This window comes from Lycorma delicatula, chromosome 3 (assembly GCF_047948215.1).
Source record: "Lycorma delicatula isolate Av1 chromosome 3, ASM4794821v1, whole genome shotgun sequence".
Lineage (NCBI taxonomy): Eukaryota > Metazoa > Arthropoda > Insecta > Hemiptera > Fulgoridae > Lycorma > Lycorma delicatula.
In genome coordinates, this window is record NC_134457.1 from 23,733,821 (window position 1) to 24,269,023 (window position 535,203).

General features: G+C 30.4%; 4 protein-coding genes across 12 annotated transcripts; 3 read left to right on the forward strand and 1 right to left on the reverse strand.

The window, feature by feature from the left end:
• Nucleotides 1-134,556: 134,556 nt before the first annotated feature.
• On the forward strand, nucleotides 134,557-357,752 carry LOC142321450 (uncharacterized). 2 transcript variants are annotated; one of them, XM_075359537.1, is made up of 6 exons: nucleotides 134,557-135,193; nucleotides 253,362-254,370; nucleotides 322,974-323,094; nucleotides 329,250-329,337; nucleotides 334,378-337,316; nucleotides 357,501-357,752. In XM_075359537.1, the coding sequence occupies exons 2-6, from the start codon at nucleotides 253,426-253,428 to the stop codon at nucleotides 357,515-357,517; spliced, it is 4,110 nt and encodes a 1,369-aa protein (XP_075215652.1). In that variant the 5' UTR covers nucleotides 134,557-135,193; nucleotides 253,362-253,425; the 3' UTR covers nucleotides 357,518-357,752. The 2 variants fall into 2 exon arrangements, with proteins under 2 accessions (XP_075215652.1, XP_075215651.1); XM_075359536.1 differs by lacking the exon at nucleotides 357,501-357,752 and adding an exon at nucleotides 342,751-344,166 and having other exon boundaries at nucleotides 134,558-135,193.
• Nucleotides 357,753-360,337: 2,585 nt separating this feature from the next.
• On the forward strand, nucleotides 360,338-377,017 carry LOC142321451 (uncharacterized). 5 transcript variants are annotated; one of them, XM_075359542.1, is made up of 5 exons: nucleotides 360,338-360,371; nucleotides 364,328-364,533; nucleotides 365,907-366,517; nucleotides 370,302-370,494; nucleotides 376,776-377,017. In XM_075359542.1, exons 2-5 carry the CDS (start codon nucleotides 364,338-364,340, stop codon nucleotides 376,883-376,885), a joined length of 1,110 nt encoding a protein of 369 aa, XP_075215657.1. In that variant the 5' UTR covers nucleotides 360,338-360,371; nucleotides 364,328-364,337; the 3' UTR covers nucleotides 376,886-377,017. The 5 variants fall into 5 exon arrangements, with proteins under 5 accessions (XP_075215657.1, XP_075215653.1, XP_075215658.1 ...); XM_075359538.1 differs by having other exon boundaries at nucleotides 360,344-360,578; XM_075359543.1 differs by having other exon boundaries at nucleotides 360,344-360,578; nucleotides 376,779-377,017.
• Nucleotides 376,915-394,757, forward strand: LOC142321452 (high affinity cAMP-specific and IBMX-insensitive 3',5'-cyclic phosphodiesterase 8-like). 2 transcript variants are annotated; one of them, XM_075359545.1, is made up of 5 exons: nucleotides 376,915-377,069; nucleotides 381,195-381,419; nucleotides 383,231-383,445; nucleotides 387,781-387,899; nucleotides 394,627-394,757. In XM_075359545.1, exons 2-5 carry the CDS (start codon nucleotides 381,378-381,380, stop codon nucleotides 394,629-394,631), a joined length of 381 nt encoding a protein of 126 aa, XP_075215660.1. In that variant the 5' UTR covers nucleotides 376,915-377,069; nucleotides 381,195-381,377; the 3' UTR covers nucleotides 394,632-394,757. The 2 variants fall into 2 exon arrangements, with proteins under 2 accessions (XP_075215660.1, XP_075215659.1); XM_075359544.1 differs by lacking the exon at nucleotides 376,915-377,069 and adding an exon at nucleotides 392,752-392,799 and having other exon boundaries at nucleotides 381,280-381,419; nucleotides 394,627-394,729.
• Nucleotides 394,758-425,252: 30,495 nt separating this feature from the next.
• Nucleotides 425,253-508,489, reverse strand: LOC142321453 (putative phosphatidate phosphatase). 3 transcript variants are annotated; one of them, XM_075359547.1, is made up of 7 exons: nucleotides 508,152-508,453; nucleotides 493,196-493,347; nucleotides 468,918-469,219; nucleotides 460,021-460,078; nucleotides 459,003-459,179; nucleotides 429,792-429,971; nucleotides 425,253-425,406 (listed from the first exon to the last, which is right to left on the reverse strand). In XM_075359547.1, exons 1-6 carry the CDS (start codon nucleotides 508,213-508,215, stop codon nucleotides 429,840-429,842), a joined length of 885 nt encoding a protein of 294 aa, XP_075215662.1. In that variant the 5' UTR covers nucleotides 508,216-508,453; the 3' UTR covers nucleotides 425,253-425,406; nucleotides 429,792-429,839. The 3 variants fall into 3 exon arrangements, with proteins under 3 accessions (XP_075215662.1, XP_075215661.1, XP_075215663.1); XM_075359546.1 differs by lacking the exons at nucleotides 425,253-425,406; nucleotides 429,792-429,971 and adding an exon at nucleotides 448,101-448,835 and having other exon boundaries at nucleotides 508,152-508,489; XM_075359548.1 differs by lacking the exons at nucleotides 425,253-425,406; nucleotides 429,792-429,971 and adding an exon at nucleotides 452,179-452,409 and having other exon boundaries at nucleotides 508,152-508,428.
• Between the last annotated feature and the right edge of the window lie 26,714 nt (nucleotides 508,490-535,203).

A 535,203-nucleotide genomic window follows, 5' to 3' on the forward strand; every position in this document is an offset into this window, starting at 1 on the left:
CTTCACTTAAATGTTTAATAATAAATTTTTTTTACTTTAATAATATTACTAAAATTTAGCGGTTATTTTTATTATCAATTAAAGGAATTAAAAAATTAAAAAAACAGTAAGTGCTGTATAACTTACCCGGCTTTGCCTTGACATATTTGTATTTCACATATGCCATAGGGTTTTCAAATATTAAAGAAGGTTTTAAAAATTAAATTTAAAACATATTTTTAAATTTTGGCGGGTTTTTAAATGTTAGATCAAGTAATATTTAGAGTACAATTGCGCAAAAAAGATGAAATTATTGTGTAGAAAAGATTGTTCTGATTTGACTGAACCCCTTGATCAAATGTCGTTTTTACCGTAGAAATTGTGCACTATTAATAATGTAATTGAGAAAAAATGTTATTCTTAATAACAATTTTTTATTTCAGTTGATCCCCATCGCAACCCCGTAGGGGAAGACGCCCGCCTTGCGACGCTTACTGTCGCCACACCCCTCCACCCTTTCCTAGCCGCGATGGGCTTTAACGGGAGTCGTCTTTCGCCCTGTAACTTTTTACATCTCATAGTAATAAGCAAGGCCTCGTTGGAATGTCAATGATGTAAATGCCTCGGTAGACATTTACATCGGTAATTTTTAAACTCAGCTTTTGCCTTCGCTGTAGGCCTCGTCCGGACATTTTGAATGTCCTACGTCGTTGCCCTCTGAACAGTTGATGCCAAAGTCATAATGTCGTTTGCAATATCAAAATTATTCTGTATTTAAAGTAAATCTAAAAAATTTTTTATAACGTTTAATAGCCATATAACAACATTTTTATAACAGCCAGAACTTCAAAAACAGATTAAGTATCAGAGATAATAAAAAAAAATTAATCTGATGCGGATCTTATGGAACCGCTTTTTAAAAAAATTTCGTTGGAAATTAAAGTTTAAAAATGTTGATTTTTTTAGTAAGGTTCCTATTCAGTCCCCTTGTTTGTTAGGAGTTAAAATTTTATTGTAGTAATTATTTACTTCAATATATGTCAGCCAAATTTGATGTGATTTAATTCAACAAGACTTATCTGATGGAATCCAAATTCAGGTCAAAGCTGAGATATATATGACAAAATATTTTGTAACAATTTTTTACTACTTTGAAAAAATAGAATTACCCAAATATATTTTTCACTTTGTTTAAAATTAAATACCATCAGTGCCCCACATATAGAATTTTTAAAAAATAATTTTCAAACAACTTATGTTGAACCAGTTCGAAGATATCATAGGGAAATTTTATTTCTATTTTTTTTTTTGGATTAAGACGATCTTCAAACATCTACATTTGCAAAAACCCCGATATCCAACATTTTTACCGATCGCTAAAATTTGCTCTTATATTTACGCTGCAGCATCAACAATAATATATCGCTATTAATACCCGATTAAGTAAAAATAAATGAAAAACCGTAAGATCAGGCGTAAAATTAAAAGTAAATTAATTTCTTTTTGATGATACAAAGCATTATATTAGCGCTGATAGGATTACTTTACTCTGAATGTTATTATTGACTTAAGATTTATAATTATTCGCAGATATTCATGGCAGAGTTATAGGGGCTCCGATATTCATCCGAGTTTCTGGGTTCGAATCCTGGTTACTCATGGAATTTTACATACGCTACAAAAATTCCATTTCCGTATTTCCACGCAAATTCATCAAGCAAAAAAAAAGTACAGTTATTAAAACAAAATCATAATTGAAAGAAAATTTTAATTTTTTTTCTCGAAATTGTTCACCTTGGAGTTAGATGATCATTTATGTATTTGTGGTTGTTTATTTTATTTGTTCTGTTTTTCTATGTGCCAAGTACCTCTTAATTTTTTCTGATATCTCTTTCCTTCGTTCAGAAAGTTCACCTTTGTTCTTGCGTATCGGCGCTTTTTAGAACTTTTTATTTTCATCTTTTAATATGCTTTTTAAAATTTCCCTTTTATTATAATTTCTTCAGTTATCTTGAATTCTTTTAGGCCTTTTTGGAATTTGTTAACCATCTGCCTTTAGTTTTTTTACTTTGGAAGAAATAAAAAATTCGTTTATTCAATCTATTGCTTTTCTTTCTAAATAAATGGAAGTAAAATACAATTCGTCATTTCCTTATTGTGTCATGACAGTTTTTTTCAATTTTGGTGTAAAGTTTGTTATTTGGAATTAATTTTACCTGATCCTTTTGAAATTTAGCACCTATTCTTTTTTTTTTTAATTTTCTAGTACTAATAGACTTTTGTTGCACAGTCTTAGGGTTTCTGCCGCATAAAGTGCTTTCGGCTTTATGACAGTTTTATAAAGTCGAAATTTTGAGTTCCATAATAAAGACTATTTGTTATATGTGTTGTTCGTTAGATGGAAAACTAATTTCATTTTATTAGTTCTAACTGTTAACGTATTTTTTCTTTCTTTCATTTTCCAGCCTCTGGGAATTACCGTTCAGGTATTACCTCAGAGGATAATATGTATGAGTGAAAATGAAGTGTAGTCTTGTATAGTCTCAGTTCGACCATTCCTGGATGTGTGGTTAATTGAAACCAAACTACCAAAGAACACCGGTATCCACGATCTAATATTCAAATCCGTATAAAAGTAACTGCCTTTACTAGGACTTGAACGCTGGAACTTCCACTTCCAAAATCAGCTGATTTGGAAAGACGCGTTCACCACTAGACCAACCCTGTGGGTAATGTGTTTTTATCTAAAGAATTCCAACCGATCCGTTCTCCGAAATATTTGAAATTTTCCACTTTCTCTATTTTTTTTTTTTTTTTTTTTTTTTTTATTGTTTTACTAAGGAATTCGGGCAGTTTTATCATTACTTAAAATTTTAGTTTTCTCAAAGGCAATTTTTAGTCCCATTTTAGCAACTTGTTTTTCTAATTCTTTAATTTGTTGCTCAGTTTCTTTCCAGTTTTTAGCTAATAATGCCATATCGTCCTTATCTTATTCCACCATTTTTTCAACATTTTTGTTCCATTATCTAACTACCTTTTCAAGAGTACAGTTAAAAATTGCTGGAGAAAGTCCATCTCCCTTTCTTATGCCGGTTTCGATGGGAAAAGTATCAGATAATTATCCCATAAATTATATTTTAGAGTACTTTTTAGTTAACGTTGCTTTGATTAATTTTGAGGTTTTGTTATCTAAATCTAATTCGGATAATGTTGAAAAAACTGATATTCTATCTACCGAATCGTATGCTTTTTTGAAAATCAATAAAAGTTATAACATATATTCTATTTTAACATTTACAATGTTCCATAATATTTTTGAGATTAAGGATTTGCGCAAGATCTACTTTTCCTAAATCCATTCAGATATTCACCCAGTTATGGATTCAGTTGAGCTTTAAGTTAAAGATTAAGAGTTGAAATTAAGAAGAGAGTTAGATAGGATTTTGTATGTAACTTTTATTTATTTTGTAACTTTTGTTAAAACTTATTTATACGTAACTTTTTATTTATTTATTTGCTGTAGATATCAATAAATGCAAGTAAAAACTGAACAGGTTTTTTTAAATTAAGTTGTTTTCCTCTTTTTTTTTTAAGTAATAAAATATTCGTTGAATAAAATGTTGTTTTGACTTGGTTTTTTGTTTCCTTTCCATATACTAAGGAGTATTGTGTTTTATGTTGTTTTTTTTTAATTTTCTTTGAAGAAATTTTAACGAAACTGACATGAACCGGTTTTGTAACTCAATCTTTTGTTTCATGATTCGGTTGAGTAGTTTTCAGGATACTTTGTACCGTAACCTTTTGATAGACATATTTTGATAGACTGAGTTATTCTTTTATTTTTTATTAAATAATAATATAGGTATTTTAAAGTTAAATAATATCTTTAGTTTCGTTGTTCTATCGTAAAATACAAACGTATTTTAGAAATAGATTATCGAATTTTATAGACATATTAGTTAATTCATCGTTGTAGTAAATAATATTCTGATGAATAGCAAAGTTTAAAATAAATAAATAAAAATTTTAATAATTTTCTATATATTATTTTATATTTGTTATTTTTTTTTTTTTTTAGACGTATTATGTAAGGTACAAACAAAACAAAACCATATTGAATTACCTAATCTATTGTCACGTTGAAATTTGTCTCCGACCAAACAACAACTTTCATAATACGACAAAGTTTTCTTTTTTTGTAGATATTAAAAACGACTTACTAAATACATAAATCAATATTACTTATTGGTTTATAATTTGATTAATTATCTGTTATTCCAAACTGAATGTTGATAATTATTTCATAAATCGTTTTTAATAGCATTTCTACATATGTACTTGGAAGTAGAATTTACAACTGGAATAACTGGTAATATTAAAGTTCCCACGCCCTTCATTAAGGTTGCTGCTACTTTAAGCCAAGCTGGCAAAAGCAATGCAGGCGCCAGCTTCAACTAACTTGGTGTGTGTGTGTTGCAGCTATATTTTGTTTATGTTTGTGTTATACGAGTTAAGTACCTTGTTCTGGTTATGATAGCTTGGTCACCATATCCGGACAGTTGTACCATTATCATTTAACCAGTCAAGACTGTTGCTTATTAATGTTTAAGATCTGAACGACTGGTAGTAAACCAGTCTTTGATGTGTATATACATAAAACTACCCGGTTAAATTTTTATCGACTCCTTTTATAATTATACATCGGTTGAATTAATAAACTGGAATTATTTTTTTTAACCTTGAAACAAATGGAATTTTCATTTACAATAGAATTTTTTGTTTGTCAAAAAAGTTTCGCATATATCGATATCTGTTTAATTATGTTTCAAATTATAAAACAAATTCTTCCTGTTATATTGTTATAGATTTAAATATCATTAGAAATTACCAGTATTTCTTTGGTTGTTTTATAATTTTCTTAACATTCGCTGTAACCTACAAATTTTCCAAGGACGGGTTACGTCGGTTCACGATGAACCACACATTCACCGACCGTGAAGTTGTATGAAGACCCAAAATAAATACCTTTTCATTATCTTGTACTTCATATGTAGTCTTATTCACAAGAGTTTTACACTTACTACAAGACGGGATTTTCCAGGAGTTAAGGGGACGCGGAATCTCTATCTAATGTAATGTTAAGATAAGGAACATTTTCTTTTAACTCGCCTCACCGATTTGTTTCTAATTTTTACAGTAGGTTCTCTAGACGTTCCTGTACAACCTGAGTTAATTCGGTTAAAACAGTTACTGTATACGCTTAAAAAAAAGTAGGACCTATTTTTTAATTTCTCATATTTTTGTATTAGAAGTTTTTTACAAATTCAAAAATGCAGTTTTTCATTTGAAAAAATCCGAGGTAATTCACCGAAACAGGTGAATTACCTGCAAAAATTTCAGGCATATTGAAACACTAGTTGCAGAAAAAATGTACTTCAAACCGTAAAAAATTAAATTCGCGGAAAACTACAAAAACTACCAATTTTAATAATCCCACCTTGATATACAGGTGTGTCGTTAAATACCTCATCAAGTATTCTTTTTAGCAGCCTTTTTTACCTCCTAGTTTCTCTTTCAAACACACTACTGCAGAATCAGCCCGTCTCACACGCTCGGTACTTGGGTAAAGTGTTGTAATTAATGCTCTGTGTATAGGATATGTACACACTTTTCATTAAAAAAATAAATAATAATAATAACAACAACTACAAATTTACAGAGGTAAGACTGGAAAAAATAATCATCTTTTTGCTAACCACTTAGGCCACCTTGTATTAGAAATATTTCTCTTTCTGATTGTCGTTATGTTACGGGTTTGAATACTAGATTGTGGATACCGTTGTTCTTTGAATGGTTGGGTTTCAACTAACCACACATCTCAGGAATGGTCGACCTGGAACTGTGCAAGCTACACTTCATTTACATTCATACATATCATCCTCTGAAGTAATATCTTACGGTGGTTCCGGAGGCTAAGCAGAAAAAGAGACTGTCGTTAAGTACGAGGCTTATTTTTTTTCAAGGTCCGATCGGTTACGAAATTAAAACCACAGTGAAAATAATTTTTTTTTATTTGTAACAAGTACTTACATAGTTACGCTATTTCTCTACATAGTCGCCATTCCGATTTAGACATTTGTCGTAGCGTTGTACCAACTTTCCAATACCCTCGTCATAGAACGGAGCCGCCTGTGTTTTCAGCCATGTTTCTACGCTGGTCTACAGCTCGATATTTATGCCAAAATGTTGTCCTCCTAGCCAGCGTTTCATGTGAGAAAGGAGGTGAAAATCGGATGGAACCAAGTCCGGGCTGCATGGTGGGTTATCAAACCCTTCCCAACGAAAACGTTGCAGGAGGTTCTCTGTTAAAGCTACAGTGTGCGGCCGAGCATTGTCATGGAGAAAGACAATGCCTGATGACAACATTCCTCTCCGCTTAATCGGAATTGCCCTTCGTAGACGTTGAAGAGTCACGCAGTTTGAGGCTGCAGTGATGGTCGTGCCACGTTCCATGAATTCCACCAAGGGAACTCCATTCCGGTCCCAGAACACTCGCTTCCTTCCCTGACCGCCTGATCATGAACATCTTCACGTCCTGCTTTAAAATTCCTGCACCATTGTCACACTTTGCTGTCATTCATTGAAGTTTCACCGTACACATTACTTATTCGTCGATGAATTTCAGCTGCATTACACCCCTTAGTCTGAAGAAATCGAATTATCGCACGCACTTCACACTTGGCGAGAGATGCTATTGTTGTAGACATGTTTACGTGCTAGCTGCGTGTTCAGAACTAAACGAAATGACGCGGCGTGATTGAAGTCCATGCTAGAGACGCTGCGCAACACGTATGCGCAAAGATTCATCCGATTTTTGCGCGGGTTTTTATTTCGCTACCGATTGGACCTTGAAAAAAATAACCCTCATAATCCGGGTCTTTTCTGTTTTCCCCCACAATGGTTTTTTTTTGCGTTACGTGTTATGTATTAGTAATTGTTCATGTTATAATTATTTATATGCTTTTAATTATAAATGTAATCTAACCAAACTTAACTACGCTCGCTGACCGTGACTAGCGAGCGAAGTGAGCACACGTTAACGTTTGTTAGATTATATTTATAATTTCTCTTCAAGTAAATCCAAATACCATATAATTTTAATTATACATTATGAGCAATTACTATTTCGTAATACGTAACGTAATTAAACCATTGCGGGGAAAATAGAAATTTCATCAGAATTTGTTTAAAAACCTTTATCCAATTTCGCCCTTTTATTTTATCTATGGAACTGGAAATATAAAAATAGCTTTTTTTTCATTAGAATTTTATTAAATGGAATTTTTTTTTCTTTTCTGTACAGTTGATGTAAAAGTAAATTTAATTACCTCGCATGATAATTGTCTTTCTAGTTATGATAATTTCTTTTTATAATTTTTTTTTTGTTCTTATCAGATCGTCTATTATACATCTCTTAATAATTATTTAAACTATGTAGCTATATGAATTTTGTTTTACAAAATGTACGACTATTCGTATTTTTGTCGTTATAAAATGAAATAATTTTATAACGACAAGCTGTTATTTAAAAATTCTGTTAATTCATGTCTTCTGTAAAAAAAAGTAAAACAGGAATTGTTATTGAAAAACAAGTCATATTAAATGTTGTCACACTGTTTTTTTTTTTTTTTTGTTTTTTCTATTTGTGTAACCATTTGGAGTTTATAGTACGATCAACCAAGTTACTATAAAGATAAAATAACCAGTATTCGCTGACATCGAGTAGAATTCTTTGTTGTTGTTTTTTTTTTGTATTAAAATAATTTTGATAATTTCATTTTCCTATAATAATTTTATAATAAATGTTACCATTCTGTAAACAGTAAACCCTACTCATTTTGTACAGAAATTAATAAACTTAAGTTTATTAATACGAAATTTAAGATACTGATAATTTAAAGACGTTCCTTTCATTCCAATTTTCTTATTTATACCATATTTTTATGGGAACCTGCAATAGGGATTTGGCTGAACACTTATACAATTAGTTTAATAGCTCTACACACGCACACAAATCTAGGATTGGGAAAGTGTTTTCATCAAAGGAACCTAAGAATATTTTCATGTCATTCTTTAATCTTAGAAAATATAATTTGTATAGTAATCTTCAACCGTTTGAGTAAAAGAAGAGGAAACGTATTTTGACGTTATCTGGATATTACAGTACACCACAATGATTTTACATGTAATTTTTGATTAAGATAAAATAAAAATAAATAATAAAATTAAAACTGTACAATTCTGTTTTATAACATTCATTCAAATCAATGCTTACTTGGTATAAGCAATTTTGAAGCTTTTACAAAATTGTAAACGAAAAAATATCTTAGAAATTTTTGGTGTATTAAGAAATTTGGAAAGAAATGAAAAGGTCAGTTGAGTGAAATAAAACTAGACCGTAGAGAAATGACTTTGCAAATTATCATTCATTAATTATCAAATTTTTAGCAAATCAAACGACTTATTTTACGCATTATGACATACATACATACTGACGATGTGTATATACATATATTTTTATTTGTAGGGATAATTTAAAAGTAAAAATAATATATGTGAATATATAAATAAATCTACAAAAAAAAAATCTACACTCGGCTCATAATTTTAAAAGAAAAATAAACAAAACATTGAATAACTCAAGGTAGAAAGAATATTTTCCTTTTTTGAATTTTATATACAGTCAGTGTGTAAACCTCCCGACTGTATTATTCATACGTTTCTGAATTTACATATTATAGAAATCCGACTGAATAAACTTATCTTTTTATCTTAACTGAAACATACGTATAGAAGAGATTTTAAAACTACATTATTTCATTATGAGAAAAGCTAGGCTTAGTCTTAATTGGAATTGTGGATGCCGGTTGGTATTTCAAAACCAGAATTAAATTTTAAATAAATAACAAGGATTACATACTTAAGCGTGCGCGCACATCTGTAAATGAATGTTGAGTAAAAGCATATATATATACATACATACATACACACGTAACAATATGCAAACAAGCAAAACTACGCGTAGCTTGCGGAAAAATTCTCTAGCTATTCTGTAAAGAGTACATAGTTAAGTGCTGTAAAGTGTCAGAGTCAAGTAAGGACGACTCTTGACACTTTTGTTACAACAAAACACTTTAATGTATATATATTTATGTAATGTTAAAATTTAGATATTCGTAAATTTTTCATATTGCATTCTTAAAAAAATATATATATATAAATACTCTAATGAAAAAACATGTGTTCAGTGTTCACAAACATAAATAATACTAATCTCCTTTTAAAATAACAAAAAAACATTCACGAAAAACAAATTACAACATTGAAGATAAGTAAGCGGTTTTTAAAAAAATAAAATTGTGAATTTTTTAATAAAAAAAATACTATATTGTGGTCCTAATTTAATATAAATTATTTGTTCATCATTCTGTTAAATATTATTATATCTGTAACAGTTGTTGGTAAAACCTGACATTAATCACACCTACAAAAATCAAAACAGGCATTGTGAAAAAGAGTAATAAGTATTCGATGCCAATCTTACGTAGTAAAGTGAGGTGTCAAGTGGTTTCCCATTGCCATCTTCATTGAGCGAAACGTAATGTTTTGACGATAAACTTCATTTAAAATATTAACTACTTTTGCATTGAAATGCAAAAAATATAAATACTTATGTAATATAAATTAATATGCAAACGAAGAAATTTTTTTCCCCAGCCCGTATAATTTTCTTTATATTTAGTAATTAAGTACTGGTGGTCTCGCGATATTTTGTTATTTCACTTAGAAATTAATTAAAATTTTAAAAATATGTCAGAAAAATTTTGATATTTTTAAAACTATAGTATTCGCTGTTGTAGATGTATAGAGTGTTTATTAAAACCGTTTTAAGAATTCAGAGGATGGTCTCCCACATTGTAATAAAGCAAAAACATTATTATCAACCTTTCTCCGGATACTCTTAGTTTACCGGCTACCTGGCATTTTGTATTTTTAACATAAAAATTTATTTCTCAGAAATGGTTAAGCTGGAATTTTGTATACTATTAGGGTATCTAGAAGTTTACTTGTATAAAAATAATGAACCTGATCTACCAAAATCTATTTATCTATTTCAAAATTGCGGCTATGTAAACTTTTTAATTTTTAATATCTTTTCAACCCCTGGTTTATTTAATTGTTACGTTATTACAAAAAAAATGTTAAGGATTTAACGACAAAGAAAATTACATTTTATTTATTCAAATCCTGACCTCGTAGGGAAAGACACCCTCCATCTGGCAGTTTCGGTCACCACACCATTCCCTCCGCACCCATTACCCATTCACTCCGCACCCGACTGGGTGCGGAGGGAATGGTGTGGTGACCTCCGACTTTACCGGAGGTCATCTTCAAAACGCCGGGCCAAAGGGCATCTCTCAGTCTTTTTCTTGCCTCAGTTGCGAATGTCACTTAACTCCCATCGGTGTACTACTATCATTAAGAACTCGCAAGAAAAGAAAAGAAAACACATCTAAACTAAGTCTCAAACAAGACTGAGTAGCAAAAATAAGGAACTGAAATCCACTCCCTACTCAAAAGGTAAAGAGTTGAGTTCAATATGGAATAACGAAGAGTACGAGAACAAAAAAGAAAACATGAATAAAGAAGCAGAAAGCAGGAAAGCCCAAGCGACACCCTAGACCCCCATCAATTCTTTCTTTTGCCAAGTGTTTATGAGGTTCTCCACAATGACCTATTCGGCCTGGTTTTGCTAATTAACACGGAGATTTAACGCCGACCCGATAATATCGAGCTGACCAATAGTCTCCGTGCGCATCTACTAGTACTTGGAGTATTCCTACAAAACATGATGAACGTCATCCAACTGTTCGCATTGCGGACACATTTCTGAGACCACTAGGTCGAATCTCTGCAGCCTGTCCCTAAAAGCGTCGTGCCCAGAAAGATATTGCGTCACGTACTTGTTCGGGTTTACCTAAAAGGCGCCCTGCAAACCAACAGCATTTCGAAAGAGACCATATCTATAACGTCCGCCCTCTGCCTCATTCCCAAACTTCTTGGCAACATAACGCTGTTGTATCTCTGAACGCAAGCAACTCTATCGGTTTCACGCTTGCAATCACCAAGATCGCCTCCGTGAAATCATGCGGTAGCCACCCGCTACCGTTAACAATATTAGGCGTTGAGCTCTCAACAGTATATCCCGATAGCTTTTGAATTTTAGCCTATCCGCCCAGGCTGGCGCCGCATGTAGCATAATTGCTTCGCAGACGCTCTTATACAGGATACTCATGGTCCATAAAGTTAAGACCCCGATCAGGATTGACCACGCATCGAATACCAAAGAAGAACTACAGTTTATCTTTCTTCGTAATTGACAGAATAATTTAGAGTTAAAAGAAATTTAAACTGATTGCGTAATGCGATCTGGTCGAATATAGGTGGCCGAATTGCGTGGTGATAACCATTCGACCTCAAAATATGAAGAAAATTAAATAAACATATTTAAATGCTTACACAATAAGTTGTTCTTTTCAATTATACGCATTAAAAGTACGTGAGAGATAATCTTCAGTATACAGAAATTATGACATAACTTGATAAATAATTTACCAGTTTATCAAATAAATTATAAACTGGTGACAGACAAGGAGGTGGTGGGCTTTTAACCGTGCTCTTCACCTTTGCTCTAGGAAAAGTAATCAGGAAATGGAAACTGAACGAAAACCGCGGAATCAAAATAGAAACAAAAAATTTGAATTGCAGCTGTCTAGCTTTAGCGGATGATATCGTTGTTCTGTCTAAAAGCTGAAAAGAACCCGAACTGCAAATTCGGGAATTTTAAACAAAGCGGCCAAGATCGGATTAAAAATTTACTTTAAAAAAACCAAAATAATGGCCTACTTAAAAGATGCATCGCAGTATGTAGATAAAGTCAGCCATAAGACTGATAAAGTAGACTGCTTCAAGTACAGTATTTAGGAAAATGAATAAGCTGGACGAATCCTAAAAGAAATCGATGCAAAATAAAAGTTCACAAATGGAACTAACATTCCAGTTGAGAAAAAATACTTACAACATTAGCCTATTTTTTCTTTTTTAAAACTCCATACTAAAGCACTATAAAGAAAAGTATTAAAATTGGAACGCTCTGTACGCAGCAGAAACACTAACACTAAACAGCATGGGAAGATTGATGAAATGGAAAAGAAAGAAAGATAAAATAAAGAAAAATTCTAAAGCGGCGAAATAAAACTGATACCAAACAAAGAACTATTCAGGAAATAGAAAAACTCTCGGACACGATCTGGATAAGTATCACTTCTACTATCACATCAAAAATGCCTCGAATTACGAGACATTCTAGGAATTGGCTCATCAATAAGTAGAACTAGGCGCGCGGTTCGAGCTTCCACGTGCAGGCTCTTAGCTTAGTTCTTGAGGGCTACGAAGTAGTGTTAGGTGTCTGATGTCTTCTTCGGAAAGGCAAATTTTTACTGGGGCGGAATTACTGATGTAGATGTCCCTCTGGGCATCTGCAAAGGTGGCATCTCACGAGGCCTAACTGAACACTGTGGAATGTAATCAGTTAGAGGGCGAGAAGATGACCTCCGATAAAGCCACTACTGGCAAGGAACGGAAGGGGTGGTGTAGCGGATAGACACGCTACGTGGCAGGATCTTCTCCCCTCGGGGTAGAATCGAGATGTCACATCAAAAAGCATCCGTGAGGTGTAGCGGCGTTTTGACGAGGGCAGATTAGAATGAGCAAACGACACTGTCGGCGGGATGGCGACTGCACTGCCGATGGCATGGAACGATGCAGCCGTGAGTTATAGCGACATCTCGACGATGGTTTATGACGTGAATGTCACGCGGGACTCTGAGATGGAGTAGGAGGTCTATCCGCCTCTCCCTAGTGGACCAGACCGGAGTCCATAATTTAACTTAAGTCTGGGGTTTGAACTAAGTTGAGTTCACTAAGGGAACTAGAACTAAATTTCGTTGTTCCGATCAACATTTTTTGTGGTATGTTGTGTTTAATCGCTTCGAATTACGAGACATTCACGAAATTGGCTCATAATAAGTAGAAATAGGCGCGGGGTTCGCGTTAGCGCGAACTAGCGGTTAGCTAGTTCAGAAGGGTACAACGTAGGACATTCAAGATGTCCGGACGAGACCTACAGCGAAGACAATAAGCTGAGTTATTAAATCACCGATGCAAATGTCTACCGAGGCATTTACATCGGTGGCATCCCAACGAGGCCAGGCTTATTACTGTGAGATGTAAAAAGTCAGAGGGCGATAGACCACTCCCGTCGTCCAAAAGGGCAAGGTACGGCGGGGGGTGTGGCGACCGGAACGTCACTAGACGAGTGTCTTCCTGTACGGGGTTGGGATGTCACATCAAAAAGGATGAACCAAAATAGACTGACTAAATAGAATTTCGACTTCTTCATAAATAAGACAAACTAGTTCAAACACACTCAAGAAGTCAAAAGAAGATCCATGAAACATTACCGACAGACAAAAGATCAAAATTACACTGAAAAAACGAAGGCCTAAGATTTCAAGAAAATTCTCTGCCAAAGAAGATCATCAGGAAGAATAAAAGAATATTGGAGGAAGAGAAAAAAACACACAGGAAAATAACTTTCTAATGTACCCCGTAGGGGGGTGAATACGTAATAAAAAAATGATAAAAAGAATAATAATATTTGTAGACCAAAATGTGAAGGTGTAATTTACATATTGAAAAGTGAAAAAGAAATTTACAAACATACAGAAAAAATAGGGGACTTAATCCGGAAAAGAAGATTACAGTTTTATAGACATTTATGCAGAATGGACAACCAAAGACTAACAAAATACATATTTAATTTCTACATAAACAGATTCACAAAGAGTAATCAGTTTAATGAAATAAAAAAACATTAAATATTTTTAAGGACCTGTGTAAAGACAGAGATAAATTTAGAAAAGTGATTCGAGAATCTAAGTTTCCAGAGAGAAAGAAAAAGAAGGGTTAAACCTGAATTGGAGGGACGAAAGAAACGCGACAACAGAGGAAAAAAATGAAAACCTTATGGGAAAAGAAAAAGAAGTCAAAAATGTGTAAACGTGATTCGTAGTAGTCGGAACGAAAAAAAAAATAAATACAAAACTAAATCCTTAAATAATTAATTTTCTTTATAACCTTTTTATTTATAATGTTATTTGTATGATATATTAACCTACAAAAATAACACATTAATTTAAGCTCTGATGTGTAAGTCAAGTTGTTTTTTTTTAGTTGTTTTTTTTCTTTTTATTAAACTCGATTTGTATGTCAGGTTTATGATTAATCTGTATGAAATAATCTTACTTCCTGTTATGAAACCAAGTTGGAATTCAAATAGCCTATTTTAAGATTTTTTTTATAAGACCTCCTAAAGTTGGAGGATATCCGACGCCCAGTGTTGGCCGAGCCAAAATTGAAACTATAATCTTTTCTAGTTAATTTTAACGTTTAGGTATTTAAAGTTCCTTGTTTATTTTTACATTGCTTTTTTTTGTTTCTATAATTATTTTTTTTAACGTCAGAAAGACGGTTGATAAAATTCAAACTATAAATAATAACAAAGGATACTGGAGAAAAAAAATAAGAGACTTTAAAATGTGACAACGCTATCATATTTTACCTTACTGTTATGTTTTAACGTATTGTGGTAACGGAATTTTAAGAGAGAATGAGTGATGGGTGAAAACGTATGACATACGAGAGTACGACTGAAAAAAAAAGTTACCTCTTGTCACGTGTTTAGTACCATTATTTATATAGTATTTCACCACAACTGTAAATAATGGCGCTGACATACGGTTACATATTCAGTAGGCCTAAAATTTATGAACTGAACTGTAAATTTTTGCATAGTAATACAGTATTCGGCTTTGTAATTATACATATACATTAATTTTCTTTTTTGTCACAATAAAGACCATATTCTTAGTAAAATAACAGTTCATTATTATTTTTGTTTATTAATTCCCCTGAAGTATTTTTTTATTTTTTTTTATTGATAATTCATTCTTCAATATTTATAATTTTTTTTTATTGATCGGTTCAAACTTTCAATCACAATTTTTTTAGGTTTGTTTTTAAAATAACTTCGTTAAATTGTAAATTAACTAATAAAACATTTTAACAGTTTTTATAGAGTTTAATTCTGAGAGACAATAAAAATCAAATATTAGTTGAGAAATTTGACGACTTTAATTAAAAACAAAACGCGGCAGAAAGTTTTGTTTCTAAATAATAATCAAATAAAAAAATCAACATTCAAGCTGGTATAAATTTAATTGATTTACCTTGTAAGTAACCTATTGGTGAAAATAAATAAACTAAACTTTATTGGAAAAAATTCCACCATTAAAATCTACGCACTTCTTAATTCATTTCCGAAGCTCTTGTATAACCGGTCGTAAAATATTATATCCCTTTATGAGATCAAACTTTTTTTTGTAATTCTGAGGCATCAATTTAGTTCATCACGCATAATAACTTTTTTATACTTTAAATATTATTCATTAATTCTACCACTCCCCTGTGACGTCACAACGTAGCGAACGACTACACAGCCTTTTTTCAGGGGGGGGGGGGTTCCAAAAATAGTAACAAATGTGTTTGAGAAAAATATCAACTTAATTAGATAAAATCTTGAGATACTGAGAGTGAATTTGCTCTACAGCCTCACCCTCTTGACCTTTTAAGTTGAAAATTTTTAGGTTAAATCATTAGGTTTTTTGGGCATCAATGCCCCAATATATAAAAGTAATCTGACCAAATTTGGTCGAAATCGGTCCTGTAGTTTTGCAAAAACAAGGTGATTTAGAGGCCAACACCGAAAACATCACGTACATAAACACATTAACATTAGAAAAATACAAAAAAGTAAAAATTTTATGTAACTTTGCCCTGTAAAACGAAATTTTGCATGACGGAACCAATTAATTAGTTATCTATCGTACCACATTACAAATCTTTGAAAATGGGGTTTATTAATACAATCTAGGGTAAAAATCTGTAAATAGAAGTTGTAATTCTTATTAATCCGCATATGAAATTAGTGCAATCCGTGAAAATATAATCTTTGCTTCCATGGTTTTTTGGAATAGTAAGTTACCCAGTATTCTTTACAAACTTGCTGTGAATTACTTTCAAATGATAGGCGGAAAGTTTTTAAAATTGAAGAAGAATTTATAAAGTTGTATTTGTTAATTTGCAATTTATAACATAGTTATTTTTCGCCAAACATAAAAAAACCTGTTATTCGCCATGAATTTTCTGTTTTACATAACTTTTCTCAAAAAAAAGAAAAAACACATAAAAATATAGTTCTGGGAACCATTTTTTTAATGTTAAAATTTTCTGATTAAATTTTCTGATCAAATACCATAAAGTTAAAGTGAAATTCTGCATTATATTAAGCAAGGACAAAAATCAGGATGAAATCTTTCTGCGGAAAGATTTCATCCTGATTTAAGGTCTTCATCACGCAGTCCGTCTTAAAGGTGTTTGTGCGACGCAGTTTTAATTCTATCTTACTTTATTAAACACTTAAATATTTAGAAAATAACAATCTATTGTTTTATTTAATTTTATTAATTATTTTTCGGGTTAATAATAAATAAACTGCAGTAGTAAACGCCTCAGAAGGGAATTTAATCATAACAGTTTAAGAATTTTCTAATCAAATGGTTGTATATCAGTTTCTCTTAATTTTTTTATTAACGTAGATATTTAAGTAAGTAGTATAGTTATTAATTAATAAATTATTACAAAGAAAGTATTGAACAACGTGCACAAAAAAAAATAAATATAGAAATCTTCAGTAACTTAAGAGTTTATTTTAAATATTTTTTGATTCGATTAAATTATTTATACTGGATTGCGTCTCTCGAGCCAGTACAGGTTAGAAATATTTGCCTGAGGGTGGAAAAAGGTTTAAAAAGATCCCTGGACTAATCTTTCACTTTACGGGGTTAGATACTCATTGATTTAACTTTATGGTTTTAAGTCGATATATATCAAAGGTCAATTACTCGATACGAGAACATTTAGAAAAACCTTTTTAAAAGTAGTACTTCTCTTATATCATAATATATTTTCCAGCAGGTAAGATTCTTTTAGTTTTTACGTTTTAAAAACGGATTATTTTAATGGTGATTAAACCTTACATCTATTATGATAAATTTTTGTTTCGTGTCGGCAGCATTAGGTAAATACATTTTATCAAAAAATTTTATAGGAGCCAGTTTTCTACCCCCACTCCGAAAACACATATCTCTTATAATAATTAAATTATTTAGACCGGATAAAAAAGCTGTTGACTTGGACTACTAACAAATTAATTTGCTTCCATTTCACTATTACTATTATTTATTTTTTTATTTTTTATAATCAACTTGGGTCATGGTCAGCGGAAATAGGCCTGATAATTATTATAAAAATTAAAAATAATAATGATAAGAAACATTTTTCATTGACGAATTACGTTTTATTTCTTTTCGTTTTTTTTTTAAATTTATTTAATGAAATTCCTATTTATTATTTAGTTTGCTAATTATTTAAAAGTTTCTCAATACAATTCTATTTTTGGATTAGCTTGTATTTTTTTTTTTTTTTTTTTTTTTTTTTTTTGTAAAATGTACTTCGAAAGAACAATTTTGTTTTCCGTGATTTCTGTATTCCTGAAGATCATCAGCACATTGCTGACATTTTGACCACCAAATTTTTGTTTTTAATGTCAGAAACAGTTAAAAATCTTTCAAAATTGTTTAATTTACATTTATTAATTACTGAATTGTATAGAATAATTATAAAGTAAAAGGAATCATTATAACTTACGGTTAAGAAAAGGTGATAATTTACTATTACAGAACTTAAGTTTGTTTTTTAGTTTTCACGTAAAAATTCTTTTCACGTTCAAAAAATATACAATTATTTTTCTGGATTTAATAAAAAAAAAAATATATTTTATTTATCGGTGAGTACTGATGAAGTACAGATTGTTAACGTGATTAGTTGTTTGTTAATGATTTTATAAATCGCTTAAAAGAAGAAATAGATAAAAGGCTGTATAAGAAAGAGGATGTTGAAAAGAGCAAGTAACAACAATTTATTCATTATTATTTTAATTTGTTATAAATTTTTAATTGTTTTTGTTCGTTATAGTCTACTATGGACCACTCTAAGTATCGGTTAATTTCTTCTTCAACCTGTTCTCTTTACTTCCAAATACTTACCCATCCACTAGAATTGGGCATTTTTTCGTTCTTCTGATCAGGCGTTCAATTCTGTTCTCATTCTCTTTGCGCATTTTTTACGGACCTCTTGATACTCTGGACCGTTACGTTGTACTTTAGTCTGTTGATCATTTCCGGTGGTATGCTGTGCTCTTTCACTTCCTCGACTACCTTCTTGTATCATATGTTTATATCTTTTCCATTTTCTATGAATTCTAGGATTTTTTTTAGCTGGCATATCCGCGGGCATTTTTTTATTGCAACAGTAGAGAAATATTATTCTTTTCTTCGAGGTGGTTGTGAGGTTTCTATCGTTTGGTATATTAATCTGTATTCTTTTTGATCTCTTTTTGGGCCTAGGATCTTTTTGAGAATCTTCCTTTTCTTCTATTCCAGATCATGTAGCAGACTTTTATTGTTCAGGAAAAGTTAAATATAGTTAAATTTTTACTTTATGAATTTATTCTTCTTAATTTCCTTGTATTTCTGATTATAAGGGTTTAAAAATCGAAACGCGCATATTGATTAGTGTACAATTTGTATTTGAATGTTTTATATTTACGAATTTAGTAAAATAACTGTTCGGTACAACTTTATTTGTATTTCTGTATTTGTACAGAATATATAATATTTGAGGTGCTGGATTCTGGATAATTCTATCGGAGGGTTTTAGGTCACGATGAATTCGTGTTGTATTCATCCAGTGTTCTAAAACAACTTTCCCAAAATGAACGATATTATCCTCTTGGTGATGCTAGAAGACACAAGGGAACCATCGGAGATAATGGGAGGCTAATAGAGATGATGGCAACCGGTGGCGTAGTGGTTATTACAGTAGTGGCTATTAAAATATTTTTAATTGAAATATGTTGCTAGCTTTAATAAAATGCATTAACAATTTGTTGACAACGTACAAAATAGCTTCAAAGAATATTACAATAAAATTAGCCTTTTATAAAAGTGTTACGCAGGATTCCGTATTTCTATCGTGCATCAAGAAGCAATAATAATAAAAAAAATAAAAATTATAACTGCGCATCTCTTGTTCTCGAGAGAAGAAGCTTCAAACAATAGCTGTCTATAAATAACTGTTGCTCATTTTGATTACCTTTAAGAACGGTGATGAAATATTTGCTGTTAAAAAAAAGGCCCATAAGTAGAAAAAGTATCTCAGGAATTGCTAATCTACCGATAGGTCAGTCCAACTATTGTTGTAAAGCTCGTTTCCTCATCTCAGGTTAGCTTTTTATAAGGTTATGACTAGGTTTCATAATGAAAAATATTTCAACTTTCTTTTATTTAATCTTGTTTACTCTTTTTACTTTCCTGTATGTCCTGATATTTCAAGAATGTTTCTGTAATTCTTAATAAATAATTAAATAATTTGATTATGATAATAATAATAATTAATATTTGGCTCTTTTTCTTTTTCTTTTCTTCCTAATTTTTTTCTTGTTCTAAATACTTAATTCTTTCTTTTTTCACTCCATTTTTAATTTGGATTTGATGTTTTCTCGTCAACTTGTGGGCCCTTTATTCCTTTTGTCATATCTCTTTATCACCCTGTTTTTTACATCTTCAATTTTAATATTTTCCTTTTCCATGGCTTCCTTAATTTGTTTAAACCGGTTTTTTGTCGTTTTCTGTTTTTCAAAATACTTTACTAAATTATTTTATTTATTATTTTAATAATCTGACCGTGAAACATTAACCTTCCCTTATTGAATATTAATATTCTTCCAATTTTCTTATGCAGATCTTCTTTGATGTTTCTTAATTTATATTTTCCAATCCCAGAATCTTTTTTAAAATTTTCCATTTTTTCTTTTCAGTTATCATTATCGCCAACTTCCTTTTTCTGGTTAACATTCTACGGCATATAATGCTTCTGGTTTAACCACAGTTTCATAATGCCTTATGAATAGTTTAGTTTCTTATTAAATGTGTTTTGGCAGATCTGATAATTGTTTCTATTTTTCTTGTTCATTTCTTTCATAGATGTAGTAGATATTCATATCGGTTTTAATCATTCTCCAAGGTATTTAAATTTTTCAACTCTTCTAATTTTTCCATATTTTGTTTTCATCACTCTCTCTCTCTCTCTCTCTCTCTCTCTCTCTCTCTCTCTCTCTCTCTCTCTCTCTCTCTCTCTCTCTCTCTCTCACTCACTCTCTCTCTCTCTCTCCCTGTTATCTTTTACACCTTTAATCATAACTCCGTCTTTTCAAAAGAAATTTGTAATTCAACTTTTCCAGCTATTTCATGTAATACTTTTTCCGTTTTCTTCTTATTTCTTTGAGCTCTAATAGAATCCCGATATCATCCTCATAAACCAGACAATCTATTTAAAAAAAATTATTTTTTTTATTATTTTTTTTAAGTATTTGTACTACCTCGCCCTTATTTGTCAATATTATTTGATCATTTTATTTTGTTAAATAATGTACAACTTTTATTGAGAATTCCTTTTGTATTAAAACTGTTTTTAAATAAATACAGTATCTCTTTTCTCAAAGTAAGTTGTGATATGAAGTTTGGAATTTGTTAATGTATGCTCTCCTTGCATCAGTGGATTATGAAAGGTTATTTTTCTTATGTGATAAAAGACATCGACTTTCCCCTTTTATTATTGACGTTCAGAATATCTTCTCTCTAATAACAATAAAAAACGCCATTTTTATTTTCTAGGCTGTATATATTTATCCAGCTTTCTTCTTCTGGCAAAGAAGCAATGAGCAGCAGTTCTTTTTGCTTCATCAGATTAAGATCGTCATTTGAAATTTTCAACACCCAAGGTATGCGCAAGAGACGGCGATACAAATTCATTTCAAAAGCATCTATTCTCCACATTATGATCAAGGGTCCAGCTTTCGCATCCATAAAGAAAAATGGAGAACACATAACTACAAATCATTCGGATTCTTAGCTGCAGATTAAGATCTGATCTTAAAAAAGTTGCTTCATACCAATAAATCGCCTCCTAGCCTCTTCTGTTCTAGATTTTATCTCTCTCTCTCTCTCTCTCTCTCTTGCAGTCACACTGCTCATCTAGCACAGTGCCCAAGTATTTTAAGAATACTTGTTCGATGTTGTTACCCTTTATTGATGGGATTCCCTGGATTTTCCTCCTAGAGAACACTATAACCTTGGTCTCAGAAGCATGGACAAACAGGCTGAACTTTTCACAGCGCTGAACTAAATCGTCTATCATCCGTTGAAGCACGGGTAGTTCAGCCGCTATGACAACAGTGTCATCCGCCTATCTGATGCTATCGATAACCTTTTCATTTATCATGATCTCACTGCTTTTCTCCGTCAAACCTCCCTAAAAATTGCTACAGAATAAATGTTGAACAAAAGAGGTGATAATAAACACCCTTCCTGATCGCAGCCGCTTCTGATGTTCCTTGGTCAGTTTTGACATCTGCGGTTTGATTCCAGTACAATTTACCGATTACACGTAAATCGTTTCGGTTAGTATCGGTTGATCTCAGAATCTCTACCATCTTTTCATTTTACAAATTTATATAATTTTAAGCGCGTGATTTTCATAGATCTAGTTGTGCGGCTCCCTTTTGATTGCAATCGACTGGATCAAAGTGTCCAAAAAAGCTCAAAATTCAAAAAAATTTGGATTTTGGACTTTTTAACTGCTGCGATAAGCTTTCATTGAGAGCTTTTCAACGATATATCATAAGTGGTACTTATTTTCATTGGTTCCAAAGTTATAGCTAAATGAAATTTTAATTTATGAGATTTTTGGATCTTACAAGAGGAAGGCACATCGGTTCATTCCGACTTCATCTCCTTTTTTTTAACCTTCTTTTTTTAAATTTAAATTTATTGATTTATTAATAATTACTAACCTATGAGTGAAACAAAAATATGAAAAAAAATCAGAAGTTATTAAGTGAAATAAAATGTTATCTACTTTTCATTTTAATTAAAAATTTTTTATAGAGGTTAATAATTAGGGTTAGTTATTAATCCTATGACCCTAATATTAGGGTTAATTAAATAAGGTTAATTAATAATAAATCAATATGTTTAAATTTAAAAAAAAGTTAAGAAAATATATATATGAAGTCGGATTCGAACCGATATGTGCAAGGTTACGGATCCGACACGTTCTCAGTTATACCACATAACTACTTGAGCGACGCGAAACAAAATTAATATATAAACTTATATAAAATGCTGATACGGACACCACAAAAAAATGTGATGCAATGTGGTGCCCATCACAATGCAATCGTGTAACTGTCCACATTATTAAAGAATTGGAGGATCGTATCTCACTTTCAAATGAAGTGCGGCAAAAAAATGTGTATATGTAATTTAATAGATGTTCGACGAAGTCATGGGGTGTCCACATCAGATTTTTTTTTTTTTTAACAAAAAAATGTATTTTAATAGAACTTTTTTTTATGTTGTGTTAAATTCGTTTTTGGGGGCGACAAGTTTATTAGGAATTTTTTTTAAATCGTTATGCAGGAAAACAACTTTTTTCAGTTTTTATTTCCAAGACATTTTATTTCCAAAATACCTAGATTTTAATGAATTGTACATTGAAATATTCCTTTCTTAAGGAAAGACGATGGTATTAATAGTGAGTGGGTATATCATTAGAACTATGATTTTCCTGTAAACAGTTTTATTTATGTTGTGCGTTGTAAACTTTATTTATGAAATAATTACGTGATTGGATGTACGTATTAAAAGTGAGTTTGTGAAAGGATATTACAACTGATTAAATATTAAGTTATCGTTTAGTTCGTGATTTGTGTGGTAATTCGGTCGTAAATTACCACACAAGAGTATGGTGTAATGCGTATACATATTATTTCGCTTTATTTGTCGTTCATTTTATAATGGGCATGTTTTCATTATTTTTAATATAAAATATGTAGTATTTAACCGCACTTAACGTATTAACAACGTGCTATAACGATAGACATGATTGATATCAACAGGAATACAGAAAGTTCTGGTTATAAAAGTAAATCGTAATAACAGTTAATTTATAATAATGATGTAAGCTGATTAAAAAATAAATCTGTGAGCTTGTAAATCAGTTTATTATAATAATGCAATCTGAAGAAATTAGAATAGTTACTTTAAAAAAAAATTACTAGAGTGAAATCTGCATCTAATTAATCCTTCATGATATTACCCAATCATACTCTCTTTTTTCCTCAATTCAAGAAGGATTTATCCTGCAAACATTATTAACCCAATTAAGCCGAAAATAACAAAAATATAATTACTTTTTTGATATTCACAAGCACTAATAAATAATTTTCAAAGTTCAATTCTTGATGAACTGATTTTGAATAAATTTGGCACAGACACTTTGAATACGGTCAATTCGTTACTATAATTTTTGGGTCAATATCTGCAGTAGATGGGGTTCATAGTTTCTTTAGGGTCAATTTTTTCACAGTTTTGCAAACATTTTATATTAATCTGAGTACATGCATGCGTCCTTATTTTACCATTTTTTTTTTTTTTAATTTGCCCCAAAATTTTTCTTCCCCTTCTACAAAAATCGAAGTAAGTTATCATTTTATATATTACATATTTTTTAACGGTTTTTTTATGTCTTCCTAAACGTTTTAATAGTGCAAGTAACCCCCCTAAAAAAAACTTTTGGGGTAATATTGGGGGGTGCAGGTGCCGATAAAAGTATAAATAATATCAATTTTTTAATGTTTTAAAACTTTTTGGTTTATCTAACATTTTAATAGTAATATTACGATAAAATTTCATCATCATAATTCGCTCCATCCCCAACCCCCCACCCTCCAAAAAAAAATTATAATTAATTTTTTATTGGTTGTACTTTTTTCAGTGTAATTTTTTTTTAGTTTCTTTCATTTTAATAGTAAACTTAGAAAAATCTATACTATTTCTTGGAAATTTATTTTAGAAATGGGGAAGCAGAATAAAAATACCGCTTTTTTAAATTTTTTTTTGGTTTATTTAAACATGTAATGGTAATTTTACAACAAAACGTAATCATAAATTACACCAACTCGAAAATAAAAACCTTAGGTAACTTTATTCTGTATAATTATTTTTCCGCTATATTAGAATAAATAACCAATACAAGGAAATTATTGTTGTCGATTTTTTTTGTTTTATAAAGTACAAACATTATGTTTTACTTTATAATAAATCTTTCTTTGTTTTTCCTGTTTAGCCTCGCTTCACTACTAGACCGATTGAAGAGTGTTATTCAAGCTAAACGACCATATCTTCTTCTTTTTTCCTGTTTGGCCTTCGGTAATTACCTTTCAGATAATATTTCAGAGGATGATATGTATGAATGTAAATGAAGTGTAGTCTTGTACAGTCTCAGTTCGATCATTCCTAAGATATGTGGTTAATTGAAACCCAACCATCAAAGAAGACCGGTATCCACGATCAAGTATTCAAATCCGTGTAAAAATAACCGACTTTACTAGGACTTGAACGCTGTTACTCTGGACTTTCCAAATCAGCTGATTTGGGAAGACGCGTTCACCGCTAGACCAACCCGATGAGAAAACAATAAACTAATCTTGGGAAACAGTACATCGTTAGTGAATATGATTGATTCTGAAGTTCAATTATCTTTCATTATCTTTTGTTATTATTTTATAAAATGATATTGCAAATTAATATTTTATGACACACATGTAAACTTAAACTGTTGCATTTTCATGTTTGATTTATAGTCCGGCATTACATAACGCTCATTCATAGTAATAAGAGTTTTGACGCAAGAAATAAACAGTTGTTACGTAATACCGTTTCTAATTTTATCCATAATCTTTAAATATCCGATCTTTATCTAAATTTATTTATTTTTTTTTTTCATTCAGATTTAATTATTTGATTTAGGTTTGTTTATTAATTTCTATTTATATTTTCAATTTCTGAACTTTATTATGGCCGTTTTTTTTTCTTTATGATTATTTATTTGTATGTATAACTAACGACAAAATTATACTAGGTGCTTAAATAGTATTAATTTTAACATATTTTATTTGCTTTTATGCTGTAAAGTTGTTTTATTACCTATAAAACGTTTTAGATTTTAATTTCTTTTTTTTATTAATGTATTAAATGTAGTCGTTAATAAAGTATCCATAAATTATTACTCTGGTTAATAAATTTGCTACTCCAGTTTTTTTTTGGGATTTAAAAAAATAATAATAAAAGCTTATTTTATAGCTTAAATTTTTTAAAATGTGTAATTGCAATTTTTTTCTTAAAGAACTTTTCATTCGTAGTATTATTTTTGTGTTATTCATTATATATAATACAATAATAAAAAACGTTAACGTAATTTTATTATATTTTTATTTATGTATATTTTTTACGATTTTTTTATTTAATTGTTTGATAAAAGATTTTTGAAATTTTCATTTTATAAATCCATTAGAATGATTTTGAATGTATACATATTACCAGGCACGCACATACACGTATATATACTGTAGATTAATTAGATACAACGGGATTTTTATGTTTTCATATAAAATTCTATCTTTTTTCTCGTTTTGCATATAATTGAATTATCTTTCAAGATGTTCGATTAATCTCGATTTTTCTTTTATAAAGTTTGTTTTGTTGTAAGAAACAAAAAGGATTAGATTATTTAAAAGAGTTCCGTTTATAATTTTGCAAAATGAAATAAAAAGAAAGAGCAGTCCAACTTTAAAAGTTATATCGTTTGAAGGTAATTTAAAAAATGCACGGTATAATTTTTACTAATTTTATATCAACCATTAACTTAAAATAAAAAAAAATCCATGACTTTTCCAGAATTCCATTTGCAATTTGATCGATCATCTCTCTACCAAACATATTTTAAAACTAAATATTTTACCTAAGTCTCTTTATAACAATTTCTGATTTCAAAAACTTTAATTTTTCTGTTGAAAAAAAAATTAGTATTAATTAATTTGACAAGATTATTATTATAGACTTTAGTTGAACCTAAAAAATATTTTTACCCCTTCACCATATCAAGCTAGGACTAATAAAAAATTTTGTAAAAGCAATGAAGAAGGATAGTTCCGGATTTATGTATATCAAGTAGAAATTTCCGTATGTAAATAAAGGAAAAATTAAAGAAGGAATATTTATTGGTCCTCAAATAAGACAGTTGGGCAGAGTTAATGTATTTAAATCGATGTTAAATAATGTAGAAAGTGTAGCTTGGACTTCATTTAAACATGTTTGCTAAAAGTTTCTCGGGAAACAAAAATCCGACGATTACCATGATATCGTTAAACAGCTTCTTACTTCATACAGAGCTATGTAATATGTCTTTGAAAATTCATTTCCCCAACTCACATCTGAATTTTTTCCGGGATAACTCGGAGACGTAAGTGACGAACACGACGAGCGTTTCCACCAAGCCATATCGGTGATGAAAAGCCGCTATAAAGACAAGTGGAATACTAACATGCTAGCCGATTACTGTTGGACGCTAATTTGGAATGTGCCTGAGGCTATTTATAAAAGAAAAGCATCAGCGAAAGCATTCTAACACAGATATGGCCATGCAAAATTATAAATTTTACAGATTTTAACTATATTTTTCCTTCATTTTTTTGAAGCGTAATTTATGTAAAACTAAGGGTGATAGAAAATTTGTATTTACAGATCTGTAATGTACGCAAAAAAAGCAATTCAAGAAATAGTATCACACTTAGAGAAACATTAAAAATATTTTTTTTTTCTATGTGTTATTAAACATAAATTGTTTTGTTTGTTACTGTGTATTTTCATGCTATATCTTAGGACTTCTCCCTTTAGATAAAATAATTCCCCTAAGAAATGTGTTTATTAATTTTAATTTATTCACAGCACGAATTCCTAATATATTACAGGCAATTAATACACACTTTCACATACACACACCCACCCGCGCGCGCGCACAGTGACAGAGAGACAAAAGTGACACACAGACAGTGACAAAATACTTGCTCAGAATAACACCCCAGCTTACCCGATTGCTAACGGCTATGTGAAGCCTGCCGTTGTCGTGAAGAAGAATCACATCTCTGATCGATCGGCTGACAGTGTCTTTTGTTTCTGTAGGTGGCTTTCACTTTGCCCCTGAGCAGGAACTAATACGTACCATTTATAGTGCAACGGTTGTGGAAAAAACGACGTGCAGTAGGGCTTTCTGGTCCAAAAAGACGATCATGAGGAATTTAATTTAACGAACGCGTTTTCGCCTTTACGATAATTCCTATGAAACTATACGAGCTCATTTCGACTTGGGAGTGTAAGAAAGGATCCATGTCTCACCATTTCAAATCTTCAAACCTCCTCTCACAGACTTTGTGGAACTCTAGGTGGTTTGTGATAATGGAATGGGAACTTTCATTTCCGAAGCAACTTCATCAATCGTAAAATTCCGATCGTCTTCAATAGTCACAATTAGATCGATATTGTCATCTATCACACTTGACCTTGAACCCTATTGCGACTCATTTTCTAGAGCTTCTTGCTCTTCTTTAAATCTGCTGACTTAGTTGTAGAATTGGGTACATGACGTCATATCCCCAAACTAAACACGAAGTTTTGTCAACGTTTCAGAGATTTGAGCCCTCATTCTTGACATAATTCTCGGTAATAACATTTTGCTCTGACAATACGCGTTGATCAGAAATACGGAAGCAGAGTCTGCTTGAATCTTCAGCCTCTTCTTACATCTATCTTTGCGTCAGCTCCCTCATGCTCATGTTCGAGCCTTGAAGACAAGATTCGTGTTGAAATTGAGGAGAAAACATTCGGTTTATATTTGACTCTCGTAAATACTGTTTAAAATTATCTTTGTTATTTATACAAAGCCTAGTGCAATATTACATGCGTAGGTATCTTTCATGGTAGTTCTTAAGGTATTCAGATGCGTCAAATTTGATCAGTTCTGTAATTTTTTTTTATAAATTCCTAGTACTATAGTTATTTGTAGAGTGTGCCAGACGAAAATATAAGCTTGGCTGTGTGAGGAAGGTGCTTGTAATTCACATTATACTACTCTATTCTTAAATGTATTCCTACATCAACTATATATATTTTACATGAGAAATTTTTTATAGTAATAAATAAAACTATTTGAATAAATGGAGATAGTTTTTTTTTGTTAGCTTTTTATTGCATCTAGTGAATCGGAAATAATTTTATCTCAAGTTTACTATAGATTTATTTTATTTATATATTTTTACTTTTTTTTTTTTGATAATATTAATCAAAAGCATTTATCTTAAAAGTTATCGTTGTAAATGCAATTAATACATTAGTTCAAATTTATTATTTTCTTTAAAAATGTTTTATTTTATAATATTTATTTCTTGAAACAAAACGTAAATTATTATTATTGTGAGGGATACGTCCACTCCTTCCTGCTAATACACAATAAGTATCTACTTTCATTTGACAGGCAAGCCCCTACGTGTGAGTTCCTACTTGTGTGTGTTATTGTATTTTACCGTGTAAGTTTTGTACGATACTCGCCCCTCTAGTTCAACAAAGGGGTACAACCCCTCTTTTCTAGATACAACCCCTGTGTTGGTGTATACTTGGAAATGTGAATTAAAATGAGAAAATGAAAAAAATATGAAAAAAAAACGAAACACCGCCACCCGTCTCCGCAAGACTAAATGTTTTTTTTCTTTCTTTTTTGTAAACACTCCCAGAGCGACCCGATACAGTCTTGAAGCATTACCTCAATCGCTCCGGAATCGTTGACCTATTATGACTTGCCCCATTTAGAGGTCCCCATCGAGATCTCCCCTGGATCTTGGGAACAACCCCGAATTTTGTTTCTTGATAGCCAAGCTGCCCTCCCCAGGAGAGCTACCCTTCCTGGCCTTAACGTACTAGGTTTCAGGCATGCATTTCGCATGCCCTTCCCCTCAACGCGCCTTTTCATATCATCAGGGTGCTCCTTGCCATCATCGGAAGCATCTTAACTCCCCCCGCCTTTGCGTGCGGGCGAGCCTCACGGTTATATGTATTGCCACCCTTTTTGGTTTGGTTTCTTATAGCGTAATTGATCTTTTGTTAGGGTCAATAAATTTAGAAAAGTAGCAATATGGATTTAACTCCTAAGAAAAAAAGCACGATAATAACATTCGATGAACGTACTCGTATGACTCAAAGACAGATAGCAGCAGAGTGTAAGGTTAGTCTAGGTGTATTTGATAAGATACGCAATTAGACAAAATCGTAAGACGAGTACAGTTGCACCCCGACGAAAAGGTCGCTGTAGAAGAAAAAGTAAAACCACCTTAAAAGATGATGCCGTTTTACGTAGAATAAGTAAAATTAATTCTCAGAAAAATAGTTTTGAGTTACAAAAAGGCTTAGAATCAGTCGGTGTGAAAATTCACGATTCTTACTGTTCGCAGAAGGCTTCCGGACAGCGGTCGCAAGGCACGAAGACCTATAAGAAAACAACTTTTTACGGTCGCCATGAACAAAAAAGGCTTCTTTGTGCCAAAAAATACAAAAACTGGACTGCTGATACTCGATGAGAAGTCCTTTTCTCTGACGAGAGTCATTTTCTAGTTCAGGGCGTAAGCGTGTGTCGCATGTGAGAAGAAGCGATTATGAGCGGGTTTCGGAAAAACAAATCAGATAAGTTGTAAAGCCTCCTTTAATGAACATATTTTGGGGATGTTTCAGTTACTTTGGACCTAAAAATTTAGTACCCATCTCTGAGACGATGAACAGTGAAAGTTACATACCGTTATTTGAAAACACGGCTCTACCAGAACTTCAAAAACCTGCAGATTTACTTGGAGTCGAAAACGCTATTTTTCAATAAGATTTGGACCCCTGTCAACTCCTTAAAGTTCGGCTTTTCTTGTTTCAGAAAGGTTAAAATGCTGAAAATTTTATTCCAGTCTACGTTATCAAATGTCTTTTAAAAAGTCGATAAATGTTGGTTTTATTCCAAGTATGTTGGTTTTTTTCTTAAATCTTCCTTTTACTATTAATCTGAAAATTGCTTCTCTTAAGTATGAAAAAATATCAGAAGTTATTAATGAAATAAAATTTAACAGACGTTCAAGGTCTACCTAACCGGGCTAAATGCTTTGTCACATGTGACAAAGCATTTAGCCCGGTTTTACACCGTCAGAAAAAAAAAATCTTATCACAGATACTGTTCTATGGAACATGTTTCAGGGGAGCCATCATTTCGAAATTAAGAAAAGAGGAAATAATGGAAATTCTTTTCGAACATTGATATTTTCTACGTTAGGGGATACCGACTTGAACGTTAGACAGTTTCAGTTTATCTTTTAAAATAGTTTTTCCACTGTTTCCGTTTAATTATTAAACGACGTATTAAGTTTTTTTACAGTTATTTTAAAAAAAGCATTTCATCTTCAAGGTGAAATTTTTAAAAAAATATATGCGTTTTTTTTTTAGAAGATTAATTCACCACATGAGCTAACGGTAATGGGTTTAAATTTAGTAAATTAATATTCATAGCTTGAAAAAATACCAAGCCTATAAGGGGGATTTCGAATCAGAAAACCTGTGTGTGAAACGTGGTAACTGTTTTGTTGCACCAGCTGGTCTGTTTAATTATTAACATATTTATTTAGTATTATTAACATTGTATCATCTTTATTTAGTATCTAAGGTTTGTTTTTATTCGGTTTCCCCACGTCTGTTATAATGTTGTTGATATTCTAATTAGAATATTTGTCAATAAATCTTATGTTAATCGAGGAGAAATGTTCTCGGATAGTTTAATCAGATTCGGTATTGTGGAGTAGAGAATTACGTGATACTGGATGTAGTGTACGGTGGCGATAGCGTTGTATGAAGCGCTCGGTGAAATAACGTTCAAACTCGTATAAGTATGTTTGTTTGTGTGTCTGTGTATGTATATATATGTATGTGTTGTATCTGATGATCAAATCATGTTTCCGTTGTCGGGTCGTTAGGTCATTTAGCATTGTGATCAAACAGCAACGGCGAACGAGCACGAGAGGTAGAGAGAGATCGTGTTGTGTGCGTGCGTTGGAATAGAAGCGGGGCCCAAATGACAAGCCCCAGGAGTGGCAATTACTGGTAGAGTTCCCTTTCTCTACCCCCTTGTCTGTTTCGATCGAACTGTACCGTGTAACTAACATAACAAAACAACATACACCCACACCAGACCGACTCGAACAGACTCCCTGCTTTATAAACACAACCGGTATGGATGTAGATGAGCAAGCCAACGACGCCACCACCCGTTTGCTTAATTTTAAACTTGTTTCGTTTTCAGGCTGTCGTCTATTTTTCTCTCTTTCGTTGAATTTCCCCTTTTATCCCCCCTAATCTTGTACGGTAACTTTTAACCCTTGTTTTAAACAAAAACGGAGGAGAGAAAATTAAGTGGCGGCTTGTATATTCATGTTGTGTTTCTAATATTATTCTATATCGATAAATTTTACCCCTAATTTTATTAATATTTAATATGTAATAAATTGATTTTTTTGTTTTGTTTTTATTTATTCTAAACTTTACTCTTTTACAACAGGCTGAAGTATTCGTTTTGTAGTATATTACACAAAAAGAAAATATTTTTGTAATTTTTTTATTCAAAATTTAACAATTTAATTGTCGTGAATGATTTTCGCCGATCCTAGACTCAGTTGAATTCGTCCTGAGACATTTCCATCAATCGCAAACGAAAGAGCTAAGTTCATTAGTAACACTGTTGCTGAAAATCACTCTTTACTGATTAATTTTTTTGTTTTGTGTAAAATACTTTTGTAGATTATTCGGCAGTTAACAGTAATGTATAAATTTACATTAATTTGAATCAGGATTCTATAACTTTGCAGAACAATTTATTATTGTTAACAAAACCGGTTCAATACTTACGTTTACTACATATTACATTATCAACTCAACCGACAATTTAATGTATGACTTACTTAAAATCATTTCTCAAACATCTTATTATAATGAGTACCCATAACCGATAATAAAGGGCAGTGAAATGTCTTTATTAGTAAGAAATGCAGATGATAGATAATACGGATTATTATAAAGGACGCAACTTAAAAATTTGATAATATATATAATAATAATTTCTTTAGCGCCAAAAATATTCACATTTTATAAGCAATTTTAATTCATAATAGATGTTGAAGTTTATTTCCTGTAACCTGGATACAGATTCTTTCAAGAACATTGGAAAATCACTTTTCATACTTGTTCGATAATTTTTTTGAAAATTATTGGTAGTTTTTTGCTACATTTCTGGGTCTTATTAAACGGTTTATTCTTCAGTTGGAAATCGTATAATTTCTGGATCTACTCATGTTTATACCTTTTGGACTTCTGTTTTTGGCTGATTCTTTAATGTCTAGAAGACAAATTTTGGATGATCAGTAATGTTGCTTCCAACTGGGTAACAATGTTTCTATCTTCCGAGGAATGGAACCATTGAAAATGATCTTTGATATTTTTTCACCGTTTTCAGTTCTTTCAGTGTAGATTTGACTTAAATAGGTCCCTTCTGAAGATTCTAAGATTGGAGTAGCCGTTGCAATCTCGGTGTGATCTGGTTAGGATTAATTAATGCATTACAGAATATCCAGGGAACTCTGTTTCTAGTCCAGTGGTTGCACAGTGACTGTAGTGTGTCTATATAAAGGTAAAGGTAGCCCCCATTATCGGTTCTAAATACAAGTATAAAAGAGGTACTTCTGAAGTCTTTTTTCTGTGAGCGCATGAATAACTGTAGAATATATATATATAAAACAGATGTAACAATATTTCAACGGCATTGGATTAAGCTAACAAAACAGGAGCAGGCTTTTTGGAGACAGATTTTTTTTTCTTTTGGTTAAAATTAATAATTGTAGGTTAATTAATTTACTGCATGGCAAATAAACTACTGTTTACCGTACACAGGGTCTACAGAATAATTCAGTATTTTAAAGTTCAAAACTTTCTTTATTTAATAAAACTTTGCACTCCTACCACAGCGAATCTTTTACTTAAAATCCTTGAAGAATTTAAGATTGATCCCAAGACAATAAACATTATAAAAGAAACATTAACAAACGCAAATTCAAAAGTGAAATTCTTAAGGAAACTTTCAGAAACATTCGAAATTAAAACTGGTGAAGGCAAGGAGATGGAGTACCTCACATCCTTTTTAATTGTGTCCTTGAAATATTTATAAGAGAATGGGAGAAACAACTTAAAAAGTACACGAAAACATAAAAATGGGTACTAAAACTAAATTCATAAATACAAATATTCTGGTCTTCGCTGACGATATTGTTATTTTCGCAAAAGAATTAGATGAGGCTAAAATCAAAATTCAAAAACTAAGCGTACACGCAAGAAAAATTAGTCTTAAAATTTCTTATGGAAAAACTTACTGGTTTTCCAGTGACAAAGATAACAGAACTCAAACCCTTAAAATTTCCGACAACAAAGAAATAAGTAGAGTTCAAAATTTTAAATATTTGGGAGAAATCAAAATCGAATATAATTGAAAAAAAATGGGATGAATCGAGTGCAAAAATTGGAAACTGCCTGTCATCTCACGAACATTTACAATAAAAAGTCCCTGTCATATAGCTCCAAATTGAGGCGCTATAAAACTGTATAGACCAGAATGTCTGCAGTTTTTTCAGAACAAGAAATAGCAAAAGCAGAAAAAAGGATTTTAAGAAACATTTATGGACCAAAATATAAAGATGGAATTTACAAATTGAAAAGTAAAAGAGAAACTTACAAACATACAGAAAAAATAGGGGACTTAATCCGGAAAAGAAGATTACAGTTTTATGAACATTACGCAGAACGAACAACCAAAGATTGACAAAGAAATATTTAATTTCTATATATACAGTGCCACAAAGACGGATCGTTTTAAACAAATAAAAACAGATCTAAAAATATTAAACGTTTCTAAGGGTCTGTGTATTGATAGAGATAAATTTAGAAAAGTGATTCGAGAATCTGTTTCGACAGAGAAAGAAACAGAAGGTTATGAACCTCAATAGATGGACGAAAAAAGGCGATAACAACAGAGCAAAAGAATGAAAAGCTTTTGGCTAAAGAAAATTAAAACAAAACTATACAAAAGAATGATCCGTAGTGGTCGGAACGAAAAGAAAAAAAAAATTGCATATTACTACGGACATGTAACAGTGTAACTTTTTAATCAGTAGTACGTTATCCTGCATTGAGTTTTCTTCGACGATTATTCTTTTGAAGTAGAATGATAATAAAATGCAAAACAGAACTTGTTATTGAATTTCAAATAGTTTAGTTAAATTTAAAATCGAGCTTAGATAGCTTAAGAATAATACTTTGTAATATTTTAATTAATTTTCCAATATTTATGATCCCTTTTTACTAACTTTAATATATTATATTCTTTGAAATCTTACACGAAAATTCCGCTATCAGAAACATAATATTTTCTCCTGCTTCATTTGTAATAAATATTTCCTTTACGCGTAATAAAATGGGCGTGTTAATATAATTTATTAAATTATCGACAACAGCGTAAGGTTTCCCTTTAATCAGATTTTTTTTTAAATTTTAATATTATTAATGTTTGGTAATTTAAGCGGCAAAAGTTCATTTTTTAAATAAGTCTCTCTCTCTCTCTCTCTCTCTCTCTCTCTCTCTCTCTCTCTGTGTGTGTGTGTGTGTGTGTGTGTGTGTGCGCGCGCGCGCCGCGCGCGCGCGCTTTCAAACAAAGTTGTAGTAAATATACTATATTGAATAAAAAAAATTGGTTACAATTTAAAAATAAATAAAATTGATGATAATAATAATAATAATCATCACGAACTTCGTTAGAACTTCGCCGGTAAAAGTCCTCAGAACTGGACGGCACGGCGAAGTCAACGAACTATCTTTACAGTTCTAAACATGACCTAATCTAAAAGTGAAATGAAAATTGGAAAAAAAATTAAAATATACGCATAAAAACATTATATTTCAGTTTAATTAGATATGTAATAAAGAATACTTTCAGAAAATACCTCATTTTGTTAGAAAATGTTTTTTTTCTCCCATTTGATGAACTACGGGACTCGAATATGTCACTTTTCCTCAAAAAAGTGGGTTTACGAATCGCGCCGTTAGGTAGCAATACTTTATAGTACTAGGTAGCTTACAAAACGTTGATGATGTACTTGAAATAATAACATTTAAAAGAAAATATACTACAGCATGTTTTAATAGTTAATGTTCTTATGTAAATGAAAGTACTGAAGATGAAACAATTTTTTTAATTCCCATCACTTCATTAAAAAAAATATATAAGTATTAGTTTACAAGAGATTATAGATGCTAATAAATCACAAAAAAACACTACAGTAGGAAAGTATGGCAACAAAAATTTCTTACATAAAACAAAAATAGATTCTATCGGTAAAATTTTTATTCTACAACTATTTGAGCTAATTGGAGAAACAAAAAAAGTTAATTTAATAATAATATAAAAAGTGTCACTGCGGATACGATAAAAATCGAGGGTTCAATTACAACGTAATAAGTACAGTATTACATCACAAATTTTCGATTCTTGAAGGTCATTATACTGGTTTTATTAAAAAAGGAAACATATGGTATGAAATGAATTATATTACTATCAACAAAAAAAATGGCTGAGAAAATAAAAAAATTAATATTTGTTTGTTCTATAAAGGCAATAAATGCTAATATAAATCCATAAGATAACAATCTGTAATTCATAAAAAAAAATAAAAAAATAACTGACGAAACACAGTGATATCCAAAAAAATACAATGAAATTGTAAACCTCACGGTAAGTAAGAGATATTATTTCTTCCAATTAATAAACAAAAATTTCTGTAATGAAAATAAAACTTCTGTTTTTCGCCATATGTACTTATATCTAAAAAGGAAAGACACTAATGTTCTATTATCAAAGTCTGTTATTAATTTTGGTTAAAAAAAATACATGTTAAATTTACGTAATAGAAAAATAGATATACAATAATAGATAATAAACAACGTTTAAGCGTTCCATATAATAAGCAAAAAATACAAAACTGTTACCGTCCACATTGTTCGTTGTTTAATACATTAAATCCGGCTGGTAAGAATTTTGTAATAATTTTTTCTATTTTTGTGAAAAACACACAACTAGTGTGAATATAAGTATTCCATTAACCTTCCGATATGTAAATATTTTTTCATAATATGTATTCATATTTTTAAGTATCTTACCTACTACGGTAATCAAAAATAAACTTAGAAAAAAATTATTTCTGTCCTTAAAAACAATAAAAGTAAAACTAAATCCATCGAAAAAGTGGGCTTTTACAATCGATTTGTTAAGATAATCGCAATTTAACATAATTAGGACAAACTAAAGAAAAAAATTTGAATTAAAATAAAGAACCATTCGGTTATCGTCCGATATTGCTCGCAAACACGTCACAAATTATTAAAAATGAGAATTAGAGACTGGAGGAGAACTTACAGAAACTTCATTGTTGAATAGGTACATCAGCAGCAATACGCGTAATAGTTTTTTTCTTAATTTTAAGTGGAGTAAAAATTTTTTTGTGAAAGTTTTCAATCGTAAAATTAAACTATTATCCTCTACATTAAATTTTGTTCGTTGATGGGGATACCTATTTAATTGGTTAAGGTTTATGCTACCCTTGTCTTTCTATATTTAGATTTTTATTTTATCTGACCTAAATAAGCGTCGTACATTAGGTCGTGATGAATAGTTTCAAGCGATAGTGATCAGTGGTTTAGATATTTTTAAGGTAAATCTGCTTCTATTTCTACTCAAATACCTAAAATAACAGTAATTTGTATTTTTTTATTTATTTATCTAAAAACACTTGTGACAGTACTTATTTTATAATTATTTTACTGTTTGTAGATCGACTAATATTAATCATTATTTCTGTTTTTCATCTGTTTATTTATATTTACATATCTTTTCCTCGGTGTCTACTGATAGATTAATAATATTCAACAGTCAAAACGGGCGTTTAGTTTTAGAATTTAATTAAAATATTTATAAACGATTTTAAAAGGTGATATTATTTAATTACATCGGATGTTAGGGCTATTAGCCGTGTTTATCCTGATAAAAGTAATATACATACGTGGCCGAAAAGCCGAAGCATATCTAGACAGCATTAATCATCAAACCATTAATTACGCATCCGGATAGAGAAACGTACAACTATAAAACATCTTCAAATTCCTGCTAATCTCCTTTTAGCAGAGCAGAAGAAACATCAAGAGAGTACGTTACCACCCTCTCACCCGTGTGGTAGGGGTAATTTTATTTTCCAAATTGCATTATTAATAATTTATATTTAACTATTATTTAGTCAGTTTCTAAGCACTGTTATTTAATTTTTAATTTAGTTCTATTAGAGTTACTGATAGAATTATACCTGTTTAATCTCTGCTGCGTGACTGATATTATTTAAAAACTACATCAAAAGAAATATATAAGAAAAAAAAATCTATATATATATTTTATATATCTGTATATATATTTTTCCCCTATATATATATATATATATAGGAAAAAAGAACTGTAAAAGAGAAACTCCGAAAGAAATACAGTAACGAATAATAATAAAAAAATGTATTTATAAAAAAGGTAGATAACGTTAAAAAGTAATACTAATAATAATGATAAGAGGGGAGGTTTTTTTAGCGGGTGATAGCCTCGCACTGGCGGGTTTTTTCTCTCCACAAAAAAAAAAAAAATATAGTAAATATGGTTGAACCATGACCATAATGGTGAGGTGGAAACAAGTGAGATGGGGAGGTGGGCACTTTTCAAAAAAAGTTATCACTTTTTTTGCCATAAATATTTATAAAGTAAATTCTCAGTGTTATATTAAAAAAAAAAAATCCGTTGGAGTTGATTATAAACGACGTTAAAATTAGTTATGAATGTTAAAAACATATTTTCACTTAATTATCTTATATTTCGTAGTTATAATAAATTAGTAGAAAAATGGATCATCAGCTATTAACTATTTATGTAATTGATTGTACGATAAAACTATGATGTTTAGTGTATACAAAATCAGAAAAATATACTTAATAAATTTTAATTTTTGCAAATTTGAAAGTAGTTATTTTATTTTATAAATATTTTAATATTAAATGACTAATTAAATATAAAATTGTGTATAATCATCAAATTAAAAAAAACAAAAAACAAAACAGAAACATAAACATAAACAACTATTGACATCAGAAGTAACATTAAGAGCACCGTGGATTCCTATCTAAGATAATATTAACGTTGGTACACTTTTCTCTTGAACCAATTAAGGTATATACCTATTTTTTATTTTATGTTAAAGGTACGTTTCACATATTTTGAATGTACAACTTTACATTTGGTGTAAAAATAAAATTTTTGTAATTAAAAAATGAAATAATAAAATTTAAAAGAAAATATATTACAGCTTGTTTCAATAGTAAATGCAGTTATGTAAATGAAAGTACTGAAGATGAAACAACTTTTTTAATTCCCATCACTTCATTAAAAAAAAAAATAAATAAAAGTATTAGTTGATTATAGCTGCTAAAACATAAAAAACACGAACAGTAGGAAAGGGTTGCAAATGTGACGACAAAGATTTGTTACATAAAAGAGAAATAAATTCGATCGGTTAAATTCTTATTCTACAATTAGAACTATTTTAACCAATCTATGGATAAATAAAAAAAAGTACATTTAATAATTATATAAAAAGTTTGCCCACGGATACGATAAAAATCTAGGATTATACTTACAAAGTAATAAGTGCATCACGGATTTTCTATTCGTGAAGGTCATCATACTAGTTTTATTAAAAAAATATATATATAATATGAAGCGAATGATATGACTATCAAGAAACAAAATTGGCCGAGAAATTAAAAAAAATGTGTATTTGTTTGTTCCAGAAAGGCAATAAAATTTAATAATAAATCCATAAGATAACAATCAGTAATTCATAAAAATAAATAAAATAATAATCTAACAAAACGCAGTGATATCAACAAAAAAAAGTACAATGAAATTTTAAACCGTACGCTAAGATTCTCGCAGATATAATTTTTTCTGCGCAAAAAAACAAAATTAAAATGCTTTTAAGAAAATGATACTAATATCAAAAAACTACATTTCTATTATCAAAATCTGTTATTAATCTAGAATTTTGTTTAAAAAAAATACATGTTAAATACATTTATATTATATGTAATACATATCACATTTACAGAAATAATACAATTATTATTATTATTCGTTGTTTAATAAATGAAATCGGGCCGGTAAGAGTTTTGTAACAAATGTTCCTACTTTTTGCTTATTATATGGAACGCTTAAACATTGTTTTGTATATCTATTGTTTATTAAATATATTTAACATGTATTTTTTTTTAAACAAAATTCTAAATCAATAACGAATTTTGATAATAGAAATGCAGTGTCTTACCATTTTTGATATCGGTATTATTTTGTTAAAAATATTTTATCTTTGTTTTTTGAACGGAAGAAATATCTGCGAGGCTCTTACCGCACGATTTACAATTTCATTGTTATTTATTTGGATAAAAACTTATCAGAATGTTTAATCAATTTAATGTAATTCTACAACTTTATAATATTATTTTAAAAGCAAATCGCCGGCCTATGTTTCAACTTTGTTAATAACATGATATCCAATTTACTTAGGATATGAACTAAACGCTTAGTTTCTGAACTTATCGAACGTAACCTATATCTCTAGTTTTGAATAGTCCAAACATCAAATTCTACTTGAAAATTTTCTTTTCCTTAGGGTATTAAATATGAACAATAATAGTTACAGAAAGTTATAATCGTATTTTCATTATTGTAACTAATAATAATAGCAGTAATAATATATCTAAGTAGGCTAACAATAACAATAATACTGTTATAATTATTTATAGATTCTAATACTGGTTTTTATTTATTTTATAAGCGTACGTCATTAATGTTATTACGGTACGGTAAGTTGTACTGAAATTAATGAAATCTGTTGTGAAAAATTGACGTTATAATTTTAAATCGATCTTTGTTTCATTTATAGATGTTTTACGTACGTTCAAGTACACCGTGGGTATATATCGAGAGGGCTAAAATTCGGGTGTTCCCTACAAAACTGACATTAAAAAAAATATTATTTTTATTATTACCTTGTTAATAGACACAGAAGAAAGTATTCCACGTGTAGTTCATATGTCCTTATGCATTTAGGTCAGCATTTAACTAACGAATAACACAATTTTATCAATTTTTGTCGCGACGTATAAAATCAATCGACAGCTTAAGACGGTTCAAATCACTTAGATCGAAGGGAGTATCATGTCAATTGACAATTCTTTAGAACAAAAATATTAAGGCATCAAATCAAATGAACATGTATATTCTTTCGGTTGTCCATGTGACATTCCTTACTTCTTCTTCCTTTTTCCTGTTTATATTCCGGGAATTACCGTCAGTTATTACTTCTGAGGATGATGTGTATGAGTGTTAATGAAGTGTAGTCTTGTACAATCTCTGTTCGACCATTCCTGAGATGTGTGGTTAATAGAAATTCAACCGCCAAAGAACACCGGTATCCACGATTTAATATTCAAATCCTTATTAAAATAAAAACGTTTGATTGAGATGGTCTCCAAGTTGAAGTTGCAAATGTTTTTTATCGGTGAAGAAATTTTTTTTATTATTAAACATTATTTCTCTACTATTGAATTCTTCGTTTCGTTCCAAGAAGCATCTTAACTGACTTTCTAGATAAAAATGTACTTAATAAAAATATTAATTCATCGACTAATCAAGCAATTCAAAGAAACCGGTTGTGTTTGTAACCGAAAACATAATCGATGTCATGCTTACGATTTTTTTAATTTTTTTTTTGCAACATACTTTCCCGAACTGCCAAAAAACTACCCAAACCTAATACCGTAATTGAGTTCATCTATTGTATGAGTATTATTTATTCTAATTATGCTGCTTTGTTGGTAAGAGTATTTTAAACAATTTTATATTAATGCTTTTTTTAATAGTCAAAAAGAATTTTATCGTCCATCCTAACCTTTGTTGTAACAAGTAAAAAAATGATAGGGTGCACCCTACATTCTTTTTACCACGAATCACATTGTTTATATCGCTTATTGCAATAACTCTTTTGGTAAACTTCTTATCTTTAGAAAATGTAAAACTTCTTTTAATTTTGGTGCCGTTCATTGCATATTTAAAAAGTAAATGAGAGAGATTCGTGGTTCAGTATTCCTTGATGGATGAAGAAAATGTGTTATGCTTCGAAAGATTATACTCGGTATGAAAAAATAACTGTATAAATTTAGGCATAATTTTATTTTCTACTACGGTGTTTTATTTTTAAGATTTATCTAACCGCAAGATAAAAATTGTTCCGAGTCCTAAATTCGAATAGAAATCGGGAAATAGAAGATTCCAAGTATTTTGGATGTAAGGATCAACCCCTACATCTCGGGAAATATATGTATGCTCGCCCGACCATCTAGCCTGGAGGCTCTAACCCCCTGAACACTTCGGGGCCCAGATGACGAGTTTCAGGGGCTCCCCGGGGCCGAACCCAGGCCCATACAGCCCCGAGTTCGCAACAACGTGGAGGTCTAGGGGGCGCCCTCTGGACCATCACATTGTTCGTTACCCTCATGGTTGTGAGAATAATACTGATAAATAGTAATTTAGAGAAAAATTCCACAACCTACTTCTGTTGCCATGGTGACAGAAATCTATCCATATATATATATATAGTTGTGCAGATTTAACGGTTGAACCACAAACTTTATGAATTGAAGTAATGAACTGTGAACTATGAGTCTCCTTCACTGTGTGGATTGGGTTTAAACTGAATGATTCGAATCAATAGATTGAATAATATTACAAAAATAATATAATTAAATTTACGTTAAATAAAATAATGTTAAATTAAACAAAATTTGGTTTACAAAAAAATGGGCTTCCTATGGAGACTGCGTGTGAGTCTAGAATGCGTCATCAAAGGTGTGTGTACTTTAGTTACCGTAGTTACTATTATTCTGTTTTGTAATTTAGTTTCTTTTCAGATTTCTATAAAACCCGAAACTGAATAGTATAATTATTATTTATCTGTATAATTCTTGAGTAGGTGGGAATAACGACCGAAGCGAGCTCTGCGGTTGTCCAGGGCACCGGTCCTCCTAGGATCACGGAAATGGCGAGCGAAGCGAGCTCGGTGGCCTTTGTGTAGACCCCATAGCCCCGGGAGGCTCCGAGAAGCCCCTGAGTTGGCTTCGGGGTCTCTTGGGTCGATCTGGGTTCTAAGTGTCCAGGTTCTAGCTAGAGGGGCTGGCTAGTATAATGATGAAATTAAAGGATATTTATTTTTAATTATTATATTTTTAATTTATTTTTTCTTTAACGAGTATCTTTAAGTGAAACTTCATTCTCAAGAGGGCTTAATAAAACCTTCCGTGGGATAATACGAATGTATCCTGTAAATTTGAAAGCAATCGGTCGTTTGGTTCTCACGTGTGTGAGAACAAACAAACAGACAAACTTTCGGGTTATATCTCTTAATAGTCAATATCAGCATCTGAAATATTCATGAGATAGATGGAGAGACTGAGTGAGCGAGTGCGAGTGAGAAGGATATAAAGAACGCTTGCATAGTCTAGTTAGAACATATGTGTTACAAACGTCGATAATACTACCGTTTCATCTATAAATACAATGAAAATAAATTCTCTATTCGTGCTGAATTTGTTAAAATTTCAGTTCACAATGTTCTATTTGTATGAATAGAGAGTCTGTTATTTTCGACGATTCTAAAATCGTATTAATTTAAAACATTTAATACCCGTAATCGGTAATATTAGCTTAAAATCTGATAAATTTAGATTTTTTAAAAATTAATTACAAATATAATATTTATTATATATAACTTAATTATTAAATTAAAACCATTAACTATTTTAAATTAGAATGAAAATAATAATGAACTACGGAAATTTATTTTAAGAAAAAATAAATTAATCTTTTTATTTCATCATTATACAAGAAAATAAGAAATGAAAATATAATAATAATAATATATATATATATATATATATAGTATGCGTTACATTTTCACATAGTAGTAACCGCTCAATTTATTGATTTAAAAAGAAAAATACAATTCATATTATTTAAATTACCTTCCATTAGTCGGATTTACGTTGGAACAGTACTTACCCGTTTTGTTTACTTTACGTGATCAGTAAAAAAAATATAAGATGTGTCAGTTATAACATTCTCAATTTTTCATTGTGAAGGATACTGTAAAGATAATAAATGCTATTTAGGCTTATAGATATTGTATTAATTACTTTCCCGTCTAGATAGCGCTATAGCTCTAGAAGGGAAAGTATTGTAATCGGTCCAATTTGGGCAAATGTGGGCTTATATATTCACGTTTTCACACCTAAGGAACTCAAAAAACCGGATGGAAATTTTCCGGATGTTAATGTATGTGTGTGTTTGTTCGGTTTTGACCTCTAAATCACCTTATATTTCCAGAACTACCGGATCGATTTTGACCAAACTTGGACAGATTACTATTATGTATGGGGCATTGATGCCGTTAAATTTTTGAAGTTAAAAGTTCAAGGAGTGAGGTAGTAGAGCAAGGTAACCCTCAGTATCTCGAGATTTCGTCTAATTAAAGTCATATTTTTCTTAGGCGCATTTGTTAACGATTAAAAATAACAATTTGCAAAAAACTTTATAAAATGTTTGTAAATGTCGGGTGTCGCACCCCACCTCAAAAATTTTGTTATAGTTGTCTGCTATGTTGTGATGTCACAGATGAGTGATAGAATTAAATCAATGAATAATATTTAAAGTGTAAAAAAATAAATAGGCCTGGCTGAGTCTCGGTTGCTCGGTGTACACGGTACTTGGTGTGTTACACCGGCTGCCGACCGTAAAAGTGAAATTGTTCTATGTAAGTTGTGAAATTATATTATTTTCGTTAGTGCCGACCGTCGCCGCTAGTATCGCCACGCCATTTAATACGATATGCGCGCACGCTTTAGTTAAATCATAGAATTAACGAAAAAATATTACTTTTAAATAAAATGTTAAATCTTTAAATTAAGTTATGTTTGTAAGAGCTTTGTTCAGAAAATAACCGAACTTTTTTAATTACGCGCCAACGGAGATATTTAGTCACGTGCGGTTGACAGCATTGTGTTCCGCATAACCTCCTCTGTAACCACGTGTTCTTGGATTTTTGACATCTCGTTTAGTTTTTGTGTTATTGTTATTTGAGTTCAACGTGTTTAAGTGTTAGTAGCGATTTTTGTAACGTCAGTTTTTCGTGAGCAACATACAACGTAAACTTTTTCGTGAAACTGTGGAAAACTTTCACAGAAACTTTTTAGGTTTTGAAACAAGCTTACGGAGATGATGCTCTGGGTGTAGGCAATGCCGCGAATAGCTTTCACGATTTAAAAGCGGTCGTCGGTTAATTGAAGATTACCCTCGACCACGAAGGCCTTCAACTTCAATTTATGACACACACGTTCAGTAAATCAACGATCTGATGCGTGCAAATCGATTGAATATCAGTAAACTTGCAGTAACGGTTAGTATCTCGATCGGATCGTGCCGTGATATTTTGACGGAAAAACTGAACATGCATCGAGTTGCCGCAAAGGTTGTTCCTCGTTTGATGACCGAACAGCTGAAAGAACATCGAGTGGACGATTGTCGGCAACTCCTTGAACAAGCCGATGAATATGAAACATTCATGCAAAGGAACGTAACGGGAGACGAAAGCTGGGTTTACTGCCACGAAATCGAGACAAACGTTCGATCATCAAAATATCGCACATTACAAAAATCGCTACTAACACAAAAGTTAAACGAGATATGAACAATCCAAGAACATTTGGTTACGGAGGAGATTATGCGAAGTATAATACTGCCAACCGTACGTCACTAAATATCTCCGTTGGCGCGTAATTAATAAAGTCGGTTTTTTCGAACACACGTCGTATGTGCATGTAAGCCGTCATCAAAATCACGTATGTAGTCAGTTTTTTGTTATATTACAATTAAAATTTATCGGATGGAACTTTTTCTTAATGCATGTTTTAAGTCTTTTTTCTTTTTTTAAGTAATAGACGTAATCGCAGATGTTGACAAGTACGTGAGATTTACACAAATCTACCAGTACCACCACTTTCCCACTCTTTTACTAGGTTGTTAAATGAGTGAATCTAAATTAGGATTTTGCGACAATTTTATCATATCCCGTTTCAGCATTGAACGGTATGAGAAAAGTTTGATTTTGTTCTATCAATGAGTTACGTAGAATAAAGTCTTATTTTCATAATATACGTAATAAAATTATATAAATATAAAATGTTTAATAATAATAATGTATGTATACTAAAAATATAAACCTTATAAGTAACATTGCTTAGCCTGTTATGGTCGGTTGTAAACCTGTTAAGGAACGCTGACATGGCCTTCTTTGTGGAATTATGAGGATTATAAACTAGGACTGCCTGTTTACGGTAATAAACGTTGTAACTTGTTATATTGTTATTAACACAACAGCAAAGCTCATATTACGTTTCCAACAAATCAGTTCTTCCGTGATTCCAGTAAACGGTTCCGGAGAGGATATTCTCATGTCGTTTAAATGCTCCCGTGGGATAAAAGTATTTAGATAATTACAAAATTTGTATAATATTTCTCGTAATTGTTGTGATACGACTGTATCGTATCTGAATGTGTGTTTATTTTGAATAACAATAACTGCACTCGGGATTGTCGTTCATTTTTCCACAAGTACTGTTGCTTCTTAGCTACTCTGATTGTAAATAAGTTTTGAAAAAAGATAAAAAAAAAAAATTATATAAATTTCCTATAGATACTTGAAATATGTATAAAAAAGTATTCTAAATAATATTTGTATTTTTACTTAATTGACGAGATTTGAATCATGGCAAACGGTCTAATAATTTTATATTACGCTTGGGCTGATTTTCTTCCTTTTTAAATGAATTTCAAATAGTGTATGAGTTTTTCGTAGAAACAGGGCCAGGTCCTGATATATATATATATATATATATATATAACCACATATATATGTGGGTATATATATACCCATATATATAATATATATATATATTATATATATATATATATTTTTTTTTTTTATTATTTTTTTAAAAAATAAATCATAACCTAGATTTTATTCAGAGTTAACTCAGTTTACCGTGACGATCGAAAAAAACATAAAATTGCGATTATCAGTTAACTTTCTTCACGTTTGAATGAAATGATATGATATTATCTAAAGAAGGTACTTCAGTTTCCAATAACCCTTATTATACACGTCAAAGAAACACCTTGTATCCATGCTATATATATATATATATATATATATATATAAATGTATGAAAGAAATGTTTACTTCAATTTTTAAATAGTATTAATACTATTAACTATAACCTATTTCTCTTATCATATGTTTAGTTATTGATATTATAATCTAATAATAAATATTTAAAAGGTTTATCTTATCTTTCTTAGCGTAAGCGCACTAATATCTTATTGATTAAAGTGGATATATTTATAAATTTGTTACAACCTTTCAGTAGTTTAAAATTTCAAAGCAGCTATTATGAAATTGGTCTTAAAGTATATTAATATTTTATGAACATAGATAGATTATAAAAGGATTACTTCTGCTAAAACGACGTATTTTATTAATGAAAAGTCACTTACATTCATTATGTGAAAAAAAAAAAACTGAAATATCCAGAGGATTTATTTTATAAAATATAAGAAAAAATGAATTATAAATTTTTAATTATTTAAAAAATAGTTTTAATTTTTGCTTACGAGTTGTTATTTTTACTTTCATAGGAATCCAAACGATATTATCTGAGATGGACCTATTTGGTTCATTAATATTTTAATAGATAAAGTCGTTCGTTTTGTTATTAAAAAAGCTGACAACACAGTAGGACTTTCCTGTCACGCGGCTTTATTCTGTTGCACGGCTTACACAAACAACTTAATTTAAAATAATTATAATTTTATTTAAATATAATATTTCTTGTTTATTTAATTTAATGATTCTAACTAAAGAGCGCGCGCAAATACCGTAATTCATTCGCGCGGGTGTGGCGGTACTTTTTTCTTTTTCTTTTCAGCCTCCGGAACCACTGTAAGGTATTACTTTACAGGATGAATGAGGATATGTATGAATGTAAATGAAGTGTAGTCTCAGGTCGACCATTCTTCGTCCCACCGCGCTGGTCTAGTGGTAAACGCGTCTTCGAAAATCAGCTGTTTTCGATGACAGGAATTCTAAGGTTCAAATCTTAGTAAAGGTTACTTTAATACGGATTTGAATACTAGATCGTAGTTACCGGTCTTCTTTGGTGGTTCCTGTTAAAGCCCATCACGGCTAGAAACGGGGGTGATGGTAGTGTGGCAATCGCAAGCGTCACAAGGCGCGTGTTTTCCCCTACGGGGTTGGGATGTTCTTTGGTGGTTGGGTTTCAATTAACCACACATCTCAGGAACGGTCGACCTTTCATTTTCCAGTTTAACCTCCGGTAATTACCTTTCAGATAATACTTCAGAGGTTGAATGAGGATGACATGTATGAAAATGAAGTGTAGTCTTGTACAGTCTCAATTCGACCATTCCTGAGATGTGTGGTTAATTGAAACCCAACCACTAAATAAAACCGGTATCCACATCTAGTATTCAAATCCGTGTAAAATAACTGACTTTACTAGGACTTGAACGATGGGACTCTCGACTTCCAAATCAGCTGATTTGGGAAGGCGCGTTCACCACTAGACAACCCGGTGGGTAGGAACGGTTGACCTGAGACTGTACAAGATTGCACTTCATTTACATTCATATATCTCATCCTCATTCATCCTCTGAAGTAATTCGTTACGGTTGTTCCGAAGGCTAAACACAAAAAGAGAGTTTGACCGTTCCTGAGATGTGTGGTTAATTGAAACCCAACTATCAAAGAACACCGGTATCGACGATCTAGTATTCAAATCCTTATAAAGGTAACTCCCTTTATTGTGTGATATGAACCTTAGTACTCTCAACTTCAAAAGCATTTGGCGATATTAGCGGCCACTTTAAATACTTTTTTACAATTTAAATATTATTTTTTTATTTAATTCTACCGCTCACATGTGACGTTATAACATAGCAGGCGACTACAACAGCTGTACGTCAATGCTACACTAGCAATCCTTGTGGTGCCAGGCGGTACTAATGATGCAGTATATCTACTGGGCCACTAGTTTATTTAGATCATTTTTGATGTGGACGTGCGATTTTGAAAAAAATATTTTTTTTGAAATAATATTTTTTAATTGTTAACAATGTGCTTAAGAAAAATAGGACCTTAATTAATCTCAAGATACTGAGGGTGACCTTGCTCTACAGCCTCACCCTCTTGACCTTTTAAGTTGAACGTTTAATGGCATCAAGCGCCGTATAGAAGTAATCTGACCAAATTTGGTCAAAATCGGTCGATTATTTCTGGCGATATAAGGTGATTTAGGGTGCAACACCGAACACACACACGTACATACGAACATCCGGAAAATTTGCTTCCGGGTTTTTGGTTTTTTGGGTTCCTTAGGTGTCAAACCGTAATGATCCGGCGAAAACCACATATTCCCAAATTGGATCGATTACGATATTTTCCCTTTTTTAGCTGTAGCACTAGGCTAGAAAGTAAAAATTGACATTTTGAAAAAAATATTTCTGATGATTGATATGCAAATATTGCTGATTTCTTTATTTCTTAAGTTAATTTGGGGGAGATTATTTTGATTTCAAACGATTTAGTTGCTAGTAGTTTTTAAGGAATATAGGGTTGATAAAAAATAACGCCGATTTTAAATTGCTCGCCGCTAACGTCTGGAGGTTTTTTTTACCACATTTATCTTGCTTATCTTATCTGAATTAATTTCGATTAGTAGCCATAGATTGCTATACAAAGGAGAATCGTAATTCTATAACTTAAAACTCGTTACAAATATGGTGAATCTTTTGCGGAAACAGTTCGTAAAGTTCGGGAAATATTTGGCAGGGAAACCGAACCGAGTAATAATAATAATAATAATAATTTAAATGTACTTAGTAATTCAGTTGAGATTTTCTTAATACATTATATTGCTGTTAAAATCATCATCGAGTGTATTTAAATTACTGGAATACTTCACAGAAGAAAAATCACGATTCTTTAATTTATTTAACTATATATTAATCTATTTATTTAGCATTTAAAATAAAATGAGATTAAAAAAACAACTTTTTTTCTTTAACCTTGTTCTGAATTAGTTATCTTCATAAATTAGAAATGTAATATTCCTTAACGTCTTATGAAATAATTTATAAAACTATTACAAAAAACTTAGCATTTTCATCGTAATTGATTAGGATGCATGAATTTTTATTAAGAACAACGTTTCGTTCTTTTTACTTTTCTGGCAAATATAGCTAGAATAGCTTATTAAAGGGGAAGTACGTGGACCATGTCAAAAGTAGGGTATCGAGTTTTTTCCAAATCTTTACGTTTTAGGGTCCAACTCGTTCATTTAGAAAAAAAAAATTATATACGTATGCGTGTCGCACTGCTTTTGACCTTATATCTCAGGAATGACCGAACCAATTTTTTTCAGGTTTGGCTTAAATATTTCTATATACTGATCATATTCTTTTTTAAATTCGTTAATCTGGTGAGGAGATATCGCGAATAAACCAATTTCGATATTCTTCAGAGGATTTTTAGAGTAAACTTTATTAAAACAAATAAACTTACAATTATATAAATAATTTAAAAACTTTCGTCAAAAATCAAGTCCCACATCTTAAAATTGAAATATATATTTTTTGTACGTTTGCTCTATCTGCTTGTGGTTTAAATATTTTTCAAAACTTCTTTAAAACTTTATACTTTATATATGAAGCTATAAAGAAATTTGTTCAGTTTTGTTTTTTTTTTTTATTATAAACTCCGGACCTAAAATGCGGAACTTTTTTGAAAATTTTCTTTTACTTATTTTATTGAAGGGGATATTAGATTTAGAGAAATCTTTACTTAAAGAAATTATTTAAGCTTAACTTATATATGAATATTTTTTTTAAAAACATTTTCTTATAATTTATTCCCCCCTCTAAAAAATATACTCTATCTTCTGTTCTTTTGTTTTTTGACTCTCCTTAATTTTTATTATTAATGGTCAGGAAAATCATACAATACTTTGCCAGTCTTTTACTTTCCCTTCTAGATAGCGCTAAAGCAAAGTTATCGCTCTAGAAGGGAAAGTATTGTAATCGGTCCAATTTGAGAATACGTTATTTTCATCGGATCTTAACGTTTTGATACCTAAGAAACCTAAAAAACCGGATGGAAATTTTCCGGATGTTAATTTTAGTATGTATGTATGTGCGTTTGGTGTTGGCCTCTAAATCACTTTATATCTCCAGAACTATTCGACCGATTTTGACCACACTTGATCAGATTACTTCTAGATTAATGCCATTAAAATTTCAACTTAATAACAAGGTCAAGGCTGTAGAGCAAGGTATCTCCTGATTTCGGTTAAGTATGGTCATATTTTTCTTAGACACATTTGTTAACGATTAAAAAAATAGCATTTGCAAAAAAAAGGTTTTCGCAATATCGCAACCCCACCCCCAAAAAAAAAACTGTTATAGTCGTCTGCTGTGTTGTGAAGTCACTGGTAATGGATAGAATTAAATAAATGCATAATATTTAACGTGGAAAAGAATTAACTCGGTCTGGCTGGGTTGGCTGGGTCGCTCGGTCGACTCAGTACCTGATGCGTTAAGCCTCGCGGCTAGACCAGTCTGCCGACCGTACAGGCGAAGTTTCTTCTATATAAGTTGTGAAATTACATTAGTTTAGTTAGTGCCGACCGTCGCCGCTAGTACCGCCACACCTGCGCGAATTATATACGGTATGCGCGCGCGCTTTAGTTAGAATCGTTGAATTAAATAAACGAAAAAATATTATATTTAAATAAAATGATAAATGTTTTAAATTAAGTTGTGTTTATATGTGTGTGTAAGTCGTGCATCAATTGTAGGACTTGCCCAGAACGCGACTTTAACCGTGACAGGAAAGTCCTACAAGTGTATCTGCTTTTTTTTTATTACTTTTCATGATTCCTAATCTTGTTTGTATTTATTTTATTTACACAAATATCGGTGTGCTTATGTTTATTTTCCTTTTGTTTTAGGTAATTGAAAAATTCATTTGATTTGAAAAGCTTTAATCTAAATCTTGGGCGTCATCATCAAGAAGTACTGTAAGCTATTTTTTTATTTTTTCCTTCTGTTTTTATTTATTGTTATTATTTGTTAAATTTCCTTGTGTACCATTGCGTTGTTTTCCGTGCACATATTTTGATGTTTATTTAATTATTAGATCTTCATCTATCCGCTGTACATTTTCGAACCTTTATCTTCAACAGTTTTTATGTTCTACAGATCACTTTATTATGAAACTGAACTCGGGTGTCTTTATATATGGTCTACCAACATAGTTGATCTCTCTACACGATTTTTCCACAGATGATTTCTCCCCTTACCTATTCATCTTAAGACATTATCATTTCGTTAGTATTTTATCAACCGACCTTAACGTTTAGGATATAAAAATAAATAGATTCTTCACAGAAATAAAAGTTGTTTATTACAAAAGAAATTGAACTTACTCTCCTTTACCGCCAACTCCTTTATATAATAATAAATAAAGCTGTTATAAAAACCTACTTCACTTATAATTTATATTACGTTACGGAATGAAACCTACGTAGTGTGTTCCATTTATCCACGTATTAATTTTTGTAAAAATGGAAAAATATAAATTTAATGAATTGAGATTAGGTTAATCCATTTAAAATGAATATTGTTTAAAAAATTTGAAACGATTCAATATTATAAATTTACGCATAATTTTTATGTAAAAAAAATTTTCAATGTAGTGCTGTAAAATCTTCAAAGCGATCAAAAAATATAAAAGTTAAATTGGCTAATTAATTATGTATACGTCATGATATGTCAACAGTCCATTTCCGAGAGATTAAACTCAAAATAGATGGTACGTAATATTTAAATGGGAAGGTTACTCTTTCTCTATATCCTACGAATTACACTGAATACGTGCCAATTGGGAAGGAGGTAAAAAAAAACATTGAAAAACCTTTTAATGATATTATTTAGTATTCATGAAGTTTTTACGGCTATTTCCGGTCTAGACAATCGTATCGTTCGAAATCATGTCGTTTTATCCTTTCTTTATACGTATACATATTTTATTTATTTAAATTTTCAACTGATGTGTTGACATTAATTTATTTAATGAGATATACCTCATTATTAGATATTTTCATTCGCGGGTTTTCATACAGTACTTGTGTTTAATTGGATATAGGTTACGTAGTTTGTGAACATAATGTGTATTATACTGTGTTTTATATGATCAAAAATTGAATAAATGTATAAGTTAAAATTAAAATCTCTATTTTATTTATTTATTTTTCGTTACGAATTCAACTGCCTAGTATTACATTAAATCAAGTTATTTCCGCATGTTTTGTTCTTTTCTCTTCCAGTATTCTTTCATTCTTTTTCCTCCTAAAGAGGAAAGTGTCTTTCCTCCTTTCTTCCGATATCTTGAATTCTTTTTTGGCTAACACTTTTTCTTGAAATCTTAGGTCTTCGTTTCTTCAGTGTCGTTCTGATCTTTTGTTGTTTTCGTGGATTTTTAGTTCTTTCATGTCTTTTTGAGCATGTTTAAAAACGTTTGTCTTGGTTTTTCTGTTCATGAAGAAGTCAGACCGTTTAGGCGATCTGTTTTAGTTCATCCTTTTGATGTTATATTAAAAGTTGATTCTTTTTTCCTCAGATCGGAGAGTTATTTTCTTTTGTTGTGTACCAAACAAATTACTTTGGATTAAATTTGGTATCAGAGTTAACTGATACCAAACAAATTACTGTTTGGTGTAAGTTTTGTTTCTTGGTTTTGGAATTTCGGCTCGAGGTGTTTCCTGATTATTTTTCTTTCTTTTTCAATTTTTCAATTATCTTTTGGTGTTTAGCGGCAGTATTTACGCTGCGTTCAGAGCTTCTCGTTTTATTTTTTATTACTGTTAGTTTAGAGTTTCAGGAAAGTGACGTTTTGTGTGTTTTTGTCAGCTGGATTGCTAGCTCAATCTTTTGCTTTTTGTCTTCTATAAATTTATCTTCGGACGTGTTCCACATACCCATTCTCCTGGATACTTAAAGCGGTCTACTTTTTCAATATTGTGGTTCACTGTATTAAGATACTCCAATGCATCATTTATATTGGTCAACATTATGGTTTTTTCAAAGGAATTATTTTTTATATCATTATTAATTTTGTTTTGTTTTTTACTTTCTTGTACGACGTAGTACGATCGCGAAAAATTTCGGTTTTCAGATTTCCACGGAAATATCCATTTTGACCATCCCTGAATCCATTTTGACTAGTTTCAACGTGACATCTGTACGTACGTACGTACTCGCATAACTGATAAACAGTTAGCCGTATAATGTTAAAATTTTGGATTTAGGAATGTTGTAACATTTAGTTGTGTACCTCTCCTTTTGATTGCAATCGACTGAACCAGAAGTGTCCAAACAGACCCAAAATCCAAAACAACTTGGATTTTGGGCTTTTTTTTAACTTCAGTATTAAGTCCTCATTTAGAGCTTTTCAACGATGTATTATATGTGGGACTTATTTTCACTGGTTCCTGAGTTATAGCCAAATAAAACTTTAATTAATAAAATATATGGATTTTAGGGGAAGGCACATCGGTACGAATCAGACTTCAACTCCTTTTTTTCTTTTAACTTTTTTTTAAATTTAAATATATTGATTTATTAATAATAGTTAACCTCACATTGTAAAAAAAGGTTTTACGATGAATCATAATTCAATAAAAAAAAACAAAGAAAAAATATCAGAAGATTTCAATGAAATAAAATTTTATGTACTTTTCATTTTAAAGGAATGTGTAAATGTAACTTAATGGGCGTACAAGGAAGTCATGTGGTGTCCACATCAATTTTTTTTTTAATGTAATATATAAATGAACTACTGATATGATTTAGTGTAACTATAATTAAAATGTATTTTTTATGTATATAAAAAAGTGAAATAAGCAACAGTACCTATTTAAAGATTTCTTTTACAAAAAAGTCAAACGAATAGTTTCATTTTTTTATCTACATCTTTTACTTACGTAAATAGTTGGTGAGAAAATTATTTTAAAAACCTCCTAATTTCAGAGGATGAGGTGAATGATTTTTAGCGTGTGTGAAAAATGCCATGCCTGACCGGGATTCGAACCCGGGACCTCCGGATGTAAGGCCGAGACGCTACCATATGCGCCACGGAGAACGGTTCGGTGTATTATCTGAACACTCATAAATTTTATGTTTATTTACATGAGAATAATTTGACAAGATCATGTTCTTGTAATTCGAAAACGTGTTTGCAATTTATTATAGTCCACATTATTAAGTGTGGCTTTTACTTTGTATTTTAATTGTACTTATAATAATTTTATGTAAAGTACAATGGCTTTATGGGTTTTAAGTTGTATGCGGTTGTGTTCCGTGGTAGATAGCCGAGATATATATTTAATGTGGTATAATTTTGCGGGTCGGAGGGAATGGAGTCGAGTAAGGATATCAAATACTAATTGAGAAGGGTTAGTAGTATCTGTTCCGTCGTATAAATTATTAAACGTGTAATAATGATGAGAAGTGGCGTACCAGTGCGGCGCCTGTGCGGTTAGTTGTTGCAATTAATAATGTAAGCTTTTGGTACAGGCTATACTATATTGTTGTTAATTGCTATTACATATCCTATTCTCCTAAAATTCGTCCTCACACATAAGATTTGTTTGCATACGTATCGACTTACGTTCGCGATCATCGAAATTTAGCTCCTTTCTAACGTGGTTATCGACTGACAAAACCTAAACAAATATCTTTTATTACAATATTACACATCAAGCCAATGTTCCAATGTCCGTGTAACAATATATTATTGGTATCCCTGTATTCAACAGTTATGTTCTTCGTTATACGTAAAAATGTTTTTTCTTGGTTAACGCTCATTTTTATTTCCTTATACGAAGTAAAAGTATTGTGATCGCGAAAAATTTCTGTTTTCTGATTTCAATTGAAATATCCATTTTGACCATCCCTGAATCCATTTTGACTAGTTTCGGCGTGACGCCTATACTAACGTATGTATCTCGTGTAACTCAAAAACGATTCGCCGTAGGATGTTGAAATTTTGGATTTAGGACTGTTGTAACATCTAATTGTATGCACCTCCTCTATTCATTGCAATCGACCGGAACAAAGTTGTCCAAAAGAGCCCAAAATCCAAAACATTTGGATTTTTTACTTTTTCTTAATTGCAGTAATAAGCCCTCATTGAGAGCTTTTCAACGATATATCGTAAGTGGTACTTATTTTCGTTCGTTCCAGAGTTATAGCCAAATAAACTTTTAATTAATGACATTTGTATCTTACAAGGGGAACGGTTCGAAACCGACTTCATCTACTTTTTTTTAACTTTTTTTAAATTTAAATATATTGATTTATTAATAATTATTAACATCTGATTGAAAAACAATTACAAAAAATAATAATTCAATAACAATAAAAAAAATATGGAAAAATATCAGAAGTTATTAATGAAATAAAATGTTATGTATTTTTCGTTTAAAAAAAAAATGTGTATATGTAATTTAATAGGCGTAAAATGAAGTCATATGGTGTCCACATCAGATTTTTGTTTAGTTTAACAGTTTGCAATAGGACGTCGGTGTTATGGATAGTAGTTTGCCCAGCTATACGGAAATTAAAAAAAGAATTAATAATTTTTTAAAAATTCCAAAATACTATTTATATAAAGCTTTCCTTTAACAGGAAATATACTGTTATCGCTCTTTGTTTTTACTGGATTTTTTAATTGACTTTTTTGCGGTTCGCATAACAGAAAATACGTAAAATTAGGTCTACGTTAAACTAATTATAAAATAAAATTTTGAAAAAAAATGAAACCGCATTAATTGGTCAAACGTGAACTATTATCTAATCATATAATGGACTTTCATCCAGAGCGATCTCACGAAAATTAAGCTTGTGAATCTACCGCCACGGGCTGGTTGGAACGACAAAAATAATGCGATTCTTTATACTCCTACATTCTTTGTATAAAACAATTACGTGATTTGCATAAATGATCAACGTTACACCAAGTACAGATTACAATTTTTTTTTTTTTAAATTAGTGCTTTTAAAGGTTTTATTCTATTAAACGTGCTGTAATTTTTTAGATTTTTATTATTTTTTAATAAATTATATTTTTTTATTACACACAATAACAAACCTAAATTCTCTTTATATGTTTTTTCTTAATAATTTTTTTAAATTTCATTTTTTATAAAACAATAGGGTTAAATTTGGATTTCTTTCAATAATTTTTGGTAAAGTCTGATTCTTTTGATAACAGTTTTACGCATTTGATTTTTTTTGTAACGTATTACTCTTATCTGTTTATTATTACATTGTCTAAGTACAACGTTCTAAATATCATTAATATGTTTCAATTACATTGAAGTACATTTATTTTTTTATATCTTCGTCTTTTTATTAAATTTGATAACCCGTTAAACTTTAAATTGATATATCTAATAAGTTAGATAAACCTTTTTAATTTTACAATTTTCTGATTATCCGTATTTAGTATTCTAAAGATAAAACCAGATTATTGGCGTTCCACTTTATTCTTTTTTTACATTAGTGTTAAAAAACTTTCTCTAGCAATTTTTAAAAAAATTCTTTTATCTGCGAAAAAACTGAAACTTACATGAAATAACATAAAACTTTTTTTTTAATTTTTTAATTTTTTTTTTTTGTTCATATCGCCACATAAGCATGAAGCTTTTGCGTGGAATATGGATATGAAATTTTTGTAGCGTATGAAAAATGCCGTGCCTGGCCGGGATTCGAACATTTAACTACATAATGTGGAAAAAATGTTTACTACTTCCTACTACACCACCGGAGGTATCCAGATACTAATACAGACTTGAGTTAATCTGTATTCCTACGGCGGGTATTTAGATGGATTATGGAAATCGCGAGAGGCTTGCGTTCGAGGATGTATTCCAGCCTTTCCGTCTCACATGCGATTCGTTAGCTTTAATGCGAGCAGCTCGTTTTCTGAGAAAAAGAACGGAACTGCACATATCTTTCTATTCGGGAACTTATACTTTTCTCACGGCACGTTATCTAGTGGTAAGAGTACACAGATTGTGATGGGTATGTAGTTTTAAACGACCCACCGGGTTGGTCTAGTGGTGAACGCGTCTTCCCAAATCAGCTGATTTGGAAGTCGAGAGTTCCAACGTTCAAGTCCTAGTAAAACCAGCTATTTTTACACGGACTTGAATACTAGATCGTGGATACCGGTGTTCTTTGGTGGTTGGGTTTCAATTAATCACACATCTCAGGTATGGTCGAACTGAGAATGTATAAGACTACACTTCATTCACACTCATACATATCATCCTAATTCATCCTCTGAAGTATTATCTAAACGGTAGTTACCGGAGGCTAAACGGAAAAAGAAAGAAAAGGTAGTTTTAAACGAACGAGTGTTGAAGAGAAAATAGCATGTGCCGCACGCAGTATCCTTTATTAACAAAACAAAATTTGATAAGTACACTATTTACGTAATCCAATCCGCAGCGCGCTCGTCGGAACAGTACCCGACTTCTGGGCCTGTTCGTCACTTGTAACCTAGTGTTTGTTGTGTGAGAATTTACTGTCAACTTACGGGAACGTACCAACCGACCCAAGCTTCCGCAGATCTATCGTTTTCACGGACCTTATCCGTGACCTTGTCCTACCTTGTACTTCGTGCAAGGAAGAATTGTAATCGCGAAAAATTTCGGTTTTCAGATTCCAACCGAAATATCCATTTTGAACATCCCTGAATCCATTTTGACTAGTTTCGGCGTGACATCTGTACGTATGTATCTCGCATAACTCAAAAACGATTAGCCGTAGGATGTTGAAATTTTGGATTTGGGATTGTTGTAACATCTATTTGTGTACGTCCCCTTTTGATTACAATCGACTGAACCAAAAGTGTCCCAAAATGTTTAGGTTTTTTACTTCTTCTTAACTGCAGTAATAAGCCCTTATTAAGAGATTTTCAACGATATGTCATAACTGGTAATTATTTTCATTGGTTCCAGAGTTGTAGCCAAATAAAACTTTAATTAATGAAGTCACATCGGTTCGATTCAGACTTCATCTCCTTTTTTTTAATTTAAATATACTGATTTACTAATATTACCTTCTGATTGTAAAAAAGTATTACAATCAATAATAATTCAGTAATAACAAATATATATATATATATATATATATATATATGAACAAATATCAGAAGTTATTAATGAAATAAAATTTTATGTACTTTTAATTTAAAAAAAAAATGTGTATATGTAGTTTAATAGGCGCTCAAGGAAGTAATGTGGTGTCCACATCAGATTTTCTTTTTTATAACTAACATTTTAAATGATATTCATCAGATCAAGTTAGTCGTCTTTATACCTTTTATAATTTTCCTTCTATGTATTTTTTTAAGACCTTAAACAAGAAAATACCATCAATTCATGATGAAGATAGAAATACATTGAACAGTTCATAGGAGAGTATAACTTCTATAATTACGTATAACGAGCCCGAGGCTCTTAACATTATTTATTCTACAACACTGCGAAATAGCTCCTCATTTTGTCTTGAAATAACACATTGTTGTTTCTTGTTTTTCCAAAACTATTCTAGCTGTAATTATAGTTAAAACTGAGCAAACCTTCCGTTTCTGCTTCTGACGTTTTATATATTCGCTACGAATCTGAAAAAAAGAAAAATTGGAGTGGCGGAAAAAATATCGAAGCGTTCTGAATACAAGTGAAGAATCTCCCTTGATTTCTATTTCGAAATAACATTATTATTATTATTATCATCAGTTTTACACGGAGTTGTGGGTAATGTGGTATTATTAAGCAGTTTCGAATTGGGTAATTGGTGAGGGACATTTTAGATTTATTTGCTGCACCAAGCACACCGGGGGGGGGGGGGGAAAGCCTACGGCAAAATAGCTAAATGACTGAAAAAATTACCTTTCTGATACATAAATTGGTTTGTAAATCGTAAATAAATGTATTTCAATTCATTCAAGGTCTATAGGAAAAAAAATTATGGGGTTCTTTAAAATAATTACAAAAAATAATTAAGACATTTTTAATAACTGGATTTTGTCTATGGGAAGAAACCGATAAAATTTCGTAATTTAATATTAATTTTTTTTTCTTATCGGTTTGAGATAACAATAATAACCACAGAAAAACTGAAAATATTAATCTTTTTATTCACACGCTTTTTGTTTTAAATTATATACGATTGCTTCTAATATGTCAAATTTCGGTAAAGTTGTATTATTTTTTTGTTAGTTTTTTAACGTAGATTTTCATTCAGTACTTTCCCTCACAAGAAAAAACAAATGGTAAATGGTTATATAACTTTTCCTTTGATTCTCTTGCAAACAGCTACATCACGTAACATTTTTAATTGCACACACTTGAAAAATATATAAGGTATCAAAAGTTATCAAAAGTTTTTGTGTTAACTTTTTGTTTTACTTAATTTAATTAATTATTATTTTTTTATAATCGAGAAAGGCTTGCTTAACTCTACCGGTTTGCTCTTCACAGATTTTTATTTCAAATATGTCATTGGACTTTAAAAATATTATGGAATATTTACAGAGTACAATTACAAATAAATAAGATTTGAGTCCTATTTGAACTCCTTCATAAAATGAAGTTTTTAACGTCAAAATTACATTGTCTTTAAAGTGCAATTGAGAAAAAAATCAAATCTCTTCGTTTACAGTTTTGGATCCCGAATCTTTCCGATCCCTTTGCTAGTCAGTTACTACATAAAAGATTTTTAATAATTGCCACAGCTTGAAAAACATAGTATCGTTAATTTAATAAAAAAAAAAAAATGGTAAAAATCTTTCAAAATTCTTAAGTCTTCCATGGGACCCCCGTGTATATATATATATATATATATTTAAAGTCTCATGTAGTCTACAATACGGTTGGATTTTCAATCGTGAAGATTACGGTTTAAAAAATTAATATTTCAATTACGGGTCTTATTCAGCTCCATAAATGTGGCTTAGAAGTTTAATTATTGGAATAATAATATGAATAAGTCTGCTAATTTGTTGCAGTGTTAAAATAAATTATGGAACTGTAATGCAACCTTGTCCGATAGGGTCGAAAATCGAAACCCGGCTGGGATTACTATAGTCCAATATTTATACCAAAGTTCAACGTCTTTGATCACGCGTTTTCCAGATTTGAGGCAAAAATGGTTTAGAAGAAATGCTGATTATCTTCCCACCCCTAAATCTGATTGACTTTATTTTTGGAATTTTAGATAAGTCAATAAGTAATTTCTTTATACTAAAGCTCAATTTTCTATGACCACTATACAAAAAATCAAAAATTAAAAAAAAATGTTAAAAAATACCCCTCTCGCGTTTTTTAAATTTTATCTAGAATTTAATCCCATCAGTGCACATATATATGTATATATTATTTTGTAATATTTTCGAAAAATGTATGTTGATCCAGTCGTGAGATGATTATTAATCAAAATGCTAGCCAACACACGTACGTACGAGGTGTGTGAGAAAGGTAATGAGATTAGTAACACTGCGAGCGATCTGGCAACGCTGTGTCTTCCGGTCTGTGCTGGACCGGTTTGTTCATCCCTTCCAAATGCTCAGTATACGTTTCAACTCCGTTTAACCAACACATTATTTTTGACAGCGCCATCAGTGAAGTTCTGTTTTTGTTGTGTGTTACGAAAATGAACCATCGGAATTTATAGCGACGTTATGGAATCAAGTTTTGTGTTAGACTTGGAGAATCCGCGAGTGTGACCTTTGAAAAGTTGAAACAGGCTTACGGGGGACATTGCTTATCAACAGCACAAGTTTTCCGCTTGGACAAATCATTTTTGGAAGGCCGAGAACACGTTGAAGATCAACCTCGCTCAGGGAGACCTTCAACTTCAAAATCTGACGGAAACGTTGAGCGTGTTAAGTTCAGACCGTCGTTTAACAATAAGGATGATGAGTGAACGGTTAAAATTAAACACTTTCACCGTACATCAAATTTTGACAGACGATTTGGACATGCGAAAAGTTTGTACGAAATTGGTGCCGAAAAACCTCACAACGGAACAGAAGAACAATCGAAGAAACGTGTGCGTTGATCTTCTTGAGAGGACTGACAATGACCCGGAATTCTTCACGTGTGATCACACATGATGAATCCTGGATATTTGAGTACATGATCCTGAAACAAAGCGACAAAGCGAAGATTGGCACACTCCGTCATCTGCTCGACCGAAAAAATGTCGAATGAGCAAATCAAAGATCAAAACCATGCTGATTTGCTTTTTTGACAGTAGAGGTATCGTGCATAAAGAATTTGTTACTCCAGGATAAACTGTCAACCAAGTGTTTTACACTTGTGTCATTTTACAGAGGTGTCCTTTTCAAGGACACAAAGGTGTCCAGGAAAAGAGTGATTTGCGTGAGACCAGACATTGCAGACAAGTGAATGCTTCATCTTGACAATGCCCCGTGTCACACGGCTATTTCCATCTCGGAATTTTTAACCTCAAAACACATTTCTACGGTTCTTCAACCCCCCTATTCACCTGACTTGAGTCCTTGTGACTTTTTCCTTTTCCCGAAATTGAAACTTGTCTTAAAAGGACGTCGTTTTGGAACTCTGGACGGAATTCAAAAGATTGTGACCGACCAGTTAAAAGTCCTACCAGTTGAAGACTTCCAACGCTGCTACAAGGAGCGGGAACAACGACTCCGCCGGTGTATAGCTGCCCAAGGGAAATACTTTGAAGGGGATAATATTTTTGTTTGAAAAAAATAAAAACTTTGGTAAGTAAAAAGTTAGTCTCATTACTTTACTCACACACTTAATACATACATAACATTTTACGGAAACTTCAATAATATATTTTTTTCTTTTTTTGACTAAGAGGTTCTTGAAACGTCGACATTTGCAAAATTTTAGCAGATTGTTCTTTTCCTTTATAACTATGCTCCTACAGCAGCAGCAATAGTAGCAGGAAAGTAAACTTCCTATTTCAATTTACTTTTAAATTTTTTAATTTAATGGTAAACTTTTCTATTTCTTATTTTTAATCTACAGAGTCATCGAAAAAAGTTGCAGCAATTAAAAAAAAAATCGTATCTCACAAACTATTACATACTAGGGGTAATCAAACGGGTATTCTTTTTAAAAATTCACTACCGGTAACTCAAGACGTTTTTACTTCCTTGTACGAAGCAAAGGAAGTATTGTGATCGCGAAAAATTTCGGTTTTTAGATTTCAACGGAAATATCCATTTTGACCATCCCTGTATCCACTTTTACTAGTTTCGGCGTGACGTCTGTACGTTCGTATATGCGAATGTATATCTCTCATAACTCAAAAACGATTAGCCATAGGATGTTGACATTTTGGATTTGTTACATGTAGCTGTGCATTTCTTCTTTTGATTGCAATCGACTGAACCAAATGTGTCCAAAAAAAATCCCCAAAAATTTGGGTTTTGGACCTGCATTAATAAGCCCTCATTGAGAGCTTTTCAACGATGTATCATAAGTTGTACTTGTTTTCATTAATTCCAAAGTTATAACCAAATAAAAGTTTAATTAATGAAATATTTGGATCTTAGGAGAAGGCACTTCGGTTCGAATCTGACTTCATCTCCTTTTTTTAATTTAAATATATTGATTTATTAATAATTATTAACCTCTCATTATAAAAAAAATTACGATGAATAATAATTCTATAACAAAAAAAAGAAGAAAAAATAACAGAAGTTTTTAATGAAATAAAATTTTATGTACTTTTCATTTAAAAAAAAAAAGTGTAAATATAATAGGCGTACAAAGAAGTCACGTGTTGTCAACATCAGATTTTAAAAATATAGTTTTAAAATGTTGGCATTGTATTACCGCCCTGTTGATTTACGGTTGAACTCACCTTTCTTCTAAAAATCCATCTGTTATTTTCTATATATTACGTCTTATTCTTCAAGGAAGATGTTTTTATTTATCTTTATTTTAACAATTTTGTTTTTGTAGTTATTAGGTATAATTGTACAATTTTTTTCAAAATCGATTATTTTTTCGCTATTACTTTTTTTTATTACTATGTACCATCGTATTGGTACTACTAGTACATTATGGAATTCAGATATTTTTAATTTACTTACACCTGCGGTCTGTATTTACGTAATAATTATGTACCTATGTTTTATTCTTTGTATTTCACAATGAAATTGTGAAAATTGATTTTATGAGAATTGTTATTGTATAATATTATTATCGAGACAAGCGTTTTATATGATTAAAACCATATCTTTTGTTATTAATGCTGCGGAGATAATGTGTTTTAGTTAAAATACTAACGAGTTGCATCTGGCATTGTTGTTACTGTCAACTGACAGTCAGACACACCAATACAAATATAAATACAATACAATAGCTTCACTCACATTTCTGTATGCAACATATTTGTTTGTGACAAAGAGCTTGTATATAGATTTTGAATTTGCGATGTACGTGTTTTGGAGAGTTTGATTAAGTGAGCATATATATATTTACACGTAAAGAAAAAAATATATATATATTTAATAAAAAAAAGAGAGGTAAGAGAATGAGGGAGAAGAGAAATATTAGAATGAGACTGGTGGTACACGTTGCACAGGTTATTTCTTCTGTTGTCTGTAAAATGAGTGGAGTTTGCCGGGCCAGGTATGTAAGGTTGTGGGTAGAATGGTATTATAGGCACGGCAGGGCAGCTAATGTCAAGCCCATTTTTCCGATATTGGGTGTGTCAGTCCTACCAGGAAAGAAGAATATCTTTCTTAAATGTTTGCCTTTTACTACTTGTTTGTTTATCGTACCCTGGTCTCAGGTATATATAGACGCACTCACAAGTTGTACGTGTGCGCGCTCACATATTCGCGTTCATATTTTAGTAGTTAATTTGAAAAGAAATTTCTTTATTTTTTTATAAACATGTTGACCGTATACATATTACAATATTGTTGATTTTATAATAAAAAAGTTTAAAAAAGTAGATTGATTTGTTGGAGACTCCAGTTAATATAATAAAAAATAAAACTTCTTTTATTCTTTAACTTTATTTCTACATAGATCTTTATTGGAGAGTTTTGATTTAAGAAGGTCAGTTCAGGCTTTTTATTTAAACGTATTTAATTGTTAAATCGTTATTACATGTTTATGAATTAAATAAAAAAATTACGTAATGTTATTTAATTATTAAAATCATTTCTCGTTTATTGTTCATTGAAATGGGTTTCATTTATTAGTTTAGTTTTCGAATTACGCTTTGGGAAAACAAGTTTTAAACCCAAAGATAATATTTTGGTGTTTTATTGCCCTTAGGCTGAGTATTTCTCTAATACTGGTATTTATTGAAATCTAACTTTAATAGTAAATTTAAACTAAAATGTTTCAATTCAAATAATTAATTTACTTAATTAAATGACAAATAAATACATTTATTTATTTAATCATTATTTACATTCTTAAAAATCATTATTTTTAAGAATGTTAATTTTTAAAAATCATTTATTTATTTAATTCATAACAGACCTGTAACAATTGAGTAATTTCATATACTGTTTGTTGATTCTAAATTCATTTTATTTCTATTTTCCAGCCTTCTACAGTTTTCTTGAGATAATATACGTTTTTTTCCCTATGAGTAGTGAAAATTTATAGCGTATGAAAAATGCCACGCCCGACCGGGATTCCAATCCTGGACCTCCAGATGAAAGGCCGATACACTACCGCTCGGCCACGAAAGCCCCGACAATATCCGTTTTTGATTTATAGTAAAATATTATAAATATTTAAAAAAAAAAAAATATGGAAACATTTAAAATGAAAATATGGTGAAATGTAATTTCAACTAATCATACAGCTTTTTTTTAAGTGATGAATTAATTCATCACACACGTGATTGTCGCTCTATGATTGTCGCCTTTCTTCCGTCTATTTAGATTTATACCCTTATTTTTCTTTCTCTCTGGAAACATGATTCTCGAATCGCTTTTCTAAATTTATGTCTGTCTATACACAGATCCTTAGAAATTTTTAATGTTTTTTAGATCCGTTTCTTTTTATTTAATTCGGTTGGTCTTTGTGGCTTTGTGTAGAAAGTAATATTTGTTTTGACAATCTTTGGTCGTTTATTCTGGATAAGTGTTCATAAAACTGTAATCTTTTCCGGATTAAGTCTCCTATTTTTTTCTCTATGTTTATAATTTTTTTTTCACTTATCAATTTTTAAATTCCATTTTCACATTTTCGTCCATAAGTTTTTTAAAATGTTTTTTCTACTTCTTGTTCTGAAAAAACTGCAGAGATTCTGCTCCGTACAGTGCTTTTACAGTTTTATAGTATCTCAATTTGGAGTTACATGACAGGGTTTTTTTATTGTAAATGTTCTTCGTGAAATGATAGGTAGTTTCTATTTTTCATACTCTATATTCTTCATCCCATTTTTTCCGTTATATTCGGTGTTATGATTTCTCCCAAATTATCAATTAATTTTTTTTTTATCTCAAGAACATTTTAAAATTAATTTTGCTTTGCCCTACTTTATTCTGTAATCTGAAAAATTAAACACTAAAATACTGTTTCTGATCGTCTGAAATTTCGTAATATGTCTTTTTTTTCAATACATACCAATTATATATAATTGGTATGTATATATACCAATGTATGTAATAATATATTATTATATTATATATAATATATATATATATATTATAATATATACATAATATGTATGTATATTATTATATATAATTATACCATTTAAATATAATACAAATATTTACTCGTGCAGTAAAGTCCCTAATTTGGAAGACCCGGTCAAAATCATTATGGAATCCTTTTTAACGCACAAATCTAATTCTAAAACTTGAAAAATTTGTCGCCAGACTATTATCCGAAATTATAATAGTACAATAAAAAAAAAAAAATCATGACATTAATGAAATATATACATATGCTTAAATTTCTACTTTTTTTTATTCTCTTCAGTTCAGTATACTAGCGTTTAGATATGAAAGTATTTATAGTTTGTAATACTAAATTAAAACGATTTAAAAAAATAAGTTAATTAAGGTATGAATTATATCGTAATCGATTTTATATTAAATTATTATATCATTACTATTGTGGTTTATTCAATTTCCTGTTTTCATTTAATAAGCATACCAAATTTGCTGAGGTTTTACGATAGCATTGTAATTAATAGCTCGTATTTAACATAAAATGTAATTTACAAATTTTAATTAATTATGAGAAATGCCCAGAAGTATTTTATTTCAGTAAGCTATAGTTGTATAATTAGATACAATAGATTAAACACAATTTGAACGATGATGTGGAAAATGTAATTAGAAATAGTAAAATTCAAAGTGTTTATTGTTACACGATATATCATTTTATTTTTGAACAAACAAATATTAATCGCTACGTTTTGAATTTAATTAAATACGCTATAATTTTTCATTTATTTGTTTATTATTTATTAAAAGGAAGTACCGTATTATATGTCGTAGTCAATTTATTTTGTTATACCGTAATTGTATTGAAATTTAAAATTATTTTAACTATTAACAAAATATATTTACGTATATATTGTCAAATGTTCATTACGAAAATCAATAAAGTTTAATGATTTTTTTATATGAAATCGACACGTAGTGTTTTTTTTTTTTACTTTAAAAAAATGTCTAATAAATCATATATCATATAAATATACAGTATTATATTTCACACATCATATAAATCATACATCGTAAATTTCATGAATAATTTCTTGGTTTATTCATAAATATTTTTATTCACTATTACTCTTTTAATAAATAATTTTTATTAATCAATGCCAATAATATATTATTTATTTTATTATCCTAACAGAAGAGCTCGAGTACTATAACATACTTTTTTGTCAATAAAATTATTGTATATTAAGTTTAATTGATATTTGAAGAAGCGAGTAAACGTTTTTTTTTGATAATTGTTTTTAACAAATTTTCATAGAGAAAATATTTACTTGACTGAAGGAAAAGAAATTTGAACATAAATGGCAAATCGGCTTTGCTAAAAGACAAAATCAGTTTATACATTTTGAATATACAGCATATTTGTATACATACATATACAAATAAGTAAATTACAAAATTTCCCGGTATAAATATATTAAAAAAAAAAAAAAACATTTTTATCTAAGACCTATTCAAAATTAGCAGCATACTTTTGTAATCCTTACTAATATTATAAATGTGAATGCGAGTTTGTTTGTTTGTTACGCTTTCATGCAGAAACTACTCAACCGATCATCATGAAACTTCGTACACATGTTCTCAAAAGTATTGCGAAGGACATAGGACACTTTTTACTAAAAAAAAAAAAAAAAACAATATTTTTTCGGGAAGGTAAAAAAATTTATATTGGTAGGTATGATCGTCCGACAAAAAATTTGACCAAATTCAACGCCATCTGGCGTTCCAGTAAGTAAATGAAATAAAAGTACCAATCCAACTCTGTAATACCGACGGTCAAGTCACTATTCAATTGAGTATTGTGCTTCTGCTGTTTCGAATCCTATATTTATTGTTATTCTTCTGTCACTTCTAAGCAATACTAAAACTTTTCCAGTTTTTGAGGTTAGGTGCCTATTTATTGTTTTACTTCTAACGCTATTTTCAGTTTTTACTCTGTTTTTTTTTTCTAAAATGTCTTGGAAGCGCGTCCTAGTAAAGACAGTTACTTTTATACGGTTGAATACTAGATCGTGGATACCGATGTTCTTCATTTACACACATACATATCATCCTCATTCACCTTCTGAATTATTATCTGGACAGTAATTACCGGAGGCTACACAGGAAAAATAAAAATGGTAATTAATCCAGGAATTACTAAAAAAAACAAAACCTGCACTTTCTTCAGTTTCGTATGCAACTTTTTGTGTGGTCCGCAATATAAACTTAAAATTTTCATTGGTCCGCAGTACCAGTTGTGTTCAAAAACACTGGTCTAGTGCACTGTTTCTAAATGAAATTTTTCTAACTTTTCTTTGTATTATTTAACTTATCTTACACCATTTTGTTCAGAATTAATTCTTAAAAAATGTTTATTTAATATTCTTATGTGTTTATTACACATTTAACAAAGTTGCTGTACGTCAAACATAAAAAAACAGGGCTTTTTACCCTATTGTTTTCAAAAAGTACTGCAGATACGATTCTTGGAGCTATTTTATTCGATTTTTTCTGGTCAAAAACTATAAGAAATTACTGCCTGTTAATTTACGTCCTAAAAATTTCAGTATGACCTCATTTTACCGGGTTAGCTGAAATGCGAGCGAAATCTTTCACTAGCCATAACTTGCAAATGAAGCATTTTAGTATTTATATGAACTTTTTCCATTATTTTGATTAGTAGAATATGTTATGAATGTCCCAGAAGAACTACGTAACACATTCCGTATATCGGTTTTATAAACCATTATTTTAGTTATAAAATGTTATCTTTATAAATATTAATTAAAGTGAAAAGTATTATTTGATTTTGTCCATTTTCATTACGTTTTATTTTATCCAAGAGTTTTAGGATTAAAGGATTTCAATGTTTGTTGGTTTAGAACTGATAAACCTACCAAAAAAAAAAAAAAACCGTTGATATTTATATAAAAATCGAATTATAGATTGAAACAAAAATTATTGAAAGGGAAAAGTCGGTTTGGAAATGTTTCATATCTGAAGTTAATATCTCTCTATTAATTCACTGTTGTCAGTTAGCTAGATATAAAATATTTTCACAAATTATATATTATAACATTCTTTGTTACATTTAGAGCTAAATATTTTTATCCTCATATCTTCGGAAAGAAAACTATACATCGAAATGTATATAGAATTATTCTACCGAATTAATAAATACTTTTTACTCTCTTAAGTTATTGTCTTTGCCCATATATTTTTTATTCTAGTTGAAATTATTAAAACTCAAACACATCAGGATATGATTGTTAAAAATTGTTTTGAAATCATTGTTTGTCCGTTTCTATATGAATTGAAGCAATATGTTTGGATCGTTATTCTTAAATTGATAATCTTGTTTTATTTGCTACAATTTCATTAAATTTTGCATTTGACTATTAATACTAGTCGGCGTTATATGATGGGTTTAATGTATCATATGAACTGGAAAAAAAGTCAACATCGGTGTTTTATTTCCAAATTCATTTTATGCTGACTATAATTTGATGTCATTTGTGTTATCTAAACAAAAAAAAAAAAAAATTCATGGATTTATTTTGCTGGCAAAGAAATTTCTACTTCGAAAAAAATAAATTTAAAACTAACGTAATTAAATGTGATAGAAAGAATAATAAATAATAATGAAAAATGAAATATCAATTTAGGAAAACACAATATACAAAACTTATAAAATTTTGCTTCTTATTTAGTAAAATTACAAAGGATGGATGATGCAAACATCAAAAGTGAACTTAAAAAAAAATTCTTGAAATTATTTTTAGCACAATAGACGTACTATTTTTACGGTAGTGAAATGGGGACAACAGGAAATACAGAAAGAAAATGATTAGATAAGAGGCTTCTGGAAAAAAAAAACTGAAAATTAGATCGGTAGATAAAATTCGAAATGATGAGTTCTTCATTTAAACAAATAAGAGAGGAAAGACATTTATGGTAAAATCGGGTGAAGAACTACGTCGCTTAGCCACGTATTAAAGACATACACGCTTAGTTAATTTGGTAATAGAGGGATAAGCAGAAGATAAAAACTTAACAGGGAGAGATAGATTGAAATGTATGAAATATACCGTTTCAGAAAAAAAAGCTGACAACACGGTTGTAGGACTTTCCAGGAACGCGGCTTTAGCTGCGTGATAGGGCTAATCCACGTGGGTTGTTTCTGATGCACGGCTTACACACGCGCGCGCGCGTTACACAACTTAATCTAAAATATTTATTATTTTATTTAAATATAATATTTTTTCGTATATTTATAACTGAAGCGCGCCCGCATACCGTATTTAATTCGCATGGGTGTGGCGGTATTAGCGGCGACGGTCGGCAGTAACTAAATTAATGTAATTTCACAACTTACGTAGAACAAATTTCGTTTTGTTCGGCAGCGTTAGTGTTCGTGTTGGTCGGCAGTTGCTGTAGCGGCTAGGTTTAACGCACCAGGTACCGAGTCAACTGGTCGATCAAGTTCAAGACACAGCCATGCCGAGTTACTTTTTTAGACTTTGAATACTACTCATTTATTTAATTCTATCGCTCACTTGTGACGTCACAACATAGCAGTAGTTTAGAGCATCTTTTGGGGTGGGGGGCTGCGATTTTGTAATTTTTTTACAAGTATTGTTATTTTTTAATTTTTAACAAATGTTCCTAAGAAATATCTTACCTTAATTTGGCGAAACCTCGAGATACTAAGGATGATCTTGCTCTACTGCCTCATTCCTTTGACCTATTAATTTGAAAATTTAATATTTAATATTTAATGGCATCTATGCCCCATATATAGAAGTAATCTGACCAAGTTTGGTCAAAATCGGTCCATAGTATTTAAGATATAAGGTGATTTAGAGGCCAGCACCGAACACACGGAAAATTTCCATTCAATTAAAACGTCATGATCCGGTAAGAATTGCAAAGTAATGTAATACTGAGGTTTTAATCTGTTGAAATTCCGGTCGTATATAGTACGACCTGTACGGAACTGTATACGACTGGTATATTTGCACACCGTTATCTTTACATGAGATGTACAGTGTTCATTTGAGGCCAGGACCGATGAACAAAAAGAACAGTTTTAATTGGGCACAATGCTGTTGATTGATTCCCTTTCTTTCCGTATACCAGCGCCACTGTTTTGTGATAGCCTTCTATGTTTTACTGTTTGCTGTGGTTATAGTTCAATGTACGTTCCGCAGAAGTTTAATTGTAATTAATTGTAATCCTCCGAGTGATAGTAACATTCCTCGATGGTATAATCAATTTGAAACCACCGAATGCCTGAGTAAAGGGAAGAGAACAAAGATGTCTAAAGAAAATGTTGGACGTGTCAGGGAGTATTTCCTACAACTCTTAGGAACTGTTAATGCCGGTGATGACTTTGTGGCATATTTAGAAGGAAACGCATACACCATACAGCTGTTACAAGAATGAAGTCTACCTACTTCGTTGTGCCGTGTCGTCTTCGATATGAAAATATTGCGGCTAAAGATGATGACTTTCTTGAAAGTATTCTATTTAGCGATAACTGAAAATTTCATCTTGGTTTAAAAGTTAAAACACATAATATCCGTATCTATGGGTAGAAAATCCCCCTGAACTCCGTATCTACGTGTAGAAAATCCCCCTGAACTCTTATAATTTGAAAGGGACTTCTCAGAATAAAGTGTTTTCTGTGCAGTATTTCGACGGTAAATGAGAGTTAAAATCGTTCTGTGCAGTATTCCGTTTTTTTCCTGAAGCCAAGCATAACAGTAGTTTGTGCTTACACGGCTCTTTTCTCAACTGCAGGATGGACCAGAGAATATTTTTTTGAACCAAAACGTTGGTCCGCCTCCTCACCGGCATAATTCTGGATCGGTTGAATGACATTTTTCCCGACCGCTGGATCGGTCAGTATGGAGAGAGCTTGTTTTTGATAGCCTCCAAGGTCACCCGATTTGAACCCATGTGATTTTTCCTTTGGGGTTCTCTAAAGGTTCTTGTGTATGTGTCTCTGCTACACATGCTGAGTTACCGTTTTGAGGGACCGGATTGAAGCAGCTGTCGTTTCCATTACTCTTGTCATACCGGTTAAAATACGGAACGAACACTCCTTTGTTTGGATGAGTACCGCTTGACGAATCGTCCGTATTGAACACGCTTGTAGGGAAGAACTGTAAGATTACTCTTTCATTTTATTTGTAATTCATTATTTATTATATGTTAAATAATCAAGAGATATTAAATACTTTAAAACTCCCAGATTCTTTTTTGTACAGCTGTGTGGACAATTAAGATTAGAATATTCTAAAAATGTTGTACATGAAAGATTAGCACAGAACAGAAAACGATGGAGATCAGCGTTAACCCCAGTCAACTGATTGATTTGATGGTCGGATATTATTTATTTAATGATCTCATCAAAGCAGTCAACTGACTGATGACTAAAAGAAAACCATTTTCTGAGAGCTTTTTAACATAATCGAATTTAATTTACGTGTGAAATGAGCAGAAAACATTCTAAAACTATTTCCCATTATTTGCCTAATAACTTCTGTTTTTTTTTTCATTCTCCTTGTCCAATTTGAATTAGTAATTTTACATTTAACGACCATTTTTTTCTTTTTCAAATAATAACTGGTGTAGTAGGAATGATTTTGTGTTTTTAAAGTTCATTTCATCAGATCTCGTATAACTATCAAATAATGTAAGTATTATTAAGGGTAAAACCGGCCTTTGGACTTAACTTATACATATATACAGAAGATAAGGAATAATAATATATTATTCATAATAAAATTACATTTTCTTTTTCTAAATACGGTCTGTTTTCTCCATATTGTTGGATAATTTTAGAATTTAAAGAATATATCTTTGTATTTAAAATATTACTGTATAAATAATTTTATAAAATGATTAATATTATTATTATATTTACATTTATTTCATAAGTTTGTATTGTATAAATATAAATACCGCCGCTGTAAATTATGATATTGTATGTAAATACATTACATTTTATATTCATGAAACTACTATTTATTCCTATTTCGTATTGAATATTAAACATATTCTGTTATTTTATAACACTATCTATTGAATTTCTTGTAGCTATTATTATTGGTTACAGTTATTTAATTTATTAAAGAAGAAAAAATAACGATTAGAGTACACTATTTTTAATCTGTGTTTTCATTATCTTTTTTTTAAAATATGAAATGAACAGTAACAAGAATTACACAATTCCGTTAAAATACAATAAATAAATTCCATCTATGCATATTTAATACATTTCTTAAATATTCTGTAAATTTCAGAAGTTTAAAGGACCTAAAGAAATCCATTACGAGCCATTTAATATTTTTAATAACTTTGCATTATTGATATAGTAGAATTTTAAGTAACATTTTAGGTGTTAATAATTTATTAATTATTTAAATTATTGATTATTCATATTAATACTATTTTTTACTAATGCATTAAAAATTTATGTGGTGTTGTAGCAACACATATTAAGTTGCTAAGTTGTCCAAACCAGTTTATAATGAATGACTTGCAGCCAGAGACGCTTTGCCACAACAAGCATCCAAAGATGATAGCATTATAAAAATCTTTCTTTTATGGTGCTGATATGAATTAAATAGTCAAGGACTTGCAATTACAATTTCGTTCCAAAAGTATGTTCTTCGTAGATGTTTAAATTAACAATGAAAAAGTTTTATTTGAAAATCTTTTCTTTTTTTTTTTTAAACTCGACAAGCTCTATGTGGTCCACTTTATGTTCTTTTGCGTTTTCTTGTTTATCGTTTTAAATATACTAGTAAAAAAGTTCAGATTACTAAACATTTTTCACTTTCATTAAAATTAAGGCGCATACATTAATGATTGTTCTTCCATCGATTTATTTTAGAAAACATTAATTTTTTTCACCTTAACAAAGGTGCAACATTAAGAACAGGTGATATTTTCTCATTTGGCCAGTTTTGATATACTTCCTCACCACTTGTGGGTTTATGGGCTATCTTTTTACATGTTCTTTCACCGTTTTTTATTTTACCAGATGTTCTTCTGTTGATTTAAGTGAAACGGTCTTATTTTATGACAGTGAGTTAAATTCTAACTTTCTCTTTTGGTTCAGGGAAGTCATCTTGAAGTGAATCAGGAATTTTAGCCTTTACTTTTGAATCTTTTAGTAGACTTGTCACAACATCTGTAAAATCTTTGTTTTTGTTAAATGATGTTACGGTGAGATATTCTGATTTTCTTCTTGGGTTCTAGTACGATTAGATTGAATCTAAATCTGTTGTAGTTAAAAACTTATCATTATTAATACACTCATCTGATTCTTCTGAATCTGATATAGTGATAATATTTGAATCAGAATTACGTAATAAAATATGTTCCATTTACAGAAGTTTCATTGTTGAATGTAATTATCTATTTTTTAAAGTGATCACCAGATTTCATAGATTTCGGTTTTTTGCGATTTTCTTTCTTAGTTATTAATGTTTAACTTTTTAGATGATTCGGTTTGTGAATAAATTTTATTTTTTTGTTATTATTTCCTTGTACGAAGTAAAAGAAGTATTGTGATCGCGAAAAATTTCGATTTTCAGATTTCAACGGAAATATCCATTTTGACTAACCCTGAATCCAGTTTGACTAGTTTCGGCGTGACATCTGTACGTACGTTCGTATGTATCTCGTATAATTCAAAAACGATTAGCCTTAGGATGTTGAAATTTTGGATTTAGGACTGTTGTAGCATCTAGTTGTGCACCTTCCCTTTTGATTGCAATCGACTGGAACAAAAGTGTCCAAAAAAAGACCAAAATACCAAAACATTTGTATTTTGGGCTTTTTATTAACTGCAATAAGAAGCCCTTATTGAGTAATTTTCAACGATATATCATAAGTGGTACTTATTTTCATTGGTTCCAGAGTTATAGCCAAATAAAATTCTAATTAATGAAGTATTTGGATCTTACTAGGGGAAGGCACATCGGTTCAAATCCGATTTCAGCTCCTTTTTTAACTTCTTTTTTTTAGTGTAAATATATTGATTTATTATTAATTATTAACCTCTGATTGTAAAAAAAAATTACAATAAATAATTCAATTATAACAATAAAAAGAAATATGAAAAACTATCAGAAGTTATTAATGAAATAATATTTTATGTAGTTTCAGTTATAAAAAAATGTGTTTATGTAATTTAATAGGCGTACAAGGAAGCCATGTAGTGTCCCTATCAGATTTTTTTTACGTGTGTAATCTTGATTTATCAAGTTAAGTTTTTTTTTTATTGATTTGTAGATTTCCCTTTTTATCAAGTTTTGTATCACCTTATATTTTAAAGATCTTATCTGTCTTATAACTGCTTGTACCAAATCCAGTTTCATTAGTCTCAGATATATTAGTAATGTTTTTATTCTTGATTGTTCTACATGTAAATTTATGAAACCGTTCCATCAATTCAGTATTTAGTGAATAAACGCTTATTGCTTTATTTTTGTTGTTGACGTGGTTCTGAAGTACTAACATTTTTCAATTTTTAACGGTAATTTACAGTTTCTATAAGAGTAATATTAAACTTAACTTGCTCCTTGTCTTCCAATGATTAAAATCCTTGCATACACGAGATTTTATTGCTGATAAAGGAATTGAACTGTTACCGTCAGTTTTATTTGAAATCTGAACCGTATATTCTAAGTTAATGGAATTATTTAATTCGTCAATAAAATTATGTGTACACTCACAATCTTCATTAGTTTTAAATTCTATAATTTGAGTTGATTTAAAGGAGTATTTACGTGAATTATCTATTTCACAATGACGTATTTGTTTATCGAGCTGAGCTTTAGAACCAAATACTGCAGTACATAACTGACACTAATTAAAGAATGGTTGACCTAAGTTTGCGCTATGAAATCCATTTTCAAAAATAATTCCTAAAACAATGTATTCTATATTATCTTCTGCACATAAACCATTTAAATAGTTTTGAAACAACTCCATATGATTTAATAATTTATTAGAATGTTTCTTCATGTGTGAATAAATTGCATTTTTATTTTTGAAAACACATTAGCATATTGGAATAAATATATACTGCTGTCAGCAGCAGTCCGCCTTCCCCAACAAAATGTTTCGAGCTCAAAAATAATAGCTTATTCTTACATATTTCCATCTTCTTTCTTTTACCTGTTTAGCCTCTGGAAATGACCGTTCAGGTATTCTTCAGAGGATGAATGAGGACGATATGTATGAGTGTAAATGAAGTGTAGTCTTGTACAGTCTCAGTTCGACCATTCCTGATAAGTGTGGTTAATTGAAATCCAACCACCAAAGAACACCGGTATCCATCACATGTATTTACCGGTATGTATTTCCATCAATAATCACCAAAAAAATGACCGATTAGCTCTTGTTTTGGAGATACAATGACCTATCATGTGTTACCCGAACTACATTTTTAGTTTGGGAGTAATTTTATTTTTGGAGTTGTCACAATTTTTAAATGGCAAAACTCAACGTTCTCCAGTTGTTTGTAGATTATAAACATAATTACTGTTGCTGTGACCGAATTTCATATTGTTTGTGTTGTAATAAGTGCAGAATTTCTGGTATTCGCGTGTTTTTGATGTGAAAAATTTGTTAAATCAAAATGCCACGAAAATGTGTAAATTCAGTAAATAATTTTTGTTACATTTGTGGTGAAATAACATTTTCGTCATAGAAACGCAGTCTGACGCCTCTTGTGAAGACTGCCTATCAGTATTATTTTGTTATGAAGATAGGAGACAGGATACGTCATGGCTCCACTTATATATTGCAACTCTTGTTCAGTTATACTGCGAGAATAGCTGCAAAATAAAAAACGATCCGTGGTTTTTGCTGTGCCTATGGTTTGGAGGAAGCCTACAAAGCATACAGATAACTGCTATTTCTGCTTGACTCCATCTAACAGTTCAATACCCTAATCTTCCATCTGTTATTCGACTTATTCCACATTCATACAGTTTACCAGTTCTTACTCTACCCAAAAATTATGAGCTTAAAGTATAAAATAAAGACAGTGTGGAAAAAGAAGAACCCAACAACCCTAACAGTCCCATGACTCTGATTTTTACGAAAGAGATGATGAACCGCACAAACTGAGTCAAACGGAATTGAGTGATCTGATTTGTCGAAGAATATGGTAGAACTTCTAGGGTCAAGACCACAGCAATGGAATCTTCTCCAACGTGATGTCAGGGTCTCACAATATTGACATCGTCATAGGGATCTGCTTTCTTTTTTTAAGAAAAAAAAACAGTTTTGTTGTTTGCTGCGATGTTAATGGCTAGATGAAATGTTTGAATTTGAATCATGATCCAACTGATTGGAGGCTATTCATAGACTCCTCCAAGCTTAGTTTGAAAGCTACATTACTTCATAACGAAAACCGTCTTCCTTCTATTCCTGTTGGTCTCGTAGTTCGCATGAAACATTGCCTCGTTTAATTACGAATAAATCTGTCGTCTTTTGCTAAAGTTCACATGTAAACATGGCAGTACTCCTAGACTCAATCAAATATGCTAAACACAAGTGGAAAATCTGTGGCGATCTAATATTCATCGCTTTACTCTTGGGAATGCAACTGGGGTACACAAAATACTGCTGCTTTTTATGTATGTGGGACAGTAGGTATAGGAAATCACATTATATTCAAGCAGACTGGCCTGCAAGAAATCTTAAGTCTAGCGAGAAAAATGTCGTTGCCGAGCCTCTCCTGGATCCAAAAGATATTCTTCTTGCACATCTTCATATAAAGCTGAGTTTGATGCAACATTTTGTTAAAATTATGATCCGAGAAGGTCAGGCCTTTAAGTACTTAAGAGACAAATTTCCTACATTAAGTGATGCAAAAGTTAAGGAAGGTATTTTTGCTGGGCCAAAAATTCGACAACTTGTAAAATTTGACGGAAATTTGGAGGGGAAAGAAAAGGAAGCTTGGGAAGCCTTAAAGGGAGTCATGGATTTTTAGGCAACAAAAGAGATTAAAACTACAGTTAGTTGGTGACAATACTTCTGAAAAAATACCATCAACTCGGATGCAACATGTCCCTCAAAATCCATTTTCTTCACTTACAACTGGACTTTTTCCCTCCTAGTTGTGGAGTTGTCAGTTATGAACACGGAGATAGATTCCATCAGGATATTTATGTAACTGAACAAAGATGTCAGGGCCGTTGGAATGAACTTCAATGGTTGCGGATTACTGCTGGTCTGTGTGTATGAATGCTCCGGAACTCGCTTTAATTAAAATGTATCGTTTTCTCTTAATCCGTTATAATAAAATATTATTATAATAATAATATTTATTTTATTGTTAATTAAAAATTATACATAGACAATTTTATTCAACATATAAATCCTTGACGCAGGTAGAAAAAGAAACCTTGAGCGTTAATAAAATATAAATGTAAAATAAAATACTTCCACCACCTATTGTACATCTCAAAAACTGGAGCTAATTAAATTTTTTCTTTGTCATATTTGTTTTTCCTAACCCAAAATTAATAAGATTTGACACATGAAGTGAAGAAAACATTAAAAAAAAGATTTTGTTGCGTAGTAATCGCTGTATTTTCATTATCAATTTTTTTAATATTAAATAATTTAATACATTTATTTTTAATCAGAGTTAATAATTTATTTCATCAAGAATAACTATTAGAATGAAAAAAATAAATAAAAAGATTGCGTGTGGTCTTTTTTTGTGAAATTATTTAGGTTATAATAATTTTATTTAAAAGAAGTATTATGTGCTTATATTTTTATCTGCTTAGCTTTTTAGATGTGGAACGGATATAAATCTGATAATTTAACGGATGTTCCTCAAATAATAACCGACATTATTGTTGACATAATTGCAATAATGAATACTTTGGTCATTATTTTCACAATGTGTTAGCGGTCTGTGTGTGTGTGTGTGTACATACAACATACGTACAGAGTGATTCCACACTGCACGGCAATCTCTCGAGAGATGACTCTATAGTTAAAAATAAATAAAGAGTTCATAAACATAGGTCAAAAAATGGTTCGTTAGAGAGATTCGGCTCGCGAAACATTCAGTCCTGCTTTCCGCTCCACTGTAAAATTAAACCGTACTAAAATTGTTGGGGTACAAATCAAGGGGTAAATCGAAAGGGCTTTTAATGTAAGAAATTCAATAAAAGTGGTCCCAGACCTCATCTCATTTAAGTTTTAAGAAAATCGGTTAAAACACGAAAACGCTTTGTTAGAAAATTCGCTTTTTTAGGTTTGGAATAAAATAACTTTGTTAATTTACTAATAAATAAATAAAAATTTCCAGTTAATTTTGTAGAGAATTTAATTCTGAGAAAATTGATGTAATTAACGTCTATTGAAATAAAATACAAATTTGAGAGAGAATCTTGTACAAATTTGCCGCTCGTGTAGGCACACAAGAACTGAAACATCGTATAATAGAAGCTAAAGCTACTATTAGGAATAATAATGATGCTATTAGACGTGCCCGGCTATTATGGATTCGCCGAGCTGAGCTATACGTTGAATAGAATGGCGGCCATATTTAATAATTTCTAGGAAAAATAAAAAAATGTGATTATTATTTTTTTCCATTACAGATACGTTTTCTATCTGTTTTCATTTACATTATATTGTTCAAAAATAGATGCAATTTGTTCTATTCACTTTTCCGATCCGATTTGTGTGTTTTGTTTCTAATTAAAGTCGAACTACTCAAATTTGTGTTTAATTTTAATAGACGTTATTTACATCAGTTTTCGTAGAATTAAATTCTGAACAAAGTTAATTAGAATTGTTTTTTGTTCATCGTTAAATTAACAAAATTATTTTATTCCAAACTTAAAAAAGTGTATTTTCCTGCAAAACGTTTTTGTGTTTTCCCCGTTTTTTTTTTTAAACCTAAGGAAAAATCTATGGACATATATCATATGGACATATTTCGTCTATGAATTCCTATTAGCGTCCAAGAAGACCCGACGGCATACCGCTCTAGCTCTGCGGTACAAATTTAGATGTTCAGTTGTAGGTCTATTATTAAATTTGCGTAGTGCTCGCCGTCGATTCCTAATAGCACATTTGTAATCATCATTCCACCGTGGAACACAAGGACGTTTAGGATTACCTGATGTTTGTGGGATATATCTGCTGGCAGTTGCAAGTATCATGGAAGTAAAAGAGGAACATTGCTCAAGGATGATCGCACCATCGTCATACTGTGATTGGAAGGCTTTACGGTAACCATTCCATTCCGCCCTTTCAACAATCCACCTCCATGGCCTTCTCTTAACCTCGTGGTCCACACCGAAACCAATAATATTTGGTTTGTGGTCACTGCTGTGAAAGTCATCACAAACAGACCAATCAAGATGAGGGAGTAAATTCGGTAAGCATATGGAGAGATCGATGTTAGACATAGTACCAGATGATTAAGACATCCACAGACTCAACTTGTGTTTGTTATGTACAAGTAATTAATATAATAATGTTAAATCTTTAATTTGCAAGTTCATGATTATAATAAAAACAATTTATATTATAACGAAGTAAAGATTTCTATTTATTCGTATGAACCAACAAACAACAAATATTTAGAATAATTGAAACCCAACCGAGGTATTAAACAAAGGCGGCAAATTATTCGACATTCTCCTATAGTTGGGACAACAATTCGTTATGTTGCGTGTCGACCCTAGTTTGACAGGACACCTCCACCTCAGCCTTGTTCTCAAAGAGGTTGGATTCAACAAAACCCCATAAGGCCGTCACTACTCTCGCCATGTCCATCGTGAGGTGTTTAAGTTTCCGGGCCGTGTGATTCTTCTCATCATGTTTTGTAAAGGTGCCGCTTACGATGCGGAACTCTTCTACATACCTCCCCCTGAGGGTGCCGTCAAGTGGTTTCTCCATGTCCGTGGGATTTTTCTACACAGAGCGACTCTTTTTCCTCTGCTCGTTCAACTTCTGCTCACGGTTGCGCCGTCCGCGGACTCCGTCCTTGTGGACCCTCTCGGCTGAACGCATATCCTGTTCTGGCTCCCTGTTCTCTTTTCCATTTATTAAAACCAGGAAAATCTAATGGATTTGGCCTTCGCGAGAATTCTCGGTGGGAATGTTGGGTGTTGGTTGGGTGATTGATTGTGAGTAGTGAGAAAAAATGTGGAAACCGGATCCAAATCCGACCAATGGGCGGAGCGAGAAATCCCGATTTTAATTTGTATCCAAGAGTTGGGCTATATCCGGCTCGTGTTCCTTCACTAATTTCTACAGTAGTTTATACTGCCATGTATCGTAACCGCAGAGACAGACCATAGAATCATTTAACATTAATTTATTTCCGTTGAAATAAATTAATGTTTCTCCATATCTAAGATAACGTCTCGGAACAATAATTTCCTATATCTCAATTTTTTTTTGTCTCGGTCATTTGGTTTGATGTAGCTATCCAAGATTCCCTATCTAATACCAGTCGTTTCTTTTCGGTATACCCCCTACATCCTACATTCCTAACAATTTTTTTTACATATTCCAAACGTTGCCTGCCTGCACAATTTTTCCCTTCTACCTATCCCTCTAATATTAAAGCGACTACTCCAGGTTGCCTTAATATGTGCCCTACAAGTCTGTCTTCTTTTAACTAACTTTTAGTAAATATATGACAAGTGAGCGATTGGAACTTGATTTTTAAGTTTACAAAACTTATGGCAGTATTTACCTTACTAAACGGTTTGGAAGGTTGGGTGCCTAGAAGGGAGAAAGTAAGGTATTTATTGAAACGACTGAATTAAATTTCTCAGATCGGTCTGAGATGTCGCAAGGGAAGACAGAGTCAAAACTTAATGTGTATGAGCCAATCTTTTCAGTAACACCTAACTTGATCAGGCATCCAGTTAATAGCCAGAAGAGTACTGGAAGACCAAGCATAAAGCCAGAACAGCTAATTCTACATGGACTGAAGAGAAAGAGACAACACACAACTGCGGCCTAAGTAATGCAGCTTCCGTCATATTACTTCTTTTATTATTCTTATTTGCATCTTTCTTAGAAGTTACTTCGTAAAACATGTTACAAAACATGTTACTTCGTAAAACATCCTACATAGTTTGACTCTGCTCAGTATATTCTTAAAAACCTTCGATGTACCCCCGGTTGCCACACCACCCCTCCTCATCCGTTCCTAACCCTGATGTGCCTTACCGGAGGACGTCTTATTGACCCTCATCACTGATCTCATATTACAGTCATCAGCTAGGTCTCACTTGGAAAGCCACCGATGTAAATGCCTCGTAGTCATTTATGTCAGTGATTTGTTTCTCAGCCTTTGCCTTCTCTGTAGGATCCTTTTCGACATCTACTGTATTCTGTCCTACTTCGTTATCTTCAAAACTAGCGAACCGAGCTCACAGAAGCACGAACCCCGCGTCTAGTCCAAATACTTTACTAACCCAGAAACATAAGCTAAACAAATGACTGTAAATATTATAAACTTTCATGTAACGAGCCTAATTCAATGCAAATTTCATACCACACAAAAATTGGTGATTCACAACAACGGCAATTTAGAACTAATTGTGTCATTAGGTTAAATAAATTACTAATGAAATAAAACTTAAAACAAACTTTAAGCAGCAGTTCTGCTAACGACAGCGAGGTCAGAGTTCTCACCCTCCTAATTCACAGCTACATCACAGGTTCTACAATTTACCAACAATCCAGTCCAATCTCGGGAATGTGGTCATACCGCCCTCCCGATCACCGCTCCGCCACACATTTACTTTAAACAAAATAAATTTACCTGACCGGGACTGGATGCCAAAAATTCACTCCTACCGTCGGTCGATAAAGCGTCCAGACGGGTCCCTAGCTACCGGGGGACTATTCTAACAGAATCAAATCTTTTCAGCTGCTCATCGCTGGGCAAGTAACCTAAGGAAGCCAGCCATTATTAGCCATTCTCTACGGGTTTCCTGTTAACCCGCAGATCCAGAGCAGAATCTACCTTCTCAAGTTCCCTAAAAAATTCTATCAATTTCGTACCGCGGGCAAACATACAGAACAAGGTCCACGGTGTCACCGACCGTACACTCCGGGCAATGGTCCTGCTCTACTAAATCGAATCTAGCCAGTCTTTTCTTTAAAGCATACCCAGATAAAAATTATGTTATGTATCGAATAGGGGAAACCCACGTAATAGCACACAAACAAGTTACATCTAGGAAGATACTATGCGGATATCAACCAGTAGAATATTAATTTTATCTAAGTTTTTTTTTTAACCTCCTGGTCCACCGTTAGGCATGCTTAGGAGGATGAGATGAATGATTTGTAGCGTTTGTAAAAATGCCATGTCTGACCGGGATTCGAACCCGGGACCTCCGGAGGAAAGGCCGAGACGCTACCACTCGCGCCACGGAGGCCGGGAGTGATGGTGTCACCTTAATCGCGTTGAAAAGTACGCATTAGAGATTTGCTCTTTCACTGACATCCTCGCAGATTACTTGCTTCAAACTCGCATAATAACTTCTCCTTTAAAACTGCATCGTAGCATTCTCTTCGCAGACTGACCATCAACTGATCTTCTCCGGAGTACTTATACTCCTATTCTCTTGACCTGCAGGACCGGATCCAACTCGAAGCGGGAGAATGATCATCCCCCCTCACATTTTCCAATGAGATTCCTACCCTGGTCCGGTAACCCTTCTTCATTTAACAACATCGGTTTAGGTGTGCCCAGTGGGCAGTATTACAAAAGACCATTATTAAACGGACCTGTTACCCTTTACTAAAAGAGTTTCTTTTAGCCCCTTTCTGGATTACTCTCATTATTATATTTTTTATTTCTTCTTATTTGTTAGGAATTCGCTACTCAGTTCCGTTGGTGTAACAGTCCAAGAGAGAGAGAGAGAAGGTGAGAGAGAGTGATTGGTCAAATAATGCCAAAGCATATAACGTGTTAATGTTATATATTACGAGTATATTCGTTATTAATTTATTCAGATACCGGTAAATTCAAGTAGTTGCTTCCTTTAAATTTCCGAATAATCTCTTCTGCATAAGTAAAACGTCGGCATTGAATTGCATAACTGAAACAGGTTGAAAAGACAAAAAATAATTAATTTTGGGGGCTCCCATACTCAAGGGGAAGCATTAGCGTACAATAAATTTTCAAGAAAACGATCCCTAAGAAATGATAATTTGTTTAAAAAAATAATAATTTTTTTAAATTGTTAAAAAAATATCAAAGATACAGCCATAGTTCTAAACAAAGTTGTAATTTTCTTTGAAAGGGTTGAACATATTTGGCTATTTTTTTTCTTTTCAAGAAATACTAGAGTAAGGTCATCAAAAATTAAGATTTTTACATTTTAAATGTAATGGGTAAATTGCGAGATGGATTTAAATTTAAGTAATTTTTTTTTTATTTAAAAAAATATTTTTTGTACTACAGACCAAGACCATCAGAATGGGACGAGCAAAAATATTTTATAAAGGTTTGAAAGCATATCGATATTAAAAATGTAGATGCAAAAAACTCCATTAACTCCTTTTCTGAATCAAGTTATAGTTGAAAAGAAAAGTATATAGTCATTTTTTTGGGTTGGTCCCAACGTCTGGAGGGGATGTCTGTATGAAAAAAATTAATTTTTTGAACTTGGGAGCATCGGAATGAAAAAACATTCTGCATGTTATTTTCAATTTATTTAAAAATATTTTTATTTATTTATTTATTTTTTATTTTTTTGTTAAAAAGATTTCTTTTTAAATATCTCTGCAAGACACAAAACTTAAAAGAGACGAATTTTTTAGATTTTTTAAACGATCTGTGTAGTTTTCCAATATAGTTGTAGCTGAAAAAGTAAAAGAAAAATGTCAAATTTTTAGTTTTCTTCATTATATGATTTTCTGTCCAGTGGTAGGTTTCTTACACCATGTTCAGTGTACCACCGCCTGCCCTTTAGTGTCGTAAAATCCATTCTTGAAATTGTCTATAGCATCAATCTCTTCCTTTCTTTCTTTCCGAGAGCTCTTTTACTTTTTTTTTTAACTTTTACCTTCTCTGAACACGTTCAAGCTAACTTCCTTTCCTCCTTTTGCTTTATGTAGAAATGTTAAGACTTTTACAATTTAAAATTTTTCAACAATTTTTTTGTTGTTGTAAACTAAGAAAAAAAAATAGAAAATCCGGGTTATATCGAACCAATTTAAAAAAATTTGTTTCTGCAAAATTGAATAACTATTAATTTAATCTACTATAGATTTTTAATTTAGTAATATAATGACGGTTAAATTGCAGAAAATTAAAAAAATTTCATTATAATTTAAACATTTAAAATTTTTGTTTAACAACTTGATTATTTGTTTTTTTTTGGTGGTTGGGGTAAATTATAAATACGAAATAATTTTACAGTATAAATCTAACGTAATTAAACTTGATTTATAATTCAGTTAAAAATTTGATTAAACTCCGTCGAACCCTAATTGTTAATCTAAAGGAATGTATTTAACAGTGAAATAAAATTTAAAAAAGAGTATTTAAATAAATTTTTAAAAAAAGTATAAAAAGAATACATATTTTATTACTTTAACTGGAAAAGACCGAAAAAAAATTGGAAGTAAACTAAAATCCAGAAAATAATTGACGAAGAATACTTAATTGAGAATTGATTATTCTGTAATCAAACTTGTCGACGGGTTTGGTTTCATAGACGATAATGAAACATTGTTAATGATGATTTTTAACATCTGTTGTAGCAGTTTCCTTTTAGAGATATGTTAAAATTTATCTATTATACTGAGTGACCTTTGTCCTTTGACACTCACCAAAAATTACTTCATCATTTTTATACTTTCATTATTTATGATTAATTCTATAATCGGATATTTTAAATTTTATATTATAAATTCTTAACTAGTAAAAATATTTAATGTAGTCGTATTTTAACTTGAAATCTTCATTATTTTTGTATTTTAGATTTTTCTTTTTTTTTAATTCTGTTAAATAATAATATTGGGAAAAAAGTTCCATATTTTACTTTTAACTAGAGATAACAGAATTATCTTGTACCTGCAGTAGTTTTTGAAAAGTCTGTGTGAAAACCAATAAATTGTGCAAAAAAAACCTGTTTTTTATGTTTGACATATAATAACTTCGTTAAATGGGTAATAAACACATAAAACTTAAAAAAAAAAATCTTATGTAGACATCACATGACTTCCTTGTACGCCTATTAAATTATATGTACACGTTTTTAAAAAAATTAAAAGTACATAAAATTTGATTTCATTAATAACTTCTGATATTTTTTCTTATTTTATATATTTCTTATTGCTATTACTGAATTATTATGTATCGTAATTTTTTTTTTTCGATCAGAGGTTAATAATTATTAATAAATCAATATATTTAAAATAAAATAAAAATTAACAAAAAAAAAATAAAGGAAATGAAGTCGGACTCGAACCGACGATATACCTTCCCCTTGTAAGATCTAAATATTTCATTAATTAAAATTTTATTTGGCTGTAACTGATGAAAATAAGTACCATTTACGATATATCGTTGAAAAACTCTCAGTGAGGGCTTATTACTATAGTTAAGAAAAAGTCCAAAATCAAATTTTTTTCGGATTTTATGCTTTTTTTGGTCCAGTCGATTGCAATCAAAAGGGGAGGTACGAAACTAGATGTTACAGGTCCTAAATCCAAAAATTTCAACATCCTACGGGTAATCGTTTTTGAGTTACGCGAGATACATACGTACGTACAGACGTCACGCCGAAACTAGGTTAAATGGATTCAGATATGGTCAAAATGGATATTTCCGTTGAAATCTGAAAACCGAAATTTTTCGCGATTACAATACTTCTTTACTCGTACAAGATAATAATAATAAGAAAACGGTTATTTTAGAAAAATAATTAAAGGTAAATCAGTTAACAGTTAATCAGTTGAGTTAATCATTTAATCAGTTAATAAATCAATTCGTGGTTTAATAGAGGAGAACATGAAATCTTTCAGAAAATTACATAACATATTTTCTGTCATAAGTTGGTTATTTATCAACGAATTTTCAAGACGAAGGTGTCATTTTTTTTCACAATAGAACACGTAACATTTTTTTAATCAAACTTAATGTGATAAAAACTGAGGCTTACCGAGATATAAAGGATTGAAAATTTGGCATGGCCGCCATTTTGAAATTTGTGTAAGTATGTAAATTGTAATTTTTTATTTATTGGACAATTTTGGTATAAGTGTATGTGTACCAAATATTATTGTGATACGTAAATCCGAACTTGAGATATACATTTTTCGTTAATAAACATAAAATGGCGGGCGGAAGGAAAACGAAGGTGAATTTACTTTTTTCAAAGGACTATTTCTTCATTTTGACTCTTAGAATCCAAAATTGTCAAGTCAACACACCGTTTTAGGTACACCTTGTGTGTGTGTGTGTGTGTGTTCGCACGTGTGTGTAATTTAATTGAAAATATAGAACCACCTTCAAATGGACTTGTAGGAGAAAAAAAATCCTTCAATTTTTTTTTTAGGGTTTGAATTTCTGTATCGTACAAAAATGTTCTTAGGTAATAGAAAAGTTTCAGCTGATACTAATTATTGTTATTTTGTATTTATCTTTGACGAGGTAAGCTCAACGTCTTTGGTTATAGCTCTAACAGATAGTAAATTAACAATAATGTTAATTTGACTTCAAGAAAACGGTTATATTTCAGCAACTCTTAATGTTCAACAAACGTCTGTATGGAAATCCGCTATTAGAGAGAACAATAGTTCACTTCATTCATAAATATCATTCGACAAAGTTAAAAAATAAAAATAAAAAAAATAGTTTCCTCTTGGCATCGACGTGAAGCCCTTGCCGATGTGGGAAGAAAATTAATGGTCTCGGTACGTTCGTGTTCAATGAACAATGCAGCGGCAAGCTAAGGTCATTTGTTTCCTTAGCGACACCGGAATGAGTTTCTTCAAACACTTTTTAAATAGATTTTATTATTCATAAAATAATTCTCAAGACATTTCCCGAGACTGGTAAATTAAAAAAGAAGATAATTAGCTGAACTGCACTGCTTTTGCGGGTAATTAAATTTGTAAATTCAGTTAAATATTGTTTCGGAACAAATCGACTGTACATTTTATTATGTATAATTTTATTACTTATTTTATCCGGTTATTTAATTTTTAGGTGTTTTCAGGGAATAAAAATACAAAATATTATTACTAAAAATTCTATGTAAATGCTAATTTTAAAATCTTATAGACAATATTGTTAAATGTAGATTTTATTATAATAAAACTAAATAAGAGCTGCAATGCAATCTGATTGTTAAAAATAAAAACAAACTAAAATACTATGTATAACACTGAAGTCCTGTTCTAAGAGACTACCGTAAACAGCATTATAAACATTTTCTCTTTTAAACAGTTTATCAAAAAAAGTGCAAAATATAACAAATTAAAAAAACCACTAAAAAAACAACTAAGTAAAATTAAGGAGGACATAAGTAACCGTGTTTTCTTGCAAGGTCCTCTCAACGTTTATTGTACCAATAAAAACAAACGTTCTTCACTAGTAAGTAATTGCTCTCAAGAGTGTATTCAGTTCCTTCCTTGACAATGGGATGTCCTTTTTTTTAAAGTATAACATAACCGTCTTTAATTACGTTTTTAATTACGTTTTAATTACGTTTTTTCATCGTTCAGTTGTTTTATTTATTACGTTCATTAATTAGACCTCGACATTCTTGATAACTTTTTAATCGACAGGTTCTCAGCGACTTCCTAAGATAACGGTTAATAAAGAATTTTAATTCGGCTATTTCAAGTTTTGTGTATTTCCACGCTTAGAAAATAAAAACTGACATCACACGTCATTCTGCAGTAGATTCGGCTTAGTCGTACCTAAGAAACGTATTACCTCTATATGTTTCTCAAAACAATGAATACATTGTTAATTTTATCAAATTTCGTTTTTATTATTTTCTGGTATTCCCACCACTGTTGCCGATCATGAAATTTAAATAATCGACCTTTCCATAACGGAAACACAAATACATTATAATATATCTAATTCACTTGTAACTTACTAATGGACAAGTTACTTTATTATTTTATGTTACGAAGGATTAAGCCCGTCTTTATCAGATGAGCCAGGTTTTATCTATTCCCAGAATTGTGTAGAAATATCCAGCATAACTATATAAACCTACAACTAGGTCCCCAAATGCCGTCACTACAGTGCTGTGAGAGTTCATGTATTCACGTATGCACATTTATGAAGATATTTAAATCCTATTAACGTAGTTTGTGTTTTAATAAGAATACTTTCCTATTACGAATCTCAAGTGCATACTTCTACTAATTCCTTGATCTCATTATATCCTATGTAAATGCCCGTAGAAAATCATTTTTTTATTTCATGTCTACGTTTTCATATACTTTATAATTACTTCTTATTTTCCAGCCTTCATTTATTAAATTAAATTTATTATTAATTGATAAGAATTCACAATCGTATAAACATTCTGACAAATTTAAACAAATTTTATTTATTTATTTCTTTTTAAACGTAAATAACCTGGTTTAGAGAAGATGAGAGTTACTTAAAAATACTCGTTATATCAAAAATTAGAATTCTAAACAGAAAAACTTAAAGAAAAAATTACAGGAATCTGAATTTAAAGTAGTTCATTATCGTATATGGATCTGATAAAAGTGATATATGCTTATTTATTAAAATTATTTTCATTTTTTACTTCTTTGTACGAAGTAAATTGTGATCGCGAATAATTTCGATTTCAGATTTCAGCGGAAAATATCCATTTTGGCCATTGCTGAATCCATTTTGACTAGTTTCAGCGTGATGTCTGTACGTACGTATGTATCTCGCATAACTAAAAAACGATTAGCCGTAGAATGTTGAAATTTTGGATTTAGGACTGTTGTAACATCTAGTTGCGCATATCCCCTTTTGATTGCAATCGACAGGACCAAAATTGTCCAAATTACAAAAAAGAATGAATTTTGGACCTTTTTCTTAACTGCAGTAATAAACCGTCATTGTGAGCAAGAGGGAGAAGAAGAAGAAGAAGAAGAAGGAAGACCCTCTACTCGTCCCAACATCACGGACAGGAGTCCGGAACAGAGCCCAGCAGAGATGCTTCCTGAAAGGCAGCCATAACAGAAGTGGATGAAGAGCTTCTACACAACCCTTCCTTTAAAACTTACAATAAAAATTAACACAAATCAGCAATTGCGACTCCTCCGGAAAAGGGGACGCATTGCTCCCTCCATATAGTTAGTGCCCCGTTGTGGCGTATTCCTGCTAGCCTATGAAGCGTTAGCACCGAAAGGACTTCAGTGGACGGTCTGAAGGTGAATTACGTCGGGAGGACAGGTTGCATAAGCCTAGCCTTCCGCGGTCGGCCCATAAAATGGGTTTAATAACGCTGGTTTAACAACGGATTGGAATGCAATTAAATCCGTCCTTAAAATACTAAACATTAAATAAAACAAAACTTGAGAAATTAGACCCGTCATAAAAAATAAACTTTTTAAAAATAAATACGCCCGATTAGAATCATCCAGCAGCAAGGGACTCTGTCCAGGTTCTGCGATACGTAGGGAGAAATAAACTCCCGCCAACTTTGCATTCCATTCCATTCCATTGTGAGCTTTTCAACAATATATCACGAATGGTACTTATTTTCATTGGTTCCAGAGGTATGCCCAAATAAAATTTTAATTAATGAAATATTTGGATCTTACAAGGGAAAGGTACATCGGTTCGAATCGGGCTTCATCTATTTTTTTTTTAACTTTTTTTTTATTTAAATATATTGATTTATTAATAATTGTTAACCTCTGATTGTAAAAAAGTTTTATAATAAATAATAATTCAATAATAACAATAAAAAAATAAATGTGAAAAAATATCACAAGTTATTAATGAAATAAAATTTTATGTACTTTTTATTTTGAAAAAAATGTGTATATGTAATTTAATAGGCGTACAAGAAAAGTGTTGTGGTGTTCACATAGATTTAAAAAAAAAAAAACCAAACTTCCATGTCCTCTGCATTAATACAACATATAGTTCCGTTTACAATCTTGAAAATTAGTTTAAAAAATTGATATTTAAGTACGGGTCCCATATAGCCCATCGTCTTTTTATGTTTCTTTGTTGGAGTACTACAATAAAATGACCTAATTTGTTATTCAACAAGGCAAAAAATAAAAAATAAATAAATAGTTTGCAAATAAACAAAAGAAATTGAAACTACAATAATTAAAAACGGTTAGATTGAAACATCATGGTTATGACTAATTATTAACTTGTTTTATTCAATTTGAACAGCTGTTTAACAATACATCATCTGTTTTTAATCATTTTTACCTGCTGTTTTGTAATGTATAAATATGTAATTAATCTGAAATTGAAGTTTTTATCTTAATGGATCTATTTTGTTTCTATAAATCCTAGGAGTTTGAAATTTTTACAGAACAGTTTTAGAATCTTTCTTAAAAGATTTGTAAAATTCCAGTAGACTCGGTGGGAGAATGGGCGAGTGATAATAAATCAAAAGCGTGGGACAAGTATGCGCTAAATTTCAAATTTTCTAGTTTACGGTCTTTCTCAAGATATGAGACAAAAATTGTTAAGAAATAATGTTAAATATGACCGACCTTTAAATTTTGTCGGTACTTAAAATTTTAAAAAACTTAAAAATCATTTACTAATTAACTTAATCAATTTTCTACTACCGCTGGTTAAAAAGACAAACATTAAAAATACCGAAAACTTACCTTCCTACTTTTTTAATTTTTTGAATCGTTTTAAAGAATTTTGAGCCAATCCGAAGATATTAATCAAATTATAGGTCAATACACGTAAGGAAGCACGTAAATCTTTCGGTCATTTCTACAAGACGTTTTGGTTTTTTTTTTAATTTTCAAACGTTACTATTTCCAAAAATCCTGATGCTCAAAATTTTGGCCGACGCTATACGTTATGTTTATAACTGCAATAGCAACAATAGTTAAATAGTTTCCCGGTCATAGTTATACAAATATAGCCGGGAAAACAAAAAAAAAAAGAAGAAAATTATGAAAAAATATAATTTGTGAGCTTTATACATGATTATATAGGATGAGCTTCATAATACCGAACCCGTAATGAAACCGCTACCCAGCACTATTTATGAAATACTCTCACACAACTAGCGCGACTAGTGGATGTATACGTTACTACTGATCGTTGCAGTATTGCGAGTGCAGTTGTGTTTGTGTAAAATGCCTTATTCCAACCCACCGGGTTGGTCTATTGGTGAACGCGTCTTCTCAAATCAGCTATTTTAGAAATCGAGAGCTCCACCGTTCAAGTCCTAATAAAGGCAGTTACTTTTATGCGGATTTGAATACTAGATCGTGGATACCGGTGTTCATTGGGGGTTGGGTTTCAATTAACCATACATCTCAGGAATGGTCGAACTGAGACTGTACAAGACTACACTTCATTTACACTCATACCTATCATCCTCTGAAGTAATACCTGAGCGGTAATTCCTGGAGGCTAAACAAGAAAAAGAAGAAGAAAATGGCTTATTCAATCCAGTAAAAGATAGTTATGGTTGAGTCCTATATTCGTTCTGGATCGTTTGAAGAATTACTTCAAGTATTCGTAGAAAAATTTCCGAATGCCTGCGGCGAAGAGTAGCATACACGATTTAGTTGAAAAATGGTGTACAACAGGTTCGGTTTCAAATACAAAACGAAATAGGCAACTTCCGTTAGAACTCCACAGGCCATTACCGATACTGAAAGAAAAATTACTGCCAGTCCGGAAGATGCCATTTTCGAAGAATTCTGTGCTCAATTTACTGATAATGAAAAAGAATACAGCTTATTCCAACAAGACGGGGCAACGTGTCACATACAAAACGTTTCACTGAATCGCGTTCACACAGCTTTCACAAATGAACGAGCTGTCAGCAGAGGATGGCGGCCTCCACTCCACGTTCCCCAGAGTTGTCTACTTATTTTAGTGGATTTTTTTCATTTGGGGCTACTTAAAGGAGAGCGTTTATGCATCTAATCTGCACATTATTGACGAACTGAAGGTGAACATTCAACGAGAAAAAACGCAATCGTCAGACGACTTTCAACATGATCAGTCGAGCACATAAGTGTATCGATGTCCAAGGTGGTCATTTTGAACATCTTTGTAACAAGAAGGTAAATAAATGCAACATTTAAATTACGCTTTATGTTTTTCTTATTTAATTTATCCGTATCTTTCATAAAATTTATTTCCAACACAACCTATCCATTCTGCAGCGGTTACGTAATGGGTTCGGTTACGTTGCTCACCCTGTAATACATTTTTTAAAAATCACGTTTTAAATAATGCGACTTTTGTGCGATTTGGACACGATTCGTTATATAATTTGTTAAACAATCTCAGTGTTTTTAACCTTATTCATCCTTGACGTTGCGAGTCGCGTGTAATATTTTGCGTATCTAAAAAAAAATTTTATTGCATTATATTATTTATAACGCTAAAAGCCAAATCAAGTGTGGCTTTTTGTTTACGGTTATTGAAAACGTTTGTGTTAAGAATTCTAAAGTATGTAAACTGGTTAATTATAAATGTAGAACGGTCCTTTTGCCTTTATCAAGCTTTATTCTGAGGCAACTAGAACAAATTTATTCAAGAAAACTTGGTAAGAGTGTTTATTGTACATAATAAACATAAATAATTCTCAGGAAATGACGAGGTGTGACTACTAGTAAGCGACAAATTTTACATTCATTTACATTTAACGAATTAAACCAGTTGAGAGATACTTAAAAAAATTTTTTTTTAATGTATATTTTTAATTTTCTAAACATTAAATATCCGTTCCATAATTATTATTTAAATCTATCATTAGAAGTATTAATTTCACCAAATGTTGTACATTAGGTGTTAGTATTAGTATTCTCGACACCTTTACAGGCGCACAGACAGTTAATTAATACCGTGTTATCATTAACAATGAGTACAACAAGTCCGCTTTTATATTCAGATAGGTTACAAACCAGTCTTCATGTTATCGTTAGTTGAAGATCTTACAAACCTGTATTAAAAAAAAAGATAAAACCTCTCGTTTCTTCTTCGTTTTCTTTTTATCTATTCATTTTATAATACTTCAGCATGTTTTATAAAAAAATATATAACTTAATAAAAAAATAATTATAAATTTATTTATTAGATTTTTAATAAAAGATCATTTATCAAATTATAACCGGTATTTTATTAAATAATTGTTGTAATAAACTGGTTTATTTTCTTTACGCTATCGATTCGTCGAAATGTATGTATTTAATTCACTATTATTGTTTTTACTTTATGTATTTTTACTGTATTTCTTTTTAAGTTTTACTTTACTCTTTAATATTCTTCTAAGCATTTTTCATATAAGCAAAAAAAAAAAATTTTGTTTGTAAATAAATTTTGCGTATATTCTGTAAATTAATTGTTTTAATTATTACTAAACGTTACTGATAATTTTTTAAATATTAGACAAAAGGATTTTTTTTAAATTATTGATAAACTTTAACCTAGTAAATCCTTTGTTTTTGGAATAAACGTTTTGAACCAGTAATGTTCGTAATGAAATAGTACTTTATGCAACGAGTCTGTAATGGTAGCTGTTAATGCACGAGTGCGAAGTAAGTTACGACACTCGTCAAGGCTCGTGTCGTAAACTTCGCAAGAATGCATTAATGTCCTTTATAAAGAGCTGCATACAATTTTTTTCACGGCTGAGAAGATATTTGGATTATTGATTTAAATCGATGATAAAATACATTGTTTACGAAATATTATTTTTTTAAATTTTTCAAAAAATACATTAAACAAAAATACATTTCTGTGGCAATAGGTTATTTTTGGTTTTGCCTTTTCTTTAATATCAATCGGTGCTAAATAGATTTCTTCCTCAGAATCCGACATAATTAACAAAAGGATAAAGTGTAATATAGAGACTTAGTTACCTATAGGCGTACTATAAAATTAACCTCTGCTTGTAACTACTAAATCGGCTAAAAAAACAGCTGATGCATTAAATAATACCCGCTTCCGATTGGTCAGTGGTTTAAAAGAGAACGCTTTTAATTAGTTGAGCATCATAATGAAAAGCTATTTCATAATGACCCTCATTATGATACATGATCCAGCCGCGTAATTCATACGTTGTAATACAGCCGTAGAAAAAATATATTATTTACAGTTAGAATATCTTTATGTAAATTTGATTTATATGTACATTTTATTTTTTTCTGTTAAGCCTCCGGAACCACCGTAAGGTATTACCTCGGAGGATGAAATGTAGTCTTGTACAGTCTCAGGTCGACCGTTCCTGAGATATGTGGTTAATTGAAACCCAACCACTAACTTACGTAGAGTTTCCCAGTAGGCTTCTGCATTTATAGTTGTTCCACGTGGCATAAAATCGATCAGCAGTATGCCAAACCGATCCCAAAAGACTGTAGCCATCAGTTTGCATACAAATGGCTGTGCCTTGACCTTTGTCGGTCTGGTTGGTGACTGAGGATGACGCCATTCACTTGACTGCCGTTTTCTCTCTGTCGCGTAATACGATATCCATTTTTCATCGCCGGTAACGATTGATTTAAGGAATTCATCACTTTTTTCTTTGTAGCGCATCAAAAATTCCAAAGCAGATCCCATTGGAATTTTTTTGTGACGTTCCATTAAGACGTGCGGCACCCGACGTGCACAAACCTTTCTGAAGCCTAATTGGTCATAAACAATGCGACCGATAACAGTTCTTAAACGGAAAATGAAGGACCATGTCGGAAACCGTTGAACGACAATCTTTTCTATTTCATCATCGACGCGTTTCAACAAGCCCTCGATTATCATCGAGGGGGCCTCCCTTAACGTTCTTCATCGTGCACATTAATTCTGTTATTTCTAAACCTTTCATACCCCTTTTAGGACGTTTCTTTCATTCATTACATTATCACCGTACACAGCAACCAACTACCTATGAATTTCAGCCGGCTTAACGTTTTGATGATTTAAAAAACTTATGATAACGTATTTCACAGTCGGCCGCAACATCGATTTTCCTATTCGTTTTATAACTTAATAACTCACACGTAATCAAAGATACTACAACGCGACAACTTACAGACAACAATACACTGTGTACATTACTAGCGTGGCCATGAACGACACAGGTTCGTCGACCTAAAGGAGAGAAATTTCCCAGCGGTCTTTACTTTAAGAGACACCATTCGTAATTTGATCATAAATTAATTCAACAGTTAATAATTTGTAATTAAAAAACTATTACATCCCATTAACTATGGCTGGGGATTTATAAAAATGATTAAATAAAATTAATTAATAAATTCTATTATTTGTGTAGGTCTTAAATTTTTCAGTCATCCTAAATAGTCATGCTAAACGGTAATAATGTAGAACCACAAAGTAAGCTATACAGTTTAAATTTGATTCCTTTATACTATACAGTACTGTATATATACACTTGTATACTTTGTATTCATAATGCCGTACTTTATATTCGTAAACACTTCACTGGGATTCTTACAAAGATATACTGTGTGTACAAAAAACGAATATGAAAGTTTTAATTTGTTATAATATCTCTTGAATAAGTTGTGTAATATGTTAATTTAATGCTAGAATCAAAAAGCAAAAAGACATTTTTAGTTGCGCGCGTGGCTGTAGATTGATTTTATTTCTTTCCGCTTGGCAGCGACCCTAGCAAAGATGGCGACTTCTGAACAGAAAACCTTCTGTGTTTTGCAATGTGCTAAATTTGAATATGTAGCTACAATTCGACGTGCGTTTCGTAGTAACTTTAAACGTGATTCTCCAAGTTTAAATAACTTTCGTCTTTGGCATAATCGGTTTGAAACGACCGGATGTCTGTTTTAAGGAAATAGTATGGGACGACCGAGGTTATCTAAAAAAAATTTGATCGTGTGGGTGAGTCTTTCCTGTGTAGTCCTAAAAAGGGTTGTACAGCCATTTCAAACACGGTGTAATACGTTGGTTGTGGTAATAGTATACACTAAGTAATTGCCGGATAAATAAACTATGGACACTTCCTTTATTTACTTTAAAAATACATTGAATTGGTTAATATTTTAAATCATCATAGTTTCATAGTGAAGTTCATACAAAAACATGTTATAGTTAGAACAGATATAAAATTAGTAATTTATATCATAAGTCATAAATTTTAAGTCATAAGTCATTAATTGCTTAATAATACTTAAGCTCAGCCGGTTCATTGTTAAAAAATAAGAAAATGACAGGATATGTTTACATTTATCAAGAGAATGAAGAAAACACATAAATCTGAACAAGGGGTCTTTTCTATTTCTCCCCCACAATGGGGGTTTTTTTTTTAACAATAACTATTTAAACTCAACAATTGTTTTTGGGGAGAAACAGAAAAGATCCAAGTACATAATGAAAAAGTAGCTAATGAAAAAAAAAATTATAAATCACTTCGTTTACTGACTAATCGTACGAATATCAACATAACCTACGCTCGCGTTAATGTTAAATATGCGTATTATACGCTATTTAACATTAATTAGACGAGGTTAGCGAGCGTATATTATGTTTGGTTAACAGTTGTACTTGGGTATTTTCTATTTTTCCTCAAAAACCATTGGAGAGTAAACAGAAAAGCCTCCTAAATAGTCTCTTAGGAAGACCGACCGCGAACTATCGGCCCTCGTGATAATAGTGTAGAATTTTTTAAGGAAACGACGCCTACGTATGCGTCAATAGCACTTTGAAGCCCACCGATTAGGCTGTGCTGTGTGACTTTCCCATTAAAACGTAGTGTATGAAGATCACCACTCTTTGGTGGTATTGTCTTTAGTGATAACTCAACATTTCATTTCTCATTGGATAAGTTAACACACATAACGTCCTTTTCTTGGGTATGAAAATTCCCATTAACTCTTACAATGCGAAAGGGACTCCCCAAAATTAAATAATTTCTGTGCTGCATCTCGACGGCAAGTTCAGGTGTCCTTTTTCGCTGAAGCAAGCGTTACGGAGTTGCTCATTCGGTTATTCTGCATACGTGGTTTTTTCCTCAAATACAAGGTTAACCAGATAATGTTATTTGGCAACAAGATAGTGCCCCACATCACCGAACACCGAAATAACTGTACGGAATCGGTTTAATTATATTTTTCCTACCCGCTGGATGGCTGGGCACGGGCTCGATGACAGACCTAGTTTATGGTGGCCTTCAAGGTCATCCGATCTGACTCCATGCGATTTTTTTTCTTTGGGGTTTAATAAATGATCTTGCGTATGTGCCTACGCTACCTACTCGTCTACCCGATTTGAGGCACAGGATTGAATCGGCTGTCGCTTCCATTACTGCGTACATGGCGATTAAAGTGTAGGACATACTCTTCTACGGTTGGATTTTTGCACTGACGAAGATGCTCATAGTAAACACTTGTAGAGAAATACTTTAAGTTCTTTTTTATACTTTCAGAACATTATTCATTTGGATACTTCCACGCTTCACATTATTCTCGTGAGTGTCGCCTCAGATAGATCGTTATTATTTCGATGAATAGAAATTTGTTTCAGCGTAAGCTCGAGTACCCGAAATCTTTGATCAATAATTTATTCCTATTTTGAATAAGATTTCACAATCTCTCGAAACGTTACGGGCTAGATAGTCGCCTACTCTTTGGAAGAAACGTCTGCGGTATTGCTTTTAATCGGATTGTTTGTGTCGATCGACGGATCCTTTGAAAATGGATTATCCGTTTATAATAATGGACTTTGATCTTTTCTTCCTCGTTAGTCTTATTTGGTTTTCGCTAGGGCAAATTGAAGTCTCATTAACGATGTGGAAACCTCAGAAGTATCGTGTTCTTGATACTTATATAAACTTGTAGTACATCTTTGCCAATGAGTTTGAATTCAATAACTGGTTTCATTATACGAGTTTCATAAGTTGTAATATTGGGAAAAACTTGAGAGTGATCCTTATTTATTATCTAATATTTTTGATAACCTGTAACATTTAAATTTTTCTTTCAAATGCTGATAAACCTGAAAAAAAGTTATCCATTCTTGTTGTTTCTGACTAAATTGACTGTTCTAAAAGTTGAACCCGGGAGTTAAGTGCTGCCGATTCTTTTTAAAACGACGTATAATACACAATATTTGCAAATATTTCATCTTGAATTCTGTTGATCGAGTAACTACCGTTCTGGTTCTATTATTCTGAAGTTAATTCGCTGGTTCAAGATTAATAAATTAAGACATCAGTTTATAATTATACATAATATTTAATGAATCCATAATTTTATTACATTATTAATGAAATGTCATGATGTGTGTAAGAGCTCTGAGTTAATACTGACCAATAAAGAAATAATTACATTGTTACATTATTAATATAAAATCTCAGTTGTAACAAGGTTAGCTGAATATTGACGACTTCATTTATTTTACAATGAGTAAAAAGAACTATACAGATGATATATTTATTTACCTTTACAAATAATAAGGAGGAGATGAAATATGATTTTGTACTAATTCAGAGCGCTTCAGACGTATATGTATCAGTGGCGGCTCGTAGCTAAAATTAGTAGGGGGTGCTGCTCCAGAAATGATTTCAAGCCCATAGTTAAAGTTTTCTATAAAATAAAAGAAGCGAAAAAAATGAATCAAATTGAATAACTGGAAGCAGGATAGTTATCTAATTCTACACTTGATCGCATTCAAGAATATGGTAAACGATTTTTAGGCACAACACACGCGGAGTAAAAAAATAAACTACCTTCCACCAGCACGCCAGGGTCGGTACTGCAGGAGTGACAGTGCTCTCTCTCTCTCTCTCTCTCCCTCGCAGCTTCGCCTGTAGCTTCCTGTGTGCGCATGAGCACAGCAGTCAAACACTACGCCGCTGGAACTGTGAAACGCACAGTTCCACACAAAGATTTTTGTATCTTTTTCATAAACTGGGGGATGGCTACTGACATTAAGCTTAAGGATTATATGTTGTACAAGTATAAAGAAAAAAAGACTCATTATATTAAATGTTTTCGATTATATCAAGTGGAAATAGGAGGTGCTGGAGTCCCACAGTGCCTACACGCGAGCCGCCGCTGATATGCATTTAAAATCGAATCGTTGAGTTTTCCTTTTAATTTTAAAGGATTTCAGTTTAAAACTATCGATTTCAAATTAATTATTGTTACTCCCTGAAAAATGAGTCAGGTTTGTTGTTAGTACCTGATGTGATTCAGAGTTCAAAAGTAGTTCACTAGATTAATATGTAAAAGATTATTCGTTATTTCTAAGGAACTTCTATTGTTTTTAAATGTGTATGTGTGCGCGCGCGCCCTGTCCAATGTGTATGTATTTAGTTTTCTTACAACTGACTAATAATAATAATAATAATAATAATAATAATAGCGACAAATTGTGTGATGTAATTTTGTCCTTAATAGGGGTACCTGAATTCAATTTAGATTATATTGTAGGTAGTTAATTGATTACGATGTCTTAATATAATAGAAAATAATGTACAATGCAGTAACGCAGTTCAATACAATATATTTTACTCTTACACTCCAACAATAAATAGTAGTACGCAACATTATTCTTATTATTTTTAGTGCACCTCCCTTTTTAATGCATGAAGTCTATTTAAATTTCAAAAAATAATTATATGTTTTAAAACTAGGCAAACCAATTACGCAGTCTTGAACATCTGATAGAAATTATACTCCCTCTGTCTACCCACATATCCATTTACTTAACCACCTTCTGTTATAAAAATAAAATATAAAACACTCCTCTATCAATTTTATTTTATTATATATTTTTATAACTTATACTACAGTTATGTGTACTGTATTTATTATTTATTTTCTTTTAGTTAATATTTATTTATATTCTGTAGATTAACCAGAGATGTTTTTTTTTTTAGAATAGGAAGGACATTGTTACAGAAATAATTTTTTTCTTAATTTAAATAAAATTATTTATTTTGTTAACTACGTAGTTTTATAGTTAAATAGTACTTTTAACAAATAAATCATTAATTATAAAATCATCATTTTAACTTAACCAGTTTTATATCTACATTTGCAATAATTATTATTATTATTTTTTTTTAATAGTAATAAAAATATCGTAATTATGATTATATATTTATTTCCTTGTTGTTAATTATACGTTAATAGATAATTATTATGATTATAATTGTTTAGTTTTATATATATATATATATATCTTTTAAACTTGTATTGAAATTTAAAACCATTAAGTGGAATGAGAAATTAATAAAATTATTAAAAATCATTTAACGTTTTAATTTACACCATAAATTATTACGTCAATTTTATTGTAACGTAGATATTAATATAATTTATATGGTGGTATTTTATGTATTTTTAATATTTATATGTTCATTTATTATTAGATAGAAGGATATTGTCTGCACGTTTAATTAAATTAATCATATATTGAATTAGATTTTTGTACTCATGTATCCAGTCGGGTACTTTTGTTTCTGAACGTCACATTGTTAGCGGATATAGATAGAATTTGTTGTAGTAAGGCTGGTGTTCTGTTAACGGTAATCTAACCTGATCCGTAATTCTGATAATAAAATAATTACTCTTCGCTTCGCGCGTGCTTGATTAAAATAACGTAAATTTATTAATAATTACAGTTTTCTTTAAGTTCTTAAAAATAAAATATATTTTGTAATTCAGTCTAACCAGTTAATTTAGGTAGACCAGGAAAACGGAAAATTTTGAAATACATAGTAGCAGGCTTGTAAAGGTAGCAGCACTTAATGATTGTGCTGTTGAGGTAGGAAAAAGTTATCATTTTGTAACAACGGATCGGTGGACCGATTCGCAACTCACGTTTGTCGTGAAGGAGTATTACAAAAGCGTATTACCAAACCGGTGACAATTTGAGTACTGCTTGCTGGTAATATCGGTCTTACCAACAATTTAGAACGTCTTGATCATCTTCCATCTTGTCGTGCTAATTATAGTTTAGGATTTTGTGCAGACAGGGTCACCTTTGCTCGTGAAGAGTTTCACGAACGCTAGAGAATATTGAAGTCGTTCGGGTTTAGTTCACAAGAAGCCTTCGACATTCAGCTCGTAAACACGCCTCAGTCTTTCTGCAGTTAAAACCACCGGACCGTCTGGTGCGGTGGCAGTTCTATGAAAAACTGATGGAAAACATCAATGACTGCCCCGGTTTCAATGAAAATTTGTGGATTCAGACAAAGCGATTTCCATTTTAATGGATACATCTACAAACGGAATTGCCGATTTGGCCCCTCATAACCTTCTTGAATTACACGATCGGACTTTACGACGTAACTCCAGAGTTATCGCCGTAACATTACGCGACGTGATGAAGCCTATTTCTTTGAAGATTAGGAAGGAAATGTAACGACTGTGATAGCAGTTCGTTTTGTTTCAGTGCTTGAAACTGAACGAGCTGCTATGTTTATGAAAACGAGCACTAAAGATATTTGAAAGGTGTCAATTTGATTTTACATGTTTGTAAAACAAAATTTTACTCGTACGTGAGCATTTAGAAACGCTAGATTTGTATTAAAAAATAATTCGTTTTATAAAAATGTTAGAATCGATTTTATTATGAAGACGATGAGATTAGTTATTGGTTTTTAAGGTTAAAAACTGTCGTCATGACGGGAAAGGTAGGACTTTTCCGTAATACGGTTAAATCCGGGTTCCGGGAAAGTCCTACAACTGTGGGTTGTTTCAGATGCACGAATTACACACCCAATTTAATTTAAAATATTTATCATTTTATTTAAATATAATATTTTTTTCGTTTATTTAATTCAATGATTCTAACTAAAGCGCGCGCGCATACCGTATTTAATTCGCGCGGGTGTGGCGGTACTAACGGCGACGGTTGGCACTAATTAAACTAATGTAATCTCGCCATTTACAATAAATTTCGTTATATGCTGACTAGTGTAGCCGCGAGGCATAACGCGTCAGTTACCGAGTCAACCGGACAATCGACTTCGAGACCCGGCCAAACCGAGTTACTATTTTACATTTGAAATAGTATTCATTTATTTAATTCTATCGCTCACCTGTGACGTCACAACATAGTAGTCGACTACAACAGCATTTTTGGGGCGGGGCGGGATTTTGCAAATTTTTTACAAATATTTTTTAATTGTTAACAAATGTGCTTAAGAAAAATATATGATCTTAGTTAGGCGAAATCTTGAGACGCTTAAGGTGACATTGCCCTACAACCTCATCCCCTTGAACATTTAAGTTGAAAATTTAATAGCATCAATGCCCCTATTTATAGATATAATCTGACCAAGGTTGATCAAAATCGCGATTCTCTAGTTCTGGAGATATAATGTGATTTAGAGACCATCACCGAATACAGACGCTCGCGTACATACCAACATTAACATTCGAAAAATTTCCATCCAATTTTTTGGGTTTCTTAGGTGTTAAAACGTCAAGATCCGATGAAAACCGCGTATGCCCAATTTGGACCGATTTCAGTTCTTTCCCTTCTAGAGTTATAGCGCTATCCAGACGGGAAAATAAAAGAAATAGAAAATAATATCAGCTGGTTATAAAACAACATTAGGTAGCGCTGCCAACCTCTTCATCCGAAATTATTGTATTAACTTTCGTAATAAGTATTTTGCTTGGATTGAGTTTTAAAACAAACACCTACCGGTAAATTACTTCTTGATTTTTATGGCGATTATAAATAAATTTTCTTCTTTAATGATACTAAATTGTTATTTTTTTCTACATCATCAATTGATTTCTGCAGATCTACAAATGTCGTGAAGAAAGGTGGGTGGCTACATTATTTCTAAGTCCCCTTTTAAAATTAAACTGAGGGTAATAATGGCATCTTTTATAGTAATTCTCTTTCTGAAAACGAAGTAATATTCATATTATACCACAGGTTCTATTTGTCTGTAAATTACTGTAATAAGTATTACCGATTCATTAGATGTTTAAACTGATATTAAGATAGTTTTCTTTGGTAGAGTAACGTTTATACTAATTTTAAATCCCGAGGTTATTACCCTTGTCTCATAAATTAATGCATAAAATTTATTCAGTCATACTTTTCGTAAACAGTATGTATGGTAATTCAGACGGTATATCATGAATTATTACTGCTTCACTCTTGTTTAAATGTTTTAGAGCTCACTTAAATATAAATCTGCTAATGCTATTTATTAAAACAAGAAGTAATTTCTGGGTAATAAAAGCGTATTTAAGTTTCTTCGCAGTTTATGATTCTTGAAAAGTTATATTAAATTCAAAATTAAATAACTTAACAAATTAAAACTTCATTTATTTCCTCATTCTTTAAATATTATTTTTAATACATGTTTAATTTTTTTTTTCCTTAACCAAAGAAACATTGAAAAACTTAAAATATTGATGATGCAATTCTTTTTTGAATTTAAATTTTAAATTAAACTTTAAATTTGTTAACTCTTTAAATTTCGTGATTCATTTAACTATATTATATATTTATTTTTATATATACCCTAAAATGGGTATCAGGACTCTAAAAAAAAAATGATTAACTGGCAATACATTACATTAAAGTAGATTTATAAATGAAAATACTGTTTTGAATTATGCCTTGTTTTTTATGGTAATTTTGTTTACAAAAAAAGAACGATAAAAAGGCTCAATTAATATTATTATAAATAAGAGAATGGGTTTTAAAAAGACTTAAAAATTTAATTCTCGATTCACAAGTATTATTAATTATTTCTCTATCATGCAAAACACTTTCATTACGTTATTGCGCGGTTGCGTCTTATTTTCTTAAATTGCTTAACGAGTTATTAATCTTAGTGAGTAGGCTAAAAAAGCATGTTTCACGATTACTACTATTATATTTCATTTTTTCTTTTCTTTTTCTTTGCTGTTTTAATACGACTGATAAGAATATTACAGCGCTCGTTAAATTCATTCATTTTTTGTTTCTTTGTTTTAAATGATTCATATTTTTTGTTACTCGATTAGATAACGGGTTATTATTTAATTTCTTTTACTTTTAATTAGTTAAAAGATTATATTTTTATTATGCCGATTATTTAATTTTTAGATAAACAATAACATTACCTTATTTATTTTTTGATATATCCTAATATTGAAGAAACTTTATGATTACTATTATTTAATCTGGTTTATATCATTGCCGACGAGTTTGAAGCTTAATAACTCGTTTCATAATATTTTATTTCCTAATAGTTTTTTTAACTTACACGATTTTATTTTTATTAATCAAATATATTTTTTTAAACAATGCAAAATACTTTTTTAACGTAATGGTTTTACCAGTGTGTTTTTTTTTTTTACTTTTTATCTATATGAAACTTGTAAAAAAAATATAATTTCTATTAATTGACCAACAACTAATCTTTTCTCGTTGTCCTGGCTAAATTTCCATGCTTTTTGGAATATCGGTTTTCCAATTAGTGCTATAATAGTATATATATACTAGCCGGCCCGTCTAGCTAGAACCTCGATCCTAGGGGCCCAGGTTGGACCAAACGAACCTCGGAGGCAACTCAGGGGGTTCTTAGGGCTTCCCGGAACCACGGGGGCTATCCCAGAGCCGTAGAGCTCGATTCGCTCCCCATTCTCAATTTACCAGGGGGACCGGCGCCCTGGAGCTTGCTTCGGTCGCTATTCCCATTTATCCAGAAGGCTCCGTCCCTGGATCCCCGTACTGTACGTTATCCCCCTGTTTGTGAGATAGTGTTCAGTCGTTATAGAAACCTGAAAAAGAAATTACGAAAAATAGGAAACTAGTAATTATAGTAAAAAAGGAAGTACACCTTTGACGACGAATAATTCATAATTTATTTCAATTCTATCGTAGCAGAAATATGATAATGAAGTAAAAGGTTTAATCTTTTTTTTCCTTAATAAATATCTTTAACTCACAACTTCACCTTATTTAGCCGTGAAGAAATAATAAATATTTTAACATTTTAACCTTTAAGGGAAGTAGACCCTCTATCTATTATTAAAACCTTCCGTGGGATAACATAAATGTATTCTGCAAATTTAAAAGCAAATATATCTATTAAAAATTACGCTAAAAAATATGTATGTATTAAAAGTATCAGATATCTATTGAAACATATCTAGCAAATACCCCGTTTGAACTTTGAATATCGGAAGATTGGTTGCGAAGATGTAACAATAATCGTGATCTGTTAGATCGAGAGTGTACCTGATGCATGCAAACGTTAGCCTTCAACCTACTAACAAGTACCCTGTATCAGTTTTGAAAATTGGATCATTGAAGAGTACCCCATTGCATTTCCCAAAACAGCGCCCCAGGAATACCCCGTTTGTTACCAGTTGATGATGATTGGTCTAGCCTCCCACGAGATGCTCGCATACATCACTACTCGCACACGCAGTCCCCCACGGTAAGCCTATTATTGTTAAAGAGGAATTAAAAAAAATTTTTTTTTAATTAGATAGAATTCACCGGTGCTAAGTAGTGGATAAAAAAGATTTTCATCTTTTCGAGAAAAGTCGAGAAAAACTTCAAATTTACTCGATACGACAATGGTTACATATGAAAAATGTTTCACATGTTTACCACACGACAAGCCCCATCTTCTTACAATTCCGCAGATATTTTAATCATCCCTTGCCGTAAGGATTGGCCATATCAAAAATTGTTTCAGACAAAAGTTTTAGGTAATGTTTAGAGGACTAACGGCCACTTTAGATTCGATACTCTGCCTATTAAAGGAGATATGATTTTCGTTTTGTTTTCGATATCCCATTTTTTTCATCCCCTGAGCCAATGGTTTTATATTAAAAACTTTACTTAGATAGGTTTTAGGCCCTTATCCAAAAAATAGTAGGAACTTTAAACGAATTCGATATTTTACTTAATAAGACAGTTATAGCAAATTTTGTTTTTTCGAAAAATCCCCTTCATTTCCACCTCCATGGTCCGATTTAGGTCATTAACGAACTCGACCGATATTTTAGGTCGTTATATTTTACGTATTAATTTGAAAGTGATTGGCGCAAAATTACGGCAGTTATCGTGTCCCGAAGAAAGTGAAATATATGTATATATATATAAACTTATGAACTGACGGTGGTTTTGGGGTCTGCGGGATGTGAAACGCGAAGATATATCGAAATTTTCCGGAAGTCGAAACATGGTACTCATTACAATAGATAATTTTCTTGTGAAATCTACCTAAAATTGAGAAATTGAGTAGATATCTTCTAACAGTACGGTCAATGTGCATGGATAAATAATACGAAATTTTGCGCCTTTTCTTCTCAGGGGATTGCATCAATCCATCCTAGTCTAATGTTTGCCATTCGGGGCTCATCAATTCCATCTCTGAATTATAAAAGAATTTTCGTCATTTCAATCCCAGAGATGTTTTAAATTTGGATACGTATTTTTAGTGGAGTAATATAAATTTTGTTTTCATAAGAATTAATTGACAGGTAAAAGTCCACTTGCATATATAATTCGTGCAATATTTTTTTTTTCGTTTGCTTAATGATATCGCGAAGTAAGGTTGAAACAAGTGCTTGGGGTATGGAGATGGAATTTTGTAGCGGTCAAAAACCATAAGAAATCTGTAATTCTGCCCCTAGTTAACGTCTTAAAAATTTCAATACGACCTTATTTCATCGGTGTAGCTGAAATCCGAGCGAAATCTTTCACTAGCCGTAACTCGCAAACGAAACATTTTAGGAGATATGTTTATGACCTTTTTCCATTATTTTCACTAGCAGAATAGGTTATGAAAATTCCCGGAGAACTTCGTGATGCACTTTGTATATTAATGGTATTTTTCATGTAGTAAATAAATAGAATAAGTAATAAATACAGACGATATTAATAAAATGTTAGAAATATATAAAATTATTTACAAAAGAATACAAAATTTAAAAATAATAACAACGCTAACATACAGTGTTACGGCAGTAAAAACGGGAAATTTCATTGGGAACTAGTTTTATTTTCAATCTGTGTACACGTTCTGTGCAGTGAGTTGCACTGTTAAGTATACACTGTAATGAGACGGGTTTGTACATGTTGATTACAAAACAAGACGATATTTTTTGTTACTGGCGGTGTTGGAATTTCACTGCACTGTGAGTACACGTCACTGTTATGTTGAATAGACTTTAAACCGTCGTTCTTTAGTCCATAACAGATGTACGAGTATACTTTTTGCACTTCATGAGTTAATCACGGAATAGTAAACAGAATTTCTGACAAATGCATGTTACTTTTACTTTTTAAAAGTTAAAATATTATCTTAAATATATATATATATATATATAATTTTTATTGTATGCAATTTTTTTTTAATAAATTTTATCATAAGGAAATCAATTCCACAAAAGTGTTACCGCAAGAAGTTATCTCGGTGAAAATAGGTTCCACATAAATATTATAAAATAATATAATATATACGCTACGATTTCAATAAGAATTACAATTATTTTATTCTGTAAATCGTTTAAAATTTCTTTCGGCTGTTCTTGTAAGATACTCAAAAAAAAATATAACAGATATAAATTATGAGTAATGGATGGATGTATTTCATTTCAGTTTCGTGTAAAACGTAAAGTTATGAAATAAACATGTCGGTAAATGCCATACAAACTTGAATACTACACGACCATTACAGTGTTATAAATAAACTATTATTGTGATATATAAATTATTAACGTGCTTTATATACATAAGCATTATGGTTGTAATTTCTTTTTTTGTTTGTAATTTATTTTAATATAGCAGGCAAAAGCTGTTGCTGTTGAATATCATATATAGTTATACCTATCATGTTTGGCTTGTTTCCCATTATGTTGCCGGTGTTCTTCAAGTGCTTTGTTCAATGACAATAGCAGTAGGGTTTGATGTTCATTATTGGGAGGGGTTACATAGTCCATATACAAAACTAGTATTAGTAAACCGGCTGACATTTTACACATATTATTAAACTGCTGCCAATTGTATTATATATTTTATTTGAGCGTGTTTATTCTTTATTGAGAATAGAATATATTATTGTTATTATTATTACTATTATTATTAAATAATTTCTTTTCTTACGTCCCCTCAAAAATATTTACAGGATTTGTATATTATAGTATATATAAATTGTTCTATTACATTTACATTTGAACTGCTAGAAATAATGATGGGAACTAATTAAAAACTTTTTACACAATAAACAATTTTTTAATACTTATACAAAGAAAATCTTTTAAATTATAATTAATTGTCAGGTTTGATTTTATGTGCATTTATATGTACTTTTTATTTTTATAATTTTATTCTGTTTTGAAGCGCCTTAATAAAACACCAAGCTCATTTTCATTATTATCCTAACATTTATTAAACCTTTTTTTTCTTTTTCTGTTTAGCCTCTGGAACCCACGTAAGGTATTATTACTTCAGAGGGTGAATGAGGATGATATGTATGAATCGAAATGAAGTGTAGTCTTGTACAGTCTCAGGTCGACCGTTCCTGTAAGATGTGTGATTAATTAAAACCCAGCCAGCAAAGAACACCGGTATCCGCAGATCTAGTATTAAAATCCGTATAAAAGTAGTTACGTTTACTAGAATTTGAACCTTAGTACTCTCGACTTCAAAATCAGCAGATTTGCGATGTCGAGTTCACCAGTAGACCAATCCGGTGGGTACTCTAGCTGGTCTGGAGGTATAGTGTTTTCCTGCTCTTTGGCGCAAGTGGTAGCGTCTCGCGACCTTTCATCAGGGTTCGAATCCCGGTCAGGCATGGCATTTTCACATACGTCACAAATCATTCATTTCATCCTCTGAAGCAATGCCTGACGGTGGTCCCGGAGATTAAAAAAGAGAAAAAAGTATTATGTTTACAAATTGTTGCACCATCTGTTTGTAGCGCTCACTGTTCATTGTGCCATGAAAGAATTTCATCGAACAAATTTCATGGAAGAATTTCATGTTTTTCCCTCGTGACATTGCACACCAAACACTAACTTTTTGTTCGTGCAGCTGATGTGGATTTTCCGTACACCAAATGCGTGTATTCTGTGCATTCACATATCAATCTAGGTGGAATCATGCCTCATCAGACCAAAACCAGTCATCTTGTTCTTCCCCATCTGGCGTCACAGATGACATTACCGCTGACAGAGAAGAACACGTTTTCCCGTGCCTGCAGTTAACAACACGAGTTATGTACGAATACATCTTTAAACACTTGCGCGATGCCGTACCAACGTTGAGAATGACTGGATAGGGGTGGCATAGACTTCTCAGGACTAAGAGAATATATTGCTTGCACATCGATCAACTTTTCTGGTCTTAGCACTTTTGGCTGTGTCACATTCCCTGTTTCTTGGAATTTGTCGTACAGTCGCTTGATGGAAGATTTGTTTGCGCATCCACACTATACCTTTCTGTGAAGGTATTCTGTGTGTGGATATAACTGGCACATGTAATGTATTGGGAGACAATGAATATTCTCTCCTGCATTGTGTAACCCATTTTTCCTTAATTAATCGTTAATTGTTTTTGTAACAAAAAAGAAAACATTCTTCCATAAGGTTGCGTCACTTTTTGAACACTTGCCATTTTAATAAATTACTAAAACATTAAAAAAAATGTCTACCAATTTCTTTAAGATTAATTCAAAGATATTTTTTTTCGGAAATAATATTACTTTGTTGATGAATTTTTACTTCCTTGTAGAAGCAAAGGAAGTATTATGATGGCGAAAAATTTCGGTTTTCAGATTTCAACGGAAATATCCATTTTGACCATCTCTGAATCCATTTTGACTAGTTTCGGCGTGATGTCTATACGTACGTACGTATGTGTCTCGCATAACTCAAAAACGATTACCGTAGGATGTTGAAGTTTTGGATTTAGGACTGTTGTACACATCTAGTTGTGCACTTTCCCTTTTGGTTGCAAACGACTGGACCAAAAGTGTCCAAAAAAAAGCCCAAAATACAAAAGATTTGGATTTTTGAATTTTACTTAACTGCAGTAATAATCCCTCATTGCGAGATTTTCAACAATATGTCATAAGTGGTACTTATTTTCATTGGTTCCAGAGTTATAGCCAAATAGCATTTTAATTAATGATATATTTGGAACTTAAGGGAAGGCACATCGGTTCGAATTCGACTTTTTCCCTTTTTGTTTTAACTTTTTTTTAAATTTAATTATATTGATTTCTTAATAATTATTAATATCTAATTGAAAAAAAAGTTTTACAATAAATAATGATTCAATAATAACAATAAAAAAAAAAAATCAAACGTTATTAATGAAATAAAATTTTATGTACGTTTCATTTTAAAAGAATGTGTATACGTAATTTAATAAGCGTAAAATGAAGTTATGTGGTGTCCACATCAGATTTTTTAATATTACCAAAAAAATATTAAAACTCCTAATTATTCCGTATCCCGTTTAACTTGTACATAAATATGTGCTAAAAATAATTATCAATTGCGCCTTCTGAATTGGAGGTTATTTTGTTGTAATATTTTATATTTAATGTGTGTACCTTAACATTGCTTCCTGTCTTTATATTTAAATAACTAATATGGACATTAATCATGTTTATTTTTTATCTTATAATTTGTTTTTTTTTTTTTTTATTTATAATTTATCTTATAAAAATATGATCCTTATAATGTATTTCTGTATAACGATCTTAATAAAAAATTTATATTTTATAAACATATAACTTTACTTACAGGACAACAGTTTCGTAAGCTTGTAGGCAAATTTACTATAAATGAAATATCGTTATATTTGTAGTTAGTACAGTAGTTCCGTTCGATCTGATTTGTAACGGCAATATTAATAATAAGTGAGAAGATCGGTAATTGTGTGTGTGTATATATAATCACTAGCATTTTAATTTTAATGATTTTATGTTTGTACGCGTGTGTCTCTGTGTGTTAGTTACTACTTTAAATAGTGTGTTAATAAATGAAAATGCTATTATCATAAAACTTTTTATGGAATTTATTAAAAATAATCCTTAAGGAACCCCCAAAATAAGTAATACACAATAAATAGTTGCAAGAAAAACTTAAAGTCCCATATGAAAATTAAAGTTCAGTCATAAATCACAAAACATTAATTTCAGCACCATATAGGCCACAAAACAAACATTAATAACAAAGAATAAAAAGAAAAAGAAAGAAATAACAAGAAATTAGTTACGACACCACTAAACTTGACGGTGTTAGATTTCAAACTGTTAACGCAGACCCTAAGTCGAGTACATGAGTATGTTTCAACCGTCGGACGTCTCTGCTATTATCAAGTAGATTATTTGAAAAGTGGTTTACATAATTCTCAGGCCTCTGCAGGTATTTGACATTGCGCTGTTTTGCAATCTCACGAACCGACGGGAGCTCTAGATAATCGTGAATCTCATCATTCCGCGTGAACCATGGCGCTTCGGCATTTACCCTCGCTACTTTTTCTGGAATTGTTGTATAATTTCCACATTACTAGTAGTAGCCGTTCCCCACAATTCTACACCGTACGTTCAGATTGGGCGCAGTATAGCCTTGTAAATTAAGATCTTGTTGGATAACGTGAGGCCTGAGTTCCTTCGTAGCAGCCAATTAAGTTCCCTGTACCTTGCGTTCAACTGTTTCCTCTTCATCCTCACGTGACTTTCAGGTCAAACGCCGATCCAGGTGAAGTCCCAGATACCGCACAGTCTCCGTTTGCGGGATCAAAACACCATCGAAGTACACAATGGGACAGTCATCTCTCCGCATGGCAAATGTGACGTGCCTCGACTTAGTTACCTTGATTAACCGTAATCCTCCACTTTTTCTGCCACACGCAGACACGGTCTAGCGCTATTTGTAGATCCTGCGAAGCTAGGCAAGGGTCTTCGTTAACGGCCAGGATAGCAGTGTCATCGGCGAACGTGGCAACGATGCAATCATCCAGGACCGGAATGTCCGCAGCGAATATGGAATTCATCACAGGGCCCAGCACAGAACCCTGAAGGACACCCGACCCAATCTCAATGAATTTTGAAAACTCGTCATTGCATTTACCTGAGCAAAACGCCCCTCAAGAAGTAGGGTTGAGGAAGTTGTAGCTTTAACTTGTAGAGCAAGTCAGGTTTTCATACCTTATCAAAGGCCTGTCGGATGTCTAAGAACGCCGCCGAGCAAAATTAAAAGAAAGATAAATATATTTTTATTTCTTTATTTTAATTTTATAAATAACATTGATAAAAATTTTTGATTTTATTTCATAATTAAAATAATGGAATCATTCGGTCGATGCGGTTTTTTATTTCCTGTTTTTTTAATTTTTTTTTTTTTTTTTATTATAGGGAATTATTTATGCTAAAGAATTATTAAAATAGAATAACAAAGGGGCTGCTATTGAATCATTAAAAGTAAACATACTCGTATAAGACTTATATGCGCTTTTCGATTGTTAATAATTATCATCAGTAGTTATAAAGGTATTATTAAAATTTTATAAAAATATAAAAGCGATGTGTAGAAGGGAATAAAAAAAACCATTATTACTTCAGAAGTAATAAAGAAAAATGTTACCTGTATTTTTTCCGTTGTCGGCCAGCTGTGGTTCACGAAAAAATAACTGTCTTTTTTGTTCTTTTTTAATTTTTTCTCCACTTTTCTCTCATATGTTGGTAGAAGACTTTTTTCTGACCATTTTATTCGCTTTAGACTTTTTTGGTGTTTTTTTGTTCCTGGAAACCTTTAGATTCTTTAATTTTCTAAAGTTTTAAAGTTGTTTTTATCAGATATTATTGTCTAATTGTTATTTATTTTTTGATCTTTTTTTTAATTTTTCTTCCCCAACCTTTAGTTTAGTCAGTTTTCCTATTTTAAAAATATCTTTTTGAGTTAATCTTTCCTTATTCATTCTCTGAATGTAGCTATAAAAAGAAATTCTTCTTCATTTGTAATTTTTGGACAAAGATTAGTATAATTTAGGGTTTGGTCTTATCCCGTAATTCTCATTTTCTTTAATAATTAACGAAATATTTTCTTTAGAGATCTTCTTTGTTTGTTTCTAAATATTTTATTGTACATTTACATCCTATTAAAAGTAATGTTTATGTGACAAAGAATTTCTAGTTTTTACTACTGCGTTATAGTGTCTTAATTTGATGTTTCTAGATAAAAAATTTTTGTTACGTATATAATAACTTTTATAAAAGCTTTTTTCTATTTTTATACTCTTATCTTAATTGCCATTTTTTCATTTATTAAATAAAACAAATAAATAATACACTCTTGTTGTGAGCAATTCAAACGAAAACAAAAGGTTAGCGTATTGTATAATTATTTTACTTGTTTGAATTGCTCAGAGTGAAATAATGTTGTTTCGTAATTATTTTTTTAAATGGAGATAATTGTTTTGTTTTGTTTAATATGTTGTTAATCGTTTTATTTGTATTTATTTTTATAAATTACTTCACAATTACTATTAATAAGATTATTTAGTAATCGAAACGGGTATTTGATAATAAGTTTTTTTTTACTTTTTGTAAACGGTTCGTAGATATTCTTTGATATTTTGTAGCTGATTCATTAAAAATTGATTTCGAAATTTATTTTTAAAATAATGAAAGAAAAGATATATATATATATATATATATATATATATTGATCGTAATAAACATTAAAAAATATTAATAAAAAAATGGAATTGTTAATATAATAAATGCTCTAGTAAGAATGAAATAGCTTTTCATTAATCTAATCCCGACTGAGATGATTGTGACAGTTAGGAAATTAATAAAAGGTGTAGATGGGTGTATTAAAGAATCAATAACTTTAGAATCGATTCAAAAAGTTTTGTTTGACGTTTCATCGTTTTGTTTTTATAATACATACAATCATGTACGTTTATGTTCTTTAAAAAAAATTCTATTCCAATAATTTTATTTTGTTTAAATATTAAAGTAACATGATTTTTACTTCCTTGTACGAAGTAAAGAAGTATTGTGATCGTGAAAAATTTCGGTTTTCATATTTCAACGGAAATATCCATTTTGACCATCTCTGAATCCATTTTGACTAGTTTCGGCGTGATGTCTATACGTACGTACGTATGTGTCTCGCATAACTCAAAAACGATTAGCGGTAGGATTTTGAAAAAATGTTAAAATTAAAATTTCAAGTGTTACATGCATTACACCGTCCGTGTTACGACGAGAAATGGAAAATTTTCAATTGAGACTAAAGCGTTGCGTAGTTCTTAACGGTGTACACTTGTCAAATGATTTTTTTTTAAATTATAAAACGTCATGTTTTCTTAACAGAAAACTAGAAATATTCATGTTAAAAAAATTGGAATTGTGTTAAAAAAAGAGTGAATATATAAATGTTAAGTAACTACGAGTAATATAAAGCATAACCTATGATTATGAATTGTCATATTGTATGTTTATTTATCTCAAGTTTTTCGATTAATTTATGCGTTCGGTATTTCGAAATATCAGAATAACTTGTCATGAAAAAAGAAGTTTGCTAAATAAAATAATTTGAAAGAAATATGTAAAATATTTCTTGTAGTATTTAGCGATTTATAATTATAAAACATGGTTAAAGTAAATTAAAAAAAAAAAAGAAAAAATGTGATGTATTTACATGAAAATGTTGAAAATTAAATAGCTCGTTAAAATTCGAAATGATAGTTTTAAGACGAATTTACGACAGAATTTTTTAAAAAGAACTAGGTTGGTGGGCCATGTATGAGGTTAATTTCGTATAGAGAGATAATTAGAAGGAAAAACTGTACAAGATAAACATTGGAATATACAACATAATTAAGGATGTAGTAAATATGTTGAAGTTAAATGATTGGCGTAGAAAAGAGAGAAAAAAATGTATCGTCAAGTTTTTACGACATTTAATTATCCAATCTCTAATGACAAACGGGTAAAAAAAAATTTCTAATCGTCTACTTCTTATGCTATCCACAAGAAATTTATTAAGGGACCAGAAGAGCGAACGTCCTTATGAAATAAAAAAAAAAACAGTGAATCAATTAAGAAGTTTTCCTCCTAAAACGGTAGAAAAATGTGCTGAATGACGTACATTTAATCTATCATTTTTATTTTTTATTTAGACATTACCATACAGTAATGTGGCTACTTATATTCTAACTGAAATACTTTGCCAAAATACACATAATATATTAAAATAAAATATAATAGCAGTTTCCAATAAAAATGACATGTAATAAAGTTAAGTTAAGAATTATTTAAATTTTACGTACAAATATAAACGATCATTTATTGGGTCAGCAAATGCAAAAAACTCTACTCGTTCATTTAATTGCATTCATAGCTTTACTAGGACAGTATAGAAAGTTCTCGACCTGACACGAGATGGCTTAAATATGATCGATTGATTATGATATTTGAAAAGTACGATCCTTTAAATGTATTGTCAAGTTTCAGACGGATTCGTTTAGCTGCTTTTTCTGTCACAATATATTAAAGCAAACAAGTTTTCAAATTTTTTGAAAAATAGATAAAATTGAAGTCGAGGTGAAGTTTTTGAAATACTTAAAAAAAAATAGCGAAAAAACCAAGGTAAAACGTTTTAGCTCAACAAACAAATTTTGGGCCAAATTAAACTCATAATTCGTAAACTGTTTGGTCTGTGGCGTGTAATGGTAAATCCATGTTTGGTTTAGTATATCGTCACAAACAAGCAAACAATTTTTTTTTGTGATTTTCTGAAAAATAGATAAAATTGAAGTTCGAGCTGATGTAAAATACATCGATTTAAATGGTTTAACGTTTAACGTTAAACATAACGGATATACAAGAAATTTGAGATTTTACTTTAAAGGATTCTTCCCTTTCGTTTTATAGGTAAAAAAACGGACTGCTGAATTTAAACATGGTCGACATCCGTTCAAGATAACCAACGCACGCTACGCCCATAAACCTATTTGTTTTTTTGTTATTTAATTTTTGGGATTATTGTATATATATATATATATATATATATATATATATATATATATATATATATATATATATGTGTTTTTTTTTTTAATATTAAAGTACTTGTTTGATTATATTTCAAACTTCAAAAAAAGGTTTTTTTTTAAGATTTTTTTATCGATCAATGTATTGTCTGACACTCAGCTCCGTGAATTTGGTCGACAGCGTCGATTGAGTTGGCCGATTGAGGACAATTATTATACACTTTATCTACATTATTCTTTTTTTGTTTAGCCTCCGGAACCATAAGGTTCCGGAGGATTCAGAGGATGATAAGTATGTATATACATACATACATACTACTTGGAGTGTAGTCTTGTACAGTCTTAGGTCTACTGTTCCTGAGATGTGTGGTTAATTGAAATCCAACCATCAAAGAACACCGGCATCCAGATCTAGTATTCAAATCTGTATAAATACTTTTATACAAATACTTAGTAAAGGCAGTTACTACTGCCTTTACTAAGGCTTAAACCGTAGAACTCTCGACTTTGAAATCAGCTGATTTGCGATGACGAGTTACCACTAGACCAGCCTGGTGGGCTATCTGCAATACTAGTTAAAAACTTCAATACTGTACAAACAGAATACTATACAAAACTATACTATACTATACAAAACTTCTATACTGTAGAAAAAAGGCGAGCCTATGGCTCGCCGTGTAAATGTTATATGGTTTATGTTTCATTACACGATTTTTTAAATGTTTTCGTCAACTGTAACTAAATAACGTTCAGCAGTTTAGCGTACTAACATTAACAAAGACTTTTACAACAAGCTTCAAAATCCTGAAATTTTAGCTGTTTCTTGAGTTGTGATTTTGTAACACAGCTCTAACCCCAGTGTTTTCCTGACAAAAGTAGATTTTTTGGACTTGAAAGCATTGGAATAAACAATTTTTTTCGCAGATTATTTACAGTTTATTTAAATGAACCTAAAGGCACAAAACCTTCTTACATTTTTTTTTTTTATTCTTCTTTACGTTTTATACGAGGTCTGTAAATAAAGTAATGGGACTGGTTGAGAAAAACTTTATTTGCAATCCAATTATACATGGACTTTATAATCTTCGAAATAGTTCCCTTGGGAAGCCACGCAACGCTTCAAAATGTTTTCCCACCTTCATAGCAGTGTTGAAACTCAAAAACCGGAATATCCTTCAGATTGTCGATTACATTTTTTTATGGTTCCTACTGTTCCAAAATGGTGTCATTTGAGGTGTTTTTTTTAAGTCGGGTACAGGAAAATGTCGCAAGGATTCAATTCAGATGAATAAGGCGGATGAGGAATTACAGGAATGTTTTTCTTTGCCAAAAACTCATTAATTAAGAGTGCAGTGTGACAAGGTGCATTGTCATGATGCAGCACCCAGTTGTCTTTGATGGCTGGTCTCACGCGAGCAACTCTTATCCGCAGTCTTTCAAGAATTTCTTGGTAAAAAATATTGATTTACAGTCTGTCCTCTGGTAAAAACTGCTTATGGACAATGCCATTACTATTGAAGAAACAAATTAGCGTGGTTTTGATTTTTGATTTGCTTTTTTGAGACGTGGTTAGTTTGAAGTATGCCACTCATTGCTCTGGCGTTTTATTTGTGGGTCGACTCAAATATCCAAGATTCATCACCAGTAATAACATTTTTTAGAAAATCAGGATCAGTTTCAATTCGAAGCTTGAAGGGAGGACCCGTCTTTAAATTTTACATACACTATAACTAACAGCATATTGTAAAATACAATTACACATTAACCAAGTTTGTGAAACTATGTTTTCAGAAATGCACTTACTCGCTGAAGGTCATTATACTCGATGACGTCATGCATATTATTACTGACTACCCAAATTGACGGAGCTCTACGTTCCACAATACTTTCTCGTTACTGCTATAGTAGCATATATCGCTTTAGTCGGGAAAGTAAAAAAAAATATGTTATATTATTAACTAGTAGTAGGCGGGCGTTACAAATATTATATGTTAATAATACTTTCTACTATACATTATTTAATATTGTGAGCTCATAGTTGAAGTTAATAATTTAATTATGATTTAGTGTGTTCTTGAACTTATGATCGATATCATTATATTTACCTAACAGCTTCTGTAATAAAATAAAATGAAAAAAAAAATTAACATTATTTATATGAACATAAAAATTATATTGTGATATTTAGCATTAGTATATTTATAATGATAACCATTAAATTATGTGAATACATTATGAGTAATAAATTATACTAAATATAGGTATACATATATATTATATATTTAGATTAATGGCTAAAATATAAACCTTTTTTATATTTGTTTTATTTTTTCCCTCAATTACTTAGAATTATGCAAGTTATAATTTAATTTAGTTTGTTATAAATTCAGTTGAAAGGTATATATAATAATAATAAATGTATATAAATAATATAAGCCGTAGAATTGGTTTAATTATTTACAATTAAAATACAGTATAATATATATATTATTATATTTATAAATAAATACTTAAATCGGATGTCATAATTATATTTTGTTCATTTATCTGGATTATATCTTTCATTAATTGAATATAAATGTTACGAGTAATTTTGTGTCGGTATAATAGTAATAGTAATAATAATATTCCTTTATCTGATTATGAAATTGAAAACTTAATAACATAGATTTAATGTTCACGAAGTTAAGATAAGTACTACGTAATATATTATTAAAGTAAATTTTCTCTAATTTTTATTATTTTTTTCCTTGTCTTACATTCACTTTCTCTCCTTCTATTTTCTTTATTTTATTAACGTAAAATTTTATGAAATAGATAAAATATGTATTATTCTCTTTTAGTTGGATTTAAAATAATAATAATAATAATAATCTATTACAGTTTAGTAGTTTTGTAATTAAATTATTTGTTATATCAATTATACAAAATTCAGTTAGTTATAGCGTTGAAGTAAACTAACTGCGCGTACAAGAGTTCAGATTGCCGTTTCAGAAGCATCTTCTGTAAATCCTAATGCATATAAAAGAAACTACGCGCTATTATGTTTTACAAAAATTATACATATATTTATATAAACAAATTATACTGTGACTAAAACGAGTAATGCTTATTGTGTTGTATATACATATGGCCGCGTTGTGAATCAGCACTGATATAGACGTGATTTGGCAGAATCATGACGAACTCAACAAAAACGCAGCGTCTGTTCATTCTTCATTCTACAAACTAACTGAATACACTATAGTAAACCTATTAATCGATAGTAAACTATTAAATGAACATTATACTTCCGCACATACGATGTATATTCACAAATAACTCTTTTACCAAATTATCATAATTTTTTTTATGAATAGACTTTGTAGTAACCTCGGTTTTTAACTTGATCAAAATAATATTATGATTTCTTTTGTAAGAAAGAGATTTAATTATTATTATTCTAGTATATGTAAAAATTAGCTTTGAAATAAAAAAAGGAAAATATTTTTCTAGTAGTAAAATGAATTATGGTGGGTGCCAACTTTTAATATTATCTTCACGTTAAAACAAATGATTAACAATAACATGAAAGTTTTAGTAATTAACTTTAATGTAAATTAGTAAGTGGTGTATGAATACTAGATCGTGGATACCGGTGTTCTTTGGTGGTTGGGTTTCAATTAACCACACATCTCAGGAATGGTCGAACTGAGAATGTACAAGACTAACACTTCATTTACACTCATACATATCATCCTCATTCATCCTCTGAAGAATTATCTAAACGGTAGTTACCGGAGGCTAAACAGGAAAAAAAAGAAAGAAAGTAAGTGGTGTATACGTTTAAATTGTATATATATGTAGAGAGAAAGAGAATAAGATATCTTATCTTATTCTGATAATGGTTAGCGGTCGTAGGCGATTTGTTATGCCAAAAAAAATTAGAACCATTTTTCTTTTTTTTTAGCATAAGTAAGTGAGGAATAATTATTTACTTCTGTTTTCTTCACTTAACTAAATATATAATCTCATATCAGCGGATAAGGCATAGAAAATCTAAGCCCTATAAATAACATTTAATTTTGTTCATTACACGGATTGGTTGTTGTTGAATATCATTGTCTTAAAGTAATTTGTACATGTGGCGCAGCCACAAGAATGACTGGGATGGAGAGCGTAAAGTAACAAATTAATATATCCCTTTCTGTGAGAAGTAATACAATATATACAACCTCGACTCGGTAGAGAATAGAGGAAGTTTATAACTTAGCAGTCTTATATAGTTTATTTGCATTATGCCAAGGCCTGTTTGACCCTTAGTTTCTACGATCGGCTTTAAACAAAGCCCATGGAACTAAGGGAAGTTGTTGTACTTTTAAAGTGAAGAAGTAATGACTTCCTTTGTTTGAAGTGAGCGGAAGTATTATACAAAACACTTCATAATTTACTACGCTATTTGGATTAAAGCGAAACGTTTACGTAGATGAGTTATCAACAGTAGTTCTGTTTATTTTATTTGTAGAGTGTTACAGTCGCTTTTTTATTGTATGTATACGATTTGATTACTTCTTAATAGTTATTATTCGAAATCAAAGATTACAAAAATTATTACTCCAAATATAATGTTTATTTTTCCTTATGAGTATTCCGGAGGTCTCCAGATATCCCATGCAACGTTTTGGATTCGGGTCCCGTAGACGGCCGCATCCCTTATTCGTGACGTGTAGTCTTGATATTGTATTTAAATTCGAATAAAAGTACTACTCTTATTAGGATTCAAACCTGAGAACTCTCGACTTCGAAAATCATTTTGGGATGACGAGTTAACCGCTAGACTAACTAGGCGGGTTTTATTTACTTGTATTTATATTAATAAATTGTAACTTTCGCGAAAATTTTAACAATAAATTAAATTTATAGTTAAATTTATTTTTAGTCAAATCATTTTATAATAATAATAATAATATGAGGTGCAGGTTATCGAATAATGATAAAAATCACGGAAATAACTATTTACATAAAACGAATTGTAAAACGCGCAAATCCAGCCAAAAAACTAAGTTTGTCTCGTTTTGTTTACGACTAGCGAAAGAAAGTCTTTAAAGAGTGGTACAGTCGTTTTTATTACAGTATACGATTGATTATGATTAATCTTTTTTATGCAGTACAAACAAAAATTATTACCGAAAAGTAAAACGTTTATTTGTAATGTAAATTCAATTTATTTGCTTTACTAACGTTTCTTTTATTTTATTTTAATTTTTATTTGGTTGAATTGATGATTAATGAATTCTAAATTGTTATTAGGTATTTCATAATAATAATAATACTCATTATTTGTCATACAGCGATTTTAAAACAGTGCCGTAATAAAGTGTCAGATTAAAAAAAAAATATCAAATTACATATAATACAAATATGTATCGTTTCTGAAAAATAAGAATAAAAATCGCGTAATAAATAATTAAATTTAATGCGAAATGGTAGTAAATGATAACATGTAGGCCTACACAAAATGTTTTTTTTTTTTTGTGGGCTTCTTTTACACATCTTTATTACAATGAAGATACTGTACTGATGTCGGCAGATTCATATAACCAAATTTATAGTTCCTTAAATATAACAGTATATAAGTTTTAAAAAAGTAGTGTGTGAGTGTGTATTTTTTTTAACATTACATTTTAACTATTGCAAACAGTTATGTTTATATATGCTTGACATTTTCTAATGTTATACTTATATTCTATATAAGTTTCTTAATGGTGCATATGGTATGTTTATTTTATCGCTGCGTGTTTTGTCGACTGGTAAGTTGTACATATTCTTGACTCAAAGTGGTGGTAGTAGTGCAGAGGTCGGTTGGTTTTTATGGGCCAACTTTTAAATAGCCAGATCACCCTGTAGGCCTATTTATTCTTTTTTTTTTCTTTGTCTTCATGTTCACTATAGGGTATAAAAAGAACTAACTGTTAGAAGAAGGATGGCAATTAAATATTATTGCCCGTCTATTAGTTATATAGTTTTCTTTAATCTTGCTGCGCTTAGATTTTTCTCGGTAACAATTCCTTGGATGTTTGTACTAAGAATTGCAATTATTTTTTATTTTTACTTGTACCTCTTTCTTTATATATTCAATCATAATTATCTAAATCTATTTTATGGTAAGTGAAGGTAAATTATTAAAAATAAACGTACTTTTTGTGTTGCTGACATAATGTATAGTCTTGTGTAAATTAATGTAAACAAGAGTATATTTCCATAAATAATCACTTTTATTACATATAAAGACTGTACAGTGTTTATTACAGTATTTTTCAATATTTAATATGTCCATTTCCGCCTTCCTTGGTAAAATATTCCGAAGGTAAACTATTTCCCCGTCCGGATCTTCGGGTGGGGCATATCAAGGAAGGGGTCACCAGAAAATTAAAAAATAGTCGGAGCGTGGAATGTTAGAAGCCTAAAAAAGATTGGTAGGTTAGAAAATTTTGTAACTCAAAACTATTTTTCTGAAAATTAATTTTTCTCATTCTACGTAAAACGGCATCATCTTTTAAGGTGGTTTTACTTTTTCTTCTACAGCGACCTTTTCGTTTGGGTGAAATTGTACTACCCGTCTTATGATTTTGTCTAATTATCTTATCAACTACACATTTCTTTCTTTTTCCTGTTTAGCCTCCGGTAATTGCCGTTCAGAATACTTCAGAGGATGACATGTATGAGTGTAAATGAAGTGTAGTCTTGTACAGTGTCAGTTCGACCATTACTGAGATGTGTGGTTAATTGAATCCCAACCACCAAAGAACACGATCTACGATCGTGCATTCAAATCCGTGTAAAAATAACCGACTTTACGGACTTGAACGCTGGAACTCTCGACCTCCAAATCAGCTGATTTAGGAAGACGCGTTCACCACTAGACCAACCAGGTGAGTTTAACTACACCTAGACTAACCTTACATTCTGCTGCTATCTGTCTTTGAGTCATACGAGTACGTTCATCGAATGTTATTATCGTTTTTTTTTTCTTAGGAGTTAAATCTATATTGCTACTTTTCTAAATTTCTTAACCAAATCACAACATTAATTACGCCGTAAGAAACCAAAATAAAATAGGTTAGCGATACAATTAACCTCTCAAAACAAACAAGATATTTTCAGGCAATACTTGAAATGGTGGGAAACAGATGTACTATATCTGGAATCAGTGATACAACATAACTAACTAAAAATTACCTCTTCTTCACATTATTTTGCAGAAGATTGTTCGTTAACGCACATAATTAATTCTTCATAACGTTTGTTTAGAGATACCTGCTACTTTTAAGAAAATATCCGCATTTGATTCAGGTCTCTATGATATTTTTTTGTTGATGAGTTAATTTATAAAATTAATTTTATACCTGAAAAAATTAATTTATATATCTTTAATGTATTTTTAACGTCTCCTTTGCCAATCAATTATATACATAATTTAAAAATATAGCTGTTGGTAATTGCACAATTAAATAATATTTTAAGATATTGTTATTGTTTAATCAATCTGTTCCAGATGTATTATCAAAAAACTGGTTACCTACATTTTGTATGCGCATTTCTTTTACTGTCATAATTTTTTTTTATTAACTAGCAAATTTCTTACATTATTTTATACTTTTTTTCATACGCTATATTACTTTTTGCTATTCAACCTATTCCTTTTTGTAGTGTAACCTATTTTATCTATTTAAAAAAAATTGCTTTTCTAGAGTTAATTACTTTTGACGCCGTAAGTGCTGTTACCTTTTCATTTTTCTCACGGATGGATTACGATCCAAAGTTCAAGACGCCCCAAAAATTATTTGTTGTTGTAAGTAGTTTTACCTTGGTTCTATTTGACTATTTTTATAAAATGTTGTGTCAATTACTTCTATACGTAAATTTCATTGTATATATTTTATTTCCCTCAATTTTCTTTTACAAATATTTTTTTGATTGATGTTTATACTAGCCAACACTATTTTTATTTCCTTTTGCGAAGTAAAGGAAGTATTATAATTGCAAAAAAATTTTGGTTTTCAAATTTCAATGGAAATATCCATTTTTCCTAGTTTCGGCGTGACATCTGTACGTACGTATGCATCTCGCATAACTCAAAAGCGATTAGCCGTAGGATGTTGACATTTAGGATTTATAACTGTTGTAACATCTAGTTGTGCACCTCCCCTTATGATTGCAATCGGCTGAACAAAAAGTGTCCAAAAAAACCAAAATCAGAAAAAAATTTGGATTTGTGACTTTTCTTAACTGCAGTAATAAGCCCTTATTGAGACCTTTTTAACGATATATCATAAGTGGTACTTATTTCCATTTATTCCAGAGTTATAACCAAATAAAAAATTAATTAATTAAATATTTGGATCATATAAGGGAAGCCACATCGGTTCGAATCAGATTTCATCTCCTTTTTTTTAATTAATAATTATTAACCTCTGACTGTACAAATTTTACTATAAATAATAATTCAATAATAGCAATAAAAAAAAAGTTATGAAAAAATATCAAAAATTATTAATGGAATAAAATTTTAAGTACTTTTCATTAAAAAAAAAAGTGTATGTGTAATTTAATAGGCGTATAAGGAAGTCATGTGGTATCCACATCAGATTATTTATTATTAACAAGGTTAATATTACATCTTACAACTTTACTTGAAAAATTATCAAACGTAGAATGGTTTAACCTCTTATAGAATCTAGCTCGCTTACAGTAAACCAAATGTGTATTTCATCCTTTTTATTTTTACAAAAACAATTTTTAAAAAAATTGTAAAACGATATGAAATTAAATTCTTTGAAAAAGAAGTTGACTCAAATTGTTCTATCGCTTAGTTAATGGTTTAAAAGTTAGAGTACAAAAAGTCGTTAATTAGTATGAATCCAATTTTTATTTATTATATATGATTAATTCGTTACATAAGCTCAAAGTTGTACATTAGAAATATGAAGTGGAAATTTTATAGCGAATGATAAATGTAATGCCGGATAGAATTCGAACCTAGGACCTCCAGATGTAAGGCTGGGACGGTACCATTCCGCCAAGGAGTACAGCATGTATCTAGCGTGTAACATACAAATCATGCTTAATTTCGTAAAGCATATTTTATAATTTTTAACAAGTGTAATTAAAATGAAAATTTTAAAAATTAATTAAAATATATCTATACGCCGGGAGGTAAAAGAAAAGGTCATTTTTCCGAAATTCATTTTTAGACACGTTTCGACATAACTTTTCGCATTCTTTTCGGAGGTTAAGTACTATTTTTACGGTTAATAATAAGCGATGTAACTAGTAACATGTGGTACTATGTGTGATAATACTAGTGAGAGAATCAAGAGGATGAATATCCATTTATCTTGGCGTTATGTGACATTTTTGAAGCATCATGTCCAAAGTTATATATTAAAGCTAGAAAAACGTCGGCCTAATTTTTTTGAAAATAATGTTTTCAAAGAAATACGAGTAGATTTAAGAAGAGTTTCTAGACAAAATTTTATATTTCCGCAAACTCTGAATGCAATTTCTGAAGATTATAAATCTATTTTAACAGCCAAATACAGTGAAATTTTAGATCTTTTACGGACTGCCACTCATTTTGTCTTCGGACTGCTACTCCTTTTATAGAAGCTTACAAATTAGAAATGATGGGCTGAATTTCCAGTCGAACAAGAATAATAATTTATTTTTTAATTATCTATTATCTGGAAAAAGATCTTAAATTATTATTAAAGTTTTTAAATTTATTATTATTCTATGTTAGTAAAACGTTTTATGTTCGAAATAATTATGATTTTTCATAAAACGTTATAGATTTTTTTTTTTTAATAATATTTTCATAAATGTTGCCAAGTTCTTCTATTCTTCTATTTATTTATAAATATTTACATACAAAAATGAGTCCAAAGAACATTTATCAAGTTCAGAACATTAACAAGCAAAGAAACCGCCAAAAAATAGGCTTATCAATAACATGAACAGTAGCCATGAAACAACGAAACAGATCAAAGAACCAACAAAAGTAACTAGCGAAACCAAATGAAAAGTTTTGATGATGCAAAACACTGTAGGGTAGCTTATTCAACACAATTCTCGGAAAACTTATACAAATCTAATATGTACCGTCGTTTTAGGCACCTAACGTCATCGCTGTTATCCAAAAGGTTAACCGCTAGCCATTTCACATTTTTGTTCAGTCTCATTTTGGACCTTGAACCGAATAGCCGTATCTTTTTAGAACGGTTGGCAGTCCTAGCAGTGTTTTTCGCAAAACCCAACGGGTTGGTCTAGTCTTGAACTCGTCATCGCCACTCAGCTGATTTCGAAAGCAAGAGTTTTAAGGTTCAAATCTTAGTAAAGGATTTGTTTGAATACTAGATCGTGGATACCGGTGTTCTTTGGTGGTTGGATTTCAATTAACCATACATTATAGGAATGGTCGACCTGACACTGTACAAGACTACAACCCTTCATTATCCATATTCATCGTCTGAAGTAATACCTTCCGGTGGTTCCGGAGGCTAAACAGAAAAAGAAAGTGTTTTTCGCAAACCACGGCGCTTCTGTTATATTTCTTAATAGTTTGTACGATGTTACATTCGCTTTTTGTACCCCGTAGTTGGAATTCCTTAGGTCCTGAAACCGTTAACGATAAAAAAAAAAAAAAAAAAAAAAAAAAATCTTCAACGGTCCTGAAATCGTTGAAGATATTTATACATTGATATGCATCACGTGAATTTTGAGTTTATAATAACTGAAGAATGTACTAGACCGGGTATTATTAATTCTCATTGATTTAATGATAATCAACAGTAAATTTTGATTTTATTTTGTTATTCACTTTTTATGTATTATCCTAATTCTTGCGCTTCTTTTACAGTTTCAGTTTTATTTCTATTATTATCTTAGTTTTCATCATATTTTGGTAATATTTTAATATCGGAGAAGAAGCTTCCTGTTATTATTTTAAACCGGGCGATGATAACGCGAAAGCGTTTTTCGCCAAAAAAAAAAAAAACTTGAAAAGATTTTATTTCTTATGTTTATGGATTTTTTAATTATTTGATTTCATTTGTATGCATGACATAATTTTTGGAAACCATTTTTTTAAATATTTTAATTTCATAAGTACTTATGTTATTCGTAGCTTTAGTTATTTCTGAATTTTTTTACATTAAATGTTTTGATATATTATTAGCATTTTCATGTAAAAGTTAAAGTCTTATGAATGTTATAGTTTCCTAATTATGTTATTTTTTAATTTTTGTAATGAAAATTAATATAGTTTTTTAAAATTATTTTTAAGGTAATGCTGTAGGTTTTAATTTTATAAAAATATAGTTTTGTAAAAGCCATTTGGATTTTATTAATATATTATTATTTATTTCGTAAAGTTAGATCAATTTCCATTTTTTAAGTTTTTTTTTCTCAATATAATTTTTTCGCTTTATACGAATTTAAGTAATAATAATAATAATAATTATTATTATCATTATGCTTGGAGGAGCTATGTTAGGAGGAGACCAATTTGGTTTCAGGAAAAGTATAGGGACAAGGGAAGCAATTTTAGGCCTCAGATTAATAGTAGAAGGAAGATTAAAGGAAAACAAACCAACATACTTGGCGTTTATAGACCTAGAAAAGGCATTCGATAACGTAGACTGGAATAAAATGTCCAGCATTTTAAAAAAATTAGGGTTCAAATACAGAGATAGAAGAACAATTGCTAACATGTACAGGAACCAAACAGCAACAGTAACAATTGAAGAACATAAGAAAGAAGCCGTAATAAGAAAGGGAGTCCGACAAGGATGTTCCCTATCTCCGTTACTTTTTAATCTTTACATGGAACTAGCAGTTAATGATGTTAAAGAACAATTTAGATTCGGAGTAACAGTACAAGGTGAAAAGATAAAGATGCTACGATTTGCTGATGATATAGTAATTCTAGCCGAGAGTAAAAAGGATTTAGAAGAAACAATGAACGGCATAGATGAAGACCTACGCAAGAACTATCGCATGAAAATAAACAAGAACAAAACAAAAGTAATGAAATGTAGTAGAAATAACAAAGATGGACCACTGAATGTGAAAATAGGAGGAGAAAAGATTATGGAGGTAGAAGAATTTTTTTATTTGGGAAGTAGAATTACTAAAGATGGACGAAGCAGGAGCGATATAAAATGCCGAATAGCACAAGCTAAACGAGCCTTCAGTAAGAAATATAATTTGTTTACATCAAAAATTAATTTAAACTTCAGGAAAAGATTTTTGAAAGTATATGTTTGGAGTGTTTTTTTATATCGAAGTGAAACTTAGACAATCGCAGTATCTGAGAAGAAACGATTAGAAGCTTTTGAAATGTGGTGCTATAGGAGAATGTTAAAAATCAGATGGGTGGATAAAGTGACAAATAAAGAGGTATTGCGGCAAATAGATGAAGAAAGAAGCATTTGGAAAAATATAGTTAAAAGAAGAGACAGACTTATAGGCCACATACTAAGGCATCCTGGAATAGTCGCTTTAATATTGGAAGGACAGGTAGAAGGAAAAAATTGTGTAGGCAGGCCACGTTTGGAATATGTAAAACAAATTGTTAGGGATGTAGGATGTAGAGGGTATACTGAAATGAAACGACTAGCACCAAATAGGGAATCTTGGAGAGCTGCATCAAACCAGCCAAATGACTGAAGACAAGACAAAAAAAAAAAAAAAATTATTATGCTTAATTTTTTAAATATTTATCATGGAAAATCTGTGTCAAATTTCTTTATTTTAGTGGCAAGTAAGAATAGAGTTCTTTCCTTTAAGACCTAGTTAATTTCTATATCAGAAGTAAAAGGCATTTCAGTTTGTTCAAAAACTATATAAAAATATTTCGAAATTTGATAATTGGGGTGTTAAAGAAGTTTAATAAAATATTAGTATTATTACGTAAAAAATTAGTTTCTAAAAATGTGACGGATAAAGAAAAAAACATTCATTTAGCTGCTGGATATAATATAATTATATTATGGATATTATGTTCGTGCTTATCATTCGTATGTAAAACTCTCAAAAGGACTTGGTAAAAAAAAAGTAACAAGTAAAAAAAAAAATATATATAAATAGCATGTAATTAATTATAAATTATTTGAATACAATGAGGCAGGAAATAATGTTTAATGTACCAATTAAATAATAACTTGTTTTACAGTGCAATTTTAGAAAAACGGTTGTATCTGTCAGAAAATCAAGAGGTTAGTCAGGATATGCTCACTCTACTCCGTCTCTCTCCCCCGCACGTACACACACGCGCGCGCGCGCACGCATACACACACCCCGAGTGATGGAGAGGGGGTGTGGAGAGGAAAAAATTCCACAATATGGCGAACTGGCTACTCAAATTAAAAATTTTCAAGAGTTATTAAAAAAAAATGTATAGTTATTAAAAAATAAATAGTTATTTAAAAAATAATAACGGTTATCAGTAAAGATCCGATATAAAGTGACAGGTGCATTTTGCATTTCTGTCTGTTGAACGAACAAAACCATATTTTATTTGCTTTTTTTATTTTTTTAGTTAAAAGTATACGTTATAATTATATTTCAAAAAAGTTATAGGTTGATTTGTTTTAAGCAATCAAATGAGGTAAACTTATTTGAAAAATTGTTTTTATTTTATTTGTATTTCTGGAAAAAATTTTAGTTAGTTAAAAGTCAGTAGAGATGAAGAGTGTGTTCAAGGTTTTATTTTAAATTATCAAAAATGAGCATACATACAGAATGATTTACGAAGAATGTAACAACCTTTCAGGAGATGTTCTACTGGTAAAAATAAAGAAAAAAATTCATACAAATATTGGTTAGGAAACGTTGTGTCGCCTGGTGAAAGATTTCGCCCTGATTTCTACGTCTTTGGTAAAATTAAATCTGACAGTTATTGTTGGGATCCAAATTAAGAAAAAAATTAGTGGTTTTATTCAATATCATTTAAAAATTGAAAAAAATAGGTCCTAGAACTGTATTTTCAGTAACTTTCGAAAAATCTGTGGCAAAAAATTGTGTATAAATGTGGTAAAATAATTGGAATTGAAAAACACACTTTTTTATGTTTGGCGTAAAATATCTGTATTAAACATATAATATATAATAAACATAAAAGTTTTAAACAAATCACGTACAGATCTGATTCTGAGTTAAATGGTGTAAGAAGTCCACAGCATCTGAATACAAAGATAATAATTTTGAATTTTATTAAAAACTAAACTTATTAAAATGTGCCAGGTATTAAATGAAACAAAATTAATAAAATTACTAAAGAATTACATTTTTTAAAAAGATAAAACTGATAGATAAAAAGAGATTTTTTTAATATTTCTCTAAGTGTGATACCATTACTTGAATTACTTTTTTGCGTAATTACAGATCTATAAATACAATTTTTCTATCACCCTTAGTTTTAAATAAATTACGCTTCAAAAAAAATTAAGGGAAAATATAGTTAAAAAATGTAAAATTTGCAATTTTGCATGGCCACATCTGTGTTAGAATGATTTCGCTAATGCTTTTCTTTTATAAGTTGCATTCGCAAAGAAAACAGATGTACAAGTACAGCCGAACAGCGTGCCTAACAAAATAACTATAACTTTCAAATCATCACATATGTTCCAGCTATGTTTTTTACAATTTATTTTTTCAAGAACGTCTTTCATAACATCGTATGTCTATCAAATTAATACCATAAGCGATTGGTATCGAACCATATTTGTTACCGTTGTGTAGTAGAACCAATTTTACAACTATACGTGGACGAATCTATGAAAAGGCGCCAGTCCTCAGGTTTATGAAATTTTCCTAAGTGCAACATAAGCTCATCAATATTTGCGCGATAAACAAAATTATTTTCATCAATAAAGTACTGAGAAAGTCCTTTTTGTCGGCTTAGAAAGCCCGAAATTTTTGTATTTTTTAAAAATAAATTCCAACCTTGCAGTATTGATCCTAACAGTTCAGCTTGATTTTTTGATAAATTTAAATCCCTAACCAATTATTTATAGCTTACAAAGTATGTTAACAAAATTAAACAATAAAAAAACGAGCTAACAAAATACAATAAAGGAGGTTAAATGCTAACTATACGTTGAAAAATGAAAAAAAAAAAATTAAAATTTAAACATTTTTCAAAAATGGTGAGTGATAGAAACATTCTAAGTTCATATTCGCTTTCAGCATCAAAAAACAGATTAAAATCATGTATTGCATATTAGCAAACAAAAATTACGTTTGTCAGTGTAATCGAAGTTTAAAAATTAAATAACGCACCGATAACAAATTTATTAGACATCTTAGGTCATTTATTAAACATTAATAGCTCCAGAACTATAGGATCTAACTTTCTTCTTTAATTTCAGTTCTTCAGGTGACAAAATTTACCTTTTAATTTGGGTCCCAAGAATTACAATCTGGTTTAAATTTACCGATGGTGAAAAAATAGGATGAAATCTTTGTTTGGCCAGCTGACACTCGCTAACGAAGCGTTTCCGAACTTATGTTTTTATGAATTCTCTTCTTTATTTTTACTAGTAGAACACATATTCTGAAATTTTGTTAAAATTCTTCCCTGATTCTCTCTCTCTCTCTCTCTCTCTCTTTGTGCGTGTGGAGGGGGGGGGCGCACGCGCGCGCGTGTAATGTACTGAAGTCATAATATACATACAGAAACACTATTTCTTAACATTAGTGGAGACTGAAATTAATTATGAAATTATAAATAAATTTGTTTTAAAAAATGTTTGTTTTTGTAATCTGTGTGCAATTTGGATACCTATATATTTTAATCAAGATTTTAACAATTTACTCAGATAATTATGGTTCGCTTATGAAATTATATCTTAATTAAACATGAGAGTAGATTAAGATTATTTGCTTAGTTATATTTGTAAATAAATCCTTTTTAATGAGGTTACATTATAATATGTAAATATTTTATTTGTGAGAAAATATATAATTTTTGTTTCCTGGTATTTCAATTAAATATTTTTAACGTATTAAATGTTTTAAAGTTTTTTTTAAGTTGTATTAATGTTTAGAATGGAAAATAATGTTTAAAAAAATCTATTTTAATAAGTTAAAAATAATAATTCAGATAATCGAATTTTACTCTTATATATTGTATATTATCTGTTTTAATTAGTTTTAATGTATATAAATCATACAAAATCTATGAAAGTGCGTATAAAATGAATCCTTATTGTGGTTTGTGTTTTTCTATCTTATCATTATTTTGGGTAATTTTTTTTTATTAGTAGAAATTTTTCAGAATTTATATAATTTTAGTCAACTGTTACTACGTCTTCCACAAAAAAAAAAAAAACAATTTCTGTTCGTCAGATTTTTACAATAAGAATGATTTTAATTTTTACTTTCAAGTTTTTATTAATTTTTAAAAATTAATATTTTTATCGTTGTTACGTTTTCTTTACTCCTGTACAGTTTCTTCATGTTTTACGTTTTGTTCAATTATCATTACTTTAATTAAAAAAGTTAAATATATTCGCTTAATAATTTTTTTTAGTATACGTTTTGTTTTACAAGATTTCATGTTGGTTATGAAGTAGTAAAATATTTTATTTTAAAAAAGTATTTATATAAAAAAATAAAAATTTTATTAAGATATGTTTGAAAAAAAAACGAGAGTAAAAAATAGAAATTAACTTTTTTGATTGATGATAACCTCAAATTCTCTCATTTATATTACAACGATCGTCGGTTTGATTCGGTTGTTTATCGTTTTACAAATGAAATGAGTGAGAAGTACTTGTGTTCGGAAACCCATTACTGATGGACGTTCCTTGTGTCTTGTTCGCTTTCTTGCGTTTTATTTCAACTCAGAAGGCGAGCGACAAATAACTGAAAAGTTGTATTACAACTTGCTTACTCGGAAGAAGAGAGAGAGAAAGATAGATTGAACAAGGGAAAGAGAAAAAAGATAGTATAAAGTGAGAAAGACCGAGTCGGAAAAGAGTACGAGTGAGAGAGAACTATGACAGAGAAGGAAAGATATAATAGATGAACGAGTGGAGTTTTTTCTTAGTCCCTTCGGCGCGGCGCAAAGATCTCATCACGGACGGTTCACGTTCCTTTGTGTGGAGGGGAGCTCGAGCTGGCGATTGCGTTGTCGAACAGTGGGCCGGTCCGTGCCGAGCCAGATGCTTCGCAGTGGAGTCTCGTCTGTGAGCTGTGTGTATGTTTGTGTGCGTGTGAGTGCAATGTGCTGTGATTTATGGTAATATGGTTTAAGTGATTCGCAATTATTTGCCGGCATTTTGCGGCTTGTTCAGTTATTAAGTTATTGGTGCAGTTTCATACGTTATATTGGTGTTTTATTTTTTGTTTTGTTTCTTTTTTTGTTACTATACTATAGTGTGTTTTGGATATTACGCCCATGTGTTGATGGAGGTAACTGACATTCGTACACGGAGGTTCGTTCGTATTCATTTTTCGTATTTATATTAATGTTTATGATTCAAATCTGTTGCATTTCAATTATTTATAAATTAACATAAGTTTTATCGTCATAAATTTGCTGTTGTCTTGTTAAAGTACGAACGAGATCTATGTAATTATTTCAGTTTATAGTGTGACGTGATAAATTTATAACGGCGTTATATATTTTTTAGTCGTCTTGTTTATTTTATAAAATTAATTTTGAAATTGTACGTTACGCTGGATTGTCCATTTTTTAATATAATTAATGTAATGTTAGAAACCTTATAGGTTATGTATAGAATTTTTATTTTTTACAAATAACATTTACTAATAAACATGATTGCTATTAAGACGCGATCATTTGTTTAATTTTTTTTTTAATATACCGTTATTTATTAATATTGAACGATTTAAAATGAAAATTCATTCATTGTTATTACATATTGATGTGACGAAATGTTAAATATTTGGTTGGCTTCCTTACATTTTCCATGGCTTCCCGCCCATTTTCTGTTAGTTTACTATTCACTGCATTTTATTTTATTTTTTTGTGACGTATTTACTATATAGGTCAGTAAATGAAATTAAAATATAATACTCTAAGAATTATATTTAAAATTACACAATGTACAAATATTTAATATTAATTTTCACATATATTTTAAACGTTGTACGTTGTTTTATCTGAAAATATTTTCGGAAAATCAATTAATTGTATTCAGCGAGTTAATTAATTTGAAATTTTTTTATTTTTACTTCCCCCCCCCAACTTTTAAATTGTGTAATGTATATCTATTATTTTTTTAATTAAAAAAATTATCTTATTTATTTGTGGTGATCTTTGAACTATGAACTTCTTTTCATTTATATTGCGTTGTTAGTTTTACTGGTTTTGTGTTGTAATTAGTTTTCTCCCCTTCCACTGCTCACAACCGTTGTAAACAATATTTAATTTAATATACAATTTATTATTATTATTATTAATAATTAATGGTGACATTTCTTTTTCATATGCTGCTGCATTATATTTCAAACAAAGAATGTTTCTTTATTTTCTGATTCTTTTGTGTATGATTGTTTGTGCATGGTTTCAAACGCGCGCGCGCGCGCTCACACACACACACACAATGTTATTAATTAATTAATAACTATTTGATGTTCATTTTTTACCATTTACAAATGGAAATTGCTTGTGTGATTTTTCATTTATTGCATATTTTCCCTATCGATTTTTTATTTTATTAAATTTTTTATCGACAATATGTAAAAAATAAGTATTTAGACGATAATTAAATATAAGTCTAATTAAGAAGTATGATTTATTTGGTGAAAAAAATTGTGTTCGTAATTATTATGATGCTCGATTACGGGAGCAGGCGCGCGCCTGCTCGTAATCTCATTATATAAAAAAAAAATAAATGAATATTGGTAGGCGTGGTTTTTAATTTTTTGGTTTCATTTTTATAGATTTATTTTTATGTTTGTAGTTTTCCATTTTTCTACGTATCATGTATGTAATTATAATTTGATTTATATTTTTAGCAAGTGTATTTATTACAAGCTAGATTAGAATTAATACGATGTATGTTAAATATAAATGTAGTAATTTGGAAATAAATTAAATTACGTTTAGTTTTATGGCATACGTTTTAAAAAAATCAGATCTGATAACCTATAACAGTTTTCAAAAAAAGAAATTAAAAAATAGCTTTCAAATAACGAAATCTTTTCATTGAAGACCTAGTGGAGAACAAAGGAGCTCGCTTGTAGTGTTTCTATTAAGGACTGGGTAGTTAAGTTGTGTGATTATTTATTTTGAGTTAATTATTATTAGTTAATTTGTGATTGGGAAAAAGTGTAAAAATAAAGAATATTATTTAAGCAATGAGCAAACGCTTAATTTCGATTAAAAAAAAGTATATTATCTTTACCATGTAATGTCGTCATATTAATTCGTATAAATTAAATTAATGACTTATTTGAGCGCCATTCTATTTTTTATTAGGAGGGGGAAAATTGTTATATGATAAAAAATAGTGTCGATTTTTTTCTTTACGCAGTTGAAACTAAATGTATTGGATAATATTCTTCATTCTTATTAAATATATGGTCGATAATAAAAAAAATATATGTCTATAAGAGGAAAAGTACTTATGATATAATTAAGTAATGTTTTTTGGTTCTCTAACTTTTCGTATAAAAAATAATACGTTTTATTATTGATTACTGCGTTTTACAATGCTGTATTTATAGTTCAAACCATTGTTCTGGCTGAATTCCAGCATATATATTATTTTCGTGATTGGCATGGGAAAAAGGTCTCTTACGAAACAAAGATTTATTTATTTTTTATTTGAAGATGTTCTTTTTTAATAGAATAAATGATAAATGTGTAATATTAATTTTAAACATTTGTTTTTTTTATGTTATATTCTCTTACAAAAACTCTGATGTGAACACCCCGTGATTTCCTTGTATGCCTATTAAATTACACATACACATATTTTTAAAATGAAAATACATAAAATTTTATTTCATTAATAACTTTTGTATTTTTTCTTTTTTTATTGTTTATTATTGAATTATTATTTATCATAAACATTTTTTTACAATCACAGGTTAATAATTATTAATAAATCAATATATTTAAATTTAAAAAAAAGTTAAAAAAGAGATGGAAGTCTGATTGAACTGATGTGCACTCCCCACTTAAGTTCCAAATATTTTATTAATTAAAATTCTATTTGGCTATTACTCTGGAACCAATGAAAATAAGTACTACTGATGTATCGTAGAAAAGCTCTCATTGAGAGCTTATTACTGCAAAAAAAAAATCCAAATTGTTTGGTTTTTGGGCTTTTTTTGGTCATTTTTGATCCAGTCGATTGCAATCATAAGGGGAGGAGCACAACTAAATGTTACAACAGTTCTAAATCCAAAATTTCAATATCCTATTGCTAATAGTTTTTGTGTTATGTACATACGTATGTACAGACATAACGCTGAAACTAGTCAAAATGGACTCGAGGATGGTCAAAATGGATATTTCCGTTGAAATCTGAAAAACCGAAATTTTTTTGCGATCACAATACTTCTTTTACTTCGTACAAGTAAGTAAAAAGGTATAATTTGGGGCGTTGGAGGAAGAATATCGTGTATTTATATTTGAATGTATTTAATTTTAGACGATTATTTAGTTCACAGCCCTTTACACGTTCTTAGCATTAGAAATTGAATATGTAGTATTACAAGATTTCATTTTTAGTTAGCTGTATTATATATTGTAGCGCAATGATATTATTACTCATATTAAAGTGATTTAAGAAGCTGTAAATATTTTGACAAAATAAAACTTATATACATATAAACTGTTTCATAATTTCTTACTATCGGTGTGTGTGTGTGTATTAACTATTGTTTTCTGATAACAGTGCTTTCTGCATAAATAATCTACGACGCATTATTGATGTACGTGCTTAACTAGCAATTGCCAAATGATTTTCGTAATGGTACTTGTATATTTCAACTCTACTGTTTAAAGTCTATTCTTAGCATTTTATTATAACAATTTTGTTTCTAATAGTCGATTAGATATCCAAAAAATAACATTTTCTTAATTTTATTGATAAGTAAATTCTTTTATTTTTATTTTATTTTAATAAAGGATTTTTTTTTTTTTTAATTTATTTTAAGGAGAAAAACGTTTTAAGAATTTTAGTAAAATTATAATTCCAGTTTCTCATTAAGAGTGTGGTTACTGGCCATATTGCTTGACCTTACTGAACTTGGAAGCAGTTTGTATTGTATTCAGACAAAGGCAGATATGATCCTATACTATTTCATTGCTACCCTCTTTTAAAAAGGCTTCCTTTAGCTTCTATATATACATAAAGAAGACAGGGTGATTGATTCAGCTGTGGCGAAGGTTTCTGTTCTTTTCATCTTTATAAATTACCTTTTATACATATATATAAATCATAATTCTTAATGTTTTTGACGTATATTATATATTTTATGTACTTAGCAGTTTCAATTAACTGGACTAAATTGTTTTTTTTTTTTAATCTTTCTTGGGAATAACTATTATATATAAGCAAATGCTCTCTCCCCCTCCCCGCACCACCACACCATATCTATGCCCCTAGGAAGTGTGGGAGCCCACATGTACAGCATACTTCTAATATACTAAATCCAATTATTTAATTGAACTTTAATCAGTCTCAAAAATCATATAAATATGTAGAATTCATTTCACAGACCTCTCCCATCTACTTAGGTATTTCTCTCTTTCTATAGTATATATATATTATATATATATATATATATATATATATATATATATATATATATATATATATATATATATTATGTCCCAATGAAAACGTGATTTTCCTTTCGAATTCTAAAGTTTTGAAATTTGGGTATTTAGTAGAAAAAAATTTTTTCACGTATTTTATTAATACAAAAAAAGAAGGCTTCGAAGTCTGTTTTGTAAAACTTGTTATTAGTAAGGTGTTAATTGGCTATTAAAACTCTTGTTCTTACTGCATAATGAAAAAGGTTTGTTGTTAATCTGGCGTTATGAAATTCATTTTATTTTTTCAATTAACCCTTTTACAGTATACTATAAATCAACTTTAGTTATGTTTCCTTGAGTTCCAATTTTCTTTGTGCCTACACTTGTTTCATCCTTCGAGTGTTATTCCTTCTCTTCTTGTATAAACTTTCATCTATTGATTGACCGTTTATCTCGAATTCCTGCTTTTTGAATTGTTTCTTTAAAAATTTGTTGTTTATTAGTGCCTTTGTATTTATTTCAGTATTGTTCATACCTGTACTTATCAAATCAGGTACTTATCTTTTAGGTTATTTTCTATTTATTCGTAGAATTGAGGGCTTGTTTTTTTTCATTACTAATATTTCCATTTTCAAATAAGTTTTCTGTTAGGTCTTAATTTATATTTTATTTATTTGTCGGCAACAATAGCCTTACGCTCACTTACAGTTAATGATAAATGTTAATAAATTTTGTAATGTGCCAAAAACAAAGCCATGCCCGACTGGGGTTCGAACCCGGGGCTCCCGGATGAAAGACGGAGACGGTATCAATTCGTCCCAGAGATCGGCGGTGTTCTGAATTATTGTTAATTTTTGGTTCTAATATTTTCTCCAAAATTCTCCTTTTTTTCTGTACTAATTTTTCAATATGTTTAAATGTCTCTGCTCCATAAAATATTTGGGTTTAACTACTATTTGGTAACGGTTTAGTTTTGTGTCCCAGGATTGAGCTTTGAATTATGTTTACTATATTCGTTTTTTTCCATCTAAATTTACTTTTTACTTCCTTGTACTTGTTAATCGCAAAATATTTCGGTTTTCAGATTTCAACGGAAATTTCCATTCTGACCATTCCTAAATTCATTCTGAATAGCGTGATGTCTGTACGTATGTACGTACAGACATCGCGCCATTTCGCATAACTCAAAAACGATTAGCCGTAGAATGTTGAAATTTTGGATTTAGGACTGTTGTAACATCTAGTTGTGCATCTCCCCGTTTGATTGCAATCGACTGGACCAAAACGATCCCCAAAAAGCCCAAAATCCAAAAAAATATGATTTTAGACTTTTTCTTAACTGCAATAATTATAAGCCCTCATTGGGAGCTTTTCAACGATATATCATAATCGGTACTTATTTTCATTGGTTCCCGAATTTTTGGCAAATAAAATTTTAATTAATGAAATTTGGTCGTACAAGGGGACGACACATCGGTTCGAATCCGACTCATTTCCTTTTTTTATAAATTTAAATATATTAATAACAATTAACCTTATTGTAAAAAAAATAATTACAATAAATAATAATTAAATTGTGACTAAAAAAAAAAATTAATTATTAATGAAATAAAATTTTATGAAGTTCTAAAAATGTGTATATATGTAATTTAATAGGCGTACAATGAAGTCATGTGATGTCCACATCAGATTTCTTTATAGAGGTAAAAGCTTGTGGTCGATATGTGTGTGTGTGGAAGGGAGGGTTGGACTTTAAAAGAAAACATATTAAAGTTATCCACTGAACAAAAGCTTTTAACTTTTTTGATGGATCTGTGTGGTGAGGTATATTTTATATTATAAACATTTATTTATAGAGAAGCTAGGTCTAAATATGGGTGCAGGTTAGCATCAGCTTTGACCACAATAATTTATTTTGTGAATTTAGATCAGTTGTTAGATAGAAAATTGTAAAAAAATTATTCTCTTTTGATAAAAATAATATGAAGTTGCCTATTATTGTTCATCTTTGTATGCTTTTTTTTTAATATAAAAGTCAAAAAGATAAAATTTTATCGCTTTTTTTAAAATTCTTTCACGTTGTTATCTTCGTGAAAAATGTATACTGTGATGTTTTTTAGTAACTTGATAAAATTAACTAATCGTTTTACTGCAGTGATAAATTTGTAATTACCACTTACAAAATAATTTTTTTTCTGATCTCAATTTTTTCTCGTTTTGTAGTGTTTTTAATCTTTTACTGATAGTTTCATTATTTTGTTATTATAATTCATTTCATATTATATTACTTTTTTTCGTACAAAAATAATTTCAAAACTTTTTTTACAGCACGAGCAGGGTACGTTGTTTAATTAAATTGTTAGTGTAGTTATTTTACGCCGGGAAATGTTTGATAGATTTAAGAAGGGACTGATTCAACACTTCAGAATTAACAAAAATTCGTATGTCTTCTACAAAATAAATACGTTTGAAAATTTTACCTTTGAAAATTCCAAAATGGACATTATAAGTTTTTAATGATAGTTAACTTTATAAATATTAGTTTTATTGGATTATATTTTATTAAATAATATTGTAATCCGTTTATTGTGGTCAACTTGACACTTTATTTATTCATATTGGTTAATAAACAGTTGAGATTACGTGAAATTGCATAAATGGATCGGAAAAATTATGCTATCTGACAATTTTATGCCTGTTTTCATTTCCTTTCCTAATTAAATTAAAAATAATTAATGTAATTAGTTTTATATGAATCAACTTTTTATTTTTAGTTTTAAAATTGGTATCTTACTGGTATCTTTTTTATTTTCTCTAATAATTGTACCAGTCAGTAATATATCTCGTATTTATTTTTGCATATGAAACTGAATACTTATTTTAGGGTTTTCTTTTTGTTTATGCTCTAAAATTGACTATTGATTTTTCTCCGTATGGTTCTTACTTTGTTCTAAAAAAATCCTATTTTATGTTACTAGTCCGTGTAATTATTATTGCCTTTTTATTAAGAGTTACAACTATGTTACGAAATAAAATTTGATTCGGCTATAGTAAAAAGGAAATCGTTTTCCGTTACATAAACGGGTAATTCTGCATATTCACAAAAAACATATGTGTATGTATGAAATGGTCGAATTTATTTTTTTTATAATGTATGTGTATTGTATTTTTAACGAAATTCTAAATTAATATTATATTTTAATCTATTATTAAAAATAGAAGAAAAACAAAGGAAAATTTCAGTCAAAATTTGTGATTATTATGAGCTATGATGCAAGAAGGAAATGAGGTATTCAATAAAAAAATGGGATTTGGATTTTATTGCATTTCTCGGCTTTTCATGACCCAGGGATTTCGGGGTAATGTTCATATTTTGTGGGTTGGTGTATTTGAAACTTTGGTTATTATATAAATCGATTTTGATGAAATTTGGTGCAGAAACTCGTGTATATGGGGCAGTTTGTTGGTAAAGTTTTAGGGCCAGTATCTTCAGGAGGTGGGTAGGTATCTTTTTGAGGTCTTCTCAAAAATTTGCTGACATAATCCCACTTTATATTAAGCACAGTACATGCATACCTACTTATTTCCTTTCCCCAAAAATCGAATAAAATTATCTTTTAATTCGTTACAGTTTTACTTTTCTGTCTAGATAGCGCTATAGCTCTAGAAGGGAAAATATTGCAATCGGCCCAATTTGGGCATATGCGGTTTTCAACGGATCTTAACGTTTTGACAACTAAGGAATCCAAAAAACCGGATGGAAATTTTCTGGATATTAATGTACGTGTGTGCGTTCGGTGTTTGCCTCTAAATGACCTTATATCTCCATAACTATCGGACCGATTTTAACCAAACTTGGTCAGATTACTTCCATGTATGGGGCATTGATGTCATTAAATTTTCAACTTAAAAAGATCAAGGGGATGAGGGTGTAGAACAAGTTTACTTTCAGTATATCGAGATTTCGCCTAATTAAGGGCATATTTTTCTTATGCACATTTGTTTAACAATTAAAAAAAAACAATATATGCAAAAAAACTTTTGAAAAATTGTACCCCCACCCCCAAAAAATGGTGTTGTAATCGTTTGCTATCTTGTGACGTCGCAGGTGAGCGGTAGAATTAAATAAATGAATAATATTTTAAGCGTAAAAAAGTAACTCCTTCTGGTCGGGTCTCGAACTAGGTCGCCTGGTCGACTCGGTACCTTGCGCGTTAAGCCTTGCGGCTACACCAGTATATTTAATTTATAAGAATTAATAACCGATGCCTGAAAAGTATATCAACTTTGTTTTCAGCTTTCTTTTTTTGGTATTGTAATGGGAGAGTTGGTCCTCCATTTGCAAATATTGTCGATAAATATGTGATCAGATATTCTTTTCCCGATAAGTTCCTTGAACTACATAAAATATGTTAAGCCTCTATACAAAAATATTTAGGAATAAACAAACAAATGAAAAAAATGGGCGTTATTTTTTATATAGACGTATTAGTTTATTATGATGCTAATTTTTTAAGTTTACGCACATGTATATCCAGAATTTTCCTTTGTAATATCTAAAACCGAAAGTTCTCCAGTGATTTCTACCAACCTTTTCATAATAATTTTGAAAATATTTGGTTTTTTAATTATTTAATTTTTTTATTTATGAGAAAGGTGGAGTAATTATGTTAAATTATAATTTTAGGATATGATTTCTCTTTAAAACTCCCAGTTTTCTATTGTTTGGCTTGCGTGTCGCTATTCTTTGGCTTCTAACATATTTCTGCTACAACTTATGGTACAATTTAAAAAAAACTATTCAGTAATACTTTCATATTAGTTTTTGATAATAAATTATATAAAAAAATGATAGATTTTCTATACGTTTTTATAAAATTACTAGCTGCAGGGACCCCCTTCACTCTGCTTGGCCTTCCGGGCGGGATCTCGAAATGAGATTAATAGGTGTCCAAAATTGATTGACTTCTTGTATAAAGATGTTGTTTTTTTAATGATGAAAATTGATAAAACGAAAGTTAAATTAGAGATTTAACTCTAGAAATTGATACTAACCAATCGGGATTTTCCGCTAGTAATCGGTACATTTCGGTGCCTACTTTTTTGTTATAGTTCAGTTCATTATTTTATAAAGAAAAACAGTTACATAAAAAAAAAAAATGAAATTTTTTTAATATCTATTTCTCATATATATCGATATATAAATATAACAAACATACACCTGACCTCCACGAGACATGTACTAACGAATCGGGATTTTCCGCTGGTGATCGGTACATTCCGGTGCTAAGCTAAGGAGGACGGACATACACAGACAGATACACATAAAAATGCCCTTTAGTAGGGTAGGATGTGATGTTATATTTTTTGGTAATAGATTTTTGTTGTTTAATTTGTTTGTCATTTTCATAAATTACAATTATCAATAATTCTTTTTATTGGTTCTTTCTTTATGCGGTTTATTTTGTACCTTATTTTCTATACTATTGTTATTAACAGTAAATTAAAACATTTGTTTTAGTTAAATATAATCATTATTCATATGAAAACAGACATAACATACATATGAAAACAGACATGATATTATTATTAGTAGTAATAGTTTCGGAAGACTACTACTACTATTGAAATATTTTGTATTTCATTTTATTTACTACGTTATAATTTATTTGTTATCTATGTACGCTGAACGTTTTTTGTTGTTTTAGAATCGATGTTCTATCGTTAACTTTCTTTAATCGTTTAAAAAATGTTTTTCTTTCTTATTGCGTTGTTATCCTAAACTCATTTTTTATAACGCTAAAGCTTTGAAGTTTTGAAAAGCGTTGTTGAGTTTAATACCAGAAGGGTGGTGGATAATGAACGTGAATATGACTAAGTCAATTAAGCCTTTTGTTCTTCGACTCTATTAATAAATATAAATATTGTGGGGTTTAAATGTTTTATTTCTTTTGTTTTCGGCTTGGGCCCTTCTATGGTTTATGTTTTTCGAGGAATTAGAAACTATATTGACGGAGGGACCGACTACCAGCCCTCCATATATATATATATATATATATATATATATATATATATGGTGGTAGCAGCGAGCGAGGGCCAGTGACGCCTGGTTGTTAGTTACTTGTTCCCCCCAAACCCCTTCCGTCAGCTATAAACAGTCAGGCTGTATCACGTGATATGCATCTTAATAACTTGTGCGTGTTGTTTCTTTCATACTGCGCTGGAATGTTTTAAACATTTACCCCGAGGCCCGACACTCGACTCATCTTGCACATTTCTCCGATGAGTAATTTGCTCGCCTCTGTAATCTTGTTCGGCAGTAAAAGAAAATAGTATGTACATGACAACAACTTTTTAAATCGGCTGTGTTTATTACTATTACATAATGATGTTCATCCTTCGGTATAATTTTCATTGAATAAAATTGTGATGTTTTTTTTAACTACTGCACGTTTTTATTTATTAGATTTTTATTAAATGTTTTCATTATTTTTTTTACATTCAATAACAATTTTTAGCTCAATTTTTAAGAAAGATAATCTTCAATAAATCGTGTCTGAAATAATTTTATTATTATTATTGTGCTTATGAAACCTTATCGGCTTGATTATAAGTATTAGCACTTTAAATTGGCTGGTAGCCCTTTCCTATGTAGAACGATATTAACAGCACGTGCACATTTTCTTTTTTTTAACCAAAATATAAAGTTAAAAAATCTCCCGAAGAAAGATTTACAGTAAATAAACGTGTTATATTGTATTCATACGGAAATGCCATGATCAGCTTTTACAACGGCGAGAATGGTAGATCATCACACAATACTATGGACAAATGAACACGTATCGTATAACACAATCTCTTTTGGATCACATTTTGTGTGTGTGTGTGTGTGAGAGAGAGAGAGAGAGAGAGAGTTTGCGCGCGTGGACAAACTTAATGTCGCTTGTAAGTAGAGACCGGATATGCATTTGCATATTTTCCTTAAAATCTAGTGATGCTTATTTTCGCTATATTTGCAATATTTTTCAGTAGAGTACCTTGTTAATAAATGAAATCTTACGTTGTAGCCGGCCAAACAATTAGCTGCACGGCTCTTAGAGCGCACTTAGCAGCCGCGGAACAGCTGATTGTTTATTTTTACAAAAGTAACGAAATGTTAAATAATTGTTAATTATCGAATTTATCGATCTGTTATTCAACTACTTACTAATTGTATACTGATTTTGATATTAAAAAAACTAAAAATTACTATTTTTTTTATTTAAATTTGCATAGTTTGACAATTTTGATGCATATTTAAGCATTTTTAATGTATATTTCAAGCTTTTTATATAATCCAGTCTCTACTTAAAAGCTTCAAATTATGTATATGATAAAAGTAATTCCGTATGACAAGCTTCTTGTGCAGATATCGTTATGAAGAGTTACTATTATAAATTAACACATTGTTTTATCTCTTATTACCTATTTTTATTTTTATATAAAAAAATAAATCCATTAAACATATCACGGTTTGTCACGCGGTTTCCTTTTTAAATAATTTCAAACGTATTTAATTTGTATATATTGTGTTATATGGTCATACTTTGATACGTAAACAAAGAGATACGGGTAGAACAGTTCCTCTCTAATGCTTCTATTACCGATGTACAGAATGTATATTGGTAAATTATATTGTACAATATACAATATATATAAGGATTAGTAAATTTATCAGATAAAAATGTTCTTCACCGATATAATACTCATCAGTCATACATTAAGAAATAGTACCTTGATACTAATTGTATGTAATTGATAATAGTACACAATTTTGATTGTCATGTTAATGTGAAAATAGGAGGAGAAAAGATTATGGAGGTAGAAGAATTTTGTTATTTGGGAAGTAAAATTACTAAAGATGGACGAAGCAGGAGCGATATAAAATGCCGAATAGCACAAGCTAAACGAGCCTTCAGTAAGAAATATAATTTGTTTACATCAAAAATTAATTTAAATGTCAGGAAAAGATTTTTGAAAGTGTATGTTTGGAGTGTCGCTTTATATGGAAGTGAAACTTGGACGATCGGAGTATCTGAGAAGAAAAGATTAGAAGCTTTTGAAATGTGGTGCTATAGGAGAATGTTAAAAATCAGATGGGTGGATAAAGTGACAAATGAAGAGGTATTGCGGCAAATAGATGAAGAAAGTAGCATTTGGAAAAATATAGTTAAAAGAAGAAACAGACTTATAGGCCACATACTAAGGCATCCTGGAATAGTCGCTTTAATATTGGAAGGACAGGTAGAAGGGAAAAATTGTGTAGGCAGGCCACGTTTGGAGTATGTAAAACAAATTGTTGGGGATGTAGGATGTAGAGGGTATACTGAAATGAAACGACTAGCACTAGATAGGGAATCTTGGAGAGCTGCATCAAACCAGTCAAATGACTGAAGACAAAAAAAAATGTTAATTGAAGATTTTTTCTAATATTTATCGTATCGTGTTACTTATAATTTATTTAATCATTTATAGAGTAAAAAAATCATACCGGTGATGTAAAAAAAAAAAAAAATCACCTATAATTGATGAAAAATCGTATCTTTCCTTTATATTTTAATTTATTTTCTTTTTCATTCATTAAATTTGAAATATTTTGTAGGAATGCTGACGTAAATTGAAATTATGTAGTTGTTACCGGTTTTCTCCGATTTACAATCGATTGTAATTATCGTTTCCGTTTGTGTATTCACAGTTAAATGTGAGGGGATATAACTAAAGTGACAGCTGGGGTGTTTTCAATAGCAGGCTTACCCTCTGGGATAACGCCCTTAATCTCAGGTACTCGTTGAAATACATACAGGATTATTGCACCTCCTGGTTTGTTAACTCACCCTGTTCAATTATTATCGAACCGGTTTAAATTGAAGCTTGTACTCTTTAATCCCTGATGTGGATTAAATCTAATACGTTTTTAAATTTCGTATTGTTTTATGTTCATTTACTGAATATATATTTTGTTATAGAAAATTCATTGTTGTAATTGATATCTCCTTTTTTTCCTAGTTATTTATATTATTTTGTCGATTAAATAATAATCACTGTATATTACATATCTAATTCTTTTGCAACATGAATTTCTTCTCTGTTGATTCATCGGCCAGTTATTGAATTAGGTTTATTTTTGGTTTTGGCCAACTGTATACCAATTTTCATTTAACTCTTTTTCTCTTAATGTTTTTCCTACATTTTTTCATTCTTTCTGAGTATTTTTCACTTCTTGTATCTATTTTTTCCTCCTTTTTTGGAATTTCTTCATGTTTTTGATAATTTTTCTATAATAATAAATAATAAGTGTTCTGCCCAAAGACAGGTTTTCACATAGCCGCCCTTCATTCTGCGCCATCAGTTTCATTTTATGGTAACTTCTTTCCTTTTTATATTGTCTACTATTTTCATTCGTCTCCGACTTCTTGCTTTCTTCCCCGTTACAAATCCTTCCAGTGCCGTCACCAACAGGTAGTCACGTCTCAGCCAATGTCCCAACCGACTGCATTTTCTTCTTTTTATTATTTCGATAATCGCCCTCTCTTCTCCCACTCTACGAAGTACCTCCTCATTCCGAACTGTCTCCGTCTAGCTGATTTTTTCCATTCCCTCCAAACCCACATTTCAAAGGCCTCCAATCTTCTCTCCTCTCTCTTCCTAATAGTCCATGTCCCTGCCCCATAAAGGGCCACACTCCACACAAAACATTTCGCAAGTTTTTTTCCTTAGTCGCAGATGTAGTTTGCTACACAGCACTCTCCTCATTTTGCCGAATGCTTCCTTTGTCTTAGCAATTCGTACTTTAACTTCCTGATCGCACTTCATATCTTCCTTAATGATGCACCCCCAGGTACTTGAAGGATGCCACTTGCTCAAATTTATTTACCCCCAATCCTAATCGTTGCCCTTTTGATTGATTTGCTAATTATCATGCTTTTTGTCTTCTTTGTATTTATCTTCATCCCGTACTACTCGCAGTTTGATTTATTCTTCTCATCATTTCATTCATTGTACTCACTCTGCAATTTCATCAGCGAACCTAACGCACTTTATCCTCCTTCCTCCAATATTTACACCCTTATTACCACCATTCCTGCTGCACCCCTCTCCCAAGTCTGCGTTCTTCCGATAACTCATTCCCAATCTTTATGTTTACCTTCTGTGACAAGTACAGATTTCTTATTAATCTCCTTTCCTTCCAAGCGACTCCTTTTTCCTTTAAGATTCTCAGCAATTTATCTCATTCCACCCTGTCAAGTGCCTTCTCCAGATCTATAAAGACCATATATAAATCTCTTTGCTTTTCAATATATCTTTCTCCGATCATTCTTATTAACCCTATTGTATCCCTTGTTCCCTTCCCCCTTCGAAACCCAAACTGCTCTTCTCCAGTTGATCTCTCTCTAGTCTTCCATAAAGTCTCCCATTCAACACTCTTAGTAGTATCGTAGCTGCATGTGATATAAGGCACCCTTATATCACATATATTCTTCACATTTCAATGTATTCTTCTTCTTTTCGATTGGGACTATAATAGTAGTCACGAAATCTTCTGGCCAATCACCACTTTCGTAATCAAATCACACAGGCTTGTGATATCTCTAATTCCCCTTTCCTTAAACCTTTCCATAGCTCAGCCGGTACTTTATCGATTCCACATGCTTTCCTGATCTTCATTACCTTTAAGGCTTTTTCTACCTCTTCCTCCATAATGTAACAACTTTTCTCCTCCTCCTCCTCCTCAGACACTTCTGATTCATCTGCAATTCCTAGGATTTCTGGTATTTTATCTACTTCGTAATTTTTACGTAAATGTTAAATGTAATTCGTAAATGTTACGTAATTTTTCTATACGTTTAATATTTTCTATGGTTGTTTGTTTTTATTTTAAACCATTATGTGTTTCTGCAAACCATTTTAGTTGCACTTTTTTATTTGTGAGAAGTGGTCAAATATTTTATTTATTAATATATTATAATTCATTTAATAAAGAGTAGCCTTAAATCCCTTTCCTTTTAATTGTATTGTTTAGTCCATTTTTTTTCTAAATCGATGAACTTTTTCCGTTTTTAAATGTCATATATTTTATTACTTTAAATGATTTATTTTAATAATAATTCATAGTTTAAATGTTTCTTCTAATGATCTTTAACATTAAAAAATATTAGATACATTTAGTCTTCTGCTGTTTACAAAAAAACCCAAGCAATTTCTTTGTAGTAATTTTTAATAATAATTAAAATTATCTTTGTAAGAAAATTGTATTGATTAACTGGTAAAGGCAAGCAACGCAAACTGCATGCGTTCCTTCTCAGCTTCCAGACATGAATATTTGATTTCTTACTGGGAAAATTGTAAGCGTTAGCAACGCGACTGAAAAGAGACGCGATAACAGGAGTTTCTAGTCACGACACGCATTAAATTCTTATAATCCATTTTTTCCCAATCTCTAGTCGGATTTCTTGGTATTAATACGTATTGTTTTGTTGTGTGTTACGTAATCATGGCGCCAGAATAACATTATTACATCGAACTCGCCTTGGTTGTGTAGAATACTACAGTATTGAAAATAAAATATTTATAAAAAAAGTTTTTCTGATAATTTTTTAATTATTATAGAACATAATATTTACTACGGTCCTAATGTAAAGGTTTGTTGTGATGTGTATTGAAACGTTTTCAAAGCTTTTATCTTTTTTATAAACGCATTCAGTAACAGTTTTTTCTTCTAATTATATGTGCCAAATATAATAATGTGCTCCGATTATATATTTCATGAAATAATCGTCAATTATTTCATGTATAACTGATGATATGAATACTATTGAAAACCAGTCACCGGTAACTAGTTACTACAGACATCTGTAACTTCAGTTGAATTTTCATTATCAGCTTTGTATATACGTGGTCAAATCATATCTGCACGAGTTGTGTGCAAACAGATTCTGTAACTCATTGCAGTACATAATATATAGTAGAACGTACATTGCTTTCTAAAAAAAAAAAAAAAATATTCAGTCAGTCTCAGCATTGGCATTTACTCCTGTGTACAAACAGACAGACTGCCATTTATTCTCAGTGTAGAATCTGTTAATTACAATCTGTGTAGAGTAACTGATGAACACGCTAGTTAAAAGTTCATTAACTTGTACTACTCTACTCGTATACCATTAATAATTTAAATCTCGGTTTTAAGAACGTTAAAAGTTATTTTTTTGTCGTTTTTATCATTTTTTAATTCCTTATACGAAGTAAAGAAAGTATTGTGATCGCGAAAAATTTCTGTTTTCAGATTTCACCGGAAATATCCATTTTGACCATCCCTGAATCCATTTTGACTGGTTTCGGTGTGACGTCTGTACGTACGCATGTATCTCGCATAACTCAAAAACGATTAGCCGTATGATGTTGAAATTTTATATTTAAGACTGTTGTAACATCTAGTTGTGCACCCCCCCCCCCCCCTTTTTGATTGTAATCGACTGAACCAGAACTGCCGAAAAAGACCAAAACTCTTAACAAATTTGGGTTTTGGACTTTTTCTTAACAGCAATAATAAGTCCTCATTGAGAGCATTTAATTAATGAAATATTTGGATCTTTCAAGAGGAAGGCATATCGGTTCGAATTTGACTTTTTTTTAACTTTTGTTTTTAATTTAAGTATATTGATTTATTAATAATTAATTATTAACCTCCGATTGTAAAAAAAGTTTTGCAATAAATAATAATTTAATAACAAAAAATATATATATATCAGAAGTTATTAATGAAATAACATCATTTTATGTACTTTTCATTGCAAAAAAAAAAATGTATATGTAATTTAATAGGCGTAGAAGGAAGTCATGTGGTGTGTGGATCAGTTTTTTTTATATACGTATTCCCAAACGTTGTTTTTTAATTTATACCGGTTTTTCTTAGTTCGGTTTGTTGAGAAATCCATGAAATTTTTTTTAGCAGGCATGCTTTGTTATTTAAATATAATTAAAATGGATCTACTTTTGTATTTGTACATGTCTGTATCATAAAATATGATTTTTATTTTGTTGACTGACGATTATACGGTTCGAATCGACGAATTTCTATAAATATTCGGTGCGAATTTTATAATAAATTAATTGAAATTATATCAACTGATAACTGTCGCTTATTGCAGAAAGTTCGTAAGTTAGGTGGTAGATATGTGTGATACACTTTAAAGTGTTTTAACGATTCGATTATAAGGTTTAAATTCCAGTCTTTAAATGTTTATTTCTATAGATTTTTCTGTAGCTTTTTTTTCGTAACGCACACATCCGAGTTGATCGATTAACTGTTGACCTGTATTATATGGTCGAGTCTTGTTACAGTAAACCTGGTTAGTTCCAGTCCGACTGCTTTCTGTTGTATAACTGTTGAACTTGTGTGCAGTCATTATTTAAAATATCATTGCCGTTACGATTATATTGCATCGGTTGATGGTTTACTTAAGATTGTAAATGTGTTCATATCACGGAATGCAGACTTCAGATTTATATGCAGGACTATTATTATAAAAATATTTGCAACAAGTAGAGCCTGTAATCTATGATATTTTTTCATTTCATACGACAGAAATCGGCTTCGGATCTTGATATTAATTGAATTAATGCTTTCTGAAATCAGAGTTACTTTGTTTGTGTATGTGTATTGTATAATTGAGCCAATTTTTATTTCCTAACCTGTTAATAAAAAATTTATTTTTTGTTGGACAGCTGTTAACTATAAATGTTCACTCGAAAAAAAAAAATGTAATCATTCGACTTTACCTGTTTGCATTTGACGTCATACAAGTATATTTTGGTTAGAGTAACTTGTAATTATAATATTTGTCTAAAATGACGTCAGTACTATTTTTTTTTATTTTTTAATTAAGAACATTTTATAATAATTACTGTTATGAGAAATTATTTATTTGTTTAAATTATTTAATTATTACTTGCTTGTATGTTTGTTTAACTATTATTCTATTTTAATTATTTTTGTCATTTCAATTATTTACTTATTGTTTGTATGTTTGTTTAACTATATTATTCTAATTATTTTGGTCATTAGTAATATATTATTATAATGGAATGCTCACATACGATCGCGTGTTATTACACGCATGTTAATTATGAAACAATTTATTTTAATTTTTTTTTCATAATATAAAACAAAAATGTTATAATTTTATTTATTTTTTAATAAATCCACTAGTTAAACAGAAAAATAAAAAATTTATTTAGGTTTTTATAATTCTGCATATTTATTTTTTTGCTGAAACTATTTTATTCTGCTTATTTAACGAAATTGAGGTTAATGAACTTTTTTTATGAAATTAAAATAAATGTCGCTGATGAAAATAGTTGAGCCACGTAAAGGAATTTACTAGCAGTGCAAATTGTGATTAGGTGTATACATAATCAAATATATTCGTGAATTACTTACACAGAATGTAACACTCTTTTAGGACATGTTTTACTGTGAAAAAAAGAATTAAGTTCAAATAAACGTTGGTTCAAAAACGCTTGGTTAGCGACTGTTCGGCTGAGGCTGGCGAAAGATTTAGCTCTGATTCCTACGCCTTCGGTAAAATTAAGCCAAGCTGTAATTTTTGGGAGCCATATTTAGTGGTTTTATATTAAATCTGACCTGAAAAAGAGAAAAAAATAGGTCCCAGAATTGTATTTTCAGTAGTTTTCGAGAAATCTAGAATAAAAGACAAAAGACTAAGGTCGATAAACAAACTGTTTAATGTTTGCCGTAAAATAATTGTTTAAATTGGTAATAAACACATAAAAGTTTTAAAAAAACTTATAGAAAATTTAATTATGAGTAAATTGGTATGAAGAGTAAAAACTAAACACAAACGTAAGAATTTCGAAGTTATTAAAAACAAAACATATCAAAATGTGACAGATTTTAACTAGATATTAACGAAATAAAATTTCCAATATCATCTGTTTTTATTAAATTTTAATATAGTTACTCAGGTTAGAAGTTAACCAATGAAATTAAATTATGGTCAAAATAGAAATGCATTAATCTTAGAGAATATATATCAATACATACTTAAATGTAACTACGTGGTTCAGATATTTTTCAACAGAAACATTCCTACATTTCTTAAGTAATAAAATCTTCAATTAATAATGTTATAAAATCAGTAAAATGATAAGAAATAATATATAAATCTGTTATTGTTCTAATAAGTGGTTTAATTTCACGTTCCACCGATATATTTTTAATTTTTAGGTCACGTCAGTATATTAAACAGTCAAATAATCTATTATAAAGCGACATAATCGATCTAAGTTTATTGCCAGTGCGAAAAATATATAATGTAATACGATTTCTTCCCCTGCCTCCACAGAGCTGTCACAAAATCTCCTTCATGATATACAGGTTATCTGAAACGCATTTACAGGACCACAGTTCTTTTTCAAAACAAGCGTTAACAGAATTTCATTACTCAACGTGCTTGAAAATTATTTTATTTCTCGGTCTACTGTTCGATCACTTAGGTGCCATTTTACAGCGAGCTGACACTCCATAGGTCATTATGTTCTTTCGGTTGGAAACTTTTTAAATTAACATGTTGAAGGCCAGTGAATTGGCCGGACTCCGAAATTAGTCGTCTAGAAGTCCAACTTAACAACCTGTTAAAATTAACTTCTTTTAGACCGTAATCAAAGGGGAAAAACTCATTTTCGACTAAGGAATGTAGCCGAGGTGAAAACTGCTGTCAGAGACGTTTTCACTTTCATCCTTTAACATGGAAAAGAATGTGTAAATGCACTTGACGATAATAAAACTATTTACGGGCTGCGGAGGAGCATCTATAGCTGTAGATTAAACGGAACAAAATCGCAAGGATAGCCGGAAATTTTTTCTATGTTTCAAAATGAATATCGGGTTTTTTAAGTTATGTAATATTTTTCAAGTTTACGCTGATTAATTTACATGAAATGAAAGAGCAACTCAAACTGTTTTAGCTGTACGCAAGCTCTAAAGTTTACAGATTATGGTTTGCGTGCTAGTTTCGCAAATGAAATGCTGCACTGCGACGATGAAAACTTTCTTTACGTGTCGTATTCAGTGACGATCAACATTTCATGTTAATGGAAAAGTAAACACTCATTATGTGCGTATCTGGAGATCAGAAAATCATTACGAAATATTTCAGTGTGAACAAGACTTCCTAAAAATGAATGTTTTTTGTGCCTTATCCGGACGGCAAGTTTAAGGGCCGTTCTTTTTCGCTGAAGCAAATGTGTCTGGAATTAATGCAATCTTGATATGCTTCAACTATGGCTCTTTCTTCAATTGCAATACGAACCAAGAATTTTATTTGGCTACAAGATGGTCCACCTCTTCGTTGCTATATGTGATCGGTTGAATGATCTTCTTCCCGACCGCCGGATCGGTCGCTGGGGACCAGTTAACAGGACTTGTTTGCCGTGGTCTCCACATTCTCCCGATCTGACTCCATGCGATTTTTTTCTATGGGGGTTTATAAAGGATCAAGTTTGCGTGCCACCGTTACCGGCTGACCTACCCGATTTGAGACACAGGATTGAAGCAGCTGTCGTATCAGTTATTCCAGACTTGGTGATTAAAGTATGGGATGAACTCTGATATCGGCTGGATGTGTGCCGTGTGACGAATGGTGCTCGTATTGAACACTTGTAGGAAAAACTGTTTGAGTTGCTCTTTCATTCATATTTAATTTATCAGTTATGTAAAACTTAATAAATATTAGATAACTTAATTTTAATTTTGAAGCACACGGTATCGTATATCCCCCAACTAATCGCAGAACCTGGATGGACAACAGTCCCTTGCTGCTGCTGGATCTCTTATTATCGGGGCGGGTATTTATTTGTTTTGTTAATAGACGGAATTGTGGATTGCGTTCCGATCCTTACAAATCAATTTGCAATTTTACTTGGGCTGACTTGGAAGACTAGCAATGTAATTGCGTCTTTCTCCCAGCACGATTCTCCTTCAGTCCGTCCACTGAAGTCCTGTCGGTGTTAGTGTCTTTCGATCTTGTAGGAATGCGCCCGATGGGACGCTAGTTGTTGGACGATGCGGTTAACTTCTCGACGGAGAGAGTAGCATGTGCTGTCGACGGGCCTAAATTGTAAGTTTGTGGAAAGAAGGTTGGTTGGTGAATTAAGGTATTGTAGACTCTTCTTTACTGGCCCCCATCTTGTTCATCTTGCCTCCGTCGGGTCAAGGCTGGACTGGGTTGGAATTCTGTTACATTGTATTTAATAAGTTTTACGTGTAAAAATATTAGATAAACCAATGACAAACAATTTGCATATATTTCTTTACGTGGAAATACTTCGTGGCCCTTCTGTAGAAATGCTTTGTAGATTTTTTGTATAGAATTTTTGTATTGTAATTCGTTTTTCTATTGAATAGTTTTCAATTTGTATGCAACCGGTATTATTTAAACTGGTTTAGGGCCATATATAAACGTACAGTTATGTTCATTGTTGACAAATCTAACCATTAACTTTAAATATATATATATTTTTTCTTTCTTTGGCATATGTTACCATTTAAGATACTCATTTATTATAACTGAATTTTTTAATAATATTTTTATAAAATTATAATTTTATGAATTTTTATTGGGAATAATTTTTCTTTGAAATAGTAGTATTATTATATTGCCTTTAAAAAATTCTTCAAACTTGTAGATTTCTATTCAGTAATTGTGTAAACTGTGAGGTATTAAAAATCGTATTAGTATCATCTGAAACGAATTTGTAAAAACATAAAGAAATAGTTTTAAAAAGTATACAAAAGCAATGAACGATAAATGAATAACCGCATAATAATTCAGCGGGTAAAATATATTTCGGGAGACCCAGACAAAAATGGTGTAAAAAAGTTGGAAAGGCATGGCATCTCATCTGTAAATGGTTGAGGAAGAAAAAAATAATTAGTTTATAACTTTTATTTATGTTATCTCCTGTCAGTAAAACCATATGCTTTAGTGAATTCGCATTGAATTGTCCTCTTTATTTTTTTCTCTATTTACTCTAATGCGTATATATATATATATATATATATATATATATATATATATATGTATGGCTCCGTTGAAAATAAAAAAAGAAGAGGAATGAAGAGGCTGACGTTAATAAATGACGTAAAGTGTAGTGAAGGTTATGGTGAGACGAAAAGGAAAGCAGGAAACAGAAACAGTTGGAGACAACAGTGGTGCCAGGGACATACCAACAGTCATAACATCATATATATAAAACATTGATTCATTATTTACAGAGCTAAAATTATTTTTTAAGTTGGATGTTGTTATGTATTGATATTTCAAATTTAAATTATACGAAAAGTTTCTTATCATTCTTTTCTAATTGATTAATATATTATTATTACCGAATGATTGATCACTTTCGGACTTAATTAATGAATATCTGAGAATTATATGAGCGTTGATTTTGAAGTTATATTAATTTCACGTTCACTGGTGTGTAAGGATGTCATTTTTTGTTATCTTAAATATAACTAACAGTTCAGGAGGTATTACTCGACCGGTTTCAAAACAAATGACTACATTTCCTCGAAAAATATTGTTATTTTTTTAACCTATGAATAATTGTAATATAGATATTAAATAGTTTACGGTTACAAATATAAAAATTCTTGGAATTAATAGTTAAATCAAATTTTCATAAAGATAAAATTTTTTTAACACAATGTCTTCAAAAAATCTTTTCCATTCTTGTATCAATTTAAACTAATTGATATGCCATCTCAGTGGCAGAGTGGTAGCATCCTCGGCCGTTCATCCTGAAGTCCCGGGTTCGAATTCCGGCCAGGCATAGCATTTTTTATACACTACAAAATTCTATTTTAACATTCCACGCACAAGCTTTTCAAGCTTATGTGGCAAAATCGAGCAAAAAAAAAAAAAATAAATTTATTGAACCAAGACAATTATTTTGTTTTAGGATAATCTGTTGTTTTTCGCAAAGAAACCGATTTTATTGAATTTATTATTTTAAGTTATAATTTTAATAAATATAGAATTATTAATTAAAGACATACAGAATTATAACCAAATTTTTTTGGGAGGGGGAGGGGGCGTTCAATGATTTCAAAACGTAGAGAAATGTTGATTAATGTCCACGAAGTGGTATCCAGTATTTTAACTAACCCACACATCTTTGCTTATATAAGATTATCTATTTTTAATAACTATTTATTCTATTGAAAATTACTTTGTTTTTTATTACTATTACTAATTTATTTTTATTATTCTATTGTTATTATAATCTCACGACCTTAAGATACAAAATATGTGTGTGTGTGTGTTTTCTTACTTGCGACGTACACGTACACATTATGTAATAATAGAATTTTTAAAAGCGTATAATTCGTTTTATTCTAATCTTAAGTGGGATTATAAAAACCTTGTGTAACAATAAGGATTTTTTAAACATAAATTTACGTAAAATTTGGTTTTTAAGTAATATTTTAGATAGATTACTATTAGTTTATAAAATCAGTACTTAATCGTTTAATGGAATCTAAATTGGGTAATGAGTGGTATGTATATTATACATAACTATTCAGAAGTGTTAGCTGTCAAGAAGCGAAACTTGATATAGTAAACACAGTTTTATTTTCACAGTATTATTATTATTATTTAATAATAATAATAATAATAATAATAATAATAATAATTAATTACTTAATACTATCCTACCTTTCCTGGAATATTTTTAAATTTCCTTGTCTAATATTAAATTATAAATGATATAAAATTTTTTAACATCTAAATTGAATTTAATATCGGAACATTCCAAAAACAGAATTTCTTTGAATAATATTTGGAATTATTAATTATTTATATTATTAGATTATTTATAAAATAGTTATTGACAGTTAACTTTTGTTCATTTTGGATAATTTTTGTCATCCGTTATTATTTGAACAGCTGTCAGGCCTTTGTCAGAGAAAGTAATTAAATCTCAAATCCTCTATTTCCTGTTAAGACTACATTTTCAAAAAAAATGGAGATGTATTGTGTAGTATTAGGCAAGGAAATTTGCCTAAATGGTTTAGTGTTTGCAGATTATGTATGGATACTACATATTGAATACTAGATCGTGGATACCGGTGTTCTTTGGTGGTGGTTGGGTTTCAATTAACCACACAAATCCGTGTAAAAATAACTGACTTTTACAAGGACTTGAACGTTGGAACTCTCGACTTCCAAATCAGCTGATTGGGAAGATCGCTCACCACTAGACCAACCCGGTGGGTTCGGAACGGTCGACCTGAAACTGTATAAGAATGCACTTCATTTACATTCGTACATATACTCATTCACCCTCTGCAGTAATACCTTACGGTGGTTCCGGAGTCTAAACGGAAAAAAAGAAAAAAGATATTGTATGGATGATACAAGAAGCGAAATACGACCTGAGAAATCAGTTTATACGCGGAATGAATTATACAAACTTATAATCTTACAATTTTTGTTAGTAAACAAAAATTATGGCATTAGGGGTAAATGTCCAGTTCGTTCAAAGATAGTACTGGACAATGTGGTGCTTGAACAAGTGTTTCACTCCAGTTATCTGGGATGTGATATCTTCTTTGATACGGACTTTGATGTAGAGAAAAATTAAATAAATTTCAAGCTGTGTCTAGTTACATATACAGGACGTTGCATAACAAAGCTTGGAAAGAGAAACAATTAAAATTTTATGACATTATGGTCGCCCCCGTTTCTTTTTGGAAGCGAGTCGTGGGTTACCACAAAAAAAAGGAAGTAAGATAAAGGCAGCGAAGATGAGATTTCTAAGGAGGCTGAAGGGAATCACACGGTTAGATCGAATACGGAATGAAGAAATAAGAGTCGATTTGGAAATTTATTATTAGAATGAGAGTGACAGATTACTGCAATCGATGGAAACAACACCTGGTGAGAATGTCTGATAATAGGATTCCCGTACAAGTATAAAATTATCAGCCACGCGGAAGGAGTCATTGGAAGACCATTTAAACGATGGCAGTAGCTTATTGTCAGATAATCCTAATCCTTGTGTTTAAGGTGAAGAGAAGAATATTTGAAGAATTTTGTATTATAATAATTTGGAAAATAAACGTTTTAAGCGATGACTGAATAAATGTATTTTGCAGGACCTTTACATTAGGGCTGCTTAGTATTAGAAATCTAATTTCCATGGTTTTCATTTTTTTTTTAAATCCATAAAATTATTTAGGGTAGAAAATCAAAATGATGGATTTTTGGAAATTCGCTTATTTAATTTTCTTTGTTAGGGAATTACTACATTTTAATGGAATATTTTTAATTTACTTAACGCATTACAAAGGAATTCTAAACGATAACAGTGTTTCCCCTTACTTGAATAAGATAGTATGGAATGTCTACCTGCATCGGTCTAAAGTATTGAACAAACATAGTGCCAGTTGTTATGTGTTACACCGTCATACGTTATCCTTTCCAAAGAATTTAGAAAAGGACTAGACGAATTTGTCCTTTCCTAAGTGCCCTTAGTGAGCAAAATATATATAGATGGGATTGATATATAAAACTATACCTGTTTGCCGTATACCTGACTTATGGTCATTTAATATTGAACTTCTCCGTTAAATTAGTCAGGTATTTTTATAATTTTAAAATTCTTATAAGTCATCTTTCGGAATCTAATTATTAATAATAGTAGAGATTAAATAGCCACATCTGTTAAACCCATCCAAAGTTATTTTTCTGTGAAGAGTTAAGTGAAGTGGATTTATTAATTTTAAGTAATTTTATTACAAAAAAAAATAATTGAGTTGAAATCAAGTATTGTTAATAATATTCTGATTATTTATAAATCTGTAATGGAATAGGTTTTAATTTTTCTATTTTATTTTCTCAACTACAGACTAAAAGCTCAATTATAATTATTAATGAATTTTGTATGTTGGTTTATGTAATATGGGAAGCTGGATCAGAATTTGAACCTATAAAATTCTAGATAAATGACAAAATTACAAATAATCCTTTAAGGAGGTCGGTATATATTTATTTTTTAAAAAATATTTTAGTTTGAAAAAAAGCTGGCAACACAGTGTAGGAATTTTCCGTCACGCAGCTAGCCGCGTTCCAGGAAATTCCTACAACTGTGGGTTGTTTCTGATGCGCGGCTTACACACACACACACATGCACGCACAACTTAAACTATTTATCATTTTATTTAAATATATTATTTTTTTCATTTATTTAACTCTGTGATTCTAACTAAAGCGCGCGTGCATATCGTATTTAATTCGCGCGGATGTGGCGGTACTAGCGGCGACGGTAGGTCACTAACTAAAGTAATGTAATTGCACAACTTACATAGAACTAATTTCGCTTGTACGGTTGGTAGACCGGTATAGCCGCGAGGCTTAACGCGCTAGGTACCGAGTCAACCGGGCGATCGAGTTCGAGACCCGTTCACACCGAGTTACTTTTTTAAAAAGTTTATTCATTTATTTAATTCTACATGAAACCTGTGATTCACAGCGTAGCAGACAACTACAACAGTATTTTTTGGGGTGATGTGCTATTTTACAAATATTGTTATTTTTTAATTGTTAACAGATGTGCCTAAAGAAATATGTCCTTAATTAGGCGAAATCTCCAGATATTGAGGGTGACCTTGCTCTACACTCCCACACCCCATTGTCTTTTTAAGTTGAAAATTTAATGACATCAATGCCCCATATATGGAAGTAATCCGACCAAGTTTGGTTAAAATCGGTCAAGTAGTTCTGGAGATATAAGTTGATTTAGAGGTCAACACTGAACACGCGCGCGCGCGCACATACGAACATCGGAAAACTTCCATCCGGTTTTTTTGGGTTCCTTAGATGTCAAAACGTCAAGATCCGGTGAAAACAACATATGCCCAAATTGGACCGATTACAGTACTTAAGTTATATAGACCTATCTAGACGGGAAAGTAAAAAAACAAAAAAAAACGGAGAAATTATACGATACAGATGTCCCATAAGTTTCCGTACATAGAAAGAATTAACTTTTTTTTATGAAAACCATGGTGTTTCAGAAAAAGATAGAAAATATGTTTTTTGTTATATGTTTTATATGAGTTATGTTTGTAATGGCGTTGGTGATTCGATCCTTGAGGTGAAAATTGTATTCATGTTTTGTATCTTAATACAAAAAGTAAGTTTTAGAAAAAATATTTATTTTTTCTATGTACGGAAACTTATGGGTTTACGTGTTCTTTTTGAATTGGACACCCAACAGTCTAAATACACATGTGCTTATGTGAAGTACGTTCTGTATTAAAACATGGGGATAACAGAATGATAGCGTGATTTTAGGATTCATGTGCTTACGGTGTCGTTTTTCGTTTTGCGAAATAAATTTGAGGTAGAATTTAAGTTATTGATTGATTTATTTTGGTTTGTTAAATTTATGTTGGATTTTAATAGTTAATCCTCGTTTCGAGTTTTAAACATCATTTATCTTCGTGTGAGTAAGTTACTGGCCTACCCACAAATCTACAGAGCTGGTCGAGACGTAGGGAACCATAACCTAACCGAGAAAAAAAATTCCTCATTTTTTTATACGCCAGGTACTTGCGTTTTCACCACATTATAACTTAATGCATGATGACATATGCTATTAGGTGTATCCGAGAATAATATTCACGAGGTATTAGGATTTGTTAGTAGTGACCAACAACTGTGGGCACTTAAGATCTATTCTGTTTCGATTCTTTTGCAGTGATTTTTTTTTTGTAAATGACAAATAATGGAGTATGATTAGGTTTTTTTTATTTCTCTAATTCACTTTGTTATTTATATTGATGACTAGCTGCAGGGCGTGCCTACGGCTGGCCTACGCAGCTAGGCCCTCTGGGCGGGTTGCCCTGGTGGGCGGCGTCTCGTAATGTTATTATTAGGTGGCCTAAATTGATTACCTCTTATAAATTTTTTTTTTTTTTTTTTTTTTTTTTTGAGTGATGAAAACTGGTCAAGGAAAAGCGAAAAAATGGTTTGTCATCGTTCTGTTAAGGCGCCCTTCCTCATTGGTAAATTTAGGAAATAAGTTAATCTAAATGAATAATCGATGTCGGCCTCCGTGGCGCGAGTGGTAACGTCTCGGTTTTTCATCCGGAGGTCCCGGGTTCGAATCCCGATTAGGCATGACATTTTCACACACGCTACAAATCAATCATATGTTCCTTTGAAGCAGTACCTATCGGTGATCCCGTAGGTTAAAAAAAGAAGAAAAAAAGCAATCGATAGTAGTTTCAGTTTCGATTTATTTGTATCAAAGATAGCTGTGTTTTAAGATCTACGATATTGAATGAATGAATTACGGTAATCAAATTTATTAATTTATTTTATAATTATTATTACTGTTATTTATTGTTTATAAACATTTAAGAAAAGTTTTCATTTTTTGACGGGCGGTGTGTTTAATCTTGTAAGTATGTTTTTTTCTTTCTGCTCTTATTTGTTGTAGTTGCTTCTTCTTACGTATTATTTATAAACATTAAGAGAAAAAATCATATGATTTTGACGGACGGTGTGTGTCGATTAAATAAGCATTCTCAGCTAACGGGGCTGCACCCACGAACATATATACTTACAAATGCCCTTAAGTAGTGTAGGATACTCTTAGAAAATGGGAAATAAATTCAGGAATACAACTTTTGATGATTTATTTATCTGAACTACTTTATGCGTACCGTAAAGTACAAGATTTATTTAAATTTAATTATTTATTATTGGAATATAATTTGAAATTATCGTTTAAAGAATCTATAGCCATTGACATTTAAAGGTAAATTTTCAAGTAAGAGTAAAAATGGTGCTTGATGAAGTCTTGTAACAGGTATCCGATTTTCAATATGTTTAATTTATGGTACGTTATGCGAAAGTGATGATATACGTAAAAATTAATGCTGGTTGTGAAATGGTATTTCGACATCTAAAAAATAGACGCAGAATTGATATGAAAATTAAGTTATTTTTAATTTTTTTAAGACTATAATTGCTCCTTTTTTTTATGTCGAAATATAAAAAATATCAATAATAGAGCCCGTAGTTTGATATAAATATCAGAGATGATGTTTCTCAGAGCGAAAATGTACGTGAATTGTATGTATTGGAAAAATAAATTAAAAGATGCCTATATATAAAAGGAATTGAATATTAAAAAGTGTTAATGATAATATCACAGAAAATAATAAAAAAAATGTACACCTATTTGAATATGGCGGCATTATAGTTCAACCTAATGCAAAAAGGACTAGTGGCAGACCAGAATTAGACTGTCGGAACTTAAAAAATAATATTTGATTGATGAAAAAAGGAGAAGAAAAGGACATTGCATTGTTTAATTATAATAACTTAAACTAGGTTATTTCAGTGATAGGATTATCTTTAAAAAACATTTTTGTTTGCTGTGGAAAATTATCATGCGTTACAGTTTAATTGAAGTTGTGTAATTAGCCGTATCAATAAGTCTTTTATATGATAATTCCGTTTATTTATCTGTGTCAAGTTTCCTAATGCAGTTATGATAATGGGAAAATTGTTCTGATTATGGTTTTGTAATATATATATATATATAAAATTGTATGCTTGTTTTTATATTGAGTTTTTTCTAGTTCTTTTATTACACGAAAGGTGTTGACAGTTGTTGAAATTTATTCATATATTCAACGTAATTTTTTCCCTATGCTGACATAAATATTGTAAGTTATGTGGTCGGTCAATAATATATTATAATATTTCTAAAAATAATAATACTTGAATGTTCTGCACGGAAATAGTTTTTTTTTTTTTTCATTAGAGATGTATTATTGTTACCTGGTGTGGTTTTGATTGTAAAATATTATCTACTGTAATTTATGCAAATATTTTATTATGATAATAATGTTGCGTGTGTGTGCGTGTCTCTCTCCATATATATATATTTTATTTATTTTTGAAATGACCGAAAGTTCGCTTATACCACATTAGGGATTTATTTTTCTGGTTATGTATCTGACTTTGCCAAATGCGCTAATTTTAAGTGGTAATTTATTGTTAAAACATTATTAAATTACGCTTGTTTGTGTTAGCTTGTGTTTTATTAATTTAAATGCTGTTTATATACTTATTATCCGTGGAGTAGTTGTTATTTTCAACTTAAATGGCTCTTGTCAGGTCAGATCAACTTTTTTATTTTTTCTAGTAGTTTTTTCTTTAAATAAGCGTTTGTTTTTTGACTAATTCTTGAGTTATTTTGACTAAAAAATGTGCTGTAATTTATTAATTTGTATTTTATAAAATTATATTGGATGTTTAGATATGGAAAGAATGTAACTTAATTCCTGAATTTTATTTACTGCAAAAAAAGTCCAGTTATTTTATCTGATGCTGGTCGTTTATGCATTATTTTTTTAATGTTAAATCTTACAGTTTTTATTACCTTTTTTCTGTTTTATCATCAAAAGTATATAAATTAAGTAATTATACCTTTATAAAAAACTTAATTGATAATATATATATACATTTTTTTTTTGGTTTCTAAATTTATTATTTTTTTAAATACTATTTTATTTTTATTGCATTAGTGGTTTTTTTAAAGTTATTAGCAACTTGTCAGTGTATTGTAACTGTAACGGTAAATTTTGTAGTCTTTAAGAAACTCAGGTCGATTACTCCGGAGATGTGTGGTTAATTGAAACCCAACCACCAAAGAACATCGGTATCCACGATCTACTATTCAAATCCGAATAAAATTAACTACCTTTATTAGAATTTGAACCTAAGAACTTCGTCTTCGAAATCAGCTGATTTAAGACGACGAGTTTTATTTGGTAGAATTAATCGACTGACATAGATTAATATTCTAATACATTTTGGTATTGTATTTTTGGTAGAAGAATAAGTATTTCGGCAGTTCTTTATTTCAAACTTTTTATTTAGTTTCAATTTAAATTTCTTACGAATAATTTTCTATTACATTTTAGATCATCAACCTTAAATGTTAAGTTGTTATAGTATATGTAAAATATAAAGGCGGGTCCTCCCTAAAATCTGCCTCTACTTGCTTCCTATAACCCGGCATGGGGAACACGTGCTACTGTTTGCCACTAAAATGATGCGTACATGTTATTTAAAAATAATTTTCGTAAATAACTACGCTACGTCAAAGTAAATCATAATATTATAGCCTATAATAAATAAACAGCTCATTTCATTTTCTTTCGTATTGCGCCATTGTTACTTTTTATTTATAGGAAATCCTTAGTTTAACATACTTGAAAAAGAAGATATACTTTCAAGAAATAAATAAACAGATAAATTCATATACATCTTGACCAGAATAATAATAATAATAATAATTTTATTTGTAATATTAAATTACCAGAACATATTTCGTTACTATAATAGTGATGTAATAATTAGATATGATGCAATGAATTAAATGATGTGACTTTTGGAATACACTACTTTGTCTGCTGGTGTGAGGAGAAGTCGGAGTCGCTCTGTTACGTTAAGAACAATGGTGGGGATGCCATAGCGTATTACGGACCCGCCTTCAAATATTACATAAACTGTAATAATAGAGTAGAATATAAACCAACATGGTGCAACGATTTTGAAACTCTGATAACATATGATTAATGATGTTGATAATTTAAAATGTTCTGTCAAAGAGATAACATGTCTTTTTAATTTGTTTGTTCTTTGATCCATATAAATAAACTTTTGAAAGATATACGTTGTTTTTAGAAAATAATGAATCTCGTATTCAAAAGTAGAAAAAGTGCAATTGGTTGGTTCATTATTTGTTTCTTTACTCGGGGGCCAGTATGGACGGTTTTGTTGTATTGAAAGCCTAAGAGTATAATTTATTGTTAACGGATATTTGTTATAAACAGACAGTAATTTTTGCAATCATTTTTTTTTGCGACGTAATATTAATACTTACGTTAGAAATCATTGCGATAGTCATCATTTGAAATATATATATGTCCATTTTATAGACAGAAACGAGGGCGTTAATATTAAACAGATTCGACACTTATCGTTGTTTTGTGATGGCAGAATTAAACAAAGTGAGTTACATATTTTTATTAACTTTTTTTAAATTGTTTGGTATTGGTAATAAAAAAAATACAAATTATGTGTACTTACTACTTGACAGTTTGGTTTTCTCCCAGCGATTAATTTTCTTGATCCTTGTTACTTAACGACGAGCTCAAAAAAGCTCTGGCACTTAACTTCGCTGATCACTCTCTCTCGATCATTATACAACAGTGTTGGCGTTGTAATATTTTTATTCTAAAAGTGATAACCCTGTTTTTATGTATGTCTCTTTTACCATATCTTCTACCTACTGTAGCGGATAATATTCAGACCAATGACCTTTAATACAACACGATAAAATGCCGTTGGAAGTGTTAGAAAATAAATAAATAAATCGCATTCATAAAACAAGCTTATATTGCAATACAGAATTTGATTTACACCTTTCTACTGATTGTATAAATGGCATAATACTATTAAATTTTATTTATGAATAAAAACGTAAACAATTTATTCTTTATAATTTTAAATGTCCTACTGTAATTTGATATTTATTTAATTATTTGATATTTTTATTGGAGACCTACTCTTGTCAGTCGTAGGTCTGACAAGAGCCTACGTTCACAAAATAATCTAAGTTCACAAAAACTGTTTCAAGTACACAAAGGTTGGTTTGTTATGTTCAATTTGAAATAATTAATCTAACATTTACTGTTGTACAATTTGACATATATTTCTGAATCCGGAAGTGTGCGGTAATGCTTTTGGAAATACCGCGATCGATGTTAATTTTTTACTCACGTCAGCTACTAAGATCAATAGCGACTACGTAAGTTGGGATTGATTCATTATTTTTTCCCTCAAACCCTTCCCGGTTAACTAACTCAAGACTTTCAGTTTAGAATAACAAATACGCTACCCCGTATGCCTCTGAGGCAATCGACTTTTTACTTTTTGAACACAAAAAGATGTTGCTGAACAATTTTAGGATATAAAGTTTCTCTCTCACTCTCTCTCTCTCTCCCTGTACGTGGGCGCGCTACACCGAATGTTTGTTAATTATTTTATAATTCTTTACGTTCTGCTGTAAAAGGTAACCTGTTTAGTTTGAACTAGTATGTATATTTTACGCTCAGTTTTACCCGAAAGGATCTCGATCCATTGTTTAGCCTTTTTTGATTATAGAAAAAATTTGTGAACTGGCCCCTAGCCAGAATCACGACCATCAAACTACAAAAAAGATGAAGTATGCAGAAACTCAAAACAGGTTTTTATACAAACCGTATCATCGATCCTGTTGCGTATAACATGAAACCTGCAAAACATTATCGTAAGAAAACGGGATCAAGATAAGGGAATGAATTTGGTTGTGAAAAAAGGATGATTTACTTAAAAAACCGCGAAATAAAATTAACAAACATATATTCCAAAATTTTTCCGATCAGTAGATCCCAGTTCGCCCTGAATTTCTCAAAAGATCGGGTTGTATTTATCTAGTTTCACACAAATGATGAACGATTTCTGCTTTGACCAACTCAAATATATAATAATACAAATTTTTTTTCCTGTAGTTTGATAGAAGGTTAGATCTAAGGAAAACCGTTACCCGTCCTTAGTGTTATTTGCTACGTGTTAGTATTTACTAAACTATATGCCGTTCAGCCAGATGCCTACTGGTGGTTTGCGGTTGAACGTGCTAATATAAACACGTGCGAGCCAATCGTGTTTATTGTCTTAACTACATATTCGATTTATTGTGTATAATTTAAAACACATTTTCTGTTTAATTGTTATTAGTAGTTATTTAGTCTAGTAAACAAGAGATAAATATTAAAAATCAGGACTGTCGAAAAAAAAACATTGCTGATAAACATTGGTCCTTTTGTTCTGGTTTGGTTCCATTGTGGTTTTGTATTATTTAAAAAATACCCTCGTTTGAATTTTGAAAATTGAAAGATTGGTTGCGAAGATTTGATCTGATCATTTCCGAACATCTGATCTGTTAGATCGAGAGTGTACCTGACGCATACAAGAGTTAGCCTTTAACTTTCTAACAAATGCTAGTTTGAATTTTAAAAATCGGACGATTGTTTGCAGAGATATTATAAGAGCATCCCATGCACCTTCCAAAACATTGTCCCAGGGGTAACCTGTTTGTTACCAGTTGATAGCGATGATTAGTCTAATCTCGCACGAGGTGCTCGCATGACCTCACGGTCTCCGCGGGAAGCAAATTGTTATTAAACAGAAATATTTTAATTTAATTAACATTAATTCTACGAGGTCTGTAAATAAAGTAATGAGACTAGTACAGAAAATTTTTTTATTTACAATCCAATTATACATGGACTCTTATCACCTTTGAAGTAATTCCCTTGGGAAGCAACGTAACGCTTCAAACGTTTCCCACTCTTCATAGTAGTATTGGAACGCAGAAACCGAAATATCCTTCAGATGGTCGGTTACATTTTTTTTGTCTCCTACTGTTCCAAAATGAGATCCTTTGAGGTGTTTTTTTAAAGTCGGGAACAGGAAAAAGTCGCAAGGATTCAATTCAGATGAATAAGGCGGTTGAAGAACTACAGGAATATTTTTATTTGCCAAAAACTCATTAATTTAGAGTGAAATGCGACAAGGTGCATTGTCATGATGCTGTATCCAGTTGTCTTTGATGGCTGGTCTCACGCGAGCAATTCTTCTGCAGTCTTTCAAGAATTTCTGGATAAAAATGTAGTTTTATAGTCTGCCCTGTAGGCTTAAACTTCTTGTGGACAATGCCATTACTATCGAAGATTCAAATTAGCATGGCTTTGATTTCGATTTGCTTTTTTGGGACGTGGTGAGTTAGAAGTGAGCAACTCCTTTGCCTTGGCGTTTTGCTTGTGAGTCGTACTCAAATATCCAAGCTTAATCACCAATAATAACATTTTTTTAGAAAATCGGGATCAGTTTCAATTCTGCCTAGAAAATCGCGGCACACTTCCACCCTGTTGTTTTTCTGTTCAACTGTGAGGTTTCTTGGGATTTATTTTGCACAAACTTTTTTATGTCCAGTTCGTTTGTCAAAATTTGATGGACTTGTGGTATGGTTCAAATTCAATCATTCTGATAGTTAATCGCCGATCAGACTGTATCAAGTCTCTGATTCGCTCAACACTGTCGTCAGTTTTTGACGTTAACGGTCTTCCAGAGCCGTGGATCGTCCGCAACTAATTCCCGGCCATCTGAAAATGCTTTAAACCACCTAAAAATTTGGGCTCGTGACAAAGCCCTTTTCTCTATACGCCCTTTTCAATTTTGAAAGAGTTTCAGTAGTATTCTCACAGAGTTTAACACAAAACTTGATTGCACAACGTTTCTTATAATTAGTTAGTATCACTCATTTTTGTAACGCAGAACAAGAATTCGTTTCACGAAAAGTTTGTTTACTTCTCAGTGGCAACAATCGACTACAGATATTAATACCTAATATAAATCAGCTGATCGTATAACCATATGTTTACTAATAACTTTACAGTATTACCACTTTGGTTGCCAAAAAACCTAGTCTCATTACTTTATTTCAGACCTCGTATTATTTTTGTAATATTCGATTGATTCGAATCATTCCGTTCAAACCCAGTTTACACAGTTATAGAGGTTCGCAGTTCATTTGTTCTATTTATTAATGTTTGTGTCAACCGGCAAATCTCCACTACTACAAATAGTAGTAAATATATATATGTATATACTCTGAATACATTACACTCCTTTTTAGTTAGTCGTGTAAAAATAATAATAACAATATAAAATTCTTTCAAACTTTTCCTATGTAAGGTAGAAATGACTCTATGACATTATAGAAATCTTCTTGAGATTTTGAAGAAGGAAAATCTTAAGATTTCATATAAATCTTGCTAAATTAGCGTTTTTAAAACTGATATATATATATTTACTTACTACTATTTGTAGTAGTGGAGATTTGCCGGTTGACACAAACATATATATATATATATATATATATGTTTGCTTCTTTATACCGATTCGAAATATTTCAGGGTTTGATTATTTTGGCTTTTTGTTTCTTTATTTTTAAATATGAAACTTTATCAGAAAAAAGATTCGAGTTTATCTGAAAATGTGGGTGAGGATGATTTATATTAATCTATTCATTTAAGAATATTTAAATTAGTTACTATTCCGTTTTTCCTCCCTCGGAAAATATTAATAATATTTATAGTAAATAATTTCGAATTAACAGTTTCAATTAAAAGTTATAAAAACGTTGATAATTTATCAGCTTATACGCTTATTTCGACTAGAATGAAATATTTCATCTGTTATAACAACATAAAAAGTCCTCGTAAAATTTGGCTATGTTTACTTAAGAGTAGAATGGGAATCGTGACTAAAATAAAGTAGGAAATTAAATAAATAAAGAACAAATTTATTTCAAATAAATAGATGTAATTAACACCTAATAAAATATAACATCCGATCGATTGTAAATAACTGTTCTTGAATGTAATTTATTACCTTAAGTCGGTTTAGAATGAAATACAGAACGGCTTTTGTGTGTGTTTGTGTACAGGTACACGTTTAAGGCGTTACTAAAAGAATTGGATTGTTAAGGTTAAAATAAAGTGTAGTATACTGTAATAGAGGTGCGCCGTGAGAGAAAAAAGTGGGGGTATTTGATAAGTGGGAGTCGGTTGGAAGAATTTAATTTTGTTCTCTCTCGTTCTTGGCAGTTAAATGAGTGTGGTACTCACTAGAAGAAATTTACCATTAAAGTCATCTCTCTCTGTTTCTCCCAGTTTCTTTTCCCTCTACACACACACACACACACACACACACAAAAAAAACCTCATTGTCTCAGTGCTACATCATTTGTGTTCTTTGTTTTTTTATATCTCAGGTATTTTAAATTGGAGTTTCTTTTATTTTAATTGTGTTAATACTTTTATTCATTTTAATTTTATTTCTAATTGATCTTTAATTACTTAATTATTGATGATTAATTTATTTCATTTTACAAGTAATTTACTCTCAAGGTCTTATTATTCCAGTATCAGTAAAATTAATTATAGGTAAGTAGTTATGTTATACTGTTATTGATTTTTATATAGCGATTAAAAATAATAATAATAAAAAAAAAAAAAAACGGTTACGTTGATATGTATTTAATGTTTCAGTTAACTGTATTTTATAACATTTTTTTATTTGTTAATTAAATGAAAAAAAAAAATCAGAAATAAATATTAAATAAAATTGTGCAAAGTAACGGAACGATGAGCATTGATTCTAATTTTTTTTTTTCTAGGAACCCTAGCAACTAAATTAAAGATAACTTCTTAAAACTTTATCATTTTAGGTAGATTTTATAAGAAAGCAACTACTTCTAATGGGTGCCACGATTCGACTTGCGGAAAATTTTAAGATATCTTCGCGTTTCACATCCCCCAGACCCCAAAACCACCGCCAGTTCAAAAATTTACATACACATTTATATGTATGTCACTTTCTTGTGGACACGATAACTGCCGAAATCACTTTCAAATTGATTCATAAAATATAACGACCCAAAATCTGAATCGAGTTCGTTAATGGGTAAAATCGGACTATGGGGATGTAAATGGGGGGGGGGGGATTTTTCGAAAAAACAAAATATCGTTATAAATTTCTTATTATGTAAAATATACAATTAGTTTAAAGTTCCTACTATTCGTTGGATAAGGACCTAAAACCTATCTAAATAAAGTTTTTTTTAATATCACCAACCATTGGCTCAGGGGGTGAAAAAAATGGGGTTCGAAGACAAAAAAATCATACCTCCCTTAATAGGCACAGTATCGAATCGGTTTAAAGTAGTCGTTAGTTCTCTAAACATTATCTAAACTTTTTGTCTGAAATAATTTTTGGTATGACCAACCCTTACGGCAAGGGATGACCAAAATGTTGCTGGAATTATGAGGCTTGTATGCTAAACATGTGAAACTTTTTTCACGTGCAGCCATTGTATTAAGTAAATTTTAAGTTCTTTTTAACTTTAAAGTGAATTTTTTTTAACCCCTACTTTTTTTAATTTTTCCTGTTTAGCTTCCGGGAATTACCGTTCAGGTGTTACTTCAGAGGATGAGTGAGGATGATATGTATGAGTGTAAATGAAGTGTAGTCTTGTACACCCTCAGTTCGACTATTCCTGAAATGCGTGGTTAATTGAAACCCAACTACCAAAGAACACCTCTATCCACGATCTAGTATTCAAATTCGTGTAAAAATAATTGACTTTATTAGAACTTGAACTCTGGAACTCTCGACTTCTAAATTAGCTGATTTGGGAAGACGCGTTCACCATTAGACTAACCCGGTGGGTTTTATCACCTACTTAGTACCGGAGAAATCTACCTCCGCCTTCCGGCGTATCGAAAGTGATTTTTTTTATTTTTGAGTGATTTTTATGTTGGAAACGTTTTGAGTAACATAAAAGTAGTTAAAATTAGATTTTTCAAAAGGAGAAAAAAATATAATTTTTCAGAACAGTTGCAAATCGATTAATTTGTATTATTGAGTGAGACCAAATATAACCATTTACATGAACATTTTAATCAGTTTTAACATGTTATTTTGTTTTTTTATACTTTTTATAAATTATTTATTTATTTATATATATATTTTTTGATTAATTACAGAAAATGGAATTTTCCCTTTCAACATAACCATAAAACGATCGTGTTGTGAACTTAATGTTTTCTAAGCAAGTTCATAAAAAAATATACCAATTTTCAATGGTACATGCCCTATTTTTTCAATTTTATTAAAAAAATTATACCTTTTTTTTAAAATTCTATTCAGAATAGTATATTTAGAATGATACTTTATACTTCTGCATAAATATCTTGATTTCGGTGTCAATTTAAATTATTATTCGTCATCCCATATTTTGGTTCAATTCGTTTATAATAATCTTTTGATGTAACCGAATTTGCTAATTCAGAGTATTTGATGCATCTTTTAATTAAAAAAAAATTATTTTAAAATTAAGGTTCCTTCTGTACGGCTTCTTCATACTGCTATTTGTGTAGAGGAGGTGATTATATAATTAAAATATGGACTGAAATTATCTGCGCGTTTAATTTAACTTTTCCATATGGTGCAGTCAGTCACTTAATAGAGAAAAAAGTTCATTCTGTTGGCTCTTGACTCGAACAACGTTGATAAGACTGCAGTGATCTAGATTACCTCCGTATATTGCTAGCTAGGGCAATGGCCTTTACGAGCAAAGTCCTCGACTCGATTCGAACGTACTCCCATTTATTTATTATAATTGTGAATAGTTACGAGTATCTACTGTTTGTACATAATCGGCAAACATTGTCGGTAGCATTGCTGCGGTCTTAGTTTTGAACGCTTTCTTTTTCTATTTCAATTAAATTATAGATATAACATATTTTTAATCATGAATTATTCATAATATAACATAGAACTATTACTACATGACGTATTATCGTCATAATCATCTGTTGTTTTGCCTAATGGTAGGTCCCTTACGCCACTGCTGTCTCTATCCATTTTTGTCCCAAGCTTTCTTTGTCCTCTTGTAGTTTCCAATCTTCATCTCATGATTAATTTCATCTTCCTTCCTCGATTCCTTTCTCCTTCTTCTGACTCTTCTAATGTAGCTGTGAAGTTCATTTAATCATATATTCTTACCAGTTTCTTTTTCATTTGTGTATTTCCGGAATAGGTGATTTTTTTAATCCTCTTCATTAATTTCTCACTTTATTCGTCCATCTTTCTCTTCCATGTACAGTTATTGGAATAACTAGTCGGTTTTTTTCCTTAGATATCTTAATTAATTAATTTAAAGAAAATGGAGGAGGTTCTCGATTCGGACCTGTATGATTTTATTTTTCAAGGAGGGAAAACCAGTTCGATTTACAACAAATTTCTTACAAGTTCATTTGGATAGAAATCTTAATTGGATAAAACAAAAAAATAAACTTGAACTAAATGTGCATCAGTTCTTTTAGTTCATCATCTGATTTTCTGCCTGGCGGTAAATCCCTTACGGGCACCGTATGTTCACCCATTTGTCCTAAATCTTCTACTTCGTCCCCTTGTAGTTTCCAATCTTCACATCATTTATTAAATTCATCCTTTTTCCTTTCTACTTCTACTGACCTTCCAGTGTAATTGTCAACATTCCACTTCCTCTAATCACATGTCGTAACTGGCTTCCCTTTCTTTAACGTACTTACCGCATCAGTGCTCTTTCTTCCTTAATCTTGTTCATTAATTCCCCATTCCTCACTTTATTCATACATCTTATTTTCTCCATCCTGTTCCGTATTCACATCTTAAAAGCCTCAATCCTCTTTCTTTTCTTCATCGACAATCCTTCAATTCCATACAAGACGCTCTATACATAGCATTTGGCTCTCTTCTTTAAATTTTATTCCAGATATTAACTAGATTGTTATTTCTTCTTTTTTCTTACTGAAGGCTTCCTTTCCCGTCACTGTCCTTCTTTTTATTTCCATTACGCTCTTCCAGTACTTTTGTCACCTTAGTATCCAATCTGTAATTTTATAAAATGTTTCTACCTTCTTTTGCTTTGTCATTATTAGATGATTATTGTCTACTTCCACTACTTTTATTTTTTTCTTATATTTATTTCCATTCCATAATCTTACATTCCTTCCTCACGTTCCGTTTAACTGACACGTTTTTTTTTTAAATGTTGTAAATAGTTACGGTATTTACACGGGTAGGTAAACGGACCCATGATGATAATTTGTATTGTTAAATTCGATTATGATTTATTAATGAATACATGACATTTATTACAATAAATAAAAATACCGACATTATTTTTTTTTTATTTAGTAATCGGTGCGTCATAGTTTTTTGATTTCTTTCACTAATAGTGAATTGAGAGTAACGCTTCTTAGCGTCAGAGTTCTGAAATATTGTGAACCATAATTTTTTTTATTAAGCATTCGGTCTGTCTCACTCTCTTTAGTATTGTACACCCTCTCTTTCTCTGTTTAGCCTCTGGAACCACCGTAAGGTATTACTTCACGGGATGAATAAGGATATATGTATGAATGTAAATGAAGTAGTGTAGTCTTGTACAGTCTCAGGTCGACCATTCTTGTGATTTGTGGTAAATTGAAAACCCAACCACCAAAGAACACCGGAATCCACATCTAAAATTCAAATCTGTATAAAAGTAACTTTTCCTTTGCTAGGATTTGAACCTTAGAACTCTCGACTTCGAAATCAGGTGATTTGCGATGACGAGTTTACCAGTAGACCAGCTTGGTGGGTTTAATTTTGTACACCAACGTATTATATAAAAACTTATAATCTCAGCTTCCCTCAAACCTCAAAAGTTTGAGTTGCTCTCAGCACCTCATTCGTAATATATATATATACATATATTTATATATATTGAAAATCCTCCAAGTACAGAATTAAAGAAACGTTTTTATCTTTTTTTTTTTTACTTTATTTCCTTTACATTAGAGTGCTTTCGGGCGTAAGCCCATCCTCAGTAACGTTTTCTGATCTATCTTCATTTACATTTACACATATAACTACTATTCAACACCTTTACATCTTGGTTACTGTTTATAACTTTGGTTATTGAGTAAAATGTAAAAAAAGTTTAAATGTGTTGAATAGTACTTATGGGAAAATATAAATGAAGATAAATCAGAAAACATTACTGAGGATGAGGTTACGCCCGAAAGCGCTCTAATGTAAAGGAAATAAAGTAAAGAAAACTGTAAAAATGTTTTTTTTTTTTATTTCTGTACTTGACAGATTTTCATCGTATATATAGTTAAAATTGAACGTACAGAGGAATTAAGGACTATAAAAAGATTAATTAAATAAATTGATGTATATATATATATTCTCAGCAAATCAAAAAAAATTTCGTTGTTTGTACATCTGTTTTTTTTCCTATGCGATGGAGAATATAAGATTTGTCTTTTATTGCATTAGGATGCATTAGGACAAGCTTATTGTACACTACATAATTCTCTTAACCAAACTGAACTTTTTATTCCTCGAGTATAATCTTTTGGATTTAACGCATTGTTCTAATTATTCTTATAAATATCAAATGTTCGAGTACACTATGTTAAGAATTTTTTTAAATTTATTTATTGTCTTTTAAATGGGTGAGAAGGGTTTTGTTTTAAATGGACTTTTTGCGTTTACGGCGACGATGGTTCTCCATGAAATTTCTTTAATAAATTTGTAATCATAGTTTCTTTATTTTTAAACTAAATTAGTTCTCTTAATTTTCATTATTTTCTTTTTAAAAATCTTTACTATTTGTCTCTCTCTACCGTTCTAAATTCCTTCTTTTTTTATTTTTTGTTACCAAATCATTTAACTTAAAATTATAATAATAATTTATTTTATTATGAATTTACTGAAATATTTTTAATTTATTGTTTATAGAAATTTTGTGATTTGATCTTTCCGTTATACTTTTAGTAATTTATTAATGTTTTGAAAAAAGCTATAACGTCCTTCAATATTTAGATATTTCAAAATTAAAAAATAAAATTTATTTTTTCAAGCGATATGATTAGTTGAGTTTACATTATTATTGTTGTATTGATAAATAACAATTGTTTTTTACAAGGTTATTACGTTAATTTTGTTAATTTTACGCTACAAAGCTACGATTAGGTAGGAAGGATAGAGCATTTGTAATTGCTTAATTTACTATTTCGGTAATTTTTATCTTTAAAAAAAATAAATTAAATAAAAAATAAACTTTGAGCGGGTATAATAAACAAGTTGGATTCTCTCCTCTTTTTTAACTCGCGCGCTTATAAACTCATTTGTATTATATCGTAGTGTCTTTCGCACTCGCAATTATAGTATTTTTTTTAGCTTCCCACGCTATAGCCTTTTTTTTACCTTTACCATAGCTGATTGAATTTGCGGTGGATTTTCTAATGTAAGCACGATCTTGTCCTTTAATCTTTTACTTTCGCACTCTGTTAGTGTATTAAGTCATCGCTCTTCGTAACTATTAATTTTTTTTTTTTTTGTTTACCATTTGTATTAGATTTAGTGATTTGATGATACCGGTTTTCTTTCTAATTTTTTTCTAGAATGTCTCTAACGTTTATATTTAGCCTCTAACAGGTACCCATTTCATATAATTTTAATATATGATAATGGTTAAACGCATTTAAAAAAATGTATACATGCACTATTGGGTTTTTTTGTTTAAGTATGTAATTGAAATTTTCTATAAACATCGCAGCTCTCTTTAGACATCTTGTTTTTTGTTTGTTTTTTTTTTCTACTCCCCTGGGCCGGACCGACTTGATGGTATTACGCCACCCAGGGGAGTGTCCGTTACTCTAATAGGCCCTCCCCGTCTACCGGATATATACCGGCATGGCAGGTCAGGCCTACCGGTGACTCTTTTGAGATTTTTTATTCTCTATTATGTCCTCTATGGAACCACATCATACCTGCAAGTCGTGATGTGACCCCCCGGATCTTTTATAATACTCTCTTGTCCCTACAGCACACCCCAAGGAGTCCTCAGCGGATCATTGAAACCAGCACAACTAAGCATGCTGGCTCTCACCGCTGAGGTTGTCCACCCAACCTAACATACTAGAAACCCATACTTCTTTCATCTTCATTATTCTGTTTTAGTACTGTCTTTATATAATCAGCGATCTTCCTCCCGTTCTCCTTACTGCTGAGCATGAAATCCACGGTCTCCTTCGGCGTTTTTCATGAATACCCGCGTCGTGTCTTAGTCTTATCCATTTATTACATACTAAAAACGTATGCTCAGAATCATCGTCCTGTTCAAAACAGTACATGCACGTGGGTTCATTCCTTCTTCCCACCTTATGGAGATAGCCATTGAAATACCCATGTCCCGTCAGGAACTGGGTGATCCAATAGTCAGTTTCTCCATGCCGCCTGTTAATCCATCCTGTTAATTCTGAAATTAAGGTTCTTGTCCATCCAGCCACTCCAGCCTCCGCCCATCTCTCCTGCAGATTCTATGTATGTTTTCCCTGACTTCATTTTCTGCTCTCCCTAAAAACCAGTCAGTTTTATATCTGGCGATAAGGTCAATCGGTAACATTCCCGAGAGCACACAGAGGGCCTCGTAAGAAACAGTTCTATTGGCAGACACTACTCCCAGTAGTATCCCCCTGTGTGCTCTATTTCTGCTAATAGTGAGAGCACAACTCCATGCCGGCACGGCATACATCATTGTTGACACTACGGTTGTCGCTAAAACTCTTCTTTTTGATGCCCGAGAAGCGCTCTGCTTTGACAAAATTATATTTAGGCATTTAGTCAGTTTCTCCGCACTCTGACAGACACTTAGTATCTGCTCAGTAAATCTGCAGTTTTTCTGTAAGATGACTCCAAGATATTTTAATACTGTTACTTCCTCAATATTATAGTCTCCAATTCGTATATCTACTGGCTGCAATACAAGTTTTCCAGTGAATTTAATGTATTTACATTTTTCAATCGAAAGCTGCAATCCCCTATCAATGAGCCATCTACCAACTGTCTCTAATGCAGCGTTTGCCTTGTTTTTAACTTCATCGACATCTTGTTGAAAATTTCTTTCGTTTGGTTTATTTATACATATAGTGTATCTATCTGTGATACAAACACTGTACATACATTGTACCTATCTTACTTCATTTTTCATGAATCTGCCATTTTTTTTTTTTTTCAGAAAATTGTGTCCCTTAAGACCGGTTTCAGATATTTTAATGAAATTGATGTACATATACCCAATACTATACTTTATATAAAAAAAATAAAAATTTATCTTCTCGAAAATTCAAAAAAGCGAACATTTAAGTTTTTAATCATTAATAGCAGTATAAGTGCTGTTTTATCCAATTATTTTACGCCATTTACTGTAAAAAAAAAGACTACTCATTTGTTCAGATCGGTTGATAAATAGCTAACATATGTCTGAAATTATTCAAGTGGATCAAAAAGATTGTCAAAACTACTTGTATTAAAATTACTTTTTTAAGTTAAAAATGTCATTGATCGCGGTGTGGGGAGGGGTACAAATCTGATCAAAATTTTTATTTTATTTTATTTTAAATTATTCTCTAAATATACTGAATAGTTTAAAGTCATTGGTATTTAAAAACTCTTTGCCGTATATTTGAAATAAAAATCTGTCGAGAACAAAGCCAGTTAAGTTATATAATCCTTTGCTTTTTAATAATGCACAATATGCAACCCGTAGAAAAAATTTAGAATTAACAATTATTAAGAATTGATTGATTTTTCATACTGGAGAAAAAATATCAGCTTGTCATATTCTGTTGCTTAAATATATTTTATTTTCCTAATGTGCACGTTACAATCTGTTCAACTAGTGAACAATAAACAACCTCTTCCCCTTAGTCTAATGAGATAAGATTGATATGTATGAGGTGTAATCTTGTACAGACTCAGATCCACCACTCCTGAGACGTGTGGTTAATTGAACCCTAACTACCAAACTACACCGGTATCCACTGTCTAATATTCAAATCCGTATAAAAGAAACTTTTTACTAAGATTTCAACCTTAGAATCTTCGACTTCGAAAATCAGCTGTTAACCGGCTGATTTCTGATGATAATTTTAATCCGTTAAAATTTGTTTTTATTTTATTGAAAAACAACTGTATTTCTATGGTACTGGTAGAAATTTTCTTTGTAACCTTGAAGAAACAACTATCAAAAGATAGCGTAATTTAAATAAATAGAATTGCTGAAAAAGCCTTTGTGGAAAAAAAAATTTATTCCATCTATTTTAGGGCAGATTTGGGCTGAATATTTTGGTTACAAACTAGGTTGGTGGACTCTGTATTAGTTAAATTAATTGATGATGGAGGGACATGTACAAAGTAAGAACCGATTAAAATTACCTCTCTGATACATTCATAATCATATTTGAATATATAAAAGAGTTAATTAATGATGTATTAAGTATGTTAACTTACTCACCGGGTTGGTCTAGTGGTGAACACGTCTTCCCAAATCAGCTGATTTGGAAGTCGAGAGTTCCAGCGATCAAGTCTTAGTAAAGTCAGTTATTTTTACATGGATTTGAATACTAGATTGTGAATACCGGTGTTCATTGGTGGTTGGGTTTCAATTAAGTACACATCTCAGGAAAGGTCGAACTGAGACTGTATAAGACTACACTACATTTACACTCATACATATCATCCTAAGAAGTAATACCTGAACGCTAATTCCCGGTGGCTAAACAGGGAAAAGAAAGAGGTATGCTAACTTCAAATTTTAGCACGGAACAGAAAGGAATGGAGAATAGCATCAAACCAGTCAAGTAGACCTTTTAAAAAGAATTCCTCATTAAAAGATCTTTCCCGTAATGTGGTGTGCCATTGCTAATTTTCAAGGTACATTAATTTTTTCCGTATATTTAAAAAAAAATTATTTAGCTACAAATAATTTTCAATACAATAATAAAACATTAACACAATATTTAGATTTTTCTATTCTTACAATTATTTAATTCATTTTTGTAATAAATTAACGAAATAAATAATAAATGATTACAAATAACTAAACAATAGTAACTGTAAATTACTTTTTGTGCTTTTTTATTTAAACTGAATAGTTCTATTCCATTTTTTTGTTAAGTATCTAATTTTTTTTTTTAATTTGTCCATTTTATTTATGGATATTTTTAAAACATAGGCGCTTTATTACACATCTTAAAACCTTCCTAAAAATACTATAATGTTTTTTTTTGTATCGTGATTTTGAATTTCTTGTTCATAATCAAACCTTTTCTTTTAAATTTTGCATCATCAAATTCTTTAAAAAAAAATAGTTTCAGGGCATATTTTATGGACGTAAATCAAAAAAATATAGCAAATAAAATCACAAATAGTAAACATTTTTAACTTTGATAGCATTTCATTTATTTGCATATGGGTATAGTTTATCTGTTGTTATTGTATTATCTGCTAAGAACAGTAAGATTTCTATGTTAAGTACTATTTACCTTTCTTAGCTTCATTTATTATATGCTGATGCGTTTCGGAACAACTCCATTGTCAAAGTGACAACAAGTTTTGACAATGGAGTTATTTCTAAACGCATCAACATATAACGAAAGTATGAAGCCCAAAAAGGAAAACAGTACTCAACATAGAAACCCAAATACCTATTTTATACTAATTGCCGATTGCTTATTTTACTTAAAACCACAATTGAATTACCACAATACTGTGAAACAGTGATTTAAAAGTGAATTGTTATATTCTTACACATTAAATATCTTGAGTTATGATTCATATTCGTACTACACTTTAAGATTCTTTTGTTGGGATTAGAGATATTTTTCTACAAATTTATTATGTTTATATCAAATGATAAGGGTACTTATTTACAATTATCCAGGTAACCGAAAGATGTGCGCGAATTGTGAAGTAGAGTTTTAGTTTCCCGTCTAGATACCGCTATAACCCTAGAATGGAAAGAATTGTAATCGGTCCAGTTTGGGCATTTACGGTTTTCATCGGATCTTTACACCTAAAGAAATCTTGTTTTGGCACCTAAGGAACGCAAAAAACTGGATGTAAATTTTCCGGATGTTAATGTTTGTATGTACGTGTGTGTGTGTGTGTTCGGTGAAGGCTTCTAAATCACCATATACCACCAGAACTAATGGACCAACTTTGTCAGATTACTTCTATTTATGGGGCATAGATGCAATTAAATTTTCAACTTGCAAAGGTCAAGGGGATGAGGCTATAAAGCAAGGTCACTCTCAGTATATCGAGATTTCGCTTAATTAAGGTCATATTTTTCTTCGGCACATTTTTTAAAGATTAAAAAATAACATTTGAAAAAAAAGTTGTTACTCGTTCCCCAAAAAATGCTGTAAACTAATGCTATGTTGTGACGTCACAGGTGAGTGGTAGAATTAAATAAATGTGTACTATTTGAAGTGTAAAAAAAGTTAGTCGGTGTGGCTGGGTCTCGGAACTCGATCGTCCGGTTGACTCGGTACTTGGTTCGTTAAGCCTCATCATCAGTCTGCCGACCGTACAAGTGAAATTTCTTCCATGTAAGTTGTGAAATTGCATTAGTTTAGTTTGTGCCGACCATCGCCGCTAGTACCGCGAAGCCCGCGCGAATTGAATACGTTTTTCGCGCGAGCTTTAATTAGAATCATTGAATTAAATAAACGAAAAAAATTATGTTTAAATAAAATTATAAATATTTAACATTAAGTTGTGTGTGTATCTGTGTGATGTAAGCCGTGCATCTGAAACCAACCCGTAGTTGTAGGACAGTTCCGAAACGCAGTTTCCCGCGTTTGGGAAAGTTCTACAATTGTGTTGTCAGCTTTTTTTGTTTTATCAGTTTCTATTTCAAGAAAACTGTCAGTTTTTGGAGATTCTACTAATTTTTTTCTATTTAAAATCATTGATAAATACATTTAAATAATCTAATTGTTTTTCTTTCTTAGTCAAAAAACCGTTATCGATAGTTATACGTAAGTAACCATGTTTCAAGTGAATTATCGTGTCGTAAATTATTTGCTATACTCTTATTTGACGTCATTAATTTAATTATAATTCATTAATCGTATCACAAACTGTAGTTATCGTGTTTATGCACGTAATAATATGTGATGAAATAAAGACTAACAAAGGTTGATAAAATATTTCTAAAGGAAATACGAGTACGTTAGTTGATTAATTATTTTTCTATTGTTATCTTCGGATTAGAAATATTAAAAATTAATAATTAGTAAACATTGATTGTCGGTATGGTCTACATTGTAATTTAGTTTAATGTTTATAAACAAAAAGTCATAAAATTAAAAGGATTTTAAATATAGCTTCAATAAATACGGAAGGTACGTAACATTAATTACTAATATTACTATGTCGATTTCAGTCGGAAGAACTAGTGAAAATGAAATCTGATTGTAATTTTGGTGTAATATAAATTTATGGTAACAAAATTGAATTTTTTCCTTGTGAGAAATTAATAAGAACGGTTGTTATAAACTCTTAATCACTCTTTCTTTCCCACCCCTTTATTAAGCATGTTAATTACTGCAAGATTAATGTATTGTGTCTAACTGGAGAAACAAAACAAAAACTTAATTGTAATTTCTACTGTTTATATATTTGCAATATTACGTATAATTAAGCACATTAATAAAATATACTAGTAGTTCTATACACACATTTATAGACAGACTTTCGTAATAAATGTTTTAATTTCCTGTTGTGCTTGAATATAAAAATTCATTGTTATAGTTAGTTTATGGTTATATTATGCTGTACTTATATTTATATCTGTTTAGTTTATTTACACGTGTTACCTTCTTAGAGTTATTTATTATTCAATATTTTTATACTGTTAGCATAATTATTTTTTAATGTATTTGTCGATGAGTTGAATCTTAATAATTCGTTACTTAACGAAGAAAAAACCAGGTGGTCTTTTTTTATTACCCACATAAATTTCTGTTAACATTATGTATTTTTATTTCATTATTTAAATTTACTCTTTCAAAAACTGTAGAAAAATTAAAGTAATAAAGTATTACTATCATATCTCTCGAGATATGTTGCAGGAAGGAAAGTATAATGTAATCATTATGTGGTGTTCTGCCTGTTGGTAGGTCCCTGGCACTGTGTCTCCATTTGTTTCTGTTCCGTGGTTTTCTTTTAGTCTCATCATAACCTTCACACCTTTTATGCCACTTATTCAGCCTCTTCCTTCCTCTTCTTTTTTGACCTTCAACGTAGCCTTCAAGAACTGTATTCATTATTCTTCTCTTCTAATTAAATTTCCGATCCAGTTTTCTTTCCTCCTTGTAATAGTCGCCGATATTGTTCTATCTTCAATTATTGGAGATAAAAGCATCTAATGTTTTACCTTTAAAAGCATCGAAGCTTTTTATCTTTTATGATTGGAAATAGAGATGTAGGAATATGGTATGGAAATAGATGTGATGAAAACAAAAATTAAGAAGGTGAATGATAAAGAAGATATGGATGTAACAGCAGAAGAAAAAATTGATCAAGAAAAATATACATTTATCTCGGGACAGTATTAACTGAAGACTGGAGAAAAAGAAGAGATAAAACGAAAGTATGGTAATCGGTCAGAAATTGGAGTATGGGATTTTTTTCCATTTCTTGACGTTTCGTGATCCACGGATCTAAAAAAAACAAAAAAATAGTAGGGTTAAGCATAGTAGTAATAGTAATAATAGTTCAAGTGGCCCCCAAAAAATACTTTGGAGGGCAATATTTCCCATAAAACTGTGATCGGTAGAAAATATCGATGTTTTTGAATTTTTTAAAAAGTTTTTGATGTATCTTAACTTTTAATAATATTACAATAAAATTTAATAATTCGTCCCTACTCTTAAAAAATAAATCTTAGATAAGTTTTTATTGGATGTACATTTTTCAGTAAATTTTCTTTTTAGTTTCTTCCATTTTACATATTAAACATAGAAAAATAAAATAAATTCTTGGGAAGTGTTTTTTGGAAGTGTGGAGCAGAAAATGTTAAAAACTTTTATTTTTTTTTAAATTTTATTCATGTACGTATCATTTTTTTTTTTTACAAAATATAAGAATAAATTACCAATCCCAGTAAAGTGTAACAACTTAATTGTCACATTTTTTTTTTTTTTTTTATTATAACTAATCTGTTTTATACTTTTGAGTTGCGCAAAAAAAAAATTGTCTGCCTTATTATAAATTTTGTTAACTGGCCTTCAACTAAATGTTTCATGCTGTTCTAGTCTAATTCCGACGATTTGTTTTCCGTTTATAAAACACGTAGTATCTGTTCCAATCCATGTAGTATCTGTTTAAATTAAGAATTATTTAAAAAAAAAAAATTACTTGTATAATTAAAACATTAATTCATTTTGATAATATAAATACGAAAATTTGAACAGTAATAAAAATTAATTAGTTATACGTCGAGGTTTAGTGATATTTGAAATGAAAAATACTTTTAAAACAAGTGTTGGAAGAGGAATATTTATTGTAATGACACGTAACCACACAAATTGCATTAATTGTATTTTGGACCCATGAGTATTCTACAATGTACCGAATATTTGTTTTCTTCCGAGAATAAAATCTGTTATCTTTTGTGGTCACATTTTTATTTTAAAATATTAGTTCATCTAATCGTAATAATAATGATTCTTTTTTATTACTATTTTTTGAAAAAAAAAGCTGGACAACTAAAAAACCTATTTGAGCGTTTTTGTACTGTTAGTTTGGGCTGGACGGTGAGAAAAAATTAATTTTTATTATGCTTTTTATAAGGAAATAGTGGTGTAATATGGCATCTTCACTTTTCAAGATTCCATTTTCAGTCGCGTTTGGTATTGTTGCTCGTTACAAAATTCATTTCGAATCGTAACTAAAGAGTAATTAAATATAATCTGTAATTATCGGGATTTATAATATTTACTTTGTATTTTTGATTACAAATTCCAGTCAAAAAATTAAATAGAAAAGTGACAGGGAGTAAAATAAATCCAGTCTCAACTGGTTTTTTTTGGGGGGTTAGTTTTTGAGCGATTAATAAACTTTTAACTGGATTAGATTAATCCATAATGTTAGTATGACTATTAATCTTTAGTCTTGAAGACCGTTTTGATGAAATCCACTACTATAATCGGCAGTTTTAAATTTTAAGTGTATCAGACTGGTATATTAGGCCAAAGGTTAAGGAGGGAATAGTTTCATTAAGACGGGTAGGGGAAGATGTTTCCTCTTGGAAAGACTTTTACGTAATGATTAGTATTTAATCCAGTTGAAAATTAGTATAATCGCTTAAATTGATACAGCTTTACCAAACTCGTTACAATTATTATTCAGCTAAATCCTTTAATTAAAGATAATTTAAGAAGACGTATTACATAATCTTTTTATTTATTTTAAGTATAAATAATTGAGCGTTAGTGAAATTTATATTCCGCTGAAATTAGCAAAATATTTTTATTGAAATGATTAATATTTAAACATTTTTTTTATTTTAAATATAAATTTCAGTCTAATTTATATTCGATTTTATGTTATTATTCAGGAATAATTGCCTAATTTTGTCAAATGAAGTTATTTTCTTTGTGTGAAAATGTACAAACAACACATTTTTATTTCTTAGTAGCGTAGAAGGTAACTAAATGGCCCTTATTTAGTTACACTTATTTAAAACACTTACTTATCGTGTCTTTTTTGTTTCTGAATTTTCTTTATTAATCGGTTGGTTAAAGCTCTAAATATGTTCTTAAATTCTTGAATTAGTAATGTTTTTGTTTTCCCTTAAATTTATAATAAGATGATATATTTATGTGACGGTTTTATAGATGTAAAATAATAATAATTCTGTTGAAAATTGAATTATTGTAAAGTATTTTAAAAATTTATTAGTAACTGAAATTGTATATTCCAGGTTTATTTTCACATTTTAACTTAATAATGTTTCTTGCTTATGAAATACCACAACCGTGACGTTTGTTTTTAAGCGAATCTGACACGAATCGCTAGTTACTCTCAAAAAACGTCATAGCCATTCTGTTTTGTTTCATTCTCAAAATGTAACAAGCTTTTCATCTAAAATGTTTTAAGAATAGTGAGGGATGAAATGGTTTCGTTTCCCATTATCTTCTTTTCTGAGACGCATATACTTTTATATATCGGCATGCCACGTCCACAGAAATGTTGGTGATATTCAGCTTTGCAAGTTATAATTTTTTCTGTTTATCAAAGGGTTGGGTGGAAAATGAACATCATTATTCTCAGAAGAAGTTTGAGTTGTGAATCTTGTACCTCAGATAGTTTCGAATGTCACATTCATGCGATAGTAGAAGACCTTAAAATGACTAAAAAAAAAAAACAACAAAAAAAAAAGTATATATATATATATATATATATATATAAAGAAAAAAAATCCGATTAAAATATAAAATGATAATTTATTTAACTGTCACAAAGTGATAAATAATAATTCCCATTGAATATTTATTTTTAAGATTAAATCTAAAAATAAATCAAAGTTTAAAGTTTCCTGTAGTTAAGTAATTTTGGTAATTAAATGTTTTTAGGTTAGAGTAGTAGTTTTAATATAGTTTTTTTTTTGTCAAACGACTATTAGTACACTGAGTGTGGGGGAGGGAGCTGGCAGTACAGTATTTTACATTTGACGTCAGATATATGAGTACCACCCCCCACACAGTTATTAAGTTAATACAGCTGTGTCAGAATTACAAAGAACAGATGTATTACGTTTTAATCTTTGTTTTAGTACTTATTAATGCAATTTAATATAATATGATACGTTAATGTGAATATTGCTTAATATAAGTAAAAAAAAAAATTAATTATTATATTACGCTGACAGAACTTCCTTTCCTGGTAATTTTATGCATGGTTTGTCACATTGTATGTAGGAGTTTGAAGCTCGATTGAGGAAGCATTTTATAGTGGAGGTATTTCTCATGCTTTGTCTAATATTCCTCACGCAAAAACTGTTAGTTAACTTGGAATAATTTACTAAGTAATTGTAATATCTAATGTAAATTGTATTGTTTCACGACAGAAAGAAGTTTGAGTGTTTCCCACTGTTTTATCCTGTAGTGGAAATATGTAACACAATTTTTAAAAAAATTGTTTATTCAGACTTAAAAATTATGTCCAAATCAGATCTGAACCCGGCTAAATAAATAAGAAAACGGGAAACCACTGCACTCTTTATTTTTTTTTAATGCGCTAGGCATGGTATGTTTGTTATTCTTAAGGGTTTTTTTTTGGTTTTAAGTGTGATTTAAGGTTATAAAAATTTATTATAATTGTTATTGTTAGGGAACTGTAGCTAAACATTTGAAAACTATTTAAGGTAAACCACTTGACATTCCCGAAAGTAGCTAAAAAAAATCTTAGTATTTCAGATCGCTACCTATAATATGGTCGGTTATAGCAAGAAATAAACATAAAATATCGATTAGTACTTTAAAGAACGAATTTTATGAAATACGCGACAGTATTTAATGGTCTGTAATCGTTGAAATATCTATGATTTACTCATTAGAAACGTTAATTGAAATTAAAATTTATAACTCTTAGTTCGATATCATAAATTAAAAACATTGATAGATTTCAACGATTAAATTATGGAAGTCCCGAACTGTAGACGAAATATTTATTCAATATATCTTCCGTCGATTTCCAGACAGATGTGCTGGCGGAATTTTAGATTGTTTAAAAACGTGGGACCATAATGACTGATTATGGCGTAGCATTCGTAATCAGTCCTAATGCGTAGTCGGGCCATATGAATCTTTACACTGTGCACCCGTGACTTCAGATACCCTGAAAAAGAAAGATTCTTTGAATTAAAATCTGGCGAGAGTGAAGCTCATTCAACAAGGTCCTCTGCGACCAAACCAGTGTTCAGGAAAGATTTCATTAAGCCGATGTCATTCGCGTAGTGTAGTAAGCTTCGTCTGGGGTTCAGGACGGTATCCAGTGATATTGATTGTGGGCATACTAACTTTCTTTTGTAGTTAAAATTTGAACATTCGTTGTTTAATAATAATAATAATATAAAGAAAAAATACTTACCTTGATTAATATGTACTAGCAGGCCCGTCTTATTAGAATCGGGACCCTCAGGGCCCAGGCGAACCCCGGAGCTGACTCAGGACCCCTCGACGCCTCCCATGACCACGGGGCCTAACCCAGGGCAGCAGATATCGCTTCGTTCGCCATACCTGCGTTGTAGGAGGACGGTGCCTTGGACAACCGCAGTGCTCGCTTCGGTCTCCATTCCCATCTATCCAGAGCGCTCCGCCCCCGGGATCCCCCCACCATGTTGGTTATCCTATTGATTATGAGAATAATACTGATAAATAATTAAAGTATTCAGGAGTTACAGAAACCTGGAATAGAAACCAAATTACAAAAAACAGAATAACAGTAGCTTCTTCTTCTTCTTTCTTTTTTCCTGTTTAGCCTCCGGTAACTACCGTTTAGATAATTCTTCAGAGGATGAATGAGGATGATATGTATGAGTGTAGATGAAGTGTAGTCTTGTACATTCTCAGTTCGACCATTCCTGAGATGTGTGGTTAATTGAAACCCAACCACCAAAGAACACCGGAATCCACGATCTAGTATTCAAATCCATGTAAAAATAATTGGCTTTACTAGGACTTGAACGGTGTAACTCTCGACTTCCAAATCAGCTGATTTGGGAAGACGCGTTAACCACTAGACCAACCCGGTGGATAGAATAACAGTAGCTATGGTAACTAAAGTACACGCACCTTTGACGTCAAAAAATTGATAACTTATTTCTTTGTTATCGAGGCAGAAATGTAAAACTTAAGTAAAAGGATTAATTTTTTCCTTGATGAATATCTTTAATTTACAACTTCACCCTCCTTGGGGGTGGAAAAATAATGAATATTTTTAATATTATTAACCTTGAAGGGAGCTAGGGCCTCGGTCTGTGCTTCAAACCTTCCACCGTATAATACGAATCCTGAAAATTTGAAAGCAATCGATCGGTTGGTTCTTCGAGATGAAATATTTCCAAAATTCTCAGTTATGCCAAGAAATATGGATAAAAATTTGATTGCGATTGATCGAGTAGTTTGTTTATCCCGAACAAACAAATATCCTCTTCGTCTTTATATAATAGTAAATATATATATAGATAATGGCGGCACATGCTTTCTTTAGACGTTTTATTTAAATCTTTTCATTTATTTATATATTGTAAAATTTAAAACTGAAAAGGAATGTGTATATATATAAATGCGCGCGCGCGCACGCACACGTTTATAAAAATTATAGGAAATTTAGTTAAACAATTAACAAGATATGATAAGAAAAAAACTATTTTGTAAATTAAATTAGCATTTGGTTTATTGTACAGCCTTTATTACAACAGTATAAGAAAGTTTTAAATAAGCATTTTCTTTTATCTAACTTCGTTATATATTTTTATACATTATTTTAATAAAATCCTCTGTAATACATAATGAAAAAGTTGTTCTTTTTTATTTAAAAGTAACTTAATTAACATCTTGTACTAATTTCTTGCATTAACGAGCACATTGGTAACTTTATCTGTTTTAATTTCCTTCTGTTATAGACCTCTTGTTTAATGTTTTAATTAACACTTAACTTTACAGATGTTTTTCCACTTTTTTTTTACCTTTTGTTAAAAAACAAATACTAATTAATTCCTTTTATTACAGAATAATCAAATATGTAGATTGTTACTTTTAATTTACATTAATTCATTGAAATAGATTGAAATTTGAATTCTAATTGCGATAAACTTCATATACGTACAATAGCTTATACATTTTCACTTCCTTGTACGAAGTAAAATCATCCTCTGAAGAGGATGGTGGGGGTTGTCGTTAACCCCTTAATTTCTAACGAAAATTGCCACAAAATAAGCCTAATATCTATTACAGTGCATTTTTAAATTAATCTATTTTTATTTAAATAATTTTTATGAGGTACGTCATGCCTTTGGAAACCACTCCTCTTCTTCACCTATTTTTTTGACGACGTATGTAAATACTTACAATTTTATTCCATGTGTCGAAGTTTCTTTGGACGGCTTAGATTCTACCTTCGTTCTTTTCTTTTTATATTCTCTGTAGGTTAATCTCTGTGTAACATCCAGCTGTAGTCTGCCAAAATCGTAGTAGTCCATTTGCCTTGATACCTCCTTTCCATTTCCTTCATGTTCTGATGAAACCTTTCGCTCTTCTCTTCGCTAACGGCACCCAGATTTTCAGGAAGATAGTCCACATATGAATGTAGGAAGTGAACCTTCAAGCTTATGAGTAGCCTAAATTTTTGTATTTTTGTTTTTGTATTTCTGTATTTTTGTTTTCAACGATTGATTTGAAGTTCGTATTCTTCTTATTGCCCAGAAACTTGATTACTAAGTCTTGAAAGGATCCCCAGACTTCTTTTTCTGCAACTTCCAATTGTTTCTCAAAATTACCATCTTTGAGAAGCTTTCTAATGTCAGGATCAGTAAAGATACCCACTGGGTTGGTCTAGTGGTGAACGCGACTTCCCAAATCAGCTGATTTGGAAGTCGAGAGTTCCAGCGTTCAAGTCCTAGTAAAGCTAGTTATTTTTACACGGATTTGAATACTAGATCGTGGATACCGGTGTTCTTTGGTGGTTGGGTTTCAATTAACCACACATCTCAGGAATGGTCGAACTGAGAATGTACAAGACTACACTTCATTTACACTCATACATATCATCCTCATTCATCCTCTGAAGTATTATTATCTAAACGGTAGTTACCGTAGGCTAAACAGGAAAAAGAGAGAAGATAGTAAAGATACCCTGTTTTAGTTTGGCGGTTGATAAGCCTGGACATTTATCACAGATGTATTTAAAACCAAATCTTCTGTTGGTAAGGCTTTGATAAATTGCTTCATCATGCCTGACTTGATATACAGAGGTGGAACGAGAACTTTATTAGGATATATGAGAGCTTTCGGGGCACATTTTTGGTTCCAGATTTTAATGAAGCTCTCTCGGTCAATTTTTCTTTATTCAATGATTTTCTCTGTCTCTGTTATCCCATTCTCACAAAAAAACAAGGAAACTGTGTGTCCTCGTTATCCTAGGAGCATACTTTCGGTAAAGGCCCTCGTGGCTCGGAACCGAGCGGGTGGTGTGGCGACCGGTTACGCCACAAGATGGGTATCTTTCCCTACGGGGTTGGGTTGTCCTAGGAGCATCGATATTATTTTGAGATCGTCGCACGTAATCCACTTATGATTGTCGTATTTAATTTTATCGAGAAAGAATTCCAAATTATCAAAATAACCCTTTTTTAAATAAACATAATTTCCGATGGGTATTGACAGATACGAATTCCCATTGTGAAGAAGGACAACTTTGAGGGTCTTTTGGACGAATCTATGAACAGTCTCGGTATTTTTGATCGGTATTTTTGTACAAAATGTTAAATCGAGTCAAAAGTTCACGTAAATCAGTGCAATTCTCCTTCTTCAGAAAAATATGGAAGAAAAAACTTTTTTCTGTACCTGAACCAGGAAAATGAGATGCCAGCTACTAGCAGGTTCTTCTCTCTTTAAGTCTCAAACAAGCAATTCCGAATTTTCTGTCGTCAGATGTAAGTCTTGACCAAATATTTTAATTCAGACTGTGAATAAAACTGGAACACAGCTACCTCTGGGTTCGTACTCCTCGATTCTGTCTTCATTTAAATCACTCGTGGAACCGTCTATTTCAGGTAACTTTTTGGTGGAATCGGCACTGGTACATCTGGACCATGAGGAACCGCGGACGTAAAGCGGATAGCATATTTGGATAGACAATTCTATTTTTGTTCTGCAAATTGAAACCTTGAACACTAGTCGAACAAAAGTAACAATCATTGGTGCGATTTCATGGCTCTCGCCGCACCATTGGATTTCCAAATCTGATCGCTTCTTGTTCACTCTTTAACCACTGTCCAAGTCCTTCACCACATGTGTAGCATACTTTTTGCAGTCTCTATAAGATTTTGAAAACGGAAAGTTTCAGGCTTTATGGCCTGAAAATATATCTTCCACCGACAAAAACGCGTTTGAATCACGGACGGAAAAAACTCGATTTATTCACACTGATGGTTGAAACATCACTGATAGTAGTTGCACTGTGCAGGAGTGTCGCGAATAGCTGCCAATAAATGTGTTGAGTCTTATCACAACCTTTCGGCCTAGCTTTCCCACCGTCTAGTTATCTTCAACTCAAACTCCATCTTGCCTTCTCTTCAGACACCTTAGCTGTTTACCTATAAGAATGCATAGTATAAGTAAAAAAAGTGAATATATTATATTAATTTATTATAAAAAAAAAAAAAAAAATAGTTTTATATATAGTATCCATTTTTGCAATTTTTCAACCTTTTACAAATTTTGAAATTTTTGATTTGGGAAAAATCCTAACGCGAGGGGAAAATAGTGAAGGTTATTTTCGGATTCAGCGCTAAAAAATATAGGAATCAATTATCAAAAGTTAAAAAAACATTCCACAACCGAAATTTTGCAGGCTTGTGTTATGGAACGATATTCCTCATCATTAAATTATGAAATTATCTACAGTAATTTACATTTCTTGTATTCCTTAAAGTTCAATATACACATTGACAAAACAATAATTCAAAATTGACTTGCGGTTACCGAGTTAAAAACGAACATTGGTACAAACATGGAGATATTTTGATTTATATATTAACTGAGCCTGCAGCGGATTGTTGCGTGCAAACTGTTTAGTCTGCACTTTGCTGGATTAAAAAAAATAATGCCTATTTCCTATTACTTATTCATTGCTGATCGCTATTATGTCATTAATAATAAATTATAGCTTCCTATCGTTTATTATTTCCTTCTTGTTTTATTATTGTTATTGTTATAATCGTGGTTATGTGTTAACAGTAATATATATATATATATAAATAAAAATATATATATATATATATATATACTTTTTTATCATTTTATTTTTGTAATATTTATTTTTATGATGAGCTTTCTCCGAACAATGAATCCAGACTATTCAGTATTTCTCATTTTTGGTTTCCGCCGAATAAACAATGGAGTTGCAACATATTTAATGTTATCTATCTTCCTTCACTGTCTTTCCTGAAATCGTGACTTTACTGTATAGTTTTTCTTTCAATATCATTATGCTTCTTCTTTTAACAAGTTGAAAAGCATCCTGCATCCATTATACCTTTCTGTATTAAAACCTGTCTTTTATTTAATTTCTATCGATTTATAATAGGGATCTGATTTTTCTATTGTAAATTCTTTTCGTCTGTAAATTTTGACCCTGTTTCTATTATATTTAATTTCTTCTTGTAACCAAATTCTTTATTAAGATGTTAAATGAAAGAAAGATTTATAGGCAGTTTAATCTTAGTCTTGTATAGTATATACAGCATTTAAGACTTTCCCTTTTATTTTGGGATATCCTGATTTTTAGCCATATTTTCTGAATATAAACTGAAGACTACTCCAAAATTGGTCATAACTTGCAAATCTAAGGAGATATTCAAATAAGAAAAAATGACCCTGAAATTAAAATAATTCAGGAATTTATTTTTTTTTTATCGGTGAACCATTTTTATTATTCCGTCAGTGAATCATTCTGACGGGCTTTCTTTCATCTACAATCCTACTCTGCCTTGCTTCATTATTCCTGGTGAAATGAATGTGCTTAACGTCTATCTTTAAGTTTGAAAAAAAATGAATAATCAGGGTTCCAAAATCGGGTGAATGTGGAGCGGGTGGGTTGGAATTTCAATTTTACAAGAGCATCATGATATGCGTGCCCGAGTGTTATGGTTCAATGGATCTTCGAACACGGTACAGACATTTTTTAAGTGTTTTACCTTCTATGTGTAATGCGTGAAATTCACGGTCATTTCGGCTTCACAAAAACAGCTTCGTTCTAGAAAAATGTCGACCACTGTGAGATCATCTTCAGTATAGGTTTTTATCAGCTCTTGATAGTTTATTGCCTACTTGTTCTCAGTAATTTGACCAATGAAACAAGTTAATCATCGTAAACAGCTTGTCACCAGTGTTCATTTTTTTTTGGCTGTCAAAATTTCGATTATGCACGTTGTTTTAAACGGTTTGACTCCATTGCGATGGCTACTAACAGAGAAAGTCTTGATTCAGCGAGACTTTGTATATTTTAACTGAGGCAATATAGGTATAAAATGGCTTTGACCAATTAAAAATGGGTTTAAGTTCTCTAACCTACCGGGTTGGTCTAGTGGTGAACGCGTTTTCCCAGTTCAGCTGATTTGGAAGTCGAGTATTGCATCGTTCAAGTCCTAATTTTGTACGGATTTGAATACTAGATCGTGGATACCGTTGTTCTTTGGTGATTGGGTTTCAATTAACCACACATCTCAGGAATGGTCGAACTGAGACTATACAAGACTTACATTTCATTTACACTCATACATATCATCCTCATTCATTCTCTGAAGTGTTATCTGAACGGTAATCACCGGAGGCTAAACAGGAAAAAGAATAGAAAAGGTACAAGATGGCAGCATGTTCCGATTCATATGATGTTTTGTTCTCCCGTTGTCTGTGCATTACTTATCAGCAACCCGTCGTATTTGTGTCTTAATGTATCCCATCGAACCACTTTACACTTGTATTTAGGACATTGAAAAAATTTTATTATACAATGATTTTTAAATCTATTTGGATTTAAATAACCTGTTACAAGTATTCTTAACTGACATGATGGTTTTTTGCGTTGAAGTATGGAATACAGAATGAAAGTGAATGTTAATAAAATTAAAATAATGAGAATAGACCACAATAAGCAAAGAATGTACGTGCAAAAGAAGAAAGAATTGAATAAGTACTTAGTTATTATGTTAAGAGTAAAGTGAAAATGAGATTTTAAGAAATTATAATAATAGTACATAAAAAAACATTTAATAAAAATAATTTATTATTACGGTTACGTAATAAGATTGAATCAAGAGTTGAAGAAATTCTTTTGAAATTAATTTTTATATAGATGTGAAAAATTGATACCACCTTTGAAAAATGGAAAATATAAAGAATGGAGGCGTTTGAAATATAACCATGGAAAATGAGGAGGGGGGTTGGAGATAGACAAATTGAGATATATAAAATAAAGAAGTAATGAGGAAATATAACGAGAATACAAGCTTTAATAGAACAACCCATAATAGAAAATTTAATTGTCCGAGAAATTACATAGAGAAAAAGGAGATCAGCAGAAAATGTATACTGCAGAAACTCGGAAAAAGATTAAAAATGTTTATTGATTTAAAAGTAAATACAATCCATCAAGAACTAAAAACGTTTAGTTAGAAATAGAAGACGGGCATAAGCTTCCGGAACCACCGTAAGGTATTACTTCAGAGATGATATGTATGATTGTAAATGAAATATAGTCTTGTACAGTCTCAGATCGGACCATTCCTGAGACGTATAGTTAATTGAAACCCAACCACCAAACAACATCGATATCCACGATCTAGTATTCAAATCCGTATAACAGTTAACTGCCTTTACTAGGATTTGAACCTTGGAATTCTCGACTTCGAAACAGCTGATTTAATGTAAGGGACCTGTTTAAGCGCAATTTACCATTTGATAATATTTACCATATTAATTACCAATTTACCATATGATAAAATAACCGTATTGTTGGTATATTTTTATGGTTTTGCGGTTTAATTAAGGGTATTACTAAAAAATGTTGTTAGTTAATATGTTTATTAATTTTTTTTTTTTTTTAATTGTATTTGACGTAATGAATTTATATTGTCTGTTTATGGTGCATTAAAACTGATTTTAACATTTTTGTTTTTTCTTTTTACATTAATAATGTAAATAACATTAGTAATGCAATACATAATATTAATTTATATTTTATAATTATATATTAACTACAAATAAATATATTTCAATAATTGTTAATTGTATTTGTTTTTTGTTACAGGTAATTATTTAAAGTAGATATCTGTACACAGCTGTTCGTTACTAATAATTGTAAGTGTATTTATTAAGCCGGTTACGTTATTATTAATTTAATATAATTCTTTTACCCCCCCACCCAATCACTCTCTCTCTCTCTCTCTCTCTCTCTCTCTCTCTCTCTCTCTCTCTCTCTCTCTCTCTCTCTCTCTCTCTCTCTCTCTCTCTCTCTCTCTCTCTCTCTCTCTCTCTCTCTCTCTCTGTGTGTGTGTGTGTGTGTGTGTGTGTGTGTGTGTGTGTGTGTGCGCGCGCTTTCAAACAATTTTAAGTTATAAAAGAATTTATATTGTTAACATTTAAATGTTCAGTTTTGTTACACATAATTATTGTATAATAATGTGTAATGAGGTAATAGAAATGTTTAAACAATACTTTTTTTTTTAATAGCAGATACATTGTTAACTAAAATTTATGTAAATTTGCGTAATATTTTTTTAAAGTGTATTTTGATGGTGTTGTTATAGCTATTTACATGTAAAATAAGTTACGATAAAATTTTATACATATTTAAAAATTGTTGCCTAAAGCTTAAAAATAACAAAACTTAACCCTTGTCTAATTTATAATAGTTTGTAAATGTCGCATTATATAGTGTAAATTTAATTGGTGTATTAATGACGTAATGTATTGTTTTTACAGTATTTTAGTCTGTTTTTATTTCTCTTTTGTTTTTTTTTTTGGTGTTTGTATAGTTATATAATTACGTCATTTTTATCTGATCGTGTCATAATTATGAATTTTTTAGGTTTTATATTTCTTTTTCTATTGCAGTTGAATGTTTAAACTTTTTTAGTTTTAATGTATTAATTTTAAATGTTATTTATTATGACATAAAAACTAATAAAGCGTTGATTTTTTTAATTAATTTTTTATTTGTATGTTAATAAAACTATTGAATTATCTTAAAACGAGAAATTTTTCAATTATGCGATAGGATTAGATGATGAAAACATGTTTGTAATAAAAATAATATTACTCTTTTTCAACTACGGAAATTTCCTTATTTTTAAATATATGTATTGTTATGATGAATACATACATCTTTCTTCATTTTTACCTTCCCGTCTAGATAGCGCTATAGCTGTAGAAGGAAATGTATTGTAATCGATCCAATTTGGGCATATGCTGTTTTCGCCGGATCTTAACGTTTTGACACCTAAGGTGTCCAAAAAACTGGATGATAAAGTGCGCGTGTGTGTTGGCCTCTAAATCACCTTATATATATATATATATATATATTTATTGACCAAACTTGATCAGATTATGAGGCATTGATGTCATTCAATTTTCAATTTATAAGGCTTGGGGGAGAGCCTGTACAGCAAGGTCACCCTTAGTATCTCGAAATTTCGCCTGATTAAGATCATATTTTTCTTTGGCACAGTTAACAATTAAAAAAATAACAATTTTTCCAAAATCGCACACTACCCCAACAAATGCTCTAAACTTTGAAGCTTTGTTGTAATTCCTTTGTTGATTGTTTTTCATTTTGTTTTTTTCTGTTGTCGTCTTATTACACTTATAAATTAATATGTACTAAATCGTTTTTTTTTTTTTCATCTCTCCCGGGCGTGAAGCAACGTGAAGCATAAACACAACCCGGGGGAGTGTCCATCACTTTAACGAGCCTACCCGCCTACCGGCTATAAGTCCGTTATGACAGGCCGTCCCGCCAGTAGGATCTTAATTTCCTTACCCTGCCTCTAACCCCAATCCAAGTCCGCCAGTTCCGACAAAGTCGTGAAACCTGGAAGCTAGGACTTGGGTCTTGCATTGTTTGCCTCAAACGGGGGCAACCCCGAAGGTCACCTCCACCGGAACTGTCTTTCAGTCTTTACTAAATGGGGAATCCCAAACCCCGCCAAGCGACCGAATCCGACCAAAAGTCATGCATTTTTTAACATTTTTCTTGTAATCAAGAACTGCTTTAAAAACAGATTTTTATAAACTTGAACTTTAGATCCTACTTAGGAGTTCACGCAAAAAGTAACAAATGTGGTCGTGTGAGGCATCAATTTAAAGATTTCCAAGGGCGCTGAAAACGATTTTGATATTTAATGTTTTGAAATACGTGTAGAAGCTGTTTTTTAGTAATACCAGATGTGAAAGTTTCTGTTTTAACCCTATATTATTATCTTGTAATTATTGCAATCCAATATTATTATCTTTTAATTGTAACGTGGGATTTTTTCAATGCCATTAATATATTAGTTATATTTTCTTCGTAAATAGCAGCGTGACGGGAAAGTCCTGCAATTATTTATTTACCTTTATTTTATATTTCGCTAAAAAGAGCTTTTAATTAATTATATCGATTTGGAAATTTTTTATTTAATAAAATATGTCGGGTGTTACGCACTGGTTAATTAATTGCTTCTCTTTCCGTGTTGAACGGTCGACAAATCTAGAACTTTTGCTATGGTTTGGACTTACGGTAATCTTTTCTAGATTTTCTATTTACAAGATATTCTTCTTCCATTATATACTTACGATGTAACATACCTGAAGGTATATTTTCATTATGGGACGAAACTGTCTGCAGTTGTTAACTAAATAAAAATGTACTTTATATTTTTGGAGTTTGTTATTCCAACTTTTTCACATATCAGGGTGGGGGGGAGGGTGTTCGCGTATAAAGCAGGTGTTATTTAGAACTGGCGTCGGTTAGAATGTGGTAAAATGTAGTCGATTAACCCACCGGGTTGGTCTGACGGTCTTTGTAAATCAGCTGATTTCGAAGTCGAAAGTTCCATCGTTCAAATCCTGGTAAAGGCAGTTAGTTACTTTTATACGAATTTGAATACTAGATCGCGGATCCCAATGTTCTTTAGTGGTTGGGTTTTAATTATCCACACACTTCGGAAATGGAGACTGTTCAAGACTATACTTCTCTTACACTCATATATATCATCTTCTGAAGTAATACCTGACGTTGATTCCTGGAGATTAAACAGGAAAATAAAATGTCGATTTACGGGCGTTCATCTAAAAACTGGATATACAAATGATTGTTTTTAGTTCAGTGTTTACGGTAATTTACGTTCAGTAAAAAAAAAAAAAAAAACTTCAGTACATATGGCGGAAGTATAAGCGTTGTTTGTTAAAAAAATAACGCGATAATGTAGTATAGTTCCTGAACGTAATTATCGCAAGCGGTTGTACATCTGTACCAACTTTCTCTATATTACACACCCTAAGCTAAGAGAAATATTTTTAAGTTGTTTCGGTTTAAATTACTTTAAGTAATTTTTTTTGCGTAATTTCGATTGCTCGTCTAGTAAATTTGACAATCTGTAGTTAAAATTGATTGTCTTACTAAAATAATGATTGGTAGTGAGTGATATTGGATAGTTTTACTTTGGTTAATTTTCATATCATATTCTAGTAATTTTAGTTTATTTAATAGGTAGCGTAAGGGTTTTGTTTTATTTATTCGAAAGCTGAAATTTTCTTCTTTTATTATTGTCAGAAAAAGAAGAAAATAATATATATTTTTTTATTCTGTATATGTAATATGTATACTGCTGTTTTCTGAATTATTATTTATTTATTACAGTAGTTATTTTTCTTAGTTACAATGCTTCAACATACGTACTCATTCATGCAGATGTGCATCACATTATTACGTACCTTTCAAATTGTTTTCGTGACGAAATATTTTTTTGTATTGCAATTTCCTTATTTTGTATTCTTGATTTTTTTTCTTTTTAATTGCAACTAATTAATAATTATAAATTGTTTACAATTATAAATTTTTAATAGAAACATTAGTTTTTTACAGTATTCAACGGAATATATCATCATATAAACCAATAACGTTTACGGAATTATCACCAGACAAATAAGCTTTTCGAATTTAAAAGTTTATTATTAGGAGATTCATCGTTTATCTATTGCAGGAAATAGTGTAATTTTTTTAAATTTTGACAAAATTGAGGAAATATTATTCGAAATTTACTCTTGGAACTGTAATTGATCAATGCCGGGGATTAAGGATTTCAACTGAACACCTAAACTCGATTGTAGAAATTAGTGATTATAGTGTTGACCTACTCGTTGTACACAAGTACAAAAATTGAAATCTATGCCGTGATGACGTATTAAATCTTACAACTGTTATATAAAATCAAAGCGTGCAAATTTAGTATTTTTATTTTTTTTAAATTTCGATCAGGGGTACGGTTTGTAGTAGAAATTGCTTTTAAAAATTAAATGTATTATAATTAAGGTAGTAGTTATCGTTCAAAATTCTTAGTTTTATATTATAACGACGTAAGATCTTCTTTTTTTTTTTCATCGGGACCACTAAGGATCACGTTTGCAGTTTGAAACTTCTTTTGTTTTCCTAATAATTTTTCATTTTTCAGTTTGTTGTTTGTTTTCTTCCTCGGTTCATTTTCTTTCTATACTCCTTGTATCCTCTTCTCTGGAAACTTGGATTCTTTGATTAATTTTCTAATTTGGTCTCTATTTAAACACGTTATTTGGAAAGTTTTAAAATCGTTTTTTATTTCCTTAAACCTGCTAATTTTAATAGGTCTGCTGTAAAATATTTGTTTTGTTAGTCTGTTTAAATGTCCATAAAAGTTTAATCTCCGAATGGTGTCTTTTTAATTTTTTTAAATATTTTTGTAAATTTCTGTTTCACTTTTTAATTTATAAATTCTAGCGTCATTCTCTGCGTTCGTTCTTTTAGCGTTTCCTCTTCTAGAACGTTTGGCGTTATTACTTCTCCGAAATATTAAAATTTTTATACCCTTTTAATTTCCTGATTTTCGAGAATATTTAGCGTTTGTAATTTTTTTTCATCGGAGAACTATTCAGTTTTTTCGAAAGAAATTTGTAAGTCTACTTTAGTAGCACATTTTCTTAATTTCGACTTAAATTCGGGCCTCGTCCATGTCTTTAGCAAATATTGCGATATCATCTGGGAAGGCTAATAAGGTTGTGTTTATAAATTTGTTTTTATATTACATTTTAACATTTACTGCAACATTTATTTTTTCCAGTTCTTTCTTCCATTCTATAATTACTTTTTCTGGAGCGCAGATAAGAGGATCGGAGAAAGTCCGTCTCCATGTTTAACGCCTGTTTTTATTTCAGTTTGTTCAGAAAGATCTCCAAGAAATTTAACAATGGATTTTATTTTGTGTTTCTTTAATACTGTTAATTGTTTTGTCTATTTTAAATTCTTGTAGTATTTTAAAAAAAGACTCAAGATATATGGATTCGTAGGGTTTTTGAAAATCTATAAATATAATTTTTGGGTTTATAATTTTCTGTTACTGTAAAATTTGCTTTAAATTAAATACTTGTTCCGCGTAACTTCTTTCTGGTCTAAACCTCCTTGGTATTCGTCTATCTATCTCTTTTTCTATTATCGGCTGTATTCTGGTTAGCAAGGCTTTGAACAGAATTTTATACTCTCTTTTTCCCAGATTTCTTTTAGAATGGTTTCCAGTTTGGAGCCTTCTTTCTTTCTCCTGTCTAGCTTTCGGTAATTACATTCAGATATTAATTCAGAGAATGATGTGTATGAGTGGTAAATGTAGTCCTGTACAGTCTCAGTTCGACTACTCCTGAGATGTGTGGTTAATTGAAACCCAATAACCAAAGAACACAGGTATCCACGATCTGATATTCAAATCCGTGTAAAAATAACTCACTTTACTAGGACTTGAAAGCTGGAACTCTCTACTTCAAAATCAGCTGATTTGGGAAGACGTGTTCGCCATTAGACCATTCCGTTGGGTTACCAGTTTGGAGGCTAATTCATCGGTCGCATACCTTAGCGTTTGTGCTATTACACATTCCTCCCTATAAGTTTTTTATTCTTTAAAGATCTCTTTCATTTCTTTTAAATTTGGAGATTGAGAATATTTAGTTTTTTCGTTATTTTTTATAAAATTAAAAGTTTCTTTGTAATCCAGGCAATTTAACAATTTTTCGAAATAGAATTTTTTTATTTAATTAATTTTCAATTAAATATTTTATCTGTTTGAAATGCATGTATGAATTCATTTTGATTTGTATGATTCTATTCTTTAAATGGATTGATTTATTGAAACACGTAATCTATTCATATATCATTTTTACATATTAATTCTAATATTACTACTATTACTGTATATACAAAGTATAAACCAATAGTTATATTAATGAAAAAAATGAATGTAAATATATTCTTTGTATTATGTGTATTTAATCATTATCATGAATTAAAAAAATTATTGACATTTGAGTTAGAATATGCTGTAATACGAATCAAAATGGTTGTCGACTGAGTCATTTCTATCCATTGATTAGGTAAATTAAACCTTTATTTCCTCAATTAATTTTCTTTTGTTGTGAAACGAAGTATTTAAAAAGATAAATAGTTTTTCTGTTAATAATCACATAACTCGATGCGTATAAAAACATTTTTTTTTTATTTGATCAATATCAAATTTATTATTATTTAATTATTTGCTTTGTTTATCTATTTGTATTTACGTAATTCTTTTTTTATCGAAATTTTACTGCTATTATTAGTAATTGTATGTAGTGGGGAAAAAATAATTCAGAGATAAATGTTATCATAATTTACTAGTGTGTGTGTGTGTGTGTGTATATATATATATATATATATATATATAAGAATTTCTTTTTTTTTATTCGTTATTGCCGTTATATATTATTTTAACCGATAAATTTGTAGCTTAGTAACTTGTTTCATATCAACGGTAAAATAATTATTATTATATTTTAAGAAGTAGTCAAATGAAATTCATCATTAAATTTCAATTAATCATGATTAGAGAAATAAATAAATGATTAACTTTTATTTTTAACGTTTTATGAAGGATTATTAAGCTTAATATGCATCACAAAAGAGGTAAATTACGTTCAGTGCGTTGTAAAATGCCAGTGTTAAAGCATCAAATTAATACAGACGTAGGTGTCAGTAAAATTTCCTTGTAAAGTCGGAACGCAAGGGTAGCGGGAGATTTAAGTATCTCCCTACTAATCGCAGAACCTGGACAAACGTCCCTTTATGCTTTACCTTTCTTTTATCAGGCGGGTAATTGTTTATTTAATGGCGGTTATATTTATTTTGTTGTGTTTATGGACGGAATTATTTGCTGCATTCCGATCCTTTAGACCCGGTAGAAATCGTTTGATCGGGGCTGAACTTGGGAGACTAAAACATGTGAGCTTCGTTCTTCCTGCGTGATTACACTTCAGTACGTCCCCTGAAGTCCTTTCGGTACTATAGCCTTCCGGCCTAGCAGGAATGTTCCTTTCGGGGGCTGAAAGAGTTTGGAGAATGCAATGCGCTCCTCTTTCTTTCCGGAGGACCATGTGCTGGCGGTAACATATTTGTAAAATTTAAGAAAGATGATGTTAGGAAACTTTCTGGACTCGGTCGGGTCGGATTCCAGCGTGTTGGCGGGCCGAACTTCATTTTTCTATCTTCTTTTCTTCTTTATCCTACCTTTCCGTATACCGGCTGTAAATAATTGACAGACCGTAAATCTTGTAATGTCCCGTGTCTCTGAAAAGGGCGATACGGGGGAAAGTGCAGGCCACTGCTCTCTTCCATCGGCCGGCTGCGGGTTTTTTTTTTCTTTCACAATCTTCGCTGTCCTTTGGCAGTTTTCTTCTTCTTACGTGAGGAAAATAGGATGGTTGGTTCTTACATTTGATAAAAAACTCCTTTTCGGCACGCCGGAAGGCGGAGGTAGATTTCACCTCTGCTAAGTTGTGGATAAAAAATATTTGCACCTTAAACCTAAGAAAAGCTTCAAATTTACTCGTCAATGGTTGCACGTGAAAAAATGTTGCACATGCTTAGCATACTACAAGCCCCATGTTACAATTCCAGCAACATTTTGGTCATACCTTGCTGTAAAGGTTGGTCATATCAAAAGTTGTTTCAAACATTTTAGGTAATGCTTAGAGGACTAACAACCACTTTAAACCGATTCGATACTGTGCCTATTAAGGGATGTTTTTGTCTTCGAAACCCCATTTTGTCTACCCCCTGGGCCATGACACCTTGGTTTTGATACCTTGATGGTATCAAAAAACTTTACTTAGATACGTTTTAGGCCCTTATCTAAAGAATAGAAGGAAATTTAAACGAATTCGATATTTTACTTGATACGAAATTTATAACAATATTTTTTTTAAAAAAGCCCCCCATTTCCACTGATCATTTTGCTGATTAATCAATTTGAACGAGATTTTGGGTCATTATATTTTATATATTAATTTGAAAGTGGTTGGCGAAAATTACGGCAAGAAAGTGAAATATATATATATATAAACTTTTCAACTGACTGTGGTTTTGTGGTCTGGGGGCTGTGAAACGCGAAATATGTCGACATTTTCTGGAATTCTAATCATGGTATCTTTCTTATGAAATCTACCTAATATTCTCGTTCGCGAACGGTGGTATGCGGCTTATTTCGCCTTATTTCAATTTTTCCATTCATAAGACGTTTTCAACCCGAAAAAATTTTCTTTCTTTCTTCAAGGCGCACGTGCAGCTATGATGAGTTTGTTTGGGGCGACCGCGAGGTCCCCTCCAAGTCAAAATACGATGTTTAAAAAAAATATCTGTTTGAAATTACCTATTCACATATGAATTGCAGCTACATTTTAGTGAATTCATTTTTGTTTTAAATGTTAGGTTTTTCCAAGAATATTTAGAAAAAAAATTAACAGGTTGACTGGAATATCAGCAATAATTGATTGATGATTACACAGCTACGAAAAATGTTTGTCCAATTATTTTTTTCTTTTAATTCTATATTTCTTTTATACAAAGTGTTATTCTATCTTAAATTTTTGTAAATTATAATTTATAAAAAAAAGACATAAGTTGTTGGGGGGGGGGGGGGGCAGCATATCAGAGTGAGAGATAAATTACTGTCTAAAAAAAATTATTGTAACGTAAAACGATTGTAACGTAAATGGGGGTTTTTATAATTACAATATATTCTTTACCCGGGTCGGATCTCGGTCAAGCATGGCATTTTCACACACGCTACAAATCATTCATCTCATCCTCTGAAGTAATACCGAACGATGGACCCGGAGATTAAAAAAAATAAATAAAAAAAAAATATATATATATAAATACATATATTCTTTACAAGGATAAAATGCAAAAACCTATTTTAGTCATTTAATGAAATCCAAAACTATTGTAAGTTTGTGTAGTCTACAGCACAACCGTGTGGCACATGGGAGAAAATTTACCTTCAATTTTATTTTATCTTATCACTTTGTAATTACATAATTCAAGAGAAACTTTGACGTGGAAAAAATAAAATATTTCTAACGAAAGTAACTGTTTTTAAAATAATTTACGTAAATTATTTACAAGTTGTTTTTTTATCTATAGTTATTTCGATTTAAGTGATTTTTAAAAAAAAAAAAAACATTCCAAGCATGTATGTGCATATCAAACACGTGGATTTAAAAAATAAAATTAACTTGTTTGTCGGCATAAATTTTTTTTCACAACTCGTATATTTACAATTGACTCCTTAAGTGGAACCACTTAGTATTGTGGCTAAGTAGCCACAACAAATAAATCAATCCACAACAAAAGTTATCAGTAAGCTGTGTTCTTAAAGTTCATTAGTAAAAGAATATATCTTCACTTCATAGTTTATAAAAACAAATAATAACCAATAAAGAAATAAATATTCGATAAAAACATACAAATAATTAAACCAAGCGAGTCGTCGATAGATATATAAAATAATCCACCAGTTGGAATCGGTGATTTCGAAATCGAGGGTTTTAAGGTTCAAATTCTAGTAAAAGGCAGTTACTTTTATACGGATTTGAATACTAGATCATGGATACCGGTGTTCTTTGGTGGTTGAGTTTCAGTTAACCGCATATCTCAGAAATGGTCGTCGACCTGAGACTGTACAAGACATAACTTCATTTACTTCATACGTATCATCTTCTGAAGTAATACCTTACGGTGGTTCCGGAGGCTAAACAGAAAAAGAAAAAAAAGTAGTTCCTCTAATACAACAGCTACAAGTTTTTCATCTGTAAAAAATGTGGAATTATAACCAAATGCACTACTAAGAATGCAAAAAAATAGAATATTGCATCCTTTTTTTATTTATGGATTTTAATTTTGGTCTGTAATTTTGAAAGTGTACTCGCAACTTGTTTCATTAAAAAAAAAAAATAAATTAAAAATAAAATTCGTGTTCCATTTTGTATTATTGTATATAATTAATATATAAGAATAAGAAATGAATTCGTTACGTGTAATTTGTTTTATCGTTTTATAATTTATTTCTTAATGTGAAAACGTACACGCTTATTTAGACAAAGAGATAAATAAGATAATTCCTTGCTATAGCCTACTTATTCTATCTTGTTCAGGTGTTTCCATTTACAAAACACGTATTGAAATGTAGACTACTACACACATGTAATTTATTCCAGAATAGACGTCAAATTACCTTGAAACCTCGAAGTTGTTTAACTAGAAATACTTCCATTTTACTTTTAACAAATGTTGAATTGAATTAAATAAACATCAGTGTTTGTTAAACGTATCAATTAAGTTTGTTATAGTTGCTACTGCAAATTATTAAGTAATTATGTTTATACGTATAAGTTTTTATTTTGTTATCTTTTAATTAATTAATGAAGTGATTTATGTGTCAAGGTGGGTGAATGTTTATTTGCTTTTACTTATTAAGACAGATACTTTATTATTAGTTTATTATTATTATTTTTTTTTTATTCATGTATTCAATCAATTATATTCAAATTGAATAATTTTTTGTATTGTGATAAAAGTATTTGAACTTTTTCTTATACCGATTGTTTTTTGTTTTTTTTATACTAAAAGGAAAATAAAAGTCCTTAGCCTGTCACGATAATTAGGAAATGTTATTAACGTATAAATAGTATTATCTACTTTTATTAATTGTAGATGCAAATTACAAAAAAAATTGGATTATCCCAAATTAAGTAGTATTTTTACTTCCTTATACTTAGTAAAAGAACTATTATGGTCGCGAAATATTTCGGTATTCTAGATTTCAACGGAAATATCCATTTTCACCATCTCTGAATCTATTTTGATTAATTTTAACGTGACGTCTGTATAAATAATAAAGTCTGTACCATGTACGTATTATGTATCTCGCATAACTGAAAAACGATTAGCAGTAGGATGTTGAAATTTTGGATTTAGGACTGTTATAACATCTAGCTTGTGCCCTTCCCTTTTTGATTGGAATCTACTGGACCAAAAGTATACAAAACAGCCCAAAATCCAAAACATTCGGATTTTGGACTTTTTCTGAATTGCAGTAATAATCCCTCTTTGAGAGTTCTTCAGCGATATATCATAAGTGGTATTTATTTTCATTGGTTCCAGAGTTAACCCACCAATTGGTCAAGTGGTTAACTCATCGCAAATCAGCTGATTTCGTAGTCGAGACTTCTAAAATTCAAATTTTTAGTAAAGGTTTTATACGAATTTGAATACTAGATCGTGGATACCGGTGTTCTTTGGTGATTGGGTTTCAGTTAACTACTCATCTCAGAAATGGCCGACATGAAACTGTACAAGACTACAGTTTATATACGTTCATATATATAATCCTCATTCATCCTCTGAAGTAATACCTTACAGTGATTTCGACGGAGGCTTAAAAAACGTTCCAGAGTTATGGCCAAATGAAATTTTAATTAATGAAATATTTGGACCTTATAAGGGGAAGACACATCTGTTCGAATCAGATTTCATGTCCGTTTTTTTAAATTTTTTAAAAATTTATATTGATTTATTAATAATTATTAAATTCTGATTGTAAAATGGTTTTTACGATAAATAATAATTCAGTAATGAAAAAAATCAGAAGTTATTAATGAAATAAAATTTTTTGTACTTTACATTTTTTTAAAAATGTGTGTATTTTAATAGCGTGGAAGGATGTCATGTGGTGTCCACATTCAATTTTTTTTCAGTATATTATCAAAAAGCATGAGATTTGAATTATATTTGTACATTTAAAATGGTAAAATACTTTACTGTTTTTAGCACGTTAAATTTTCTTTATCTTTTACATCTATAGAATTTCCATTATTATATGCAGTTTTTATGATTAAATTGGCATTTGTTATACGTTAAGTGTTTATAACGAATTCGTCTCATCTTTCCGAATTGTATATCTTTATAGATGTTCGTTTAGTTTCCAAGTATAATTCTGTGCAATATATACATTTTTTATTTTATTAAAAATTTAAAATAAAAAAATTCAGTGGAATGTGTATGGTTTTTATTGAAATTATCACTATAAAGTTTAAATTTTTTAAAATTCGTTTCGAATATTAAATTTCCTTTGTCTGTGGGTCATGTGATGTCATACATTAATGATTGTATTTTTAAATGAGCCGAACAGGGGACTTTAAATTTATTGAAGGCGTAAATATTTTATCATCTAAATGATAATCTACACGCACGCGCGCGTGTTTGTAGGATCAACTTGTTTTTCATATTTATTTCCTGAATTAATAAACCAAATGGAGTACATTGATCGGATAATGGCTTTTAGTTCAGTAATGATTATTATTATTATTAAATATTTAATATTTTTATCGGATTTTCACTTGTATTTCTTATATATAAACCTTGAAAACGTGGTTCATATGAATATTTATCCGAATCTATAAGAGCTATTCTATTGTAAACGGAACGGAACGCTAGGATAGCGGGAGTTTATTGTCTCCCTACTAATCGCAGAGCCTGGACGAATGCCCCTTGCTGTCTTTTCTTTTATCGGGTGGGGTCATTATTTATTTAGTGGCGGTTATATTTATATTGTTTTATTTTATTTATGGACGGAAATGTTATTTGCGTTCCGGTCCTTTAGACCAGCATGAATATTTGACCGGGTCTGATCGTGGGAAACTAGGCGCGTACAAGTCTCGAACTCCCGGCGTAATTCCCCTTCAGGCTCTTGTAAACAAACCGCGTGGCATTATAATAGACCGTCTCGAAAATAACGTGTTTGATGTTTTCATGTGACGCCGACTGAATCGAACTATTTACAAATTAATTACACGGCAGTTATATTTAAAGTTATATCACCGTTGACAAAATCAAGATAATATATAATTACTGGTTAGGACTGACAAATTGAGTCCCCTGGTATATTACTGCACTAAAACAATTGCACACGCTAAAGTAAAATTTCACTACTACAAACAACAGCTAGGATTACTCGCAGATAACAGCTAGGATGAACACAGGATACAAGTGTTTCTCTTTTTTTTACAGATATTATTTTGAAAGGTAAGTAATTTTATCGCATAGTTTTTAAAATTCTATTTTTTTACGATCGAAGACGTAACAATCAAAGCGTATTATGTATTTTGTAACGAAGTATTTGTTTGACAACCAATTATTACTTTATTAACTGTTTTGTGTGACATTAAGATGAAATGTAAGTCTTATCGTTTACTTAAGCCGTAAGCCGACAAATCATATATTTTATTACTAATCGGACACTAATGACTAAAATGTCAGTATTATGGATCCGCTATTAAAATTTACTCAATATTTTACTCCGGAGGTTGTTTTGACGTTACCCAAAATCCTTAATAGCAGGTGTCGATAAAAAAACAAAACATTAATGTAACCGGCGGTCTACTTTTTTATGTGTGTTTAATTTTAATGAAAAAGCTATGAAGAATTCCATGTGTAAACATGGATTGTACTTTGTTATTATTTCTGCTAACTATATTGTTGAGTCGTCTGTAGTAAAATTATAGTTATATCAAATATTGTTTTATTTTAATAAACAATATTCTGTTTTTTTTTCTTTGGATATTTGGACTAGAAAATATGTTTAAATAAAGTCGATTTTGAAATTATTTAATTGTAAAATAATTGATGCAAGAGACATGTAGAGCGTATCTAATTGTGATTCAAACTCTTCGTTGGATGAAAGTTAAAATAAAATACATTTTTAAATGTTTGTTATAACATTAAAAAAATAAAAGAGTGTTGTTTTTACTCTTATACGGATAAAAGCCGTAAAATTCTTAAAAAGTGACAAAGGTTTTAATCACTTTAATGAATCGGGCCTTTCCTTTAAGTGGTAGCATTTGCGTTTATGTTGGGATGCGCTTCGGTATGGGTGGAATGACGTTGTAAATTGCCGTTAACACCGCAGTGACTGGCCCGCTGGCCGCTACTTGGCGGCGACATATTATTGTCACAGCAATTACGATTCGGTATTCAATTGATTACATTGTTTTCAAATTTTCCGTTTTTTCTTTTTTTACAAGTGGGTATTTTTGATTTGATTTAATAATAGACATCCACTATACAATAATAATCAACGTACACAATAAAAAATAAACATACGAATGAACGATTCAACTCGCAGGAATGACTTCTGAGGAATCGAATAATGTAAATAAATTAATCACGGCGCGGTGGCGGTGGTAATGACGGGTCATGCGGCTATGATGTCATTCCATCCTATACTGAGGCCCGTTTACACTATTACCAACAAAGTGCAAATGCTGCCGCTTAACGGAAAATAATCCAGTGAGACTATATAAAAATTAATTAAAGTTTAAAAAATGTAGATGTTATATTACACTTTCGTTTGCGCTTTAGTTTAATAAACAGCATTGTCTTTCATTTAGTATCAAGCCTATGACCGAATTTAGCTTCTTGTTTGATGTCTTATTATTAAGTACACGTAAAAAGAAAAAAATTAACGAAAAAATATGTTTTATAATTAAAAATATAAAACATATTAAAAATATGTTTTAATATGTCTTATTTCATTATTGTATAATTGACCGGGTTTGCATCATTTCTTAATCTTAATCGCCTCATACTCAGTATTTGTTTATGTATTTTTATTCTATTATAATTTTTAAAAGCAGTTAAATTGATTTCTTCAAAACCTAGCTCGATTATTCTTGAACCCGAAAGTTTTTTCATATGAAAAATAAATTGACTTGCAGGTTTGGGTGACAGCATAAATAGTGTCTCAATTTCTATAGTGATGACACTTTATTCGGAATATCTTTTTTCCTTACAATTAACTGGTAGAATAAAATTGATATTTAGCACAATGGAAGGAAATATACAGTAGTTTTTTTGGAAAAAGAAAAGATTGTTATTTTCTGGTGATTTAGAAACTAGATTGATGAAAATTACAAATTTATTTTTGTTGGTATAGATAAATAACTTTTTTCCGAAGAATAAATTATATTAATTAATTATGTGAGCGTACATTTAATTTTACTGTATAAAATGAACAACGTTCAAGTAATTATATTATTTTTATGAATTACAGTAACTTTTATTTATTGTTTATACAAAAAAAGAAGAAAAATGAATATTTCGGATTCAGTAGATCTGGTTAAGTTGATTCTTAATTCAATAAAATATTATTTGTCAACTTTTAGAAAGAGTAAATATAAATGTGTAGTAAAACTTCTACTGAACGCGTCGACTGAGCTTTCTAAACCGTGATGAATAATAATACAGATTTTAGTATAATTCTTCAATAAAATAGTTTTTTAAGCCGTTCTTAAACCAATATTTCCCAATTATTTACTCATATCGATACGAATGAATGAACGAACGGTATAATTAACCTGTATCGTCGTTAACAACTATATCATACGATACGTAATAAAAAAAAAACAGACTAGTCCTTTGTCATCACAGCAAGACTTGCTGTGTATCCTTTTATAGATTAACTTCAAGAAGATTATGTGTTTAAAACCTTTTCTTATCCATCTTAAGCCGAGTAAAGTGGTTATAAAACAGAAAAAAATGAGACCGTTATCTCGGTGTTGTACCGATACTTCATACATAACGAAAATGTATGAATAAAAATTAAAAACCTAATATGCATTTCGATCTGTACATACAAGTAAGCGAAGAATATAAAACGTTTAGGACGTACTCTAATAGTGAAAATAAAGAAGAAAGTTTATATTAACATTAGTTCGGAAAGGCTTCGTTTATGTATTTTATGTCGGTTTATGTCGGTTGGCGAAAGATTTCGCCCTGATTTCTACTCCTTCAGTAAAATTGAAAATTTTGCTTCGTTTAAGATTTGTCAAATTTTGTTTTTTATAAAATTCAAAATTTTTACGTTTCTATGTAGTTTCTGTGGATTTATTTATGCCTTTTCATTCGGAATCAAATTCTTTACAAGCTTTGTTCAAAATTTTTTGTGTTTATTATCAATTTTTAAGTTATTTTTGCGTCAATTATAAAACGGTGTGTTTTTAAACGCCAATCTTTTGCCTTTTAAGATTTCTCGAAAATAATATATTTCTGGGACCTATTTTTTTCAGTTTTTCCTGTCAGATTTCATATAAAACCATTAAATTGATCTTTTAATTCGAGTCGCAAAAATTATGGTCCGACTTAATTTTTAAGGCGCAGAAATCAGAGTGAAATCTTTTGCTAGCCGACAATCGCTAATGAAAAGTTTCCGAATTTATGTTTATGTGAACTTTCTTCTTTATTTTCACTTGTAGAACATGTCCTGAAAGTTTGTTACATTCTTCGTGAATCACTGTGTATGTACAAGGTCTGTCCAAAAAATAACAGAACTTTTTTAATTACGCGCTAACGGAGATATTTAGTGATGAGCGGTTGGCAGTATTTGTAATAACTTCCTCTGTAACCACATGTTCTTGGATCGTTGATATCTCGTTTAGTTTTTGTGCTATTGTAATTTGAGTACATGTTTTAAGTGTTAGTAGCGATTTTTTGATGATTAAACTTTTGCCTCGATGTCGTAGGCGTAAATCCGTTACGATCCTTTGCATGAATGTTTCGTCGTTATCGGCTTGTTCCATGGAGTTTGCCGGCGATTGTCCACTTGAGGTTCTTTCGCTTTTTTTTCTGTTTAGCCTCCGGTAATTACCTTTCAGATAATACTTCAGAGGATGATACGTAAGAGTACAGTGTAATCTTGTACAGTCTCAGGTAGACCATCTCTGAGATGTGTGGTTAATTGAACCCAACCACCAAAGAACACCGGTATCCACGATCTAGTATTCAAATAGGTGTAAAAATAACTGACTTTACTAGGAGTTGAACGCTGGAACTCTCGACTTTCGAGCTGATTTGCGAAGACGCGTTCACCACTAGATCAACCCGGTGGGTGAGATGTTCTTTCTGCTGTTCGGTCATCAAACGTGGAACACTCTATGCATATTCAATTTTTCTGTCAAAATGTCACGGCATGATCCAATAGAGATGATAACCCTTTCTGCAAGTTCTCTGACAGTCAATCGGCGATTTGCACGCATCAGATCGTTTATTTTCTGAACGTGTGTGCCATCAGTTGTACTGGAAGGCCTTCCTGGTCGAGGGTCATCTTTGATTTACTGATAACCACTTTTAAATCGTGAAAACCATTCGCAGCATTGCGTACAACACAGAGCATGATCTCCGTAAGCTTGTTTCAAAATTTGAAAAGTTTCTGTGATAGTTTTTCCCAGTTTCACGCAAAACTTTACGTTGTATCGTTGCTTCCGAAAATCGTACATTATAAAAATCGCTACTAACACTTAAACACGGTGCACTCAAATAACAATAATACGAAAACTAAATGAGATATCAACAATCCAAGAACATGTCGTACCAGAGGTAGTTACGCGGAATACAATGCTGCCAACTGCACGTCACTAAATATCTCCGTTGTCGGGTAATTAAAAAAGTTCGGTTATTTTTTGAACAGACCTCGTGTGTGTATATATATATATATATATATATATATATATATATATATATATATATATATAATTTATACAATTTTTGAATTAATACTGATACTTGATTGTATCTTTGTTAGTTTACATTTTTACGTTTTTATTATTTATGTTTAATGAAGAATTTTAATATAAAATGCCTAATAAGTTATATGAAATATAATATGTGTGTCGTTTTAATTTAGAGTCCATCCCATAAATATCTTTCTAGGCTTATTTTATCTGGAAATATTAATTTAAAATTTACATTTTTTTACTTATTGATATAGTTTTTATGTTTAAAACATATTACATGTTTGTTAAAAACTTTGTAACTCTAATAATTACTTTCTGGATTCTTTATGTTGACCTTGTTATTATTGATCTTTTTTCAAGTATTTCGTCGTAGTAGTATTTAATTTTGTTGGAATTTCTTACTATAAATGGAAATAAAAAATTATAATACTGGATATAGAAAAATTTGTTAATTGGCTTAGCAACAATTTTGTGTGATCATATTTGGGTCTAACATGATAATAGGTATTTATAAGTACGCCTTATAAATAATTATTTGTGTTTACGTATGGTAAAATTCCTTATTAAATGAAAAGTAATTTTACTTAATAAATATAATCCACTATTTTTTTAAAATTTTATTAAGTCTTTTTAGAAAAGAGATTTATTAAGTGTGAATAAAAAAATATTGAGGAAGAATAGTATAGATTTAGAAGAGGTGTTGGTAGAAGGGATGCTAAGAGTAATAGGTGAGAGGTACATGGAAAGGTGGCGGAGAATGTATATTGCATTTGTCAACTTAGGTGTTTGACAGAGTTAGATGGGATAAATTACTGCTGATTTTGGAAAAAAGGGTATTATCTGGAAAGAGAGGCGGCTAATAAAAGAGTTTTACTATAATCAGAGAATAAAAAAGAGGAGGGGAGTCGAAATGACAGGAAGAATAGGGATTGGAACGGGAGAGGCAAGAATTCTGCATGTTACCGACACTGTTTAGTATATATTTGGAAGAAATAATTAAATGCTTTCTGAATGGGAAAAGAGGAATAAAGATGGGGGAAGAAAAATAGAATTTATACTTTTTGCAGATAATATGACGATACCGTTGGAGAGTCCAAGTAAAGAATTCTTGATGAGTTAAATGAAGCCTGCGAAAATCAGGGTATGACGATAACAAAAGAAAACAAAATGTGCTGTATTAGGTGGAAAAGAGGAGAAGATCGAGGTTAAGATATGAGATGAAGTTTTAGAAAAGGTGAAGAACTTAAAATACTTACGAGCTTTATAACCGATGACTTGACTTGCACAGTGGAAATTAAAACAAGAATATGAAGAAATAAGCAGGCATTTAATAAGAAGAGAAGACTGCTGTGTAGAAAGTTAAACTTAGCGTTAAGGAAGAGTTTAATAGAATGATGCTGTATGGAGGTGAAACGTGGACGATGGAAAAAGCAGACAAAACGAATTGAGGCTTTTGAGATACGGGTGTGGCGCAGAATCATAAATATCAGATCGCAAGATAATTTAACAAATGAAGTATTGAGGAGAATCGGAGAGAACAGGAAAATACTAAATGTGATTGAATATAGGAAAAGGAACCGGTTAGGACATTATATGAGAAGAAGGTGTTTATTAGTGAATGTGATAGAATGCTTGATGAATTGAAGGAATGGAAGAGGAAGGAAGAAATTTCAAATTATGGATGATATTATGGAAAAGGGAAAATAACGCTTAAACGAAGGTGTCGGCAAAGGATAGAATAAGGTGGAGGGCAGCAGCCATGACAGAATCTTTCCTTATGACAGAACAGTATGATTGAACCCACCGGGTTGGTCTGGTGGTGAACGCGTCTTCCCAAATCAGCTGATTTGGAAGTCGAGAGTTCCAGCGTTCAAGTCCTAGTAAAGCCAGTTATTTTTACGCGGACTTCGAATACTAGATCGTGGATATCGGTGTTCTTTGGTGGTTGGGTTTCAATTAACCACACATCTCAGAAATGGTCGAACTGAGAATGTACAAGACTGCACTTCATTTACACTCATACATATCATCCTCATTCATCCTCTGAAGTATTATCTGAACGGTAGTTACCGGAGGCTAAACAGGAAAAAGAAAAGAAAAAAGAACAGTATGATTGAATGAAATGAATATAAAAAAAAATTGTTAAATCAGTGTCTTTGTATTCAAAAGTAACAGAAATTGTTTAAAAAATCCAGAATATGTAAAGTGAATTTACAAATATGTTGTTTTTGTTGATTAGATGATTCATGTGAACTTCTATTAAATTTTCATAGTGAATTATTTTTCCACCACACTAAGAAATCTACGTGACTTAGGTTGTTTGGTCAATCTACTGCGCGCGCACATGTAGACATAAAATGAAGTTTAACATCGATTCAGCCTTCCTTCTTTTATCTTCTATTTTAAGTATGTTGAAACCGTTCGTTCATGTTTAGTTGAATTATGAAGTCTTTCAGGCAGTTATATAAAGGTATAGGATTTGAACAGTTTAATGATTTTCTTTTTCCGGTAAATATATTAAAAGCAATTTCTCATTTTATTTATTTTTTGTAATTTAATTTTGATGAGAAATTATGAAAAATTCAGCAATGTTTCCAGATGCTACCTTTCGTACTATAGGAAATACATATTACGGCAGTTTTATCTCCAAGTCATGATTGCAGAATTTTCTAAATAGTTAGGATATGGAGATTGAACAACATAAAACTCAACCCATAATGAAACCGCTACCCAACCCTATTTATGAAAGACTCTCACAGAACTAGCGCGACTAGTGAGTGTATTTGTTACTTCTGATTGTTGCTGCCGTTTATCAGGTGGTTACGTGTCAGTGCAGTATACGTTTTATTGCAGTGCAGTATTGCGAGTGCAGTTGTGTTTTTGTAAATTGCCTTATTCAATCCAGAAGAGAATAGCTATAGTTGAGACCTATTTTCGTTTGAAGAATCACAGTATTCGTAGAAAAGTTTCCGTGTACCTGCATCCCAACGAAGAGTAGCATACACGATTTAGTTTTAAAAAAAAATGGCGTACAAAATGGCATCGGTTTCAAATGCAAAACGAATTACGCAACTTTCTGTTAGGACTCCATAAGACATTGCCGATATTGAAAGGAGAATTACTGCCACTCCAAAAGAATCGTAACGCAAGTTATTCCAACAATCTGGTGTTAAATACACATCTTATCGTAAAATTCTTCACGAATTAATATTGATACCTTATCGCGTTACAGCTGTGCAGCAACTGAAGGTGACAACGAACCGAAACGATTTGATTACTGCAACTGGCTTCTCGAAAACATTTCTGGTGGACAGATAGACCCGATGTTGTATTTCATGTCAGACGAGGCGTGGTTTCATTTATCCAGCCATGTTAATTTGCAGAACACCAGGTATTGATTGGTGAGGAATCCTCACGAGATATTCGAGCGTCCACTTCACGATGAGAAAATTGGTGTTTGGTTTGCCGTTTTCGGTAATTGTATAGTGGAACCATTATTTTTAGACCGGACTGTGAATACACAAGTTAACCTCAGAGTTTTCGAAGAATTCTTTGCGCAGTTAACCGATAATAAAGAAGAATACAGCTACTCCAACAAGACGGAGCAACGTGTCGCACATCAAACTTTTCACGTTCATGCAGCTTCTCAAATGAACGAGCTGTGTCAGGATAGGACGGTGGCCTCCACGTTCCCTATTGTTATCTGCTTGCGATTTTTTCTTTGGGGCTACTTAAAGGAGAGAGTTTATGCATCTAATTCCCACAATATTGATGAACTAAAGGTGAGCATTCGACGAGAAATCAACGCAATTGACAACAACGTTTTACGTCAGACGACTCCCAATATGATCAGTCGAGCTCATAAGTGCATCGATGCCCAGGGTAGTCATTTTGAACATCTTTGTAACAATAAGGTAAATAAATGCAATATCGCAACCCCGTAGGGGAGGACACCCGCTTTGTGACGCTTCCGGTCGCCATACCACCTCTCCGTTCGTAGCCCTGTTGGGCTTTAACGGGAGTTGTCTTTCGCCCTCTAACTTTTTACATCTCACAGTAATAAGCCAGACCACGTTGGGATGCCACCGATGTAAATGCCTCGGTAGACATTTACTTCGGTGATTTTTAAACTCGGCTTTTGTTTTTGCTGCAGGTCTCGTCCGGACATCTTGAATGTCCTACATCGTTGCTGTCAGAACTAGCTAACAGAATTCGCGGAAGCACGAACCCCGCGCGTAATTCTACATTTACTGTGCCACTTTCGTGTAAATGTCCCATAGATTCGAGGCAAATTACAAAAAAAAAAAAACCAAAAAATGTTGTTCGCAACAACGAAATTTGGTCCTCGTTCCCATAAGTCTCTAGATACTCGAAAATTTAATCACATATAAAAGAGCAGTCAAACTTTCAAATGCATTTTTAAAAATTTAAATCCGTTAATTAGGAGAGCCTAGGGAATTTATTTTTCAAACGTACTTGCATTTTGCTTTAAAAAAAATTTAAGTATCTTCACAAATTTTTAACTAATTAATTTTAAAAAGTACAGCATAAAAAAACTCGGAAAGACGCTTCTTTAAAAAAAAAAGTTTCGGTTCGTTAATTATGTCCGGAAATATAACCGATAAAAGTTGACTGCCGTTGTGCAACTTTCAGAAAAAGTTTTTATCAATAAATTAATTGATCGGTATATAGGAATAATTCGCGTTTGCCAGTATGATATTTGAACTTTTTAATTTACACGATCGATTTTTAAAAAAAATCATAAAAAAACCTTTTTTTTTGTTAAAATTGTAATTTTCTTTGTTTTATTTTTTGCTTTCATCTACATTTAAACAGTTGGTTCCTTTTCAAAATTTTTAATTGTAGGTTAATAATAAAGCAGTTTTTTTGTAGGTGAGAGGAGTCCAAATAAAAATAGTATACAATTCTTCTAATTTATTTACATGATTTATTACATTTTTTCCGTTAGCTCATTTTTTTTTTATCTTAGTTTCTATTTTAATTCAGTCGATGAAAATTTAAAAACATGTTGCCGATAAAATTTAACATTTTGATTAAAAACTCAATAAATTAAGGTTTTATATTTTGTGAAACGCATCAACGCTTAGGCACAGTTAGTGAGGTGTAATAGTTTTACTGTTATAGGTGTATAATAATAAACTCTTTTACATCTTTATATATATATATATATATATATATATACGTGTGTGTGTGTGCGCGCGCACGCGCGTCTTACGTAGACAAAGATCCATAAAACAATTTCTAATTAACCAAGAACATGGTTCAAGAAAACCTGAAAACTGTTTTAAAGAAACGTAATTTACACTACTTTATTTGAATGTAAATGAATATAATAAATTAATTAAGTTACAAAAACTGAGTATCTTAGTATTTTACGAGCTACTTGAAGAAGAATTTCCTGTTCTATATACATATAAAACAATTGAATAGTGTATAAATATTCTTTATTGCTTATAATTAATAGCTTAAGGCAAAGTACAATCGTTATTAATAAACTTTTATTTTTAGTGCGTACAGTAATTATAACTTACTTATTACGTTGTTCTACCGGTTACCTTTTTATTTTTATAATAATTATTATATTAATTAAGATTGTGTTGTTAATCAGCAATTTATTAATGATGTGGTTTTTTTATATTTTAAGTTTGTTACAACGTTGATGTCTATTCAGTATTAAATAAACACATATTTCAATGAAAAATAAATTATTTCTGTACGTGTGCATGTATTTTAGTGTGACATATGATACGCACAATGTCGGTTAAGTATATGAGGGTTTCTAGACGGAGTGTTACGTGGCGCCACCTGGTATCCGGTGCTAGATAGTGTCTGTGTTCACGAGATCAAGCCGGAGGGAAGGTCTTTCTGCGGTTCCCGTTGGTATATTATAGTCGACTGCACACAACACGTATCTGTTTCACAACCGCTTTCACACGGATTTCTGTAAGGTTGTTACGCAAACGCTATGTTGCTGTTTGTTGCCTTGCAGTCATTGCTCGCGATAGCTTCTGGTATCTGTCGGTAGATCGAATGAGAGGATGTTTATTTATGTTACACCTAAAACCATTATTTTCTCTTTGTAACGGAAATAAATTTGTTTAATCGAGTGTGCTAATTGATCGCTTTGGGGTTTACGGCAATTTGGTTTTCTTCTTCTGCGATCGTTATTTTTTACTATTTTATTTATTTGCTTTGTAAATAATACATAAAGCTTTGTACTATTTTAAATGGAAAATTTTTTTTATTTTAGTTAAACCGTAATACTGTACATATTTATGTGTATTACTTTTCTAACGAATCAAAAATTCTTTTATTGTTACTATTATTATTAATTGCTAATCTGAGCCAATAAAGTAATTGATGTAACTAAAAAAAAAGAAAGTTATGTATTCCTCTAATATATATTGTACAGTATTTTTTTTCCAGCCCTGTCGTGCTACTTTCATGAGTAACTTTCATTACGAAACTGTGTAACATATTTTGATGTAATATTAGTTTAGTTGAATGTTTGTTTGAATTAAGTATGAAAAGACGGCAGGTATATATTAATCAACCGTACTTTCAATATAAAATAAAAGTTTGTATATTTCTGTAAGTAGTTTATCTGCCTATGATTTTAGTGACGTGTAACTAACTCTCATCCTAAATTACAGGACCTAAATTAATCTTACCTTATCTAACAAATTGACGGTAACGGTAGAGTCTTTATTCTAAAAATATTTTTTCCATCAAATTTTAATGTCTAGGTACAGATTGGTTGATTTCTCGGCCAGTAATCGGTTACAAACGTGAAATTCTTCATACAAGACAGGAAGAACAGAAATCAACCCAATAAGGGCATCAATGGGATTTTTATTCGTTATTTGCAATATTGAAATCATATTTCATCCGCCTTTTCTGTTAAATACCTCTCCTTATCTATAGATCAGAAAAATTAAATAACCAGTAAAATGTATGCTCAACAGACAGTGCTTGACAATTCAATACTTGATTTATGAAAACTCTTCATTTTGTAATAAAGAATCCAGATATCTTTAAAAGTCTGATGTGGACACTGCATGACTGCCTTGCATGTCTATTAGATTACATATACACATTTTTGAAAGTATATAAAATCATTTCATTAATAACTTCTGATTTTTTTTTTTAATTGTTATTATTTATTGTAATTTTTTTTTACAATCACAAGGTAATAATTATTAATAGATAAATATATTTAAGTTAAAAAAAGAAATTAAGTCGAATTCGAACCGATGTGTCTTCCCCTTGTAAGATCAAAATATTTCAATAATTAAACTTTTATTTGGCTCTAACTCTGGAACCAGTGAAAATAAGTACCACTTACGATATACCGTTGAAAAATTCTCATTGAAGGCTTATTAGTTAAGAAAAATTCCAAAATCCAAATATTTTTGATTTTGGGCTTTTGTTTTTAAACTTTTGGTCCAGTCGATTGCAATCAAAACGGGAGGTGTATAATAGATGTTACAACAGTCCTAAATCCAAAATGTTAACATTCTACACGTAATCATTTTTAAGTTATGCGAGATACATACGTACGTACAGACGTCATACCGAAACTAGTCAAAATGGATATTTCCAATGAAATCTGAAAACCGAAATTTTTCGCGATCCACAATACTTCCTTTACTTCCTCCTACAAGGAAGTAAAACAGTAGCGTCTTACAAACAGGTCGATTTGATCAAATCTATATGAAAAATTAAATTTATCTCGCTGATATGCACTGATATTGTTGATATTTAGGGAATAAAATATATTAGACTTTTTTTAAAGTTTTAATTTTTATCGAAAAGTTTCAGCTAGTGCTGGATATTTATAGCGATTTGCCATTCATTTGTCGTAGGAATTTCTTATATGTTTCGCCGCATCGGTGTATCAGCGTAATTAGAGAATGAAAATATCCACGCAAAAAAATATATGTACGTATGAGGAGGTATACATATATATTGGGTTGATTCAGGCAGATGTCTGGAATATATATTTTATGCCTGGTACTAGTTCTTTGATCTATCACTACAAATCTCTTATTTAGACCTAATCCAAATTGTGCTGAAAATGTATTAAAATATAATAAATTGTTCCGAAAAATTAACAACCAAGAATGGTTTTTTACTTTTTTACGTAAATATTATATTTTTGTAATTTCACGAGTCTGAGACCTTATTCAGGAAAATTGCGAAAATTTTTCATCACTAAACTTTTTACGAATCCAATCCTCTGTAAAATCTTATTTAATGTTATTATATGATTATATTAGTAATATAATGAATCTACATATAAATTCGAAGAAAAGTAAACAAATAATATGTTTTATTAATTATTAAAACGTTGTATTTTTAATGAATTTTCAGCTCATTCCGAACATAACTTAAACGAAGAGCTTTCGAACTTCGTATCAAACATCTTTTTGTATAACCTATAAGCTGGGGTGAACAATTGTGACGATTTCATACTTTTTCCCAGTCTTGTATTTGTATATATATTTTTTTTCCCGTGATTTTTTTCATTTTATTTTACGATACAATAGATAAGGTGTTTACATGTCTAACTAAGGTTTTCAGTTATGTGTAACATGTATGATAGTTTTGAACATACGAAGGCTTTTATTAGATTTTTAATATTGTTTATATTAAAAATTTGAAATTTATTGTCCTATGAAGAATATGGGATTCTTGAACATAATAACGTATTTTCTTCACAGTCGTTAAAAAAGAATTTTATTTCTGAAAAATATTCAATTTTTTTTTTAAAAAGAAATATTAAAACTAGTTTTAATTAATTCAGTTTAATAATATGAATTATTTGAATTAATATGTTTAATTCATCTGCATTCCAGAACCAGTTAGTTTTTTCCCTGCAGTTAATAAATTAAGATAAATGTTTTACATTTTTCCTTTTTACGTATTACTTCTTTATATTTTATTAGTGGCTTAACGTGGAATGTGTTCATTGAACTGAATTGGGTTTAACAAAACTTTTTTCGTTGAACGTCTTGTTATTTTTTGCTTGTTGTATTTTTTTTTTTATTCTTAACCTGTTCGTCTTTTTTCTGATGTTCATCTGTTATTTTTTTCTCCTGTTATTTATCTAACAATATGTCATCCATACCTGAGTGGCTTTTTACATTCTTTTCTTAAGATTGGTTTACATGTTAACCGTTCCATGAATGCGTTATTTTTTCTTCATATATATATATTCTTTTATTTCTTATTAGTCACCATAAATAAATTATCGTCAGCTCTGTAGTTTTTAACTTATTTAATGTATCCCACTAATGTGTAAATTGTGTATTCTAAATTTTTTTTTATAGAGTACAGTTTTATTATTGATGAACCAAAACTTTTTTTATAAATAAAACCTTCTACATGGTAGTCAAATTGCTTCTACCTAGTAGTACTAATTGCTTCTACTCCTAAAGATCTGAGTTAGAATTCTTATCAGGATTGGCATTTTTTTCATTTGTTATAAATATTCATTTCCCATCATTAATAACTAACTTTATAACTGGTTTATTGGCTGTAGTTAATTAAATAAATAATTAATAAACACAGGAACGGAACGCAAGGATAGCGGGAGATTTATGTATTCCCTTACTAATCGCAAAACCCGGACAACAGTCTCTTGCAGCTGGATTATCTGCCGGGTGTTTGTTTATTTTTGTTAATGAATGGAATTGTGAATTGCGTTCCGATCCTTACAGATCAGTTGAAACTTTACTTGGATTGACCTTGGAAGACTAGCAATGTATTTGCGTCTTTCTCCCGTCTCGATTCCCTACACGGGCCTGTCGGTGCTAGCGCCTTTCGGCCTAGCTGGAATGCGCCTAATGGGACCCTGGTTGTTGGAGGATGCGATGCACTTCCTTCGATGGAGGGAATCTCATGTTGTGACGATGAGCCTAATTGTAAGGTGTAAGAAAAAAGGATGGTTAGTTAATTAAAATTTGGTAGACTTCACTCTTGCTTGCCATCTTCTTTATCATGCCTCGGCCGGGTCACGGCTGAACCGGATTCGAATTTTGAGACGTAGTTACTTCTTCTTTAGTCTGCCTTTCCGTATTTCCGGTTGTAAAAAACGTAAAGATAGTAACCTCAAATAATTTATGGCCCTGAAAAGGACGAACACAGGAGAAAGTGCACAGGCCTCTTCTATCTTCCTTCTGGCAACTGCCGGGCTTATTCGTATATCGTCGTAGTTCTCTTCCGGCGATCTTCATCACCTTCCTGAAATAGAGTAAGGTTGTTGGATGGCTTTATAATTTGTATAGAAAAACATTCGCGTTCGCGAGGGCAGCTATCGCCTTATGTCGTTTGTGAAGAGAAGGTAGAACAACAAAAGTCTATTTCTTGTACACACAAACATCTAGAAAGGTTTGGGGGGACCGCGAAGCCGAAAAAGGTGTCGCTCTCGGGTGTGTAGCTGTAACCAGTCTGCAGCACTTTTAACAGACCTGAAATTAAAAGAATAGAAAACATTCCGTAATACTTGGGAGGGGGGATTGACATACCCGTCAACCACCAGCGCGGAAGAAGTCGACGTAGTATGTTGTTATTAATTTCATACTGTTTCGCGATTTTCATAATAATTTACGATTTGGGAGAGATAGAAATAATCATAAGTCTGCAACAAACCTCAGGCGTTACTAACTCACCTTAATTAATATCGGAACATTCCGCTTTTATTCTCGAGTTCTACCTAAAAAAAAAATTGTACGTGGCTGGGTGAACTTTGAGGTTAATTACGTACACCGTCTGAGGCAGAATATAATGAATGAATTATACAAAAATAATTGAAAAAATTTACAGTGTAGCCAACTTAATTGTAAAAATCCCTCTAACATCAATATTTATCTGTATAATATCAATACAGCCAGTCTTCTTTGTAATCTAGCACTTTTTTCTGTATTTTAATATTATTATTGATAACACACACACATATATATATATATATATATATATATATATATATATATTATTATTGTTTAATAATAAAATAAAATAATAAAAAATAGATAAATTAAATAATATTTATATTTATATAAATATATAAATAAAATAAAATATTTAATAATAAATAATAATTATTATTACTTGTATTATTATTATTAACTATGAATTAATTAATATTTTCAATTTGAAGGCTCCTGTTGATATTTCATGGTAATTTTATTTTCTCACTAAAATTGTATTTGAACCACCTTGTAATTTAAAACTCATTGTTGTTTTGCCAACTTTTATATTGTGCAATAAAAAAAAATAAAGAAAAAACAAAGAAAACTCTGCTGTCCATCTCATAATACATTTAAATTATGAGATCTTAATTTTTTGAGGTCATATGGTTTTTTTTTGTCTGTGTGTGTGTGCGTGTGCGCGCGTGCTCGTTTTAAAAGACTGAATACAAGATATTGTATATGTGTTGATTAGGTTTGTTTGTGTTGTAAACAGTGTATTTTGATTGGTGTATACGGTATATGAAGACCGTTTTAACTTAAAACGTTTGTTTTATGTGGTGGCGCGTATCTCAGTTGTATTTATAAGATATTTTTTTTAATTAGGCATAACAGAAGAGGAAAAATTTGTTAAATATATCTTCAAAATATTTATAGTGTAATGTAAAATTTATTAATATGAATTGGTTGTTCAAAAAATATTATTTTTAAGTTTGAAAATTATTTATATTTTTACTTCTAAAATTTAAAGTTTAATATACACTGTCCAACTTTTACTTTATGCTATACATTTATATTGTACTTTTTTTTACAAGTGTTAGGATAATTCAAATAAACTTTCTTTTTTTTGTTACTTTTAGATATTTCATTTATGTTTAATATTTTTTATCGTTCAGATTTTTAAATTACAAAAAAAAGGAGAAAACGCTTAAAAAAAGTTGAAGAAAGTTTTATTTAAAATCTAGTAGTAGATTTCAATTGTTAAACAAACAATCATAATCAATAAATTCTGAGAAAATGAGTAAATCTAAAGAAATCAGATAAATAAATGGAAAAAATTGAAAATTAAGCAATATTTTTTAAATATTCTTTAAAACCAATATTGTTTTAAAAACAAATTGACAAATTTTGTTATTTTGGGCAATTCTAGTCGAAGCAAAAAATTGAGCGGGAAAGAATATGAACCTCCTACTAAGATTGGCCAACATTTTTGCCTTCAAATTTTATCATTTTTATTACAATTTTAGCAATCTAAGTTCGAAATTTTAGTAATTTATGTATTTATCTACGCTTTCGATTGTGATTTTTTTTTAAATGAAAAGAGATTATATTTTTCACTATTATTTTAAAATCAGAAATATTCTATAAGTGATTCGAAAGTTTTTTGCTTTTTTTATCAATTTTTTACTTCTTTGTAGTTCGTACAAGGAAGTATTGTAATCGCGAAAAATTTCGCTTTTCATATTTTAACGGAAATATCCACTTTGATCATCCCTGAATCCATTTTGACTAGTTTCGGCGTAACGTCTGTACGTTCGTATATATGTAAGTGAAATATGTATCGCGCATAACTCTAAAAAGATTAGCCATAGTATTTTAAATTTTGGATTTAGGACTATTGTAACATCTACTTGTGCATCTCTCCTTTTGATTGCAATCGACTGGACCAAAAGTGTCCAAAAAAGCTCAAAATCCAAACAGTTAGGATTTTGAAGTATTTCTTAACTGCGGTAATACGCTCTCATTGATAGCTTTTCAACGATATTCATATGTGGTATTCATTTTTATTGTTTCCAGAGTTATAGCCAAATAAAATTTTAATTAATGAAATATTTGGATCTTACAAGGGGAAGGTACATCGGTTCAAATCCGACTACATCTCCTTTTTTTGTAACTTTTTTAAATTTAAATATATTGATTTATTAATAATAAATTTAAGTATTTATTAAAAATTATTTTTAAAAATGTACAATAAATAATAATAAAAAATAGAAAAGAAAACATCACAAGTTATAAGTGAAATAAAATTTTATCTACTTTTAAAAATGTGTGTATGTAATTTAATTTAATAGGCTTACAAGGAAGTCATGTAGTGTTCTCATCAGATTTTTTAAATTTCCTAAACTGCCCAAAAAGTAGTGTATTGTATTTAGAATCTATGTTTGTTTTACCATAGTAGCTCGACGGCTGAACCGATTTAGATGTATGACCCCAAGTTAGAATCCTTACGTTACCGGGAGTGTCGTAGGCTATATAAATATGTATATTATGTATATATATGTGTGTGTGTGTTTAAATAAATTTTTTGAATTAATTGAATCTCATCTCAACGCTTCATTTTGAACCATTCGGAATCCTAGTATCTCATACGTATGAAGTTGTCTTACTACTGTTTTTACGCGACTGCCCAAAAAGGAGTGTAATGTATTTGGGATATATGTATGTTTGTTCCACCGTAGCAGCTCAACGGCTAAACAGATTGTCACCCGCTTTCTCTTTAATTATCCTATATTAATAATTATTCTGTGTTAAAGAACAGTGTTTGTCAGTAATGATTTTTTTTGACAGTCATGCTTTTTAATTTTTAATATTTATCTTTTTTGACTTTATGTATATATTTCTTGTTTCCTAATTTGTTTAAATAACCATTTAGTGAAGCTCTTTATTATTTAAATTAAAAAACTTTTACAATTATTGATTAAAGTAGTGTTTCCGGTTATTTGCAATTTTATATATTTACATAAAATCAATGTGTTTGTATATATATATATATATGTATATATATTACTAAATATTTTAATAATTTGTAATTTTTATTGAAAAGTTCACGATGCCCTAAATACTTTTCCTTCTTTAAGTTTTCTCAGTATATAGATGTAGTTTTTTCGTTATATTCTATATATGGAAACTCGTTTTATGAAAGTTTTTTCTTTTTTTATATAACCTTTGTGCGTGTATGTGTAAGAGTGAGTGCGCGCGCTCTTATATAAATTTTATTAAATGTATAAGTGAAGTGATGTGTTGTTCATTATTTTACGTAAACCGAGTGGTAGCAAAATTTGAGAATTGAGTTCGAGTTGAGTTCTGTTATTGATCGAGTGCCAGTACCAACAGCAGGTTTTACTCCCTCTCTCACTGTCATCTTTCAAAGTGCTTTCCATTCTTTTTTCTTCTTTTTTTACCGTTTCGCTTTGATGCTCTGATATTCTCTTTTTCTTCTATACATCGGCTCCCCTCTTTACATCTTTTTATTCAAAAAGATTAAATGTTCTTTGTCACGCATAACGGCTTCTTCATCTGATCATTATTATTATTATTATTATTATTATTATTATTTCTATTACCAGTATTATTATTATTTGAACGTTGAACATGATGTTAGTTTATTACAGTTCATTAATATTAACTTTATGATTGTTATTATTAATATTATATTTAATAAGGTTTATTTGTTATTATTATTATTATATTTAATAAGATTTGTTAGACATTTCAAGCTCATCTTTTGTTAATGTATTGCAGATTATATGTAATCTTTTAGTATGTATTATAATTATGCAATTTTAATAGTCTAGCGTATTATTATTTAAATGTCTTATTATTCATTATTGTAAATTTTTAATATTAGATTCTCAGTCAGTAAGTACTTTTAAGTAGTACTTATAAATAATATTTTCCAGGAAATGTTCTTTTTGTAATTTCCCTATTATTTTATTAAAAGTTGTCTATTTTGCGTTTTCATGATGTTAACATTATTTGATTTAAATAACTTTCCATTGTTTTTATTGTAAAACACTTAATTTTATCTGTTTTTTCACAGTTGTGTTTTAATTTTAAACATTTTTGCTGTGTGTGTGTACGCGCGCTCTCTCTCCCCGCCTCGCACTCTCGTCATGTTGCACACTAATGTTTACGGAATCTTTCTATTTTTTAATCTCTCAAAAAACAATTTTACCATCCATGTATTATTCGAATAAGATAGTTTACGGTTATAATAATTTTCATGATGCCATTTTTATTTCCTTGTAAGAACTGTAATCGCGAAAAATTTCGGTTTTCAGATTTCAGAGGAAGTATACATTTTGACCATCCTTGAGAATCTATTTTGACTAGTTTCGGCGTGACGTCTGTACGTACGGTATGTATCTTGCATAACTCAAAAACGATTAGCCGTAGAATGTTGAAATTTTGGATTTAGGACTGTTGTAACATCTAGTTGTGCACAACATCCCCTTTTGATTGTAATCGACTGAACCATAGGTGTCCAAAAAAGCCCAAAATCACAAAAGATTTGGATTTAACTGCAGTAATAAGCCTTCTTTGAGACCTTTTCAATGATATATAGTGGTACTTATTTTCATTGGTTCTACAGTTATAGTCAGATCAAATTTTAATTAATGAAATATTTGGACCTTACAAGGAAAAGGCATATCGGTTTGAATCCGACTTAATTTCATTTTTTTTTTTTAATTTAAATATATTGCTTTATTAATAATTATTAACCTCTGATTGTAAAGTAGGTTTTACAATAAATAATAATTCAATAACAATCAGAAAATATATATGGAAAAATATCAGAAGTTAATAGTGAAATAAAATTTATGTACTATTCATTAAAAAAAAAAAAAATTGTGTATGTAATTTTATAGGCGTACAAGGAAGTCATGTGGTGTCCAAATCAGATTTTTTTTTTCTCTTATTGTTGGTTCGAATTTGTTTGAAGGTATTTACTTTTCCTGGAGTTAAAATATATAAACATCGATTTATTATAAAAAGTATAAATATCGTTTTATTTGATTAGTTTGTTTTGATTTAGAAAAGAAACGGTTTTTTTGTTGTTGTAAAATTCGTATATTTTATTGTATCATATTGAGATGTTTTATTAATATATAGTATTTTAATATAAGTTTTTTTTACCCGTACAGAGGTATTAAATTTTACTCTACGAATGAGGTTTTTTTAATACAGTGTATCGGTGTAGTATAAAAAAATTTGGCCAAGTATTGCATGATTTTCCCAGATGTTCTTAAATTGGGGCTCCCCCCCCCCGAATCAAGGAGAATAATTAGGTAATTGGGTAAAATTAATGTTAAAACATAAGCCCCAAAGTAGTAATACTAGATTTTAAAAAAAATATAATAAAATATAGCCATAATTTCTAATAAATTCTTGATTTTTTTTTTTTAGGAGGGGTGAACATTTTTTCTGCCAATTCTTTTTTTTTAAATATATACATTTGGTGACAATGATAAATAATAAATTGCAACTTCCTCCTATGTGCGCATGCGCACAACAGCCAAACACCACGCCGCTGGAACTTTGAAGCGCACAGTTTCACACAAAGATTGTATCTTTTTCATAAACTTGGGGATGGCTACTGACATTAAGCTTAAGGATTATATATCGTACAAGTATAAAGAAAGAATTAAAAAAAAAAGGACTTATTATATTAAATTTTATCGATAATATTAAGTGGAAATATGGGGTGCTGCAGTCCCACAGTGCCTATACGCAAGCCGCCACTGAAAATAGAAGTGATTTAAAAGAACAAAGTGCATCAAACAGTTTTTTTTTTATATTTGCGAATAACGTAAGTTCACGCAGAGGTACACGCGCATCTTATTTTTTATTTACACAATACGATTATTATAAGCTACATAATCTATTTTTTTGTTTTATCACTGTTTATTCTTAACTGTTAATTCGTAAATTATTTAATATATTTATAAGGAATAGAGCAATCGTTCAAATAATTTTATTTTGTGTGTGTACTCGCGTTGGGTAACCTACTGATTAGGATGAAATGTGCATTCTACTTTCTGTCTTAATTAATTAATTAATTTTACAATAAAAATAAAGTACGAGTTTTGTTTGGTTGTAAAATTTTGATTTATGAAAATTGAGAATTTTAAATAAACGAGAACTTTGGTTTATTTTTTAAATATTTTGTCTGTAACATTAAAATGACTGAATGAAATTACATTTATATTTACATGGACTGTGAACGTATTAGTTTAAATATTTATTTTTTGGCCCTTCATATTTTTACATAAATTAGAAAACTTCTTACAAGTTTAGTTATTTCGACTTTGATTAATGTAATTTTTATCAACTGATTGCGTGCGTTCGTATATGTAATATAAATTGTGTATGTAAGAATGTTCGGTTGTTTTTAATATATGTTCACCATTTTATTAATCTGATTCTATCTGGATGGTTGTTATTCTACTTAACCTAAGTGAAGTGTAGAAAGCCGTTGGTTTTTTCTAAGTATTAAGATCGTAGTTGTGTAACTATATAGCAAAATTCTATGTAGTATGCTCAGTACTGTTTACCTTTCTTAGGTTCATTCTTTTATTATATGTTGACGAATAACTTCATTGTCAAGACTTATTGTACTAGTACTTTTAAATTTCTGTTAATCTTTATATAACGTTTAGTCAACGCCCCTCCGTTTATTTGACGTCATGCCTTATCCGGCCTTCTTCTTGTTTATTTGTTGGAAGGCCTGATAAGGCATGACGTCAAATAAAGGGAGGGGGCGTTAACTAAACGTTGTATATAGACTAACAGAAATTTAAAAGTACCATTACAATAAGTTTAGACGATAGAGTTATTCCAAAACCTGTCAACATATAATAAAATGAAACTAAGAAAGGTAAACAGTACTGAGTATAGAAATCATAGTGTTCGTAGCAGAAGATATAATAATAATTATTACCTTATTAACAATAATACAGTATTTTTAGTTTTCTTAAATGTTCGACTAGGTAGTCAGATTTTCCATTCTGAAGATGTAAAATATTTAATAAGGAAAAATTAACAATAAATATTATTAATAAATAAAAATGTGTTATTAATTGTGTGTAGGACGTTTATTTTCAATTTACTGATATTACTTAAAATAAACTACAAAATGAGGGAGGGTAGTATTTCAAGCTGTAATTATGATTCCGTCTGTTATCAGTTTTTGAACCCTGCTCGCTTTTTAATCCTGTTCCTTTGGGTCATCCTTGTCATTCATTATTTTAGGTTTCATTATTCATTTTATTTTCCTGGCATCATAGCTCTGGAAATATGCTGCAAGAAGGAAAATATGGTAACAGTCAAAAAATAGGGTATGGTTTTATTTTTCATTTTTTAACTTTTCATGATCCCAGGGACCAAAAAAAACAAAAAAAAAGTAGAGGTAATGTACGTTGTGGTTGAAATTTAATAACGTTTAACTGGATAAAGTAATCGATAAATACGATTTTCATGAAATTTTGTACAGACTCAAATGTATATGGGGAGTTTGTAAAATTTTGGGGTCAATTCTCTCAAAATTTTGCAAACATAACCCACTTTATATTAAGCTGTGTATATGCGTACATCTTATCTTACCAGTTAAAAAAAAAATTATCCCAAATTCTTTTTTCTCCCAAAAATTGAAACAAAGATAATTTTTTGTTTATTCTTTTTTTACCTGAATTTTTTTGTTGTGTCTTCCTAGGCATAGCAGTAGTGCAAGTGACCCATAAAATTACTTTGGAGGTGAGGGAGCCGGTCAAAATTTAAAAATTTGGATTTTTTGAACTTTTTAAATTTCTTTTTGTTTATTTGAACTTTTAATGATGATATTTTAATAAAATTTCAACATAATTCACCCCCACTCTGAAAGAATAAATCTGAGGTAACTTTTTATTGGTTTTACGTTTTTCAGTGGAATTTTTTTTAGTTTCTATCATTTAACATATATTAAACATAGGAAAACCGAAAAATGTCTTGTATATGGTTTTTATTTTAGGTGGAAGAGGAGAAAAAATACGGTTTTTTCAGTTTTTAAAATTCTTGTTTTGTTTATTCAAACATACAATGATAGTTTTACGATAAAACATCAACATAAATTACTTCTGCCTCAAAATAGAAGACTTAGATAATTTATTTCTTCATGTATAATTATTTTTCCACTATGTTAGAATAAATAACCAATGTAAGGAGAGTATTACAACTTTATAGTCAGTTTTTTATTTTATGGATTTCTCCCGTATCATCTACTGAGTATGATTCTTCAGCAGTCGATATGCGCATGAATTTTTAAATGTATTTTCTTGATAAATGTTTTGAGTTTTTTCTGTTTAGAAATAACGAGTGATCGTAAAGTTTTTTAATTGGTTTTTTAGAAAGCCTTTTTATTATGTTTTATTAATTTATAAAATAATATTAACATTTACGAAAGTATTACCTACAATTTTATAATAAGTCTTGGAAATGTCCACCATGATTTTCAGTGCGCCCATCAACACGTTTTCGTACGTTGTATGCGACCTTTTACAGTGTAGCAGCAGTGGTATTTGATATACAGTTCTCAGTATTTTGTTTAAGTTCATCAAGTGTATGAGGGTTGTTTAAGTATACATTATCTTTCAAAAAGCCCACAAATAAAAATCGGAAGGACTCGAAGTCAGGTGAACTAGAAGGCCATAGAACACGAGAAATTAGTCCGGTCATCAAAGTCCATACTACTACTGTTCGCCGTGTGTGCAGTTCCTCAGTCTTGTAGCCAGCAATCACGTTCATCAGTATGTAGCAAAGCTATAAATTGCATGATTATTTCTAAAAATCGTTCGGCTGTGATGGTCTCCGAAAAAAAAATAGGCCCGACAATTCTCCGACGAGATACACCACATCGCACCCCAATTTTGGCGAATGTAATGGCTATTCATCGAACACATATGGGTTCTCTGAAGACCTTATCCGTAATTTTGACTGTTAACATATCCGCTAAGATGAAACTAAGCTTCACCGCTGAATAAAACTTGTCTAGAACAGATATGTCATTTCGAATGAAATTTCTAAACTGTAGACAATACCGCATTCGTTTCTCCTTTTCTGGTTCTTGGAGCCGATGACTTACGTTAATCCGGTAAGGATGTAATTTTAGAACTTTAGTAGCCTTAAGAACATTTCTATAAGATAGCCCGATCCGGTTAGAAAGTTTTCGAAGAGACGTTTTGGGAGAACGAAGAAGTGTTGTTTCATTTACCGTCTGCAGACTCTCGTCAGTTAAAACACTTGGATGGCCGGTACGCTTACGCTCATGACGCTACCTGTATCCCGAAAACGATTAAATAAACGACATATAGTGGATTTATTTGGGACAATGGCTTCTGGAAAATCGTTTAAAAAATCTTCTTGACTTACTATTTCAGTTCATAGTAACTCACGACAATGAAGACCCGTTGTTCTTGCGTAAAGTACATTGCTGCTTGGACTAAACAAACTGCGTAGTGCCACGCCTGCTTTACCCGGAGGCGTGATCTAGCAGTGCTAACATACAATATTCTTTCACACAAAAAATTACCCTAATTAAAATATCTTTTAAAAATTTAACTGTTATTCCTACAAAGCAGAAAAAATTGAGTTGCGCGACCTTACGATCACTGCTTATATGTTTCAATAACCGATCAGCATAGCTCTTTCTTTGTCTTAAACAGAATGCTTAATAAATTTAATTCATAAATATTTTTATGATTAAACATTTTTTTTTTTAATGCAATAATCGGAGTTGAAGTGGTATTATATATTATTAATTTTTTTGCTTTTATTTGTTATTAGATTTTATCGAGATTATAACTTTTAATAGATAAAACATGTTGTAAATGATGTAATAGTTAGCAATAAATTTTATTAAATGAATGAAATCAGAAGCTAATTAATTTAATTAAATGCATTGTTCTTTTTATTATTTACTTTCACGTATATATTTTTATTTATTAATGGTTGTTGGCGGTGTCTGGTTAGTATTATTTACGATGTGTCTAATAATATGAATTATTTGAAAGTTTTTAACGACATTTCAAGCATATTTTATTAAATTTCTGTTTTTCTGACAATTTATCTCTTTTTATAATTTTAGCATTTCTATTCGTAACATTACTTATTGCGTCATGAGCTAAAAGAGCTGCTGAGAGTCCTTGTGAGAAGTCAAGATTATTAATAGGGTTTATTATTCGGGTTAAACTGCTCTCTGATCTTTAAATTTTCTTTTCAGTTTATTTATTTATTATTGGCTGGCACTGAGTTTTTGAACGTTTTCATAGCGTAGTAATCTTCCGTAGAATACAAATTTTAATTAATAGATTTTATATACAGAGTGAAACAAAAGTATGGAAACTTCTTAACAACTTTAAAACCGTTCCAGATAGAATACTGTAACTTTTAAGCTAAGGTATCTGTCAACTACTTTACCTTTAGACAAGAAATAGAATTTCAACCCCCTTCCTGAGGGATGGCTCAGGAGTTGTAGCTCAAATGCTTTAAATGGTAACACACTTTGTGTGTAATATCATTTTAAAGGTCTCTTTAAGACTAGAAAAATTATATAAAAAGGTTCGTACGATATCTCTACTCAAAATGACGGCAGGGTAAAATATGGATTTGGAAAATGACTAAATTTAGTAAGTTCAAGTAATAAAATTAAGTAAAAAAAATGAATTAATTTTGCAATATATATATATATATATATATATATATATATATATATATATATATATATATATATAGAGCATATTTAAATTGGAATACTGATTTTTAATATTAATGAAAAAAGCTGGCAACAAAGTTGCTGTACTTTCCTGGCATTGGCTATTTATTCTTATATTGTGGAAAAATGATACATGAAAAAAGTTAAAAAAAAAAAAATTTTCTTTTCCTGCTTCCCTACCCCAAAATCACCTCCCTTGAAAATTTGTTGATTTGTCTACTATGTTAAACGGGGAAACTAAAAAAAATTCCGCTGGAAAATGTACAACCAATAAAAAGTTATTTAAAATTCTTTATTTTTGGGTGGGGGTAAATTAAAATGAAATTTTGTTATTATATTATAATTAAAAGTTTAAATAAATCAGAAAAAGTTTGAAAAATCAAAAAATCGTTATTTTTAAAATTTTAATCTGCTCTTACCTCCAATAATGCCCCCAAAGTAATTTCTTTTTTGTGCCACTTGTACTACTACTATGCTTAGGAAGAAATTGGCCCAAACGGGACCCCTACTTAAAATATAATTTAAAAAAAAATTAATTTTAAAAATTGAAAATCCAGAATTAAAATTAAAATATTTTAAATTTAATAATATTTAATTGTCAGGAAAAGATTTTTGAAAGTGTATGTTTGGAGTGTCGCTTTATATGGAAGTGAAACTTGGACAATCGGAGTATCTGAGAAGAAAAGATTAGAAGCTTTTGAAATGCGGTGCTATAGGAGAATGTTAAAAATCAGATGGGTGGATAAAGTGACAAATGAAGAGGTATTGCGGCAAATAGATGAAGAAAGAAGCATTTGGAAAAATATAGTTAAAAGAAGAGACAGACTTATAGGCCACGTACTAAGGCATCCTGGAATAGTCGCTTTAATATTGGAAGGACAGGTAGAAGGAAAAAATTGTGTAGGCAGGCCACGTTTGGAATGTGTAAAACAAATTGTTAGGGATGTAGGATGTAGAGGGTACACTGAAATGAAACGACTAGCACTAGATAGGGAATCTTGTAGAGCTGCATCAAACCAGTCAAATTACTGAAGACAAAAAAAAAAAATTTAAATCCAGTAAAGATTGTACCTAATATTATTGTAAACGATATGAGAACTTAAAAAAAAAAACAATTCCTTGGGACCATCAAATTTAAAAAAAGGATTTAAAAATATTTTTGAATTTTTTAAAAATGTGTGATCTTTTTTTACAAATCGTATTCAAAATGTTATATGAGGTAGCTTTTCAGCAAGGGAGGCAACTGGGTCTTTTTTTCTCATACATATTTTTAATATATTATCATTAAGGTTAAAAAAGTCATTTGATCAAAAGAGTTAAATCGGGCCACAAATATTTTTAGTCAACATTTACTTCCATTTTATTTACGTGAAATGCTTTTTTGTATTTTTTAAGTGTAAATAAATTTATACTAGTCGCTTTATAACAACCGATGCGTTTTTTCTTTGCTTTATGATTCGCCACATAGGTTTGAAGCTTGTGCGTGGGATACGGAAATGTAGCGTGTGAAAAATGCCATTCCTGACCGGGATTCGAACCCAGGACCTTTGGATGATAGGCTGAGACGTTACTACTCGCGCCACGAAGGCCTTTTGAAACTTAATTACTTGTTTTTAATATCTTAAGAAATCTACAGTAATCTTATTTTATTTACTAAGAAATCTTTTGTTAGCATACAGTTTCATTCCATCAGTGATTTATTTAAAAAAAAAAAAAAACAAAAAAAAAACAGGATCGTTTCTTTTTTAATTTTACCCTACAGTTGTATCAAAGTTTTATTTAATTACCAATCCCGTTTGTAACATGTACAACATTTTTTAAGTTTGACCTACAAAAAAAGTTACGTAACTAGAAGTAACCGGTGTTATGGAAGAAATATAAAAAAAGGGTTTTTAAAATAATTGCTAATTAAATTCCTATAGAGAGGATATAACATTGAAACAACGTTCTTTTAATAACATTAATTAGTTGCCTGCTCGTAAGATGTGGAATTTTCTGGCAAGAATTTTACTTATATTTTGCTCTAATTTTATTTAATATTTACCCCCTTCACTAAAAACAATTTTATGTATTTTCTTTTTTTATAGCTATATGTTGTTTCAGAAAAGGAGTTATGGGAGTTTTTTGCATCTATATTTTTACATCGATATGCCTTCAAATCCCTATACAAATTTTTTGTCCTTCCCACTCCAGTGGTCTGAGGTAACAAATAATATTTTTTTTTTTAATTTAAAAAAATTGATTAAATATATTTTAAATTTAAATCTATACCGCAAGTTACCCCCATTGAATTTAAATGAAATGGAATGGAATGCAAAGTTGGCGGGAGTTTATTTCTCCCTAAAAATCGCAGAACCTGGACAGAGTCCCTTGCTGCTGGATGACTCTAATCGGGCGTGTTTTTTTAAAAGGTTTATTTTAAATGGCGGGTCTAATTTTTCAAGTTTTGTTTATTATTTAGTACTTTAAGGACGGATTTAATTGCATTTGAATTTAAAGTGTAAAAATTCTAATTTTTTTGATTGCCCTTACTCTTTATTTCTTAAAACAAAAATAGCCAAGAGTGTTCACCTCCTCTTAGTCAATTACAAATTGGTTTTTTTTTTTAGAATTGTGGCTGTTTCTTTGTATTTTTTAAAAAGTTTTAAAAAGTTCTTTTTTTAAATTTATTATCACCACTTTGGGGTTAAATTAGTTTTAAGGAATTCACAAATAGTGATTAAAATTATTGAACTAATTTTCAATCTTTTCAAAAACTTTCTGGCTTAGTCAAAAAGCGTTAAATAATTTTCTTTATGGCTAAAATAATTTTTAAAACTTTCTTACTACGCCAGAGTGTAGTTTATTCAAAATGATATCTTGATCGGTGTAGCCGGAAATTTTATACAATTTATTGCTGGTTATTTTTTATTTCTTACTTTTTTAACCGAATTTGATTTATTTTTCATATTATTTCGCAACATATGTTAGAATTGTATTTGTTTGTATATTATTACAGACGAATTACTTTTCTGTAGTTATATTTTTGTTTTACTGGCCATAAAGTTTTATCTTCATATCGGAAAATTATTAAATATATATTTTTATTGCGTTTAATTTTATTGTAATTTCCGTTTAGTTCTTTAGTTGTAATTAATTATTCGTTGTGCTTTTCTATTTGCATGTATTTTTTTTTAATTGCTTTTTCTTTTGAATACATTTTCTACTTTATTCTATTTGTACTAAATTTATTTACCTCTTTTTCAGCAGATTATTTTATTCTTTGAACGTTCATGTTTTTTTGTGGTAATTTAAATTCATTTTTCAAAACGCGACATAATATTATGAACTCTATTTGAATTTTTAGTCCACTCGTGTGCATTTTTTATTGTAGCTTATTGTCGAGTGACAGGAGTACGACTAGATAGTGAGGGATAAATCCCCTGTGGGAATTTGTTCTGTTTCCCCTACATAAACATGTTACACATGAATGCACGCACTAGCATATACAAAATTTCAATAACATACGGTGCCGGTGTCGGGCTTTCAAAGATAGTTGTAGTCTGTTATAACTAGTTCAGTCCTTGTAAACCCGCATGTTTTGTTACTGAAGGTCTTACTTAATGGGCTTTACTTGTTTAATTATCTCTCTTTCGTTGGTATTTCAAATTTGTAATTATTTAATGCTTTCGGCGTTTATTAACTAATTTTAATAAACATACAGTTGTTTATTTTCATCATAAATAAAAAATGGGTTGTTAATTTTCGTTGATTTGAGTTCAGTATTTTAATACCGTAATGTCTACATTTTTTAATAAAAATTAAAACATCTTGTTATTGAAAATGATTAATCCTCCAATTTGGTTAAGCTCTGGGTATAAATTATATATACCTCTTCATGGGTATACGCTTTTGATTTAGTATCACTCGCCGATTCCCCCACCGATACTATTAAAACATTAAAAACCGTTTCAACGATGGTTCTAAAAATGTTCTGTGAAAATTTCAACTTTCTAGGATTTATAGAAACAAAATGGCGGCTTTCAAATAAAAATATTATTTCAGACAAACCACAAAATAGCCGGTAAAAATGATTAAAAAGAGGTGGTAATTAGATCTAGAATAATTAAAAACAGTCAGATATAATTAGTCATGGTTATGAATAATGTATGTGCTTCGCATAACTCAAAAACGATTAGCCTTAGGATGTTGAAATTATGAATTTAGGACTGTTGTAACATCTAGTTGTGCACCTCCCCTTTTGATTGCAGTCGACTGGACCAGAACTGTCCAAAAAAGCCCATAATCCAAAATATTTGGATTTTGGAATTTTTCTTAACTGCCGTTGAGAACTTTTCAACGATATATAGTGGTATTTATTTTCATTGGTTCCAGATTTGTACCCAACTAAAATTTTATTTAATGAAATATTTGGTTCTTACAAGAACCACAAGAGGAGACTTCATCTCCTTTCTTTTTAATTTATTAATAATTATTATTAACCTCTGATTATAAAAGAATTTTTACAATAATAATTCAATAATAAAAATAAAATAAAGATGAATAAATATCAGAAGTTATTAATGAAATAAAATTTTAGGTACTTTTCATTTATAAAAAATATATCTAATTTAATAGGCGTACAGGAAATCATATGGTGTCCACATCAGATTTTTTATTCACACATTTAAAAAATAACTTATACCCAAATTAGGAAATTTATTTAATTATATTTAACTATATCTTAGAATATTTCAAGTTTTCAAGGTTGCCACCAATTTCAACTTGTATCATCTTTAACTCGAGTTTTTTATTTTTGTACTATACACATCACATAACCACAGGAATTACGGTAACTTCGTGACGAATGTTTGATTTGAGTCCTCCAAAAGAGTTTTGGGAGTGGATCACTTACTCTTCAACTTGCATGTTTTGAGATCGGTCTTTATCTTGTGGGTCAAGAAGTTTCTCTTTGTCTGAAAAGAGATAGTAAGTTATGATAACGATCCATTTTTCTTCTTCCATTGATCTCTTAGCTTTATGGCTTGTTGTTCCTCCAACCTATTGAAAACAATTGTCTGAATTGATTTCCGGTTTTTCTGCTATTTGAAGTGATAATAATATTTCACTAATTCGAACATAACGTTTCGACGTGACGGTATCAGTATCATTATCCTTAAAGAAATATGAACCGATTATTTCAACGGATGCTTTTTTCACACCATCTGGTGATTTTCAAAGTGTGAGGTGGTTTTGATGCATTTCATTAGGGTTGATTGTAGCCCGATAGCGAAAGTTTTATTTATTTAGATATTCATGTAAGTGGAAATATGATTGATCACTCATTACCGTATTGTAAATAACATATTCATTATAGTTTATAAGATTTGTCGAAGTGAATCTAAATAACAACGAATACGTACCTTTTGGGGCTTTGTAGTATTAAATAAGCAGTAGCATGAATAGCTTTTTTCTAAGGCTTTTATGTTTTTCATCTGTACGTACATTTCTTTGTTAACAGAGGTGTATTTTCGTGCAAGGGATGAACCAGTTTCTTTAAAATCCAATACCCAAACTTTAACGGTACGGGGTGATGGCACTCTATTATTCCGATCGAAATTGCGTCGAATTAACTACTGTATAGCCATAATACTATAGTTGTTTTTGTTGAATACTTCAGTCGCAAATGCACATTGTTCACCTCTTCATCCCCCATCAAACTAAGTGCTATATAAAGAAAAATTTATTACAGAATGTTACCGAAAAAAAAAAATTACACTCGTCCGACGTAAATATATATTTTATCTTATAACGTAACTTATCACTGAACATTTGGTGTATTTAATCTATTTTTATGTTCTCAGATACTTGTGGTTCTCTTAGGACTTATTTTTTTAATTCTTTAATCCGTTTAGACCACCTGTGGATCGCATTAAAAAACTAATCACTTTTTGCGTTTTGTTTTTCCTGTTAGTACTTTCATTCTTCATCGACTACTTCGGCTCTCTTTTACTGAAAAATTTTCTTTCTTTTTTCTCTTTGTTTTTCTTAAAAACTTTTGACTTTTTTAATTTTATTTCTGGAAATATTTCAGTTCAGAATTATTCTTTTTCTTTAATATTTATTTCTTTTAGAAACCAATTAATTTTTGTTTTTAATTTTTGAAAGCTAATTAAACTCTTTTTTTTTTTTAATCTTTTGTCTTCCATTATTTTCATGTATCTGTAAAAGGTTTATAATCTCCTAATCTTCTTTCTTATATTGTCCGGTTGTTTTTGTTTTTTTTTTTAATTTCTGGTTTCTTGATTTGATCTTAAGCTATTTTGATTCATTTTTTTATATTTATGTCCTAAAACTTTTTTTTATAATTCAACTTTTTTTGTTAAATTATTTTTTTGTCTCGATTCTTAGACCGTCTTCATCGTTTTTGCAGAATATTATTATTCTGGTTTAATGGTTAGGTTATAATATCTAATTTGCATTAAAAGAAGGAATTTCTGTTGTTATTGATAGGTTAATTCCATTTTATTTGTTTTCATTTTTGAGCTGGGATATTCCTAAGGCATTATACTTCGTTTCTTCTTCGAGATATTTAAATTTCTCTTACTATTTTAATTTTACCGCAGTTAATTTTTAAAGATTTCGTTCTTAACGATGTCGTCCTTAAAGATTATTTTAATATGTTTTTTATTGTATCTTAAAAATTTCCCTTAAAAAAATTGTCTTTATTACATAAAACATTGATTTTTGTATCATTCCTTTGTATCACATTTTCCTTATGAACCGACGAATCACTTCTGTTACTTTTATTCCGTTGTTTGTAATCATTTTGACTGTTGAAATTAGGTTGTTTTTGGAAATCGAATTTTTGAAGAAAAATACGGTATTACTTTCGTTCGCATGGTTTGTGGGGGGGGGGGGCGATAATGCTTTGAGATATGAGTAGTATAAAAACATTATTCACCTAAATTGGGGTTTCCATATATATTTGTAGGCGAATGTCTACAGGTTTGTGGCTCGAAATTCTCCAAAATGATTAGATCGATTTCATTTAAATTTGGTTATGCTATAGAGTAGTCTTATCTGAAGATGTGCATGTGTGAAAATGTAATGAAGATTGGATGAATAGTTTTTGAGTTACACTCAATCTAAGGTTGAAAACGTGGTTTGTTATATTGTTGCAAATTGGAACGTTAACGTTTCTTTATCTGTGGTATCTATAGTTAGCAATATTGAACCAAATTAAAAGTAAATCAAATAATTAAAACCAAATTAAATTAACAAAAACTTTTGCCCAGACATGTGCAAAAGTTTTCTTTTTTTTTCTTTTTCTTTTTCTTTTTTTAATTACCTTCACTGAAATGTTTTACGATAAAAAAATGTTAAAATGTGTTTACTGATATATCCAAAAAAAAAAAAAAAAAAAAAAACGGCAACTTTTTATTGTAAATTTGAATGTTGTGGGCGACTAGTGTGCACAGTTTGGAGAATATAAATGGACTTATTATGTTCTCTGACATAATTTCTTATCTGACCTCGAGCTTTGTATGTGATGGCGTTGGTTTTCTATTATAAACTTCGGTCTTGTCGGCATACTACTTTGTAATTTTTTGTTGGTTTTACTAAAAAAAAATTAACCTTTTCTTATGTTTTTTTGTTATTTTTATATCCTGTAGGTTTGTAAGTTTTTTTTATATGTAATCTAATATTATTTATTTTTTTAAAGTTGTTATTGGATTGAGGCAGAATTTTACGTCTATTGATCGATATTATGAAATTGTATTCTAATTATTCATTAAATTGAAAATAAAACATTTATCTAATTTTAAATATTTAACGTAATTTTGTATTAAAAGAAAAACTTTTTAAAATAACGATCGTTGTTTTTTAATATTGTATTATTTTTTATATATTTTCTTATGACCATTAATTTGTTTCTGATAGCATTTTTGTGTAATCGTTATTGTGATGTGTTGATAATACTTCTTCCCGCTATCATAATACATTATTTTAATGTTATTGCAGATTGAAAGTATTTTTTTTTTACAATACTTTTTAATGATTTTTTCATAAGTGAGTTAATTGTTAACTTGTGTAGGTATATATATATATATACACACACACATACATACACGTTGTTTTGTGACTAAAATAATAATAGGAATATATGCTTTGTCATATGAGTTATATATTCTGTTTATTGTGTACGTATTCAGTAGTTCAGTGCAACTTCCCTCTTCAGTATACTATGGGGGTGATCTAGAAGATGAATGGCTATTGTGTATGCAATTGTGTTTGAGGAGTTAGGGTGCGTTAATGTGGGTGAGTAGTTAGTTGTTATTCGAGTGAGGTAACCGAGTTATGGGTTGAATTCATTAAATAAATAACCAGTAGAGTTGAATCGAGTATTATCTCTTCAATATTCTAGGTTTGATGGATTACGTTATTTTATGTCGACATCAGTGTAGTAATAGTTACGTTTTGTATTGTGAATTGCTATTTATTAATATTATTATTATTATTATTATAAGTAGCATTAATCTTTTAATTTATTCTTTAAGTTTTTTTTAAATTTTTTTTGTTGTAAATCGTATTCTGGATTAATATTGTACTCGTATCGTATTACTTAATAACTGGAGGATTTCGAAATATTTTTGCTAGCCTGGAAATAGTTTTCATCACTACAAACATTGGTGGTGACAAGAGAAACTCTTCTCAGATCGGCTTATGCTATTTTATTTCCTCTATAGCAGTAAATGATACTTCCTCTAAAGAATTTAGGATATTTAAATAATTAAAAGTGACATTTTTATAGTAAAAATAAAAATAAAAATAAAAATCATTGTTTTTCTCCTATGCCAAATCAAAAGTATAATGTAATGTCTTATAAACACTTCCTTAATGAAATATAAATTAATAATACATCTTTTTCAATATTTTAACAATTGTTATTTTTTTCCGGGTAATTGTTCACATATTCTCATAATTTTAGATATATTGAAACATATATATATATATAAATAATGACAAAAAATTTCAAGTTATCTTCATTGGTTCCTAAGATAATGGGTTATAAATATAAAAAAATATGATTTTTGGAAAACGGGGTTTAAAAGTGTCATAAGTTTTTTTTTAAATTACCTGTTTTAAAACTGCTTAGCTTCATAATCTGGGTGATCCATTGTTAGCTTCCTGATCGTCTAGCTGTAGGTTTTTATTTCTGCTTGACTGTCTTGCATTTTTCTGCATTTCTTGAACTGTTTTTTCCGCCTCTATTACTGTTCCTCGTCAATCTTATATTAAGAACCGGATCGATTACAAAATACTGCAGAACTTTACACTTGCTAATATTTCCATTATTAAATGTTCACATTGCATAATGTACTCTAAACTAAAATGTTTCCTTTCTCACAAAAATATTTTTTTGTAACCGGTTCCAAATTATGTTGTTGAAAGATTCTCCGTCTGTCCGTGGAGACATTTTTCTAACAAATCTTCAATAGATAAAGTTTGAAATATTGGCTCTATAGCTTCAAGAACAGATATTGGGAGAGAACTTTTGTGGGAGTAAGAACAGTGGCAAATTTGAGCGTCGTTGTTTGCAAAACGATTATGACGCAATTAAAAAAAAAAAACCATAAAAAGATTATTTGTAACCATACAGTTATGAATTTTATATCAAATGACTCAGAAAATATTGAAAAATAAACTGAGAAGAAATTCAAAAAAACGATTGTTTTGATCCCTTGTCGGTTACAACTGCACTTATTTATTTTTTATTTTTTTTGTAAGTGTGGTAATTCGATGTAAGTATCATGCAGAACAACTTTGTAATACAAAAAATAGTTATATTGCCAAACGATTATAAATAATTGCAACCAAGAAAGCCTTGAACAACCATAAAAGGATGGAAATGAATTGACCCTAACCAGTAGCAACAGTTTGACCATACCGATTGTGTACTCTATTTAGTTTTTATCAATTTAACGCCAATAAATAACATTTCATTGTTTCCTCAATCTTCTTATTCGGTATTAACTTCTTAATGTAATGATTACCTAATTTATTTATTTCATTCCGTGCTTTATGCTTTTTAAATGCAATTTAATATTCAAACTTGATGCAATATATATATAATGCAGTATATATATATATGATTTTTAATATATATATATTATGTATATTAAAAATGTTACATTTTATATTTATTTTTGGATTTACCGCTGTCTAAATTTAACTGGACTTATTTTGTATTATGATAAAGCTGGCCCTCGCTGCTTTAGAAACTAAATAAAAGTTTTATTACGACAAAGTTGTAATACTTTCCTGGCATTAGTTATTTATTCTTATATAATGGAAAAATATATGAAAAATATTTTTTTTAAATCCGTATTTTTTAATTTTGACGTTATTTTGGTTTTTGGGTCACTTGGACTACTGCTATATCTAGGAAGACATAAGAAATGCGGTTAATATGCATTAAATAAAAAGAAAGCGTTTCGATTTCTTGGGAAAGGAGAATTCTGGGGAAATTTTTTCCTTTTTTAAATGTTAAGATAAGCATGCACAAATGTAATGAGCTTAATATAATGTGCGGCTATTTTGCAAAATTTAAAAAAAATTGTCACCATAATCTATCTATCCCACCCCCTAGAAATACTGTACCGATAATTTTATAAACAAATTTCCCCATATACTCGAGTCTCTATACAAAATTTCATTAAAATCGGTTTATCCAGTCAAAGGTTATTTATTTCAAGCACGCCAACACACGTACATGCGTAGTAAGAACAAAAATTATCCTCCATTTTTACCAATTTTTTTTTAAGGGCACCTGCGTACCCGTTGCCCTTAAAAACGAAGGAGAGGCATACCATCCCCCAAGTCCTGTATAAATCTATACAAGGACCTTCCCTTAGTCGTGATTTGCCATTCTTGCTGCCGTGCATCCATCGCGAGGCTGTAAAGCCTTCGTAGGCGGCAGATGGGCAATTGAACCAAAGTTTTATATCCGGTGCACTGTCATCACCGATTCGCCCCGGTACAGGCCCGGCTAGAAACCGCATCCTCGGCTTCCTTGCCTCTTCGCAACTTCCACAAGGCCGCCCGAACTTTCACCACTAAATCGATTGGGAGAGTCTTTCCAGTACAGTGGTAGCCTCGTAGGAAGTTGTTTTAAAAACACAAGTGCATACTATTAAGGCTCTGCGCTGGGCACTCTTTACATTCTGAATAAGTGCTCAATTTCTGTTCAACCTATGCGCTCAAACGGACGCAGCATAAGAGGCCGTACTTTCGAAGACACCTCGGTACATCATGTACAAATGACGGCTCGACAGCCCGTAATCCTTCCGAGCAGTCCTCCTAAGCTTGTGCATCCCAGAGATGGCGTCCGCCGCCACTTGCCTAATGTGGTTGCTAAAAGAACTTAATGTGCTAGTTAAAAGAAGAGATAGACTTATAGACCACATATTAAGACATCCTGGAATAATCGCTTTGATGTTAGAGGGACAGGTAAATGGGAAAAATTGTGCAGGCAGGCAACGTTTGGAATATGTAAAACAAATTTTTAGGGATGTAGGATGTCGAAATGAAACGACTGGCACTAGATATGGAATCTTGGAGAGCTGCATCAAACCAGTCAAATGAGTGAAGACAAAAAAAATACCGGTATGTTTATTTTTATATTAAAGAATTGCTTATTAATTCAAAACGTTGTTTTAATAGTTATTTAATTAGTTGTATACGGAATATATATGAAAATTTAATCGAAGCTATCGGATTAACCTCTGATATTTTATTTCAAATATTACAAACAATATTTATATTTTAGTAGAGATTAGGAAGCCTAGTTTTACCGGTAGTATTTTCACTTTGAAAAGGTTTCTGCTGCCATCGGTCATCATTCTCCCCTATCAGTTCGCACCGAAGATAACTCTGTAAATCCCGACATTCTGAATATGGTTTTAGTGGTGTTTGATCTATACCCAAAGAATTAAAAGAAGGGGGGAAACCGATCGTGTGTAAGGACAAGTGATAAAATATGGTAAATAAAGACGAACGAATCGATTGAAGAAACGTAATATGAGATTACGAAACCATTCAAAGGATAGATTGTCTTCCTTGCTCAAAGCAACCAGGCTTCTATATCTCGCCTAACATTTTGACGAATCTTAATTTACGATCGGCTGAAACAACAAAATTTGATCTTTTTTCCGTAAATAATATTAAAAAAACGATGTAAAATTAGGTTTAGTTCTTTAGAAAAACTTTCTTATCCATCCTTTTTTGTTTGGGTGTACAAACAAATGAAGTTTTCTACCAGATCTTCTACTTAAAATAATTCGATTTAAATTGTTGTTCGTTTTGAATTCATTTCGAATGATGTTTAAAGTACAGTGCAGGCGAAAAGTCTCTTTACATTTTAATAACATAGTACAGTTGTGAAATGAAATGTGTTTTGAAATAAATGTAAATAAACGTTTTTATGAATACAAAAAGCAGTATATGTCAAATTTTTTTTTAATAACATAGTACAGTTGTGAAATGAAGTGTGTTTTGAAATAAATGTAAATAAACGTTTTTATGAATACAAAAAGCAGTATATGTCAAATTTTTTCTCAACAACATTATTACAAAGATTCAATGTTCATTTATAGTTTGAAAACAGTTCATTTAGCCGTTTGCAGATACTCAGAAAAATATGGTGAAGCGCCGTCTTGTTGAAGTGTAACGATGTCAGCTATTCTTCTTGCCGTTAATTCTGGAAGCAACCACTTGTTAATCATATGATTAACACAAAAACGTTGTTCTCTGACGAGAGTGCGATTTATCGTAGCTCACGAAATCGTAACGTCATTTTTTGGGCAAAAGACAATCGCAGTTTTATGAGGAAGTCTAGCGCAATCCGTCGCATATTATGATTTGGGCATTGTTAACGACAGACCATCTGCTTGGACCGTATTTCTTTGATGGCTCTGAGAAGCAGCACTGCTATATTCACATGATTAACAAGTGGTTACTTCCAGAATTAACGACAAGAAGAATAGCTGATATCGTTACACTTCAACAAGACGGCGCTTTACCATATTTTTCTGAGTATCTGCACTCGGCTAAATGAACTGTTTCCAAACCAATAAATGAACCTCGAACCTTTGTAACAATGTTATTCACAATAAATGTTAATATTAACTAAACATAAATGTTGAAATATACTGTTTTTTTATTCATAACAATATTTACCTACATGTCTACTTATACTGCGCTATTAACATGTAAAGGGACTTTTCGCCCACACGGTAATAAACAAAGAAATTTATTTAAACTTAACATCACGTAGGAAGGTATGTTTTTAACGTAGTTTACTGTTATAAATCTATGTAGATTTGTTATGTTTTTTCTGTTAATTTCGTTTGGAATTTTACTCATATTGCTATCGATTAAAAAACTCTGTCACTTTGTTTTGACATTTTTTCAACGTATTTATTTTTTGTTTTTATGTATTTGAATACCAGACAGTGGGTACCGGTGGTTGGGGTTCAATTAACTACACATCTCAGGAATGGTCGGATTGAGTCAGTACTACATCTCATTTACGTCATACATATCATTCTAATCTCATTGGACCGTGGGAGGGTTGCTTATTGTTCACCAGTTTAGCAGATTGCAACGTATACAGGAAAATAAAAATAATATTCATTTCTTAATATTTTCAGTACGATAACTGTTAATTGTTGTTAAGTCATGGTAAATTATAGTTTTTTTTCTTTTTAAAAAATCTTATTCAAAAATATCATTCAATATAATCAACGTGTGCTTGCTTACTAATTCATAAATGAAAAAAAAAATAATAGAAAATTTAATCATTCTCGATTAGTATTCTGATATTACGTCTGAAATGACTTTGCAGATCATCGGAGACACGATTTAAAGTGATTTAATACGTGTTTTTTTTAAATTTATTGTTACTTATAAATATTTTTTACGTGGGTGCTTAAAAGTTCTTTTAAAGTATTTGTTTTCGAGTAAATTATTTAAAGAATATTTTATTTGTTTTCTGTTTAAAAAAAAAATAGAAATCTTCTTTAATTTGTTGTTTATTTTTTATATTGTTTGATTAAAAATAAAAAAAAACAACTTATTTTTAGAGGGAACTGTCTCTTTTATCTAAATTTTTTAACTAATTCATTGAATTAATGGTTGAAAATAAATATTAAAAAGAGGAAACACAGTAGTATGTTATATATTTTTAAAATTTTATTTGCTTTTCTTTATCATCCTAAGCAATTTCATTGACCAAAAGATTTTTTTCTAATGTAAATCTTGCCTAATGCTCTTTTTCTATTTCAAGTTGAATAGAGATGTGAATTTTTTGTATGGTATTTGTTAAAGGAAGCGGACGTAGGAAGAAACTATCTGTGTATATTGGCTACTACGATCTTCCATTGCTACTAAACTTTGAATGAACTTGTTAAAATTTTATGTGTTTTTATTAACGCAGGTGTTATCGTATAAAACTCAGGAGACGAATTAGTCGACGAGTAATTGTTGTTAGTATTATTTTCAGCCTTTATTGGTCCGTGTATTTCCTACTAATTTCTGATTTTTTTCTTCTTAGTTCCAGAACTTCACACGCAATTCTTCCATTCTTTAAGCCAACTTTACTTTTAATATTCTTTCTCGTCGCGGTAATCGTTTTATATAGAAGAGTTTTATTTATATTATTATTTGGTTAAAGCAGTTGAGATATCTTAATGTAAGCGTTACACACTTTTTTCTCAATTAAATCTTTTTTGTGATGTGCTTAAATATTTTAAACGTTTTCTTGTAAGAATGTTTTGTCGATACTTTTCTGTATCCTGTTTTCATTCGTCTTATATATTGGCGACTTTGTAAATTTTATTTCCGTTTTAAATTAGTATTTCTGATCGTCTGTTTCTTAACTCTTTTTTTTTAATCCTTCCATTGCACTTTTAACATAAGAAAATACGGGTTGTTACGTCTCGTTAATATTTTCTATACAAGATTTATCGTTGTAAATGGTTAATCGTTGATGGTTAATTTGTCCTTGGATCGACCGGTTAATTATCGGTTCAGTTAGTTAATTTTTTGTTTTATAAGTCATTAACATTTTTTTTTCTTTTAAGAACGATGCGATAGATATTTGTGTGTGATTACGGTTAATAAAACCAAGTGTACTTATTTTTATTACTTTTTAATGTGTATATTTTATGTTTTTATTGTTATTTTGTGTCCTCGTTCCGTTCAGTGCCATATTATTCGGTCGTTAATTAAATTTACTGCAATAATGAAAGTGGTATTTAATATAATAATACGGTATAACAGTAATAATTAAATAAATTAGTATTACGATAAAGTTTAATTTATCTATACGATGTTGTTATTCGGCCTATAATAACGGTAGAAATATTTTTATTACATATAATGTGCTAGCGTTTGATAATTGTATTATGTTGTTATCGCAATTGTCGGTAATAGCGATATCAGTGGACTCGGCGAATCTGCCGAGTCAAACGAGTAGTGATGGTGAAAAACTAAAACCTGTATTGTGAATTTTTTAAGTGTCGTTTAGTGAAAATAAACCGCGTTTTTGATCGAATAGAATCATCGTCAAAGGCGGTGGTCGACACGTAAACATTTTCTTGTGTCGATACGTGCGTTTTTAAAATTTGTATTTAATTATAGTTTTCTTTGGTAATTAGTCGTCCGTAAACTGTAGCGTATTTGGCCGCTAATCAGTGTTTTTTTGTTTTTGTTTGCGCAGGGGATAAGATGGTGGTGGGGAAGGGGGGGTGCGGGCCCGGGCACCCCTCAACAGACGGCACCCCATGGCTGCCCCAATGAGAGACAGCCCGTTGGACGGCCACCGAGCGAAGGTGGCAGACCCCAGGACGGCGGCCAAGGCGGAGTCCAACTTCGAGTACGATGACAACGAGTGGGACATCGGTATCGGCGACCTCATCATAGACCTGGATGCGGACATAGAGAAAACGAACGAGAGGACGACGAGTAGCGGGGGCGGTGGCCCGACTATGGCCTCGACTGGCGGCGGTAGCGGGGCGACCGCAGCGGGTAAGGCGGCTAAATTGGCGGTAGAGCATTCGGCGACAGTGGACAAAGGGCTCAAGATGAAGATAAAGAGGACCAAGCCGGGCACTAAGACCTCCGAGGCTAAACACGAAATAGTGAAGCCGGGCGAACAAAACGGTGGTGAAGCGGGTAAGCAACCGTCGCAACAACAGCAGCAACAGCAGCAGCAACCGCAACAACCTCAGCAACAACAACAGCAGCAACAGGCTGCTCAACAACAGACACAACAACAGCAGCAACAACAACAGCAGCAACATGGAAATAACGGTGGCGCTAGTAAACGGGGTTCGAGTGGCGGCCATCGCCGGGACAAGGCGAGGGATAAGCCGAAACCTCCGGTTTCGTGTCCCGCCGGTCAACCGTCGTCGGCCAACACTCCGGCTCTTACTGCTGTCGCTGCTGCGGCTACGACGACCGCTACGACGACCCCTTCCACCCCCGATGTGAACGGTATAGTGCGACCTGCAGTGCAACGCGTAGTGTTTCCCGCGGGTCCGGGACCTCCTAACGCGCCGGGACCGCCGCCGTCGCCTTCACCGCCCGCTAAAAATACGCCTACTACCCCGCCGCCTCCTCCACCATCGCTGCCTCCACCTGCGACGCCTGCTGCAGAGGGGTCACCACCGCCTGCTACCTCACCGCCGCCCAAAAAATCGAAACCATCTCCGGTTACGGAAACTAAGGTCAGTTCATTTTGTAATTCGGTTTTTGTACACGTCATTTTTATAGATGAACTCATTTTGTTCAGTAATTAATTTATTTTGCATGAATTAATGCTTTCACAATACTATTATTTTAGTTAAGCGCATCTTTCAGAGGCGTTCTTTTGTATAGATTAAATATTTAATTTATACTAATAAAACATTTTGTAAAGTATCTTTTAATTGTTCAAGATGAGTTTATCCGCTTTAAAATAGTTTTAAACCGGTCGAGAACTTCTGTAGAAATGCCAATTGAAATATAAAAATTGAATAGACAAAATACTTTCTTTTTTTTTTTTACTTTCAAAGTAATATTCCTCAATATTTCTTGGCGTTTTATTTTATTATTATTAATTCTTTTTCCTAATAAAACACACTGAATGAAAATTTCTGCTTATAAAAACTAGTTTAGAGAAACCCAGTACGGTATTAAGTCAAAAAATGATACGTATTCTGAAGAATTGTTGGATTCTTGAATCATATTTTGATAGATTATTTCTGTTTAAGCTGTGTATCTCTGTGTACGCTTATATATTGAAATTTAATAAAACTGCTTAAAAATGCATGATAATTTTGCCAGTTGCAAATTTAGGTGTGTATATTTTATTTTTTGCTTGTGCGTTTTTGTTAGGCCACACCAACATGCCCATCAAGTTCACATATGTATGTGTACATATATATATATTTATTTTTATTATTTCTAAATATATTACTATAAGTCTTTATTTTTATAAATAGAACGGAAATCAAAATGCGCTAAAAAGTAAGAAATAATTTCGTCCAAATATTTAATTAATTCCTTAGGCATTTTTCTGAATGGACGCCTGCTTGTTCAAATTTAATTTCTAGATATAATATAAATTTATTCTATAATACTATATAATATATAAACTCCAATACCGATATTACATCAGTGGAGTTCATATTTATGGGCTTTGATTGCTTTTCCGTTTGCTATTATTACGTATTTTTTATACGCCATCTATAGGGTCCATCCAAGTAATCACATACGTATGATCATGTATTTTAGCGGCGATTGAGAAAAGTGTCGAAGGAATTAATTAAGTATTTGGATGAAATTATTTTCGTCCTTTTTTAGCTCATTTTGATGTCGGTTCTAATCTTCTTTTTTTTTTAAAGTAATTGTTTTATAATTTTCTGTATCTGATTAATAACGGTAAGTTATTGAGTGGTGTTAATGTGCTCCTTTTTACTGATATAATGCAACTGTCTCCAGTCAAAGGCCGTTGTTGTTTTGTTCAACCTGCTCTGTATGAAACAGAAATAAATTTGTGGCATTAGTTTTCAACTTAGACTGTTTAGCTTTGAGTAATTTAGATTCACGGTACCGAATAGCACGCTCGATAAAAAATCACTTACCGAGTCGGAAAGATTGAGAAACCTTGGACAGGATTGAATAACGTGCTATACTTCTCCGAAGGCGGCGATACGTTGATTACTAATCACATGTCAACAGTGTTACGAGTATTATGAAGAAATTTAGTTGTCCGACCTTCGAGAGACCGCAAAAGATCATGTGATGTGATGCACGTATATAAAGTTATAAGATTCCCACTGATGCTATCCGTGCTGTGTATTATATATAATATGTATTGGAGGTTTAAGACGAGATATTTCGATTTTTGATGATTTTATTAACGTTGCTACATATATTGTACAGATACTCATAGATTATATAACATCATCTAACGTGACGTATACATATGCGATGTAAGGATCTCCACTGTACGTATGTATCCGCCGGACGGCGAAAAAATATTTTTGTCAGTATACAGATGATCTTTTACGTTTAAACATTTTTTTCAACATCATGGTACCACCACGAAAAGCAGCTGCGACGATCGCAACAAGATTCATTTCAGTCGGATTAATAGAAAAAACGTTATGAGTGAATACACAAAAAAAGTACACGGGTTGATGAATACATAACCTCTTTTTTTGAAGTCGGTTGAAAAGTAAACTGTTGATGAAATTATGAACGAGCAATTGGATTAGAATTTTGCAGTATATTTGGTGAAAAATGACAAATACAGTATTATGTTATTATTTTTAATAAGTAGGTGATTGATTGGTAGTCTTGTTTCATAAAAAAAAAACCGTTATGTATTAATTTTGAAAGCATGCTTCCAGGAGATAAAAAACCTGTTATTAATTGCATTTATTTAAATTATTATTAGGAATAAACATAACATAAAGGTGATTTATCTTACGTAATCGTTGCTATATTTTTTATTTGTACGCATTTTTTTCTTTTGTATTTATCAAGCCTAGTTACTCATTTTTTAAATTACATAATGATATCATAGCTTTATTGTAAAAGTTAATTCTATGTTTCCCCTTTTTTCATGATGGAGTATGCTAATTTTATTACTTCTGAAAATGTAACTTTTTTCTTATTGTTACAGTACATTAAAAACTAGTTCTCTGATTTCCATTATAACTATATATTTTTGCATAAATTTCTTGTTTTAACCTTTTTTTTGTTACTAATGACGCCATCTACACAATCTTTGGGCAAATTAATGGTTAGGTATTTAAAATTAGATAAAAAAACAACCGAATGTTTTTTTTTTTTTGTTGTAAGTTATATTTTAGTTTATTACTTTATATTAATATTATTTAAAAATTATGTCGTACTTTGATTATATATATATATTTGGTAAAATATTGATTTATACAACTGCATTTAGTAATGCGTTCCTGGCATCCTTGTATAGTCTCAGGAAGGGACACATCCGGGATCAGTAAAACAAAGACTAAGATTCATGTGGTAAATTGACAGCTAGTAAAAGTGCATTGCATGCTGGACGGAGCGGAAGTTAAAAAATTTGGACTCTCACGTATTTGAGTTACAGAATTACAGAAAATTGTAGATCAAGCACGGAAGTGATAAATCGCATAATACTGGCCAAGAATGGATTTAATTAAAGGAAGATCTTTTTACTTCTAATAAAGACCTTTGGAAAAAAAAACGCTAAAAATCTTTGTATAGAGTGTGTTTTCATATGGTAGTGAGACGTGGACGATGGGGTTGAAGAGGAAAGGAGGCCGAAGGCTTTTGAAATGTGGTGTTACCGCAGATCGATTAAAGTCCGATAGGTGGACAACCAACTATAAGGACTAACCTTATCCTTATAACTCTTTATATAATTATCTACTCTTATCTCATTAACAACTCTTCATCGGACACCCTAGGTGTCCGATGGACAGTTATTAAGGAGGATAGATGTGGCGAAGCCTTGTCTCTTCAGTGTTTTAAAGTAAAGAAGAGACAAATGGGTGGACCATTTGTTGATGAGTTAATTAAAACAATAATTGAAGGTACTGCGGAAGGGAAAAACGATAGGGGTAGGCCAAGACTGAGATTATGGTCGAATGGATTGTGAAAGTTACAAGGAGTTAAAGGGACTTGCGGAGAATAGTGATATATGGAGGTAAGCTCCATACCAATCCTACGATTTACAAAAAAAGATGATAAAAAAGTTATCAACTTCGTGAAAATATGAAATTATACCTTTATTTTCATATTTTATATGATAAAGGGTTTTATTCTGCAGTATAAATAACATTGTCAAAATAATTTACAGTTTGTTTCTTTAAGTTCGTTTGGTGGAACGTAGAGAGACTACTTTCGGGAAGTAACTATTTTCGTAATATATAGGAAGTTCATTTAAATATATTCATAATTACTTAATTTATCCAGAAATGTACAGATAAACGAATAAATTCAATTACAATTGGCTGAATTAAAAAAAAAATAAGTCAATTTAGGTTAAACGTTTAAACATTTGTCGATCACATACTTTATTTTAATAGTGATTTTTCTATTAGTTTTTAAAATAGCGGATTTTAAATTTTAAGGGTAAAGTTTATACATTTTATTTATGTTCGTATCGTAGGTCTCATCTTTTAAAAATAAGTTTACTATTGAAAAACTTTCAATTTTATTAAATCTTGTCTTTGTGGTATTTAAAAAAAAACAAACATTTCACAGCAATTTCTTATAGTTAAAACTTCTCTCTCTTTAAACTTCATTTTTCCTGGATTTTAGTGATTGGGAAGTTGATATATGAAGAAAGGATAAGTACAAAGTCAGACAGTTATTATGATCGACGCTTTTATATAAAGGTGTATCCTTAGTAAATAAAATATACTTATTATAATTTATACTGTAAAGATAGTATATTAGATTTACGATATATACCGTGTGTCCCACGAAGGTTCACAACCCCATTTTCCTTCCGGTTTATTGAAACTGTACAAACCTTTTAACGAGGGTTTTAAAAACATTTGTGAAAATTTAACCGTCTAGTATTTATAGAAGCAAAATGGCGGCTTTCAAATATAAACCTCAATTTTTAGATAAACCACATTTTTTATTAATTACATAGCTTAGCGGGTAAAAATTATTAAAAACATGATAATTAGAAGTAAAATAATTAAAAACAGTTAGTTAATAAGTCATGGGTATGACTAATTATTAACTTGTTTTATTCAATTTGAACAGCTGTTTAACAGTACATCATCTATTTTGAATAACTTTTACCAGCTAAGCTTTGTAATTAATAAAAAATGTGGTTTATCTGAAATTGATGTTTTTATTTGAAAACCGCCATTTTGTTTCTATAAATCCCAGAAGATTGACATTTTCACAGAACATTTTTAAAATCTTCGTTAAACGTTCTGTAAAGTTCCAGTAGAATCGGTGTGGGAATGGGCGAGTAATACTAAATCAAAAGCGAATACCTGTTCATGGTATCCATTATATATATATATACACTAATTTTAATAATTCGGCGAAATTCAAAAATAAAATCGAAATTAATATCGTATGATCCATTTTGCTTGTTATCGTAGTTTCGAGATAATGAAACCTATAAAATAATAGGTAAATTTTCTAAACTGTATCTTTATGTATATTTATATCAATCAATTATATGAGCTGAATTTATAATGCTGTTATATTATGTCCCAGTTTATTTGTAGGCCTATAATGCATAAAGTAGAGAACTCCAGTGAAGAAAAGAACATAGAATAACGTTTTATTGCTCCATAGTAAATATATATATATATATATATATACATATATATATATTTTTTTTATAATTGAAATTATAAATTAAGATGTTTGTATCAAAATGTTTTACGGATTGAATTTGTTGGAACTTTTTTAATGTAGTATAAGAAGTTCACTCTGATATGATTAAAACCTTCAAAAGTGGCTTTTATTTGAATTATTTCTTAAAATTATAATCACCAGTAGTTAGTAAAGGTATTAACACAAATAAGTATAAAAACATTAATTATGAAGCAATAAAAAGAAGAAAATTATCTGTAAAATAAAAATAATACTTAAAATAAAATTGTTGTAAAATATTAAGTTCACGTAATAACTGCGTTAATATTACTAAAATGTTGGTTGATGACGTTTTATTTACGTTGATCAACCCGTTATAAGTATAATCAATTTTTGATTAAATGTAGTAAAGTTTTGAAACTTGACGTGTAGATATGGTGAATAATTTTGTGTTTAAAGTTAAATTACGTAACGGGTTAAATTTTATACATATGCGCGTACATAAACACACTAATTACTAAACTGCTCTGTACTGTTCATTGATAACTAATTTAATACACTCTCTTTTCTGCTCGGTTAATAACTAGTGTTTACGCTAAGGGAAATAGGTTTTAGGTTTATAATAAACTAATGTAATGATTTAATTAAGAGTTTGCTTAATAAAATCACTGATCTAGTTTTACTGTTAAGACTATCTTTCGTCTTTTGTTTATTTATTTTATTACTTTTGGCTAGTTTGTTGAAAAAATATTATTTTTTTGTTATCTTATTTTTACAAAAAAAAGAAGTACAATTGAAAATTACTATTTGCGTTTGTACTTTAATTTTTTTCATTTTGTTCTTTTTTTAATAAAAGTTTTAAACGTTATCATTTCCGTTATGAATATTATCTTATTATCATAGCAACCATTTATCTCGTAATAATGTTGTATTCGATATGATTACAGATAAATAGCAAGAATTGGCTCAAACTAAAATTATGTATATATATTTATATATACTTAGTGTTAAGTAAATAATATATACATATCAATAAAGAGAATGTAGATTAATAAAAAATAAATATTATAAATTACTAAATACGTTATTATTATTATCAGTAAGTATTTTTATTTTTTAAAATAGTGTACATAAAGCTGTAATTCAGTTTCTTATTTTATTTTTTTAAAAACTTGGTGAAGTGGTAGTACCTTGATTTTTAACCGGAAAGTATCGGATTGAAATTTTCAATCTGACTTTGACATTTTTCATTTCATGTAAATTTCCACACAGTATTTCCCATTTACAAACTTTGAACTTATGTAGTTCATTGCTTACGATTCACTTCTTTTTTTTCCTGTTTAACCTCCGGGAGTTACCGTTAAGGTATTATTTCAGAGAATATGTATGAGTGTAAATGAAGTGTAGTCTTGTAAGTCTCAGTTCGACCGTTCCTGAGATGTGTGGTTAATTGAAACCCAACCACCAAAGAACACCGGTAACCACCATCTAGTATTCAAATCCGAGTAAAAGTAAATCACCTTTATTAGGATTTGAACTTTAGAACTCTCAATTTCGAAATCAACTGATTTATGACGACGAGTTTTACCATTAGACCAACCCGGTAGTTTTCTTTAAATTTTGATTTACAGAGATTAGTACCAAATAGAGCATTCGTTCTCAAAGACGGCGCTGGAGGCCTTCACGAGAGGCGGTAGAATGCCCATAGAAAGTTGGGTTCGTTCAGGCGGTTTAGGAAACCCACCGGGTTGGTCTAGTGGTGAACGCGTCTCTTAACGGTAATTCCCGGAGGCTAAACAGGAAAAAAGAAGGGCGGTCTGGGAAGGCGATGGCTGATTTCAAAAAAAAAGAAAGGCAAAAATTATTTTCCCTGAAAATGTACGTTCCAACTCAGAAATAGGATATGCCATTTTTAAAAACAGCAATTGCAATTATTATTTTTAACAGCTGGTAAGTTTAAAAATTTTGGGTAACGCTAGAAAATGTTTGATTCTCAATGTGGGCGGTTGGCGAAAAAGTTTGAGAATCGATGAAATACACAGCGTAGACTAAAAAGGTCTACCCGCCTTGGCGCGAATGGTAGAATCTCTGTCTTTCATTCGGAGAACCCGGGTTCGAATCCTGGTCAGGCATGGTATTCTCACACTACAATTTCCTATTTCATCTCATCCTCTGAACCAATATTTAACGTTAGTCCGGGAGGTTAAAAAAAGTCCGAATGTAGGTAATAATTAAAAAAGTTTTTTTTAGACCGACTTTACGTTTTTTTTTTGTTTCCTTTTGAAAAAGTATCAACTCATTCTAATCAGTAAGTTTACAAAAGAAAAAAAACTTTGGTCCATAAAAAAAGTTACACGTCAAAAAAGCACTGCATAATTAAAAAAAAAAAAAAAAAATTTTCAACTCGCTCACCACTGTGACTCGCTGCATAAGCACGTATAAAATGCACACTACACAGTCAACATAAACTCGATTTTTTCGACCTTAATATTGACTCAGAACGACTCAACCAATTTTCATCAAATTTTCTCTTGTACAATTTCAGATATACTACTACAGCTATGTAAATTTCAAAGAAATTGATGTAGAAGTTTTGGAAATTTTCGAGCCACACAATTTTATACTCCTTGGTCCATTATATATATATATACATATAAGGAAATCCGATTTTAAGAAAATTGTATTTTTATGTACCTCAAAACAAGGAAATTCATTTTCATCCCCATTCACACAATGCGAGCGAAAGTAATACCGTACTTTTCTTCGAAAAGTCGGTAAAAAGAAAGTTTTTAATAAAACTTATTTTTGGTATTTTATTGTTTTATAATTTAAAAAAAAATTATTTTACGATTATTTTAACTTTAATTAATTGTATAAGACTCCAAAACAACGCTACCATTATGAAAAAAAAAAAAGAATAATAAGATTCGCTAATGGAAACTACTTGACTTGCATCATGATAAAAATAAATCTCTAAGTATGGAAAGAAGCTAGTATATAAAACTGCCACCGATTTGAGCTAAGGTTTTTTTAGAATAATAGCAAGTGCAATTTATTTTTTCATCTTAAGTTTTCCAAATCGTTTATTTGAATTTACACTCATAACTATTTTGAATATCATTATGAAATCAGGCTAATAATTTATCATTATTCTATTTCTAAGTAATAATCTGAACAAAGATAGAAAAGAAATTAAATCAATTTTTGTATAAAATTAATTCTTTATTTAAGAAAACTTCTGAAAAAAAAAATATATATGTGCAGCAGGATCTCGAGAGAAATCTCCGTACAAATAAAAAAATTAATTAACAAAAAATTTTCGCCGAATTGAGAACTCTTTTGTTTTGAAGTCCTTAGAGTAAATAGATAATAATACATTTAATTAGTATTAGTATTTAATTAATATTTTGCTGCTACGGAATTGTATAAAAAAGAGAAAAATGAAAGATATAACGTTATCTTTCTGATCGAGAAATCTATCAAAGTTTTCATCTAAAAAGAATGAATATAAATAACGTTTAAAAATCTGTAATTCGTGTAAAACGTCACTCAAGTAACTAAACGTGTTAAAGATTGAAAAATAATAAAGATTAACTTAAGATTAAGATTTTTTTAATATATATATATATATATATATATATATTTTTTTATAAACTTTATCATTGTTTTGGAAGTCTACTCGCTTGAAATAGTATTTAGAGTTTTCTTTAACTATATATCGGATGATAAATTTTTATTCTCTTGAGTTTATTGTCAGCTATTGTTCAGGCGAAACCGACGGGAGAATTCTTTGTTTCTCCCCGTTCTGCCCGTTAATAGCGTCTGCAGTTGTTTTCTCTCTGGTTCATTTAGCACTCTCTGTTGGGATGTTTAGCAGTCACCGACGGGATTTTAATTAGAAAAAAGTATTTTAGAATTCCTAAATACTTTTTTTTTATTACAAAAATTTATTTTTTATTGTTTATATATTAAGCGAGATTTTTAATATCGTTTAGTAAATATTGTACTAAACTGTGTAATGTTTTGGTACGTAGTGTTTGTTGTGTGGGTTTTCTGTTTTAGTTAAGAGTGTATAGTCACGTTGAATCTTAAGGTCTTCGATCTGTGAACTGAAAAATGAGTGTCTCTGAGTGGTGTAAATGTATTACTAGTAAAATATGCGCTCAGAAAAAACAAAATCATTTTTCCAGTTTTATTTATGTAAATACTGTAACTCAGTTGGGGGTTTTACATTGAAAATCATCTAAAATGAAATTATAAAGCGAATGCTATTTAGTATTATTTATGTGTTGACTACTGTTCTAAAATTTTCCGTCTATGTAATAAATGTTATACTGTAAGGTAGAAAGTTGTCTAGTTACAATTAATTTTATTTTACTGTTTATGAATAGTGATGTAATACAGATTACCAATAATTGTTTATTAGTAAATGATTCGTATAGAGTTTTTTCATTATACGAGTTATCTACGTGCGATTTTTTGTTTCAATTCATTATGCATTTTTATTTTCTTATAATAATGTAAAAAAGGCATTTCTTTAGTGATTTTCAGATTTTACTCTCCTATCATTTGTATTTAAATTATTTATTAAATAGTGAATTTGGTTACAGATATTTTTATTTGAATTTTAATTCTAAAAAAATTTATTTGAAGGAAATCATTCATTTATAAACTTCTGTGATGGGGGAATTTAGTGGCATTTAATATTTTTTTCTTGCATTTTGAAATCCGTGGTTAGAAGAAAGTTCTTTGGATAGCTAAATGAACATAGTTATTTATGAATATTACTTTTTTGATACATTTTTGTTATTTTATGTATTAATTTTAAGTAACTTGTTGAGATATTTAGAAGTGTTTAGACTATTTTCAAGTATCATTTTTAATTTTTTATTATTCATTTTATTTTCTTTGTAAATTTCCGTAATTATATTATTATTAATTGTAATTAAATTCGTTGATTGGTCTGCGTGTCTTATTTTATTGTTGTTTTGTAATCTAAGTTTTAATTTTGAGAGTGAAGAATACTTATTAAATGTTCTCATACATGTGCACTACAGGTGTGGAATAATACGGGCTATTTAAATGTATTATTAGAATATTGGAATTTTAATGATTGATTTGATTTTTATGTCTGTATTATATATATATTTACATTAATTATTTATAAAAATATCATTAGATTGACGATTTAGTTAGTATTTTATAATTAATAATTTATGTAATCAGACGTATGTTTTTATTATTATTATTATTCAATAATTTTACTGAAATGTTACCATATGTTTCGATATGTATCGACATCTACCGATTGGACTTAATTAAGAATCGATTTTTTATTATTAATTACATTTTAATATTTTTTAACTCTTATCGTTAAGTTTTGGTTTATCATTTGTAAATCGTGTAACGTTGTTATGTACTTAGTGAAGATTCTGAATTTTTTTAGAGTGTTCTATGTGTGAAGAAACGATGTAATAAAAAAAAAAGTGATAATTATTTTTTTGTTTTAATAAAGTGAATTAATTTTTATTAATTAAAAAATTGTACGGTTGATTTTTAAGACTTTTCTTTAAGTACAAAGACTTCTCCATGTATCTCATCTTAAACGTAAGTTGTATTATTTATTGATTTTACTTTATTTGGCCTTAATTAGTAAATAATATGTCCAGTGAATTTTTTCTAAAATTTTGTTGTCTTGTGATATCAAATTAGTAATTTAGGTACGCTGTTGGTTTATATTTATTTATTTATTGTTTTACAATTTATCAGTTTAATAAAATTTAAAAAAAAGTGAGACAAATACAATGGTGTTAATGTGAACTGGATTGCAGGTTTTTAAAAAAAAAAACAACTTGTTTTATCTTTTAACGTAAAGAGTTGACAACACAGCTGTATGACTTTCCCATCACGGGGCTAAAGCCGCCTTCCGGGAAAGTCTTACAACTGTGGATTGTTTCTCATGCACGACTTACACACACAACTTAATTTAAAATATTTATCATTAAATTTAAATATAATATTTTTTCCGTTTATTTAATTCAATGATTCTAACTGAAGCGCGAGCGCATACTGTATTTAATTGGCGCAAGTGTGGCAGTACTAGCAGTAACACTCAGCTCTAACTATACTAATGTAGTTTCACAACTTGCATTAAAGAAATTTCTCTTGTACGATCGGCGGACTGGTGTAGCTGTGAGGCTTAACGCACCAGGTACGAGTCAACCGGGTCATCGAGTTCGAGATCCAGGCAGACCGAGTTACTTTTTAACACTCTAAATATTATTCATTTCTTCCGCCCACTTGTTACGTCACAAAATAGCAGTAGTGTAGAGCATTTTTGGGGATGGGGGTGTGATTTTGCAAAAAAAGATTTTTTGGCAGATGTTGTTAACAAATGTGCCTAAGAAAAATATGCCCTTTAGCTTCACCCTCTTGACCTTTTAAGTTTAAAATTTAACGGCATCAATGCCCCATATATAGAAAGTAATCCGACCAAGTTTGGTCAAAATCGGTGCAGTAGTTTTGGAGATATAAGGTGATTTAGAGAACACTGAACACACACGTACATACGAACATTAACTTTTGGAAAATTTCCATCTGGATTTTTGGATTCCTTAGGTGTCAAAACGTCACGGTCTGGTGTAAACCGGCCCTTGCCTTTTGACCGATTACAATACTTTCCCTTCTAGAGTTATAGCTCTGATATAGCGCTATGCATACGGGAAAGTAAACATTTATGATTAATGTTGATAAAACTGATTATTTTAAGTGATATCTAACCCTTTGTTTTTCTGTAGAAGGGGAACTAAGAAATCCTTTAAGGCAGGGTTATCATAAGAGAGAGAGAGAGAGAGAGTGGGTTCGAGAGTGATTGATGAGGTGAGGGAGGAAAAATGAGAGTGTACGTTTTTTTATGATTATTTAAATTGATAATGGGTAATCCTCAATCTTTAGTGCACGAAAACCGTTTTTAAAGGGCGTTATATTTTTCCATCCCTTCTGCACTCTTTATATATTGCTACTTACGAGAGTACTAAAAATGTTCAATTTAATATTACTCTTATTTGCCGTCGAGTTATAAGATGAGTAACTCTGAAATTTTGTGCTATTTTTCATAAAGTACACATATAATATTCATTCATTCTCTTTTCTTTCAGATTTGCCATTAAAGTTTTCAAGAAAAAAATGAACGATTTGATTTTTTTTTTTTTTTGTTTAGGTAAATGTCCGATAAAAATAGCTTTCTATATTTAAAAATATCAGTCTTCCATTCTTGAAGATTTAACATGATAAATAAATTTAAACAAATTAAAAACGGCAATAATTTAATATTAACAAAAATATTATATTTTTGTTTTTTTTTTTACGTACAAAAGGACGTACGTTTTTTCCCCCCCTACAAAACTTAAAATATAGTCAGAATGTATTAAGATTTGGTAATTTATTTATTATTTTTGTAACATATACATCGTTATATTATTTTTATTAGTTACTTGTATATTCTAAAAACAAATAAAATATAAAGAAAAACAGATAAATGGTCTTTAAATTATATGAACTCTGTTAACTTCAAACGATTTTCATCTACTGATATTTGGGTTACGCATTGCGTAATATTAAACATCTGTTGAGATCGTGTTGTAATAATACTAGTACAAAATAAAATAATGGCTGTTACTCTTCTTACGAACGATTTAAAAATACATATGTTTGTTCGTCTGCAATTTAGCTTATCTAAAATTCCTATAAAGAAATAGGTTCTGTTTTACATGCACAATTTATTACTGTTTTTTCACGATATGTTTTCGTGAGAAACGATCGATTGATAAAAACAAAAGCTCTATTTAAATATTTTTGAAGACGTATAAATGAAAAGATATTTGTGTTGGTTCTTTTGTGTTAATTCTCTTCCCCACTAAAATTAGTGGTCAAACGTAAAATATGTTTTATTAATCGTGTTGTATATTGCATATCTTTACCTATACATTTGAAATTTGATAAGCGCATCAAAATAATTGTAATAAATCGATGGCGATCTTTATTCATTTTCCAATCTCTTTTACTATTTATGTTTTGTCTCTTATTTTGTCAGACAAATTAGTTATCTAATCTGCAATATATTTATAAATTGTTTTTGTAATGTTAATCGTGATTTATTATTTGTGTAATATATTAAAATGACGTCACTGTGATAATAATTGTTATGTCTTATCTTATTTCAATGTTGTTTATATCAGTACGTTCTGCTGGTTTAGATCATTATTTAGTAGTAAGCGACACGACACGTTTTGAAGTTTGTGGAACACTATGAAATGTGTACATTTCCTTTTAGTGTTCGTTTTGTTTTTAACTCGTTTTGCTGTTCAGGTTAGCACGTAAAATCAATTTTAAGGACAAAGCAGTCGAATTCTTCCAGTTGAAAAGAATTTAACGTAATGTTCCTTTTGTGTATTAATGGGCGTGAAATGACTATATTTATCGGGTAAAAATGATGACTGGAGATATCTTGGTAATATGATTATAGGTAAGAGATCGGTTTAAGTGCATGTTTTTAAAATAATTGACATTCTTTTACAAACGATTTTGTTCATATATTGCCAGTCGAAGATTATACATGTACGAAATTTTGCACGGCCTGTTAGGAAAGAGTGAACGTACATTAATAGATTCGAAATGTCATTTGGTTTACATCCTTTCTTGTAGGTAGATTTCATAAGAAAGCTACCTATTGTAATAAGTAACATGATTCGACTTCTGGAAAATTTCGACATACCTTCGCGTTACACATCTCCCAGATTCCAAAACCACCGTCAGTTCAGATGTGGACACGATAGCTGCCGTAATTTGTGGCAATCACTTTCAAATCGATACATAAAATATAACGACCCAAAATCTCGGTCGAGTTCGAAAAAACAAAATAGCGCTATAACTTTCTTATTAAGTATGATATTGAATTCGTTTAAAGTTCCTACTATTCATTGGATATGGATCTAAAACTTATCCAAGTAAAGGTTTTTGATATCACCAACCATTGGCCCAGGGGGTGGAAAAAATGGGGTTTCGAAGACAAAAAAAAATCATACCTTCCTTAATAGGTAGACTATTGAATCGGTTTACAGTGGTCGTTAGTCCTCTAAACATTACCTAAAACTTTTTTCTGAAACAATTTTTGATATGACCAACCCTTACGGCAAGGGATAACCAAAATGTTGCTGGAATTGTAAGATGGGGCTTGTCGTATGCTAAACATGTGAAACTTTTTTTCACATGCAATCATTGTACTGAGTAAATTTGAAGTTTTTCTTAACTTAAAGGTTGAAATCTTTTTTATCCCATACTTAGCACCGGTGAAATCTATTTCCGCCTTCCGGCGTGCCAAAAGGGATTTTATTTTTTTGTAGAAAAATCAAAGGAAAATTAGCGTACCTTATATATCCGTTGATTTAGATAAGCATTGCTTCTTTTATACTCCCCAGCACAGAATCTTCGAAGGTATATATCAAGAGAATAAGGACTGTTTCATCTATGCTGTTAACCTGCCGTAAAGTAGAAAGCCTTCTAAAGGTTATTCGTGAATATATTGAACTGAGTAATGTATTATTTCCCATAGATGGCTGTCGTCCAACGGTATTCCTAAATTCCTTGTATGAATTTTAGGTATATGACGTAAACCACTTTGAGAACTTTGTAACTCCACATCCAAACAATGGAGTATTTACGGGTCGTTGCAAAGCAACGGATTGCGAGACTAGAAGGAGCCTGTTAGATTTCTGTTTAAGTGAAGGAAAACCTAGAATAAAGACTTATTTCCAGAAATATTGGGAAACAGTTGTAGCTGCCGAATTAGGCCAATTTATCTGTAATGTATTTTGCAATGTGTGACTTAATTTTTTTTAAGTATGTTCCATGTATGGGAAATTATGTAATTAAAAGTTAGGAGTCTAAAAATATATTTTAAATAATTTCAGTAAATAGTTGTTTCAATTATCTTATAATTGATAATATGTAATGCAAAACCGCTGACTGTCAACTAACGTAAAATATACTTTATTCTGGAAGATTTGTTTTGTCTCAATATTTTATTTCTAAATCTTAAACGTCGAAAAAAAATCGTTTTTTATTTTTTTAAAGGTTTTTTTTGTTCCGTTATAATATTTACAGTGATACTGAAAATTACGTATCTGTTATTATTCATTATACTTTAAGTCTAGAGTTTGAATATTTGTCACAAAATAGCCCATTGTAATTGCTATTTGTAGTGACAGATTCGAGTATTAAAAAAGAAAAAAAGACGCGGGCTTAAAACAAAAAATAGCCCAAGGACGGTTCATTGTGCATTATGTGTATGTAATTGTCAGACTGATAACTAGTTAAATTCAATGTAATTTCAACATTAATTTAAAGAAAGAAAAAAACAATTAAACTGCCAGATCAGAATTTATTACATTTTTAACAAGTTCTGATGATTTATTTATACCTGTAACCATCAATTATATTTCTAACTTAACAAAAGAAAAGAAAAGAAAATATTGAAATAATCCAAAAATATTATTTGTTTTGTTATGTAGATTGGTTTTTAAGAAGATTTATTATTTTTATATTAGAATAATCGAATTATAGATTAGGATATTAGCCTAATCGTGTTATATATATCTTTACCAATGAGTTTGAAATTTAATGAGCGCATCAAAATAATTAGAAAAAATCAAAGGCGATCTTATTTAATTTCCTAATCACTTTTACTTTCCCGTTTTGATACCGCTATAACAGAGCTATTACCCTGAAACAGAAAGTATTGTAATCGGTCCAATTTGGGGATATGCACGTTTCACCGGATTTTGACTCCTAAGGAACCTAGAAAACCGGACGGAAACGCGCGCGTGTTCGGTGTTTGCCTTTAAATCACCTGATATCTCCAGAACTACTAGACCGATTTTATATGGAACATTGATACCGTTAAATTTTCACCTTAAAAGGTCAAGGGGGTGAGGCTGTAGAACAACGTCATCCTCAGTATCTCGAGATTTCGCCTAATTAAGATCATATTTTTCGTAGGAAAATTTATGAACAATTAAAATATACTTGACAATCAAAAGAATACTTGCAAAAAAAGGTTTTGAACAATTGCACCCCCACCCCAAAAAATGGAGTTGTAGTCGCCTGCTATGTTGTGACGTAACAGGTGGGCGGTAGAATTAAATAAATTAATAATAATGTTTAAAGTGTAAAAACTTAATTTGGTTTGGATGGGTCTAGAACTTGATAGCCCAGTCGACTTGTACATTTTTAATTAAAATGTGTGTTCATCAGAAACAGTTGTGTTGTCGTGCTGTTTTATAGTTATTTTAGTAAAAAATGATCGGTTAGTTTTTATAAACAGATTACGATTGATTAAAATTAAAAGTTATTATTATGATGATATTTAAAAGTAAAAAATATTTTAAAATGACGTCCCATAAACTGGTGTTATGAAAGTACTGTTAAATATCATGTAAATTATATAAAGTAGTCTATATTATGGTCAGCTACGTAATTAATTATTTTCTTAACCAAAGGTTAGATAGAAAAGCTAACTTAGTTTGGAAAATATTTATCACCTTTTTTTTTTTTTAAATAGATTTGTATCTTAAATTATGGTATAAAAAGAAAATATTTGATGTTTATAACACAGCATATTCATCTTCCATGTTTTTATATTATTTTTCGATGTGTGAATTCGGTTTTGTGTTTTTTGGAACAATTTTTTATCTACAGTATATGTTATTTGAGTTAAAAATGTAGGTATATTATTATTAATAAATCGTTTCCAATGAATACAGATTTTGTTAACATAATTAAACTTAATTAAGGTGACAAACATTTTTTACAAAGATATTGGAACGCTAACGCACACACTAAGTTTGTTTGTAATGTGACTAATTAATACCGTTTTTTTCACAGTCCACAAAGAGCTATAATAGAGCAAGGATGGTTGTTTTTTTTTTTGGTAGGGGTTGTATTTTGAAAAGAATATTAAAAGCGCTGCTGCCACCCTTCGATGAATGTATGAATAACGTTTAGGAAATAAGCTAGCTGGCTCTCTCGGCTTCTATACATAATGTTTTCCTTTATCCCTCATCGCCCCTTTCTTGTTGTAGCCCCTCTTCAACAGTTTTGTAGTGTTATATGAGCGGTGGTGATGTAGCTCCCTTGCCCTCTCACACTATTCTTCACCCCGTGGCATATTAATCCCCGTTGATCCAGCTGTTGCAACTTATCTGCACAGCTTAATCAAACGTTCGGTGAAGTAAATACGTTCGTTGTATAGCTCTCTTTATATTATGATTTTACTGTATTTTGAAGTAGGTTTTATTCCGTATTTTTTCGAGCTTATTTATGTTTAACTTGGGGGTTAACTCTGGAAAAAAGATTTCTTTTTTATTGTCTGTTTTGAATAATTCTTTAGAGATTGCTTGTGGGTTTTAATCCTCGTTTTCATTTTTATTTCTTAAATTTTCTTTTAGAAAGCTGTTTTTAATATTATTTGTATTATATTCTTATCGTTCATCTATAAGTATTCTGTTAATTTTGTCGATGATTTATTTGGTGTACTTGAATTCGTTTAAATGTTTACGTTATTTGTTGTCAGTTGATTTATATGCTTTTTTCTTTTTATTTTTCGTTACGATATGAAGTGCCTTTATTAGATTTTTATTTGTTTCTCATTATCAAGTTTTTTATACAAATTATTGTAAAAATTAAATGGTTTTTAAACCTTATTGAATAAAAAACTAGTTCAGTGTATTTGTCTAGAATATTTAATTTGCAGTTTATTTGTTCCAACATTTTGTTTTATTTTTCCAAATCTTATCGAATGAAATTTTCCTCTAGAAATTCCTTGGTTCTATAGAAAGCGATAGAATTCCGAAGAATTAAATTTTTTTAAGTGTTATATATTTTTAAGCAGGATTTCTTGAAATGAACTATTCAGGAAGTGATAAAATCATACTGCAAGTCTTTTTTTGTTTAGTTTTTTTAATGTTTAATTATAGTTATATTCCTGTGAATTACATTCTTTGTGAACTTAGTGTAATCTGAATAAAGATTTTATGTAATATTAATTACAAAAAAAAAACCTTACCTTTAAGTTAGAATATTTTGGTAAGATTATGTTTTGGGAACTTTGAATCAGCATGTTTTCTAATTTATGTAATGCTAATTATTGAAACTCTTAGATTGCGGTGGGGAAAGACTTTGTACTAGTATATTTATCATGAAATATTTTATTTTACTTTCTTAATTATTATAGAATATAATGTCGGAAATAATGGGTTTCGATAGAAGAAAGAAAAAGTATATATATATATATACTGTCTTACAAAGAGAACATGAACCCTCAAGATACAGCAATAAATTACTTAAAAAATATTATGTGTGCCGCGCGCGCCTGTTTTTCGCTTAATATGTCAGGAACAAAGAAAAATATGGAAACTTTTTGTAACATAATTTCTGTGTATGAGTTATTGATTCAGTTTATATTTTGAAAAATAAAATCGTCCAGTAGGTGGGAGAAATACGGAGAAAGGGGGGTGTTACTTGTCGATAAAAAGTTTTGAAGAATAAATTTCTTCATCATATCCGGTTACTCCCCTTTTAATATTAGTAATATTTGCCAAAAAAATCCGATCTTTTTGTCAAATATCCAGATATACGAATTTCAATGATTACTAAATTAGAAAAAAAATATTTATTGTGCTTTTTTAATAGCTAACGAAACGGAACGCAAGGATAGCGGGAGAATTTATATCTCCCTACTAACCCCATAACCTGGACAAATTTCCCTTGCTGCTGTATCTTTCATTTATCGGGCGGGTTATTATCTATTTAGTGGCGGTTATAATTATTTTGTTTTATTATTTGTGGACGGAATTATTAACTGCGTTCCGATCCTTTAGACCGGGGAGAATTTGACCGGGGTTGATCATAGGGAGACTAGACGCGTATGGGCTTCGTTATCCCGGCGTGTTCCGCTTCAGTCCGTCCCCTGAAGTCCTTCCGGTGCTAGCGCTTTTCGGCCTACTAAGAATCGCCTGTCGGGGGCCCTAGTGTTTGGAGGATGCAATGCCCTCCCTTTCCGGAGGGAGACGCATGTGCTGGCCGGGACATAATATTTTTAGAGTTAGGAAAGGATGATGGGTTTTTGGTGAGATAAAGTTACGGAATTTTTTTAATAATTAATCTATCAGTATAAAATATATTTTGGAGATGTTCGGTCTCAATTTGACGAACTTTTCATTGTGGAGAGAATAAGAAAATACAGTTAACTTTTCTTATATACGAATTAAGTTTACTTAAATAGTTTATGTTTTCTGGGTTGCTTTTGTATACGTGGGCTATATAAATTAAATTCAATGTAAATTTCAGCGGAAAAAATCCGAGATGAAGAGAAAAAGGTTGGGGTATTGTTTCGCAATAAAAATTGCCAGAGGGGCAGATATTTTCCTTTTCTTATTTATTTCCATTTAAGTGTAAGTAAGATTTGCGTTAAAAGTTCTCAGAAAAACATCCTCTCCCTTAAATAATTTAAATGCACGTATTTCAATCAAAACTGATATTCTGTAATTCTGTTGTAATTTAATTATTAATTGTTTTTGTAAATACTGTGTATGAATGCTAAAGATAAAGAGTTAATTTGATAAATATTTTTAACAAAAGTGAAGAGGAATAACATTCTGAAACTATTCAGAATTTGAACTTTGTTTTTATAAAATTTTAAATTTTATGACGTGACATTATTATAGCAAAAATTAATACCTATAAACTTTAAAAATAATTTTTTGATAAAGGTAAGAAAAATTCTCTCACAATATCCGAAAAATTGCAACGTGTCGTTGCAGCTTTCTTATGGTTAATGCTGGGTCTTAAATCTTAAGAATATTCGGTGTTTATCAAAGATATTGTTTTATATATATATGTATTTTATTTAAAAGAAGAACATATGAACATTTTGTTCCGTTGAAATTGGTTTATCGATATTAGGGTAAAAACTTGGTGTGGACATCACATGACTTCCTTGTACGCCTATTAAATTACATATACACATTGTTTTTAAATGAAAAGTACATAAAATTTTATTTCACTAATAACTTCTGATTTTTTTGTTATTGAATTATTATTTATTGTAAATTTTTTTAGAATCGCGGGTTAATAGTTGTTAATAGATCAATATATTTAAATTAAAAAAAAAAAAGTTAAAAAAAAGGAAGTGAAGTCGGATTCGAACCGATGTGCCCTTCCCTTTGTACGATCAAAATAATTAATTAATTAAAATTTTATTTGGCTATAGTTCTGGAACCAATGTCATACCTCACGTAAGAGGCATGACAATAATCGGACAGCATATTAGGATTCCATTTGCCTTGATACTTCCTTTCCATAGCTGGAATCTCCTGATAACTGTGTTCCCTGTGCTCATCGCTTACTGTGCCAAGATTTTCCGGGAAGTAATCTAGGTGCAGATGCAGGAAGTGTACTTTTAAGGATATAATACAACCCGAATTTTTATAAGATGTTATAAGATCGTTGACAATATCACGGTAATTTTCCGTCTTTCGATTTCCAAAAAACTCTGAGTAACATTTTGGAATGCTTGCCAATATGTGTTCTCCAGTGGATTCAATAGTTCCTCAAACTTTTCCTCATGCATTAGTGATCGTATTTGTGGAATCACAATTACTTCTTCTATAATTTTTGTATCAGTAGTTCTTAGGAAACTTCTGTTTTAAGAATATGAAACCAGGAGTATTGCCCATGGCCATGACAAAATTCTTCATTAACCTTAGTTTGATATGTAACGGAGGTAGATACACCTTCTTAGGATTACACAATGGGTCATGTTTCTGTTCAGAAATGAGTGAGTGAGTGATTCGCGTTTTGGCCATTCTTTTCTAATGAAATGCTTTTTTCTCTCTCTACTATCCCATTCACACAAAAAAACTGTTGTTTTTTGTGGAACCAAACTGCAGCCCAAGAATAAGTGCAATTACCTTCAAATCACCGCAAATATTCTATTCATATACTGCATGTTGAAGCTTTTCCAATGTATATTTAAAGTTTTAATACTTTTCTTTCATACTAGCAGAGTGAGCCGCAGGTACTGATGGGAATTTATTGCCATTATGCAGAAGCTTTTAAACTAGCTGTAGAGGAATCGATGAACAAGCGCCATTCTGTTGGGTTATGTTCATTACAAAATGTCTCCATAAGAGACGAAATGTCATTACAAAACATTTTCAAAGCCATTTCCTTCAGAAAAATATTTATAAATTCAGAATGAAGATTACGATAAGTACATATCTTTGTATTGTTTTGAAGAATATTCCATCATTTTAGCCTAGAAGCAAGCATTTCAGACCTCGTATGAGATCATTAAGATTTTCTTGAGTCGGTAAATGAGACTCAGATGAACTGCTTTGTTCAAAAGTTGTACCACTGGAATCTGTTTCTTTTTCTTCCTTACTTCCATCAGATTCTGAGCTCTCTTCATCTACTGTCACATTTTTTGGAGGGTTTGGTACGGGCAATTCTTTGCAGTGTGGAATTGGTCTCATTGTGGATTGCAAGTTAGGGTACACTACTACATATTTTGATTTTGACGCAATCCCTTTTATGTTTGTTAAGCAGAAATAACCATCAGAAGAGTGATCTTTGGGTTCCCTCCAAATCATAGGGATAGCAGATGGCACGTCGCGTTTGCCATTTTTCCATGCAGTGAGAAGCCTAGAACATAATAAACAACAGATATGTGGGGCTCAGTCCCTTGTTTGGTTCCTGATTTTACACCCTAAATAAAGTTCACAACATGTTTTTGCCAAATGGAATAAGGTTTCGCGTTTGGGACTTGAGCATCACTTTACCACAACATAAAGAAATTGTTAGGAAGATTTTAAAAAAATTTGTAACTAACGACTAATTAAAAGAAGTAAAGTTGTAAACATATTATGCACAATAATTCACACACTGACGTGTTTACTGGTTTACTACTATCTCACAACTGGCAACTTTCTGATGAATGTGTGCTGCACTAGATCACGTTTGTACATGTTTGTACACGTCTGAACCTGCACAACAGTAGCAACGCTACCGTTTGAGCTAGCTCATTTTGTTCCATCATATTTACCATGCTCTAGGAGCTTTTACTTGACAATGGACAAATAGATGAAAAAACGTTTTTAAATATTTAAAAAAATTAAAATAACAAAAAACTGTAAGTGATGGAGATGAAGTGATGAAAACAGGATAAAGAACTGCATTAAGTACATCTATTGGTACTCGTGAGACAAAAATGATTTTGATCAGTATTATTGGTCCAACCAAAAAATTGTATCGATTCAAATTATTTAAAATATATTTTTTCAGTATATCTTAAAAATATCAGTATTATCAAATTAAAAATAAACTAAATTAAAAAAAAAAAAAAGTTAAAGCGGACGTTGATATTTTCAGAATAGATAGAATTTTTTTGTTAAAATGCTTATAAATTTATTTTTTGTTAAAAATAATTATACTTAGTTTTCCATTGTTACCCATCCTCAACAAAAAGATGAGTAAAGGAACGTCAGAGCCTAATTAAAATAAAATGTTAACATTTATTTAGTTTGTAAAATTTTAATTGTAAAATTACTTTAAAACATTTAAGTGGAATTCATCCTTATTGAGAAAATGTTGTTTTGAACAAGTAAAAAAAAAACAGTATGAACCACTCATAAAATATTGTTAAGATATTCTCGGCAATTAAAATTTAAAACATCCTTTAATATTCATCACTTTAAAATTTAAAATCTTGTTAAAAACAAAAAATAAATACAATTTTTTTTCGAACTTGTTAGGGACATAGACCCTGCGGACAAACGATACGTAATTTAATTTGTTTATTTGTGTGTGGTGTGTCTTTTATTTTAGATTCGAAATTTTAAAATCAAAGCCTTGACTTTGTATGGCATGTACATAATTAAATTAAAAATTTTAAACGATTGTACATTGTACATAGAAACTCTACACAAGTTTTTACTCGTTTTGGTGTAGTTATTTAATATTATATTTTGAATAAAAACAGCGAGAGGTAGTTTAATATTTAAATACGATATTTACATTCATACGGTAATGTTAGAGTAGTTTATATGTCTGTGTGTGTGTGTATGAGTGCGCGCGCGAGCGAGAAAGAGCTTGTGTGAGAGAGATGAATATATGAATGCCAGTTGCTATTCCGGGCTATATTATATAGACCAGAGGGGTAGGAGTTTCATACTAGAAACCCTAGGAAACGATGTAAGCGATTTCTCTTCTCTCTAATAAATAAGCAAGGAGGGTTGTGCACCCTTCTTTGTACGTGCTCAGTTGTATAGAAGGGGGATTCTAGCGGGACAGCTGCGGCTTTCTGCTGTTGGCACCCACTTGACGCCCTTCGTTCTGCAACCCTCTTTTTGTTTTGTATCATCCTAGTACACGACTGCTGTCCGTCCACCCGCACGCCCTCTTTGGAAATATTCCCTTGCCATTTTTGCCTGCATGTTACCTACTACCCGCAGGCATTCAATACCATCTAACTGTTGTTTGCTACTATTACTATTATTGTGTATTGCTGTTTGATGTGCTTTCGATGTCATTGCTGTGCTGTCATATGGGTTTTCTGAAGTTAGTACGTATTTCAGTGTTATTTTAAACCAATACATATATACGAATACACTAATGGGATTACTTATAGGTTAATACATATATCGGGAAGAGTACATAGATGTTTACCTGACATTAAACAAACGTGTACTTATAAGATAAATGAAGGCTAGCTTCTGACATTGACGACACAATAATATAAAAAAAAGTTGTTTGTTTGTATGAAAACACATATAAAGCACTTTCAGAATTATCATTACGCATACATAACATAATGGATTACTCGTAATCGCTTGTACTTTACCAGGCATACGATCTTTGCTAAATACGTAGTTCATGACAATATAAAGAGAAAGTCTTAAAAACATGGAAGTAAAACCCGTAAATTGTCAGTCGCATTCGGCCAAGTGTTAATAACAAATAGTTACAAAATTTTGACTATTTTTCCCGAGACATCAGTAAATTTATTGATCTGATACTATTTAACATTCTTTTCTTTTGTTTGCTGATCTTTTAAGTTTAATCCTAAGGTTGTGCCATAAGATTTCATTCTTAGAAAAAATAAAGATTTTTTCATGAAAGTTATTTTTATGTATTAATATAATTATTTATTTTTATGTATTCTATGTATGGAAACTTATGGAAAACTTTTAGATGTTACATCCCCTACTATCTGTTCAAAATATTCCAGTATTTGTTTTTCTTCCACAGTTTTTACCTTTATTCGTCCCTCCATCACCAAAAATAAACAAAACCAAATTAACGTTCGGCCCATTGAACAAGTTTGTCACTTAACAAGATTATGCTATAAATTTCTCTTCTCTTCTGTCTATAAACCTGAATTTTATCGATCCATCTAATTTTCAACAACTTTCCTTTAGTTTAATTTTTCAAATTTCTCTTTTTTCTTTCTGCTGTGCATGTTTTTCAACACAAAAAATATTTTCAAAAACTTCTTTCTAATTTTGAGTTTTATATTTGTTTCTATTAGATATGTGTTTTTTTCATGAATCTCTCCTTGCTTATATCTTTATATTTTTACTTCCTTGTACGAAGTAAAGGAAGTATTGTGATCGCGAAAAATTTCGGTTTACACATTTCAACAGAAATATCCATTTTGACCATCCCATTTTGACTAGTTTCGGTGTGACGTCTGTACGTACGTATGAATCTCGGTAACTCAAAAACGATTAGCCGTAGAATGTTGAAATTTTGGATTTTGGACTGTTGTAACATCTAGTTGTGCACTTCCCCTTTTGATTGCAATCGACTGGACTAAAAGTGTCCAAAAAACCCGAAATCCAAAAAAAAGTTTATTGTGAACTTTTTCTTAGTGCAGTAATAAGCCCTCATTGAGAGCTTTTCAACGATATTCCATAAGTGGTACTTATTTTCATTGGTTCCAGTGTTATAGCCAAATAAAATTTTAATTAATGAAATATTTGGGTCTTACAAGGAGGAGACGCATCGGTTCAATTCCGACTTCATCTCCTTTATTTAACTTCTTTTTTTTTAAATTTAAATATATTGATTTATTAATAATTATTAACCTCTGATTGTAAACAAGTTTATCGCAATAAATAATAATGCAATAATAACAATGAAAAAAAAAAAAATGGAAAGATATCTAAAGTTATTAATGAAATAAAACTTTATGTACTTTTCATTTAAAAAAAAAAAGTGAATATGTGACGTTAACAGGCGTACAAGGAAGTCATGAGGTGTCTACATCAGATTTTTTATGTCTGTATTACTTCGCTTCGCCCATTGCTTGTAATTTTACTTCCTAAACAGCAAATTTCTGTAACTTTCGTATATTACGTTTACCTATTTTAATACTTAATTCCCCATTATCCTCGTTTCTATTACATTTAATTACCTTTGTGTTATTTTTATTTATTTTCAGACTGAAGTCCTTTCGTAGCAATAAATCCATACTGTTCCGTATTTATTTTAAGTCATCTTTAGTTTCTGCTAAAAGAATAATATCATCAACGAATCATAATATTTTTCTTGGATGGTTATTCCATTCTCAAATTTTCCTTAATTGTTTCTTCTATATACAAGTAAAAAAGCAATGCGATTGTCTCATTCCTTTCTGGTAGCCTTGCCTTTCTTTATCTACACTCATAAATTTTACCTCGTTCTTGTGGTTATAAATAACCTTTTCATTAGTATGTCTAAGTCTGAATTTTCTGAAAACATTAAACATTTAATCCCATTCTAGTAAAGTGCTAGTAAAATTTCTCCCATTAAATAAATTTTATCCCATTCTAGTAAAATTCTTGTCAAATGCTTTCTACAGATTTATAAACGCCATCCATGTAGGTAATTTTATTCTTTTTAAATCTGTGGGCTAGAATGTCCTTTTTCTTCAAAATAATTAATATTCCTGTTCTGTAAGCCACACAGATTTCGTGTAAACTTTACTTATGTTCTGAAATAAATACAGAGTGATTCCAAATTGCACGGCAATCTCTTGGGACATGATTCTTCTGTAGCCAAAAATAAGAAAAAAAATTCATACAAAACATAGGTCAAAAAACGGTTCGTTAGCGAGTTTCGGCTCGCGAAACATTTAGTCCTGCTTTCTGCTCCCTCTGTAAAATAAACCGTACTGCAACCGTTTTTGGTGTACAAATCGAAGGGTAAATTTGTTGCTTCCTTATGGTTTTTTATCTAATAAATTTGATAAAAGTGGTCCCAGACCTCTATCTTAATTAGATTTTAAGAAAACGGGGTAAAATACGAAATGGTTTTGTTGGAAAATATGCTTTTTTAGATTTGGAATAAAATAACATTGTTAATTTACCAATAAACGAATAAATATTTTTAGTTTACTTAGTAGAGAATTTAATTCTGAAATAATTGATGTAAATAACGTCTATTAAAATTAATCACAAAGTTAGAAACTTGAGCTTTAACATTAGGTGAAACCTCAGATGGTAAAATAAACTTGCTAACAAGTTTTAGCTTTTTTTCTCTTTTTAATTAATTATTTGTAGTAGCTTTTTTTTCAAATTCACACACACACACACACACACACACACACACACACACACACACAGAGAGAGAGAGAGAGAGAGAGAGAGAGGGAGGGAGGAGAGAGAGACCAAGATTATTTATTTACTCTTTCTTGCTTCATTTTTAATTTGTCATCTTTATTTTAAATCGTGTGTGTGTGTGGGTGGGGGGGCATTTTTAACTGTTGAATTTTCCATTAAAGTCTTACCTGTTTCGAAATTTTCCCGTTGTTAGATGAATCTTTACGAATTTCATTGTCATCTTTATTTTTTTCCAAAAAACCACTTAAATTGATTATATAAAATCATTAATTATTAAAAAAATATTTTGCCAGGGTAGAACTGTTTTATTAGTCACGTTTATTTGTTTTCTAATTTAAAAACATACTACTTTTACTTCTGCTGTATAATTGAACATTTAATATTAAAATTAACATTAATTAACATTAATATTAAAATTCTTACCCGAGCGAGTCTTTGTCGGCCTTTCATCCGGAGGTCCCGGGTTCGAATCCCGGTCAGACATGGGAATTTCACACGCTGCAATATTGTCATTTCATCTCATCCTCTGAAGCAATACCTAACGTTAGTCCCGGAGTCTTAAAAAAAACGTTCTTGATCTTTCACCACAAAATTTGCCAATTCACTCTTGAAATTTTTTTTTATTTGCAGATTTCAGTTCAAGTGGTTATCAGATTTGCTATATTCAGACATGATGTTAAAAACATTATAAGCTGAAATAAAACAGATGTGTCTATTATGTGGCGTTCAACGTGCACACTCGGTTGCATGAGTAAATATAACGATTTGAATGTGGTTTTTTGCGTATAATTTTTTAAACAGTTCGTTTAAATGTGTTTCTGACAATGGTGTAACCATATAATAGGAAATATAATTTACCTTATATTGTCGGTAATTTTTTTTTTGTTTAACTAAATATCATATTATGTTGAATTTTATGTTTTTACACAAAATGTTGTATTAAAATGGTATGAAATGAAATCAATTCAACTGCAATATTTTATTTAAAGTTTTTCAAAGTATCTGTGGAAAGTATTTAATGGTAAAAATTGTTCTATGTAGGCTGTTAGTTGATTAAATTTGGTTTTATTAATTTGAATCTTTTTTGTGGGCTTTCAGTTAGACAGTGGTTATTTTATTATTTTTTCTCTCCCCAATTTTTTTTTTCATATTCTGCATGTATGGAATTTATTTATTTTTTAGAAAGAATAATCTGTTTTCTTCTTTTTTTTTATTGGCCGAGTTATTTATAAAACTGTACGGTAAATTTTTTAGTAAATTCTAATTGCGATCAGGGGCGGATGCAGAGGGCCATGGCCTCTCCCAAAGGCTCGAAGGCTTTGCATTTTGAAAACCCAGTGAAAAAAGAATTGAAATATTTTACCAATACTGTATTGTCAAAATAACCAGTTGCAACTCTGTAATTAACGTGAATATATCTTTTTTCTTAATAGATAATTAAGAGAGGCTGACGTCACTTGCTCCAAGTCTAATGAATATTCATAACGACATGCAAATTGATATACGAGTAGATCGCGTTATTGATCTGTATGCTAAGATTCGCAGTCATCGATATGAATTTTATTTTGTAAATTGTAAATTATTATTGTATGAAATAAAATATTTAAAAGTTTGGATTGTAATAGGTTACTTATAAATATTGAAATGAATGAACAAATAAAAATTAAGTTAATTTAAATTTTCATCTTATTACTTTCTTGTACGAAGTAACAAGGTAGTAAAAAAATCGCGAAATGTAAAATGTCCCGAAACATTTCGCGATCTTTTCGTGATCGCGAAACATTTCGGTTTTCATATTTCAACGGAAATATCCATTTTTATCATTCTTGAATCCATTTTGACTAGTTTCGGCTCGACGTCAGTACGTACGTATGTATGTATCTCCCATAACTCCAAAAAGATTAGTCGTAGGATGTTGACATTTTGGATTTAGGACTGTTGTAACATCTAGTTAGTTGTGCGTCTCCCTTTTTGATTGCAATCGAAATTAAAATTTTAATTAATGAAGTATTTTGATCTTAAAGGGAAGGGACATAGGTTCGAATCAGACTTCATCTCATTTTGTTTTTCTTTAACGTAATTTTTTTTAAACTTTTCTATTTTTGTAATTTAAATACTCGTATATTGATTTAATAATTATTAACCCGTGATTGTAAAAAAAAATACAATAAATCATAATTTGATAAAAAAAAAAGAAAAAAATATTATTAGTGAAATAAAATTTTATGTACTTTTAAAAATGTGTAAATGTAATTTAATAGCCATTACATACGTGTATATGTAATAGATTTGGTGAAACTTCGGATTATTTAATATAATTGAAAATTATAATTTAGAATCGTATTATTTACAGATTTTCTGGTATAATTTTTATTTAATTTTATTTAATCATTCTGGAATTTCTGTTTAATTTTATATACATTAAAGTTAATTACAGAGTGACTGAAAAATAGACCCCCACAAGAACAACATATACACTGAGGCGTACTAGCCCGATCTTTAAATTCTTATCTTTTAGGTTCATTATTCCTCTGATATTTTCGGATGTTCTCCCTAAGTCGCGGAGTCGATCATCATTTCATTTACTTGATTTTTGTTGCCAATCATTTAATCGCTATTTGGTTTGATATAATTCTTTTGATCTTTATTTGTGTACACGTTCTCTAGTTTTCAAATTCTTTCTCTTTATATTCATCATCCTCTCTTAATGTTTTTATTCTTTCCTTTATCTAAACGTTTTCTTCCTCTGTATATTTATCATTTTCTCTTAATTTTTTTATTCTTCCCTTGTTTTTTTAATTTTTTTCCTCTTCGTATTCATTTTCTTGTCATTTTTTGAGATATATTTCTTCTTGTTATCTTTCTTTATTTAGTATAATTGTTTCTTTTTTATTTTTGATTATTCACCAGTTAATCTAATAATAAAAACTGAATATTTTACACCGTTAGGTCGAAATTAACATTTGTAACCAGTATACAGGAGTTCACTAAACGGAATAGTTGAATTATTATTAACTTTTGTTTATACGATACAACAAGAAATCTAAGACTTTTGTTAATTAGCAATTCACGAAGATAGGAATCTAGTAATACGAATAATAAAGGGACTTTTACTCTATCCTAATATTTCATGTAGGATTGTTGAATTAATAATTGTATAAATATTTGATATTAATAAAAACTACCATTTCAGGAATTGTGTAACTATCCACTTAAAGAATTGAAGGATAGTATTCCACTTTCAAATGAAATAAGTTTAAATGAAAAGCACCAAAAAATGTATATATGGAATTTAATAAACATACAAGGAAGTCATGTTGTGTCCACATCATATTTTTTTTTATCCCATCTTATATTATTTTGATTATTTCTATGGCAGTTTTGATTAAAGTTGTTAGGATTTTACAGTCCGAGCTTAAAGTTATTTTAGCTTCTGGAGTCCCCGTGAGGGTCACTTCGAAAAACCTTAATTTTATAAACCGAAATAAAATTAAAGAAACTTGAACACATTTTTGATTTTGCGGAAATTTTCCTTTTTTGTGTGTTTTACAGTAATATTAATTATTTGTTAAACGATTTTTCGTGTTTAAAATTAGTTCAGAATATAGTATGTATCGAGTAAAATTGTATGAAATATTATATACTCAACCCAGTTAGACGGGAGTAGGAAAATATGACTCCTTGCTCTTACTGGACTCCCATTAAATTTAGATGCTGGGTCCGTCCCTGATTATATTGTCTTCCGGTTTATAATTCTGGTTGTAACAGTTTTGTTAAGTTGAGAACGTGTAGGAGTGAACCAAGAGGTCGTGTTCAATTTAGGGTACCTGAATCGTTTCGTCACTTCCCGTATGTATTTATTATTAGATATGGTAAGCATAAGGTTTCTCTTCATTTGTCAGAATTTTATTATTCTTTTCAGGTAAAGGGATATAATAAAGGATGGTCGAAAATTACACGAAAACAGATTATAATTTACATCTTTCCTTCAGGATATTTGATAATGGTTTATCTCATTAGCATAATACGGCTATTAATAATATTAGATGTATTTTGTTAGTAGCTTGTTAGTAGAGAGTGAAAACATACGATTTATTTAACAATTTTAAACTAAGTAGACGATTTATTAAATTTTGTTTCTTTACTATGTCTTCATTACTGCACTTACCAAATAAATCAACCGTAATCGAGGTTTTAAATTACACCAGCGGTTATTAGTTAGAACAAAGTTGATTTTATTTATTATCTGACCTAATTGAACAAAATAATGGATAACGTATGCTTCTGAGGAGTAAATGAACCGATTCTAAACTTTGGCCAAGAAACTTTTTCTAGTACTTTAAAGCATTTTTGTGGTAGCTAATCGGATAATACATATTTAAAATCAGTTTTATATGGTTGATGCTCCAAAGACATCATTAAATGTATTTTTATGATTGAAAATAAATTCATTAAGGTGATCTAAAATCAAAATAAATCCTTAAGAGCATTTTTAAGGATATTTAATTAGCTATAAGATGCATGAATAAAATTATGAATTAAAAAAATATAAGCACTTGTCAGGAATCGAACTGCTGGAGATTTATTGTATCGTTAATCACTCATTATCTCGATCAGCTGTTGTATACAAATAAAAATTTGTGAAGCATAGTATTGTACAGTTTTTCTTATTTTATCTTTGCTTGTTAAACTAAATAATCAGTGTACTTGTCTGAAATGATGATAAAAATGTTACAAAATGTCGATTATATTTTATCATTTAACGGAAAATTCTACTTAATTTGTTGATTTTTTTCCATTTTAATTTAAAAGTGTTTCATTCATGTCTAATCTAATATTGTAACTTTTCCACTTTCGTGTCACTTTTTTTTTGCTCGTATGTTTTTCCATCTTACAGTTTCAGTTTCCTTGAATCAAGCCCTCCTTTATTATTTAGTTCATTTTAATTTTTGAGCCCATTTTTTTGTTGTTTCTTGTACAAGTCTTTATCATTATTTTATTTCCCGGTACAGCTGTACGTGGTTTAACTTCTGTTTCTATACGCTTCTGGTTATAAATATTGTTTATTGAAACCGAAGACTTAACGATCTCAGGATTTTATGTTACCAGATAAAAGTGCTTGTGAAAATTTACTAATACCGTTGAATTGAGTCTTGTAAAGTAAAATTAAGGCTCTTTCTCCTAAACTAACCTTAATCAATATAACAAAACCGATCTGTATTATGGTCGTAATTTTGATATTGTTACTCGAGTTGGCAGAAGGAATTAATATCTCGTCATATTTGCATGAATAAGTTATCGTTATCATGTATGAATCCAGAGGTCTATTCTCGTGGCTGTTCCGCCATTTTACTGGCGTCCACATTGCATCGATCCTTTACATCGGGTGGTGTTTGCTATTTATTAATAATTATTTTGGTGGTTTATTTTCATAAATAAAGGTATAGATACAAAAAGACCAGAACTGCCTGATCTATAAACTCTTTACAAAGGTCGTTAGGAAAGTTCTCGGCCTGACGTAGAAATGGTGCAAGTATGAACAAATGACTATAATATTTGTCAAGTATGATCCTTTAGCTGATTATGGAGTTTTAAACGTCTGCGTTCGGTTGCTTGTTTGTGGTATCTTTCTTTGTTTTCTTTTTAGCCTCCGGAACCACCGTAAGGTATTATTACTTCAGAGGATGAATGAGAATATGTATGAATTTAAATAAACAAAGTGTAATCTTGTACAGTGAAGTCGACCATTCCTGACATGTGTGGTTAATTGAAATACAACCACCAAAGAACATCGGTATCCACGATCTAGTATTCAAATCCGTATAAAAGTAACTATCTTTACTTAAATTTAGAATTCTCGACTTCGAAATCAGCTGATTTGCGATGACGAGTTTACTACTAGACCAAGCCGATAAGTTTGTTTTTGGGTATTGAGTATGTAGGGTTGAGCAAACATGTTTTGACATTTTCTGAAAAATTGATATAATTGAATTTCGTGTTGATTTTACAGTACACACTTACTGTACAGTACACTTTGTTTTAAGTGGTTCAATTCTTATCGATAACTAAAAAAAAAAAGTTAGATTCCACTTTAAACAGTTCTTTCCCTTTGTTTTCGACAGAAAAAAGTAGGCTGTAGAATTTTAAATGCGGTTGTACATCAATTTAAGATGACCAACGTTCTGTATGTTCTAAAACCTGTACAATTCATAATAAATTCACATTCGTATTAAATGAAAAATAACCGTGCTTACTGATATTACAAAGATTTCGATAGACTGTCGTTCACTATATTTTAAACTAGATTTTGGGTATGAAAAATCTTTCCGCTCGATGGGAGGTACTTTTATTAACAGACGACCAAAAACGCATTCATTTGAACACTTTTCTCGAGGGTTTTAATATATATTTAAACGCGATTCCGCTGAGTTTCTTTGAGGTTTTATAACAGTAAATAAAACATGGATTCACTATTACCTACCAAAGACCAAGCAGTGTTTGGGGGCAGCTGAAAGTACGCCAAAGAAAGCGAAAACGGTTCCATCTGCAAGAAAATCTTTATGGTTACAATTTTTTCGGATTGTTGATGCTCGTAGATTGATTACCTGGAAAACCATCACAAGAGAGTATTAAGTATCATTATTGGTCTGATGGAAGGTTGCTTGCTGTTCAGGCTAAACGTCTACATCTGGCAAAAAAGAAAGTGCTCTTTCTTCAAAATAATACCCCTACAGAGACATCGTGGGTTGTTTGCTACAAAACTAGATGACCATACGCTTCAAAGACCTTCCACGTATACCGTTCGGATTTGGCTCCTTAACAATTATTTCCTCTTCCAAATTAAAAGAAAAAAAAAAAATATTTCGTTGGACAACGAAAAATTCATTTCAGAGGATGAGGTCAATGTTTATTTTACTTAGTTTGTTGACAAATCACATTATACTGATAGTATTAGAAAGTTAGAAAGACATTGGTCTAAATATATCGAATTGCAAGGTGGACTACGTTGTGGGTTGTTTATGAAGGATAACTCGCACACATACACACACAACCTACTTTAAAATATTTGTCACTTTATTTAAAAAAAAATAGTTTTTAGTTTATTTAATTCAATGATTCTAACTAAAGCACGTGCGCACACCGTATTTAATTCGCGTGGTTGTGGCGCTACTACCGGCGACGGTCAGCACTAACTAAACTAAGTAGTCAACCGGGCGATCGAGTTCGAGACACAGACAAGACAAAGTTACTTTTTTTACATTTTAAATATTATTCATTTATACAATTATACCGCTCACTTGTGACATTACAACATAGGCGACTACAACAGCTGTACGTCAGTGCTACCAACCTTTGGAATATTAACTAAATAAAAAAAATAAATAATTCATACTTAAAATGAATAAAATAATTTGGTCGGCAATCCTGTGAAATTTGAAATTTCCCTAGTTCAAGAGGACGAGGGAAAAGGGAGTTTCCCACAGGGAAATTCAAAGTTGGCGGTCTGAGATACTAGCGCTCCTTGTGGTAACAAGGGGAACTATTGACGCAGTATCCAGTATTAGCCACTAGTTAGAGAATTTTTTAAGGTGGAGGTGCGATTTTACAAAAAACCGTTTTTGCAAATATTATTATTTTTTTAATCGTTATCAAATGTGCCTAAGAAAAAAATTACCTTAAGTAGGCGAAATCTCGAGATACTGAGGGCGATATGACTCTACAGCTTCACCTCTTTGACCTTAACGTGAAAATTTAACGTCATCAGTGACCATATATGGAAGTAATGTGATTAGGTTCGGTCAAAATCGGTCTTGCAGTTCTGGAGATATAAGGTAATCTAGAGGCAGGCTTTCTGAAGTATGTTGCGTTTTCTTTGTCATGCCGAGAACTTTCCGAACGACCCTCGTAAAATGGATTACATTTTATATAAAAAAGAAATATGTCTTGCGTTTTGAATATGTATTGATCGATTAATGGCCTGTTCTGCGTAGAAGAGACAAACCAACAAAGAAGCGTGAAATGCATTAATAAATCTTTCTTTGGTTAGAATTTGACAACATTTCTTTTCTTCGAAAGTATTCTTGAATTATTTTTTATCTTGTTCATCTATATTATTTATTACAAGTTATTTGAGTCACCGTTGTGGTTATTTTACACTTAAAAACAATATAGTATTCTTTAATCGAAGTTAGTTATTTGTATTTATAATGCAAGCGTAATAACTAAGGTAACATTTAACATGAATTGGTATTTTCGTAGAATTTAAATAAATATTTTGTAAAATATGAAACATTTACAGTAGTCGTACGATTAAATTGCAGTCTAGTAGAGTACCCAGTGGGTGGAAACGACTTTAATATATATGCTAATCGCTTATTGTTAGCTGCGTTATTATTCGAATAACATTTGGCCTTTTGTGAAAACTAATAATTAGTTTAATTATTATTTTTTTTACTCTTTTACAAGTTATCATTTCTTGTATTGCTGTTATTAGTTGTTTAGTCATTTATAAAACTGCTATTCCTGGTAATAACTTGAATGGAATGTAATTTATTACTACAACTTTTTGACATGATACTGCCACTTTTTAACTTTTAAGTGAGTAGAGTTATGTAATGTTTATTTTTATAGATAATAATAACGATTATTATTAATAATGTACGTTAACCATTATTGTTCACTTTGACGTTTCCTTAATAATGTAATTTAATGTATTGATTTTCATGTCGGTAAGCTAATTTATGTGTGCGTTTATAAAAAAAAAAAAAATAATAAAACACAAGCACACCCACCGCCAATTTATGGTTAGCCGTCGACAATAAAATGTTCTGTAGTGGTGCAAGTTCTGTAATGCTCAAGTTTGAAGTTCTAATAAGTTACGTTTGAATTTATTTATTTATGTTACTTTTGAATGTAGGCTACGGTTAACGGTCATTATTGATCGGGCTGAGATTGTAGAAAACTGATAAAGCTTACATCTGTGAGGCAGTAAGTTAATCTTGAACCGAATGAAAGTAGAAAGTGATTAAAAACAATACAATTTTCCTTAAATCTATTAACCTACAGCATGTATGAAAAAGAATAATCTCATTTCAAAGGAGTACATCTATGTATAATGTCCGCGTAAAAACGGAACAATTTCGGTGGTACCGTTTTATTTGGTAGAGAAATTTCCTGTGATTCTGTTACAAGTTTTCCAAACGTTTGAATTCAGGAGTTTGGATTAAATGTTTTGTTATTGTTATTGCTTAGTATTGGTTTGTTATACCGTAATAGTATGTATAGCCTGATATCATTTTGACATTAAAAGTAGTTTTACATAAATATACTAGAAAATTGGCTGGAAAAATTAGTTGAAAGAAAAAAATATTTTTTTCCATTCCGGAGTGTTTTAATTCGCTCTGTAATTACGTAATGTTGATTTTCTGCAGCTTTAAAAACACATTTTTCAAAGTGTACTTTAAAATAATATCTTTTAACTATTTTTAAGTCGGGGCTTTATTAAATTAAGCCTTTATTAAGCTATTGATTTGACGCGGACTTCGAAAAATTAAAATTAAAATTAAAAAGAAATTAATGGTGTAATTTTTTTCTTTTAAATATTTTCATGTAGGTCTAAAGAAAATTCAATAGAAAAAATTAATCGATAAATTAGTTTGTTTAATTAATTTATTTTATAATCGTTATTGTAGTATATATTTTGTTTTTTATTCAGAGTTTCTGATAAATAAAGGGAAAAAAATATTATATTTATGATGTCTCTTTTTCTTAATTTTGTAATGAATAAAATAATATTTTTTCCCCCTTTGTGTCGATTTAGTATTATCTTTATGTAAAAATTTGTTTGTGTTGGTAGTTTTAACGCTCGTTTTTACTGTGTTGTTTTTTTTAATGATAACATTTCTACATTTCGTAAAGGTAATTTCAGAATCTTAATTATATTTAAAGGTTAAGTGAATGGATGTGGGAGTTTGTGCGTGCGTCATAAATCGTTTAGTTAATGATCTTACCGCTTATAATTGGATCAGAAAGTAATATTAAACGAGTTCAATGAAATTAAAAACAATTTTAATTATTTTTCCTGATTGTTTTACTTATAATTTTGTTTCATGAATGGAAATTTACCAAACAGAAAGTAGCTTAAATATTTACCTTTTGAAGGTTTTTTTTGTGATTAATAACAGCTATTTGTTGTTCATAAACTGTTATTTATTTTTAATTTATAGGCGTATTGTACGATACATTATTGTAGTTCCCCTGATTTTGTTTGTAATTTTTTTTTCATTTCAGCATTTATTTAAAATTATCTTCTACCATTAAAATTGTTTTTGGTATGATTATTTGGAATAGTGATTGGGCTATCTTTTATATAATTATAATAAACGGCTAATTTTGTTGTTAGTCAGAACCGTGAATCAGTTTTTTAAACTTTTCATGTACTTTAGTAAAAACTTTTAGTATCATAATATTATGAAATCATTAATTTTTACTTTGCTGGCGTCATAGCTGCAAATCTACGTATTGTTCTTATGTTTGTACGTGTGTTGTGGTATTTGAAGCTTAATAACTTTTGACTAGGTCAACCGATTTTGAAGAAATTTTGTACAGAGACTCGTTTATATGATGCAGTTTGTTGGTAAAATTTTGGGGTATATATCTCCATGGGGTGAGTTATATAATTTCTTTGGGGTCAGTTTTACCAAAATTTTGCAAACATAATCTTACCTTATATTAAGCATTTTTTTTTGTCTTCAGTCAACTGGTTTGATGCAGCTCTCCAAGATTCCCTATATAGTGCCAGTCGTTCATTTCGGTACATCCTGCATTCCTAACAATTTGTTTTACATTCCAAACATTGCCTTCTTACATAATTTTTTCTTTCTATCTGTCCCTCCAATATTAAAGCGACTATTCCAGGATGCCTTAATATGTGGTCCGTCTCTTCTTTTAACTATATTTTTCCAGATGCTTCTTTCTTCATCGATTTGCCGCAACACCTCTTCGTCATTTTATGCACCCATCTGATTTTTAAACATTCTCCTATACCACCGCATTTCGAAAGCTTCTAATCTTTTCTTCTCAGGTACTCCGATCGTCCAAGTTTCACTTCCATATAAAGATACGCTCCAAACATATACTTTAAAAAATGTTTTCTTGACGTTTAAATTAATTTTTGATGTAAACAAATTATATTTCTGAATGAAGGCTCGTTTCGCATGTGCTATTCGGCATTTTAAATCGCTCCTTCTTCGTCCATCTTTAGTAGGCTTAATTCTACTTCCCAAATAACAAATTTCATCTCGGTAATCTTTTCTCTTCCTATTTTTATATTCAGTGGTTTATCTACATTATTTCTACTACATTTCATTACTTTGGTTTTGTTATTGTTTATTTTCATGCGGTTGTGCTTGCGTAGGACTTCATCTATGCCGTTCATTTTTTCTTCTAAATCTTTTGTACTCTCAGCTAGAATTACTATATCATCAGCAAATCATATCATCTTTATCTTTTCACCTTGAACTGTTACTCCGGATCTAAACTGTTCTTTAATATCATTGACCGCTAGTTTTATGTAAAGATTAAAAAGTAACGGGGATAGGAAACATCCTTGTCGGATTCCCTTTTTTATTACGGCTTCTTTCTTATGTTCTTCAATTATTACTGTTGCTGTTTGGTTCCTGTAAATGTTAGCATTTGTTCTTCTACCTTTGTACTTGAACCCTAATTTTTTTTAAATACTGAACATTTTATTTCAGTCTACGTTATCGAATGCCTTTTCTATGTCTATAAATGGTTTTTTTCTTTAATTAATTAAGTTGTACATGTGTGTATACATGCTGATCTTATTTTTAAAAATGTTGCCCACCATATTCCCCCTTTACCCCTAAAATAAAAAAAAATTACCTTCTGCATATTTCTTAACCGAATGTTTTTTATAGGCGTATGATTAATGCAAGTTACCCTTAAAAAAATTTACTTTGTGAGTAATATTGGGAGGTAGGAGAGACAATCGAAGTTTAAGAATGTTATTTTTTTAGAATTTTTTAAAACTTTTTTGGATTATTTAAACTTTTAATAATAATATTATATAAAAAAGATTCCCAGATCATCCCAAAAAAAAAGAAGAAATCTTAGGTAACTATTTATCGGTTGTACATTTTTTTAGCAAATTTTTATTTTGTATTTCTTCCATTTAACATAGAAAACGTAGACAAATCAAAAACATTTTTTGATAGGTTATTTTGGGGATGAGAGAGCAGAAAAAATATGGTTTTTTGAATTTAAAAAACATGTTTTCTGTAAAATTAGTTTCACGCTATATAAGAATTAATAAACAATGCCAGGAAAGTATAATAACACTATTAAGATTTTTCTAATTATACGACTTACTTTGTTAAAGTGATGTATCAGATCATCGTTAGTTGCTTTGTTTATAACGGATAGTACGGGATGGAATAAAATTTTATCTTATCCCTTTAAAAATGTTTTTTTGAAAAAAATGTGACTATTCTATATAAGAAACATCGGTTATGTTTGTCGACTGATTCAGTTGGAAGTAAAGATTACACTGGTCAACCATATTAAAATTTCTTTTTTGTTAAATGAGAGTGAATGGCTGATCTTATAATATTTTTTATGCTGATTTCATATAGATTTTTTTCTATCGGGCTCAGTTTTTTTGTAATTGAAATTTCTTTTGTACGGTGAACGTAACATGACAATACATTACATGCATTTTGTACTCGCCTAAAATTTACTTCTTTTAGATTTTCTGCTGTAATTTGCTGTAGGTAGATTCTTTCTCTTTCTTGTAGGTAGATTTTTTCTTTAGATTCTTTGCTAACATTTTTGGATTCCATTTTCCCTGTTATCATGTTTCCATCGTAGATATCGCTTAATGAAAGCGTCGAGATTGTTAGGTAAATCCAAATGCGAATTTAAGAAATGGATTTTGAGTGACTTGTTACACCCACGTTCTTTATAGTTTTGAAGGAGTTCACTCACAAGTTCTCTTAAGTTACTGGCCGTACAATGTATAGCAAACAATAGTATAGTACAATATAGCAAACAATTTCCAAGGAAATTGTTTGCTATATTTTAAAATGATTTCCACGCAGCAACTTCCAAGTCATTCAAACATTCTTCAAACGCTGGATCACTCATTAGTTTTCTTATTTGTGGTCCAACAAATATACTTTCCTTTATTTTAATATCGCTTATATTAGGGAATTTGTTTATTAGAAACTGAAATCTTGCATCATTACGATTCATTGCTTTAACAAAATTTTTGGATAAACCTAGCTTCTTAAACTTTTTGGTTTGTTAAATGAGACTCTTTCTTTGTTTTTTTAAATGAGCCACTACAGACGTAGTGGCAAAAGATAAAACATTTTCTTGTTTTATTAATTCCTGACCAACATTCTTCTCTCCTACAGTCAATACATATCTCTTTTGCCACTGCTCTTTTATGCAGCGGGTTTTCCTATCCCTGGTATCTCACTCGCAGAAAAAGCAACAGAACTTAGTGTAACCAAGTTGCAGTCCAAATAAAAGCGCTATTACTTTCGGATCTCCACAAATATGCAATATATGTTTTTCATGCTGAATCCTGCTCAATACAAGTTTCATATTTTCATAAGATTCCTTCATGAGAACAGTTTATGCTAATGGTATTGACGGGTAATTATTTCCAGTGTGAAGTAGAACAGCTTTCAAACTATGCTTTGACGAGTCGATAGAAAGTCGCCATTCGTCAGAATGATGCATGTATCCCAAAGCTTCCAGTAAATAGTCCACATCATTACAGTATACTACGTTTTCGTTCTGAGTGAAGAAATGTTCAAATTCTGTCTTTCACAGAAAGCACTGTGTTTTAGTGTTTGGTTGTTAAAGATGCTATCCTTTCAGTCTTGATGTCAGTATCTCTTCTTGAACCAACCGGTCGACAATGTTACACAAGAACACAGCAAATATGAGAAACCCAAGATTTATCCTGATCGCCTAATTTACATCCAAAATATAGTTCGTACGACTTTTTCATAAGTGGATTTTTATTTTGGTTCTGAGACTTCAACGTTACCTTACCACATGTGACAGAGATTGTTTGGATTATTAATGCAATTGCTAGGCGTTGTTAATACATTAGAGTATCTAATATTGTTTAAAAAGAAACACTTTATAAACATATTAATTAAACATACACTCGCTTTACTGAACAACATTCAGCCGCAAATACGAAAGCAAACTACAATACAAAACTGTTTGATACCACACACGAGAACTTGCACTTGAATGAGAATTAAAAATAATATTTCTCTAGTCTGCACGACAGTTTATAAGTAAATATAATAACAACAGAAATAATTAATGAATGGATGATATGTTTATAGTAAGATTAAAATAAAAAGACTAGTCGCATTCTTGTTCATTTTAATTAATGTGTAGATAATAAACATGATGACTAATGTTTAACAAATCAATGTGACAACAATTACGGGACTAATAAATAAAAAAAAGCTACTTAGCTGATAAATAATTAATAAAATACGTTCACAAAATTCTATGCTTATGAAGTTCATGCGTGATACTACCTGAAAATAAGAATGGTACTTAAAAAAACCTAAGGTGATAGAAGAATTCTGATTTAATATTTGAAATCAGAAAGTAATGAAAAATACTATAAGAATCAGTTATTCACTCTCATTTAACAAATTCATTGTTGACCAGTATTACCAGGTAGTAACTTGTTTCTTGGTGATGCTTAATATTGTTGTGTAAGCGGTTTAATTGAACTTTCGTTCGTAGTGAATCGGGTTTTATTTGATTCACTTGTATTTAATTATAACAAAAAGTTTATTCTAATTTATCATATAACTAGCTCCCCGAAGCGGCTTCGTCCGCGCTGTGTGGTTACTTGTGTTTCCCGCTTGCGGTCAATTTTTTTTTTATTTTACGTTTTTTAGTCAAGTAATTGAAGGCAGGTGCAGCCCGTCGTAAATACAGTAACGGTGGTAGTGGCTGTGACGGTTGCAAATACCGGACGATTTTTTGCAGAAATATAAGAGCACCTCATTGCAACTTCCAAAACAGCGCCCCAGGGACACCCCGTTTGTTACCATTTGATGGTGATGATTGGTCTAGCCTCCCATGAGGTGCTTGCATTCGTCATCGTTCTAGCCTCACACGCAGTTTCCACGAGAAGCCCATTATTGTTAAACAGAATTTAAAAAAATTTATTTAATGTTATTTTATTTGACGTAAATTTAATTCTATTATTTTTGTAGTATTATTCATTCGATTGATTCGAATCATTCACTTCTAACTCAGGTCACTCAGCGATAGAGACCCACAGTTCATTAAATCCATTTCATTAAAGTTTGTGACCGGCAAATCTTTACTATCTATGAATAAAAACGTAAATGTTCGTTTGTTCAAAATCTTAAATCTTCTAATGTTCTTCACCGATTGCTTTGAAATTTTGACACAACGTTTTGCATTCGAATGCGCGCGTGTTTTTATGTACCTACTCTATTTATATACCTAAGATGTCACTGCTGTGACAGATGAAAACATGTCTTAAAAAAAAAAAACAGCGCTATCTGTTGGACGTAAAAGCAACACACGCTATACTAAATATTTTACGATTCCATTTCAATGTTTCCGATATGTGTGTTCGCTATAGACTAAAAAATTACTGGACCGATTTACGAGCGGGGAAAAGGGACAAAGGGTAAAAATCGAGAAGGTAAAAAGGAAGAAGGGGGAAAATGCAAAAAGAAAGGGGAAATAGGAGAAAGCGTAAAAGGGAAAGATTAAATTTTGTGGAGTTCTGTAATGTTCATTTTGTTAATGTTTCAATAAATAGTTGTTAAACTTTCAATTGTGTTCATTTAATCTATGTATATACTCAAATCTAGCCGTAGCGAAGCATTGCCGGGTCTGTTAGTTATATATATATATATTTTTTTTTTTTGAGATGAAAATATATCTAAAAATCTTATCAGTTATGCCAAAAAACATGGGTAAAAATTTGGTTGCGATTGGAGTAGTTTATTTGTTTATCCCGAACAAACAAAAACCTTCTATTTTATATATAATAATATAGATTTTTATAAGCATTTATTAGTTGTATGATTATACAATTATAGTGATAGTTGTATTAAAATGAGTAAAGGCCCGGTTTTTGGCAGGTGTAGGTTGACACTAAACCGGTTGTTGATGTTTGTTCAGTAAAACCAGTATACTTATTATTTGGTAAAATAATATTTAATAAAAATGTAAATAATCATTAAAAACTCCATTTGGATCATTTCGGCTGTACGAACAATTTGAAGGAGAACTAGGTTATTGATCCAATAGTCTTATCCTGGCATATCAAAAACGCAATTTTTATTTTGTTGTATTAACACAGACCAATGACGCATTTATTTACCAACTTGTTTGTTACAAATATTTAAGATATAGATAATTATCCTAAATCTCTGTTCTTATATATTCTTATTTGAAGGACGTTTCAGAGGTTTAAAGAGAGATACATCATATAAATCGAGGGTAAATTATTATTATTTCAACGATTGATTATATCAAATTACTGCACCATTCGCATGCAGTAAATATTCTTGAGTGTTTGTAAGTCATCATTAGCATCTCTGGTTTTGTAAACTCACACCGTATTTAATTTAAATTATACGAATTCATTTAATGAAACTATTTATTTTTATATGTGTATCTAAGTACCTAATATTAAAAAAAAGATTATAATAACACAAATCAAATATGATTCTTTACTTAAAATGAAATTTATAAATTCTGTAAAAAAAACTCGATCAATATGTAAACGTACATTCAACTACGTTATTAATAAAAAAAGTAATTCGCCAATTACTTGGCGAATTACTTTAATTGGCCAATACTAGCCAAATACTAGTAATTGGCTTCTCTCGCCAATTACTCTTTTGTCAGTATAATAAAAAGAACACAAATCCGGTTTTTTTGCGAAATAAATTTTGTAATATTATTGACAAAGGACGAATCCGGGATTGAAGGAGGATGTCTGTGACATCAGGACGATTCCTGAAATCATATTTTATACGGGTGGCTCTAAAAACGTTAATTCCATTGGTTGTGCATTTGTGGTAAACAACAGAACATACACGTTTGGTATTCCACAGCATCTTCAGTATTTTTTGGGAAGCTTTTTTATATTAATAAGGTCTTAATTGTAATCAGCCCAACATTTCGATGTGTACTTGTTTGCTGGGATTCCATGACTGCCTTACAGGGGATTAGTGACGTGCACACCAGACACCCTGTTATTTGTAAGATTCAATGTATTATTTCGCAAATGACTAGACGTAATACCACAGTGAGCTTCTGCTGGATCCCCAGCCATATAGGAATTTCAGGCAATGAGCACGCAGATAGTGCGGCAAAAAAGTCTTGTTTTCAGCCTATCAGTCGCGTTGCTTCTAAAGATCTTGTCTGTTTCTTGATGAGAGGCGGGAATTTTACGATGCAAAGTTCACGATGAGCAAAGTGAATGGGATACCGTGAATAATAAACTTCGCCCATTAACAACACTGTTTCACCGTGGAGCTCCTCATGCAGAAATAACCGTCGAGACGAGGTTATTATCTGCCGTTTACGAATAGGACGCACTAGGCTTACTCAAGGATATCTTATGATGCAGACAGATGCACCCCTTTGTGCTCGCTACGACTGCTTTTTTTGTTTAACAGTGCACCGCATCCTTGTGGATTGTATCTGTTATGCGGCATTGCGTCTCAAATGTAACGTAGGGGCTAACATGCGAACAATTCTAGTGGATAAAGTAATGTTATCTTACGTTTTACGTTTTCTCAGGGCCGTCCGTTTACATTCAAGTAGTTGAATTACTGTTGTGAGTTTCAGTTATTCGTGCCAATTGCCGTAACGCAGATGTTTATTACTTCGTTGTACGAAGTAAAGGAAGTATTGTGATCGCGAAAAATTTCGGTTTTCAAATTTCAACGGAAATATCCATTTTAGTTATCCCTGAATCTATTTTCACTAGTTTCGGCGTGACGCCTGTGCGTACGTATGTATCTCGCATAACTGAAAAACGATTAGCCGTAGGATGTTGAAATTTTGGATTTACGACTGTTGTAACATCTAGTTGTGCACCTCCCTTTTTGATCGCAATCGAAATTAAAATTGAAATTTTAATTAGTGAAATATTTTGATCTTAAAGGGAAGACACATTCGTTCGAATCAGATTTCATCTCATTTTGTTTTTTTTAAACTTTTCTTTTTTCTAATTTAAATACTCGTATATTAATTTAATAATTATTATCCCGTGATTGTAAAAAAAAAAATTACAATAAATAATTCGATGATAATAAAAAAAATGAAAAACAATACGATTATATGTAATAATAGGTTTGGTAAAACATCTGATTATGTAATATAATTGAAAATTATAATTTAGACACGTATTATTTTCGGATTTTCTAGTATAATTTTTATTTAATTATTCTGGAATTTCTGTTTAATTTTATATACATTAAAGTTAATTACAGCGTGAGTGAAAAATACATTGAGGCATACATGCCCGATCTTTAATAAATTGCAAAAAATTCGTATATTTTAGTTCATTACTCCTCTGATCTTGTACAATATTCTCCCTAAGTCGGAGTTGATTATCATTTCGTTTATTTGTTTCTTGTTGCCAATCATTTAATCGCATTTTGGTTTAAGATAATACTTCTGATCTTAATTTGTGTACACGTTCTCTAGTTTTCAAATTTTCTGTCCTTAAATTCATCATCCTCCCTTAATCTTTTTATTCTTTCTTTGATTTTAACATTTTCTTCTTCGTTATATTTATCATCTTCTGTTAATTTTTGTATTCTTCCCTTGTTTCTAATATTTTTTTCCTCTTCGTATTCATCTTCTTGTCGTTTTTTGAGATATATTTCTTCATGTTATCTTTCTTTTTCCTGTATAATTGTTTTTTTTCTTTATTGATTATTCACCTATTAATCCATTGAATATTTTACACCATTAGGTCAAAATTAACATTTGTAACCAGTATACAGGACTTCACTAAACGGAATAGTTTAATAATTATTAAATTTTGCTTATACGACACACTAGAAATATTTTATTAACTAGCAACTTACAAAGATATGAATAATACTGATATAGTAATACGAGTAATAAAGGGAATTTTTACTCTATTATAATATTTCATGTAAGATTGTTGAATTAATAATGGTATAAATATTTGATGTTAATAAAAACTAATATTTCAGCTATTGACTAATTGCCAACTTTATTAAAGAATTGGAGGATCGTATTCCACTTTTAAATGAAATAAGTTTAAATGAAGTGCAGCATAAAATGTGTAGAATAAGCATACAAGGAAGTTATGTGGTTTCCACATCAGATTTTTTTTTAAGTGTTTATATATGTTCTTCAGATTCGATATTTAGGGTGTCGCTTTTTCTGACAAATTTTATTTGGATATTAAATTGTAAAATAAATACACAGTAAATTGAAATCCATACGAAAACTTTCTAAATTGATTGGTACTTACGTTTTTTTTTTACATGTTTTACTTGAAAACATTGTAAATAATTGTTTTCAAAGAGTCGTTAAAAAGTTATTTTTTAAAGATTCGTTCTGATTATTCTATGAAAAAATAAAAAAACAACAACTTGATATCTGTGTTTTACGTATTAATTTTTTCACTTAAATTTTATTGAATGACGTGAGTACTTGTGTTTACTTTGAAAAGTTTGTTCCTACTTAACACTAAAACGGAACATAAACCTTTTTATTGAAATAAACAAACTAAATTATGATAAAAGGTGGAATTTTTTCATTGGTAAAAACATTCTCAGCTTTTCCTATCAAATTGAGATTGCTGCATTCTCTAATAAAACAAAAAAGTGGCCGTATACAATTTTTTTTTTAAGTGGTATATTTTTAAAAACAAGTTTTCGATGCTGTTTGACCTAAACGAATTTGTGAAAAAGATGTGCTTCCTTGATTATATATAAAAAATAATGACATTTCTTTATGAATTTCCATTTACAATTAGGAAAATTTTTTAAAATTGTAATTGCAATTATAATTTTTTAATTTTAATTGCAATTTTTTTTTTAATTGTAGTTTCCAGTTATAATTAATAATCCCTTATAAATAATAATTATTTTTTAGTTACTCTGAAGAATGCTGTCCTGTTACATCGCATTCATTCAGTAGTTTTTTTTTTTAATATCCGATTGTAGTGGGGTTCGATAATATGAAATAATTTAAACTGGTTTTCTTTAATTCGATTGATTTAGCGAATTAAATATTTTTTTTTTTGTATCTACCTATTTGTATATTCTTTTATAATTTGTAATTTTTATTGGTATGTGTATGATTCAAACAGATAAATTTTTTCTAGTGGACTTTAAAAATGTTATTTTTATTTTTTATTTCTTTCCTACTGTAAAATTACATTTTCTTTTTATTATGCGCTTGTGAAGTAGATGAGATTTGTTATACGAATCATTATGTTATTAATGTGGTCAAACAGTAGGAGCATGATAAATAAACAAGGTTTTGCGTTCATTATATTGGTTATTGAATGAGATCGCCATAATTTAGTCGAACAAAGACATATATATTGTATTAATGGAACGTTCGTTTATTTGTAATCGGAACGAAAGGAATTTTATTGTGGTTTCAGACATCGAGGTATAGTAAATGTCGGGTGGGTAATAGGTGATACAGTTCAAAGTTCGGCCGGGTGTATTTATTTTAAAACAAGATGGATGTGTCGGCGTCAACAGCGGTACGGGAAGTAAGTAAACACAACCGTGTGGCGTACGATAGCTAGTGGTGTAGAGCGGTTAAGTACGATCCGAGAAGCTCGGTGGGGTGGTGGATAGACCGCAATGTATTGATCGGATCACGTGGCCTCGGCTCCCCTATTTTCATTCTCTTTCCATCCTCTTTACCCCCTTGCCGCTTATACAACCCCCTTAACACCATACCACCATAAACGTCAAAATTGATCATGTGACACCCCAGTACCGGTGATTTCAATAATCTTGTTTATTTGATAACATCCTGTATATGTATTTGTGTTCATTTAAAACAGGCTTTCTCTTGTATTGAACTCCCTCCCCCTATTCCTCTCCGCTTACCTCATCTCTATCGTATCGTTTAATCAGCTAGTGCATAGTATTCTCCCTCCATTAGGAAACAATGGCTCGTTAAACGTCGAAATTAGTAGGTAAACGGGACTAGCCTGTCAGCCGAGTTATTGCTTACACGTGCTTCTGACACATGCATCCTCATAATTTCTTTGGTTTTTTTTTTTGCCATTATTTGTAATTTTATCATTTGGTTTTTTATATGAGATTAATTATTACTTGTTATAAAAAAAAAATTTCAATTTTTTTATTTATTTATCTTTTGTTAATCACTTTTAACATAAATAACAGACATCTATATTTTATTTAATTTTGTACAAATATTTATTATTAACTAAATATCTATTACATGTCAAGTTATATATATAACAGAAATTTAATTTATTATATGAAAAGATTTTTATAAATTATAATTTCCGCATACCAACAGTTATTAGTAGTGATTATGTTGTAGCACTTTCAGAAAATATTATTTCCATCTTCAAGAACATATGTTAATTAAATTAAGTATATATTATAAATTCACTTCACATGTTAAACTGAGTTAGATTAAAATAAAATAATATAAAATTTATGTAAAAGATAACAATTGATTGTCAAGTAAGTGAAATCAAGTCATACGTATGTATATGCATCTTGTCATTAAAGGAGTCTCAACTGTTATGTTACCAATGGGCCATGCTAAATAAAATTAATATAAATTTTATTTATTATTTAAAATAGTGTGCTATTTTTTTAAAAAAAAAATACATTTTTAAATTAATGTATTTTGTTCTATCTATGTAGATTTAATACTCTTGTAAATATTAAAAATTATTAATTAGTATGAGTAAAATTATTATAAATGGCTAATAGTTACTAAACAATAGGAGTTTTTGTAATGAAACGTTTGAATATTGAAACGCTAACAGATTGTGCAGCACATCATTTATTTAGTTGCAGCCTTTGAAACGTGTCAAAATTGAAAATTAATGAAATTAAAAGTTTAAAATTGAAATATATATTATATAAAGATAAAAATATTAATACTTCATGAGGAAAATAAAAAATTGTTTGAAAAAGGAATGCAACCTATGAACCTTGAACCTTAGAACCTTCGAAAATGTTTGCATTATATTTCATACATTCTTTTTAACTAATTTCATTATTATTATTATTATTTAAGTATCAATGTTAACAGTGAGTGTTCTTTTTGATGTAAGTACCATCTTGCAGAGCTTTTGTTGACAAGTGATTTTTTTTTATATTGAGTTTAGAAAGTTTATGGTAGTTTGATAGTGCTTAATTTCAATTAAAAAAAAGAAGCAATTAATGGTACATAATAATTAATTATTTTACTAATAATTATTTCTCTGAAGAGAAATTTTTTAAATTAGATGTAAGTGTAATTTATTTCAGGTTTGTCACACCAATGATTAATTTGTATCAGACAACAAATACTGGTCAGGATGCAGAACCAAAGAATCAATAATTTTGTATTTTAAATAGTATAATTTAGCTTCAATCAGTTGATATTAAACACAAGAAAAGATATGTGTTTAATACCAGAAGAGTCACCTTTATGGTATCACATAAATAAGGGATACAATTGTCGCATTTCCTGACTAAAACTCTACAAGAAAAATTTTACATTTATTTTATGTTAACTTAGATAAATATATTTGCACAGTACATCTTTTTACAGTTATTAAGCCACCCAATAATGTTAAAAAGAAATAAGAATGCTCATAAAAATATAATTCAACAAATATTTTGCCTTCAGCATAAATAATTGTAATTGCACGCATACATAAATAAATATTCACATTGCCCGTATATAAAATATTTATTTATGTAAATATATGTGTGAATGAACACAGATTATAAACATTACTTTATTGTAACGATTAAGGTTAAGGTTGTGAATTGTCTACTGGTTGTAATTTAAGACTGCATTAGAAGTATTGATATTAGCAAGAATCTAAAAAAGAAAAATACCTACCTTAGGAGAAGGTGCTTAAGTATAGAGAGCAATGATTGCATCGAACAAGAATTTAAGTTTTGATCACATTTCCGTTAGATGTAGTTATTGACATCTGTGACAAAAATGTTTGAAAACACTTTAACTAAGATCTCTGAAGAAATAAAATGTGTATATTTAGCTGATAGAAGAAAGAAGAAGAAATTAATTATTCTTTATTATCATTTTTAAGGTTTATTCAATTGTCACAGTATCATTTTTGAAAGTTAGAATTTATAAAGAATGAAATACAATTGGAAGGTGTGAAAATAAACTTTTATTGTATGTTTTAAATTAGTTAAACTTTACTTGTAAAAAACTCATAAAAATCCTATATTTTTATGGGTTTTGTGAAATTGTGCGATTTCTTTCGAAACTCATTCTTTCCTTGTCATTCATTTATTATTGAATGTAAGTTTGACAACAGTATTTGTTACCTGCTGCAGTGGTTTCATTTGAGTATGATTCTATTATCTTGTAGTAGCTGTTGGTGCAGAAGTTTTTTTTTATCATGGTTCATTCAGAGAAGCGACTTGACTTAGTCTATGGATTCAGTTCAGGAATTTTGTTTCTTGTATCAGAACAAAGAAAATTAGTGATAAAAATGCATATTAATTAAACTGAGCCTTGTTTTTCTAAAATTAGTCTAATGAATAAGTATTTTATTTTACTTTTTCTAATTCATAATAACTGATGCTTTACCATATTCACCAGTACAAATACATAAAGAATCTTGCAGATTTTTATTTTGTGTCGGTTTTAAGTTTTGGCAGAAATATGTAACATTTATTTATTTTTTTATTTATTTATTTACTTACAAATTAAAATATTCAATTTTACTCTCTATTTGTTTAAATTTTCTCATTTTTTCTAAGAATCAAAATGTTATGCATAGATTTGAAGATAATTAATAGAATGTTTTGAATCGGTTCATTGCTTGAATGCTAAGTATGTTTGGTATTTTGATTAATTCTTAGTCGAGTATTTAGATAACAAAAGGAATGTTGATGTAGTCTGGAAATTCCAAATTCTAAGTAAATATATGTTTGTGTTTTGGTGTGCATGTATATTTGGTTTGACATACGAATGCTATTTATGTATATGATTTTCTCTCGTTAATGTAATTTGTATTGTGATCGTTATAGATATTTAATTCTTTAAATACTTTACGTCATCAAACCCCTAGTTATTCCTGTCTACTTTTCATATGAGTGCTTATACTACATTTTATTTATAGAAAATAAACATTTTAGTGAGGAGTTATTTTCAGTCGTTGTATTATGAGTATTCAAAAATAAGCCAGATGTTAATTTGCCAAATAGCTGTTCAGTTCCAAAATAAAAGTATCAAATTTTAAAGTTTATGTTTGTATATTATGAGTAGACTTCCATATGAAAAAAATTTAAGTCTTTTTTAACCCAAATATTGTTGACTGCTGCCGCATTCATACTAATAAATGCAAAAAGCATACTTATAAACGGCACTGAAAATTGTTGAACTTTGGCAGTGTATGAGAATTTTGTGTTATATATGGCTTAGGTCACTGACATTTTAGGTGCAGTATTTAATAATTATACCTTTAAATTTTAGGGATGCTGTCCCCTGACACACAACAAGTGTTGCAGAACCACCAGGTTGCAAATATTATAATAAGTATTTAAGTTACGTTGGCCATTTGTGTTACATCAGTAATATATTTTTGGATGTGCATTTTTTATTCATTCTATTAGTTAATAAAACATTGCAATTTTATGTTGTGGTTCAAAATTAAAACTGGTGGTTATTTTTCTTTTTGAACTGGTCTTTTACTCATTGTTCAGTTTTTCTGTTTTTTTTTTTTGTTATGCAAGAAAAATATTTCCCTAATTTTACAGTTGAGTAATTAAATTGAATTTATCCACTGGATACATTACCTTCTCACAAGTACAAGAAATATTTATTTTTTAAAAGTAGAAATTACTTTTGTTTTTAAAAAATTGTTTCATTTTGTTTTAAATGCATCATCTAAAATTAGAAAAATCGGATGTGGACACCACATCACTTCCTTGTACGCCTATTAAATTATATATACACATTCTTTTAAAATGAAAAGTACATAAAATTTTATTTCATTAATAATTTATGATATTTTTCATATTTTTTTGTTTGTTATTGAATTAGTATTTATTGTAAGAATTCTTTTTCAGTTAAAGATTAATAATAAATCAATATATTTGAAGTAAAAAAAAATTGAAAAAAAGAGGTGAAGTCTGATTTGAACCGATGTGCTTTCCCCTTGTAAGATCCAAATATTTCATTAATTAAAATTTTATTTGGCTATAACTCTGGAACCAATGAAAATAAGTACCACTTAGGATATATCATTGAAAAGCTCTCAATGAGGACTTCAGTTAAGAAAAAATCCAAAATCTAAAAAATTTGGATTTTGGGCTTTTTTGGACATCTTTGGTCCACGCAATTGCAAACAGAAGGGAAGGTATACAACTAGATGTTACAACAGTCCTAAATCCAAAATTTCAACATCTTACAGTCAGTTAGTCGTTTTTGAGTTATGCCGAGATACATATGTACATACATACAGACATCATACCAAAACTAGTCAAAATGGATATTTCTTTTTAAATTTGAAAACCGAAATTTTTCATGATTATAATACTTCCTTTACGTCGTACAAGGAAGTAAAAAACTAAACATAAGCCCTCATAACACCTTTATGTAAAATAAATTTAGAATTGAGTTTAATTGTAACTAGTTTTTCGTATATGACTTCTTTTTAAGCTTGAATACATTTATAACTAAGTTGTTGAGTAAATTATCAGCATTGTTCGAAATTGCTGGTGAGCTATTGTAACAGCAGTTTTTTGATGCTATAATTTACTGGTTAAAGTCCAGTTTAAGGTGTTATTACTTTTAATTGGATTATAATATTCATCGTTACCTGTACACTTATGTATTGGGGATTTAATTAATGACTGGATTATCTGCTGGAGCTACAAGTATCTTTATTATCTCTCTCTTGTTTTCCAGTAATAATCTTAGACAAAAAAAAGAAATATAAATTATATCTTTTATGTGTGTTTATTAGGTGCCACAGTTTAATGGTTATAGGTGAACTAACAGGCACAATTCACTTTGAAAATTATATAAAGAATACAAGGATCCCAAAAAAGGTTTATTTGAGAATTGAGGATTTTAGTTGCTTTCTGATTCTCTTCCGCTCTTAAATGAAATGTGATGTGGTTACAGTTTAATGGTTATAGTTGAGCTAACAGGCAAAATTCACTTTGAGTACGATTCCTATTCCACTTTACCATAACGGTGGAGAATTCATAATGACAGGACATTAATTCTTCACAATTTTAAACATGTGATGATCACTGTTATATTTTGTATACTTTATATATCACAACAAAGTTTTAGTTTAATTAAGATATAATATACATTTTTAAGATTTTGGTCATGTAATTCTGTTCTGTAAGCGCTTGAACGCATACAAAAATTATTGGTAAGTGGATTTTTAATTATTAATTATATAATAATACCAATAAGCCATGCTCGATAAAATTATTATATCTAATTATGTTTCTTATTTTTTTGTGGAATTGTCTTTGGTGTATGGCATTTGTTTAAAAACATGTTGCAAGGATATCTTGATTGTGAAATGTGAGTAATGAATACATTATTCAAAATTTTACAAAATGCTGTTCTATTTGTTGCTCCTTTCTGTTCTGCGCTAACTTTTACTTTAATTATTTACTGGTTACTAAATTCTCTGTTGTTTGTTGTACGTATTCCAATCTTTGTCTTTCTCATTGTTTTTACTTTCTGTATTTACCATCATTTATCTACATGGCTTGATACCTTTTGCCCACTGATCTAGTTCATCTTCTAAGATTCTGTAAAAAAGAAAAAAATTTAAAAAAATTACTGAAGATAGGCTTATGCCTGAAAGTGCTTTAATGAAAGAAATGTAAGGTAACAATGTTCTTTAATAATCTACTTTGTGGAGTGGCTGAATAAGTTTATATTTTATAATTAGCTAGAATTTACATGCAGAGGAAATAAGGACTACAAAAAATTTAATTAAAATAAATAAATATATATATATATATATATATATATATATTTTTTTTTTTTATGAAAGCTCTCCGTTTTTGTACTAGTCTACTTTTGATGTATGTAATGCCCCACCAATTGTTTGTAATTTTATCCAGTAAACGGTAAAATTCTCTAACTTTTCATACGTCATATACACATTTCTTAATATTCAGTTTCTCATAAGCCTCCCTCCTGTGGTGTTTCATTATCTTTCTTTTGGATTTATTTATTTTCAAATTAAAATTGTTGTGCTAGCATTTAATTCATGACATTCAGCTGTTTCTTCTAACTTATTTTGGTTTCTACTGAAGAAAAATGTCATTAGCTGTAAAGCAATAGGGCAGACTAAATCCACACATCTCAGGAATGGTCAGCCTGAGAGACTGTACAAGACTACCCTTCATTTGCACTCATACATATCCTCTGAAGTAATACCTTATGCAGGCAGTTTGACATGATGTACAAGTCATTGCCAAAATTGGCATAGTTAAGATAACGAAAAATCCATTCCAGGCTTACAAAAACAGGAATATTCAGCTATTAAGTGACACCTTCATTTTGTGTGCTACATGGACTGGCATTATAATGTATACAATTACTCTCAGTATAAGCGACTTTGATTTTATATCTGAGTTCCTTTACAAATGTCATAGCCATAAGAAATACTATGATAGTATTATATGTGAAGACTGTCTAATATATAAGTACAAAAGTTTATGGCGGGTTCTGTCTGTTTGCAACAGCATCATGCGAGAACCAACTGACCAATTGCTTTCAAATTCTCAGGATGTATTCATATTATTCCAGGAAGGTTTTAAGTCATAGGTCGAGGCTGTAGTCCCCCTTGAAGGTTAAAATATTAAAGATATTCATTAAAGAAAAAAAAAATTAATCCTTTTTCTTCATTACATTTCTGTTACCATGACAACAGAAATATAATAAAATATAAAATGACTACTTTTTTTCTTTATTGAATGTGTGTAAAGTATTATATATTCTCACAAACATGAGGATAATGAACATGTTGGGGGGTCCAGGGGTTCTAGGGGTTCTGCCCCCTGGCTAGACAGGGAAGGGTGAGCGAAGTGAGGCCTGACCAGCTACTTTTATTATATAATGAATATAATATATTGATGAAAATGTTTTGTATAAAAATTATTTTAGAAATGAAATTTTGCTAGGAATGAAAATAAATTTAACTTGTTCATGTATATGTATTTAAAATTAATTATTATGTTAATTATTCTAACTGTTGTTTAAATTATTGTTAATGCTAGTTAATAGTGTTATGTATTATAATAATTAATTATCTAAATATCTAGAAACAAGTGTCATTATTACTTTTTTTTTTTTTTTACAATAATTTAAATTGCTGTAATATTTACTTTTAAAAGAAAAATATAATATGTTAGTAAAGATAAGTTCACTAAAAGAAAGATATGTCACTGATAAAATTTATTCAGAATGAAATTTGAATTCTGTTTATGTTATAATATTAACTGAACTGTAATCACAATTGTAATGCAGGAAGTTTTTCATTATGGTATTATCTCTCTCTCTGTCTCTCTCTCTGCGTGTGTGTGTGCGCGCACGCATGCACACACGTGGATGTGCAGCAGTACTTGTAAATTATATTGATTGTTTTGTTATCTAGTTTTATTGTAATTGTTGAATACAGAGTTCACTTATACAATTTCTTCTTTTTTCCAATTTTATATGGGTGTTTTACTAATGATATACATAGAGATTATTGTAAGTATTTTTATTAAAAAGTCAGATTTAATTATTTTACTGTTAATTCAATTTCTATTAAGGTATGGATAAACAATTTAATTATTATTATGTAGTTTTTATTGTTATTTTTGATAGTATCTTTAAAAATTAACAAGAAAAATATGACAGTTACTGAGCACAGCTGTTGATATAATGGGTGGATTATACTGACATTATTGGATTGCATCAATTCTGCTGAAACATAGCTAGGAGGGCGCATTTGTGCTCCAAGGGTTAAATCTCCCTGTGGATTGATTTGGCTTTCTGCCAACTGGCTTCTAATGATGGTGTGAGGGTTGTGACTGTATTTCCCGTTTCGGGAATTGTGACTGTTTCATTCATTAGGTTTCTGGCAGCTTTGATCCGCCCAAACCACGCTTAATTACTTTGATGTTCTATAATATAAGATTTGTTTGAAAATTTCTTAGATTTCCTACTGGCGTCGATTTTTTTTATTTTCTGATTTATAATGTACAATTGATAATTTTTAATATATTAAATTAGTCATTAATTTTATTTATTTATTTTTTTAATATTTTCTTAAAGTTTTAGGAGCTTACAGGAACCTTATACTTGTCATACCCTGATGTTATAAAACATGATGTTAACATTATTTTTAATTATTAAAACTCTGTGAATGATGAAACGTGCACTTGAATTTTATTATCAATTGCGTGATAAATCTATATTATTGTTACAAGCAGTTTTTCTAATTCTAGTGACAGCACTTTTTTTCTTATTAACGTTACTGTTGAATTTTCTATTTCCAGCTTTTATAGTGTGTATCAAACTGGAAATATTCCTAATGATAAAATCTTGGTTAAAAAGTTCTCTTTCTCTCTCTGTCACTGTTTCTGTGTCTCTGTATGTGTGTATATATATAAAAATGGATAAACGTGTGAGGAGATATTGTTAGGACTACTCTAGCTTAAAAGGGGTTGGTGTTAATTAAAATTTCACTTATGTCTTACAAATTTTTATTGTTGAAATTGTTTTGAAAAAGTACCATGCACCTAAAAATTAGTTTTGTTGATTTTTAAAACTTTTTACGGGTTCAGCCTATCTATTTGATATTTCTTTTATTATTTTTCTATAAATGAGATATTTTCCAGGATTAAAGTTTGCAATCCTTAATCCTTTTTTTTTTTGTAAGGGGCCCTTACCATTCATCTTGTCTATGTTAAATTATTTACCATGTTTACATCCCATTTGTCATCCTTCATAAAGAATACAATCACATGAATGTATTAATTTTATTTGCAATCTTTAAATAGACCTAGTTTTTCAAACACTCGTGCATCTACTTGAAATCATTTAAAAAATGTTTAAATCAATAAAAATTTCACTAAATTTTTCACTTAAAAATTAAAACTGAATTATTATGCCATGAGAAAGTTACAATGTTTTACTTAATAGATTTGTGCCTTATGAAACCATTTTACAAATTCTGTCAGCCTGCGACTTGTAGATACTGATAAAATTCTCCTTTAAGAAAATGGAAGATGCGTTTAAAAACAAAATTAACTTAAGTAAAAAGCAAATGAATGGAAACAAAGCAAAGTTAACTAATTCTAGTGTATTTCACCTCTTTGTAAGACATCGTATTGGCTACTCTCATCCATTGTGTTTCTTCTAACTGTAATATAGTTTAGCTGTTTTTAATCAATTTCCTGGTTTTGTCAGTAACCCAAATTCGTACATGATTTAATCATGTTGCTATTTGATTAAATTTTATATTTTAAATTATTTGTAATCTCCAATTTTGCTATCATTAAATACTAATGAATCATAACACTGTGGAACCATTAGAATCTGTATACCTGAAAATCCATTTTTCAGTGCATGAGTCCATATTATGGAATGATCTGTTGGCTATTACTTCATTGAAGTTCTTGTTCCGCTAAACTTCTGAAAACTGGTTTAATTACTCTTAAAAGTGCCAGAAGTATGCAATTTTAGTGTGGATTTTGTACACTGTTTAGCATTGCTTAATTTTATTTGTACTGAGTTGGTGGGTATTTTTTTTTTGAGGATGTGAAAATAGAAAAAGAACATAGGAAAACCAAATTAGTAAGTTTACCATGAAAAATTCAAAAGAAAAGTTTTTAGTTGTTAAAAATCATTATAATTAAAATATTTATTATGTGGGTCATGAAATATCTAAATTAATATAACTGTGAAATTGAAAGATTTAATTTTCTTTTTTCAGAAATAGTACAAGGTTCCAAGAATGTAATCTTTTGTTCAAACAGTCAACAATATTACTGTTTTATGGTACTTGTACCTTAACATCAAATTTAACAATTGTAGATGTTTTTATAAAATTTTGCTGGTTAAATAAACAATGTAAACATTTTTTAGTAACTTTTTTTGATAAGCAAATGTGTAAATAAATAGGTAAGAAATAAGTAAGGTTGTGTGAGTAAAATTAATTTTCATTTTTGTTGCTCCATTATAGAGGTAAAATTTTAAGTAAATACCAAGAAAGTTCAGTGACATCTGTGAGTTTTTATTTTGAATATGAATTGTAGCCGTTTTTAAAACTATGTATACATGTGGATTAGAGTTAGGTGGAAAACTGTTATGTGATTGGTTTTATTATACAGTACTTTTACTACCAGTTTTTTTTGTTCATCCTGTCACATTACAAGATGTGGCTATTAAATAACGAGACTAATGCTGTAAAATATTTTATTTTTAAATTATTGTTATTATCCCCTTCAATATTCATTCCCCCTTTCTATCTCTACAATACGCCGTGCAAATTTTTCATTGTTCAAAATAGTGCTGGAAGTCTTCTTCTGTGAGCTCTCTTTCATGACACGTGCCGCTTTTTCTTTCATAGCTTCTTTTTGTTTGATTGTGGGAATTTTAGGCACCATTTTCGCACACACTTTTTGCATGTTAAAATTGTTATGTAAAATTTTCCTTATGCATTCTTTGTTAATTCCTACAGTTTTAGTAATTACACGAGTAGTTAACCGACAGTCAGATCGAATCAGATTACCAATTTTTTCCAATATTTTTTTCTCTGTTTTTGATGTGGAAGGGCAGCCCGGGTGAACATCATCTTCACCGTCTTCTTGGCCATCTTGGAAATGCTTAAACCATTAAAAAAACTGCACACATAGTAAAAATTCATTACCATATTCCATTTTTAATAAAAAATAAGTTTCAGTAGCGGTTTTTCCAAGTTTCATATGAAATTTCATGACAATTCTTTGCCCTGCTAAACCACTTATAATTTTTTTTGGCAAAACAAAAAAACAAATGTTATCTAAATAAAGGCCACAGCCAGACTAATATGTCTGCAGAAACTGGAGTGGGAACAATCGAAAGAGAAGGCTTCATGCTACACAACTATCGGTCTAATGAATTTGGTGCATGCACAGTTCTTCTGTAACAGCATTAGTCTCATTATTTAATAGCCACACCTTGTACATTTTTAATTTCTTTTCTTGTTTTTATATTTCAGTTTTAGTTGTTTTTTATATAATTTTTAATTATATCTGAGTATGTTAAGGGTAATGTTAAGGAGTGGAGTGGTTTCTCTCATTGTTTTCTTCATTAAGCTAAATATATGGTTGCATTTCAGCATGTCAAGTCCACTGAAAGTGATGTTCAGCCTTGCAAGCGATATCTTCGTATTGCTCATCCCTATGGTGTAAAGACTATGGTCCTAATGACTGGCTGCTTAGTGATCAACATAACTGGAAATAAATCAGTACTAAGAGTTGTCTTTTTTACCTCGGTTGTTTTCATTGCATCACAATCATAAGAAATTCTGGTGCTGATAGTGTATTAGCAACAAAATAAATTTTCTACTTTCTGTTGTAAAATAATGTGTTGCATACATTACTTCAATTCAGCACTAGAATTTCTTTTTTTTATGATTAATTTACCAGACAGGCTTGTGCCTGGGAATTTGGAATGGAAGTTTTATAGTGAATGAAAAATGTGCTTGATTAGAATTCAAACTCGTGACCTTCTTGATATTATGTTTCTGCTACAGAATGCTAGTGTAATATACTTATTTTGTATTAAGTTTTAAAACTTGATAACAAAATGGATTGAAACTAACATAAGGATATTATTATTTATTTTCTCTACCTATCTTCACTGTTTGTAGTTTTTTAGATTTCAAAATAAATGACTAAAAATTTGTTTTATGCATTGGTATACTCATGTTTTTCAGAATTGGAGAGAGTCAATGTAGTTTAGTTACCTGCTTTATTTGTAATCCTGAGTTACCATTTCAAATCCTGTTGCATTGTTTGATCCAATATGTGCATAACATTTGTCATGAAATGGTAGAATGTAATGTTAATTTATTGTACTCTTTGATGAGAGAGTTTAGACCTATTCAGCTAGATGTTACTGACATGACCTTTGTGAACCCAATGGACAGTGGAGCATGTTAACTATATCGATTTGTTCTCCATGTCTCTTATGCATTATTGAACATAATTTTTTCATAATTGAACCATAAAATATGCTCAAAGATATGTTTATTTTAAGTTAATATATACATGATTGTTAATTGGAAAAGCCAAGTATCAAACCAGCATTTTCGTATATTAAATTTGTTTACATAAATATGACAGTTCTCTTTAAATTTTCATTATCAATAGATTACTAAAAATATGTTTGTATGTAATACATACATATTTCATACATCATTTCCAAGTTAATTTATTTGCTATTGTCCTCGTTTAATGTTAACATTATTTTATAGTTTCAAAATTATTTTGATATCTATAAAGTTTATTATTGTGAAATATTGATAAATTATAGTGAAATTTTTTATTGAATTCTGGCAGCATGTTGGCATAATAAAAATTAACCTGCTATTCACGTATATGAAAGAGATGTACACTTTTATATGATTATTTCTCTAGTATGCTATACATATATCACACCATTTGGCCAGCCAAATTGACATTTCTTTTCACTTATTGTTGTTACATTAATCCTCTCATCTTTTTTGTTAAAATATGTAAAAAATATTTCTACGATCATAAAAACCAAACAGAATTACAGTAGTACCCTTGTCTTAATAAAACACTGTAGTTTACACATTATACTAAAAGTGTTATATTGTTAATTTGGAAAACATTAATCATTTTCAGAATTATATTTATTTAGAAATAATAATTTATTTTTTAAAAAATAAATAATTTTTAGAAAGATTTTTTTATTTAATATAATACATTAAATATTATATTATAAATAAATATTATATTCATTGCTTTAAGTCCATTTATTCATTTGTGGTATGCTTTTTTGTGAGTACAAGCTCGAACTTTCATTTGAGCCATTCATTGTTACGCTAGTCATTTATAATTTTGAGCCATTCATTTTAAAACTTTTGCAGATGATACAACTGTTTCTATGTCAAAATATAATTATCTAAAAGGATTTCAAAATTCTATGATAGCAGTTCATCCACTGGATGGATTGCAATCGTACAAATTTAAGTATGGATAAAACAGTTGTGCTTGTTAGTTTGCTCATTGCATGGATAGAATTCCCATTAATTATGATGAAAGATTAATGATGGCAAAGTGTCTGGGTGTTTTATTAGTTGACAAGTTCTGTTAAGTTGATCAGATTAATATCATTTGTAACAAAATCAAAACATACTCTTTTGCTTGGAAGCACCTTAACAAAATGCAAAGTTTGTCATCGTTATTAAATATCTATTAAGCTTACATATATTCTCTAAAGAATAATGATATCTCTTGAGGCTTCCTAAAAAAGTGAAAATGAGTTTACTGGTTACTTGTATAAGGTACAAAAATTAGCAGTCAAGTCATTATGTGGCACTCAAAAGTATGAACTGTACAGATTATTTAGGAAATGAAATATGTTAGTTAATTTAACCTTTTGTTTTATACTTACTTATGAATGTGTAACCTTTGTTAAAAAGAATAGTTACTTATTCTTAAAAAATAATAATTTTCATCCCTATCAAACCAGACAACAGAACTCTCTCTCTTTTTCTGTTTAGCCTCTGGAACCACCATAAGGTATTACTTCAGAGGATGAATGAGGATAATATGTATGAATGCAAATGAAGTGTATTCTTGTACAGTCTTGGGTCAACCATTCCTGAGATGTGTGGTTAATTGAAACCCATCTACCAAAGATCACCTATATTCGTGATCTAGTATTCAAATCCGTATAAAAATAACTGCCTTTACTAGAACTTGAATGCTGGAACTCTCGACTTCCAAATCAGCTGATTTGGGAAGACGCTTCACCACTAGACCAATCTGGTGGGTTGCAGACAACAGAACTTTTTCTTTTTCCTGTTTAGCCTCCGGTAACTACCGTTCAGATAATACTTCAGAGGATGATGAGGAAGATATGTATGAGTGTAAATGAAGTGTAGTCTTGTACATTCTCAGTTCGACCATTCCTGAGATGTGTGGTTAATTGAAATTTAACCACCAAAGAACACCGGTATCCACGATCTAGTATTCAAATGCGTGTAAAAATAACTGGCTTTACTAGGACGTGAACTCTGGAACTCTCAACTTCCAAATCAGCTGATTTGAGAAGACGCGTTCACCACTAGACCAACCCGGTGGGTAGACAACAGAACTACTTTCATGTAACTCAACACAATACTTCGGCTTATGAGAAAGAGCTTTATTGTGCTTCTGTTACCATTTTTAATAAATTGCTGAACCATTAAAAAAATTTTTCCAACAATTTATTTTAAAATACAATTAAAAGATTTTCTTTTTATTATGTTTATGAATGATGAATTAAAAAAAAAAGAAATATATATATATATATATATATTTATGATTTATATGCATCTCGTTCCCATACGTACATAAATATGTGCACTGAAAATAATTTTCAGTAACACCTTTTTAATTAACATTTAACACCTATTTACCTTAACATTATATCAGTGTTTGTATTTTAATTTAATAACATGGACTTTAATCATGTCTATTTTTTATCTTTTAATTTATGTTTTTATATTTATAATTTATCCTATAACAACTTGGTCTATATACCGCTGAGAATAAAAGATTTATTCATGTTATCAAACTTTATTTTTGTTATACTGTAAAAAGCAAAGTCAGTGGCAGCCAGTGCTGCATGAGAATGTACATATTATTCATTTATTATTTTTAATTGAAATCAGTGTTGTATGGATGATGATGTTGTATGTTGTTGTCTGATTTTTGAAGAACTTACAACCGAGTTTATAGTACAAATAGAAAAAATGTAACTTAACATTTATAAATTTATTTCTGGGCATATTGTTTTGTGATTATTCTTTAAGCCTTTATACATAATTATTAAAATATAAATAAATATTAAAATACTTTCAAAAATAATATTAAAATTAAAAGAATCTATTTATATTCCATTATATATATATATATATACATACATACATACATACAAATAAAACTGTTGTCAGTCATGCCTAAATCCAGACTGAACTACTCAATTTGGGTCAGACATGGTTGATAACAATTTTAATTGTACAATAGTGTGAACAGGTGTTACAATTTTTTAATTTAGTAATTATGTTTTGATGTTGATGGTACTGGAAGAGTACAATAAAATCATATTTTGTCATAAGTGAACTCATCATTCATTTACTGCTCGCAAGATATTTAATTTATATTTAATGATTATATAAAACAGGCAACAGGTCATATATGGTTAGTATATGCAATTATTTATTTAAAAAATACATGTATAGTTATTTATTTTTGTTTTGTTAAAGATGAGAAATTATTTTTGTATTATTTAAGAATTAAATTAAAATAAAACGTATGGTTCATACAGAAAAAGAACCATACGTTTTATTTTAATTTAATTCTTAAATAAAGGCTAGATGAGTGGGAGAGGTAGGGGGTGAGAGAGAGATAGAGTGAATGAGTGAATATTAAAATTCATATCTTTAGCTTTGTAAATGACAGTTTTTATACATTAATCTATTATGCAAAAAAACCACTTAACTGCAATTTTCATTGTTAGTAGCCATTTTTATGGTCTTGTTTCATTGTTTTAAAAATTAAAGAATTTTTACCATTCAAAATAATGAATTATTTTATTAAGTGACAAACTTTTTGTCTTGCATTATTTAATGTTTGTATCATCATAGTGTTTATGATTGGTTTCTAATTAATCTGTTGTTATAAATCCAAGAAAAGTATGTTATTGCAGAACAGCTGTAATTTACTCATTATATTTTCTTTTATGCATAACACACACACACACACACACACACTAATTTAAAAAAATTTAAAAATTTCTCTAAACCATTTAATTTTTGAGTTATGAAAGTCCAGCTGGTTTAATGTTAAAGTTGTAGTTGTAATCTAAAATGATTTATGAAATTACATAATTATTACACGTGTGGTGTATTAGATTTATTATCTTCCAACTGTTATCACTGTTTTTATTACAATCTAAGAGATATTTTGTTTAGATATAAATTAAAATAAAAAAATGTGAATTAAACTATAAATATGTGATTTTTCCTCTTAGAAATTAAGGGACATTAGAATTTAATTAAAAATTATTTTATTTGGTGTTTTATAAATTATTTTCATTCGGTTTTGAAGCTATCAATCTCAGTAATTTTATAATATATAAATGTCTTTAATATTATTTCGTTTGAATTAATTTTGTGCCTGATTGTGGGAATCTTTGTCAAGCAGAGCTTATACGTGAACTGTTACTTCTTTACACCAGATTTGTACTTTATATACATAATGTTATTTTAATCTGAAAATTAGATAATTGTTTATGAATTATTTTTGTAGTACGGCACTAGCAATGTTTTTAAGTGGCTAAGTATTATAATTTTAAAGATATTCTTTCAGGGAAAAATAAATAAAATAAAAAACTTTCAAAAAAAGTTTGTTTTTTCCTTAAATGTATGTAATAAGGGGGGAGTCTAGTTAATAATTTTTAATTTATTTTATATGTGGAAGTTCATATTTAATTTTATGAGATAAATATTTTTTTTTGTAGTTAATTGACTTTTGTAACCAGATACTTGTAAGATTAGATTAAAAAAGACGGATAGCATTTTCATCAATGGTTAGATTTGTTTGATGAAAATATGTTCCATTTTTTGATTTACTCATTTATGAGTGGGTAAATTCAAATTTCGTGTTTGAAGAAATGTGAAGATATATAGTAACTGTAAAGCATTAGACATGGCTGCTAACATGATAGGTTGTACAAATAAGAATTGTACTTTTTCTTAAATAAAAAAGTGATTTTTACTCTTTAAAAAGAGTCGTTAATCCTACCTTTTGAAAGGGAGGATTTAAAAATGTGAATGAGCCTGAATGTGGTCTGAGATCTGATAATCTCAGAGTTTAATGTTTCAGGATACTTTCATTGGGCCTGATTTATGATGGAAGTAAGTTTTTTTTTACTTTGGAAAACTATGGCTGTTTTTTTTTAATGTAATAATGTAAGGATGCAAACGCAAGGTCATATATCTAAATCAGTTCAACTGTTGAGCTGCTACGGTGGAACATACATACATACACCCTAAATACATTACACTCCTTTTCTCAGCAGTCATGAAGAAAAAAAACTAATAAGACAACTTCAGACATATGAGGTTTCATCATTCAGAATGAAGCATTGAGGTGCGAGTTATTCAAAACAGACTCATCCAGCTGATAGATTTTTTCAATTTTTTTAAATTTATTTAAACATATATATATCCTATGACAATCCTGGTGACTTGAGGATTCTAATGTGGGGTCATATATCTACTCATAAATTGGTTTAGCCGTTGAGCTACTATGGTGGAGCAAATATACGTATACCCTAAATACATTATACTCCTTTTTGGGCAGTCGTATAAAAAGATCTTGAAATAATTAAATTTGCAATATGTTTTAGAATTTTGATCGGGTTTGTTAGTAATTTTAAATTTATTTTTTGAATTAAGTTTTTGTATTTTCTCATATCTGAATTTTGACTAGAAATTAGTAGTAGTAATAATAATTTTACTACATGTATTGTCAAGGTGAAGTAATTGGAACTATTTGTTCTCATTATCAAGATTTTATCAATATTACTTCTACTTATATAATTAAAATGTAATCTTAGTTTCATTGTGTTTTATTAAGTGCTGTAATATTTTTGCTGATTATTATTTACACAAACTGATTATGGATTAATCAAATAGATGTAGTGCTTTAATGTAATTAGTCATTATACCTATTTAGTATTTTTTGCAATATCACTTCAGTAATGTTGCCCATCATAAAAGTTACAGTTGTATTAAAGGATTTATATTAAATTTTTTCATTTTTATCTGTTCTTTTTCTTTTCTTGTTGTAATATGAATAGACTGTTACGTGTATTGAGGTAGACATAAGTAATACAATGAAGTTTTTTTTTATGGTATATTAATAGTTTTAATTAGGATGCTCGATGATGATTAAAGCACAAAAAGCAAGGTTATTTTGTAAACGTGCTGCTTTCATATACAGATTGCTATTTTGTTCAAACATATAAAATTATTTCTTTTAATTTAGTTTTGATGAAAGAGAACTTTCTAAAATTTACCTTAAACAAAGTATCTGCATCATGTGATAGTAATTTAAGATTAATTTCTTTGTAGTGGCTATTCAGAATTTTCTGTTTCAGTTTATTTAATTGAATTAATTTTATTTCAACTGTCTAGGTGAGAAGACATCTCTACTCTGCATTAAAATACTTTTTACATTAAGTATCCAAAATTACAATAATTGTTGTTAAGAATTTTGTCCAATTTATGTCTTTCTTAGTACATTTTACTATTATATGTATATCTGTAATCTTTTATTCCTTTTTGCATATTTTCTTAGAATATAAAATAAATTTTACTTTGTGATTATGTAAAAATGTCCTCATCCAGTTATAAAATAAGTGACAATATTTTTCATTATTAACAGATAGTTATGACATATATGCACCGGGTCAATCTAATAGTGAACTAGTCATTACAAATCAGCTGATTTCGATGTCAAGAGTTCTAAGGTTCAAATCGTAGTAAAGGCAGTTACTTTCTTAAGGATTTGAATACTAGATTGTGGATACCAGTTTTCTTTGGTGGTTCGGTTCCAATTAACTACACATCTCAGGAATGCGACCTGAGACTATACAAGACTACACTTTATTCATACATACATGCTCATTTATGCTCTGAAGTATTATTACCTTACAGTGGTTCCGGAGGCTAAACAGAAAAAAAAGAAAAAAGTTACGACTTATGCATTTTTATTTATCAGAATGTATGAGAATCTTATAAAATATGATTATTATTATTATAAAAAAAAATTTTTTAATTGATGTTTCTGTACATATGTTATTAACTTAAAAATATATATATTTTTTTAAAACTCATAATTTCTAGTTCAATTGTTGAACTGTTTTGTATGGTGAAAAATATAGTGTTAGGAATTTGAGTGAAAAAAATTCTTTTAATACAATTCCCATCTTTATCATGAAAGTTTCTTCTAAGTGGATTTTTTCTAAAGTATACTTTATGATAAAATATTATTATGGTAATCAATAAATAAATGATAATGCATTGATAACTGATACACTTTTAGAGATGAAGCTAATTTTTCATGTGCTGTTCTTAATTACTTGTTCATTAATAAAATTTATCATTTTTTGAACTACAGTTTATGATGGGGATTAAAATATCTGTTAATCAGAATTACAAGCACAAGATTTATATGGTAAGTTGTTTGTTACATATTTCTCCCCTTAAATGGGATTAGGTGTGGTTTACAGATATAACTTTTAACTTATAATTCTCTAATCGTTACAAAAAGATTTTAACGATTGCATTCTGAAAGTCATGTTTCCATTTTGTAGTGGTTGTGGTTATTGTGGTCAAGGTAAATTTGTGTTTTCTTATCATTAGGTTGTAAATTTCTTTGGTTACTATTTTCTTCTGGCTTCCTGTTTGTTAACCTATTTTTATGTGATTGTGGTTTACAAATGTATTTGTTTTTATACATATGCATTTATACATATTTTTTTAAGTGACTGGTTTATGCTATGGTCATTATCTACTATAATTTTCCAATAATATGCAGATTATTCACTTAGTGAAACTACATTTAGTATTGTTTATCTTCAGTTATATCTGGAAAAAATGTATCAAATGTGGCTTCAAATATTGGCATTATTTTTATTGCTTTATATGCTCTAATTTAAAAAAAAAAAACCGTTAGATATTGCAAATATTGTGGAAATGTAAGGGGTAATGAGGATGCGTTACTATCTGATTTAAGATTATAAATAATAAAACAGATTTCTTTTGCACTGTAGGATACCTATTGAGTTTGATGACTATATTTATTACAAAATAATAAGTTACTGTTGCTTATATGTTAGTAGTTTCTAACTTTCAGTTAAAAATACGTGTTGTATTTTAATTTTTCTTATTGTCAACTCGTTTGTAACTCTACTGCAAAATTTTATGTTTATAAACAATTTGTTTTTGTAATTTAATAAATATATAATAATTATATCTTATAATTTTATTATAATTTTTATTATGTACAATTCCATGATATTGATTATCTATATAATCACATAAGTGATTACTATATCACTTATGTGATTGGTTTGAAATAAAAACAAAATGTTTTCTAAATGTAATTTTTTTTTTTATTGTAGTTTATTAATCTTGTTTTTTTTTCTAGGAAATGGTGGAAGTATGTGTGGGTACGAGTGTGGGCACAATAACAGAACCTGATTGTTTAGGTCCTTGTGAACCTGGTACTAGTGTCACCTTAGAAGGGATCGTCTGGCACGAAACCGAAGGTTTGTTATTCTAATTTAATATTTATATTGTTTTTCATACTGTTCAAGATAATTTTATTCAATCAAATTTTTTAATTAATGAAAATGATAAATCAATTTACTGATAGTTTTGTAGAATTAGTATCAACTTATGTTCGTTAGTATCTTTACAAGTTCTGAATGTTTGAGATTTTTAATATTTTAACAATAAATAGTTTACAAGTTGACCTATATTTTTTTTTCTAATTGTAGTAGGTATTAATTTATATGCAGAGCTCTATTAACATAAAATTGAAATTGAATATTATTGTTCAGATTTCTTTTTTAATTCTATTCTTGTGTTTTATGCAAAACTTAGTAAATTTGTTTTTTGTGCACCTTCCAAGAATAGCTGAACTGATTTTCAGTTAATTTTCAGGACAAATATTTATTTACCCTAATTATATTCTGGGTTGCAGTGTCTTTTAAAATAAAATATCTACTGAGATTTTCATTTATTTTTTCACACTGGGTAGAATTTTGATAATTACTCATCTCATGATTTTTACAAAAAAAAAAAAAATATATATATATATATATAAATCAGGAAGAACTTAAAGGCCATAAAGTTTTGTCAGAAAGAGTTTGCAAAGTTTACACTATGAGTTTTATTATGAAATAAATTTTCAAATATATTATTTTTTTTTGCCAGTCAAATGACTGAAGACAAAAAAAAATATAATTTTTTTAAAGTGATGAACAACAGAAATGTAACAATCAATAAAATATGATCATTTTTTCTTCTGCTAGATAAATTGTATGTTGTTTTACTAACAATAGAATTAAACTTAAGTTTAACTTGTTGAATTAACAATAAGTTTTTGAAATAGTTCATAGTAACTAATTCACACAAACAGTTGACAAATAAATAATGTACATTTTTACAGTGTTTGTTTATTTAAATTAAAATGCAAATATGCTCTAGTAATGAACCATACAGTTAGTACATCAAAACAATAAAACTCAACTTTGATTAGCTAATTAGTTTTAAATGCCTTAACTCACTTTTACAGATGAAGAGAAGGGAGTCGATTCTATCTTTAATCTAATTTCATATATGTGACATGGCAACAAGCTAAGCATAACAAAATCGCTCATCCTTGGTAGTAACTAAACTGTTTACACTCTGCATAGTCTACTAAGACAAATTATTTTTAAGTTAAACAAATTATTTTAGTTCCTTAAAGTTGGTTTACTATTTTCCTTAATGTCGTCTTTATCTGTTTATTCTTGTGAGACTTATTAATAAGATATTTTCATTGATCTTGAGCATCCATTCTGCACTTTCTAAAACTTATTGGTGTTATGTCTGTTAGCACTCCAAACTATCTTATATTTTTGCCTTCCACTTTTCTATTCATGATCTTAAGAAGTAAACAATTTCTACATAATATGTGTATCTCAATAAAGTTTTTTTCTTATTATAATTATCAGTTCTTTCCCTATCCCATTCATCAGCACCTTTTTAATTCTGTGCATTCATTTCACTTTTTTCCTTTATTTGTGATTGTCCATGTTTCAGATTCATTTTATTCTATATTAAATACTTGGCAAACTTATTTCTTTGATCCATTAGGGACTTTTTATTGCCAAAAACTATATTCCTTTACCAAAACTATCTTTTATAAATATGTTAGTGTCTTCCTCTTTTTTCAGCTGCTATTTTGATTAATAGGTCTTCCTATAATATTGGAATGACTTTTTATGTTTCTTTTTTCAGGTGACATATTAACAGAGCTTTTTCTAATTCTTAACATTTGTTATACTAGTGTTTATGTATTATTTTACCAACTATTTCCTAACTCAATATTCAATACTACTTTGGGATGATTATCAAAACAAAATTCAGAAAGAGTTAGGCTATAAAAGAAAGATAAACAATAAGAATAAGAGAATTTTATAAAGATTTATGATAAAGTATATTTATAAAGTATATTTCTTTCATTATTTACTTGTGAAGCAACTATCAATTAAAGGTAGACTGATTTTAAAATAAATTATACAATCAAAATTAAAATACAAGAAATGGAACAAGTAGGTTTATGGGAATCCATAGAACATTATTTGAATCTGAAGCGATTTATGTAGAGCCAAAGATCATGAAAAAATTACCATATGATATCAGTATCTGTCATAATACAAAACAGTTAAAGCAGTTTTTAATTGGAAATTACATTTATTTTATTGAAGAATTTTTTTCCCTTGCTAATTCTTAGTAAATTAGGGATAATTCATAAGTTTAGAAAATTAGAGGCTAAGATTAAGATTTAAGTTTACCTTTTGACTCTTTTTGTACTTAGTAAATCACCAGGGGATGGTATAAAAATAAAACTCCTATGTATTTATTTATCTTGACCTGTAGTTCTTGAGATTCTGTGCTCAGCAGATGATCTGGGTGGATACAAATGTACTTGATAGATTTTTGTTTTACATTTTTTTTTTATTTTTACCTTTACAATGTTGCCTTTCTTTTTTTATTAAGCCTTTTTGGTCAGTTTTTCTTTTCATTTATTAAAACGTGGTGACGAACATCACGTTTTACATCACATCTTTCTTCTGATATCATTTCTGTACTCTTATACTGCAACTACCGCTATCTTGCTTGCAAACAATTTAATAATATTCTATCTCTGTTGAAGTAATTAAAAAAAATTCATCAGTAAAATCCAGTTCATTCGTTAAATTTCTTCTTCATTCAATAAAGCTAATTATATATTCATTCCCCTGTTTAATTCAGGGTTATCTCTTTCTCCCAGGTATCTGATTGTATCTGATACCTGATACATCTTATCTTTTCTATTAAAACTTAACTGGAGCAAATATAAGTGTTTATTATAACTAAAATAAAATATAAAAAAAATCAAATCTTCCCATCACAAATTAAACACATCACTTCCATCACTCTAAAATTAAAACTTAAAAGCATTCTGTTGATATTATATTAATTTATTAATCATGAAGAATTATGTAATTGTAACGATAATGTTTAGTGATTAAGTTAATGTTGATTAGTTAACTGGTATAATGTAATTGAAATTTAATTATTATTGGTTAATTAATTACTGTATTTATGCAATTATATATATGGAAATATTTACTTAGTATATTGAACATTATGCGGAGATTTCCCTTTCTTCCTGAACTTAAAATATTTTAAGTTAAAACTATTTATCTTTTAATATTTATTGAAAATTAATCAGATTTGTAAACTAGGTTGCTATAAACATTTGTATTTACTTAAATTTATTTATAAAAACGATATATATTTATTTACAAAGAATAAGGATTGTTAACTGTTTTGTCAGAGTAGATTAACAGAATACCCCCTACAATCATTTACAAAAATCTTACAATTAAATTTTGCTTGTTAAACAAATTATCATCATCAGCAAAAATAAAATAAAAATAAAAATTATTAAGCGATACAAAAGAATTACCTTTCTTTTTTTAAAAATAAAATGGAAACTGAAAATTAATTAATATTACAATGCTGTAAATAGTGGACAAAAGGTTGGTTTTCAGAGTAGGTCTGTACCTCCTACAACCTATCTTTATTCTAATTGGCCAGGTTGTAAGGTAACCTTTTGTTTTTGCTGCTTGGTCTACTCATAGCAAGCTGAGCATTTTTATACTTACTGGTAATATTTTTATAATTGTAATCATGCATATTTTGTATATTATTTTAATGGATTTCAGTTTTTCTTTTATAATTATAAAAAATCTGATGTGGACACTACATGACTTCCTAGTACGCCTATTAAATTACATCTACACATTTTTTTCTGCACTTCATTTGAACTTATTTCATTTTAAAGGAAGATACGATCCTCCAGTTCTTTAGTAAAGTGGACAGATACACAATTGCATTGTGGTGGACACCACATTGGTGTCTATATCAACATTTTATATTAGTTTATATTTTTATTTTTTTTTTACGATCCTCCAGTTCTTTAGTAAAGTGGACAGATACACAATTGCATTGTGGTGGACACCACATTGGTGTCTATATCAACATTTTATATTAGTTTATATTTTTATTTTTTTTCACGTTGTTCAAGTAGTTATGTGGTGTAAGTGAGAATGTGTCGTATACGTAACCATGCACACGTTGGTTTAAATCCAGCTTCATATATATATTTTTTTTAAATTCAAATATATTGATTTATTAATAATTATTAACCTCTGTAAACATTTTTTAATTAAAATGAGAAACACATAAAATTTTATTTCACTAATAACTTATGATTTTTTTCATATTTTTTAAAATTTTTTTATTGTTATTGAAATATTATTTATTGTAAAACTTATTTACAATCAGAAGTTAATAATTATTAATAAATCAATATATTTAAATTAAAAAAAAAAAGTTAAAAAATATATAAGTCTGATTCGATCTGATGTGCCTTCCCCTTGTAAGATCCAAATATTTCTTTAATTAAAATCTTATTTAGCTATAACTCTGGAACCAATGAAAATAATTTTTGATATATCATTGATAAAATACCACTGATGATAGATCGTCGAAAAGCTCTCAGTGAGGGCTTGTTACTGCAGTTAAGAAAATGTGCTTTTTTGAGCACATTTGGTCCAGTTGATTGCAATCAAAAGTGGAGGTGCACAACTAGATGTTACAACAGTCCTAAATCTGAAATTTCAACATTCTACAGCTAATTGTTTTTCAGTTGTGTAAGGTACATATGCATTGTCGTCACGCCAAAACTAGTGAAAATGGATTTTTAGGGATGGTCAAAATGGATATTTCTGTTGAAATCTGAAAACCAAAATTTTTTTGCGATGATTTGTGAGAAACAAGTTAACCAGTATTCCTCTCTTTTTCTGTTTAGCCTCCGGAACTACCGTAAGGTATTACCTCAGAGGATGAATGATGATATGTATGAATGTAAATGAAGTGTAGTCTTGTACAGTCTCAGGTCAACTAGTAATCCTACCAATCTCAATGACCTCTGGTCCAGTAAATTTGCAAAAACATGCAATCTGCTGTAAATTTATAAAAAGATGTTTATAAAAAGAAATTTAAATTTAAAAAGAAATTTTAAATTTTAAATTTATAAAAAAGGTATTACCTGTTGATATATTAATTATCTATTGATTAGATAGATATTAATAACATGTTTGTGATATTTCCTCTTGTCAAAATTTTATTCATAGTTTTTTTATATTAGCCCATTAAGTTTTACCTTCTGACGTGAATTATTTTTTACGTATTTCTGATTTTGATGTATTATATGAATTCTTAATTCGGATTTTTCCATTTTTTGGAGAAAATAACTACAAAAATAATGAACAACAGTTAAAAAAAATATCAAATAAAATATATAACATTATTTTACTTTATGTTAATGTTGGTAATATAATAACTCGTCTATAAATTGTATAAAGATTTTTCTGTCTTAAACAGCCATCTAAAAATCAAAACATCTGGAGGGAATGGAGAATATATGAAATCACTCAACGTAAAGGAAATTTAATTAATTCTTTTGAGAAAATCATATTGGCTTTAGTTAAGTGTTTAAAATTGTCCGTTCTGTTTATCTGTGTGTCAGTTTATTTTACAGATTTGTTTGTACAGTAAAATTCAATTATCCAGATTTACTGGAGCATTGGTCAAATGGATTTGTAGGAATACTAGGTAATTTGTTTCTCATAGAAGCCTAGCAGTATATACTGCATTAGGGATTAAATTTTTTTTTTAAAGGATAATTCCTTTGAATGAATTTTGATTCGTTGTACTGTAATATAATATTGGCTAAAATTATTATCTGCAAAGAACTTATGATTTTTTAACAGTTTAAGTAAAACAGATAGATTTTTATCAAATACAATTAGATATAGTTAAAATACTATAATAATTTTGAGATTTTATTAAATCTTTACATTCCTATTGTTTTTCATAGATTAAATTACTCATACAAAATAATTAGTTTTATAAATTGCAACTTATAAAACTAATTATTTTTCAAATGGTTATTATGTTTATGAAAAACGAAATTACAAGAAAGAAATAACAAGAAAGATTGATCTACAAAAGTGGAGTTTTGAGAAAATAATTTAAATGTAATAATATAAATGTACTAAAACAAATTCTGTTTTTGACTAACAAGTATTTCATTTTACAGGTGTACTGGTGGTTAATGTAACATGGAGAGGGAAGACATATGTTGGTACACTATTAGATTGTACAAGGCATGATTGGGCACCTCCAAGGTATGTTGTGGTTTAAAATAAGATTGTTTTCTTAGTACTGCAATAAAAATATACATACGAGGGTGAATCAAATTTAAATGGTAATTTTGCTATTCTATACAGGAAGCAATTTTGAGCTGGCTGTAGCAGTTCTGGGGGGGGGGGTAATGTTTGGTGTGTTAGAGAGGGGAAACCAGCTTGCTGAGCTCCTTTGCTCTTCTGTCATCAGTACAGGCATGAGTGAGCAAGAGGTTCTGTCGTTTGTTATACAATGTATAATCACAAAGTTCTTAACTAATGAAAGTATTGAACCTGTGGAAATTTTAACTTGTTTTGTAGGTACAGTTTGGGGTCGCTACATGTCACAGAACCAAGTGTATATAGGTCAAGTCTCACAACTGACAACATCCATGCCATTTAAGAGCTTATTGAAGGAAATCTCCAGTTCATTGTAGAAGAAAGCATGTCAAGTAGATATCATCTATGGGACTGCTCAATCCATTATCACTGATCATCTTGGGTTTAGAAAAATTAATGCTCGATGGGTTCTGAGATTGTTGACTAAAAATCAAAAACAGGTCAGGTTAGAGATCTGTGAGAGACTTGTGAATCGATTTCGGCAAGAAGGGAATGATTTTTTGAGGTGCATTGTCCCATATGATGAGTCTTTCATTACACTCTGGAGTCAAAAGTGAGTAATGAATGGTGAAGGAAGGTTGAGGACTGCCCAGTGTAGGCCAAATCCTGTCTCTCAGCTGGAAAAGTTATTGCAACAATTTTCTTTTACTCAAGGGGAGTTTTACTCATTGATTTTCTCCACAAACAATGAACGGTGAGTGCGGCTTACTATTGCCAGCTGCTACAGTCAACAAAAACTGCCTACTGAAATAAAAGATATAGATATGCCCATCAGAGATGTCATCTTTCTCCATGACAGCGCCAGGCTGCGCACTGCGATTTTGACAAGAGATAAATTGGGAAAAATGCACTGGGAAACCTTCCTTACAGTCTAAATTTGTCCCCCTGTGACTATTTTTTGTTTGCACCCTTGAAAGAATCGCTTGGAGGGGAACGATTCAAAAACAGTGAAGATGTTGAGCATGTGCACAGTTGTTTGACCACTCATCCTCAAACGTTTTTTGAACAAGGAATATTCAGGCTTCCAAATTGTTAGGAAAAGTGTGTAGGAGACTATATAGAGAAATGATGAAGGTATGAATTGTGTATATTATTAATCAATAAATTTATTTAAAAAAATTACTGTTTATAACTGATTCATCCTTGTACATTTATTTACATGTACAACGGCAGACAGTAAAACAGAGTTACTCTGATTTAACTGTGTATGTGTCCAATAAAGAAACAAGTTTGCCAGATTATTTTATGAAATATTTCTAAATTTAAATATCTTTAACAGTTAAATAAAATGTTATAATGATCTAATATGTATAAATAATAATTTATCCTTCATTACATTAATATGATTTTAAACATGAAAAGTTCTAATACTATATCACCTTTATCTTCTATGACATCTATTGGCAAAATTTTGAATTATTGTAAATTGTAATCATCATGTAAAATACTATCAGTACTGATTAAATTTGACCAAGTAGATGCATGCACTTTAATGATGGGCAAGACTTATAAAGAAAGTGGAGATTGTTTCAATTCATAATGAGCCACTTTTTGAAAGTTGATTATTAATAGCTTTCTATACTTCATCAAATGTATGTTGTTTTTAAAGTTCATTTTAATTTTTTTTTATTACACTAATTAAAATTTAAATGATTTCTAATTAACCAATTTAACCATAGTTATTTCATTTTTGTTTACAGTTTCACTTATGTGAGCAGAGATATGGCCCCTTCTTTAAATTAAAAACCTGCCAAAACAGAAAATGTTTTATTTATAATGATTTTGAATTTAAAAATGTTTATTGAAAAAGTTTTTAAAATTTAAAAGGAATCTTTTTCTGTTAAACAATTTGTTTTTTCATTTTACATTTTTAAAATTATTTAGATTTTTATGATGAATAAAAAAGTAGACTTGTATTTTTTAAGAAAGAAGATAAACCAAATAACATACATAAAAAGTATTATCAAACAAACTTAAAATAAATCTTTAAAACTTTCCATATTTCAGTGTATGCCGAGAAAATAAACTAATGTTGAATTGATAGCACCTCTGCATTTTTTCTGAAAGGTTTTGCATTTGAACCGTGGTCCAGCAAGATTTAAGCTTTATGTAATAAGCTATTTTGTGATGTAATATTAAAAAATACCTTGTTTTACTCTTTATTGCCATGTTGAATATTTTGTCCAGCAAACATCCACAGATGTTTAAATTTAACATCTATGTTATTACAGAGATGTTAAATTGATGCCACATCAGTAGCTGTCAGATTACTATTGTAATCTGACTGCTAGATGTGACAATCCTCTTCATGTTTTAGAGGATGCCTTTTTTTTAATATAAATAAACATCATCATCACCCCAGAGAACATGGTAAATAAAAAAGACTCATTTACAAAGTGACTGGATTCAAATGTTAAAATAGATATGTATTCCAGAAATTATTCTCTTAGTGCATGATAGAGAAATGTTTGTCTCAAATTTTTGTGATAAACCTATATTGAGTAAACACAAATATATTTATATTTTATGATGGATTAGATATTTAAATCTATTCAATAGGTTTTTGGGTATTTGATTTAAAGGTTGGATGATGAGAAAGTTTAGACTACTTGCAAAGAATGGGAGGATGGGACATATGGCTACGAACAGTGGTTTCCACTTTGAGAAATTTATGCCTTTTTGTCAGAATGAAAGCAGCATGTTAATAATCATAATTTTATACTAATTAGCTGCAACAAAAAGCCTTTACTTCAAAGCTAATGAATTGTCCAAAAACAGGTTCAGTCCTTCTGAGAGAACATCTTGCCTAACTGCATAATTGTGTTGGTATGGATATCCTTCCGATCAATACTGGTGTAAAAAATTCTACTAGACCTCCATTGAAGGTAGCTGAATAGAAAATTGTGGAAAGATTGCTTAAAAAGTGTTTGTAGGACAGCTAGTACAGTATCCTTGCTTGTGATAGTGTACTGAATATTCTCAAGATTTATGAAAAAACTACCAATTACAGAATTAGAGATGCTGTTAGAAGTTACAAGTAACTCTTTCATGTTAGAATAAACTTTTCTCTTGGTAAAGACAAACTATAACTATTATAAACTGTATCTATTCCCATTGATTTTAAATATATTTTATAAATAAAAAGAAAAAAACCATTATAAAGTTTGTTAATATATTTTTAAAAGATGTTGTTTTACAATGTGAATTTTCCTAGTCACCAGATTTTTTAAAAAAATATGGGTATTTTCTCTTGTGGGCTGTTGGTCAGGGAATAACTAAATAATTTATTATTTTTTTTAACATACATTTTCTTTGATGTTACATGTATCACATCATTACTTATGGGGTGGGCGGGAAGTCCCTTTATGCTAGTTATGAAATTATTAGGATCGGTGCAGCTTACCTTCTATGGATCTCAAACATCTGTGTGGGTTCCACCATGTTCAAAGCACAGCTGTGTGCACCTTCATGTCTAGTGGTTGTTCATCCACAACAGCATATTAAGGGTGATCATTTCAAATGCTGACTGAACAGTGTCTTAGAGCTACTCGTTGATGTATCTGCATTTTTGAATTTCTTATTTTACAAAACCCCAGAATGCATTGTCAATGCAATGGAGCCTGTAACTCTTCTGTCCCACATCTGATCTGGCGATTTGAAAAAATTTCATTGAGGCATCTGCAGTTATTCAAAGCAGAATGCACTGGAGCAATAATGATGTCAGCAATCCTTTTGCCATTACTTCTGGGATCAACCACTCTTCAATCATCCTTAGATTACTGTTTATTAACTGTGCCATCGAAAAAAAGGACCAAGATATTCAGCTGTCACCCCAGCCCAAATCATAACATGAGGTGGATGGTGTTCGATTTCCTCAAAAAAGTAAAGATTGTCTTTCATCCCTAAAAAACATTTTGGTTATGAGAGCTTCGATAAGTTGCACACTCATTCAAGAACATGACATGTTCGTGAACATAACATGTTCTTTTTATTGTTTGCTGTTTTAAAGCGTTCAAGCAATAACTGACATGTATAAACACATTGACCAAAGTCATTGCTACTCAACTCATTCCACATGTGGAAGTCCTTCTACATATGGTCTCATGTTGTCAATCTTGGAATACCTGACTCTGCAGAACGTTTGTGTGTTGATTTCATCTGAAATGATGGCTCAGCAGCAGAACTTGTGTCAGCTTGAATGGTCGGCCTCCCACTACACAGTGCATCAAGAACACTTGCCTGTTGCCAGCCTTCTTCTCCCATGTCAGTAACGTTAGCTGTGATGATGACGATTTCTGAAAACACAAACGATTCATTGTAGCATGTCATTAAGTAGAATGTTCTCCAATGTTTTACCAGTGTGTGGATGTTCGTAGATCCACACACAAGTTAACAAACACTCTTCGACAGTGAACGCACTCATATTCGCCATCATTCCACACTCAACTGCAACTGTCATCGATCACAAATGAACACACTGGACAATCCCCAACACAACATATCCTCCACACCTTTTGCAGCAGTAGAGCTTGATTAAGCTAAATTTATTACAGTGTAAAGAGACTTCTCACCCACCCTATACAGAAGTCTAGCATATTCTCAGTTCATAACACACTCATGTTTAGTGTAATAAATTTTAATCGCCGACTTAAAAGATCAAACAAATTGTTACAATTTATTTAATCCTAAATTAAGCAATTAAATGTATATTTTGGGCGGTAATATTTACTACCTTCAACATTGAGTAAATTTGAATAATATATGTTAAACTGAAATAACCATCTTTTTCGTAGTAAATACAGTATGGCATATTAACAAATGGTTAATATTAAACGGTTATTGTTTGTTGTGTTATTTCACTTAAAAATTGTTTTATGAAATTTTGTTTTCTAAAAAATCTACATTAAAAAATTGTTGTTACAGGTTTTGTGATTCCCCAACCAGTGACTTGGATGCAAGAACTCCAAAAGGAAGGGGTAAACGAGGCCGTGGCGCAACAAGTACAAATCCAACTAATGATTTAAGCAATTTTACAGAGACAAGGTCGTCTGTGCACAGTAAGCTACGTAGCAATAACAATGGTGGTGTAAAAGGAAGACGAGGTCCATCATCTCCCACACCATTTGCTCCACCTAGACCTGAAGTGACTCCAGGGAAAAGGAAGCCTAGAGCTCCAGAGGATGAAACTCCCAGTAAAAAGAGCAGGGCACCACCACCTCCTGTTCCTCCATCAACCAGCCCTCCTTCCTCTCCTGTACTCCTTGAATGTCCTGAGCCAAATTGTTCTAAAAAGTACAAACACATCAATGGCCTCAAATATCATCAGTCGCATGCTCATGGATCAGCTGAAGATGAAGAAGCAAAAGAATCTGCGAGTATGTCAGAGACTGAAGAAGCTCCTAGCCCTGTATCACAGTCAAAGAAAGAGGAACCTACACCAAGTGAGAGTCCAGATACATCTTCTGTCGAGCCAACTCCTCAGCCGACTCCTTCATTGACTCCATCAGTATGTGAAAATGAAATATCACAGTCTGCAGCACAGACAGTAACTCCGGCACCAGCTGTTCCAGTTCCTCCACCACAGCCTGTATCTAATATCTCTGTTCCAGAGAAAACTCTTGTCAAACCAGGTGTTCTTAGGTTTGGTACACAGGAAGATGCATTATTAAATGTTCCTTCAGTAGCTAGTATTTCTACTGGAACAGCTTCGAGGTCGACTTCTAGTACACCACCTTCAGTACAGCAGCAAACTCAATCTCAGCCTCAATCTCAAGTTCAGTCTCAACAACAACAAACTCAGCCACCACAGCAGCTGCCACCTTCCTCTGTTCAACAGCAAATACAGACCCAATCTCAGCCTCAGCCTCAGCCTCAACCTCAACCTCAACCTCAACCTCAACCTCAGCAACAACAACAGCCTCAGTTGCAGCAGCATGTCCAACAGTCGCAACAGCAAACCCAGTCACAAATACAACAGCAACTGTCTAGCTCTCCACAGTCTGGTGTAACACTGGCTACACCTGTACTGGTTCAACAAACTGCTCCACAGTCTGCTGCTACCCAGGCGACGCCCAGTCTACCACAACAATCATCTGCTCCTATTTTGTTGGCTACTCAACAGACTCATGCTGTTGCTCATATCACTCAGACACAGCCTTGTTCTGCTCCACAAGTTCCCAAGGTGCCTCAGTTTAAAGTAAAACCTGCATCTGCTTTAATGCCTGAAGACAAGAAACCTATAAAACCTATGGGTCACAAGAAAAAGAGCAGGAAGTCTCCTGCAGGAAGTCCACACCCGCATCCTATAGAACCTCCTTCTCTTGGTTTGGAAGGTGGTGGAAGGGATGACGTACAGTCACCTGCATATTCAGATATTTCTGATGATGCCGCACCATTGTTAGAGGCTGAAGTTGAAGCCAACAAAGCAAAACCACCTACTGGAGAAAAGAAAGTTGATGTGGGACCAGGACAGTCACCGCATTATGGGATGTATCCATATTATGGACAACCTCCATATTTGGTTCCATCTGTTACTGATAATAAAGCTAAGGAAATATCACTTGAAAACAAGTCTTGTGCGGATAAAGAAAAAAAAGAAAATGCTGGTCCAGCGGCTAATGAATATCCACAGAAAATATTACCACAGCATTATTATCCATATGGGTACGTGCCAGGATATCCGTATAATCTTGATACTGGTTATCCTGTGGCTATGATGACTTCAGATGAAAAAGGTAGTAGTATAAAAGAAGAGAAAAGCCCAGGACCTACAGATATAGGGAAACCAAATCACCCAGCAGTACCACAGCCAATTCATGTACCTAACCCAAATAAAATTAAGACTGAACCAGGGATAAAAGATAAGCCACATCAAAATGAAAATCATCAGATTATAAAAGAAAGTATAGAGATGAAGACTCAAATGAGTCCAGCATACTTGTATTCTAGACAGCAGCAACAGCAGCAGCAACAGGCTGTACAACAGCAGCAGCAGCAGCAACAGCAGCAGCAGCAGCAGCAGCAACAACATCAGCAACAGCAACAACATCAGCAACAGCAACAGCAGCAGGAGGAAATGAGAAGGTATTACATTTATTCAGAACAAAGGAGAAAAGATCATGGCAGTGCGCCGCCAGAAGCTCCATTGAAAGCAACCCCTCCACCTCAGCCTAAGCAGAGTCTACCTGTTCCTAGTCCAAAGCACAAAGAGAAACAACAAACTGAAGAGAAAAAAGAAGACAAAGTAAAACAGGAGGGTGTAAAACCTACGATGGAAACACAAGGACCTCCTCCACCTCCTACCTCCTCGTACGCGTATATCCATCCTGGCTATATGCAGTCCCCTCATTATGGAGCTATTCCTTTTGATCCGACTGGTCATGCTGTATATAGAGGTATGAATCCAATGTTGGTACCTGGTCCTTATCCCAACAGTCCGTATTTACATCCTCAGCTTCATGCCCAGCTGCCTAGGTATCACGCTCCTGAAGATCTCTCACGTCCTCCTGCAGGAGCTCCAAAAGCCTTAGATCTCTTGCAACATCATGCGAACCAATACTATTCTTCCCATAAGATTCATGAGCTTCAAGAGAGGGCTATGAAATCTCCTACGCCTAAGACTGCAGCTGCGAGCGCATCGCCTTCCGGAGGAGTCCAGAATGCTCAGATGGTAGGGTCCCAGGGGACTCCGGTGTCTGCAACAAATTCTGCTCCCGTTCAGCAGCAGGCTCCTAAACAATCATCAACAGAGAATAAGGACTCGAGGTCGCCGCCACCTCAGCGGCATGTGCATACGCATCACCATACGCATGTTGGACTCGGTTATCCTATACTTGCAGGGCAGTATCCAGCGCCTTATGGAGGTAAGCCGCTATGAGTCGACAGCACAGACATTGTGACTAGTCTCCTGCCGATCGGCAGGAATATTTAGTACACCATATTGGTGACCCTTGTTTCATCTCCTCTTCTCCCCATTCCAGACTACAAAAAAATTGAAGCGAGTCATATTTTGTTACCAAAAATAATTATTGTTGTTATAATATTATGCCTAAAAAATCATTTGTTGTGCTTTATGGTAAAATTATTAATTATTAGGTTTAGACAAGTCTGTGATAACTTTTATGGCATTACAGTATTTGTGTAATTTAACAAAAAATGCAATTTTGGTGTAAAATTAAATGCTATGCATTTCTGAAAACACCATTTTAATTTGCAAGTGTTAATAACAATAATAATGATTTATATTGAGGTTCATTGAAATACGTGAGAAGAGACAGTAAAAAATATTGAGTGCGTTAATTATGTGATGTTATGGTCAACAGAGTTAGCTGTATCATTATGAACTGTTAATTAAGTGTACAGCAATAATACTGTTAGTGAAATGAGGATCTCATCAAAATTTAGTTGATGGTCTTCAAAAACACTTTTTATTGGACAAAAAAGCTTTTGTTTAGGAAGCCGTATAATAAAAAATGCCACAGAATGCTTATAAACATTAGAGGAAGCAATAACAGTTTAATATTTTGTCGACCTGGAATCTAACTCAGGTTACTTATATTTATGTACTGCTGCTTATTGCTGTAAGAATGATCTCAGTACATTGCCAAGGCTTGTTTTATTATTTCATAAACTTTTCTAATGACTTGAACAAATTTGAATTAACTTCTTTTTTTTATTAATTTTCATAGAAGTCTGTTAGGTTGAAACTGTTAGTATTTTTGTGAGTATAACTTAAGAATGTAAATTTAGTTTTATTTATGTAGTTAACATTTTTAAGTGCTGTATGATAGGTTTTTTAGAATATATATATATATATATATCCTTTTTTTATAATTATAAGAATAAATACTTAACCATTTGGTCCTTTTGCTTAATGTAAATAGTTTAAAAAAATATCATTTTTATTGATGTACAGATTATAGTTTAGTTTATTTTTGGGTTTAAAAATAATTGATGAAGTGTATGTATTTAAATATATATGTTTCATTTTTATTACTCTTTGTTTAATCAGCGTAGTATTTATCATATTTGTTCATTTAAATCGTTAGAAAGGCTGAATTTTTTTTTTTTTAGTTTGTCCAATCTTTTTTTCATACTAAGACAGTAAATTAAAGTAACTTGCTTTTTATTAAAATTTTTCTGTTTGTTTTTTTTTATAAAATAATTTAAATTGCAGCCTTACAAAAAAAGTCAAATAAAAGCTGTTTGCAAATTTTAACTGTTACTTTTGTAGTTTTAAATTTTTCTTACTGAAGAATTGCTTTTTTTTTAGTAAATCACTTTTTGTTATTAATCTTTTTCTGGCTATTTTATGTAAATACTGTAGATATTTTGGTTTATTATTTTTATTATATTTATTGATATTATTTCATTACTTAGTGAAATTACTGTTTTTCAGTATCATTTATTATTGTGGTCCTTAGTCATTAGTTAAGCCCAATAACATGCAGTCAATCTGCACCCCATGTCTTAATTTTGTGATATATAGGAACAATTTAATAGAATGTGGCATTTTACCTTTATTTTACATCCTTTAATATAAGGTTGCTAATCCCATGGCCTTTTCCAATCAATAATTTCTCATTATTGGAGTAGAAGATTTAAGAATTTAATAATGAGATGTTTAAACTAAAAATATTTATACGTAAAATAAATATATTTTATAAATAACATTGTTTTATCTAAAAATTTATAATTAAATCTTTGCTGTTTGTCCTAATTACAAAGGAAATACTGAGTTTATTTTTTCTTGATTTGTTTATTATAATGTAAAACAATGTGAATGGTTTTATAAATAATCATTATTGCTGTATTTGTTTTTATTAACAGTTATATTTGCAACACTTAATTGACTTAAAATTTTTTGTCCAGTTAGAAAAATTTAATAAATTAAAAAATAGGGGTAAATCTTTCCTGAAATTAATAAAATTTTTATTATTAAAATATATATATATATATATATATATATATATGCTTTTGCAGCAGTTCTGTCCGTTTTTTTTTCAAAATTTTTTTTCAAAAAAAAAAATTTAGTTTCCCTTATTTTAACTCGTACAATTTTTAACTCCATATTTATATACATAATTGATGTCAGAAATTTTATACACTTAGATATTAAACTTAATATTTATAATTATTATTTTAAGTGGATGGCAAAAAATTAAAAAAAATATTTTCTGTTATCAGTCGTTTGAATCTATAAAAAATATTTAAAAAAATAAGTAATATTTTTTTAATGTTGTTTAATCTTTCTAGAACTGACATCACGCTTATGTGATTGTAGTAAACTGACCACACAGACTATGCTGTCGCATAAATTCATTTTAGAACATAATCATTTGAGTAATATCATCGTGTTAATGCAACTAATATAACTTTTTCACCAAGTGCTGCATTTCATTGTCTTTAAAATAAACTATTTGTACTATCGGTAGGCTGCAGCTAACAACTTAACATAGAGAGATTAAAATCATGTTACCAGTGTTCTAAAACTAGGTTCTGTAAGTTCTGTTGAACTCTGTTAGTAAGCATGGTTGATTCATTGCATTCGTGCCCAGAATTTATTCTTCTCGTTAAAGCTCTATTAACGCCTGAAGTGATTGAACATATAATGAATGAAACAAACACATATTATACCCATGTCTCTGAACAAACCGATTTTGCTCATTGAAATTTACAGAAATGGAAACCAACCGACATAGATGAACTGTATGCATTTTTGAGTTTGACGATGCTTGCTTATGCCAGAAATAAGAAAAATTCTATAAAAGTCAACAAAAGAGGTCAACAGACCAGGCTATTACATTCCCTAATATTTTCCGAAACGATGGCTAGAGACAGATATTTGAATATTCTTAGTATGCTTCATTTTGCCAATAATAAAAATCAACCACACAGCTTTTGTCTTTTCGAAATTCAAGAATTATTAGATAAATTGAAAAAAAAAACTTTCTAATGTGTTTTATCTTTTTCAAAATATAGTAATTGATGAGTCCTTAGTTTTCTTCAAAGGAAGACGTAATTTTGTATATGTTTATAATAAAAATTGTATTTTAAAACTTGGTTACAAAATAAAGAAAAAGTTTTAAATTTTAAATGAATTAAAATAATATTAATTCCTAGTGATTGTAAAATGATAAATCGTACAGAGAATGAGTATGTAAATATGGAATAACCTAATCTGAGCATAAACTAGGATTTACATTATGTTAGTCCTGAAAAGATTAAGTATAGTTCATGTAATAATATTTTTATAATATTTTTTTTTTTTAATGGAATAAAATTGTTTTCCATGTAGTTTGTGTTTTTTATATGCCTATTAATTAAACATTAATAAAAGATAAGCGGGAAGAAAACCTTTTGGCAAGGTATATTGAAAACAGTATGTGTATTTGTAACAGAAAATGCAAAATATAAAATATAAAATGCAACATGTAAAATATTCTTTTAATTTGGTTTTATTATTTTCATAATTATTCTTTTTATGTGTGCATTTTTTCATATATTAGCAATCAAATACGGGTTATTATTTTTTTTTAAATTTTTTCCATCTTTTGTATTAGTATAGTAGATATTTTTATAAGTAAAGTAGAATAAATTTTATTACTTCTTAACTCTCCACTTTCTTAAAAATAAATAATAAATAAGAAAATTAGTGTTTATTTAAATGAAAATAACAAATATAAAATCCAAGTTAATGAATGGTATAATTCAATCTTCCGTCACTAAACTGAACTTGTTAAATTTCTATTATACATTTACACTATGTTCACAGTACTACAGCTTGATTTATTTCTTGGTTGGTTTTGGCATTTTATATATATATATATACACACACACACACACACACACACACACACACACACACACACACACACACACACACACACACATAATACATATGAGTGATAAAAATTGTTATGTAATTTTATGATTATTATAATAGATAAAATATGATTTCATAAAAAAATAAGTATTAGGCAATATATAAAATGAATTAACATTAACATCTCTTCTTAATATCTAATGTTAGCTTCAGTAAGTATTTTCTATATTAACATCGTCAGAAATAAATAATAAGTCTGACGTGTTCATTTTGACTGTTATTGATAATATTTCTTATTAATGTCGCTGAAGTAAAAAATTCTTCTAGCAGTTAATTATATTCACAAATAACTTGGAAAATTATTTGTGAATATAGTAATTAGTTAAAAGATATTTAAGTATTATTTTAAGAATTACAAACATTATGAAAGATTGAGGAAATTATTAAAGAAAAACACTGCATTTAAGTTATATTGCCTTGTTTTTTATTTGTCTTGCTATATGGCTTTATTTACTTTGCTGTTTATGACTCTCTGTTAACAAAAAATGACTTAACATAATTTTTACGAATAGCATAATAAATTTTATGACACAAAATATTACACACACACACACACACATATAAAATAAAATAGAATATTTGTTACATATAAGGGAACCGGTGGCAGAATGGGGTACCAAGTTGAAAATATTTTTAAAAATACAAAAGGGTTAATTAAAAGAGCTGAACATTTTTCAATGAACACACATTTTAATGTAATAATATAAAAAAATGTAAAAATAAAAAATATTAAGAAAACGAAAGAACAATATTCTTTTTTTCAAAATCAGAAAATTATGTCATTTGCCCCATTCTGTTCCGAACATGGGGCAAAATAAGGTGGTAAATAATGATAAATGATCTGACTTAATTTTTTTTTTTAATATAGAGAATTTTAATTAAATAAATTTGATTGATGGAAAGTTTAATAGTAAATATAGTGTGCGCATTAGTTTTATGTCAAAACTGAAGTGATTAAAACAGTATAAAGTTATAACTACTTTGAAAACAGTTTATTGTTTAATTTTAAATTAACCATATTGGATGTTTTTTTTATCATGAATATTTGGAAAACGTATTTATGTTTTTTTATTGTTTCTCTTAATTTATATCCATAAAATAAAAGTTACAGTTAGGTGTATGTTAATCCTGTGTATATATATATATATATATACAATTAAAAAAAAACTATTTTTATATAATTTTTTTAATTAGTTTTCCAAATAATATTATTGTTATTAAGTCTTCCAGTATCATTGTTGTTTTATATATTCTTATTTATTCATGTTTTATTTTTGAAAGTGGAGATTAATTTAAGAGTAATTGATTGAATAATATTATTTCATTTTAAGAAATAAATTTAAAAAACTTTTGGGGGAGATCGTATGTAGTTTTGTGGTTAGTTGTCGTTGTCAGCAGTCTATTGGTTGCAGCGGCTGTTCTAGCAAGCCAGCAAGCCGCAGCTGCTGTAGGTGCGTCGGTTGTGGCACCCTATTCATCACAGCCCCCTCCAACTACGCCCAAGTGAGGTGAGATTAAGACTTGTACTTCCTACCTACATAAAAACTTGTATCATTCCAAGACTGCACCAGCATAAATGGACTTGCTATTATATTTATGTAATTATATATGTATGTATGTTAATAAATTTACTTTACTGAATTAAAAATCAAGAAACAAAAAGAACAAAAACTTTTATTATTATTTTTGTAGTTTAAATATGATTGAATACTTACATATGTTGTTAATTTGCCTAGTGTATAATTAAGTGAAATTTAATACTTGTGTAATATTTCTATGTATATTATATTGATTATATTATTATTATCATAACTATTATAATTGTATTAATAACTACATATGGTGATGAAAATGATTTTATGTATCATGTTACATTATATAAGTGAATGTATATATTGTATAAAATTCATATCACTTGATATGCTATTTTTCAAACGGTTAGATTTCATTAGATATACATCTATATATATATATATGTATATGTATACATACATATATATATTTATATATATATATATATATATATATATATTTATATCACGGAAATAGTACATGAACACTAATCCCTTTATATATATATTTCCATCTCTATTTTACTGTTGTTACTGTATGCAAAAAGTAATAATAATTATAATTAATACGTGTTATAATTATTATTATTTATTATTACTATTATTATTATTATTATGATCTGATGTTTGTGTAATGCATTGTGGAGTTAATAGCGTTCGCTTTCACAGCTAGCATCAACAAGAAATAAGCTGTCATTCATTGATTTTATTTGTTATTTCCATTCCAGTTTTAGTGGAATGTGATTTTAAAAAATATACATATACATATACACATATATATATATATATATATATATATATATATATATATGAAATCAAATTTTATTAGAATATATTTACTATTTATTGATGGAGTGGTTCATTTTCATTATTTTTGTTTTTGTATATTATTAATGTGTATGTGTATAAATATATCTACTATATATTATATACTGTACATTTTTTTGTTAAAAGAAAATTATTATTATTATTGTTTAAAATTATTAATTTAGATGAAATAGAGCCATTTCACCAGTATTGTTTAGTAGCTGTGTTCATTATTTACCTTTTAATTATTATTATTATTATTATTTTTATTATTATTATTATTACTATTATTATTATTAATAAATTAATGCTTTATTAGACAGAATTTTGATAAAAAGAGTTGCACAGCATTATTTGTGTGATATAAATTCTTCTGCGGCCTCAGACCTCTTGATGTCAAAACATTTCAATTTTTTTTTGAATAAAATATTTCTTTAAAAAAAATTACAATATATATATTTTTTGCTTACATCATTGTGATGTAAATTATTTAATTTGTTTAACATCATTTTTTAAAGGTTTTTTTTTTGCAAATGAGCGGTTTTTTCAAAAATCAAGTTGAGAAAAAGTCTTTTTTTTTGTGTAAATAACAGTGGATTATGTATGAGTGAGTGGGGCTCAGGAGGCTTTAAAGAGTTGTGTGACCAAATTGTACAGTCAGGTTTGGTTCAATAAAAATAATATGTCTTGGGAAATTATTTATTTCTTGCCTTTAAATCCAGAGTTTTTTTAAAATACTAATCAAAATTTTAAACTAATATAAACATTTGAAATTAAGAACTGTGTTTTTTACAATTATACTTTACGCATGATTAAAATAAAAAAAAATAAAATTAAATAAATAAAGCCACAGTAAAAACCGTAAATGATTTTCAAGAGAAGTAATTGTACCCAATGTAGGTCATCCATGTTATTTCCAAAACTAATCTGAAAATAGAAGTTATTTTTTGTTAATGATTAAAAATAATTTATTTAAAATTGTTTAGTAAATTTGTTAATGTTCATTTAATAAATATTTAATGTAGGTAGGTCAAATGTCTTCTTTTTGTTTTCATATTTACCTAACAATTATTCAAACATTTATAACATTACATAAATTTGTTTTATAAGAATAATTATTAGTATGTATAAAAAAATTAATTAGTGGTAGGTACCAAGTTTAGCTTCTTGATATAAATAAAAATAAGTCATTAGTACGAGGGATATTCAATAATTAATGAGACAAATTGATATAGACAAAAAATGATTTATTCAATGACAATGAAACTTATACTACTTTTCAACATTGTCTCCAACAACATCTAGATACTTGTCCCACTGTTCTGTGAATTTTTTTATTCTTACAGCATAGAAGTCTTTATCTTGCTATTTGAATTACTCATATACCGGTTTTTTGACCGCTTCGTTATCATTAAACTTCTTGCTGTGTGAAAAGCCTTTGAGCAGGCTGAACAAATGAAAATCAGACAGAGTGAGGTCTGGGCTGTAAGGAGGATGTGGCAACACCTCCCAACCCAACTTCTCAAGCGTTTCTCCATTTTCTGAGTGATATAGGGGCATGTATTGTCGTGCAAAAGAATCACACCTTTTGAGAGAGCACCCTGACTTTTTGCCTTATCCTAGGCTTCATTTTTTGTTGGAGCATGTTAGAATAGCACTCACTGTTCACAGTACGTTGATCTTCTATATAGTCACTAAAAATTGGACCTTTAAGTTCCAGAAGGCTGTCAACATGACTTTACCAGCTGACATGTGAGTTATGAATTTTTTTTGTGGGCAATCTGGATTTTTCCACTCAAAACTTTGCCGTTTGGGTTTCGGCTTGAAATGGTGTATCCATGTTTCATCACAGGTTATACGATCTATGAGTAGGAAGTCATTTACCTTCCACTTCAAACTTTTTTTTGAGCCCAGAACAAATCCGAATTTGGGTGTCTTTATGGGCTTGAGTCTACTTCTCGGAACCCATCTCAAACATGTTTTGTGATAATTCAACACTCATGAATGATTGAGTGCACAGTTCTAACACTAATACTACACAAACTAGCAATTTGGGATATTTTGACTCGCCTGATTCTGCAAATAAGATGATTTATGGGATTTTGCAGCCCAGTAGTCAAAACTTTAACTGCTCTTTCAGATTGACAGAGATTGTTCTGCCCAAATTAAACTGTTTCACCCACTTATACACATTACTGTGGTTTTAACAATTTTCACTACAGGGTTTTAACATTCTTGAGTAAATTTCTGCCGGTTTCTCACCCTCTGATAGTAAAACTTTTAACATTGCTTTTCTGCTGTCCACGTTTCAAATGAAGCTGACATTCTGAAATCAACAAAAGAGTTTATGTTTAGATTAATTATGATCAAATAGCTGATTAAATGTATTCCCAAGGTAGTCAACTTGACCCTCAAAAAGTTAAATTGTCATTGAATGAACTGTTTTTTTCTACATTAATTTGTCTCATTAATTATTGAACGCCCCTTGTACTTCTGTAAATATGCAGTTTTGGACACTTCTCTCCGTACAGCAGTTGCTAGATATTATATGAGGTTGTAATGTAAACATTTAAACTTACTATATGCCTTTTTGGAATCACAGAATAGGTTTCAGTAAAATATGATGCACTTAAACAGGTTTTTTCTAAGTATTACTAAAGTAATTATAAATAAGTAATTTGTGCTACTGCTAGTACAGGAATAAAAATTATTATTAAAGTTGTTTTAATCAAATGTCCGTTTTCAAAACTCAAACATTGTCAGGAAGATTTATTATTAAGATTTAACATTTTTGAAGTCTATTTTTATCTATAACAAAAGTTAGTATGTTCTGAGCAATTATTTCATTAATTCTGATCAACACACTTGGAAAAATTATTTTAATTGTTTGGCGTTGCTTTATGCCAAAAGCCTCTGAAAATAGGTAGACACTGAATGTAGAAAATAAAAACAAAGTTATTGAATATGTTTGAACTATTATTATTGTTATCAGGTAACCTTTCTTGCAGCCCCCACAAAGATTTCCAACTTTTCAGTCCAGATGGAATAATCCAACAGATCAAGTTATTATCATTAAAATGAATGTAACTATCATTGGTTGCTGTCCCTTTGACCTTAAAGTTGGCTTGGCAGCAGTTAACTTATATTTTCATATACAGTGAAAAACATATAAAGTTTATTGGAAGAGGATATAGAAATGGTAAGAAGGGATGGTAATCTAACAGAGGAGGTATAAATCCTATGAAAATGTATATGGTTTAACGTGTAATCCAAGACCAATTTAGGGTTTATTAGATTATATTTTACGAGGCTTATAAGACCTAGCTTTAGTGCCTTAGTTGCTAGTTTAGTGTATTGTGTGCTCTCTTTATAAGAAACAAGATTCCCTGAACAGTCACTATCCACTAAACCTTTATACAGAAGCAACTGTCCTGTTGGCTACTAGAAGGTACCAGCATGACACCGCAGTTGAGGTTTTTGGCTTCACCGCAGACTCAATGTTTTGGCTTTCATCCAAAGGAAAAGTAATAAAAAATAAAGAAAGAAGAGGATTGAGAAAGGAAATAAAGGATCAACTGTCTTTAAATAGAGGGACTGTCTCTTGGGGTAACAAGGCTAGTTTACAGTTGTCCTGAACCCCCAATATATAGTAAGGAAGGAAGGGAAGTAGAAGGGATGTAAGGACAGACAGGGGTACTTGGTTGGTTATAAATTGATGGCTACCTTGTAATTGCTCTTCAGCTGTTTTCTGTGACAGAGGATACAGAGGCAAATTATACTTTACCCCAAAATATGATTCCAGAAATGTAAATCCTAATTGTATCCCATATTTGTATTCCGATTCAGTGTCAACTTCAAAAGCAGTATGTTAATCGATTAATAATAATTGAAGAGATGGATGCAAGAAGGGTGTAAGTCATAAGTTTTGAGAAAAAGAGCTGTAAAGTTTTCCATCCCTATAACTTTTTTAATTGTTTAGTAACAGAAAAAAGGTAATTTACATTAATTATACTTCTTATCTTTTGCTATTTAACAGAATATAAATACTTTTAATCAACCTGCTAGATATTTGGTAATAATTATTTTAAGAAAACTGTGTAGACGCCCTTCTTTCATATTTGGTTTTATAAATAATAAAATAATTATTTTATTATTCATAGTTTTTTATTTGTTTAGTAAAACAAATTTAAACTATGAAATTGTGTTTTGTTAAGCAAAACATAATTTGAAAGTAAAATTCTACTTGTTTATTTAACTGAGTATTTAATGAAAATTGTATTTAACTATTTCAAATATACATAAAATTACAAAATAATGTCAAAACCTCTCTTTTTTTGTATCATAAAAAATAATATTTAAAGTGTTCTAACATTAATAAAATAATCACAAAATATTCTGCATACATAGCATCCTCAGTAAACTAATTCTGAAGTGCTTCGATGTCATTGTGGTTAATGTTACTTACTTCGCTTTCTGCTTCTTCGGGTTCAATTGATTCTGACTCACTGTTGCCCTGTTACTAATGTCTGCTGCCTGTTAGCTACTGTCAGTCTCTTTATCTAGCAGTTGTGTGAATCATTTCTTATGTTTTTCTTCCATAAACCTGAATAGACTTCTAAAATCTCTTTCTTTTGCTTCTTTAATTTTATTTCTTTTTGTAGGCAGCAAAGTCAATAAAAAATCATTATCAAAGTGATAATGATTTTATATGAAGTTGATGTCATGACTGCTCCAGAAGTACAGTAAACTATTCTCAAATAGGATTGGATGGAAAATACATACCCCTTTGAAAGTGGTGTTAGGAGTGTAAATGGTTTCAAAGCTTCTCCCCACTGTTTGAAAATGTTTGTAATACAATCAACTAATGTGAAAAATTGTCTAATTAGTGATAAATATTAATCACCGGTGTAAAAATTTTCTATTGTATTTATTTATTTTTTCATAAACACCAAAATTTTGATTGTTTTGATAGGAGCTGGGTCCACAAATTAAAAAAAATGTGTATTAGCTTCAATGTAAAATACCAAGCCTTTAAAGAGAACAAGATGGAAAATCTTACAGTGATTGATGCAAAAAGAGCATGTCACCAAAAATGAGTATCACCAGTTCTTATACTTGTGCTGCTTACATATACCTGCCATTATTGTGTGTTTGTAAAGATTTCACTTAGCCTATTACTGGGTGAAAGCATTTTGTAGTCTAGCAAATAAAAGTATACACCTGAACTTAGACTCCAATAATTTCTCAGCAAACCAACGTAAAAAATGTAATATATTCAAAACTACTGAGGTTTGTTCTTTTCTGTGAATTTATTAAAAAACTTATTGAAACACTAATGATGTTTACATTCTTGAGAAAACTTGATAAACATGATTTTGGGACCTTTTTGCATTCAATATTTCCAGCCTCTTCAACTTTGACAAAGATTTTTTTTTAGAAAGTATAGTTTGAATATAAGTAAAGTTTCAGGTTGTTTTGTAGACAAAACAGCAGTGGCAGGCAAAAAAATCAACATATGCAACTATCTTATGGTTTTTTTTGGTGAGATTATGACAATTGACTTCTTTGGTAATTTAACTCTAAATAGAAATTTGTAGTGAATGAAAAATGCCATGTGTGACCAGGATTCAGAGCCAGGATGTTTTGAATGAAAGATGGAGATGCTACTACTTTTTTTTTTGTCATAGAGATTAGCTCGTAGTTCAACATCATCTGCCACCAAGTATTAAGTTCTAGATCTGTTCTCCCCATTGTAACTTCGATCTTCCAATCTTTCACCTTCCTCTTGGAATGTAGAACATTGTTTGTTAAGGTAAACCTACTATCTTCCATTCTCTGATCATGAACCAGCCAATTATCTCTGTGCTGTTTAATTGTTTCATTGACAGCCATCACCTGGAGTTTGTCCCTAATTCTGTAATTCCTGTAACTGTCCAACCTAGTCACTCCTTTCACTCCCCTTAAAAATCTCATTTGTCGGTTGTCTTTCTTTTTTTTGACATCGTCCAGGTTTCACTCCAATAAAGAAGAGTAAGTAAGTAATACCAGTGTCTTATCAAACTTCATAATGGTATCAATGTGAGTTTTATTTTTCAAATTTCTTATAACCGTTCCACAAAGTTTTAGAAATCTATGGATCTTATTATCTGTATCATTACTTTTTAACTAAGAAATGTAGCATCCTAAGTGAAATGAGTCGTTTGTTCTAAATATGACTGTTTATGACTATTTTAGATCGAACAGGTTTGTTGCCAAAAAAGCCATGACAATATATATATATATATATTATAATACTTAATATTAATATATTTTACAACTTTAGTCGCATTTTATTACTTTAAACTTGGAATCTATTACCACCTTAATTGAACACATCTAGGAGTTCCTTATATTCACTATCAAAAGTAAATATATTAGGAGCTCTTCATTATCATTTTTAAAATATTTTTGGAATGTAATACAGTTAACAATGAATACTGAAATATTATTTTACAACTAGTTCATACTAATTTCAATTTTTTTTTATTATTTACAGAAACTGCTAAATCAAAACTCAGTGTAACTATTCATTACTCAGTGCAAATGTAATTATTTGTCACACTTTTCCACACAAATGCACATCCATGTACACACACTTAGGACAAGAAAACCTTGATATATTGAAAGATTTGTTTTTATCCTAATTGTACAGAAAAACACTATAATACAGCAGGAAACTCATGTTACATTTTTTTAGTTTGTATCCAGACATTTACACATTAATTTGTTGAAAATAGTAACACATATAATTGCTTATTATTATGGCTACTCATATTTTCTTTGTTTATTAATTCTTTTTTTTTATCTTTTATAATCACAAAGTGATCCTATGTGATGTGCCAAGTTACTGCATTATTCAAGTCAAGAAGAGACTGTTCAGGCCTAGCAGAACAGTCTCTTTCATATGTTCTGATCTCCATGCCCTTTCTGGTGTTGAAAATCTTCCTTTTGCGAATTTCTTTCTTATGAGTGTTTTTGTCCTAGATTTTTTCATTTCATTTTATTTTGCCTGTGGTGTTTTCTGGTGTAAAGCCAATTTCCTTGAGATCCTGTATTATCTCTTTGATCTATGTGCATCCTGTGTTGGCATTTTTGAGTTTAGATTGTATTGTATCAGCTGTTTCAGAAGTCTCGAATTTTGCATCCTCATGATGTGTCCAAAGAATCCTAGTCTCTTACATGTGGTATCAGTAATAAGTTTTAACTCTGTAAACAATTTTGTGGAGCACTTTCCACCTCTGTCCGTCTTTTTGGTATTTTTTTTTGATGCAGGTATTTCCAATTCTTCATTCGATTTTCTGGAGTCTTATCGGTCATTGTTCGTTCAGGTGGAAGTGTTTCTGCTGCATTGTGGCTTCCGGTTTTATAATTGTGGTGTAGTATCTTATTTTTGCATTTATGGATAGACATTTTGTTACTGTAACTGTAACTGGTTGATTTTTGTCTTTTAGTTAATTCCTTTGTTCTTATTTGGATTGAGATTTTTCAATTAGGTTATTATTTCTCTGAGGTATTTAAATTGGGTTACTGGAAACATGCAGGAATAACTGCATGTTTCCAGTTCCCTACAAAGGTCTAATCTCTTGTCGCTTTGTAATTCTTCACCTCACCAAGTGCTTGATAAATTTCTTTTATTGTGGATGGGTTGATGTTTTCCAGTGGTGTTATTGGGGTGCTGGTGTTGAAGTTTAGGAGTTCTGTCGGTTCATTGCAATTTAGGAGTTTGTTGAAATATTTAGCTAGGATTTCTGTGTTGTCTTTATTGTTATGGGCCAGATTATGGTTTTCATCCTTCATTAGTTTATATTTTTGTAGTTGTTTTTTTAAGTTTTGTGGTAGCCTCTCGAATGCATTTTGTTGAATTTTTTTGATTTCACTGTGTCTTTATGGTGTTGTCTTTATTTTCCTTACCTTAAAGTTACCTTTGTTTTACTTAATTTTGGAAGGATATTTCTGATTTTTGGGATTGGTGTAATAGCCATGCTTGATGTCTCTTCACTGTTTCATTGCATTTGCTGTTTCACTATTGATTTTAGTAGGGTTTTGTTGGGGCCAATTCTTCTGTGATTTGTTTAAGGTTGTTGACTAGGTATTCGAGTTTAAATGTGAATTATTTTTTCAGTTGCATTTTGACAATTTTCATTCTTGATTAGTTGGGTAGGGTCTATTTTTCTTTTAGTTCTAGGGGCTTGGTTTTGTTGCTTCCTTTGGGGAATGAATTTAATTTTAATTTTGACTACATAATCTGTGCCTATGCTTACTTCTCAGAGAACTTATGTTGTAGATGTCTTTGTGGTAATGTTTATCCATGAAGAAATGATATAGCTGCCATTCTCGTTTAGCATAGTTGGGGGTTTTCCAGGTTTTTGAGGTTTCTATTGAAATATGTGGATTTCAAGATGAGGTTGTGGTTTCTGAAGAGATCAATGAGTGTCTTATCAGTTTTCATTTTTTCTCTTTTGGGCGGGCCATTCTTCAATAATGCAGTTAACTTCTTTGTCTATCTGGTTGAGCATTGAAGTCTCCGATCAGCTGTTTAACATGATTTTTGGGAGTGTTATTTATGATTTGATCGAGTTCATACCAGAAATTTTCTGTTTCTTTACAGTCTTTTGGAAATTTGTTGTTTTTGTTTGTGGGGATGTGGACATTTATTATGGTGTAGATTTTATTAGATGCTTTTAGGGGGAGTGTTAAGATTCTTGGGGATTGTGACTCGAGTTCTTGTACAGAGTTTATTATTTTGAGGCTGTCCAAAAAACCTTGAGATTCCATGGCTTCGTGGTCAATGTTTCTTATTTCATACATTTCCATAATGAGAATTTTGTGTTGATCCATTAGGTAAGCTATTTTTAGTTTTCCCAGTCTTCACAAGTGAGTTTACATTGTGTGTGGAAATGTAAGTGATTAGCTTCAGTTTGATTTTGGATTTTTTATTGTCCTTGTTCATGTGTGTGGTTTAGGACATTCGAGTACATCTGATCACATGTTATCTTCTAAGAGGCAGCCCACTGTATCCAATTTTTGCCTTCTCTGAACTCTGATGTTACTTGGTTCAGCCAGTGGAGTATTCCTTATAAGACCTTTCTTGGTTGACTGTCAAGGGGTCACCTGTGGTGGGACTAGGCTCCGAGTTACAACTCTAGATGTGATCAGTGAGGTTATAGAGGAGTATGACTTGATGATAAATAAAGTTGTGAAGTTTGTTTAGTTTCAGTTCACCAGACAAATTTCAATATTGAGGCTCATCTTGTGGAGGCTTGATCTGACTTGTTATAGTTGTTACTTTGGAGAAAAGTTAAATAGTTGATTCTAAACAAACATCCATTTGTTTCTATAATAATGTATATTGTTTTGAAATAAGTTTATTTTGTTATTGTTGTGACCAAATAGTAAACAAGTTGTCAACCAGCTAATAGATTATAATGCAATTGATTTATTTTATAATTTTTTTATAGGTGGTATATGTGTACATAAATATAAGTTACACATATAATATAATAACATGTTTTTGTTACTATATTAGGTTTTTATAAATAAATATAATTTATATGCAGTGAATTTACATGAAACAGCAGTTTGCAAACTTTACACCATTTGAAATGTTAGGTTAAATAAAACAAACCTTTTTGTTGGTAATGTATAGTTTTTCCCCATCAGTTTAAATTAAATTATTAACCTGACTTACAAAAGAGTTTTTAAAATGTGAATTATTTATTAACAAAATTAAAATTATTTGCTTTAATACTGATGTAATCCTTCCAAAAAAGTTAATGTTTGTTTGCAAGCATCTTCATGTTGGCAAAACTGAGCAATTTTTATCAGTGTTTGAACAACACAGTGAATGGAAACAAATAGAAAACTTATAAATAACAAAAATAAAAAAATAGAAATCGCATACTTTTTGTTTTTTTGAAAATTGATTAAATGTCAAAATGGTTATTTGATAAACTCGCAAACATTTCTTCAAAGCAGTTGCTCAATTCGGATGCCATTTTGTTCAAACATAGCTCAGCTCAGTGAATCCATGCTAGCCAGGCACGTCTAATAGCATCATCATTATTTCTAATAGTAGCTTCAGCTTCTATTATATGGTGCCTCAATTCTTTTTGTGTGCCAATATGAGTGGAATAGACTAACAACTTTATCCAACGCCAAAGGAAAAAGTCCGCTGGCTCTTCTAATAAAAAAAAAGCTCTACTATAATTATCAGGACCCAAATTAAGTTGTAAATTGGTGTTTTCTTATGTAATTTGAGCTGGGAAATAAAATAAAAACTAATTTCAGAACTGTAACTCTAACAGTTTTTAAGATATACGACGTAAAACACAGAATTTGTGTCGAACAGTGTGGTTTGCGTATAGGCACTATGGAACTGCAGCACTTCGTATTTCCACTTGGTATTATCGATACCATTTAATATAATGAGTTTTAATTCTTTCTTTATACTTTTACAAAAAATAAACCTTAAGCTTAATGTCGGTAGTCATACCCAATTTTATGAAAAAATACTAATAACTTTGTATGGAACTGTGAGCTATACAGTTCAGCGGCGTGGTGTTTAGCTGTGTTGCGCATGCACACATAGGAAGCTGCACGCGAGGAAGAGATAGCACTATCGACCCTTGCGTGCTGGTGGAAGGTAGTCTTTTTTACTCCGTGTGTGTACGTAACGTTCCTTGTTCGTTCATCTTTTACTTTAGTCGGTGGAAGGGATATGAATGTTTTTTTCCAGTCTAAATTTGTCTAAAACCTTGCCGGAAGGGCGAAAGAGAAGGTAATTAGTAAAAACTAATTACGGGTATGTTTCTGTGTAGATAGAAATTTAAATTAAACACCATTTCACTGTAATGTTTTTAAGCGGACATTTTAGTAAGCTATTACTAAAAAATATCTGTATTGACATTTTATTATTTATTCGGTTAAATCGAATACGGCTTTTAAGCACAAAGTGCTTAAAAACAGTGTACTATATTCTTGAATGTGATGAAGTGTAGAATTAGATTATTATCCTGCTTCCGGCTATTCTATTTGATTCATTTTGTTCGGTTCATTCAATTTACAGTAAACTAAAAAACCATGGCCTTGAAAAGGCTTAAAAAAATGCTGGAGTAGCACTTCTACTAATTTTATTTACCATCTACCACTGGTATAGAAAAACAAGTTTCTTTTTTAGGTTTTTATATGATTAGGACTCTTAAATGGCTAATAAATGCGAGAGATTTTGTAAAAAAACTTGCAGAAAATTTAATTGTGAAAAAATTAATGTAAATACAGCCAATGAAAAGTATACAAAAACCTTTAAAAATCTTTATTTTGTTGAAGCAAAACAAATGAAATATAAACAGAATATTGTATTAGTCATTCTTTATGTAATAAACATTATTCTTAACATAGCAAAACAAAAAAAATCAAAGACGTGAAATGATAAACTGTAAAAGAATTACAAACAACAGTTACAGGAATTCGAAATTCCTTCCTTCAATATGTACTCTTCTTGACGAAAAATATTTCTGGCGGCTTTCCTTATTATCTCAGGATAGTTATTTACAATTATTTTCTCAGAATTAAAATCTCTTCAAGGTTTCTTACAAAAAAAGTGCCTATGAGATTATCGACAAGAACATCATACACACATATTAAATGAAATGTGTGTTGGATATGACTTGCAGCAGTCTCATGGGGATAACCCACCCCACCGGTTTGGTCTAGTGGTGAAATCATCATCGCAAGTAATCTGATTTCAATGTCAAGAGTTCTAAGGTTCAATTCCTAGTAAAGGCAGTTACTTTTATATGGATTTGAATACTAGATCATGGATACCGGTGTTCCTTTGTGGTTAGGGTTCAATTAACAACACATCTCAGGAATTGTCGATCTGGACTGTGCAAGACAGTGCAGTCCTTCATTTACATTCATACATATCATACTCATTCATCCTCTGAAGTAATATCTTACAGTGGTTCCAGAGACTAAAACAGAAAAAAGAGAGTCTCATGTGGGTTTTCTTCTTCCCAAGTTTACAAATGCCAAATTTATGGTGCCATTTCTTGTAAAACAGGATTTATCTGTAATCAGAATATTACTTAGAAAATTGAGATGTTGTTTCCATTTTCTAATTAACCATCAACAGAACTTCATCAAAATCAGGTGGTAATAAACATCAGGGGAAAAGAAAGCAGTAAGTAACAAAAAAAAAATTTTTTTTTTAAATATGGGTTTATTCATTTTGTTATCAAGCTATATAAGTGAAGTTCTAATCAATAGTAGTAGTTTTTGTTGAAGTGACAATTAGTTTTTAATTGTTACATTTTGCTTTAAAATGCTCATACAAAGTATGTCATATAGCTCACACTTGTAAAATTGTTAATGATTTCTAACATAAATTGTTTAAAATATGATTACTGTCTTTTTTTGTTGTATTAAGAAATTATTCAGTTTCTATAGTGTGCTGTCACAAAAATGTAATTATTAAATAAATACATTAAAAAAGTTTCTATTTAATGATTATGGTAATAAGTTTGTACAATTCCAATCTTCCAATCTGAAATGCATTTAAGTGTACTCTATTCAGCAGAAAGTTGAAATTGCTGTGTAGTTTATTAAAACTAATTCTTTTTCATATTTAGCCTTTTTTTCTGTGTACGTTCAAACAAAACTCACTGAATATTACACATGACTTACTATACATCTGCAATAACACTATTCTCTTAAAGTGCTGTGAATAATTTATAATCAGAAATTACAAATCATATTCACAAACATGCAGACCCAAGGTATGGATATAAGAGATTTTACTCAAGCTCATGGAAAAGCCTAAATTTCTGTAGCACAAAAGATGAACTCATGGACAGAGATTTATTGCATGTTGACAACTGAATACACGACAAAACAGAGAAGTCGTACTCTCCGCGTCGCATATCTGAAATGACGTTTAATAAACCGAAATGTCCTGATAAAATAACTGGATTTCACAGGCTAAATCTGTTCGTCCGTTCATCCCAGCACTATTGCGGTGTTTTGGATGTCAGAAATTTGGAACACAGCAGCGAGGTACACAAATCAAATTTGCACATGTGGCAACCCGTTGCACCCGGATGATCCGTGCAGGGACCCACTGATTTGTGTTAATTATAATGGACATCACAGTGCAAGATCACAAAACTGTTCTAAATATTAAGAAGTAGTGATACAGAAGGTAAAGACCATCCAGAAGGTACTTTGAAGCTAGAAAAATCATGTATAGCAGAACGCCAAAAGCCACAAAAGAAGGGAGAAGAACTATTTTGTTTAATCATGTCTATTTTTATCTTTGACAGTTTTAGGCTGCTGTCCCTAGTTGTTCGATTCTTCAACTTTTGATCAATGATTTGTACTACTAAATTTCCAAAGGCTGGCGTCAGTCTGTTATCACGTTCTTTGATTTGCAGGAGTAGCAGCAACCTGCACGAACCTCCTAAAAATATTTTTCTAGCAGATCCTTTGTTCTATGAACCTCAACGAATTGATGTATGAACTGGAGCAGGAATATTTTATGACTTATTGTGTGTAGGCCAGTTTTGCTTGAAACACAGTTCTCCTGTACTCTTGGTTGGGTGATCTCTGGTGCCACGCCAAATCTACCAAAAAATAATACAAAGGCCCAATGTTGTATTACTACTGTTGAAAACATTGACAAACAATTACAATAATTTTGGGAAACTGAGGAAATACACCATCATAAAGATAAGGAACACTTTTTACAGGTGAAGATGCCTTGTGAAGAACAGTACTCCAAGACTGTGACGAGAAATCAAGAAGGATGTTTTGTCATAACTTTACCTAAAATCTAACACTAGTGATCTGGGAAATTTGAGAGAGAGAGAGAGCACTCAGATGATTTATCAGCTTGAAAAAGACTGCAGAAGAATGTAACGCTCAAGGATCAATACATAAACTTTATGAAAGATCACATAAGACTTGGCCATGTGGAAAGAATTAACGAAAATACAATTACAAATCCTTCATATTTTATTCCACATCACTCGCTTACAAAAAGCGACAGTACAACAAAACTTTGCGTTGTATTTGATGCATCTTGCAAAACTGATACAAACATATCGTTCAACGACTGTCTAAGTGTTGGTCCAGTAGTTCAAATGATTTAACTTCTATTGTGACTAGATTCAGAAAGCATAGAATCATGACTGCAGACGTAGAAAAAATGTATCGCTGGATATCAGTAGATCCGCAACAGACAAACTTGCAGCTTATCTTTTGGAGAAGTGATCCATCTCTCCCATTAAACACATATAAATTAATTACACTTACATACGGAACAGCCTCAGCTCCATATTTGGCAATGAAATCATTAGAGTTATTTGCTACTGAATATCACCAGTCTTATTCTGGAGGTAGCATTATCTAATTCTTACATTGATGATATCATGACTGGAGGAGAGTCTCTTGAAGCTATCAAGATACAAACTCAATTATAACAGATATTTAAATATGGATGCTTTACTCTGAGAAAATGACACTCTAACAATTATCAACTATTACAGAATCTCTCCAGTGAAGAAATAGAAACAGAAAAGGTTTACGATGTCAATCAGGATGACAGTAAAAACTTTAGGTCTACATCGGAACTCACAGTGTGAACGTTTCATTTTGTCGTGCACCTTGAAAACAGAAACTGTCAACATATCTCAAAAAGGTTAGTACTTTCAAAAGTTTCCAGGATTTTTGATCCACTTATATTAATTGGCCCTGTAGTTTTAACTGCAAAAATGCTCTTACAGGATCTATGGTAGCTCAAGTTAAATTGGGATGAAAGTGGAGTGGGAATAATTACGTGGAGTGAATAATTTCTGTTTACTTCTTCTAAGAAAATCGCCGCCCCAAAACCGCAATCGCGAATAGGTATCACCATTTTGTAAGTTCCCTATTACCTTCCTTTCCTTTCAAGAAAGAAGAAAGAGGAAACAAGCCCAGCAGCCACTGACAGCTCGGAAGAACGAAGAAACCTGCACTTTCCCCCGTTCAGCCCTTCGGGGCCTCGGGAATTTCAAGGTTAATGGTATGTAACTTCGGTTACTACCAATTCTTGGAAAGTGCAGGCCAAAGAAGAACGAAGAGGTCTTCGGAAGAAGAAGAAGGAAGACCAACCACTCGTCTCAACATCACGGACTGGAGTCCGGAACAGAGCCCAGCAGAGATGCTTCCTGAAGGGCAGCTATACCAGAAGCGGATGAAGAGATTCTACACAACCTCTCCTTTTCAAAACTTACAAGTTAGATAAAATAAACCAGCAATTGCGACTCCTCCGTAGTAGGGATCGCATTGCTCCCTCCTTACAGTTAGTGCCCCGTTGTGGCGTATTCCTGCTAGCCTATTAAGCGTTAGCACCGAAAGGACTTCAGTAGACGGTCTGAAGGGGAATTGCGTCGGGAGGACAGGCTTCATAAGCCTAGCCTTCCGCGGTCGGCCCATAAAATGAGTTCGATAACGCTGGTTCAACAACGGATTGGAATGCAATTAAATCCGTCTTAAATTAACTAAATAAAAATAACCAAAACTTGAGAAAAATAGACCCGCTATATAAAGTAACCCTTTAAAAAAAAACAAGCCCGATTAGAATGACCCAGCAGCAAGGGACTCTGTCCAGGTTCTGCGATAAGTAGGGAGAAGTAAACTCCCGTCAACTTTACATTCCTAATTCTATTGGCGATGTTGATGTAATCACGCACAATGCAGCATATGAGGCTCTACAATAAGCCGAGGCAATTCCCAGCAAGGCCCTACGATGAACTATAGTAACTCTTTCTAAATTTCTTCTTATTTGCAGCGAAGCACCCCACATTGGAGCTGCATACAAGATAGATAATTAAACTGGTGCTATGTATCTTGACCGACATTATTCTTTTTGAATCTGGTAGTTCCTCAAGTTGAAAATACTCTGAAAGGAATCAACTCCACACCCGCATTAGAAACAAAGAATGTTGATTTGTGCGTCTGTTGAGCTGGAGTACAGAATTCGTGTTAAATCTTGATCAGCAGCTGCAAAAGACATAGGTGATGAACGCTATTAAATCTTATTTCACAAACAATGGCGATGTGAGAAGGGCAGGAGAATCGTCTTTAGTCTACCATGGTGACAACTGTGATGAACTCTTCAGATTTGTCGTCATAAACAAGGAATGAAAGTGATCAGCCCTTGCTTATGATCACCTTGTGTGAGAGGATGGAAATACGGCACGTGGTTTGACAGAGCTCGCAGAACCCTTAAGGGCTCACATTATATTCGTAACCATCAATGCTATTTAGTCTTGAGTTATTAGCAAATGAGGATCAACTACGATATTTTTCCTATTTCTTTGCCAGCGATGCTCGGTAATAAAACATATATTTTTGAAAAAGCAGTCGTTTCAAAACTTTACAATTTTAAATAAATTATGTTACCCAAAGTGGTCTTCTAAAGTATAATGTATTAAATGTTAAAAGGGCATCTGATAAACGTATATTTTTAGTTAAAAATCAGTCTTAAAAATTAACCGTACGACTTTTAGATTAATTTTTCAAAATGTACATTGAGAGTAGTTCAGATAGACTGTGTGCAACACTAAGAATGCGCTTAGGTTAGTTTAAATGCACTGAAAATATTATGATTATGTAAGTTAGTATTTATTTTAGAAGTTAAAGTGAGTGTTGTCTATTCATTACTGTTACAGTAAACATTTTACTAAGTTGTTACATTGCGGAATGAATTTGAAATACATATTTGTTACGTACTATGAATGTGGTTTACTTGCACGTGGTAGATTGCTCGAATTATAAATAATATGGTATGATATTGAATTAAGGGTACAGTATATGTGCTTTATTTAATAATTTACCAGTGTTATTTTCTAGTATAAAAAATATAATTTCGATGTTGAAGTTGCCAAATAATTTGGTTCCTAACCTAGTGTTCAAGTTCAGCTTGCACCACAACATACCGTACCTTTGCTGGTTAAGTTCTTACTTTAAAGGTATATATTTGTTAAAAACATTAAGTCAGTATCTTTTAAATAATAAAACCTCAAATATTTAGCTTATGTCATAAACTGACAGTATTTACTTAGTTTTAAGTTTTTCTTCATACAGAATTTTATTATTTTACAGTAGCCAAATTAATTCTTTTTTAATAATTAGACTGTTCACTACATACATTTTAAGTCAATTACTTACTGTCCAGTTTTAGATTTACCTTTACAGACAACTTCCAAATTTTTCATTGTATCAGGAAAACAAAATATACTTTTTTAAAAACAATATTACAATCTTTAATATTGATTGTTCTTTTTTATATTAAATCAAAGCTGCTTAAACTTATTGGTATAGAAGCTGATTTTAGTGTATTTGAAGACTATCCATATTCAAGTTTTCTGTAACTACTAAATAAAAAGACCTGTTAGATATTATGAGGTCCTTTGTCTACAAAGCGAAAAAGAGCTTAATGCAGTATGTAATTGTATCCTTTACACAAAGCAGAACAGTTACTGATAAAATTCAAGTTTTGATACCATTATACAAAGATTTTTAAAAAATGAACTGCCAATCTTAGAAAGGAATATATCATTAAAAGATGTTCATGCTCTATAAACTGGATTCTACAGTCTATACTGATTATATTATTAACTCAAATAGGTCTGCCATAAAGAAATCTAACTTTTAAAATAGAACCTCAATATAGTGATGTAATGCTATGTGCTCAGAGGCAATATGCTTTGCTGGTTTTTGTTGCAAATCTCATACTAGCTGCATATCATTCTTTTTTTTTATGGTTGCTGAAGTGAGTTAATGTTTAGTATTCTTAGTGTTTTTTCTGATCAAAATAATTAAGGGTAATGAAATATGTATATGGACAAGTTAAAATTTTATTATTGAATGGTTCTTGATATATATAAAATGTATGTGTGTATATATGCCCTTATGTATCAAATATATATATATATATACATGGTGATATTTAAGTATGGAAACAGCTTTATACTGCATATCTAAGAGGTATTTGGGAGGCAGAAAGGAATGGAGTTCTACATTGTTAAAAAAACATCTGCATTATGGAGGGTTTTTAGTATTTGTCTGCCATATTGAATCAAATTTAATTAATTTAAATATGAAGATTAAATGTGAACGCATTCTGCTAATGCGTTCATTATCGAGTTATAAGCATTTAAAGTTGCAATGACAGAAAAAATCATGTTCACAATAAAAGAGGGTAAAACATTCTGCATGAACAATTTTATTGTATTTTACATTCATAATACATACAATAACTGACTTTAAACTGTGCTATAATATTAATAATAATAAACAATAACTAATAATTAAAACACAGCTAGCTATATCAACCGATATTATTTTTTAAATAAAAATTAACATCCAGTGTTAATATAAGGTGATATTTGTTACTTATCATAAATGAAACTAATCAGCTGGAAATACTTACTTAAAAAATGTTTTACAAATTTATTTGAGTAAAGCATGTGTTAATTTACAACAATGCAGTGATCTTTGTTGGATTACAATTAACCACATATCTCTGGAGTGGTCAGGAGTAGACTACATTTCATTTACATTCATAAATATCATCCTCACTCATCCTCTGAAATAATACATTACAGTGGTTCTGGAGGCTAAACAGAAAAAAGAAAGTTTGTATTACGTTGAAATAATGCAACTTTATTAACTCCTCATTTCTCCTTTTTACCTCAACATACTTGTAATGCTAAAATTTGAGAGTGCTAGTAAAAATTAAGTTGTAGGCCTAGTGGTTCAAATTTTTTATTATTGTTTTTGGTGAAAGTTTTATTATTAGTTTCTCATTAATTTATTTAGTTGTATTAAATCTTCAAACAACAATACCTTTTTTAAGTTAAACTGAAAGAACAAATCTGTTGATGTATGAGTATGGTGGCAGAGTTTGGCCTTTACAAGAGGATTTATTTATTTAATAATAGATTTCCAAACAGAGAACCAATAAGTAAATTGACTGTGATCAAGACAGTACAGGGGTTTCAAGCTGATACTGTAAATAATTGTCCTCGCACCGCTAGACCAAGAACTTTCACAACTGATGCCAAGTCATTAGATGTATTGCATGCAGATCTTTGTTGAAGGCCGTCATTCATCAGTTCAGAAAGCTGCTGTCCAACATGACATAACTTATTTGTCAGTTCTAAAAATTCTTAAAACAAATAAATTTCATCCTTAAAGCTACATCTGGTGCAAGTACTTTCAGATCGCTGAGTTGAGTATTGTAATATTATAATGCAAAAATGAGATAAAGACACAAATTTTTGTAATTCATTAATATTTACTGATGAAGTGTTTTTTAAGTTAAATAGATGGCCATGTAAATAAGCAAAACTGTTGATATTGGAGCAATCATAATCCCAGATGAATATGGAGGCTCATACTTAGTACCCTCAAAAAGCGAATGTTTGGGCGGGAATCTTTGGTCATTGTATTGTAGGCTCTTTTATTTTAGATGACAATCCTGCAGGAGATGTTTACTGCAACTTGTAAGCTGATAGGATGTTACCAAACATCCGGGAAAATGTTGGACAAGAATTATTAAATAATACTAATAGTTTCAGAAAGATGGGAAACCACCTCATTATTATGTCAGGGCATGGGAAATTTTAAACAAACAATTTTCAAATCTCTGGATGGGTCGTAGAGGAGCCATAGAATGGCCTGCCAGGTCCTCAAACCTGTCTTCTATGGAATACTTTTTTAGGGATGCCTGAAACATAATGTTTACAAAAAAATCCTGCAGACATTGATGAATTGAAAAGAATAATTGACAAATTTGCTTGTCTACCACCAGACATGATACAACAATTTATAAACTGATATTACTTGAGCTTAGCACATTGCCAAGCTGTAGCGGTGAAGCATTTTGAACGTTTATTGTTGAATGGTATGCTTTCAAAATTTATTTCATCAGTAATTTTCGAAAACATTTATTTAAAATTGTAAAATAAATATTGTAATATGTAAAGTAAATAATATCAGTTTATATAGCCACTTAAATTGTTGTTTTGTTGTTAATTATTAGTTATTGTTTATTATTATCAATATTATAGCACTGTTTAAAGTTCATTATTGTATGCATGATGAATGTAAAATGCAATAAAATTGTTCACGCAGTGCGTTTTACCTCGTTTTTTTGTTAACACTATAAGACAAACAAAAATAATAAGAAAAACATAAGCATTCAACTTTGAATGCTTATAATCCAATAACAAAGGCATAACAGAAAAACAGGTTTCACCATTGTTTTTCTTGTAAAATTTTAAATCAGAATGATGTGTCATATGTCTACATAACTATTTAAAAAAGTTAAGTTTGATTCAATATAGTAAATAAAAATTAAAAACACACCATAACGCAGATTTTTTTTACCTATGTAGAAACCCATTTCTTTCTGACTCCAGATACTTCTCAGTATACAGTATAAAGCTGTTTCCATACTTATCACCCATAGTATCACCCGGTATATGTATATTGCTTATCAGAATATTTTTTTCTTTGTTACTCACAGATAGATTAGCATGGAAAAGAAACGGTTTTTTGTTGGCAATCTGCCACATGAAATTGATGAAGATGTTATAAGAAGTCGCTTTTCTAAATATGGTGAAGTATTATCCGTTGAACTTAAATTTCGTTATAGTGGTTTGGATCAAAATGAGATAATTTCTACGTTTGCTTTTGTAAATCTGCAAGGTTCTCAAGAGTCACTTTCAGCATGTATGTATGTTATAAATTTAATATTATTGACATTAAAACACATTATTAATAATTTTTATAAATCAAGTGCCAATATTGTGATCATCCTGTTTTTACTTAAAATTATTCTGCATAATAATTGGCAACAAGCATACTTAGTTGAGAAGTTATCTTATGCAATCATGAACCAACCATCAGCCATAATCTATTTATGAACAGCTCTGTTAATTGGCAAGTGTAAATATTATATTTAACCATACACAATCCTTTTCTGAATACCATTATATAAAACCAATCTAATCAAGATTGTATCATTAGTTTTTAGAGTTTTGGCATTGTTCTTGTCCAGTTTCTTATAGATAGCTCTTCAAGAGTGTCATTAATCTAATCTCTATATAAAAAATATTGGAAAAATGGAAATCTGAAAATTAGTATTTCAGGTTTCACAGAACAGACTTTGCTTGATCTTACTGATGTTATTATGAGCTAACATAATTTTGTTTATGATTTCTTAAGCTAAATAATGATATTAGCCTTCTCTTTGCTAGTTCCTTAGATATTGAAATGAAGTAGTTAAAAGTAGTCATTTATAGTTATTTTAGTTATATTTCTCTATAAATATTTATTTTTGCTGAAATGAATTCAGAGAAATAAAATGCGATAACAGCATATTTTGCTTTTTTACTTCTGTTTTATAATCTAAAATCTCTGAGAATATTCCAAAAATCATTCGATAATTATTTCTACAATTATTTTTTTTTTTATAAAAGAACTAAGATCAAACACTTCTATGCAGCAGTTTTAAATCTTTGTTTAGAAAAATTAAATATCCTAATTATATTGTAATTAATAATATTAAATTGTAGTTAATAACAATCTTGATTATTTTATATCCTTTTAAGTAAAATAATGTGAATTATCTACAATTATCATATGAATTTTTTTTAGCCCACAATTTTGAAGGATGGTTATTTTTTCTCTCAGCGTAGCATATTATATTTAATAAAATATTTATGAAACTGCTTGTTTCAGTGAACAAAGATCCTTTGAAACTAGCAATTAATGATTTGGTATTATTGCTGTCATATGTCATTGTTTGAATAGAAATTAAAGTTTATCTTTTTTTTTAATTTTCATATCATTTCATTCGATTTTCTGTGTATTTTCTGGTTATTGAAGATCTGTATGAAAGTTAAGTACATTTCTAGCAAAATTAAAAATTGTAGTTAATGAAATATAGTTTTTCAATTAATGTGTTAATTGGTTTTTAATATGTGATATAAGTTATTTGTGTGGTAATATTTTAATAGATTTTGTTTCTGAAAGAAAAAATTATCTGTGTCTTAAAAGTACATGAGAAGACCAAAATCTGATGTGTGTCATTTTTGTTTCAGGTCTAAAAAAATTACCTAGAAAAAAGTGGCTTGGAAAAGAAATAACCGTAGAATTTGCAAAAGAGAGTATATTGAATAAATTAGAAAATGAAAGAAGAGCTGCTAAGGATAACATTTCTGGAAAGACAAATGATGCAATTAAGATGCCACATAGTTGCTTTGAATCAAATAATGGTGATTTATTTGAAAATAATGAAGAGTCAGTAAAAATAGAAGATATTAAAACTTCTACTTTATTTAAAATTAATTTTAATAGTAAAAGTAACAGTAATATTCTAACAAAACTGGAAAATTTTAGTAATGTTTGGAAAGACTGTGATGAATTTAGTGGAAGAAAAATTACAAAATTTGATGACAGTTCTGATTTTTCAACTACAGTTAATGAAAGACATGAAAATGTCTTCCCTAAAAAAATTATTGGTTCTAAAGAAAAAATTAACTTTCTTGATAGTAACAAATTTTCAGATATAGATAAAAAAAATAATGGTTCAGAGAGTAAATTTTCAAGAAATTTTATAAACGCTGATGAAAAAAGATTGAAATCTATTAAAGAAATGAAGAAAGCAATTGATCAAAGAAAACAAACTATTAAAAAGGCTCTATCTTCTGTGGTAAGTAATTACGTGTACATTTTCTATGGCTGTTGTTATATTAATGTTTATCTAAAAAGAACTGTTTTAAGTAATAAAATATTTTTTTTTAAATTCAGCATGAGAATGCATTTTTGAATTTAATAAGTAAAATTTTAAGGTTTTTTATCCCTCCCAATCTATATTAACATCCTAAGATTCAGGAAGCCCTCTCCCACTTTTAAGTAAGATTACATTAATTAGCTGTGTTAAATAAGTATTTTTTTCTTGTATATTTTAGACAATTTTTGGTCTGTTGTATTATTTTTAAGATTAAATTATAATTCTCTTTACATAAAAATTTTCTAAAAGATATATATTTTTAATTTTTATAAGCTTTTTACAAATTTGACATAAAAATAATTCAAACCCTGATTAAAAAAAGTGGTTTTTTTATAAGTTTTTTTTTTTTTTTTTTAGGTGTTTAGGAAAACACAGAAAACTGTTGTTTTCTTTATAGTGCAGTAAAGTACATTTAGATTCATTCTATATTTATTGTGGTAGTTTTAAGAAATTCAATCTTGTATTTACACTAATGTATTATTTTGTATTGTAAAATGACATGGAGTGGTTTGATTCTACTTTCATCTTGTATTCTTGCCAGATCTGCACCTCTAGTTATACTGTAATAGTTCATAGTTAATTAGGAGTCTGATTGGTGGAGCTTTGTAACTGGATTTAATAATTATGTGCTAGACGCACCATCCAGTGCTGCCTGTTGTATAGCAGGCTTAATATTTTTAGTTTTGTATATTTAAATGGTATTTTTGTATAGAGGGGATGCTACTTAAGTTGTATGTGGAAAACGTGCCAGTAACTGCTATGTTAGATAGCATGCTCTGTGAAAAGGGAGGAACTTATCTGACAAGGATGAAAGAAAAAAAGGAAGGGGCGAAACTTGGTGATGTGTGGTACAAGGGAGGTAGCCTCCACGCCTAGGGTATAATGGTTTGTGCGCGCGCACACACACACACACACACACACACACACACACACACACACACACACACACACACACACACACACACACACACACACGAGTGGGTGGGTCGGTGCTTCCCGATGATGGAATGGAGGACCCTCAAGGTGTGAGAAGGTCACAGGGGAGCTCCCGGCATGCAAATTGAAGTCAGGAGCTAATAGGTTACAGATAGGAAGGGTGGCTCCCTAGCGGAGAAACATGTCAGCTGTCCAGAATGGAGGTCGGCGTGCTCCGATGATGCGGGGGGGACCCCAGTGGGTGAACCTCTAGAACAGAGGCCAGATAGGAAGGGCAGAGACTGCTGCCATGATACTTTGAGGTGACCATGTATGTTATGATTGGTGGTGAAGACCAGTTGGTTGCCTTGTTGGGGCTGTTTAAAAAAAAAAAAACAAATTCATGCTCTTTCTATACTAAAACTCAACGGACACAATTATTGAGCAAAATAATTATGGTTTTGTATGATATCTCACATGAAAAATAGAAATTGTTCCCAGAACTGTATCTGAGAGAATTGTTATAAAGCTCAAAAAACTGGAGACAAAATTTATTTCTGAGAAAATTGATTGATGTAATTAAAGTCAATAAAAATCAAATATGAGGTGTGTGAGAAAAGTAATGAGACTGACTTTTTACTTACCAAAGTTTTTATTTTTTTCAAACAATATTATCCCCTTCAAAGTAGTTCTCTTGGGAAGCTATACACCGGCGGAGTCATTGTTCCCACTCCTGGTAGTAGCGCTGGAAGGCTTCAACTGGTCGGTCACAGCCTTGAGTGTTCTCCAGAGTTCCAAAAGACGTCCTTTTAAGATATGTTTCAATTTTGGGAAAAGGAAAAAGGCACAAGGACTCAAATCAGGTGAATAGGGGGGTTGAGGAACCACAGGAATGCATTTTGAGATCAAAAATTCGCTGATGGAAATTGCCATGTGACACGGGGCATTCTCATGATGAAGCATCCACTTGTCTGCAATGTCTGGTCTCACGTGAATAACTCTTTTCCTGAGCCTTTCAAGAACACCTTTGTAAAATACTTGGTTGACAGTTTGTTCTGGAGGAACAAATTTTTTATGCACAGTACCCCTACTGTCAAAAAAGCAAATCAGCATGGTTTTGATCTTTGATTTGGTCATTCAGCATTTTTTCGTCGAGGAGATGCTGGTGTGCCACACTGCTTTGCTGCTTTGTTTCAGGATCGTACTCAAATATCCAGGATTCATCACCTGTGATCACAAGATTGAAGAATTCTTGGTCATTGTCAGTCCTCTCAAGCAGATCAACGTACACGTTTTTTCGATTGTCCATCTGTTCTTTTATGAGGTTTTTCGGCACCAATTTCGCACAAACCTTTTACATGTCCATATCGTCTGTAAAATTTGATGTACGGTGAAAGTGTTTAAATTTAGCTGTTCACTCATCAGATTTTGAAGTTGAAGGTCTCCCTGAGCGAGGTTGATCTTCAACGTGTTCTCGGCCTTCCAAAAATGATTTGTGCCAGCAGAAAACTTGTGCTCTTGATAAGCAATGTTCCCCATAGGCCTGTTTCAATTTTTCAAAGGCCACACTTACTCGCGGATTCCCCAAGTTTAACACAAAACTTGATTGCACAACATTGCTCTAAATTCCGATGCTCCATTTTCGTACCGCACAACAAAAATACAACTTCACTGATGGTGCTGTCAAAAATAATGTGTTGGCTGAATGGCGTTGAAACTCGTACTGAGCATATGGAAGGGATGAACAAACCGGTCTAACACAGACCAATGGACACAGTGTTGCCAGATCGCTTGCAGTGTTACCAATCTCATTACTTTTCTCACACACCTCGTAAAATGTTTTATATCGATCTTTGTTGAAAAACCAAACGAAACCATAAAAAAATTGACTTAAAAACAAAAAAAAGTTACTCACTTTTCTAAATTATCGTAACCCTCTTGTTTTGGAACTCCTAATTTTGTTCTTTTGTATTAATACATTTTTAAAACCTAAATACATTTTTCCTCTTTTCTGTAAATCATGTTCAGATATTTTGATAAGTTATGAATTAGATACAAAGCAGTCTAATTGTCGATATCCATTTTCTAGCATTGGTTTTGTTTGACTTCATGACTTAATGTTATTTTAAGGTTTGAGTTGAAACTGTTTGTTAGTTGTATTAAATACTTTTTTTAGTCCGCTTTTTTAATTTTAATAAATCAAGAGTTTTTGCTAACTTACTTGAGGGTTTCTGACTGAACAATTTGTGATTCAGACCTGCATATGGTTTTTTTTCTTAATATATTAGGGAAGTAGGTTTTAACATTATTAAGAATATTATTAACAATAAGCAAACACATACAGATGTACTAACTTATTTGTATTATATTGAACAAATAAATTTAAGGGATTGTAACTTACGAATGTTATGTGATGATTTTTTTCAGAATACATATTCAGATTCAGCATATCAAATACTATATAGAACACCTACTCCCTTTTCAATTCCAAATTGTATGTTGATCAGTATAATCATTGTTGCAAAGCTGTTTCCGATTTGATTTTTTTATTAGAAATAGTGAAAAAAATTAAATTAAAAACATTGGTTGAGAAATTTAAATAATTACTAATAAAAACTTTAAAATAATTATTTTAATCTCAGTAGTGTTTTAACTGAAAATTATTTTTGAGGTTTTAGGTATGATATTTTGTACACGTACGTTATTAAATTTTAATTAGATGAATATCTTGGGAGTATGAAATAATTTTATTATAAGTAATTAAACATCTATATGATCTTTTCTTTAGGATTCTGGAAATTTTAACAAAAAGATTGTTTTTAATGATGATGAAGATGATACTGATTATGATAAAAGTGTTGATAATTTACATAAAACTGAAAAAGTAAATCATTATGATAAGAAAAGCAAATTATTCAATGATGATTCTTGTGATGAAAATGAAGTATTGCATTCGTTTGATGTAAAACAACAGTTTGAAGGTAATAAAGGAAAAAAAGTAAGTCATTAGCATAGCTATTGAAATAACAAATACAGTGTTAAATTAAGAACATAGTTAATGAATAGAAACATAGAACATAGTGTTTAAATAGGAACATAGTTATTCAATAATTGAGCTGAACAAAAAACTTACTGTAAATTCTTTGTTGAGCTCTAGGATTATTGAATATTTTACTATTATAAATACAATATTTTTTATTCAGTTTTTTAATTTTAATAAACCAAAGTAATATACTAACTTACTACGTGTATATACTAGAGGGTTTCTAAATGAACAATTTGTAATTCAGACTTGCAAACCTGCATATGGTTCACAATTCCAGCAATAAGCAAGCTTTTTTCTTAATTGCTTAAGTTTACATAGGGTTGTGTAAGTATGGATGAACAAACTTTTAAGTTGTCCATCATAGAGAAGAAGAGGTCTTTACCTTTCCGTTGGATTATTTTGTCTCATATTTTGTTTTCTCCAAGGCTAGAGTTTTCTCATACCCCAGTTCGCACTCAATTTTTAGTTCTGTGGGTTTAGGTTTAACCTGCTAGATCCATGCCTAAGATACATGACCTGTAAAGTATACCCTTCCTGTGATCCAGTGGGAGCTTGCTATGGGCCAACCCATGGACTGGTTTGTCTTTTTTTTTTTATCCAGTATTTTTTCATAGTAAGTCAATTCGGATCCAATTTTTAGTTCTCTGGGTTTAGGTTTAATCTGCTAGATCCATGCTAAAGATACATGACCTCCAAAGCATACCCTTCCTGTGATCCAGTGGAAGGCTTGCTGTGGACCACCAACCCAGCAACTGTTTTGTCTAGTGGCTTCATAGGAAGCCTTGTGACTGAACGTCTTATTAAATAAAGCCTGGCCCCCTAAATTACAAAATACTGTTATCATATCTTGTGTAAACTGATAAATTGAGTTTTTGTTACACTTAGTTTAAAAAAGAATAACTTTCTTCATAAATATTATTTCACCTATATATATTTTTCTAAAAGGTAATAAATATGAACTTCAAATACATTGAATGATATAGTATGTACACTTGCAAATTTTTTGTGATATTCAAACTTTTTTTCTCATTCTTACCTTATGCATTATCTTTTTTATTATAAAAATACAAATGTTTTCTAATAAATATAAATAAATAAAAATGTAAAAACTTCTTTGATATTCGGTATTTGCAATTATGAAAGAGGCTGAAAACAATTACATAGCTTGTTTTGAGTGAATCAGTTGTTTTGTGCTGGCCTCAGAAATGATAAGTATATCTCAACTACTCCAGGATAACTATTGTGTAACTTTAGTGAAGACCTGTAGAGACAGGTGAATCCTTTGCTTGAGAAGTGACTGTATATTACTATGTTATATCGCAGGTTGCCAGGCCAGGATGTATTGCTTGTGGAACTGATCAACAAATAATGGCTAAAATATCATCTAGATAACTGGATGTATTTTATTTTAACTTTGTTTTTAAATGTTAACCTTAACTACTAGGATTAAAATTTGAAAAACTATGACTAGGCCCTGTTCTGTTGATATTCCACATGGAATGTTAATAAATCAAAGATTAGTATGCTAGAAAGTAATCTATTCGTACTATCTTTCTATCTCCTGAGTTTGTGCATTTAAGCTGGTGTGTTTAAATCTATTCTATCATCATTATTATATTTATTAAAGTTTAACTTTTTTTTAATTATTTTTAAAAGATACTTGAAAATAATCCAAATTTTTATGTGATTGAATTTTTTAATATCCCATTACAAGGATAATATTTATCTAGTTTTTCCTCAGAGCCTCTACTGTTTTTAAGGATGGATTACTGACTGCAGAGAAAAATTTAACATACCTGATAAACAACACAAAACAAAAATCCTCAAATACTCTTAGGACATAAAGAATAGTTATGATCAGTAGTGTACCCACGATGTTAGAAGAAATAAGAAATTTCCTATGTTTTCATTAATTTGCTTTCTGTTGTACAGAGCAAGTTAAAAGTATGGAAACTCCTTAACAACTTTAAAACCATTCCTGATAGAATACTGTAACTTTCAGTATAAGATATCTGTCGACTACTTTACCTTTTGACATCCATTATGTGATAAATCATTTTAAAGGTCTCTTTTAAGGCAAGAAAAATGGTATAGATAAAAAGTTGATACAATGTCTGTGTTCAAAATTGCAACGAGATAAAGTTTGGATTTTGGAAAAAATTCATTGTTAATTTAAGGAACTATAATCACAAATAAATAAATTTATAAAAATTTGTTTAAATGCATATTATTTAATAAATTTATTTAAAAAAAAAAATATTAAGCATAACATTTCCATATGTACTTAAATCTCATTTTAATAAATGTTCAAAATGACTTCCTGTTGTTTGACATTGTCTCAGTCAGTTGCAAAAGTATAATCCTGCATTATTCAATGATTCCTAGTGATATTTTCTGCTGGTCCTCAAATTCTATTTTGTAAAACATCGATATCTTGTGTCTTATTATGATAAACAATACTTTTTAAGCAGCCCCATAGAAAGTAATCCAGTGGTGACAAGTCACTAACCCAACAGTCTGGTAGGAAACTCGTCATCGCAAATCAGCTGATTTTGAAGTTGATTGTTCTAAGGTTCAAATCCTAGTAAAGGCACTTCTATACAAATTTGAATACTAGATCATGGATACTGGTGTTCTTTGGTGATTGCGTTTCGATTAACCACACAGCACAGGAGTTGTCTACCTGAGACTGTACAAGACTAACTTCATTTACATTCATACATATCATCCTCATTCATCCTCTGATGTTAATACCTTACGGTGCTTCTGGAGGCTAGACAGAAAAAGAGAGTGGTGACAACATTTTAATGTTTGAAATGAGGATCAAAATGATATGTTGTCATATTATTTCTTATTTTAGTGCGTGTAAATTTCCATCAATAAATATAAGCTGTAACAATCGTCCACCAACAATGCCTGCCTATACATTTACTTTGATTTGATACTGTGTATAAACCATGATACCAGTGTGAATTAATGTCAGTCCAGTGTCGACAATTATTGTGATTTATATTGCCATTTAAAAAAATGTGACCTAATCCCTAAAGATTATGTTGTTTGATAAATTAGGATCTGCATAAATATTGTTCATCATATTTTCAGAACTCAAGTGTTTGATTGTAGTCATCTTCATTAAGTTCTTGAACCAGACAAATTTTGAAGGGTTTGAAATTTTCAATTCTTAATGTTCAAATTGCTGAACTCTGGCTAATATTATATTCTTGTGCTGCTGTTTGAGTTGAGGAATGAGGATTCTCAGTAAATTCTTGCATAATCTCTTAACGAGTTATTATTTATGGTAGATTTAGGCCTCCCTGGTTTTCCGCTATTAATGCTCTCTGTTTCTTTAAATCATTTGATGGTTTTTGGCATTGTACCTTTTGAAATAGAGTTACAATTATTAAATGTTGCATTGAAAAATTCACAACTTCCTTATACAACCTATCACCAAAGCCCCTCATCATTAAAAGTGTGACCCTCTTCTGTTCATTAAGTAACATGTTGATAGTAATATTAACAGGTAGCACAGAAAAAATTAATTCAGTAAAAAAACAATTTCAAAAAGGTAAAAAAATTATAACTAATGAAAGTGGTTTACAAATATGGTAAAATAAAAAAAAATCAATTGGCCAATCGATCACAATAAATTCTCTTAAGAAACTAAAAGTGTAGTAATGAAACACACTAAATGCAATATTACACAACAATGAAGTAAGCTTCATTTTTGTAACAATGGCAAGAAATCATCATGATCAGCATGATTACATGACAATATTTTTATTTATTTACTCATTAAAGAGGAACAAAAATAAATTTTTTTTATCTTTTAACTTACTACAAAATAAAAGTTGAATTGAAATCTACAAATTCAAAATAACTAACTCTCCATTTTTAAATACTTTTTACTTCTATGTTCATGTTTTTTCACAGTTTCATTTTAGGTACACGTGATAAATTCAGAATGTTAAATTGCATCAATTTATTGATAAAGATAAATCATCCAGATAAATCTTTATAAGCAGTTTATCTGGCCAATTTATTTTTACATATTTAAGACATGCACAGACAGACAATAAATTGGGAAACCGGCTGAATCTAATTCAGCTGACATTTCTGAATTGTCAGCATTATTAACTCCAGGCTCATGTAAATCTTAACAGTTTGTCAAGCGATCTAAACAATTTATCTGCTACAGTTAAAAAAATCTTTGTTAGTGCTCTCAAGCAAAAAATAGGATTGAAAGAAATAGAATTTCAATCCCTTTTTGTTGGGTGACCCAGGTGTTGTAACTCTAATATTTTAAACAGTATCATCTTTGAGTGGTATATCATATTAAAGTTCTCTTTAAAACAAGAAAAATGTTGTAAATAAAAAGTTGGTACTATGACATTTCTTCTTAACAGTACCCTTTTTCTGTCTCGAGACTAGGACAAGATGTAGCACCATCGGTTGTAAACATTAGCATATTGAAGTACCACAGCTTAGATACATATACATCTAAGGTAACCACTTCTTTTTGTATCTTCTTTTTTTTTAAATTCTTTCAATTGGTTGTAGACAGAATCTGAAGTTTTCACTAAAAAAAAACTTTTTTGAGCATCAGGAAATATCAATTGCTACAATCAATTCTTTGTATGAGTTAATTTTTAAATTTCTATTTTACAATCAGGATTAGTGGTTCTCCATAGGTATGGATGATCCAGTATATTTCTATAAAACCAATTTTGAATTCTTTTGATGTCATTTCACTGATAAATTTATAATTTCTCACAAAATAAATAACGCAAAAAAAAACCAAACCAAAATAAAACAGTAATACCAAAAATAAAATGCACTAAAAAAGTAAGAATGAAATATGAAATGGTATAAAAAAACTAACTAGGCTGATGAAATATGAAAAAAATTTAAATGAACTTTGAAATGATATAAAACATCACTGTATGATAAAAAAATAATAATATATAATAATAATAATAATAATAATACTAACTACCAGCAACAGCTTTAACTGGTGTGGATATCTTTCAAGAATTTATCTGTACTTGTATGATAATAAGAAACCTTACCAATTGATCTCTCAATGTAATATCACTCATCTTTTTTGCTCGAGACCACTAAGAAAAATTTTTGTAATTGTGGAATATAACTTGTTTAGATTGCTTGATAAATCTGTATGTCTCACCGTACACCGTATTTCTGCCTATCAAATCTGCAATTTCTTCTCCTTTGTATTGCCCCCATTCTTGTGTATAATTTATGATTTTTAAAAAGAGAGTTCACAATTATTCATTTACACTTGGTATTAAAATTTGAAAAACCATTTTAGGTTTATCTTTTTTTTTTTATCTAACTCTTATTACTTCCAACTACTTTTCTTTTTCTTATTTCTCTTAATGTTGTATTCTTCTCCTCTTTTCATATTGCATTTTTATTGATTTTAGGTATTAGACTACATCTTTACTCTTCATTTTAATTATCTTTATCTTCAATGTAGAAAATGGCCTTTAAATCTTCAGTATTCTTATTGGCTTCAACTTCCTGTGTTCTCTTCATTTTTCACTTATCCACCCATTTGATTTTTAACATTCTCCTATAGCACCACATTTCAAAAGTTCTAATTTTTTCTTCTCAGGTACTCAAATTGTCCAAGTTTCACTTCCATATAAAGCCACACTTCAAACATATACTTTCAAAAATGTTTTCCTGACGTTTAAATTAATTTTTGATGTAAGTAAATTATATTTCTGACTCAAAGATAAGCCCTAGACAAGACTACTGTGATTTCTCAAGGAACTTGTAGAACTCTGTGGTTTGATTGTCCTCTTGGTCTACTCCATTAGTTGATATATATATTTTGGTCAGCCACCTTGCTAGGCTCTGAAGTCAATAGACAGCACGGTAAATCTACTGTCTTAGTAGGATGTGTGAGTTGGTGACTTGGCCTGTAAGCTTATCTATGGAACCTGTTTTCTAAGTAGCCATCATTCAAAGTGTCTAGTGGCTGACATCAGTCCAAGATTTCTACTCCGTTATAATCCAATTCAGAAATCTACGCTGACTTTTTCATCAATCCTTATATATGTTGAGATTGTTTTTCAGAAGTGTAGTTTTGGATTTATTGGACTATAAAGTAGTTAATCCTTTTTGATTGTGGTATAGTTTTTAAACTAAATATTAAAATAATAAATCAAAAATTTATTTTTTTTTTTTTGTCAGCAGTAAACATGTTACTTCAGCAACAGGCGTTCGTTATGATCCCTCAGTTCCTGAACATGAGAAATTTATTGTTAAACCTTCATCAATTGATGAAAATGAAGAAGATGTGAAGCAAAAAAAAAGTAAAAAATCAAAAAACAAGCAGAAAGAAGAGGTAAAGGAACAAGAATGTGTGAACAAACCAAGTGTTTCAAATGAAACATATTATGAAGTTGCTGATGAATTAAAAAAAAACATTTAAATCAGCTGAAAAGACCACATTCAGTTTTACAGAATTATTCAATTCATCTGCAGGTAAATATTAATTAATAATAGTTCATTACTGATTATAAATTTCCTAAGTGATTTTAAAATTATTTTTTGTTTTTTCATAACCCCTTCCTATCTGGTAGGTTGTCATCTATCTTTTAACTTCCCTTTGTTTAATAAACAAATTCAGATAAACAGAAATAGTTCTGTTTTTAACGGATTAGCCTTGATTTGGCTTGTACACATTTAAATATGTATGTTCAACAAAAACCACATAGATATTAGTGTAAAAGAAAATATTAGACTCCATTAAGAACACAGGAAAAACAGGCAAGTAGACTGAGTAATAAAGTTAACCTTGCTCTTATTTATTAATTTAATTTTGAAATTTATATTATTATTTAAATTGTTTGCAATCTGTACAATCATAAATGAAATAAATTTACAAAAAGTAAAGTTTGAAAACATATAGATTTTTATTTTCAAAATAATTAGAGTATCAGTTATGATGTCATTTTGGTTAAATATGATCATCGTAACTGTTAAATTAGAATGTTAATTTAAATGTTATTCCACCTGCAATATATTTCTTTCCAAACTTAGTTTAATGTGTTCAGTATCACATCTCCAGCTGTGCAAGTAATTCAGTTGTTTAGCTTAATGAAATTAGAAAGTAATGTAAAAATAAAGATTTAATCTTTCAATCTGGAATTAGTTATCAAAGAAATTTTGGACTTTGTGTGATAGTGTACTGGTGCAAAATTGTAAAAAAGTGATAACCTGCTTCCTGATCACCTCCATGTAACTGTGGATTGAAAAAAATGAATTACCAGCTTATTGCTTTTGTATGTCAAAAGGTTCTAAATAAAAAATTTATAGAGGACTGGTAATGTTTGAAACATCAAATTAAAGTGCAATTAGATTCTAAAAATTTAATTTATTCTTTAAAAAAAGAAAAATCCTGAACATTTTGGCTTAAATATATATAATTTATTTAAAATGTCTTATTTTAGATTTTTCATATTTTATGTTTACTCAGCTCATTTCTTGGATGTTGTTGGCACTAGAGCTCCTCCATGATTTATTTGTTTCTTTGATATTCTACCTGACAATAAACTGTTTAATCAAAATTTTGTGGGTTATTTTTTATTGTTTTATAACTTTTAATAAGTCATTCTTATATTTTGCATCATATAAGGGCATAATAAATGACTAGTGTAACTCTAGCAAATCTGTTATTAAAATTTATCTGGAGTTTAGAAACAAGCTATTGACTTTTCCATAAAACTGATTCTCGTTCCACATTTTCATCATTATGTGGTCCTTCTTCTTGAGCCTTATTCTTTTAACTACTAATTTCTTAGTTATTGTGAATGATTCAAATAGCTTATGGTTATTTAGTATCCAGTTATAGATTTATTTGGCTTTCTGGATCTAAAATGTAGTTTATTACTACTTCTTCATTGTCCTCAACAATGGCTTTTGCAATTTCATTTTTGAAAAAATATAAGGATATTTCACAGTAAAATATAGGTACACATTGTTGTTCACATTCAATAATTTTATTTTAGACACAGCAGCAGGTTTTTTTTCTGTGATATCATAAATGTTGTTTCCGAATTCTTTAAATGTTGATAAAATTTTTTTTCATTTCTTGTTTGATTGCTTTCTTGAATGAGCAGTCCAGGTAATGCTTTTTTAATGACATTACAATACCTTTACAATAAACTATAGCATGGAAATTATTTTAGGAGGCAAATAGACAACTTTAACATCTGGTTGACAATCATCTAATTGTTACGGATGTCGTGGATCATGTTGAAGCATCATTCATTTTGTATTTCTTCATTTCACAAATAAAATTATGGTGACACCATTAAAGCAGCTTAAGTATTTCAAGCTTTAAAAATCTTACTTTTTCAAGTAACAAGCTAAAACTCGTGGAAATGCTGTTTACTGACACTGAGATTTTCATTGCAATCCATTCACTAAAAGGTTTTATTTGTTGTGGCAGATATCCTTTCTTCATTATTCTGTGTGTGTATTTAAACCTACCAAAAGCCATTATAAAAATGTTATTGCATACCAAGAAACGACTATCAGACTACAATACAAAGACAGTACTGCATTATAATATATATATATATATATATATATATATATATTATGTGAGTATCTCGCATCACCAGTTGCTCTGTATATATTTCGTAGTTGCTGTCTTATATATTTTTTGTTTGTTGATTTATATTTATATATATTTCATAGTAGCTCTATATATTTTGTGAAGTACTCGCGAAAGCGCTCTTGCTTGGATTATGGAATAAGGTAGGTGTCATCCTATTTTATTTTATTAATTCTGTACTTGTATTGATCGGATTACTATAATTTGTATAGTGCAGAGGAATATGATTTCTGAAAGGATCAATTTTAGAAAAAAAAAAATATATATATGTATATGTGTGAGTACATTATTTTTATAGTTCTTTGTTTTAATATATCAGATTACTTTTAATCATTTTTTAATTTTTTTTATATTTATATTTTTATTTAGTAAGCAGACTACTCTTATTGGTTGCACATAGCCATAAGATAATTTTAAATCATTAATAAGAGAGAAATTTATTAATAATAAGGATAGTCATTGTATAAGGATAGTCAAATGCAATTATTAATAAGGTTTCAAGATACAGGAAGGTTTGTTGCTTCCAGATTTTTCCACAGTGCAAGCATTACCATGATGAATGTGAAAAATAATACATCCATACTGGATTGGAACAGCATTGTGAGGTTAAAGAGGTGGTTTTAATTCTACAATTTTACCTATTAGATTGTAATATCAATCACTTTAAATCAAATGCATTTTGAAATTAAATACATCCCAGTTGCCCTTAATGGTTTGATTAGGAATAGAGGCCTGACTGACATTATCCAGCAGCCACTAGTTTATAATTTTTTGCAACCCAATTGGAAAACGTTTAGCTGATTTGATTCCAATAATTTTACAGGTACATTTTCTAGTCACTAACCCATTAAGTTCCAATAGAGAAGTGGTTACCCTGTTACCTACCACAAGATGCCCCAGATGGAACCAAGACAGACAGCTGAATCAGCTCTTTTGATACTTGTTTATATCTCAGTCTGTTTTTAGATATAATTTTTTTTTGAAAAAACACTAAATGGTGGACAGATTGAAAAAGAAGCAAGTAAGAGCATTTTTGATGCCCTGAATCAGTACCCTAAATTTGGCTGACACCTTTCCAGAACACTCCATATAGCTGCTACCAAGGGGAAAAATCTTTTTAAATGGCAGGTATGGAGAATGAAGCAAAACAGAGGATTTGTCCATATAAACGTTTTTGTTTATTTTGATGTCCCGATCTTGTAGGGAAAATAAAACAAAAAAATATATATATAGTTATGTGATGCCTCTTGGCCCCATGTGGTCGAAAATCAGGCTAAAAGTGGGTTTTATGTATACTGCAATATTTGTACCAAATTTCAACTATTTTAGTTAATAGGTTTCTGAAATACGAGGTGAAAATTGTTTAGAAATAATGTTGAATATCCTCCCATATGTAATTCCAGTTTACTTAAAAACTGAAACTTTAAATAAATTAAAAAGTACTTTCATTGTACTAAAGCTCAGTTTTCTAAGACTACTATAAAAAAAGTCACAAATTCAAAATGGCAGAAATTACATAAAAGCCATTCTCAAATAATATTTGTCCAGAGAAGTTCAAAATACAAATTAATACACATTCATATATATTTCTTCTGGAAATTTCTATAGTTTTATTTTGTTTTTTTGAACTCAGGGAGTCATGAAACAGTGACGTTTGCAAAAAAACCAAATTCAAAATTTTTTATCATTCCATTGTACTGGAATATTCCTTCTACTGGTTACTATCCCTTTATAGCAACAATGAAGCTAGATCCAGGAAAGTAAAAATGTACTTACTAACTATATATAGAAATACTAGTATGAAAGTGATCGGTACATATATTATTTTTATAATTTGAATTCTTTAATTCTTTGGTGAAAATCAGGTCATGCTTTGATTGTTTAATAGATATTGAGTAATAATAAATCATGCCGTCTGTTGAAAGATGATGTTTATTAAATTTTTTCCTTTGATGCTCTTAATAAATTGAGTGTATCTTATATTTTAGAGCAGACTTTACAGAAAAAAGAAGAAAAAGATGGTTTTAAAAATGCAAATCTTAATTCAAAGAAAAAGAATGCACCTTACAATAATTTCATTGATGATAGATTTGGAGGTGATTTTAGTGCTGAACAAGACACGCCAAAATTAGATGAACATAAAGAGGTGATCAAAACAGGCAGTTTATGGCATGAAAATTTCTTCTATAAAATTAGTGATCCTAGATTCAAAGGTAATTCATATTTATTTTTATTTATAAATATTTTAATAGTAGACGTAGTTGGACTAATGAAAATTAATTCTGATTGCGTTAATTGTTATTAACTAGTCTAGTTATTACTGGGTAATTGTATTAAAATTTCTTATTTATTTTAAGTTCTTAATATTTTACTCATTTTATTTTATGTTATAACATTAAAGGTTACACAAAAGGGTTAGGGATCAAAACGTTTAACAACCATGTCTGGTATAGTCTTGACATCATGCTGCAATGAACCTATGCCTTCCAATAATAGATTCTGTATTACTCATTTATCTGTGACTTAAGAAATTGAGAAGTTTTGTAAATTAGATCTTTAATCTGAGAGGCTGCCATCCATGTAGTTGTGTAAGATGTTAATACTTCAGGCAAACAAGATTATAAAAACTTTTATAGGTTATCTTGAGGCTTATTTCTGATCAAAGTCAGGGTACAGTGAAGTCATTGAGCCTTGCATAACAAATTATCTAGAATTTGCAAATATATCTGTAAAATTGTTAAAGTAACTTTTATAGATTGTAATGTAAAAATATATATGTGAAAGTATAGATTGTAAATTTTAGAAAAATATTGCCAATTTAAAAAAATAAACAGTTTAACTAATTGCATGCTGGCAGCCACAGAGATTATATTTCTGTGTGAGAGAGATGGTATATATATATATATATATATATATATATATATAAAACTCCATAATTTTAATATTTTTAATTAAATTTATTTAAATATGTGTAATATCTATTTATTTAAGTTTGGGAGGTATTTATCTCTTTGTTAGTCACCATATTGAAAACATTTCATACTATCTTTAATATACTTTTGGAGGCACTAACAACATTGTGTTTGCTTTTCCTTGTTTGGATGAGTTATGGATAAAGAACATTCTTTGTTATTATGAATAATGTAATGAGAAATTAAATTCTTGAAATGAGTAATGACAGATTTGTTTGTTTTTATAAAATTTCTGTTTGGAGAAGTGTTCATATTATTCCTGTAGTTAAAAAGTGTGCGTGCATTTTAAATTATCTTAATTAAAATACATTAAAGTATTAAAATGATCCTCATAAAGTTTTTTTTTTTTTTTGTAAGTTTTGAGACATTAAATTAAACAAAATCAAAATTAAATTTAGTAGTGAAAAGATAAAAATAAATAAATAATGTGATAAAATAAATTGGCATCATTGCCATGGACCACCAGTAAAATTAGGTGCAGAGAAAGAATAGAAACTAACTTCGTTATTTTCATTCTTCTCATTTTTTTTAATTAAAATTTTAGGCATTTTTATAAAAATTTTTATATGAACTTGTAAAAGATCATTCTTAAAAACTTAGTTATTGGAATAAATATTGATTAAATAAAATTTAATAACATATTTAAAAATAACACAGTAATAAAATTATATTAGTGTATTATCTTTAATTCAGCTATTAGGAGGAAGTTGTCATTCATGTAATGACATATCTATTGTATAAAATACTAACATTTCCTTTATTTTAATGTAAGGACTAGTCCTTGTGGCATAGACCATAGAGTACTTTATTCTCTTTAAAAAAGTTATTCTCCTTCACTCTTTAAACATACAACATACTTACAAAGTAAGGATAGTAATCAGCTAGAAAGTTTAAAAAACAATGAAGAGTATAATAAATTAAAGAGAATAATCGGAAGGAAAAAAGAGAAAAAAAAATTCTTTAAGAAAAGGTTTTTTTTTAATATAAAGAAACTAGATTTTTATATATTGTAAGTAGTCTTTTTCTAATTGTAAAAATGTAATTTTTTACAGTTTGTCAATAAAGCATTATGTCAATTGCTTGGTTATAAACAAGAAGAAATGCTGAATCGGAATCTCCCATTATTTCATCAATTAGGTAATATGGACCAAGTCATTAGTCAGCTTGAAAAAGGTGCAGACTGGAATGGTAAAATCAGCTGGAGATCTAAGAATGGAGAATATATCACATTGCACTGTCGAGCTATGGCGTTCAGTGAAGTTGGAATGTAAGGTGTTATCTAAATATATATGTTTTGTTTAGTGAATAAATTTGTTTACTATTTACTCATTCAAAGTTATTAATGCTATTGACTGCTACTGCAAATAACTGCAATATCTGTTATACCTGCAGATATATCTTATTGCAGATTATATTTGCAGATACTGCAACTCTTAATTTCACTAGTAACCAACGCTTTTCCATTGACTTCGTACTGAATAGGCCAAGATTTAACGTTAGCGAAACAATGTGGTTTTTTCAATTTACCAGTTAAGAGAGGTTTCAACTTTTCTGTCCCCGACATGTTCGCACCTAAAATAACTGTGACACGATCTTTATCACCTTGAAAAGTTAAAGTTTTATCAGGTAAAGATTTTTAAAACTGCCCAGTTTCGTCAACGTTAAAAATGTTCACTGTTTACCCACGTATTACAAACTTCATTTACTAGCACTTTCACCACAAACATCTTTAAAGATTATTCCATGCCTATCTCTAAACTTATTAGGCCAACCCACATTAGCTTTGAAATTCGTACAATTGTCTTCAAAGTACTCAGCTTTTTCAAGTAAAATTGGTCCACTTACCGTGACTGTTTTTAAACCACTCTAAAACGCTTTTGTCAACATCGGGATACTGACTTACTTTACTCTTTTGATAACGCCCGAGTTACAGATACGATCTTTCAAAAATTTTGTTTATCGTTGAAAGCGTGTTGGGTGATATTGCGAATTTCGTTGCGATCACGTTTTTCTTTTTTTTTCCCTCATCTACTTCCATTATGAGCCGTTTTTTAATAATCTAATGATTATGTTTCTAATTTCTTTATGACATTTTAAAAAAGAAGAAAAAGAGTGTAAAAACAACTATCCAAACTAAATTCAAACTAAACCCGTAAAAATCGGTTGTAAGGAAAGAATATGAACACCCTTGTTTACAGTACCACACAAACCAAGACAGACGTACGAAAACTTGCATACGAGCTTTTTTTTTGTTTAGCCTCCGGTAACTATCGTTCAGATAATACTTCAGAAGATGAATGAGGATAATATGTATGAGTGTAAATGAAGTGTAGTCTTGTACATTCTCAGTTTGACCATTCCTGAGATGTATGGTTAATTGAAACCCAACCACCAAAGAACACCGGTATCCACGATCTAACATTCAAATCTGTGTAAAAATAACTGGCTTTACTAAGACTTGAATGCTGCAACTCTCGACTTCCAAATCAGCTGATTTGGGAAGACGCGTTCACCACTAGACGAACCCGATGGGTTTTGCGTTCGAGCTGAGATGGTTAAAAAGACACATTGACCAAGTCTTCTTACGACAAATGAGTTCCGGTGAATACTGACGCGTGATGTGTAAGATTTCGCTTCCTTCTTTACTTATGTTGATTCATTCTTCAGGAAATAAATCACATTTCATGTTTGTGAACTGAAAATAATATCGGTATTGCAGGTTCAATGTTGAACTGGGTTTTTTATTTTATTTTTTTGTAATAAACTAATCAAATTTTTTTCTTCGACTTACAGGATTTTTGTTCTAATTAAAGGAATTACGTTTCCACATAACCTAATACAATACGGCCGGGAATTAGAATAAATTTCGAGTTACAGGAATTGTATTCACTATCCTGGAATACAGAATAATTAATATTATTACCACCATTGTTGTTTTTACACATTTAAACAAATTAGCTATCACTTTGTCCATAATGATACACCTAAGATGTTTCTAATAAAACAAAATTAAAAATTCATACAGCTAAAGAGGTATTATTGTTTTAAAAATTAATAGATGCCATTTTGAAATTTGTCTTGTCTCAAAATTTTGAGTCTTTTTGCTGAAAATGGTGATTTCAACACTTATTCATACCAAATTTTATCAAACTATTTCAATCTGTTCTTGAGATATAAATTTTTTATTGCAAAAACAAAATGACTACCAGTTGGAAAACTGATCATCACCTGAAGATGGTTACTGGAACTTTCTTTATTATTTTGACATGAGCAATTTACTCCCTAAGTTCATCTACATATTTTGGGGTACTCTGCATATTACAAATTGTTGAATGTGTGGGTTGTGTGTCAATGTCATCTTTATAACTATTACCATTTAGCAGAGATACCATGGCAACTACGTATGTGCTGTTTCCCAACAGTAATTTTAAATGTTTGATTTCATTTTAATACAAGGTTTAACATTTTCTCATATTACAGGTAAGCTAGTTAGTTGGCATAACGGTAAAATTCTGCCTTCTTATTCAGTTTTTCCTTGGTTCAATCCTTAGCAAGGTTATAGCTTTCTTTTCCTCATCATTATAAAAAAATTATTTATTATTGTCCATATGTGTTTTGAGTGAATAAATGAGTAAATAATTTCTAAATGGTCACTATTTGAAATTTATCATTAACTTATGAATAACCCAATATATGAAACTATTAATTATAAATACACTTCCAAGTATTAAAACCAATAGTCACAACAACCAAATTAAAAATTATTTCATAAGATTCTCATCATTTTTGGTGGCCAAATCAATATAGATAACAAGTTGAGTAAAAGGTTGTGTACACAAAAAAATGTTCAAAGTGCCGGGTGATTTAAAAGCATATAAAAATATACTTAGATAACTTACAAATTCAGTTGAGGTCTCATTTCTTAGCAAAACACATCAAGTTTTGACTCGCACAGTCAAAAGTCTAATTAGGCAACCAGCGCTGCCACCAGTTTTGTTAAAAATGGATACACTTACTGGTGCAGAACATGCTCACTGTATTTTGATGTCACGGTCTGTAGTCACTCACTGCATTTGTATGTAATTTTCATAGAGAGTATAGTAATGGAGCCTTCTAGTAAGTAGGCATACAATTTACTCTTGGCACCAAACCTTCATTGAGACAAGTTGTTCTGTTAAACATACAAAATCACCAGGATGCCCACACATCCCTGAAACTGTTGTGGAACAACTCAGAGAAAGCTTTTTACGTAATCTGAAGAAATCAACTTGACGTGTGTCATGTGAGACTGCGATACCAGAAACGACTGTTTGGCAAATTTTATGTAAATGATTGCATTTGAAGCTATACAAACTAACCATGGTTCAACACGTTGCAGATGATGACAAAACTGCTTGACAGCAGTTTTGTGTGGAAATGATGGATAGAATTGCAGACAACAATATAATTTTTAGTGATGAATCAACGTTTTACATCAGCGGCAAGGTGAATACCTGTAACTGCCACATATGGGCTAGCGAAAACCCTCATGAAACTTTGCAGCATATTCGTGATAGCGTTTTTTGTGTCCAAAGAAAATAAAGATTTTAGGACTGTTCTTCTTCCAGGAGACAACCATAAATGGTATCATAATGGTATTGGATATGCTTCAAAATTTTCTAATTCCTCAGTTAGACGATGATGACCAAGATGGACGCCATTAATACCAGCAAGGCAGGAGCACCATCTCACTACATCCTAGAAGTTCAAGATTTTCTTGATACTCGATTCCCAGGTCAGTGGATTGGTCATGAAAGTCCAATTGTATGGCCACCTTGCTCACCAGATTTGAATCAGTTACATTTTTCTTGTGGGAATTCATTTAAGATCTGGTTTATGTACCACCTTTGCCAGCTGATCTTGTTGAGTTAAGAGTTTGAATTACGTCATAGCTGCAGGGGTAATGCCCAACTTGCCGGCTACAGTCTGAAATGAAATCAACTTCAGGTGGACTGTATGACACATTACAAATAGAAGCCATATCGAACCAAAGTGAATATTGAGTGACAAACTTGATGTGTTTTTCTATGCAATGACATCTTAACCGAATCTGTAAGTTTTCTCAATAAATGTTTATATGCTTTTAAAGTTGTGAAGTCCTTTTTGAATTACCTAGTATTATATTAGATATTTTTAATTGATGTTATATAATGTTCAGTGGATGAATCCTTTTCCTCACAACCGTAGTTTAGCTTTGTAATGAATTATTAAAGTATTTAAATTAATTTACTTATATAAATTTGTAAAAAAATTAGTCAAAATTTAATTTAAAAAATGTTTATATTCATTAAGTTATATTTTATTTATTTGTGGTTTTTTTATGGTAATAGTGACCGTATAATTAATTATAATTGTATATTGCATGATAATTTTAAATATTTTACGATTACTTTGAAATCCCTAGAATCTGTTTTTTTTTTTAAGTTTCCTGGAAAATGTTTCTTATGAAAGATTTTTGTATTAATATTTTTTATTCATTGACTAAATGTTACTTTAATTTTAATTAAAGTTAAACATTTTAATTTTTTTGAACTCTTAATCATATTGATCAAATTATTTTCAGTGAAGCAACACATTATATATACATGCAAGAAAATCCTCATGAGCCTACAATTTGTTCTCATGGTAGTGTTCCTTCTGTACGAAAAGGATCATATGACGTCAAATCTATCAATAGTGAAGGTTAGTTAACTTTTTTTAAATAGTGTAAACTCACAGAGATTATGCATGGTATTGTATTAGCTCACAAAAATTATGCATGGTATAGCTTAGTTGAACTTAGATATATATGGCCAAGGTGAATAAATATAATTTATTTATTTATTAATAATTAGTGAGAAATTTTATTGGATTTTCAATGTATTATCCACCCATGAATAATTCAAAAAATATATATACATATATATAGTGAAATACAAAAGTAAATTAGGCTTATAAAGGGAGAAAGTTGTATTAAAATCATTTATTGAAATGTCTTTGTCTTTTCATATGATCTAGTTTGGTGATTAATAATTATATTAGCTACAGAATTCTCACCGAAAGCGTTTCTCTGATATTACATTATTGTTTTATGAAATTACATCATTGCTCTGTGCTTTTTCCATGATTCTGTAGCTCCCAGAATTAAATATACATAAGAATTCGTAATAGTGATCAGTTTAAAAGTTGGTTAAATCTCATTTCTTGTCTCAAACTTTTTCATCAATGCTGTTGATCAGTACTCATGATGAAGCTGTTTTATATCAGTACCCATGATCTAGCATATTTTTAAACTATTCTTTGATTGTTTTATTATTTGGTTGTAAGCTAATTAAATACTGTTTTTTTGTCCATCTAAAAAAAATAAAATGTTTTTCCTAATATGGTGTACAACATATTAATGAATATTAAATGTAGCCCTAAACTATTACAAAAAAGGTGAAAATTTTTTTTATTTTTTAAATCAAAATTAGTATAAAAGTATTTGTAATATGCATCTAGTAAAACAATGAAATACAGCAAAAATTTTGAGAAAAAATTACTCATTTTCTAAAGAAATGAAAAGGTGCTTCTAGAATGTAATTATATTTAGAGAAATTATAATAGATATTGACAGCACCAGTTTTATACTTCTTCAAAAAAGACCTTTACTATTTGGTCAATTAGTATATATGATGTATTTTAAGTTTTTTTTTGTTTTGGTACTATTAGTACCAAGTAGAATGAAAATTTCACTAATATTCAACAAGAAATGTAAAATGTGTTTACTTTAATCTACTGACATTGTTGAATACATACTGCAGATTACAGTACTGTAAAAGTAAAATTGCAAATTTTAATATATAAAAAGGTATTTTTTCTCTAAGCTAAATACAAAGAAAATATTGAAAATAATTCATCAAGAAAATGTAACTTTTATTAAAATTAAGAAAACATTGCAGTGTAAAAAAAATCCCTTACCTTATTTTTATTGATTTTAAGATAACGTTTAAAATTATTAAATATCAGGAATTTACACCACGTTGCCTCGGCTCTTTATATCTTGTTTCCATGAACTGGTTTGTAAATGTAAATCCTGTTATGTATAGTGCTTGTATGTGTATTCTTTGTTACTGTGATTGAATGTGCACCTGGTCTGTACAATGTAATTTTAATTTGATAACTGCAGTTAATTTATGTACCCCTTGTGTGTTGTTTTTATCAACTTCTTTTGAACTGAATCTATATGACCTTGTTTATTTTTTTTGGTTTTAAGAGTAAGATACATTTTTCCTATGAGAAAAAATATTCTCTGAAGTAGCTGTCCTTTCCAGTAATTCTGTATGAATGTTACCTATTGGATATTATCATTATGTATTTTTTGACACAATATACTGTATTTTGAAAATGAGACATTGTTATTGTCTTTTTTTTCAAAAGTTTTGTAATATTTTTAAATTATCAAAGCACCATGCATATATCTTCTTGATGGTTGCTAAAACCCTTACTAAGGTTCTTACATTAACTCTTCAACTTCTGAAATCCTCAACATAGAGTATATCAGAATCATACCTGCACTCATAAAACCAAAAATTGTGAAAGAAGGCTTAGGATAAGGAAAATGGATGGAGGGTGAAAGAGAAAAGCAATCCCTCTGGGGTAGTTTATAATCTTGTACAATATCTTAAATTTTCCTTAGAATTTATCTACTGACTTTTAACTTGTATATTTGATAGTAGATCTTTTTCGTATGGTGTTGGGATATTTCTTAGTCGATATTGACAAAAAGCTTCAACTGTATTGCTAAAAAATAACTACTACAGTATATAATACAATATTTTACAGTAGCATGATGATTATTTAACATAATTGTAAAATTAATTGTTTATTCAAATTTAACAATACTTCTTGTTAATTACACCCAGGTTGAAGTTTCCATGAATACCTTCCCTCCAATTACTCCATAAGTCAGTCCTTTTCTGTTGTAAGTCATTGCATATCTTCTTTATCTCTTTTTATATTACTCTATCACCTTGTTCCTTGTTTATCTCATGGACTTTCTCCTTGATAAGGCCTTCCTCAGTTTTTTATTTGATGGTACTTCCACACCCCTTAAATACATTTCGGATTTGTACTCTCACATATCACTCCTATTTTATTTCTTTTAATTTTTACAATAATGTTCTCAAAAATATATTTCATTTCTTTTCTTCTAAATGGATTTTAGATTTCTCCTAAAATCTAAAATCCATCCTCCTACATATTTTATAAGAATTGGTGCCGAATAAACTTTAAAAACATTATTGCTTAAATTTATAAGACACACAAACTTTTTCAATAAAAGATAAAAACAGTTTGGTCCCTGTTTACTTAAATAAAAAAATTTACTTAGTACCCTTCACAGACATATAACTCTGGTTTATATGTTGTTATTGTATATGTTTATGTCATTTATAACTTCCTAAATTACTGCTTTCTTTTTTTTTATCATTTGGTCAGAATTCTAAAAAAAGCTTTTCTATGAAAAAAAATGTTTAAAGATCTTTAATTAATTTTTTGCTAAAATGGATCCATAAAGAAAGTTGAGAGATCTTCCTTCAAGATTTGATTCAGGATTAAGATAAGTTTATAATTTATCCTCAGTTTTTGTTTGAATCAGTTTTATTGTTCTTACATAATTCACAGACTGACTAACTAACTGGATAATGGACACTATTCAGATTGCAGATTAATTTGTTTTCAACTTTACATGAAATGCTGAGATACTGTTAAAAAACTGTTTTGAAAAACGTACTCACAAAGATTTAATTTTATATGATGTAAATTAACTTAAAATCAAAATTAAGTTATTCCCTACTTTCAGATGTTAGTAGTTTTACAAGTTCTAACTGGTAAGATAAGTCTTATCAGGAAAGATTTCAGGATTCATGTGAAAAATTATGACCTCAAATTTGAAAAAGTCAAAATAATAACTAACTATATTCAAATATTTTTAATTTTGATCATATTTTGAATGTAGTCTTAATTTTATAAATAAATTATATGAGGGTCATTCAAATATAAACTGGAATTTTAGTAATAGTATAGTAATAGTGGGTATAAGTGTTGGGAGTGTGCATATAACCTTGTCAGATACATGTGGATACAGCAAAGTATCGGCAAGGTGGATTTCATGTTTTCTCACTGGGCACAGAGAAATGTCCAGAAAGACATTTGTTGGCAACTTCTGAATCACTTTGTGAAGGAAGGCAAGGTATTTTTGTACTGTATTGTGACCTATAATGAAATGTAGGTCTACCACTACATCCCAGAAAACATAAGAAGAAATATGGTTTGGAGAAAAGTGGTGAGGAGGTACCGATCAAGGCCAAGAAACACTTATCAACTGGAAATGTTCTGGCAACTATGTTTTGGGATTCAAAAGGTTTGCTGCTGATTGATTTCCTGCATGAACAAAGTGTGGTAAATGTGGCATACTATTGCCAGTTGTTGGATGACATCAGGGCTGCTTATCACATACAAACGATGCTGTAAACCAATTTGCAACGTCCTCCTTCTCAACAACACGTGACTACATACAGCAACTCAGACTTGTGATAAACTTGCTAAAGTTCATTGGACACCTCTTGAACATCCACTGTACAATCCAGACTTGTCACCATGTGATTTACACATGTTTGGTTTGGTGAAAGAAGCTTTTGGAGGGGAAAGATTCGAAGACAATGCCACAGTTGAGCATTATGTGCGCAATTCATTGTTTGAGCAAATATCTTGTTTCTTTTTTTATGAGGAGATCAGGAAGCTACCTCTTCAGTGGAGAAAATATATTTCTGTTGAACAAAACTAAGTAAAAAAGTAAGGTAATTTATTTGTAATTTTATCTGATACAATAAAGTTATGTAAACAAATTTCGGTTTTTAGTTGAATGACCCTCATATATTATTTACTTCTTAATACAATTTAAAAAAAAAAATCAATTTTGTCATAGGTTTTAATGATAAAATATTATAATTGATGAAAAGTGCTTTGAGTTTTTTATTATCCAATATTTTATGTTGTACAGAGGAATTTCAGGCATTTTTGTAATGATTTTTTATATATTTATTCTTTTTTTAATTTTGCAAAAATTTATTTAATGTCACTTGCTGATTCTGTCATTTTATTCTGTCTACTTATAAGCATTCTGATTAGTAACTGTTATTAACTTGAAAAAATTTCCCAAGAAGACAGTTCATTAGGTCCTCTAAAAAAAAGCAACTGTATTTCAAAACCAGCAGTGCATGTCAAATAATTTTTTGTTAATGAAAATCATTTACAAAATAATTAATACCATTACCAAATTAATTAGAATAATTTATTTGCTTAAACATTTTTGTTTATTCTTATTTTACTTAATAGTATTTACTTGTATTTTGTAATTATTAAAAGAAAAAAATGTTTAATGAAAGTCAAGAAAATGTTAATTTTGAAATTTAGTTTCTGTTTATCACAGTAATTAAATTATTATTTTTTTTTAATTTGTTTATTAATAGTTTGTTAATTTTATTATTGTATTTTCTTTTTGTTTACTTTATAGCAGATGCACCAGAACTTGACAAAATTTTCTCAGGCCTGGCCAGTTATGGTAATTTTCTTTCTTATAATTTCATAAACCATTTAAACAAAAAAAAAAATTGACCAAAATTTACTTGGGCTTTGGCCTGGTTACTTACCGTGCCTATCCTTTATTTGATTACAACCTGTCTTTTATAACTACAAATTATTTACTTAACTTAATCTCTCTTATTTCTAAGAAGCTAAATCTATTTTAAAAAACAAAATAACACAATTAATACTCTCGAAAAAATTGTTTCATTTTAATGTTTCATTTGTTAAACAGTTGCGATTAAAATAATTTAATCTATTTCTTTTCTTCTTATTCAGTAATTTTAGTTGTGAAATTATATATTGAACATGAAGTTATCACTCCAGCTTTATTTTGCCTACAAGGTCGACATTGGCTCTTGTACGACTGCCTTCTGGTACCAATTTATCCATACCTAAGTCTACAACTTACCTCTTCCACTCTGGTTATTATTTCTAGACAGTTTGAACTTACTGGTTAGCTTACTAATTAATAAACTTAATTACTGGTATAGTAAGCCCTTATTGGTCATCATCATCTTATTCTGGAAAAGAGCAAAATTATTGAAATGGCATAGTAAGTTATTAAACAATGCAACAGAACATGAGATTTTTTTAGAAAGTTACAAAAATGGAACTTTTTCCTATTATGATATTTTCTGGTAAACGCACTGTTGAAAGATGATTTGACTGAACTTGTAATTATGTCAAAATCTTTTATATTAACAGATTTTACGATTTTTTGTAATGGTCTCTTTTTTCAATAAAAACATTTATAATTTTATTCTTAAAAAGTCTTTTCAGTTTCAACCTCAGCATTCTTTAAATTTTTTTATCTGTATAATTTGTGGATGCCTTTTAATTACTTATTATTAGAAAAAATGCTGCAGTAAATGATATTTCTGATCAGATTTGCTTCAGTTTGTGATAAATTGTTTGCTTCTTGGCAGTGTTACAACGCTTTACATTATGGAGACGAAAATGCTCTAAAATATTCAGTGACAACGCAAAGAATTTTGTTGGAGTCTCAAACGAATTAATCCAACTTTTATCATCAAGAGCACATCATGAAGCAATACATGCTGAAGACAATATTATCTGGAAATTCGTTCCTCCCAGATCTCCTCATTTCAGAGGACTGTGGGAAGCCGGTGTAAAATCTGTAAAACATCTCTTGCTAAGAACAATTAGTAAGGGATCACTGACATACAAACAATTATGCACGATTTTATGTAGAATAGAAAGTTGTTTAAATTCCTGTCCATTTACTTATATTTCTTCTGATCTTTCAGACCTTTCCCCTTTAACCCCTGGGCATTTTCTAATAGGTCAGCCAATCACCACGATTCCAGAGGTCAGCATTAAACAACTCAGTAGATGGTAATGCATCAATCAACTAACCATGCAGTTCTGGGAACGATGGCGTAAAGATTACATCAGTGAACTTCAACAACAGGTTAAATGGAAGACTACATCAAAAATCTTCAAGTTGGTACTGTAGTTACCATTCATGAGGATAACACTCCTCTACATTGGAGGCTAGGTCGTGTAATAGAAACAGTGAAAGGTTCAAATGGTAACATTAGAGTTGTCGTGGTAAAGACTCAAACAAAAACATTAAAAGGAAGTATTACGAAGGTGTGCCCACTTCCAAACATTGATTAGATAGAATTTAGCTAGTCCTTAAGTTCAGTATAATATTGATAATAATCCACTTTTTCATACATTTTTGTATTTCCTGATTTGTTTTGACCTTGTATTTTTATTCATTTTGTTCAATTTTGTGTTCTTTAGTTTTAATTTTCTTTTATTCATTTTTTTTTTTTAGGTTGAAAACGGGTTGTTTCAAGGTGGGCGGAATGTTGTAGAATATACATGTGTTTTGGTTGTATGTCTGCTTGTGGTGGGGGATGATCGCAGTGCGAATCAGTTGGCTTCAAGTCGAGCTGCCGACGTGAAGTGTATGTGCAGCAGCAGTGTTCAGCTAATACATGCTTAGACAGGATTATAATTTATACAGTACGATTACCGTTATTCATATGTAATTTTTATGCGAGTACAATAAAAATAAAATATTATTTCATAAATTCAATTGAATTTTATTTGGGAGTATTTCATTCCTTAACAAATGTGTAGTCACCTGGAGTCAGTGCAGAGATTGTGTATTTGTTATTTGTTTTCTGCCACAACATGTGTTGTTCCAACAAAGTACTGGACTAGACCTCCATGGTTGGTAACCCTTGAATACTAGATCGTGGATACCAGTGTTCCTTGGTGGTTGGGTTTCAATTTACCACATATCTCAGAAATGGTTGAACTAAGACTGTACAAGACTAAACTTCATTTACATTCATATATATCAGGGGTGGCCAACTTTTCTGTATATAAGATCGACTTTTTATTTTAAAAGTGTGTCGTGATCGACTTGTCATAGGCGTAGTCTAAAGGGGAAGAAGGGGTGTGAAATCCAAACTATGATTATAAACTGTGTTTCAGTATAAGGTCCATTCCAGCGAGGTATGGGTAGATAAGTAAAATATATTAATTTTTAAATCTCTTATTAAGTTTTCGAGATATAGGCTCATGAAGAAAATAAATTACCAGACCCAACTTTTGATAGCAGCATTCCGTACATGCGGTACTTAAAAAATTCGATATTCCGACACTTTTTCAAGATAGATTTTTACGAACTTAAAATGAATTTAATGTTTTTTTTATCAACCGCAATGTATAAGTTTTACTATTTGTTCGTAAATATGAAAAAGTTTTTATAAAAATGCACAGTACCGCTGATAATGTGATTTCACTTTTGCTTTTTTTTTGGGCCAGGAAAATTTATAATGAAAGAATAATACGACTTACTTTTTGCTTATCTATCAATAGGTCGCTGAGTACACCTCGTACTGATATATAGATATACGGCTTATCTATCTACGTAAAAAACAACAATAATTATTTAAAGGGCCAAAAAAACTCATGTCCAGGGAAATTAAAAGAACATTGATAATAATTATTAACAATATATATTAATTCAAAGTAGCTACAGTAGATAAAGACAGATCTAGAATTTACTTTGTTGCCTTAACATTAATGGGAAGACTGAGTTTGCATGTCTCTAACCAAGGATTCATAATTAGGTGTATATCCTGACAGATAATAATAATGAGTCTTCAGTATGGGAATCAGTCAGGACAGAGCGTGTCTTCGTTAGCTTCAAGTATGAAAATGCCGATTCGCATAGGTATGTAGATCCGAAACAAGAATAGATATATTCGCTACATTTGGTGATACTGGGATATTTTTCTTGGTTGACATATTTCCAAACATCTTCTTCAGATTTTCTGGCTTGTAAGTTGAAGTCAGTTTGTAAAATTATAATTTCATTTTCTAATGCCCTTTGATCCATATGAAATATGTCTGAAATTTTTTTGCTAATGCTTTTCACATTTAAATATTTTTTAAAAGGAAAAGATATAAATTCCACAATTTCTTTAATTTTTTCAAAATCCTGGAACCATACCTCAAAATCTTCAATTCCTTTTTGGATTGCCGCGACCGTATTTGTTGATCGATCTTATAATTAATATTTTTATGTTTTTGTATCTGCCATATTTGGAAAATGATTCAGATTATTTTGTTGCAGATCTTCTATTAGCAAAATAAATTTTGTTTTATATGCGTCTATACAGATGATCATATCAATTACTGTTTTATTTTTGCCTTATAATTCTAAATTTAAACGACTTAATATTGAAGTAAAATCGCTAAGCCAAGTTTCATCCTTTAAATTTTCACAATTTCCATCTTGTTCTTGAAGAAAATCTATAATTTCAGACAATAAATCACGAAATCGCTACAGTAATTTACCTCTGCTTAGCCATCTGACATCGGTATGTAGTAATAATTCAGGTTGGCTTTCATCGAGCTGCAGTTGAAAGGGACGCCGTTTGAGGGAATTTCCTTGAATTGAATTAACAATTTTAAATGCTATGTCCATTACCTCTTTTGTGTTTAATCTCTTGCTAGCTTACACTTGCTGGTGAATTATGCAGTGATAGCTCAAAAAGGCTGCGAATTCATCTTCATTTTGACATAAATCCAATTCTGCAACCTATCATTGCAGCTGCGCCATCCGTTGTTATTGAGACTAATTTAAAAATTGGTGCTTTCAAATCATTGAGCAAGTTTTTAAAGGCTTTGAATATGTGTACACCTCTAGTCCTTTCCTTCAAAGAAATCATGCCCAACAATTCTTTAGATGTAAAATCCTTAAAAACCATAAGAACGAAAACAAGTACTTGTGCTGTATCAGTTATATCTGTCGATTCATCACACTGAAGGGAAAAACAAGAACATCTATTAATATGTTTCGAGACAATTGTAGATCTTGAATGGCAGCAACAATTTCACTCTTGTTCTTAAAATAATTAAAAAGTGAATCTGACATTTCAAAAAAAATTTCCTTTACAAATTCACCGTCTGAACACATTACACATTACATTTGTTTGCTAAGAGATAGCTTACTTTGAATTATGCAGTAGTTACTGCTTGTGACTTCAACCTTGGCTTTTAAAAAACGCTTTGTTGATTGAGTTTTAATTTCCTTAACTTTGTTTTCTCAGTTCAAAATTTTGTGGATAATCTGTTTAATACTTGTTATGTAAAGCTGTAAAATGTCTCACCAGATTACCCTTTTTAGCAATGGCTATCGAGGTAAGGCATATTAAATAATAACATTTATCACTCACCATTGTAAAAAAAAGTAATAGTGTTCCCATTCATCATTGAAGTGATAAGTTTTCGATTTTTTCGGTTTACTACTCAAGTCCATGGGTATACTAGAATGCAAAGAAATATGAAAATTTAAAAAATAAACATTGAATTAAATATTTTCCTAGAGAATTCAATAACTGATGAACTGCGGCAATTATCTCCGTTACATTGAGAGAAATAATAACAATACTGCATGTTACGATCGGGGACAGCAATACAAGTATATTAAAATCTAATATTGATATATTCAAATTTACAAGAAGTATGTTAAAGTTACAATATATTTATTACGGTTTACAATACCGACTTCTTAATTTAAATAGAAATATTGTTATTCCTAATATATTTGTAATACTGTCCCTTATTTCTCTCAGTGTAATGACCGCAGTTTAGAGATCTGTTGTCGAGAATGCTCACTTATCAAGTAAATAGATAAGTAAGAAAAGCAATTTAATTTAAAACAAAGAAAAGGTATTTACATTTTAATCAGAAGAAAAATTGAAACTCAACGTGGTCACAGAGGATAAATAATATTGATTAATAATAATACTGTTAATACAAAAGAAAAGAAGCTACTGTATGACACTACCAAATATTCAAGCTAACCGACTGTGTTCGAGTCGAGTTGTAACTGTTCTGTCTGGTGACAAGTGTAACGCATAAGTCATCATTTATTGTGCTGGGTGGGCGGAGATCACAGTGTCAGGCTGTCAGAATTCTAGGAATTTATGACCTTGGCAAATTCCCAGAATGCATTAATCTATTGCTAGAAATTTTGTCTTCTACAATCACTTCAAAGTCCATGGCACACGGAATTCCACTCTAGACATTGTGAGCGATCGACGATCGACCAGAACTGGCCTCGCGATCGACTTGTTGGCCACCCCTGATATATATCATCCTTATTCATCCTCTGAAGTAATATCTGAACACTAATTCCCGAAGGCTAAACAGGAAAAAGAAAAAGGTTGGTTTGGTAACCCTGGAGTGAACCCTCTGGGGTGAACCCAGAGGGTACTGTAGCCTTGCTATAGAAGGGTTGAAAATTCATGCAATTTGAGCAACAACCAAATGTGGCAAAGGGTTCACGTAAACACCCTCATCTTGTACCAGCCATGTTGCTTGGGACAAAATGGTGAGAGTCATGAGTCATGAAGAATAAGATATGAGGTGAAGAGTTTGCAGATAGCCGTTTTCAAGAATAACTCACCAAAACCAAAGTATCTGGTAATTACCAGATCATTACACTTTCAAGCTCAATTTAAATTAAAAAAAAACAATTAATTTCCATGCATGGATTCTAACTTTATCTGACAATAGCAATGAACAAGTTGTAAACCTTTATTATAAGAATTAGTTGATACTCACCATCACTGAAATTTAGAGTACAATTTCTTAGTTGCTATATATATTTTATGATAGAAGCTGGATTTCCCTTTAAATCACCCTTAAAGCAAATGAAATTGTATAATGGAGCTTCATATTTCCAATTTATAATCAGAAATAATATAATGCTTTGGAAGTAAATGGGAAAAACTCACTGATTCACTTGCCTCTAATTTTCCCATTTCTTAAAAGATAGAATGGTAAAATTTGGCAGTTTTTCCAAAAAAAGAACTTAGGAAATGTAAGCATTAATTAAACCTCTATTAACTGTTTTTGGTTGTACTAATTCTCTTTTCATTAGTACTCCTTTTATGCAGGGGATTGGTAAGCTTAAAAATTCTGTATTTTAACTTTCAGTATGGAAAATGAATAAGTACTTTGACAAATAATACATATAAATGTTGTTTGTATTATTTAAAGGAATAAATTGACTAGTATGGATAAGTGGAATGGTGCAGTAAATTGGATTTGAGTATATAAATTAATATTCTTCAATTTATTTAGTGTATAGCACTAAGACACAACACCAAAGTCAAAAATTACAAACTTATAACAAATTAATATAAGCTATTGATTTTGTAGTCGCCATCAGGAAATCTTCAGGAGTCCCTTCACAAGCTGTTCTAGGGCAAACTTCTGTGATGTGTTTAATGGTTTGATTTTCACCACACTCGCAAAGGGGTGTTGGTGTTTTACCCCATTTATACAGGAAATAGATGCTCCTACCATGCTGAGTTCGTATTCTGTTTAACATTGACCATGTCTTACATGCCAAATCAAAACCTGGCGGCTTTTGAGTAATACATGGGATTTGGTTATTCTGCTTTGTGGTCCATTCTTGAAGCCAGGCGTCAGTTAGGATAAATCCTTCTTCTGTGTAGTTTTGATAGGTGGCTTTCTAGATCGAAGGCGACCATGAATGACTTCCTCAATGTCCTTATGTACTGGTAGGTTTTGATTGTCCATAATCTTCTTGTCGAGCGTTCATATAGCGCACATTTGGGGGTGATATGTGGTTCAATACTGGGAGCTATTCCATAGGAGTAGACCTGATAACCCTGGCAATCATTCTCATAGTGTTATTAAGTTGAGCATCAATTCTATGAATATAAGGGCTGTTATATTGGCGCAAAATATTCTGCAGCCGAGTAAAGGTTCAGAGCCGATGGTCCCCACGTTGTTCCAAAATTAAAATTTTAAGGTCCCGATTAGCGAACTTGTTATTTAGATGGAAGCATGACACCTCTGCTTTACTAGCATTTGGTTGGAGACGCCATCTTTGGAAGTACTTTCCCAGTTTCTCCTGGTTGGCCATCAGGACCTCCTCCGACTCTTCAAATGATCTACATTTTGTTGTTAGCACCCAGTCATCGACGTAGCCATGCTTTTTAGATCTTGTCTCTGGCATGTCTGCAACATAGAGGCTGAAAAGGAGAACATCAAATATTCTCAGACAGAGTCTGCTGTAGATAAGCCTTTCTAGTAATTTATATGTCACTGATAGCAATGCTAGGCCTATAGCTCTTAGGTAAGTTTGCTGGTTTCCCTGGTTTTAAGATGGCTACTACCTTTGATTGCTTGAACTCTCTGGGTACGCTACCGGTTTGCATTATGTCAGTGAAGAATCTGGCCAGCCAGTTTTGTGTATTTTCCGCAGTTTAATAGGAATTCTGGATTGATGCCATTGAATCCTGGTGCTTTTCCTGGAGGGACATCTTTGAGTGCTGACTCAATTTCTTCAACTGTAAAAAGGTGAGTGTGTTCAGTCTCCCCCGCCACTCTCCTCAAGTTTTTTAGTTATTGTTTTATCTCAATTGTGTGGGCCCTGCCTCTTGGTGCTCTGGACATTGCCACTATGTGAGAGGCTATGGTGTTTGGGGAGATATTTGCTTTTTGTTTCTGAATAGGAGCTCTGCTTCCTAGTTTTCTAAGCAGTCCATGCTTGACAACTCGAGGTCTGAAAGTTCAGGCTTCCCACTGTTTCTGACCATTTCTGTTGTCTTGCAGCATCGAGGCTATGGAGAAGCTTGTCTGCCACCTCTTGATCGCCCGTCTCAAGGAATCTTCTTCAATGATTCACAGTCAATAACCCTACACCAAAGCCACTTCCTAGTCTGTTGTAAAGTAGTCAAATATGAAGTCCTGTGAGAATGGATATCGCATGGGTGTAACCATCAAATATAATTCTGAATGGGCATGGGTCAGGGAAAATATCAAGACCTTACAATTTAATCTTTTTGGCCAAGTGAAGGAAATCCCCAACAAAAAAAAAATCCTGGCTAATTGTAATGTTAACAGTTGTATGCTTGTATAAAAGATGCAACCATTATGGACCAAGGCAACAGACTTGGAAAGACAGGTTTTTGAGATGCACAAGAGTACACAGGAAGGAGAAGATTTATTGATAGCAGAGGAACCTGGAGGGCTTGTGGAGGAGGCCAAAGCTCACAATACACTGTAGCATCAACAAAAGAAGAAAAAGAAAATTCACGATCAATAAGATATATCTGGTTTATTTATTTTTATTAATAAAGTATCTACCAAAATTACAATTTAATAATATAAAACAATGAGTAGTTTATATTAATATAATCATTATATAAATAGGAATATATAAATTAACTTTTTATTTTAGTTAACAGACCCACTACCATTATTATACAGTAATATCAGAATATGACAACATCCTGAATTCCTTATATAAGCTTCATTACTGACTAAACTAGCGTTTATTTTACATTTCAATAAATATACTAATAACAGAGATAATACTGTATCATAAATACTAGTCATAATGTTAAAGAGAAAATGTAAATCTAGTTTATTAAGTTTAAATAATTAAAATCTAAACAATTTTAAATGTAATGCATCATCATGCATACTAAGTTACATATTTTAAAAACAAACTGTGTAACAATACAGTTGTACAGAAGAAATATAACAATTCTTTTTTTAGGAGAATAGTTTATATAGATATTTAACAAAGAATAAATAAATAGTTAATATCTTATAAAGTAACTTAAATAATTGCAGTAACAATATTTGATAACAGCGCACCTATGAAGAATTTAACAAAAATGCTTTTTGTAAAAGAACACATACAAGTAAATATTCATTGGCAACTATAATCATCAAAATTTTATAACATTACATTTACATTTATACACATCATCATAAAGTGTACCATTATGTATTAATTTAACTTTGTATATTTACTATAATTATAAATACACATTCAGTCTACTATACTTCATAATTAAATAAAATAATTTTTAAAATGGAATGTAACTACCTGAGTACTTAAATGAACTGAGTACTGGTTAAATTACCTAAAGCTAATAACAAAATATTTTCATTAATGAAAATGACTCTTTAGTTTTTACTAACATACAGACTCCAACAGATTAGTGTAAAACATCAACTAGTGCTTTTCAGAGAAAATTATATTCAATACTTTACAAATAAGATCAGAGACCCACACTTACTATTTTTTCTAAATTGTAAGTTTTATTTATTTTGCTTCCAGATTGTACTATCTCAGAAACGATTAAGTTCAACTGAAATCTAAATAATTTACCAGTAATGTCTAGTCTATGCAGAATTCAACAAATCATTTAATTGTTAGGTCTTTACAAGTGGTACATCTTAGTATCTATCTCAATTTTATGCAGGTTAGTGATACAAAAGTATAAAAATAGGAATGTCTTGTAATTAACAGATGTCCGATTGTATGTCTTGAGCACAGAATAAATATCTTATTATATATTATTTTAGATATAAGATATCTAGATATAAGATTTAGATATAAGATATTTTAGATGATAAGAATAGAGAAAGAAATATTTCAATACCGGAATTGTAGCGTATTTTTATTAGATGTATAGTAGACACTAGTAATTTCACTAGTAGGTAATGGAATCCTAAATAAAATATACATAATTATAATTTTGATTTGAAAACAGAACAGTAATCAAACCTAATTAAAATATGTTTTATTTAAATATGTATGTTGTGTGCAATAACTTAACAGTGGATTTGTCAGTAAATTCCAATAACTAAAAGCATCCTATTCCAAGTTCAGACGTATTAAGGAAAGTCTCTTGCCATGCTGATGGCAAGCCCACAAAATACCGATTATTCAAACAATATTTTCATTTTCTTCATTACAGGGACTGATTGAAGCAAAATAATTCTGACTAATGCTACTTGCAATTCTGTTACTTTACATGTCACAGTTATAAGAAAGAGTGGGCAGACAGTGTAAAGCTACAAATTAATGTGTTCATTTCTATAAGAAACAATATTTAATAACTTTTCTAGTCAGTTTTGGGTTGTTGAGAAAACTAATGATTTATTAGAACACAGAACAAAAGCAGTATGATTGATTTAATATTTGGACCCATAATTTAGATTCCGCTTAAAACAAATTAATTATTAAATTTTCATTTGTTTATGCAAACAAAAATAAACAGAATCTATCACAATCATATCTAATTTACAATTTGCCATGTGAAATTTTTATTTTATTTTTCTAGATTTTTTAAAATCTAGAAAAATAAAAAAACCTTTGTAAAACAAATTTTGCTTAAAATAAATTATTTCTATCAGTTTATACAAATTATAATATTTAACATATGTTAAATACCTATAAATATTTTAATACAGATAATTTATCTATGATTGTATAAAACCATTAAATTAATTTTTTATTTACTAGTAGTAGGTCATGGAGAAAACACACACACATGCACGCGCGATAATAATCCTGAAAGTTGGTAACTTCATTTGTTCGTTTAAATTATTCCTCAGTCTATGTAGACAGATGAAAAAAGTGACATACCACATAAACAGGTGCAAACTAAGCTACATAATTCATAAACCTCCATTATATTCTGATGAGCAATCATTACTTAACTGGATTCAAAACCTGAAAGAATTATATCAATATTTGATACAGTATAAACATTCTTTCACATGCTTGCTCTTAACCAACCTTACTATTGCTAATAACCACATGCAGAATAAACTTACTGTTGACATAACACATCAATGTAAATTACAGAATAGTACAAAATTAACAAAACTGCATGGGATATCTGGAGACTTCAGGAATATCTATAGCTAAATAGTAATAAAATTATTTTCTAAGTAACAAAAACTGTAATAATTAATCATGTTGCAAAATTGGATAGTATTCTACATTTATAATCTTTTTTTTTTAATGTCTTAAGCTGCATTAATGAAGTGTAACAACTATTAAAACCCTTTAATGAATAAATGATTGTACAGCTTTAAAACAATTTTTAATTATAAAAAAGCAATATTAAAAATATATATTATTTTGAATTATAACATAATAAATATATAAATCAATCATTCAGAACTATAATTCAGCAAAATTTTTTATTTCATTTAAACAATGAATCTACTACAAAAAAAGGCAATGAAATAAAAAGCTAGTGTGTATATAAACAATTATATTTTCAAGCATGAGAAATAATATTTACAAAGTACAAAAAACCTGTATAATTTTCTGAACCAAGTACATTGAAAAATTAAATATACTATTAATTAAATTTATGCACATATACTGAATCTATGATATAAAAATAATTTGATTCAAAGAAATATTTTAACAAGTATTTTTTTTAAATCTAGTGATTTATAATGTTAATATTTAATTTTTATAATTTTATTTTTCTTGGGGTAAGCGTCAGCTACCAGGCGGATTGTGAGTAGTCATCAGATACGGTGGTTAGCTGCGAATAAGGCTTAGACAAATAAGCAGTCCCAGACTGAAGTGGGCACATTTGAGGGTGTGATGGGATAATCTGTGATGAGATTATCCTCAAGAAATCACATATATGATGTGGTGACATGTGAGTACGTGCTGTCATCAGATATACACAGTTGAGAGCAAACATTAAGTGGTCTCTGAATGAAACCCCAGGCATGCTCAGATGCTCTAAAGTGGCAGCCCCACCACTGATCTACCCTGTGCTGGGTTCGTATATCAGTCAGGGAAAACGTTTTAATACTGACAAACTCTGAAGTGCCTTGGAAGTAGGATAGGATAATATGGATGAATGTTTGGAATCATAAAATGAAAAAATGGTTAGGAATTACAGATCAACTTATTGGCAACATGGAATGTTTGTGGATTCACATGAAAGGAAATGGGTTCGATAAGAAAACTTATGAGGATGGAGATAAATTTGGCAGTCATAACAGAGACTAAAAGCAAGTTGAAAGGTATGAAAGAGTTGGATGGATTAATTTAAATTAGGTTTTTCAAACATGGCATCATCGGTAAAATATAATTATTACAAATATAATATTAAAAACAGCTTACCAATACATTTTTTGATTTCCTCAAACATTTTCGGCTATTCTGCCATCTTCAGGAGGAATTTATAATACTTTAGAATTAAAATATATAAAATTCACATGATAAAATTAGAGACATAACAATTGATTGTTATAAGATAAAAATTTTGTAAATGTTAGTCGTAAGTTAAATTAAAATAATTACGTCCGTATTGTAAGTGTCACAATTGTTATGTATTCTGTTGATTGTGGAATCAGTTTAGTCAACTTAATAATTGTTGTTTACTAATTGTTTATAAAAATATCATCTTCGAATCTAATCTGTTTATTTATTAATTTGTTATTATTATTATATATGTGGAATTTTTCCAGATAAATAGTATTATAAAAATTATGCCTATATGTCCTCTCACAAACTTTATTAAACTCACATATGACATACCAATTAAGTACATTTTTATTAAATACAATAAAAGGATATATTAAAATAGAAAATAAATATAATTTAAAAAACAGTTATGAATTAATGAATATTCTTGATAATATCAATATAAACAATCATACTAAACTTATGACACTTGACATAAAAGATATGGAAGTATTGATATGGGCAAGACACATTACAAAATTTTTATCTTATGATGATCAATTATTATGTCTTTAATTTTATCATGGAATTTTATATTTTTTATATATTTTAATTCTAAATTATTATAAATTTCTGCTGAAGATAGCTGATTAGATAGCTGAAGAGCTGAAAATGTTTGAGGAAATTAAATAATATATTTGTAAGCTGTTTTTAATATTATATTTGTAATAGATTTAATTTAACTTTTTTCTTTCTTGATCTTTTCTCTAAAATGAAGAGTTATAGAGTTATCTAGGGAAATAGGAGAAAAAATGGATATTTTTGTGATTTTTTTTTACATTTTGTTTAATAAAATTTAAGCACATTTTTGCAACTGGCGCATAATGAAATAATCATTTTTGATGATATTCCAGAGGCATTAGAGGGAAAATTAGTGATCATATAGAAAAAGTCCAAATATGCCCATTTTAAAACAGATACCACCTGAACTAATATAGGTATTTACAATACTTGTAATAAATTCTACTGAGTTTTTGATAAAAACCTCAGCCATTTTAATGAATGAAAATTTAAAATTATGGTGACATTAAATATTAATATTGACAACACTGAAACTACTATTGAAACCGTAAATTTTGAATAGAAAATTCTAATTGAAGAGGAACTATTTAACCGTGCACAATTCAATAGATAGAATGAAAGCAGTGTGCTCTAAAGACTACCAATTTCTGTTATCCTATTGGTAAATTTTTGCAGTTTATTACAAATTCAGCATGTAACCAAACTGTTTTGACTTATTCACTGTGATCCTACGACTAAGACAACAAAAAGAGCCTTCTTTTGTTCATGCCTAAAAAATGAAACAGGTCCTTTCACATCTGGTATCTATATACAAGCTCTATTACTTTATAAATACTGAGTCAGATTATCTTAATACAAATTTTTTTACACTAACGTAACATTAATCAAAGGATATCACTATTATCTTTACACATAATTTAAATGCCATAAATTGAATTTAAATTAATCAGTCTCCTTTCTATTTAAAAATAATAAAATAAAATAGAAAAGTGCAAAAAAAAAAAGAAAATCAGATATATTTTAATTATCAATCTATGGCCTATTATTTTGTTTTATTTATTTCTCTGAGAAGTGAGACTTGTCCAAATTCAGGTTAATGGGTTCTATTTTAATGAAATTAGTGAAACACCAGTGATGGAAGAAAAAACTGAATCAAATTAAAAGTTAAAATAAAGTTACACAAATGGGATTCTAATCTTTTAGAATCCCACTCTAAAAGATTACAATGGTTACTGGTACTAATACTGGTGATAACTAAGCAGCAAGAAAAAGTACATAAAAACTCGGAAATATTTCAAACAGAATAATAGCTTGAAAATGGTATCTAAGGGAATAACATTACTTTAATAAAAATAAGAAAAGAGTTGAAAGCCTAAAAATATTCAGTTAAAAAATTGTAGTGTACATAAATGGATATTTTCATTCATTTATATCTCAGTTTGGTTCTTACAAAAAAATATATTATATTCTCAATTTTGTGTTAAATTTATGGAACATGAAAGCAGTGCGTATAAGTGAAAGATGTTACAATAAAAAAAAGTTTTTGACTTGAACTTATAATACTTAAAGTTAAGTTGAATCATAATTACCAAATAAAAATGCTTGAACACAGAATTAAAATTATTTACACTATAATTTTTGCTCATCATTATATTATATTAGTAATAAAGTTTCAGTCAGTATGATATTTTATTTTTATTGTTTTGTTTATTTTAAGCAAGACTGTACAAATAGCAATTGTGTTTAAATAATTATAAACATATAGATCAACTTATATGTTTAAACAAGTAAGCTTTAGAAATTTTCTGTGCGTATATAATCTGCCTTTAATGTTTGAAATTCACATATGAAAAGAAACATTACAATTTCAGGCATGAATCATGAACTTCAAAGTACAATGTATCAGTCATAATTTTTGGTTTAAGTATTTCTAAGTAAAATTTAATCATTACTTTTTATTAATGGGTTTAATATACATTTGTAAATTCTGTATGTAACCAGTTTCATAAATTATTTATGGCATAATTTATGGTAAAATTAATAAATAATTTATATTATTAATTTTTTTTACATTGTAGACAATTAATTCAGTTCATAAATTTACGCAAGGGATCATAAAACAATCATATTGTAGTGTTTGAAAAATGCCAAGCCTGACCAAGGATCTTTTGGATGAAAGGCTGAGTGCTATCTCTTCACTGTGAAGGTAGCTGGACTAATAAATAATATTTATTATTAATATGCAATTAATATTGTAATTATTATAGTAAATGATTATTATTTTAAAATAATCCTGAATTACATACAATATTAAAATGAAATTATTCAAAAGGTTTTATTTATTAACTGTGAATGATTGTGTCAACTTTATAAAACTTTATTTTTCTGGGTTCATGCTCTTAACTTGAATCTTTCCACACAGAAAGATAATTTAATATGTCTGTGACCTAAAGTAAATGTTGATGACTGAAAACAGCCTGTTAAGCTATTAATATGCAAGTTCCCCAACAATAATTTTACTGAAACTTAAATATGCTTGTGATATTTAATATTAAAAAACTAAGATGTTTATATTATATAATAAAAATATTCTCACTGACATCTAACAGTTTTATAATTAAATCTAGATTTTGAATTTACAATCACATTAGTGAAATTTTAAAACTGTACGTTGTAAGGAATATAGAAATTTCCATTGTTTAAAATTCACTTTTCAGATGTTATCAGACAATAATCTTTAATGATTGTTCGGCTAAAATTAAAGAACTAATTAAGCAACTAAAGCATTGATGACTACCAGTATCAATTATTATGCATCTTTCATATTTTCTTTCCACAGCCAAACTGATTTTAATACTAGCTTAATTAAGTCAGTAATTAAAGTAAGTTTAATAAAATAATATTCACAATAATGAGTCGTTTGAAAAAGTGCGCTGTAGCACCAAAAACTTCTTGAAATTACTTTGCATAAATATTCAGTAATCTGATAAACATAATAATAAATGAAATTGTTCTATATAATGAAATATATAAAAACAGAACATAATATATTACTTTTAATTAAATTAATAACATGTAGAAAAATATATACAAAAAAAAGAAATAGATTATTCATAATTAATTATCTTTGTGGTCAAAGTATGAGCAATTTATAAGCACAGTTATATATTCTTGATTATTCTAAACACATTTTATTTTATAAATAATCTCATTCCATAACAGATAATACTTTTTGATTGGTTTACATATTTAGTAAACAAATGTTTTACTAAAAATAATGTTTTTACATTATTTTTACATGTACATCATTATTTCTATAAGCTGAACTTAAAATTTGAAAATAAAGGCATAATGTATAAGCATGTTAAGTGTACAATCAGTCTTTCTAAATTAGAGTAATCATATTTTAGTATATAAATATAGAACTTAATCTTTAAAATAATAATTTAACCTGTAAATGTACATAACTTTTTAATTATTTCTTTTTCTTTTTTTTAATTACTTTTTTGTGAATAGATTCTACAATTCCAATAATCAGATCTTGGAAAGATGAGTAAATATTTTACACTTGAGCCTCTTTTTGACAAGTTAACTATAAACTGAACTAATTTTGAAACATTCTGTATTTGAATCCATCCTTACTGTTAACTGAAGTTAATATAGATGTAGTATTAATTTTGAAACATTCTGTATTTGAATCCATCCTTACTGTTAACTGAAGTTAATATAGATGTAGTATTGTTGTTGATTTAGACAAGTATTATTGTATCTTTGAAGTGAATGAATTATCTATTCCAACTAAGGTTCCTGTAGATATTAGATACAATTTTACTTTATTGATGGAATATAATGACTGCACATTAAAAATAATACTAAATTTAATCGACTCAGAATTTTCACCAGTATCTTGATAACACTGATGAACAACATATAATAATTACACATAATCAACAAATATAAAATAAATTCATAAAATTTAAGTAACAGAATTAAGTGCTATGTTATAATTTCTTTTTTTGTTTTGGAAAACATAAATCTTTTTTATTTCAAATTCAACAATTATTTCTTTTAGGATTTATACAACCAACTTGAATGTGAAAAATATGCCGCGGGAAAGTATAGAGAGTTTCAAATATTCACAATTTCAATATGTATATATATATATGTTTTTTTTCCAATATGTCTGTATATAGTGATAATCAGAAGATTTGTAAATGTATATAATACATGTATATATATTTCAAAAATATGGGATACTATCACTATAGACCCTAATTCAGATATACTTAAGAAAATTATTAGAGAATGAACAGTAAATTGGATACACAATAAAATCTATTTGGTTAGTTTAATGAGTAGTTTATTTATTATCTATAGAATTTATTACTTAGAAAATAAAATTTATAGGATCAGTTTGATAATAATTACAGTAACGATTTGTTATATTAATTAATTTTCTTACAAAATATTTTTTGTCTAACAGAAACATTTTATACATCCAAAAACTAAAAGAATGAATTAGTCACTTACAGCCTGATCGATCCAACCAGTAAAAAAAGATGTTAGTAAAAAAAAAATTGTATATATTCCAATTTACCAAAAAAGTAACTGAAAATATAAGTATTAAATATTGAAGTTAAATTAATATATTTTTTTAAATTTTACAAATACTTCTTTATTATTTTTACATTAAAGAATTCTATACCGTTAACTATTGTAGCAAAACAGAATTTGTATGCAGTGGGCTAAAAATCAGTTTCCCCAGCATGCAGATTTAATTCTATCAGAGACTGGCAATTATGGTTTTGTAGGCAGTAATCAACTGTTCATTTCATTCTTGTGTATCTGGTTAGAATAATGGTATTTTAGTGCACAAAATGATTGTGCTTCAGTGATGTTTTAAAAATAATAATAACATTGGTGTTATCCACAAGGAATTTTGTGAGATTTTTCTAAATCCTTCACTGCCAACCCATCATTATTTCTATAAGCTGAACTTAAAATTTGAAAATACAGGCATAAATGCTTCATTAGGTAACCTAGAACTAGTAGCACTGTAGAGAATAAATTACTTGCTGTAGAACATTAGTAAAGAACACTTAAATATTAATCAGAAAGGCTTCTATTAGAACAGAAATACTGAAAGAGTTTATCAAATTTTCTAAATGAATTAAAGTTTTGTTTTTGGCCATGATTACTTCATGCACTTTATGAAGATTTTTTTTTGATAGAACAGTGTCATTTTTATTAATAACTGTGAAGCAGATCCTCAGCCCTGTTGCTCAATGATATGGTGGTGATGAAGCATGTTCCAAAATGAATGACTTAGTAAATACTGTCATAATTGTGTTAATTGGTCATGAAAATCCTTGTGTAATTATGAAAAAGGAACTTAATGGACCTGAAGTTAATGTTTGGTATGGATAAAAAAAGGTCCTCCTCTATGAATCATGAGACCTTGCCGTTGGTGAGGGGGCTTGAGTGCTCAGGCATACAGAGTAGCTGGACCGAAGGTGCAACCATATCGGAGAGGTATCTGTTGAGAGCTAGACTAAGGAATGATTCCTGAAAGAGGGCAGCAGCTCTTTCAGTAGTTGTTAGGGGCGTGAGTCACAATGACTTAAACGGCCATATCAACATCACTCAGTTCTCTGAGTACTGCGCAGCTGAAAGCAATGGAAAACTACAGCTGTTTTTTTTCCAAGAAAATGTAGCTTTCTGCATTTTCATTTAACAAAAATGGAGGCGCTTTCCTTGGTAAAATATTCCGGAGGTAAAATAGTTCCCCGTTCCGATCTCCGGGTGGGGACTACTAAGGAAGGGGTCACCAGAAAACTAAAAAATAACATTCTACGAGTCGGAGCGTGGAATGTTAGAAGCTTAAATAAGGTTGGAAGGCTAGAAAATTTAAAAAGGGAAATGGATAGGGTGAATGTGGACATAGTAGGAATTAGTGAAGTTCAGTGGGAAGAGAAGGGCGACTTTTGGTCAGGTAATTTTAGAGTAATTAACTCAGCGTCAAATAATGGGCAGGCAGGATAGGTTTCGTGATGAACAAGAAGATAGGGAGGAGAGTGGAGTATTTCAAGACGCATAGCGATAGAATCATTGTAATAAGGATAAAATCAAAACCTAAACCGACAACGATTATTAACGTCTATATGCCTACAAGCGCCCATGATGATGATGAGGTAGAGTGTGTATACGAAGAGATTGATGAAGCAATTAAACATGTAAAAGGAGATGAAAATTTAATAATAGTTGGAGATTGGAATGCAAGCATTGGAAAAGGCAAGGAAGGAAATATAGTGGGTGAATACGGGCTGGGCAAAAGGAATGAAAGAGGGGACCGACTTATAGAGTTTTGCATGAAGTATAATTTAGTAATTGCCAACACCCAATTTAAAAATCATAATAGAAGAATATACACTTGGAAAAAGCCAGGCGATACTGCAAGGTATCAGATAGATTATATCATGGTTAAGCAAAGATTTAGAAATCAACTCGTCGACTGCAAAACTTACCCTGGAGCAGACATTGATAGCGACCATAATTTGGTGATAATAAAATGTAGATTGGGGTTTAAAAACCTGAAGAAAAGGTGTCAGATGAATCGGTGGAATTTAGAGAAGCTTGAGGAAGAGGAGGTAAAGAAGATTTTTGAGGAGGACATCGCAAGAGGTCTGAGTAAAAAAGATAAGGTAGAAAATGTAGAAGAAGAATGGGAGAATGTTAAAAAGGAAATTCTTAAATCAGCAGAAGCAAACTTAGGCGGAATAAAGAGAACTGGTAGAAAACTTTGGGTTTCAGACGATATATTGCAGCTGATGGACGAACGTAGAAAATATAAGAATGATAGTGATGAAGAAAGTAAAAGGAACTATCGGCAATTAAGAAATGCTATAAACAGGAAGTGCAAACTGGCGAAAAAAGAGTGGATTAAAGAAAAATGTTCATAAGTGGAAAGAGAAATGAACATTGGTAAAATAGACGGAGCATACAGGAAAGTTAAGGAAAATTTTGGGGTACATAAATTAAAATCTAATAATGTGTTAAACAAAGATGGTACACCAATATATAATACGAAAGGTAAAGTCGATAGATGGGCGGAATATATTGAAGAGTTATACAGAGGAAATGAATTAGAAAATGGTGTTATAGAGGAAGAAAAGGAAGTTGAGGAGGATGAAATGGGAGAAACAATACTGAGATCTGAATTTAAGAGAGCATTAAACGATTTAAATGGCAGAAAGGCTCCTGGAATAGACGTAATACCTGTAGAACTACTGCGCAGTGCAGGTGAGGAAGCGATTGATAGATTATACAAACTGGTGTGTAATATTTATGAAAAAGGGGAATTTCCGTCAGACTTCAAAAAAAGTGTTATAGTAATGATACCAAAGAAAGCAGGGGCAGATAAATGTGAAGAATACAGAACAATTAGTTTAACTAGTTATGCATCAAAAATCTTAACTAGAATTCTATACAGAAGAATTGAGAGGAGAGTGGAGGAAGTGTTAGGAGAAGACCAATTTGGTTTCAGGAAAAGTATAGAGACAAGGGAAGCAATTTTAGGCCTCAGATTAATAGTAGAAGGGAGAATAAAAAAAAACAAACCAACATACTTGTTTATAGACCTAGAAAAGGCATTCGATAACGTAGACTGGAATAAAATGTTCAGTATTTTAAAAAAATTAGGGTTCAAATACAGAGATAATACAGAGACTAAGGATGTTCCCCATCTCCGTTACTTTTTAATCTTTACATGGAACTAGCAGTTAATGATGTTAAAGAACAATTTAGATTCGGAGTAACAGTACAAGGTGAAAAGATAAAGATGCTACGATTTGTTGATGATATAGTAATTCTAGCCGAGAGTAAAAAGGATTTAGAAGAAACAATGAACGGCATAGATGAAGTCCTACGCAAGAACTATCGCATGAAAATAAACAAGAACAAAACAAAAGTAATGAAATGTAGTAGAAATAACAAAGATGGACCACTGAATGTGAAAATAGGAGGAGAAAAGATTATGGAGGTAGAAGAATTTTGTTATTTGGGAAGTAGAATTACTAAAGATGGACGAAGCAGGAGCGATATAAAATGCCAAATAGCACAAGCTAAACGAGCCTTCAGTAAGAAATATAATTTGTTTACATCAAAAATTAATTTAAATGTCAGGAAAAGATTTTTGAAAGTGTATGTTTGGAGTGTCGCTTTATATGGAAGTGAAACTTGGACAATCGAAGTATCTGAGAAGAAAAGCTTTTGAAAATGTGGTGCTATAGGAGAATGTTAAAAATCAGATGGGTGGATAAAGTGACAAATGAAGAGGTATTGCGGCAAATAGATGAAGAAAGAAGCATTTGGAAAAATATAGTTAAAAGAAGAGACAGACTTATAGGCCACATACTAAGGCATCCTGGAATAGTCGCTTTAATATTGGAAGGACAGGTAAAAGGGAAAAATTGTGTAGGCAGGCCATGTTTGGAATATGTAAAACAAATTGTTAGGGATGTAGGATGTAGAGGGTATACTGAAATGAAATGACTAGCACTAGATAGAGAATCTTGGAGAGCTGCATCAAACCAGTCAAATGACTGAAGACAAAAAAAAAAAAAAAAAAAGGTAGTATTGGGACTTATTTCTTCAACAGAAATGTAACAGGCAACTCATTAATATCTTTTGATGTCAGCCATCCCTAAGTTTGGCAGCAAAATGAGACACCTAATCATCTTCATCAAGTTAGAGACTACTTAATCAAACTTTTCCTGAATGTATAGCTTGTCAATGAATAATTGGATACCCACAATCTTCATATTATTTTATACCTTGCAATTCTTTGTTCTGGTGAATTGTCAAAGATACTGTATTCTTTATCCAAATGACCTGAATTGCCTCAGGGTGTAGACTGTATACAAGTTGATTTTATAAACTGAGATACAACTTTATTTGAGAAAAATGTGTAATAAAATGGTTAAAAACTGCCATCAATGAATAAGGGCAGAAAAGGTATAAATACTTAAACATGCAATAATAAAAACCTTTTATAATCAACTGTTTTCTTATTTCGTATAACTTTCTTTTAGCTCATTAATTTATTACATATAAAATGGTACTTGTAATTTTTAATTTTGCTTTGAAATTACCCTATATATATATTTTTTTTTTTTTTGGTTTATGTCTAACAGCCAATTTATAACTTTTAGCAAAATTAAATGCTGTGTATATTGCTTGAGACCAAGTTGGCTGAAAGATTGTACACTTTAAGAATATAGGTCTTAAAATATTGAGAAGGATATCATAATTTGGCTATAAGTCTGTGGGAGAAAATACTAAAAATAAACATTTTACAATATTAATTATCCAAACCTGAGTAGTTCAACCAGTTTAACAACAGATAAATATTCACTAAAAAGGTTGTGACTAAAAGTTAGTGTCTTATCAATTAGAAATGCTCCCCCTACAACATGTCAAATAAGTTTAAAGTACTTAATTCAGTACATTATTAAATTATTATAGAACTAATATTATAAAACTCTTAATTTTTCTTTACACTAGAATAATAGTAATAATTTAGTGTCACAGAAATTAATACTCAGCAACAAACTCATTAGTGTGGATAGCGCTGACTGATAAAACAACTAGAAACTTCTTTATCGAATGGTTAAAGAACCATGAAAATATTTGAAACATTAAGATCATAAACATAAGTAGTGACTATGTAAAAAGTAGCTTAAGGTTCAAAATAACACATTCTAATAATAATAAATGTAATTTTGAAAAATGAATCAGAAACATGCACCTTTTTGAAATGGTACATGATTAACCCAGTTTTGAAAATAAGTAATCATTTCTAGATTACCTACTAATGTATAATAAAGTTTATTTATTATTTGATTATTTATTAATACAAATACAATTTCTTTTAGTTGTATTAATAAATAATTGTATTAAAATAAGTAATTGTATTAATAACTTATTTCTAAAGTACAAGCGCTTTAAAAATTCTAATCTGCAACTAGGAATATTGAGTTTTTAAAATTTTGATGAAATTTAGAGGGTAAAGTAAAACAAAACATATCTTTTATAAAAAATAGTGATTTAATTTTAGTTAATAAAAAAAATGTAAATAATTTATTGTTGTTATTCCATAAGATTAAATTTTATAAATACAGAAAATATTTATAAATGCATGTCTTTCAAGGAAATTATAGAATTAAATAAATTATCGAAAAAAATACAAAAAAAAGTCAACATTATTTTATTAATAATTTTCATTAATGTTACATGCGATTAAAAAAGAAATTTTGCAATTCACTTAAAAATCATAACATACAATTTACATTAATCAAAATAGTGTTCGAAATTGTAGAATAATAAATACTTCATGAATAACAATTATTAAATACGTATGCAGTCTTCTAGTTTTCAAAAATTAATTTGATTTTTTTTTTAATACAATATATTTAATGTTTTAAAAATAACATAACATTTACAGGGTAAATAGAATTTAATAAAAGCAAAAAACTTCATACAAGAGAATTTATTCAAATTTCAAATAGTTATTAAAAAAATACTGTTAATGTTTTTTCAGTTACAAAATTTAATTACTTTTTATATTATACTTTATATATTTTAACAATTAAAATGAATGAAAAATGTAAGAATTATTCAATTCAAATTTTACATAAAAACTGTTGGACTAAAATAGATTTTTGTTTCCAAATAATAATAATAATACTGAAAATAATGATCACTTTTTTTTATACTTAGCCAGATCAGCTGGCTAGGATTCATTAATATTTTGCTGTTTTAATTTTTCTTAATAAGGAAATTATTAGTAACAATATTTAATATATATATAAAACATATAGAAAAACATTTGTAAAGTATAACCAACCGGGGCTTTTGTATCCCAAGTAGTACCTCATAATTAAGGTTAAAAAATTGATATCACAAAATAAAATCATAGAGAAATATAAGCAGGCATATGTTTGCTATCTAAGCACCTACATTTAAAATAATAATATTATTATTCATTTTAATATCATATTATGAACTTATTTATGTCTAGCTGTTTTATTAATGGTGAATGAACAATTTATGAAAATGTACTACCAAATGGGATAAACCTTGGAACTGCTGCTGCAAAAACATATCATTATATATTATTTATAAAATATTCAGACACATCTTTAAACATATATATTTAAAAATACTTATTGACATTGTTAATCTATTTAGTTCTAAAATTAAAAAAAAATTGCTTTTATTTTTAAAGTTTACTATTTTAATTAACACTTTTATCCAGATGAACATTACTTGATTACATAAAGAAATCTACAGAAAGCTATTTAAAAGATAATTTAAGAAAAAATAGTTTCCAACTGAAGTTGTAGAAATGAGTATGAGAAATGTGTACTTCCAGTCAATTGTTATTGAGAAAAATCTATTTTTATTACATATATGACGTGAGTGAAATAAAATTAATTTAAACTTTTGTAATAATAAATTGTATAATAGAGTGCTTTTAAAATTCTTACTTCAAAATGCTTCCTGTCATTTTTGTGAACACCTTCAGTGACTAGTGCTGCACTTTCAAACTAGTACCACATGACATTATTATTAGTAATTTTTTTATTAGGAAGGTATGCATTATGAATGTAATCAAAAAGGGCACAATGTGTATGCATATATTCTTAACATATACCTTCCTAATTAAAAAAAAAACCTTCAGCAATAAAATCAGGAGATGGCAATGTGAAAACAACTCTTTCAGTAACTGATGAAGATTGTCATACAAATGTCGAGGAATAAATCTTTTTTAAATTCTTTCTAGTCTTATAGTATCATAAGCTTGCAATTACGATTTCTTCTTCTGATGTTTCTTTTCTCTTTCTTCCCAGTATTTTCTTATTCTAAGTACATGTGCTTTTCTATTTTAAATTCAGATTTGATGTTTTCTCTTCAACCTGAAGGTCCTTTATTCTTTTATCATATCTCCTATAATCTATTTTCTACATCTTCTATTTTGATATTTTCCTTTTTCATATCTTCCTTCCCTTCTTTAAACTGATTTGTTGTCATATTCTGTTTCTTAAAGTATTTTACTACCTTTTTCACTAATCTATTTTTTTCATCCTTTTAATGTGATCATAGGACCTTCCCTTCTTGAATATCGTTGATATTCTTCCAATTTTCTTATGTAGATCTTTGACGCATCTTGATTTATATTCTCCATTTACTCTAATCAGTAAAGAGAAACTTACTCAAAATTTTCCTTTGTCTTTTTCAATCATCTCATTGTCAAATGATTTCTTTGTGGTTAAAATTCTACGGCATATAATGCTTCTGGTTTAACAACAATTTCATAATGTCTTATCTTGGCACTGATGATAGTACTTTCTTATTATATGAATTTTGGCAGATCTGATAGTATTTCTATCTTTCTTGGTCTTTCCTTTAGAGATGTAGTATGTTTCCTGTCAGTATTAACCATTCTCCAAGGTATTTAAATTTTTCAATTCTTCTAATTTTTCCATATTTCATTTTCATCTTCCTAGTAGTTTATTTTTTCTATCTTTAATCATAACTTATATTTGTACAAAAGAAATTGAAATATCATTTGCATAAGCCAGACAATCTACTACCCTTTCTAACTTTATTCTTTTAATTCCTCTTCTTTCAAAGTTTATTTCTCCATTCTCTTATTATGTTCTCCAGTAATACATAAAATAGTAACAGTGAAATCCATTTCCTTTTCTGACTCCTGTCCCTAATAAAAAATTTTACTGTAAAATCTGGTTTGGTTTGTCATTACAAAAGTTTAAATAAATATTGTTATGGACTGTTATGTATTAGAAATAGAATTATCTAAGTAACAGTAGCCTAAAAAAAAATCATTTACCATTTGGTTTATTTAAAGGGAAACAATTAAAAAACAACAGCAAGTGGATTCTACATCCAGAGTACTGCGCAATCTGATGTATCATGCAAATTGCAGTAAACTTATTTTAAAAAGTCAAATTAAATTTTGCACCCAGATGTATAATCCAATTATTATCGTAATTAACAGAAAAGTACATTACAAACCCCTTAAAACGTAATGGAATAGTTTATTATACCAAATTATGTCTCCACCTAAGGGTTTTTCAATAAGTGAATTTTCTTCCAACAACAACTTCCCAATCCCATTCACAAAACGGAATTTAGAAGAGATAAGTCTCTAAATTCTCTTATTCCGTTTACTGATCATTTTTGCTATGAAGTCTGATAATGTCATCTTGATGAAAGTGGATTCATTAATTAAAATAAATATTATGAATTTACATATTTTCATTAATAATCAGCAACTTTTGAAATTTTGATGGTATAGGAAAATTAATTTTAATGTAAGTGTTTAGATTACCTTATTTGCTAAAATATATACAAACCTTTTATTAAGATTAATTTTAATAAATTAATATTAGATATCAATATTATTCTATTGTTTTTTTTTTAAGATTATTATACAATATTGAATAGAACATTTTAATTTGTTAGAAATAAACAACTTTTTCACATGAAATCATTTTAAAATATCTGAGCAAGAATATAAATTTGAAATGTCTATTGATTAACGCATACTTTTTAAGGAAAATATTTAATCATAAATAGAAACATAAATATTTAATTCCTTAATAGAAATTTTTAAAATTAATAAGTAATTATAAAATTTTTATACTACATTTGTCTAATGTTTGATAAAAACATAATTATATTGATAAAATAATAAATTAAGAAAAAACTTTCTAAGAACAAAGCAAAAAATGAATTAAAATATTTAAAAAACAACCTTTTTTAATATAGTAAAAATATATGAATATATTTTCATTCATAAGTATTGATAACTGGTAACTAATAACAATAATTTATATGCATGAAAGTTTTCAAAAAACTTGTTCGTAATGTTATATTTTTATCTAAATTAACACTTCAGCAACTTATTTAAAAAAAAAAAAAAAAATAGTATTGATACTTTTCAACTTGTTTCTTTTATTCAACTAACATGTGATCTTGATGATAGCCTTGAGTAAGTAAAAATAACAATTTCAGTACATTCTGCAAGAATCTAAGAATGAATTTCAGTACATCAATCTAATGAATGATGTTACAATAATATGGGGAATTATAACCTCATATAAATCTGATCCTAAATGTAAATACAATACCAGTTCCTATGCGATTACTATGACACATAAAACATTTTTATTTTTTAAATATATAAATTTTACTTATCTTTTCACTTACATATTTTACAGGGTCCAGCAATATCCTACTTATTTAGTCATCAGCATAAACACTGGTATCAATGAATTCTATATTAGCTGCCACATTTTAAAAAATACTTAAAAATTATATTTTAACAACTATTTCAAAACATCCAGGATCACGCCGGTTATAACAGTAACAGGTAGAGAAAAAAATACAGTATTAATGGTATTTAATATCACAATAATAATATATAATATCATATTTATAATATTTTACCCTACAATTTTATTTTAATACATAGCTAGCCTAAAAAAAAGTTCAAAAAACAATACAATAAATAACATATTAAAAATAAAAAAAATTAGTTAGAATTCAAAAGACAAACTACTAAAACAGTCTTAATATAATACAATCAGAAAAGAGAAAAAGAAAACAGAAATTAATAAAAGAAATAAGGAAAATTTCAAGGACAAGGATAACATAAAAAAATAATTCTTGAATGCGATATTAGGTTTTTAACAATCTTATTAGAGAAGATATAACGAAAGACAACAGAATCATAATTAAAAGAATCTTTTTACATTATAAATCTTTAGATTTATTAAAAATACAACTTAGAAAATAAAAAAAAATTGATACAAAAAACATTCTCATAAAATAATCAAATAAAAAAAATCAGTGATTTTCAAAACCCCTGATGAAAAAATACCCTGTGCCTTTTTCAAATTAAAGTACGTTTAAAAATATTAAAACAAATTCAATAGTGAATAAGTGTACATAACATAAACATATTACGAGCATTACAATTTTTTTTTTAACATAAAACTAATTAAACATATAATATTCACAACCAAATATATAAATAATAATAATAAAAATAAAAACATAATATCATTTATTAATTATCATTCTCAAGAATACAATACTAGGAATAAAATAGAAATTCAGGAGTGAAATGATCTCCTATTGCTTTCTTCAATGAAAGCCAAACTATATATTTTACTGCAGCAAACCCACTGAAAAGCAGTTGATATTCCACTTTTACAAGTGGTGACAGATTCATTTTCCATCATTCAATGGTGCCACTTTTATCTCAGAAGCATCACAGCCAGATAGATTGGGACAGATAGTGTAAAGCAACAAATTAATGTATTCCTTCTATTATGAAAATTAAAACAATACATTATATTAGTTGTATCAATGTAAGAGTTAATTTTTTATTTCAGATTAATTAATTGCATGTATATAATGTAAACAAAATAAAATAATGGCACAATTAAAGTAATTGTGCCATTAAAGTAATTATACAAGATTCTGGGGAAATGGGAAAGAAAGATAAAACATTATAAAAATATGATTAGTATAAGCATAAGTATAGAACAGCTATATTTTGTAATGCAATAACATGATTGATTGATTTCCTTTGTATTTTAATAAACAGAAAATTTAATAAATTAAAAGATAAATAAATGCTGTTTACTATTTTAGCACTTAAAAAATGACTTTTTTCTGTTATAAAATGTTTTATGTCTAGAAACAGTACCTACATCCAGGTGGTAGGTTCTGTTTTAATCGTTAATAATCTGTTACTTAAAATAATTCTAATTTAATTATTTTTACGGTTTAAAGATATATAAACATGAAATAAAATTGGTCTAACTGCATTGCTCTTAAATTTTTATAATCATGGGATTATCAAAATAATCCCATTACTTGAGTGAAATGGTTAACCAAATTATTAATAGTAGTATTATATTAAATCATAACTTTGGTTTAACATTCAAATACCTGGAGTTGTACTGCACTTTTAATAAATAATTATTTAACCTATTATACAAGTTGACTTATCATACATTTCGTTTTTGTTATAAGTGAGAATAAAATAATATAATTTCTCTATATTTAAAAAAAAAAAAATGGATATATATTACTTAAAGGTACTCATAGCATGAAGCTTTAGGTTATAAACATTGAAAAGAGAACTCAAGTCAGAGCTTACAAGTTTAACTGTTGCATGTAAATCCCAGAATAGCTAATCATTAAAGATTTTAAAAAATCTTTATCCATACTAGATGATTTAATCACCCTTTTTCTAACGCTCAACGTTTTTCAAAATTTTCTAGAAAATTTATTCCTAGACTATTCCTAAACAGAATACAAATTTTGTAGTTAAAACTGAACACCTTTAAAATCTAGTAATATTTTTCAGCAAATAATAATTTTAATTTTAATAAATTATATGTGTTCTGTAATTTATAATTTATCTTTATTGTATAAACAACCACATAATTTATACTTATTGTGTGTGTGTATGTGTATATATATATATATATATACACACACACATATGATGTTAGATAAAAGAAAAAAAGCAGAATATTTTAATTTTCAAGGCTGTATAAATCCAATTTCACAATTATTTTGTTGTGTTGGTAAACTTACCTCTAACGTATGTTTACATTGGTAGCCATGTTGGATGCTTAGTTTATTTTTGGTTTACAAAAAAGGATTCACATGTTTTGATACGGTTGGTGATTTTTAACTTGTGGAGAAACGGGACAAAGAATTTGCATTAAATTTTGTTTTAAGAATGGAATAAAGTGCAGTGCCGCATTGAAAATATTGAATGCTGCTTTTAGGATTCTTCTATGAATAAAACAAGTGTTTACAAGTGGTACAAATGTTTCCAAGAGGGCTGTCAAGACGTTGAAGATGATGAGTGCCCTGGATGTACCAGCACATCAACAACTGATGACAAAGTCGAAAAAGTGAAGAAAATGATTACGGACAATCGCCAAATCACTGTAAGAGAATCAATAAGGATTATTACATGGAAGTTCTATGCTGTTTGCGTGAAGCAATCTGAAGAAAATACTTGGATTTGTGGTGAAACAACTCATGGGAATTGCATCATGATAATGTACCTGCTCACACTTCACTGCTTGTTCATGAATTTTTGGCCACAAAACAACACCGTTATGATGCCTCAGCCTCTGATATTTGTCGAAAATAGCCCCCTGTGACTTCTTCCTAATCCTCAAGTTGAAAAAACCATGAAAGGTTCTTTTTGGCATATCAATATTTTGCTATAATTGAAGAGATAAAGATAGAATTGCTGAAGGAGCTAAATGCCATATTGGAAACTGCATTCCAGAGGTGCTTTGAAGATTGGAAAAAAAATACTGTTAGATATGTATTATATCTGAAAAGGATTACTTTGAAGGTAAAAAAATCGATATTGATGAATAAATAAAAGAATTTTTAAGCAAAATAAAATTTCGCATTTTTTTATCAAACTTGCATATACTACTAGTATTCCCGTCATGTTTGCCTGCATTATATGGTTACTAGCGTTTCCCGTCATGGTCAGGGGATATTTAGCAGTTCATGACTCGCTTCGCTTGTCCTTCCTGTCTAGCCAGAGGGCTCTGTCCCTTGGACCCTGTTCAATTTATAAAAAATATCACTGTACTGTATACTCTTCATATGGGTAAAAATATATTTTGCCTGTTCTTAGCATTAACTGACAAGCATTGCTAGGAGGTGACTGTACTTCGTTTCTCATTCTTTTTTTTAATTATTTTTATTTTACATTTTTTAGTCAAGTAACTGAAGGCAAGTGCAGCGAGTTATGTCGTACATACAGTAACTGGCTGTGTTGGTTGAGCCACTGTGCTGCTGTACACCGTTACCCCCTAAAAAAATCCGAAAATGGTTTTTAGATGTTTATCTGAAGAGAATTTGCAAGCCCTAATCTAGTGAGTGAATATCTCATTTAGTATAGTCAGAAATGAGAAAAATTTGTATCATTGTTCAAATTTTTTTATCTTCACTCTTTTAAGGTCAAATTTTGATAAATCTAGAAATTGGTTTTTAGATATTTACATGAAAATTACAGACACCAAAATTCAAGTTATCATAATTTGTTACCAAGAAATTAAAAAAAAAAAAAAAAAATAGTAAATTTCATTCTTAATCCATTTTAACCCTTTACTTGATATTTCAAAAAATCCTTTCTTAATATGCACTTAAAATGTAAGATCATGTATACAAATTTTCATCAATTTAAGTAGTTTTTGCTGAGCACTGTTTCATCAGACAGTCAGTCACTCAGGCAGGACAAATTGCTTAAAAGAATATATATTTATATATGTTATTAGCAAAGGACTAATTTGTTCCCTGTATGAATTTTACTTTTATTAAAATATCAACAAACTTGTGACAGAAGTTACAAACAACAAAATTGCTGTTTTTCTCATGTTTCTGTTTACTATGTTGATTAATAGCTGTATAATTAATTAATTAAGTTTAGGAATGGGAGGACTGCAACAGTTTGCAGCATGTGGCCATTTACTTATATACTGGGATTTACAATAAAACAATTAGAAGAAATTCTTATTTCCCTTGATATTAGGATCTACATTCATTCATCAGTGATTTAAAACATAACACTACTTTGAATCTTTTAACATTGAGACTTCACATAAATTATTAATTAAAAATTATTAACTGTTGAAACATAATAATTTTAACATTTTTACCAGTTTAAAAAATCTTATTAATACTGCATTTATTTGGGGAAAAATATTGTTTAAATATTATAGAATTAATAAAATAATAAATAGTAACAATAAAAATAAATAGTAATTGACTTGATTGATAATATTAGTTATAAAACAAAATTATTTGTTACACAATTCTTAATATAAAATGAACGCATTTTTGCAGTTTGACAATGATTAATTTAAATTTTACATTTTACATAGCACTAAGTAAAATACTGATTATAATAAATACAGATATATAATTCATAATTATAAACTGATATATATTTAAATAAATATAAATATTACTACAAAGTTTTTCTAATATACATGAAATGTATAATGTAATGAAATACATGCTCATTATTAATAATTATTAACTTTCAAATAGTCAAATTTAACAATAACTTATTGCATTTTAAAATAAATATAGTTAATGCTAATAAAATAATATAACCAACAATATTTCTGATAAGATTTTGAAGATTACATGAACTGAAATTTTATACATTACTTAGCTAGAGATAAAAATCACAGCCAAAAGCAGAGAACGAATAGACAGATCTTCATTACTCAATTGTCAGCAGTAGATTTAAGGCAAGGTTATATTATTGTGGTAATATTAATTAAGGCAAAATTCACTGTTTGTTGGCTGAAAAAAAAATGTGTTAAATATTAATTCACTAACAAAAATATATATGATGTACATATGGAATTTTTTACAGTAATTATAAAGAAACAACTTTATATCAACATGCACAGAAACCTATCCTAGTTTTGTCTGCCCAATTTAGTCCCTGGCCTTCTAAGAAAGGACTTTGTAGCAAATTTATCGTAGCTAATAAATGTTTATCATCAGAGTCAACTATTTGAGACCAGTATGGTGTTGACTTGTGTGCTTTATTTGATGTCCAGAAAAACATAAATGACTGACACATTGCTGAATATAATAAATTAATCAAGAATTAAAATTTCATCTTGACTTTAATATTAAACATCAAAGATCAACAGAATTAATCTTTCTAAGAGAAAGATTAAGGGAGAACTAAAGTATAATCTAAGATACGAGATCTGTTCAGAAAATAACATTTTTAATTATGTGCCAATGGAGATATTTTGTGATGTGTGTTGTGTGGTTGGCAGCATTGTGTTCTGCATGACCTCCTCTGTAACCACATGCTCTTGGATTGTTGATATCTCGTTTAATTTCTGTATTATTGTTATTTGAGTGCAACATGTTTAAGTATTAGTAGCGATTTTTATAATGTGCAGTTTTTTGATGATTGAATTTTTATCTCAATGTCATAGTCGTAAACCCAGCTTTTGTCTCCCGTTATGATTCTTTGCATGAATGTTTCATCATCATTGGCTTACTCAAGAAGTTGCAGATAAACATCCATTTGATGTTCTTTCTGCTGCTTGGTCATCAAATGAGGAACAAACTTTGCTGCAACTCGATGCGTGTTCAATTTTCCAGTCAAAATGTCATGGATGATCCAATTGAGATGATAACTTCTTCTGCAAGTTCTCTGACGTCAATCATCGATTTGCATGCTGTAGATCATTGATTTTCTGAACGCAGGTGTCATCAGTTTGAAGTTAAGGCCTTCCTTGTCGAGGGTCATCTTCAATTGACTGATCATCAGTCAGTCAAAAACAGTGGTCATCGACCGCTTTTAAATAATGAAAACTATTTGTAACATTGTGTATGACCCAAAGCATCATCTCTGAAATGTTTCTGTGTAAGTCTTTCCCAGTTTCATGCAAAATTTTACATTGTATTGTTGCTGTTGAAAATCGTTTATAAAAATTGCTACTAACACTTAAACACATTACACTCAAATAACAATAACAAAAAAACTAAATGAGATATCAACAATCCAGAAACACATGGTACGGAAGAGGTTCTGGAGAACACAGTGCTGCCAATCACACATCACTAAATAACTCCGTTGGTGCCTAATTAAAAGTGTTTAGTTATTTTCTGAACAGATATCGTAACATAAAAGAAATTTATAAAAAAAGATATATAAAAAAATTACAGTTGTACAAAACTGTAATTAATAATAACAGTACAATTGCATTGTAATTTCAGTACAAGTGTAAGCAAAATGGGAGGAATATACATAGAGTTCCGATCAAACTTTTAAATAACTTGTATACATTTTTAATTGTTTAAAATAAATTATTCCTAACACTGTTTTGATTAATAAAATGTAAGGATTATATTACATCAGTTGTATGCAAGTTTACGAGTGGCATAAACGGTTAGTTACTTTGGGTGATGATGTGGCTGAAATTGAAATACATTTCAACCTTTTCAGTCAGATTTTTATTTGAATGTTAATTTTTTTTATATTTCTTTTATTTTGTTGGGAAGTCCTTTACACTCCTTCCTTGAATACTGGCTATTCATTTATGAAAACTATTTATTTTTAAATGACAATATCTTATGTAATTTAATTTTCTGAGAGATGGAATCTCATATCCATTCATGGGTATTTTGATTAATGGGTGTCCTTTAACAATTCCTATTTTTATTACTTTTCATTATTACTGCTTATACATTAAAAAACTTACTATTTTCGATCACTATATTGTGAAATTTATTTTTTTGTTCGATTCATTTGTAACTTTTCTTCAAGATTTTGTTTTTTCATAGTTTGAAATTATGTCACATTCTATCGTTTGCCTTTCTCAGCCACAATAACACTAGTCAACATGATTTTTGTCTCAAACGTACCAATAGGTGTAGTTAATGTAGTTTTTACCTTGTTTTCTCTATACTCACAGTTTTTTTGTTAATTTAATTTTTAAAAATATTTTAAAACGTTTTTTCATTCATTTGCCCATTATCAAATAAGAGCATTGTAAATATGATGGAGTTAGCTCAAAGGGTAGCATTGCTACTGTTGGGCAGGTTCAGATGTGTTTAGACATGTACAAATGTGATCTAGTGAAGCACACATTCATCATAATGATGCCAGTGGTGAGATAGTAGTGAATGAGTAAACACGTCATTATGAGTGCTTTGTGTGTCTGAATTATTGTTTATTACATATTTACAATTTTATTTCTTTAGTCGTCAGTTACAAAATGCCTAGAGTTTGTTTAAATCATCCTAACAATTATTGTTATGTATATAGAGAAGTGATGCTCAAGTCCCAAAGGCGTAACTTACTCCATTAGTAAAAAAGTGTTATAAACTTTATTTTGGTGTAAAGTTGGGTACCAAACAAGGGCCTGGGCCCCACATATCTGTTGTTTATTATGTTCTAGGCTTTTCACTCCATGGAAAAATGGCACATGTCATATGCCATTTGATATCCTTATTATTTGGAGGGAACCCAAAAATCACTCTTCTGACTGCTATTTCTGCTTAACAAACAAAGGGATTATGTCAAAATCAAAACATACAGTGGTGTACCCTAACTTGCAATCTGCAATGAGACCAGTTCCACACTGCAAAGAATTGCCCATACCAAAGCCTCCAGAACATGTGACATTAGATAAAGAGACCTCAGAGTCTGATGGAAGTAAGGAAGAAAAAGAAACATTCTGGTGATACAACATTTGAACAAAGCAGTTCATCTCAGCCTCATTTACTGACTCAAGAAAATATTAATGATCTCATATGAGATTTAAAGTAATCCAAAAAAAAAACATTTTGAAATGCTTGCTTCCTGGCTAAAAGGATGGAATCTTCTTCAAAAGAATATAAAGATATGTACTTATTGTAATCATTCTGAATTCAAAGACTACCTTTCTGAAGAAAATAGCTTAGTATTTTGTAATAAAATTTCTTCTCTTAAGGAGACACTGTAATGAACATAACCTAACAAAATAGTGCTTGATTCCTCCAAAGTTAGTTTAAAAGCTGTGCTTCTGCATAATGGCAATAAATTCCCATTAGTACCTCTGGCTCACTCTGCTAGTATGAAAGAAACATACAAAAACTTTAAATTTACATTGGAAAAGCTTCAATATGCAGTATATTAATGGATTATTTGTGGTGACTGATTATTTGTGGATTTGAAGGTAACTGCACTTATTCTTGGTCTGCAGCTTGGTTACAGAAGTACAGTTGTTTTTTGTGTGAATGGGATAGCAGGGACAGAATAACCATTTCATTAGAAAAGAATGGCCTAAATGTGAATCACTCAGTCGTTCATTCCTGAACAGAAAAATGTGAAACATGACCCATTGTATAATCCTAAAATGTGTATCTACCTCTGTTACATATCAAACTAGGATTAATGAAGAATTTCATTAATGCCATGGATGATACTCCTGATTTCATTTACTTAAAACAGAAGTTTCTTAAAATTAGTGATGCAAAAATTAGAGAAGGAATATTTGTGGGTCCACAAATACGATCACTAATCCATGATGAAACATGTGAGAAACTATTGAATCCACTGGAGAAAGCAGCTTGGCAAGCATTCAAAAATGTTATTCAGAGTTTTTGGAAAATCAGAAGGCGGAAAATTACCGTGATATTGTCAATGATCAACATCTTATAAAAATTTGGATTGTAATATGTCCTTAAAAGTACACTTCCTGCACTTGCACCTAGATTTCTTCCCAGAAAATCTTGGTACAGTAAGCAATGAGCATGGGGAACACAGTTATCAGGAGATTTCAGCTACGGAAAAGAGGTATCAAGGGAAATGGAATCCTAACATGCTGGCCGATTATTGTTGGATTATCAAGAGTGATGCTCCACAGGTGAAATATAGCAGAAAATCGTCAATTTCTTACTTTGTAGGTGTGTCAAATGTTTGAATATTGTGTAGTTAAGAATACATAAAGTATTAAAATGTTTGAAATTATAAAGGCCTGCTCTCAAAAACCTTGTGTGATGGGGACAGATCGATATCATATCTGAATTCAGGAGAAGAAATACTATCAGAATCACGTATTTTTCTTCCAGACAAAAAAATTTTTTTTGTTCCCCAGTGTAACCTACCTGGTTGTTTGAAAAAAAAGGAAAAAGGTGGATTTAATTTATGTAATTAAAAAATTAATTATATATACCTCAGAAAATATAATACTTGGAACACATGATAACAGAAGATCCACAAGTTAATGCTGACTCATGTTCATGCCATGATTTGATTGATATGATGAGCCTTCAGTATTTTCTTTTCCATCTTTATCACTCTGTGTTCTCAGCAGCGGAAATCTTTTTTCACATAAATCAGATATAAAGTATGCCTGTAATACATAAAATAAAATGATTTATCAACGTGAAAAAATGAGATAAAATAAGCATAAAATTATAGATAAAATATTTAATTAATATGGGAAATATGGAAATTATAAGAAAACATCATAAAATTTGAGGAGTAAATCTAAAAGCTAGAATTAAATAAATTATATACCAGGTATGTATATAAAGTAATGAGACTGGTTCAGAAAAATGTTTTATTTACAACCCAGTTAGAGATGGACTCTCACCTTTGAAATAGTTCCCTTGGGAAGCCACAGTTTTCAAACGTTTCCCCATTCTACATAGCAGTGTTTTAACTCAGAAACCAGAATATCCTTCAGATGATCGGTTACATTTTTTTAATGTTTTCTACTGTTCCAAATTGGTATCCTTTGAGGTGTTTTTTTAAAGTTGGGAACAGGAAAAAGTCACAGGGACTCAAGTCAGGTGAATAAGATAGTTGAGGAACTACAGGAATGTTTTTCTTTGCCAAAAACTCATTAATTGAGATTGCAGTGTGACAAGGCACATTGTCATGATACAGCATCCGTTGTCTTTAATGGCTGGTCTCATGCGAGCAACTCTACAGTCTTTCAAGAATTTCTCAAAAAACATTTTGATTTACAGGCAAAAACTCCTTATTGACAATGCCATTACTATCGAAGATTCAAATTAGCATGGTTTTGATTTTTGATTTGCTCATTTTTGCTTTTTAGGGACGTGGTGAGTTCAAAGCGTGTTACTCCTTGCTCTGTCATTTTGTTTCTGGGTGGTACTCAAATATCGAAGATCCATCACCAATAATAATATTTTTTTGGAAAATCAAGATCAGTTTCAATTCTCCCTAAATTGAAAGAAGATTGTGGCACACTTCCACCCTGTTGTTTTTCTGCTCAACAATGAGGTTTCTTGGGATCAATTTTGCACAAGGAGGTTAAGGTGAACTAGTGGAATGAAAACATGTTTGTTAGAGCTCCTGATTCTAGTGCTTATTTGAGTGTTTTTTTCTAGATTTTAGCTAATTTGCTAGTTATAAATCATTAGTTTTACTGTTTCTCTTAGTGTCTACTGGTGGTGCGAGGAGGTGGTGAAGCTACGTAGTGAGTGCCTCAGAGCAAGAAGGTGACTGCAGAGGTTGTTAAGGAGCGGTGACCACCCACGCATCCTTCAAGCTAGAGGTATGCTTAACAAAGCCAGGCGTGCGTATAGGGGAGGTATTAATCGGGCTAAGTGGGCTGACCTGCTCAGTGAAGTTGATGGTGACGTGTGGGGGAGTGGCTACAAGATAGTGATGAAGACGTTTGGTCGTTCCCTCTCCGTTCTGCCGAGAGAGTGCCTGGTGGATTGTTTGGAAAAACTATTCCCAAAGGCTGATCAGGAGCCTTGGCGGAAAATCACTCTGGAAGGTTCAGTGCCTCTGTTTAACATGGATGAAGTAACAGCTGCCGCTATGCATGTTAGTCCGAGGAAGAGCCCTGGACTGGATGGCATTACCGGTGATGCAGTACAGGTCCTGGCCAACGTGGTCCCGCAAAAGCTACAAGAGGCTGCCAACTACTGCTAACACATGAGTTCGTGACGGATGCTTGGAAGGTTGCTCGGTTGGTACTATTGGAAAAGGGTAGGAACCACGAAGGTAATGTCACTGGTTATCGCACTTTGTGCCTACCGAGTAAACTGGACAAACTATTCAAGCACCTTCTCGTGGGTAGATTGACAACTGAGTTGCATGCTGGGGTAGGTTTAAGAGATAACCAGTATGGTTTTCGCAAAGGTAGGTCCACAGTGCATGCTATCGACCAAGTAATGAAGCTGGTCGATGAGGCTGCTGCTAGTTCCTGTCGTACCAGGAGGATTTCGGTTATTATCGTCCTGGACGCTGAAAATGCTTTCAATAGCCTGCTCTGGCGAGTGATTCATGATAAACTGAAGAGAGGTGGTGTAAGTGCGTAGCTCCGGCGGATCGTAAATCAGTACCTATCCTGACGGTGGCAGTGGTCATGGCTGGCAGAAGAAGGCTTGACCCACATCGTTTTCCAAGTTGGTAAAACTGATGTTGCGACCTCCACCAAAGCTAAGTACCTTGGTGTTTGGTTGGACAGGCGGAGGACCTTCCTTGAGCACATTCGGGAGGCGGTTAGCAAGGCTAGGAGGACAGTTAGTGCCCTAGCCAAGCTAATGAGGATTCATGGTCAGGATTAGCATCAAGCGGGCCAGGGAGCTCCTAGATGGGCTGCAGAGAATGTCAGCCCTGTGGATTGCTTGTGTGTACAGGACTGTATCTATTGAGGTGGTGCTTGTCATTACCACAGTGCCACCCTTGAGTCTCATGATGGAGGAGCAAGCTTTAAGACAGCATGGTACAGCAGCCGGTGACATGTAGGATGGGTGAATGGACCAGATCCCTCATCCCAGAAATTAATGTCTGGATGAGGAGGAAGTTCGGAAACTTGTTTTATGAACTGCCACAATTTTTGAGTGGCCGTGGCTGCTTTGGGGCATATCTTCATAGAATTGGGAAGAGGGGTTGGGTTCTCTCCTATGCCAACATTGTGGGGTTGCTGACTCCCCAGCACATGTTGTGCTATGGTGTGGGTGGTGGCATGATGTAAGGCGCCTAGTAGTGGATGAGTTTGGGGAGTTAAGGGATGGGAATGTAGTCACCAAGATGCTTGCCTCGGAAGCAGCCTGGCAGGGTATAGCTGCCAGGCTATAGCTATGTTGAAGCTATTGTGCATGGAAGAGAGGCAGAGAATGGCGAGTAGGAGTACCTCACATGGGTTGCAGTTAGTTGATGTGCTCTTTTTTGGTTGGGGGCTTGTGTTTTATTGTTGTGTATTTCGTTAATATTCATTGTATTGTATATATAGTTGGGCGAGATTAATTTCTGTATGTATTACGTGTATTGAATTTTATGTACATAGGTGATGTTGCATCGTCTGTATTTATGTATTTTATTAATCATATATTATGTAGGGAGTATTCGGGTCGGGGCTTATGTTTTGAATTTTATTGTTGCATATTATGCGTTTGTCACAGTAGTTTTCAGTACTATTATGTACACAATTCCGTAAAAGGGTATTACTGGTCTTTATATGTAAAAAAATTACTTTTGGGAGTAAGTTAAGTAGTAACTCATGTAAGGGAAAAAGTGTGTAGCATAAAATTGTTCAGTACATGAAAATTGCACTGAACAATTATTTGCAACTGTGTGGCTGAAAATTATTCATATTCAGGGTGGCTGATTTTGCAGAGGTGGTGACCTCTTGCAGGGTGGGGACTGAGTTAAGCTTAAAAAGCAGGTCTGGTCTCCACCTGGTACAATTGCAAAAAAAAAAATTTGCACAAACCTTTTTCATGTCCAATTCGTTTGTCAAAATTTGATAGACTGTGGTATGGCTCAAATACAATTGTTCTGCAATCATTCTGCCAGTTAATCACTGGTTGTACCGTATCAAGTCTCTGATCGTCTCAACAATATTGCCACTTTTTGATGTTAATGGTCTTTCAGAGCGTGGATCATCTACAAATGATTTCTGGCCGTCTGAAAACACTTTAAACCACCTAAAAACTTGGGCTCGTAACAGAACGTCATCTCCATACGCCCTTTTCAATTTTGAAAAAGTTTCAGTAACATTCTCACTGAGATTAATACAAAACTTGATCGCACAACGTTGCTCATAATTAGTATCACTCATTTTTGTTAAGTACTACAAAAACTCGTTTCACAAAAAATTTGTTTATGTTTTATGTGGCAACAATAGACTAAAAATATTAATACTTAATATAAATTTGCTGTTCGTAAAACCATATATTTACTAGTAACTTTGCAGTGTTGCCACTTTGGCTGTCAAAAAAACTAATCTCATTACTTTATTTACAGATCTCATAAACTAAGGTAGAAACATAAAAACAAGTGTTCAATATAATATCATAGCATCATTTTGAACAACATGAAAGAAAACAATTATATCCATAATTGCTTATTAATTCAATCGTGAATACAGTTCATTATAATAAAAGCAGGAGTAAGATATATTAAAGCAAGAAATAATGTACAATGTTTTATAATTAACCTTGAGATGTCATATATGAATAAAATAAATGTATGTGATAGTTTAATACATTAAATAAATAGTTCTAAAAATATACTCACAACAGAATAATATAAATATAATATTGATACATTCTTATATGCATAGATACAATGTCTACTCTTAGTTGAAAACATCAATACAAATCTCAATACACTCAGATTGAAAAATGTACAACTAAATACAGTTTTGAAGATTTATAAAAATTTAGTCAATTAGTATACATAAATAATATATACGTTTTATAAGTATATAGATTATTAATTTTTGTATTGTTTTTGATTTAAAATTTTTATTTGTACTTTACAGGGGAATAACATGTTACAAATATTAAATCCATCATTACACACTGTAATAAAACAATTACAAAATAACTTTGCAAAAATAGAATAAGAAAAGATCATATTAATGAACATAAGGAACACATTCAAACAGTAATTTTTAATGATTAACAGCAAATGCTGATCTTTGTAGCAAAGTGCTACCACCTCTAACTTTCATCTGAAGGTCCTGAGTTAAGTCCTGGACAAACGTGACAATTTTTTATATGCTACAAAAAATTCTTTTTATTATCATATATCGGCAGATGTTACTGGGTGTCAGCCAGAATAAATAGAGTATAGAAGAGTTAACTGCTGTTGTATCCTTAAGTTAATTATAGACAATAAACCGTAGATAAACGTAGATATTTAATTGCAGTAAAAAAAAAATACAGTTGTTTACTAAATAACATGTAAAACATTTTTAATATTTTTTTTTTTTACTGAGATAAAAATATTTTCATTGGGTCCTGTTATCTCAATCATGACTTAAAAAATAATAAACATGATAAAAATATAATTTAAAAAGTATGTTTTAAAAATATTTTTTTCTTATCACATTTTTAGGAAAGCGGTATTAATAACATTAAAATATTAAATAATCTAATCTAATTATAGAAAAAGAGATAAGACCATAACCAATTTTACAGTTACCAAACTAAGAAAAATTAAATTTAACAGATACAGTAAATAATAACTTAATTAAAAGAAACATATAATAAACTAAATAAATAACAAACTATTTTTAGCAATATATTACAAATTATTCCTGTTAAAGAAGTGATTTGAAATGATTACAGTGTTAAGAACAGTCTCATTATGCTACATAATAAAATTAATTTGTGATTAAAGAATCTCAGCTACTCATGTAAATTAATCTGTAACAACTGAATAATGCAATACCTAATATTTTGCATTTTATTGCACAACTAATAATACTGTGATATATTATAAAGTTTGCTTCATGAATAATCTCTTTGTCTCTCATCTCACTCATTTGATTTGAACATTATTTATAAGTACATACCATAACAATAAGGTATATAAAGTGAGAAAGAATGGAATAGTTAACCAATAAACAAACAACTGAGATTAATGACTTAGTTAATGCTATCACATTAAATGGTTATTGTAGTGTTTTGTGATGTTGCAGGACCCAAGTTCAGAAAGTATATAGTTACTCTTTTTAAGATTTAAATACTAGTTTTCAGAGCATTTTTGCAGAGTATTTTTTAAAATTAATAATGAATAATAAACATTGATTAAGATCAGGTTTACCTGAATCTGAACATCAAATTTTAATTATTGGGTTTGTAATAGTAATTTAACCATTACAAAAATATATAGTTCGTTAAGCCAGGTCTATTTCAAAAACTTAATTTTTTTATTTTCTGCTTACATCTTGCAGAAAAATATTTAATTATCAATTTTTTTTAAACTAATTTTTTTTAACTAATTATCAAGATTTTTTATAATTAAATATCGCATTAATGTTCATTTTTCATGTGAAATTTATTAATTTTTTCATTTTCTGAAAAAAAAAAAATGGTTCTGTACAGTGTAATGTAAAAATATATCTGTATAAATAAGTCCAACTATTATTTTGGTGTCAGATTCAATGAAAATTGTTTTGATAGGAAACTAAAAATTAATTTATTATACAAGGGAATCAGTAGTTTTACTGGATCAGTTGGTTGGAGAAAGAATATGAGCAAGTTTAATTACAGTATTAAAATTAAGTCTCTAATTTATAACAAACACAAAGATATAGATATTTATAGTAATTTAATCAAACTACACAAATCTATTTACTCTAAAACCAGTGTTTTTAAATAAACATTCATCAACTTAAAATCAATGTCAGCAATTACATTAAAATGTTAGTTAATATATTTAGCTTTATAACTTTATACAGCTTTTATTTATATATACTTAGCTTTATTTATTTATATATTATAGTTTTTAGTTGAAAAATGAAGATAGTTAATGCTCTTAACATTTATAAGAGTTTCAGATATTTATGTAATTGTACTGGATACATTGTTAGCAAACTATCAGTGCAATGCTAAAGGATAAAACAAGAAAATATGTGGTGGTTGTATTAACAACAAATAAGTAAAGTAAAATTTAAATATATGTATATATTTTTTTTGTCTTCAGTCATTTGACTGGTTTGATGCAGCTCTCCAAGATTCCCTATCTAGTGCTAGTCGTTTCATTTCGGTATACCCCCTACATCCTGCATTCCTAACAATTTGTTTTACATATTCCAAACGCCTGCCTACAAAATTTTTTCCTTCTACCTGTCCCTCCAATATTAAAGCGCCTATTCCAGGATGCCTTAATATGTGGCCTGTAAGTCTGTCTCTTCTTTTAGATATATTTTTCCAAATGCTTCTTTCTTCATCTATTTACCGCAACACCTCTTCATTTGTCACTTCCTATCTGATTTGTCTTTCATTTGTCTTATCCACCCATCTGATTTTTAACATTCTCCTATAGCACCACATTTCAAAAGCTTCTAATCTTTTCTTCTCAGATACTCTGATCGTCCAAGTTTCACTTCCACATAAAGTGACACTCCAAACATATACTTTCAAAAATCTTTTCCTAACATTTAAATTAATTTTTATGTAAACAAATCATATTTCTGACTGAATGCTCGTTTCGTCTGTGCTATTCTGCATTTTGTATCGCTCCTGCTTCGTCCATCTTTAGTAATTCTACTTCCCAAATAACAAAATTCTTCTACCTCCATAATCTTTTCTGCTCCTATTTTCACATTCAGTGGTCCATCTTTGTTATTTCTACTACATTTCATTACTTTCGTTTTGTTCTTGTTTATTTTCATGTGGTAGTTCTTCCGTAGGACTTCATCCGTGCCATTCATTGTTTCTTCTAAATCCTTTTTACTCTCAGCTAGAATTACTATATCATCGGCAAATCGTAGCATCTTTATCTTTTCACCTTGTACTGTTACTCCGAATCTAAATTGTTCTTTAGCATCATTAACTGCTAGTTCCATGTAAAGATTAATAAGTAACGGGAATAGGGAACATCCTTGTCGGACTCCCTTTCTTATTACGGCTTCTTTCTTATGTTCTTCAATTATTACTGTTGCTGTTTGGTTCCTGTAAATGTTAGCAATTGTTCTTCTATCTCTGTATTTGAACCCTAGTTTTTTTAAAATGCTTTTTTTTAAACGTTTTACTCCAGTCTATGTTACTGAATGCCTTTTCTAGGTCTATAAATGTCAAATATGTTGGTTTGTTTTTCTTTAATCTTCCTTCTACTTTTAATCTGAGGCCTAAAATTGCTTCCCTTGTCCCTATACGTTTCTTGAAACCAAATTGGTCTTCTCCTAACACTTCTTCCACTCTCTTCTCAATTCTTCTGTATAGAATTCTAATTAAGATTTTTGATGCATGACTAGTTAAACTAGTCATGTACATATATATATATACATGAAGTAAAATATCATTATTCTAATGCTGGAATAAAAATAATTTTGCATAAGAATAATGTGCAAAATTACTCTAATATACCATGCATGTTAGGGATTACATCAAATGATTAAAAAAACTATTATAGGGAGTATATAATAATACTTAACTTGATTATTAAAATTATTAGAGGGATTGTAGGTAAGAAGTAAATTGTATCCTGTACAACCTTTATAAAACATGGAACATTGTGGGGAATAGCATCATTTCCAAGATGTTATTCCCAGTGAAGGGTGTAAAGCAAGATAAAAACACTCAAAAAACCAAAGCCATGCTCAGTGACTGTTTTCTATTGATCGATTAAGTAAGAAAAAGTGCTTGGTGGCATTCACTGTGTCCTTTTGTTATTTTTAAGCTAATGAAAACAGTTATCAATTCCAATTCAAATATTATTTTTAAAAAAATACACAAGTCTTGGGTAAGAAGGTAAATCGCTTATAATCTGATGTTTCCAAACTGTTATGAAAAGATAATACATCGAGTTCAAAGTTATATTTAATAAAGTGGTTCTGGAGATATTAATTTGTTGATCTATAAGAACCGATTTACATATTTTATTTCAGTTTATTAATTATTGAAGCAGTTTCACTATATCTTTCTTTTTTCTGTTTAGCCTCTGGAAGCACTGTAAGGTATTACTTCAGAGGATGATATGTATGAATATAAAAGAAGTGTAGTCGTGTGCAGTCTCAGGTTGACCATTCCTGAGATGTGTGGTTAATTGAAACCCAACCACCAAACAACACCGGTATCCATAATCAAATCTGAATAATGATGAGTTTTACTATATTTGGATACTGTGAAAGTGCGGTGTGGGTTGGCATTAATTAGCAGTTAATAATGAAGTTAATAAATTAGCAGTTGATATTTGATTATATTTTTCAGAGACAGTTTTGCATTTAGTATGTAGGCCTGTCACACAAGGGATATAAGATCTATTATTTGAAGATGTATATTTGAATTAAGTAGTAAATATACTCTTTCATAAATTTGCATACCGTTATAAAATATAAATCCTGATCGGCTTTTGCATTTTTCACAATACAAAATTTCCAAATTATAATTCTGTCCAGTTAGTTATAAACATAAATACAGGTGCAATAGTGAATCAGGTGTTTAAAAGTATATCCTAAATAAGTAATAAGTATTACTTCAGCACTTCATTAAATATAAAGTGAAAACACATTATTCACAATTATTTAAAAATAACATTTTTAAGATGGCTATAATTTTTTTTTACACATTTTAACAGTCCTGTGTGTAGATTAACTATCACAATTTGCAGCGTGGCCATATGAATCTAAGACACCTCTTATTGGATCTGTTCTTTAAGGTTTCTTGGTGGTATTACCCAAAGGAAAAAATCACTTGGAGACAGACCTGGTGATTCACCTAATAATGGGTTTTTTGAGATGATGTGATTAGGAAGCAATTTTCTTATAACTATCATGGAAGCCCTTGCAGTTGGCTTATAGTAAAATCTTATTCAAATAACATGTTTTGATTAATAGGATGACAAGTTAATTTAGACTGAAGGAAGTTTTCTAACATGCTAACATAGAGTTATGAATTTACTGTAATTGCGTACCTGTCATCATCCTCAAAGAAATATGGCCCTAAAATTCCAAATGATGAAACGGCATATTAAACTGTAACTTGCACTATGAAAAGATTTATACTCGACTAGTAGCGAAAGTTTTGCTTATTGATGAAGTTTGAAAGAGTGAACATGAGTCTCATCAAAAGATAGTTTAGAAGATGATTTGTTTTGAATTAAAGTTTATCATGTCAATAACCAATGAAAGAAAACAATTTTGTTTTGTGTACTGAACATCATTAAGTGCATATACAATCTGAATCTTTTACAGATGGTACGGAAGATCTTATGTAAAATGCTCCTTATACCGCCATCAGAAATACCTAGTGGTACTGAGTAGGCTTTGTTGTAGAGCAACCTGAATTCTTGCAACATTTTTTGGAATACATATACTTATTAGTTTCGGATCTTTGTTTCAATATTGAGGCCATTATCTTAAAGCTTTTAACACGTGTTTTTATTATGTGGGTATAAGGCACTGTACCATTATGAATAATATTAAAATTATTCTGAATCACTCGCTCACTATATAGCTGTCATTGTTTATCTAATATGCTTTAACAGCAAAAACATTGTGCACCACTTCTCTAAGAATCCATTAGGACTGAAATGGTAAAAGAAGGATGCTACAAGATGAGAATACCTTTATTCTCTCCACTGATCAACGTAGATTACATTCAGTGTTGTCAATTCACTGTTGCACCAGTGATTTACATAACACTGAAGTCAGCTGCTTATATACAGCTGTTTATATACAAATATATAAATGAGCAGGAATATTTATACTGTTCTTATTTACAGTGATATATTCAATAAAATTTATCATACACAATTAAATGTCATATTTATTTACAGTCTAACAAACTATTACTAACCTCCTAAATAAGTTTCATTTTTGATTTAATGCAAAAATAAATACACTGGCCATTATTGATCAAATAAAATCAAGCACCAATGAGCAATGTAAGATCTGTTAAGTAAGCTTAATCCATTAAAAAATTCCCTGAAAGATCTTAGTTGATTTTAAATATAACCATTTATTGCATATAACCAACTTCTTCAGTATTTTTATATATATAGTATATCATTTATATATATAGTTAAAGAAGAAATACAGTGAAAATATTAAACACTTAAAACATATTAAGTGATCTCTTTTGATTTTATGAGTAACGACTCTAACAAATAGACTATAATACATAATCAGAATATAAACTGGCATGTAATTCTAATTTGTGTAAGTAAGGTTATGAATACAAAATTAATTCTGAATTCTGAAAAACTGAAATACTGAGATATAACTCTTAATAATATTTTCAGTTACATTAGTTAATTTTGAGATGAGCTCTTTATGCAGTCTAATAGCAAAAGAATAAATATATTTTTTAAACCAGGCACAAAAAGTTTAAGACTTATTCTATGGTATGAATGTGAACAAAATCAATTTTTCTAAACTGTGAGATAAATCAATATATAAGGTTATTTCATTTCATTTTTAATAATTAAAAAAAAAAACTTCAAAAGTCAAATGTAAAAATAATATTCTGACAAAAATTTACACATAGTGAAATAGATATCTTTAACATTTTTTTAAAATTTAAATACACAGATAGATTTTTGTTCATAGTTTTAAAAAATATGAAGTTTAATAAAAAAATAAGTGGAATTTTAGTTTTTTCAAAAAATCTTTATCTATTCATCATTATTGATTTTGTTACCTTCAATATGCTCCCCTTCAGATATAATACATTTGTGCCAGCGTTTTTTCCAATCTTTGAAGCACTTCTGGAACACAATTTTCAGTATAGCATTTACCTCCTTCAGAGATTCTGTTTATCTCTTTAACGTTGGCAAAATACTGTCCTTTCATGGTTCTTTTCAGCTTGGGGAATAGGAAGAAGTCACAGGAGGCCATCTCTGACAAATACAAAGGCTGATGCATCATAATGGTGATGTTTTGTTTTTTCAAGAACCAATGAGCAATGTAAGATCAGCTACGTATGCTTAGTCCAATAAGCAATTACCTGAAGAATCTTAGTTGATTTTAAATATAACCATAAATTCCATATAACCATCTTCTTTCATTAATTTATAAACAAGCTGTGAAGTGTGAGCATTATTGTACTGCAATATGAATGAATTGTTTTACCACAAATCCAGGCGTTTTATTCAGATTGCTTCATGCAAATAGCACAGAACTTCAGTAGTACTCCTTATTGACCATAAGACCTAGTAGCAAGAGTTCATGATAACTAAGTCACTGAAATCGAAAAACACAGTGATCAGAAACTTTACATTCGATTGAATTTGATGAGCTTTTTTTTTGGTCTTCCCTCTTCAAGAAGCTTCCATTGGGACAAGTGAGCCTTAGTTTTAACATAATATCCACACACCCATGTTTCATCATCAGTTATGATCATTTGAATAGTTTTGAATCATCATTCACTTCATTCCACAACTCCTGAGCAATATTCAATCGGCATTGCTTTTGGTCGAAATTCAACAATTTTGGAACAAATTTGCTGCCACAGATTTCATTTCCAAAACATCAAAAACATTGCTTGGCAAGAGCCAAATAATATGCCAACATCATCAGCAACCTCTCTGATAACGATTCAGTGATTGTCCACAATGATTTTTTCGCTTTTTGGCATTGTCATTGGTGGTTGATGTGCTGGGAAGTCCAGGGCTCATCATCTTTAACATCTTACAGCCTTCTTGGAAACATTTTTACCACTTGTAAACACTTGTTTTATTCATAGAAGAATTGCCAAAAGCAACATTCAACATTTGCCATGTGGTGCTACACTTTATTCCATTCTTAAATCAAAATTTAATGTAAATTCTTGTTTCCATTTTTTCCACGAGATAAAAATCGCCAACCATATGAAAACGGTTTTTTTTTTCTTGGGGGAGAACAAAAAACGCTTGCGTGTTTTCAGCTCCCTTAATAAAATAAATAAAAAAGGAATAACAGACAACAAAAACTACATGATCTAAAAGTAAACAAACAGCTTACATAATATTAAAACAAAAAAAAATAATAAAAATAAAACATTAATAAACTACAATATTTAAAAACAAAAACCAAAACTTACAGTTAATAACACAAACAAAATACAAAAAAACAATAACTAAAATGAGAAGAGATAAATAATAAGAAGAGAAATAAATTTAAAATGAAATAAAGAATAAAAACAAACATAAAAAATATAAAATTTAAATAAAACAACTAAAATTCATCAAAGTCTGACAGGAGTATATGGGCCCCTTATCGAATAACAGAGCACTAAAGAAAACAAACTTAAAAAGCTAATGAAAACAATATTAAATTCTATGGACTACACTGATTCATTGCAGAAACAACAACACCCAGCTTAAAACCTCCTTGTCATTGCCCAGGATTTGACAAATGTTCCTGGGCAACTTAAATTTACGATGTAAGGCCACATAATACATGCATTTACAAGGATGTAGCGCACAGTTAGGCAGCAGTCACGTGTTATGCATTTTCTGCTGACATCAAGTACCCATGAGTGGCTCTCATATGTCCTATTCGCAATCGGCAGAGGACCACTTCCTCTCAGCGAATTTTCCTGTGGGAGGAGTCCCATAGCAATACAGTATCTTTCATATGACAAAGTTTGTGTTATCTACTGTGTCAATCCAGTTCCTCTTGGCACTTTACATGAAGCGTGAGTTTTATACAATTAATAAAGTCGGATGTACTAACATGGGTTGTGAAAGAGGGTTGACTAACATGGATCTTTAGCAGTGGAATCTGCTTGTTCATTGCCCTAAATCTCCACGTGGCTAGGATCCAGCAGAAACTCACTTGTGTGTTGCAAAAACATGTGTACCCTTTTTGAAAGTCAACAATTAATTAAGCATTCAATGTAGCTACCATTGTAATACATGTTACGGACAAGTGTACCAACACAAAAAAAAAAATTGTGACAACTGGACTTACACAGCACAGAAAATTAAAAAAATTCCCCATATTTTTTAATCAAACCTCAAATAGTTGAAAGATTACAGACACCATTACATAACAACATTCTGACAAAAATTTACACATAGTGCACAGATATCTTTGACTTCAACATATTACCTTTGCCACACATAAGCTGCATTTCAACATAAGTCACTACACAAATTCCAAACCTCCATTGCATAGTAGCATTTTTTCTATACCTTCATTGTACACTTCTGTCGCCAAATACTTGAACAAATCATTGACAACTTCTTTCAGTTCTTGAAAGTGCCTGCCTCCTAAAACTCTTTCAAAAAGAGGGGAAAAACATAATGCACCATTTTCTAACTGATGCTTTATTAACCACACTATCCTTAAATTCCTTTATTTGTAATTTTAATTGACTGTCAAACTTCAGATATTTTCATAATCAAAAACTGAATCACGCTACACACTTCACATCTGGTGGGATTTTCTATTTTGTCATACAGTTTGAAATCGTGTAAAAAAATATAAATGTCTGTACAGGATCGGAGTTTACTTTACACCGGGCTTGTAATGAAGATAGTTAAATGACATATCTACAATGGCTTGAATGGCTCTTGACAAGCACGAAGGTTAAATGTTCTTTACTTTCTGAATGACCCTCATATTTTAAGAGCAGCCACTTAAAACTTTTCCATGAAACACAACAGATTAAACTTTACACTTTACTTTTTTTTTATAAATTATTAAACACACTTGTACAAAGTAATCAGTGACAAGGGTGGTTAATTGGATGTTACCGAGATATTTTATGCTTATGATTATACTTCTAGTATCATTTATGCAATTTATTTCACTAGTAATAAGTGTAAAAAAATTTTTTTTTACATTCATATCTGTTAGAATACTGATTTAAAAGTATATAATTAATCAGTTGAATTATGATCATTCACTGCATATGAGGTAACAAAAATTAACATAGCAACTAGCAGTTAGTATATTTACCATGAAAAAATGAATCTTAGTGAAAGAAATAGGTGGTAGGATAATCTAGAATAAAACTGATTTTCTATTTAATGTTAATTCATCATGCAATAGATGAATGAATAAATGTTAGTGAAATTAAAAAAAAAAAAAACAAATAGAAAAAGTTATTATCAATAAAACAACTGATAAATCAATTCCACCAGAATCAAGACTTTAATTAGAAAGTATTTTTTGACTTAATTTTGTATTATAAATACATTTTTTATTACAATATTTGTTGATTAATGTAGTTACATATTGGGAAATGATAAAACTGATAACTGAAATTATAGATTAAGATGTTATAAGTTAGGCTCTTAAATAAAATATCATGAGGCTAGGATTCTGATATCACAATATATAAGTGTAAATAGTTACAATGAAAACATTAACAATTTTATAAAAAACTACGATGGTAAAATTGAAGGTTCCTTCTAAAAAATAATTTATGCATAATAATATTTTACAAAATAATCTGAAACAATATATCAGTAACAATTTTATTTTTTTACAAGTATGTAAGTTAATCTGATAGTGAAGTCTAAAATTACCTTGATGGTTAACAGGATATTGTGGTTTTGACATCATAACATTTATACATTTTTCCCTTTAAATTTTGTAAAAAATTTAAATGGAAGTATTTAATGAATGAATGTATTAAAAAATCTATTTATTACAAACACAATAAATTGTTTACAATCATATGTAAGAGGTGCTACCCAAAAGTTCGGGGAATTTTACCATAAAAATAAAATAGCTTACCATAACTTATAATTTCCACTGTCTTCTTCAAAGTAATCCCCTTGGGCATTGATACAGTGATCCCAGCATTTTTGCCATGATTCCATGCATCCCTGGAAGTCTGCAGGTTTAAGTGTTCGAAGCATGTTCTGCGTTTCTTTCTGAATCTCCTCAATTGTGTTAAAAAGACGGCCTTTCAATTGAAATTTTATTTTCGGAAAGAGAAAACAGTTGCACGGAGCAAGATAAGGCGAATTGGGTGGGTGGGGAATCACTACCATCTTTTTGGAAGCCAAGAAATTCCAAACGGCTAGCGATGTGTGAGCGGGCGCGTTGTCATGGTGCAGACCCAGCTGTTGTTACCCCACAGATCTGAACGTTTGCGCCAAATGCTTTCACATAACCGCTTCAAAACTTCACAATAGAACATCCCATTGACAGTTTGACCAAGAGGAACAAATTCCTTATGGATAATGCCTTGGATATCGAAAAAACAATCATCATGGACTTCACGTTGCTGCGAACTTGCCGTGCTTTTTTTGGCCGCGGTGAACTTGGCGACTTCCACTACGACGACTGCTGCTTAGTTTCAGGGTCCTACCCGTACACCCATGTCTCATCAACGGTTATGATGTTGGAGATGAGTTAGGGTCATCTCTTGCTGAATTTTTCAATTCACTACAGACAGCTACGCGATTTTGTTTCTGGCCGCTGTTCAACAGTCTCGGTACGAATATTGCATCAATGCGTCTCATGTTCAAATTATCTGACAAGATGCGTTGCACGGACCCATATGACATTTGTACGATTGCACAAACATCATGGATTGTTTGTCTACGATCTGCAACAATAGCCTCTCGCACTTTCACGATGTTTTCCGGTGTTGTGCTTGTTGATGGTCTTCCTGAACGCTTATCGTTATCGACTGTCGTTTGTACCACAAAAAAGTTTTACTTCTACTCATAGCATTGTCACCAAAAGCTTCCACAAGCATGTGATGGGTTTCTGCATCAGTTTTTTTTTAAACATGAAGCAAAATTTGATGCAGGTTCCTTGCTCTTTAAAATTTGCCATTTAGAACTTCGCCGAAGCAGTAAAACACAACGTTACACAACTGCACGAAAGTCAACAATGCAGCCTCTTACCATCACAGATGTTGGAACACTGATTCACAAACAGTACTGTTAGCCACATCTAGCGCAAACAGGTCGTACAAGCAATGGTTCGCGTGCAAAATTAAAATTCCCCGAACTTTTGAGTAGCACCTCGTATAAGTAATAAGAAAACTTACAAGAAATACAAAACAAAAGGAATAAATTATAAAAGTGTCTACATCAATAAATCTAAAAATTTTTACATTTTGTTCAAATTCTGATGTTTTCTACTTATATGGCTATCAATAAAGCTGAAGTTCACATTTCACTAAATATAGTTTCTTGAAGAGAATATCCTGTAAATAGTCAATATTCACAAGATGTATTTTAATCAAAGATTTTCTATAAACTCGCTCAATGGAATTTGCTTCAAATCTTTACAAATCAAAGAAAATGATAAAACACTCATCATGAAGTGCTTTAACACTCATTTGTGTAAAAAGTGAAACATTTTCTACAGTCAGATGTTAAAGTTTGTAAACATAACCATCTAAGTGAAAATGGGGCTTATCAAATGTTCAAAAAATTTTTTTAAATCTTTTAAGCAAAAATAATTTCCTCAATAAGATCACATTTTCAATGTTTGGACTACCTGAATCTTGAAATGATTAAAGTTTAAAACCAATTATGCCCTAAGTGTAATGCAAAAAGCCTATAAAAACTGCAAATCACTATGCAGAATTCTTTGGATTTTACAGGATTAACGTTCTGACTGTTTCAACAGTATCTGAAGTTTGAATTTTTTTATTGGGCCTGGATGTTTTTTATTCAACACTTAATCTATGCTTAAAAATTTTCAAGCAATAATTTTATATTGTAAGCTGCTGGAACCAGATCGTTAAGTTTAAGATGAAAGTGATGATGAAAGTTTAGCCACATACCTTCATAAATTAATGTTTTTATATTATAAAATGCTTTTATTTGAAAATGTATGATGCATGTAACAAAGTACAGTGGGAAGAGTTCTTATAATAGTGTAATAAAAAAAAAAAATCAAGTTGTAGTAATTTTATACTTCTGTTAGCTCAATATGAATATGGATAATGTCAAATATTACATATTAACATTGTTATTTACACTTCTACAGTTATTATGTAAATAATTATCAGTATAAATAATCGTTGAGTTGTTTGGATACTCACAGTCTAATCTGATGCAATGAAAGAATAAATTACACCACTACTATTAACTGTATGTTATATGATTAGTTCAGGAACCAAACAATTTTCTTAATAATAATTATTTAGATCTAGTTAAGTAATATACTGTGATATTAAATAAAAAAACAGATTACTACAGATAAAATGTAAACAAAAAGCCTAGTTACTAGTCTACTTAATGACATCAGTAAAAAATCCAATTTATTTCAAGTACAACAGCATTTAAGAATTTTTCATGCCACAGAATTTAAAAAAAAGTATATAATTTAAATTAATATAATTCCTTCCAGAGAAACAAATAACTCTGTTTCTCCTGTTTCACATTTTGTTGCACAAGAACAAAATTATTCATTTAGTGATAATCTTATATAAATTAATTTAACCATTCCTGGGTCGGTTAGGCATAACCCTAACCTTAGGCCATTCCTGAATCGGTTTAGGCATAAATGGCTAAGATTGAATTTTTTTTGAGGGGGCTCAGAGAAAAAAAAGGAAAAATAAGAATAAAGAATAAGTTACAAAATGATATTATATAGTATAATTTAAATTTATTTATAAATACATATATATAAAAACTCAAACAGACAAAAAAAAAATACAAAGAAATTTATTAATAAACACACAAACAAAAAACTTTGAGGCGACTCTTTTATTATATTTAAAATACCAGCCTTGGGTTCATCATCATTCAGTTAAGCACCCTTTCTCATTAGGAAATAAGTTTTACGGTGGGTTACAATCACTGCGCTTTCTAAAAGCAAAATAACTTCAAAACAAAATATCTGCTTGCACTTTTAAACTCTTCTCTTCAATAAACAAAATCACTGTTCCACTTATCAATCTACATCATCCAAAATTTCTCTAAAAACAACATTTTTCACTTGTTTATCTCTATGCTCTGGAGACAATTTCACTTTCATTCCACTCCATGCATTTACTTTTAATAACGCAACATACAACTACCCATGCCCAAAAACTTCTCTTCTCAAATCAATAGCAATCAATTCAAAATTTTGCCCTTGAGACTTATTGTCATACAAAAAGCTAATCGCACAGTAAACTGAAGTCTCTTCAATGAAAACCCTTGTGCACTCTCATCAATCAGTTATTCTTGGAATACAAACTGTTTCTCCTGGCTTATCTCCAGTCAAAATTTTGTACTTTAAAACATTATTCTCCATTTTTCTAACAATAAGTTTCGTTCTATTGTACAAACCACCTTTTATGCTCAAATTTCCTGAACACATGACAATCGAATTATTCTTTAACTTCAAAACATGAGGAGGCAAATCAGTTGGATTATGCTTATTTAAAACCTAATAAAAATTCAATATTAAACAATAATAGAAAACATGAATTTATAATGTGAATTAAAACATCAGCATTAATAATAAAAAAAGTGTTAGCAGTTTGTTGGGGCGTATGCGTTTTTATGTGTATGTTAGTGTGATTATGTGTTCTGTTAAAGTGGAGTGGGGAGATTGGGCAGGTCAGTGTGGATTGGAAGGGGGTTAGTGAGTGTTGTGGACACGGGCAGTGTTGAATTCATGAGCTGTGTGTGTGCAAGTGTATAGTCCATTTTCAATAATTACAATCAAATTCAATGTGCTCAGTAAATTTATTTTTTTCATTAAATGTCACTCAATTTGTTAATCAAGGTGTCTTATCATTTTGTACCCCAGCAACCGGTACAAACCAGCCTATTAAATTCAAATTAAAAGTCATAATAGTGTTACAGTCCACTATTAGTGCTGAACACAGTTCCTTTTTTTAAATTAAAATGAATATTCGATGAATAATAAATATGAAAATTAAATGAAATCAGAAAAAGATGATGAAGGAAGATCAGAAGAAACAGTTTTCCAGTTGTATCATAGCTAATTTGAGTAATTACATTTTGGTTATAGTTCATTATTTTATGAAGAAAAACAATCACATAAATAAAAAAATATATTATTAATATACTCGTATATTTCGCATATATATTGATTAAATAAATAAATATATATTACAAGTATAAATATTAGCAAGTACAAGTAATAAATTTATAATATCACAAGTATACACCTAACAACCACAAGACATGTACAAATGAATTGGGATTTTCCGCTAGTGATTGGTACATTCTGGTATCTATTATCTGAGCACATTATTACTTATTGTTGTACGGAATGACATCACTCAGACTATTGGTGTTTTATGTGCTAAGCTACGGGCATGGACACACACGCAGCCAGACACACATACAAATGCCTTTTAGGTATGATATGAAATATGACCTATTAAAAAATATGACATTAAAAAAGAAAATAAAAGTCCCAGAACTGCATTTCTGATAAATCTGTGGTAAAAGAATAAAAGATTGGGACTGAAAATACACTATTTTATGTTTCATGTAAAATAACTTTATTAAATGCTTAATAAACACATAAAAAACTTGTAGAGCATTTGATTAGAGTAAAATGGCATGAATAAAGTCCACAGAAACTAAATACAAACATAAAAACTTCAGAGATTACACTGATAGTCAAAAAATATTTTTTTTAATGTTTCTCAAGACTTGCCTTTAAGCATTATCAGCCACGATTACAAAGATTATTTCATGAAGATGATATTTTACATCAAGTATAACGTGACATAAGGTACAGAAGGTATAATTTTGTGATGAATTTATTATTCATTACGATGCAACGATACCATTTAATGGTATGATATGAAATATGACCTATTAAAAAATATGACATATTAAATTTGTTTTTTAAAGTGTGATACCATTTCTTGAATTGCTTTTTTGCGTACATTACAGATCTGTAAATACAGTTTTTCTATCACTCTTAGTTCTAAATAAATTACGCTTCAAAAAAAATTAAGGGAAAATATAGTTAAAATCTGTAAAATTTATAATTTTGCATGGCCATACCTGTGTTAGAATGATTTCGCTGATGCTGTTCTTTTATAAATAGCCTCAGGCACATCCCAAATTAATGTCCAACAGTAGTCGGTTAGTATATTAATATTCCATTTCCCTTTATAGCGACTTTGCATCACTGAAATGTCTTTGCAGAAACATTCACAGTGTATAAGAAGATGGTTGATATCAAATGGAGGATTGTTTAATAGCTCAAGAATAACTATTTCATAGCATCTCAAAATGTGAATTGCTGTCTAAGAAATGGTCCCAATACTCCCTTTTTTATACTACTTTTAACTTCAACCCCAGGTACATAAAGTTTCTTCTCAATAATTACACAAGGATTCCCACCAAAACCGTAAATATAATTAATGTGGTTTACAAGGTCTTTAATTTATTGCACATTTCATTAAATGGTATCGTTGAATCATAATGAATAATAAATTCATCATAAAATTATACCTTCTGTACCTTATGTCACGTTATACTTGATGTCAAATATCATCTTCATGAAATAATCTTGGTAATCGTGGCTGATAATGCTTAAACTTCAATTCTTTTTTCCATCTTTTGTAAAAAGATGTTAAAAGATTTTGAGGATATTTCAAGACTAACCTTTTCCTTTTTGGTTGATGTTTGAGGGCTTTTTGCTAAAGACTCCAACATGTTTGTTTTCTAAAGTTCTTGGCCCATCTGATTGAAGAGTATTTCCAATGGCTCCAGTATTTAAAAATGTTATATTCAGGGTCAATAATTACAAAATCTTGTATCAAATTTTTCATGGATGAGACCAGTATCCTTATATCTCTTTTTTAAATTTAAACATAAAAATTCATTTCTGTTCTTGCACTTAATATGCTATTATTGTCAAAAAATATAGTTACAAAAATGAATTCAATAGCAATTGATTATAATTACATCAGCTGACTATTACAAATTGTAAAAACCAAAATTACCCAGCTGTTACAGAATTTAAATCTGGATGCAGGGGATATCAACTTTCAAATTTTATCCCACCTGTATATCTCACTCAATAGCTGTAATGTATTGAAAAACTGAACAATACAAAAATATCATAAATTATTAATATTAGTAAAATACATTTCAACTATATTAAACTTTATTTAAAGTGATAAAAAAAAGTTATTAAATGAGCCTTTTTACTTCTAATAATGAAATATAGTATACTTTCATAAACATCCTCTTTATATTTTAATTTAATGTTTTTATAAATTATCTACCTGGTATTATAATATTTTCAATTAAATTAAATGCCTGATTAACATTTTTCACCCAAAACTATTTCTTACTGAAATATGTGTTTTTATTTAATACCTTTTCTTTTTCAAGTACATTTGTCAAAAAAATTTCCATTACATAAAATTTAAGCAATGCTGAATTTAGTAAATAATAAATTAGTATATCACAGAATTATTGACGACCTGAATTGCTGAGGGAAGTTAATTAAAAATTTAGTGATTAAAAGAACAAAATGTTTTATTGTCAACCTCTAAGGGCTACATAGTCTTAAACTTGGGAAGTTAAACAGAAGAGTAAAGCTGGTTTAAAACACAAGGCTCTATTTTTAATATAATGTACGTTTTAAAAAATATTAAAAAATGTAATATTCTTTTAACAAATTATTATATCAAATAACAAAAAAAACTTTTTATTACTAATTAGAGCCATTCATTTGATCTATTTAGAGAAATACAGATATAATGAAACCAAGAGAGACAACATAAATGTAAAGTTTGATATTAAACGATCAACAATTTATTGTCATTAGTCATAATAATACAGTAAAATAAAAGAATTAAATACAGTTAAATTTCTACGATATAAAAAGTCTATCACTAGAATTTATTTTTCAGATCTCATGACACTTCATATAGATTTCACATTTAATTCACAAATCTTTTTTGAGGAAATCTTCCATACATTCCTAGGCTCTCTTCAGAGCCAACTATGAAAACATTCTGTGAAAGTAAACAAAATAAATATGTTTAGTATTAATGGACTAAAAAAAATATTACGCTACTTTGAAAACTTGAATCACATAATGTACAATCGAATGGTAAAAGAAACATAAATATAAATTTCTTTTCCAAAACAAATGTAAAAAGGTAAGTTTTTAAACTGGGTAAATGAGTTTGATATTTTCTTTAACAAAAATTGAATTATAAACCGCTCTAATCTAACTATAATAATTTACATAATAATTATATACTTGAGAAGCTAGAATGACATAATTCCAATTTATTATACAAATAAAAAAAAAACCTATAACTCACTAATAAATCTATAATTGTTTTTAATAACAGAACCTTGAAAATTTTTTGATACATGCAAGGAATAGAACAGACGTTTTTATCTAACATGCAATCATGAAAATAATAGTATTCATATGTAAGGTCTACAAGAAAAGGAATTCCATCACTGAAAAATAAGCATCACATATAAAGCTCTTAAAAATTATTTTCATCATTAATATCTTTTATAAGAGGCTTGTTTTTAAAGTAACACCTGTTTTATATTTGGCGCTTATATATGCTACATAAACAGATGGTGCTTGTGTAGCCACACAATTAGCTGTTAGCAAAAATAGTTTAGTAATTTTGTTGTTAGTTGTTTATATTTATCCATTTATAATTTATGCTGCAATTCATGATTTCATCAAGTGTAAAGTAAGGAGTAATCCAATTTTTGATGACAAATCAATTCTGCGGCTGAACAGGCATATTTGTGATATTTACGGGCCAAATATCATGAAAGACCACTAAAGTAAGACAGTGTTGTTATTAGAAGGGTGAACGAACATTTGTGATGAAAAATGTAGCAACTGGTTGGTTATAATGGGCGATTTGATTGAAGATTTAATGAAAAATCTGAGAAAAACGGTGCTTCACCAAGCTATAATTGTCTTTGATTTTTCTGTTTCATGATCTTTGATTTATGAAGTTTTGCCTAAAAATTGTCCACTTTTTGCAAAAAAAAAAAAAAAACCAAAAAATTGTGTGACAGATAGTGCTGAAGATATTAACCGACACACACAAGGAAAAATACCTTGCTTTAGTGCTTGAATTTTTGCGGCACTATAAATGAAAGTGATGGATTGTTTGATCACTTTGTTACTGGAGATGAAACCTCGATTGCTCATTTGAACGTCAAGACAGAGCACAGGTCAATGTGATGGCAGCATTCATAGTCTCCTACATTCAAGAAGTTCAAACAAGAATGAATGGTAAAGAAGCTTACAACTACTGGTTTTTGGGACAAAATAGGTGTCTTACTTGTCAAATTTCACAAAACAACTGTGAATACCAATATATATTGTGAAAAGTTAAAAAATTAATATTTACAAACGTTAAAAAAAGAGCAATAAAAAGCAAACAACATAAGAAGTTATCATGCAGGATTTTTTTACATAAACAATATGAAAAATTTCATTGGAAAACCTTCAATCGTACACCCTATAACCCTGACTTAACTCCAATCAACTGTTTTCTTTTTCTTCACCTTAAATAGTGGCTTGCATCATAAAGGTTTGATAATAATGATGAATTGAAAATCAGAGTTATTGGGTGGTTTGAATTACTGACCGTGAAATTTCTTGCAGAGGGAATGAAAAAGCTAGTAAAACGCTATGAAAAGTGTTAAAGTTGAAGGCAGTTATGAAGTAAAGTAATAAATGAATTAATATCTGTCTATGTGAACTTTAAATGTGGTATCTGCTTACTTTTAACATGTTTCAGTACTCTGCTTCATCTACAGAAATCACTTACTGCAGATCGTCATCATATCAAGATAAAATGAAAAAAAAAAACACATATATATATATATATATATATATATATATATACACACAAAGCCATCATAACACAATCAATAACACATTAAATTATGCACAGATGCAACTAATACACATCGTATTCATGTACAGTGAAAGTGGACGATGTGGACTTACTCTATGTAAATGATGGTGTGTATGTGTTGTGTTTATGCATGTTTTTATGTATTGTTGATTTGTTATGATTTTGTGTGTACACCTTAGTGTTTGTTTTTTCATTTTCTCTATCATCACATCTTGATGTGATGATGACCTCCAGCGAGTGATTTTCTGAGATGGAGCAGAGGATCGAAATATGGTAAAAGTAAGTAAGTACCATACAGAAAGTTCAAATAGACTGATATAATTTATTAAATTAATTATCAATTGTAATTTGGATACATTAAAATGAATTTCAAAGTAAATAAATGTAGTTTTTATGCATAAGTAATAAAGTTTTTCATATTTTTCAGTTTAGTTTTTAATTCAGCATAGACCTTACTTTAAAACCATGTCTTGTATAATGTGGAATTTCTTGTAGTTTAGCTCATACGTACAAATTGGTATTTTGAAACTGCTTTAAACTATGCTGTTTAATTTTACTAATGATCACATTCCTTATGCCTAATTATGAGTATTTGTGTTTTAGTTCAGGAGAGTTTAATCAGACAATTTCATACACAGAACAAATTCAGAAACAACATAACTTCTGACTTTAAGAAACTGTCAAAAACAATTTCTAGCATAGATCTAACCAGTTTTCAAAACTTCTAATACCTATTTCTACATTATAAGATGGAAGTTATTACACAATTAACAGTTGGTTTATTTTAAGTCTAAAAATACTAATATTTTTTACAAAATTAAAAATGTACGCACTTATGCAGGTAATTATATACAATGTAATTTCTTAGTAAAAATTGAAAAATCAGGTGATAACTTCATAATAGAAAAATTGTCAGGTGATAAGTATTGATAACAAATTTCTCAGTTTTCATTCCAAACTTACAAGTATTAAAATGGTCAAACTGTAATGGTCAAAGTATTAAACTGGTCAAGGATACAGGACGATAACTAGAAGGATACAATTTATCTTTACCAGGTTTTTGTAACAGAATCATCAATGCTTCCAACCAAGAATCTGGAAACACTTAGTCAAAGAATATTTTATTGCAAATAGACAAAAGATGTCATCGCTGTAAAGTATCAGACAGGGATACTTTTCAGGGTCACTTCCCGAAAAGTATCCAGGAGGTGAAATAACATTCTGAATATGATATCACGTTTAGGAGAAGTGTCACAGAAATTATTCAAGGCATAACTTACTTCATCAAAACAAAAAGGAATGTTTTATTCATTTTGCAAATCTCCGATAATAAAAGACACACTTTCTACCTGTTACTTATACCTCACAAACTCAGGACAGTAGGATGATGTAAGTGAAACTGACCTAAAAGAGTAACCAAACATGTTCACCACATCAACTCTTCTCTGTTTGTACATTGTTTGAGATAGCCTGTCCAAAACTAACACCAGGTTGTACAGGATTCCTCATTGTGAGCGATTTTCTGTATTCCTGACAAGCCACAGAAAAGGCTTTTGTTCATTATAAAGGAAGCATTCATGAGGCCTTGCCAAATGTGGAACTTCGCAGTTTATACATTTTTCTTCTTTAGCACATGTGTTATCTTCAATTCATGTATGCCTTCAATGTGCACAAAACTGTTCGACATGCAGTTGTCTTGTAGTAGTTTAATACTGCTAACTTAAACATGATATAACTGTGTGCTAACATTTGGATAAATCATTATATAAGTTAAAAAAAGTAAAAGAAAAACACTATTCTGTTTTAATATAACACATCTGATAAAATATATTCTGAAATGTTTCACATGATACAGGTGATAAAATAAAAATATTTTTATTACAAAGAAAACAATCTTTTCAGTTTACTTTTATTTTATAAAACACAGGTTATATCGATGGGTATTAATTTACAAAAAAAAATTAAATACAATGTAAATAGACAAAAAAAATGTAGGGTAATGTTAACTGAGGGAGTCCATTCAGTCTGTTGTTTTGCTAATTAATAAATATGAAGGTCATGGCAAAAAGTACAGTTTTTGTTTTATAAAAAAAATTATTGTATTTTATATATATATATATATATATATCATAATCTACATTTTTTAAGCTATTTTTCCACATAATCACCTCCAAAGTTCAAGCATTTATCAAATCATGGCACTAGTTTTTGTATGCCATTGTCTGTTGCCAGTACATTAAGCCACTCACAAATAGCTGTCTTGAGTTGCTGTCATAATGACATAGTGGTTCCTGCCAAGAAACTCCCTCAATTTTGTAAACAGGTGGAAATCACTTGGAACAAGATCTGGAGGTATGGTGGATATTCAAAAACAGCCCATCCGAAATCTTTGAAATTCACAAGTTTTTTTTATGGCATGTGGATGTGCATTATCATGAAGCAAACACACTCCATACGTGATGAAGTTTCATCAAATTTTCAAATAAGAATCAGCATTAATTTTGTCACTCCACGAGGTATAAACTCACACAGTATGACTTTGTGACGATCCCAAAATATTTTTGGTTTTGAAAGTATTTGTTTTAATTTGTTTAACCTTGAAGGCGATCAAGAATGATGCCACTTAAGTGACTGATATTTACTCTCTGGTGTTTAGTGTGAGACCCATATTTCATCACCAGTCACTATGTGATCTAGCATTTCATTGAGATTTCTTTGGTACTGCTCTAGGAATGACAGAGCAGCAGACATGTGGTTTTTTGTAATTGTCAACATTTTTGGGACTCATCAGCACAAATTTTATGATAATTTAAGTGAACAGTCACAATTTCATGTAACAGAAATTGTGAACATTCAGGAACTTTATCATTATCACTAAGTTCCTCAAATGTGAAATGTGTCGGTTCTCTTTAAGATGTCTGTTATTATGCTCTTTCAGCTGCTCAGTAATGACAGCAGGGTGTCCTGAGTATTGCTCGTCATGAACAGATGTTCTCCCTGCTGTAAAACTACAACATTTCTTATGTTTCCTTCAATCATAAAACTGTCACCATATATGGCAGTAATTTGATGATGAATTTCCAAATATTCAAACCATTCAATTTGACAAACATTCAAAAAAATGTATGACTAATCATATCTCATAGTCTGTGGGATTTTCAATTTTTTTTTATTCATTATAAACACGTGCAAAATCACTTCAAGTCACAATACAGCTATGAAATTTTGTACAGCGCTAGCAGAACAACTGAGACCATCTGACATTGATCCATTGTTGTGAGTGAAGCTACGTGCCATATGATGCGCAAATAATTTTTACTTTCTGATCATAACAATATTATATTTTATGACCATAACAGTATCCATATTTATATTTTAGCATTGAGAATAAAATTATTTTGCATGAGTAGTATGAACTGAGTAGCACATGGATTTCGAACACTGCAAAACTTCCTTGTAGAAATGATGTAACATATTTTAAGGGAATTAGTTACAATCCCAGGACACAACTGAATGAGCTCCAATATGTTATGACAGATTGGAAAAAATTACGAAAAAAATTCATCAAATCATGACTTTTAAATGTGAAATTTCAAGAATGTAATTGTTAAACAACTCCTTAAAAACTATTTTTATATGGCATACTTATATGACAAAAGCTCTGAAATAAAAAGGAATGACCTAATTTAAGCATTTATTGTCAACTAATGTACATTAATTAATTCCAGCATTTTATTTCAATGTAAAACATTTTATTTCAATGTGTTTTCTTGGCTGTTCTAAGTTATTTAGTTCTGTAATATACAACAAAGGAACACTAAATAACATTCATAATACATTAACTTTTATGTTTCATTAATTTGAAAGTGTATTGTATTCTTTAAGTTTTCAAAATAATTAACTTAACATAACCCTGTACTTCTTGTTTTAAATAAACCTTAAAAAATAAAAATAGTATTATAAAATTACAAGATTTAAAACAGCGAGTGCTTAAACAAGTAAGTACTCATGTGCATACATATTAATGTTCATAGAAACTAAAATTAAAATTACAAATTACTTCATATAATAGAAATTGTGAATAAACAGGAACTTTATCACTAAGTTTATCAAACGTGAAATGCATCATTCTCTTTAAGATGTCTGTCATTATGCTCTTTCAGCTGCTCAATAATTAGAGGAGGGTGTCCTGAGTGTTGCTCTCTGGTGAAGCGGATGAATTAAGTTTTACTTTATCCATTATTCTTAAAGAGATATAAAATAGATAAATAATTTTCAGTGGTACTTTAAATCTGAAGCAAAGTTATAACCAAAACAGATACAGTTCTAGCTTTTGCTGAGTTTAAGAGATTACAAAAGGTTTTGCAAAGAAACACTGATAAATTAGATGCTGTATTCCAATAAAAGGCCTACTCAGTTGCTTAAGGAATGCAGTTACAACTTGATGACTATAATTTAAGAGGTAATATCTCTTGAATTTGGTATGATGTTTTGAATTTTGTGATATCTCAATACTTCAATTATCATTGAAGTATTATAAACAAACATGTACAACATTAAAAATAAATGTCAAGTAATGAAGGATTCAAAGTACAACAAAAATGATTTGCTAGATTAAAAATGTAATGAAGTCACCTATCTATTAGTTCACAACAAAACACTTTAAAATTAAAAGTAAGTAACAAAATTAAACTGACCACAAGAAGAGCAACAATTATTCCCAGAAGAGAACCAGCTAAAACATCACTCCAATGATGTTTGTTGTCTGAAACACGTGATAATGCAGTGCAAAATGCCATAGAAAGAACAGTAAACTGCAATAAAGGCTTAAGTAGTTTCGATCCTCCCCAAGTAAAATTCTTCTGGAGATAAATCTACAAACAGAAATAAAAACTGTACTCAACATATAAGCAGGAAAATTAATTTAAAGATATTTCTACTTGATTTTCCAGGAATTTTTTTAAAGAGAAATAAAATTTTTAAAAATGTGTTTTTAAAATATTCGTTAAATGGGAAGGGAAACAAAAACAAGCAGATGAACTATCGCTAAGTGGATGTTGTTAACTCCAATGGTGTTTGTTGTCTGAAACATGTGATAAAACCACACACAACCACCCATCCACCCACCCCCCACACACACACACACACACACAGAGAGGGAGTATCCTGGCGTAAAATCTTCTGGACCAGCCATAATGATATCATATTCTATCAATTTTTAATTATTTTCCTAGGCAGCATTCCAATTAATTTTTTATAATTTATCAACAGACATTCATAAAAAATTTAAAAAACACTGACAACTGCCTGGCTGATTTAACTTAAAGTTTCGTATTAGTATATTACAACATGATGATATCACCTAAGAACACTCAGAAACACTGTAATAAACTTTTATCACCCGCCACTATTTTAAATAAAATTGCTTTTCAGGTATAACATTGAGATATTTGTTTATATGCACAGGTGATCAAATTTGTAACATTTATGCATAAGAATGAAATGTAAATTGATATAAATTGTTTAAAATAATTTATCAAATTTAATAAAAAAAAAAATCATAAATAAATAATAAAATAAAAATTGTAATGTTAACAATCATGATTTTAATATAAAAATAAGCAAATCCTCATTTAAAAAAAAAACAATGTAATTAAAGAAAGTAGAAACATAACAATAGAAATAAAAATCATAAAAAAAGGCTTTGACACTTACTGCAAGGTAAAACATTGTATAAAATGAGAATGATGAATGGCCTGATGGAAACGATAACCTAGAACAAATGAAAAAAAATTACATTAAAACAACTGTATGAGAATGACATTCTAAATCTACAATTGGGACTAAAGAAAAAATGTTTACCTCAACCAAAACAAAAATGAAAAAAAAAAATACATACTTAAACACTGATTCTTTGCTAGATATTTTCAATTAAATTTTTCCTTTTTTATTTATAATTTACATAGAATTTTATTTTACAGAGCCTATTCATCAATATTACATAGAGATAGAGAAGTTGTTGATCAAGACAGGAAAACTTAATATTAAAGTAAAGGTATACCAAATTTCTTAAAAATGTCATATTTGTTTATGAACATAGCTTAAGCAACATATCATGAAGTTACTTGTACAAAGCGATGCTAGAATTAATGTTCCTGAATTTCAGTAATCCGCTGAACATTAAATGTGGTTTCACCACTGGATTTTCATCTTCTCTCAAAATTATTTTATTTTCTAAGAATCTATTCCCTCTTAGGATCTTCTAGAGTTGTGAATCCGTCACACTGTAAGGATAGGGAATACCAGTTTGTTATTTAATCTAGGGTCCAACCCTTTTTATTAAATAAAAATGATCATTTGGCTAATAAAATGAAATGAGTTTGAGCTGTTATAATTTATAAAAAACTGTTATTAAAAAATAAAATCAAATTATATCATGTGACAAATTTAAGTCTGTATTTTTTTATATTACTTTATCATTAACTAATTTAAATAAAAGTGAAAAAGTCATTTACTTTCTTTGTTATAAGAAATTTTCATTTTTTTGTTAATTTGATATGACAATATTGAAAAAATGTTTAATAAAGAATATTTAGAATATCTAATAAAGAAATTTAGATCTTTAGCATTCCTTATCAAATTCCAGTAGTGATAGGATTTATAAAAAAAAAGAAGATATTTCTATATTCAGTACTAATAAAAAAATTACTTTTTTGTAGTTATCAGTACAAATTAAAACAAAAAAAAATATATATATATATTCTGTTTTAAAAGAAATTTGATCATCCATAAAATCAGACAAAAGTTTATTTTTGTAATATCTATACACAATAGTGTCCCACATACATGTATACGTTTTTGATTTAATATCAGTTGTCTATTCAGGCCACCAATTCTCTTGAAACTTTACAGACATCTTAACGAAGGTTCTAAAAATGTTCTGTGAAAATTTCAACCTTCTAGGATTTATAGAAACAAAATGCAGCTTTTAAATAAAAATGTCAATTTCAAATAAACCACGTTTTTTATTCATTACAAAATAGCTAGGTAAAAAATAATTAAAAACAGATGATACATTATTAAACAGCTGTTTAAATTGAATAAAATATGTTAATAATTAATCATAACCAAGAGTAATTATCTTAACTTTTTAATTATTCAAGTTACTTCCTTGTATGAAGAAAAGCAACTATTGTGATGGAGAAAAATTACGTATCTTGCATAATTCAAAAACGATTAACCGCAGGATGTTGAAATTTTGGATTTAGGACTGTTGTAACATCTAGTTGTACACTTCCCCTTTTGATTGCAACCGACTAAACCAAAAGTGTTTAAAAAAGCGTAAAACCCCCAAAAATTTGGATTTTGGACTTTTTCTTAATTGCAATAATAAGCCCTCATTGAGAGCTTTTCAATGATATATCTCATGTGGTACTTACTTTCGTTGGTTTCTGAATTATGCCAAATAAAATTTTAATTAATGAAATATTTGGATCTCACAAGAGAAGGCACATCAGTTCAAATCAGATTTCATCTCCTTTTTTTTAACTTTTATTTTTAATTTAAATATATTAATTTAATAATTATTAACCCAAGATTACAAAAAAATATTTACAACAGATAATATTTAATAATAATGAAAAAAAAAAATATGAAAAAAAATCAGTAGTTATTAGTGAAATAAAATATTACGCACTTTTAAAAATGTGTATATATAATTTAATAGGCATTATTACATATGTGTATATGTAATAGATTTGGTGAAACATCTGATAATTTAATATTAATTGAAAATTATAATTTAGAAACTTATTTTTGGATTTTCTGGTTTAATTTTTGTTTAATTTTATTTTATTATTCTGGAATGTCTGTTTAATTTTCTATCTGTTAATTTCAGAGTGACTGAAAAATAGGCCCTCACAAGAACAACATATACACTGGGGCATAAATGCCCGATCTTTAATTGCAAATAACTCTTAACTTTTAGTTCATTATTCCTCTGATATTGTTGGACAATATTCTCCTTAAGTCAGAATTGATCATCATTTTGTTTATTTGTTTTTTATTGCCAATCATTTAATCAGTCTTTGATTTGATATAATCCTTCTGATCTTAATTTGTGTACATGTTTTCTAGTTTTCAAATTTTCTCTCTCTTTATACTCATCATCAACTCTTAATCTTTTTATTCTTTCCTTGGTCTTAATATTTTTTTTATATTTATCATCTTCTTTTGATCTTTTTATTCTTGCTTTGGTTTTAACATTTTCTTCCTCTTATTGTTTATCATTTTCTCTTAATTTTTTTATTCTTCACTTGTTCTTAACATTTTTCCCCCTTCATATTCATCTTATTGCCATTTTAAAAAAATATATTTTCTTCATGTTATCTTTCTTTTTCATTTTTGATTATTAACCAAATAATCCAACAATAAAAACTGAATGTTTTACACCATTAGGTCAAAATTAAGATTTGTAACCAGTATACAGTAGTTCACTAAACAGAATAGCCTAATTACTTTTAACTATTTATTTATACGGCATACCAGAAATCTAAAACTTTTGTTAATCAGCAACTGATGAAGATACAAATAATACTGATCTAGTAATACGAGTAATAAAGGAACTTTTACTCTGTCCTAATATTTCATGTAAGATTGTTGAATTAATAACTGTATAAATATTTGATGTTAATAAAAACTAATATTTCAGCAATTGTGTTACTGTCCACTAAAGAATTGGTCAATCGTATCTCACTTTTGAATGAAATAAGTTTAAATGAAGTACAGCAAAAAAAGTGCATATATAATTTAATAGGCGTACAAGGAAGTTATGTGGTGTCTACAGCAGAATTTTTTTAATTATCATCTCTTTTTAATAATTTTTAACGTTTGTTTTATAATGAATTAAAATGCGGTTTATATGAAATTTATGTTTTTATTTTAAAGTTGTCATTTTGTTTCTATAAATCCTAAAGTTGTCATTTTCGCAGAACATTTTTCAAGGTCTGTAAAGTTAACAGTCTGTAAAGACACTTAAGGGGTCTGTAAAGTTTCAAGAGAATCGGTGGGGGAAAAGGATGAGTGAGACTAAATCAAAAGCATATCTCTTTTCTTTGTGGGACACACGGTACATTGTCGTTATGAAAAAACAATGTTTATACAGATGTAAATAAATAGAATAGAGAACATTTATTAATTAATTTTAGTTATAAAAATATAATATAAAAATATTATCCATAAACAATTTAATATTTTATAATGTATTGTACAATAAAGTTTATTTTGTGACATGTTACCTAATTATATATTCTACTGTTACCAAAATTATCTTGGAAATCATAAATACCAAAAACATTTGGTAAGAACTTCTGTTTAAGTATAATCTGTACATTTCTGAAGTAAATGATTTTTTAAAATATTTTCATTTTTGGTTTTTAATATTATGTCTATAATAAATTTATAACAACTAAAATTAGGTTTTTTATTTTGTTAATGAAACTAATATAAGTACCATGTATGTTTACTTCACATTTAAACAGATAATAATTTTAGAATAATTAGATTAAAAAGAAACACATTTTTATTGGTTTATGAAAAATTATTTAACAGGAAATACTATAAGGATTAAACTCAAATTTTTCTGTAACAGAATTGAATTCAATATTTCTGAACCTGAAAATTTTTTATAGCTATTCCTCATGTTAAACTGTATTGTTATTGTAGCTATAGTATGTTTTATTGTTACAGTACCTTGTTAAACATAGAAATCCAAAAATAGAGAAGCAGTTTAACAACCCTTCACCATAAAAATAAACCTCCTTGCTAGCACAGATTGAACAAAAGTATAGTAAGAGCATGTTTTTTAAATATATTTATTTTAATGGGTTACTACTATATTTTTCATCATTTTCTAGTAGATATTTAATTATTTTTGCTTAAAATATTTATTTTCATTGATAACCGATATCGACAAATTATTTCAATTAATATCAAATGCACAACAAAATTTAATTTTTTTCTGGGTTTAAGTAAAGGCTACTTAAAATAAAATTAATAATTTGATTTTCCTTTGTAAAAACTAATCACATATACTGGTAACAGTGATAGTTTCTTTTCATAGATTATTTTAATGATAGAATAAAAATTATTATAAAATAATGAAATGCTCAAAATAAGTACTTAATAATTTATTATAAATGAGTCCTTTTAAATAAAGTTAATAATTATATTTCAACCATTTCTTTCCACATCCACACTTCTTTACTTTTTTTATAACCAAATAACTAGGAAGAATGGCAGATGTGAAATTTTAAATAAAAATTATACAAAAAGTTAGTCATGGAATATAGTCACACAGTGGTTTTATAATTTAGATTTATAAAATAAATATTCCAATAATATAATTTCATGGTGGGATGCAATGTAGTGAAATTTATCATTAATTATTTCAGTTTGTTACTTATACAACAGCAAAATAAAAATTATTGAATAAACTGTAAAAATTAACATGAATTTTGGAACAACGTTAGATAAGAAAATTATTTCATGATTTTGGGGGTCATAAACTTTCATGTAATTGGAAAAAAATGTTGTTTTAAACAATCTGTAACCTTCCTTTGATTGAAATCTCCATGCGTGTAAGTGTAGATAGAATTCTTAAACAATGATTCTGATATTCAGCAGATGGTAATAGCAAAGTTTTTATCCTGTATCAATTATGGAATATTTCCAATCAAAATATTTCACAACAGATAGCTTTCAACATACAACAATATAAAGTGGAAAAAGGTTTTTCTTCATTTCTGAAGAAAAATCTGTTATCACTCCATAACTAATTGAGTAAAACTTGAATAACATACTAATAATGTAAAGAACACTGTAAATAATCATTTTCTGCAAATTGCCTGGAGATGGAAATATATCTGGACAAAGAAAAATTTGTTTAAAAAACTTTAGATCCATTAAACAAATTGAGTTTTGAGATTTTGTAATGAAATACTAATTTAGCTGAGCTGGTAAATAAAATATTAATGTATTGACAAACCATACACATAGCTAATAGAACACAAGCTGGATCTATGTCTAAGATGAATCAATATTTTTCAAACTTTAGGGGGAGTCTACCCTTGATAGAGTAAAAAAAATTATAGAATTTTTTTTGTGCTTTTTATTTTATGGTATGTGCTCTTTTTAACTATGTAATTATTTCTTTCTCCGTTGATCACAAAAATTTAAATAAAATATAAGCCTGTTTCCATAACCCACCGGGTTGGTCTAGTGTGGTTAACGCGTCTTCCCAAATCAGCTGATTTGGAAGTCGAGAGTTACAGCATTCAAGTCCTAGTAAAGCCAGTTATTTTTACACGGACTTGAATACTAGATCGTGGATACCGGTGTTCTTTGGTGGTTGGGTTTCAATTAACCACACATCTCAGGAATGGTCGAACTGAGAATGTACAAGACTACACTTCATTTACACTCATATATATCATCCTCATTCATCCTCTGAAGAATTATCTAAACGGTAGTTACCGGAGGCTAAACAGGAAAAAGAAAGAAAAAGAAGCCTGTTTCCATGGCAATATTTTCTCCGTTTAAAATACAAAATTAAATAGCTTGTATCTCACGAATGAAAAATAATATAAATATGAATATTTCACAATTTTAAATCTCGTTTTTTATTCTACTTAGTTCACATTTCATACTACAGGATAAGCCACTTTGAATTTGATAGGACATTGCTAAAACCATGCGATACAATCGACAGGTGCTATGGTATATTGCAATTTTTAACATCAGTTTTCTGAAAAATTTAATTTTTCTGTTTAGATAAAAATAAAAAAATCATAACTTTAGTTATAATTGTGATAATTGCATGAATTTTTTTTTTAGACTTACAGAAAATATTCATCTAGATGCATATGATAATCCTCTTGTATATATAATTATGAGGGGGTTGAAATTAAAATGGGGATGATTTTTTGTTTAAAAAATTTGTCACAAAAATTCTACAAGATGTATTTTTTTGTATACACAAGGAACTAGACACTTATTTTCTCTTTATTTTGGTATTTTTTCTCAGTTTTTATCTTTAATAACAAATGAGATACATTTATTCTTATTGGGAACTATTTATTCACCCTAACCCCTATTTTAGGGGTTGTAGTGAAGGTAATTATCTGAAAATTTAGAAAAGTACTCTTCACTATACGCTAAATAAACTGACCAAGTATAAAATTCCTATTCCCAGTTCTAAAGAAAAAAATTTTTTGGGTGGTCTCCCCCTTTACAAAATTGAGAAATCCAATTAATTAACCTCAGATTCCTTAATATAAGCCGACCAAATTTTTTTACATGATTCTGTCACAAACCTTTTCCAAAAATTCATCTTATAAGTTATTCATTCATTCAGAACAAATGTAGAAAATAAAATCAAGAAAATAAAAGTAGATGTTCCCAGGAAAACATAGTTTTAAATTATGGTGATGAAACTATAGAAGACTCAATTATAATATCAAACATATTTAATAAACATTATCTAAACTCAACAAAAAAAGTGGGTCGCTAATATAGTTATCAAATGAATGAAAATAAAAGTAATGTAAAATATCAAAATTCTATTTCTGCAACCAGTAATTGATGATGAAATACATAACATTTTTATGGGGCTAAAAAAATAACTGGGTGGTACAGTATACCTGTAAAAGTCATTAAATTTTGTAAATAAAAACTGATAAAGCTCCTTGATAACTTAGTAAATAAATCATCATTATCAATGGGTGAATATCCTGACTGTCTAAAAAAAAGTACCATTAAACCATCTATAAAAAAGGGAATAATAAAGTAGACAATTATCTATCTGTAGCACTGTTTTCGATATTTAATAAAATATTGCAAAAGGCTATCACAAACAGAATTGTCACTTTGTGGAAGTTAATAATATTCTCAGTGAGTCTCAACATGTTTTCAAGAAAGGTCTTTTGACTATAACTGCCATTGCTGATTATAAACATGAAGTAATGACCCAATTAGATAAGAATAATAAATTTTTGGATGTTACGTTAGATTTATCAAAAGCTTTTAATTATGCAAGTCATTATATACTGCTTGAGAAATTATATAATTGTGATATTAGAGGAATTGCCTTTGATTTAATCTTATCCTATTTACAAAACCGATACAATGTACAAAAATACAATATAGAAGGAATAATTCACAAAGTAAATATCAATTAGGATGGGGTGCTGTGAACAAGGTGTTCTGTAGGAATGTATTTTGGGTCTCTTGCTCTATACATTCTGTAAACAAATGACTTGCCAGTGGGCGCAAACATGAAGATTATAACATATTCACATGACTCATCCCTAATATGCTATAATAAAAAATTTTGTGACAGATTTCTTGTAACTTAAATACTGATCTGATTGTAAAATATTTTGAAAATTTAAACTCTAACCTGGCCAAGATTTGTTATTATATTAACTTTAAATTAAAAAACAATCAAAAGCAGCCTGGAATTGAAATTAAAATACATTGTAATATCAATGAAACAGATGAGCACAGATTTTTTGGAATTGTGTCAGACAAAATGTTAGCTTGGGTTAAACATTGATTTTTTATGTAAATAAATAAGTAGAGAATTTATTTACCGAAACAATTAAATAAATTTTACAATACTGAAATTTTTAAAATGATCTATTTTGGATCAGTGTATTCACACATTTAGCATATGGAATCAAGATTTGGGAAGGTGTTGCTGTTAAAAATATTAAAAGATTATTTATTCAACAAAAAAAATCTATAAGGGTAATTTATCATTTAAATTATTTAAAATCAAGTAGAGGAATCTTCTGTGAACAAAAACTATCTGTATTGTATTATTTATATATTTACTAAGTAATTCTGCACATAAAAGATAAAGAGAAATATATAACAATGAAATACTTAAGTTCAATATCAGAAGAAAGAATGACATTCACACGGATCAGTTTGTTCATATATCTATGAGAGATCTATATGTTAGTGGTCTGTTTTCTTTAATCTATTACCTAAAATAAAAGAGTTACAAGGCAGTAAATTTAAAAAGGCCCTAAAAGAATACTTGACATTATATAACATTATGTGGAATAAAACATTATATGGAATTAATGAGTGTTTTGGAGGAGGGCAGTAATTATGATTAAATATCCAGTGTTTTTTCTGATCCTGATTATGAAAGCAAGTCATACAGTAGCTTAATTGAGTGTGTGTGTGTGTGTGTGTGTATTGTACATACTATGAACACTGTTAAAGTATTCTGCAAACATAATACGGTAAACCTTTTTTTTGCTGTAAGCCTAACAATGTCAGACAAAATTATAAGATTTTATTATAGACAGTAAATGTTAAAAATAAATAAAATAAACAACTGAACCATTTTTTTTAAATGTAAAAATTTAAACATTTAAAAATTCTTCTATTAGATTTTTAGATAACCAATGTATGAAAAGTATTATTTTTAAACAGCAGATATATCACAATCACAAGATATAATATTATTCTTTTTTTAATATATACCATTATTATTTATTAATAAATAAAATATGTTATTATATTCTGTAATTAAAAATTACCTGGCTTTCTTCTCCAAAGATGGATCACTACATGTAAAATCTTCTATATAAACACCTTTATATTGTTCTAAATCACACATTTTCACAATATCTGGGTTACAAGCTGCAATAAAGTGCGGTCGTAATCGTCCAATTATGTATTTACCGAAATCAGTTGTAAGTTGTGAGCATGCTGCTCCAAAACCAAACACTCCAATTACACAGTAACATCTCCATAACCAAGGATGAATTCTGTATCCGAATGCAGAATGAACAGTATGGTTTCGTGTACGTCGATAAATAACCAACTCTAACAAAAGCATCTGAAAAATAAATAAATTTACTGTAAACAAGTGTAACAGCTCAAAGAATGGTTTGAAAGTTGCCTAGTTGGATTCCAAAACGGTCAACTATCATAAACAAAGCCTACACCTACATTCAACTAAATCTATATTATAAAAATTTAGTCTACATTATCATTTAAACAAAGCCTATATTCAACTATGCTACTATCATAAACAAAGCCTGCACTACTTATGTTCGAACATGTGTCAACACGTATTAGACCATAGGTTTTGATATAACCTTTTTTCTTTTCTCTCCAAGGTATTGCTGCATAATATATGTAAATAGTTGGAAAAACATTTTTTGTAGAAAAATAATCATGCATTCACAGCTTGTTGACTAATGAGTTAATCAGCCAAGAAAATACAATTTAAAAAGAACAAAAAAAAAAAAAATTTTTTTACGTGAAAAAAAATTAGATTTTAAATCTCATAAATTATTAAAAAAAAGTATGTGTTATGGACTTGTAACTATTACAATTAATGCATTTTGTTTTGTTTATATTAATACATGGGTTTTTGTATGGGCTCTTAGAAGCCGTTGAAACTTTCCAATAATTGTTTTTTTATTCCCAATTTCAGTTTTCATTATCGATTTCATTTTACATTTTTTTGGATTCCTCTTACCCATTGGTTCTTGGTTTTCTTAACTTTTAAAAATCCTTTTGGCTAATCTCATGAATATTCTAATCATATTCTCATGAATATTCTAATTATATCTTCATAAAAAACGATTCTTCTCTTTCTAATTTGTCTGAAAATTTCTAAGTTTTGATAAATTTATACCGAGTAATCTACCAATTCATTGAATCTAGACTATACAACCTCCAGGTTTTTGAGACCTGATTTGGGTGCTCCATCAAAAATTAGGGATGGGATGTCTTTTGGGAAATTTCAATTGAAATATTAGGAGGCTCTCCAGAGGGGTTGAAGTTTTGAAAAATATGCCCATCTGAACTGGTAGATTACTCCATCACTAATCTACTTGATTCATTGGATTTCATTTTATTTTGCCCATTTTATTATATTTCTTTCAACATTCTAACAAAATAGAACTATTTGTAACAGCTGATTAGCAATGATGCTAATCAATTACTGAAGAGGAGGGTTACATTAGATGATAAGATTTCTATTTAAAATATTTAAGATTTTCTATTTTGTGCCATAAGCATACGTTTGTAACAGATCCGATGTGAGACACCATAAATACCACATATGCTAGGGAAAATATATAAGTTTACTGACAACATGCTAATATGAGAAATGAATAGCATTACAAAATATAATTAATGATCACTTAAAATTAGGAAAAAAATACATTTTCATTTACAACTTTATACTTATAATATATATTCAAATTACGGTTCAAACAAAATAGTTTCACTATTTACCAACAGAGAGTAACAGCAGAAGAATAGACACTGTTTTTGTTAAATGATCTCTGTCAATGTACTCACCACTGAAGGTAAAATAAGAACCAGTATATACAAAAAAAATTAATTTTATAAATAGTCTGCAGTACTTACAGACAATTCGTTAATTATTTATCAGAAATATATAATAGTTAGCTGACTAAGATATAACTGAAATTCAGCTTTATAAGTGAAACTTTTCTCCATTCAATACAGAGACTGGATGTAGTAAACATTATTATTCTTAAATAAAACATTGATGACTAAATGTCACACGCAGTCTCTGTCCTTTAAATCTGTCTTAGTTACTCAAAGACTGGGGTAGGCAATCTAAAGTAACATTTTAAAGTACTACTTTTTATATTTTGTAAAACACTGTGTATGTACTGCAGTGTGAGTTTATTGTCTTAACTCAGTAGGAAAAAAATTCAAGATTTTACCCAATAATAATAATTCTTTTCTGATAGATTATACCTGACAATAATTTGATACAACTTAAAATTCTGTTATTAATAAAAGAGTTTAAAAAATTTGTTATATGTTCAAGGATTACAAAAACATATTTACACAGTTAAAAATAAATGCACAAGCTGTGAGTACAGAGATTTATTTCTTTAAATAAACCTTTTAGTAAAATGATATAAATATATATATGTATACTCATTTTTTTAAAACAACTGTGTTCTTAACAAACTGATTTTTGTAAATGAATATTCAACAATCTTGATATTTTTATTTGTCTAGTTCATTAAAGTCAAAAAAATTTTAATGTTGGCTTTATTTCCTTCGTAATCTAACTAGCACACAATACACGAACAGGAACTGTTAACTTCAGTTAATAACAAATGGTAATTCAACAATTGTCAATACTAACAAATCCAACTCCCCTTAATATTACATAAGAGCAGTGGCATGACATAACAAAAAGGCAATGTGTTAAAGGAAGGAGGTAACATAATTAATAGAATATATATATATACAAAAAAGAGAGAGAGAGAGAGAGAGAAAGACAAAAACTGAAAAATACACAAAATAGTTCTGTAAAAGTTAAGACAATGGAAGTGCTAATTTTAAGTATCACATGTTGTTTATTAGATGATTTACAACAAAAATGTATCAAGAGATACATTTCTTTTTTTTTATTTCATACAATACAGAATTTACTTAAAAAAAATAAAAAGTATTTGAGAAAGATTTAACAAATTTCAGATCTAAATCTAGCAGAATGAAAGCAGAACTACAGCCAAACGCTATTTATGTTACGCCATGTAACATAAAGTACTTAAGTAACAGTAGCACAAAATTATCATAATTATATTTTGAATTTCTATCTTATCGTTTTTAGATAACAGATATATTTTTTATGTATGTATTTTTTAATTAGAATTAAAAACAAGTTTTTTTTATACAAACTTCATTTTTATATCTTTTATGTAATTGTAATAATAAAAAAAAAAAAACTAATAATTATGACTGACGGATAATGGATGATGATGATAATAATCCCCAATCCAGAACACACAATCTACATTCTACAACCAGGCCACAGCTGATGTACAGCTGTACATCAGTAAGACATAAAGTTGGCTAATGGGGCTCCGAGTATTTTCAGACATGTGATCATTCTTCTTCTTTCTTTTTCCTGCTTAGCCTCTGGTAATTACCTTTCAGATAATAATTCAGAGGATTAATGAGGATGATGTGCATGAGTGTAAATGAAGTGTAGTCTTGTACAGTCTCAGTTCGACTGTTCCTGAGATGTGTGGTTAATTGAAACCCAACCACCAAAGAACACCGGTATTCACGATCTAGTATTCAAATCCGTGTAAAAATAACTTACTTTACTAGGACTTGAATGCTGGAACTCTCGACTTGCCAAATCAGCTGATTTGGGAAGACACATTCACCACTAGACCAACTCGGTAGGTTATGTGATCATTCTTGATAATAATGATCCCAACCTGATTTCCAACTTCAGGTAACTATATGACTGTATTCTTTGGTCACCTGCAGATCATGTTTATTACAAAACAATTTTGGATATGGACTTACACCAGCTTTAGAACTGGTGATGTGGTGGCCAGATTTGATGTGAAAGTAGGTCTCTACAAATGCTCCCTGTACAAATGCTTGCCTAAACCATGAAGTTATTACACAGCAAGAGGGTGCGTCAACACTTGGTGTTTCAGAAGAACTTCGAACCTAATGTTATTACACTGTGCTTAGATACCTGGGTCCCTCCAGGGTATAAGGGCAACCGGTCTTGGGGAGTTGCTTGTTAGTTTGTTTCTCTGTTTCTTTTTTTTTGCTTTGTCATCGTGTTGCATATGCTGATGAATTAGTTTTAGTTTAAGTTTTAAGAGTTGCTTTTTTGTCCCACGTATTACTCAGACTACCTGTTGGTCACGGAAGAATCGCGGGATCAATTGTACTGATTATTTGCAATGGCTATTGCACTGGAGATTTCAATGACTGGAAAAGTTGACATTACTTATTTAATCGGCTTTTATGCCCTTGTCAAGAGAAGTTTCTCATAGGGTATAAGCTTTAACTAGTTTTAGGGATTATTGTTTTCACTGTCATTTGTAGCTGTTTTATACTGGCTGCTTGTGTGTGTCCTTCTTGTCACTCAGCCAAGATGTTATTGGTAAGTGCTACTGTCAGCCAACACCTGGTATGACAGAAGAATGGGACTTACCGATACAACACTGGGTTTTGTAAACTCTTAAGGATAAATAGTTTAGGGAGTTCCGTTCTCTTTTTTGCCACTGTTGCCCATGTGGATGTTTTTGATTTAGCTTTAAGGTTTTTCGGTCTTGTTTCAACTTACATCATGATGTACTGCGGAGCACGACTACACAGCAGTACCTGCAGCATCAGCAATGCCTATTGCTGGGAGATCTCAGACTGATGTTAAAGGAAAATCGTGTTATATTAATGAGTGTTTAAATTATTAATCATGTTTAAATAATGTCATGTGAGGGGCTCCCGGTAGCGGCACTGTCAGTTACTGTTGCCGGTGTGCCAAAGGACAAGGACACTGGAAAAAAAAAAAAAAAAAAGAGGGGGCGAATCGTGGTTGCCGTGTAGGGCCGGAAAGGCAGCTCGGATGCAGAGGTCACTCTGGCTCCTGCATATGCAAGAATGCGGGTTGTCAGGGTGCTCCGATGATGCATTCGGGACCCTCATGTGTGAGAAGGGGGACGCGGCAGTTTGCCGGCTACGCGCAAAGAGTAGTCGGCAACCTAGTGTAGGGCCAGGAAGGGTAGCCTTTCAGTGGAGGGATGTAGTGGTCGTCCAGAAGGGGGGCTACTGCATCTTGATGAAACTGTGAGGACCCCGATGGGAAGCCAAAAATGGCGAGACAGGGGGGCAGTCGACTCCCACGACACCCTGACATTCCTGCGCATAGCCTAACGGCAGAGGCCGGGGATGTTGGGGGTGTTTAAAAAAGGATAAAAAAAAAAAAATGCTCCCTGTAATGGCAAGCATGCCGTAAGGTGCCCATGTATCAGTGCATGGGAGCCTGAAAGCTTTGGTTTGTAGGTGCTTAGAGCCAGTGCAGACTGCACATCTGCTCTCTACCAGGATATTTGGTGGTTCCGACAGAGTATTACATTGAACCTCCAAGGTTAATAGCAGGTTAAAGCTTTCATACTGCAACCTATGCGTTAGTTTAAATCTCAATGTTCTGATCACACTGCACTCAGATGGGATGGACAACACATTTACATGTATAATGAAGCAAGTCATGAAGGTGAGCTATGCAGAGATCCTCCAGTTTGTGCCAACTGTAAAGGGTAACACAACTACTGTTCTAGAAACTGTCCAGTTTACAAAATAGAAACTGCGATTCAGGAGGTAAAAACCCTGAAAAGTCAGCCATCTGAAGCAAGAAAATCATTAGCAGTTGAACACTTCAACCTACATCGATTATCACACAAGCAAAAGCTACCCCTTTTTTGCCAAAGGTTAATGCAGAATAGCTACAATCCTTGCAATTATGATTTGATAAAATCATCGATAATAGGATGAAATTTCTCACAAAAAGAACCTGTAAGATGTGCCATGATGCAGACCACCAGTGGATGTTGTCCTAAGCATGTTACTAAAACATCTTACAAGGCCTTCAATCAGTCATAGGATGAAGGAAGGTGGGGCAAGGATACAGAAGAAGTCTGAACTCAGTGCAATGCAGGTCCAGTTAAGATAGAGAAGACCCTGGAGAGAGGGGGAGAGATTGTACAATGTGTAGCTTCAGAGCCTCCAAAAGCACAGAGGACTCCAACACAGAAGGCGAACAATTCAGCCACCCCAAAGATTTCAGCAGAGAGGGCATCCAGTCTAGATTTCAATGTAAATTCTCTGGTCTACTTGAGCCAGAGTTATCTGGTACTGACAATAGGGAATTCACTCCATCAGCATTGTAGTACTGGAGGTAGAAGATTCCATCTCCGAGATTCCAGATACTCTATCTTTAGAAGTGTAGGCTTTCAGGAAGATGGAGTTCTGGGTTTAAACCCAGAACCTTCTAGATGATAGCCAAAAATGCTACTCAAATGTTTTAATATGTTTAAAAGTCAAACCAGGTTAATGTGGCCATTACATCAATTGATATGGCTATCCTGATTATGAAGTGTGATTAACTTGGTTCACAGCTTAATTACCAGCACAATATCATCAGAAAGTTATGATATTTTATGTAAAAAGATAAATTGTAATAACTGCATTTTAAAATATTTAAATCTAAGCTGCATGTCTACTTTTATTATTATTAATACATCTACATAAAAGATATTGAAAATTTTATAAAAATGAAGTTTGTATAAAAGAAATCTGTTTTTAAAATTAATTTAAAAAATGTGATATCTTTATCTGAAATAATAGGATTGAAATTCACAATGTAAATATAATAATTTTTTTTTGTACTGATACTTAATAATGTAAAATGCATATCATAATCACACCTAATATAAGTTTTAGAATTTTTCTACACAAGTGAAGGAGCTATGCCAAAAAATAAGTATATAAGAATCTAAAACTAAAAGTTCAATGATCAGAAGACATATAGTAATTAGTACAGATAAATTTAAAAACAAAAACCTAGTAAAAGAAATACAAAAAACTAACCAATAATGCCTACAAAAATATTTCTACCTGTATTTATAAAAAAATTGAATTAAAGATTATAAAGTATTTTTTCAGTCCAACTTGCACAAACTAATTTTATTTTATAAAGAAAGGGAGGAAGTTTCCATCATTTCATAAGTTTGGCATTTATTTTTTAATTATTTTTTTGTTATATTTAAAAGAATTGTTAGCTATTTTTTTATATTTACATAAACAGTTTATCTATAACAGGAAATTACAGGATTATTAAAGATAGAGGAGAAAGACTTCAAAGCAGTAAAAACAAATTGAAAAGAACACGGTTCCTTAGAAAAACGTGAAAAAGGGATATTACAAGAGATGAAAGCACAATTCAACAAATTATTGAAGAGGAATGAGACTGAAGATATCTCACTACAAACAATTAACTTGGCTATAGTTGACAGAGCAGGAAATTATCTGAAGAAATTGAAACTGCAGTAAAGAAAATGAAGAATGTGACAGCAAATTGGTATGGGAATGTCTAGAAAGGAAATCCCAAAATCTGTGATCAGCGAGATTAAAATTTTGTATAGAAATACACAAAATTGTGTACAAATTAGAAAAAAAGAGATTAAAACTATTTGTAACAAGCATGGACTGCAATAAGGAAGTAATATTGTCATCGGTACCATTAAATTTAGTTTAGTGATGGATGAACACATAAAAAAATGATTAAAGTGTATAGAAATGACCTAAATTTAGGTCATGGTGTTGGTTCATTGGTGATGGTGTTTTCCTGCAAGGAAATTCAGAAGATGGAAATACAATGAAGGTTAAATAATGCATTCAAATCTTTTAAACTTAACATAAACACAGTGAAAACTGTTGTCATGATAGTAAACAAGAATAAATGACAGACATACATATTAAATTAGATTGTAACAAAGTAGAAGTAGTGAAAGAATTCAAATATCTGGGAATCTCAGTGTTGTTCTGAGTATAATTTCTAGTGACAAATAAAGAAGTAGTTAGTAGAATAAAAAATAAGCCGAATTATACAATTAGATAAGAAACACTAAGGGAAAATTGGGTGTCCTTAAAAGCAAACTCAACTATATCTAAATTGTATTTCACCACAATAATTGGTTACAGTTTGGAAAGTGAAGTAATCTCAATGTGGCTGATATTACAAGAGAATAGAGAAAACAAATGAAAAATTAAAACCAATTTACAAAATATATACTTAAATGGTTTGGTCACATAAAAAGAATGCAAACTTCCAAGATTTTGATTGGAGAAAAACACTGAAGAAAAAGCCCAGTAGGCAAAGCAACTATGGAAAAGATAGCTTAAATAAATCAAAACAGTTACTGAGGAATGTAAATGTAGTTGGGATGCTGTGATCAACAAAACCACACCTAGACTAACAGCAGAAGACTATATTGAGTTACCTCCAGTTTACTCTAATAGGAGATTGATGAATTCCATTGTGTCTACTGATGGCGGCTGTGTAATAATTAAAAATGTGCATCTAGCTGCAGATTTTTATTTATTTTAGCAAACAATACAGTTTTTAAGCATTTTCTGTTCACTGATGTATTACATATCTACTTTACTTCACATCTAGTGAATTTTTACAGCTGTTGCTGTATTTCTTCACCCAATCTATTTCAGATGATAATGAACATCTTTAATTTTAAATTGTTGATGCGTATGGCCTCATTAACTTTATCCTACAATATCCAATATTTTATTTTATCAATATTTATCCAATATAGACCTAGGGCAACCTCTGGAATTTTTTGTGTTGGACCCATGTCAAAATTTTTTATTATTTTTTATTTGACTTACATCTGAACCAAACTAACTAATACTGCTGCATCTACTATATCTGCAACTGCTCTCATGCCTTGCCACATCAGATCATCATAGTGTATCATTCTATACACTATTATAAAATCTGTCCTTTGAAATATTTGGTGGTCCTTTAAAACTGTTTGCAATAGTCAACAGTTTTGATTCATTATATGCACTTATATCCCAGACTTCATACCTGGGTAAGAAGTCTGGGATATAAGTGCATCTAATAATCTGGGATATATGACATCTAATTAGATGTTGTCTGGACAACATCTAATTCTCAACCATTTCTTTAAATATTCTTCTTTGTTCCTTAGTGACTTTTTAATCCCAGCAATTGCTGTTGGTCTACATTATGACTCTATTGCAATGTTACTAAGCTCTAAATAAACATTCTACACTTATTCACCCTGGTATTCACGTTCTCATAACTCCTCTCATTCTAATACTCATCTAATTAAAAAAATAAATAAATAAAAAAAATATTCATCTAATTTAAAAAAGAAAAAAACATTAGTTTCTGCTTTTTAAAAATAATCAGCACCAACATTCAAAAATCCTTTCAACCATTTTCCAGGTTCCTGCAACTTTTTTAGGGAATAATTTTTTACTAAATATGAAAAGTAAAGATATATTTACAACCAAAATTAAATGATTAGGGTCTCAAGCAAGATAGGAGACTTAATGCCTGATTATTCCACAACATCTAGATAATTTCAAAGAGTAACATTCCAGAAATTGAAGAGTGAAAACTTGAAAGTGCCAGAAGCCAAACCCATGCCTAATAAGGTTTTTTCTTACAGATCACAAGTTAAATGCACTGATCCAGTTTTACTGTATGCTGTTGGAGTATTCATTAATGGTTAATTACTACAGAAGAATAGGCCATTCTGTACACAAGAAAACTTTGATTTAAAAAAAATTTCATCTACAAATTTTCTGTTCCACTCATTAAAGAACTACCTTAGTTTTATTTCATACTGAGAAGATGGAAGTTGGAGATATACGTGTGATAGGAATAAGAGTACAAAAACTGGATGAATGAAAGTATAGTTTATGAAGAGAGGAGGAGCCTCTTTGCTGGCAAAGAGTTCCTTTGGTGGATTAAACATAGTGAAAAACATTAAATGATGCAGACAATCTGATTTATTTCTGTTACTAATATAGACAAGAAAATATGATTCTATTATCACAAGAATCATTATAGTATGCACAGACACAAGACAATTTAAAAAAAATAAAGTAGTTATACTTCAGACTACACTGATCCAAAAGAAAATTATACTACAATAAAATTCAGTTTAAAAATAAAAAAAAATAATGAGATAATTAACATTTTTATCTGTATACTAAAGAAACCAATTATTTAAAAAGTAAGTGTCAGTATGGAAAAAAATATTTCTGAATAAAAATATATAACTGAGGAGTTCTTGGTAAAAAAATAATTGGCTGATGTAATTACTTAGCCTACGATGGGAAAATGGTGTTGCTAAAAAATCTGGTTCCAGTTTGCTAATTACTGCAGATGCAGTAATCATCAAAATCCAAATGTCATGAAAGAATGTGAAGAATATTTGGTGATATACATGAGAACATAAAGAATAAAATATTATATTCAAAAGCTTTATTCATGAATATAAATTTCATTATAAATATCAGTTCTATCTTTGCTTTAGACTCAAGATTTCAAAGTATATTATGACCAAGCTACTGTAACAAATTTGTTCTGAATAATTCTTCACATATTGTGCAGGTGGATAAAAAAAGAATAGTTTGCTCCCTGATAGAAAAAAATGATTTGGGATCTAAAATAAAAACTATGTGGGTCACAAAGAGGAATATATCCACCTTAACAGGTGCAGAAAAGAAACAAAGAAAGAAAAAATTCTCTCATTATATTGGCTTAATCTCTCCCAAAAAAAAAACTTATTCATCATGCTGCAAAAAATATCGGAATATAAAACAGAGGCAAATGTTGGATTAAGTACTTTGAAAGCTTGTTAATACACCTACTAATGCTGTTAATGCCTACTTCAGTTACATCAAGCCAACCTAATATACGTTAGAAAATAATAATAAAAGTCATTGATAAAATTCAGATATGTATTCAAGTGAACAATAAAAGTAATTTATTTAAAAAGAAAATATTCTAATTTTGAATGACTTGAAGTAATATCAGTTAAGGTGGTTTACAAATATAGTACTGTATGCCTAATGTAATGCAGCTGACAATATCAAATTACATAGAGTAATATATAAGTGTACTACACCCTACTAGACAAACATCAACTGATTCAATTTATACATAGAGCAATATGCCCATATTGCATTACTTCTTCAAATATCTTCCATTTATGATCCATGGATAAAGCAGAGGAAACTCTAGTGATTGCTTGCAGCTTGTATGCATTTATCAAATAGAAGGAAAAAAAGGGGAAAAAGATTCCTGGATATCTAAACAATTAAATGATTTTCCATTATATTATGGTTTCAGTATATAGAAATTCTAAATCTATTATTACTGGTACTGGAGGAAATGGAAAATTAAGTTATGAAACATTTTGTGGATGTAAAAATTTTATCAAATGCAAGAGAAAGGGATTCTCCATATATACCTCTGCTGCAGCCAACAATTATTTTGAATCGTTTTGTTATAGTACAAATGAGGTTTTCCCCCTTAAGCTGTACTTACTGCACCATATCTAAAAAAATCAGAAATTATCATCCAACATCAGAAAAGGCTATTGGTTAACTTGTACAAAGATCTAAAATATTGTTTCAGATGTCTTTAAATTAAGCCATAATATGTTTGCTGGTTATGATCATAAATTTTTTTGCAAAGACAAATATGAATTCTCTAGGATTTGACAACTTTGTCATTATAATTTACTTCTATCCAAAGCATTGGAGCACGAGTTAATTTTGAGGACATACAGGTGTACAGTCATTCCAGCCGCGGTGTAATACGTTGGTTGTGGTTACAGCATATGCTAAGTGATTGCCGGATAAAGAAACTATGAATAATTTACACTTCCTTTATTTACTTTTAAGCTCAGCTGGTTCATTATTAAAAAATAAGAAATAAGAAAATGACAGGATATGTTTACATCAAGAGTATGAAGAAAACACGTGAATTTGAACATACTACCCGTCAAAAAAGAGGTTCTTTTCTTATAATAACATGGGAATATCATATTAGGTACATAAATGTTATAGTAATATAAATATAAGTATAAATATCATCAATATTATTCAATAATACAAGATAAAACAAGTATATTGTTATAATACAATTGTAAACATGTAATTTACTTTTTTTTTTATCAATATAATATAATAGTAGTGGTTATAAGAATAGTATTACAATAAGAGTATAAGAATAATCATAATGCTCAGAATATTTATAACTTTGTAATAATGTACATAATATATATATATATATTCTTGCACTTTTGTACCTATAATCTATAATGACTAGGATTTCTTTAAATGTGTTGTTTGTGACACATATCTACAACATGATATAGATATTTCACGCTTTTAATTGTGTTCTCCTGAAAGCCACCAAAATGGCTAATTTGATAATATATTTTCGCTGTCAGATGTAATGACGTAGTAATGAATTCTAAATCTAAGTATTATTGAAAAATAAATCCTGTTGGACAACAGGCCTAACCAATAGTGTATCATTAAGCGATAAACCATTAGAGGTTTTAGCTGAGCCATCGAAGACAACTCGAATTTTAGTAGTTAGACTTGTGGGTTTAAATATTGGGTGGTGAGGTAAGTAATATATATCTGATTCATTAGTTAATAAATCATCAGAATTAAGTAATGACATATGACCAAATTAAGTATTCTTGCATAAAGGCGGAATATTCCCTTTTAAGATTAGAATTGTTACATAATCTTTGAACCTATTTTTAGAGCCTATTACAATTTTAGAACCTATTTTTAGTGTTAATGAAAGAATCACCTAACCAGAGTTTATCATATTTACATAGTAACGGAGATGATAAATGAAGTTGGAAGTGTGTTTCACATGAAGTTTCATTAACTGAAACATCAGAATCAAGTGTAGTTGAATGAAGTTATTTTTGCTTGTAAAAAGGGATGTTTGAGCATGCTTATGTTTAAATTTAATAGGAAGACAACCGCAAAGAATATATCCTAGCTTAGTCTCTTGAATAATAGGATACCTTTAATCTTGAATCAGTTTACGAGGCAAAATAAGATTTAAATAAAATTGGGCTCTAATGTTTTAATAAAAATTTTCTAAAAAAGTTTAATAAAGTTTTCTAAAATAATCTAATGTTTTAAACAATTTTTAATTATCTTAATTTTACTAATAAATAACACTTATTATTACTGTTTAATATACAAACAGTATAATGCTCATGTTTATTGTTTATTAATGTTCTGTTTATATTTGCATGTGTAACTTAACACTGCTAACTGACAAAACAATAATTGTAATCAACGTATTATTGTTTCTTTTGTTATCAACAAAAGAAATATCATTTCAATAATTGTTTTTTTTTATATATAAAACATATTATTACATTACCTTGAAACACAAAGGTGCTGCATCTTTTGTTCCAGTATATCATCAGATAATATTCTAATGTTTTTTGTAAATAAACAAAGAATAAATTAAAGTACAAAACGTAAGGCAATGATTAGGTTCTAAAGAAGGCTTTCATAAACACTTCAGAAATAATTAAATTTTTGTTATTATTAAAAAATTTTATTTACACTTAATACTGCTTCACAAAAGGATGTACGCCTGTTAATAATTTGGAAGTTGTCATGTCATTGAGATTCAGGCCTGACCACTATATAGTGAGTTTAAAGAGAACACTATTAGCTAAACAACGCTCTTAACATAGGCAATGAAATGTGTTTAAAGATAATAGTTGGATTTTTCACTGGTCTGAAGCATTATAAAAAAAAACCTGTTGAATTAGTAATAGGTCCTGGAATATTAGCATTAGGTCTTGAAGCATTAGTAATAACAGATTATCAACTCTTTTGATAAACCTGTATTGTGAAAAGAAAAATGAAATTGGGTGGGCGACAATGGATTGCCGAAAATAGACATGAGAGATCAGAGGAAAAAAGAAGAAAAGAAATCAAAAACTTTGAAGGTTATAGACATTTGATGCAAGGAGATACAATTTCAATTGTGGAAAAAGAATGACAGAATGACTGGAAACAAGATTGGTGCCTAGGAGCTGTCATACAGCAGAATATGTGTGATGAGTGTAATGATAATTGTTGCACCATATGGAAATTATAATTTTATGTACATATATATAATTGAGAAAAAACTTTTATATATATATATACAGTAAAACTTTCCTTAACGGACACTTCCCAAAAACGGGTTCCTCTTAATACTTAACACTTTTAGATTCCCCAGCAGTTTTACAGTGTATTAATGGATAAAATACTTTTCAATAACAGACCTTCTAAATAACACACAAACAATGAATTTACCTATAAAAACTGTTCAATCAGTTCTGAAAACAGACACAGGAATAAAAATTATAATTATCCTGGCTTTATTTTACACTCAGTGTGATTAAACTGTTTATTGTGAACTGCACCTCTTCCCAGCTAGACGCTTATGTTATGATTTCAATCAATTCATTATCCAGCATGATTCATCATCAGTTGCTGTGCAAGTGTATACTGTACACTGAATATGTGAATATTTTTGTTACATAGAGTCCTGCATTTTTTATTGTAGCACATTTTCTATACATACATTTTTTGTAAATTCAATTTTGTGTATTTTATAAAAATCTTTATAACCATTGTTACTGCAACTTAAAATGTCTCAAAAATGTAAACGTTTGAAATTAAAAGAAAAGGTAGCAGTTATAAATGTCTACAAAACAGAAAAACTTAAAGTGCATGATATGGTAAAACGTTTTGATGTAGAGAAAACTCAGCTACGGAATAGTTTAAAAAACAACTTGATATCCTAAATTCATGGACAATCACTTTAAGCAAATGTGCATTTCCTAAAATGCAATGCCATAAATGGAGGAAGAGTCTGTGAAATGTGTTAGTTCTCATACAAAATTAGAAGTGAAGGAGTTTAACTTATTAAACAAGCAATTACAGCAAGTATTTTTAAGCCTGGCTGACATTCACTCCCCCTAATTTACTTTGTGCACTGCAGATGCATGTTTCTGTATAAATGCATATAACAGTGTACTGAATTTTACACATTCTTCACTTCACATTTCTAACTGTAATGGATGATCTTACTGTAGCCTCATGAACAAAATTCTTTGTTTTACAGAATTTAATATAATTTTCGGATGTCTATCATACACTGATTCTTTTTGTTAAATATTGTTCATAATATCCTGACCCTGTAGGGGAAGACACCCTACATGTGGCAATTTTGGTCGCCATGCCACCCCCTCTTTACCTAGCCATTATAAGCCTTACTGGAGGTCACCTTCAGAACCTCGGCAAAAGGCATCTCTCAGCCTTGTTCTTACCTCCGTTAGGATGCCAACAATGGGAATACTACATGTGATATTCTCATCAGTGTTTTACTACGAAATAAACTCTTTAAAACAAAACACACTTATGTCGAGTTTTTAACAAGACTGAGTGACATGAAGGAACTGAAATTAAAAACACAACTACCTACCCAATAGGTTAGAAGTTGAGTTCAACACGCAAATAATATTATAACAAAGTTAAATCAGTGCTACACTCATACCAATCAAAATTATGTCTTACGCAACATAGAAATTCAGACTTACACCCAAATAAGTCGACCAATTTAGGTCACCAAACAAGGGGAATGTAACCTCATTCCAGTCCGCAAAGAAGCCAGGGACAAACCCTGCACCCCCACCCGGTAACATCGTGGTGTCTCGTGTGGCATTACCAAGTCACAATCAGGACTGCCACTGGCGGAGGGAAGCCACACCCCTGGTGGCACAGACACCCCCACCAGCGGGAGCCCCAAAGCGAATCACAAACAATACCAATATAATTGTGGTATTATGCCAATGCGCCTACCTCCAACCAATCCAATGCCTAAGCTGGAACCCTAGCCAACTGGGATCCTACCACAATCAAGTACCTCGATTAAACTCCCTCTTCAGACCTAGACACCGCAAGGGTGCGAAGAAAACCAGCCACTATAGACCACTCCTTGCGGATCATCCAGTTAATACGGAGATCCAGAAAGGAATGTATTCTCTCAAGCTCCCTAACAGCTTGTGAACGTTCAACCTTGTATCGGGTACAGACGTAGAAGATAATATTATAACAACAGACATTAGTTATGAACAAATTTATTGTTACATCTCCTAGATTTTCTGTCTTGATTACAGAATTGGAAACAAAGAAATAGTAAGCCATGATAAATATGCAATAAAAATCTTGAAAATAATAATAATTATATAATAATTATTATTATTCATTATATAATAATAATCATTATATAATAATTAATTATTATTCATTATAATAATTATAATTATTGCAAAAAAATTGAATAAATAAAATAATGTACCGTAAAAAAAAATGATATAAAAAAAAAGGAAAAAAAATAATGGATTTTCATACTTAAGCAAGATGCCTGATTAAAGGATTACTTTGATGAAGTAAATTAAGTGAAAGCTCACTCATGCTAAATTGTAAAATCCAAAATTAAACTGAAACTAAAGAAATCAAAATTCTTAATGCATCACACATCCTTTTACAAAAAGATAAGCTAAATTAGCTTATGGGTTCATACCCCATCGATGAATAAATTCTCTTTTTAATTAAAATAAATTTATCAAAAACAATATTTATCCTAATAACCATAAGAATTATTATAACAATATCCTCTAACAGAATAATATCCTCATGAATATCTATAGAAATTAATTTAATTTCTTTTTTACCCCTTTTAAAAAAAATAAATGAACAATCTATAAAATATTTAATTATTCAAAGAATATCATCAATTATAATAACCTCAATAATTATTAATGCTATCATTAACTGCCCCATTAATGAAAGAATTTTAATAAAAATAGGTATAATCCCCTTCCACCTATGAGTACCAAGAATTATACAAATAATAAGATGAAATATATGTATAATAATAATAACCATACAAAAAATCATTCCTACAATTATTGCAACCCAAATAACTAGCATTAAACTAATAATAATATCAATAATCTAGCACCAATCTCAGGAATGAAGCAAACATCACTAAAAAAATTAATAGCATATTCTTCAATTACAAACTCACCAGTAATAATCTTTTCATTAATAATTTCAAAACAACATTTCATCCTACTATTAATAATATACACTATAATTAACCTGACCATAATAAACACATTTAAAAAAAATAATATTAACTTTTTAAATCAAATTAATACTCAAACAAACTTAACAAAAATATCTCTCATAATTTCATCATTATCAATAAGAGGTATACTAACTACAGGATTTTTAATAAAATGAATAATTATAAAATCAACAATTTGAACAGCCCCGACAATTCCATTAACTATACTAATTTCATCAATCATGTCAACATATATATACTTAAACATAATAATCCCTACAATAACCAAATCAAACAAATCAAAAATAAAAAAAATAACGAAAAAAGAATCAATTATCCCAATCATCTTAAACCTAATAGGAATTCCAATAATAATAATTTTTAAATTAAACTAAAAAAGAAGGATTTAAGTTAAAAAAACTATTAACCTTCAAAGTTAAAATTATTATTATAAATAAGCCTTAGCAAATAAATGCACCACTATATTTAATGCAATATAGCATCATAATTGAATAAAAGACAAAATAATGAGAGGTTAAAACCTTAAATAAATTTACAATTTATCACCTAAATCAGCCACCCCATTCTTAATGAATAAATGAATATTTTCAACAAATCACAAAGATATCGGAACTCTCTACTTCATTTTTGGGCTCTGAGCTAGATTACTAGGAACAATAAGAAGAATAATTATTCGATTAGAATTAATACAACCAGGATCAATAATTAAAAATGACCAAATCTATAACACCATCGTAACATCACACGCATTCATTATAATCTTCTTCATGGTAATAGCAATTATAATTGGAGGATTTGGAAACTGACAAGTACCTATAATAATTGGTGCACCAGACATGGCATTCCCTCGAATAAATAATATAAGATTTTGATTGTTACCACCATCAATTACACTTCTAATTGCAAGATTAATTGTAGAGTCAGGATCAGGAACAGGATGAACTGTTTACACCCCTCTTTCAGCCCAAATTGCACATTCAGGACCATCAGTAGACTTAACTATCTTCTCTCTACATATTGCAGGACTAACATCAATTATAGGAGCAATTAATTTTATTTCAACAACAATCAATATACTACCAAAAGGAATAACTATAGAAAAAATACCCCTTTTCTGCTGATCAGTTTTAATTACAGCAGTTCTACTGCTTGTATCACTACCAGTACTAGCTAGGGCAATTACAATACTATTATTAACAGACCGAAACTTTAATACCTCATTCTTTGATCCTACCGGAGGGGGAGACCCAATTTTATATCAACACTTATTCTGATTCTTTGGACATCCAGAAGTGTATATCTTAATCCTACCAGGATTCAGATTAATTTCACATATCATTACCAATGAAAGAGGAAAAATAATAACATCTGGACATCTAGGAATAATTTACGCAATACTAGCAATTGGTATTTTAGGTTTTATTGTATGAGCACATCATATATTTACTGTAGGTATAGATATTGATACACGAGCATACTTCACTTCTGCAACTATAATCATTGCAGTGCCAACAGGAATTAAAATCTTTAGATGAATGGCCACAATACAAGGAATAACAAAAAAAAAATCACCCCAAATAATCTGATCTATAGGATTCGTATTCCTATTCACTATTGGAGGATTAACAGGAGTAATTCTAGCCAACTCTTCAATCGACGTAATTCTTCACGATACATACTATGTTGTAGCCCACTTTCATTATGTACTATCAATAGGAGCAGTCTTCGCTATTATAGCAATAATCATTCACTGATTCCCACTAATAACAGGTATAAGAATAAATAAAAAATGATTAAAAATTCAATTTTCAACCATATTTATGGGAGTAAATTTAACCTTCTTCCCACAACACTTTCTAGGACTAGCAGGAATACCACGACGATATTCTGATTACCCAGATAACTACATGACATGAAATATAATCTCATCAATAGGATCACTAATTTCAATAATCAGAATTATAATATTCATATTCATTATAATAATTATAATTCTATAGTAATTATAATTCTATAATTTTATAGATCATATTTTTTATTTTAAAATCACAAAATTAGAGAACTATAACACCATATATTCATGATTATTATCTTTTTTTAAATTTAATAGCAACATAATATGAGATTTAAAACTTAACATTTTAATATAACTAATTATGCAAAAATAAACACTATTTCAGCTATTATTTTAATTAAATTAGCAATGAAAGCATGAAATAAGACAACATTAATACAATTACATTACAGCTGAATGGTTGAAGGAAATGAAGGTCTAAATATAAACCATGATAAGGTTTAGCATTATTAGGTTCAATAAGCAATTAGCATAGTTTAGAGAAAAAAAAACATGGTATTCTTTGGAAACATTAAGTAGATTTCAACAAATAATACTGTATCAACAATCAAATAAATTTTACAATACTAAATTATCAATAAGAAAATTTTATAGATCATATTTTTTATTTTAAAATCACAAAATTAAAGAACTATAACACCATATATTCATGATTATTATCTTTTTTTTAATTTAATAGCAACATAATATGTAATGCATCTTAGCTGTAAATTTTCCAAATTACATTTAAAATTTTAAAAAATACATATATAAAAATTGAATAAATTAAAATAAACACTCCAGAAAATAATCATGGCTGCTAGACAAAATCTTAAGTGTTGGATTTGAGAAAAAAGTAATTAATTTGTTGTTCCATCTTGAAACATAACTGTATTTAAAATTTATTCAATACTGAAAACCTATTACAGTTTCATTTCAGAAAAAAAGATATATTTCTCAAATAAATAAATTTTTATTCTGATCGGAACATAAAAATACATTATATAGATCACACCAATAAACTTTAAATATTAAAACAAATTATAAAGTAAAAAAATAGATGTATTTATATTCCATATTAATTACTTAAATAAAAACACATAAAACAATGTTAAGGTAAATATATTAAATATTAAAAAAAAACTACAAAATAATTTACAATTCAAAAAAGCCACTATTGAATATTATTTTAAGTACATATGATGCATGTATATGCTAAATAGGATATGCGGGTAAAGTAAGTTTTCTGTTTAGTTTTTAATAATTTTATTTAAAAATTCAACATTATAGTATTGATTCCCTCAAAATTTTTTTAATTGTATTTAAAATAAACTGATGGGAAGATTTTTCAAATGGTTTGGCAATTTATTAAAAATAGCAATGGAAGCATGGCAAGGTTTTTTCTCACAAGCCGAAGCACTGTTTTGAGTTATATGAAAGCAGTTCCATTTCTGGTTTGGTACAGGTGGATATTGCTATTTTGAGTTCCCATGAGAACTTTTCATCTAATAAAACACCCAGAAATCTGCTTTATGGGACAGAGAAGTAATACCAACCTATGTGTTTACGCTAATGCGTAAAGTTGTTTTATTTTCAATAATGTTTTTGTCATTATTTTTTATCTGCTGTGGTCGCAATGTTTCATAAAAGCAATTTCTATTTAACCACATTCGCTTTAGCTGTTTTTTGTTATCTCTATTTTTTAATGTTGTCAAATTCCTAGAAATATACTGTTCTTTGTCTGCGACCACGTCATGTCCTCTGCTCGTTCGTATTCAACAATTTTTATCTGTCTTACGTAACTCTTTTAATGGTCTGCTTGCTTATAATATTAATTTTTCGATATGTTCTTTCTTATAAACTTCCCGTTTATGCTAATTTCTTTGTATTACCTATACTAGCACACTAGCTCTTGTTGTCAACACACACACTCTCGTCGGTTTATTGCCTTCTTTGCTTCCCCCTCTTCTCATCACGCCTTTACTTCTTCAGTCCAGAATAGACTTTCTTGGTGTGCGGACCTATGGACTCAGTCACTTTTTTACTTCGTACAGTTGCAGTTCAGACCAGGCTTCGATGTTCTCTCTCTCTCGCTTAATGTTAATACTTTCGTCGTCTTCGTACTCCCATAAACGTTGTGGTATTTCTCCGTCGAAATATTCTCCAGTTCTACTCGTCAGCGTTTCATGATTTCACCGATCTCTATGTTTGTTCTTGCCTAGTTTCTTTGTTAAGATAATCTTCAAACTCAGTATTTTACGTCTCTCTTGAAAGTGCTTCAATCGCTACAAACTGCCAATTCTATCGACGCCGAATCTTCTCGAGCTGCTGATTATATTTTCATCGATGCAGAATCTCGGTGCTACATATCTGAGATGCTACGTATTAGTCTACCTCTAAACCACGTCTCACCCCTGTATTCCTGATACACTACTGCGGACTACGCCCAGGATTACTGTATGTATTCATTTACCTTCATTCACGAGTTCGTCTCTTGCTAATATTTGTGTGCTACAGGCAGGTTCAAGTTTCATTATTTATTACGTTCAACAGTAATTTTATCATTAAAATTAGTGAACATTTAGTTCATCATACCTTATGCCTTTCAAGTTTCAATTTCAAGTTTAGTTTAAAAAACTATTTACTCACTTAAGTACAGTCACGACAGGTGACTTATATAAGGTTGTGTCATTGTTCAGCTGCAACCTATTTTACATGCTTTATTATTGCAATTTGTTGTCATGGTAATTAACTCTATAATTTAATCTTGTAACTTGTTAATCGCCGAGATTAATCCTTTTCTACCCATGAACTGTATTCATAATACTTCTCGTAAATTAACCTAAAGCAAATTACTCCTGATGTGCAGTTATGTTTTAGAACATAATTTTCAAGAATGCTTATTTACCAAAATGAACTCTATTTATATTACTACTTATTTCAATTTGATTATTGTAATTAACTCTTTTTGTACTAGAACATTATTGTGGCCTTTTTCTACACTAAACTAGAATTTCATGTATTAATTATTTAATGTTAAGTATGATGATGTTCATAATTCAGAAATGGCCAGTGCTAATAATAAGATTTACTGTAGTTTATTTGTCTAAGTTAATGACATTTGTTCATTGCTAATTTTTCAATATTACAGCATATGTCAGTAATGCAATAGTTTTCCAGTCATACTATGTTTATTGATGTTATGTTTTTCTAAGTATATAATTGTAAATAAGGTATTCTATGCTCTCTTGTTTTCAGGCTTTGTTAAATCGTAGATTTTCAAAATATGTATTTGAAAAATGTTTATTCATGTATTTTCTCATTTAATATCATCATTATTCATATGTTGATTCGGCTGATATTTATTAAGTATCATTAAGTTTTATTAATTTCTTTTTATTTTTTAAGGTTATGATTTAACATAAAGTTCAAATGAACTTTATGTTAAATCAATTTCCAATTAAAGTCCAATTTCTTTTGGCAAATACGAGCTGTGTTTTTTGTTAACTTTACCCAACACTATGAGTAGAATATTTTAAATAAGTTTTATTCCTTTATTTGATGAGAAAACATCTTTTTTATATATTATAATTTTTAATGGGATACGGCTGAGTTGTACAACTCAAATTTGTACATGCTTGGTAAAGTTGGAATGCTACATGATATAGACAATAAAATGAAAAATCTTATTCTTTTTGAAAGTAAAAAACTGTCTTGCAATCCTCCAGAAAGTATAAGAAGCACAATTAAATAAGCCATATTACTTACAAAAAAATGTATTTAGTTTAAATTTTATATAATAGGATGTTACATTTAAGTAGGTGAAGCAAAGTCCTACTTTAACTTAAATTTTTAAAATTTCTTCCAATACATCACTTGTGAGATAGTTATGGCCAAACACATTTTCTAATCTTTATGAAATTTCTAGAAATAATACTTTTTATCAGTTGGAACAATAAATTCGTAATGATTTAAAAAAAAATTTTTTCTCAAAAGGACCACTACTTGAGAAGAGAGCGTCAACTGTTAATTTTGTTTAAAAAATGTGTATAAATTTAAATTGTTAGATACAAAATAATATATTATTAAAATGAAGCAAATTCATTAATGTATGTTCATACAGTGTAAATAAATAAGTAGCCAGGAAGTAAAAGACATAAAAGATAAGTGAAAATGTAGAAGTTGTATGAGAAAATTTTGAAAGATAGTAAAATTCATTATTAGCATGGTGATATATTAGATTACAATCGTTCACTGAAGGCAACAGGAACTTTACTTTTCAATTTCCCAAGTAAGCTTGACATTGAATGCTTATAATATAAACTTATAATATTAAGAGGCTGAATCAAATTTAAATGGTAATATTCCTATTCTACGCATCAAGCAGTTCTGAGATAGTAGATGAAGTGGGGGGTTAATGCTTGATGTGGTAGAGAGGAGGAGACCAGCTTAGTTAGCTCCTCCGCCATTCTGTTGGCAGTACAGCCATAATTAAGCAAGAGGTCCGTCATCTGTTGCACATAAAGTTTTTAACTAATGAAAGTGTTAAACCCGTGGGAATTTTAACTTGTTTAAAGGTACAATTTGGAGATGCTACACTGTCCCAAAACTGAGTGTATACATGGGCCAGACAATTTAAGGGTGAGCAAGAAAGGGTAGAAAATGAAAGTCATTAACCATGGCCAAGGTCAAGTCACACAGCTGACAACATCTGTGCCATTCGAGAGCTTATCAAAGGTGATTGCTGGTTCACTGTTGAAGAAATCGTAACATAAGTGGGTATCAGCTACGGGAGCACTAAATACATTATCACCAATCATTTTGGTTTTAGAAAAAATTCTGCTTGACGGGTTCCATAGTTATTAACCAAAAATCAAAAAGGTAAGGTTGGAGATCTGCGAGAGACTTCTGAACTGATTTTGGCAAGAACGGGATGATTTTTTGAGGTGCATCGTCACATGTAATGAGACATGGAGTTTACAATCCAGAGTCAAAAATGGTGAGTAAGGACTGGTGATGGAAGGATGAGGACTAAAACCCGTCTATCAGTTGGAAAAGTTCTTGCAATGATTTTTTTTTGCTTCAAAGGGAGTTTTACTCATTGATTTTCTTCACAAAGAATGTAGAGAATGCGGCTTAATATTGCCAATTGCTACAGTCAACAAAAGCCACATACCAAAAACAAAAGACAAGGTACGCCATCAGCGATATCATCTTTCTCCATGATACCAGGCTGCACACCGTGATTCTGCGAAGGAATAAATTGAAAAAAAATGCACCGGGAAACCAGTGCATTTTTAAACTTGAGCTGATTAGCAGGTTCAATCAGCTGATAGCTAAACAAAAACTAATTGTGCAAAGAATTTTACTTCTTATATTTAACATCTAAAATAAAATACATAACATAAACGTACCACAGTTATCGGTAAACCAAGACCTACGATATACAGAGTAACATTTGATACAGTTGAATCTTTTAATGGTAACCTTATGGAGTAATCATCGCAGAAAAAACCTCTTTTATATGGATGTGCAAATAAGTAGAATATTAGTACAGGAAATCCCACTGAAACAAATAAAAATTACTATGAAAACATTTTATGAAAATAAAAAAAAGCTTAATGGCAAGGAGATTTAATAGCTTACTATTTATAAAGAAAAACAGTTTATTAAAATCTTTTTTATTCATTTTAAAATAAATTTTGTACCATTTTACGTTAGTAGAACATGGACAATAAAAAACAATAATAAACAAAAAATTAAATGGGCAGATTAAATAAAAAATGGAGAGGTCTTAAGAAAAATATTTGAGAATAGAAATTTGTAATAGAATTTCTTAGAAATGAACTCACTTGGTTTAGTAATAAACTCCAGGATGGCATCCTGATTTAGTTTATTTGGTCAGAAAGGAATTTAAAAAAAGTAAATACAGTAGAGGAAGACAAACAATTGAACATATGAAGTAGATAAGTGTGCATAACGTTGCAGTAATTATTTTTGGGTTTAATGTTTAGTACAGAATTTAAAAATGCAGAGAAAAGCATTGAAATAGTCAAATGACTAAAAAAAAATTATGGTAGATGATTTATAGATGAAACGATAAACTCTTTAATCACAATACTAAAATCAGGCGAATAGGAAGACAGTTTTTTAAAAGAATTGATTGCTTATGTCACAAATTAATAAATTTAGTAAAAAATGAAAGAATTTTTTATTGTTCAATTGTTTATTATATAGCCTGCTCAGAGTTCAAAGATAAAGGACATACTGCTCTATAACAAATGGTAGTTTTACTTTGAGAAAAACATTTTATTTCAAATTAAACCAAATTCTTCATATTTAAGTTTCATTTTACTTATGAAAACTAAAAAACTGAGAAAAATCTTCAAATCGATTGAAAAAAAATTCTTTCTAATCGTAATTAATTAATTTTATGAGTGTATTGAGTTTTTCAAGTAACCTTATTTTATGTGTGAAAATAAATAAGTTTGTCTCATTCTACAATATAGTTCAGTTGTGCAATAATCAAATAAATTTTGTTTTCCTAATATGTACATTACAATCTGTTCAACTACTGAACAATAAGCAACTCCTCATGACCTATGAGATGAGAATGACATGTAAATGATATGTAGACGTACAGACTCAGACTGACCTTTAACATGACATTAAAATGCACAGTTTCCATTGTCTACTATTCAAATCCATATAAAAAGTAACTTTTACAAGGATTTTAAACCTCAAAAATCATCTTTTAAACAACTGATTTACGATGAGTTAACCACCAGCTTGGAAGGCTCAAGATAAATGACTAGAAAAATTATTATTTATTCAATAAGAATGAAACTAATGTATTTTTCAACATAATCCCTGGCTACATATAGGCACTTTCCCATATTTCTGTGAGGTTTCTTATTAAAACAGTAAAAAAATTGTTCCTCGGTGTCTGAGCCACTTATGTACTGCATTCTTATCCTGCTTACTGTTGCTGAACTTTGTACCATGTAAAAAATCTTTGAAGGTATAAAAAAATCTACAAGGTGCAAAATCAGGACTGTATGTTGATGTGACAACACCTCCCTAGTTCTATTTTAAATAGCTTCCTCTTTTGTGAGGTATATGGAGCAGGTATTGTCATGCAGAAAGAACAATTATGCCTTTTGAGAGGGAACCAGGGTGTCTCCTTCTAAATGCGGGGTTCAATCTTTTTTTCTAACATGTCATAATAATACTAGCTGTTGTACGTTGTTTTTCCAAACAATCGCACTTATAATATAATACTCCCGAAACACCATTAACATCAATTTACAGGCTGACATGTAGGTTTTGCTTTTTTCCTGGCTAGCGTTCTCCGACGTTTCCATTCCATTCACTGTCATTTATACTCGATTTTCAAAATTATGAGTGTAAGTTTCATCACAAGTAATATGTAGTATTATTCCGCTAAAGTTGTTAAGTTCCGTAAAAATGTTAATTCAAGCGTCTGTGATTTAAAATCAACTGCCTCGCAATCCACCTTAACGCTTTTTGCTGTAATTCAGTTTAACACGGAATAATAATAATGGAATAGGCAGTGCCGATACTCACTAAAGATTTCAGCAAGTTCCAAATTTTTATGCGTCTGGCTTTGTGAATAAGATCATTCATGCAATTTTGCAAAGCGTCAGTAAGTCTTCCGCTACGATGAAAATCGGTAACACTGGTTCTGCCCTATTTAAACTTTTTGACCCACTATAAAAATTTGCGCAGTTAATACACTTTTTACCATAATGATTTAACATCCGCAAGTGAATTTCGGACGGTTCCACATCTTCAGAAAATAAAACCTTATCTCAGCAAGCTGTTCTTCCACAGTACGCGTTTCAAGTGAAACAGGTATTTTGAAATAATCAAGAGAGATTATAATGGAAACTCTTTTCGAACAGTTGATATTTTCTATATTGGAGGTGCCAACTTGAACGGCAGACATTTTCCTTTTAGTCTATTAAATAGTTTTTCCACTGTTGCCACTTACTTCGATTATTGTATATATAACGACTCTTTTATATATATTTTTTCTTAATCTATTAGTCGATGCTGTGCAGATAAATTCATGATATAAAAATGGTAGGTCGTACCCAAATTACGTATTTGTTTTGAAGCAAGCTGTAGAGACGCATAAGGTTTGTAAAGAAATATTCATAAAACTCATAGATTTTAATAAGGCCTTAGATAAGGTGACTTGGAAAATACAATATCCGATATTAAAATTACTTCGTTTCATTAATGAAACCGCAAAACACAAAACTGTTCGTTTTTTAAAAATTCTATTCTAGTCATCAAAGTAAAAAGTCTTACGAGAAATTACAATTTTCAAATAATATAATAATAATATAAATATTTATTAATAATAATAATAAATAATATAATAATAATTATAATACTTTAAATAAATTTAGATAAATAAGTGTAATAAATAGATAAGAACTAGAATACGATCATAGCCACTGTACGACTATATCACGCAATCATAATAACAACAGTGCCAATGTAAGTTTTGTTGTACACAAAACCACATCAGAAATTGGTTGTCAAGAAAGTCAAACTCACTTACGATAAACATATCGAACATCGCGGAGAAAGGCTAGAAACAAATGCAGTAGGGAAGCTACTACTACAATCCTATTCTTACTGTAAGTTACTATAGGATTGTAGTAGTAGCTTCTACACTACTACATTATTGTTATTATTACTACATTTACTACTGCATTAGAGAGAGTTGTCAACCTAATTATTTTTTGCACATTAAATATTAATTATTCGAATATTTCAAAGGTTGATAGTACACGTTCATCAGCTGTTATCCTCTAAGTTATGATGTCACAGGTCGGCGGGAGAATTAAAATAAATAATATTTAAAATATACAAAAGTAACTGGTCTGGCCGGGTCTCGAACTAGATCGCCCGGTAAGAGTGAAGACTAAGTGTTAAAATAAAAACATATTTACTTTTTATTTAATATTAATTATTTAAAAATCAATTTTTATTATTTACTGTCTAGTTTACATGATGAATTTTATTAATATTATTATTTAATTTAACAGACCAGTTTTTCATTTATTTTTTATTTAATATTAATTTTTTTTAAATTTAATTCTATCATTTTTTGTTTATATATTTAATATTATACTATTTTATTTTAGTGTTTTCGCGGCTTATGTAGAACAAATTTTGCATTCACAACTTGGCAGACGGTATGGCCGCGAAGCTTATGAATCATTCACCTCTTATCGGGAGACCCAGTTCGAGACCTAGCAGATCAATTACTTTTTTACACTTTAAATAATATTTATTTAATTGTCCCACCTATCTGTGATGTTACAACTTAAGACGCGTGCTGGATCAATTTGATCCAGTACTACAAACGTTTGAAATATTTGAATAATTAAATAATATTTAACGTGTAAAAAATAAATTAGCAACTCTGCGACGTAAAAGGAAATCTCCAAGATGGTAGAGGGGCGGGATCTGTGTCACATAACCAAAATAGTGTAATTTTATTGGTCGGCGGCGCAGAACCGGTACTTCCCTACTACTAACATATCCTTAATTTTTACGCAGATTTCTCGAAAAACATGATCGAGAAGTGACTGGAAGTGCTGTTTCAGAACGTCTTGCATTTTCTTCAAAATTTTAATCTTTGTACCACGATCGCTCGATGCCCAAAGTATGGAATCCCGTGTCCGGGTCGACGAAATTTTCTTGTTGATTCAGTGTATAGTGTTCAAAGCCGAGCGCTGCGAGACGTCTGCAGAACGGTCAATCATCGGAATGGATTACGGAGACAGAGTCGCATTCGCGCTGTTATGATGGGAAGCAGCGTATATCCCGTCGCTGAACCCAAATGCAAATGAGATAACCCACGTTATTTTCATTTCCTTATCCATTAGTCATCGTTACTGTTGCATCTCGTACAATGGTACGATAGAACGCATACTAAACTAACACCAAAGAAATAACCTTATTTTACATATCTATGAATATTTAAATAATTATTTATTTTCTAAAAAAAAAGAAAAAAATAGTGATTATAATTTTTTTTTCAAAATGACAACCATATCAATTTTGAAATCATTCATACCTGAATAGTTACTTAGCAATTATTTTTTTTCAGGTAACGATAAAATTGTATGATTTTTATAGTGAAATAAATTATCCTCATTAATTCAAATATAATTTCCAACTACTGAGGTACAGCAGAAATAATCAATGTTATATTCAAATTCTAAAGAAACATCTTTAGGTCAGTTTTTGATTTCTCTAATTAAAAATTAAAATTAACAATAAAATTTATGTATTTATAATACTTATCAAGGAGTAAAAAATAATAATGTCAACATACCAGAAGGCCTGTGCTCATACTTGACTGCAGTCTGTTAACATGTAAATTTTTACAAGACGTGCAAAGATGAAAAAACGTCTTGTAATTTTTGCTTTTTGCAGTAGAACAATTTTTTTTTGTAGCCTACTCATATTATACAAAACAAACTTTAAACTAACATTTTTCATTTCTTTTCTAAAGTTTTGATTTTTTTATGGGTGCGAAATGAAAGTTGGTAATGGTAAAAAAAAAATTAATAAGATGTAAAGGTTGTTTGGAAATGTCTTTTTAAAATAACAATTTAGACAACTGAAAAACTAATCCTTTTTTTAATTTTTTTTTCATATGAAAACGAAGCCTTAATACGCCAACTAATAATATTTTTATTCTTATAATTGTATTTTATGATGAATAACTTTTCACCCGGAGATCCTGGGTTCGAATCCCGGTAAAGGCATGGCATTTTTCATATGCTAAAAATTTCCATTCGGGCTAAATGATCACAGCAGTCGATGCGCACACATCTCATTAAAAAAAAAAACAAAAAAAAAAACGCTGGTTCAAAGGTTTTTCAAAAATTGAACATTTACTTCCATACTTATAGAACAAAATTATATTTAACAGATTAGTTATCTTTTTCTTTTTACAATAAAATTATGAAACTTGTAACCAATAACAATGCAATTATATAAATAACTATACTAATTAAAATGCATAAATCCACTATTTTGAAATCTTTAATGTAAAAAAAATCATCATATTTAATTTTTATTGCAAAATGTTGATAAAAGTATTTATTAGAAATTAAAATACTAAAAACAGATATAAAACGAAATTGAACTTGTCATTATTTGTAAAATATTTCTTGCTTAATAAGTAGAGTTTGAATATTTAATGCTAAACATTTTTTAATGTTAAAGTTCGTGTGAACACGTAAAAATATTATTCTTTAATCAGTACACGTGGCCGGCCTCTGTGTGGCGCGAGTGGTAGCGTCTCGGCTTTTCATCCGGAGGTCCCGGGTTCAAATCCCTGTCACTTTTCACACACGCTACAAATCATTCATCTCATCCTCTGAAGCATGCCTAACGGTGGACTCGGAGGTTAAAAAAAAAAAATCAGTACACGTGAGAATCTTATCGGAGACAATACGAGTACTTTCCGTAAAAGGAAGATTTAAAAAAGAAATTTATTAGTGTTTATAAGGGTATTTACTTTTATTTGACTAATCACACGAACATACAATCAGAAGTTTTAAAGATGTTAAAATAAAACTAATTTAAATGCGATGATATACTGTTGCAGATTGGTAAATAATTTTCAAATTGAACTTGTTAGTAAAAAAGTCTATGAAAACTAAGTAGAACAAACGAAAGAGAAAAGAGAGAAATCTACAATGTAATTTATCATTCTCTTTTTCTATAAAAGGATAATTTTGTTAATACAAAGTTTGAATTATTCGGGTTTATTTCCGTTATATTTAAGACATACAACGAAAAAAATTACTATTTTGAATATGTCGTCAAGAAAATTAGTTACTAATATAAGTTAGACAAGCCAATCTTCTGCTAAATGATTTTTAAAATGTTATGTATTTCTGATGTGTACATTATTAAAAATTTTAGTTATTTTCCCATTGATATAACTCATATCAGGACTGCTCAAAAATTTAGAAATATTTACGTCTAATTTTCAAGAAATGAACACAAAAATTATTTGGAAGCTGGCCGACATAAACGTTTTATTTTTTGCCGATTCACGATTCAGAGTAATCATAAAATTCATATATAATGTGCAAACGGTAAAAATAATTAATTATATTGCACAACGATTCGAAAAAAGTAGTCAAATAGATAAGCTATACTTAAAGATAAGTAAATTATTAAAAGGTCATATTTTTTTGATCTGTTGCAACTATTATTTTTTCTTTATCTTAATGCAAATAACAAGCAAAATCTAACTCGTAACATTATTTCAACTTTTATTAAATAAAAACTACTTTGGAAGTTTTACGAACAAATCGAAAAATCTTTCTCAAATTAATGATTCCTATTGAATATGAAAATGCAAACAGGGAATAACGTGACGTATTTGACCCGACTTTTACCACTGTACCTTCGTTTTCTGTCGTCTTCCTTACGTACATCTGTAAGGTATTAACAATTATTTCAGAGCCAATCATAAAAAAGCACGCTGTTATTTTTCTTTGTTACTGAATATTCTACCATCATAAAAATTATTACAGAAAATCAATCCCACCCAAAAAATTAGTCATACTCTTTCTTTTAAATCATATTAAAGCGTGCATTTAATTATTGTAAAACTTTTCTACGTGGTATAACATTTTAATTTTCATAATTAAAAAGAACTTAAATTCATCCCTAAATTTAAATCGTAGAGGTTCAGCGAAATTTCAGTTTCAAACTATAATTGAAATAATCTTAAAAATAATCCAGATAATTTTCAACAACTTCCAATCACAGACTGAAAATAATTTTTTAAATCTTATTTTAGAAGTTGTTTTGGCCTTCCTTTTTTTTTACCGACGTGAAGCGGACTGTATGACTTGAAAAGCAACTTAAATCGTCTTGCAGAAAAGTGGTATTCAATCCATCGTAAATTATTTTGAATTAAAAAAAGCTGACAACACAGTTGTAGGACTTGCCGACACGCCGCTTTTTTCTGATGCACGGCTTACACACACAACTCAATTTAAAATATCTAACATTTTTTTTAAATATAATATTTTTTGTTTATTTAATTCAACGATTCTAATTACAGCGCGTAAAAATACAGTGTTTCATTCGCGCGGCCGCTTTAAATATTATTAATTTATTTAGTTCTACCGGTCACCTGTGATGTCACAACATAGCAAACGATTACAACAGCTGTAAATCAGTGCTGCAGTACCGCTCCTTGTGGGAGAGGGGGTACTTATGACGCAGAATATCCAGTTAACCGTAGTTTATTTACAGCATTTTTCGGGGTGGGGGTGCGATTTTGCAAAATTTTTTTTGTTGGAAATATTATTTTTTAATCGTTAACAAATGTTTCTAAAAAATAAGACCTTAATTAGGGGAAATCTCGAGATATCGGAGGTGGACTTGCTCTACAGCCTCACCCTCTTGACCTTTAAAGTTGAAAATTTAACGATATCAATGCCACATATATAGATGTAATCTGACCAAGTCTGGTCAAAATCGGTCGAGTAGTTCTGAAGTAATAAGATGATTTAGGGTGCGATACCGAACACACATTCGTACATCCGGAAAATTTCCATCCGGTTTTTTGGATTCATTAGGTGTCAAAACGTAAAGATCCGGTGAAAACCGCATACGCCCAAATTGGATCGATTAGAATACTTTCCCTCCCAAAGCTATAGCTCTGCTATATCGCTGGACGGGAAAGTAAAGCCCATACGACTGAAAATCAAATAACCGATAAACAATTTATTTATTTTTAATATAATTTAAAACGCTTACAAAAATCTTTTATTGAAATTTTTTAGGTAACTAAAACAATGCATTTAGAATATATTTTAACAATGACTTTGATAGCTATGCTTTTATCACAATTTTACATGCTATCCAACTTTACAACTAAAAATGGTATAGTAAAATCAAGCTCGCATACTTTGGTGCGGATAGTGTACGGCATTTCATATATCAAGTACAATACGGTTTAAATTAAGGTTTTATGATTGCTCTTGGTTTTGTTTTTTAATAACAAAAGTTACTGATCTCGGAAACAAAAACCGTCGATTCAATTTACAAAATTAATAATAAACTTAATACACAAAATTAAATTTAATAAGACGTGTTTGGAATGCAAAATAATAGCTACCTAAATACAATTATTAATTTAGAAAACCCTAATAATTAGTTACCTATTAAAAAGACAAAAGAATTATGTGAAAAATTTTTAATAAAAGAAGAAATTAAACAGATTTATAAGGACAAGGTTTTTGTTAACAATTATATTCATTATATTTAAAAATACTTTCAGTTTATATAAAAGATTTATTTGTAATAAAAGATTACCTAAAAGATTTATTTGTAATTCTGTACTTGAGTTGTTCAAGTTGGTTTTTGATTATAAAAAATATAATATATTGGTACAGAGGAATACGGGTCTTATAAGTATTGATATAATTTTATAAAAATAAAAATTATATACGCTATATAAAAATGTAAATATTCGTTTGTTCAAAGTCTTAAATCTCCGAAACTTCTTCACCGATTGCTTTGAAATTTTGACACAACGTTGTATTCGAATACGGGCGTGTTTTTATATCCCTACTATTTATATAGCTAAGAAGTCACAACTGTGACAGGTAAAAACATGCTCTTTTTGAAAAACAGCGCTATCTGTTGGACGTAAAAGTAACACATGCTATACTAAATATTTTGCGATTCCATTTCAATGTTTCCGATATGCGTGTCCAGTATAGACTAAAAAACTACTGGACAGATTTAAAGATAGGGAAAAATCGAAAAAGGTAAAAGGGAAGAAGGGGAAAATTGAAAAAAAGGGGAAAGGAAGGGGAAAAGAGAAAAAATGAAAGGGGAGAGGGAAATAAGGGAAAGATAAATGGGGGAAGGAAAAGGGGAAAGGAAATATGGTAAAATGGGAAAAGGGGTAAAAGGGAAAGGTAAATTTCTGGAAGTTCTGTAATGTTCATTTTGTTAATGTTTTACAAAACTTTCAATTGTGTTAATTTAATCAAATATGGCAATAGCAAAGCATTGCTGGGCTTGCTAGTATATATCTTATATTTAACATAATCGCCTAACTTGAAATTAAAACTGATCAAATCCATCATATTCTCTACAACAGAAATTGTCAAATTTAAAAAAAATGTTCCCCCCGAGTAATTTGTCAACAGAACCAACAGACATTCACAAACTAAACTTCGCCGCGGCTTTGCCTTTTATTACATACGTAAGAATGCTGAGATTGAAGGCATGAATTGGATTTGGTCATGAGTATTTAAATACTTTACTTCAGTAATCTTTAATAATAGATATGATATTCTACTTTACAAGTTGAGTAGAGAATTCATAAAGAAATGCCCATACTTTGGTATGATTTTTGTGGTTCTTCATTTAATTAAATTAAGTTAGTCCCTCCATTTACGTGTCATTACTCATGAGACACTTGGCTGTGAACATTTCCTTAATTAAAAAAAATGAAAACCGGCTGCTGCAATATTTAATTTCATATTTGGGTGCAACTTGTAGGAAAGTATAGAAAAAAAAAATAACATGAAAGTTATAAACACATTAACAGACATTTTTTCACGCTTTGCAGTTTGCTCAATAAACACATCCACAAGGAACAAAATATAAATTATATAGTCGCTTCGATATTTACTATTCACACATAGTTGCATACACATATTTTAAAAGTGTTTAAGGGCACCCGGTACCTTTTATCTTGGTATTGTTATTTTTTATAAGTTTAGGACCCATTATTTTAGGTGAAGAATTCAGCAGGGAAATTTAGGGTCGTTCTTTATCTACAGAGTTTTTTCATACTTTTACTACAAAACTTTTTTCACTTACAATTTTTCAATTATATACTTTTATTTTTATATAAATACTTTTTAAATATAATTATTTGCACAAAAAGTTATGTATCTTAGAAAATACAAATTATCAGGTGTTAAAAACAACTCAGTAACTGTGTCTTGTGTACACAAACACACTGTAAAAATTTCATTTTCCTACTTTAAGCGATTCATGAGATAACAGGTCTTTTATTTTTAAAAAAACATGCAATTTTCAGAAAACGATTAAAAATATTATTTGCTTCAGGTAAATGCATCCCAGTACCATATTCTGCATTTTCCGGGGTTTCTTCCTCATCATCCTCAGCACTTTTTATTCGATGATAGTCCATGATGCTCCACAGACAAAGCCCTGTGAAGGGTTTTCATCTGGTGAGATTTTATGAAAATAAATGACCCATATTGCACGCTTCATGTCCTTTATACCATGTGTATTTTTGTTATACCAACACCATAGTAGCAATGAATTTCACTGAGAAGTTTATCTCTCAGTTGACCCTTTCCTGAAAATTTTTTTACCATTTTCTAACAAAACATTCTTCAAGTTTCCGTGGAGATTTCACAATCGTGAGCCATCTGCTTCTGAATATGACCAAAATTGCAAAAATTTTCCCTAAATAAACACTAAATTTCCCTTTCATAACTAGACAGTCAACAAAAATAAAAATCTTTAAAAACTTCAAACTTCGGATTTTTCAGTGTGTAATGCTTAACAAAAAAAAAAAAAAAAAAAATCAATTTTGCCACAAAAAATATTATTTTTGCTTATTTTTTTGTTTTATATCCATAAAATAACATTTGAAATATGCAAAAATGTAAAAAAATCGAATTTTTAAAAAATACAAGGTACCAGGTGCCCTTTAAAAAATCTTTCCAAATGAATTATTTATATTGTAATTTAATAAAACTAACAAAATTAGTTATACATAAATATAATTACTGAAAAAAAAAAAATTATTTCATAACATAACATACATGAAAATAATCTGTTTTTTAATGTTGAAAACAAATCCGAAATCAGAATTTTTCCATCACTCTGTGAAAAATTCCAAAATTTTAATTTTAATAATTGTTGATATTATATGATACATGACTGACTGATTATACATTGACTTATTTTATATGATTACTTTATATTAATGTGCTCAGTATATATTTTTGATTCTATAAATCAGTTTTTAACCGTGAAACAATAACTTTAGTCATAACACAAACATCACATCATGACATCATCCTCTCTATTAAAGGATACATCAACTAGATTCAACGTGTCTGTAAAATTCAAAACAACACAAGGCTTGTTGGCTTTCTTAGCCAACCGATTTTAATAGTATAATCTCTTCAGTCAGTGTGATAACTGTATTGAGTGAACAATGAAGTCTCATTATGGCTTGTAATTATAAGTGATTCAGGTAGATTTTGTTACGTGTGTTTACTATAAAATCATATAAGAAAAACATTACACTCCTAATTAAAAAGGCTTATAAGTTATACACTGACTGTAAAATCAGTGATCAGGGTAAGACAAGTAATGGGGTAATATATACATATTACACATACATATATCTGTGTGGTCGACTAAGAGGAAGGCTAAAAGGTGTAAAAAGACCTTGCCATTTGGTATTCCTATGAATAAGCATGAAAATTATTTAACTTATGTTATTTCTCTTTAATTAATGCATTTGGAATTTTTAATAAGTCTAAACATCTGTAATCTATCCTTTATTGTCATCTGCATTTAGACTTGTTCCTAACAATAAATGCACTTTATAGATTTTCAAGAACTTCTTAAGGTTCCTGAAAACTTGGTTCTGTGAAACTAGAGATAAAGAGGTCATTATGGAAGAAGATAATCATGATTCCATCTTTGGATTACAGTCCAAAAGAGCCACATCATATTCACACGAGCTGAGAAAATGACTCGGTAAGTGATTTAAACTGATCAAAAAATCAAGCAAAATTTTTAGGTTCAAGATACGCAAAGTTGGAATTTTCTTTAAAAAAAAAATACAAAAAATCTCAAGCTATCACAGTCGACAGTAATGTTTATCTCAGGGTGGCTGCTTGACCAATTCAAAAAAATTTAAGTGAATTTCCTGTATTCACACTGTTGGGGCAGTAAGTGATGAACACAGCATATGTTTCCACTAAGATATTTCAAAGTTGGAAAACCATTACAGAGGCAAATGGAGTGTTTGCTAACTGATTGTTGTTGGACTTTAGTTGATATGTACCTGATATTTCCTATAAAAAGAAAAAAAATTACTAGAAATTTTGATGTAAGTATATGACATCCCATAACATTAGTTATATTAATCATTAATATAGAGCAATAATTAATCATAGTTTCAGATCTTTAATATATCATTTCTATTAAACTGGGGGAAATAGAAGATTCTATTTATAGATCTGCAATATACAAAAAAACCATGCTGAGACAGGTATCACATTCAGAGAAACATTAAAAAAATTTTACTTTGTGTATCAGTGTCTTACAAAGTAAATATTTTTAATAGCATTTCAAATACAATATTTCAGCTAATTACTCTATCAGTTCAAAAAAGTGACAGTTTGACACAAACAGAAGTTGATAGATACAAATATAAATGTACAATCATTAATAGAGTTTTAATACAAAAATGTAATAACTATATAAAATATTAGTTAATTTATTAAAAAATAAGATGTAGAGCATAATGACATAAAAATTACGGTGTAGAATATTTAAATAGTTGCAATTATAAAACAAAATAATGATCTGTTTCATTTTAATAAATATGTAGGCCTAAAGATGCTTATTTGCAGTTCTTGTCAATATATAAATAATTATTTTGTTTAAAAATAATGTATATTACACTTGTAAAGTACTGATTTACAAACGTTTTGGTGAGGGTACAGCTAACTTATGAGGGGCATAAATGGATGAAAGATGTTACAGACGAATAATTTCAATTGTAATGAAAAACTTACATCCTAAATAAGGTGTATTCCAAATTCCATTAAAATCAGAGGTGATTGGTAGACCGTACACTAAAGTGTAAACTTAAAATCCTTAAGTAGCATTAAAGATTTTCTATAAGACAGTCCATGTACACTTAATTCTAATGTGAATAGCTGCGTTATTTATGAAATTTCAGATTTACTATTATCCCTTAAAATGAATAATACTTTATATGGTACAAAGTAAAAAGACCAGATAAAATATCAAAATAAAATGAGTTAAAAAAAATTAAGGTCTGAGAATGTAAAATGTTGGAATATAAATTAAATGGAATCAAGTTAATCTAAAACAAGCAGCATTAGTTACCAAAACTGCATCAATTACATGAAATAATTAGCTGCTTAATTTTAGTCTAAAAATAAAGATATTTGGAACGACCATGGAACCAAACTGATTCACTCCATTAACTAATTAAAAAAAATCAATAAAAATTAGCATTTACATAATTTATTCTCCAGTCAATACTATAATACTAGAAACTAGCAATATATTTTTCATATTTACTCTACATCATTAATCAATATATATTTTCAGAGATTCCAGGCATCTGGCATGAACAACTTACAAATGGTACCTACAGATTTCTCATTAAATTAATATTCATTATTCTGGAATGAGTTCTTTATAAAACTTATTATTTCAAAACAATTGGAACGAAATAAATTTAAACAAAAACATTAAACCTGATAATAAAAATGTGTAGTAAAGTCATGCAATAAAATGACATTTAGAAAAACAATTTACATGTACAAAATTAATTGAAGTTTATTAAATCAACTTTCAATAATCTTTTAAATAAAAATTTACTACCAATTTTAATTTGCAATAAATCTGGTTTTTTTGTGTTCAGTTTTATACATTTCAAACAAGTGTGGGCTTAACCAAACTGCCATTAACTATTACAATAAATATAGTTTCAAGCTTACAGATGCATTATGTTCTTGTGACAATCAACACTAGAGTCAAATTAAAGAACATTGGCCTACATACTTTTTAATATATTATTACCTTATTCATTTACAAATAAACATTATAAATAGTAAGCTAATAAGAATAATGAATAACTTGTGTTAAATTCAGAACTATTACTTTCAAATAAAAGAAAAGAAGATAGAATTATTGCACATACAACTATTAATCTGAATTTGTAACTGCTTGCTATTTATCCCTTAGTAAATAAGAATTATGTATACTATTAAAGAATCAGTAACTTTACTTGTTCTAATATATATGGTCGAATCAATATGCAAACAAAAATAAATGAGGTTATATTTCAATAAACGAACAATACTTTCATTGTAATGGTTAATTAAAATTTAAAAACAAAACGGCAAAAGTAATTTAAAAATCAAAATCTTTACTTATAAAACAATTTATGATATATAATTATATATAACAAAACATAAAATAATTGACGAGGAGAAAGATATATAAACAAACCTAGAAATAAACAAACGACGTCTATGACAACTTTTCTTACAACATATTTCGTTTCTTCATCCATATCAGCAAAGAATTAGAACAATTGTAAACAAAATCAAAATTAGTAATTATCAAAATTATTACACTCAAAGGCTAAAAACGAAGGAATTACCAGTGTATGAACGACACTGTCAAAAAAACACCAGCTACTAACTAACGTTCCGCAACGAACTAGCAGACTGAGTTGACGTAGCTTTTATTATTAGGACGTTGCTATTACAGTAGGTTAAAGGTGTTGGTTGGTATTTTCTCTATGGAGGGGAGCAACTTGTTTCATGAAATCTTTCATTGAATTCTTAATTTGTTGAAGCGTACGCACAACGATTTCTGTAATGATTCAAAGAAATACTATTTTAAATATTTCTTTAACACCTCCTAAAAACTGATTTTATTATTATTGAGTCTTAATCAAAATTACCCAGAATAATACAAATTTTACGTTACTTAAAAACAATAATTATTCGATTACATTTTAGTATATCAACTCATAACTAGTTCTCAAGGTATTCGAGCAGGCTGATTAAGGAGCTAGATTACAGCTCATACCATAAATGATGTCACGATTTATGCTATTCTAAATATAAATATTACACTAGAATTTTGTAGGAGAAAGAAATGAAATGTTTGCGTTAACGTTATATGCTGGCGTATCGTATAACCGTTATGAGTTCATATTGTTGCTCAAATAATAAGTACCACTGTGTACTGATTATGGAGTTTCGACTTTGAGTTTATATCCGACAACCCATACTTAGATTTTGAAAATGAAGTTCTGTTTAGTTCATGTGCAATAATTTCTCATTCTAAAAAATAACCATATTTTCAAGATAAGCAGTAAAATACGAAAAACATTTCAGGGCAGACAGTAAACTAACAGTTATATATAATTATTCAAAGCATGTCTATTGAACCTCACAAAAACCTCTTAGCTTATACTTGCTTTGAATAAAAAATGCAGCTCATTACTGCCACTAGAATATCATGTAAAGCGCTCAATACTGCTAAATATCTAGCTTGCACAAGAACGTAAAACAATACATACTAATTTATTCTATTGACTCACTCCTACACAGAATACATTTAATATAAATGAAAACGGAAATATTCTATTATTTCAATTATGTACATATTGAAGAAGTAATTGTAAAACACAAGGCAGGTTTGTTACTCTGAACAAAGCATACCATTCCTTGATAAACACACCCAGCATTTATGAACTAAACTGAATAAAGAACTAAACTAAATTCTGTTCACTTTATACATTATTAGATGTAACAGTAAAAGATCTGAAAGGCTCATCAAACCGATAAGTTAAATTTGATTTGAATTCAAGTTGATGAACACTATTTAAAACAAGATTCAATAAAAGCATTTCATAGAGACAATTGCATTTACCAACCATTTTTGAGAACAAATCATAAATACAAGGCCACTAACAGGAACCAAAATTATCTGTATTAAATGTTTTTTAACATTACTGAGATGAAAAATACAAAAAAATTTAATTAACAGACACAGATCACATCACACATTTCTAATTATATCTTATACATCTTTATATATCTTCTCAACTCAAAGAAACTCTGCAGCAATATTTTCAGCTGTAGCCTTGGTGCAAAGTAACAGAACTAATTTTGATGATGGTTGTCTACAGAAATACTTCAAAATAATTTAGAAAAGTCTTTAAATGTTAATTTTGTTTTGCCAGTAAAAAATAATCATTTTTGTTTTATTACTTTTCTATTAGAAAATAAACAATAACACTAAAATAAAATAAACAAAATTTTTGTTTATTGATGCTGAAAACAATTATGAACTGAGAATCTTTCTATTACCCATCGTTTTTGAAAAATTTCTAAATTCTAATTAAAAGATTTTTTTTCATTATAGCATTTTAAGCTCCTGTATTGTATTCTGTTAGCTCATTTTTTATTGTTTAACTTTGTTAACATAATTTGTAAGCTATAAATAAACAATACTAGACAAAGAATTAAATCATATCATAGTCACATATTATGATATCATATCTAATACTGAAGAGTGAGTCTTCATGGACAAGATTAATCATGTTTGTGCAGGTCAATACATGTAGCTGAAAACACAGCTGTGTGTTTGTATTAAGCACTGAATTTAGGAATGAATTAATTTTGTTTAGTCTTATTGCTGTCTTAAGTTTGTTAACAGTGCAGTGTCATAATGCCTTGAAATTGTGTAAATGATGTTGATGCCTTTTGTTTTGCAGCATGTGGTGAATTTACTGTAAAATCAAATAGAAAAACATTACACCTTTAATTAAAAAAGCGTATCATTTGTACTTTCAGTGCAAAATTGGTGATCAGGATAAGATGTGGGCTCCTCATATAGTATGCAGTAATTGTTTGGTATATTTAAGAGGAGTGTGTCTGGAATTTCTAAAAAATCTAAACATACAGTAAAATATCCTTCATTGCAATCTGCAATCAGGCCTGTACCTCACAGTGAAATTATTCAATTCCTCGGCCACCTGTGAATGTATGTTTCAAAAGCAGCAATAAAGAATCAGGCACTACTGATGAAGACAACAATGATTTTGATTTTAATTTACCTCCCAATAAGCCACATCTTATATCACAAGGTGAACTAAATGACTTGGTTAGAGATTTAAATTTATCAAAAAATCAAGCAAAGATCAAGACTGCAAGCTTGGAATTTACTTTAAAAAAATACAAAAATTTCAGGGTTTCAAAGCCGACATAAAGAACTTTCTCAGTATTAAAAGTGCAACTTATGTTGCACTTAGGACAAGTTCATAAACCTGAGGACTGGCACCTTTTCATAGATTCGTCCAAGTATAATTTAAAAGTGGTTCTACTACGCAGTGGTAACAAATATCCTTCAATACCAATCGCTTATGGTATTAATTTGAAATAGTCATACGATGTGATGAAAGATGTTCTAAAAAAAATAAATAATAAACAACATAGCTGTAACATATGTGGTGATTTGAAAGTTATAGGCAAAATTATAAAGTTAGGCATGCAGTTAGGCTATACTAAGTACACGTGTTTTCTTTGAAAATGGGACAGCTGAGCTAGGAATAAACATTATGTTACCAAAGAGTGGAAGAAACGAGACAACTTAACTCCAGATGAGAAAAATATTATTCATAAGCCCTTAGTTGAACCCAAAAAATTATTTTTACCTCCTCTCCATATCAAACAAGGCCTAATGAAAAATTTTGTAAAAGCAATGAAGAAGGATATTCCCAGATTTTTGTACATCAGGCAGAAATTTCCAAATGTAAGTGAAGCAAAAATTAAAGAAGGAATATTTGTTGCTCCTCAAATAAGAGAGTTGGTCAAAGATGATGTATTTAACTCATTGTTAAATAATGTAGAAAGTGCAGCTTGGGCTTCATTTAAAGGCATTTGCAAAACTTCCTTGGTAAACAAAAATCTGACAGTTACCACGATACTGTTAATCAACTTTGTTAATCAAGAGCTATGGGATGTAATATGTCTTTGGAAATACATTTCCTTCACTCACATCTGGATTTTTTCCCAGACAACCTCAGAGACCTAAGTGACAAACATGGTGAACGTTTCCACCAAGAAATTTTGGTGATGGAAAGCTGCTACAAAGGGAAATGAAATACAAACATGTTAGCCGATTACTGTTGGACATTAATTTGGGATATACCTGAGGCTATTTATAAAAGAAAAGCATCAGTGAAATGATTCTAACACAGTATTGCCATGAAAAATTATAATATTTATAGGTTTTAACTATATTTTCCCTTAATTTTTCTGAAGCGTAATTTATTTAAAATTAAAGGTGATAGAAAAATTGTATTTACAGATCTGTAATGTACGCAAAAAAGTAATTCAAGAAATCATACCATACTAAATTTTTTTTTTGTCTACCAGTGTAATTATTTATTTTTTACATTAATAATATATTATGTTCAAAAAATTGAATCTCATTATTCTACTTAAATGTAATTTCTTCTTTTTTCTTTCTTTTTCCTGTTTAGCCTCTGGTAACTACCGTTTAGATAATTCTTCAGAGGATGAATGAGGATGATATGTATGAGTGTAAATGAAGTGTAGTCTTGTACATTCTCAGTTCGACCATTTCTGAGATGTGTGGTTAATTGAAACCCAACCACCAAAGAACACCGGTATCCACGATCTAGTGTTCAAATCCGTGTGAAAATAAAAAAAAAAATGAAAATAAATTCTCATTTATTTTCATTATTTCATAACAAATCATGAAAATTCTACTTCAGATTTTGAGAAGAATGAATAAATATTATGAACAGTAAGCACTTAAACTTACTTAAATCATTTTCAGAATATTTTTTCTTTTTTTAACTGATGGAAAGCTGTATAGATTAATATTATGTTAATGTTAAATTACAGTGTTAAAAATTATTCAATCAGTTTACAATAATTATTATATTTTTTAATAATTTTTTCTAAATTAGTGAAAAATTTGATCATCACTGGATTACATTTAGTTGGTTTTGAACTTGTGTAAAATTCTGCAAAAGTAAAGTTAAAAGCAAAAAAAGTACCACTACTCTCATGCTAAATAAATTTGGTACTATCAAAATGAATCTAAGAATTATCAGGATATTCTTAAAAATGTTTTTGTGTAGTGCTAAATTTACACTTAAATAATAAAAAAAATTAATTAAGTTGGCTGTGTACAGCTGTAATCATAAAAAATCCTATAAAAACCATGATAGAAAAAAGAAATCTTTTTTTGTTGAAGGCTTACATTAATAAGCTGTAAGGCAGCTTAGTAGCTGTTTACAATAGTGAAGCATGGACAATAAGACGAACATCCCAATCCCAAAGGGGAAGAAACCAACCTTGTGGTGATTCCCGGTTGTCACACCACCCCCTCCATTCCTAGCCCTTGAGCTTTACCAGAGGTCGTCTTCAGACCCTCCAACTGATTACATCTCACAGTCACCAGCTAGGCCTCAGTTGGAATGCCACCGATGCAAATGCCTCGGCAGACATTTATATCAGTAAAAACTAATAACTCAGCCAACGCCTTCACTTTAAGCTTCCTTTGGACATTCACATTTCCTTTGGACTTTCACATTTCCTTGACCTTAGCGTGCTGCGCGGAAGAGTTAGGTCCGCTATGAGAAGATACCAGCGTCGCCCCCTAACGGGGATTATCGTTGATGACGTGCACGCTGGGCGTCTGCGGATCTACCGGCGCACCCGTAATGAGTATGTACATGCCATCAAGGAAGCCAGACTCAAGTTATGGCAAGATTCGATGAGCGAGTTGCATGTTACCTGGCAGCTCGCAAAATCATGTGACCACACTTAACATCTTTAGCGACTTACCAGGCGTTCCTGGATATTCTGTTTCCAGATGTTCCGTAGAGTGAAGCAGAGGTCGGCGTTAGGGCGCGGGCTATGCACTTCCGTGGCCGGGAATCTACGGGCCTTCCCTGATATATATATATATGAGCTGTGGATCCCGTAGATATAGACCGAGTGTTTTCTCGAATGGCACTGAAAAAGGTACGGGGGATCGACCAAATTGACCCGGATATATTCATCTGCTGCCTGTCATAAGAGACCCGCTGTTCACGGAGTTCCTTAGCTGGAGCTGCTTCCCGACTTGTTGGAAAGTGGCTTTGGTGAGGATGCTCTTAAAACCGGGAACGGATCCTAGTGCGATCGGCAGTTATCGGCCCATCAGTCTCTTGCCGGTAATCGGTAAGTTGCTTGAAAGGCTGGTTGTGGAACGGCTCTGGGAAAGCATTGAGGTGAACTGTTTTCTAAATCGAGGCCAGTATGGCTTCACGAAAGGAGTTGGCACCGAGGATTGCATCTTAAATGCTCTTGCCGAGGTGGAAATCACCGCCTGTAAATATGTTTTGGCAATTTTTATAGGCACAGAGGCAGCATTTCCTTCCTTGTGTTGTAGTTCTGTTCTCTATGAGTTGGAACGCTGCAATGTTCCCGTAGCCCTCCAGTCTGTATTACATGACTATTTGTCTAATCTTACGGTGTTTGTGTTTAAAGATGCGCACCTAACTGTGGAAAAATCCGTCACCAGGGGAAGCCCGCAGGGTTCCGTTCTCGGTCGCCTGCTACAGAACCTGGTATTTGACGGGTTTCCGAGATTGGCATTCCCAGAAGGGGTCACGGCCCAGTCGATGAGTGTCTCCTTTTAGTTCGTGGTAATTCACGACCGCAGTTGAAAGATCGAGCGCAAGCGGCCTTGTCAACCGCAGAGGGCTGGATGGACATTCAAAATTTAAATATTTCTGTGCCCAAGACGAAGTTTATGCTTCTCAAGGGTGCAGACAAATTATCGAACAGTCGAAACTCCACATTAAGTATAAAGGCTATGTAATCAGCCGAGTGAGAGTTCATAAGAATCTAAGTTTTTTGTTTGATGAGAAGTTGCTGTTTAGCAATCACATTAGGCAAGTAGCAGCGGACGCCGTCTCAGTGATGCACAAACTTAGGAGGATTGCTCAGATAGACTATAGGCTTTCTGGCCGTCAAATGTACATGGTGTACCAAGCAGTCTTCGAAAGCATGAGATCTTACGGGACGACCATCTGGGTGCATAGATTGGCTACGAATAGAGCACTTCTTCAAAATTTAAGGAGTGCCCAGCGCAGAGCCTTAATTGCATGGACTGGTGTTTTTAAAACAACCTCCTACGAGGCTACCACTGTATTGGGAAAGGCTCTCCCAATCGATTATTGATGAAAATTCTGGCAGCCATGTGAAGATTGCGAAGAGGCCGAGAGACCGAGGTATTTGGGATGCGGTTTCGGGCCGGGCCAGTACCGGAACGGAACGGTGATCACAATGCACCAGATTTAAATTTCGTTCAGTTGCCCATCTCCCGTCTGCGGAAGAGGCTGCAGAGCCTCGAGATGGAAGCTTGGCAGCCACGAGTAAGGGAAGATCCCTGTTCAAGTTTATACGGTATTTGGGGGGACGGTATGCCTCGAGTTCGTTTTTAACGAACTCGAGGCATACCTGGGCAACGGGTGCCCAGGTGATCACCAACCATGTTAATTTGAACCAATATCTGTTTCGGTTCCGCCTGGGACCTGATGAGATGTGCGTCTGCGGGGATGTCCAGTCAAATGAACACCTGATGTTAGACTGCCCTGCTCTTGGGCTGCAGAGACCGGATCACCCTGGAACTTAGAGGTCAAGGGGAAAATTGGCTACTCACAAGCGGCTAGTCAATGTGGCGAGAGCCGCGTTGTACCTCACTGGACCGTGTGTGAGTTCCTTGATGCAGTTGGTATGTTCAACTGACATCAGCAGTTTACTTAAGGGAAAGACTCTAACTAGGTTAGTCGGAAGCTAACCTAGAGATATATAGCTGACCACCAGCCAATGAAGGCTCCAAGCGCTTTAATATAGTGGACAGGTACTTGCTGCCATTCAGCACCTAGGCATGACAGCGAATTGCTGTCTAGACAAAGTAAGTTTAATTTATGGATGTCATATATATATATATATATATATATATTTTTAGTAGTTGACGGAGTGCACCTACCCATTTTAGTAAATATATGAGAAATTAGCGGTTGGGACATGTAAGCCGGTGTATGGCACCACGCTTAGTCCGCTCATGCTGTTAGGTAAGCTCTAGGAGCTATTTAGGACACTGGTCGCTAACTGTTTCGTGGTTCAGTAGCCGTTTGTAGCACAGACTTTTGGTCTTATGCTTTAGTGCGACGGAATGGGGTGGTGGCGGGAGAAATGCCAAGCAAACCAAATCTTTACTTTTCCTATCCTACAGCATCAGTCTCTGAACTAGCTAACCGAGTACGCGGAAGCACGAATCCCCCGCATAGCCCAATTACAATATAAATACTTTTGACTGTAAATGCCTCAAACATCGACTAAGTAACAAGTCAAATACAATGCCAAACTCACACCACTACTCTATTTAAACATTTAAACACCTTCAGCCGACCTATGTGATGCAAGAAAACGGAGGAAAGCAGCCACTATCAACCATTCTCCACAGACTTTCCAATTAACTCGGAGATCCAGAAAGGAGTTCACCCTCTCAAGTTCTCTAACTATTCTGATACATTCAGCCTGGTACCGGGTATAGACATAGAGGACATGGTCAACTGTATCGTCAAACCCACAATCCGGGCACAAGCCCAAATCTATTAAACAAAACCTAGCCAAACTTCCCCTAAAGGCACCGTGCCCGGAAAGGAATTGTGTAATATACCGATTGGGGGAAAATCCACCTTATCGCACGCAAATCAGTCAGTTAGGAATATACCATGCATGTAAACGACTAGTAGGAAAGTCATCCCACCTGGCCTGCCAAAGTGCAGAACCTTGGTCCTTAATCTTCCACAGACGTTCTGGAGTAAGAAAATTATCCTTTTTGGAAATATAACGTTCCTTACATTCAATAGCAAGAATATCTATCGGCTTAATGCCTGCAATAACAGAGACCGCCTCTGTTATGTTATGTCCCTTGTTATGTTATGTTGTTTGTTGTTTATAACAACAAACAACCAAAAACAAACAAGTTTTATTTAGTGTTTAGCTTTTATTATTAGAAATTTCTTTGTGCTATCCTTTTTGATAGTAGGTGTTATTACTATTGTTATTATTGTATTATTGTTATTAATAGTGTAACTTTTACCATAACAGAAAAATAAGAGGCACAATTAGTTTCCAGCCTAAAAATGGCTTGCTTTGTTAACTAGTTACAACTAACGGATTTACTAAGGAGCGTGAGGAATGAAGCCGTTTCCAGTTTCATTCTTCACTTAGCTAAATAGTACGTTGTAGTATAACAATATACCTTTTGAAATGGAATTGATTTTCAGTCGTAGAAATGATATTTCACTTCAGGAAAGTTTGTATATACCGATCTTTATTACTTTCAGAGGAACAATTCACCTGCATGTTTTTGTACAAAAACATACTCTATTTTTCTATTTTTTGGTAATTCTGATAAAAATTTACTGTCTGCTTTAAAAAAAAAACACACACACTCGCCCACATCCCATAATGATTCCAATAACCCTATACCATAAAAAAATAATAAATGTAAAAATACATTTATAGAAATGTATATTTTTATATATAAAGTAATTATTATTACTAAATTATTAGTAATTAATACTATGGTCATATATTATAATGAAACTTTCTTTAAAAAAGAAGAAAAAGTGATACAAAATTTCTTTTTATTAAGAAAAATTTTATTAAAAAAAATGTTATTAGCAGAAATATAATAAAATTACTCAACAGTAGATGTAATGGAAAAATATTAGTGTTCATTTTTTAATTTTGTTCTATTTTTTTTGGAATTAAACACTGAACTTATGTGGTATAACGCATTTTTGAAAGTTGATTTGATACTAGGTTAGAACTTTCTGAAACAAGTAAATTCGACCTTAAAAAAAAGACCATGAAGCATTAATACATATAATTAAAAAAAGAAATAACAGTTTACTTAAATAATTATCAACTGTTTAAAGTACCATGAGTACTATCATAAGACATGAGCAATTACCAGAAATAATAAAAAGCCAAGAATCTAAAAATGTCATCATCATAAGATTATTTGCCCGTAAGCGATATCTCTGTGTCATGTCCATCTCCATTCTCTTGTGTTTTTAGCTAAACTTAGATTGGGTGTTTTGGCACCTAATAAATCCAAAAAACCAGATGAACATTTCCAGATGTGTGTGTGTGTGTGTGGGCGCGCGTGCGCGCGCGTGTGTCTTCAGTGTTGTATCCTAAATTTTATATCTCCAGACCTACTGGATCAATTTTGACTAAACTTTGTCAAATTACTTCTGTATATGGGGAATTCATACCATTACATTTTCAACTTAAAATGTCAAGGACAAGAGGATGTAGAGCAAGGTCACATTTAGTATCTCAAGATTTTGCGTAATTAAGGTCTTATTTTTCTTAGGCACATTTGTTAGCTATTAAAAATTATAATATTTTCAAAACACAGTTTGAAAAATTTCACCACCACCCCAAAAAATGCTCTAAATAAAATAGTGGCCAATAGTTACACTGCGTTTCACCACAAGGAGCGCTAATGTAGCACTGGTGTAAAACTGCTGTATTCATTTATGTTGTTGACATCACAGGTGACTCATAGAATTAAATAAATGAATAATATTTAAAAAGACCGCTAGTACCGCCACACCTGTGTAAATGAAATATGGTATGTGCACGCACTTTAGTTAGAATCATTGAACTAAACAAAAAATATTTTATTCAAATAAAATTACAAATATTTAAATTAAGTTGTGTGTGTAAACCTGTATCAGAAAAAAGCCAAATGACGGTAAAGTCCTACAGCTGTATTGTCAGCTTTTTTTTTTATCTTTTCTGGTACTCTTCTGTGCACCTGCTATTGATTCTTCTAAACATATTTTAATCAATTCTTCTCCCTCATAATTGACCCACCCAGTTAGCTTTCCTACTCTGATTTTTTCTAATAAGCTTTTATTCTTGTTTTATCTCCTTGTTTTTCACACTGAGTGTTTAGTTTTCTGCATGCTTTCAGCCATTCTTTTCCCTTTCTCTTAATGATGTTTTTAATTTGTGTAGAAGTACTTTTACTACACAGTAATTGCTTCTGTTAAATTTTTCCTTAGCCATTACTATTCTAGTTTATATTTCAATTTCATTTTTGCATCTTCTGTTATTTTATCTATGAATTTCTACCAGTTTACATATTAATTTTTTTTTTCTTTTGCATAAACATTTATTGGCATATTGTTTTCTATTCCCATTACTAGAAAAATATCTGTAAAAAAGAAATGAAATCACTACCAATTGTTCGTAATTAGATTGTGAACAGAATTCACTAAATCGAGACATCTATCTCAAAAACTACATATTTTAGGAAAAAATGTTTCCTATTAAAGTCTTATCATTTCAAGATATAAAGTTTTTCCATTTCCTTCATAAGGTCAAATAAATGTCATTTCAAGGTCAACTTAATCTTTTTAAATAGGTACCTATACTTTTTACTGAAGAATCGAATTCTCTGCAAAAAATTAAAATTTCATTTCAGACTTTTCTAAAATTGATAATTTTTTAGTTATTCATTCATCTTCAAAAATGCTGTAGGCCTGTAAACTGATGCTTTTAGTTTCATTAGGTCTAGCCCAACTGTCGACTTACATCCAGCTGATGTTAAATTTTAGATTGAAGAAAATTAAATTTTAAATAAAAACAATCAATTGATTAACCTAAATAAAATCCATCTACGTTTTAATGAATTTTTTTAATCAACAGTACCTACCGGAATGGTACACAGCCTACATGTGTTGCATGTTTTGGTCAGTTAACTTATGTCGACTCTATGAAAATATTTGGTTTAATAAATTACTGATACTTTAACATTTTTTTTAATGCTCTTTATTTAAAATAATTATAAAAATTTAGTCTACATAAATAACAGCAATAAACGTTCAAAATGGTGTCCTTCTACTTCTACACATTTTAAGATATGTTTTAAGAACGATCTATGAACATTTAATAGTTTCTCTCTTGATATCTCTACAGATGTTCGTTACACGCATGACCCCATAAAAAAAAGTATACTGGAGTAATGTTGGGGGAACAAGCAGGCCAATGAACTGGAACATCTCGACCAATCCAACGATCATTGTATTCGCGGTCCAAAATTACTCTGTTGATAATGGAGTAATGTGGAGGAGAGCCATCATGATGAAACCAAATCGTTCTTCTTTTCTCCAAGGGTAGTTCATCAAGCAGTAAAGCCAACTGACTTTCTAGAAAATCTGTGTATTTTTCTACACATTTTTGTATTTTTCTACTTCTACACATTTTAAGATATGTTTTAAGAACGATCTATGAACATTTAATAGTTTCTCTCTTTCTCTACTTAGGGTAGTTCATCAAGCAGTAAAGCCAACTGACTTTCTAGAAAATCTGTGTATTTTTCTCCATTCAAATTTACATCGAAAAAATGCGATTCGACTAATGTACAGCCTATGATTCTGCACCAAGACAGTCCGTGGACGTTGATGTTCTACTTCCCTTAGCCACCGTGGATTTTGCACTGCCCAATAATGTATATTGTCTGTTTGCTGCTCCGTGATAAGTAAAACCTGATTCGTCAGAAAACAGAACATTAAGAAAAAAATTTTCATCTACCTGTACTTTATCCAGCGCCCATTGACAAAATACTACTTAAGAGTAATAGTATTCTACTCTTAAGTAGTATTCTACTTAATTAAAATTAAGTGAAATATGGTACGGATGGAATTTCAGACATTTTAATATTTTTTGAACATTATTTTTGATATCCCGGAGTCACACGAAATTCTTTTTGAACTAACATGAGGATCTACAATGATCGCCGCAGCCACTGCTATTTCATTGTTTTCTGCTGTCACAGTATTTTGACGTTTCCTATTTTTGGTCCCCACACTTCCAACATCACTCAACTGTTTTACAATTCTGTACACAGATGAACTTAGAATATTTCTACCGGGGAATCGTAGAGCATACAAAGCTACTGTCTGATCAACATTTCGGTGACATTTCCCATAAAGCAAAATTACCTCACTTTTTTCTCTAATTGTAAATTGTTTCATAATTTCCGATAAATAAAAACTAAATAATTTAATATTTATTAATAGCTGGTGAGTAACAAAGTAATAAAAAAATTAATTGAACACACTGTTAAATACATTCACTTAGACAAATGTCAATGCTGCATAACAGGATAGAGAAAAGTATGATATTTACTGCAGTCAACTGAATTTACATATATGATTAAAAATTTATTTTTTATTTACCATACTTGGAACATATTCCAAAATTAACATGACATACTAACCTGACCTTTTTTACTCCTGCAGGTGGTAAAATGCAATCTTTAATAGTATTTAACTCATGAGTAAACATATGAGCAAAAACTTGTATCTGTACAAGAACAAAAAAGGTAAATAAAATATGTTACAAAACAATATTACAACTTTAAAAGTTACATTCTGTTAGTTTTTATTAATATGATTTCCAGTTTTATTAACATTTTAATTAGTAGTATTAATGACAAAACTAAAAAAAAAAATATTATACATAGCTCTTGCAATGGATTTCTAGGAACAAATTATACAATAATTATCTCTTAATTTAAACAAAATTTAAACAATTTACAAATAAAAAGTATTTAATTAATTACATAACATAAATTTACCTAACACTACAATATTCTCTGAAGGTCTAACTAAGAAAAAAATGAAACAAACATACATAATATGTGTATTAATCACTAAGCTGAAGACCAACTATCATGATCATTCTAATATAACCATTTTGGAGACTTTGGAAAAAAAAAATCAACATAGAATGAGAACCAATAAAAAACATATCATAAAAGATACAGGAGAATTCATGGCAAAATTGGTTGCATGAGCTCTATTGTAAAATAAATGCCACAATCTGGTGAGGTGGGAGGGATGGGCTGTGGGAAGGTTTAGTTATTACAGATTTAGAATGGATTAATATGTTCTCATCATTCATCTGCCCCTAAGAAAAATACACTCAGATAAAGCAAGGTCTTGAAAAGACAATATTTTTCAAGAAAGTTAGTATTAAAAAAAGGAAACCCTCGTTATGATATTTGAATGTATAAAATGTATGCAATTTAAAGAACAAGGAAATATTTTCAGTATTTTTTAATGGAATTAACATAAAAAAAAAAACACTGTTGCTGCCAGAGGTTTATGTATTTTCAGATCATATACCCATACAGCAACAAACATGAATTTATAATGAAACTCAAAATGTCACTTTCAACAAAACAGATAAGAGAGAGTCAAGGTTGGAACCTTTGAGAACACGTGGTTGTATATCAGGTGATTTGAATTATGAAACAGAAGAGACGCTATGTAGTTGTTAGTAATTGTCCAATTCTCTATTTCTCTTCATAATTTAACTTTCTTCTTCCTCTTCTTGAGAGTATTTTAGTTAGCTATAAAGTAGTTTTTTGGCATCTGCAGCAAATCAATTGATCACCTGGTAAAAAATAATGTGTTCTAACTATTGGTGTAATTTCACTAGCTTTGCAATAATAATCCATGGGTATCTTGAATTAAAATAGTTTGATGATATTCCTATAAAAACCGGTAACACTGCCTACAGATAACAGTGCAAGTTCTGACAATTGATCTGTCCTTACTGTTGGTTTATTACAAGGGTTGTTAGATAACCTTTGCTGTTATTACTAGTGCACAAAAAAATCTGAATAGGTGTTTGGTAATTTAATCAATTTTTGGAAATGAAAAAGTAGCATAATCCTGATTTAAAATAAAACTATTAGCATTATTAAAACTTATCAGAAATATTCCAAATGCCAAAATCAAAATGTTTATCAGACTGTTCTTAATTACGGTGAGGTTTTTGGAATTTATAGACTATTATTAAACATGATGCATATTCCAGCAGGCCTGTTGACTCAGGGATCATAGTGCAATTTGTTCAGGAGATATGTTGTTAGTAAAAATGTTTATGACAGCCGATGAAGAGAAGGGATTGGACAAGACATCTTAGTATGACGGTGGCCTCTCCAGTTTACTTACCATTTTTTTAACTGGTCATTGACAAAGGGCAGAAAGATTTTACTGGCTCACCAACAATGGTGTCAGTAGAAATGATCTTGTAAAGGTGAAATAAAATCATTAAATAATTCAATGAAAGTGGTCTGTATGTGTTTAAATGCATGCATATGTAAGATTTCTATGGTGAAAGGATTTGGTAGTCTCAATGTTTGAACACATTTAAACAATATCATTTTTACTTTATTTTAAATGCTTGAATCAATGTAACACTGTTTAAGTATATTGTAATCTGATTAGGATTGTATTAATAATTAATGCAGTTCATTATCTTTTACTGATGTCATCCTTGCTCTACTTTCCAAGTTTTATTTTTCACTGATATTACAGGTACTATATTATTATTAACTTTTTTTATTTGTTTATAGTTATGATGACAGTGGCTTTGTATTAAAATAAAACACACTGCTCCAATCCAGCCAAGAGCCAAGCACCGATGGTGGAATAAAGATTGTGACATCGCAGTACAGAAAAGGCACCAAAGTTGGATCAAACACCAGTGTGACCAATCAGATGGGTCTCAGTTGCATCTAACAAAACAAAGGAAAGAAACCCACTATACAATAAGATACACTAAAAAAACAATTCCAAAAAGACCTACTAAAACAAATTGAAACTGAAAGCGATAAAAATAATTCAAGGGAATACTATAGAATGTTTAAAACACAAATACAAAAATATGAACCACCAACTCTAATCCTAAAAAATTAAGATGGTAAACCCTCACACAATAATAAACAAAATGCAGAAATATTTGCTAAATCATTCAAAAAACTACTAAATTGTGAAGAACTCACAGAACTCTTCCAAATTGATACAAACACACTTGTCAAATCAAACCGAAACCAAATAAACCCACCGACACTAAAAGAACTAAATGAAGCATTAAAAGAAATGAAAAATCACAAAGCAGGCGGGGAAGACCAGACAGTGGTAGAACTTTTGAATTACTCCTCTAGATTTTCCTCTGTAAAATCTCAAAAAAATCAGGAAAGAAGAAAAATTTCCTAAACACTGGACTACTGCACTCATACACCCACTACACGAGAAAGGGAACAAAACCAACCTCAAAAACTACAGAGGAATTTCACTATTAGGTTACAGATATAAAATACTCTCAAGAATAATACTGAATAAAATAAAAGATCAACTCAAAAATGAACTGGGAGAATAGGGGGGATTCACTGTGGAGAAGCTGTCCTGAGCAAATAATCACTCTCAAATTAATGATGGATGTACACAAAATGAAATGAAGACAACTAGTAATATCATTCATAGATTTCCAAAAAGCCTATGACATTATTCATAGACCATCAATGCTGAAAATACTAAGAAACCTAGGATTACACCCAAAACTAGTAAAAATGATAGAACTAACATTAACTGACACATATTCCAAAATAAAATTCAGAGAAGAAATATCAGAACTATTCCCAATCAAAACAGGTTTAAGACAAGGAGATGGACTAATCACTACTGCTCTTCAACTGCGCCCTAGAATATGTAATTAGAGAGTGGTACAAAAAAGACCCACCACATGTAAAAATTGAAGCAAGGAAACATGTAAACCATATCAAAATAAACTATCTAGGATTTGCAGATGACCTAGCATTTCTAGCCAATAAAATTGCAGAAGCTAGAATCCAAGTAACTTCATCGGGAGAACTAGCAGAAAAAATAGGCCTAAGAATATCATATGAAAAGACTAGAATAATGGGCATAAATCCCCTGGTATTGATTCATGTAATCATAAATGGACATAAAGTCAAGCTAGTTGAACGGTTTAAATATTTAGGAGAAAATATCACAATGACCTCAAAGAAAAAAAAAACTGGAAAGAAAGATCACAAAAGCTCAATTATGCACAAAATACCACCAAAACAGCATATAATAAAATATGCATCTTAATAAATACCAAACAGACATTACAAAACTGTAATCAGACCTATAATATCATATGGAAGCGAAACACAACATTTCCTACTCAGCAGAGATGCAAAGAACACAAAAGAAGAATTCTAATAACATGCATAAATAAAAGACGACTTACTGATGGGGGAGAATGGAGACTCATACCAAACCAAGAGGTACATAAAGACATAGAACCAGCTCTAGACTACTTTAGAAAGAAAAGAGTCTCCTTCTTTGGACACATAATAAGAACAGAACTGAACAGGCTCGTCAGGAAACTGGTCGAGAAATACTGGAAAATCTCCAAAACACTGACCTGGATAATCGAAATTAAACAAGATATGAAAGAACTAGAAATCACAATAGAAGATTTAGAAAATAAAACTGACAATATAAAAATACTAAAAGAAGCAAACTACAGATTTAAAATTAAAGAAAAGAAAACAACAACAAGGTATGTTCAGAAGAACTCAAAAAAGCAAGATCTGACAGAATGAAGAAGTATTGGGAAGCAATCAAGAAAAAAACAATTAAAAAGAATAAACGAACCAGAGTTGACTAAAGTGGTCCACTGTGACCTCAAAATCCTAACAAAAAAAAATGAAACTTTTATAATTCTTCTTTATCTTGTAGTTTGTTTGTTATGATGAAGATTTTAATTATTCAATTCAATATATGGTAATACTTTCTGTAGATATTTAATATAATTTTCTAAGTTTATGCCATTTTAAACTTTTCAATAATGTTAGATTTGATAATTAGACAATGAACTTATGAATGTCTCTTGGCTGTTGCTTCTTGCGTGTGTTGACAATTTTTTATTATATCTTTTGTCGTTTTCTTGTCAAATCTTTTGATTCTTTTGTCTGATAAAAAAAGAATAATAATAATTCTGAATTTAAGGCAAATATACAATTTGATTTAATTTTAGAAATCAATGATAAATTTAATTAACCTGAAGGAAAGATATTCTAAAACTTTTCTTTTGATCAATTCAAAACTGTTAAAAGTTTTTATAAACTTAAGACAGATGAGAAGACTTTATCGTGAATGTGAATATGGTCACATTTTAAGAAACATTGGAGTTGGAAAAATCCATGACAAAGATAATTTATCATGGTATTCGATAAATTTATCATGGTATTCCTCCTCTATGAATCATGAGACCTTGCCGTTGGTGAGGGGGCTTGAGTGCTCAGGGATACAGAGTAGCTGGACCGAAGGTGCAACCGTATCGGAGGGGCATCTGTTGAGAGCCAGACTAAGGAATGATTCCTGAAAGAGGGTAGCAGCTCTTTCAGTAGTTATTAGGGGCGTGAGTCAGAATAATTTAAACGGCCATATCTACATCACTCAGTCTTCTGAGTACTGCGCAGCTGAAAGCAATGGAAAATTACAGCTGCTTTTTTTCCAAGAAAATGAAGATCTCTGAATTTTCATATAGCAATGATGGAGGCGCCTTCCTTGGTAAAATATTCCGGAGGTAAACTAGTCCCCCATTCGGATCTCCGGATGGGGACTACTAAGCAAGGGGTCACCAGAAAATTAAAAAATAACATTCTACGAGTCGGAGCGTGGAATGTTAAAAAGTTTAAAAAAGGTTGGTTGGCTAGAAAATTTAAAAAGGGAAATGGATAGGATAAATTTGGATGTAGTAGGAATTAGTGAGGTTCGGTGGGAAGAGGAAGGCGACTTTTGGTCAGGTGATTTTAGAATAATTAACTCAGCTTCAAATAATGGACAGGCAGGAGTAGGTTTCATAATGAACAAGAAGATAGGGAAGAGAGTAGAGTATTTCAAAACGCATAGCGATAGGATCATTGTAATAAGGATAAAATCAAAACCTAAACCGACAACGATTGTTAACCTCTATATGCCTACAAGCGCCCATGATGATGATGAGGTAGAGTGTGTATACGAAGAGATTAATGAAGCAATTAAACACGTAAAAGGAGATGAAAATTTAATAATAGTTGGAGATTGGAATGCAAGCATTGGAAAAGGCAAGGAAGGAAATATAGTGGGTGAATACGGGCTGGGCAAAAGGAATGAAAGTGGGGACCGACTTATAGAGTTTTGCATGAAGTATAATTTAGTAATTGCCAACACCCAATTTAAAAATCATAACAGAAGAATATACATTTGGAAAAAGCCAGGCGATACTGCAAGGTATCAGATAGATTATATCATGGTTAAGCAAAGATTTAGAAATCAACTCGACTGCAAAACTTACCCTGGAGCAGACATTGATAGCGACCATAATTTGGTGATAATGAAATGTAGATTGGGGTTTAAAAATCTGAAGAAAAGGTGTCAGATGAATCGGTGGAATTTAGAGAAGCTTGAGGAAGAGGAGGTAAAGAAGATATTTGAGGAGGACATCACAAGAGGTCTGAGGAAAAAAGATAAGGTAGAAAATGTAGAAGTAGAATGGGAGAATGTTAAAAAGGAAAGTTAAATCAGCAGAAACGAACTTAGGCGGAACAAGGAGAACTGGTAAAAAACCTTGGGTTTCAGACGATATATTGCAGCTGATGGATGAACGTAGAAAATATAAGAATGCTAGTGATGAAGAAAGTAAAAGGAGCTATCGACAATTAAGAAATGCAATATACAGGAGGTGTAAACTGGCGAAAGAACAGTGGATTAAAGAAAAGTGTTCAGAAGTGGAAAGAGAAATGAACATTGGTAAAATAGACGGAGCATACAGGAAAGTTAAGAAAAATTTTGGGGTACATAAATTAAAATCTAATAATGTGTTAAACAAAGATGGTATACCGATATATAATACGAAAGGTAAAGTCGATAGGTGGGTGGAATATATTGAAGAGTTATACAGAGGAAATGAATTAGAAAATGTTGTTATAGAGGAAGAAGAGGAAGTTGAGGAGGATGAAATGGGAGAAACAATACTGAGATCTGAATTTAATAAAGCATTAAAAGATTTGAATAGCAGAAAGGTTCCTGGAATAGACGGAATACCTGTAGAATTACTGCGCAGTACAGGTGAGGAAGCGATGATAGATTATACAAACTGGTGTGTAATATTTATGAAAAAGGGGAATTTCCATCAAACTTATAAAAAAGTGTTATAGTCATGATACCAAAGAAAGCAGGGGCAGATAAATGTGAAGAATCAGAACAATTAGTTTAACTAGTCATGCATCAAAAATCTTAACTAGAATTCTATACAAAAGAATTGAGAGGAGAAGTTTTAGGAGAAGACCAATTTGGTTTCAGGAAAAGTATAGGGACAAGGGAAGCAATTTTAGGCCTCAGGTTAATAGTAGAAGGAAGATTAAAGAAAAACAAACCAACATACTTGGCGTTTATAGACCTAGAAAAGGCATTCGATAACATAGACTGGAATAAAATATTCAGCATTTTAAAAAAATTAGGGTTCAAATACAGAGATAGAAGAACAATTGCTAACATGTACAGGAACCAAACAGCAACAGTAACAATTGAAGAACATACGAAAGAAGCCGTAATAAGAAAGGGAGTCCGACAAGGATGTTCCCTATCTCCGTTACTTTTTAATCTTTACATGGAACTAGCAGTTAATGATGTTAAAGAACAATTTTGATTCGGAGTAACAGTACAAGGTGAAAAGATAAAGATGCTACGATTTGCTGATGATATAGTAATTCTAGCGGAGAGTAAAAAGGATTATTAAAGGAGAGTAAAAGGCATAGATAAAGTCCTACGCAAGAACTATCGCATGAAAATAAACAAGAACAAAACAAAAGTAATGAAATGTAGTAGAAATAACAAAGATGGACCACTGAATGTGAAAATAGGAGGAGAAAATATTATGGAGGTAGCAGAATTTTGTTATTTGGGAAGTAGAATTACTAAAGATGGACGAAGCAGGAGCGATATAAAATGCCGAATAGCACAAGCTAAACGAGTCTTCAGTAAGAAATATAATTTGTTTACATCAAAAATTAATTTAAATGTCAGGAAAAGATTTTTGAAAGTGTATGTTTGGAGTGTCGCTTTATATGGAAGTGAAACTTGGACGATCGGAGTATCTGAGAAGAAAAGATTGGAAGCTTTTGAAATGTGGTGCTATAGGAGAATGTTAAAAATCAGATGGGTGGATAAAGTGACAAATGAAGAGGTATTGCGGCAAATAGATGAAGAAAGAAGCATTTGGAAAAATAAAGTTAAAAGAAGAGACAGACTTATAGGCCACATACTAAGGCATCCTGGAATAGTCGCTTTAATATTGGAAGGACAGGTAGAAGGGAAAAATTGTGTAGGCAGGCCACCTTTGGAATATGCAAAACAAATTGTTAGGGATGTAGGATGTATCTTGGCAGAATGTAGAATCTTGGTAGGATGTAGAATCAGAATCTTGGCAGATGTTCAATTGATTTCTTATTTTCATTTAAAAACAAGTAAAATCTTAAGGTTTGCAACAAAACTTACTTCAAGTAACTCACCAAAACTCATTAACACCTTAAGCACTGATCCCAACAGTGTCATGAAGCCTTGGGTTACCACGACTGGAGACCACCGGTGGAAAGAAAAGAAAGGTCGAATTTTGATTATAGGCAACATGAAGACGTCAAACAAACAAAACCTTTTAAATTCAGACAGGTTCAAAACAATGGATTCATGCTTTATGGAAATGATGGTTGAAATAAATAACACTACCCCGCCGGGCACTAGCCTTCGAGTTCGTGATCCCGGGACGTCCACTTGTGGATGGATCAGAGCTCGAGACGTTTCGGGGGCGAGCAAAATGAAGCATTCAATTGGACGCAGGATTTTGTGCATTGGCTCATGGAACGTGGGTAGCATGAACGGAAAGAGCTACCAACAGGAGGATGTGATGAAGAGACGGAGATTGGATGTTCTGTGTGTCCAAGAAACAAAGTGGCGTAATCAAGCAAACAAGACCCGTTTTTTGGATACGAACACAAAGAAATTTAAACTACACTATTACGGGCTCAAGAATCATCGAAATGGAGTCAGCATCATACTCTGTCAAGAGCTACAAAACAACATCGTCGATATTCAAAAAGTCAGTGACCGCCTGATGAGCATTAAGTTGGTGATCGACAGGGGAATTTGGAATATCATCAGTGTCTATGCACCTCAAACAGGATGTCCAGCAGCAGAGAAAGAGGCTTTTTGGCTTGAACTGGAGAACTTGCTTAAACAACTCCCCAAAAACGACAGGGTGTTTCTGGGTGCGGATCTCAACGGACATGTCGGCACACAAAATCAAGGCGATAAAAGGTGGCATGGTGGTTACGGATATGGCTGCAGAAATGAGCAGGGAAATGAGATACTTCGACTTGCCAAGGCTCATGAGTTAGCGATACTGAACACGTTCTTCAGAAAACAGCCCCGTCACCTGATCACTTACAGCAGCGGGGGCCGTACGACCCAGATCGATTACCATTTGTGTACTACCGACATGAGAAAGCTTGTGAGGGATTGTAAAGTCATCTTGGGACAGGACGTTGTGGATCAATATCGTTTGCTACTGACTTGAGTGAAATGCGCCTTCCGGCTGCTTCTCGAACTATAGACAAGTCGGTTAAAGTGGAAAAGATTCGATGGCAAAGACTGGGTACTGAACAGGGCGTGCAGCTTCAGAAAGAATTGCAAGACTGGATTCATGATGTTGAGGCAGAGGCTGAACTGGATGCTGGCGAGATGTGGCAGGCATTCCAAGATGTCTGTTTGTTGAAAGCTAAAGAACTGCTTGGAGTATCGAAAGGTCGATTGAGAAACGGAAGAGAAGCCTGGTTTTGGAAAGGCGACTCTGTCAAGAAGGCAGTAGCGGCCAAGATGGCAGCATTCAGGGCGTGGTCGAAGTGTGATCCTCTACTAACAATAGAAAAAGAGCGGCTAAGACAACAAAAAGTTGAAACGAAGAAAGCCGCGGCAAAACAAGTAGCTAAAGCCAAAGCTGCTGCGTGTCAAAAGTTCTAATAAGATCTCGAATTTCCGGACGGCGGTGGGATGATCTTTAAATTCGCGGCACAGCGTCGAAACAATGCAAAAGCAATAACTTCACCTAAGTTTATTGAGGATGCAAATGGCAGGCTGCTTACTGACGACCACGACATAACGCAGGGATGGAGAGACTACTTTGATAATCTGTTGAACGAGGAGTTCCCACGAACCGAATACCCATCCTGTGAACCCGTCTTAGGCGAAGAAGTGGAAGACATAACCGAATTGGAAGTTGAAGCTGCACTGAAAGAAATGAAAAGAGGTAAAGCAGTGGGACCGGACGAAGTGCCCATAGAGCTGTGGAAGTCTGTTGGAGCGATCGGCATCCTCTTTCTCTGTATTTTGTTCAACAAAATTAAAAACGGAAGCTCGATGCCTGCGGCTTTTCGTCAAAGCTTCCTCTTGCCGTCCTTCAAGGGCAAAGGAGACTCCAGAAAATGTGGCAATTACAGAGGTATAAAACTACTGTCGCACAATATGGAAGCTTTGGAAAAGAATCATTAACAACCGCCTGATGAAAATTGTACTGTCAAAAATTCACGTTAATCAATGTGGTTTCGTGCCTGGCAGATCAACAGTGGATGCAATTCAAGCTATGCGTATACTGGTGGAAAAGTATAGAGGCGCTGCTAGGAATTTGCATATGATATTCATAGACCTTGAGAAAGCTTTCGATCGAGTGCCGCGAGATTTGACATGGACGGCATTCAGAAATGACGGTGTTCCAGAACGATATGTTGAAATCATTGTGGACATGTATCACGATGCGACCACAAGGGTGAGATGCATGGCAGGAACATCAACGGCTTTTCATGTGAACATGGGGGTACACCAAGGCAGCGTGCTGAGCCCACTGCTCTTTAACATTGTTATTAATTATCTGACAACGCACATCATGGATGAATTGCTGCTGAGCGTACTTTTTGCTGACGATGTGGGTCTCGCTAGTGAAAGTGTTGCGGTGCTGCAAGATGTTTTCAATCGCTGGAAATGTGCACTTGAAAGTCACGGTCTGAAGATCAGTGAATCCAAAACGGAATATATGTTCTTGCCATTTAGCGATGCACAAGCACCATCGCCTGACATTTTGATCAACGGTCGAGTTATGCCGAAGTGTACAAGTTTTAAGTATCTTGGATCTATATTGAATCAAGGAGGCGGCTGTGAGCAAGATGTGAATCATCGAATCACCGGGCATGGTTGAAGTGGCAGCAGATTTCGGCTGTTCTTTGCGACAAGCGTATGCCTCCAAATGTATACTTCAGGGCCGAATGTATACTACAGTGGTTAGACCGAGCAAAGTGTTGGACACGATACGAGCAGTTTGATCGAGATCTCACGACCGCAGAGATGAAAATGTGTCGAATGTCTCTTGGTGTGACTAAGTTGGACCGCATCAGAAGCGAACGAATACGAGGCTCCCTTCAAATAAAAGAGTCAAGTGGCGGAGAAAATCTCTCGAGAGCGAAACGATTAGTTCGAAAAGGTTGATTCTCAGCACCCTTCAAGTGTTACAAAAAAGATAATGGCTTTTGATATCCCGCCAGTCAAGAAACGAGGAAGACCGAAGAAAAGTTGGTGTAGGCAGTTGGAAGATCGACAACTGAAACATGGCTTGACCCGGTAAGAGAAGGACGATAGAATGAACTCCAGAATGACACTCTGTTCAATGAGACCAAACTGAATTGAAATTTTTACTGTTTTACTGCTTACCCTGGAGACTTTTGTCTCACAACAGGAATTATATATGTAATATTAGTCAATATGTATATTAATAAAGCAAGGACGAGAGATGGACTCTGTTCTATGTAAAATAGGACATTAGGACATCAGGACATGTCTTGGGCCCCTCATATTCTTGAGTAACTTACTGGCAGCTGGCTAAGTGGGAAGCTGTGATAATGTCTTTTGCTATTCCTATGGTATGGAGAGAGCCTAAAGATCACTCAGCAGACTGATTTTTGCATCACAAAAATCAAAGACATCACAAATTCAAAAAAACTGTTGTAAATTCTATTCCTCTTCAGCTATAAGACCTATCCATAAAGAGAAGAGTAACTTGTTCCAGTTTCACCAACAACATGGAGTTTAGATAAAATGTTGATAATGAAGGATGGTGATTCAGAAAGTTACAAAGAAGAAGAGAATTCAATTACCAAGGTGAGAGCAATGAACCTTATATAATTACTCAAGCTGAACAATCAGGTTTGTGATCTTATTTATCTAAAGCACAGTTAGTTATTGGCTTCTTGGTTAAAAACCTGGAATCTCCTTGAAAGTAGTATTAAAATGTTTTTTCTATGTTAAAATTTCAGTAAAAATTTCAGCACCTGTATTCCTTACAAGATAAAAAAATTGTCATCATTGTACTACTGTATTATCGGATTTACTAAGACAGCATCATCACACAGTCCTACAGGGAATGGAGATTGTTTATAGATCCTCTAAAAAATACATTTAAAAGCTGCTCTTTACAATGGAATTGAGAGACCATCAACTCCTCTTGCTTATTCAGCACAAATGAAGTAGATTTATGACAATAAAAATTTTTAACTGATGATATAGTATGAAAAGTATTCTCAGCACATATGTGAAGATCTAAAGGTACTTGTCCATTTTATTAGGACTGGTTACAGTATTGTTTCTTATACGAATGAATCAGTAAAGAAGAACCAGTACATTAAAAATGTCTGGCTAAAGAGAGAAGCCCTTATAGTTGGGAAGAATGTGTATGAATCACAGAATATGTATCTTCTACCATTACATATAAAACCTAGTTTGAAGAAAAATTTTGTCAAGGCAAAAATTTGTAATGGCCAAGGTTTCTTATACTTTTAAGAGTAAGTTTCCTAGGATCAGTTAGGCAAAAATCAAAGAAGGAGTATTTTGGGGCTGCAGAAACATAAGCTAATGAATTTAAACTTAGAGGAGTTTGAATGAATCTGAGAAAGCAGTATGAGTATCACTTTAAAATACTGTTAAATCATTTCTGAGTAAAAAGAAGGCTGAGAATGAAAAACTAGAAAACTATGTAGAATTGAAAACTATAAAAAATTTGGATGCAATATGTCTCTAAAAATACACATGTTGCATTCTCATTTGAACTTTTTTCACCTATCCTTGCTGATGTAAGTTATGAGCATGGTGTAAGCTTTCACCAGAATATATCAATGATGAAAACATGTTACAGGGAAAAATGGAGCCTGAATATTGCTTGTCAATCACTGCTGGTGACTTAAAGTGACACTCAAGAAGCTGAGCATAGGATAAAACTGAAGAAAAGCAGATATTTAATAAGTTAATATGCTATAAGCTATATAATTCCTTAAAGAATCAGGATTTCTTTAAATCCATTTATTAAAAAAACCCTATTTTCCATTCAATTTTGATTTGTAGATTTAAATCAACACAAACAAATACTACAAGGCACACATTATCAAATGTGTGCAACAAAAAATGTTTTAGATTTAATGGTCTTTTAAAGATCATTGTTATTTGTATGTTCTGTTTTATCTAATAAAGGTTTAAGAATGATGTCTCTTTATACCAGCAAATAAATAAATGCTAGTGTAGTCCTCTTTTTATCATGGAGTAGCATATCTACTGATTCTTATCTTAATAAATAGTGTATTATTATGCACCAATTGAAGTATAACATTTAATTATTTTTATAATGATTATAGATTATAATGATGGGAGCCTAATAATCTTCAGGGTTAGTGCACAGTATTGGTCAGAATATCTATCATTCTGACTGGTGTTTGTGGCTCAATTCCAGCATACAATTGGTAAAAGTAAGAGTCCCCAATGGGATGTTTCAACCAGCTGGTTATGCAATAAGAATTAAGTGGTAACAGTATCTGTGACAATTTTCATCTTCCTTAACTGAATGCTTTGCAGTTCTTGAAGGAACTGTTCCATTGATTACATATTTACAATCTCTTTCTCTTTGAACACACTTTTGTTGTTTAAGTGAACCTTGTAAGCCATATCTTAAATTATTTAAATATGATTTAAGTTGTTCAAAACCTTGTTACTTTTTTTTTTGGATGGTGTGTTTAATCCAGACCCACTGATTGATGATCAGTTGGGCTGTACATTGTTGCTTGAGATACAGCTGGTTTAAGTGATCTTTCTAGTTCTACAAGGGTGTTTTTCTCACTTAAGTAATAAGATTTTTATGCCAGGATGGATCTAGTTATTAAGCCGTATCACTTTGCGGCTGGTTATAAAGATAGTGAGAGGAAACTATATAGCTGGGATATGTTTAACACAGTGAAGAGAACATTTACCAACTATGGATTTCATTAATTGAGGTCTTTCTCTTGGAACTGGATTTTGAAAGCCTGCTTGATCTCCCATTTTTTTGTTCAATGTATTAGAATGAAGAAGTATTAATACTAATTTTATGAAACATGGGCCATTGGTATGATTATATAATTAATAATTAAAAATACCCACTTACCAACAATTCTTTTA

Bases quoted from the DNA above. Each gene is read 5' to 3' on its own strand.
- LOC142321450 (XM_075359536.1), top strand. From the start codon at position 253,426: ATGGCTGCCCCAATGAGAGACAGCCCGTTGGACGGCCACCGAGCGAAG. The intron at 254,371-322,973 runs GTCAGTTCATTT...TTTTTTTTCTAG, and splicing joins CTCCGGTTACGGAAACTAAG to GAAATGGTGGAAGTATGTGT. The intron at 329,338-334,377 runs GTATGTTGTGGT...TTGTTGTTACAG, and splicing joins CATGATTGGGCACCTCCAAG to GTTTTGTGATTCCCCAACCA.
- LOC142321451 (XM_075359542.1), top strand. From the start codon at position 364,338: ATGGAAAAGAAACGGTTTTTTGTTGGCAATCTGCCACATGAAATTGAT. The intron at 364,534-365,906 runs GTATGTATGTTA...TTTTTGTTTCAG, and splicing joins TCAAGAGTCACTTTCAGCAT to GTCTAAAAAAATTACCTAGA. The intron at 366,518-370,301 runs GTAAGTAATTAC...TCTTTTCTTTAG, and splicing joins AAAAGGCTCTATCTTCTGTG to GATTCTGGAAATTTTAACAA.
- LOC142321452 (XM_075359544.1), top strand. From the start codon at position 381,378: ATGAAAATTTCTTCTATAAAATTAGTGATCCTAGATTCAAAG. The intron at 381,420-383,230 runs GTAATTCATATT...AATTTTTTACAG, and splicing joins TAGTGATCCTAGATTCAAAG to TTTGTCAATAAAGCATTATG. The intron at 387,900-392,751 runs GTTAGTTAACTT...TTTACTTTATAG, and splicing joins CAAATCTATCAATAGTGAAG to CAGATGCACCAGAACTTGAC.
- LOC142321453 (XM_075359546.1), bottom strand. From the start codon at position 508,215: ATGGATGAAGAAACGAAATATGTTGTAAGAAAAGTTGTCATAGACGTC. The intron at 460,079-468,917 runs GTAATTTTTAAT...CATTTGTTCTAG, and splicing joins TCTTTGGAGAAGAAAGCCAG to GTTATCGTTTCCATCAGGCC. The intron at 459,180-460,020 runs GTAAGTGTCAAA...TTCTGTTTGTAG, and splicing joins ATACAATGTTTTACCTTGCA to ATTTATCTCCAGAAGAATTT.